This window comes from Jaculus jaculus, chromosome 1 (assembly GCF_020740685.1).
Source record: "Jaculus jaculus isolate mJacJac1 chromosome 1, mJacJac1.mat.Y.cur, whole genome shotgun sequence".
NCBI lineage: Eukaryota > Metazoa > Chordata > Mammalia > Rodentia > Dipodidae > Jaculus > Jaculus jaculus.
In genome coordinates, this window is record NC_059102.1 from 240,287,020 (window position 1) to 240,829,993 (window position 542,974).

General features: G+C 44.2%; 8 protein-coding genes, 2 long non-coding RNA genes and 1 other non-coding gene across 17 annotated transcripts; 4 read left to right on the forward strand and 7 right to left on the reverse strand.

Annotated features, from left to right (window-relative positions):
• Positions 1-25,780: 25,780 nt before the first annotated feature.
• Positions 25,781-26,803, reverse strand: LOC101602033 (prohibitin). Its single transcript, XM_004664872.3, is given in 1 exon segment — positions 25,781-26,803. A coding segment is annotated over 1 exon segment (819 nt). The 5' UTR covers positions 26,749-26,803; the 3' UTR covers positions 25,781-25,929.
• A 59,096-nt stretch (positions 26,804-85,899) lies between these two features.
• Positions 85,900-87,068, reverse strand: LOC123460828. Its single transcript, XR_006637231.1, has 3 exons — positions 86,979-87,068; positions 86,498-86,615; positions 85,900-85,980 (listed from the first exon to the last, which is right to left on the reverse strand). It is a non-coding gene; the product is annotated as an uncharacterized LOC123460828 (long non-coding RNA).
• A 13,263-nt stretch (positions 87,069-100,331) lies between these two features.
• LOC123460120 lies at positions 100,332-112,187 on the reverse strand. Its single transcript, XR_006636798.1, has 4 exons — positions 111,494-112,187; positions 110,929-110,982; positions 110,647-110,754; positions 100,332-100,393 (listed from the first exon to the last, which is right to left on the reverse strand). It is a non-coding gene; the product is annotated as an uncharacterized LOC123460120 (long non-coding RNA).
• Positions 112,188-112,952: 765 nt separating this feature from the next.
• Gnao1 (G protein subunit alpha o1) lies at positions 112,953-304,583 on the forward strand. Of its 2 annotated transcripts, XM_045147557.1 has the most exons (9): positions 113,506-113,696; positions 113,911-113,953; positions 221,276-221,417; positions 275,888-276,048; positions 282,226-282,354; positions 284,003-284,132; positions 297,277-297,430; positions 302,067-302,282; positions 303,279-304,583. In XM_045147557.1, the coding sequence occupies exons 1-8, from the start codon at positions 113,579-113,581 to the stop codon at positions 302,252-302,254; spliced, it is 1,065 nt and encodes a 354-aa protein (XP_045003492.1). In that variant the 5' UTR covers positions 113,506-113,578; the 3' UTR covers positions 302,255-302,282; positions 303,279-304,583. The 2 variants fall into 2 exon arrangements, with proteins under 2 accessions (XP_045003487.1, XP_045003492.1); XM_045147552.1 differs by lacking the exons at positions 297,277-297,430; positions 302,067-302,282; positions 303,279-304,583 and adding exons at positions 287,894-288,047; positions 290,143-294,314 and having other exon boundaries at positions 112,953-113,696.
• A 3,317-nt stretch (positions 304,584-307,900) lies between these two features.
• On the reverse strand, positions 307,901-361,571 carry Amfr (autocrine motility factor receptor). Its single transcript, XM_045139558.1, has 14 exons — positions 361,302-361,571; positions 352,847-352,939; positions 346,149-346,313; positions 344,782-344,934; positions 340,489-340,529; positions 339,869-340,001; positions 335,920-336,053; positions 334,923-335,033; positions 329,076-329,266; positions 326,838-326,941; positions 318,871-319,005; positions 315,517-315,600; positions 310,287-310,471; positions 307,901-309,363 (listed from the first exon to the last, which is right to left on the reverse strand). Exons 1-14 carry the CDS (start codon positions 361,542-361,544, stop codon positions 309,216-309,218), a joined length of 1,920 nt encoding a protein of 639 aa, XP_044995493.1. The 5' UTR covers positions 361,545-361,571; the 3' UTR covers positions 307,901-309,215.
• A 7,965-nt stretch (positions 361,572-369,536) lies between these two features.
• Positions 369,537-388,092, reverse strand: Nudt21 (nudix hydrolase 21). Its single transcript, XM_004670749.3, has 7 exons — positions 387,834-388,092; positions 383,915-384,115; positions 383,175-383,238; positions 377,585-377,674; positions 372,736-372,811; positions 370,687-370,801; positions 369,537-369,797 (listed from the first exon to the last, which is right to left on the reverse strand). Exons 1-7 carry the CDS (start codon positions 387,947-387,949, stop codon positions 369,776-369,778), a joined length of 684 nt encoding a protein of 227 aa, XP_004670806.1. The 5' UTR covers positions 387,950-388,092; the 3' UTR covers positions 369,537-369,775.
• Positions 379,946-380,078, reverse strand: LOC123457851. Its single transcript, XR_006635211.1, has one exon. It is a non-coding gene; the product is annotated as a small nucleolar RNA SNORA9 (small nucleolar RNA).
• A 217-nt stretch (positions 388,093-388,309) lies between the features above and the next one.
• Positions 388,310-406,897, forward strand: Ogfod1 (2-oxoglutarate and iron dependent oxygenase domain containing 1). 5 transcript variants are annotated; one of them, XM_004670748.3, is made up of 13 exons: positions 388,310-388,513; positions 389,029-389,174; positions 393,887-393,933; positions 396,297-396,397; positions 397,443-397,559; positions 398,462-398,553; positions 398,754-398,882; positions 400,308-400,421; positions 401,918-401,997; positions 402,093-402,403; positions 404,417-404,539; positions 405,034-405,092; positions 405,937-406,897. In XM_004670748.3, the coding sequence occupies exons 1-13, from the start codon at positions 388,354-388,356 to the stop codon at positions 406,126-406,128; spliced, it is 1,671 nt and encodes a 556-aa protein (XP_004670805.3). In that variant the 5' UTR covers positions 388,310-388,353; the 3' UTR covers positions 406,129-406,897. The 5 variants fall into 5 exon arrangements, with proteins under 5 accessions (XP_004670805.3, XP_044992841.1, XP_044992847.1 ...); XM_045136906.1 differs by having other exon boundaries at positions 388,347-388,473; XM_045136912.1 differs by having other exon boundaries at positions 388,375-388,513; positions 389,029-389,187.
• Positions 406,898-411,205: 4,308 nt separating this feature from the next.
• Positions 411,206-460,611, reverse strand: Bbs2 (Bardet-Biedl syndrome 2). Of its 2 annotated transcripts, XM_045142082.1 has the most exons (17): positions 460,427-460,611; positions 451,899-452,126; positions 447,648-447,773; positions 447,352-447,414; positions 444,134-444,211; positions 441,738-441,842; positions 441,563-441,649; positions 432,224-432,359; positions 431,851-431,990; positions 430,929-431,073; positions 430,667-430,838; positions 429,403-429,532; positions 426,757-426,888; positions 426,202-426,339; positions 424,702-424,814; positions 412,701-412,849; positions 411,206-411,612 (listed from the first exon to the last, which is right to left on the reverse strand). In XM_045142082.1, the coding sequence occupies exons 1-17, from the start codon at positions 460,541-460,543 to the stop codon at positions 411,506-411,508; spliced, it is 2,166 nt and encodes a 721-aa protein (XP_044998017.1). In that variant the 5' UTR covers positions 460,544-460,611; the 3' UTR covers positions 411,206-411,505. The 2 variants fall into 2 exon arrangements, with proteins under 2 accessions (XP_044998017.1, XP_044998018.1); XM_045142083.1 differs by lacking the exon at positions 447,352-447,414.
• Positions 460,612-515,631: 55,020 nt separating this feature from the next.
• On the forward strand, positions 515,632-518,254 carry Mt4 (metallothionein 4). The gene is made up of 3 exons (XM_045142036.1): positions 515,632-515,812; positions 517,263-517,328; positions 518,118-518,254. The coding sequence occupies exons 1-3, from the start codon at positions 515,782-515,784 to the stop codon at positions 518,207-518,209; spliced, it is 189 nt and encodes a 62-aa protein (XP_044997971.1). The 5' UTR covers positions 515,632-515,781; the 3' UTR covers positions 518,210-518,254.
• An 18,778-nt stretch (positions 518,255-537,032) lies between these two features.
• Mt3 (metallothionein 3) lies at positions 537,033-538,549 on the forward strand. The gene is made up of 3 exons (XM_045137301.1): positions 537,033-537,204; positions 537,453-537,518; positions 538,293-538,549. Exons 1-3 carry the CDS (start codon positions 537,174-537,176, stop codon positions 538,400-538,402), a joined length of 207 nt encoding a protein of 68 aa, XP_044993236.1. The 5' UTR covers positions 537,033-537,173; the 3' UTR covers positions 538,403-538,549.
• Positions 538,550-542,974: the final 4,425 nt, after the last annotated feature.

The following is a 542,974-nucleotide window of genomic DNA, read 5'->3' on the forward strand; positions in this document are numbered from 1 at the left end:
TCACCATCCTCAAAGGCATAATTAAGGTAATAAAAAGGTAGATCTTGGAGAAAAATATAATACATATGTCTGATAGGACTTACATAAATGTATAGAAAGAACTCATAACTCAATTAAAAACAAATCATTAATAATTTTAAACAGGTATATATCTAAACATACACTACAAGAAAGAAAATACATGAATGGCCAATAAACACACCTTAGTGAAGGTGTTCAACATCTTTAATCATCAGGAAATTCAACTTAAAACCATAATGACAGGCTGTTATAAACCCACTATAACTTAATAGACTTACGGTATCGGTACCAAATATTGGTGAGATATAGAACAACTTTCATGCATTGTTGGTGGGTTTAGAAAATGGGATACTCGCTCCAGACAACAGTTCTGTAGTTTCAAATAAATATACACTTAGTATATGATCCAAAAATTTCAGTCCTAGGTATATGTGCACCCAAGAAAAATTTTAAAACAGGGGCTAGAGAGATAGCTTAGTGGTTAAGGCAATTGCCTACAAAGCCAAAGGACCCAAGTTGGATTCTCCAGGACCCACATAAGCCAGATGTACAAGGAGGCACACACATCTGGAGTTCATTTGCAGCAGCTAGAGGCCCTGGCACACCCATTCTCTCTCTCTGTCTTTCTCTCTCTGTCTACCTGCTTATTTCCCCCTCTCTCTCTCCCCCCGCCCTCTGAAATAAATAACTAAAAATAAAATATTAAAAAAGAAAAATAATAAAACATGTTCACATAAAGATTTGGAGATTATTGTTTTTAGTCATTTCATTCACACTAGTCAAAAGTCTCAAAGTCACCACACACACACACACAAGAATACATCTTCTTTGTTTCACCCTGAGGCTACATAATGAATTCCAGGCCAGCCTGGACTAGAGTGAGACCTTACCTCAAAAAAACCACACAAAAAAAAGTTTCAAAGTCACTCGACAATAGATAAACAGTTGTGGTATATCCCTGTAATGAAACACTACTCGGTGATAAAAATAATGAACCATTTGTGCAAGAGTTACTTTTCTCACTGCTGTGACAAAACATTTGACGAAAGCAATTTAAGAAAGGAAGGGTATGTGTTAGCTCACAGGCAGTGGGGGGAGCCTCTTGTGGCAGGAAGGTGTGGCAACAGGAGCAAGAAGCAGCTGGTCCCACTGCAACCACAGGAGACAGAAAGAAATGGATGCTGACACTCAGCTTGCATTTCCCCTTTTGTTTTTCAGCCGGAGACTCCAGCCATTAGAATGGAGCCATCCACACCTAGGGCGGGTCCTCCCACCTCAATTAAGCCAGTCTCCAAACTTCTTCACATATATCCCCAAAGGTCTGTCACCTACGTGCTTCTAGATTCTGTCAAGTTGACAGTCACTATTAACCATCTCAAGTCCACCTTTTGTCAAGTTGACATTCAAACAGATCACTTAAGCCATAACCTTCGGTCACTTGTCCTCATAAGTTCATGACTACCTCATAATGCAAAATACATTCGCTCCAATTTCAAAAGTTCCCACAGTCTTGCCAAGCATGGTGGCGCACACCTTTAGTCCCAGCACTTGGGAGGTAGAGGTAGCAGGTTCGCCAAGAGTTTGAGGCCACCCTAAGACTACATAGTGAATTCCAGCTCAGCCTGAGACCCTATCTTGAAAAAAAAAAAAAAAAAAAAAAAGTTCCCACAGTCTTTAAAGTTTCAACTCTATTTGAATGTGCAAAGTTTCTTCTGAGACTCAAGGCAATCTCTTGGCTGTGAGCTCCTATAAAATCAAAATAACAGGACTGGAGAGATGGGTCAGTGGTTAAAACACTTGATTGCAAAGCCTGATGACCTGAGTTTGCTTGCCTAGTACCAATGGAAAAGCCAGATGCACAAAGTGGCAAGAGAGTCCCTAATGTACCATTCTCTCTTTATTCCTCTCTCTCCTTGCAAATAAAAAAAATTACATTTGGGCTGGAGAGATTGCTCAGTGGTTAATGTGCTTGCCTGCAAAGTTTAACATATGACCCAGGATCAATTCCCCAGGACCCACATAAAGCCATATACACAAAGAGGTGCATGCATCTGGAGTTTGTTTACAGCAGCTAGAAGTCCTGGCCTGCCCATTCTCTCTATCTCTCTCTCTCTGCTTGCAAATAAATAAACAAACAAAATAGTTTTAAAAATAAGTTACATATTTACAGTAGACAATGGCACAGAGTAAACACACCCTTTCCAGGAGACAGAAATGGTGACATGCCAAGGTAATATTGAGTTAAAACAAGAGCAAAACCCAGAAGGGTAAACATTCAATTCTGCAGCATCACATTTAACATCTGAGGCTCATGCTGGAATTATTTGGGCTCCAAAGTGCTTGGGTAGTGCCAGCCTTTCAGCTCTGCCCCCTGCAGCACACACAGTCTCTCGCACTCTCTTGTGTATGCACTCTGCCTGCACACCTTCATGTCTGCAGCTTCTCTTGATGTATGTCCCATGTCCTGGCATCTCCAGCATCCTTGGATCCGACATTACAACTTAGACTATACCTTCCCAGCTTCACACAATGGCCCTTCAAGGCCTTTGTTGCAGGAAATCCAACCCTCCCTCCTGTTGCCTGGAACAGCTTTTAGAGATGTTAGCTGAAGTTCAAAAAAAAAAAAAAAAGCTATATATATTCATTTCTATTCTACGAGGACTATGCAACTGATTAGAATGTTAATGTGGAGATGCTGGAATGTTGCAAGTCCAGAGACAAATTATCTTCAGCTATCTTTACCCCCTTTAATAGCCATTTATTGCCCATCTCTGCCTGACCTGGCATCCTTATGTCTATCAGGTGAAAGCTTTTTGGAATGTACTAATGGACCACCAGCTTCCACCCATCCAAAAGCTAAGAACATCATCAGATTATATCTGAAATCTAGACCAGAGATTCCTTGGCTTTGCTATATAACCCACCAACCTGAGGTTTCTACCAATGTATTCAAAAAATGGTTTGGTTTCTTTTGTTCTAGGACTATAAAACCTGCCATGAAGTTGATAACATTGGAACATGGAATCTGGGGGGTAACATATATCTGTGTTCCTGGGCCATGGTCACTCATATTTGGCTCCAGAATAAACTATGTCTTGTTCTCTTTGAGGTGAGAGCTGTGTGTTTTCTATTGAACAGGGACCTTGATGGACATCTCCAGGATTCCCTCAGTCTTGCATCTTTCATGCAGGTAAAACCAGTACCACATGGACAGAGCTGCCAAATTTTACCAAGAGCAGCCTGGATGCCTTGGACCACTGCTGCAGCAGCCTCTGTGTGATGACCCTAGGGAAACACTTCCCTGGGTAATTGTTTTTGTATAGAGAACCCCTGAAAGAGCTATCTCCTTTCAAACAAACTTCCCTCTTCATAAGTTGGAGCCTTCAGTGGGTGGGGCCTTTTCTCTGAGCACCTCTTTTATTGTCGTAGTGTATAGCATGAGGTTTCTCTTTAATGGTGCTAACCTCCTTAACAATTTACAGCTGCTGTCTCTGTAGCCATCAGCAACTTTAAACTTGCTCACACTCCTTTCCTTGCTAAACCTTACAATTTTCATTTTTCTTCTCTTTTCTCATTTCCTCTCTTCTTTTCCTCTCCTCTCTTCTTCATCTCCTTCTTCTCTCTCTTTCTTCCCTCCCTTCTTCCCTTCCTCCCTCTCTATGCATCTGATTAAAGTCAGTGAGCAGTAGCCACACTACAGTTTGGACACTATCTGATTTTGAAGTTTCCTCCACCAGATCAATGAGTCCATTACTTTTCAATTCAACCTCAAGTTCTCAGAACATGGACAAAATAAAGAAAGATTATTTTCTACAATTCAAATGGTCTGTAGCCTAGCTCATAATAGGATCTTGTTACCCTCTGAAATATCATGAGCCAGGCTATTTATATTTCTGCCAGCATTCTAGTCCTACATTCTGGTCCCAATAGAATGGCTTATTAAGCTCTGCTTATAGCATTTTAGGATTTTTCTACCTCAAAATTTCAAACTCTTCCACATTACTCCTGTAAGTAAACCAGTTCCAAACATTTGTGAGCTACATGGTCAGATTTATCACAGCAATGGCCCCACTTCTCAGGACTAATTTTATGTATTAGCTACTTTTCTTGTTGCTTGAACAAAATACTTGACAAAAGTGATAGATGGAAGGAAGGGAACAAAGGAAGGGTGGGAGGGCACAAAGAAAGTGAGGGAAGAAGGAAGGAAAGGTTTATTTTTGTTCACAGTTTGTGGGTATGGTTCAACATAGCAGAGAAGTGCCAGTGGCAGGAGTATGCAGTGGTCGGTCACATTGCCTCCATAGTCAGGAAGCAGAAAGAAAAAAGTGCTGATTCTCAACTCACTTTCTCCTTTTGATTCAGTCTAAGACCCCAGGAAAAGGAACGGTGCTGCCTATATTTAGAATTACTCTTCCCACCTCAATTAACTCAATCTAGAATCTCCCTCACACAAATATCCAGAGGTTTGTCTCCTAGGTATGTCAGATTTCAAGAAAGCGGTCTCTTTTGTCTCCAGCTCCATCCAAAACAGGTGTGCCCAAGACCATATAATCCCTACCTACTCTTAAGGAAAGTCTCTAAGCCCCACTGTCCCAGCATCAACATGAGGAATTAAACCTCCACTAAGCCACTTCCCAAGGCCCTGGGTGAGGATGCAGTAATCCCCTCACTTAGCTAAAGGAGTTTCTGCAGATACTCCAGAGAACCCTAATAAGTGGCCATAAAATCCAGACTTAAAAAAGGAATGCCAACCCACATTATATAGGCTTGTGTCACTTTGAGTCACAGTTGGGTCACAGGTGCTCAAAACCTCCTTCCCTTGCAATGAAGTTCTTCCTCTCCCCTTCCAAAAACCCTTCAAAATCTTCTTCCCCTTACCCAGGGTTGAGTCTTCCCTCTCTATTGATTTGTATCTTACCAGTCTCTCCTGGTTTTCAATAAAATCTTCAGTCCAAGAAACTGCCTGACCAGCTGACAGAAAACTGGAAGAAGCCATTCTACAAGTAGTTCAATGGGAGAAAGAGATACCACCAGTGAAGATATTCAGCAGTGGACACTGCAAGCCTTATAATTGGCCAGCCACCCCAAATGAACCAACAGGTGCAATAGTGGCATGTCTGTCATGGTGGAAACCAACTGCCCTCCAATTGGACTGGAGGCCTGCTCCATTGGGGGGGGGGGGGGAACACATCCCTGATACTGAAAACTTAAAACAGGGTTAGTATTGAGCCCTAGGGGTATAACATCTGCTGATGTCTGGAAAAATGTATATAGTATGCTTATCAAACTGCCCAATAAGCATTTCTCTTAATATTTATACCCTTATATTAATGCTACTCTCACCTTGGGTACAGAATCTTCTCTTTTCAGATGGCAGTGACCTTGGGATGACTCAGAAGGTATCATAGTGCTGGAAAGAAGTGACTGGAGTACTGAGTAACATCTCGATCACACCTTCCAAGGCTCAGGGTCTAATGCGGAAGAGGTGGCGGAAAGAATGTAAGAGCCAAAGGAAGGGTAGGACTCCTTACAACATACTCCTCCAGACACAAAATGGCCTGGATATCCATGACCTCACCGTGCCTGACACTACCTACACAAGAAGAGGAGGAAAAGATCATGACATCCAAATAAAAGAGAGACTGATTGAGATGGGGAGGGGAGATGATGGAAAATGGAATTTCAAAGGGAAAAGTGGTGGGGGAGAGAGGGTATTACCATGGGATACTTTTTATAATCATGGAAAATGTTAATAAAAATTGAGAAAAAAAAGAAACTGTCTGACTTATTTCTCTACTGAGAACCCTGAACCTAACAAGGTGATTCTAGATCCTGCAAAGTTGACAATTGATACTGTCATATTTTAGTTGGTTTTTGAGACCATGTCTCAATATATAGCCAAAAATGGACTCACTCTCAGATCTACCTGCCTTACCCATCCAAGTGCTGGGATTACAGGCATGTTCCTAATTGATAATAAACTATACTATTAATTACTTCCTTGTTTCTGTGATTCAATTTCTGACATAACTTAAAAGGAGGAAAGAGCTTTGGATCATGGTCTCAGAGGATTCAATTCATGGCTAGTTAGCTATGTGTGCTTGAATAGAAAATCACGGCAGTGAGAGTGTGTGCCAGAGGACATTTTCACACAGGGCACACAGGAAGCAAGAGCAAGAAAGAACATTCATGGGTAACATGCCACCACTAGCTAAAAACTAAGAATCCAAGAAACCTCCCTCAAGTATATAGTCTTAGGTTGATGGGCCTATTGTAAAGATGAGGTGAGACTCCAAAGGGAGAGGTGGGTCTCATAACCATTCTGTTGAGCACATATTTGAGGGAAAATATTACTCTTTCAGAGATTTTTTTTTTTTAACTGTGCAGAGGCAGCTGCACTCAGTGGATGGAGCTCAGGCTCTGAAGTACATGGCTGTTACACCAAGCCTAGCCCCACCACAACAAAACTGAGACAAGTTGCTGAATCGCCCATGCCTTATTTTCCTCATTTATAATATGATGTAGTAGTTTGAATGTGAAATGTCCTCCATAACCTCATATGTTTGAGATTAAGCCTACATACTCAATCCCCAGCTGGTGGCAATCTGGGAGGCAGAGCCTTGACGGAGGATGTGTATCACAGGGCGTAGTCCTTGAGATTTATTAGCCCAGCTCCAAACCCAGACCTTTGATTACTTTCACCCAGTTATATCACAACTTCCTGCTCACGCCATACTTCCCCTCCCCCATAATGAAATTTCCCCTTGGGATTCTAAACTGAAATAAGCCCTTTCCTCCTATAAGCTGCTTCTGGTCAGGTATTTTATCCTTGCAATGAACTGCAAATGAAACTCTGTACTGAGAAGTGAGGCTATTGCTGTAATAAACCTATACCTTTTTGTGGACCTTTGGAACTGATTTATGAAAGGAATATGGAAGGATTTGGTACCTTAGACTAGAGAAGCCTTTCAGTGCTATAAGTAGAGCTTAATGACCATTCTAGTGAGAGTTTAGAAGGTCTAAATGCAGAAAGAACTTTATACTGTGGAGGTTTGACTTATGAGATTTTCAGAGAGGAAAATAAAAAAAAACACTATTGGGATTATAAGCTATTTGTGTGATATCCTGGCTGTATTCTGCCTGTGTCCTGAGAACCTGAGCAAAGTTGAATTTAAAAGTAATGTATGGAGCCAGGCTGGTGGCACACACCTTTAATCCCAGCACTTGGGAGGCAGAGGTAGGAGGATCACCATGAGTTCGAGGCCATCCAACTACATAGTGAATTCCAGGTCAGCCTGAGCTACAGTGAGACCCTACCTTGAAAAAAAAAAAGTAATGGATGGCTCTAAAGATGACTTAGCAGTTAAGGTACTTGTCTGAAAAGCCTAAAGACACATGTTCAACTCTCCAGGTCCCACATAAGCCAGATGCATAATGTGATGCAAATGCACAAGGTCACACATGCAAACAAGGTGAAGTTTGACTGCAGTGGCTTGAGGCTCTGGCATGTCAGCATTCTCTCTCTCTCTCTCTCTCTCTCTCTCTCATAAAAAAGTTACATAAAAATGTTTTTTGAAGCAATGTACCATTGTGTTTTCTGGAGAATGTGTGCCGATTCAGATCCCAGGCACAGAGACTGCTTCAGCTGCAATTCTTTAAGACATTGCCACCATTGAAGCTTGGCCAGATGTTCTGCATTGGGACAGTAGGAGGAATGCTGACTCTTTTGAAAGGAGAGGGCCTAAAGCAAGAATACTGAAGGGATTTCCCTTTTCTTCAAAGTTGGCTTTATCTCCCCTTATCTAGTACTGCTTTGGGAAGTATGACAAATGCAGGAAAGTGATTGGATTTGCAACATGGTGTTTTTGGAAATGGCCCCTGGATGATGTGGGGCAGGGTAGAAATCCCTGCATAGAGATCCTTTGAGGCCATGGCATAAAGCCACAAAGATGAACTATGGGTCTCAGTGGATAGCCAAGGATTTTGGAGAAGCTAGGACTATGGGATGGCCACCAAGTAAAGATGATCTTCTGTTTCAGATGGATCTTCTCAGAAAGCAAATAGCTAAGGCTGGAGCAGGGGAATTTGGAACCCAGAGATTTCAACGTGGGTTCTAGCTGCCAACCCAGGAGTAGAAGGTTTGATGTTTTTCCTACAGGTTTTTCTATCTTGTCTGGTCCAATCTTTCCTTGCTATGCCTTCCTTTTGCAGTGGGAATATTTACCCTGTACTGTTATATAGTGGAAGTATTTAACTTGTGTTTTATTTTATAAGCTTACAGTTAAGAGACTGTCTTGAGTGTCAGGTGAAACTTTGGACTTTTGAACAATGTTGATGTTGATAAAGACTATGGAGACTGTTAAAAGTTGGGCTCAATATATTTTGCATCATGAGTTTGTCATGAGGCTTTGGGGTCAGGAATTAATATGCTACTTTGAATGTGAAATGTTCCCCATAGCTTTGTGTTTGTGACTAAGCTTCATATGCAACCATTGCTGGTGACAAACTGGGAGAGGGAGCCTTGCTGGAGAAGGAATGAAGCTGGGGCTGTTCTTGAGGTTTATTAGCCCAGCTCCAAACCAAGTACTTAGACTAATTCCACCATAATAGGTGGCATGTGAGCCAGCTTCTTGTTTATACATTGCATTGTCCATCATGATGAAGCTTCCCCCTTGAAAATGTAAGCTCAAATAAACCCTTTCCCTCCATAATCTGCTGCTGGTTTTGTCCTAGCAATAAGAAGGTACCTGGTACATATGGTAATAATTCCTACCTTTCTGGTTGTTGAGAGGATTAGAAATGATATAAGCAAAGCACCAGGGACAGCATAGATGATACGTCAGAGATTTCTGGCACCACTGTCCAGAAGTCTCTTCCCTTTGTGTCTTTGGGATAAGATCACAGCTACACTGGAGGAGTGAAAAGAAAAAATAATAATAATAACATACCCATGGATACACAGGTATACTAGTCACCAAGTTTCAACAACAAAAGATATCAATATCATTTACATGTGGGCCACACATAAAAGGTGGACCCTTTTCACTAAGTAGTAATGGATCAGGGGCTGATTATGGAAAGTTGGCAAAAGGATTTCATTGGAAAAATGATTACCTCTTAATAGACTAACCAAGGGGTAGCTACTTAGTCTAACATATCTATCAAGAAGTGACCTCTTTGACACTGGGATGCAGATAACTGTGGCTTTTGGGAAAATTCTAGACCATTACTCCATAATCTCTTCTCCAAGAACAGACATGCATTGGATATAAAGTAAGTAAAAGCTTAGTTGCTCAGATCTAGGGAAGAAATTTCTTTGTACATTGTGAGGGACACACTGAGTGATTGTCAACTGCTTACAAGTCAGATACCATGCTAGAAGTTTGCCTTGACAACCTGATATAACTATTCACTCATTCAGCAATTGCTTGAGTTCCAGCAGGGACTGCGTAAAAACACCAGGGGTGCATTGGGATTAGTGAGACAGATAAATTAGTAGATCACAAGCACAGGGTGACAAGCACCACAAACCAGAGCAAAGAGGCAGCAGCTCTCTGGAATCGAGTAGAAGAAGTCTTCCAAGGGAGCCTAAGTGACAAGTAAGCAGGTGAAGGGGAAGTGGAGACTCAGGGGAGTGGGATACTCCAGGCAAAGGCAAGGACGAGTGTGAAGAGCTAACAGTAAGAGAGACAAGAAGTGCTTCTTCAAGAGCACTGCCAGCAGCTGGTTGGAGCTGAAAGAAATCTGCAGCAATAAGCAGAGGCCTAGTCAAAAAGGACCAGTGATCCTGGAATAGAATCACAAGACTTAGCAAGCAAATATCCAGGATGCTAAATCTGACTAACCCTGTCTCGGGCAGGTGGTCAAGGCCAACATGAAATGGGACCAGTTAGTCATATGGGAGGGACCTACCCTTAATGAGATGGGTGAGAATGGACTTGTCTCTATAGTCTTCCATCCTTAAAAAACACCCTCCCAGCCTAATCAAGAGAACAACATCAGTAAGAGCCAAATGAAGGGAGTCCCTACAAAATATGACTTGTTTGGCTCAAAGCTGCTGAGGTCATGGAAAATAAGGAATGTCTGAGACTCTGTCACAACCATGAGGAGCCTACAGAGGCATCATGACCATGACGTGGGATCTTGAATGAGATGTGGAACAGAAAAGGCTATTAGAGGGAATGTCATGGAAATCTAAGAAAGGATAGACTTAAGCCGAGCGTGAGGGTGCATGCCTTTAATCCCAGCACTCGGGAGGCAGAGGTAGGAGGATCGCTGAGAGTTCGAGGCCACCCTGAGACTACATAGTGAATTCCAGGTCAGCCTGAGCCAGAGTGAGACCCTACCTCGAAAAACCAAAAAAAAAAAAAAAAAGGATAGACTTTAGTTAATGACACTATTTCAATATTGGTCATTAATTGTAACAACTGCAATAATAATAATAACAATAATAATTGAAATGGGTATAGGAGATATGATAGCTGTACACTATTTTCATGAATTTTCCATAGATTTAAGATGAATTTAAAATGAAAAGTTTCTTTTAAAGTACTAGAGGGGGCTAAGGAGAAGGCTAAGTGGTTATAGGTCCTTGCTTGCAAAGCCTGCCAGTCTGGGTTCAGTTCCCAGCTGCCCACATAAAGCTGACGGACATGCATTTGCAGCAGCAAGAGACCCTGACAAGCACGAGTGCATGTGCATGTGCACACACACACACACACATAAATAAGTAAATAAATATTTTACAAAGGTAAAAGTACAGAATATTGAATTTAACCTGAAATTTAGATAAACAAGACTTTTTAAGTACAAATGTATCCTTGCAATATCTGATGATCCACTGCAGATCAGAAATTCACTTTTTACTGGACATCCAAGAAAATCTACTTGAGAAGAAATTCACCCTGAGAATGGTACAAAGGCCAGTGAAGAACGTCGTAACCAGAAAGGCACATAATATTCAACTGTTGAGGCCAATCAGCAGGTGGGGAACTGAGTGGTTAGCCAGAATCTGAACACAGGCCTGTCTATCTACCACATCCCTAGACCTCACAGACTTCTTTCTAGAAACATCCACAAGAATTCACTCCTGCTGGCAAAGAACAAAGGCAGGTCAAGGGCAGACACTGAGCCCAGAGGACTCCAGAAAACGTAGGCAAGTAAGTGCTCCTAAGCACCACAACTTAGGACCGCCTCAAAACAAAAGGGCATCTTCCTTGGCAGAAGAAATGTGGTAGATGAGATATAAGGGGACTCGCTGAGGATTCCTCCCCCTCGGTGTGGCCCTCACCATCCCTGGCAAAACAGAGCCCTGCAGCACTGGAGCAGATCTCAGAAACTATTCACCTGACATTCCCCCCCCCCTTCTGAACAGGATTCCCCACAAAGGTCACCAGCTTGATCTTTGGGAGCAATCTCCCCTTGGCTTTGATTCCCTCCTTGCTATGTATTAGAGTGTAAAAAAATAAAAGCAGCTTGGCAAACTTTTATAACTCTGGGCTAAGAGAGAGTCAGGGGTCTCCTAAGCCAGACCCCCAAAGGCTCTTCCATAAAGAAGAAAAAGCACGTAATGTGTGCTCTTCCTGCTCCAGGACACCTCCCCCGTCTTGTTCCAATTAGTTGCTGCTCTCTCTCTACCTGGGTCCCAGGGAGATGAGCCTCCGGTAGCTGCATTTAGCTCAGAGCAGCACAAGGGTCGCATGCACTTATTTTAGTAACACCTGAAAGCACACGGCACTGCGAGGCAAGAGAAGAGTGACGTGAGCTCTGCTGACCAGCACAGTCTCCTGCAGGAAATTAGTGATGCCAGCCAGCTGCTCCAGGCCCCTGCTGGGCTATTTCTCCTCTCCTACCTTTCAGGGGATGGCCATCCCGCTGTGGCCTTCCAGCTAAGAAAGAAAAAGAGAGCAAAAAGCCTGTTGTATGCCTACCTCCAATGTGTCCCCTCAAAGCCACCAGCAAGCACATCCCTGCCAGGGTGGGGGTGGTGACGGGGGTGGAAGAAGTGTCCAGCAATCCTCTTTCCTCTAGAAATGGGATTGGAAATGGAGTAATCGTCTAAATGGGCAGTCCTGATGAGTCGATAAGCATCACTCCCATTTTATTACGGTGATGAGGCCCACTGAGCGAACATAATCCCTTTCCCCGGCTCTGAGAGATTGCCAGGCAGCCAGCCGCCACCCTGCCCCTCCACCCGGCTGCATTAGTCTGATGGGAAGAGGCCCTGAGCTCTGGACAGACTGCATTTCATAATGGCATTTAAAAGCAGGGACTGTTATATCAACTCCCTCTGCCCTTGACACTGCTCTCCTTCTCCCTTAAACACAAACAGGGTATGTGTGCCCAAAGAGAAGGCCATGCCTAGCCAAGTAGGGTGAGAGGCATGTTGGAGAGATTCTAACTTCAAATAGCCAAATAGAATATGTTAGTATATGTTATCATTAAGGAAATATAGTTTCCAGTACTTAGCAATTCCACTACCTTTCAGGGCCTTCTCTCCTCATCCACATTGTGTGATGTCTAGGGTCCTTTCCCATCCTCCATGTAAAGACCTGGATTCACAACTCACCAACCCAGCCAGGAGCTCCACCCTGAAAGATTAATTCATTTATGCCTCAAAGGCTATTTTATCTTTTATTATTTATATTATATAATAATATTATTTCCATTTGTATAAATTATGATCTAGTTTTTTTGTTTTTATTTTTTGGATGTACACCTTGTGGAATAGGAATGACATGGTAATGGCTGAGAGGCCCAAAGAGAATAAAGTAAACAGAGGAGGTGCAAGTCAGGAAGTGGCAAGAGGACTAGGAAGGGAAAGGAGGAAAACAGTGATGGCCACGTCATCTAGAGCCCACCCTCGCAGGCAAATGGACTGGAGATTCAGGCAGCTGACTCTACTGATGGGACTCAGAGACTTCAGATCAAATCACCACCATGTGTACCATTTGGCTCCTGAGTGGAAACTTTGCCTCGACCCTGTTCACTCATTTACTCAATCACTGATCAGCCGGGAGTACAGCAAAATTAAGACCAATTTAGATTCAGAAGCTAGGCCCCAGCTACAGTGCCAGCATTTTACTGTGTGACATTGAACAAGGCATTTCACCATTCTGAGGCAGCAGATGATACTAGTCCCTGCCTTGCACCCATTATGGGCAGGGTCAATATCTTGCACAGCTCCAGGGGATGTCATGCCTGTGTGAACAGTGCTGGCCAGAACTGGGCAATGCACCACTTGCATAGCCAAATATAACTTTCCTTCTTATAGTCTCCAAATGCCAAATGACAGAAGATGCATTAGCCACCCTATTAACACAGTGGTATTATTACACTGTGACATTCTAGAAGAGTATGGTATATCAATGAAAAACATGCTTTCCAAAAGCTAAATTTGGTACTTCTAAGTTTTTCACTGTATATGTTAAATCATTATATCACCCTTATATTATCTTTGTGATTATACTAGGAAACCATAGAGTATCAAACCAGGATATGGCCTAAAGCCTAAGGAGAGGCTAATAACCTTATGTAGCAGTCAGCTTCAAATTGCTGGGATGAACTTCCAAAGCAGGCACAATTAAGGGAGGAAGGGGTTTATTTCAGATTACAGATCCAGGGGAAGGTCCATAACGGCGGAAGAAGTTATGCACCCCCTTCACAGATCCAAACAGAGAGAACACCACCAGCGGCAGCACCCGCAAGCACATTCCAGCAACCCCAGGCAGAGCTCAAGCACTCTGTATGTCTGGCTGGCTCTGCCTTCAAACATACCTTAGGGCTGCCCATAGTGACATCAAGTTACAAGGTTGAACAAGGTTGTCTATTGGGAAATAACCATTTAAACTATCACACTTTGGGATTCATCACATGGTATCCATCACATTTTCCCTCCACACTATGCCCCATCTCCAAATATCCTTTATTATAAGTCATTCAAGAGGTCTCAGTTAAGACACGCTGTCATGATGGACATCTCTGTCCAAAGCAAGAAATGGAGACCAGAAATGTTCAACCCCAAAGAGGTTTCATACCCTTCACACACCAACCCACTATCACAATGCTCAGAGCAACAAGTCTTAACATCACCTTGTCCTCCTATATGTCTCCTACCCTGTCCTACCTGTGTCTCCTACAACTCCACATGCTGAAATCTAGTCTTAAGGATGATTATATTTGGAGGTAGTGGAGCCCTGAGGTGGCATTTATGTCACAGAAGTAGAGTTCTCATTAATGAGATGAATGCTGTTAGAAGAACCCTGAAAGCCAGCTTGTCCTCTCTGCTATATGAAGGTGTGATAAGAGTCATTTGCAACATGGAAGAGGCTGCATCAGGATCCATGCTGGCATCCTAATCTCAGCCTTTCCAGCCTGCAACACTTTATAAACCACCTGGCCTATTCTACTTTGTTGCGGCAGCCCAGAAGCACCAATACACCTTCCAAACTTCCATGAGCCACGTATGTCCAGGAAAGGAGAAAGATCCACAGATTCATGACTCTATCATAGTGATCGCTACCTGTGGTGGTTTGATTCAGATGTCCCCCATAAACTTAGGTGTTCTGAATGCTAGGTTCTCAGATAATGGAGATTTGGGGATTAACGCCTCCTGGAGGCAATGTATTATTGGGGGAGGGATTATGGGTATTATTATGATGATTTTCAAGAGGAATGTGGAAGGACTTGAAACCTTGGCCTAAGAGTCACCTTGCAGTGCTGTAAGTGAAGCTTGATGGACTACTCTCATCAGAGTTGAAAGACCTGAATGCATTAAGAACTATAGACTATAAGGTTTGGCTTGTGAGTGTGGTAAAGAGCTTTCCCTGGACTGGGCTAGAAGAAGTTTGTGTGAGAGTCTTGCTGTTATACCCCATGTCCTGAGAAGTTGTGCAATGTTGAATTGTGTAGAAATGGACTAGTGTGAGCAGAGATATGGCACAGAAAGAAATCTTTAGGCCAAAACTGCTGCCTGCTCAGTTGCAATTGAGAGTTTACAACCATTAAGATTGGGCCAGCTGACCTGCACTGGGACAACAGGAAGAATGTGGACTCTTTTGAAGGGGCCAGAATGCTGAAGGAGTGTCCTGTTCTTCAAAGTCTGCTTTATTCCCCCCTGGATTAACAAATTGGCACCCCATCTGGTATTAGGGAGTATAAGAAATGCAGGAGGGCTGGAGAGATGGCTTAGCGGTTAAGCGCTTGCCTGTGAAGCCTAAGAACCCTGGTTCGAGGCTCGGTTCCCCAGGTCCCACGTTAGCCAGACGCACAAGGGGGCGCACGCGTCTGGAGTTCCTTTGCAGAGGCTGGAAGCCCTGGCGCGCCCATTCTCTCTCTTTCCCTCTATCTCTCTTTCTCTCTGTGTCTGTTGCTCTCAAATAAATAAATAAATAATTTTAAAAAAGAGTCATCTTTAAAAAAAAAAAAATGCAGGAAAGAGAGGGTCATTGAGTTTGCAGTGTGATCTTGTGTTTTGGAAATGGCCATGGGCAGTGTGAATCAGGTTTTCTGTATGCCTACATGTAGACCCGATAAAGCTGTGAGGATGGACCATGCGTTGCAGTGGAGACCCAGTGGAGATGCCAGGCCCACAAGATGGCTGCTAAAGAAAGCTGCTGACCCCAGATGAAGTTTTCCAGGACTGTGAGTAGCCTGACTGGAGGGGCAGAATTGGAACTCCAGAGACTTGTCAGTGCTTAGAATTATCAGATTTGGAGACTTGTCATTGACTAGAGTTGTTGGACTTGGAGCTATAGAATTTGATATTTGCCTGGTTGAAATCTTGTATTTATTGAATATTTCTTTGCTATGCCCAATGCCATCTTTTGTAGTATGAATGTTTATTCTGTGTCATTATGGGTCTTGGGGGGACTATTTGGTATTATGGCTCAGTTAAAAGACCGTGGATTATGGGGATGTTTGAACATCACTGGGATTGATAAAAACTATGGAGACTTTCAAAGATGGACTGAATACATTGCATTTTACATCAAGGATGGTTATTTGTTTATGGGGGCTAGGGTCGGAATGTGGTGGTTTGACTCAGGTGTCTCCCATAAACTTAGGTGTTCTGAATGCTAGGTTCCCAGGTGATGGAGGCAGTGTATTGTTGGGAGCAGGTTTATGGGCATTATAGCCAGTGTCCCCTTTCCTGTTGCTCTTGTCCACTTTATGTTGGCCAGGGGGTGATGTCCACCCTCTGCTCTTGCCATTGTTTTCCCCTGCCATCATGCAGCTTCCCCTCAAGTCTGTAATCCAAAATAAAGCCCTTTTTCCCAAAATCTGCTCGTGGTTGTGTGATTTCTACCAGCAGTACAAACCTGACTGCAACACTACCCCACCTGTCTCACTCTTCCTCATTCTAGAGCCTCATTTTAGTAAAGGATTTTACATCAATTCAGAAAGAAAACTATTTTCAAAAAGCTAAAATTCAATAGCTTTAAGTTTTGCACTGTTTGCATTCAACCCATTGCATGTCCCTAGTGTTATTTTTGTGATTCAGACTTAGGATCATAGGAAAGCATAGCAAAATGGTATGTGGCTCTAAGCCCAAAAAGAGACAAATGGCCTTTGTTATTTGTTACATGTTATTCACCACATTTGCATTCCACAAGTTTCAGGTCAAGGAAGTTGAAAAATCCTAAAACCATGTATTGTCCCTTGATACTTCACTAACTTTCCTAACGAAGAAAAGTGGGAATGGAAAATGCTAAAAGCATCCATCACCAGCTCTCCATTTCTCCTTCCACTATACCATTTCAGGTTGCATTCATCATCAGATGCCTCCTTCCATATTTCCCTTCTCCTAAAACCTTTTGTCCTCCAGACCTGCTCAGTATACCCTTTGCAGAGCTACTGCTCTAGAACCCAGCTCTTGGCCTGTACAGCACCTCTGAACCTAGAGTGCACCACCTCAGTCACAAGCTCATGCCCAACCTTACCTCTCTCTGCCTCCTTCAAAGTTACCTACCTTACAGTCCCACAGGATGGGACTTTCCATTCAAGAACATTATGTATTTTTTTATTCATTGCAAGTTTAACTGAGTCTTTGCACTGTGCTGGTGTGGAATTGTGGTGGAGGGCAAACCCAGCAGGATCCTGGAGCTCATAACCTTTTAGGAAAAACCAACATCAATCAGATAACCACAAAATAAATGTATGATGTGTTTATACAACCTATGTTATTCAATCAGGAAATATGCTTTGACATACGTACAAAGCAGAGGGCTGAAGTAGTCTGGGGATCAAGGAAGGAGTGACATTTGAGCTAATATCTGAAAATTGAGAAAGGATGAATTAGGCCAAGGGGGCCGGAGGGAGAGGTGGCAGACCACAAAAGAGAGCTCCAGGCTGAGAGAGCAGCCTGGGTCTGGGGCCTGAGAGCAGGTGGAGGCCACCTAAAACACTCAAGACTGGAGTAAAGTGGGAGCAGCTGGTCCTCTAGGGAGCTGGGGAAGTTACCAGGGGTCACACCACTGAGAGGCCATAGAGAATATGCCAAGGAGTTGAATATTTATCCTAAAACAACTGAGAAAGCATTATGAAGTTTCAAGTGAGGGAGGAGGGTAGTTTGGGGTGCTTATAACACAATCAGACACACATTTTTTTTAAAAAAAAAGTTTTTGTTTATTTATTTTTTTTTTTAATTTATTTATTTGAGAGCGACAGACACAGAGAGAAAGACAGATAGAGGGAGAGAGAGAGAATGGGCGCGCCAGGGCTTCCAGCCTCTGCAAACGAACTCCAGACGCGTGCGCCCCCTTGTGCATCTGGCTAACGTGGGACCTGGGGAACCGAGCCTCGAACCGGGGTCCTTAGGCTTCACAGGCAAGCGCTTAACCGCTAAGCCATCTCTCCAGCCCGTTTTTGTTTATTTTTATTTATTTATTTGAGAGTGACAGAGAGAGAGAAAGAGGCAGAGAGAGAGAGAGAGAGAGAGAGAGAGAGAGAGAGAGAGAGAGAGAGAGAGAATGGGCACGCCAGGGCTTCCAGTCACTGCAAAAGAACTCCAGATGCATGCACCCCCTTGTGCATCTGGCTAACGTAGGTCCCGAGGAATCGAGCCTCGAACCAGGGTCCTTAGGCTTCATAGGCAAGCACTTAACTGCTAAGCCATCTCTCCAGCCCCAGACCCACATTTTGAAGTAAACCTTCCAGCTGCTGTGAGGAGAAGGGACTTAAGAGCCCAGATATGACATAGAGGTTCACAGAGGAGGAAGTTGCATCCATTCCAGTCAAGAGGTGCAAATGTAAATTTGGACTGGGAGCTGGGAATAGAGAGAGAGAGCCAAGCGAATTAATTTACCAAACTAGAGTTTACCAAGCCAGATGGATGGGCGGTGCTATCTGGAAAGATGGAGCACCAGAGGATAATCAGATTTGAATGCAAAGATCCCGAGATCAGTTTGGGACAGAATAGATTTATTTATTTATTTATTTATTTTAGAGAAAGAGGATGATAGACACAGAGAGAGAAAGAATGGGTGTGCCAGGGCCTCTAACCACTGCAAACAAACTCTGGATGCATGCACCATCAGTGCAACTGGCTTACTTGGGTACTGGAGAATCAAACCTGGGTCCTTAGGCTTTGCAGAAAAGTGCCTTAACTGCTAAGCCATCTCTCTAGCCCCAGAATGGGTTTAGAAATCCTTTGAGGCTTCCAGGGCAAAATAACATAGGTGGATGGGCCTGGGTTGGAAATATGCATACGGATGGAGACATGTATCCCCAGAGTCATCTGCTTATGGGTCTCAATGGAAGGTGTGGACATGAACAAGACAGCATCAACAGTTAAAGTCCACTCTCTCCCCAGCCATTCTGCTGTGCCTGCCCTTGCACAGGGAGAGCAGGTCTCTGCTTCCTCACAGAGACCTTTGGGCCTGCTCTTGGTATGATATCATCTCTTGGATCCATTTACAGCCACAGTCTTTTCCCAGCAACACTTTGTGTCAGAGACACATGGTTTTCCATGACTGAGCACAACCTTGCCACTGAGTGGGCAGTAACGATCAGGCCTACTTTTATGATCCACCACAATGCCCCAGTGCACCGTGGCTCTGTAAATAGATGAGAAAAATCAACTCATACCCAACAGCCTAACTGAAAACCCAACCTCAGCCTGAGAGGAAACTGCCATTTTTATTCCTCACTTCTCCATCCAAGAAGTCAAGATAATTGTTGAGGACTAAAAACCAAGAAATGGCATTGCTTACTCACTGTCACTACAGATAAGGGAGCAATCAGAGACTGACTGAGGACTTATTTCTGTTTGTTAAGGGTCTTTGTGAATGACTGCTGGATAGAGAAAAGAGTAATTGTCTTCAAAGAGTTTTTATTAGAAATTTTTTTGCTAATTTAAGATAGTTGTACATTATTTCATGTGCGATATCTACCAAAAAGTCAAAGTCTGTCCCCTCAAGGAGTTCATACTCTTAAGAAAATATAGGGAATCCATTCTATCGACGCACACAGAGCCACACCTACCCGCCCCAGTGTCTCTTGCCACTTAGGAGAAGGTGACTTTCCTCTAGGTAGACAGCCCCTCAGCAGAACATATGACTTAGCTGAACTTAAACCCCTGTTTCTCTGCCCTTGTCAGAGGTGCCTGTGCAGTGCATGGGTGACACCATAAGCAGGTGCTGTTCACAAGGATGCATCAATACAGACAGGTGACAGAAGGAGGTAGAGCTGATTGGACGAGGACAGAACAAATTGCAGGGAAGGCTGGAGGAACATCCAGCAACAGATTCCATTTGACCCCAGCAAAGGGTTCACTCACAGAGTTAGGAAGGAAGACTGGGAGGTTCAGCTGGGGAGTAATTCCCCAAGGCCTCAAGTCCCAGGTGAAGGAGTTTGTGCTGGACCCTGTAGGAGCTCAGCACTCCCTAGAGATGTGACATTCTTTTGCATAAGGTAGTGCTATGGAGCATAGGCTGCTAGTAGCAACTCTCACCAAAGAAAGTGTCTTTTGTACCCTGAATATCCAAAATGGGTATCAGACAACAATTAAGACTGTGTGTATTGGCATGGAACCCCAAATATATATATATATACACATACACACACACACACACACACACACACACATAATGATTAGTGCATCCAATAGACTTATTGTCACAGTAGCCACATTTGCTTAATGAGATGGGGAAGCAGAGCAGTTAAGGACTTTGCCAGGAATCCCAGCAGCAAGGCTGGGTCTTGAACCCAGGTCTCTCATTCAGAGTCCAGTGCTCAAGGGCATTCAGCCTTCCTGCTCAGCGGAGTCTCACTGTCACCAGTCACCACCCTGACTACTTGAGTCTGCCAGCCCTGAGTCCTGTCCAAGAAAAGACAAAGCTTCCAAACAAGCAATAATGACACTAGTGATGCCAAGCCAGAGGCAGGAGACTCTGGACACTTCCTTAGAACACTTGCTCAGCAGCACCCAAGTCCTACCCCCACCAAAGTCCCAAGAAAGAAATGCATAGTGCTTCATCAACATGAAGGGAAAAAGAACTCCCTGTAGATTTTTGCAGTCTCATTTCCCTAGCTTGTCAGATGCCAGCAGCAAGCCAGGCTGGCTGCTCTGTGAGCTTGGTTGTATCTTGTTTTCGTAATGTTTGCAGATTGCACAGCCTTGTCTTCCCCCTCCTCCCAACTAAGCACAAGCATCACCTTTGAGCTTCCAAGTTCATCACTCAAAAGATTTTCCTGTTCTCCTTGGACTTCGTGTAACATTGCCCTTGGATGTGATCTAGTGTTCGCTTCTGCTATCACAGCTATATTTTATTGTATTTTTCCCAAGGAAGAACATAGAACTTATTTTTAACACTCCTACAAGATATGCAACCAAAATATGATCTAAAAACAAATAAATGGAAGACTTTCCAGTATGTCATGCAAAGCATAAAAAGCATTATGTTCGAAAGCTAATGTTCAGTTCTCATATCTACAGTCCCTTTTTTCTGCTTCTCCCTTTTGTTACTAAGGAAGCTGGAATGAAAGGGGATTCATCTCTGTTCTCAAAGGCCCATCTCTCATGGCTGAGTTTCTCCACACCTGAATTCACACATCTCCCACATCATGATAATTACCTCCATGGTAACCACTCGTGACATCACAAACACAATGTGCTCGCAGGAGGAGTGAGAGCTCCTGAGACTCATGTGGTTTGATGCAAATGCCTTGTGTGACCTAAGGGGCTCCAAAGCAGCAACAAAAGGGATTTTTTTTTGCTGGAGAGGGTGGATTTTAACCAAAAAGATATTCTTGAAAGCCATTCTTGGATTTTGATATTTATTGAATTTCAAAACTTCTTGTTGCCCTACATCCTGTAAATATGGTGGAAGGTCCAAATAATTTCTCAAATTGCCCCGCAATACCTGCCAGTGAAAGCTGACTAATGAAGCTGACAAGTTTTAGCCCGCAAGATCTTCATCCATCCTTCACCATAGATCTCATGGGTATTTCTGATGCTTAAAGCAAAGGGTCTTAAAACCCTTCCATAGATTCACAGAGCACAATGCGTTCCTGGAAAGTCTTTTTCTCCTACCTTTTCTCACCCATAAATAAATGAAATGTCCAAAGCCTCAAGCCAATGTTAACAGCTATTAATAACTTTGTGGGCAGCAGCCAAAAGAAGAATGGATGGACCACGATCGTGTGGCGTGTTTACCACACAGCTTCACGGTGAAGAATGGAAACACTGTTATAAGACACAGAGCTGAGATGTGAGGTGAATGTCAACATCCACTTCTCACGGGTATTTTTCTCTGAAAACGGCCCCAGCTTTGGGACTTAAATTTTATTCCAAATGCTATTTAGATCCGTCAGAGCTCTCAAAATATGAATTTCAAGTTGGAGACATCAAAGTGCATTATTTACTAAATCCACCGCACACTCTCCCTCTACACACACACAAACACACACACACACACACACACACACACACGCACGCACACACTTCTTTCACAAAATGCTATTGTAAATTCAGGCTGCCTTAATCTCTGTAGTTGGAGAAAAACAAAGAAATAAAGCAAAAGAAAAGTGCAGTTTGAAGAGACCTGAACTCACAATCTGAGAGCCAGAAAGTAAACATTACCCAGGAAGTGCTTCGCTTTAATTACTGGCCTGAGAATTTCAATTTGCATGTGTTTTAATTATCCACGGAAGGACTCACCTATTATTCTCCTACTACAAAAAATTTAAAAGCAAACAAAAATGGGGGAGGAAAGGTCTCCAAGGATTAATCTTTGCATTCTTCTCATTTCCCCTCCCTCCGAAGAATTTGAGGATAGCATTTGCAGTGAAGAATTTGATCTCCCGGAAAGAATCATTGAGTTTGCTTGGAGAACATGAACTACTTCTGACCACGGTTTTAGCTAACAGAATTTCATAAGCAAAGGGCTCCAGCAGAGGGCTATGGGAAATTTTACATAAACAAAATGACACAACAAGATTTCCTGTAAAAGGTAGGAAATCAAGCCAGGCAAATTCTGTTTGTTGATTGGGTGAAAGAGTGGGTGAGTGAGACCTCAGGGCTCCTTCACTCACCCCACCTTTTCTCTCTTCACTCTCATTTGCATTTTAAAAGTATGCTAATAGGTTCTTGTGCATCTTGGATCCTTAATTTGTGCCAACAGAAAAAGGAAGGCAAAATTAATTTTAATTAACTTTAATTCCAAAAATGTGTAGCCACAGAGTTCTCAAAAGTAGAATTTTCACAATAAGGCATTGTCAAAGCATGGACAAGCCAGAGTGGCTGTAACCAGAAGAAGGTGTTGGGCTGACTCACAATGACAGCTGGGAATAAGCTCTTTTGAGATAAAAGAGCATTATAACCTGAGCACCTTACACCAACCCTACCAACCAGACAACAGCTTTAAATATATATACTTTACTTATTTATTTTAGAGAGAGAGTGGGCATAGCAGGGCCTCTAGCCACTGCAAACACACTCCAGATACATGTGCCACCTTGTGCGGCTGGCTTCACTTGGGTGCTGGGGAATAGAACATGTGTCCTTTGATTTTGCAGGCAAACACCTTAACCACTAAACCATCACTCCAGCCCCAGACAATAGCTTTTGAAACAGGTCTAAATGAGCTCTTGCAAAGGACAAGGAATTCTGCTGCTAACTGCTTTGGGGGGAATCAGATGTTCAGTACCTGGTTCTTAAGGAACCTTTTAAAGGACATGAAAACATTACAGACATATAGCAAGTATCAGCTACAGTTGATAGGGGCTTAGAAAGTTCTAAGGAACAGGAGGACCCTTGTGGACTTGGTAGAAGTGGCCAGCATCTATGAGGACTAGGTAAGAATTGATGTAGCGGCATTGTATTAGACAATGGGACAATTACCAGAGTAGACATCTCAGAGGAGAAAAGATTTGTCTGGGCTCCCGGTTTCAGAGATTTTAGTCCATGCTCAGCTAGCTTTGTTGCTGTGGGCTGGAGGCAAGACAGAATAACATAGCAGGAAGCATGTGGTGAGCAAAGCTGTTCACCTCATGGAGAACAGCAAGCACTGACAGAGAATGCCTGCAGTCGACAGCTTTCTCCTGTTTTAGTTCCTTCTAAGTCCCAAGTATATTGAATGATACCTTCCGTATTCATACCGGTCTCCCTCCCCTCTCTTATGTGACTCTGCAAATGCCATACAGATGCATCTGGAAGTGTGCTTCACTAGTCTCCTAGGTGTCTCTCAATCCAATCAAGTTAACAATCAACATTAACCATCACAGGTATAAAATATGCAATGACCCAGAGCCAGAAGCCTAGGATGTATTTAGAATTCTAAGCATAGAACTGGCTCTAATTGACTGTCTGCTATGGCCAGGGTACAGAACAGAAAAGGAGTCTTGAAAGTCAAAGACAAGCCCTAGAGTGGATAATAAGCCACCTTATAAACCCAGGAGCTGGGTAGGAAACAAAGGACAGAAGGAGAGGGATGACAAAGGCTGTAATAATTAGAAAGGAGATCTTCAAAGCCAGACATGGTAACAGACACCTATAATCTCAGCACTTGGAAAGCAGAACAGGAGGATGTCCAAGCTTGAGGTAAGCCTGGTCTACACAACACAAGTTACAAGCTAACCAGAGCAACATAGTAAGATCTTGTCTCAAGGAGACAAGGAGAGAGAGAGAGAGAGAGAAATCCACAACATAATAAAGAGCTAGCATAACTATAAATATCTTTTGAATTAGTCAAGAGAAGAAGAAAAACTCTCACACTCTAAAGACCTGCTCAGCTTTGTGTTTTTGGCCTAGCATGAGTTTACTGGAATCCTGACTGAAGCAACAGCTTACTAGAGTAAGCACTTTTTCCCTCCCTGATCCCATGTTTTGTTTTGTTTTGTTTTTCTGGTGCTGGAGATCAAATCCAGGGCCAGAAACATACAAAGCACATGTTATCTCTGAGCTACACTCCAGCCCCATATTAAAACATGCCATTTTAAAAGTGCCATTATACTTATGATACTTATACCAACCATGACATATTGGGTTCCATTGGCTGTTGCTTCTGCATGGCCACAGTCCTAAAACAGCAGGTAGGGAATCATTCTCCTGTCAATTTCAAAGTCTCTAGGTCTTCAGCAAAGTTTAGGACATTTGGCAAGAGCTCTTGTCTCCAAAGTAATGATGGGAAGCTCTGGGCTGGAAGTCAAGAGAGTGGTGCTGGCTCATCCTGGCTAGATACTGACATCCGGGCCCTTCCAATTTCATTTGTACAGTGAGGGTGGTGGCAATACTTATTTCCATGCCTTATGTTCTATGACTTTGGACCAAGTGTTTGTCCTGTGTGCATAGCCATGTAGAAGGGAGACCCTGGATCCAGATCCCATGTCTCCTGATCCAATTAATTTGGTATATTTTCATAGTGCTAGGCTAACTGACCAGGAGACAGTAACAGTACCAGTAGCATTCAGTTAAGTGACCACTGTACACCAAGTACTCTCTCTAGTTAGTCTCTATATTGTATCTAGTTAGTTCTCATGTCAGCCATTTAAATTAGGTAAAAGTTTCAAATCATTTTATAGAGAGGAAGCAAACACAGAAAGAGTAAGTCATTTAACCATAACCATACAATTAGTACATGGCAGAGCCAGGACTTGAAGTAGACATTCCAATTCCAGAACCCATTAGCTTCATCTCTACCCTCCACACTACACAGTAGAATAAGGAGTCTGTCAGTGACATAAGGGACACTGAAGCCTTAAAATAGAATAGATGGCAGCCTTCCAGTGTGAGTTCACATTAGAAGTATGCAAGCTTTCAGAAGAATTATTTTGGTCAGTGTTGCTTGCCTACACACCTCTCCATTTGTCTCCCCACAGATGACCACGTGAATAGTCCCTGGGGTATCATTTAAGATTCAGTGGTCTTCCATGTGGTCTGAATGGAATATGGATAATGACCATATAGAAATGCAGGAGACAGTGGCATCCTGGCTGGTTCCCCCAGCTCATAAGACAAGGAAAACCAAAGCCACCACAGATTATTTTTACTACCAAATAAAACCCAAGAGGAGTTGCCCTCTAAAGTCTCCAGAGAGCCACACTGACATCACCTCCAAGCACACAGAGGCATAGTCACTAGAACACAACTGCTGTGCAGACATGGACACCATTAGGGGAGAGGAGGATTCACAACTCTAAAACTTTTTTCAGAGTCCTATACTACGTGACCTAGATACCTTCTTTAACTCATTACACCTACCATCTCTATTCTAGCAGATTGAGCAGTTTTTTTGTGTGTTTTTTTTTTTGTTTTCTGTAGTGATTTGATTTTATTTCCTTCACTTTAAGCCAATCATGAAATTTCACAGTGATTTCTGAGGTGGGGACAGGAGGACGGTGGTGGTGTTCAGAACCATCAGGGCTGTGGCCCGGAGGTCGGGAGCCGAGGAGGCTCAGGCAGGGCGGGCCTCACTGGGGCAGCTGCAGGAGTACGGACTGCCCGGCCGGCAGGTAGGTGATGTTCCTGGAGCAAGAGAGCTGGTACGCGATGTCCTCGGCAGCCTCGAGCTTGCGCAGCTCGATGAGGCCATCCCCCGCGGTGGCCAGTGAGTTGGCGATCAGCTCAGCTGCCTTGGAGTCGCCCTCGGCAGAGATGATGGCTGCCTTCTTCTGCTGCTTAGCCTTTTCCACCACAAATCTGGCCCTCTCTGCTTCCTGCTGAGCCACCTGTTTGGCTTCCACAGCTTCTGTGAACTCCTTCCCGAAGGTCAGATGTGTCAAGGACACGTCGTCCAGGATGAGCCCAAAGGTTGCTGCTCACTCTGTGAGGTCATCGCTCACCTGCCTGGAGACCAGCTCTCTTTGGGTGATCAGTTCTCCGGCATCAAAGCGAGCCACCACCGACTTGAGGATCTCCGTGGTGATGGACGGCAGCACGCGCTCATCGTGGTCCTCGCCGATGCTGGTGTAGATTCGAGGAAGCTGGCTGGCGACAGGCCGGAAGAGGATGCGCAGTGTGATGTTGACATTCTGCAAATCTTTGCTACCAGTGATGACTGGTACATTCCGTGGTCGAGAGCAGCAATCAAAGATAATTGGTTTCTGCACCCAAGGGATGAGAAAGTGAGTCCCTTTCCCTACCACAATGTCCTGCACTCCACTGAATCGGTCAAAGATGACAGCTCTATGCCCAGCATCCACATTATATAAGGCAGAGTTCACCACGCCTCCTGCAACCGCTAAGGCCAAGCCAAATTTGCCGATGGACTCAAACACTTTAGCAGCCATTTTTCCTTCAGTTGGACCCACTCACACCTGCTTTCACTCTGACCTCCACATGAATAGATTGAGCAGTTTTTCATGATAGTAACAACATTTTAGCACAGCAGCAAGAGCCTTGGACAGAAACTGGTAGCTTTGGGTCTAGCTCAGCCTTTTCAACCACAGACAGCAGCTGGTCATCTGGCTTTCTGAGACCTGCTTCCTCAGCTACAGAGGATCTGATCTCTGAGTCAGCCAAAGACCAGCAGCCCTTAACTCATAAATTTTACTAGCTAGACCCACAGAATAAAATTGTGTCCATGGGGATTAAATTTAAGTAAGAGACAAGAGGCAGCAAACGTGCCACTGACATTGGAAATAGGTTTCAGCTGAAAATCATTGCTTCCATCTAGTCCTAGGAACTTGGCTTGGCACTGACTAGCTGCCAGACCTTGGAGGCGCCTCAATCTAACTTCACAGCAGGAAGAGTGAAGGCTCCTCCCTGGGGTCCGTCTGCATGAAGCAAAGCGTTGCAATCCTCCGTGACCTCCCTGGAGGGAAGGTCGGTCTCCTCAGGGACAGCATAGATAGCAGAGTGCTGGGAGGGAACAAGCTGGGTAATCAGGACTGAGGGGAGAACACTGGACCCTCCTAGTGAGGGCGCAAGAGCCCTCTCCTCACGTTTCATGATTCTGCCTCAAAAGACAATAGGTTTTCCCATAGTTCTGTCAGAAAAACTATGTCTTGTTCCTGATTCTCATATACCAGGATGGTAAATGTTTCTCTCTATACTTCCAATCCTGAGTTGAATTACTAACATGTGTAATAACATCTTTGAGTATCTGGAATTCTCCTGTCTCATATGGAAACAAACTAGTGTTACTTCAAGTTCAGTATTGTTTGCATTGTATAATTATACTCATATACTTTAAAAGAAATTTCACACTTTCCACAGATCAAGAGCAGAAGGGACTTCTTTTGTTTATTAATGCATCTCTCTAGACATGAAATCAGAGGATGGGCTCAGCAATCAGAGCCATGTAGCAGGGATTCCCACATATGATAAGAGTGGAACAGAAGCCCAGTTTAGCTTCTGCCACTAAAACACAAAGCTGATGGGGACAGGAATATCATAGTCACAGTATAGACCCAGCAACTACCCAAGTTCCTGGTGTAGTGTGGATAGAATAGGTAATCAGATGAATGAATTAATTCAAGTTAAAATCTAAAATTCTAAAATCCAAGGTTCTTTGAGTCTGTGCCCTGTGTCAAGCACTTTCTTCCTGCCTCTGATTCTTTTCATTAACTGTCTCCCAATGAACTTTCATCTCACTTCCACATTTATGGTGGCCTCATGGACCATCATACTAGTGATCTGACTGCTTCCTTTATTGATAAAATCATTTTTTTTTGCAAATTAATAAATTATGGGGCTAAGAAGAGGACTTAGATAAAGCACTTGCCACACAAGTATGAATACCTAAGTTTGGATCCCCGAAATGCATGTAAAAGCTGAATGCTATGTCAGGCGTCTATAATCCCACTGTGCCTACAGCAAGAAGCAAGGCAGAGATAAGAGAATCTTCCTGGAAGCTGAATGGGCCAGCAAGCTTGGTGAACACAGTGATGAACCATAATAAGAATGAGAGACTTTACCTCAAACCAGGTAGAAAGTGAGGATCAACACCTGAAGTTATTCTTTGACCTTCACACAAGCACTGTGTTGTATGTTCATCCATACACACTCATAGTCATGAACATGCATGCACACACAATACACCCACACCAAAAAATAACAAATAACTATATAAGTGTATTATGCATGCATAATGTGTTATTTTGAAGTACACATTGTAGAATAGCTAAATTAGCTAATGAATGTGTGTATCACTTCACATGCTTTTCATTTCTGTGGTGAGAATGCTTAAAATCTACTCTTAGCAATGTTCAAGAATAGAACACATTGTTAATTAACTGTAACATGAGAAGAAAAATTTCAAAATAATAATATAAAAGAAACAAAACAAAATAAAAATAACCATCAGTTGAGTGCTTAAATGTGTTAAGACTAAGTGTCTTAAATGTTGCAGTCTTTCTTTAGTATTTCATTCATTTGTTTATTTATTTTATTTACTTGAAAGAGAGCACACCAGGGCCTCTAGCCACTGCAAACAAACTCCAGCTGCACATGCCACCACATGCATCTGGCTTACGTGGGTACTGGGGAATCGAACTTGGGTCCTTAAGCTTGGTAAGCAAGCACCTTAACCACTGAGCATCTCTCTAGCCCTTACATGTAGCATGTATTTTCATCAACAAAACAATCCAGATAACTTCATTATCCCACTCCACAGATGAAGAAACTGAGGCAAAGAAAGCATTTTGCGCAAAGAAACCAACTGCCAGGTGGTAGGGCTGAGCTTCCAGCTCAGGCAGGGTGCCAGTGAAGTGGTGCGCTGGGCCTCCAGGCCTGCCAGGTAAGCATCAGTCCTGTGGATCAGTAAACATCCACTGCAGGTCCCCTAGTGAAGAGCAGGATGCTCTGGGTCTGTGGTGCAACATCACCAGCAGCACATCGCACTCCATTAGCCACTCAGAGGCCCTGCTGGTCCTCCCTTAGTTCTCATCAGCTTCAATGATGAGTGCCTTTCCAAGTAAGAGGGTTATAAGTGACAACATCAAGTCATTCAAGACCAACTAGCTAACTTAGTATCAGTTCAAACCAACAGTAGAGAAGATTCAGTCCAAAGAGGTATTTACATAAGCCTTTCATCACTATATACCACAGCTATTATGCTTGGTCTATGATGGATAGGCAACAATTGTTGAATTACTGAATAATTTGTCGGTAAATTTATGAATGGGTAAATTAATAAAAATTTTCAAATGAAGGGCTGGGTACACATCATAGTAGGTAAGACCGTTTGCCTTGGAAGCAATGAGGGCCCAAGTTTGATCCCCAATACCCATATGCCTGGGCCTGACGGTGTACCTGAATGACAGCCATGGTTATCCCTTGGGTCTCCACACACACACATATACACCTGCACACATGCCCACACACATATGAACATACACATGTACATGAACGTCCACCACACACATACACACGAAAAAAGGAAAAAACGTTCAAGCTTGATCTTTTGAGGAGAAGTTTGTCAGGTGCAGTGTCACACACCTATAATCCCAGCACACAGGAAACAGAGGCAGGAAAGTTTCAAGAGTCTTGAGCCAGCCTAGGCAACATAAACAGATGCTGAAAGTTGTCATTCTTTAAAAATACGGGTTTTTAAGATAGCACTATGCTGGCCATCATGGGGGAAACATAAAAACCAAAGTGCTCATACTAAGAACTTGCAGCTGGAACAGAGAAGAATATTAAAAGACCTGAAACTACTAACCTGCGATAGGCGCTGACTTCACAAGAGCATATGATGCTATCCCATCTGCCAGGGTAGTCAACTATGTCCTAGCATATTTCTCTGAATTTAAAATTATTAGCATTGGGTATAAATGTTGGTCATTTCATTGGTGGAGGAATGCAGCACAGAACCCTGTCATTTATTATAAATACACGCATAGTAAGAGAAGCATCATGCCAGGATTTGAAGCCAGTCACTATGACTCTAGAATTCAATTCTTTTTTTTTTTCAGTAGTTGGGGGAGGAATAGTTACTGGGATTGAACCCAGAAATTTGTGTGTGCTAAGCATGTGTACCCCTAAGCTACACTCCCAGCCCCAATAATGCATTTCTTAATCTCTACTCTCTATACCACCTGGTACAATAACAGGAGGTAGCTCAATGACAAGGGTCATTTCAATTTTACATATAAGGATACTCACATATATAGCTGTGGTCTTATTGCATGTCTGTGTGGTGATTTTTAGCAGAAACAGAACCATACACTGTTTTATGAACTGCCTTATCATACACCATGTGTCATGAAAGTATTTCCATGTAGCTGCAGAACATATGAACCTTATTTGTTTACAGTGGCATTGTATTCCATTGCATGAATCTTTATTTAACTTTCTTCCCGATGGTGAGAAATTAAGATTATAATCAGCTTTTCAAGTATAATATGCTAGTTAACACGCGCAGCAATAGGCACATAAATATTTCTGCAATATGGGTTTCTAGTAATAAAGCTGTTTGTTCTAGGGAAATTTTCATCTCGGTGGTGGATTTCTGGTCAGATTTTACCACATGGCCAGAAGCACAGTTAAAGCCATCAGGCTGATGTGGATTCCAAAGACAAGCTTTCAGGATGACTATTCACTCCCTCATCCGTATATATAGTACCTCCCACTTTCTAAGGAGGTGTTACACAATTTATCTCAGTTAATATAATAATATTAAGTTCTGATAGAATGCTATTTTCATTGCACAGATGAAGAATCTGTGGCCTAGCAAAATCCAGACCTGTTCAGAGTCAGTATTTGAATTAAATTCAGAGCTGGAACCAGGGCAAAAAAACAAAAACCTCATCAGTATTAAAGATGTTTTCTAAAACCACACTAGTACAATAATGGGATATAGCAAAATGTTTACTTTGTGTTGAGAAAGGAATGACCATATCCATGTACACAAGCTCTTAAAGATAAACCATGTGAACATAGCCAAAGATTTCCCAGTTAGGAAGACAGGAATGGACAAGAGAAGGTATGAAATGTTTGCCATCATAAACATACTATGGTACTTTGACCCGAGACAAAAATGAATGAATAACATGAAAGAAAGAGCTCTATGCTGATAAATGAAGTACAGAAAGGGTGGGGAAGTCCTAGAGAAATGGATCTCAGGAATTCACACAAAAGTTTGCAAACATGACACATACTTGTAGAAACTGGGATATCACAGGCTCAACATTCTTGCCCAAGTCCAATAGTGGTATAGAAGTTTCTTCTCCAAACTTAAGGGAGAAATGACAATTACTTGATCAACAGAGAATCCCAAGCTGAATCATCTTCAAAGATAATTTACTCCAAGTAAAAGATTTTACTGTTAAATATTACTTATGATTGAACAATAGGTATGATTAGGTAAGAGAATTTTGAAGAGGAATGAGTAAGTTCTCTGAAAAAAAATGAATATAAAAATCTTTCTTGATCAGCCTGATTAGAGTAATGACAGAAAGAGGAGACAACTGTAATGATGTTTTGATAAACTTACTCAGTCGAGTGCCCTAACATTTACACATGAAGTTTCAACTAAAGATTCTACAAGGATTTATAATGTCTTCTTTTCAGCCGCTGTAAAAGATAGCTTGCCCAGTCTCAGCAGCTTTGCTCCGGCCAATATGGAATGTATCTATAAATTTTAACACTCCTCTGCTTCTGAATATATAAATTACAAATGAAATAAATTAGGACAAGATCTAAGACAAGGAGTCATATTGAATAGTGAGAGTTGTCTATTAACTATAACAAAAAGCTTTCAAAGACACGTAATCTTTCCCTAACAGTCTCCGACTAGGAGATAGAAAAAAAAAAGACAAGAGTGTCCCTTTAAGAAATATATTTTCTAAAGCTATATAGTTCTTAAGGATAAGATCTTGGGATATGAAGTAGCTGGCAAGAAATTGCACCCTATTACTGCATACCACTGGGAGTTTGGGCTAGAATTTACAATTTTGGCTTTAATCAGGACACTCAGTATCCTGGCCCTTCCTGCATAAAAAATTGGCTGTGAACTTTGCCAAGGACTTATTCACATTTCAGCTGACCCAAGATTTTTATAATCATCTAACTTCCAAGCCATCCATTCTGAGGTCGTCTGCAACAGCCCACAGAAAACAAAAGCCTTTGTCTTTACCTGACTCCAGCAATGTCTCTCTAGAGGGACTCTTAATAAATATGTAGCTCATAAGGAGAGCAAGCAAGAGGTTCAGTCTGTGACAGGAAGAGGAGACACCAACACCTTTTCAGGACCTTCAATGGATGCTCACTGCACAGAGGGTTTGATGGAGATTGTTGTTGCTGTGGCAACCATGCCGAAAATGAATAGCCCATAACTGCCCTCTGCGGTGTCAACAGAATGACAACTCTTTTATTTACTAGAGTATGTGTGCCTTTAACAGTGATCCCACTTGTACAAAGAAAAATACTCTCAGTAATAACTGAATTATCTTCATGTACTTGCTGAGCAAACTTCTTTAGGCCAAAGATAGGGGCCATGTTATTCTGCCTCCCTGCTGTAGTTAGTTAAGAGGCACATTTCAAATTCCCAGGCCTTCTTGTAGCTTTCTGTTTAATTTTATCATGTTCTTGCTAGTTTCTTATTGAACTTTTGTTGCATGCAGATAAGGCTAGGTGAGGGTGGGGAGCTTAGGGGAGCAAGAATGCAATTCAAAGAAAGGTAAGATTAGCTATAGCCCATAATTGGAACCTGTTTGGCCTTGATGAAGGCACAGTATATATCAATTAACTAGATTAATACGCTGCTGGCTGAAGGGGCTATTCTAGACATCAGAAACAAAGTTAACTTGGACTCAAGTATCTCTGAAGAATTAAATTAATTTTACCCTTGAATGTATACAGGAAATAGAGAAAAGACTCCCTTTGGATGTAAGATGTTATTAAAAGTCTAGGTGGCCGGGTGTGGTGGCTCACGCCTTTAATCCCAGCACTCGGGAGGCAGAGGTAGGAGGATCGCCGTGAGTTCAAGGCCACCCTGAGACTACAGAGTTAATTCCAGGTCAGCCTGGACCAGAGTGAGACCCTACCTTGAAAAAACCAAAAAAAAAAAAAAAAAAAAAAAAAAAAAAAAAACCAAAAGTCTAGGTGTAGTGGTGCAAGCCTTTAATCTTAGCACTCAGGAGACAAAGGGAGGGTCACTGTGAGTTCTAGACCAGCCTGGACCTACAAAGTCAGTTCCAGGTCAGCCTGGGCTACTATCCCTTAGAAAACCAGTCTGTTTGGCTAGGCTGGTGGAGGAGTATAGCTTCGTAGTAGAGCATACATTCAGTATGCACAAAGCTCTCGGTTTGAACTTCAGCACAACCACCACCCAAATGACTGTTCTATGAATTGAACTGTACAATGAAAACATGCCTGAGCTCAACTGAGAGTAACCTTGGATCCAATTTTAAACAGAAGTTTGGTTCTCCAGGTGTTTGCTACTATTATGTGATAAAATTGTAATGGATAAAATATTGCTGGTTAATTTCTTTAAAGTTCTAGGCAATGCCGACATCAGGAACATTGGGAATAGAGATCTTTGTCAGGTAATGCTGATGATGCTAACTTAGATGTGGAAAGCCTGGTGTTAATGGCCTGGGTCAAAGGTTGGGAACAGTCAGATTAGCTCCATGGTCAGACATCCTACTGCCAGTCAACCCACTCAAGCATCCAAGTATGCCACAAAGACTAAGAAAAAATACATAAACGGGATCCATGTAAACCATCATAACATAGCTCAGAGGATACACACCTCATAAGAGTCAAGATTTCACATGCCTTGGAAATGAAATATACACTTAGGCTTACAAATCCACGTGCTATAATTTAATTTTGTGCACTATAGCATGTGAATGAAATTCACTTAAGAATTGCTTTTTATGGGATGGAGGATGTCTCAGTGGTTAAAGTGCTTGCCTACAAATCCTAAAAAGCTGGGTTCAATTCCCCATTACCCACGTAAGGCCAGATGCACAAAGCGGAACATAAATCTGGAGTCCATTTGCAACAGCTGGAGATCCAGTAGCAACCATTCTCTACCTCTCTTCTCTGTCTCTGCTTGACAATAAAGATTTTTTAATTGCTCTTTATGACTAATATCAGTCTGATGACTGGTCAATTTTATAGACAAATAAGGTGCATTTTTTTTTTTTTTTTTTGGTAGGGTCTTGCTCTAGCAAAGGCTGACCTGGAATTCACTCTGTATTCTCAGGCTGGCCTTGAACTCATGGCAATCCTCCTACCTTGGCCTCTCAAGTGCTGGGATTAAAGGTGTGAATCACCATGCCCGGTGTAAGGTGCATCTTTTCTCCACAAAATAACACTGAAACACTATGTGAGGATTGAATATGATGATAAAATTGTCATCTCCAAGGCTCCTTCCTCCTTTGGTTTGAATGTGGCCCCCAAAAGTTATTGATGGGAAACTCAGTAAAACAGAGACTAAAGAGTGGGGCCTAATAAGAAGTAATCAGGTCCTGAGGATGCATAGATTAATATTATCACAGGATGAGTTAGACACTGCTGCTCTCTCCTACCAGTTCTCCTTTCTTCATCCTCTGCTATGGGATGACAAGAAGGCTATTTCCAGATTCTAGCAACTTTGTACAGGCTCCAGAACTGTGGGAACTGCATTTCTTTATAAGTTATCTCGTCTGTCATCTTCTATTAGTTATAGCAATACCAAATACACACACTTCTCCCTATTCCCTTCCCACCATAGGGACTTCCTATTCATGCAACCCTGGACAATGCTTTGTGCAACATATATAGGTGATAATATATAATAAAATATATTATTTATATCCCAAGACTTTCATTGTTAATATCATCTTCACCTGGATGCTAGTTATGTGGATATATTCATTTTATGAAAATTCATCAAGGGGTATGAAGTTTTCTAAATGTATGTTAGTCTTCAATAAAGTTAGTTTTAACTAACCTTTCTTTTTAAATTTTCATTTATTACTTGAGAGAGAGAGAGAATGAACATGCCAGAGTCTCTTGCCACTACAAAGAAAATTCAGATGCATGTACCACTTTTTGCTTCTGTCTTTACATGAGTACTGGGAAATCGAACCTGGGCCATCAGGCTTGCAAGTAAGTGCCTTAACCATTGAGCAATCTCTCCAGCCCAACAAAGTGTTTTGTTTTGTTTTGTTTAAGAATCATTTCTGTACTTTTGTTGCAAATAAATCACGCAAATCATTATGTGGTACTTTTAATACAATTCACTTATTCTTACACATGTGAAAGCTAAAACTTTTTGGAATGTTTAAAGTACATCAAACAAGTTTGCTCTTTAACTGAAAGATATATATTGGCCAACAGTAGTGATTGAATTTAGGCCTTTCTAGGCCTCCATGTTCTCTCCAAGTTGAGTGAGCTACAGTCACTTCCGTCTTCAGTGTTATATGAAATTGGAGAAGAGACCAAATGACAAATAAGAAACCCTTGGTGAACCTTTCTGTCTGTAAAGTGACCAGCCACTTCCTAGTTTTTATCTTCTGCAAGGAGACTCTGGTGGGGGAAGAGGGATGGCTGCAGTGAGCAAAAGCCTAATTGAGTAATAGCTTTGATCCATATGACTAGGCCCCAGTCACCACAAAAAAAGCCTCAATCTAGTCACATAACTCAGCAGTCCTCCCCTCTAAAAGGAAAAGCCATTATTTCCTACTTGAATGTCTGAAATCAATAACAGTAGGATTAACCTTTTCCTGCTGAAAGAATTGTGTAAGGGATTTGAGGAGATGACTCCACTGGTAAAGTGCTTGCCACACAAGTATGAGGACCTGAGCACCCATGTCAAATCCTGGCAAGGTGTGGCCTGTGTAACCACCGCACTGCGGAAGTGGAGATAGGAAGACCCCTGTGGCTTTTTGGCTGGTCTAGTCAAATCAATGAGTTCCAGGCTCAGTAAGGGACCTTGTCTCAAAAAATGCAATAGAGGGGCTGGAGGAATGGCTTAGCAGTTAAGGCATTTGCCTGAAAGCCAAAAGACCCAGGCTCGATTCCCCAGGACCCATATTAGCCAGATGTACAAGGGGGTGCACTGGTTGCAGTGGCTGGAGGCCCTGGCATGCCCATTCTCTGTCTCTCTGCCTCTCTCTCTCTCTCTTATTCCCTCTTTCTCTGTCAAATAAATAAATAAATTAATTTTTTAAAATGCAATGGAGAGTGGTTGAGGAAGATGCCTGGCATCTTCTGGCCTCCACACACTCAAACACACGTGTATGCCCCAACACATAAGAAAACACATATACACAGCCCATACACATGCACAAAAGAGAATACATCTAATCTCCATTTCACTCATTATCATAACAGAGAGACAGATGTTTCTAGTGAAGTTCAAAGGAGGTAAGGAGCATTTCTCAGCACCTGCTGAATGCTAGGCTTCTTAGGAACAGTTGGGGATAAAGAGGAAAGAAGAAAAGCACCCAGGACCCTGCACTAGGAGACCTCTGGGCTTCTTAGGGGATACAGACAAGTAAACAAGCAATTACAGGGAGGGGAAGACGATATGGGTTATAAATGGATAGATAGAAGAGCACAAAAACTACCAGGCGTGTTTTCTGAAGCAAGTGTTGTCTAAATGATGGATAGAGGTTCACCTTGCAACCATTTTTAACTCCCAGGCCTGGGTGACAAGACACCATAGAGTGGGCTCTAGAATGAGACCATCACTTTTTATTGTGTGGCAGTTTATATTGGCCATTAACTTGACATTCCCTAGACTCACCCGAGGGATTGCCTTGTTTAGGTCTATTAAAGTGGGTGGATCCACCTTACCTGTCCACAGGGTTCTGGACTATACTAAAAGGGGAGAGCTGGCTGAGCAGCAGCATTCATAGCTCTCTGCTTCCTTGCTGAGGACTGAATGTGAGCAGCTGCCTCAAGCTCCTGCCGCCATGCCTGCCCCACCATGATGCACCAGAACCTGGAATTAGAACTGAAATAAACCCTTCCTCCCTTGAACTGATCTTTGACAGGCATTTTACACATATGGCTTACATGGGTCCTAGGGAATCAGACTTAGGCCCTTTGGCAGGACAGTGCCTTTCCTGCTAAGCCATCTCTTCAGCCTTTTGTCAGGTATTTTGGATCAGCAACAAGAATGTAACATACACATTCCCTGCTATGCTTAATAGCTGTGTGAGCCTATATAGGGCACTTATGTTCACTAAGTCTCCATATACTTATCTGTGAAATGGGAATAATCATAGTTCGCCTGGGTTGTTTTAAAGATTGAGAGAACACATATAAGCAGGATTTCAGACTCATTATTGTAACAGTGAGACATGTAGAGAAGAGAAGCAGACCTCCAGGCATAAAACCTGTGCATGAACAGACCCCACAGGGACATTTGGTGTCCTGAAGGAAACCCAGTACAGCTGGAGGAAAGAATGGAGAATGCAATGAGAAGAGAGAGGCTGGTGCAAAACCAGGCACCAGAGGGCAAAGGGGGCCCCTGTGCTATGTGAAGAAAACCCAGGAGTCTATCCCGAGTAAATGTGGGAGACTAAAGTGTCCTAGGGAAGACTCCTGATATTCATTATCCACATTTATTATTAGAGAAAAAGTGTGCATGGCATATGAAAAAATATTTATTTTACCCCAAAGCATTAAGCCTCTGCATCCATCAGCCAATTTCCGCTGCAGTGGATAAGGTCCTGTTGGAATCTAATAACTCACATTCAAGGATTCCCTTCCCTTGGTGAGTTTGAGATGGTGGAGCTCAGATAACAGCAGTTCATTCAGGGGAGACATTACTCAAATAATGTAATGCAGCCTAAGAGACCCAGTTCAGAAAATTAACATAGTATATCTTTTCATGAGCCATGAACTTTAATATACAGCAGGCCTCTCTTGAGTCATTAAACTTGTTCTATTAGATTATAGAAAGCCCCAGTCAACTAGCCCTGCTCTGGATAGATTTTCTAATTATTTTTCTTTGGGTAGAACACAGATCCTTTTTTTTTTTCTAGTAGAGGAAGAACAGGCATAAACCATAGCAACAGAGCTTTGTGTAACATGGGATGCAAGATAACACACTTCTACACGTCCCATCTCTTTAAATCTGACTTCTAAAGAGAACTTCAGTAGAACAAACACTTCTTTGGATAAAAGGATGAGTTTTAACACTGACATTATTTGACATGTACAGATGATCTGGGGGAAAAAATAACATATGTCGATTCAGACAACTCTAAGTACTTCTGGGTAACTGGATACCAAGGTGGTACAAACCAATCATAGCAGGAGTAGATAGGAGAATGGGAATTCTGATTAAGTGTGTTTGAAAGAAAATAATTTTAACATCTGCCTTGTAAAAGGGTAAGCCACCAGTTAAAATCCAAAATTGAGACCTACAATTCTAGTGTGTGATCCCTTTTGAATGATTAAAGTCACATCACCATGAAAAGCAAATAAAGCAACAAATGTCCACACTTCTTCAGCCTCTAAACCAAAAGGAGGTCACTCCACTCCAAAACTATGGTGTGGCCCTGTGGCCATGCAGAAAAATTACAAAGCCAAACTTGCTGGTATTGTCACATGTCTCCTGCCTATATTACACTCATGTCCTGTCTGGAGAGTCACAATACTATTTAACACACATCAATAGACTTTAGATATCAATGATAATTTTCATGTGTGATTTAACAAGTATTTATTACAAGCCAGCTGAATGTAAGGCACCATAATAGTAATTGATAACAATATCAACAAGGATGAGACACAAACACTGACCTCAAAGGCTTTACCACTTACTTGATCTGATGGGCCATGGACTTTATCTATTATACAGGTTCAAAGTAATAAAAAGCACAATAGAGAGGCAGATGAAGTGTGAGACCATTTATCCTACACATATTTAAAGGTTATTATGTCAATAAATCATATGTTCATAAGATCTATTTTTATTAACCTCATTCATTGTAAGGCTTAACTGGAGTGCTGTGATTTCACTAACTGACAATTTCATTAAGGCCCAGAGCCAGCAGCTGATACTGATCAGCAGGTCGTGGTAGCAATAGGAAGACAGGACTTTCTGAACAGGGCTGAATTGAGAGCTGCTGTCATTAGTAGATATTAAGATGATAGATATTTTTTCCCTGTGGAAAAAAAGGAGGGCTCACTTGTTTTCTGAATGAGATCTGCCAACATTTTTGTGGCCTCAGCCCAGGAGGCACTTGATTTATTTTGCCACTATTGTGAAGAACAAAAGTCATGCCCTAAAAGACTTTAATAAGATAATGAAAATTAGAGGCATAAAAAAACTAAGCTGGGCTCCACATATTGAGGCTACTATCACTTTTACTTAGAGAAGCTTCTCTTTTCAGATAGTGGTGACCACTGGAGAAATTCAAATAAAATTCACCAAAGTGCTGAGAAGAAATGGCAGTGGTGTGTTCAGCACTGAGACATCTCCATCACACCCTCCAAGGCTCAGGGACCATTGTGGAAGAGGTGGTGGAAAGAATGCAAGAGCCAAAGGAAGGAGAGGAATGCTTTGCAATAAATACTGTCTTTCAGAACCAAAGTGGCTGTGGTGTTCATGACTCCATAGTGGCTGAGGCTACCCACACAAGACCTGCATAATAGGAGGGGGGGGAAGGTTAATATTAAAGTAGAAGAGAGACTACTTGGAAAGAAGGAATTTAGTGGAGGAAGGAATCTGGCTGGGGGGAAGGAGGGTGCTGGGAGGGGATTATGATCATAGTATATTTTCTATATGTATGGAAATCATCAATATGAAGTTTATTTTGGGCTGAAGAGATGGCTCAGCTGTTAAGGTGCTTGCCTGAAAAACCTAACATCCGGGCTGGAGAGATGGCTTAGCAGTTAAGCGCTTGCCTGTGAAGCCTAAGGACCCCGGTTCGAGGCTCAGTTCCCCAGGTCCCACGTTAGCCAGATGCACAAGGGGGCGCACGCGTCTGGAGTTCGTTTGCAGAGGCTGGAGGCCCTGGCGCGCCCATTCTCTCTCTCTCCCTCTATCTGTCTTTCTCTCTGTGTCTGTTGTTCCAAATAAATAAATAAATTTTTTTTAAAAAAAGATTACAAAAACCTAACATCCTTATTTCGAGTCCCCACTACCCTCATAAAGTCAGATACACAAAGTGGCACATGCATCTGGAGTTCTTTTGCAATGGCTAGATGTCTTGGTACATCCGTTCTCATTCACATTCTCTCTCTCTCTCTCCTTGCAAATAAATAAATGAAAACATTTTTTAAAAGAAGTTTATTTTGATGTCATCATCTACATAAAAGAGAGACTAATTATGAATGGGAGGGGATATGATGGAAGGGTGGATTTGTGAGGTGAGGGAGAAAATGGGGATGAGGAGGAAATTATCATGGTTTATTGTCTATAATTATGGAAACCGTCAATAAAAAATACCTGAAAGAATAAAAAATAAAAAGAAGTTTAGACAATTGGGTTCATTCTCAGGACAAAGTAGCCTGACTCCTCCCAAGTCACACAGAGAAGCTAAGGACAACATTGTAAACCTTTTCCTTTCACACTACAAAACACATACATTGGATTTATCAAGGAGATCAATGATTCTGACAGAAATGCCAGTTCTCCCCAACCCTCAAATTCAGAGTTCAAAGGCAAATCAGTAATGCTATAGCAGGACATAAGAGATAAATATCTTTGGGAGATAGGAATTTTCATACCCTCTAAATAAGACACTCCAAGGAAACCAAGAATAAAACAAAAGTTGGGGAACTGAGGATGTAACTCATTTTGGTCGAGTGCTTGCCTAACACATGGGAGGCCCTAGTTTCAATCACCAGAACTGCATAAAGCGGATATGAAAGCACACGTCTATAATCTCAGCCCTTAAGAGGTAGATGCAGGAGGAATAGAACTTGAAGGTCATCCTCAGCTTCATCTCAGTCTGGGATGCTTGACACCCTATCTCAAGGGAAAAAACTGGAAGGAGTTTTTTAATTTTGCTGTCCTCTTCTCTCTCTGTAGTTCTGACATGGGAAAGAAGTTTGTATTGCCAGCTACCTTTGTAGTTAATGATGCCCACTTCATCACAAAACCCCATTCATTATCCATCACTCCCACCATTATATTTACTTTTGTTTCTGTGTGTTAGAAGTTGGTGGAACATGTTTATGCAGGTGTCTCTTCATTAACAGAATGCATTTAATGGGACTGGACTCTTAAACATGATGAAGTCACAACAGGCTAGAACAAACCACATGTTTAAAAACAAAGATTTTTCAAGTCTGAGACTTTAAAATACTACAAACCAGTGAGGAAGTATCATCAACATGCTGAGTTCCTCAGATACCAAGGCATGTTACTAACATGCTATATAAGATGAGAAAGAAAAAAAATGTTGAGGGTTTGGGGAGATGGCTCAGCAGTTACACTTGTTTGCTTGCCTGCCTAGGTTCAGGCCCTCAGCCAACCATATAAAAGCTGAGCCCAAAGAGGGAGACAATTATCAGGCATTCATTTGTGGCAGCAAGAGACACTGGCATATGTACACAAACAAACACACATACACACATGCAAATAAGCAAAAAAAAAATAATGAGAAAAATGTTGAAACTATAACCCCTCTTTTCAGGCCTACAATCTAAATGGAAAGATGTTTAAAAAATGCACACATTAAATAAACACAATACCTATCAGAATAGTAGTACCAAGATGTGACTAAGCTCAGAAAATTTAATAGATTTTTTTTTAAAAAAAAATAATGAGTTTAAATGCTAGACTTCATTTCAAAAGGCTTTGGACTTATTGGAAAATCACCAGACTTCAAACATCTCTACCTGCTACCTATAATCTGTAAGGCAGTATAAAGTTGATGATACTAGTTGCAAGAATTTCAGGTTAATGCCTTGTGTGTGTGTGCACGCGCGCGTGCACATGCACACGTGCCCACACACGATGGTCTCTTGTTGCTGCAGATGAACTACAGATTTACATGCCATTTTGGGTCCAACTTTACATAGATGCTAGGAAATCAAACCCAGGCCAGCAGGCTTTGCAAGCAAGCACATATAAGCTATTTCTCTAGCCCTCCAAAATGACTGTTTCTAGAGGATTTCAATTAATTAAGTAATACGATATTGTTCAAATATCACTTCATCTAACTTCTCTCATCACAAGGACATTTGAGCATTACTTCTAGATTTCTTCTTCTTCTTCTCTCCCTCTCCACCCTTCCCCCGACACACACACCATAAATGGATAAGGATATTATTTTAGAGAAGTTGGAATTTTATTTCTTGTGTACTTTAATTAATCATTGAACCTCTAACAACATGGAAATCTTAGTTGCTGCCCAAATTATCACTTTGCTTTTTAGATTTTGGATTTTATTTTGGGGGATATTAAGGATTAAAGCCAAGGCCTTAGGAATGTCAAGCAAATGCCCTTCCACTGAGCTATTCCTTTACCCCCAATTTAACTTTTAAACTTGGGTGTTACAATGTCATAGTTTGGAGTTCATAGTTCCCTCTATCCTTTCATCTTGAGTGAAACACTTAAAAAAGATATTGTAATCAAAGCTGATCATGTGAATTCACAGTGCCCAGCAAGAAAGGAATGTTCTGGAGAACAGCCATAGACCTATCTCTTATTGTGGCTTTAAAGTAACTAGAGAGCAGGCTGCATGTTGGAGCAAGGGGCTTGCTAGGTTTCTCTTATTTTTGAGAAATAAACACAAAACTATAATTGCAAATACATTGTGAGATTGAAGATAACTTTTTAGTTTTATAACTGGAAGCCAGGTGTGGTGAAAATATTGAGTCTGAAAGCCACTTTGGAGACAGTACAACTACATACATTGAAAAGGATATGGGTAGCAGGGCATGGTCTCCTTAGTCAAGCAAAAGAACACTGGCAGACACTCCATATCCCCAGCTTTTGTTTCAGCCTCATAGAGTCCCAGAAAGATGGACCAAGATGTTCATGCATCTAGAAGGCAGGATCAGTTCTATTATTAAGTTAAAAACTAAATTGGGAGCCAGAGAGATGGCTTAGTGGTTCAGGCATTTGCCTGCGAAGCCAAAGAACCCAGGTTCAATTCCCCAGGACCCACATAAGCCAGATGCACAAGGGGCACATGCATCTGGAGTTTGTTTGCAGTGGCTAGAAGCCCTGGCATGCCCTCTCTCTCTCAGTCTGTCTGTCTTCTGTCTATCTCTCTCTCTACTTGCAAATAAATAAATAATAAAAAACTAAATTGGGGCTGGAGAGATTGCTTAGTGGTTAAGGAATTTGCCTGCAAAGCCAAAGGATCCCAGTTTGATTCTCTAGGATCCACATAAGCCAGATGCACAAGGGGGCACATGCGTCTGGAGTTCATTTGCAGTGGCTGGACACCCTGGCATGCCCATTCTCTCTCTCTTTCTCTCTTTCTTTCTCCTTCTTTCAATCTTTGTCACTCTCAAATAAATAAAAATAAACAAAAAAATTTAAAAAAAAACTAAATATGCTGGGTGAGGTGAAGCACACCTTTAAACCCAGCACTTGGGAGGCTGAGATAGGAGGATAGCTGTGAGTTCATGGCCGGCCTGAGACTGCATAGTGAACTCTAGATCAGCCTGAGCCATAGTGAGACCCTACCTCGAAAAACCAAAAAGAAAACTAAATTGTGCCCAAACAATCCAGTTCCACATTTACACAGAAATTCTAACATCATGGTTCAAAGATTCTCAGTATAATTTGTGTGTCCATGTGAAGATTCTACTGCACCCCACACTTGATTATTCAAGTGTGTCCTTGGTTTTCTGGCATTTGGTTGTTTAAGGTGTCACATCCAGGACAACAAAAATAAAAGAAACTAAAGTCCAAGGTAGCGAAGTTTTGCTTCCCACATGACCTACTAGCAATGAAATAGTTAAAAGGTTAGCAAGGTGAAAAGTTATGGAAAACTGAAGTTCTCTGTGTTTACCCATCCACTGTGCTATCTCCAGAGATTAAGCTGTTCAGATATCTCTAAGTAAAGTAAAACTTGAATTTACTTCTGACCTTCCTATTGCCTCAAAGTGCTGATTAATTTCACCCTCACTGCTTCCTCCCTTTGCCCTTCCTTTCCCGTTCTTTTCTCCTGTCGGCAGGAGTTATTTTATTCACTAACTGCTGCTCCTTTCCTTTCTGCCTCTGAAGGGAACCCCTGGGATTTCTAGGATGTCCCCTTCCTATGATAGTTTTGTACTCTATTATGTGAGCTAAGCTTGATCCCCTGCTCTGCGTGCTTCCCTATCACTCCCAGAAGAAACTGGGGTGGACCCTCTCTTCATTTAAACTCCCTATGTGACGTCTTGCCAGGTTACCTACTGTCTACCCCGGCCCCCTGGCAGCTCCACCCCACTGTTGCTGTGCTCTTCTGCACATGGCAAAGTCATGAACTAAGAGGGTACAAGTCAAAGCACCACGTACTTCAGTCTTGCCTCCTCCTCCGTCGGGTGTTCACCAACCAAAGCCACCCGCATCCTGAAGCTTGAAGTGTCAAGGAGTCAATCAAAAATCTCAGGCCATAGCAGTTAAGGCACATGCCTGAGAAGCCCAAGGACCTCGGTTCAATTCTCCAGGTCCAGCGTAAGCCAGAAGCACATGGTGGTGCACGTGTCTGGAGTTCATTTGCAGTTGCTGGAGGCTCTGGCGTGCCCATTCTCACTCCCTCTCTCCCTCTCTGTGTCTCTTAATAAATTAATAAAAGTAAACTCTTTAAAGTTAAAAAAAAAAAAATCTCAGGCCAGGGCAGGAGAGATGGCTTAGTGGTTAAGCGCTTGCCTGTGAAGCCTAAGGACCCTGGTTCGAGACTCGATCCCCCAGTACCCACATAAGCCAGATGCACAAGGCATGCTTCTGGAGTTTATTTGCAGGGGCTGGAGGCCCTGATGCGCCTATCCTCTCTGTCTCTCTCTCTCTCTCTCTGTCTCTCTCTCTCTCTCTCTCTCTCTCTCCTTCTTTCTCTATCTGTCACTCTCAAATAAATAAAAATTTTAAAAAATCTCAGACCACAGGGACAATGGATCCCCATAAAAAGAATATAACTGTGGAGCCTATCATGGAGGTACAAACCTATGGTGCTAATTACTCAGGAGGCTGAATCACAAGGATAAAGTTCAAGAATGGCCCGCAGTATGTGATAAGATCATCTCTCTTTCTCCTCTCTTCCTCCTCCTCTTTCTTCTCTCTCCCTCTCTCTCCCTCCCTCCCTCCCTCTCTCTCTCTCTCTCTCTCTTACACACACACACCCCCACATGCACAGAGTCTATGAGTAGGATCCCCTCTCCATCTGATGGGTTTTATCTTCCAGGAAGCTCATGGAAGGAAACTAAATAAAATCCCATTAGCCCTGTAATTTTCTGGCCAATATTAGAAACTGCATGATCATAGGCACAGCATTAATTCTGGAGAGAAATGGCCAACTCTTCCTTCCTCTCTCACTCCTCCACCAAAGCCTAAAAGGGGCTCCAGGGTGGCAGCATAACTATAGAAAAGTGGTTGAATTTCAGTTACAGGTCGTCATAGACTTACATTCTACTAGATCACAGTCTGGTCCATATGATATTTTATGTTCTGTTATGAGTCACATATCTATATGTCTACAGTTGTCTGTGGTATTCACAGGGGATTGGTTCCAAGATCTGTCTTGCATTCTAAAATTAGTGGATTCTCAAGTCCCTTACAAAAATGGCATCTTTTAAATATAACATATAACATATAAACATCTTCTTATATATTTTAAAGCATCTATAGAAAATTCAATATATCATAGCTAATCAAATGTCAGTGTTATATAAATGATTATTATTATGTATCATCCAGGAAGTGATGGTAAGAAAAGTCAGTATAGGTTCAATACACTTGTATTTTGTATTTTTATCTTATTTTGCATGTGTGTGCTTATATGTGTGTGAGCACATAGTGTATGGGGTGCATGTGCAGGTCAGAAGGTGATATTAGGTGTCTGCCTCTATCACTCTCCACCTTATTTATTGGTGCAAGTTCTCTCACTGAATCCAGAGCTCACCAATTCAGCTAACCTAGCTAGCCTGCTTGCTCTGGGATCTACATATCTCTACCTTCTGAAACCTGGGCTAACAGGAGTGCATTTCCCTGCTTGGCGATTGGGATCTGAACTCAGGTCTTCATACTTCCATAGAAAGGGATTAACCCACTGAGCCATCACTCTAGCCCTCAGCTGTGATTTTTTTTTTTTCTATCTTTGTTGTCCTTGTTTTTGTTTTTGGAGGTAGGGTCTCACTCTAGCTCAGGCTGACCTGGAATTCACTATGTAGTTTCAGGGTGGCCTTAAACTCTCAGCAATTTTCCTACCTCCGCCTCCCAAGTGTTGGAATTAAAGGCGTGCACCACCACACCCGGCTTTTTCAAATATTTTCTATCTGCAGTTGTAGAATCTGCTAGTACATTACCCATACATACAGAGAGCCTACAGCATACATGTGCGTGTGTGCGTGCGTGTGTGTGTGTGTGTGTGTGTGTGTGTGTGTGTGTGTGTAAGTAAGACTTGCTAACAGATGTTAACATATCTCCTTTAATCATCATGGCAAACCTGAAGTAGATACTATTAGTATCTATGACACACAAGAAACAGACAATCAACTTGCCATGAAATAGCCAAACAGATCTCAAAGTTCATGCTCATTCCACTACCATCCTAAATCCAGGCTTTTTGCTTCCAATTTTCTTGTATCTCAAAATTGCCCTGAGTTGAATCTTACCATAAGACACTGTCTCATGAAACAGGCCTCCATCCCATAGATAAATGACCAGACCTTCTACATAAAACCATTCTAGGGCTGGATAGATAGATGGCTTACTGGCTAAGGTGCTTGCCTATAAAGCCTGAGGATCCAGGTTTGATTCCCTAGCACCCACATAAGCCAGATGCATGAGGTGGTGCATGCATCTAGAGTTGTTTGCAATGGCTAGGGGCTCTGGAACTCCCATTCTCTATCTGCCTCTCTCTCTCTCTCTCTCTCTCTCTCTCTCTCTCTCTCTCTCTCTCTCTTTCTCTCTCTCTCTCTCTCCCCTCCCTCTCTCCAGACTACTATGAATAATAAGCAGGCAATACTTTACTAGTATTAACTACAAGATAAATGGCAGTCAGAGTTGGGAGGGAATATGACTCAGTGGTATAGTACAAATCTGTCTTGCACAAGGCTTTAGGTTCAGTCCCTAGTACTGAAAGGAGAGAATGAGATAGAAGAAGGAAGGAAGGAAAGAAGGAAGGGGGGAAGGAAGAAAGGAAATACAAATGTCATATAAAAGCAAGATGCTGAGAAATAGAATAAAGAATTAAGATTAATTAAGAAAATTAAATTTAAAAAGAATTAAGATATCCAGAAAGGTGACACCAATAATAGAAGGAAGTGTTTTTAACATAAAATTAGTAATAAGCAGAGGAGAAAATCCAATCTCATTATTATAGCAAAATTCTAATTAATAAATGCAGAAAGGATAAGAGAAAATATAAATAACCTCTACTCAGCAAGCACGAGAGTAGTAATTGCCACAGCAAAAGCTACTGATGGATGTTACAATTATTGTACAAGCATATACTGAGAAACAAGCTATGTGCACAGTCTCAAGAATCTTCTGAAAGGTACTTATTAATCATGGGAAGAAACATAACTTTCAAGTGGAGAAACTTAGCAGACACTGTCTTAGCCTAGTGATCAAAATGAACAGCCATTAGTAAGACACACTGGTGTGAGGGAAGCAGCATCAATACTTTGATATCCCCACCAAGATGCACAACCTAGAACCAATCATGAGGAAACAGACCTAGCAAGGCACTGGTCGATAACTCTTTAGAAGCTTCAAGATCACTCACATCAAGCAAAGACCATGGAGACATTCTGTACTGAGGGAATTAAGGAGACTTGACAAGTAAATACAACACACGCTTCTGAATGTGTGCGTCTAGATGTGCAGGTGTGGAGTCCAGAGGAGAACACTGGATGTCCTCCCCTGTCACTCACAGGAACATTTTCTTGAAATGAGTCTCTCCTTCAACCCAAAGCTTCCATTTTTTGTAGCAAGCCCCAGAAATGCTCTACCTCTACCTTCCCAGCCTCTCATTTGAGTTAGAAACATGCATGGCCACAACCGGATTTTTACATAGGTGCTGGGAAATTGAACTTGGGCAGTCTCCGGCCCTCATGCTTAAGCAGTAAGTGTTCTTACCCGCTGAACCATTCCCCCAGTCCTGAGGATCAACTTTCTACTAATGACATTATTGGGACAATTCTGGATGGGACAGTAATGAAGTCTGAGGATTTGATTGTAGACATGCATGAATGTTAAGTTCCTGATTCTGATGCCCTATTACAACTATGTAGAAGAGTACCCTAATGTGTACATCACACACACAAAACCATTCTGAACTAACAGAGCATCAGATGAAAAACTTATCCCCAAATTTTAACAAGAAAATATAACTATCATTAACTTTATATATCTACTAATACAGATTAAGCAGATATAATGGAAAGCTGTCTCAGTAAAAATCGGACAAATCCACATTATAGTAGAAAATAGTGTGTGATGTGTGCTACGGCATGTGCTATGTTATGTGACCAGTGAACACATGCATGTGTGTTAGATGCATGAGCCCTGCTGTGCCAGAGGAAAACGTCAGTTCTCTTCACTCACCCATGTTCTTCTTTGAGACAAAGCCTCTCATTCAACCCATAGCTGCCATTTTCACCACTTTTTTGGTCAGCAAGCCCAGAATTTCTATGATCATCACCCTCCCAAAGGACTGGGTTTACAGACATGTGTGGCCACACCCAGGGACGTATGTGGGCTCCTGGGAATCAAACTCAGGCAGTCTCAGGACCCTGAGGCTCATCAGTGGGCAGCAACATCCTTAACTTTACTCTCCCCATCATGGGATATTTTAACAAAGTTCTCTCTGATACTAATAACCAATCAAATCATGCAATGGATGGGCTAGAGAGATGGTTTGGTGGTTAAGGCACTTGCCTGCAAAGCCTAAGAATCCAGGTTCAATTCCTCAATACCCGCGTAAGCCAGATGCACATGGTGGCACATATATCTGGAGTTCATTTGCAGTAGCTAGAGGCCCTGGTGTGCCCATTCTCTTTCTCTCTCTCTTAAATCAATAAAAATAAAAAACTATTAAAACAGATAATGCAATGACAAATGGGATTTATTCAACATATACAGTAAAAGAATATGACACCCTCAAAATAGAGAATAAAGATTTTCTCATGAATGTGTAGCTTGCTTATAAAATTTTATTATTAACTTACAAAGGAAGCCTGAACAAAATTTTTAAAAACTAATATAATGCAGTGTGTATACTCTGAGTACCATGCAATTAAATTAGGATCAATAAGAGTAAAAATAAAAACATTCTCACATTTGGAAATGAAAATTTTACTTCTATTTCCTCAAAGATTAAACAGGACATTCCAGTGGAAATTACAAAAGATTTACAACTGAATGACAATGGAAATACTCATTTCTGAAAGCATTCTTTTAAAACTTATGGAATATAGCAATACTAGAGCCTGCATTTCCCCTGGCCCAATTCACTTGGAACTAAGGCTAAGAAAGGATCATTTTCTTTCTACCTAATTTGAGAATGTGAGAGAAATAAGAGTTTCCCCCTTCCAATTTAATCACTGAACAGGTCACAATCCAGGATCTTGGAGTTAACCTGAAAGGCTTTGATATAGTTTCCCACCTTGCTTAGGATCTCAGCCTTGTCTCCTGCTCCCCATTAAGAGATATTAAAATTACAGGCGTGGTGGCGCACGCCTTTAATCCCAGCACTCGGGAGGCAGAGGTAGGAGGATCACCAAGAGTTCGAAGCCACCCTGAGACTCCATAGCGAATTCCAGGTCAGCCTGAGCCAGAGTGAGACCCTACCTCGAAAAACCAAAAAAATAAAAAAAGTAAAAAAAAAAAAGGAGATATTAAAATTAAATTTCAAAGAATTAAAGCAACAAGGGACCCCAGGACTTTCCTCTAGTACCTCTCAAGGTTCACAATTCATTTTAAGATTTTTAAATGTTTTATGCAACATTTTAGATGTTATAAATTGGGATGGCCAGTAAGTTAAAAAGGATATATAAAGGGAAGAGAAAGGAAGGGAGGAGAGTACTTAATAGGTTGGTATTGTATATATGTAAGTACAATGATTGTGATGGGGAGGTAATATGATGAAGAATGGAATTTCAAAGGGGAAAGTGCGTGGGGCGGTATTACCATGGGATAGTCTTTATAATCATGGAAAATGTTAATAAAAATTGTGAAAAGAAAAAAAAAATAAATAAATAATTGGGATGGTTTGGAAGGAAATCTAGTCTGCCATTATGTCAGGTTAAAGCACCACCTTACCTATCCCTTCTGTGTACTAGCTGCCTCCTCTTCAAATGGAAGCACAGAACCTACTTTATGAACGGGTTGTGGGGAATCAATGGAGGAACTATATGCAAAGCCCCTGGTGCTTGTAAGCACTCAGTAATAAATGCTAACTATCAGAAGCAGCTGCTGTAGTATGAACTTGATGCCAGGAAAGAGAGTGCAAACATCAATACTATAGAGCAAGCCCATCTATGAAAATGTGGAAGGTCTCTAAGTGAAAGCAAAGTCAAGTAAATGAAATTTAGGATGATATAAAAGAGTGCAAAAATGGCCTGGTAGTTTGCATCTGGAGTTCGTTTGAAGTGGCTAGAGGTCCTGGTTCACACATTCTCTCTCTCTCTCTCTCTCTCTCTCTCTCTCTCTCTCTCTCTCTCTCTCATAAACAAATAAATAAAATATTTTAAAAATAGTTATAAAAGCCTGTCAATCCAGTTAAGCATAGCAACAAATTAAAGGAGGAAGCTGCTTGATCCTCCTCACACATGTAGTCAAACAGAAGGCTACAATCTCTATTTATTATCTTTACAGTGAAATAGAAGTTGAAGATGACTGCCTTACTCTAAAATTATAAGCACAAAATGGGAAAGGAAAGCATCATAAATACAGGTTAATCTTTAAAAGACTTTCTAGTAAAGTCACTAAACATAAAAGTATACTTCACCATCATAATTCAACATTAGAATCTCAATGATCACCAATAAAATAAAAAAGGTTGGAAGCTACATCTGCCTTTCAAGGATGTCAAGTAGGCACTTTTTAAAAAGTACAAACCAGGGCTGGAGAGATGGCTTAGCGGTTAAATGCTTGCCTGTGAAACCTAAGGACCCCGGTTCGAGGCTCGGTTCCCCAGGTCCCACGTTAGCCAGATGCACAAGGGGGCGCACGTGTCTGGAGTTCGTTTGCAGTGGCTGGAAGCCCTGGCGTGCCCATTCTCTCTCTCTCTCTCCCTCTATCTGTCTTTCTCTGTGTGTCTGTCGCTCTCAAATAAATAAATAAATAAAAATGGACAAAAAAAAATTAAAAAGTACAAACCAGCCAGGCGTGGTGGTGAACACCTTTAATCCCAGCACTCAGGAAGCAGAGATAGGAGGACTTCCATGAGTTCGAGGCCACCCTGAGACTCCATAGTGAATTCTAGGTCAGCCTGGGTTAGAGTGAGACCCTACCTCAGAAAAAAAAAAAAAAAACAGAATAAAAATTACAAACCAAAAGAAGTTGATTTTAGTATCATATTTAACCTAATATATCCAAATTATTATCAGGATGAAATCAACACAACAATTATTAATAAGATATTTAGGATGGATGCTTTTTTCATATTAAATCTTCAAGATCTAATGTGCATTTTATGCTTATATCATAACCCAGAGTAGCTACATTTGGGTGCTCTATCAACACATGTGGAAGAGCATTGAGCCCTGTTGAATACAACTCAGCAAGTTGATTAAAGTATGAGAATGCCAAGTATTGGTAGGGATATGGAATTCTCAGACATTGCTTCTCCATTTGGAAAACAATATCTAATAAATATGAAATGTGAATAATATTCAGTCCAGCAATTCCACCTCTAGATGTATACATTTTATTTATTTATTACAAAGAGAGAAAGAGGCAGAGAGGGAGAGAATGGGCACATCAGGGCCTCTAGCCACTGCAAACTCCAGATGCATGTGCCACCTTGCGCATTTGGCTTATGTGGGTCCTGGAGAATCAAACCTGGGTTCTTAGGATTTGCAGGAAAGTGACTTAACCAGCTAAGCTACCTTCCAGCCCCTAGATATATGCTTCTAAGAGAATTTTCTCCCAAGTGTTTAAATAAGTATTTTTCTTGGGCATGGCAGCTCACATTTATAATCTCGACATTGGGAGCTGAAAAATTGAGACCTACATAGTAAGACCAAGTAAGACAGACAGGTAGGGAGAAGCATACAGAGACAGACATAGAAAGATATGATTTTAAGTTTTGTTCACAATGGGAAAAATTATAAACATTCTAAATGCCCATAGGTAGAAGACAGAAAAATAGGTTGAGATATACTCAGAAAGGAAATAATATTAGCAGTTTAAAATGAACTAAGTGTATTTCCAGTAAAGTGAGTCAAGTTCAAAAGTAGCAATAGAAATGTATATAGTGTGATACCATTGTGTAGAGCTTAAGCAACACTACATACATTTTAGGTTTACTCTATATCTAGTAAAAATGTAAAAGATGCAGTGGGTAACCAGTAGAAGGATAACAGAATAGTGATGGCTTTGAGAAGGAACAGAGGGAGGAAAATTAGAAAAGGATGGATCAAAGAGTTATCTGGAAACCATTATTCTTTTGATTTAAAAAGAAAGGTGAAGCAAATATAACATGTCATTTGGAAATTCTGTTTGATGGTTATATACCTAAGCATTAGGGTGCATTACCCTTAATGCTTTTTTTTGTATTTTTAAAGTTTTCATAGTTACAATTATATAATGCTTTTGATGTGTATATACCACAGACAAAAATTCTTAATACAACCTGCCTTTAAAAGAATACTTGGGTGCTGGAGAGATGGATTTATGGTTAAGCGCTTGCCTGTGAAGCCTAAGGGCCCTGGTTCTAGGCTCAATCCCCCAGGACCCACATTAGCAGATGCACAAGGGGGCACATGCGTCTGGACTTCATTTGCAGTGGTTAAAGGTCCTGGCTCGCCCATTCTCTCTCTCTCTCTCTCTCTCTCTCTTTTTCTCTCTCTCTGTCTCTCTCTCCTTCTTTCTCTGTCTGTTGCTTCAAATAAACAAATAAATAATGAACAAAAAAATCAAAAAAAGAATACTTGAGGAATTGGAGATATGGCTCAGTAGGTATGGGTGCTTATTTGCAAGGCATGATGGTCAGGGTTCAATTCTCTAGTACCTACCAAAGCCAGATACAGAGTGGCACATGCATCTAGAGTTTGTTTACAGTGGCCAGAAATCCTGGTATGTCTATTTCCCTCTCTCTCTCTCCCTCTCTCTCTCTCTTTCTCTCTCTCTTTCTCTCTCTCTTTCTCTCTCTCTCTGCAAATAATAAAAAATAAAGACATTTAGAAAGGAAAGCAGAAAACTTAAAGGAAATGAAATTCTACTAATGAATCTTCTGTACTTGGATGCATTTGTGTACGTGGCAGCCATTCAGTCTAGTTTCTGACATATTTAGAAGACAAGCTATCACAGTGCAAGCACTTGATCAGTGCTGACTCAAGGAATGCATGGCGTGCATTGCTGGGCAGGTGGAAGCTTCTTCAAGAGTCAATTTACATGAAGGGAGGTTTGCCACTCTCATTGGGTTGTGATTTCTTACAAATGAAGACTCGTTTTCTAATACATCTGAGGGATAAAACTGGCCATGGGAAGCACAATATGGTACCTGACCTGGATACTGGGCTCTGGTCCAACTGAGGTATTTGCATTATGGAAAAAGAAAGGGTATCTAGGTTACAGGGAAAGCGACTCTTTCCCATGTCACTCTGAATAGAGCAATTCTAGTTGGTAGCCAAGTGACAAAGTATGTCAGAAGCTAGATGAGCAGGGCAGAAGGCTATTTCCACAATGTCCTCAGACCCAACATAAATTTGACTCAGCAATGACTTCCAGAGGTTCTGAATTAGGCTGCTTCCTCAAGGATTTGCCACTGAGTGCTGAATGTACATTTTACCTTTTGAAGTCCATGGTTTCTATGATGTAGTTGTCCACCTCTCCAGATCAAACCACTTCCACATATAAAATATTTATGTCCTATAAAAATGGATCTAACAATTTATAGGAGGATAGATGAATAATAAAAATAGATTGAGAAATAGGTCTCTTTACCCCTGTTTGTAATTTCTACTCAATTGATAAAATTTAGTTGCTAAAGGATTGAATAAGGATTCTCTTTTAAGACAATAAGAACCTTAGGAATGCTTTGTAATTAACTGTGCTCCATGTATAGCAAACCTAAATATGAAAGTTGGCAACAAAACCTACAGATAGTGTATCATAGAGAGTTTTGAGCACTTCATGTTGTCTTTTTTGGCTCCAACTTAAGAGGACCAGGATGTAGTGGCAATTTTGGATGTGCTAATTATGTTTGTCAATTGTGAGTTCTGCTTCATTAATTAGTCATGCAAATTTAACTCGAGTATTTTTTTTTCACATCCAAATCATTACTATAGCAATTAAAAGCTGCTTTGATTAGCTCCTTTCACAGTACATAGCCAAGCACACTCTTGTCAATGTCTTTTTCATGATCTAGCTTTAGGTACTGTTTAGAACAAAGACAATGTACATGTTTGGGGAAAAACAGGAACCAAGGCAGAGAACAAGAAATGGGGCCAAACAGAAGCTGACAGATCAAGCGCTGGCACCATAACACCAGTGACTAGAAACTATAATAACAGGCTGGGCGTGGTGGCGCATGCCTTCAATCCCAGCACTCGGGAGGCAGAGGTAGGAGGACTGCCAAGAGTTCAAGGCTACCCTGAAACTACATAGTGAATTCCATGTCAGCCTGAGCTACAGTGAGATCCTGCCTCAAAAAAAAAAAAAAAGAAAGAAAGAAAGAAAGAAAGGTTGTAAAAATACATAGCCAAAAAAATTCCCAGGGGGTGTCAAACACTGGGGTCTTGATTACACCAGCAACATGTCTCTTTTGGTAAATTAAGATAGGAAGAAGACAAAAACCAGATTTATAAGTCTGTGGCCCAAAACCAACGTCAAAGCCAAACTTGACGGGCTGAAGAGATGGCTCAGCAGTTAAGGGACCTACCTTCAGAGCCTAACAACCTGAGTTCAATTCCCCAGTACCCAAATAAAGCTAGATACATAAAGTAGTGAACGCCTCTGAAGTTCATTTGCAGTGGCTAGAGGCCCTGGTGTGACAATTCTTTGTCTCTCTTCTATCCTCTCTGCTTGCAAATAAATAAATAGTATATTTTTAAAACCCAGTTTTTCCATGGCTGATAGATCTAATCTGACTCTAATCTTTACTAATAAATACTGTGGCAAAGAAGATTGTGCCATGTGAATCTCTCTTCAGGGACTTTAACAAGACCAACTGCCAAGAACATTACATAGTATTAAGTTCTCTTAATAGCTAAATAGGTGTTGTGTTCCCCTGTGGATTACCTATGGCTATTGTATCTTACTCTGCTTTCTGCAGTGAAAACCTGATGTGTAGTGAGATTTAATGCACTTCTCCCACCTAACACTGGCCATTGTTTTAAGTGAAAGAAAAAATCATAAGCCTTAGTTCCTCTTCACAGCTACCTGCCAATTGAATCTTCCCATCTCCTCTCACCTCCAGCCTTATATGCAGAATGAAAGCAAGCAACAGCACAAGCAGGTGCTAATAGAGTTTGCATGTTTCTAAAATGCAGAACCAACACGTATTTAGAGAATATAATGCCATTTCTCCGTGTAAAGTCATCTGTGAGGCTAACAGCTTCACATTTTGGGTTTGTCTCAGAGGGTCACCAGCATCCCTAGCAGCATCTAGCTGCAAAATTGAGCATAGTATTTCATCTAAGAAGTAGATTCTAGTTGGCAAATGTAAACACTGTGGAATGCTATAAGGTACATTTTTATGTTCATGGGAGACTTAGACCTTAGAGACTAGTGGAAAACTTAAGAGCCAACAAAAATAATGGGATAAAGAGGGTATAAAAGATAGAGTTTCTTAAGATTTCTTCAAATGTAAAATTCTACGTATGTTCTGAGCTCTCCAGAATAGGTGATTAAAGTATCAGTCAGATTCAAACAAAAGTAGATTTACTATCCAGAAATCCAAATACCCCAAAGAGAGAAAATAAAGAGTTACAAAGACACGATTTATATTCCAAAGATCCTTAATACTCCTAATCCTCTAGTGCCCTGATAATGCTTAAATTAATTCTCTCCAAAATATCCTAGATACATACATTTATAGGTGTCAAAACACATGTTAAATACTATATTCCCATTAAGTTCTCATATATTTAGAGTTTCTCAGTAAAAACTTGTACTGGAGACTAAGTTCCTCTCACTTCTTCAGGGACTTCCTTTAGCAATGACATGCACACACACACACACACACACACACACACACACACACACGCACACCCTGTTGTCTCCAGTTTTCTGCCCTTCTGGATTCTTGTGCACATATTGATAAACCCATACCTCCTACTCTCGCTTCTCCCCAGCAATCATACTCACTCTCCTACTTTCACAACCATTCTCCTAAGGGTGATGTCTATTCTCACCCTCTCCATTTCCTCGCCACTTACTCACTTTTCAGCCCACTACAATCTGGCTTCCACTAAAACTGATCCTGCTGAAGTCACCCATTTGCTAAATCAAATAAAGATTTCTCAGTCTATATTACCAAAGTCTCCCTGAATGTCTGCCTTATTTACAATCTGCTTCAGATCATCCTCTCTCCCTCCCTCCCTCCCTCCCTCTCTCTCTCTCTCTCTCTCTCTCTCTCTCTCTCTCTTTCCTTTGTCTGTCCTCCATCACTGCCTCTTCCAACATGTCACTAAATGTCGAAAGCCCCAGAAGTTTGTCCTCTTGCCACTTACCTTCCTCTAGAGACATGATGGTAAATGTGTTCAACTAGGACACACACTTAAGATTTTCCCTAAGACAATGTCATGTTCATCTCCACGTTCAATGCACCTCAGGTTGATTTTATGCTTTCATCTTCTCCCCAGCCTCCTGCCATCTAATCTGTTATCAAGCTGCAACCAGACTGATGATTTTTCTCTCCTATTTGCCTCAATTATAGTTTCCTATCACCTACATGTGTGGGTTTCTAACTTTGTCAAAAGTATTGTTCTCTGCACTGGGCAGTTTTGTGTAGGCTTTGAACTGAGTGTTCTGGCACAAAGCCTGCCAAGAATATGTGATCAAGTAGAAAATTACTGATTAAAAAGGAAGCTCAGGGACTGTAGAGATGGCTTAGCAGTTAAGACATTTACCTGAAAAGCCTAACAACCCCAGTTCGATTCCCCATTACCCATGTAAACCCAGATGCAGAGGATGGTTCATGCATCTGGAGTTTGTATGTAGTGGCAAGGAGGCCATGATGCACCCATTCTCTATCTATCTCTCTATCTATCTATCTATCTATCTACATATATATATATATTTCTCTCTGTCTCTCTGAAATAAATTGTACGTATGTATAAAGAAATATCACTCTGAAGTCTAACTTAAACCCTGCACACAAGAATCAGAGTGAAGAAGGGATATGATCAGAATTTCAACCATACCTCACCAGCACCCCAGACAGCTCTGAGACTCCTCTTGAAAACTAGAGACCTTTAGGATAAAGTTCAAGTTTCCTAGCATGGGCTATAGACCCTTGACAAGTTATCTCTTCTCAGTCTGTCTCTTTCAAATGCTCTCCATTTTTTTGCTCTCTGATTCAGACTTATTAGACTGAATATCTTACACAGTATAAAAACTTGACTTTAAAATATATTTCTTTCTGTCCAACATATTCTTATCTTCCTTGACTCCCTAGAAAACCACAACTTATCAGCTCAAAAGTGAAGCCTGTCCAATTCCATCAGTAAAAGCACCACATCCTATGTACCGTAAGGATTCCTTGTATATATTTTTACTATGAGCCTGTTGCAGTTACCTTCTTATTGTTAGGACAAATACCCAGGCTTTATTTTGGCTTACAGTCTTGAAGAGAAGTACCATCATGACAGGCAAAGCATGATAGAGCAGAAGGTAGACATCATATCTTGTCACATCAGCTGGGAGGTAGCAAAAAGAGTGAGCAAGCCCTAACACCCTGGAAGTGCATCCTCCATGACACACCTCCTCCAGCCAGGGCTCCATCTCCCCAAAGGCTCTACCAACTGAGGATTGAATATGAAGTGTAATCACAAAGACATATGGCTATGAAGGACATTTCACAGTCAAACCATCACAAAGCCTTATACATGCTATATCAATTTTTGTTACCTGGTTTATTTTCTCCACTGGGAGATATATATATATATATCTCCCAGTGAAAACACATGTTAAATACTATATTCCTATACTATATAAATATAATACTATATTTATACATACGTATTGCCTCCTGAGTTATTTTGCTAGGTTCAGGGTTACAAAGACAAGAACCATCTTAAAAATTACAGAGTTTTAGCCAGGCATGGTGATGCATGTCTATTGATAGCCAAACATCATGGACTTTGTATAAACCAAATTACAATATTCTGATATCTGGAAAAGTCTGATATTAACACAAAGTAGAGTTCACATATTTAAGGCATATAAGACTATAGAGAGTAAACTATGAACAAAAGATCTGCTAACAGAATTCAAAATAAACAAGGAATCTATATTATGTAGTAACATTTTGGACTTAAATGCAAAGACATGAAAAATTTTACAATTTTTAAAGCTTATCAGAATTGGGAGATATATATTATTAATAAAGCAATTTAGCACTTTTAAAAGCTAAATAAGATGTAAACTCAATCTAGAAGTCAGTTTCTGAAATTAATTCAGCTATATCTAACATACTGAAAGAATAAAAGAACTTAACTAAGCTGCCATGATCTAATGAAAAAAGGAGACAAGTCTCATGGAAAATAGAGGGAATGGGCATGCCAGGGCCACATGCCACTGCAAACAATTTCCAAATGCATGCTTCACTAAGTGCATCTGGCTTTGCAAATAAGCACCTTTAACTGATGAGCCTAAAAGAAATATTTTTATTCTCCTCCAAATTAATTTCTTAGAACTATATTGAATTCCAAACATATGCAAAATTTTATGACACAATCTACAACTATTGGAACCTTAGCCAGCTCTATAATTCTGCCTGTCTTACTTTGGTAAACTTGTTCAGTAATGATGTAAGTTAAATCTAAAGTATTAAGAATGATTGTTGGAGGAAATGAGGAATTACATCTTAAATCACAACATAACTTTGTTTAGAATTTTCTTTTATTGTTTACCATGAAGTAAATAGTATCCAAGTATATGACAGATGAATACTGTTCAGTGTCTCCAAATGTGGCCTATTTACCTTATAAAATAGGAAAAATGAGTAAATAATTCTTCTGTGAAAAAAAATTTTGAGGCAGAGTTTTAGATATAATAACTATATGAAAGAATTAAATATTAATGAGTCAATTTTTAACCTTAAGATTTAGTTAAGAGATTGACAAATAGAGGAACTTAGATAACTTGGTTGGGTACTCTAAATTCAGTCTTTCATAACCATTATCATGACCAGATTAACATCAATAAGTTTTAAGTTTACAACCTCAATACCATAGTAACCTGCTACCAGCCAGGGACATACTTTGTTAGTCTGATGTAAACCCTAGACTAATCGTCATTTTATATCTCAAGAAGTCTGTAATCTGATCAAGTACTTTGAAACTTTGTAAGTCAACTTTGTTTCTAACCTTCTGTTTAAGTTTACTCATACCTTCATCCACATATTTTATTTATACCTATATCTATATACTTTTATCTTACAATCTATATAATCATTCTGTAACAATCTTTTTTATTAAACATTTAACATCCAACATTTAAAGTTTCTTCTCCAGTTTATCTTTTTTTAGTCAGTTCATCTCATAACTACCAACAAAAACTTTCATTGTCCTTACCATAAGAATTTTAATAAAAGGCCTTTTTAAAATTTTTTTGCTTATTTATTTATTTAAGAGCAACAGACAGAGAAAGAGGCAGATAGAGACAGAGGATGGGCACACCAGGGCTTTCAGCCACTGCAAACGAACTCCAGATGCATGCTCCCCCTTGTGCATCTGGCTAACATGGGTCCTGGGGAATTGAGCCTTGAACCAGGGTCCTTAGGCTTCACAGGCAAGCACTTAACCACTAAGCCATCTCTCCAGCCCATAAAAGGCCTTTTGAAATAACTTTTTTGTAAAAGAGTAGGCCAGATTTGACTTATACTCTTTATCCAGAATTGACATATAGATTTTATCATTTATTGATTTTGGAACTTTGTTTCTTATAACTTTCCTGAAACACATTTTTAAAAAAAAAATACGAAAGCATATTTGAACATCATTAGAAGTTTTTTTTACAAGCTCAGTATTAAGTACTTCTAAATTTAAGTACAAATTTTGAAGCTGTTGTCTGTTAGTAGTTTCATAGAAGCATAGAGAGATAAGTAAATGTAAAAACAGTTACAAATTTCTTGTAAGAAGTTCCCATCTGTTCACAGTGACTTGTCATTCATTCATCATCATACTGGGGCCAGGATCCCAAGATTCCCTGTGCTTTCAGCCCCCTGGCTCTGCAAGGCAGGGAAGCTAAGAAAGAGCCATTTTTTCCCCCTAAATTTCAGGGAGAGTCTTGGACTTCCCTCAGGGCTATAAGGCAGCTTTCTGATCCTGCCATTTTACAACTCTTTAAGAGTAGGAGAATCTTGCGTTTTTCTTGCCTATGACTTAATTGCTTTTAGTGTTCCTTCTGGGGAACATTCAACAGTGAAAATTGGCCATGTTGTCTAGTACAGTGGGCTTGGTGGAGAACATTCCCTACAGTGAAATGGCACTGCTCAGTACAGAAATCATTCTGCAGCCTTAGGGCTATGAGCCACATGCATACTCATACACACACATTCATTGTAAGTGCACTTTCAATACAGACTCTAGACAACCCTTTATATATTCATTCATTCAGAAGCTATGTATTTTCATTTTAAATTTCTATTCTATTGACAACTCCAGAGATCAAAATCCAACCTTGTTACCAGGCAGGGGGCAGGGAGCTAGAGGAGCCCAGGGGGCTGTTGGGGTGAGGTCATCTATGGCCTGCAGGTCAAAAGCAGAGGGTGAGGACAAGTATGGGGAAGGGGTTGAATCAGAGCACACTTCTGAGAGTTGGCTAGAAGGAGCTGGTGAGAAGAGCAGGTAGCGCAGACAGAAAGCTCTGCACACAGAGTGAAAAATGCTTGAATATAGGATACCTCAGACCATCTACCTGTACATTGGCAGAAGTTTTTTAAATCGGTGAGAATTTGGAAATCAAAAGTATCATGTTCAGGCCATTTGGACCCATTGTCCAGCTTATGGATGTGGCCAGGCAGAATTGCAGAGAAAGATAAGATGTTGTCCAAGAGTCGTAGAGGCTTTAAGCTCTTAAGGAGACAGGGAAAGAGCAAAACAAGGGTGAGAGAAAAGAACCAGGGCCTAAGCTGGGTTTACACAGAACACCAATATGACCCTCTGGCCTGTGAGGGTGAATGGGGCCCATATGCCCCATGTGGTCAGAGGCCATATAGGTCACCACTGTCAGCTTTTTAACCTGTTACTGGGCAAGGCAGGCAACTGTGCTCCCAATGGCAAAAGTGGCTGGCAGTGAAAAATGAGACCTCAGGAGGGAGAGGGAGACGGAGAGTGTCCTGAGATGGTGCAACTGAACCAAAGGCTCCCCTTAGGGTACAGTAGATCACAGAGCGAGAGACCTGAGGTGTCGAGAGTGCATCTTTCTTCAAGACCTGGGGTTGGGGCCCAAAAGAAGCCAAAGGGTGTAGCCTGACATGCCTGAGAGGGACACTTACAGAGGAGGGAGAAGACAAAGGGAATAAGGGCAAGGCCAAAGTGTGGTGGGTGTGAAAGCCAGTACCAGGCAGAGAGATAGTCTGAAGCCTTCAGAGGGTCAGCAGCAGCTCAGTGGTCTAGTCAGGGGAAAGGAGGTCTGGCCGCCCAAGAGGGCAACCAGAAGCCTCCTATCTGAGTCAGGGACCCAGATGTAAGGTTCGGGAGTGACCAAGACCACACAAACCACTCTGAGGCAAAAATGAAAGCTTTTATTCAGGAAAAGCATGAGCTGCCAGGGCTGACTCTCAAGAGAGGAGCACAGCCAATGTGAGTTTCCAGATACTAGGTTTTATAGGGCTTTTCAGTTGGGGGAAAGTGAGGAAGAGAAAAGTTGAATGAAAAAGGTTTCTTTAGAGGAGATCTAGGCCAGGGTGTGATACTAGAACAGTGACCAGGTGACTTACGAGATAAGGGGGCAGGAAAGCATGACCTGGAGGCATTGTTGGACAAGGAAAGGATAATGGCTGGGTGGTTTCTTGAGGAATATGGATAATTCACTTTCTTATGCCTCTGTCGCCATTTTGCTGTCCTTGGTGACTCCATTATGGGAACCTGTCCAGACATGACAGTCTTGGGCACAACTAAAATAATGTCTTACACTTTAGATTTTATATAATGAGATAAATAAGACAGGAAAAACATATGGGTCATATATGTTCAATGTGGATGAGATCAATAGAATACAAGAATCTACACCATTAACAGATTCTGATGTGGGCCATCTCCTTAATGATATGAAATCAGAAATGGGAAACAGGTGCAGATTAAAGAAAATTTACATATCTTTCACTCAAGCTGGATAAATGATACTTTTCCCAGAACATTAGGCAGTATTCCATATCATGAGTTGATCACCAATGTTTCTATATCAACTTTCTCCTCTGGTTTCTTATGATTCTGAAGTGCATGTTTCAAATGCAACTAGAAACTAACATGCAATGGACTGGTCTCTTGGTAAATGATTTTTTAAAAAACTTTTTGTTTTCATTTATAAGAGAGATGGAGGGAGAGAGAATGGGCACACCAAGGCCTCCAAGCACTGCAAACAGACTCCAGACGCATGTGCCACCTTGTGTATCTGGCTTTTGTGGGTCCTGGGGAACTGAACCGAGGTCTTTTGGCTTTGCAGGCAAATTCCTTAACCACTAAGCCATTTCTGCAGCCCCATGATTTTTTTTAATCTTCCCCTTTGGGGGCAGTTTTTCAATTACATTCTTGAGAAATGCTTTCATCTTTAACACATATCTCTTGATCATCATATGGAAACAAATAAATTATCTACCTTCTTACTAACCAACAGTGATAGGAGACAGAAATTGGCTAAGCAGTTAGGGTAACAGTACCCCCAAAGTAATGGATTTGTATTCCTTGACTAAAAGCAGGAAATATCACTAAACTTGCAAAAATCTGGATGTTACACCCTCCAGGAAAGATCTCTAGATTAAGCTTGCACCCTTTCTAGAGTACAGAAACTCTGATCCTTACCTAAGATTACTGGAAAATCTATAAAATCTGGTCTTTGTCCATAGTAACTGGTGACCTGGTCTTCCTCATGTAGGCACTCCTCATTTAGAAACCCGGATCTGAGCCTCAAGGTAGGTTTCTCAAACCCCCTCTTGCCTCTCTGAGAAAGACATCTGCCCTCTTCCCTCATAGGGCTTCACAAACCACCTCAACTTCCTTTTGCCTCCCTGGGCAAGAAAGAGCTCCACCATGCCGCTTTCTCTTACATTCTAGGCTTAAGTCCCCTTCTCTTTGTCCTCCTAAAAAGTTTTAAGCTATGATAAAATCTTTCTGAAGCTTATCCTCTGGTCCATGGATGTAATTCATTGAGTTCATAGGACAAAGATCCGGGAATACCATCAATTATTGGTGCATTGGTGTACAAGGAACCCAAAATTCCTGTATCAACAGTATGACTCAAGACCTCTGCTCATAGTAACAAAATGTACTGAGTTTTCACAAAGATGACATTGTAGGACCCTTGAAATACCCCCTGAATCATGGGAAAGAGATGAAGTTGACCATTTGTGTCCTGTTTCAAATCCAAATATGTGCTGTGGTATCCCAATTCCCTGGAAAGTCATAACTCACATAGAATATATATGAAGTGTATGTGTGGGCATAAAACATTTGTTAGCACCCACTTCACCAACCATGACCCATAATAGGAAACCTAAACATAATCAGCAGTTCTCAAAGTGTGGTATAAAGACCTTTGAGGAAACCAGAGAATTTTCCAGGAATCCTAAAAGGGTAAACTGTATTTATAGCAATATATAATTTTTCTTTTTCATTTTTATTCTCTTGCAAGTTGGAGTTTTTCCAGCAACTACAAGGCATGTGATGTTGAAATAAATTAAAAGCAAAAGCAGATATGAAGCTCCAGCTATATTTTATTAAGTGAGGCAACAAAGAGATTTTCAATGTGTAAAATAACATCACACTTACTTCTAATTTATTGTTTTAAAAAACAGTATTCTAAAATGCAATGTTGCCTAAAATCTAAAGACTCATACATTTATTCTGGAAAATTTAAAAGCTTTCTGATCAAATATTTCCCATCTTCATCAATTCCTTTTACTCCATCTACAAGGCAAGTGCAATGCACATTTGTCCTTCTCATGCCTATATATTGACTGTCATTCATATATTCCATCCTTGTAACTTGGCACCTTGCTTTGGGTACTCCCTGCCCCCAGCTCTTTCTAGTTTGACAGTTCTTTTTACAACTGAGTCTAATCTGCTTCTTTAACTTTTCTTTGTATTCTAAAACTATAATTGTCATATTTTTTATTTGTAGGAATTCTCCTTTATTTTATTTTTTAAAGCTACCAGATTTTATTTTATGTGTGATACATTTTTTGATATCAGCTCATTAAACCTTTTACAAATATAAACTTATTTAATACTCTCTATCCACATGCATAGTTATCCTAAGACCCAAGAAGTCTTATACTGCTTACATCCATGCATAGAAATCTATTTCTTCCTTTATGATGTCATTTTGGATTGTGAATTCATGTCTGAGCAAATCTTACATCCATGGAAATTGCACAGTCTGCAGGAATCTTGGAGAGGATTTGTACCAGCCTCTTTTGGGTACCCAGGTACCCCACGTGAGGGGAGGCCTGAGGGTCTAAGTTCTCAGAGGATGCTATTCTCACACTGTATGCCTCAGCCAAGCCAGACAACCAAGGCCAAAGTTCATTGCCTACTGTTTCAAGTTATTTTTCCTAGCACATTTTTCATGGCAGATGTGATTGAGAGTTCCTTTTTTGTGGGAAGGTTATGGTTCCACTCTTCACCTCATGGCTTCTGACATCTTGATGTGGTGATTTAACACCAAATACTTTGTGTTAGTCAGGATTCTCTAGAGGAACATAACCGGTAGAATGAGTTGGTATTAAAATGGGACTTTAAAGGGCAGGAAGGTCTTTAATTCTAAATATGGCTGCTGGCAGTGACAGTAGCAGTGATTGAACTGAGAGAACACTTGGCTCAGTTTGGCCACATATGAAAAGGCACTGTATCTTTTGACAGAGCAACTTGCTCTCACAAATGTATGGGTTGGATTCAATTTTCCTCACAAAAGAGCTTCAGAATCAGGCATGATGGTGCATGCCCTGAATCTCAGCACTCCAGAGGCTGAGGTAGGAGGATCACCATGAGTTCCAGGCCAGTTTGAGACTACACAGTGAATTCCAGGTCAGCCTGGGCTTAGCTAAACCCTACCTCAAAGAAAAAAATTCCTGATGGTTTGCTTGATCATGCAGCTGGAAGCATGGATGTAAGCTCAGAGTTCCAAGCTGAGTGAGCACAGGTCTGATGGAGAATGCAATACTACATAGTATTGATGGAGTAAAGCTCCATGTTCAAGCTTGGCAACCAAAAATTTCACATAGGGATCACACATCTGATGAAGAGAATTATTTCTGAAATAATAAATGACCCATTAAATACATGTAACTGAGGGAGGAGGGGAATTTATTGGTTGAGCTTAAAGCAGTTCAACAATAGTAGTCTGTAGGCTTAAGAGTCAAGGAACCTGCTAGCTGCTCTGTCCAGATAGGTGAATGCCTCAGCAGTTCCAATACAGCACTGAAGGCCTGGAGGTTTCCTGGAGAGCCGCTGGTCTTCAGTTCATTTTGAGAGACTGAGGAGAAACTTGGCTCCAGTGCCAAGGTAGGAGAGCCTAGGACAGATGCACACACAAGTGAAGGCACTCATCAGCAAGTAGCACAGGCAGCCAGAGGGGAAGAAGGCACTGTTCCTCTCAGAGCTTCCTTACATGTAGAAAGGACTTCCTCCTGCAATCAATCCTTCCTGGAAGCAACCTCTGAGACCCACCCAAGAGGAGTGTCTGTGGATTCCTAATCTGATCAAGTTGGCAACAGAATCTGACCCTCATACATCTTGATTACCTAGAACCATAAATGTCCCTGGTTACCTGTGATCTCAATGTCTGCTGCTCCCCTGGGTTTATTGGTCACTGATGTTCCTGTTTCGATCCTAGGAATTTGCCTTACTTTTGGTGAGCTTAAGTATACATGGAGATATTTGTTAAATGTTTTTGAATTTTTTAGATGCATTTGTGTGGAGGATTTTCAGTTTACCTACTTAGCATATTGCCAGGAGTGTAAATTGCGGCAACACTCCTGAGAGGTGAAATACATGTTCCCTGCTAGCAATTCTACTCCAAGAAATTTATCATATAAATGGAAATGAAGGAATATCTATCAAAAGTTTAAATATCTGTAGCTTATGGTCCAGTAATTCTACTCTCTAAGAATTCATTCTACATTTATGCTCACATTTGTATAAAAAATGTTGTATGACAAAATTCTTCCACATGGAAAGCAGTGAACAACTATTGCCAGCTTTTATCAAAAGCAGCTGGGACAACGTAGCAGAGAAGGGGATGGAAGGAGGTCATCGGACCCCCACCTGACATCTCAGGTGCCCCTGTGCTTGCTTTATGCAATAACACACAAGCTCTGGTAGACATAGAGTCTATAGGAGGTAAAAGATCAAGGAATGGGGCTGGAGAGATGGCGTAGCGGTTAAGCGCTTGCCTGTGAAGCCTAAGGACCCCGGTTCGAGGCTCGGTTCCCCAGGTCCCACGTTAGCCAGATGCACAAGGGGGCGCACGCGTCTGGAGTTCGTTTGCAGAGGCTGGAAGCCCTGGCGCGCCCATTCTCTCTCTCTGCCTCTATCTGTCTTTCTCTCTGTGTCTGTCGCTCTCAAATAAATAAATAAAAATTTAAAAAAAATATATTTAAAAAAAAGATCAAGGAATGATGAGCTCTGTCCAAGCGGCTTTTTTGTGGTTTCAGCACTCTGTAAGAGAAGCTCTCATCCTGAGACTGAGGAAGGAGCATCCCTGGGGGTAATCCTGACACAGTAAGCCCCTCAGAAGCGCTGCTTTGGGGTCTCCATGCTCTATAAGGAAGACCTCACCCCAAGACTGAAGGAAGAGTCTCTGTTATCTGTGGGGGAAATCCGACATACTGAGTCCCATTGGAGTGCTTCCCTGGGGTCTCCCTACTCCCGGACAGCACTAGAGTGCTGGACAGCAATGGAGCTCCGTGAAGGGGCCACGGGGAGGTCATCATTCAGGGTGGGATGAGACTTCCTGAGGGTGCGGCTGCTCTGGGGCCCCATGCTCTGTACGTAAGCCCTCCCCCTGCAGCTCAGGAAGGAACAACCAAGGCATAATCTTGTCACAGGGAGTCCCACCAAAGTGACTGCTTTGGCAGCTCCAAATTCCTATAAATAACCTCCCTCCATGCTCTGTAAGTAACCCCAGTAAACTCGTTGGTTCACCAAATTGGTATTGATGCAATCGTACTTTGGTCTGCCATCTGAGCCCTATCTGGGTGAAGACATGTGTTTGTGTCTCCACAGGGGGAAAGTCTCCCATGACAAATATCATGAAAAGTACTCTGTTTTTTACATCAGGCTTTGTAAACGGTAAAAGACTGAAAGCTGTAAACAACCTAAATGCCCATCAATAGAAGACCAGATAAGTGCATTAAGGTACTTCCAGCACTTCTCTGTCAATCATCTGAAACGAATGGAGAAGGCTCCCCATGACCTGATATGGGAAGTTGATGCAAGTTGTTTGACTTTTTTATTTGAAACATGCAAGATAATGTTTGAATGTGTTTATATACTCCTTTAAAAACTGAAAAGATACACAATTAACTGTTAGCAATATTTTCCTCTAGGACTTGAGACCGAACCACTGTTATACACATATTGGTTCTAAATGGCGAATGTGCTGATTTGAAATTATATTCCATCCACTTAAGCTTCTTCATGTATATCATCATTAGCAGTATTACTGGATGCATTTCAAAATAAAGTCTCTCCCCCTAACTGTTGCATGGCTCTGTTGTAGTCCGTTTCATGTTGCTGGAATGGACTTCCAAAGGAACATTCTTTGTGGGAAGAAGGGATTTATCCCAAGCTTACAGATCCAGGGGGAACATTCCATCAATGGTAGAGTAAGCTGCTTCCATACATCCAAGCAGAGAGAAAAACTGCAGCAAGCAACACAGCAACACCAGTGCACACAGCAAGCAGCAGAGACTCCACCGGAGCTCAGACTTCTCTGCATGCCTTTGGGCTGGAACTCAGATGGGCCTTAAACATATCTTGGGGCTGGACCTCAGGATTCGCCCCAGTGACACCTTCTCCAGCCAGGCAGCTGGAGAACCAAGTTACAAGCTTTAAATAAAGCACCTGAGTTTATGGGGGGACATATATTCAAACTACCACAGGCTCTTATCATCTACTACCTGTGTGTCATTCCTTCCTTGTCAATTATGATGCAAAGTAGCCCATTTGTTCTCTGCTGATGTCACGGACCATTTGTTATTTAATTCTCTAAATATAATTTTATAGAGCAAAATGGGTATTCTTTTTTTTTTTACTTTTTTATTGCATCTACCCTGAGAAGGAACGGCTGATAGCTCTGATGAAGAAGCTGTGTATGAAGGGTCATGCCACTGCAGAGAGGGCCGGGCTCACTGGGAATCCAGCGAGGAGCCTGTCCTCTTCCTTTGGCTGCACCACAGCTTGATCAGCAGGAGAGAATGATCTCAACATCAGAGCCCAGATGTAGCTTCTGGCTGGAGTTTGAATTGTCCATGAGCTTCTTGATTTCTAAGGACTAGTAGCCGAGTTAGGCATGTATACAGCTGGGAGCATCTTCTGGCACAAGGCTGAAAGTTTTCCTTTGAACATTTTCATTCTCTCATATGATGAACTCCTGGGGATTACAGAGGACAACTTGAGTTGCTTAATTTCCCATTAGATTTAGTTGTACAAATATGACAGAACCCGTGTAATTTTACATAGTCTTGCATATGCTAAATTGTGACTTCCATCACTTCATTCCTTTTGAAATAGGCTTCACATTAGTACTATGGTAAAAGCTGGACCAGACAGTATTATACATTTAGACTATAATTTTCATCATATTATGTTGCTAGAGAATACACTGTAAGATATTTTTGTGATAATTGGTTGCTTTGTATGAGAGAGAGTGTGTGTAAGAATAAAAAGAAAGGTCAAAAAGGAAAGCTTTCATTTCAGAAAAAGGATTATTTCTCTTATGTGCCTTGCTTTTGAGTTTTTATTCACATCAAAGTCCTTAAGAGTTGACTTTGAGTTTTTTGGAAGAGCCAGATGTGTTTAAATAGAAACAAAAAGATAGCAGCTTCTAAGATAATGTGATCTGTGAACACCAGAATAGAGTATTGGACTACCAGTCCTTGTTATTGTTTTGATTTTGAACATCCCCCAAAGGCTTGTGTGTTAAAGCCTTGGCTCCTAGAATGGGTAGGGCCTTTAAGAAGTAGAGCATAAGAAGAGATCTTTTTGTGTCCTTGGAGGAGATTGTGAACCAAAGCCTCTTTTTCATTCTTTCTTCTTGTTCCCTAGAACACAAATTTAGTGGATTTACTCTGCTATGTGCTTCTGCCATGGTGTGTGGTCTCCACAGGCCCCAAATTATAAAGTTTATTGAACATGGGATGAAACTTCCAAAATTGTAAGCCAAAATAAACCCTCTGTCTTTGTATGTGGATTATCTCAGGTACTCATAGTGGAAGAAAACTAGCTAATATGCCCCCCCAAAAAAGAATGCCTTTCACAATGTCCTTCTTTAATGCCATAATGGGGAATTGTATTCCCCAATGCCCAATAAAAACATAGCCAGTGTCAAAGGGTGATCTTCTGGAGCCATGTTCAGTACATATCACAGGCCACAGTGAGAAGCTGAAAGAACTTAAATGCAAGGCACATACTAAGAAAGTAGTGAGAAAGCATCACATTGGGTGGATAAAGGAAGGAGGAAAACTAGTCCACAAGCAAAAATGGGTCAATATACATTCAAAAGGTATCTGTGAAGTAGAGAAACCAGAGTTACAAAATAGCAGTATCCTGGGCTGAGGAGATGGCTCCATAGTTAAAGGAGCTAGTTTGCAAGCCTGCAAGCTTGCCAGCCCACGTTCAATTCACCAGCACCCACACAAAACCAGACACAAAGTGTGGCATGCGTCTGTGATCAGTGTACCCGTGGCAATGGGAGGCAGAGCCAGAAGAATGCAGAAGCTCAAGGGTAACCAGAGTGGCCCACGTAAAGTGGCAAAAGCAAAAACAACAGGGAGACCCTGTCTCAAGCAAAGTGGAAGGAGAAGACAAACACCCCAAGATGGTCTTCAGATCTCCTCCACACATCTACTATGACCCATGCACAAACACAAACACACACACACACCCCAAGGTGGTCCTCAGACCTCCACACATGCACTATGGCCCATGCACACACACGCACACATCATGTACACCCCAAGCTGGTCCTCAGATCTCCGCACATGTGCTATGGCCCATGCACATGCACACATCACACACATTCACATATACATACATACATGTACATGTAATTTTAAAAATAGCAACGCCCAACTATTTAATTTCCTAAATATGGCCAAAGCTACATCAAGTACAACTAGAAATTATATTAAGAACAAAAGTATGTTTAGAAAAGATTTAGGATTCCAATTCTATAGACATAGTGCTAAAGAGATATGAAACTGTTTCTTACTACAAACACAGACACATTCTAGGTAACATATTACAAAAAATATTCTCAAAAATAGCCAAGCATAGAATTCCCCAAGGTAACAAGATCACATGGGGACATGGTAACAAACATAGTGGAGCTGGAATTCCACCACCTACACAGACAGGAAATGCTGCTTAGGGACAGAAGGAAGAAGAGAGCAGGAAACGAGGTTTCACAGACAGCCCGGGCCCTCAAAGGGCTGCTCAAATTGTGACAACCGTCTATTGTCACCTAAAAAAGCTCCACCAACTTACCAAAACACTGAATAGTGAAAATTCTTTTGTAAGAAAAGAACCATTCTGATGCCAGGCTGAAAGAACTACCTAGGGTGTACTCACAGAAAAAATAAAAGTGTGGGGGATTGAACCCAAAGGAAAGAATGAATTGTAAGAGACAATGGCCAGGTAGGAAAAGAATGAAACATCAACATAAATGATAATAATAATAATCTCATTTTATGGATATTAAAATAAGGATGAACTTCAATACTGAATATGAGACTTGGGTTGGATTTCAAGATGAAATCCATCTATATGCTGGTTCATAATTCAACCTTAATGACACAGAAAGCCTAAGGACATAATTTGAGAAACTAGGTGTGGTAGTACATACCTATATTCCCAGCATTTGGAAAACCGAAGATGTTGAACTTGAGGCCAGGTAAGGCTGCATAACAAGTTATGCAAAAAAGAGGGAACCTGGGCATGGTGGCTCATGCCTTTAATCCCAGCATTCCGGAGGAGACAGATGTAGAAGGATCACTGTGAGTTTGAGGCCAGCCTGTGACTACATAGTGAATTCCAGGATGGTCTGAGCTAGAGTGAGACCCTACCTCAAAAAAAAAAAAAAAAGAGGGGAAGGGAGGGAAGAGAATAAATGGTGGGGAAATGTATATCAGATAAATGCTAGTCAAATGAAATTTATATTAACATCAAGCAAAATAAGTACCCTAAGGGAAAAAATAGTAACATTAGGAATATGTAATGACTAGAAGACTAATTTATGTCAGATGTGGTGGCACACATATAATCCCACTACTCAGGAGGCTGAGGCAGGAAGATTGGCACAAGTTTAAGACTATCCTGGTCTATATTGTGAGTTCCAGGCCAGCCATAGTGAGACATTATCTTAAAAAAAAAAAAAAGAGTAGTTCACCATAAGACTCAATAATTCTGAACATTCATAAACCTGCAACATAAGGAAAACAAAATCATAACCAAAGGGAAAGGTCCATATAACCATGAAGGAGTTTTTAACATTATTCTCCTCATAAGCAATAGATCAAAAGGACCAAAAATAAATGAGGCTATAAATGATTTAATAACACAATTACCAGACTTGATGCAATGGCAATAATTATATAGTACTCCATATCCAACAATTAGCTCACTTTCTTTTTCAAGCAAAAATGGAACATTTACCAAAACTATCTGCATAATCACACACATACACACACACACACACACACACACACACACACACACACACTCCAATGTCAGGACAGTGTTCACTTGGAGGAGGAAGGAAAGAAAATGGCTTAGAGACATTCTTGACAATTGCAAAAGACAAGTATGGAAGCATTTAAATATTTACTGAGCAATGTTATTTTGGGAGGACTTTTCTTCCTATCTAAATGTTTTATTCCTTTTGAGGGTTGGGGAGATGGATGGCTTAGCTGGCAACATGTCCGTCACATAAGCACTAGAACCTAGTTTGGTCCCCAGCACTCATGTAAAAAAGCAGAGTGCAGCAGTATGTTTGTAATCCCTGAGTTGGGGAGGCAGAGGCAGGAGGATCCATGAGGTTTACTAGCCAGCCAGATAACTGAATCATTGAATTCCAGGCTAACTGAGAGATCCTGTCTCAAAAAGTAAGGTGGAGAGCAAAGCAAGAAGACACCTGATATCAACCTTTGTCCTATGCATGTGCGTGCACAGATATATATGCACACACACTCTCCTACTAAAATCAAAATTTTAAATTATTTTATAAACAAAATGGTTTTGATTAATAAATTTTTATTTCTTCATATTAAAAAAATTCATGCTTGAAAACATTTTTTTTAATTTAAAAAATACATGATTGGTTGTATGTGTATGTTCATGTGCTGAACGTGGGCAGACAAATGTTACATGACACACATGTAAGTCAGAAGATAGCTTCAAGTGTCATTCCTCACCTTTCCACCTTATTTGAGACAGGGGCTTTTACTGTTCACTGCTGCATTGCTGGGCTAGCTGGCCCCTCTGCTTCTGCCTCCTTTCTTGCCCTAGGCATGCTGGGATTACAGAAGCTAGTGCTGCAGCATCTGATTTTTATGTGTGTTCTTTGGATTCAAACCCAGGTTCTCATGCTTGCTTGACAAGTGTTTTATCCACTGAATCATCATCAGTAAATTTAGTAGACAAAAGCAAGAGTTTTAAAAAAATTAATGTATGTGTTGGGGGGAGGTGTTGAATTAGATGTCCCCCATAAACTCATGTTTTGAATGGTTGGTTCCCAGCTGATGGCAGTTTGGGAGGTGGAGTGTTACTGGAGGGGGTGTGCTGTTCAGAGTGGAGCATGAGGTTTATTAACCCCTAGTTTGCCAGTGTTAGCTAGCTGTTGTCCACCTGATGCCATTGGTAAGGAAGCGATGTCTAACCTCTGCCTTACCACCTTTCCCCTGCCATCATGAGGCTTCCCTCAAGACTGCAAGCCAAATGCATCCTTTTTCTTTCATCAGCTGCTTTTCGTTGAGTGCTTTATCACAGCATTGAGAGGGTAACTGCAACCGTGTGTGTGTGTGTGTGTGTGTGTGTGTGTGTGTGTGTTTAAAGGTCAGGGGACAATATTGGCTGTCACCCTCAGGAGCACCGTTCATCCCTTTAAGACAGGATCTCTTACTGGCTTGGAACTCACCATTAGGCTTACACAAGTACCAGAGTTCCTTCTTTCTCTGCTTTCCCAGTGCTGAGAGCACAGGTATGCACTTCCACACCCAGCATTTTCACATGGGTTCTGGGGATAAAACTCAGGACCTTACCTTAATCTTTTACATCTTCCCCGCCCCCCCCCTTCTCTCTAACTCTTGTATATTAGTTATCTTTTTTCCTCATTTTCTTAGTAGGCACTGACCTGTAACTCCCAGTACCATCATGGGGCTAACATCCACAATGAGCGTTTGATCAGAGAGACCTACAAGGTTTCCTAAAAGACAGACAGATTTCTATCAGAGTACTTGATGACCCACCAAAGGTTAGTGGTAAGACCCTATTGCTGAAGACACCATGTGCAGCTGACACGTAAAATGGAATGGCATGGCTAGAAGCTAGAAGAGAGTCAGCCCCCAGACAGTCAGCATGTCTAGTGACAGAAGGTGCTACATGGGTGACTGGGGGAAAATGACAAATATCTGTCCAAGCAACTCATGGTCTAACCTACTTAGCAGCAAATAACCTGTTGTGATGCCCACACAAGTGCAATAGTGGTACACAGCCATGGTGGGGAACCAACTGCTCTTGATTTGGCTAGCTGATCCCCTCAGTGTTATGGGACCCATAGCTGGAGCTGGGAAAGAAGTCAGAACCATATCCAAACATTAGCCCACTCTCCAATATCAAGCTACCATCAATCATGTGCTATAAGAGGGCCTACATCTATTAAACTCTCCATAAAAAAAATAAGGGTTATCTCATTTGTCCTGGTGCTAACTTACTCTCCGTTGGAGAGTCTGTTTCTCTTTTTCAGATAGATGCAGATCCTAAGGAGAGAGCCACCGCATCATACCTCAAAAGGGCCCTGGCTGAAACTAAAGAAAATTGGTGAAACAAGCAAGGGTGCTGTTTTCCTGCTGAACCGGATACCAGCACAAGGGGGATGGAGACCAACACAGAGAAAAATCAACTCCTACCAAATCAGAGAGCCAGAGCCTCAGAGGCCCCCAACACCTCATCACTGAAGCAGACCAAAAATGAACCCAAAGTGGCTCAGGGAAATTTTGTGGAAGAGGGGGGGGAAAGAATGTCAGAGCCACGTGTTGGGTCATAATATGCAGAGACATTTATCTTACCCATAACTGTGGGCTAATCCCACAATGCACTACCCATATACCTCAACAAGGAGGGGCCAATGGGGAGGGGGTAGGTCACAGATGAACCTAATAATGGTACCAAATGGACTGTATTTGCTGAATACAAAACTAATTAATAAAAAAAAATTTTAAAAATCAGGACCTTAAGAAACACTTGCAACTGAACTATCTCCCTAGCCCCTGACAACATGGTTTTATAAACCATCCAGTAATATTGCAGAGTTCCATTTCCAGAGACCTGGGAACTCAATTCATAATCAAAAATATCATTTGTGCCAAAGAATCTCAGTTAATATGCATTTTTAGGTTCACTTGACATTCAACTTGATCCCTGGGGTTGCTAGCACTCTCTAACTTAGGAAGGACAAAACATATCAATCCTAAATAAAAACTATATAGGCGTTGACATGTAGATGATATTGATTGTCTTATATATTACTTGAGATCTAATGTTGCTTAAGTAAAGAGTCTGGGTAAATCTTTTTGTATAATCAATAATTATTTTAAAATCTATTTGTATGCTTCCATTTTCAAATGTTTTGTTTCCCTGAGCTAGTAGACATTTATGAAAGTGCAAAGTAGGCCACTATCATTGTCACTTCCCATCACTCCAGGGGTAACATAAGAATACTGGGGGAAGTCAGACCTGAGACTAAACTATCTATCCATCTTTTTTCTTATGCTTCTAGAATCATCCATCTGAGGCACAGGTAGTCATGAGGAAGTTTTCATATTCCCATTTCAGGCTGTACCAGTATATAGTATTTAAGTGAGGATCCATGACTGTTAATATATAAATACGACAGCAATAAGAGACAAGGAAGAGGTAACTATTTAAAAGAATTATATCTGTCTTGGGGATTTTATTCACTTCATCTTAAAAATCAGTTTAGAATTTCTATTTGGTAATATGAAAATGTATCACCCATGTAAGCTTCATACTAAAGGTATGTCAGCAAATTTTTTTGTATCAAAAATTTATTTGAGCCGGGCGTGGTGGCGCACGCCTTTAATCCCAGCACTCGGGAGGCAGAGGTAGGAGGATCGCCAAGAGTTCGAGGCCACCCTGAGATGACAGAGTTAATTCCAGGTCAGCCTGAGCCAGAGTGAGACCCTACCTCGAAAAAAAAAAAAAAAAAAAAATTTATTTGTGTTAATATCTAGTTACTAAGATGTTGAGAATTTTTGAAGAAGGAAAAACTTGCTACAGTGTTAAGAACTGAAAAATTTCAAGGAAAAACATGTTAATGAGATAGCCGAGATGATCTTATAAGGAAACAAAAAACAAGATGTCAGAAAATGAAGAAGAAAGGAAAATCTTAAAATAAGAGTAAGGCACCCAAGGACCCATCGGAGAAAAGTCCTCAAGCTGGGTGTGTCGCTTAGTGGCAGAGCGCTTGCCTAGTATGTACCAGACAGTAAACAAAAGAACAATACCATAATGTCAAAAATCACAATACAGCTCTAAAAACTGCATTTCATGATCCTGGGAATACAGTTTAAGGGTACTAAGTAAGCATCTTAAATGTGATCATGGTAAGGGATTCATTGAAACATCAACTCAGTCATGAGAGCTGTTTTCATTGCATATATGAGAATAAAAAAGAAAATATGAGATACAAATATAAAATATCCAAGAAGGCACTGAGGTGGAATGAGCCTATATTTAAACAACTCTGACATGTTCTTATTTGACAATTGTACCAATTAAGTATTATATCTAAGTTATTTGCATTTACCATGAATAAAAATAAGCACAAATTAATAGAATTTGTCACTATTTTAAGAATACTAAGAGTTGTGAAAGTAGTCTCTTGACATCAAAAAACATAATGTGTGCAGAAAAATGGATGGACCTGGAAAGTATTATACTAAGTGAGGTAACCCAGACCCAGAAAGCCAAGCGACACATGTTCTCTCTCATATGTGGATCCTAGCTACAGATGACTGGGCTTCTGCGTGAGAATGAAAATACTTAGCAGCAGAGGCCAGTAAGTTAAAAAGGAGACATAAAGGGTAGAGAAAGGAAGGGAGGAGGATACTTAATAGGTTGATATTGTATATATGTAATTACAATGATTGTAATGGGGAGGTAATATGATGGAGAATGGAATTTCAAATGGGAAAGTGTGGGGGTGGGGAGGGAGGGAATTACCATGGGATGTATTTTGTAATCATGGAAAATGTTAATAAAATTTTTTTAAAAAAAAGAATGTAAATAAAGAAAAAAAAAACAAACATAATGTGAAGGCTGGGAAGATGGCTACACTGTTAAAGGCACTAGCTTGCAAAGCTTGCTGGCCAGGGTTCAATTCCCAACCCACCTGTGTAAGCTGGATGCAGAAAGTGGTGCAAGCATTTGGCATTTGCCATAGCAAGAGGCCCTGATGTGACCAAACACACACACATGCACATGAATACAAAAAAGATTAATATATAAGTGAACTCCCAACAAAGTACCGCAGTTTTGAGGTCAAAACAAGAAAACTCTCTAATACTGTCTATGTTAATTAATAAGAATACTCTACCATACTTTCTATGTTAATTAATTACTTGTTATTTGCTTGTTTATTTTTGGCTTTCTGAGCCAAGCTGTGGCCAGGTAGCCCAAGCTGGCCTCAAACTCATGATTCTTTTGCCTACTACTCTACCCCAGCATCTAGTACTGGGAATGTAGGCATGCCCCAACACGCCTAGCTTTCCATTACCTTAAAGAAGAAAGAAGATGTATAGCAATGCTTACTAGTCATTGGACGTTAGTCCTACAAGATTATCGTCATGTTAACAGAGGACATTAACTTTGTATCACCTCATGGGCCTGAGTATGTAAAAACATCATATCCCTGATTTTCTTCCAAGATTATATGGAAAGCAAATGTGAGAGCCCTGAATCAGTGAAATATTAGGTGGGGTCAGGTGCAGTTTGAAGTGTTTTGGTTGTCTGGCTTGGGGTTTTGTTAGTTTAGGCCTTTAAACACACCCATGTACGTGCAGTGTATATGTGTGTGTGCGCGTGCATGTACACACACACACACACACACACACACACAGAGTTTCTAAAGAAACTGACTTATTAAGTAGATTTTCATATTTGTATTTGTTGGCATGTATTAGTCAAAAGAAGAAAAACAACACACAGAAACTGGGGTTACATTCCACTCCCCAAAGGCAAGCATTTTTTAATGTGTTAGCTGTTTTCCATTGTGGTTACCTTCATATTTCTAAAGAATTTGCTTAAACTGCTGTCTTGGTACATGGATTCTGGACATTAACTATTGATTTACCACATACCATTTGGTAAATGAGAATTTAGCCCATTTATGTCTATCTTCCTTTTACCATCTTCAATAAAACTATAAACCCTATGTTTTTTTAATTAAAGCAATATTTAGAGTTATTAATTGGAGGTTAAATATCACTCACTAATGAGTTTGCTATAATTACTTCTCCTTTTTGTGCAAGTGATATATATATTTGTTTGTTTGTTTTGTTTTTCAAGGTAGGGTCTGGCTCTAGTGCAGGCTGACCTGGAATTCACTATGTAGTCTCAGAGTGGCCTCAAACTCATGGCGATCCTCCTACCTCTGCCTCCCAGGTGCTGGGATTAAAGACATGCGCCACCATGCCCGGCTGCAAGTGAATTTTTAAAAATTTTATATATTTAGATTTGCAAGAAGAGAGAGACAGAAAGAATGGGTGCACTAGGACCTTTTGCCACTGCAAACCAACTCCAGATTCATGTGCCAATTTGTGTATCTGGCTTTATGTGGGTACTGAGGAACTGAACCCAAGCTGGTAGGCTTTGCAAGCAAAGTGCTTTGAACTGTTGAGCCATCTCCCCAATCCCAAGTATTTTTAAATCCTGAGTTAATAATTGTTCCTCCTTGGACTTTGCCAAGTTTTTGATTATTGTTTCATTGTTCCAGTTTTTAGACCTCACCCACCAATAGCACTCCTGCTCAGTTTCCTCTGTGATGACACTGGTCAGAAAGTAATTTTTCTTAGAGCCCTTCCCAATCTGAACTGATTTCTCTCTAGACCTCATGTATAGCTGTCACCTGGGTTTTCCTTCAGCAGCATTCTGAGAATTCCATGCTCATTTTTTCTACTTCCTATCCCATGCCTGACCCCTCGTCAGTGAAGCCCCTATCTATGGCCAAGCACACCTTTCTGTAGCTTCTTGAGAAAAGGTCAATTGATAAGGAAGGAAGATGATGGCTTTCACCACTCCAATTGCACATTTGAACTTGACCTACCCTATATTAAATCCAGAATTTTATTCCTGTGTCCCCTCCTCAAATTTTGAATTTCTGTCATCTTAGAGATTATGGAGCCACAGAACCAGAATTTCTGATTCAGTGGGTTTGGAGCAAGGCCTGTGAGTTTGCAGCTCTGGTGCTGCTAGTCTGGGATGACATTTTGAGAGCCACTGCCTTTACAATATGCTTGAGGCTTGGGTTAAAATCTTCCCTGCCTTCGTCAGACTACCAAGGCAAGGTAATTACAGTGCTTCCTCTGAATACTGCTTCAATTAAAAAAATAGGAAATACAGTTATGCTGAAAAAAATAGGGAGAAGACGATGAATCTAAGAGAGTAGTTAAGCTGGAAATGGACATAAAATACACCACCACTGGCTGATGCATGAGCTGGAAGTGGGCAAATCAAGGATAGTGTCGTTTGTAGAAGACAGTAAGAATGCCCCAGGTACCCACTACATTTCTGCTCTGCAATGGTATACTCCTGTCAAGAAAAGGGGTTCATTGTCCACCACCTACCTGTTACTATGGAATATAAGTATTCCCAGAGCATGGTTTGGAAGAGGGATGCATAATACCACTCCAGCTGCAGCTGTGAATTCCTTGGGACATAGCTTTCTTTGACTCTCCATATAGCTACAAAAGCTTTTGTTATTGGGAAAATTAAGCTTTATCCAGCAGCCTTACCCAACAAATTATTGCTAATGTCTTATTGACCAAAAAAAAAAAAAAAAAAAAAAGATGAAAACTCGCTTGTGAGCTGAGAGATGACTAAAGGAAGACAGGTTATAGGCCAAAATTTGTCACCTAACAGTGTTTGCTGTACTGCTCTATGGCCTTCCCCTTTAAAGTTGCCCTCATTTGTTTGTTTTCAATGTTTGGGATTGAACCCAGAGCCTCGTGCCTGTTAGGCATATGTTCTACCACTAAGCTATACTTCTAGTCCAGGTTACCCTTAATTCAAATCCAAGTCCACTTACATAAAATGAAAGCGATAGAGGTTGGGAAGATGGCTGGGTGGTTAGTGAAACTTATTGCCAAGTTGAAGTTGAGGATTCCAAACACAAAGTGGTACGTGAGTCTATAATACCAATGCACCTACATCTGGCATGCCCAGCAGCAAAGAACGAGAGAGGCTATGTCTGAAACAAGATGGAAAAAGAGGACCAACAACCTGAAGTTATCTTCTGATTCCCACATGTGCACTTGTAGCACGTACACATACGTTCACACAATAATTTAAAAATAAGTTAGAGCAATGGAGAAAACATGCAGTGATATGCCTGGATTTCTGTTCTTCGCAGAAGCCGTGCTGGGTGACACACCACCTCAGAATAGCATCATGATGAGCACTGTGTTTTGCAGTGGCACAGTTAAGCCGAGCTGTGGCAGGGGGTGCCTGATGTGACGTGACAGTGAGCATTCTGAAGGCCTGGGGAGCTTTCTCAGGTAGGTGACAAGTTGATGTGGCTGATGACACTGGCCACGAGAAGCCAAACAAGATTGATGACTGTCCACAAAGTCCACTTTCCTAACCAAAGGATACCTTTTGACTCTAGCTGAAGTCAAAACATTGTTCTGATAGGACATAGTGGGCATAAGCACACCACCAGAAAAACCTGGAAAAACAAACTCCTGGCATCTTCCTCAGGAAGTAGGCGGTCCTTTCCCTTCATCTAGAGCCATGTGACAGGTCTCTGACTCTGAGTGTAGCCTACAAGCAGAAAGAACATGGGTTAAAGTTTGCAAGAGTGGGTTCTAATCTCATTCCCCCAATTACTGGCCCTGTGACCTTGAACCAGTCACGTTTCTCTCCTCTGCTCTAGTTAGCTCATCCGTAATTGAAGGCATTGGATTGTGTCTTTGTCTTTGGGTCATCTGAGTGCTTAAGTGGGGGAAGCAGCTGAACATTTTTAGGTGGCTAAAATAGATAAAAATTGGGTTTCAACCTCATTGTGGTTATCATTAAATGGTTACCTAATCAGACCTCTCTTTCATCCCAAATTAATCTGTAATGATTTAAATTGTAGCTTACAGCCTGCACAGTGCTTGCTGCTATATTTCCCCGTTGTCTCCCTGCGGCCCATTTGAGGTAAGTAGAGCAGGCATTGTAACCTCTGGCATTTTCCTCATACGCAACTATCTCTCCTGGTCTATAGCAGTCTTACCACAGCAGTTCTCAGATCATGGACGCAGACCACCTGCATCAGGACTTCAAGAGGACATCTGGCACAAGCCCTTCCTGGACTCCTTCCTCGACCTACGAAGTCAGATCCTCTGAAGCAAAAACCCTGGGATTTGTTAGTATTTGTGACAAACATCTGAAGGTGATGTTTATGCACCCTTCATTAGAGAATCACTAGTTTATAGAGGAAGACTAATAGAAATTAACATTGGAGGCCATAAACCAACTTCTTTATAGATGCCCCTTCCTTCAATCTGCATAACAACTCAGTGAGGTATATTTTGTTTATAAATAAACTTTATTTTCAGTTTCTCCTAGATTTGTGGAAAAGTTTTAAAGACTTTAGTAACATACCTCTCACTTAATCAGTTGTCCCTTTTGTTATTATCTTATATTCCTTTGTTAGTTGGTTGAAACTGAGAAACCAACACTAGCATATTACTATTGGTTTAACTCTAAATTCTAGTCATATTCCATCAGGGTTTTCACTAATGACTCTTTTGTCTCTTTTCCTGCATTTGACATTGCATTTAGTTGTCATATATATCTTTAGCATCCACTGACCTGTGACAGTTTCTCAGTCTTTGCTTTCTTAAATGACCTTGAAGTTTTGAGCAGTACTAGTCAAATATTTTGTAGAATGTTCTTTCATTTGGATTTGTCTGATGTCTTCCCCCATGATTAGATGGTGGTTAAGGGTTTGGGGAAAGAATGCCACAAAGTGAAAATATCTTTCCTATCACATAACATCAGGGACATATGATATCACTTAATGAAGTGGATGTTTAAAATTCCAATTCAACCAAATAGAAAGCAGACATTCATTAAGCCTTGGGTTCCATAGTTGTTAAGTGACAGAGGGAAAGCTTCATTTCTTCTCTTGACCATTTGGGTTCTAAGTGACCATTCAAGTATTTTCCTCTTCTTACCGTAATATCCATCCATTTCAGTTCAACTAAAGACCCAGGTTTGATTCTGCAGTACCTACATAAAGCTTGATGCACAAGGTGGCACATGTGTCTAGAGTTAGTTTGCAGTGTCTAGAGGCCCTGGAGTGTCCATTCTGTCTTTCTCTCTCCTCTCTCTCATAGATAAATAAATAAATTTTTTTTTAATTATTTTATTTATTTATTTATTTGAGAGCGACAGACACAGAGAGAAAGACAGATAGAGAGAGAGAATGAGCGCGCCAGGGCTTCCAGCCTCTGCAAACGAACTCCAGATGCATGCGCCCCCTTGTGCATCTGGCTAAAGTGGGACCTGGGGAACCGAGCCTCAAACCAGGGTCCTTAGGCTTCACAGGCAAGCGCTAAGCCATCTCTCCAGCCCAAATAAATATTTTTTAAGTATAATGCATTAAAGATCTTGTCCTAGTGGCATTGTCCTTTGTACCTCTTGTGTTAACTTTGGCCTTTCCAAGCTACAATGGGATACTACTAGAAAGAGACCACCCTATATGTGAATCCATGAGCTCCTGAGAATGACCTTGGTATCTGATCTCCTGTACCAAGGAGGAGCTCCAGTCCTCCATGTGGTAATCAAAGAATGTCCTAATTTACTATTGCTTTGTTTAAAACAGCAGAGAGTCCTCATTGTTTACAAACTGAAGTCCAACTCTCAGATCATAAAAATAAGGCCCTGTGATCTGAGCCTGCCTACTAGTTCACTTCATCTCCAGCCATCATTTCACACTCCACTCCACAATATCCTGCACCTTCATCATGACGAACTGTTGGCAGTTTCTCAGTGCTCTGTGACCTTTCTGAGCTCTATGCCTCTGCACATGCTATGCTATCAGTGAGGATGCCATTACAGAAGATTCCAGTTCACCCTGGCTGATACAACAAGGATAATTATAACATCCAAGAACAGAAAAGTGAAAGGGAGGGAGGGCGATCCAGCAACTCCACAACATTCAACACAAACCCAAGGTCCTTTTATCTCTTTGCTCTGCCATTCTTGGACAGTGTAGTTCACCCTTATAATGGCTCCCTTCACAGTCTCAGGATGCCTGTGGTGGTTCCAACAGACATCTTTCCAAGCACAGCAACACCTAAAGGTGAAACGAAAAATGGGAGGTTACTTCTGCCAGTGTTTCCCTCATACAAAAAAAAAATTTCTTGGAGGCCCCCATCAGACTTTATGTTATATCTCATTGGCACAAGCTGACATATATCCTACTCCAAGGCTAGTCAAAATAGAGAAACAGGTCTGTCTTATTTGGCTTAGCCACGCAGCACTTGTTCTTAAGGGCAGGGAAGGGGTGCTTGCCCTTGGTCATATAGGGGAAGTGATACCTAAGCAGTATCTTGGCCAGAAGCAAGAAACTTAATGGGTGTCGAGTAGGCAGCCAGTAGTGTCAGCCACACTGCTACTGTTCCTTTATTCCCCTGTTTACGATATAGACTCCTGCTGTTCCTTTAACTTGCAACTTCCTCCAGGAAGCCTTCCCTGATGGCACTAAGCAGAATTGAATGTTCCTTTCTCTGAGCTCCCAAATTCCTGGGATCATATTTCTACTATAGCACTTATTACAAAGCTATAATTCTGCTGGCTTTAGAAAAAGTGACACCTTGGAAGGAAAGCAGCATGTTCTAATTTTTCAGTTCAACCTTGAAAGGGAGTAGGGGAAGGGAGATGAGGAGAGGGAAGGAGAGAGGAGGAAAAGGCAGGGAAGAACTTCCCTCTTAAGTGGCTGATCTATAAAAATAGAGATAACTTTTTATTTTCTAATAATTATTTTTAAAATTAAGTAGGATAATAGCACCCAACACAGTTTCTAATACCCAGTTTTCTGTGTAATTTCTTTATTTGCTTTATTTTTGTCAAGGTAGGGTCTCACTCTAGCCCAGGCTGATCTGGAATGCACTATGTAGTCTCAGGGTGGCCTTGAACTCATGGTGATCCTCCTACCTCTGCTTCCCGAGTGCTGGGATTAGAGGCGTGTGCCACCACGGCCAGCTTTCTGTATACTTTTGGACAACATGTGCCTTGCCTGGCATTTTTAAGATACCATCTCCCCACCCTTCATATACATTTCCTAGCACAAGGTTTGCAAAAGGAGAACTGTTTTATCAATGTGTTCATAAGTTATCTCAATCTAAAACATAAAAATATACAGATTACTGAACAAATTAAGCAACCAGTTCATTTTACCATGTCTTGATTTCCTTGATGTGATTCTTATGTCTTTGATAACATTTCCTAAATTCTCTATTAACAGAACTCTTAGTAGAGGTTTTCCTGCGGTTATGGAGGACCTCAGATCCATGTTCTCCTCCCGCATCCTTCCAGCAATACCCTTTTACTCCCCACTCCACTCTCTCAGCATTCTGGGCTTCATTTCAGATCTGTCCTTCTGAGGTCTGCCTCCCTCCCCTTCCTAACACTTCTTTGTTGCTAAAAATATCTGCTGTCCCTTCAGAACAAAAAAACACTTGGCAAATCAACTCTTATAGGCACAGCCTTACCCTGCTTTGTGATATTGGAGGATGGAGGACGGATTAAATACAAGAAGCTCCCCTGCCTTCTTCTTTCCTCAGACCCTGCATTCCTCAAAGGATTCACAAAGCCCACATAAAAATAGCAGTGCCATCCTCATCAAAAAAAAAATGTGCATGACAGAGGATGCTAAGTGAGACTTTGCAGAATGCTGAAGAGTAAATAAGACAACCAGCTCTGAGGAGCACCAAGAAGTGTTCTGAGGAAGCATCTAATACAAAGGCCCCAGGCTCACCACAACACTGAAGCTGTGGGCGATGACGTTTGAACAAACACACCTTTCCACAGACGACTGGAGCATATAATGTGGTTAGTCTCATTTAGACTGCAACAAGGACATTTCAGATTTCTTTTGTAGACTGTCTTGGTAGGACATGTCAGCTTGGGTTCTGTCTCTCTTCTGTAATTTATATATCCTGCAAAGCTTTGTAACATTAGCCCTGGAAGAAACATCATTGTATTACCAAAGCTAGTCTTTTTAGCTATTAGATAGGCAACGTTTTTGAGATGGTCTGTTTCTCTGTGAGTGAAAATTTTCTCTTAAGTATGATATTGGATCCTTCTTATAAATGGTATGTGGGTGAATGAATATGGTTGTGCTGGTAAGCCCAAATTTCCATGCATATCAAAGTATGAACATGACCTCTTCCCCGGTGGTCTAGTGGTTAGGATTTGATACTCTCATAACATGAGTATGTTATATAACATACATATTCTTGCACACATGCATATCTGCACCTCTAAAATTGTACTTTACACTTCTAAACTTCATCTCGGGTGTCACACTGTCATAATTTCTTTGACTGAAAGTAGCAAAAGCACAGCACAACTAAAACTGTTTGTAGACCTGAAGCTAATGGTACCTAGCCTAGTTTGGTGCTCAACAAAACTCTGTTCTGTTAAATTTGCTGGCAAACCTTGGCCTGCTTGTCAACTTCTTTCTTCTGACTTTTCCACCTTGATTCAAACCTCCTGTCTTTCTCTAGAGTTCCAAATTCCCTGTTTGCTATTCAGTATTTCACACATATCCTTAGGGCCATGGTTCTCATAATCTGATTTGTAGGTCTCTGGTTACCTGTCAAAAAAAATTCTTTAGAGTATAAATAGTTCAGAGAGTGAGTCACACTAAAGCCAATAATGAGAAAAGATGAAGAATTGGACATATTCTCTAACATATATTAATATTATCATAGAGTCATGGGGAGAAGGAATACATCAATATCACAGCAATATTACCATTGCTGAACTATCATCTATTAACGTTATACTTCCCATGGTGAGCAACTGAGAGCCATTCCCAAATGTGCCTTCCAATCATATCAATGCTTTCTCATATATTAAGGTCAATATCTGTCTTCCTGTATTTACTATAATTGAAAAATTCATCATAAGCCCATTACAGTAATTAATATATAGTGGCTAGTTATTACATACTCACCTTTTTAAAATTCTAGTGACAATAATAGAATATTGTGCATACAAAAAATTTTTTCTAACAATTTCAGGAAATTCAGAAGTCCTATGAATCTCCTCCATCCATGGACTTCCTGGTAAAGAATTCCGCAGCACCGCTTGGTCCTAAGAGAGAAATAAAGGAGAATAAGCCATGATTTCCTCCTTTAAGGGGTTGCCTCTATAAAGCAAATGTTTGTGAAACTAGTAATAATAAGACAAAAGATGGGTAAGTACTAGTCATGAACTGGGAGACAGAAAATTCTACTGCTGACTGACCATGCAACAGAATGGAAGTCCTTTCAAATGGCCTGCACCCTTACATGCCATAATAGAATAAGGGCCTTTTGTTGACTTCTCCAAAGCAGCAACAGATAGCAACAGGGGAGATACAGAAGATGCTGGTTGTGATTGGTATGATAAAATTCTCCCTGACCCTTCTGAGAAGAAAGTTGAAAAGAATAGAAGTACTTGGCATTAGCCTCTAGTCCTCTCTGGGAATAGCTTTTCCATCTACCTCACTATTAAATCCAAAAAATGCCACGGTATTTCTGAACCAAAAATAAAACTCTGTGAAGATATGTTTTAGATGAGTTAAAAAGGTTTTTATTTAAGTGTTCAAGGTTATATCCAAACCAAACTATGGAATAGAATCTAGGAAGTTCTCTACTCCCAATAGGTCTTAAGAAGAGGACACTAGGACTTCTGTTTCAATTTCTTAATTATAATATCTTCTAACAGAGTAACTGTACAGCTTTAAGAAGAAGTGAATTCATTTTCTTTGAAATCCAGATGTTACCCTGGCTTTTTTTTTAAGTTTTTTTAAAATTAATTAATTTATTTATTTGAGAGCAACAGACACAGAGAGAAAGACAGATAGAGGGAGAGAGAGAGAGAATGGGCGCGCCAGGGCTTCCAGCCTCTGCAAACGAACTCCAGATGCGTGCGCCCCCTTGTGCATCTGGCTAACGTGGGACCTGGGGAACCGAGCCTCGAACCGGGGTCCTTAGGCTTCACAGGCTTTTTTTGATGAGGGTGATCTTGAAGGCTCTGTAAGAAAACACATCAAATAAAGGAACAGGAAAAACCTCTTAGCCATCCATAGTCATTTCTACTTGCTTTGTAAAATTGCTCTGTAATGAAATACATGATTTCTTCAAAAGTAAATTGTTGCTCTCCCAGTTCTTTTAGGTATGCTATGTAGTAAAAGGATATCATGTATTTAATGTAGTTTCTTCCAATATAAATGCTTATGCTTCTGATACAATTAAAATACTACAAGAAAATCCAAGAACTCCACACTCCACCAAGTACAAATGAAACATATAGTTTCTTTTAACCTTTCATGATGTCTTTTGTTCCCAGATAAGTTAAAGAATTAACATAATAGTAGACAAAATAGAATGTTTGAGTTCACATCCCAACTCCACCACCCAATAATAGCATGACCAGGATCAAATAATCTAACTTCAATCTTATTACCAGAAAAACAAAATCACCTAGGGTAATAAAACTTGCTATGATCCTCCATATTTAAATGAGGACTAGGTGAGATTCTGTACATGAAGATAAGGCTTGTTCATCGCTGTAGCAGTGCTAAGGCAAGTTTTGCCCTGAGGAGATGCCTATCTAGGGTGGTAATGTCTGCCTTCACTTGAGATTAGAGTCTTGGGGTCAAAATGGAACAGGCCATAGTTCTCTTTCTACAATAAACTCAGCCCAGTTTGGCTAGGATCCTTAACCAGCTAGTCAGTATCTGAGTGGTCCTTAGTTTCGTGAACCCTCAAACCCATTTCAGGAAAAGGTAAGACACATTTAATTACTTGTCCCAAAGACTGATGGCACAGTGAAAATAGTAACTGAAAGCAGAGAAGTCACAGTTCTCAATTTATTAATCTCTACCTGTGTTTTTAAATATATTATTTATTTATTTATTTTCAAGGAGAGAGAAAATGGGCACACCAAGGCCTCTGGCCACTGCAGACAAACTCCAGATGCATGTGCCACTTTGCACATCTGGCTTTATATTGGTACTAGGCAATCTAGCCAGGGTTGTTAGGCTTTGCAAGCAAGTATCTTAATGGCTAAGTCATCTCTCCAACCCCAACTAAGTTTTAATGCATTAATATGTACAAGTACATCCCTTTGTCAGGTTGATAAATAAACTTGATAACGTCAGGGCAGCGGTCCTTATTTGTGCTTTTAATTAACATACAGAGCAGGCAGGTTCAGTGGAAAAGTAGCTCAGAGGTATAGTCAGGAACAGATGGCTCTCTGCATGCCCATCTCTGAAGGGGAATTTTTCTCAAGGCAAATAAAAACAAGTGTTTGGCTGCATTTTGTTACCAAACTATAGATTTCACAAGAAGCATTTTCCATCATAAGATGTATTTCTTATTAAACATATGTTATGACCAAGATAAAAATTGGTTTGTGAGCTGGCTTACTCCATTCACTATAATTTCATCATCTAATTACTCTTAATAGACATAGGTTTAGTTCTTGCTCTCTCTGCCTTCACCTTCCTCTCTCTCTCTCTTTCTGTTTTTTGTTTTGAGATAGGGTTTCACTATGTCAGGATGTAGGCCAGGCTGCCTCAATCTCCCAGGGGCTAGGATTAGGTCTGTGCCACTGGCTTTTTTTTTTCTTCTCATGGAAGAGTTATAAATGTAAAGATAAAACCTTAAACACAAATGTGCAAACAAAAGCAGCATTCTAGGCAAGACAGGATGATGTGACATTATCTCAAGTCCAGTGTTTCATAAAATATGGTATGTAGACACCTGAAAGACATGATGCTTTTGTAGGTAGTGCACAAGTAATACTTTATTAATGGTTATGTGTTCATTTTTGTCAGGAAAAAATATAAAGGCACAGCAAAGCTATGATTTCACTGATATTTGGGAATGGATGATTCACAGTGGTTACCACTGTTGTGGTCAACGTTATGTGACCATGGGAGCCACAAAAGCAGGGCTCAGGTAGGCCTATGAATGTTTTAATCCCCCACCACAGCTATAGAGGCACAGACAGCCTAAGTAGCACACGGGCTCTAGTAATAGCCTCCCCTATCCTGAATTTCAGTGTGTATTGCTGCAATCTTGTCTGACATTGGCCACACTGCCCCTAGAAATAACAACAGTTCCCGAAATAGTCCTGGGGAAGGACTTGCTGACTGAGTTTGGATCGTCTGCACTATTAAGGCAAGCCTTGAGATCAGTGGGATGAGGTCCTTAAACTGGTCCGACCCAAGTTTGACTGGCACATCTAGAACCTGGGGCTAAGGGTAGTGCTACAGCAAGAACAAACAGAGGAGCTATGGTCCCACACACATCCACATACAGTAAATACATAAAATAAAGAAGAAAGAAACCCCAAAGACCCATCCATTGCTTGTATAATGAGACTAATCACTCTTACCTTATATTATGATGAGGATAAAATGAAAAAAGCATGTCCAAAATAAACTAGTAGCTATTGTATATTTTATTTTTGTTTACTAATATAGTGACTTTTGTTGTTAGAGGAGTGGTTTTTAAAACAGTGTTAGGGTTACATTTGTTATTTTAATTATTTTGTCAACCTGCAAATGAAGGATAATTATTTGAATGTAACCTTTGCAGAGCCATTAAGCAAAGCTAATTCTTCCTGCAATTATATCCTTAATTTGTTTATCATCTCCATGCATAATCGAGGTACTCTGAATTACCACAGTGAAACTTTCAGTAGCTCACCGAGGAGCATTCTGCTTCAGTCTTAAATAACACCTCCTTTTATCAGGACATAGTCTTATATAGATGATTTCTAGACCAATAGTATTAATAATTAGTGTTAGTAACGCTATATTTATAGTAAATTACAAGGTATTTTTTCATAGAGCCCATAGGATTCTGAGTTAGTATAATAATTGATGTGAGCTGCAAAATTAAAATGATGACAAAAATAAAACAACAGAATCAGCAAGAACCACCTTTGAGAAAGTATAAACGTGGTTAGGTAGTGAGGGAAAATAAACATTAAGACTAACAAATAATAAAATAAATCCAGGCATGGTGGCCTACCCCTTTAATCCCAGCACTTGGGAGGCGGAGGTAGGAGGATCAGCGTGAGTTCAAGGCCACCCGGAGACTACATAATGAATTCCAGGTTAGCCTGGGATAGAGTGAGACCCTACCTTGAAAAACCAAAATATAAGAAAATAAAATAAAACCAGCTATCTCTCTAAGGATCAACAACACTACATGTAGCCTTTTTGTTGTTGTTGTGTTTTGTTTGTTTTTGTTGTTTGGCTCTGTTTTCTTGAAACTTGGCTTTGATATTTTTGTCCCAGCTGGCCTAGAACTCTCTGTGTTAGACCAGGCTAGCTTTAAACTTACAATGGTATTCCTGCCTCTGCCTCCTGAGAGCTGGGATGAGCTCTACCATGTCCAGCCTATATTAATCCTTTAATCTATAGAACTGGGTATTTCACTGGCACAAATTCAAGGTAACTGAAATATTTCTACTAAAACAATACATAAACAATATATTTGGTCCATCATTTTTTTGAGTAAAGACTGTCATCTATTAGGATAACCAAGAGAAAAATCATGTATCAAATCTAAAACATTAAGCTTCTTTAATATTATCAACTAAATATAAAAATAAGTTATATCATTGCTATACTATGTTTCTTTTATTTTCACTAATGTAAACAATATAGTTCAGGAGGAATAAGGGCAGGTGAACTGTTACCTAAATATAGAAAACACTAAAAAACTCTCTGGGGCAAAACTATTGTTGCTTTTCTATTTTCGAGACCTTCCTTGCACTAAATCAGTTCCTTAGGAAGATTACCTGACACCAACATGTATATCTAACGTGTATCAGAAACAAATGTGTGTGACTTGCTACCCAAAACCTCGACTGAATGAAAAAAGCATTTGGGATTTGCTTTTAGGACTTGGGGGATTTTTTTTAAGTATGTGAATTTCTTTTATCTAGAATATTTGTGCCTGTGTTCATGAAGTATAAGCATTCATTTGTAACTTTCTTTTATTGGAATGTCTTTACCTGTTTTTTAATAATAGCCTCACAGAATGAGCTAGAAAGTGTTCTCTTCAACTTTCTGGAAGAATTTCTTATAAATGAGGTTTTCTTTTTTCCTTAAAACTTTAGTAGAAGCCAGGCATGGTGGTGCATACCTTTAACCCCAGCACTCGGGAGGCAGAGGTAGGAGGATTGCTGTGAGTTCAAGGCCACCCTGAGACTACAATAGTGAATTCCAGTTCTGCCTGGTCTAGAACAAGACCCTACCTAAAAAAAAAAAAAAAAAAAAAAGCACTTTAGGAAAATTCTCAGTGAAGCTATTTAGGCCTGCCATTATCTTCCTGGGAAGACTTTAAACCACAAGTTGAAATGAGATTATTAAGTTTATCTACTACTTTAGTAAATTTTGTCTTTCAAAATGAGTTTGTCCATCTTATTGCATTTGTTGAATTTACTGGTATACAGTTGCTCATAATATCATCTACTTAATTAATGTCATTAAGATGAGTATAATCTATACTGGGGCTCATTGGTGATATGGGTAATTTCTGTATATCATTTTTTTATCAGTCTGACTAGAGGTTTATCATTTTATTTATATTCTTAAAGGACCAGCTTGTTTCTCGTAACCAGTGCCATCAATTTTCGCCTGTCATTTTTTTGTTTATATTTCATTGATATCTGTTCTGGTCCATAACCTCTTGCTTCTTCATTTGTTAGGTTTGGTTTATTCTTTCTAGTTTCTTAAGGTGGAAAGTGGATATCGATCTGAGAACACTCTTTCTTCTAATTTAGGAATATAGTGTTCTAATGTCCCTTTAAGCATTGTCATGCTATTATCAGCTTCCCACAGGTTTTAGTATGTTATATGTTCTCACTTTCGCTCAGGCCAAAATATTTTCTAATTTCCCTTTTGATTTCTTCTTTGGCCCATGGTGATTTTTAAATGTGTTATTCAATTTCAAAGTATATAGGGATTTCCCAGACATCTTTCTATTGCTTTCTAATGAACTATTGTGGTTAAAGATTATACTTTGGGGCTTAGCAATTAAGGCACTTACCTGGGAAGCCAAAGGACCAAGGCTCAATTCCCCAGCACCCACATGAGCCAGATGCACAAGGTGGTGCATGCATCTGGAGTTTGTTTGTAGTGGCTGAAGGTCCAGGCATGCCCATTTTCTCTCTCTTTCTCTCTATCTGCTTCCTCCTCTCTCTCTCTCTCTCTCTCTCTCTCTCTCTCAAATAAAGAAATATTTAAAAAGAATATACTTTGTATTGTTGAAATATTTTAAATGCATGAAAATGTGTACTATGGTCCACAATACATTTGTGAAATAATGTGTATTCCATAACCCCCTGAGCAAAGCATTTTATAAGTGTCACTTAAGGAACTGTTGATAACTATTTCAAATCATTTATATTTTTATCTTAGCTAACATACTGAGATTTGGGTATCATTCATTCTGGCATTTTCAAGCACAAATCTTTTCTATTTTTATTGATTTTCTTTTTATTTGTCTTCTGAGTCACTGAGAAAGGAGTGCTCAAAATTCCAGCTATCATCCCTCTGCCTTGTTTCATGCACTTTGAAGTTGCATTATTAGGTGCATAGATGTTATGAATTGTTATTTTTTGGTTAATTGAGTCTTATCATTATGAAATGACACTTGTGTTATTCTTTGTTCTGTAATCTATTGTGTGTGATATTAGATACCATTTTTTAAATCTGTGTTAGTATGGCCTTTTCATATCTTTTTATTTATTTATTTATTTATTTTTAGAAGCCAACCTACACTACAGAGCAAGACCCTGTCTTTAAAAAAATTAAAAATTGGGCTGGAGAGATGGCTTAGCGGTTAAGGCGCATGCCTGCAAAGCCTAAGGACCCCAGTTCTATTCTCCAGATCCCACATTAACTAGATGCACAAGGGGGTGCATGGATCTGGAGTTTGTTTGCAGCAGCTACAGGCCCTGGCATGCCCATTCTCACTCACTCTCTCCTTCCTTCTCTGTCTCTAATAAATAAATAAATAAAAATAAAATATTTTTAAAAATTAAAAATGTTTAGAGTGTTGTACACAGACTATATCTGGGCCATTTTAAAAAATCTATTCTTCAAATCTTTGCCTTTTTTTTAAATTTTTTTTTGGTTTATTTTTATTTATTTATTTGAAAGCGACAGACAGAGAAAGAGGTAGAGAGAGAGAGAAAGAATGGGCGCGCCAGGGCTTCCAGCCACTGCAGATGAATTCCAGATGCGTGCGCCCCCTTGTGCATCTGGCTAACGTGGGTCCTGGGGAATCGAGCCTCGAGCCGGGGTCCTTAGGCTTCACAGGCAAGCGCTTAACCGCTAAGCCATCTCTCCAGCCCAAATCTTTGCCTTTTACTTGGAACACTTAATTTGTTTACATTTAAATGCAATTGCTGGTAAGGCATCATTTATATCTACTTAATTAAAAACCTTTTTTCTCATTCTCAAACATGTACTTCTTTGGAATGCCTATGCCACCAAATTCATCAGCCTTTTCTTGTTTAACATTAAATGTGCTGCTGATCTTATCTAATGCATTTTTTATCCCAGAAACTGTAGTTTTCATCTCTTCAAGATTAGTTTGTGGGGCTGGAGAGATGGCTTAAGGTACTTGCCAGTGAAGCTTAAGGACCCAGGTTCAGTTGTCCAGGACCCACATAAGCCAAATGCACAAGGTGACACATGTGTCTGGAGTTCATTTGCAGTGGCTGGAAGCCCTGGTGGGCCCATTCTCTCTCCCCCACTTTCTGTCGTTTAAACTCACAGACGCCATTCACTTGGGATGTCTGTAATGTCTTTGTCAATAACTCTAATGCACATGTCAGTTCTGATTGTTTTCTGTTGATGATTGGTCTCATGATGGGTCATATCTTCCTGTCTTTTTCCCTTGCCTGACAATATTTGTTTGGATGCTAGACATTGTGAATATTACCCTACTGGAGGCTGTTTTCATATTTCTTTAGTATTTTTTAGTTTTGCTCCAAGACACAATTAAGTGCCTTGGGAATAGCTCAGTCATTTTGAATCTTATTTATTATGCAGAACCAGTATGACACTAAATCTGGAGCTGAATTCCTCACTACTAAAGTACTTCACCAATTATGAGATGTTCGGGTTTGGCTAAGAGTAATAGGTACCATGATTGGATCTTTGTTAGAGCTGACACTGTGCCTTGTAATCGCTTTTGGTTATTTTCCCAATCTTTTATTTTCTTTGTGGTGTTAGGAATCAAACTGAAGGTCTTGCAAATGTTAGGTATGTAATCTACCAGCTGCTCCAATCTTAAGCATTTTTCTTGCTTGCATGTGTCAGTGAATATTTGTCCTCATAGAATGACACGAACAAAGAATGCTATTGCTATTACTGTAAATATATTTCCAGCAGATGCCCAGAGTTCTCTCTCTGTGCAGCTCTCTCCACTTGAGGGCTTCTTTTTTTTGTTTGTTTTTGTTTTTCCTTGAGAATGCTACCTTCCTTGGTCTCCCAGACTCTTAGTTCTAACTCCTCAATGCAGGAAGTCTGCTAACCTCCACCTGGGTCCCCCCTTCCTATACTAAATCTAAAAACCTTCTCACAGGCAGTGTACTGTGGCCATCACAGTCACCTCGTTTCTCTTTTGTCATTCTTTCAAGGACCACTGATGCTCATTGCCTGTCATCCAAAGTCACAAATATCATTATTTCATGTTCTTGTTTTATCCTGGTTATTTTGGTAGAAAGGCAAACAGGCAGTAACTGTTACTCTGTTTTGACCATAAACAGAAATCTATTCCTGGGCTGTGTGTGTGTGTGTGTGTGTGTGTGTATGTGTGTGTGTTCTGTGTATGTTATATGCAAGTGTGTGAAGATGTGTGCATGCCTGTGTGTATGTGAGTAGAGGCCACATGAGGGTATCAAGTGTCCTTCTCTGACATTCTTGGCTTTCTCTCCTGAGACAGAGTCTCTCATTGAACCTGGAACTGCCACTTTTTTAGTCAAAGTAGTTGATCTGTGAGGCCCAGTGATTCTCCTGTCTGCCCCCACTCTCAGAAATGTAATTCCAGGCATTCACAGTCATCCTGAATTTTACACCAGGCTCTCCTGCTTGCATGGGAAGTACTCGTACCCACTGAGCCTTCTCTCCAGCCCTTCCCCTGGCTTAATTGCTCCCGTAGGCTCTAAATAGCTCAGAATTTTTAAAAACATTGAGAAAACAATTGACATAATGTCATATGTGATTCACAAGATTCCCTCTGAAGTATTCATTCTAAAAATGCTAAAATGAATCTGAAAACTATTGTGTCTGGGCCAGACTAAAGCCACCCCATGGCAGAGCATTTCTCCTGTGCTTGGACTCATGCCTCCAGAGCTCTTACATCGGGTTCTCTTCTGTTTATGTCAATCCATATGTGAATTTATGTTACTTCTATAGAAGTAGCATGGGGGTACTGATGAAGACAATATTTCAGCATAAATCCAGACCCGATAGGAAGAATATACTTTCTTGTATTGTTGTAAAATTCATGCCAATGATGGAAATATTATTGATTCGTGCACTTCTAAGTTACGATGGCAGAACCCAAAGCAGGAGCAAACATCAGGATTCTTAACTATGGTATATTTAAGTGACTCATAAGGCAGAGTTTAGCTATCTGAGTACCAGAACCCCTATAAGGTTTCTACAGAGTAATAAGCAGAAAAATAGAAACAAAATAATATTCTAAAATGTAACAACAAATACAATAACCAGAAATTCCTCATGGAAATGTGATTTTCTCACAATCTTTCAAAGTCAGTTTTGGTTGAGGATGGGATGGCCTGGTAAGGAAAGATCAAGCCCCAGATACTAGATCAGGTTTCTTGGTTTCTTTGAGCTTTTCTAAAGTACATCAAAATTACTTGGGGTTACAGATTGAAATTCAAATTTCTGAGCTCCACTTTAGAGCTTCTATATAATAATGCCTAAGGATGCAACCCAATAACTTGTACTTTTAAGGAACATTCTTGGTCATTTTTAGGCACATTAATATTTGGGAATGACCAGGCAGTCCCACCAGGCCTGGGTAGAGTAGTAGGTTCACTCCAGAGATGCTAGGAAGAAATGTAAATGCATAGGCAAGCCATGGTGTCAAGAGTCTGACAGCAAGCAAGAGGTTCTTGTGACTTATTAGAAGGGCAGGGAGAAGGTTGCATAATGTCAGGAGGTGGAAACCCAAACTTGGAGAGATGTGTTATGCAGTATGCAAAGTAGCAGACAGATAGATGATGGCCATCAGAGATATAGTAGCTTGTAAAGAGGACCTAAGTGGAGGGACTGGCTCCTCATGTCCATGAAACTGAAGAGATCAAGGAGGAAATACAATCCCAAAGCAGGGTCAGAGGCAGATACAGAAAACCTAAAAGAGGCTGACTACTCGAAGGACCACCACAGACTGATCTAATGCTCAGCCACCAAGCTTGTATGATTTTCCTTGCTGGTGATCTGGGTTAATCCAGAATCTGTGACAAGGATTAGGCTGCCCTAGGAAGCTAAGTGGCTAGACTGAAGGCACTGGAGGAGTTCTGACTCAACTTCCCACCACAACCCAGTTTATCTTGCTCACAATGATGCCAGCCAAGGCAAGGAAAGACTAGTAACCACAACTGCCAATGCTTGGGGAAATCCCAAAGATGACTGAATAGACTAGTGGAGACTTCCAAGTAAAGGCAAACCTTTCATCAAGCTCATCTCCCTCCCCCCACTTAGTTACTTATCACAGGGTGTACTCATAGATATGTGACTCCTTTAGCTGTCCTTTCCACCCCTTGGGCTGTTTCCCACCTTTTGCCCATATAGAAATTCTCCTAAATCAATGGCCTACTGTGTTGAAGGGGACACTGTGCAATCTGGTGAAAATCTTTTGTGATGAGTAGAAAAAAAAAAGTCTCAGCATTTATAGAAGTAGCATCACTTCTAACTTGGAAAGTCAAAATCAAGGCACAATCTTTTCATGACATTGGCTTGTTATGTTTATGAATGTGTTATCTGCCGAAAGCAAATACCATCCATGTATGAAGGAGTCATAATTGATTAAAAGAAAGGAAGAAAGTAAAGGGAAACTATTTGATGGTGGAAAAGATGTGCCCAGATCAAAAACTGAATAATAGATTTTTGGTTTTGGTTCATGGCCTTTATTTTTTTTTCATTTTTGACATCTTCATGCATGTATATAATATATTTTGATCTTATTTTCCCCAATTCCCCTCGTTTATCCTCCTACCCCTTCCATTAATGTCCCTTTTTTCCCCCTATTAATCCCACCATTTTTTTTCTTGCCCTTTCTGAAACCCACAGTTGAATTAGGGAGTTAGGGTTGCTTGCATGATCAGAGGGAGAAGGTCATTTACCAGGGAATGGGCAATTTACCAGGGACTACACCTCTGATGAACCTGACCTCTTCTTCCAGCAACCAGCAGTCATTAGCTACTCTGGGAGGTATGGGGTTTCATGTGCACTTCCTCCATCGCTGATGCTGTAATGATAGGCTCAATCTTGTGCAGGAAACCTCAGCTGCCATGAATTCATGAGTGTAACAGCCATGTCATATCCAGAAGACAGCATTTTGCAGCCCTGCTCCCCATTCTCCTCCCCTTATATTCTTTCCACCCTCTCTTCTGCAAGGTTCCCTGACCCTTTGTGGGGTGGTTTAGATACCCTGTTTGAGCCTGGTAATGCAAGCAGTCATTTGTTCTCAGAAATTTTGCCAGCTATTCATTCCTGCATTAACCACTGCTCATTGTAGTAGAAATTTCTGTGGTCAAGGCTTCAGCCATACTAATCTATGAGAACAAATACAGACATTAAAAAGATATTATGAGGCCAGCTGTGGCACATGCCTTTAGTCCCAGCACTCAGGAGGCAGAGGTAGGAAGATTGCCATGAGTTCGAGGCCACCTTGAGACAACACAGTGAATTCCAGCCTGATCTAGAGTGAGACCCTACCTTGAAAAACCAAAAAAATAAAATAAAATAAAAAGACAGTTTGGCATGCTGACTGTTTAGAATAACCTTAGTAGTGAATTCTGCTATGTCCTAGACATAGGTTTTTGGCCAGGTTTATAGTATAGGCATAAAAACCCTTCTATGGAGCAGACTTCAAATCAAATCAGAAAGTGATTGATTAGTCCCATAACATTCATGCCACTATTGTAGCAGTGAGCATATCTTGCCTGGCAGGTCAATTGTGGAATACACAGGGTCCACAGCTGGTTAAAACTGCTGGTGCCTTTTTTCCCAACAACATGCATAGCACCTTCTGGCACAAAGAAAGCTCATTAGCAGAAAGGAAGATAACAACTCAGTTCCAGTTTAGTTTCTCCATGTTCTGTAACTAAATTCATGCACTAAATAAATACCTTCCTGGTAGAGAAATGGTTATGTGGAATAAAGCCCAGTTATGTATGAGGAGAGCAGAAGTTGGGGAGGAAACATTCCCTTCTCTCCTAAAGGAAAAATAAATGATTGATTTCTCCCCTGAGGTGGTAGAAGCTAAGACAGGATGATCAGGCTGACTAGTCCCCAACTTTGTCCTTTTTAATTCACTGTTCCAGCCACCCCACCTCAATCCTACCACCAACTTTTTAAGGAGTATTGTTGACCTTATTAAGTTAATAATTATTAAGCCATTACACTTCATTTTTACTGAGACTGGATATAACTAATTCAGAGTTCGTGTGTGTGTGTGTGTGTGTGTGTGTGTGTGTGTGTGTGTATGCGCACGCGCACGCGCGTGCGCATAGATGAGCATGCCCTATGTGCACATGTGTAGAGGATAGAACATCAGGTGTCCTCATCTCTCTTCTGCCTTATTTCCCTGAGACAGAGACTCAAACTGTAACTGGAGCTTGCTAATTTTTTTTTTGCATTTTTTATTAGTTTTATATTCAGCAAATACAGGCAGTTTGGTACCATTATTAGGCTCATCCGTGACCTACCCCCTCCCCATTGGCCCCTCCTTGTTGAGGTATATGGGTCATGCATTGTGGAGTTAGCCCAGTTATTGGTACAATAAATGTCTCTGCATATCATGACCCAACATGTGGCTCTGACATTCTTTCTGCCCCCTCTAACGCAAAATTTCCCTGAGCCATGTTGGGTTCATTTTTGGTCTGCTTCAGTGATGAGGTGTTGGGGGCTTCTGAGGCTCTGGCTCTCTGATTTGGTAGGAGCTGATTTTTCTCTGTGTTGGTCTCCTTCCTTCTTGTGCTGGTATCCGGTTCATCAGGAAAACAGCGCCCTTGTTTGTTTCGCCAATTTTCCTTAGTTTCAGACAGGGCCCTTTTGAGGTATGATGGGGTGGCTCTCTCCTTAGGATCTGCATCTATCTGAAAAAGAGAAGCAGATTCTCCAACAGAAAGTAAGTTAGCTCCAGGACAAATGAAATAGCCCTTACTTTTTTTTTATATAGAGTTTAATAGGTGTAAGCCCTTTTGTAGCCATGATTGATGGTAGCTTGATATTGGAGAGAAGGCTTATGTTTGGATATGATTCTGACCTGTTTCCCAGCTCCAGCTATGGGTCCCATGACACTGAGGGGACCAGTTAGCCAAATCAAGAGCAGTTGGTTCCCCACCATGGCTTTGTGCCACTATTACACTTGTGTGGGCATCACAACAGGTTATTTGCTGCTAATAGGTTAGACCATGAGTTGCTTGGACAGATATTGGTCATTTCCCCCAGTTGCCCATGTAGCACCTTCTGGCACTGGATATGCTGACTGTCTGGGGACTGACTCTCTCCTGGCTTCCAGCCATGTCATTCCATTTTACGTGTCAGCGTCATATGGTATCTTCAGCAATAGGGTCTTACCACTAACCTTTGGTGGGTCATCAAGTACTCTTGACAGAAATCTGTCATTCTTTTAGGAAACCTTGTAGGTCTCTCTGATCAAAAGCTCATTGTGGATGATAGCCCAATGCTGGTACTGGGAGTTACAGGTCAATGTCCACTAAGAAAATGTGGAAAAATATAACTAATATACAAGAGTTAGAGAGGAGAAAAAGAGAGAGAGAGTGGAGCTTGCTAATTTTTATGACTGACCAGAGAGACCCTGAGGTCCTCCTGTCTGTCCCATTCAGCATTAGGATCTCAGGCATGCACAATCATGCCTGGCTTTAAGTGTGAATATGAGGATTCAAACGCAGGTCCTCAAGCTTATGCCAAGTGCTTTTATCCACTGAACCATCTCCTCATCCCCTCAGAGTTCTTTTCTCTTCTCTCATCCCATTCAGAAATCTACAGTAGCCAGGGAGACAGTTACTGGACTTCAGGGCAGCTTAAGAAGAAAATCAGTACAACTTTTTATTTCTGGTTCTAAATGATTACAGCTCAAAGCCTGTGGGATAGGATAGGTGTCTGGTTGAAAACATGTTTCTCCCTGAAATGTCATTTTTCGGTTTTATAGATGGGCTCAATCACATACGTAGGAATTTCACATTTTCCTCCATCCCAGAGCTCAGGGTTTGTAAGCCTCTAGGGAATAGATAACATGTGTAAATATGAACTGAATAACAACATTAGCCCAGGGGAACACCATGTTCTTGGTATTTGGCAGAAATTGGGAATATCCCAAGCTACACATGCACTAGAGCCTCCAAATGAGTCACAAAATTAAATCAGTCTAGTATAATTTAACCTGCTTATGAGTTTAAACTAATTGATAGCTCCTGCTCCTTCTAGTCATCATTCATACAGGTTACTCAAACTGATCTTTACTGGATTCTTCCTTTTGGCTTTCACAAACACAAATGACAAGAACAAAAACTTTCTTTGCAAAGAGCACTGTAGTAATAAGACTTTGGACCTTGTAGCTCATAGAAAATTAATGAGATAATGTCTACATGTGTTGAGTCGCAAGCGTGAAAGGGCTGTGTGGAGATAAGAAATCTGACAAAACCTTTGTCTCTGGACATCAGCTGTCTCCTGAAGAATGTAATGAATGCTAAATAAATACTTACAAATAGGTTTATGTGAATCTGCTCTGTCAATTCTAGCCAAGGTAGGTTGAAAAGTGTTTTATTCCCACCAACACAAATAAAAAATCTTAGCCTCTGTGAAATATTTCCCAAGAAAATTCCAACATAAAATCATGACTGTTAGGTAATGCCTTCATATTAAGCCATGCTTTCAATATAAAGTTCAATTATTAGTCAATCTTGCTTATCAGCATGAAAGTTACCCCCTCCAACTTTCAATTCAAACCAAAAGCATCCCTCTGTGGGATTCCCTTACTATCTTAAATTGAAAAAATTCACAAAGCACATTCTCTTTGGGGTACCTGAGTTATCAAAGTACACTCAACAAATATGTGTTATCAATAGTGACCATATATGGGCTTCCATAATTTTTAAAAAATTTTTAAATTAGTTTTCTATACTGCAAATACAGGCAGTTTGGTACCATTATTAGGTTCATCCGTGACCTACCCCCTCCCCATTGGCCCCTCCTTGTTGAGGTATATGGGTCATGCATTGTGGAGTTAGCCCACAGTTATGTGTAAAATAAATGTCTCTGCATATCATGACCCAACATGTGGTTCTGACATTCTTTCCACCCCCTCTTCTGCAAAATTTCCCTGAGCCATGTTGGGTTCATTTTTGGTCTGCTTCAGTGATGAGGTGTTAGGGGCCTCTGAGGCTCTGGCTCTCTGATTTGGTAGGAGTTGATTTTTCTCTGTGTTGGTCTCCTCCCCCCTTGTGCTGGTATCTTGTTCATCAGGAAAACAGCACCCTTGCTTGTTTCACCAATTTTCCTTAGTTTCAGACAGAGCCCTTTTGAGGTATGATGGCTTTCTCCTTAGGATCTGCATCCATCTGAAAAAGAGAAGCAGATTCTCCAATGGAGAGTAAGTTAGCACCAGGACAAATGAGATAACCCTTACTTTTTTTATAGAGAGTTTACTAGGTCTAGGCCCTCTTGTAGCCCATGATTGATGGTAGCTTGATATTGGAGAGTGGGCTAATGTTTGGATATGGTTCTGACCTGTTTCCCAGCTCCAGCTATGGGTCCCATAACACTGAGGGGATCAGTTAGCCAAATCAAGAGCAGCTGGTTCCCCACCATGGCTGTGTGCCACTATTGCACTTGTGTGGGCATCACAACAGATTATTTGCTGCTAAGTAGGTTAGACTATGAGTTGCTTGGACAGATATTGGTCATTTCCCCCATTTGCCCATGAAGCACCTTCTAGCAGTAGACATGCTGACTATCTGGGGACTGACTCTCTCCTGGCTTCCAGCCTTGCCGTTCCATTTTACGTGTCAGCTGCATATGGTGTCTTCAGCAATAGGGGCTTACCACTAACCTTTGGTGGGTCATCAAGTACTCTGACAGAAATCTGTCATTCTTTTAGGAAACCTTGTAGGTGTCTCTGATCAAAAGTTCATTGTGGATGGTAGCCCCATGATGGTACTGGGAGTTACAGGTCAGTGCCCACTAAGAAAATGAGGAAAAATATAACTAATATACAAGAGTTAGAGAGAAGAGAGAGAGGGAGAGGGAGGAAGAGAAGATATAGAAGATTTAGGTTACACTTGATCCTACCCTCTCCAGTGTCTTGTGGTTCAGGTGTTTCCTGTAAGGGCCTGGCGAAGGTTCAGCCATTTGGTCTGCCTTTTAGGAAGTAGAATTTTATGGTACCATTGCCATTTGGGTCTAAATTAGTGTTTCCCACCCCTTCGATGCCCTCTCCTCCCTTCCCATCCATCCTAGTGTCTAGTCCATGAGATGCTTGCTGGGTATGTAAGGTATCTTGGGTAGATTCAGGTTAGGTGCTATAGATGAGTGAGACTATGCGGCGATTTTTTTTCTGTGATTGTCTAAGTTCACTGAGAATGATCTGTTCCAGGTTCAACCATTTTTCCTCAAATTTCTTTGTGTCATTTTTTCTTACTGCTGTATAGAATTCCATTGTGTAGATATACCCCATCTTAGTTATCCATTCTTCTAGTGTTGGACATCTGGATTGATTCTAGCTCTTAGCTATTCCGAATTGTGGGCTTCCATAATTTAAGAGCTCAGTTCAATTACCTACAAACTTTAATCTGCTCCTCGTACAAGCCCCTTCACTTAAAAGTAGACAAAGTTTTGGGTTGGGAAAATAGCTCAGTCAGTATGGTACTTGCCTCATAAACATGAGCACCTGAGTTTGATCTCCAGTACACATATAAAATGCCATGTATGGTGGCATGCATGTGTAACCTCAGCACTGGGGAGGCAGAGATAAATAGGTCCCTGGCATTCTCTCACCAGCTAGTCTAGCCTCATTGCTGAGCTTCAGGCCATGGGAGATCCTGTTTCAAAATAGGTTTTGGGGGCTGGAGAGATGGCCTAGCATTAAGGCCCTTGCCTGCAAAGCCTAAGGATCCATGTTTGTTCTCTCTCTCTCTCCAGATCCCAGCTAAGCCAGACACACAAAAGTGAAGCAAGCCCAATGGCACACATGCCCACTATGTGGCACAAGCATCTGGAGTTCAATTTCAGTGGCTGAGGCCCTGGTGCACCAATTCTCTTTCTCTCTCTCTCTCTCTCTCTCTCTCTCTCTCTCTCTCTCTCTTGTTCTCTCTAAAAGAAAAAGAGAAAAAAAGAGGTTTTTGGAGTAGCTGAGGAACCATACACCTGAGGTTGTCCTCTAACCCATACCCATGCATGCACTCACACCCACACATGTACACCAATGCACATATAAACATGCATATATACCACACACAAAAAAACACAAGGTAGACAAAATCCTCACTTATTCCTGTGTCATCACTTTTCCCTAACAATTATACCTAAGAAAATTAATATTTTTCAGGAAACCAACAGAATAACAAAATGGGATGTAAAATTTAGCAAAGAACACTCTGATAAGGAAATCAAAAACATTTGGCATAGTCTCTTCAAGCTAGTTCTTACTGGCCAATAAATCCCCATTTGTTTAAAATCATTATCATTCATCTTTCATAACTTTACTTGAAGATATTGCCTTTTTGAACTTACTAATCTTAAACATTTTCTAGAACAAGATTTGTCTCAGAAAAAAAAATCACAGTCCTCGAGGTGGAAAGAGCTTTGATAATATTGTCTGCTTAAGCCTTTGCCCAGTGACTTTAGTTAACAAATTTTAAAACTGATAACCTGAAAAGCCAGAAATGGTGGCACACACCTTTAATCCCAGCACTTGGGAGGCAGAGGTAGGAAGATCACCATGAGTTCAAGGCCATCCTGAGACTACATAGTGAATTCTAGGTCAGTTTGGCTAGAGTAAGACCCTACCTTGAAAAAAGAAAACCAAGCAAAACAAAAAAACTGATCACCTGGACCTAACCTGCTGAATGGAGCCCATAGCACACCAAAGAGGGAACCAGCTTCCACAACACAATGTAGGTAACACAGAAAGTCATCCCAAAAGAGGAGCTTCTCTTTCCAGATGGTGGACTACTGGGAAAACTCAAAACTTATCAAAGTGTTGAGAAGTGACAGTGGACTGTTCACCAATAAGTGAGACATCTCTATCACTCCCTATATGGCTCAGGGACTATTGTGGACGAGGTGTTGGAAAGAATATAATCACTAAAAGAAGGGGAGAAGTGCTTGCAATGCTGTATACAGACACAATGTGGCCATAGCATTCATAACCTCACTATGGCTGAGGGTACCTACATAAGACCTGCAAAATAGAAGGGCAAAAAGAAATGATAGCATTAAATTAGAACAGAGACTAGCTGGAAAGAAAGAAGAGGGTCAGTGAATAGGGGAATGAGGGAAGGGACAAAAAAGGGTAGAGCAGGGGATTATGATCAGAGTACCATATGTATGTATAGGGGAGGGGGACAAAAGAGGGTGGGGGAGGGAATTGTGATCACAGTACCTTGAGTATACATATGGAGATTGTTAGTTAAAAAAAAAAAAAAAGTTAAAAATACTGATAACTAGACTGGAAAAATGGCTCAGCAGTTAAGGTGCTTGTTTGCAAAGTCTGACAGCTTGGGTTTGATTCCCCAATAATCATGTGAATCCAGATGTACAAAGTGGCACATGTGTTTGGAGTTTGTTTGCAGCAGTAGGAGGCCCTGGAATGCCCATTCATTCTCATTCTCTCTCGCTCACTCACTCGCTCTCTCTTTCTTTCTCTTTCTTGTTGCAAATAAACTGATAACCTGTGGAAAATTATACGCAAAGTGGCACATGTGTCTGGAATTCATTTGCAGTTGCAGGAAGCCCTGCCATGCTCATTTATTCTTATTCTTTCTCTCTCCTCTCCCTCTCCCTTTCTCTTGCTGACTCACTCTCTCTCTCTCTCTCTCTCTCTCTCTTCTTTCTCTCCCTCCCTCCCTACTTGCATATAAATAAATAAACTGATAACCTGTGGACAATGGATTATTTTTGACCTTTTGGTATACAAACAATGTGACAGGGCAACTCTCTTACTTCAAAGGGGTTTAGAGTTCAGTAATGAATTTCCTAAAGTACATCAGTCAGCGCTTGAGAAAGAAAATGTGATTAGAAAACTGAAGATTCCAGGCTGAGGATACAGATGCCCTCTCAGACTTACTGATTCAGAAATTCTAGAGATGAGATTTAGGGATCTATATTCTTAAAAGCATAAAAGCATCTAAGGTGATTCTATACATAAAATACTTAAAAACCATACTCTGATAGAACCTGAGGTATATGTGTGTGTGTGCGCGCGCACACACACACACACACACACAGTCAGAAATTTGGACCTGTCTTCTAGGGACATAGGAAAAAAAGAGAGACAGAAAGAAATCAATCAATATCTTCCCTCATCAGTGTTGGATAGTTATAAGTAAATAAGAAATCGTCTTTTAGGGAACTGGAGAGATGGCTCAGCAATTAAGGTGCTGGGCTGCAAAGCCTAATGACCTGGGCTGGAATCCCCAGTACCCATGTAAAGCCAGATGCACCAATTTGCATATGCATTTATTTGTTTGCAATGGCTGGAGATCCTGGCTCTCTTCTCTTCTCCTCTCCTCTCCTTTTCTCTCCTCTCCTCTCCTCTCTAATCCTTCTCTTCTCTTCTCTCTTCTCTCTCTCCCCCCCCTCTTTTTCCTTGCAAATAACATCTTTTTAAAAAGAGAAATCATCTTTTAGCCTAACTCAGACCAGATATTCTTCTAAATCATATTCACCACTAGTTGGATTGTGAGCTATCAATTTTCTAATAGAAATAGTGCAGAACCCCCAAATCTCTAGTGATCTACCATTCTCTGTCAAATGCCTAATATATTTAATATTTAGTTTAGTTTCATTCAGCAGTTTGACCCCATATTTTAGCCTATTTTCATCCCGTGACAGTAGTGTACATAATCATATTTTTCCCTTCAATAGAAATCCAAAAAAGTAATAAGCATGAAGCTGAATTCAGAAATGTGAAACAGTTAGAATTAAAGAAAGGAAGTTCCTATCTGACTTACTTGACACAGAAATTCTGAATAAAACCAACACTTTGTGTACAGAAAAAATCACCTGGGGAATGACTATGAGTGCAAACTGTAGAAGAGTTTGTCTTGGTAGAATATGGCTAACTGAATTTTTAACAAGCACACCAGCTGATTCTAATGAGAATGCTTTAAAAGCACATTCCAGGGGGTTCAGGGTTTTAAGACTCCAAATTCTTACCTACCCCCCTTTGAGTCAAAATCAATATATCAAACATAGTACACTGTCATACTTGCATATTTGATTAAAGTAATTACACAAATGGGCAGAAGGAACAAATGGGGACAATGAAAGCCTACACTGAGTCAATGGCAGCTGGGGAATCTTGTTTATGTCATGAATTACCATCCATCAGAAATGAGAGCCACATGGAATGAAAAAGCAACTTCATATAGACTTTGTTGTTATTCCTTTTAGGGAATATATAAGATAGTAAAATTACTTTTAGAAATTAAAACTATGAAGAACCTGGTGTGATGGTGCATATCTTTAATAACAGCACTCAGAAAGCTCAAGTAAGAGGATCACTGTTAGTTTGAGGTTAGTCTGAGCTACAGGTCAGGCTGGACTAGAGTGAGATCTTGCCTCAAAAAATAAAGGGGTGAAGAGATGGCTTAGCAGTTAAGGCACTTTCCTGCTAAGCCTAGGGACCCATGTTTGACTCTCCAGGTCCCATATAAGCCAGACACACAAGGTGACACAAGTGTGCAAGGTCACACATGCACACAAGGTGGTACACACATAGCACTGGCTGGAGGCCATGGTGTACCAATTCTCTCCCCCATTCCTTCTCTATCTCTGTCATAAAAAGAAAAGCAAGAAAAGAGAGGAAGGGAAAGAGTGAAGAGTGAAAGAGAAAGGGAAGGGAAGAGAAAGGAAGGAAAGAGAAGGAAAGGGGAGATTGCTCAAGGTTAAAGGTGCTTGCTTGCAAAGACTGGCTGCCTGGATTCAATTCCCCAGTACCCTTGTCTACAAATACATAAAGTGACACATGGGCTTCACATTAATATGTTTGCAGCAGCAAGAGGCCCTGATGCATACATATTCTCCCCTCTCAAGTAAATAAATAAAAATATAGAATTTTAGTGTTAAAGAAAAAGAAAGCAGAATCTGCTTTGTACAGATGGTGGTGAGTACTGTGGAGACCCATCAGCACAACAAGAAAGCCAACTGCCTAGTTCCAGACTAGTCATCTCTATCACAGATGTCATGGGTCAGAAAACATTACGGAGGAAGTGGTTTATTAAACATAAGTGCTGCTCCCACTGCTGTACTGAGAACTTCCTCCAGGGAGATGGCAGTAGACACTGAGGAGGCTCAAAACTCATCAGAGCAGAAAATCAGAGCACAACACTAAAGGAGACTTAAAACACACCCTCCAAGGATCAGGGGACATTGCAGAAGAGGGGTAGTTAGAGCCCCACAGGTGGGAAAGTGTATTCTGAGGCATTATCCCCCCACATACTAACTGGTGCATACACAACCCCACAGCGAATACAAATACCCCACAAAAAAAGATACCTCAGTGGAATGGAGGTGAGAGAGAGAAAATATATATCCTGATAGGAATATGACCAAAAGGCAATATGATCATATAATGAAGCTCTAAATTTTTTAAAAAAAGCCAAAAAGGAAAAACTTAAAATATAATGAACAGTGTGTGTAACAAGAGAGATGATTGACTAAAGGTGGGGTAAGAGTTAATTTCTTCATCAATAAATATAATCAGAAAAATATAATTCAGAGAATCATAAAAAATAAAACAACATGGAACCCGTCTTTGGTCTAGGTATACTAGCTCCTAATGTTAGGATTATAATTTCCTCATCTCTATATGAATTAATTGTGGACCAATTGAATATGCTTGGAATTATCTAATTACTAATAATTGAAAGAAAAATGAGATATTCTCATCCTTACTTCCTTTTTGGAAACTAGAATATGAATGCTTGGAACTGTGGCTTTCTGAGTCTGGAAAGCATATGTATCCAACATGCTATTTCCAACAGTCCACAAATTTGCAAGAAGTGAACTGACTTACTAATAAACACATAACCTTGAACAAGTCATTCAAGTCTCTGAGAGGATGTTCAGCTTGCTCAGTTGTAAAATAGGTATTAGAGGATATCTTATGAAACCCAAACTCCAGGGGCCAAGAGATCACTAAAAGAAAAGGGGTTATTGAGCCATTATAGATGCTGGAAAAATAAATGAACAAGTGATGGGACAAGTTCCCACAACAATCAGCACTGGGGCTAGACAGCCCATCCATCTCTGAAGATCTAAAACACCTGAGTACTTCATAATGAAAACACTGTGACACACATATTATTTACTTTGAACCTCCACTGGCTATTGATAATAGGGTGGAATTGCCTAGAGAAAGGAAGGCTTTGTGGTACGAGGACATCTACAAGGAGAAGCCATGACCTCTGTGTTGATTGTGATGGCAAAGAGGAAACACCTAGGAGGTCAGAGCAGATTTGAGTAAAGGTTTTAAACAATGTAAAGATGGTACTTTTGGGCCTCTGAGCTTGTTATTGATTATTCTCCCCCATCTTTCTTTTCTTCCATCCTCTGGCCCTTTGTAGTTAAATGTAGGACATCTCGGAATTTTTCTCTTATCAATCTATATTCCTCATCTAGGCTCTTTCCACTCATCCATGACGCTTCCCACACTAGTGCCTAACTGAGGTTTATGTGGGAGGATCACATGAGATAATTTTTGTAAAAGTGCTCTGTAAGCTGTAAAGCACTATACAGATGAAGCGGATTATTATTAGTCTTTTATGAAACCCAGCCATAAAGATGCAAAGTGACCCAGAAAAAGAAAACTGGGTAGGCAAATATGAAATATAACATCTACAGTGTCTAAAATGCGATCTCCCTTACATAGTAGGTAGGTTCTTAATGAGCACTGGGGGAGTAAATAAAGACCATAAAACACAGTATCAGTACGGAAACCAAGTAGGATGAGATGCACTTAAAGCCAAGCATGGTTTCATCCAACCACACATACCACAATGCCCCCAAAAGCATAAGTTCTTCTCTTAAAAAATCACTTGATATGAAAGAGCACTAAAATATAGACTAGGGCCCACCACCTACCATGAAATGGTTATATGCTTACCTTTTTGTTCTTTCAAATGCAGTCATGAAGAACTAGCAGAATCGGGGTGAGGGTGAACTTTTTCCTTGCTTCTGGTATATGATAGATCCACATAATTGTTCTAGAAATCTTTAGGGGAAATATAATTCTATAGGATGTTGGATACCTGAGGCTTCTGTTTATGGATCTAAAATATTGATTTTTGGTGATACCTTGATTTTAAGCCAAACAAAATGAAGCCCCTAATTCTATGCCCCCAACCCAAACAGGAAAAGAGAAAGGGAGATGGAAGCATTTACTTACTCTATAAAACAATTCTCTATAGGACTCCTTTGTCAGTTTCAGAGAAGACACAGGCTATAATTCAAATTTAAATATTCTAGTTACATTAAATATAACTTTTGACATAGCTATTTGTAGCACAAGGCAAACCACACAGGGAAATGCCAAATTAAAAAATGTTGGGGGAAAACGTTTTCTTCTGGGTGGGCCTTAATTGACATATTTTCCCCCTATTGCAAATGTATTTTCATGCTGGCTAATATTTTCAAAACAGGATTTCTCCCGCCCCTATTGTTGAAACAAACAAGTTTGCTTTCAGAACCACTGAAATGCCCAACTGTTAGGGAAAAAAAAAAAAAATGTTTTCCCCTGGCCACTTGCCTGTCTTTACCCCAGCAGCCTGCCTTTTGGCTCGTTTCTCTAGCAAGGCCCCTGCGGCTGTCTGGTGAAACTGATTGTAAAACTATTTTGTGCAGTAAGAATCAGTTTCTTCAAATCTCCGAGACCACCCACAACATGCCTCCATCTTTGGCAACTGTCTACTGGTTTCCCCAGTGTTTGGTGATCTGTACACTGAGTAACTGACCCTTATTTCTGGTTCTTTATTTGGGAAGAGATGGGGATGGTGGTGGAGGATTTGTTTTGTTGTTGTTGTTTGTTTTCTTTCTTTTTAAGGAGGAAGAAAACGTCTCCTGTCAAGAAAAACATGCAGAGTTCGTCTGAAGGGTTTGTGGTTTGGAAGAATCAAGATGAGAATTCACGAAGCAAGTGAGACCAGTGTTCACAGACTCATTCCAGGGAGCAAGCATTTGCTAGAAGCTCCAGTGAAAGCCGGTGCCTGGGCCCTGAGCACCAAAGCCTCCTGGGGGACGGGTTGGGGGAGGCCGAACACCATCTCCCACACCCAGGGCGATCGTGGGCATCTCGGAGGCAGGTTCACGATGGTCCAGGGAGGCAAAAGCTCTTGGGAAACAGGCCGTGGTTTTCCTCAGCCCGCTGCGCTCCTCTACTCGAGCCCTGTCTCTACATAATAGATGCTCAATTAAGTACCGAACCAGGAAAGGGGGGCGAAAACCCCCAAATCTGTCCCTGGGACCCAGAGCTGATTTACGGCACGCGCACGTTTATTCCGACCCGCTACCTCTTCGTAATTCGCTGAGGCCACGCAGCTCAGCCAGGTGCTACGTCCCCAGCCTGGGAGAGCCACCAAGAAGGCGAGCTGCGGGACCAGCCAGAGAGAGAGAGGGATTGGCGGCTCCGGGCGCGGGCTGGGGGCCGCCTGACGGTCGCGCGAGCCGCGCAGCCCAGAGCTCCCCATTGACAAGGAGGCCGTCCCGGGTGGAGCGGGCCGGCGGGGCGGGGTGGGACGCCGGCGCGCGCCCGGCCCCAAGCTCCGCCCCCCTCAGCCCAGCGCGCGCCCGGCGCCTCCCAGCCTGCGAGCCGGCAGGCCTGAGGAGAGGGAGGGGGGCATGGAGGCGGGGGCGGGGGCGCGCGCGCGGGGGAGAGGGAGGGAGGGATGGGGAGAAGCGCGGAGACCGCACCGCGCGCGCGCGCGCACGCACGCACGCGCGCTCCTGCCCGCCGACGCGGGCCCCGGCACGCGCGCGCGCCACCCCCGCCCGCCCGTCGCGTTCCCCCGGGCCCAGAGCGCGGCCCTGCTGACGTCAGCGGGCGGCTCGCGGAGCCGGTGCGCAGAGGCGCTGGCGCACTCCCGCGCGCTGCGCTCGCCCTCCCCCGCCGGGCTCCGGCGCGCGCCTTTCTCTCTCTCTCTCACTCGCCCGCTCGTTCTCCCTTCCTTTCCCCCCTCCCTCCCTGCCTCTCTCTCTCTCTCTCTCTCTCTCTCTCTCTCTCTCTCTCCCTCGAGCTCCCCGCTGGCCGCGGCTCCCTCGCACTATCCCCTCTCTCTCTCTCTCTCTCTCTCTCTCTCTCTCTCTCTCTCTCTCTCTCTCTGTGATAGGCTCCACCGAGCGATGCGAGCTCTGGGAGACAGCGACGCCGCCTCTCGCTAGAGACCTGCCCCCCCACCCCCCGGCCCGGCCCCCTGCCCATCCCTGCCCAGCGCGCGGGGGTCGGCCCAGGCTCCGCGGACGCACCGACGGCTGAGGACCGGCGATGCACATGCACTAGCAGCACCCCTAACTCGCTCCCTCCACACCCCGCGCCGCCACCGCCGCCTCCACCTTCTCCTCCTCCGCCTCCTCCTCCTCCTCCTTCGCCTCCGGCAGCAGCGGCAGAAGGACCCACCCTGCCCCCCACCCCACCCTCCGCAGGCTCCGGCTGCGGATCCAGCCTCGACGCCTCGATTTTATTTATTTTGGGTCGTGCACAAGCCTCAGTGCCTGCAGCCCGTTCCTCCACCGCCCGCGGGCTCCTCCTTCTCCTTCAGTTCCGGAGCCCCAGACCCCGGCGGCTAGCCCTCACCTCGACACCCCTAGAGCCCCCCCACCCCCGCCAGCTGCCGCGAGTCTCCGCTGCTGGAATCTTGTTAGCGGCCTTTTTTGGGGGGGGGGCTCTGGTCTTTCGACATTTTTGATCCCAGCCAAGAAGAGGATATAGTGATTTTCCCCCCCCTTTGAGTCCAGGCTCTGCTCTGTGGGGGGGTGGGGGGGCGCGCCGAGCCGGGGAGCCGTGCCAGCCGAGTCGTACGGGCTGTGGCAGGGAAGGGGCCACCATGGGATGTACTCTGAGCGCAGAGGAGAGAGCCGCCCTCGAGCGGAGCAAGGCGATTGAGAAAAACCTCAAAGAAGATGGCATCAGCGCCGCCAAAGACGTGAAATTACTCCTGCTGGGTAAGGACCGAGGCAGCCACCCCATCCCTCGACCGGCTGCAACGCACCCCTACCGCTAGCTCCCCCACTCCAGCTGCGCCCCGGGAGACCTGGTCCCCGAGTTGGCACCACCATGTGCCCAGGATCGCCCACCCCCTCGCATGCCTTACACCCCCCCTTCCCGTTCTCATAAACTGACACTCATCAGTTTTTCCCCCCCTGTCTGTCCCAACAGGGGCTGGAGAATCAGGAAAAAGCACCATTGTGAAGCAGATGAAGTAAGTCCCTATGGCATTGGGATTTGTAGTTTTATTGAGAATAATTTTTAATCGTTTTTATTACCTTGCTCACTCCACATTGCACTCTGGGCCTGGCTTTTAATTCGTGCACACACATGCACACACGCAAACAGACCTGGCTTTGGCTCCCCTCCCCCAATCCCTACGTTGGTTCTGGATCCCCCACCCCAACTCCTGGGGTGGGTAATTTTTGGGAGGGAAGAGGAGCGCCTGTAGTTGTATGAATGACAGTGTCCGCCATATTGATCAGAACATCACACTATTGGCGTGGTTATGATCATAACTCTGGCTTGTGGAGTATTTCGTGTTTCTGTGCCTCCATTTCTGTCACTGCTTCATTCTGTTTCTCCCCTCTACCTCTACCCCGTCTCAAAAAATCCCACTTCCCCTTGTTCTTCTGGACAGTGATTTTGAACTTGGCTAAAACATGGAAGGGACCCAGCCCTAGACTGGGGTGGAGGATCCCAGTGTTTGCTGTTCATGAATTTGGTGCTGAATTGGAGGCTATGGCTGTTTCGAGCCCCCTCCCCCCCCCCAGAAAAAAATGGGCTAGGGTTAGAGGAGGGGGCGTGTACTAGGGGAAGTGGTGGGTTTCTGAGCGGATGTGACAGGCTCGACTGTATCCAAAGTAGAGATGGAAGGGGGACACTCAGTGGGGTACGCGTGTCTGCCCTGGCTGCCCCAGGCCCGTCTCCTCCCTGACCCTGCCAGCGTTTGCTCTTCCAACACCGGCTGTTTCCCTTGCTTCACTGTATGGCCTTTATCGATGTTATTTACACCCCGCATAGCCAGGGTTCCATGTAATCTACCCACAATACAGATGTCAAGCCCCACTTGCCGCCGCCCCCTTCTGTCTTAGATATCGGTTTCCCCTCCTAATTAACTGGAGGTGGATTTGAGTGATGGTTGAAAATTAAAACAAAATGGGATATTCCTCCCTTTCCACACTTCCCCAATAAGAAGCTTCGCCCCTCCTTCCCACTCTCTGGCTCTCTTCTTGCCCCATCCACTCGGCAGCTCCTGGTGAGCCTACAGGCAGCTTTGCGTGAGAAAAGGGTGGCCGGCAGGGAAGGGGTGTCCGCCTCCCGGGCCTACTGGCCCTGCTGCTTCCGTTGTCTTGTCAGTTTAGGACAGAGGAGTTCGTTAAGACCGTTTAGTGAGGATTCCACATCGCTTTGCTGTGACACCTTTGTGCACACACAGCTCCTAATTAGAGGTTGCTGTGCAGTAAACAAAAATGATTATTTTTCAACTTGACAGAATAGTCGAAGTAATTGCATCCCATAGGAAAACAATGGAAAATAAAATCCCCTTCCGTGGGAAGGTGGGTGGGAGACGGATCGCGCTTGCGGTTTCAGAACCAAGAGGCAAAAAAAAAAAAAAAAAAAAAAATCTTGCATGTGTAACAGGCATGACAAGCGGGTTCCAGGCGGCGCCATGATGGTAGGGAGTAGCGACTGGGAGACAATTTCCCTCATCTGTTTGACATGTTCTTATTTGTGCTCCGGGAGCTCCCTTGGAGCTTTCTTCGCACAGGTCCCCTAGGCTCGCCGCACCCTTCTGAGCCACGGGTAATTTGCCCTGGGGCTTCTCTGGAGCTTGTGCAGTCCAAATGGATGGGGAGGCGGGGCCTGGGGGAATTGCTCTTTGCAACCAGGTGCATGTTGCATCTGTCTGGAGTCCTTGCGGATCGTGAAATGCAAACCGGGCCACTACCTCTTTCTTCCTGGGGCGGCGGAGGCGGGGGTGGGGGGACGTTTCAAAACTTCGAAAGTCTCTAATCTGCTGCGGCAGGCTGGGGAGTAGGGTAGAAGCCTCAGCTATCGGAGCTCGGTGAGGTTTCAGGCGTTGCAAGTGGTGGACAGCGCCCAGCCGAGGCCGGAAAAGTCGATGGGGCTGAGCTCGGCGGCGCTCGGCTCGGCTCGGCTCGGCCAGGCCTGGGCGCGGGGCTCGGAGGGACTCGGCAGCGTTCGGAGCCGAGTCAGGGCCCTGGCGGAGAGGACCGAGCTACTTCGGAGGCACCACCACCACCGAAGGCTTTCGGAAACCTTCGTGGGTGGGTGGAGGAGGGAAAGCTAGGGGGGGATGGCTAAAGCTTGCAAATTAACTTCGCATCCGCGTAAGCACCTTGTAGGCTTCATTTTCTGAACATGTCCCATAAACTAGGTTGATTTATTAAGAAGTTTAAAAATATATACCGAGTCGCCCAAAGGCTACCTTGCCTTTTTTTTATTTATTTATTCAAAGAGGGCTGAGCTCTCTGAGGAGATAGGTGTGCCACTTTAAAATGGAAATTCCTAATTAAGTACTGGGACAGGAAGGAAATCTGAAAGGCTGTCTTAGGCTTTCTGGGAGAAGTCCTAAGTGTCTTGTATTTGGTTACACGGAGGAGGGGATAAATGAAGTGTTTGATGTTTGAATCAATTCAACCAAAAATCAGAGCCTTGCTTCTCTTTTCCTGCACTTTCTTTACCACCATAGGACACTTTTTGTGTGTGTGTGTGTGTGTTTTTGTTGTTGTTGTTATTGTTGTTGTTTTGAGAAAAAGATCAGGCAAAACTGAAATTTTTGTTGTTGTTTTTGACTTAAGGTCTTGCTCTAGTCCAGACTGACCTGGAATTCAGTCTCAGTCTGGCCTCAAACTCACAGCAATCCTTCTACCTCCACCTCCTGGGTGCTGGGATTAAAGGTGTGTGCCACCACACCCAGCAAAACAGATTTTTGTAACCATTTTTTCTTGTTTATTATTTTATATATTTACTCATTTATTTATGAGTGAGGGGGGGGGGGGCAGATGGAGAGAGAATGGGCAAGCCAGGGCCTCCAGCCACTGCAAACAAACTCCAGACACATGAACCACCCTGTGTATACCACAGGATACTGAAGAACCAAACCAGGGTCTCCAGGCTCTGCAGGCAAGCACCTCAGCCACTGAGCTATTTCTCCAGCCCACCCCCCCCCTTTTCTTTTTAAAAGCACAATTTACTAACTGTCCTTAGGAAATTGACTGAAATTGCTAAAAAGGTCAGAAAGGCATTTGGCCCATGTCAGTTTTGCCACAAGGGACCCTAGTGCCCTGTCCTCCTAAAGCATTCATGAATACAGCTTTTCCTATGAGCTTGGCTTGAAATAAGCCTGAGCAGGGCCTTCTGCCAAACTGGATGCAGAACTTGTTTTATTAACCACAAAATGTGAGATTGGTGTCACTGTATCCTGGTGACATATTCTTTGGAGTCCTCATTTCCCGAGATGGGTTTTGAGATCACCACCTGACTGGGAGCAATTTCTAGTCAGGAAGATCACATTTTCTGGGTGGGGCCAAGCCAGAAAGCCTAGGTGGCATTAGCAGAAAACAATTTCCTGCTTTTCTGTGCAGTGCAGTTGGTGGCTAAACTATCAGGCAATATGTGTAAGTTAATACAGATGCTGTGCCCTTTCACCTGAGCAGGTGGAATTAGATAGAGTTCTCTATGGGTAATGCCCTGTGAGTCCAGTGATTTCCTCATGGGGAGTGGACTTTGGTAGTGCAGCTCTTTGGATTGGAAGGATATTGATACTCATTTGATAAATCCCTTTGCTTTAGTGCTTCCAGAGAGCTGTTTCCCTCATCCATGTTGCAGTGTGCTGGTTAGAAGGAATAGGCCTCAATATATGTCAATAGTAGCTGAAGTTAAGCCATAAAGGACTGACAGGCATGTGTTGCTTTGGAACAAAATATTGCCAGCCTCATCAGTCTCAGAACAATGTAGAGAGACTAACCTTTGGAATTTTTCTTGTGACTTATGTCATAAGGGGAAACTGCCATGCTTTTTAGAAACCTAATTTCAATTTTTTCTTAATTAAAGGTTTCATTTGAGTATAGCTTTCTGGTCCCCCCTCCCATTTATGTGTGTGGTTTTAAATTAGTGTTTGGGAGTTCTCTGTCATGCAATCCAAAACATTTCAGTTCTGAGGAATAAACAGTGATAATTGAGATAACACAAATATAGGGTTGCATATAATCAAGGACCCTCTTTTGTTTTCTTCATGGCATTTCAAATAATTGTGCTTATCTTAAGAAGTTGTGACCTCACCTGTGACATAGTCTCATCATTTTGCAATCAGTAATACTCTTTAGCTATTTAGACTAATAAAAATGTAAGGAATATGTATATTTTACTGAATTTCTAAACCTTTACAAAGTAGTCTCTTTGAATTATATTTTGAGGCATAGAATCAATAGACTATCATTTTCAGTGACTTCTCAGCTCTGAACAAAAACAGACAAATTCTTGGACTTGATGAAAACAGAACGTGATCTGTAGAGTTGCCCTTGCATCACAGTTTTCCCTCATTGAAGGTACTGAGTTTGCTGGAGGGCCCAGGTCAGGCTAAGTGTCTCTAGAGCATTGAATAGATGTTTCCTTTATGAATGGAGTCTGAAGCTGGCAGAAAGACCTGGCTTACTAGTTGGTGGTCTTCTCCTAAATGGACACAATACAGTGGATCATTTCAAATATGCCTTCAATTTCAAGGTACATGTTCAGTGCTATTTTATAATAAGTGTATGTCTGAAGAAATAGCTTAGCAGTTAAGGTGTTTTCTTGCGAAGCCTAAGGACCAAGGTTCCACTCCCCAGGACCCTCGTAAGTCAGATACACAAGGTGGCATACATGCCTGGAGTTCATTTGCAATAGCTATAGGCCCTGACATGCCTCTTTCTTTCTTTCTTTCTTTCTTTCTTTCTTTCTTTCTTTCTTTCTTTCTTTCTTTCTTTCTTTCTCTGTCTCTCCCCTCTCTGTGTGTCACTTTCTCAAATAAATAAAAATAAAATATAACATAAGTGTAAAGGATCCGGGCATGGTGGCACATGCCTTTAATCCCAGCACTCGGGAGGCAGAAGTAGGAGGATCACAGTGAGTTCGAGGCCACCTTGATGCTACATAGTGAATTCCAGGTCAGCCTGAACTAGAGTGAGATCCTACCTTGGAAAACCAAAACTAAATAAATAAATAAAAGTGTAAAGGTTTGCCTGATTGAAGGAGTCATCACTCACAGAAACATTCCAGGTCTTCCACATGTTGTATTCTTACACCACTCTGTCAGGGGTCTTAAAAGGTCTCAATACTATAAATCGAGTAATTTTCTCCTCCCAGCTGAGCCTGACTTTGTAATGAGGGTGTTGGCTATTCGGTTCTCATTCAAGCCTATATGTTCTCAGCACCCCTCTTTTCAGCACCTACTAAGTGACAGGCATTAGTGAGGGTGAGTGATAACTTGTAATCATTACTGTGTGAAAGTGTAGCCATCTCAAAGGGCATTCCGAGCTGGAGAGATGGCTTAGCTGTTAGGGCACTTGCCTGAGAAGCCTAAGGACCCTGGTTTGATTCTCCAGTACCCACGTAAACCAGATGCACAAGGGGACACATGTATCTGGAGTTCCTTTGCAACAGCTGGAGGCCCTAGCACACCCATTCTCTCTCTCTCTCTCTCTCTCTCTCTCTCTCTCTCTCTCTCTCTCTCAAATAAATAAATAATAAAAATAAAAAAGTAAAGTCTTTTCTTAAGAAGTAAAAGTGCATTCCCACCCATGCCCAAGGTGTTCTGTGGAAAGTAGCAGTCCACTGAGACCTACTCTTCTAAATTTGTGGCTTGTTATTTCCACAGTCATCTGATTGGCTGCTTTACCCCTTCCCCTGCTTCTGTCTCCATGTTTATTTAAATGGATGCACCTTGATCTTTGCAGACAGTGTGAGTGAGAACAGAATGTCAGATCAAGTGACAGATGAGTTCTCCTTTGCTGATGGATGGTGCTGTATCCCTCCTTGCTGTTCACTGAGCTGTAAATACCAGCAGTCCTTCTTGCCAGAAAAGCAGCAAGCGATCCACCTGATCTGTTCACGAATCAACTGTGCAATTCTCAAGCCACAATTGGGCTCTGAAATTCAACCTGTGTGCTTGTGGAAGAGGTTGTTGCCAGTGAGATTAAGAAGGGGAAGCTTCATGCAGATTGACATGACTGAGTAGGAATCCAGAATTTGTCTAAAGATAGGACAGCATCATTCATGGTTTTCAGCTGCTTATGGTACAACATCTCGGTTAACCTTATAGTTCAGTATGAGCAGAATAGGTCCTGTTTTTCTGACATGCTCACGTAGATGCAGGAACTTGTGTTTAGATAGGCCATTATCACAGAAGCCTGAAAGATGGTGAGTAATGGTGATGGAAGATTCCAAGCTGAACAAACATTTGGGAAGGGACATCTCCAAAACTGACCTTAAGGCACAACTCAGAACTTGACAAAGGATGAATGTTCATGTACGTGTGCAACCATGCTTTAAAACCTGCAGGTGCCATGAGGAGGGTACGTCACATTTGTTGACTGCACCATCACATAAAGCCTAAAGATGCTCCAGTGAACTCCATTCCAGGAATAATTTGCTTGGCTTGGCATCCCATTCCTGTTTATTTTTAATAAGTAGAAATTTTGTATGCACACATCATGTTGGTACCATCATTTCCCTCCTCCCTGCCCCCACTCCACTGAGAGCCCTCCTTAGTGGAATTGCTGGTATTCACCATGTAGTTGTAGGTTATGAGTTATGAGAACAGCAGTCTGTCATTGTGGGCAGGGCTATGTCTCTGGATATTCCTTCCCAACCTATGGCTCTTACATTCTTTCCACATTCTTGTTTTATCCCATCTCTCTCATTCTGCTACCCAGTACTGGTAGAAAGGACACTGTCCAACAACTCAGCAATTTACAGAGGGGCCAGGCAAGGAAAAGCGGTGGCCAGCTGACTGGTCCTGGGGAATAGGTAGCTGTTCACTTGGAGAAGCAGGTTAGAAAGCTTCTCTGGAATAGGAGCAATTAGAGAGATTCAGAACATTATTCTACAGCCAGGCTTCCTGCCTTCCCATCTTGACTCTACTACCAACTAGATATGCAAACTTAGACAATTACTTAACTTTGGTCCCTCAGTTTTCTTGCACAGTGAAAGGGGCTCTAATAAAACCAGTGACCAGGGTGGTTGCAAGCATGAAATTAGTTAACATATGGAATACACAGTGTCAAGAACATAGAGATTGTTGTACAAATGTTAGCTTTAGATTTAGGTTTTATTTTTTATTTGTTTTATTATTGGTGTTCCCTTCCAGTATTAGCCACCCTGAAAGCCACAAGAAGGGTGTTGTGGTTCATACTCATGGCTTCTTCCCATTGCTTGCTCTGCAGCACCAGTTATATAACAAATCATGTTGTCATAACTGACGTGACATTTTTGATGGCGCAGTTGTTTCAGCCCAAGAGGATAGGGTGGGGAAGAGCACTGAAGTCTAGACCAGCCACCCTGCCTCTGCTCCTTGGAGGGTGCTTTCTAAAAGAGCTAGACCAAGCTCTTTCCCCATTCTGAATGGCCTACGAAATTTGGAATGCTCTTTGTTGTCAAAGTCTTGGGGGTCTAAATGTAAAAGCACTGGGTATGGTTCCATCCTGAGGGGGTGCAGGATACCCCTGAGAGTACTTTCAAAGCTCAGAAAATTACAGAATAGTAACCTCACCCACAAAGCTTCGCCAGCCAGCAAAGCCACAGCTCTGAGAAGTATTTTGAGAAAGGTGCCCTTAACCAAACTTTTCATGCAGATATAAACCAAAGAAGAGGATCTGAAAATGTCTTGTTAGAACCAAACCGGATGTTACTGGGAAAAGAGAGCCATTGACGTAGGAGAGAGAAGTAGTTAGTCTGTGGCTTCTAGGGTGATTAGAAGCCAAGACAGCCTTGCCTTTCACTGAGGAGGGTTGTGTGCAAAGGAACTGATCTGGGTTTAGGGGCCCAATGTTTGAGAAACTTGGAGATTTTCAGATTGTTACAGGGAGGAGTGGGAGATTGTGTTGTAATTTTGCCTGTCTCCTTTGGCATGACTCTGAACAGATCGTTTATCCCCTCTGGGCCTCAGTTTGTTCATCTTTTAACTGGATTCAGGCTTTTCCTGGGCCTGGCATCCTGGAATTGCTCCAGCTTCTTTGGGGTTCAAGTTCTAAGATAGCAGTGAATGCAAAGAGAAACCTAGAAGCCTGAAATGCAATGGGAAATGGTGGGAGTATTTACCACCCACAGCTTTTATCTTCTGAGCCATCTTTAGTTCTAATTTTCTTTACAAGGAAGAGGAAAAACATTGTGCTTTTCATAGCTCTAAAAATTTCAGGTAAAATACAATCCTGCAAGGCTGATAGTCAATGCCCTGGATTTGTCTCTTCATTTGTCAACCATCTGAGAAGCACGGAGAAAAAAGAATGGAAGGTGAAGTATAAGATTATGATTCTGGTCAAGGATTTACCTAGAATTCCTAGGTATATCTTAGATCACACATAAGTTTTCTGTAAAAGAAAAATTGTTATTTATATAATCTAGGCATTATGACCCATGCCTGTAATCTCAGCAGCAGGCAGAATCAGAAGAGTCACTGCAAGTTCAAGGCCAGCCTGGTCCACACAATGAATTCTGTCAGATTACATACCAAGTTTCTATTTCCAAAAAGGAAAAATAAAGGTGGGGGGGGGGGGACGAGAGGAAAGAAAAAGAAAAGAGAAAGAAAACTGCTTATAGGAATAGTTTTCTCTGCCTTAGAAGTGACCTTAGGTCACCTGTATATCACACATTAATTAGGTGTGTATGTGTACATTAATTAGGTGTTTTCTCTGCCTATTCCTTATAGTCTTGGTGCTCTTTTCCTAGTAGGACTTCCTAAAGTAATACAGCACTGGAACTAGTACCTAGTACAAAGGAACTGCTTAAAAAATAATGACTGAATTAAAAATGAAAAAGGTGCTCAAGAATGTAACATTATTTTACTTCAGTCAGAATGCTCGTGGGAACTTCTGTGGCCATAGGTCATGTTCACCATTTAATTTTTTTTGAATATTTTATTTATGAGAGAGAGAGAGAGAAAAATAGAGATAAAGGGTGCACCAGGGCATCCATCCACTGCAAACAGACTCCAGATGCATTGCCACCTTGTGCATCTGGCTTATGTGGGTACTGAGGAATTGAACCTGGGTCCTTAGGCTTTGCAGGCAAGTGCCTTAACTGCTAACCCATGTTTTCAGCCCCTTGTGTTCACCATTTTTAGTCTATTATCTTTACTTGGTTTCTTATGCTAGCCCATGAGAAAATAGTCAGCAGTTCTGTTTTACAGATAAGAAGTTAGGTGACTTGATAAAGGCCAAATAGGTTACTAAGTGACCTGTTTGATTAGTCAATGATTGGTCTAATTCTAAAACTTGTCTTTTCACTTCACAATAGTTCTTACTGTCAACCACCACTAGTGTATGCAGCAGGAATCTGGAGTCTGGGATGTGGGATCCAGATCCACTTGTAAATGGGATGTGCCAGCTTTGGCTAAGATTGGAGACAGAGCCCAGCAAGGGCCCAGTGGTGCTAGATTTCTTCTGCAGGTGATGGGATACCAGTATTGCTTAGTAACTATCCAGAGAACAGAAATACTTTTCCATTTGCACCTCAGAAGTGTGAGCCAGTGTTCATACAGCAACAGAGAGAAGCTGCCTCTGAGAACTTTGGCTTTGGTAGAGAAAAGTGGTTTAGAGAAGACTGGGGGAAGACAGGGTACTAGGAAATCCACTCATCCATAAGTACTTATGAGTACAGAGCATAAACATGGTATGCAGAGGCACACAGGAAGGTCTGTCTTTGTCCTCGAGAGACAGTATGTCAAGAGAGCTTATATGTAAGAGGCTCTTGTACTTCATGGCAAAAAGTGCCATGAAGTCTGTGTTCACAGTATGCTATGGAAGAATAGGGGGACTTTCTGAGTCAGGAAGTTCAGGAAAAGAGAAAACTTGCAGGTGAGCTGAGAGAGACTTCAAAACAAATGGTAGTCAGTCATATGGGAAAAACGAAAACAAAAGTAAAGCCAGCATAGGACCAGAATGTGCAAAGGCCCTGAGATCCATCATCACAGTGTGTTAAGAAATGAGGGGAAAGTCAGGCATGGTAGTGCACGCCTTTAATCCCAGCACTTGGGAGAGGATTGTTGTGAATTCAAGGCCACCCTGAGACTACATAGTGAATTCCAGGTTAGCCTGGGCTAGAGTGAAACCCTATCTCGAACCCCCCCCCCAAAAAAAAGAAAGAAAGAAAGAAAAAGAAATGAGAGGGAAAGATGAGACAGACTCCAGATCTTGAAAGGCCTTATTTATTATGCTAATAATGAATTGCTACCAAAAGTTTTTAGGCAATGAATGGCAGAATCAGTGGACTGGGGGAGTCAGGTCTCAAGGTTGGGAGAGCAGGTGGGAAGGTAGGAAGAAATACGCTAAAGCAGTAGCAGTGTGTGGGAAAGGGAGATAGGCTTAAGGTATATGTTGGAAGTGGAATAATTGAAGTTGCCTGGAGATTGGTGAAAGAACATTGAGAAAGACATGGATTGTAGCAAGCATTGACAAGAATGAGTCCACGATTCCTGATGAGGCTACTGGTGGGATGGTTGTACCATTTTCTAAGCTAGGAGAATACATAAGGAAAGAGGAGGGAAGACTTGGGAAAATGATGGCTTCATTTGGTCATTTTAATGATGCTTGTGGCCATCCAAATGTAGGTCCGTGGTAAGCAGTTGGCTGTATGAATTATGAGATAGAACTTTCCAGGGGAGAAGGGTGAATTTGGAATTCTGTGGTGGCATGGGTAGTGAATTCTGTGGAAGCTGTTAACCTCAGCAGGCTGAGTAAGAAGGGACAAGAAGGCAGAGAATGTGTCAGCATGTGTATTCACACACACACACACTCACACATCTGCACCAGAAAATAAGAGTAGTTTTGGTAGGGGAGCCTGAGAGCAGCATCATGAAACTCAAGGCAGAAAAGCATTTCAAAAAAGTCAGATGTTGCTGGAGCCAGATACAATGAAGATCGGCAGGTGTCTACTGAGTCTGGCAGATTGTTAATTACCTTGGCATTGTAGACGCCTCCACATTGCTGGGATGAACATCCAAACCAGACACAGTTGATGGGAGGAAGGGGTTTACTTCAAGTGTACAGATCCAGGGGAAGTTCTATCTATGGTCGAAGAAGCTGCTTCCATATCTCCAAGCAGAGAGAAACAACTAAATAGCCAGCAAACACCAAAAGCAGCCAACATGAACAAGCAGGACCCTGCCAGAGCTTAAACTTCTCTGCACACCTTTGGGCTGGAATTCAGGTCCACCCCCAGGGACATGCCTCCTGTAGCAGGAGTCTGTTAGGGCCTGAAGCCATAAACTTAATTTTAATTAAACACCTGAGTCTATGGTGGACATGCATTTACAACTACCACACCTGGCAAGAGCACTTTCCATGGAGTGGTGGGAGAAAAATCCCAATTGAAGTGGGAATTAAGTATACTGGTTTGAGAAAATTGATGGGGGCCATGAATGAAGACCCACCTACTATCATATCACACTTGGCAAAAAGGAAGATTAAGGTAGAAGCAAGAGGGAGCATAAGGTCCAGGGAGGGCTTAGCTAACATGGAGGGGCTTAGTTACACTGGAAAGCTAAAAGGGAGTCCCAATGGAGGCAAAAGTTAAAGGTGCAGGGAAGAAGAAGTGATGCATCTAGGGGTGAGGATGGAGTATGTGAATTTCAGGAGTAGAAGAAGCTTTTGTCTTCACATTTCTTTTTCTGTCTGAAGCGAGAAGAAAGAAATTATCTATGTGCATTTACTGTAGTTCTAAGGACTTGTAAGCTTTATTTGACTCAGAACACATACATTCACTTAGCCAGTAGTTACCTAGAGGCTGTTATGTGGTAGGCCCTGTTCTAGGTGGTTGGAGAATCAGTGGTGAACAAGTGAAATCCCAGGGGAATCAAGTCTCTTAAATAATTGATCACAGTAGTTGCAGACTGTGAAATTCCTCTTTTTCTGGAGCCACACCTTTGGTGAAGGCTCTGTGCTAATCACAGGGGGCTCCAATCTGTGCTATCAGAGAGCTGGATCCATGGAAGGAGACCAGTGGGAGAAGTGAGAGTATACGTGAGGCAGCAGTGGCAGGTTGAATACAGACAAAATATGGAGTTAAGTTGGGAGGGAGCTAATTAAAGAAATAAAAGTTTGGTGGATTCCTGTTGTTTTAATCATTGCAGACTTCTCCAGTGGGATTGCCTGTCAGAGGTCTACTACTGCTCCAAGATAGAATGGCTACATGACATAGGCCTTGCTCCAGTAATGGAGGTGGAGATGGGCATGTAACTCAAAACTAGGCCTTTCTCTGGAGTTTTTATAAGAAAAAAGATTTTCAGTTGGGATTCCAAAGAGGCAATGGGATGGTGAAAACCTGGAGCTGTCTATGACCAGGTTTTCACATCTCCATCATCTTTTCAGGAAGAAGCTTACTTATGATGAGTTAGGTGGAGGCTTGGAGAAATTGGGGAATGGAATGGGAAGAAGAGGAAGAGAAAAACCTTCTTATTATGTCTGAAGCTAACAATTATAACCAGTTAGAGCTTATATTTTATACAAACTAACTTGACAACTATTCTGTGTTTATCTTATTGTTGTGTTGGGGATTGAACCTAGGGCCTTATATTGCTACCACTGTGCAAATCCTTAGTCTGTACAAAGTAATCAGAGCCTAGAGTTCTATCCCTTACAACCTGAATCATTCTGACAACCAGGGTAGGGCTTGAGAGATGAACAAAGTGTTAGCTAAAGCCCAAAAGCAGGACTCAAGTGTGTGGCCTAGCAGGGCACAGTGGGCAGTCTTGAGTCTGAATATGAGAAATGGTTGGAATGGAGGAGTGGGGCTGATCTTTGGGGTTCTCTGATCACTTTGCTAGGGGTTATATATGGCAACATGCCCTGTAGGGACAGCAGGATGGAGAAGGCTTAAGGTGAACTTGGCAAACAATATAGTCTGAAGTATGGCATTGAGAGAAAAGGCAATGAGAAAGTTGGAGGCAAGGGTGGAGGGGGAATGATTTCAGAGGCAAAATAATTGAGATCTGGCAATTAGTTGAACACGGGGATGAGAGCATTTGTCCAATTTGAACCTTTGTGGTGGAACTTACCCATGCCCACATACCGGAAGCACAGCAGCAGAGAGAGCCACAGCCAGGGACAGTAGGAATTTCAGATACTCCAGGCGACTTTCTGGAAATGTTGAGCAGTTTACATGTGTGGGAGATACTTCGGGAATTTAGAAGAGGGGTTTGGGCTAGGAGAACTGGGCTCAGCTGCACTTTGTGGTAGGATTTTGAGAGTGGATATAATACCCTAGGATGTATATACAGATGAGCAGGAGAAGCAGGTCCCAAGGAAGAAGCCCACCATGGTGGAAATGAGCTAGGCAACCCACCTGCCTGGATCTATATGTAAATAGATCCTGGCAAAAGCAGCCAGACATAGAGAAGATAAGGAAGCCTCCAAACTCCCTGCCAGTTGTGGAAAACACATGTGTGAATGAGCTGTGGGAAGAAGTCAAGGGCTGAGAAAAGGCCATTCATTGTATTTGGTGATTAAAGCTATTGTTGAAAAGACAGTTTTAGTAAAGACAAAGGGATAGAAGCAAAACTCAAACACATATCAAAGGTAGAAAGAAGTCTGGAGTAGGAGTCAAGAGATTCAAGTTTGTATCTGTTCCTGTGGTTCTGGAAAGTTCCTTAGCTTTTCTATGACTTAGCATCCTCACATTTGGAAACTGGACTATTCCAAACTTGAGGGTATAATTTAACCCCTGCTGTCCAGGAAACCAGATATTTCTATGGCAAAGGAATTATATCATTCTCCTTTGACCAACCCTACAAACATAATAAAGATGACAAAAGTAAGGTTTGGGAATTCTGATGCTAATTGAGAAAGAAAACTGGAACATCAGCTCAGGGAATTGTGGACACAGGTGGGTGTTGGTCCATGTGAGCTCTCCACTGAGGGTGTGAGTTTGCCAGGTTGGAATGGGTTGCCGGAAGATCTGGTTTCTCCTTTCCAACATGCTAATGGTGACACTCCAGAGCTTGAAGACAAAACAACTTCCTGGGGTCCCAGGTTGAATTTACATGGAGTGGATAGAAAGGCACAGTTGGCTATGTTGGGGAGCTCTAGCCAGGGCAAGTGGAGAGCTGGGAGCCTATGTTTTAGATGGACTAGCCTGCAAGTTGGCAAGACCAGGAGAGGCACCCACTGCATCTCCCAATTTCTCCATAGTCCCATCACTGGGAACTCTGGGAAGGGGTGGTAAACTAGCAGAAGGGAGAATATAGTTGGGAATTCTGGGAAGGAGATGGTAGACTAGCAGAAGGGAGAATATAGTTGGGAACTCCTCCTGTTCCCCTGCCCCCATGTGAGAATATGAGATGATTTCTTCATTGAGTACTTTTTAATGTTAACCATATGAACCTCACTATTTTCTGTTTACTTTGGCGCATGCTTATTCATTTTACAAATACCAGTGGGAGGCCAGTTGCATTGTTGTATTTTCTAAGCTTCCAGGAATAGTGCCTTCAATAAGATAGACATGCTCCTACTTTCAAGGACAAAATAGCAGTGTGCATGGAAGAGTGTAAGCAAATAAAGGCCCAAGGCCATTTCATACAGTTATTTCCCTGAAGGGGAAAATTGGAGTTAAATAATGAAAAGTGATTGGGGGAGAGAAGAGATAAAAAAGCAGGTCAGAGCATGCAAAGGTCTTGAAGCAAAACAAACATGGGTAAAAACAAAGCTAATGAAACTGGATGACAGAGATAGAAAAGTGAATGAGACAGGTAGACAGCCTGTGGGGCTTGCTGGTCATGGAAGGGCCACAGGGGGGCATTTGGGTTTCGTTGTGAATGCAATGAAAGATTGAAAATCAACAACTTGATGTGTATAGTGAGTTGTGTATTAAAAAAAAATTTCTAGGGGCTGGAGAGATGGCTTAGCAGTTAAGGTGCATGCCTGCAAAGCCCATGAACCCAGGTTTGATTCTCCAGTTCCCACATATACCAGATGCACATGGTGGGGCATGAGTTTGGAGTTCATTTGCAGTGGTTAGAGTCCCTGGCATGGCCATTCTCTCTATCTGCCTGTTTCTGTGTCCTCCTCTCTCACAAATAGATAAATAAAATATAAAACATATTTTTTAATAAGGCCTATGCATTCTGGGAAAGGCAAAACCATAGGGATAGAAATTAGATCAGTGGTTTCTAGGGACTGAGGTAGGAGTGGAGGGGGAGGATAATTACAAAGGGGCACAAGCAAACTTTTGTGGGAGGTGGAAATATTATTTCTTTTTTTTAAAAATTTTTATTTATTTATTTATTTATTTGAGAGCGACAGACACAGAGAGAAAGACAGATAGAGGGGGAGAGAGAGAATGGGCGCGCCAGGGCTTCCAGCCTCTGCAAACGAACTCCAGACGCGTGCGCCCCCTTGTGCATCTGGCTAACGTGGGACCTGGGGAACCGAGCCTCAAACCGGGGTCCTTAGGCTTCACAGGCAAGCGCTTAACCGCTAAGCCATCTCTCCAGCCCGGAAATATTATTTCTTAATTGTGGTGGTAGTTACACAACTCTGTGTGTTTGAAAAAGGGTGAATTTTACTTTGGGAAAATTATGCTTCAATAAAACTTAAATATAAGAAGTCATGTGTGATGGCACATACCTGTCATCCCAGTTCTCAGGAAGCTGAAGCAGGAGAACTGAAGGCCCTCCTGGGCTTCATAGTGGAATTTTACAGTAAGCCCTAGCAGAACTCCTTTGTACTATGTGAAGGGTGGTGACAGGACAAACCTGGAAGGCCAGGGTCCCCACACAGTCAAGTAGTCTATCCACTTGATGCTATTCTTACCATTTAGTCTGTATTACATGCTGTTCCTGGTAACTTCCTTAAATCAGCTTATTGATGTGTGTTCCTAGTTTTCCTGTTTACATAGCTTTCCTTTTACAACTAGTTGAAAAGCTCAGTGTGGGCAAAAAACATCTGTTTCATTTGTTCAGGCCTACAGGAAATGCTTATTACATATGATTTTTATTACATTGGAGTGTGCTTTTAAGTTCATTGTCTCTTTTGAGCCTTACACAGGCATCACTGGTCCTCATGTTATTGATGAAGGAACCAAGTAAAAAGCAGTGAATATGGCAGCATCAAAGAAAAGAAGCATGAGACTTGGGTCTTACCCTTTGTTTGGCCACCAGCGTGATTTGGGGGAATATTGCCCAATTTCTCTGAATCTCAATTTCCTAATCATTAATAAGAAAGAAAAAATTAACACATTGCAGAGATACTGTGAAGATTAAATGAGGTAACACAGCTAAAAGCACTTAGCACATAGCTGTTATTTGCCAAATGGTAGCTATTGGTTTCATTTTTACTATTATAGGAAAAAAGGTTTCCTCATGGCATTGGGAATTCACAGCCAGTACACACATCCAGATTTCAGTTTCTGATTCTGGACAGTGTGTCTCTCCTGCCATCACAGCACTCAGTGTGCTCTTACTAATTGATCAGTCCAGGACTAACTACCTTTTACCACTCAACTGCTTAAATGTAGCTATTTATTATTTATGAAACACTCACATGTGCTCAGCACTATAGACATCAGTTATAATAGTGAGTCAAAAGGAACTCCATATCTGCCGTCAGAGCAGAACTCAATGTATATGTACATATATAATTGTCTCATATACCAAAATATACATAAAATGTATTTCACATACAATGTTTAAAGAAAAAAGCACATCACCATCACTAAGTAAAAAAGTGACACATGGGCTGGAGAGATGGCTCAACAGTTAAGGCACTTGACTAAAAGGCCTAATGACCCAGGTTCAATTCCCCAGTACCCACTTAATGCTGAATGCATAAAGAAGTGCACGCATCTGGAATTGTTTGCAGCAGCTGGAGGCCCTGGTACACCCAATTTCTCTGTCTTTCTTCTCTCTCTCTTTGCTTGTAAGTTAAAAATGTTTTAAAAAAACATATTAAAAAGTAGGACATGGCTAAAATCTAGAAGGTGGAATTTGTTCATATTCATTGCTATATAATGTTCTACTATTCATATTTAGATATTTTTAATATTTTTTGGAACATCCACAAATATTTGGGAATATTCACAAAAATATACTACTTATTACTTACTTCATTGCTATATCGTATTTGTTGCTATACCCTAGCTATGACTGTGCCACATTTTCTCCATTTTACTGTTGATGTACCTTTGAGACATTATGAGTTTGGGTCAATCGTGAAGAATGTTCTTCTGAGAGAGACAGACAGACAGACAGACAGACAGAGAGTACGTGTGTGTGTTCTGGAACACGAGCATTTGTGGAAGGGCTCTCTTTCATGGATTTGGTAGAAATCTTTAACTATAGTAGATAATGCACAGTGTTTTCCAAAATGATCATATTAGATTCATAACAGCAGAGACAATTCCTGTTGTTCCAACCCTTCCAATGCTTGCTATTATCAGACCTTGTAGGAGTTCTTCATGTGTTTCATATGTGAGTGCTTAATTTACTTGTAATTGATTATTCTACATGGGATAAGATAGAGTGTGGCATTGTTTTATCTCCAGTGGACACTTGTCTAAGCACCACTTAATGAAAAGGGTACTCTCAGTCCTGTTTTCTGGGGTTCCCATGTCATAACTGAAATGTTTCTATCTGCACAGATCTGTTTCTTGGCTTCCTTTTTTATTCCTCTGGCCTTTCTGTACTTATATTAGCACCATACTGTCTGGGTTCGTAACATATTTTCAGTTTTTATTTATTTGTTTATTAGAGAGACAAAGAGGCAGTTAGAGAGAGAGAATGGCTGTGCCAGGGTCTCCAACTGCTGCAAATGAACTCCAGATGCATGTGCCACCCTGTGCATCTGGCTTATGTGGGTCCTGGGGAATTGAACCTGGGTCCTCTGGCTTCGCAGACAGGTGCCCTAACTGCTAAGTCATCTCTCCAGCCCTGTTTTCATATTTGATTTAGTAAATATCCTTTCTCCACTGGTTCTTCATTTGTTCCCAGGCTGTTCTTGGCCCTTTGTGCTTGCATATAACACGCACACACACACACATACGCACACACTACATTTTAGATTATTTGACTCTACTAATCTGTTTTGGTTGAACTGATCTTTACATCTTTAGTCTTCCTTGTTTACAAGCATATATGTGCTATCATAATTTCTCTTAAGAAATATTTCTGATTTTTCTATATCAGCCTTACATATTTTGTTAATTTATAAACATATGTTTTATACCTCCCATGGTCTTAGAATTGCTTCTGTCAAGGCCAGCTGTGGGTATGCTGCCCCCACCCATGCACAGTCTCCCCCATTGTCATTGTCCCTCATATGATGGCACATTTGTTACAGTCTAATGACATGGACAGGCACCTCACCATACACTAAACACACAGCTCACCTTGGGCTCACTCTTGGTGCTGTGCACTCTGTGGGTTTGGATGTGTTCAATGACATGCTTCTATCATCATAGGAGCATACAGAGAATTTTCCCTGTATAAAACTCTCCTGTGCTTCCCCTGATACTAGTCCCTCCCCTGGCTCCTGACAATCACTGATAATCTTACTGTCTGCCAAGCTTTGCTCTTTCCAGAGTGCTGTATGGTTGTAATCATGTGATATGCAGCCTTTTTAGATTGTCCTCTTTTACTTTGTAAAGTGCATTTAAGTTTTTGTTTAATATTTTCATGACTTTAATAAAGCATTTATTTTTAGCACTGAAAAATATTGTCTGGATTACCATAGGTTTCTTCTCTTTTTAAAATTTATTGACACATTTTATACATACATATAATGTAGTTTTTAATCAATTTTTCTACTTGGTTGGAAGTTTTGGTTGCTTCTAAATTTTAGAAATTGTGTTTACAGGTAGTTATTCACTGCTGTAAACTTCCATATACAGTTTTGTGGTGTGCATGTTTTGAGGTCCTTTTGGTAAATACCAAGGAGTGTAATCAGTGGATTTCATGGTTAGATCATGTTTAGTTTCTCAAGAAACCACCAGTTGTCTTCCAAAGTGACTATGTCATGTTACATTCCCACCAGCCATGCATGAGAATCCCCCTTGCTCTGCACCTTGCCAGTATTTGGTGCTGTCAGCATTCTGGAGTTTCAGATATGTGTTATGGTGTCTCATTGATATCAACTTGACTTGCATTTTCCTAATGACATTTGATGTGAACATATGATGTGGAACATCCTTTCCTTTGCTTATTTGCCATCAGTATATTTCCTTCAACAAGAAGTCTGTGGTAGCCTTTTAGCTCATTGCATAAGCGAATTGTTGAAGTTGTTGCATTTATAAATATTAGTATATGTCAACACAAAAAACACAGCTCTCACCTCAAAGGGGATAAGAGATAGTTTATTCTGAAGCCAAATATGAGTGTCCATGGTCTGAGGACACAGATTTAGTTACCCCAAATTCTACAATCCAGTGTGTTAACAATTTCACGAAGGTTTTATAGTTATGGAACAAAAGAAAGCATAAATCAAGGCACTTTTCAAATATATTGGCTGACCATCAGGTAGGTGGGTTACAGCAAAGCACCCAGGGAAATTCCCACCATAGGCCTCAGATGTTGTCTGAGGACATTCTTAGCCCCTGGGTTGGTGGAAGCTGGGATCTGTTCTGGAATTTCAAAAAAGATTACACCTGATCAACTGATAGTCACCAGAGTGTTAGTTCAGACACAGAGGCGGGCAATAAATGGTTATTAAGAGCTAAAGGCAACCCAAGGTAATTTGGCTCCGACTTGTATTCCATCCCTCTGTGATCACAGGACCTTTATCAGTCCATTCAGCCTTCCTGGAAGTAGGTGCAGCAGATAGTGCTGTTTTCTGGGAACTTTAGTTCATATATACTTCGGATAGTAGTCCTTTTTAGATATGTCTTCTGTAAATATTTTCTTCTCACCTATGGATTATCTTCTCATTCTCTTAGCAACTGCTACTTTATTTACTTGTTTATTTTTAAATTTGACCACTCTGGGGATTGAACCTAGGACCTTATACATACAAAGCTAACCCTGTGACACTGAGCCACATCACCAGACCCTGTTTATTTTCTTACAGCCCATTTTGCATTCGTTGCTGGTATATATAATACAGTTGATTTTTGTGAGGTGCTTTCTGCATTCATCAACTTTAATTTTTGTATGGATCCCAAGGCCCAGAGAAAGTGACCTATCTAGGTTCCCATGGCCAGCAGTGGAGCAATCATGAATGTGGTCCTATTTCTCCTGGTTTCCCGAGGAAGACTATTCAGGAAGGGTGGGGGAAGCCAGCCAGGGGAAAGGGAAATAAAATTCACTGGATAGCCTTTGTTTGAGATGCATGGCCAGTTTAACTCTCCTTGGAGATAAGTTCTTGATAGCTCCCATTTTTTAGATGGGCAGAGTGAGATTCAGAGGAGTTATCAAAAAGCACTAGTGGAGGCCCACACCTTACGAAGGAATGCTCCAGGGCTGGAGGAGACCTATTTGCCCTGTCACTTGCACCAGACTTCATGCCATCTGTGTTGCAGTTCAGACACTGAAACCTGTGGGCCTCTTGCCTTTCACCATGTGGTCTCCCAGGGCCTGGCCCCAGACAGATCTGGGGTTGCCTCTAATAAAATTGTCCTGGCAGCTCCAGATTCATCCAGGCCTGGTTACTGTCAGCTCTTGGGTGGAGTTCCTACCCCAGGTTCCTGCCCCTCCCTATGGAGGAAATTAGTTCACAACTTGTTGGGTTTTGGGAACCAAATTAGGAGTTATCCTGAGTGTTGTTTCAGTCCTGACTCAAAAACACTGGTTGAGGTTTTATGACTGTATTTTGTTTGTTATCCCTTGGCCTAGAGAGAATTTATGTATACATCCTTCCTAGCACACCCTCTAGTCTAACAGACATGACACACAAGGAGGTGGGTTACCATAAGGATCATGGGGTGCTGCGTTTGTGAACACAGCCCAGGGGTGCTCTGTTCAGTGTGACAGCTTCTTACTCAGCAACACATGGCTCTTCACAGGGTGACAGTAAATTATGCAAGTGCAGAGTTAAACAATGGGGAAAAGGAAAGGACAAACTGGATGTTGGCCTGGATCTGCAATGTGAGCATGTAGACCTCAGCTACTTGTCAGAGGAAGGTTTTTAACAACAGAGAATAGCCCGGAAGTCCCAGTTCAGGGCTGCTTGAGAGAGTGGGCTTGATTGTATACAAAATGTGAATGTTCCCTTTAAACTCTGTTTATCAATTCCAGGAGAGTTTTAGAAACTAAGAGAGACATTTACAAAGGAAGTAGTCATACATACAGAATTAGGAAAATAACTTCAATGCTTCATGCAAGAGCAGTATTTAACCTTTGTCCTAGTGACCCAAGTCATAACTTTTTATTACTGCTTTGTGCTAAAATTCAGCATCCCTAAGGACAATTGATATGTAGACTATTTGTCTTCCCCCATCCCCAAATGGTCCTGGAATACAATTAACTGGACTTTGATAGGCATTGTGTAATTTTCCTGTCTCTTTACTTGCTGTCATCTGTCATGTCTTTCTGCTTCCAGTGTTCTTCTTCCTCAAGCATTATTCCTCCTCTCCTGCTCTACATTGACTCTACAGTGGCCCAGAAAACTAAATGATTAGGTTTGTCACGATAGTGTATAGGGCAGGAATAATTAAAATCTAGCTGAGGACCCATGGAACGCCTTCAGAAGTGGACTACATGTGCTTGAATGCTTGGGCTTTTCTGCATTTTGGCCTGCTTGTGACATGGGACTGTGTAAGCATTGAACTGCAGTGGTGAGATGCTACACAAATGGCTGTGATGGTGACCAGGCTGTGGCCACTATGCTCTCTAGCTGCCCAGAGCTCTTCATTGTCTTTCCTTGTTCAGAGCAGAGTTTCAATTCGAGAAACTGCTAGGCAAGTAGCTTCTAGAGAAGAAAAATATACTCTCACTTGTCACAAAATATGCAGACCTGGCTCTAGCAACAAGAAGATGGGCCCTTTCCACAAACTGACATGGCCAGACCTGAGTGAACCCCAGGCTGGGCTGCCTGATAGGCAGAGACATTCTCAAGACCCTGCCCAGTGTTTGGCACTATGGCATCTATTTATCTGCATAAGAACTTAAAGCTGAGCCAGACCTTCATGCTGCATTTTTGGTCAAGACCCACACTAGCAATTCTTCCAGAGAAGAGAGAATATGAATTTGGCCATTTCAGATGTTGTAGCTGTCCCAGGAAACCACATGGTTAACGTGCCTTCAACCATTTATAAAATTTTTCAATCATTTATTTCATTTTATAGATACATACTGAGCTCCAACTCTGTACCGCACTCTGCCTTAGATGTAGGAACCAAGCACATCACATAGGTCTCTGCCCTTGTGGAGGGAGATAGGCAATAGCAAGTAAAATACATCTGGTAATAAATGTTGTGGATGAAAATAACAGGGTAAGGGAATAGGAAGTGGGAAGGGGACAGTAGAACTTTAAAACAGTGGTCAGGAAAGACCACGCCATGAAGACGAAATGAGCACCAACTTGTTGGAGGTGAGGGTTTTCCAGTACACAGAGGGGAAGTGTCCTTCTTCCAAGTAACTCAGTGTGGCTATGACAAGCCACAAGGAAGTTTGCATAGCTGAAGTTACAGATAAAGTATAAAAATGGGTACTCTTGGGCTGGAGAAATGGCTTATTAGTTAAGGTGCTTGCCTGTAAAGCCTAAGGACCCAGGTTTGATTCCCCCATACCCATGTTAGCCAGATGTACAAGGTGGCACATGCAAATAAATAAAATTTTTAAAATGGGTGCTCTTGTTAGGGATATCTGTGATGTTTCTCACCTACAGTCAGGGATCAGAAAGAAAGCTCTAGCACAGACTTGCATAGACCATTGTCCTCTGACATTCAGACTGTTATTCTTTGGCATGCAAGGCCGTGTGTGTGTGTGTGTGTGTGTGTGTGTGTGTGTGTGTGTGTGTGTTTGCAAATGTATACATTCCTTGACACAGAAGGAGCACCAAGGAGGAAGGATCCTTTCCATGAACAGAAAATGTTAACTTGGCACAACTTAAGCAGGAATGGGTATTTCTGGGTAGTCTTTAGGGAACAAACATTGGTAGGCTTCCTGGCCCTGCTGGTCTCCTGCTGGAAAATGTTCCCATCTCTGGAGTTTCCCCTAGCCCTGGTTCTATCCCTTTTCTCATATTACTATGCCAAGACCATAAGCACTGGGACTTACAAGAGAATGAAGAGACTGGTTGCACACCCCATTCTGGGTGCTGACAAAGTGTGTTCTTACCCTTGAGCATGCTCAGCAAACAAGCTTATAATCCAGGTAGAAACCCTAGGAACTAGAACCACAGGACAGTGGTCTCCTAGAGTAACATAAAAGTTGAGTAGGGTGTAGGTGAACACATATTACTATGTCCTTCACCATTCTTGCTTGGGTAAAGTTAAGGCAAGAAAGATATTGTTTAAACAATAGACACAATATTTTAGAAGTGTGAACCCCATGCTATCAGCATGGGTGTGCTGATTTCCAGCCAGGAGTTCCTACTCTCAGAGGTGAGAGAGTTCTTTGGAAGAAGTCCTTCTTTGCCATCCTAGGGACACATTCTCTCTCTCTCTCCCTCTCTCTCCCCCCCTCCCTCTCTCTCTCTCCCCCCCATTCCCAGGTCCATTTGAGCTGCCACAAATTTTGTACTTTATCTTCCCAATACTTACCTGTCCATCTGTCTCATTGACTTCGGTGGGTATGAACTCCTCACTGCCATCCCCTCCCAGTCCTTTCTTTGGCTCTGCTGTTTCCAGCAGTGCCATGTTTGCCTCTTGCCCAGATGCCCAGCTCACCCACCTCAGATGCTTTCTGTCCACCTTCTGTGTTGGATCTGGATCTCCCTTTGGCTATGAAGACTTGCAACATTCAAGCTCACCACACTGATGCCAAGATGTTTCCTCTGTGGGATGCCTTCTTCCCAGCATTTGCCCATACCCCTGCCTCCACAGCTGCTAGTGCTGAGGCATGCTGCCTCTCTCTTCCTCTGCAGATCTGGCCTGAAAGGGCCAGCTCAAGTCTCCTCTGCTCCATGGGAGTACCTCTGCCTGCTAACCCACACAGTCTGTCCATTCTCGAAATGGCTTTACGTCTGATGTCTGTAGCACACAATTAGAGGTTTTTCACATGCTGTCACTATCCCATAGAAATGATTCCTTCATCTGCTCAGGTGTTGTAGATACATAGATATATGCATATGTGCTATGACCAGCACTGAATGCTCCTAATCACCAGCCATCTCTGTGCAGAAGCTTTTGGCAGAGAAGCAGTTAAACAAATGGTGAAGTGCCAGCTTTGGTGTCAGCCCTGCCTGGGTTGATCCCTTCTGTGTTACCTTCTAGCATATGACCTTGCAGAAGTAAGCTTAAGGGTGATTCAAAATAGTGTAGGAATAAAGCCTTTAGGTAAAAGCTGGGCATGTCGGTGCTAAATGAGACATCTGTACCTTCCCCTTCAAGGCTCAGGGATCATTGTAGAAGAGGGGGTGGAAAGAATGTAAGAGTCAGAGAATAGAGAGGACGTCTGTAGAATACTGTCTTCCAGACATGGCATGGCTATTGTAACAATGATCTCATAGCAATTGTCATTCCCTACACATGACATATACAATATTGAGCCCATCGACATTCATTCCATCATGGATGATGAAGAAATGCATGAGGCCCCCATCCTCTCCTCAGAAGTTATTGATAGTTAATACTTACTGAAGGAACAAGAGACATTTTTTTCAGTGGCATAGCCACTGGTAAGTTGCACATGTTCTGGTAAATAATCCCAACCCATGGTCATGCAGGCAACCCTAACTAAGCTCAGTGAAACACCCCTCACACACATACATGCACGTGACATCAGAGAAGAAGAGGGATCAGTTGGGAGGAAGAAGGTGTTAAGTAAAAGAGGATAGGAAGGGAAGGACATGAGAATGTAATAGGAGGTGATTATGACCAAAGTACATTATACACATGTATAAAAACTGTCAATACAAAAGTATAGTGTCTCATGCTTGGAATCCTAGCATTCAGGAGCTTGAGGCAGGAAGATTGCCATGAGTTCTAGGCCATACTGAGCTACACTGTGAAAACCTGCCCTCAAAAACTTAGAGAAGTATTTGGCCTACTGCTAGTAACATGAGAAATAACTGGATGTTGTTGCTCACTAACTGGCCAACATTTTGCATGTGTAGAATTCAATTTCTCATGTAGACTATAAACCTCCTGTTGAGAGAACCCCAATTCATACTCTTCATAGGTCCATGGTACACAGTGAATACTCAGTGAATTTACATAATAAAGTAGAGGGGCCCTTGTTTACACTGTGATGGCTTTTCTCATACATTAGTTGTTAGAGGAAGCTTATGGAAAATATGTTTATGTTCATGTGTTGCAGTTACCTTCTCTTTGCTGGGATAAAGCACCTGACAAAAAGCAGTTGATGGGAAGAAAGGTCTTTATTTATTTGCTTATTTATTTATTTATTTGAAAGAAAGAGGCAGATAGAGAGCATGGGTTCACAGGGCCTCTAGCCACTGCAAGCAAACTCCAGGCACATGCACCACTTTGTGCATCTGGCCTACTTGGGCACTAGGGAATCATACCTGGATCCTTAGGCTTCACAAGCAAGTGCTTTAACTGCTAAGCCATCTCTCCAGCTCAGGGAAGTTTTTATTTGTTTGTTTGTTTGTTTTTTTAATTTTGGCTTTTAGTCTATAGGAGAAGCTCCATGATGATTAGAGAAAGCATGGCATAACAGAGGCTGGACATTACCTCTGCCACAGCAGGTGGAAAACAACAGCAGGAGAGTGAGCCACGTAGCAGCGAGGAGGAGCTGGCTATGACACCCCTAAGCTTATCGCAATAACCCATCTGTTGCAGTTAACTTATTTTTGGTTTTTCGATGTAGGGTCTTACTCTATCCCAGGCTGACCTGGAATTCACTATGTGTTCTCAGGGTGGCCTCAAACTCACAGCAATCCTCCTACCTCTGCCTCTGGAGTGCTGGGATTAAAGGCATGTGCCACCATGCCCGGCTTGCAGTTAACTTTTCATTGCTGGCATAAAACACCTGACCCAAAGCAGCTTGTGGTGGAAAGGATTTATCTGGCTTACAAACTTGAGGGGATGCTCCATGGTGGCAAGGAAAGGGTGGTATGAGCAGAGGCTGGACATTATCTGTGCCATAGCAAGTTGAACCACCACAGCATGAGAAGGAGTCACACACTGGCAAGGGGAATATAATACCCACAAGCCCACCCAACAACACACCACCTACAGCAAGTATCCAATTCTCAAATTGCCATCTGCAGGGAACCAAGTGTTGCAAACACATGAGTTTATGGGGACATGTGATTCAAACCACCACATTCCACTACTGGCCCCTATAAATGGATAACCATTCATGTTATAAAATGCAATGCATTCAGTTCATCTTTAAAAGTTTTCATAGCTTTTATTGATTTCAACACTGTTCAAATATCCCCATAGACCAAGGTCTCTTAATTATAAGCCTGCAAATGCAAAGACCCATAATGACACAGAGTAAACATTCACACTGCAAAAGATGGCATTATGCATAGCAAGGAAAGACTGAACCGATGCAAGATCCAAAACAAACAGGGCAAACATTAAATCTTGTAGCTCCAAGTCCCACACATGTAACCAGTGATTGCTCCTCTAGCAGAACTGCTTACAGTCTAGGGAGCAATCCATTCTGATCCAGTAGCTTTCCTTGGTAGCCATCCTATAGTCTTGGCAATTTTAAAGCAGTTCTGGGGTCTCCATTGCAAACCACAGTTCATCCTCATAGCTCCCTAGGGTCTCCATGCAGGACCTCCAACAACCCTGCTTCACATTGCCTGTGACCATTTCCAAAAAACAAACCACATTGCAAATCCAGTGACCCTTGCATTCCTGTATTTGTTAAACTACATATAACCAAATGGGCTACCAAATTTAATCCAGCAGGGAATAAAACAGACTTTGAAGATGAGGAAACTCCTTTAGCATCAGGCCCCCACTTTCGAAAGAGCCAGCATTCTTTCTATTCTCCCAATGCAGAACAGCTGGGCCAATCCCAGTGGTATCAATCTCTAAAAGCTGAAGTGGTGGTAATCTTCAGCCTGAACTTTTAACTCTTTCTGTGCCATATCCTTCTACTTACACCAGCCCATTTCTTCTAAATTCCCCTGCACAAGATCTTAGGACCCCACTCCACCAGTACAAGTTTTCTGTTGTAATTACCTTCTCATTGCTATGATAAAATACCCAACCAGAAGTAGTTTGTGGGAATAATCGGTTTATTTCAGGCTCACAGATTCCAGGGAAAGCTTCATCATGGTAGAGGAAACTGGTTCACTTCATCAGACATCTATAGCAGATAGAGAAAGAGAGAGATAGACAGAGAGCAAGTACCAGCAAACATGAGTTGACTCTGAACTTACCATAGAGCTGGACTCCCCCTCCAGATTCCCCCCCCCCCCCTGGTCACACACTTCCTCAAGCCGAGGACTAAGAAGGAAACTTGATTACAAACTGAGGCTATGGGGACATCACTTCAAACCACCACAACATGATATATATTTTATTTGTGTATTTGGGTCCCCCAGTGGGTTAAGGGTTGTTGAATGCAGGAGAGCACAGCTCTTTATTATTTACTGTGTGTGGAAGGAAGGAAGGCATACTCCTGTTGATGGCACTCCCATTGTTGATGATCCCCCCTCTCCTTTGCACAGCCCAAACCTGCAACTCCGCTGCTTTTCCCAGTATGTCTTAAGAGTTCTCAGCTCTTTCTAGTGCTAGGGCCAGGTCTAAGCAATAGAGGAAGGTCGGGAGCCTCAGCTAATGTTCTTGGGATAATTAAGTCTACAAAAAAATGTCATCTTGAGCATGGCGGTTTTACAGGTTATGATCTGTTAAACCCATTGATCTGTCCATGTAAGATTTGTATGTTTTACTCTATGTAAATTCTTTATCATTTAAAAAATGTACTCATAATGTTTTCTGTTCAACAAGGAAGGCCCAGGAAACTAAGTAGTGCCTCTCTGAGTCTACCCCCTCAGAAGAGATCAGTTGTGCCAGGGGTGGTTAGAGGAGTTAGTACAGGGAGGGATTTGAAACCTCCAAAGAGAAGGTACACCTGCCCAGCCTCATTTTCCCTACTCAGCTGTTAAGCAGTGACCATCTGTGAACTTCCTTCATCCTTCACACTTGCTCCTTGGAAGAGCTTTCTCAAACTCCCCAGTGCAAGAGTTCATGGCCACAGCACATTCTTCAGCACAGACCTGCCTGGCATTGTGAAAAGAAGGGGTTCAAGTCCCAACTCTGCTGCCTTTTTGACCCCTTACCAGTCTTATGCCAGTGCTGACAATACCAAATGAGATCATACATGCAAAAGGCCTACAGATGTGAGAGCCCAAGGTGTAGAGGGGTGGTCAACCTAGTGCAGGTTCTGGAGGGTGACTACCTGGATCATTGCCCTTCCACTGGTGGCTGTGAGACCTTGCCAGCTAATTATCCCCTTGGTAACTATATTTCTTCAGCTGTGAAATGGAATAATGACACTGGATTGTACTCAAGATGAGCTAAGTTTATCTGTATGAAGCACTTGTCCCATAGCTCAGCTATGCATCTAATATCACCATGGACAAGGCTCTTTCTTTGGCCTAGGAACAGAATAAAATAGGGCAGGCCTTGTTTGAATAAAACTGTTTCATGTACTAGCTGTTTTCCATAACTTGGGGCTTAAAATTGTTTTTTTGCTGTATGTGGTAAGTTTTCCCATGCCAAAATCTTTAATCTTATGAGTTTACCTGATAAACAAAAAGGCCCCTGTGACATGTCCTTCAGTCTTTTGCTGCAGCATCAGTTGTGAGCACTGTGATTTACAACTCAGCAAAAAAGTAACAGACTGGGTATTCTTGTTCAATTCAAGGTGATTGCTGCATAGTCATTTTTAACAGGACACCAGATTTAGCTAAATGCTTCAGTGAGGTAATGTACATATTAAATTGAGGATGCTGGTGTTATACTGGTTGAGAATGAGGTGTTAGCTCTTCATCTGGCTTTTTTGAATTGTTGGAACTAACAATGTAAAATAACTGTTGTTGGGGTTTATATTATGATCCAGTTATCTTGAGTGTTTCTGATATTCTAGGGTTTGCAAAAAAAATAAAAATTTTGAAGCTGTACTTAACTCCACCTGGGTCAGGAAATCCTCTCAAATATTCCACCATAATGTCCCTCTTACTTCCTTCCTTGATAGAGATGAAAAAAGAAGTCTCATTGTATGGAGTAGCACTGCTATATTCCTAAGTTCAATACTCATCTGTTTCCCAGACCCCTGAATGAATGAAGTCCATCTGGACTTGAGGCATTTCTGGGAAGGTGAGGATGTATCATCCATCACCTAACTGTCTTTCAGTGCTTACCACTATGTGAATTATGAGTTGAAAGCAGGAGTTGAGGTGACAGTGTCACGGAGGCTCCCCTACAGTAGGTTGACAATGGAGATTTTCAACGTATAATTCTCCCATAAAATGAGAAACAATGAGACCTCGTGAACTCAGGGCCCAGCCACACCATCTACCATGACATCTGGCTGTATGGACCAGTGCTTAAACAGGGCATTCTCTCTGTATCCCCAAGAGTTTGGCAGTGACTAAATGCCTGATTCCTAGGATACCCTCAAAGCCCAGTGTGATCTGACCCTTGTGTTTCCAGCCTCATCCCTTGCCAACTGTTCACCCTACTTTTGTGCTTCAACTGCCCTGGGCTCCCTTCAGTGTTTGTGGTACACTGTGAGTACTTCCATTATCTCCAGGCCTTGTCCGTCATGGAGCCCCTTCTTCCTGTTATTAGTTTGTCCAAAGCCTATTCACAGACCATGCCTCAACAATAAATGTTGCTTCACGGAAGTCTCCACTGAGCCCGTGACCCGCTGGTGCTCCAGTAGCATGTGGAATGGACCAGCCATTGCCTTACATTGCATCTTTTGTTGACTTTTCAGTGGTGGCTATGTGCATACACACTATGTAAAATGTGAAAGACTATGCTGAGGGAATGTGCGTAGTCGGAGCTGTTACTGTTTCAACCCTTTATCTGCAACTCTGAGCCTACCCACTGCACCCTAGAAATATCACAGGGGCATGCCTAGCTCATACGAGGAACTTAGTTGCTGATGGAGATTTGGAGTGGGTTTAGTGGTGTCTATAGCCCTTTGCCCATTGTTTTCTGTCACATTGGGTCTGAAGTTGAAGCCATCACATTGGGTTTTAGTTTGCTATTTCTAATCCTTCCTATTTTCTTGCCTTCTGGCAGATTCATCACCTAGCGTTCCACCTTCTGGCCAGTCCCAGCTCATGAGAAAGTCTCTGAATAGTGAGGGGTCTGCTGGGCTCCACTAAGACACCCATCCATTCTCTGCTTACAGCAAGTCTTCTTCAGGGCCTCTTATTTTTCCAGAGCTTCATGACTGTATACTTTCCAGAAAACCATGCTCATTAGAAGACGTTTTGTTTTAATACTTTCTATTTTTATTTATTTACTTATTTGAAGAAGGCAGAAAGAGAGAGAAAGGGAGGGAGAGAGAGAGAGAGAATGGACACTCCAGGGCTTCCAGCCGCTGGAAATGAACTCTAGACGCATGTGCCACCACCTTGTGCATCTTGCTTGTGTGGGTCCTGAGGGATCAAACCTGGATCCTTTGGCTTTGCAGACAAGCACCCTTAAATGCTAAGCCATCTCTTCAGCCCAAGACCTTTTGTTTTAAGTAGACATTTGGAGATTGAACCTGTATCTTGGCCTATGGTGCAGGCCACTACACAGTTGCCACATTTGCCTTTTCATGTTACTTCTTCAAGGCTCTGGCCTCCTCTGACAGAATCCTGAAGTCCCTGCTCATGAACCAGCCCTTGAGAGAGAAGCCTGTGGAGAGGTGTGTGAAGTGCTGGGGCAGCAGGGATGGTGCTACCTACTGCCCATGTCTCCTGTAATGCCTTCTGGTGGTTGAGTGAGGCCCTGCCTGAGGTTCTCTAATCTGAATGCCTGAGGCTGAGAAGACCTTCATCTGCCCCAAAGTCCACTAAGATAAAGGAGGATTGGATAATATCAGACTGGTACTGATGAAAGGAGTGACTGGAACAATTCTTGACAGCCATTGAGAAAGCTCTTTCACACCTCCACGCTTTGGACTGATGAGAGGAAAGATGTCTTTGGCCTTTTTGTCTAGGTAAAGAAACTAAGATTAGAGACACACCTAACACCAGGTTCCAAGCCTCTTGGGTCCCAGCCTGGGAAATCCTACATTTGCCTGCAAAAATAAATAAATAAATAAATAAATAATCACTCTACCAAGGAGAGAGGAGACAAAAATTACCTTGGAAGGTTCTCCTAGAAATGTCCCTTTGGAAAATCATTTACTAAGAACCAGATTCCATGGTGGGCTTCAGGCTTCCAGAGCAGAATGACAGAAAGAACTTTCTTTCCCCCGTGAGTATCGTCAGCTTCCTAGAGAACTTAAGTGAGATTCTTAATGATTCTTTTCACAGACTTCTTCAAGAAAATAATGGAACCTATGATCCTGCACTTTTTATTTGAAAAATCAAATATTAGTGTACAAGCGTTGTTTGTATCACCTCCAAAATCCATGCCAAACTTTAATCCCCAATGCAACAGGATGATGATTTGTGGCCTTTAGGAAGTGAGTAGGCCCTGAAGGTTTCAACCTTACAGGTAGAGTAGAAGATGGACAGGGTCCAGATCACTCCTTTTGTCCCTTTTTGCCCTTCCCTTCACTTGTGCCTTGTGAAAATGCAGCAGCAAGGCCATTAGCAGACAACTGAGTGCACCTTGTTGTTCCCGTCCTCCAGGTCTATGAGAAAATAAGTTTCGGTTCTCTCTTAATTACCCAGTCTCAAGTATTTTGTTATTGCAGAACAGCATCTCCCAAAGGCAATCAGGACATGACACACCCTGCCTCAAGAGTTCACATGTTATAGATTAAGAATCCCTAGACCAGATGATGAGATTATAGCCTTGTTCTTTGAGACCAGTTAGTTGTTAAATCTCCGAAGGCCATTTGTCATAGCAGAAGGCAAGAGCATTGGTGTGATGTTTGTGGTATTGGCCATCATTATTAGAGCAGTTTTAAGCAAGGCAGTATGTCATGATCTTTGATTTTTTTCCATCCCATTGTGGGAAGGGGACAGAGGGGTGACCAGCACCAGAGCCAGCCATGGTTGATTGGACCTCAAGGCTCCACTTCTGTTGAGGGATGGCAGGAAGCCAGGTGGGACATTAGGGAAACTTAGGAAAAAAGCTGGAAGTCAAGCCCAGAAGTTTTGCAAGGGGATTTAACAGGGTGCTTAAGAGAGCTCAACTTGAGATGAACAGAAGGTTTAGAAAACCTTTATAAGGTCTTCTAAATGATGCTGACAGCTAAGAGTGGCATGCCCCTGAGAGTCTATGATTATCTCGCAGGAGACATCTTTATGGGAGCCTTATTAAGCACAGAGCATGTCAGTGGGAGGGAGGGAGGGAGCAGCAGCATGCTTACAGCTCTGGAGGGCAAGTGAGGCAGCTCCTCAGTTTGCAAAGTGCTTTGCAGGCCTTTTCCCTCTTTCTGCAACAGACACGGAAGGTTGATGGAAAACACCCCTGCTTGGATAGTAGAGCACTGAGGTTATCAGAGTACAGGGCAGCAGGCTGCCCATCTGAAGGTATCCTTAGCATAAATACCCAAAAATGGCCTGGAGTTTGCCCCTCTACAAGGCTAGAGGGTGGTATCATAATTTAGATAATCTAAATTAGAATGTGTACTCTTTCCCCAAACCCTGGAGTCTCATCATCCTCAGGGTTGGTAGCCTCTTGGACAAAGAGCATACACATCATCTCTCGTCCCCCGTAAGACCTTTCCCCTCACATGTGCTCACCAAGTGCAGGAAATCCCTGCAGCCTCACTCAAGGCTGGAGGCGTGCCTTATGGAATAGCTTCTATCCTGCATTTGTGAACAAGGATGTGCACAAATGAAGCAGACCAAGGAAAGCCCAGGAGAGAGGTCTTCAGAGAGCATTTAGTCCATCTTCATCATCTGACACTTGGGGAAACGTGACACAGCTTTGCAACCAGACTATGAGGACTTACTGTGAGGGCAGTAATGGTGTTTTAGTGCTGCCTGTGCCAAGCCATGGTTGACTGGTTTTATTTTGAGCATTCTTTGAAAGGAGCATCATACCATAGCTGAGAATCCACATGATGCATAAAGGCCTATATTGAGTAACGTCAGCACCCAGCTCCAGCACCTTTTGGGAATATAACTGCTTATTTTCTATGCAGCCACTGCAAACTACAAAGGATTTTATGGTTTAAACAATACATATGTGTTTTCTTGTAATTTTGTTGGTCAAAGTCTGGTATAGGACTTACCAGGCTAATATCAAGGTGTTAGAATCAGTGGGACTTATTGATGATAGGACACAGGTATAATGACAAAGTGGAAATGGTGGAGGGAAGCCCTGATGGGGTCTCTAGAAGGTGGAACACCTTTCCCATTGTTTACGATTTTTGGCAGAATTCAATCCCTTGCCCCTGAAGAACTCCCCCTTTTCTTCCTGGCTGTAAACAAAAGGCTGTTCCTGCTTCTAGAGGTGACTGTCATATTCCTGGGCTCATGTCATCCCTTTCTCTCTATGTAGCCAGGAAAGTTTCTACTTGTAAGGAATCATGTGATTAGACTGGACCCACCCGGATCATCCAGGATAATCTCTATAGCTCATAACCTTAATGACATCAAAGTCCCTTTTGCCATGCAAGATTCTGAGGATTAGGATATAGACATCTTTGGAAGGCCATTAGTCCACTCATCACAGTGACCTAGAGAAATGTGTTTGACTTCATGGTTTGGGTAAGTGGGGAGAACATTTCCCAGTTTTGGTTCTGTAGATTGAATATGCACTGTAGCTTCTTCAGACTGGTATCCTTTATGAGAACTGTTCTCAGCAGAAACCTTCTGTACAATTGCAAGCTGATACTTAGAGATGCTGTTACTGAATTACATAAGGAACAAGATTCAAAACTTCCTAAAAGTACTGAAGAGATGGCTTGGGCATTAAGGCACTTGCCTATGAAGCATGAAGCCTAAGGTCCCAGGTTTTATTGCCCAGGACTCACATAAAGCCAGATGCTCAAGATGGCACATGCATCTGGAGTTTGTTTGTAGTGGCTGGAGACCCTGGTATACCCATTTTCTCTTTCTGTCTGCCTTTTTTGTCTCTCCCTTCTCTCAAATAGATAAATAAAAATATTTTTAAAAAGAAAACTTTCTTAGAGAAGGAAGTGCATTATGTTCATCTCTTTAACCCTACACAGCATCCACAGAGTCAGTAAAATGTATATTGAATGAATGACTGAGAACCAAAAAGAACAAGTGACTTTGAATGCTACCAAGCCTTGGAAAGTATCGAAAGCATAGAAAGGTTTCATAGGTGAAGTCACCAGTTCAGGCCTCTCCTTTCACCCTGTGGGAATCCACAGCTCAGTAGTAGGGGAACTGCCTAGGTCACAACTGATGACAGAGCCCAGCATACAGCTAGCACCTCTAGCCTGCATGTCTTCTTTTGTACCGGGCTTATTCCACTTCCCTAGACCCTATGGCATAAGCCAAGCCAGAGGCTAGTGAGAGGGAGAGAGGCATTGCTTCTACATTAGCCCCTGATGCAGCTGCAGAAAGAGGAGCTAACATGGGAGAGGGCTCCACACACTCCCCTTAGAGGCAGCCTCTGTCTGTGCCCTGTCCTTGGGCTTCCCCAGATCTGAGGCAGCTCCCTGACAGAGCAGCAGCCAGATGCCTTGTGCCTGCCTTAACCTTACTCTCCTTTGACAGAAAATAACATGATGCAATCAGACTTGAGTTTTAGCCTGCCTAGTTACACTGAGAGCTTTATGGAATTGAAGACCATTTTTTGCCTTGAGACTCGTTTTTTCTACTGTAATTCATCTAGACACCTTCTAGCCTCCCAAGTGATAGCCTTGGATTTTAGTCCCTTTGAGGAAGATTTGAAGAACACCAATATCACTCTGAGGGTTAGAGCTGAGCTGTTATCTCAAGAGCTTCCTAGCTCTACTGACAGCCCATAAGATATCCTTGGGCAGCTGGTATACCCCCCCCCCACCTCCATGGAAGCCAGCTAAGGCAGGGCCAGTTGGTGACCAGTATCTTTGTCCCCTGAGATAGTACCAGGCTGCCCCTGGCACAAGCTCCACGAGAAGCTTCTCTGTTTCTGCAGAGCAGGATGTGACACTTAGGATGTGCTTCTGTCATCCGAGCTCTGTGGTCTGTCTGAAGAGGGTTGAGTGAGATCTGGAATATATGAATAGTACCTGGAAAGGGAACTAGTATGTGTTCCTATTATACACCAGCCCAGGGCATGGCACTGCGGTGCCTTGCTTACTGTCACCAATCCATTGTGGCAGCTATGATTCAACAGGTTTGCAGATAAGGAAATACGGACTGAGAGGGGGTGACTGGTTACTTGGGAGATGCTAGCAGGAATTATCTGGGCTCTCACTGATCGTGCATTAGTAAGGTCAGCATCCACTTGTGTGTGTACCCTATCCAGAACCTGTGGGGCTCAAGCTATCTCTTCCTAATTGATGGGAAGTATAGCATTTGTTTTAGCAAATGGGAACTGAGTAAAGTAGTGGTGTAGTCACCCAATTCATTAGCAGGACAGTGAATACTTCGTGTCTACTGTGTATACTGTCATGGACACTGGGGATGCAGCTCCCTTAGAAAGCTGTGTAAAAAAAGGATATGGAGGGACAAGAGTAGATGAGAGACCAGAGAGGAAGCCATTGTGGCCTTTCATCTGGGAGAGAGATGGTGGTAACTGGGACTAGGGTTGTGACAGTGGGCTTTGAGGAATTTTATTAGAGTCAGGCAATATTTTGGAGTTAGAATCAGTGGGACTTATTGATGATAGGACACAGGTATAATGACAAAGTGGAAATGGTGGAGGGAAGCCCTTGTTTGCAGTTTGCCATGCTCTGTGGGATGGTGTTCTCACCTTCATTCTATCTTACAGTGAACAACATACACTCTGCTCTGATGAGCTGGTAGGAGGCAGCCCAGTACAAAGCTGCATCAGGCTGTTGAGGGTGAGGAAGGGAGGATTAAAGCATGTTCCCAAGTCTTGGGCCTGAGCAGCTGGGTGAATGCAAAGCCATCCACTATGGTGGAAACAGCCAGAGGTAGAGAGAAAGATGTGGCGGTGGTGGGAAAGTGTTTTAGTTCTGCCATGTTTATTTTTAGGTGTCTAGAATTCTGCTTAATAAGTTCTGGCCACTTGCATACTTTATTTTATCTCATTTAAATCCTATTTCTTTCACTAACTGAGAGCTTGGTGGTTTCTTCTCCATTGACAGGACAATAGATTGAGGCTGGAAGGTGGCTAAGAAGTTTGATCAAGGTTGTACAGCCATTAATGACAGAACTGAGCTTGAACTTGGTTAGTTTTTGTTGTTGTTTTTCGAGGTAGGGTCTCACTCTGTTCCAGGCTGACCTGGAATTAAACTCTGTAGTCTCAGGGTGTCCTCGAACTCATGGCGATCCTCCTACCTCTGCCTCCCAAGTGCTGGGATTAAAGGTGTGCGCCACCATGCCCAGCCATTGAACTTGGTTGGTCTTGACTGCCCCACACTGACCCTTGGAAATGCCATCCTCAGCTCTATGCCACATTTTGGGGATTAGAAAAGCAAGGTTTTAGGAAGTTTTGGAACTGCCTTCAGACCAGGGCACAGATCATAGGATGGCTGGTGGAGACCATGCCCCATCCTGAGATGTGTGATTTTTTTGTTGTTGTTTTGGGGTATGGAGGGAAATAGAAGAAGACACCTTTTTTATTTATCTCATTTGTTTTATTAACCTGTGTGGCACTTTAACAATAAGAGGAAGAGGGCTGGAGAGATGGCTTAGAAGTTAAGACTCTTGCCTGCAAAGCCAAAGGACCCAGGTTCAACTCCACAGGACCCACATAAACCAGATGACAAGCCAGAAGGTGCACACATCTGGAATTCGTTTGCAGTGGTTGGAAGCCCTGGCATGCCCATATTCTCTCCCTCTCTCTCTCTCTTTCTCTCCCCCTCTCAAATAAATTAATAAAAAAATAAGAGGAAGATGAAGAAGGAAGTGTGATTGCCTCAGACTAGTGTGTGTTCCGTGCTCACAAGCTCCTTACTTCCCCTGCTTTGTCACCATCTGCCCACTTGACACATGTTTCTTGCTTGGCCCAGGATCCTCCACTGTGTCTCTTGTGCTAAGAGTAGCTAAGGTTTAGTGGCCTTTGTGAGCTGCTTCTTGGCTTAGTCCTTGATCCTCACACCTCAGGGTATAGGCACATGGTTCCACACCTATCCTGGCTATTATTGGACCATGGAGAGCTGCCCCTCTCCTGACCAGCACCAGCTGAAGAAGGCATCCCAACTTTAGTAGTAAGAACTGCGATCTTTCTGACTCAGTGGCTCTGAACTGCCCCATTTTTCTCTGGCTGCGCTCTTGTTGTTATTTTACTAACATAGTGAGGCCCGGAGGCACTGTTTTCTGTTGGCTGCCTTTTGGCCTCTCTGCTAAAATAATTTAATGGTGCTATTCGGCATCATCAGGCGTGGCTGGGTCTCAGTGAATCCTGCTGTAAAGTGGAAAAGAACACAGCTGCTGCCTAAAAGCCTCTCCCTGGCTCCCTGGGAGTGAGAGGCAGCATTCCCTGCCATGGCAGTCCCAGGATACTGTGCCTGAAACAGCATAGTAAGACTGACAGGAAGGCCTCTCTGCAGAGGTGGTATGACCAGGAGGCCAGGGCTGATGGAGCTTTCCAGAGCCACCTGGCTCAACTGGGAAGTTCATAGTGCAGCCAGAGAGGAAGGTGTCACCAGGCAGAGTCAGGGCCACACTGGGCTGCCCTAGATAGGGAGAGAGATGCATAGAGAGCAGCAGGCCTTCCTCCTATGGATTCTTTAGTGAAAGATATCTGAGCAGCTATCTGTAGCTTTAGATTGTGTATAAGGGCAAATAGAAACATACACGAAAGTAAATTTAAGCAGGCTGTGGTGGCACATGCCTTTAATCACAGCATTCGGGAGGCAGAGGTGGGATGACTATGAGTTTGAGGCCACCCTGAGACTACATAGTGAATTCCAGGTCAACCTGGGCTAGAGTGAAACCCTACTTCGAAAAACAAAAGATAAACAAACAGTTAATTTAAAATGACCATAAGTGGAAATTACTATTTCCATGACTTTGTGGGTTGTCGTGGTTTACCTGTCCCATCCAGCCCCACTCTGACTTGAGCCTGCAGGAATTGAGCATCATGCAGTGGGAAAAGCACAGGGTGGTCAGAAAAACCTCTGTCTGAGTCCCAGTTGCTTTGGGCTTCACTTCTTCAGGTCTGGGGAAGTGTCACTTTCTTAGGTCACTTCAGACTGGATGATGTAAATTAGCATTCCACTCTTACCATTCATCCCACTGCCCACTTGATACCCCTTCAAAGTACTTAGCACCAGTGCACCCCTTCGTTGCTGCTGCTGCTAGCCATCTTCCCCGTGGATCTTTAGTGAAAGCAGGAATTATCTATCACTGGGTCCCAGTAAGAATTTGGGGATTGACAATTGAATGAATTAACTTTGTCTTTACTAATACTACTTGTTTGAATTAAGTGTGTCCCCCACATAAATTCATGTCTTCTGAGCGCCAGGTCCCCAGCTGGGGGCAGTTTGGGAAGTGGAGCCTTGATGGAAGAAGTGTGTTGGGTGGGGTGGACCTTGATGGTTTATTAGCCCTAGCTTGCCAGTGTTAGTTGGCACACTCTCCTGCTGCTGTTGTCTACCCGATGTTGGCCAGGAGGTGAGCTCCAGTTTCTGCTTATGCCAGGTTTTCCCTTGCTATCGTGGAGCATCTCCTCAAGTGTGTAAGACAAAATAAACAGCCTTCCTCCCACAGGCTGCTTTTGGTCAAGTGCTTTCTGTCACAATGCAACTTAATAAACCTTTGCATGGAGGGAAATTAAAAGTGGCTTTATGATTGAAAGGAAGATTTAGAGGGTGAAGGTAGAAACCTTTTGAGAAATACCAGTTTTATTGCAAAACTCCAGTTTTGTTTTTACCCATGGTGGAGGTCAGCAGTGATAGCATCTGAATCCCTACTGACTACTAGGCACTGTCCTAGGAAGGATGGCTGGGTGGAACTTAATCTTAATAATAACACAACTGCCAAGAAACTCAACTCTATCTAATTCCAGAGTGTCTAAAGCCATGGCTGGCAGATAGCAAGTACCCAGTGAGTGTCAGTAGAGATGGAGAAAGCCAGGCTCTTCTCACTCCTACTGCTTAGCCAATCCTTCCACAAGGAAGGGAAAGCAGAGAGGTCAGGGAGGATAGAACCTGTCATCTGCAGGGGGCCTCCTCCAGCTGAGTGTCTTGGACATCTGTTTGCCTTCTTTCAGTTGACTATGCACCCTTCTCACACTGTTAAACAAACTCTGCCTTCTTTTACTATTAAAATGGTGCTTTTGATTATTTAGTCACTTAGAGTACAAAACTTTAAAAACAAAGAACAAAACAAAACAAAAAATCTTCAGCTAAAACTGCTACCTTGCAGTTACCTCTTGGGTGTCTTTCTCCTGTTGCATGTTTTGCATGACTAGTCCAATGTGCAAAGGCCGTGGCAGGCAGGTTTCTTCCAAGAAATGGCCCCATGCCATTTGTCCTTGTGTAAATACGGCCTGTCTGAAGGAAGCAGCACATTCACTTCTGAGCCCAAACCACCTGTTGTTTCAGACCTGGGTGGTGGCTGCAACAGGAGGAACAGGGCCTTAAGCAAACAGTGCCTGGCTGGTCCCCTAGTAAAGGTTACTGCTCAAGCAGGCTGTACAGCCTGACTCTTGATATTCCATCAGAGTGGGCAGGGAGAGGCACAGAGGGTAGAAAATATCCAGAAGCTGTTGGAATAAACTTTATACCTTATTTTATTTCCCAAGTGATCTGTGAAATGGACCACTGAGACTCAGCCCACAAGAATTTGATGTCAGATGGATAAGGGCATCACTGGTTTATAGTTTCAGTGATTGGGTTTCCAAGCATCGTCTCTATTGTGGAAGCGAGGGATGCAAGACTTGCACTGACTTTTAGATAACGTTTCATCACATCTTGTGCCATTACCTCTTCCTAGAAACCTAGTCCACGCATGGGTGTCAGATGGGAAGGCATCAGAGAACATCGACCACCAGTGTTTCTCCAATGGGAAACTGAGATCCAGAGACAAAAAGGGAGGTCCCACCTCTGTGTAAATTGGATTCCTATTTATCAGGAAACAGCTGAGTCTCTTCCGGTTAATCTCCACCCCATGGATGTGTCATAAAACCAGGATGCAGACCCAGGAGTGAGGAGGAGAAGGAGGGACAAGTGCATAAACCACTATCCCTGGCAGCTGGACTCCTCTTCATGAAAGACCTAGACGAGCTCCTCAGTGGCCAGGCGAGGTCCATGGCTGACAGCGCACCTCCCAGCCCTCAGAAATCTAAGATGAGATGTGGGCTCTGAGCAGTTTCTTATACTCAAGAGATGGGCTCCTGTTGTTCAGGTCTCTGTCCATACTGGCAGTGCTCATCACTTACTGTCCCCATACTCTGGCTTCTGCCCCATGCACCCACACCTCCCATGCATTCATTTATTCCTTTCTGATTTCTCTTTCAGAAGTAAATGCCTCCTGAGAGTCAGACCAAGGTCTGTCTTGTTCCCTGCTGTGTCCCCACACCTAACAGAGGACATGGGATGTGTTCTTTGAGCAGGGGCTAGAGAGATGGTGGAGTGGGAGGGAGTGGCTAGGAGGGACTGGGAGCACTGGGAAAGTGGGGTGACTGACTGGGTCAGGAAAGAAAGTGGACACTTCTTCCTAGAGCATGTAAACACATCAAAGTGTAGACTGAACAGGCTCATCTGTAAGCCTTTCAAAAGTTACCAGGCTTGGTATGTACTCAGCACTGACACCTCAAATCAAGAGCTCTGGAGCTTCTGCTCCTCTTTCTATGGAACAGGGCCTTTGAAAACTAGAGCCAGGTTCAGGCAAAGCTGTGTCTCAGTTACAATGTCATCCGTACAACTGTCTGTCAGCTATTCCTCCAGCTAGTTGGCAGGTCAGAGAGAAGATGAGAATGTGAAAGCTGAAAAGGTATCCAGGCCATCTGGTTCATTCCTGTCTGTTGGACAAGTGGGAACTGATACTCAGAGAGTAAAGACTCCACCCAGCGACACACAATAAGGCATTGACAAATACTTGCTTTAAAGGTTTATTATTATTATTATTATTATTATTATTATTATTATTATTATTGTCCTTCTATAGCCTTCTCTACCAAAAAGAAAGAGAAGGAAGGAAGGAAGGGAAGGGAAGAAGGAAGGGAAAAGGAAAAAAAGGAAGGAATCTCCTCCAGCTTGGAACAGACCTCCTAATGCTTGCACTGACATGACAGACCCTAAAGTCTTATACCTCTGTGGTAGCAGCTGGAGAAGTCTGTGCATTGTCAGAAATGTGCTCAGTGAACCAGAATGGTGTTTCTGGCTAGAGACAACAGCGCTAACAGATCAGGCATATTTCAGGTTTGTATTCCTTGGGATTTTGGTTCAGTGAGCTTTGAACATTGTTGTTTACCTTCCCAAAGACTTGTGAGGCCAAGTTACTGGGAAAATAGTGTTTATTGTATAAGTTTTTGGAGAGAAAACTTAATTTTAGCATATTAAAGATGCTAAGAAGTCCTGCAATTGAGAAAAAATTATATAAAAATTATGTTTCTATAATTGCGGGTCTCCTTCAAAGGTGTGACCTCAGAACTCTTTATGCATGAAAAGCTAATGTCATCTCACCTGTCTCCCTCCCATCACTGGCCAGCCAGACCACTCGTACAAGGGAAGTCTCCTTAGTTACTTTTTAGTGTATACAGTCCTGATGTTTCTTTATTTCAACAGTAAACTCTACTGAGGGAAAAATGATATCCAAGCTCTCTCAAAAGGGGTAGAGGTGGCTGGGCATGGTGGCACACGCCTTTAATTAATCCCAGCACTTAGGAGGCTGAGGTAGGGGGATTGTTGTGAGTTTGAGACCAACCTGGGGCTACAGAATGAATTTCAGGTCAGCCTGGGCTAGAGGGAGACCCTACCTCAGGGGAAGAAAAGGAGGTAGTGGAGGTGAAGTGCCCTCCAACTAGATCTGTGCTCCTTGTAATGAGAAGAAGGCAAAGGAGAGACAGCCAGAGAAGACAGTACCCTGCTTCTTAGCCTCTGATTCTGCTTTTGTTGTCCTAACAAAGCCTACAGGCGTTTTCCATTTCGTGAGTACAACAAAACACAGCCTCTACACAAATGGCTTTCAAGATAGGCCAGAAAGAACTCACCATTAGGAAATGGCTTCAATGATGCCCCTGTGTCTGGAGAGGCAGAGTGTCACTTTGCTACGTGGATTTGGAATGCCTTTGTCACTGAGGACCATGGCTTTATCTAGCAGGAGTGTGCGTGAGTGGTTCTGAAGACTGCTGAAGTCTGCACCTAGCATTTATAGTGTGTCTAGGGTGAAGCCAGCACTTACGAACATTTTCCCGGTAGGGTTGTTCTCAGTCAAGGGAGAGCTGGATGGGCAGTACCTTGGCGGTGGAGATATGTGGTGGTTTGAAAGTAAAATGAACCCAATAGCCTCATGTGTTTGTGACTAAGCTTCATAGTTGGTCCTCAGCTGGTGTGGAGCCTTTGGGAGGTAGAGCTTGCTGGAGGAAATGTACCACTGGGAGCAGGCCTTGGGATTTTATAATCCAGCCCTCTTGCCAGCACCAGCTGGCTCATATTTGTTGTTTCATCCCTGATACATTGTGACAATGCGAGCCAGCTTCCTACTGGTGCTCCGCATCCCCCACCATGATGAAACTTCCACTTGAAACTGAAAGACACAATAAACCCTTTTGGCTCATAAACTCCTTTTAGTCAGGTGTTTTGTTCCACTGATAAGGAGATCTACATAGTGGCTGTCTGGTTTAAGTATTTTAATTTTTTTTATACTTTAGTTTTTATTTATTTATTTATTTGAGAGTCAGGAAAAGAGGCCGAGAGAGAGAGAGAGAGAGAGAGAGAGAATGAGAGAGAATTGGCATGCCAGAGCCTCCGGTAATACAAATGAAATCCAGACACATGTTTCCCTTTGTGTATCTGTCTTATGTGGGTACTAAGGAATCAAACCTGGGTCCTTAGGCTTCACAGGCAAGCACCTTAACTGCTAAGCCATCTCTGTAGCCCTGTTTTAGTTTTTTGAGAAAGGATCACATGTAGCCCAAGCTGGCCTTGGACTTTCTTGGTAGCTGAAGATGACCTTGAACTCCTTATCCTCCTGTCTCTATATCTCTAGGTATGCTGTACCACACACAGCAACACCTTGGTTTTGATCACTCTTGTGCTCTAGCATTGAGAATGTGGACTGGCATAATAGGTGCTTGAATGAGTAAAGAAATGAGGGGTCTTCCCTGTCTGGAAAACAGGGTATTTCTGAGTCAAATGCCCACAGAGCAGGTACCTGGGGAGCTGCTGTCTATAGGGAAGCCACGGGCTTCCTCTGTCTTGCTCTCCCCTCCCCTCCCTGTGTGTTAAGCCAGAAGGCTGATGAGCATCACTCTGTGGAACTCAGAAACAGAGCGTGAGGTAATTTCCTGGAAGGTGACAGTGTCATCTGAACGCTTTGGGCTTCGAGGTTCGAAGCTGTGTGGATTGCTATTCCTGGATACTACACACAGACCTACCCTAGCCAGAGAGTTGCCAGCATGAGGCTGGTTCACATTTGGATTATTCCAGGGAACATCCGGCTGCTGGAGCTGTTTCAAAGGAAGAGGAAGTCCCTTTAGTTGTTGAAGGGGGAACCAGATCCGCTTGGCCACCTTAACACCCTTCGCCCTCCAAGGTCCTACGCCACAGAATGGCCTGTGAACTTTTGGCTCATTGATGTTAATTTTACCTTCTCTAAAGGAAACATAACCAAGACACCAGACCAAAATCCCAGACACTGCTGACCAGCTCTGCTGGGAAGTATGATGTTGTTTTTCTTCAGGCCTCACTTTGCCTTCAGTAACCCAAATTCTGTCAGTTGTTGCTGAGCTGGAATATGACTTTGCTCCATTCCATGGTGGTATGTTCATCCAAGTACCTGGATCACCTTTATGTCCTAGAAAGAGCCACAGTTAGGGATTCTTAAAGACTGTGAGTGGCCCTTAGTGCCCAGCCGTCCTGGTCTTGACATTCCTGTTTGAGTGTCATTGCCTTTGGCTGGCAATTTGGCAAACAGTCTAGGAAGTGAGTGACAAAGGCGTGAACAAAAACATGAGTTACCAGTCAGGTTTATAGCCTAAGGTATCGTGAAGCTGGGAACACTCATACTTGAGGGTCAGACCCTATCTGCCTGATCTCTTGAGTGGGGGTAGTACTCCAGTCATACTGCTGAATGCTATCTTTCAGGAAGTACAGCTGTAACAGGATTAGCTGTGATTTAGCTAGGCCTTCCATTCCCTAGGCTCTCCCATAAGGTTCTAGTAACCAGCATGGGCAGATCTCCTTCAAAGCCTAGATCAGCCTGTGAACTATGTCAAAGTTGACTCAGCCTCTCTGATCTGTGATACCCATTGTACCCAGGCCTGAGATAATTGTTTTCTATCCAGGTGTCTTCTAAAGGGCATAAGGGTTCCTGAGGGAACAGTTCAAAAGGACCAGCCCCTTGTCCCATGTCTTACACTCCTGTTTTGGGAACCACACTGTGCAATAGAGGGTCATTTTCGCCCCAAGAGCCTCCAAGGGAATACATTTTCATCCTAGGAATAGAGGAAACCACTCCACCTCTCTCCCAGATTATACTTCTAGGCCACAGAAACTGTTTCATAGCAGTAGATGCTGTGGCAGTCTGCAGCTGCCTTCACAGACAAGTCTGCAGCTGCCTTCACAGACAAGGAAGCTGATGCCCACGGAGATCACAGGACATAGGCAGAGCTACTGGAACTGAAGGCCAACCGGACAGGAGATAGCCCAGGTGAGTGACCTCCACTGATGTTGCCTCTGCCCACCTGCAGTTTCCCTGGTCTTCAGAACCTGATGATCTGCTCTTCCACCTACCTTTCTGGAGCATCTGTGCCACCTTCTCTTACACAGTTCTATCTTGGGGCTGAGAGAGTTATCATATAGTAGCTAGCCCTTTGCCTTCTGGGTGAATATGATTGTGAACTAATTCTGACAAGATTATTTCTTATTTATTGACTTTTGTGACCTCATGGCTCTATAAAACAGGGAGGAAAATAGAGCAGCAGATATTGGTGAAATATGAGCATTAATATATATAACAATGGTCTCTATCATTTGGAATCAGCACAGGGCTATTGAGGATCCTCTGTTTTCACCTGAGATAGTGACCCTGAGTTTCAGTCTGTTTTGACAAGGGGAAACTGACATCAATCCTAAGGCAAGGTCTTTGTTGTACAGGTCTCCTCCAAAATCAGGTCAGCGTACCTGATTTCAATCCATACGTAAAGAAGAAGCAGTGTTCTCCCATCATTGCTTCCCAGATCTTCCTGAAGCTGGAGAAATGGCACGTGGTCCTACTGTGGCGGGGGGGTCTCATGACTAGACATGTGGGTGATTCTGGCTATAAATGGCAGAATTGAACATCAGACATGATGTTCAAATTAGGATGTTCAAAGTAGGATGTGGGTTAAATTCCAGCTTCTTTATTTTCCTCACATGAAACATGCAGACATACAGAAATGTTCAAGTTGAGTCTTTGTAATTCACTATCAGAAGCTTCTGGAGGGAGGGATATAAACATGGAGGAACACTTCAGAGCGCTTGAGACATTTCCAAGTGTGATTTCCTAATATGCCCAAATGACACCATACCGGTCAGGGCCCAGTCACTTTATATTGTCCAAAGTAAGAAAGATGAAATTTAGTCATTGGTCATCTTGTAAACAGCCTTCTGCTCCCAGCTCTTTCACTCTTGCTTCTTACCATCTTACTTCTCTCCTACAGCGACCTTCCTATGCTACTTTGTGACTTTGTCTCATGGTATTATAGTGCCCCCAGAAGCTTTGTTCCCAAACTCAGTGATCCTCTGTAATCATCAATACCTTACAGCTTTGAAGGACATTTCATAGTATCAGGAAGTCAGACTCAATAATAAAAAATGAAGGGCGACCACCATTAAATATGTTCAGACTCAGATTTCCCAACATTGTAGTCAGAAGTACTCTACCCAATGGCATTGATGTTGGATTGGATAGGGCTATGAATTTGGACATCTGTGTCCAATCCCACCACTTACTGCTGGATGGCCTGAGATATGCTGACTTAATTTATCAGTGTTATAGTTACCTCATCTCGAATAAGTTAGTAATAATGGGACCTAATTCATAATATTCTTGCCAGGATTAAATGGGCTACTATACACAAAATGTTGATCATACAATAAGTACTCAAAAGTTGTTTGCTATCATTATTATTTTATTGTATTTTTAGGTCAGCCTTATAGTTGTAGATGTTATCAACCAATGACAATTGACATGGTACAAAGAATAAGAGGAATCCAAGGACTAAAGAGTAATGGCATTAGTTAGTGGGGTTTGTACAAGCATCCAACAAATGTTCATTAAGTGCCTAGTACGTACCAGATACAAAGCTGTACACTGGGGTGAAAAAGACAGGTGTGCTCTGACCTTAATAAGCTCTCCCCTCTTGTAGAAGAAATAGTTACATAAAGGGTAGTCACCAGTGGACAGAGGGTTACACATGGATATTCTGTCTTGGAGAGGGAAGAAACCATATATTCTCATGGCCACCTCCTTGCTTCATCCAGAAGAGCACAGCCATCTCCCTGGAATCAGTCTGTTTAAATTTAACTGCAGGGGAAGAAACACAGCCGTTCCACTTCCAAACTGGAATTCTCCCCCATGTGTTTTTGGGAAGCACAGATGCCTTGGCGTTTTCCCTCTAACAATAACAGAGATTGTTCACAATTATGAATGGTTTTGGTTGACTTCAGCTCCAATAAAAACCATGAATCATTTCATAACTTCTGAAATTGCAAAGAAATAACAGCATTGGCTCCAGGAAAAAAAGGGACACATTATGAAGCATAAAGTCATCTAAATTAAAACACAAATCATTTTTTGTTTATTTAACTGCTGTACATTGTAGGGCCAGATGGCAATGGGTTGGGGGAGGGGCTGTGAAGCCAAGTTAGTTATCTAGGTACCTGGGATACCACTTGTACAGACTCCTCTCTGAAATCTATAACTGGCCACAATATAACCTTTTTTTTCCTAATGTTTCTTAGAGCTGTGGACAAGAAGCATTATTTTATACATGTTTCTGCGTCTTAGGAATTGACAGTGAAAGGAGATGCATGGCCTGCAATTCATGTGTCAGATGGATGGTCTCCACTGTGGATCCCATCACACATACACATCCTTTTGTGGAGCCACTTTGGTCATACCTATGGTATTTTCCTCACGTAAGGCCACAAAATAAGCTCCAACAAATATGAAACTCAGAGAGCCACTCCCCACTCTAACCTCTGACAGACTATGAGGCATCAACAGGGTCTAGAATTTAAGCAAGACTGAAGGACAAGTTGACAGATCCTCTCTTTCCTCTTCATCTAGAAAGGTGAATCCTTCCCTGAAGGCCAGAGATACCCACATGCCCACAGAGGCCCAAGAGACATTATTGGGAAGTGGAAGGCAATCACATTGCCCAGTGCCAGCCTCAGAGGCTTTCTCACTCATCTCATGGGCATTCTTTTTTACATGTTAGTCACATGTACATGTAGCTGTTAAATAAAAGTGCTGGGGAGATAGCTCAGCAGTTAGGGTGTTTGCCTACAAAGACTAATGTCCTAGGTTCTATTTCCCAGTGCCCGTATAAAGCCAGATGCACAAAGTAGTACATGTATCTGGAGTTTATTTGCCAAGGATAGAGGCCTAGGAATGCCTATTCTCTCTGTCTTTCTCTCCATCTCTCTCTCCCCCCCCCCACTATCTCTCTCTGCTTGCAAATAAATAAATAAATAAATAAATAAATAATTTTCTCTTTTGGAAGTTAGGCTTGGGGAACAGTTATTTCCCCTAAGTCTGCTTCTCCTCCTGGTCTGTTTCCAAACTGGAAGACCTGAGACAGACAGCAGTAGACACAGCATAAGTATCCTTTCTCCACCTCATTCTTAAGCAATGTTCTTGTTATGCAATTAATGCTTATTTGTAAAATATAATTAAGATATGCTTATAATGTTAGCTTTCTGTTACCATAACAAAATACCTAAGAAAATAGAAAAGAGGATGGGTTTATTTGGTTCATAGTTTTGGAGATTTCAGTCCACAGTCAGCCCCTGGGCTTTGGGGTCTATAGTGAGGTAGCATGTCATGGCCTGAGCACTTGATGGGGAAAAGGGTTTTTACCTCATGTCCTGGAATGAGAGAGGAAAAGAAGGGACTGGGGTCCCGATATCTCCTTTAGGGGCATATCTCCAATGACCAGAAGACTTCCCACTAGACTCTTACTTAAAAGTTGCACTGCCTCCCAGAAGTGCCACAGGCTAGGGACAAAGCCTTTAACCCATAGGCCTTTGGGGACATTCCAGCAACTTACACTCCTAGTGCTCAAAGGAAGCCATGGCTGGCACTGTGGTACACAGTAGTCCCATCAAAGGAAGCCCTGGCTGGCATTGTGGTACACAGTAGTCCCATCAAAGGAAGCCATGGCTGGCACTGTGGTACACAGTATTCCCATCAAAGGAAGCCATGGCTGGCACTGTGGCACACAGTAGTCCCATCAAAGGAAGCCATGGCTGGCACTGTGGTACACAGTATTCCCATCAAAGGAAGCCCTGGCTGGCACTGTGGCACACAGTAGTCCCATCAAAGGAAGCCATGGCTGGCACTGTGGTACACAGTATTCCCATCAAAGGAAGCCATGGCTGGCATTGTGGCACACAGTAGTCCCATCAAAGGAAGCCATGGCTGGCACTGTGGCACACAGTAGTCCCATCAAAGGAAGCCATGGCTGGCACTGTGGTACACAGTATTCCCATCAAAGGAAGCCATGGCTGGCACTGTGGCACACAGTATTCCCATCAAAGGAAGCCCTGGCTGGCACTGTGGCACACAGTATTCCCATCAAAGGAAGCCCTGGCTGGCATTGTGGCACACAGTATTCCCATCAAAGGAAGCCCTGGCTGGCATTGTGGCACACAGTAGTCCCATCAAAGGAAGCCCTGGCTGGCATTGTGGCACACAGTAGTCCCATCAAAGGAAGCCCTGGCTGGCATTGTGGCACACAGTAGTCCCATCAAAGGAAGCCCTGGCTGGCATTGTGGCACACAGTAGTCCCATCAAAGGAAGCCCTGGCTGGCACTGTGGCACACAGTAGTCCCATCAAAGGAAGCCCTGGCTGGCATTGTGGCACACAGTATTCCTGGACTTCTGCTGGTGGTGCACGTTCTTAAGCAGAATCCTGTATCAAACTGAACCCATAATTTTATTGCCCCTCTTTATACTCGGTACACAGTCTGAATATTTCTCCACACCAACAAATATAATTGCATATAACTCTGTATGCACTGCCGACATCCATGTTGCTGTTTTGGAAGGTCTTTCTTTGTGTTTCTTTCTCCCTGCCCTGAGAGACAGAGGCATTAGAAAGCATCTATAGCCATTTCATCTCAGGCTTACATTTGGACACCTTTAAAGTTTTGAGCTGGGATTAGTAATTTATCTAGTCTGTTAACCAATATGTTGCCACGGGGTTGCCAGCTCTATAAAATACACATTGACACTGTGGAAAGCATAGGGAATTTTCTAGATGCTACTCAGAAGCACTAAGTAGCTTCAACAAAGAAGAATCGTATTTTAATAGAACTCTTCTTGATAATTATGCTTAATAAAAAGCAGCCATAGCTGGCCATTATTGCACACACCTGTAATCCCAGCACTTAAGGAGGCTGAGGCAAGAGAATCATGAGTTCAAGTCTAGCCTGGGCTAACATTGACTTCTAAGCCAGCCTGTTCTGCAGAGCAAGACTCTATCTCAGAAAAGGTGGAGGGACAGCCACGTCATTGTTCTCCTGTTCAACCTTGGTTTCCAGCAATGGGTAAAATCTCTGTTGAGACAGAAATGGTCCTAGGTGTATACTGAACAAGACAGGCATAAACTTGTGGGCTGGGGAGACTAGTAGAATATCTATTCCTTTAGAACCCTACTCCCCAGGGGTTCTAGGGGATCACATTGTTTTTTAAAATTCTTTAAAAATTTTTATTTGAGAGAGAAGAGAATGTGGGTGTGCCAGGGCCTCCTGCCATGCAAATGAACTCCAGACCCACGTACATGCTACTTTGTGTATCGAGCTTTACGTGGGTACCAGGGAATAAAACTCAGGCCCTCAGCCTTTAAAAACAAGAACCTTTAACCACCACTAAGCGGTCTCTTCAGTCCTGGCATCATATTCTTTAGAGTTTAACAAAAATTGTTTCAGTGATAAGTTCTAAAGATAATGGCTGAATATTTAGCAATCTGTCTCTCAAGTAGATTGGCAGATGTGGTAACCACTGCATATAACCCAGATGCTAGATCCTTATAAATGTTATTGTTTGTTATTTCTGAAGGCTTTAGTCCTGGATTGCTTTCCCAGTCCCGAGGGGGCTTCCATTTACTCATTAGAAGATAAATTGAAAAGGCCAGGCATAGTGGCACACTCCTTTAATCCCAGCATTGGGGAGGCAGGGGTAGGAGAGTCACTGTAAGTTCAAAGCCACTTTGAGACTATATAGTGAATTCCACATCAGCCTGGGCTAGAATGAGACCCTACCTCGACAACCCCCCCCCCAAAAAAATATATATATATATAATATATATTGTGGGCTGGGGAGATGCTTCAATAGTTAAAGGCATGTGCTTACAAATCTGCCAGCCTGGGTTCAATACCCCAACACTCACATAAATTCAGATGGAAAGTGGTATATGCATCTGTGCTCCCAATGTGCTTACAAAACTGGGAGGTAGAGCCAGGAGAATCAAAACACTCAGTCAGGCTAGTCTGATGTCTACTTTCTTACTGTCTGGTAGTTCATTTGCAGCAGCAAGAGACTCTGTCTCAAAATAGGTGGAGCATGCCAGGTATAGTGGTGCACACCTTTAATCACAGCACTCAGGAGGCAAAGGTAGGAGGATCACAGTGAGTTCAAGGTCACCCTGAGACTACATAGTGAATTCCAGGCCAGCCTACCTTGAAAAAACAAAACAGAACAAACAAACAAAAAGGTGGAACGTAGGCATGTTGAAGTTGCTCTCTGACCTCCACATACACACTCATCATGGTGTACATACCCACCCACAATCAAAAACTTTAAAAAAAAGTTAAGACACAAATAAATCTTAGAAGAAGATCTGAAAGTTCTTAGACTCTGTTTTGAATGTTTGTCCATGAAGAAAACAATTTTATAAAGATTAAACAATATCCCTCATCCCTTCCTTTTGTTCTTCAAAGGCTTTTTACAGCAATAAAAGAACCTTTTGTAAGTGTGTGTGTGTGTGTGTGTGTGTGTGTGTGTACGCACACTCACATGCATACATGGAAGGTGTGCATGCAGGTATGTAGGGACCAGAGGACAACCTCAGATGTTATCCTCATGAAGGCCAAAGACCTCTCTGAGACAGTCGTTGTCCTCAATGAGTAGGCTTAGGCTGGCTGGCCAGCAAGCCTGAGGTTCTCCTGTTTTTACTTCTCCAGTGCTGAATTATAGACACGTGCCACCATGCCCAGCATTTACATGGGTACTGGGGATTGAGCTCAGGTCTTCGTGCTTGGATAGCAAGCACGTTACCAACTGAGCTATCTTTCCAGCCCCAGTTTAAAAAAAAAAAAAAGTCTGTTGGGTGTGGTGACACAATCCCAGCATTCACCATGCAGAGGCAAAAAGGATCTTGGATTTGAGGCCAGCTTGGACTATACTTATCAAGAGCGCATCTCAAAAAAGCAAACAATAAAACCAGGTCATTCACAGCATCTCTTAGGGTAAAGAACTGGGCAGAGGCTGCGATAGTACCCTATGGCAGAGGGGGAGGTATTGGTGGTAGATCTTAGCAGCTGTCCCTAAAGCCATACAAACAAAGTCCTGTACCCACAAAGACGCTCTTAACCTGGGGCCACCCGCAGATGAAAAGTGGGAGATGTGGGAAGTGAAAAAGGCAGGAGTCTTCATACACACACACACACACACTCTCTCTCTCTCTCTCTCTCTCTCTCTCTCTCGCTCCCTCTCTCTCTCTCTCTCTCTCTCTCTCTCTCTCTCTCTCTCTCTCTCTCTCTCTGTGTATTCAGAGCGGGGTCCAACCAGCCCTGATGTAGTTTTACAAAATGAAGCCCTGAGAATGCTTCCTCAAGTGCATCCTAAAGTGACCTGGGCAGGAAGTGGCCGCCCACCCTTGTTGGCTCGTGGTGTACAGGACTCCAGAATAACAAAAGGCAGGCAGACTGGGTTGCGCTCACCTGTGTGCTTGCAGAAGACATTATGCTGTCTCTGCCTTTCTCTACCAATTCAACAGGCAGGCTTTGGGCACCTCTGCTGATGCTTTATATCTAAGGCAACTAGGAACAGGGTACTGGTTTCCAGCTGTTCTCTAAAACAGCTGAAGTTGCTTTAGTCCATCATACCCCTCTGTTCCCTTGTTGGGTGGTGGACCCATGCATATATACATTTGAGCATGTCAGTTGGGTAGCATTTTCTTTGTGGCCTTGAACTTTTATCTAAATTGTATGTCAAAATCTAAATTTGTCTGTTCTGTTGACCTTTGCTGATTCCTCCCTGGAGTGCCTGAAGAGGACGCTAGGAGCTCTGTGACTTCATCTTGGTTTAGTTCATTGATCTCCAGGTTCTAGAATAGTTGGGGCTGAGTGTGAGAGTGATGCAGTTGTGAGCTATAAAGCAAGCCTGGGGATTCTGGCCCAGGGGCATCTCCCTGAGCGAGGTGTGTGGAGGGTAATCTGAAAACTGCCACAGGACAAGTTCTTAGTGGAAGCCAAAGAGAGGCAGTCAAGGTCAAAGTGTCTCCCAGAGAAGAATCCTCCTTCCAGGAGGTGGCATTGATGCCACTGGCTGTTTTTAGGGCCCTATAATCTGGACTCTGTGTACTTTGAGGCCCAGGCTCTGCTGGTTGCTTCATGGCATGGAGACAGACCTTGAAGCCCAAGCAGTCCTGTTACTGAAGCGCAAGGGAGCCATAGGACTACAGATCCTATGGTGCTGTCCTACAAGTAGTGCTTTGACTGCACAACAATGCTGGAGCCTGAGTTATAACCTCCAACACTTCAGGGCAGGCCACAGGCCTAGGGTGAAGCATCATTTCACTTCTTCCTTCCCCCTCCTTCTCCTTTAGCCCCACCCTCTGTTTTGGAGGCAAGGTCCCATAGACACCCTGGCTGACCTCAAACCTGAGATCTTCCACTTCAGACCGTGTTAGGACTATAGACCCATGCTACCACACAAGGCCAAGCACCTTCCTCACAGCCTTTCTTCAACCTCAGGGGCTCTCTGCTAGTTCTTCTAAGCAGGTTGAAGAAAGTCTCAGACAACTAATAGAATGTAGTGACCTCCTAAGTTTTGCTGGGCTTTTTCAATAAAGATTTTTCTCATGTGGCTTTTGTTTTCATTATATTTGCTTTTATGGTTCTCTCCTATTTAAAGTATGTGTGGGGCTGGAGAGATGGCTTAGCGGTTAAGCGCTTGCCTGTGAAGCCTGAGGACCCCGGTTTGAGGCTCGGTTCCCCAGGTCCCACGTTAGCCAGATGCACAAGGGGGCGCACGTGTCTGGAGTTCGTTTGCAGAAGCTGGAAGCCCTGGCGCGCCCATTCTCTCTCTCTCCCTCTATCTGTCTTTCTCTCTGTCTGTCACTCTCAAATAAATAAATAAATAAAAATTTAAAGTATGTGTGGTGACATAAAATTTCCTTTTACAAAGAAGGAAATACTGTTTCCAATATGTAGAATTAAGTCAAACTACTGCTTATGCAAGTCATGTGGCCCAAAGTCTGACTGAAGTTTGAGAAATGTTGAACCCTCCCCTACTTCTCCCTCCCGCCCCGCCCCACAGTCCCCTATTCCTTTTTTGCCAAGGCCTCTGGGAAGGTGTTTTGATGAAGTGTGAGTGTGTTTATATCAACTCATGAGCAGCTCCCAGGTCCGGGCCTATGAGAGCTTAGCACAAGTAGAGTGGGTGCAGTCTGCTGGCAGAGGGCCTGGCTGGAGCCTCAAAAGGAAGGCATGTTTGGGAGAAATGCTCAGGACATGGGAGCTCCCTGTACCATGACCTAGATACAGGCTGTTCCTGTCCAGCCACTGCCAGAATTAGAGGGTGTCATGTTGGTTTCTCAGCCCTCTCCCCTGCCAGTTAAGGGCAGCCTCTGCGACAGTGTAGCTGCAGCAAAACCACTGATAACAAATGAGCGTTTGCTTCTTACTACATAGTGGCATGTTACCTGGGGCCTTTCACTCGTTTCTCACAACACTAAGAGGTGCTTGTTAGATGAACAGAGGAAGAACGTATGAAGGCTCTTGCCTGTAATCTCACAACTCAGAGGCTGAGGCAGTTATAAATTCAAGGCAAGCCCATGCTAACCAGTGCATTCCAGGCCTGCTTGCATGGATTACAGATTGGGACCCTGTCTTAACAAAAAAAAGAAAGAAAGAAAGAAAAAAAGGAGAAGGAAGAAGATGAAAAAGGATGATAATATTTATTAAAAACTACCCTAACCCCAAATGAACATAGATTCAACATGAATCCTATCAGAATCTCAAATGCCTTCCTTGTAGAAATTGACAAGTTGGTTCTAAGAGTCTTTGGACCCAGAATAACCAAAACAGTACCAAAAAGGGAGAATAGACTAGGACTCAATGCTCAAAATTTCAAAGCTTCCTCCAAAACAATGTTAATCAGGATTTTATGAAACTAGCACAAGGCTAGACATAGAAATGGATGGAATCTGATAGAGAATCTAGAAATAAACTCATGTTTATGGGAAGACAACATCATTGTTTCCAGAAATGAATGAATGAAGTTGGGCCCTTCACACCATATACAAAAATCAACTCAAACAACCAAAGACAAAAACTATAACGTGTAGGGATAAGCCTAAATGAAATGTAGCTAATGATTCTAAATGAAATAAGAGAAAAACTCTGGATAAATCAGGCTTCATTAAAATTTACAACTTTTAGGGACTAGGCTATGACTCAGTGGTTAGCCCTTGTTTGAAAAACCTGCCACCCCCCCATTCCATTCCCCAGCCACTCAAATAAAGCTAATGGACATTCATTTGCAGTAGCAAGAGACTCTAGTGTTAATACATGTGCAAATAAAATAAAATAAATTTTAAACTTTTATTCTTGCAAGTATATCATCAAGAAAGTACAAAGGCTGAGCCAGGCATGGTAGTGCATGCCTTTAATCCCATTACTTGAGAGGCTGAGGTAGGAGGATCACTATGAACTTGAGGCCAACCTATGCTAGAGTGAGTTCCAGGTCAACCTGGGCTAGAGTGAAACCCTGCCTCAAAAATAATATAAGTGGGCTGGAGAGATGGCTTAGTGGTTAAGGCACTTTCCTGTGAAGCCTAAGGACCCATGTTCAACTCTCCAAATCCCACATTAGCCAAATGCACAAAGATGAAGCAAGCACAAGGCCACACATGCCCACTAAGTGACACAAGCATCTGGAGTTCAACTGTAGTAGCTGAGGCCCTGGCATGCCAATTCTTTCTTCCTTTCTCTCTCTCTCTCTCTCTCTCTCTCTCTCTCTCTCTCTCTCTCTCTCTTTCTAAAAGCATAAAAATTTTAAAAACTTTCAAAAGAAGACAAAAATAATATAAGTGATATGATATGATATGATATGATATGATATGATATGATATGATATGATATAATGAATGATGAAACAGAATAAAGATAATCCACAGAACGGGAGAAAATATTTGGAATTCAGTTGTCTGACAGGGACTTTGAATATAAAATATGTAAAGAACTCATAGCACTCTTTATAAATTAAAAAATAAGCAAAAAATTCTCCTAAGAAGATATGGCCAATAAGCACATGGAAAGATGAGCATCATCATTAGAAATCAGGGAAATGCAAATCAAAACTGCAAATACTACTCAATACCTACTAGGATGGCTAGCTTCAGAAAAGGAGATAACTAGGGAAAAGTGTGTGTGTGGGGGGGAGGGTATTACCATGGGATATTTTTTATAATCATGGAAAATGTTAATAATAATTGTGAAAAGAAAAAAAAAAGAATTTCTCATGTCAAAAAAAAAAAAAAGGAGATAACTAGTATGGGTGAGTATGTGTAGGAACCGGAGCCCTCCTAGGTCACTGGTGGGAATGTAAAATGGTGCAACTATTTAATAGCCAAAGGATAGAACCAATCCAAATGGGCAAAAAATAAAATAAAATGGTAAGTTCCTAAAATAGAATATTATCCAGCCATCAAAAGGAATAGAGTGCCAACACATCCTACAGCATAAATTAACCTAGAAGTCATCATACAAGGACAATCACAGAAGGGATAGAGAGATGGCTTAGCGGTTAAGCACTTGCCTGTGAAGCCTAAGGACCCTGGTTCAAGGCTCATTTCCCCAGGATCCATGTTAGCCAGATGCACAAGGGGGCACATGCATCTGGAGTTTGTTTGCAATGGCTGGAGGCCCTGGAGTGCCCATTCTCCCCCACCCTCTCTCTCTCTCTCTCTCAAATAAAAATAAATAAATAAGAATTCAGTCACAGAAGACCATAGTGTTAGAGTTTGTTCATATGAAAGTCCAGAAAGGGAAAAGCCAACTAGACAAACAGTAGATTCCAGGTACTCAGGGATAGAGCACATGGGAAGGGGAGATAACAGCTACAGGCATCAGGGTTTCTTTTTAAGGAGAAATATGTTCCAGAATGGACTGTGGCACTGGTTGCACCTCTCTGTGAATATGCCAAAGCCCACTTAATTATGTACTTAAATGGGCAAACTGTATCCTGTGTGAATTATATCATAATAAAACAAAAAATATTTACTGGGTACTAAGCTCAATTTTAAGCATGTTACTAATATTAACCCATTTTATTTTAACAAATCACCCAATGAAGTTGGTCCTATTGTGTGGATGTCCCCACTTTGCACCTGAGGAAACAGGCTGAGTGTCACGAGGTAGTGTTGCTTCCTCTTAGCACATAGGACAGTGCAGCAGAGCTCCAGTGCTGTCCATATGAAATAGCTGGTACCCAGCAGAGGCAGAAGTACAGTCTGCCTTTATCCCAAGCCCCATACTGTGCTACGTTATAGGTGAAGGAAAGGGGCCCTTTCTGGGAGCTTGAGTTCCCTGTAGTGGGTGTGGGCAGAGGGAGGAGAATCCTGGGAGGCATCACCTCAATGATCATCTGCATCAGCTCACTCTGAGACTTCAGTTAGTTCGGTATGCTTGGGCATCAATAGCTTCCTTTCTAAAATCGTGCTGGAAAGCAGTGATACTATATACAACTTTTAGCAGATAGAGAAAGAAAAATATAGTTGAGATCCTTTCAATAATCAGTAATCAGGCCTCCCTGGCTCATGAGACCACAGAGCATCTTTGCTGTTGGCTGGAATTACATCCAACCAGGGTGGTAACCCTGGTTACCTCAGCCTGATGAGAAGTTTTGATTAACAATTGTGTCTCTGGCTCTGCTTACAGAGCCTTTGTTGTTTGAGAAGTGCTGTGTGGTGGAACAATCCCTAATTGCCTGTGTTCTGAGGCAGCCAGGTAGAGAAGGCCAACTTCAGGTTTGGTGGCTTCTACCACTTTGGCAGCCCCACCCCCAGGGAACTGGCCTTCCCTTGGACTCTTAGCTTCCCATGGTCACTTAGATCCCAGCTAAGGAGGTCTTTCCTTGGCACCCAGGAGTTCCCTGTGACAAGCCCTGAGCATGATAGACAGTGGGTGGTGGACGGGTCAGCATAGCTATCTGGGAGAGGTACAGGGCTAGCAGTGCTCAAAGCCTCCCCCACCACTTCTTCACTGTAGGCCCTGCCTGGGTCCTATTATTAACCCCATCTCCACTCATAACCTGTAGGGCTTGGAAATAATGAGAGGATCACTGCATTGATGACCCTATATCTACCCCAGTGCTTATTTTCTCTGCCACCAACTTGTTTTTACTAAAACAATTTCCACTAAATGAAATAGTGCCTTTAAGATCAGCCTTCACACTAGTCTTCAGACAGCTAAACCAAAGAAAAGCCCATTTATTTATTTATCTATTTATTTATATATGAGGGACCTATTGGTTTGTTTAAAAGACACTTCACCTACTCCTTTGGATAATGCAGGGAGATGTGACCTATGGTAGGTAGAGCTGGTGTCAGAGCTGTTTGTCTGGTTCTCCATCCATTCTGGTGCATTAGCCAGTGTCCCCAGGAGAGTGCTGCTTCAACTCTGCACCTGCTGGATTCCCTGTGTATGGATTTGTCCTGGAACCTTTGGATGTTGTTTGGTTCAGTCTGACAAAGTGATGCTTAAGTCTTTTGAAGAAAATTTGGCAGCCTGATGAGCCTAGGGAAGTTGGAAAATCTTGCTCACTGACTCATTTGTGGCCCTGAGAATTTTGGGACTAGAGTGAAAGGTGATACAGATGTGGTCCTGACCCCAGAGAGGCTGAGGGTTGTGCCCAAGGAGGTGGGTGTTTTGTACAAGGTGCTCCAGAACCCTGCATGCAAAGGCAGAAAATGTTTGAAACAGATAGAGGGCTGGGCACTTGAATAGAAAGAGCATTTATAGGGGTATGGAGGCCCAAGGAGAGTTTTGTGGAGAAGTAACATTTGAGCTGCACCCCAACAAGTTGGTAAGATTTGGAAACTAATATTGTGTACTTTGTATGTCAAAATAGTGCCCACTACAAACAGAAAGCAAAGCAGGTGAGACATAATGGGTAAGGGACATGAGAATTCTAACTCAGAGGTTGCAGAGCTCAGGGCCGTTCCATAGTGACTATCCTGCTTCCTCCTTGCTGGGCTCTCCATAGGAACCTGTGTGAGTCAAGGAGGGAAATTGGCTCCCTAGGCCAATCTTCTTTCCTCATAGCCTACCCATTGCTTGAGTCATGACTGCAAGGCACACGTCTGTCTGCATCCCTAATGGGAGAACATGGCTGACTCTGCAGTGCCCCCTTTGAGGTGATGTTAGAGATTTGCCAGTACCCACAGCTTCCCATCCAACTGCTCTGGGCTTACAAGGCTTAGGTCTTCATGAAGCAGCCATTAAGCTTCCTTCAGTGGTCCTGTTAAAGGAAACCCCTTCTTATATCTGCCAGTTGTAATCACAGGGGTATCAGTGAAAAAACCTTTTCTTTAGAGTATCTGCCTTCATGGTGGCATGTGTAGGTCACAATCTAGAGCATCAGAGCCCTGTACAGACAAGACACAAGGACACCCCTGGGCCTTCCATGGCTCATGCCTAGAGGCTGCTGTTAGATTCTGGACGATCAAATTCAATTTCTCCTGGCTAAATGCAGCTCAAGCACATGTCCCAGCTGGGGGGCCCGAGAAGGATCAGGAGCCAGTGTGTTAGTGGACCAAAGGTCTTCCTCTGGCCAAAATTTCCCTTCCAAAAAAGCTCCCAACACCAGCCCCCTCTAGTGCCTGCTGGCATCTCTGTGTTTCAGAGTCCTCCCCACCTGTTCTGTTTGCCCCAACAATCTGAGGCTGCAAATTCACTGCTGTCCTGTCTTCTGCCTGTCCCCCAAGCCTTTCCCTGGTGCAACCTCAAATCTGTTGCTGTCCTTTCTTGCGCCTGCCCCTGCTTTCCTGTCCTTCCAGCCTTTCCCTAGTGCAGCCTCTCCTCTACTTCTCTTACAAAAGATTTTTTAAAGAGTAAATGTTGCATCCATGTTGGATGACTCAATGACTTAATCAAGTAGGCCTTTTCATTATGTAACATTTAATACATGTAGAAGAATACATGACATCAGTAAAAGGTCTGAAGGATCAAATGCCCACTTTGCCATGTTGAGAAATCTATGTATCCCTGCCCCCAAGTAACAGCCTTTTCAGCAGGCCACCTTTTCTCTTTGCTCACTTCTGTTCTCTGCGGGGCAGCGGTTTTGCCCAGCTCGGCTCCCCTGCCTTGCTGTTGCCACCTCCGTCTCACCTCGGTATGGCCAGGCAGTAGCACCCAGGCTAGGTCACCTGGGCACCATGTACACTGCACCTTGCTGCCTCTGTGCCCTGGGGCATGGTTTCCTTTACCTGGAATAACCCCACCCACGTGTCCCACATCTCTGCCTGTCACACCTACCTTTTCTGCTAGGCCGCAAAGTGTCAGCTGTGCTTCCTCCTCCTCTGAGCCCCTTTAAAACAAGGGTAGTGTTGCTTTCCACTTGTGGCATAGCTGACATTTTGATACCTTTTGTTAGGGTTACTTTTTTCCCCCCCAGGTCTTCTCTCCCATACAGGGTAATTAGCTTCTTATGGATGGCAGCCCAATCTTTGAATTGTACTGCCAAGTTGAGCCCCTTGTGCATAATAGATGCTCAGTAAATAAGATTAGAATAGGTTGGACAACCCACCTTCAAAGCCCAGCTTATGTCTTCTTCCATGAAAATCTTGTAAAGACAGATTTACTGTCTCCTTGGGGAGACAGCAGCTTCTTGGGCAGGAGTAGAGGTGATGCTTGGCAAATACTGACCAGATATACAAACATTTGCCAGCAGTCTGTCCAAGATAGAGGGTAGGGCTCAGTGCTTTTGAAAGCAGAAAGTTGTTAACTTATGTTACCACTTGAAAAAATAACAGACCACACAATATTATCACAAACTAGGTATGTAAAGGCAAAACCATTCTGATATTGACTGCATTTTCATACAGGTTGAAGGTCAAAGCTCTCAGAACGTCAGTTCTAAACATGAAAGTATCTTTGTGGGTCTGTTTAGTACTGTGGGGTACTTAGGGAGATTTTTATCGGTCTAATCTCAACAGTGCCATTAATAGAACACGAACTGGTTTACTTGAAACAACAATAGGAAAAAATGTACAACTCTACAACAATTTTAACAATAGCACATACTATAATTGTTACACTCAGAGAAATTAATATACAAAACCTCCACCTAGCTGTTGTTTCTAGTTTTCTATGTGCCCTTCCAATCCTTGTCTATGTGTCACAAGAAACCTGAATTTGTTACAGAAATAAAATCAATGTGCTGATGTTATCCAGTTGTGAACATTATATATGGTAGAGTTAATGAGCAATCACTGTGTGCAAAGTCCTGTGCTGAGAGCTGCAGGAGATAGGAAAAGAGCCGATATTTGAGAAGAGCACTTACTGGATACCTGTTCCAGAACTGGAGCTGGTCTAGTCTGTGGTGACAGCAGTGGAAAAACTCCACCAGGTAGGGTATGGAGCAACACATAGCACACAGAAAACTCACACATCACAAGTAGGTAGACTATGAAGAAAAATACAGGAGCTCAAGGGGGTCAGAGGGAGGAAGGATTCTGGGAGAATGATCATGGATTAGCCTCTTTAAGGTCAACAGAGATATAAAAAAAGTGGTGAGGATTCAAAGAAGAATGTCCCACAAAGAATAATAGCAAGTGTAAAGACCCAGAGGTAAGAGTGTGTTTAATGTGTTTAAGAAACAAACAAGGGGCTGGGGCATGTACCTCAAGATAGAGTGCTTGTCTAGCATACCTGAAGCCCTGGGCTTAAACCCTAGCCACACATAAACCAGGTGTGATAACACACCAGCACTAGAGAAGAGGAGTCAGGAGGATCAGTAGTTCAAGGTCATTCTTGGCTAAATCAAGTTCTAAGCCAGCCTAAGAGAGAAGAGGGTGGAGAGAAAGAGAAGCTGGATATGTTAGCTCACCCCTATCCTTCCACCTACTTGGGAGGCTGAGGCAGAAGAATTATAAGTTGCAGGCCAGCTTGGATAAAATGACAATACTTATATATCAAGAATGGAGGAGGGGGCCTGGAGAGATAGCTTGATGGTTAAGGTGCTTGCCTACAAAGCAAAAGGACTCCGGTTCAATTCTCCAGGACCCACATAAGCCAGATGCACAAGGGGGCGAATGCATCTGGAGTTCGTTTGCAGTGGTTAGATGCCCTGGCACACCCATTCTCCCTCCCTCCCTCCCTCCCTCCCTCCCTCCCTCTCTTTCTCTCTCTCTCTCTCTCTCTCTCTCTCTCTCTCTCTCTCTCTCTTTCCCCCTACCTTCTGTCTCTCAAATAAATAAACTATACTTAGAAAAAAAAAGGAGGGGGGAAGGAGAAGATGGAGGGAAGGAGGAAAAAAGAGAAGGGAAGAAGACAAGCTGTGTGTTCCTATTGCAGTAGGGGTGGTGGTGAGAAATAGAGGGTCAAGTGAGGGAGCAAGAAGCTAGGGTTGGGCCACATTTGAGGCAGAGGTAAGGATTTGAACTTTTATTATTGGTGTGATGAGAGCCTATGGGAATACTGTTCTCCCACAGATCCAAGATGTGGAGTGGAAGCAGGGATATCATTAGAGCCTGTTGAAGTTACTCAGGAGAGTGGCCCAGGTGCCTGGAACAGAGTGGAGGAGGATGAGGGAGGTAGCAGTGCAGGTAGGCTCTGCGTATGTTTTGAAGTTAAGGATTTCCTCTCAGATTCAATGTGGGTGTGAAAGAAAAAAGTCACAGGTGAATTCAAGGTTTTAGGCTGAGTAGCTAATAAAATGGAGATGATGTTCACAAAGATGTGGAAAAACAGGGAAGGACCAGGCAGCCAGGTCTTTGGACTTGGCAGCTGTGTGCTCATAGTGGACTGTTAAAGCAGTCTTTCTCACTCAGCCCAAATGTGGCTTCAAGACGGAGCTTCAGAAATCCATTACAAGAGAGAAAACTGTGCCACTTCACTGCCATTGACAGAAAGTGCAGTGGGTGTGAGTTGCAGAGGGCTGTGGTAGGAAGGAGAATAGCTCCCTGCGCCAGAGACCAGAGAGAGCACCACGGCGCAGCAAGTGTGAACTAAGCTTTTGTGTTAGTTAAGAAGCTGCTGGTGATAAGAAACCAAAAACCTAATTCAAAATGGCTCAGATAAACTGTGCCAGAAATTATTAATAGCTCACATGCCAAGAAGCATGAAAAGGAAGCATTTGCAGGGCCACCCAGTCAGGAACCCACATCTTCATTCTGCATCAGCTGAGTCCTTACTTGGGGAACTCCAGGCATCATGGCTGTGCACACCAATATCCAGGGCCAAGAGATTTCTAACCTCTCCTGTTTTACATGCCTTGCTGTTAGACCTGAACTTTCATCTCTCTTGACAGATTTAGGCTCCATCTATCTCTTCCTATGCTGCCATTGGCTAGGGCAATGTAGATTTGTGATGGGTTCAGAGCAATCAGGAAGAGTTTTGGATACTGTATTACAGCTGGGACTTGATCTTGGCCTTAAGCAGAGTCCTCCTCGGCCTCGAACTGGAGGAGGATGGGCACTGATGAGTGGGAATGGAAGGTGCTATAGGTGTCCTATTGGAGCTGGAGCCGAAGCACAGAAGCAGGAAAGGATCAAGACAAGGCCGTCACATGAGTTGCTGGGCTGGTGAGTTGCCCACAATGTGGCAGAGAATAGAGGGCCAGAATGTGACCATAAACCAAACCTTTCTGGTGACCTTCTTGGATGATTGGAGTTCTTTAGATCTAGGCCAGTACACCTCCTGGAAGGAATCCTTGAAGAACTTGGATACCTAACCAACTAAAAAGGCTTCTGTTCATTTTTTTTCCCCTAAGCAATAACCCTTGCGGGGAAAATGCAGCCCCATGTAGGTTCTGTGAATGTCATTTCCAGGTTTAGCGAGATGACTCTCAGGTAGTAAAAGGAGCATGCAGAACAGAGCTTTTCTTCTGAAAGCCAGCCAGAAACTTAAACTGATTATTGGTTATCCTTGATTTCATGCAGATTCTATATTAGAACCTTTCATTTGCAAATGACAGAAACCCTGCTCATGTTTTAGCTTAAGAAAAGAAGCTTAGTGCACCTGATGTTCAACATTCTGACCTCAAAGATAACATCAGGACCTGCTATCTCTCCTCTTGGGCTCTGTTTTCCTCCATGTTAACCTTACTATCTGAGAGTTCAGCCCACAACCCACCGGACTACAGGATGACAGCCTCAGCCTCAGCCTTCCAAAGTGTATTTCCTTACTCCAGGAAAAGTCTTCTTGCTGCTTCCCAGTGGTTCCTTGCCTTCCATTTCCATCCCTAAAGCAACCATTGTGGCTCAGGGCTGCGGGGTGTGATGTGCTGACTTAGACATCACTTTAATAGCATTGGCCAAGAGTTGGGAAAGAGTGGCCTCCAAGTACCTGGTGCTCCTAAAATAGTGAAATAATGGGCCCTAGGCAATCCTAAGTCCCAATTATCTAGTCCAAGGTTCTCCTCAAAGTCCAAGAAATACTAATATATTTGAAATACTAATATATTTTGTTTCAGTGTGTGGGGGGGGGTAGTCTACAGTGCACTAGTATGGATTTCACTAGCCTTCGCAGTCTTCCTGTAGAGGAGGCTGTGTTGGAATTATTCTATTTATAGGTGAAGAAACTAAGGGCCAGAAAATTTTACTGGCTTATCCAGGGCCATCTAGATAGAATTGGCAGGTCTGACCTTGAATCTAGGACTTAGATTCCCTTTTCCACCCCAAAACCAGAGCTTAAGCCCACCTTGCTGGGAAATGTGTCCGTGACATCTGCGACTCACAGTGTGTCTACATGTGTATTTGAAGGGAGTTCCTAAAGCACATAAATGAAATCAAGTCGAAGAGAAGGCTGGCAGTATGCAAATGGTAAAGAATATCATTAAGCTGAAGGACATATTTTAATAGCAGTTAATTAACTTACATGTTGTAAAAAAAAAAAAAAATGTTCTCCCTTTCTGCTGAGATGGGTCCTAGGAAGAAGGTTTGTAATACAGAGCCCCATGTAGTCACATATAGGCAGGACATTCCTCATAGCCTCCCATATGAAAAAAAAAAAAAATTGGCTGCAGAAGATCTGTTTGCCCCGCTTGGCTCCCCTTGCCTCACTGGAGCTAGTGGTTTTGACTGTTGGGTGGCAGGATTTAGTCTGCTTGAAGGAAAGACTGCTTCTTTTCTTCTTATAGGAGTCATCTCTGTAACTTGAGAGTCCTTTCACCCCTACATCCATCTCCCTTTCATCCTGACAGCCCTGAGCTCCCGCAGCCAAGCTGCCATAGTCTCCAATGAGAAGGTGGCTCCCGAGCAAATCCTAAACCTCTAGGTGCTGCTTTTCTTACAAACAGAACCAGAGGCTTCCAGACAGAGGTGTCATCTACTGGCTCCAGCTCCCTAGGGCCCTATTTTGTGGGTAGCAGGGTAGCAGATGTGATCTCGAAAGGAAAATGAGCGTTAGACAGAAATGGCCGGAAGTCTAAGTAGCCAGACTTCCTCCCTCTAAGTAGGGTGACCATTCCTAGCACAATGGGAAAATTTGACTTCAAGTGAGCTCATCAAGCTGGAAGACTCACTAAGGACATCTCTGCAGCACAAGATGCATTGTGGGTGCTATGTTTTGCCCTATTATTGTTCGTGTGGGGTGGAGAAGCATCACAGCACAGGGTGGACCAGCCTCTGTGAGCTCAAGTCTTCTGACTCCAAGTCCTCAGTGTGGCCCCCACATGCTGGTCTGGGCACAACCCTCTCAGACAGGCCTAGGGAGTGCAGTTAGTAATGTTCACAGTTGCCAGCCTCAGCAGGGTGTTAGGATGCAAGGGAAGCAGGGCCACCCATACCATCCAGATAAGGTGGGCCCCCAAGCACCTCAGTTTCCCAGCCAAGCAGCCCAGCTCCACCACCACTTATCATGTGACCTTGAGAGAGCGAGGGGTGGGGGGTGATCATCCCCTAGAATACTGCTTCCTTAGGGTATTGTGAGGACAAAAAGAAATGTCACACATCACCCATTCAGTATATCATCCCACACTGTCATTCCTCACTATGGTCACAAAGCCAGGCTGGGCACCTCTTCCATCATGTGACATCAGGGGAGTGTGGTTTTGGGTGTCAGCCCTCTGGAAGCATTCACAGCCTCGCTAAGTTGTCAGACATGAACTGTTTTCCTGACAGACCCTCATCAGGAAGATCCAAGTGGACTCATATTTGCCTGGCATGCCTTTCTGGTGCTTAGCCCAGCCCACTTGTTCTATGTCATGGGAGGCTGGATGGGTGCTCAAAAGGAAAAGACACCCTGCTGTATTGCCATGTACTAGCTTGCTTAACTGCAGCTCATGGGGGCCTTCTTGCAAGCAGACTCCAAGCCACTGTGAAGAAGGGCCATGCTGAAGCCAGAGTCTGAGACTGCAGTGAACCTAACAGTGATGATTGCTTCCTGCCAGGACCTGTGGTAGGGAGTTGCTCTTACCTGACCTCTGTGGGACCCACAGAGAGCAGTGAGCAGTAGTTATCTCTGGTGCCAAACTTTTGAACAAGGAACAATCTCAGCCTACTCTTGCCTGACCCAGGCTACAGCCAGATGTCCCTGGGGACTCTAGAGGACCCTGGATGTGGTGCCAGGACTTCATCATTCCCATCTCAGCTGCAGCAGCATGTGACTCATGCTTTGTCTTATCATAAAGATCAGTCAGAAGGAAGCTCTGGATATGGAGTCAGAGATCAGGGTTGTAGCCTACTGGGACTGCTTGCTGACTGGTGACTTTGAGCAAATGACATCTTTCTAAACTTCTGATTTATTGCCTGGAAGGCAGAGGAAAGAAAACAGCTATCCTTTCATGACCTCGCAGTGGCTGATGCTACCTACACAAGACCTGCATAATAGGATGGCATCAAAATAGAATGGAGAGGCTAGAGAGATGGCTTAGTGGTTAAGGCATTTGCCTGCAAAGCCTAAGGATCCAGGTTTGATTTCTCAGTACCCACATAACCTAGATGCACAAGGTAGCACATATGTCTAGAGTTCATTTGCAGTGGCTGGAGTCCCTGGCGTATCCATTCTCTCTCTGTCTCCCTCTTTCTCTCTCCCTCTCTCTCTTAAATAAATAAAATATTTTTTCTAAATAATAGACTAGTTGGAAAGAAGGGAGTCACTAGAGGAGGAATTTGGGAGGGGAAAAGGAGAGTATTGGGGGGATTCTGATTATGATATATTGACTATATTAATGGAAGTTGTCAATAAAAAGTTAAAACAGCTGGGCATGGTGGCACACGCCTTTAATCCCAGCACTAGGGAGGCAGAGGTAGGAGGATTGCCGTGAGTTCAAGGCCACTCAGAGACCCCATAGTGAATTCCAGGTCAGCCTGGACCAGAGTGAGACCCTACCTCGAAAAACCAAAATAAAAGTTAAAACAACTGTCTTGTCACCTTAATAGAATATGTGTCAAAGCTGCATAAGAGAGCTATAATGCAAGTCTTAGTTGCTTGACAAGCACTCAAAGCAAGCCAGAGGTCATTTTGAGAAATGAGAATATTCTTATAGCCCAGTGGAGCGGGCATCATCCCCTCTTCTCTTTCACTTAATGTTAGTGAGTGAAAGCAGGCACACTCACTGTCCTCCCGTGCCAACACTGAGTTGTGTGTCCCCCTGAAGAGCCACCCTCAGATTCAGTTCCCATAGGAAGATATGTAGCCATGGTTGATCAGACTTTGACCTAATGGGCTCTTGTGGAAACAGACTTGGGGGTATGAGTAGCAGTGTGAGATAGAGAAGCCAGACTTAAGCCTACCTCCTCCCCAGGGTGGGAAGGTGGGAAAAAGTTGCCAATTCTTCTGGGGTTGATTGAGCTTCCCATTTAAAATCCAAACTAAGTTCCAGAGAACTTGTTAAAATTCTAATTAAAGCTTTTATTAAATTCCAATATGCATTGGGAAGGCATCTTTATAATGCTGTGTCCCATTCAAGAACATGTCTTCAAGTTTGTTTTTTTAAATTTTTTTGTTTATTTTTATTTATTTGAAAGAGAGAGAGAGAGAGAGAGAGAGAGAGAATGGGTGTGCCAGGGCTTCCAGCCACTGCAAACGAACTCCAGACATGTGCGCCCCCTTGTGTATCTGGCTAATGTGGGTCATGGGGAATCGAGCCTCAAACCAGGGTCCTTAGGCTTCACAGGCAAGTGCTTAACCACTAAGCCATCTCTCCAGCCCTTGTTTGTTTGTTTGTTTGTTTGTTTGTCTAACATACCTATTTTAAAAATACACAAGAGCTGGAGAAGTGACTTATTGGTTTAAAGGTGATCGTTTACAAAGCCTGCCAACCATAGTTCAATTCCCCAGTTCCTATTTAGAGCCAGATGCACAAAGTGGCACATGTGTTTGGAGTTTGACAATAGCAGCAAGAGGCTCTGGCATGCCAATTCTCATTCTCTCTCTCTCCTTCCCTCCCTCTCCCTCCTTCCCTCCCTCCCTCCCTCCCTCCCCCTTGCTTTCTCCTTCCCTCTCCTTTGCTTGCTCAAATAAATAGAAACATTTGAAATTTTTAAAATACACAAAGGGTAATATAGATCTTGAGGAATTTTTGCAAAGGGAACACACTTGGGCTGTCTGTGTCCTGCCGAGGTAAGACTGGCCCACACTGTTCTCTTCTTGTCCTTAACCCACAGTGGGTGGACTATCAGCTTGACCTCTAACACCATGGAGCAGTTGGGCATTTGTATTTTACATAGGTGAAATTATGCCCTATATATTACTTGCCTGTTGTTCAGTGTTAAGGCTTATACATGGCATTGCACTTAGCTATCATTGTTTTTTTTCAGTGTGTGACTGAGCACAGCTCTAATCCTCTGCGGAACTAACAGGCATTGAGCAGCTTCTCACCAATAGTGCTGCTGGTAACACTGCTATGGCTTTCGGTGAACATGTAAACATACCTTTGAGCATATCCCTAGGAATGGAACTGACACAGGGTTTTACTTTTTTTTTTTTTTTAATTATTCAAGATAGGGTCTTGCTCTAGCCTAGGCTGACCTGGAATTCACTATGTACTCTCAGGCTGGCCTCAAACTCACAATTCTCCCACCTCTGCCTCCCAAGTGTTGATATTAAAGGTGCGCACCACCATGCCTGGCTCTACACTTTTCTTCATCATAGGTTGCATAAGTCTTGTGTATAATTTACCCCTAGATAATTGATTTTCCTGAAAATATAGGTGGGATATTTTATTTCTTAGTTCCTTTTAAAATTAATTGTGTGTGAGAGAGAGAGAAAGAGAGAGAGGGAGAGGGAGAGAGAATGTGTGAGTGTGGCTGCATGTGCCACAATGTACATGTAGAGGTCAGAGGACAACTTTTAGGAGTTGTTCCTCACCACCTCCTTTGAGAAAGGGTTTCTATCTCTTGGTCTTGCTGTTGTTCTTTGCTTTACTTACCATAAGCTTCTGGGAAATCCTGTCCCTGCCTTCCACCTCACTGTCATCATTATGGGATTACAGAAGCCTGCCACAGCTTCTAGCTTTTTTTAAACATGAGATGATGATTGAATTCAAAATTAGGCTTGAGTATCAAATACTATATCTACTGGATGATATCCCCAGCCCTAAGTTAAGTTTTAATTGGCAAAATCATGTATGTTTGTCATATGCAGTATATTTTGAAGTATATCTATATTGTGGAGTAGCTAAATTGGAATAATTAACTTCTTTTTTAGGTAAAGTATTACTCTAGTTCAGGCTGACCTGGAACTCATTCTGTAGTCCAAGATTAGCTCCAAACTCTCAGCAGTCCTCCTAATTCTGCCTGAGGTTATAGGCATGTGTCAGCATACCCACTTAAAATTAACTTTTATTTCTTGAGGTAGAGTTTCACTCTAGTCCAGGCTGACCTGGAATTCAATATGTAGTCTTAGGGTGGACTCAAACTCTCGATGATCCTCCTACCTCTGCCTCCTGAGTACTGGAATTAAAGGTGTGTATCACCACACCCAACTAAAATTAACATTTTTCTTACTAGGGGAAAGCCATTTACTTTCCATTCTCTTATTAATTATAATAGACTTTTTAACACACACACACATATATAGACAACTTCTATACTTACAGCAACAAACCATGTTATTTCTCTCCCCTCCCCCGCTTTCCCCTTCATAACTCTGTCACCATCATATCCCCTCCCTCTCTCCATTAGACTCTCTTTTAATTTGATGTCATCATCTTTTTCTCCTATTACGAGGGTCTTGTGTAGGTATTGCTAGGCACTGTGAAGTCTTGGATATCGAGGCCAAATTCTGTCTGGACAGTTGGATGTAAGGAGTGCTAACCTTCCTTTGGCTCTTACATTCTTTCCATCACCTCTTCCGCAATGAACTCTGAGCCTTGGAGGGTGTGAGATGTTTCAGTGTTGGACACTCCTCCATCCCTTCTTCTCAGCACTATGTTACCTTTTGGGTCATCACCATCTGAAAACAGAAGCTTCTCTAATCAGAAGTGAGAGTAGCATTAATATAAGAGTATGAACATTAACTGTAGTGCTTTCAGGGCAATTTGATGAGAGTAATATATGCATTTATCCAGACAAGAACAGGCTTTATACCCCTAAGGCTCATGACCTCCCTGCTATAGGCTTTTGATTAGGTTTTCAGTACCAGGCATGTATTCCCTCCCACAGAGTAAGTCTTCAGTCCAATTAGAGAGCAGTTGGTTTCCCCCAGAGTAGACATGCCATTATTGCACTTCTTCAGACATTTGGCCTGCCTGGCCAAACTTGAGGTTTCCAGTGTTCACTGTGCTTACTGCTGATGACTTCTGTCTCCCATAAGACTGCATACAGTGCAGCTTTTAAAAGCTTTCAGTTGGCTGGGCTACAGGGAGAAGGTTTTCTGCTCAGCACCAGCTTGGTTTCCCAGTGACTTTGGTACTCAGGCATGTGAAGTCTTCAGCAATAGGGTCCTACCATCTCTTTCTTATGGGAAACTAAGGGCCTTGACAATAGCCTATAATGTTTTGGAGGCAACAGGGCCTACCATGACCAACAACTCACTAGAAGATATCCCATCCCTGGGACTGAAAACTTTCTAGTAACAAGCTATGGCTTCTGGATGTTCCATTATTTGGGAAAGTAGATTTTCATATATCTTACTCAGAATATCTTGAATTTTTATTTATAATAGGATTTTTATTAAAAATAGTGATTTGGTTCTTCTGGATAGCCAATGTCATCTAGGTGTTTTTAGCTCTCATTTTTGCCACATTGGTGCCATTCTCTTGCTTTACTTTGTTAGTTTTAGGAAATCAAGATAAACAAAATAGTGATACCTAACTTACTATTTCCAGCATGTTTGCTGTTGGGCTTTAAAAAACAGTTTTCTGGGCTGGAGAGATGGCTTAGCGGTTAAGCACCTGCCTGTGAAGCCTAAGGACCCTGGTTCAAGGCTCAATTCCCCAGGACCCACGTTAGCCAGATGCATAAGGGGGCGCACGCGTCTGGAGTTCGTTAGCAGTGGCTGGAAGCCCTGGCGTGCCCATTCTCTCTCTCTGTGTCTCTCTCTCTCTGTGTCACACTCAAATAAATAAAAATGAACAAAAAATTTTTTAAAAAAAAAACAGTTTTCTTTCATGTATATATAACTTCTAGGTCTGTTTTTTATTAGAAATGACCAGAACATTTTTTTACTTTTTAGCAATTGCACATAATCAATGGGGAGTCTATGGGAAGTTTCTATATGTGCATACAGTGTACACTGATAAAATCAAGTCTTCTTATCCACTGCACACACCACACTCCAGAGATGAGCCTAACCAGATATTTGTTAAGCCTATAATTAATGTGGCCCTCTCCCCAAGCCCCACCCTAACTTGTGGTTTGTGGAAGATGCTGTTAAACCACTCCACACTCCTGAATGCAAAGAAATGAGTTATATCACATTTTTTTCATACTTGACTAAATTCAGTTTGATTATTTTACATATATATATATTTTTTTCTTACTTTTAGGTTTTCTGAGACAAGGTGTTACTCTATAGTACACTCTATGACATCAAAATGCAAAATGGCAGATAAAACCTGAAGATGTTGGACATCCAGGAAACCTAAGGCACTATTGTTTAAAATGTCTATTGTAATTAATAAGAGAATTGACAAGGCTAGATCTAATGCAAATACTCAAATGAATAGGTTTTACCCTCCAACAAAAAAATTTTTATAATTATGTTAATTATCTTAGGTTCTTTTTTTTTTGCTTGTATTTTGAGCTGGCCTGGAACTCAGTGATCCTCCTGTTTCACTTTACCAAGTGCTGGGATAGCAAGCATGAGCTTATAATGTCTGGATTAATTGGATAATTTTGAAAAAAATTATAACAAATTTAATAAATGATAATTTATTAGTTTCTTTCTTATGCTATCTGCCTTATGTTTTAATAATTAACATCATGGTGATTTCATGGTATTAACTGGGATGCTTTCCATCTTTTAGTATGATGAAAAGTTGTTGAAATAGTGATGGGGTTATCTGTTATTCAAAAATTTACATAAACAAATGAAATTCAGTCAGTCTGTCTAGTCCTAATACCATTTCCAGCAGTGGATTTGTATCACCCTTGCGAGTCTTTGCTGATGACATTGTCTTCAGTTGCTCCTCTTGTGGAGTCAGTGTGGGTGACTTGTGTTTGACCATGGAATCATCAGATTCTCAGGTTGCATATGGAGTACTTTATGACTATTTCTTCTGTGGCTAGGCCTCCTTTTCTGTTTGTGAATGTTTAATATTTACAGTCTTTATTTTATTTTACTTGCTTTTAATTTTTTGCATGCGTATGTGCTTTTTACTATTCTATTTTATTTCACTTTTTACCTTAGTAATTTGTGGTTGTATGCTCTTTTGGCTTGTTCCTTTTGTACCTTCTTAAGAAGGCAAAGTGCCTTTATTTTTAGTATCACTGCTTAGCATAGTGATACTAAACCTCAAACTTGCATCCCTCCTGCATGAGCTTCCTGAGAGCTGAGATCACAGGTGTGCCCACCATGCCTAACTCCTACTTTGTCATCGCAGTGGCTTTGGATGCCTCTGAGCCAGCTTTGCTTCTCTCATGGAATCTACAATGCAGTACTCTCATTGACTACTTTCTAATATTTTTTAATTTCGTTTCTGATTCCCTCTTTAATATTAGATTTATTCAGGAATTCTCTTCCTCCAGACAATTCTAAATTTATTTCTAATTATTTTTCTTCTTACATGTAACCCAGGCTTAGAGAAAACTAGGTAACATTCCTATTCATTGAGCTGTAGTCTTAGCCCTTTCTTACCTTAAAATTTTTTTTTTTTTATTTCAAAGAAGGTGATTAGAGATTGTGGTATGCAAAAGCTTTTCTTTGCAGTCTGTTGAAGTTTATCTCTATGACCCAGTACATGGTCCAGACCTCTAAAAAATAAATCCATTCTGTATCCAAGAAATATTAACTTACATGTATCTGATAATTCAAATGGTTATAATATTCATTTTTCTTTTAATTGGCCTATAATGTACACTCATTTCTGAAATTGATATCTTGGAAAGTTCATACTAGAATTTATAGTAATATATGCTTTATGCCACATATCAAATGCAGTCAGGTTTCTGGTGGTTGTAACTTCTTCAAAATATGTTTCATAAAAGTTTCATTTATCCTCTACAGTGTTCATTTCCCTGTTTCTAATTAACTTTAACACTTCTTTCTTCATGTCTCTGTGCCTTCCCATTTATTTTTAACATTCCTGTCTACTTTTAATAATTTTTATGAGCATCATATACTCAGGGTTTACTTTTTATTTTATTTTTTGGCCTAGTCTGACACCTTCTGATGGACCATTTAATTAATTAATTTAATTTAATTAATCACTGGGCTTGATTTTTTTCCCTCCACCGTATGGTATGTTTAACTTTCCTTCTCTCATAGTTTCTTCTTTCTGTCTGTGATGATTTAACCTGGCATTGGATTTCATTTCTTCCAATGTCAATTTGAAAGTTCTCTACTTTTCCACTCAAGATTTGCTTTCTTTTCTCCTTAGTTCATAATCAAATACATATTTGTTATTTGTAAACAGAATAGCACAATATAGCTGTTTGTTCCTCCAAGATGTTCCATTCCCCTCGGCTTCTTCCTGCTTCAATGAATGACACATATTTCCCATACTTCAAGCACTGAAACTCTGCTCCTCTCCTTTCCAACTCCTTGTTTCCATTAAGCTCATTGTGGCTTCCAGCCTTGATGAAACTCCCCTTGTACATGGTATTTCTGTTTTCAGAGTCCCTGTTTATGACTGTTCCCCCTGGGAGCCACCAGTGCTCAAGTAGATAGAGGAAAGGAAGGGAGGAGGTGTATGACAAGCTTCCTTGCTCATCCTGGTTTCTGACCTGTTCATTTATTCCATGATAAAGTCTCTGTTCTGCTATATTTATCATTTGTCATTGTTTGTGATTTTCCATAGATAGGACGTATGGTTGATAAATTCTGTGAATTCTCGAATGTTGGCAAAGATCTTTTGCACTGAACAATTTTGGCCAAACTGTATGGGGAGCTTTGGTTCCCATTTCTGAGAAGGCTGCAGAGAGCATTGACTCTCATCTACCTTGTAGTATTTCAGAAGAGAAGTCTAATGCCGGTCTGATTTTTTTTTTTTTTTTAAGTAGGTAATATGTTCTCACTGTCTTGATTTTCATTTTGTTTGTTTTGAGTTTTTCAAGACAGGGTTTTGCTGTGTAGCCCAGGCTGACCTTGAACTTGTGATCTTCTTGTTTTAGCTGCTTAAGGTTACAGGCATGTCTCATCCTGTCTGGCTAGTTCTTATTTGTGTAAGTTTTGTTGTTGTTCATCCTCAACTTGAGTGAGGAATTGCACCAGACTAACTATGCATATGTCTTTTCTTATCCTCCTTCATGGAACTTTGGGAGCCACTTAAATTTGCATACAGGTCTTTCTTAGCCAGGGTAAGTGTCTTCTACTTGTTATTGAATTGTTGGGTAGCCACCATCAGTCTCTTTTTTTGTGTTCTAGAGCTCCTATTGTACTAAATTCGATCACCCTGGATCCATCCTTTTAGGTCTTTTATCTGTTTCCTTATACATTCTCACTTTATATATATATTTTGTGTACTTGGAGGTCATTTCCCTATTTGTTCTTCCAAGGTCTCAGATTCATATCTCAGCCTCATCTACTGCAGTTGGGAAGACAACATTTTCATGTATAGAATGTCTTCTATGTGTACCCTGATTGCTCTCAGGCTTCTGTGATTTTCTGTTGGAGTTGTCGTTTATCTCTTATAGCAGCTGTACTTCATTGGGCACACACACGTTTTCTGACTGGTCTTCTGCTAGGGCTTAGAAGATGGTTATATGTTCTCTTCCTTGTGGCTTACTGTGGAATCCTGAGTAGTAACACTCTATAACTTGTGGGCATTGGGCTACCCTTCTTCTCTGAGTGGTGGTATTGAGGCACATGAGCCACCAGCCTGCTCCTGGGTTAGCCAGAGCAGTCCTTTCTCCCTCACCTCCTGGTTCTCCTTCAGCCCCAGGGCAGAGGGTTGCAACCCATGCATTTAGCCTATTGCTTGGCCTTCTGGGTTGCAGGGAGATGGAGATATGTGTTAGTTAGACAAAGCCAGTATCTAGCCCCTCCCTTTACCACCCCAGCACACACACACATTGAGGGTTCACTGGTCTCTTGTTCAAACTCATCCCAGTATCTATGGCCTATTTTATGTTATTTTAATTCGTTATATTTTGTATGGCTGGGAATGAATAAAGGGTCTTACACATGCAGGCATGGCTATTAGCAAGCAACACCTTGCCCACATTTGTGGATTTTGATCCTTGCCCCAAAGCTTTCCAAATTGGTTTCAAAGGAAAGCAGAGAGATTACCACCATAGCTGTTACCCTTGTTTCTTGCTTGTATATTCATCTGTCCATGGCCTTAGCAGTTCCTGACTCAGGATGGGCAGGTAGAGAATAGATGACAATGTCTTCCATACTACCATGTTCTCAGAATTCCTGCCATTTTCTTACAGCTGCTAGTGGATCAGCTGTGACTGGTGGTCTCTCTGTTTCCTTCCCCCTCCCTCTTTCTTTCTCCCTCCTTCTTTCCCTCCCTCAAATACTTTTCTCAGCCCCTTGAATCACATTAGGCATGGAACTAGATTCTAAAATCCTATGCTCCAGATTCCTTACATCATGGTCTAGACACTGCTGAGCTCATATATGATCTCCACTGATACAAGAGTACATCACATCCCAGGATGGGAAAGTTATTTCTTCAGTGCTGTTTCTGTTCTGACTATGACAATTAGGATTATGAGCTTGGTGTTACTATTAGTGTATTTGACACCTCCATAACACTTAATAAATTCCCTTTTAACAAAAAAAGAGCAGGTCCCTTACTCAGTGTCTTTGATGAACTGTAGTATTTGCTGTGGTGTGACTGATGGGAGTAAATTAGAAGGGAAAATCAGTAGACCACAATGCTTTGAGCTCATCTGTGTAGAGATGTTGGGCCAGAAGTCTAAGGTCTGATCCCTGGAATATGCCAGCGTTTGTAGACTGGACTCCTTCCTCACTGCCATACAGTACAGAAGGTTCTGTTCGGCTCCTGGCCAAGTGCTTCTGCACTAGCTAGCTCAAGAGGTTTGCTTCTCATCATTTCTGGGCCACTTCGCAACATGATTATTATAAGTCTGCATGATTGTCCTTAGTGTTTCATGTGCCTGAGCAAGTAGCACTTTAGTACACACATGGACCATTAGCCAGAATTTTAGTTGTGCAGAGCCATTTGTCTGTTCAAGGAGCTAACAGATCCTTAGGGTGTGTGGTATCCTGCAATGAGGTCACATAAAAAGATAGAGGGAGCTTCCACCATGGCATCCACTATCTGCCCCAGATCCATTGACTCTCTCAGATTCCTAGCTGCTGCCTGAATTTATTAGGCTTTATTAGGATGGCCAAGTAAAAGAAAAATCACCTGTAGTCATTTAGCACTTTTCTTTTTTCCCCACTACTACCCTGAAAAAGTTTCTTCTATAGGAATGCATGGCTAATGCTGGGGACTGGCTTCGTGTAAGGATACAGTGCCAACAAGGGTGAGCAGGCCAGCCAGCTGCAGGCTGTGAGCTGATTGATGGGTGGAAAGCACTGATGCCACCCACAGCAGGCAGCAAATACAGGTCTTGCCCAAGAAGGCAAGCCAATGTGTGCAGTTTTTCAGAAGTCAGAAATCAGTATGTTTTGTGAATTTTTTTTTTCTGATTTATAAATGTTTGCTTAAAGAGCCACTTCAGGCTAAAACACATCTCCCTGGCACAAGCCTAGGTGACATGTGGCCAGTTTCCTTTACCCTAGTGGTGGGTTCACTTACACCTCCCCCACATTGCCATGGAACGACATCAATCCCAGGGCTTAAAGAGGGAGGGTGAAAGGCTTTGCCTCAGCGCCCACTCTGCTGCTTACCACCTCTTGAGATGTTGGCCAAGTTGATCTCCTTGCATCTCAGTTTCATCTGCTAAATGGGGATAAATTTGTTGCTTATTCCAGAGAATTGTTATAATAACACTTTGCTTCACAGAGTTTGTATTTAATCCATAAGAGCTGCTATTATCAGTGAAGGATGCATGGAAATCCTAATAGCATGGAAAGGGACTGTTGGGCACTTGCACTGCTATAGGTAATGGCTCCTCAGCTAGATTAGCAGGTCCCTCACCATGTTTCCACCATTATGAGAAACAGCAAGTGAGCCTCGAATGGCTTCTGTTGGTGAGGGTATGAGCAGTATTCCTGAAGTCCTAGGACTTGCCATTGAAAAAGAGTTAATGTGGAGGTCCCTGATGTGTCCCTGTGGCTGTGTCAGGGGTAGCCCAGCTGTTTCCTACACAGTGGCTCTGACAGACCTTGTTTCAGCCTCTAGACAGACCTTGGCAAAGACACTGCATTTGGAGAGAGCAGGAGAAGTTTTAGTGTGAAGTTAGACAGGAGGTCCTGCCCAGCTCTGGCCTCAAGATCCCTATTGGTGCATCTCCGTTGGTCATGGACACCAAGTCAAGGCCCCTCCTGTACTTAACTCTTGGTTGTTTGAGTACATTGCTACTACTCACACTTGGATTCAGTTGATCCATGAGCTGATCCCCAGTATTTGGTAAGAAGAAATAATTTTCCCCCTATCCACACACACATATACACTGGAAAACAGGATATTCACTTACACATTCTGGACCCTCCAGCTGACCAGTCCCAGGGATGTTTTGTGATCATTAAGAGTCTGGAGCCTGGAGAAATATGGGAGCCAACACAGGAGCAGCAGCTTGGTTTCAAAGCAAGCAAGCATCTTTAACTACTTCTGAGCCATCTCCCTAACCTTAAGCAACTTTGTTTCAGAGCAAGGCAGCACCATTTTGGGAAAACATATGAGTCCTGCAGCACCCTCCCCCAGGAGTACTAGGGTCCCAGCAGCCTTGTACATGAATACCCCTTGAAGTTACCTTCTTTTTAAAAGACAAATTATTTATTGGATTGGACAGATGGCTTAGCAGTTATAACACTTGCCTGCAAAGCCTAAGGACCCAAGTTCGATTCCCCAGTACCCACATAAACCAGATGCACAAGGTGGTATATGCATCTGGAATTTGTTTCCAGTGTCTAGAGGCCTTGGCATACCCATTCTCTGTCTTGTTCTGTCTTTCAAATAAATAAATAAATAAAATATTTTTTAAAAATTATTTCCTTATCATTTACTTATTTATTTATTTAAGAGAGAGAGAGAGTGGGTATACCAGGGCCTGTTGTCAATGCATGCAAATGCCAGCTATGCACCACCTTGTGCATCTGGCTTTATGTGGGTACTGGGCAATCAAACCTGAGTCATTAGGCTTTGTAAGAAAGTACCTTTAACTGCTGATCCATCTCTCCAGTCCTTCAGTTACCTTCATGTCACTGGGACAAAACACTAGACCAGAAGCAGCTAATGGAAAAAAAGGGTTTATTTTGGCTTTCGGTTTTGAGAGGTAATTTTATCATGGTGGGGAAAGCATGGCAGGAGCAAGAATCTGGTTCATGGTGTCACAAATCAGCAACAGAGAAGAAGAAAAAAAAAACAACTCTGGGGCTGGGGCTGAGGAGATGGTGCAGCAGTTAAGACACTTGCCTGAAAAGCCTGACAACCTGGGTTTGATTCCCCATTACCCACATAAAGATGGATGCACTAAGTGGCACATGCATCTAGAGTTCATTTGCAGTGGCTAGAGGTCCTGACATGTGTTCTATCTTGCTCTCCCTCCCTTCATCCTTGCAAATAAATAAAAATATTTTTAAAAGAATGAGCTCCTCATACTTGCAAGGGGCCTAGACTGTAAAGTCCCAAGTGACATATCTCCTCCAGCAAGGATGTACCAGCTGGAGATTAAATATAAGGCTTAATCACAAACACATAAGGTTATGGGGAACATTTTACATTCTAACTATCATATTCTTCTTTGTCAGAAAGTGTCATACGTACCTGTCATAGGGAAAGCACCATCGCTTGCACTTGAAGAAATGGAACAAATGTTTATGGAGCTTAAATTCATTTTTGGGAGCCCTCTTTTGTCTTTAAAAAATTTAATATATATACATATATATGTATGTATTTTATTAAGAACATACTTTGTATGGATACATCATGTGTTGTACCATTCTTTCTCTCTGCTCTGCAAGGGTCCTCCTCAGTAGGGTTGCTGGTATTCCCCATGGGGTTATAGGTTATGTGTTGTGGAAGCAGCAAACAGTTATTGGGAAGAGGCAGTGCCTCTGGGTATGACATCCCAGCCCGTGGCTCTTACAGTCTTTCTTCTCCATCCTCTGTAAAATTCCCTAAGCCTTGGTGGGTGTGTTTTAAGTCTACTTCAGTGATGAGCTTGTAGGACCCTCTGGATTTCTGCTTTGGTAGGTGTTGAATGTCCTCAGGGTCTGTCTGTTTCACCCTGGTGCTGATTGCCAGGCTCACCATGGAAGCAGCACTCATGCTCATCTCCCCAATTCCTCTGTGCTTTCACCTGGGCCTTGGTTGTAATGTGAGGGGTGGTTTATCTTCTTGGATCTCTCTACCTTCTGAAAAAGACAAACAGATTCTCCAACAGAGAGTGAAGTTGGCATAGGCTAATAAAATATGCATTATTAATTTAAGGAGATTTTGATGGATGTAACCCCTCTTTCAGCCAAAGACTAGTAGGAGCTTGTCATTAGAGAGCATAATCTTTGTCTCCATATGATTCTGACATGGTTTCCAGTTCCAGATATGGGTTCTTTTCCATGGAGTGGGTCTCTTAGCCAATCCGAAAGCCATTGGTTACCCACCAAGGCTGTGTGCCACCATTGCACTGGTATGTACTGCTTGTCAGGCTGGTTACTTCTGAGTAGCTTAGACCCCTGCTTTCTCACGCCGTTACTGACCATTTTCCCCCAGTAGCTCATGTAGCTAGCGCTTTCAAGCACTAGACTGGCTAACTGGGAACTGGCTCTTCTGTATTCCAGCTGGGTCTCTCCATATTGTGTATTGGCAACATATGGTATCTCCAGTAAAAGGGCCTTATCTTTTACCTCAGGTGGGTAATCAAGTGCTTTGACAGAAGCCTGTCTCGTTTTGGGGACCTCGTGGGTCTCTCCAATCAATACCTCAATGTGGGTAGCACCAATTTCTAATGCTGGGTGTTACAGGCCAGAACCCAAAATTTTTAAAGTTAAGCTTCATGTAACCCTCTTCAGGGTGATTCTTTTCAGATGATCTCCCTATTCTCCTGTTGAGGGTTAAATCTTTTAGTCTTACTTTTAAGAAGAAAGGTTTCTGTGGTACCACTTCATTTTGGGTTTAGTTTTATGTTTGTTTTACCCCAACCTTCCCTCTTCCTCCCCCAAAACCCTTCTGTGGTTCCTGGTCTCCCTGGGGCTGTTGCACATTGGTTTTCCAGGGGCATCCAGGCAGCTGCAGAGCAGGGTCTTGAGTGGGCATGAGTGTGACAGGAAGAAACACCTGGAAGACTGTGTCAGAAGACAGCTTGTTTATTTGTTGGGGGAATGGGCTTATAAGTATTCATATAGTGGGAGGAAAAGGTATGGGGTATGGGTCACAGAGGGATTGGCTGTGTGAGGGATGCTGGCTGATACCTCATTAACATATAAGGACCAGTAAAAGGTCACACGGCCACCTAAGTCTTATCAGGACATCCAGGTGTACCAGGCTAAGGGAAGGAGTGTCCCCACCCCTGCTAGTCTCAAGACAAGATTATCAGGGTCTATGCCTACTGCAACCTCCTGTGGCCTGGGGCCCATAACTGTGCCCGACACCCTTCCATCACTATTGTCTGAGGCTCAAGTCGCCTATCAGATATGCTAGCAATTCAAGCTAATCTAGGTTAGGAACTGCAGATGAGTGAGGACCCACAACATTTGTCTGTCTTTCTGTGATTATGTGTGTTCATTGAGTATGATCTATTCTAAGTCGATTTTCCTGCAAATTTCATTGTATCATTTTTTTCTTACTGCTAAGTAGAATTCCATTGTGTAAATATATCACAAATTTGTTATCCATTTGTCCAATAATGGGCACCTGGGTTGATTCCAGTTCTTAGCTATTATGAATTAAGCAGCTATAAACATGATCGAGCAAATATCTCTGTGGTGAAACATGGAGCATTCAGGGTAAATGCCCAGTAAGGGAATAACTGGGACTGTTGGTAGTTCTATATTAATATTTTTTTAGGATTCTCCATATTGATTGTACAAGTGGTTGTACAGTTTGCATTCCCATCAACAGTGAATGAAGGTTCCTCTTTCACCACATCCTCACCAACATTTGTTGTTGTTTGATTTTCTAATGATTGCCATCCTTACTGAAGTAAGGTAGAATCTCATGGTTGTTTTAATTTGCATTTCCCTGATGGTTAGGGGTGTTGAACATTTTTTTTAAGTGTGTGTTTCCCATTTGTATTTCCTCCTCTGAGAACTCCCTATTCAGTTCTCTACCCCATTTTTGAGTGGATTGGTTTGTTTTGATTAAGTTTTTTAGTTTTTGTAAGTTCTAGATATTAGGCCTCTGTTACTGGTATAGCTGGAGAAACTTTTCTCCCACTCTGTGGGTAATCTGTTGGCTCTGATTATGTTTGTCTGTGCAAGAGCTTCTGAGTTTTATGAGATCCTATTGGTTCAGTGATTCTTTTAATTTCCTGGGCTACTGGGGTATTTTGTTTGAGAAGACCTAAACCATTCCTATATCATGGAGAGTTCCTCCAATTTTTTCTTCTAGTAGTTGAAGAGTATTATGTCTTATATTGAGGTCTTTAATCCATTTGGACTTAATTTTTGTGTATGGTGAAATGAGTGGTTCTAGCTTTGTTTTTCTACATGTGGTTATCTAATTTTTCCAGCACCATTTGTTGGAGATACTATCTTTTCTCCAGTCTAAATAATTGGCACCTTTGTCAAAGAGCAAGTAGCTGTAGTTACTTGACTTAAGAGCTGGGTCTTCAATTCTATTCCATTGGTATATATGTCTGTTTTTATGACAACACCATGCTGTTTTTGTTACTATGGCTTTGTAGCTTTAGATTGAGTATGGTGACACCTCCAGAAATGTTTCTTTTGCTGAGGACATGTTTCGATATCTGAGGCCTGCTGCCATTCCATATGAATTTGGAGATCTTTTTTTAGTGCTGTGAAAAATTATGAATTATTAATATAAATATATTAATTATTACAATTAATATATTTATATATTTTATATATAACATATATAATATTATAATAAATATATTAATATAAATTAGAATTGTTATTGGTAGTGCATTAAGTTTGTATATTGCTTTTGGTAGAATTGTCATTTTCACAATATTAGTTCTACATATCCAGGAGCATGGGAGGTCTTTCTGATGTCCTCCACAGTTTCTTTCTTGAGTTTGTTATGTTTTCATTATATAGGTATTTCACATCCTTGGTTAGTTTTATTCCAAGGTATTTGATTTTTTGTGTGTGCAGCTATTAAAAATGGGACAGCCTCACTGATTTCTTTCTTTATATATTTATCCTTTGCATATAAAAAGTCTATTGATTTTTGTGTGTTGATTTTGCATCCTGCCACTTTGCTGAAGGAATTGATCACCTTTAGAAGTTTTGAAGTGGAGACTTTTGGGTCACTTATGTATAGAATCATGTCATCTGCAAATAGGGCTAATTTGACTTCTTCCTTTCCGGTTTATATTCCTTTTATTTCTTGCTCCTATCTTATTACTTGGGCACCCCTGTCTTGTTCCCAATCTTAGTGGGAACTCCTTGAGTCTTTCCATATTAAATAAATATTATTTGGCCTTTAGGTGCTTTATATATAGCCTTTATTGTGTTGAGATATAAACCCTCCTTGCCTATTCTTTCTAGTGTTTAGATTGTGAAGTGGTATTGTATTTTGACAAAGGCTTTCTCTACATGTATTGAGATGATCATGTGTTTCTTGTATTTAAGTTTATTTATGTGATGTATTACATTGACTGATTTCCATATGTTGAACCATCCCTGTATCCCTGGGATGAATCCTGCTTGATCAAGGTGGATAGTGCTTTTGATATGGTATTGATTTTGGTTTGTGAGGATGTTTTTGAGGATCTTTGCATCTAAGTTCATCAGGCAAATAGGCCTATGGGTTTCTTTTCTTGTTGTATCTCTGTCTGGTTTTGGGTATTAGGGTTATGCTAGCTTCATAAAAGTAGTTGGGGACCATTCCTTGTTCTCCAGTGATGTGAAACAGTTTAAGGAAAATTGTTATCATTTATTTAGTGAAGATTTGATAGAATTTGGCTGAGAAGCCATCTTGCCCTGGACTTTTCTTTTAGGGGAGGTTTTTGATTATCTTTTCAATCTCCATGGATGTGATAGGTTTGTTTAGTAAATTATTCTGCTCTGAGTTTAGTTTTGGTAGGTGATATGTATCTAGGAATTCATCTATTTCTTCCAGATTATCTAATTTTGTACAGTACAAGTTTTGGAAGTATATCCTGATGATTTCATTAATGTCTGTTGTGACCACCCCCTTTTCATTTCTGTTTTTGTTAATTTGAGACTTCTCTTTTTATTGTTTGATTAAATTGGCCAATGGTTTATCAATCTTGTTCATGTTTTCAAAGAACCAGCTCTTCATTATATCAGTTTTCTTAGTTTCCAATTAATTAATTTCTGCTTTGATTTTGATTATTTCTTTCCATCTGGAGCTCCTCAGGTTGGATTCTTCTTGTTTTTCCAGTGCTTTTATGAGTATGGTTAATTTTTAAATGTGAGATCTCTGTATCTTTGTTATGAAAGCAGTCAGAGCAATGAAGTGTCCCCTTAGAATTCCTTTGTTGTGTCCCATAATTTTTGATAAGTTGTGTTTTCATGATCATTCGATCTTAGAAATTTTACAATTTCTTCCACAACCCATTCATTGTGTAAAAGTGTGCTGTTCAGTCTCCAAGAGCTGGTGGAGTTCCTGATGTGTCTCTTGTTGTTCATTTCTAGCTTTAAAGCATTGTGATCCAATATGATGCAAGAAGTTCTGTCAGTTTTCCAGAATTTATGGAGGCATGCTTTATGGCCTAACATATGATCTGTTTTAGAGAAGGTTCAGTGGGCTGCTCTGTAGAGTTGGGATAGAATGTTCTGTAGATGTCTGTTAGGTCTAGTTGATCAATGGTGTTGTTGAGTTCTATTATTTCCCTGCTGACTTTCTGCTTGGATGATCTGTGTATTGATAATAGTGGAGTATTGAAGTCCCCAACTCTGATGGTGTTGCTATTTATTTCTGGTTTTTTTTTTCAAGTGGGTTTTGTTTTATAAACTGTGTTGCACCTGTGTTTGGTGCATATAGATTTATGACTTATGTCCTCATGTTGGATCATTCGCTTGATGAGTAAGAAGTAACCTTGTTGGCCCTTTTTGATTACTTTTGAAGTCTATTTTATCAGATATTAATATAGAAACACCTGCTTCTTTCTTATTTCCATTTGTTTGGAATATCATTTCCCATCCTTTCACCCTGAAGAGGTATCTATCTTTAGTGGTGAGGTGGGTTTCTTGAAGACAGCAGAGAGAAGGGTCCATTTTTCTGATTCACCCTGTTAACTTGTGTCTTTTGGTGGGTAAGTTAAGACCATTAACATTTAAGGTTATCACTGTGAGGTTAGATTTAATTCCTCCCATGATAAGGTGCTTTGTAGGGTTTGGTGCTTTCTTGAGCTTTGTACTTTTTTGAGCCTGATCTGGTTTTGGTTATTTTGATATTCATGTTGGCTTTTAAGATTGGCTGTTTCACTCCTCTGTGTGGAGTATTCCCTGAAGTGTTCTCTGTAGGTTTGGCTTTGTGTTCATATAATTATAGAGCTGACATTTATCATGGAAAGTTTTTCCTTCACCATCTATTATGAGGAATACTTTCACTGTGTAGAGTAGTTTGGGTTTGAAGCCATAGTTTTTTAGACTAAGAATTGCTCCATCCAGGCCCTTCTGGCTTTCAGGGTTACTATTGAGAAATCTGAGGTGATTCTGATGGAATTGCCTTTGCATATAAATGAGTTGTTTCTCTCTTGCTGCTTTTAGCATTCTCACTTTGTTTTTATTGTTATAGTTTGAATTATGATGTGCCTTGGAGAGTTTCTTCTTTGGTCCTGTCTGTTTAGTGTTCTGTGAGCTTCTTGTATCTAGATGGGTCTCTTTTTGTGAAACTGGGAAATTTTTCTTCAATAATTTTGTTGAATTTGTTCTCCATGCCTCTGGCCTAGATTTCTTCCCCTTTTGGTATACCCTTTGACTCAGGTGTTTGATTGTTTTAGGGTATCCCACAGCTCCCTCATACTCTGTTTGCATGATTTTTTTTTTTTTTTTGAACTTAGCAAAGTTTTTAGACTCCGGATCAGTTTTTTCTGTCTTGTCTTCCAGCTCAGAGGTTCTGTCCTCCACACAAGTGACTTGGTTAGTGAGGGCTTCTAGAGAGGATTTAAAAGCTCTATTTGCTATCTGTTTTCTGGTGTGTTTTTATGTATCATGTCCATCTCTTTTTTGAGGTACTTTTTCAGGTCAAGGTCTGATTCTCTTGATTCTTCCAGGAATTTATTCTTGCATTTAATCATGTCTTCATTAAACTTAATCAGCTTGTTATTGAGATCCTCAATTTGTTAACTCACCTTCAATTAATTTATCTCTCCTTTGAAGTCTCTTTGGTTTTCTTCAATTAAGTTAAGCCTAGTAACAAAAACTGGATGCTGTAAGGGATGACTCTGTTCAATTTCATTTATGCGATTTTTGGCTTTTTAATGATTTGCTTCCAGTTCAGCAATTCAGAGCCGTGCGTGGTGGTGCACGCCTTTAATCCCAGCACTCGGGAGGCAGAGGTAGGAGGATCGCCGTGAGTTCAAGGCCACCCTGAGACTACAGAGTTAATTCCAGGTCAGCCTGGGCCAGAGTGAGACCCTACCTCGAAAAACCAAAAAAAAAAAAAAAAAAAAAAAAAAAAAAAGCAATTCACTTGGTCAGGGTCACATAACTTGTGTTTGCATTTTGGGATTCAATTTCTGTTGTTTTCTCTTAGGTTTTTACTGGAGGCTTCTGTTGTTGGAGATCTCTCAGTTTTCTGACTTTTTAAAAAAAGATTTATTGTTATTTATTTATTTTTTTATTTATTAGAGAGAAAGAGAATGGGCATATCAGGGCCTCTAGCCACTACAAACGAACTCCAGACACATGTACCACCTTGTGCATCTGGCTTATATGGGACTTGGAAAATCAAACCTGGGTCCTTAGGCTTCACAGGCATGCACCTTAACCGCTAAGCAATCTCTCCAGCCCCAGTTTTCTGACTTTTGCCGTGTGTGTGTGTGTGTGTGTGTGTGTGTGTGTGTGTGTGTGTGTGTTGTGGTCTACCCATCTGAGGTAAATGTCTTATTTTATTTAGGAGGAAGCAAGTATTTATCCTTGCAAACTCTTCTGTTTTAAATTTGAACCAGATTGGATTTAGGATGGCATTACAACTGCAGATATGAAGAGAGTGGAGGTTGCAAGTGAAACAAGGGGACCTGGGGAACGGAGAAGTTAGGAACTAACCTGGAGTTCTGGCCTGCTCAGTCTGTCTGTACCCTCAGGCATAGGGGATCCAGTAGTTGGGGACCCAGGGGCTGGCCAATCAGGGACCCAGGAGCAAAAAGCCTGCTTCTGCAGCAAGCTGGCAGGGTCCAGGCCACCTCTAGCCAGCAGCAGGGATACCTGGCCTGGAAACTGGAAGGTGGGCAACTACTGCAAGCTCTGACCTACTCACTCTGTACTAACCCTCCTGTGTGGAGGATTCAGGAGATCGGGACCCAGGGACTGATCAATCAGGAATCTCGGGAAGGCAGAACAAAAGGCCTATATGCAGAGAGCCTGGCAGAGTGAACAGACCATCAAGGATGGCAGCCTGAGAGGCCAGCCATTCTTAGACTGCCTGTCTTCCATGTAGGCTTCTTTCAGGCTCCTTTCCATTCACAGACCCTCCACTGCCAGCTGACAGTCACTGGCCAGGGCAGACTGCCCCTGAGCAGAGGCCTGAGTCCCAAGAAGAAAGGAACCATCTGCCCTCCTGTTGGCCCCATAGACTAGCAAGAGCTTGTCCGCTGAACCCCAATTCCCAAAGCAAAAATAGACTGAAATGGCCATACTCAGGGTCAGCTACCCCTACATCCAGAATGCATGGATTGGCATCAGAGCCATGACACATGCCCACCACAGCATCCCTTGAAAGGGGGATCAATGTAGGAGCCCACAAAGTCATTTTTATAGACTCTGTTTTATGCATGACCACATCATCGTGGTTAACAGGAGCTTCTGCTTGAAAAAGACTGGGATAGGAAACCCAGGAGACCACCACAGGGCCATTTAAACCCATCTCATGGATAAAGGCATCCTCGCTGGGCCACATCCACCCCAGGGGGATGAAGTCTGGGCCCTGGCTTCACTGATCTATGACTGTTTCTTGTGGTCTAGCAAAACACACCTTTACCTAGAATTCTCCCTCTCTTTTTCAAAGAACGTGGCTCAAGTCTGTGTCCTCAGGTGTGAGGTTTGGCCAAATGCAAGCATGCCTTCTGTTCTCTGAGAGTTGGGTGTGGCAACTGACCATTGCCATTCCCTTTGGGGTTGTGGGCTTGTGCCAGAGAGGAATGTGCATTTCACGTCACTTTTGACAAACTTCTCCACTAGCAATTCCCTCAAAGGGCATTAAAAAGTGAAATTTCCCCAGGGAGCTCTTATTTGGGGTGATCTGTACCTTCTGCCTTGACCTCTTCTGGGCAGGAGCTGAGGAGAGGGCTTTTTTCTTTTCTACTTTGAAAACAGATACACCTAAAATGGTCTTCCCCCCGGGGATATTCTTAGGTGGCTGGGTGGCAGATTGCAAAGCTTGACCCTAGTGGGTGCTAAGCAGCATGGAGCAAAAACCAGCACTGGGACACTTCTTCCTTCCTTTTCTGTACAGGACAATATGTTTTGATGTCCTTGCCTGTCCAATCAAAATAAGGAGGGGGAAAGTAAGTCTTCATTAAAAAATAAAAAGCCAGGAAGGACATGGCCCAGAGCCCTGCAAAGCCTTTTCCATGCTTTGGGTCTGTCACCCATAAGGGAAGTGGGGCAGGAAGTGGCTAAGGTCTTTGGGGATTGTCCAAGTCAGTTGAGGACAGTGCTGCAGCTGGTGTCAGACACGCCTGCAAAAGGAAGTGCCCTCCAGCCTGCTCAGTAAGGAGGGGTGAAGCAGGTGCCACCCTCCCATGTCAGAGTCCTCAGAAGCCATAGCCACCAACCAACACCTTTCAGATGAACAAGTCTTAGGATGAGCCCAGGTGCTAAAGCAACTTCCAATGGCTGTGCGGCTTCACAGCCATCAAGAATCCCAACTTCTAAGATTAGAACCCCTCCCTCTAGCGACTAAACCACGTTGGCTCACATAACGGAGTAGCCGAAGGCTACACCACCTGTAGGTATGGCTGGATCCAGGTGTGAAAGGACTAATCACCAAAGTGGGAGGGACTTGCCCCTGGCACTTAGGCTAGGAGTAGGCAGAGACCTTAAAGTATGAGGAGGGATGATTGTTTCCAAAGGAAGGACAATGGAAGCTGGGCAAGCAGGAACAACAGCCATCCACTACAACCCTGTCCGCCACTTAGAAAACTCTTCTGGATTATGGGCATCTTCTGATGTGAGTGACCATTATGCCCCACCTTGAGAAGTGCTCGCACCAGATGAGCCCTACCGGAGCCCTTGCACAGATTTTCTTCCCATTTGGTCCCAGTGAACCTTTCAAATGTGTGGAGAAGGAAGGCATCTTAGTGATGTGGGTTTGTGATCTATCTTCCAAGGATAGCAGGCTCTAAATCGTCTCATCTTTCTTGCTGAGTAACATGAGAACATATCCAGGGTTCTTGAACAGGAAACATGTAGTGAACCACACATTCAAACAGGAAGTTAGGACCAGACGAGCAAAGCCTCCAGCCTTTCTTAGGCATTCTTCATGAAACACGATGAAGAGTTTGTGGCCCCCGACCACCACCAGTACACAGTCTGGCTCATGCATTAGCCACCACATCCCAAGGACAGCACTTCACTGTCAGCAGCCGAACACAGCCTGGAGCTGCCTGATCAGGAAGACGGGAAGCTAAGAATGAGAGATAGGCAGTAAAAATGACACGGAGCCAATTTGCCTTACAGACTCTAATTTTGTTTAACAAAATCTTTTGTCTTCACCTATGGCATTGTAAAAGGGCTCAGTATCCATAAGGTTCTCTGTAATGTGCTTATCACAGAATTGATGAACTTACTAGTAAGTTTCCAAGAGGTTCCTGGAAGTAAGCATTGTTATCTGTTTGTCCTGACCCTGAGATACCCTGTAAGGACCCAGATGTCAGGGTCCAGGGGCTGAGGTCATGCAAGCTAGTGAGGGAGTAAGTGATACTACCAAGAAGAGGGCCATAGAGTCCTTATGGGGACAGTCACTCACCTCAGAGGTAGAGATGCATTAGCAGGTGGAGCTGCATGGTGGGCAGTGTAGAGAGGCCCACATCTATCCTGGATCCTGACTAAAGAGCTGCCTTCACAGAGAGGAGTTGGGTGTATGTATGATCACCACCTTAGAGATGAAGAGGTCCCATGACTGTCACAGTCTGCATTTATCCAGGATTTACAGGTCATGTGCTCTGCCCCAGGAACTGTGATCAGCGAGTAAGGCTGGCAAGGTCTCAATCCTTGTGGAGCTCCTTTTGATATTTCAAGAAACATGATATACAAGTAACTAGTTACACAGGTGGAGGCACATGTCATGACAGAAAACAAGGAAGGGTGATGACGAGAAGTAACGGTAGGACCTGAGGAAGTGACCTTTGAGTGGAGCTATGATCCCATGAGGGTGGCAGGTTCCTGTTGCACAGAACCTTTTGTGTCTCCAAGAACCCCCTTCAAGATTTGCCCCCATGTATTTCCAAAGGCTGAGGCATGGCCATGACCATGGAGCTAGATAGATCTGAGAGGCATGATGGCCCCAGAGCTACTGCTTACTGGCAGTGCACAGGGGAAGTGAGGCCTGAGTCCCAGTGACTTGTCAAAGCTTATGCTAGCTGGTCGGGTCTCTGCAGAGCCAAGACTAGACCCCAGGTCACCTAAATGGCAAAATTGGTTTATGGCCTGCCACATAGTAACTTCTAAGGACCAGCATCTATAATCACGGTGGATGAGGAGGCCAGAGGTATCCTGACAGGAGGCAGTCAGAGCTGCCTGGAAGGCTGTGGCCAGAGACCTCTGAAGGGCTCTTCTGCCTACTTCCTCTGGGGTTGATGATGTTATTAGTCAGTGGCCATTCTGCATAAGAAGGCACCCCCGCCACACACACACACACACCAACACCCAGAGTTTAGGGGGAAGGGCAGGCTGTGTTGTTTCCCTAATGATGAAAGCAGTGGTTCTACCCTGGAGTCACAACAAGTCCAAGCCTTGTCCCTGGCTCTGTCTGGTGACAATTGGCAGTTGGCATCTTTGTTTCTGGCTAGAGTTGCCTCTTATTAGAAATGGCATCTTTATAATAGATTTCTGCAAGTCACTGTCAGCAGGACATGTCCTTGTTTTGTGCCAGTCATTCCCCTGGGGGATTTGTTTGCCTGTTACAATGTTTTTTAGAACTTCCTTCTATATCATTCTAATATTAACATGTCAACCTTTAAATATAACATTAATTTTATTTTTAACATAATTTTCCTTACACTACACAAGTTCACCCCACAATTGACCAAGGAGGTTTTTATTTGTAAGTGTCTTCCCTTCAAATTGCTATGGATCCCATTTTTACTTCTAGACTTCACATAGCCCAGCCTTGGAAGCTGAGGGTCACACAGCCTCTGTTTTGTCCTGTTCAGGCTCTATTTCTTTTGCTTCTCTAGGAGAAGTAGGCTTATGGCGGGCAGCTAGATCCAAAGCTTGCAAGGGGTCCCATCTAAGAAAAACCCAAATCCACTAGTAGGAGTTGGTTGAATAATTCATGGCCCAAATGATGGACTTTAAGCATCCAGTGAAGTCTTGCAGGTCACACAGCCTCATGAGTGACTCTAACCAGATTTGATTTAGTTTGTGGCCCCATGCTCTGTGCCCCTCTTCATATTTGACAGTGGTCCTAAAGACAGGCTCAGTCATGCAGGCTGCCTTCCCTGCTTTATACCCAATGCCTGGCCACTTAAGAAACCATTGTTAGCCAGATGTGGGGCATGCACACATGAAGTCCCAACATTCAGGAGGCCAAGGCAGAAGCATTGCAAGCTTAGGTCCAGCCCAAGCTATATAGCAAGACCCTGTCTCCAAAATAAAATTAAAGAAACAAAAGAAGAGAAGAGAAATGTTGAAGTGAGCATGGAGTGGAATGTAAAGTAAATCCACGTGGGATTCTGTTTCAGGAACAGCCATGTATGTGGACTTCTGCCAGCGTGTGGTGTGGCTCCTCAGGGTGGCAGGATGATTGGTGGCTGCTGTCTTCCTTCTCTTTTGCTCAACTGTGTGGGTTGGAATCCAGAAGTGTTCCAAGAACAGGCCTTTGTTCGGGGCTGTGGCAGTCAAGGAAACAGGAGGAGAGCTGCCACTTCAGAGTGATCCATGATTAGAGCAGAACCACTGGTGGGAGGTACTCAGATGAACATTTATTTTAGTAGGTGAGCATTTGTTTTAAGGTGTAGTTAAGACAAAACATAACTAGTGTGTTAGCCATACGTTAATTGTGCCCCCTGCTGCCATCTCACCTGTCCCTACACTGTCATTCACTCTGTTCCAGTGCCCTGGCTTCTTCCCATGCCTCCAGCACACGAGATGCTCTCAGACCTTGGCACTTTCTGTTCTGTGTCTGAAACATACTTTCTCCTGTATACAGCATTTTCTCAATCTCGACTTTGCCCTGTATCAGTCTGCCTATTCTGCGTTTATTACTGTACATTACTTCTTTGTGTGCTTCTTTATTTGTTGTTTTCCTCTCCTAAACTGTGAGACTTCTGGAGGCAGGGGCTGTGTCTGCCTCATTCACTATGGTCTCCTGGGTGCCATGTGAACTGCACCTGGCACATAGCCCATGACAGTGTTGGTTAAGAAGGGAAAGACGCCCCCTCCCCCTGGAGGAAGTGAAGGAGGCAGTAACGGTGGGGTGCTCTAGCTCTTCCAGGTGAGGAAGCAACCTTGTGCCTGTGGAAGGGTCAAGTTTCTGGCTCCCTTCAGGACTTCTAGCCTCCGTGCTTTGAGGATACTGGGCAATCAGAAATCAAAACCTCAGCATAATTTCTTTGTAAGACACACACACACACACTCACACACACACACACACACACACACACACAAACACACACACACACACCTACCTTGTCTCTGCCTGGCCAGTCATTGAAGATAATGATACATTTTGGCCCCCAAGACCCCATGTACTTGGGACCTGGTACTATGGCACTTGGGTGTGAGAGGAGCCATGCCTAGGGAGGCAAGACCAAAGCTAGCTCTCCTATGATACAGATTCATCTGAGGCTTTTAGATAATACTAGCAGCTCTCCCACACATTGTTTAATATTGGAACAGGAACATCCCTTGCAGCCATAGCCCTTGTCCCTATCTTACAGAGGACAGACCTGGGCCCAGGAAGGTTGGTACCTTGCCTGCAGTCCACCCTGTTGGTTACTAGGAGAGTCAGGGTGTGTCCAAGTCCTGCCAGGTACTCAGTACACACTTGTGGAATGAATAAATGATATATTCTCAAGGATTTGTGTTTCTGTAGCTCACAGAACCTACCATTCACCCTTCCTCTCAGGCTGCTGTGAAACATTGGGAACATCATCTTCTTTTTTTTTAATTTTGGTTTTTTGAGGTAGGGTCTCACTGTAGCCCAGGCTGACCTGGAATTCACTGTGGAGTCTCAGGATGGCCTCGAACTCATGGCGATCCTCCTACCTCTGCCTCCCGAGTGCTGGGATTAAAGGTGTGTGCCACCATGCCCAGTGGGAACATCTTCTTAATCCTTACTTAGTACTAGTGAAGCAGCCAGATCAACTCCATTGTCTATAAGGTACAATAAATGCAGGAACAGTGGAAAATGTGAACTCCAATCATGAGAAGAGGAGGCAACACCTTAGGGAAGGCATCTCCTCCCTCCTCAGAGCCTCTCCTCTGCTATGCCTGACTCCACATTGTAATGTTGGTTTCTGCCAGCAGCCCTTGACCTGGCTGGAGATTGTGACATTTCTCCCACTGGATCAGCTTGCTGCTATAATTCTTCTTTCTTTAATTTAATTTTATTTATGTGGGAGAAAAAGAAAGAAGCATAGAGAGAGAAAGAAAGTGACAGAGGGAGAGAATGGACATGCTAGGGCTTTCAGCTGCTGTGAATGAATCACAGACGCCTGTGCCACCTTGTACATCTAGCTTATGTGGGTCCTAAGGAATCAAACCTGGGTCCTTTGGCTTTGCAGGCAAACACCTTAAATGCTAAGCCATCTCTCCAGCCCAACAATTTTTCTTAAGAGTCAGCAGAAGCTTTCCATAGGAGGAAATATCAGGCCTATGCCAGGGCCAGTTCCAGGGCAGTACTGCTCACTGGATTCCCACATAGAACACATGGACTGCCTCCAATACCAGCAGGGGCTTGGGAAGACCTCATATCTGCTTAGTCTCTGCTCTGTCATGGTGCCACACCCCACCCAGACAGTTTCTGCTTTTCTGCTGGCAGGGCTGCTCCTGACAGGCTGGCCCTACCCACAGTTTGGGTTTTGGGGTATAGTTTCCTCTTACCTCATTATAGTTCAAGTAACCACTTGGGAGAATACCTATTCAGTAACTACCTCATGGTAGAATGCAAACTCTTCAAGGACTGTGTCTGCCAGTTCATTCTTTTTATGTATATGTGTATATGCATGTGCATGTGGGTACATGTGCAGGTATGTGTATGTATGTGTGGAGACCAGAAGGCAACCTAGATTGTCATTCCTCAGATATTGTTAAATTTAGTTTTATTTATTTGAGAGAGAGAGAGAGAAAGGGAAAGAGGAAATAGAAAGGATGGATGTGCCAGGGCCTCCAGCTGCTGCAAACAAACTCCAAATGCATGTACCACCTTGTGCACCTGACTTACATGGGTCCTAGGGAACCAAACCTGGGTCCTTTGGCTATGCAGGCAAGCACCTTAACTACTGAGCCATCTCTCCAGCCCTATTCACAATTTTTCAGAGTGTTTCATTGACCTGGAGCTCACTAAGTAGATTAGACTAGCTGGCCAGTAAGTGGTAAGTCCACCGTACCTGTTTTTTTGTTGTTGTTGTTGTTGCTTTTTTTTAATGGGTTTTGGGAATCAAGGCAGATCCTCATGCTTGCAGTGTAAGCACTTTAATGACTGAGCTATCTCCCCAGCTCCCTGGTTCATTCTTGGATCACCACTGCTGATACAGTACCTAGCATATAAATAGGTACCCAGACAACAGGCAATAATTGACTTAGGGAATGAATTAATGGAAGTGCTCACAAAATATACTCCTAGAAACCTCCAAATTATTGAGATCTAGAACTGTTAAGGTAGAGGAGAGCCTCTCTGTTTTGCAGTTGGCTTCCTGTTTTTCTTACCTCTGCCCCAGGGCCATCAGAGACCCATGACACAATAGAAAGGCCTCTGGGGATTCTTGTCCCTGCTTTGCTACAGACTGAGTTGTTATAGCCATAGCTCTTTAAAGTCACTTTCCACGTGAAACTGTGTGGCCTCAAAGCAAAACTAGTTTTCTGGCCCAGGTTGGGGTGGGGGGGGCTTATCATGGTAGAACATGAAGTCTATTATGCCAGGGTTGATTTGGCCATTCATGTCACTAAGGACCCCCTGTATTCCCTTGCTTGACCTCCCATCCCCAGGGTGGTGCCATTTGACATCATGATCATGGCACAACTGTAGCTCCATCACTTCTTCCTTATACCACATATGAAGGCAGGAAGCATGGAGGAGGAGCCTTTGAGAAAAGGCACAAGAAAGGGGTTTGCTGAGGCCTTTCTTTTGAATCTGGGAAGTAAAGCTCTTTCCCAGAGGCATCTCGAACCATCAGTCTTACTGGTCATCCTCAGCTGTGTGGGAGGCAGGAAAGGAGCTCTCCGTGGGAGAAGGCAATGGATGTTGTATGGCAATCAACACAGCACACCCTTCCATTGTCCTTGGCAGATGTCATTTTACATTGTTGTTCTCAGCCCCGGCCTTATGCTGATGTCTAGACTGGGAGTCTCCTGAGGGCAGGGAGCTGGCCTCATGGGCCTAGCAGTGCAGTAGGACCTCAGACCACCCCAGGCCTGAATGAAGCATGCCAGCAAGCTCTTTGTGACAACGCTTTCCCTTCTACTCTAGTCACCCTGTTAAACGTAAAGGAACTATCTCCCATTTAAAATGATCTGTTGCTTTTCAGATAACAAATATACATTTTAAGAATCAGACAAAGAATAAGCAAGCACTGAATGCCACCACCGAGAAGTGATGATTGCTCTGTTCTGTTGCATAGCCTCCCATATCCTCTTCTCTCCCTCCATCCTCTCCATCTCCTCCCTCCCCTACACGCCCCCATGCATCTAGAATTTTTACAAATGCGTAAGCCACCCAGTACACTCTACCCAATGTTTTCATCTTACACTCCTACCTGTGTCCAGTGTTGTGATGGTCTCTGGAATCCCTAAATGCTGGCGTCTTGTTGTCAGTGTCTGATTACATGTGTGCTCCATGAGGGCAGGCTGGTTAGCTGACACCAACCTCTGAGGAGGTCCATAGCTCCACAGCCACCTCCCTTCTGTGAATCAGGTCTCCCTGGTGTCTAGAAATCATTGCCAGTGGTCATTGGAGCAAAGTGCAGAGTCCCGATCCTAATCCAGGTAGCTGTCATATGAGTCTCCATCCGTGTCTGGACACATTGACCCACTGTGCATCTTCTTCCAGAGGACAGTCACAGAACTGTCTCTCCTCACCCTCAAACGTACCAAATGTACGAGCAGTAACCAGGGTGAAAACTAATTGAGTGCTGGCCATGCTGAATACTCCCCTGCTTGTGTGGCCATTCATTTGGTCCTAACCAAAAGAACAGCTGCTGTCCCCACACCTGTCTATATCAAGCAGTTGGAGAAATGACCCCACCACACAGCTAGTGTCTCGCTCCAAGCACCCCTACACCATCCCCCAAACTGATTTTTGTTCGTTTTTTGTTTTTATTTCAACGTAGAGTCACACTCTAGCCCAGGATGACTTGGAACTCACTATGTAGTCCCAGGCTAGCCTCAAACCATAGCAATCCTACTCTGCCTCCTGAGTTCTGGAATTAAAAGTGTGCACCACCACATCCTGTGGGGTTTTGTGGGTGTTTTTGTTTTTGGTTCATCACTCAGTCTGAATCATTCAGGGATTGTGATGGAGGGTGGAAAGATCCCCCCCCACCAATTTCAGGGGAAAGGGGTACTTAATCCAGCCTGGTGATGGAGTTGTAGCCTCACAGCATAAAGCCAGGGTATTCATCAACCTCCAAAAATCAAGGAAAAACTGTGTGTTGGTATAGTTATTCTCTCAAAGGGGCTGTGAAGAAAGACTGATGGTCCAGATGGTCATGCATGGTTCCTTCCTTCTCCCAAGCCTGTAGGTCTGTGACCATATAAGGAAACCATGCCTGGGAGTCTTCCTGCAGCTAAGAGGAGTTTCACACTGTAAAGGGAGCAGAGAGCAAAGGGAGCCAAGACAGGGCCTCCTAGGGGATCCCCAAGGCAGAAAAGAGGGGGCTGGAGTATGGAGAGGGCAAGGGTCCCTCTCCAACTGCCTCCTCCCAAAAAGCTGGAACCTGTTGCTACTAGTTGCTACCCTCCCTCTCTCCTTGTTTTCCGGTTGAGATTGCCTCACTCAGCTGTATTTTCGGGTCCCTGGAGTCCAGCTGGAGGTTTCGGTCTAAAGTTGAATGCTCAGGGGTACAGTCAAACTCTTGCTCCCTGGAGCTCTTATGGCTTAGTGGCCTAAAACACCCCCTTAGAGTCCCATTGTTTTAGGTGAGCACATTGAGGTAAGCTTGTTGCTTCCCATAGATGCCCTGGCTCTGCAGGTATAGGAAATCTGGCGGCTCCTCTCCCCAGCACACACACACACACACACACACACACACATACACACACACATGTTTATGCATATCCATGCATTTGTCTGCCTCTTTTATTGAGCTTGTTGAGGTAAAACTTGGGCATATGCCTCCATCATCCAGCTCACATAGGATTTTTATGTTTTCTAGACACTGGCTGGAGCCTAACTGTATATCAGGAACTATGGGAAAGGGAGCAGAGATGGGTAAAACAAGACATTAAGGACTGACAGTTTAGTGTTAGACAATGAACAAGCAACTCTCCCAGAAGGTGATCCGATTACTGTTGTTATCACAGTATGAACCATCTTAATCATGACTATTGGTCGTACATGGCAGAAACCCAAGTCACATTAATTCATACAACAACGAGGAGCTATTGTGGGTCACGTCTATCCTCATAAGTGTAGAGATAGGGTTGGCCTCAGGTGTGGATGGGTTTACAGGGATGAGATTTTGCACTTTGACTCAGCAGTTCCCTCTGGAGCTGCAGTGTGTGGTCCCACTGTCTGTTGCTCATGGAGCCTCACTCCCTCTTTCCAAACCCAGCCTTGCTTCCTCAAGGACCCAGGCCTAGGCCATTCAGAGAGACTAACTCCCCTGGGGTGTACTTCTGAGTGGCCTTCTTTCCTTGCTCCTCATTGGGCAGACTCCACAAGGGAGTACTGACACTTATGTGTTTGCATTATTGTGGGGACTTGAGAACTTAGAGGTTAGGGCCTGCGCTGGAGAACAGCCCTGCCCTTTACCATTGCCTTCAGATTGCAAGCACAACCTCAAGTGCCACTTTGTCACCCACTGCATGACCTTGGGGGAAGTGGCCTGGCCTGGCTGAGCCTGTCTCCTCCTCGTTGGTAAAGAGAAGATTCAGTTTTTATCCCTCAGAATTGCTTTAGACATTAAATGAAATGCAGTGGGCATTTCATTTAGCATAGAGCACTAACCCTCAAACATGGGCTGCCTTTGTGCCAGAAATAAAGGCAGGGTGGCTTAAGAATGAGGCAACTGCTCCCAGGAGCTGCCACCTGGTTCATCTTCACTGTGCTTACCTTCCTTCTGCCTTTTGTGTTTTGGGTTTGTTGTTGTTATTTTGAGACAAGGTTTTTTGAAGCCCAGGCTGGTCTGACCAGGAGGTCAAGGTCCTGAACTCCTGATCCTCCTGCTTCCACCTCTGGAGTGCTCTGCCACACCCAGTTTATTTCTCATAACAACTTTCAGATGAGGAAGCCCAGTTACTGTTCTCATTCCTGTGACAAAATATCTGACAAAAAGCAATTTAAGGAAGGTAGAGCATATTTTGACTCAAGTTTGAAGCAGCTGGTCACATTTCAGTTCAGTCAGGAAGCCGAGAAAGATGCATGTTGGTGCTCAGCTCACTTTCTCCATTTGGTACACCAGGACCCCAGCCAGTGGGATTGTGCCTACCCACATTTAGACTGGGTCTTTCTATCTCAATTTATCTCATCTAGAAATCCTTCACAGTCATGTCCATGTTGACCACTTTAGCCATCACAGCCAGGGATATTTACACAGCTCATCAGTGGTAGAGGTGGGATTGGCTCAGACCTGTGTGTGTCACCCAAACTGTCACCACTGCTCGGCTCTGTCTCGAGAATGATGTGGGGAGATAGAAGATAAAGTAGCTTTATTTGACATTCGTAAAGGTGTCTGCTTCAAATCAGGAGGTAGAAGAGGAAGAATGTTCGAGGAAGAAAAAATGCCCTGGAAAAATCTTAGACTACAAAGTTCAGTGTTTACCTCTGAGCAGGATTATGAATAACATTTATTATTGCTCTGTGTGGTCCGAGTTCCTTTGTGCTGAGTGAAAACTTATGACTGTATATGCGTGGGGGGGGTTGATTCAGGTGTCCCCCATAAACTTAGGTCTTCTGAATGCTAGTCTCCCCAGCTGACAGCAATTGGAAATTAAAGCTTCCTGGAGGCAGCGGGTTTATGGGTGTTATAGCAAGTGTCCCCTTGCCAGGCACACTGTCCTCTTGCTGTGGTCCACCTTATGTTGGTCAGGGGGTGATGTCCACCCTCTGTTCATGTCATCATGGAGCTTCCCCTTGAGTCTATAAGCCAAAATAAACCCTTTTTCCCCCAAAGCTGATCTTGGTTGGGTAATTTCTGCCAGCAATGTGAACCTGACTGCAACAGGGGGTGTCTAAAATTCCACCCTGAGAGATCAAACCCAGTCGAAGCTAGTGTAAGCCAGTGTGAACAAGTTATAGGAATAATATTCGTGGCCTGCACTTATTACAAATCACATAGTTTCCCCAAACCTCAGGTGAAGCTTCTTTCTTGAGGGCTACCCCAGGCACCAAGCCAATGTCTACCAGACAACACTCTGCCAACTCTAGAACATGGACTATGAGCTTGGAGGTCTACATTCTGGCCCTGGCTCTGCATTGATCTGTGGAGACACATTGGGCCAGTGACTTCATCTCTCCCTGCCTCAGTTTCCTCTTTTATCAAATGGGCATGATCAAAACCTACCCTTTGTGGTGCTGGTAGATGGTTCCAAGGATAAAGTGCTTGCTGTGCAAGCATGAGTACCTGAGTTTCTACCCTGAACCCCATGTAAAAGCTGGAAGCTGTGGTAGACTTCTGTAACCCCAGCACATGCACAGTGAGAAGGGAAACAGAGACAGGAGAATTCCCCAGAAGTTCAAGACCAGCTACCATAGCTAACACAACAGTGAGTAACAAGTGACTTATGCCTCAAATGAGGTGGGAGACAAGGGCCTGCACCCCAGAAGTTCTCCTCATATCTTCACACATGCACTCATATGAACACACATACCAAAACCTTATGCTTTCTACCTTACCAGGTGAGTGTAGAGATGAGTAATTCCACTAAGTTTGGAAAATGACAGTTCTAACCCCAGGTGGAAGGAAATTGCATATGGACCCAGAGCTCTAGAGCAGGCTTTCTTGAGCTTTTCCTAAGTGCGACTTCTTTTTTGTCAGAGAAATCTGCATGACCCCAGGTATGTAAAATAGTTATGCAAATAAAACACTATTAATAACTCATAAATACATTTATTTTAAAACAATTTTGTGTTATTCATGTAATTTTACCACCTACATACTAATAAAATGGATGTACTTATTTATGTTATATAAAAAATTAAATCTTGTCTGAATATTTGATAATGCAGGACATAGAGCATCATCAACATTTTTCAAAGTTGTTAAATATTTTGATTTTGTAACCATCAGTGCTGAGAACTTACATAAACACATAGTATAAATATGTAGCACGAAGTACTGTGGAATACTCAGGCCTAAGTGGGACATCTATATCACTCCATCCAAGGCTCAGGGAGCACTGCGGAAAAGGGGATGTAAAGAGCGGAAGAGCCGGATGGTGGGGAGGAGTGCTGTGGAATGCTGCCTTGCAGACACGCCATGGCCACTGCACTTACACACTCACAGTGCCTGTGCTCACCTGCACAAGACTGGGCCTATCAACATTTTCTCATGGGTAAAGGAGGATCTCATGAGACTTCCACTCCTCTGTAAGGATTTGCAGGCAGTTAAACATTGCTGGGGTAGAGAAAAACTTAGGACCCTCACCACACCCTGAGGAGCAGCCAGTCAATGGTTGCTAGGGGAAGGGGAGACATTTCCTTAAGTGGTGTAGCTACTGGTAAGTTTTCCAAGCTCAGTAACTTCTCACCATGTTCATACAAGCAACCCTAATGAAGCTCAGTGGGCCACACACATGAGACATCAAAGTAGAAGGGACAGTAGTTGTGAAAAAGAAGGAAGAAATATAGTGGGAAGAGAACAAGAGAGGGTAAGGGGAGTGAATATGATCAAAATATGTGTGTATGAAAATTTTTAAAAATCTGTAAAAATTAACATGTGGCAGGCTAGGGAGATTGATGAACAGTTAAATTCACTTTTCACTTAAGCATGAGGGCCTGAGAATATTCAAGTTAATTCTCCCAGAATCTATGTAAAAAGTAGGGTATGATCATGCACAGGTAGGCAGCAAACAGAGAATCACTAGGACCCACTGACTGAAAATGGCATCTCTGGATTGAGAGGGAGCCCCATCTCAAGGAAGTGGTTGAGCGACAGAGAAGAGCACTCTGAAGTTCTCCTATGGCTGCCACATGCATGCACATGACGTGCATTGCACACATACATGTGTACAACACATAAAATATTGTACACATACTCGAAACACATGTACACAAACATGTAGCATAAAATGGCAAAAGTATGCTTAGGGAAATATCAGAAATTGTTGGAAATACTGGGCTAATCTCAAGATTGAATTTATTTATTTATTTTTATAAAATTGACATCAGTAATTCAAAAACAGATTTTTAAAGTCCAATATTCTAACATAATATGCTCCAAAAATAAACCAATTTGGTGCTTACATGCTGAGGGATGATGAGAAAGAAATATTAAACGTCCATTTCCATGAGCAAGGCCCTACCTTGAAAAATCAAAAGAAAATGTTTTGTTTCTGTTAGAGCAGAATATGTTGTATGTACAGTAAAATCACTGCAACTTATGATGCATAGAAGTCTCCAGGCTGAGCCAAGGATATAGGCAACATTTTGTGGTACTACATGGTTTGAGGGCATGCACAAAGCAATGTTCACTCCACGTATGCTCACAACCGCGGCTGTAGTGATGTCATACGGCACAACATGGCTGAGTGCTGGTAGAAACACCTTGGATTCATCATGCATTTTACTTTGAATTAAGTTTTTATCTTTGTGTGTTCTAAACCTTTTGCTGTTGTCAAACTTTTCTCAGCTCTCTCAATGAGTTACTCCACTCCAAGTGAGGTCATGATGCACAGTTTAAGAAGCTGTGAAGCTGTGGCTGGGCTGGAGAGATTTCTCAGTGGTTAAGGCACTTGCCTGCAAAGCCTAAGGACCCGGCTTCTATTCCCAAGGACCCATGTGAACCAGATGCACAAAGTGGTGCATGCAGCTGGAGTTTGTTTGCAGTGGCTAAAGCAGGGCCAATTCTAAGGACACCTACTGAGGGAGTCTGGGTGTCAGGTACCTCTCATAGTGTTCGTGCTTGCTACAGCATGTACAGTGTGTAACTTATCAGGCTTTCAAGTCATGCCCACTTTCTTCTTTTTCATTTAAATATTCTATTTATTTATATGCAAGCAGAGAGATACAGACACACGCACACACAGAGAGAGAGAGAGAGAAAGTGAGTGAGTATGAGCATACCAGAGCCTACAGCCACTGCAAACAAACTACAGACACATGTGTTATTCCATGCAGCTGTCTTATGTGGGCACTGGGGAATTGAACCCAGGTTGCCAGGCTTTGCAGACAAGCACCTTAACCACTGAGCCATCTCACCAGCCCGACCTCCTTTTTATTATTATTATTAACAACAACATATTTCGTATGGATATATCATGTGTTAGTACCCTCTTTTCCCTTGTCCCTGCCCCCACTCCACTGGGGCCCCTCCTTAGTGGGGTTGCAGGTATTCCCCATGGGGTTGCAGTTTATGCATTGTGAGAATAGCAGTCAGTTATTTTGAGGGGGAAGTCAATGCCTCTGGGGATGGTGTGTCAACCTGTGGCTCTTACAATCTTTCTGCCCCCTCTTCCACAAAATTTCCTGAACCGTGGTAGGTGGGTTTTAAGTCTACTTCAGTGATGAGCTCTTAGGAGCCTCTGGATCTCTGCTTTGGTAGGTATTGAATATCCCCAGGGTCTGTCTGTACACCCTGGTGCTGATTGTCAGGTTCACCATGGAAGCAGCATGCTTGTTCATCTCCCTAATTCCTCTGTGGTTTCAGCTGTGGCTTGGCTGAAGTGTGAGGGGTAGTTTAGTTCCTCCAGTCTTGCAACCTTCCAAAAAAGAAGAACAGATTCTCCAACAGACAACAGAGTAAAGTCAGCACAGGTTAAATAAGATAAGCATTATTAACTGAGGGAGAATTTGATGCATGTAACCCTCTTTTAGCCAAAGACTAGTGAGAACTTGACACTGGAGAAGATAATCTTTGTCTCCATAGGCTTCTTATCTGGTTCCCTATTCCAGATATGGGTTCCTTTCCACTGAGTGGATCTCTTAGCCAATCAAAAAGCTATTGGTTACCCACCAAGGCTGTGTGCCACTACTGCAGTGTGTACATCCTGACAGTGTGTTTGCTTCTGAGTAACTTAGACGTCTGGTGGCTCAGACCATTGTTGGCCACTTTCCCCAGTAGTTCATGTAGCGCTTTCCAGCTAACTGTCTGGGGACTGGCTTTCTTCCAGATTCCAGCCAGGTCTCTCCATGCTCTGGGTCCCCTGCTCACTTTTACCATATGAGTCTTTCTCCATTGTACTTCCCTTCTGTCCTTTGTGCTATTAAAACTTTTACATATGTTATATAAACATAATATATTTTTCAGCCTTTTTCTTTCCTTTGCCTCCATTTGAATGTTTTTGGTTGCAGTGTCTTCACCTTCACAGATCTTTCATGTCAGCTCTGCTACTAATTCCATCCAGTGACATTTTTATTTCAACTATTGGTTCTCATCTCTTTTTATACCTCTCATTTGTCTCTGAGTAATGTTCATGGTTTCCTTTAATGTCTTGAAAATGTTTAAATAGATGTTTTTTTTGCCATCCTGTGTGTTCATTCTGTCATCTCCATGTCCTCTGCATCTGCTTCTATTGCCGAACATTTCTTAGTTGTGGGTCCTATTTTCCTACTTGCTTGTGTGCAGGAATCTTTTATTGGATGGTAATATTATGCATATCATGTTGCTGAGTAGCTAGACTTTGTCACTCTCATTTAAAGAATGTTAACTTTATTCTGTTAGGCAATGCAGTTAGTTTGCAGGCTGGCTTCATTTCTTCCTAGGCTTGCTGTTTAGCATTGTCAGAGCAGGCCTCAAGGAGCCATTAGGGTTACTGTAGCTCGGTTTTGGTGGCTCTGCTGAAGGCCCCTAGCATTCCCCGAGACTCTTCACCTTGGCTGGTGGAAGGCACATCTTCCCAACCTAGGGAGCTTTGGCAAGTATGTAGCCTCAGAGCCCCCAGAAGCTTATTTGTTCTCTAGCAGCTATTCTTACCCAGCTATGGAGTTACCCTATTCAGCTAAAGATCCCTGGGGGCCCTACACAGTGCCAGACTTCCCTTGGTAGTTTCTTCTCAATTCTAGCAGCCTTGGCCCTCTGTGTACTGACTGTCATGTCTACAACTCAGTGAGCCCATAGTCTGCCGGGCTCCTCCAGCCTGCACTGTAGTCTGGCCATTGCCTCCAGGCCACAAGCCCACCGTGATGGGTCCCTTCTTTCAGTACCACAGCCCTGCATGGCCTGTTGTCCAGTGTCTGAAAACACTTGTTCTGTTATATTCCAGTTGCTTCTCTGGTTATGTGCAGAGAGAGAGAGTTGTCATTTCCCGGTGAGACTCTCTGGGGTCACAAACCTGTGGGCTGGATTGGCTGTATGTTCCCTCAAGAGACTTTTGTAAAAATAGACTTAAGGCCAGTGAAAGCCAAGAAAGATCACTGGGTCATCCTGCTGTGCTTAGAGGAACTCAGGATGAAGGACCACAGCCAGCATCAAGTCCAGGAATGGTTAGTGTCCATCAAGTAATGCTGGATAAATAAAAAGTGGCATGTCCATATAAAGAAATACCATCTGTTAACAAAAAGGAATGATATACTGAAACATGCTACCACATGGACAAATCGTGAAAAGATTTGCTAAATGCAAAAGCCAGTCACAAATGTCTATATATTTATGACTTTGTAAAAATAAACTGTAAAGAACAGACAGATTTATAGAAGCAGTATAGATTAGTGGCCATTAGGATTGGAATGAGGGTGCAGAGTGATTGCTAATGGGAACAGGGGTCCTTTATAAAGGGGAAAGAAATGTTCTAAAATTCAATTGTAGTTATAGCTGCTCAATCTTGTGAATTTACAAAAAAAAATATTAAATTGTATGCTTTAGGCAGATGGACTGTATGAAATATAAAATACCTCTCAATAAAGCTATTTTTAAAAATGACTGTCAGCACTATTCCCTAGAACAGAGGTAATGAAGGAATGGGCAGGGCCTATGGAAGGGGGAAGAAAGGGATGAGCTCTTACGCTGGATTATACACATGTGGCAGATAACATTCATTCTTGGTCTGAAAAATGTGTCCACAGAAGAGGCTGTTAAGGGACATATAATCTTGGATGTTGGTTTTGAAGCTTGTTTGCTCTTTCTAGATTACCTCAGCTTTAAGGCTATTCTTCCAGTGTTTTGGTGTGATTTTTCTGTCCTGTCTGGGTCCTTGTCAGCAATGAGCATGTATTGATTGGTCACCAGAGAGTGTCATGCAGCCTCTGCTCTGAGGTGTTGTCTGTCCCCTCTGTGGGCTCTGTGTCACCTCTGAGATCCAGCAGAACAGGATTACTGAAGCCAAGGACAGAAGTCAGCCTTCTGCCAACTTTTTTTTGATGACAGAGATGATCGTTTGTTCACTTAAGCCTGTTATCATTCTGCTCTCATTAAAAGCACTGTGATTCTCTCTCCCTTCTCCTCATCTAAAACAAATTATATTTGAAAATACCAGAAGGGATGATGCTTAAAACTCTCCATGCTAACACAAAATTAGAAATGCATGCAATTTTTTTTTTTATAAAAAGGAGGGGTTTGGAAAGATGGCTCAGGGATCTAAGGCACTTTTTTGCAAAGCCTGCTGGCCCGTGTTCAGTTTCCCAGTACCCACGTAAAAGCAGATTCACAAAGTAGTGCATGTGTCTGGATTTCATAGTCAGTGGCAGGAGGCCCTAGTACACCCATTCTCATACTCATATTCTCTCTCTCCCCCTCCCTCTCATTCTCACAATTGTTTTTTTTTTTTTTTTTTTGCTTTTTCGAGGCAGGGTCTCACTCTGGCTCAGGCTGACCTGGAATTCACTATGTAGTCTCAGGGTGGCCTCGAACTCATGGCGATCCTCCTACCTCTGCCTCCTCCCGAGTGCTGGGATTAAAGGCGTGCACCACCACGCCCGGCACAAATTTTTTTTTTTTTAATTAAAAAGCACTGTGAGGTAAGTGAGCTAGTGAGTGAGTGCCTTGCCTTTCAGTAGAGCTTTCCTTCACTGGTATGAATAAAGCTCTGGGTTTGAACCCTACCACTAAATGTGTGTGTGTGTGTGTGTGTTTCTGCAAAAGAACAGTATATTATTCATTTGCAGATTTTTTTTACAGGGATCTTGAACAACATGCTCCTGAGATAAGACCCTGAGCTTTGTTTAAAATACCGGGAGCTAACATGTACTAAGCACTTAGTGTTTGCTGCTATTGCCATAAGTGCTTCCAAACATGTTCATCCCCTCCCTTCATCTCTTTCACTGCATAGAGTGTAAAAAGATTGCATTTTTTCCCAATACTGTCTGTTTCAGATTGTTTTTTCAGCAATTTTGGTACTTGTTTTTTTTTTTCCTTTTATATTTTGTAGCAGTAATGGAATATCTCAGTGTCCACCATCCAGTGGGACCTAGCCCTCACCCTGTTAAAGCAGGGAGGCTCAGGACCTCACATGCCTGGTGTGCTCTGTGTGGAGTGAGGATGATGTGCTCATCAGTGTGCTGTGTGTGATTTTCTCCAGAATCATCCACGAAGATGGCTTTTCTGGAGAAGACGTGAAGCAGTACAAGCCTGTCGTGTACAGCAACACCATCCAGTCTCTGGCAGCCATCGTCCGGGCCATGGACACTTTGGGTGTTGAGTATGGTGACAAGGAGAGAAAGGTAGGCAGATCCCTAAGCCCATGGGCATAATGAAAAGAGATCTTATATCTGTGGTCCCACTACCTCCTCTTGATAATGCAGAGGGCTTAAAGGAACCAGAAGAGACTGTGCTCTGTGTGGGAGAAAGTTGGTGGCAGTAGAGTCACCAATTTCAGCCATGGTGGCAACAAAAACAACAGTTGCAGCATTGCAGAATCTGTTCTGTAGAAGGGAAAAGTCTGGAGACAGGCTGAGTTGAGGCAGCACAGCCTGTGTAAGTACCTGCCCTCAGGCAGTTAACCCAACTTGCTGGCTACCATCTCTGTTCCAGAGAACTGCCTGTCTTGTTGAGGTGGGGCAGACACAGCAATTGGCTCTCTCTCACCCTCTAAACTAGAGGATGTGCTTTCTGCCCCTCCAGTAGGTGTGAGCCCACCCTCCGCCTTAGAAGTCCACCAGCTTCAGGAACGGGATTTGTTTTCAGTTGGGTTTCCAGGTATTCGATATGTGGTGAATGAATGAATATATAAAAGCCTCTTATTTGCAAACGTTTGGTTTCACTGTAAGTCTAAACTATAAACAGCTACCCTGGCAAAACTAAGTAAAAGGGAGGAAGAGTGAAAAGGAGAGAGGATTAGAAGGAGACATAAGGCTTCAGAGAAGTCAGTCTGAAAGCAATACTTTGGTCCCCTGTAGGGCAGCATCTTGAGGCCTCAGAGCAGCTGGACTGTATTGGAGCCTCTGGGTGGGAAGATCAGTCTCTCGTGACCCTGTGACTCAACTGTGTTGATACACATACCCTGCCTGTGCTGACAATCACCTGCCTCACAGAGGAAAGCTCTGCTGGCCTTCACAGGGTCTGACAAGTCACCTATGGCAGAGAGTTTTACACTTAAAATTTAATATGTTATGCACAAAATCCTAACTCCATGGGGCAGAGTCACCCTGACTCAAGCATTGGCTCCTCTGGTCCTGGGCAATTATTGGATAGCTGAGAGGGTGCTCTCAACACTAGAAGAGGCCCCACCCATCAGCTGCTCTCCAGAGGCAAGTTTGGAAGCTGGCTGTACAGTTGAAGTCCTTCTCACACAGGAGACTGCCTTTAGTTCTGTTCATGGAAGCAGGGCCGTGAATGGAGGAGGGAGAAGAGGAATAGGATTGCTTTTATGTACATAAGCTGTCACTGGGCTTCTTTGTGCCAGGCATTGTGCTGGGATTGGGGATACAGGAGTGGCCACAGTGAGAATGGTGTCTGGAGAAAACTGACACAGAAAATCTCGGCTTGAGCCATGGAGATAGCCTGTGCACAGAGAGGCTGATGATGAGCTCAGTGCCTCATGAATAGACATTTGCCAAGCACCTGCTCCCTGCCAGGCACTGAACTGAGTGGAAAAACATTCTTTCTCTCCCCATTGGTAGAGAAGAAAGTGAGGTAGGCCTGTGTGAAGCATCGCAGTAGTTCAAAGGTGAGTGGATAAGGCTTTAAGGAGCTGGTCATCTTGGGACGATGAGGCTTACAGGCTACTTGGGCATGTCCTTTCTGTTACCCATGGTGAAGAGTAGGGAAGGCTCTAAAATAGAGGGATTAGACTGAGACCTCTACCTGGTGTTTTCATGGTCCTGTAACTGACAAAGAGTTCAGAGACAGAGTTACAAATCAGAAGGAAGTTTATCACAGGACAAAGGCCCAGGCTCCAGGAGTGAGTACAGTGCTCTCAAAAGGAAGTCATGGGTTCTACTTAGCAAAGCCTAATGGAGAAGATTATTCAGGAAAAAGGATTCGGATGGAGTTTCAGGATTCAGATGGGATTTCTTACAGTTGGGTTTATTGCCCTTTTCTGTCCCTAGGGGGTTTCTGATATGGCATGATACCAAGAGTGTGATAGAAATAGGCAGGTTTTCAGTGCTTCTTCCCTAAGGCAGAGCATATAAACCTCTCTTTCTGGGTAAAGGCTGGCCATAAAGAAATTCTCTGACCTACTTTGTCTGATAGAATGTAGATCATAAAACCTGCATTTTAGAAGGAAAAAGAACCCAGTTTGTCTATTTACATTAGGTCACACCCTTTTTGCCCAGTCACATATCTATACAACTGCCCATTCTTCATTGAACCTAAGCATAAAAATAGATATTTCCCCCTAACCCTTCAAATGTTTTAGACTCCTTTGTCATCTAAAACATGATTAAGTAAATCCATTATGTTCTTCTTTTATTAAACTATTTCTCATGATAAGGGTATTGGCTGTGTTTCCTAATGGTGGGTAAGAAAAAAGGTATCATACCTTTTCAGTCCTTCAGGAACAAAGCATTGCCTTGAATTTGTAAAAGATTTACTCAGTTAGACATATTATCATTCCCTCCCTCTTGCCCTCCTCCTTCTCTCCCAATCATAAACTTGTTGACAACAGAATATACATTCAACACAATGTCTGACACCAGAAATATTGGACTTTGGGTTCAAATACCATCTCTACCACCTGCAGCTGTCTGACCCTGGGAAAGCTATTTAACCACTCTCCTTTCAGACCTCCATGGTTTTTCAGTATACTAGTCATAACTCTAATAGTTTTCCTATCTGTAGATTCCTCCCTGCTGTAGGAGTGAATGAGATAATGGATATATATCTATATATGTATAACTATATATCTGTGTATAGGATCATGACAGATAAAGAAAACTCTCAGCAAATTCTAGCTATTGGTCATTATTTGTTTAAAATTACTAATTTTAAGGCTGGAGAGATGGCTTAGCAGTTAAGGCGCTTGCCTGAAAAGCCTAAGGACCCAGGTTAGATTCTCCAGGTCCCATGTTAGCCAGATGCACATCATGGCACATGCATTTAGAGTTTGTTTGCATTGGCTAGAGCCCCTGGCATGTCCATTCATATTCTCTCTCGCGCTCTCTCTCTCTCTCTTCCTCTGTCCCTCTGTATCTAATAAATAAATAAATAATGATAAAATTACTAATTTTATTGACAAAAGTATGGATGAGTTATCTTCACAGAAATCTAGAATGGAAGCTATTATATCCATTTATCCTTATTAAAAATAGTGGAGGAGAAGCCGGGCGTGGTGCCATATGTCTTTAATCCCAGCACTCGGAAGGCAGAGGTAGGAGGATCACCATGAGTCCGAGGCCACCCTGAGAATACAGAGTGAATTCCAGGTCAGCCTGAGCTAGAGTGAGACCCTACCTTGAAAAAACCAAATATATATATATGGTGGAGGAGGTGCAAAGCTTGGGACTGGCCTCCCAAGATCATTGGTCTAAGCAAGGCTGAGGGTCAGTGCATGTTGGAATATTTACCCAGTACTTGTCTTTTCCACGGCTGCCCAACACCCAAGAAATAATGGCAGCTCCTGGGGGAGGCTAAATCAAATATCATATCTAGTTTCCAGAATGTTATTAGATCTCTTCAGGTGAGAGACATTTTGACATTGAAGTCACCCCAGTGGAACTCAGATCAGATCTTTTCCCTAGTTGGGGAACTCTTGTGCTGTCTGTGGCTTAGCACCAATCACCATGTGGTTTACACAAATTCTGAAGCAGACAGCAGCAAGGGTGCTCTCTAGCCTGGGTCTGCCAGAGTCCCCTCAGCCCAGGGGTAGTTCAGAGGGAGTTGTCAGATCTGAGGTGGGCTGTAAGAGACACTAGGGCTCTCCTCCATCCCAGCCCCACAGCCTGACCTGCACTGATTTTTTTTTTTTTTTGTCTATCCAGAGTAATAGAGTTTAAAACTCTTTCATTGAAAACCATCTCACTACTCTCTTTTATGTCTGTAGCAAATAGGTCCATCTGGCCCAAAGCACAGAAGAGATTTGCTGAAGGGGACATATGGCAGACCCAGAACCAGAACTTGAAGTTGCCATTCTTTGGTTCCTTCCAACCTCCCAGCAGTTTATGGCCTTGTTAACATTTTGCTCATCATTTTACAAACTTACTGAGCACATACACAGGGAATAGTGCATGAGGAGGGAGGTATGAGTCAAAGACCCAAAGACTTGCAATCCTATGCAGAAATGGCATCCCTAAGATGAGAAGGTAGGCATCTTATCTGCCAAGGCTTCTGCTGCCTCTGACATACCCACTCTTCAGGACTCATAGCCAGGTCAACCTGTTCACTGGACTGTATGGCTGCATCCATCCCTGAGCTGCTGTTGGGGGAGGCACCTACTGTTTAAGCCCTGTAGACCTGGCTGCTGCGCCATGACCCAGGGTAGCAGCACCAATGGCTCTTCCTGGTCCTCCTCCACAGGGAAGACCCAACTCCACAGTAGCAGCTTTCAGGACAGATGGCCAGAGGAAGCACTGCTGTCTCAGGGCAGGGAGATGTCTCATATGTTCTTCCTAAGCCTTGGGCTGCTCCTTCCTCTAAACTCTTGTTCCTCTCTAGTTGCACTCGATGCTACCCCCCAGCACTCTCTGTCATGATTGTCTTACCACTTTAGCCAGAAAATAAGTCTGGGGGGGGGCTGGAGAGATGGCTTAGTGGTTAAGCACTTGCCTGTAAAACCTAAGGACCCCGGTTCAAGGCTCGACTCCCTAGTACCCACATAAGCCAGATGCACAAGTTCATCTGCCATGGGTGGAGGCCCTAGTGAGCCCATTCCCTCCCTCTCTCTCTCTCTCTCTCTCTCTCTCTCTGTTGCTCTCAAATAAAATAAAAGCAAAAAATTTTAAAAAAGAAAAGAAGTCTGGGAAATAAAAGTGATATTGTTTATCTCTGTTCTGATATTATCATGCTCCATGCCTAGGCCATGAATTAGGGAGTCCAGGACTGATTCCATCCTACCAGCAGCTACAAGCCAAGTACTTAGCCAGATACTTGGGATGTGCCTGAAAACAGACTCCTGTCCAACCCCCTACCTGCACAATCCTAAGCAGCCACACCCACAGGAAGAGAACTGAACAATGCAACATATATTTTTCATGCCCTCTAGATCCCCTCATCAACCAGAGCAGGGGTGCTGGAAGTGGCCTCTAGTGTTCACCCATTTGTTCATCTGTGTGTCCCTGCAGTGGTGGGTAAGACCCAGCTTCAGCTCCCAAGGAAAGTAGTCTAGGAGACATTAGTCAGTAGCATTTTTTATTTTCTCAAAAACCTGAGGGTGGAAGCCCCAAAGCATTTTGAGGCTCACTGGGGCTTTGGGGTTATTCTGCTCTAGCTGAGCCTTGTGTCCTCTACTGCCTTGTATGAGATGACAGAACAAGGTCTGGGTGCTTCATCTCCCTTAGTAGCATAGTGGGATGATGAGGAAGGAGACAATAACAGTGACCTCCAGCCTGCTTGCATGTGAATTTAAGTAACCTATTACATTCAAGATCTGAAAGCAGGGCTTGGTATATGGTGGGAAAGGTTAGCTGGTCATAGTCTCATGTGCATCAAAGCAGAGGGATACCTACTCTGGCTTTCCAAGGTTGGTTAAGCTACAGTAGAGGAAACCTATCCTAGAAGAGGTAAAATGATAAGCCAAGGTATGTACAAGGGACCTGAAAACCTGCAGGAAGAGTCTTTTGTATTCTGACCTGTTGTCAACCTTCCATCCAAAAGAAATGATAGGCGTGAGCAGATCCACTTTTTGTGGGATTGGCATTCAGTGAAGGTATGCTAATGAGAAAAATCTTGCCTAATGGATGTTAAAGTCAAGTAAGTTTAAGGATTAACCTAGAGCTAAGAAGAAAACCTTTTGTCTGACCTGCATAAACTTCCTGCATTTTCAAGCCAGGTGTTGAGAATACTTGATGAGAGGTCACAGTGACCCTGGATCTTCTCCATGGACATCAGATGGAACTTTGGGTGCTCCTGTAGGAGGCAGGTACCTGCCCAACATTCTGAAAAATCCAAATTTCAATTAAACTGGTGAAACAGCTTATCCTTCTTCCCTGTGGACTTTGCCCCAGAAGCAAGCCAGGCATGGACATGCTTTCCAGCTTGTTCCACAAGACGCAGAGGGAAGACCCCAGTGACAGCTGTGGCAGCATGCCAGTACTGAATTTGGATGTGTGAGTTCTTGGCTGCAGTAGTGAGCATCTTTCCTTGAGCAAGTCATTCAACTCATGGGTTTCACTGTGCAGGCTAAGATGCATTCTGAGTAGCCTAAACTTTGGATGGGTACCATTGTTTGCTAGACAGATGTTCCAGGAGCCAACACACCCAGGTCTGCTGCTGGAGCTGTGTAGCTCCGGGACCTGGTTCAGCAACTCGCTGGTTCTCTGGGTGCTCAGAGTTCCAAGGGAGCAAACATCACACCCTTGAAAGGAGTCCAAAATGAGACAACCTTTGACTTTTACTTTACAGTGCCACCTCTTTGGCCTCTCTAGTAGAACACACAGGCAGGCAAGCAGGAGAAATGGGCTTGAGAGTGGCACTAATTAAGAGCACAGAGTAGATGGGAAGTCCTGAGCAAAAGTCAGAATGATGAAAAAAATCCTCAAGTTGATGATCAAGTTGAACCTGGTTTCATAGTTCTTACCTTTGTTTTTCCATATCAGCACTGAAAGTAGGGTATTTCCCTAGGGACATGGGAGATGAGTGAAGCGTGCACACGAAGCTGGTGGGACAAGTGTCTTGACAAAACTGCCAGATGAACCTGGGGCAGTAATTGTCACTTGCTGCCCATAGCACAGACCTGGCACACTCACCTCACCCTTCTCTAGCATGCTGGACTTACTGGTCACTGCCAAGGCCCCAGGCAGCACCTAGTCTCCATCTGGCCTTGCCTGGCTTCTCTGACATGCCATACAAAGGGAAGTAGGTGTTCAAGGCTGGACCACCGCAAATCTCTGCATGTTCCATGAGTACAGAAGAAGCTGTAGAACTGTAACACGAAAGAAAGTGAAAGGCCCCAACAAACAGTCAATGAAAAACAAGAGAGTGACGCCATGTATTTGTATTTATGTGAGCTCTCACTCTCTTTCCCCCCTCCCTTCTTCCTCCCTCCCTGACTATTCCCTCCCTTCTCCTTTCCCTCTTCCTAGTTAGCCCTAATTGCTCTGCTCTGATGATAGACATATGCTTCCAAGTGTGCAAATAATCATTCTGGTCTTCAAGCCAGCCAGGTAGGTGCCAGCTAACAGCCCTTCCCTTGAGTATCTGGAAGCCTTCCCCCTCCATTGCTGTCTAGCTGGCCACAGAAGGACCTGAGGGCCTTGTCACTGAAGTGGGAGCTTTGGGCTCAGAGTAGCTGTTCTAAGGTGACAAATAAGCTTCCAAGATACATCACCACCTTAGAAGATATGGTAAACAGCTAAAAGAGGCCTGCCTAGCCAATGACAAAAACAAGGTCACAAAGCTGTGATATATTTTAAATGCATATGCTTGACAAATTAATATTTTGGACCTGCCACAAATGTGATGCAATAGAATTGTGCTCCTTAAAAAATAAGCATAGCATTTACAAAGATATGAAATCGCAGTGCAGTGCTGGTCATGTGGTCCTTCAGTGAGTCACAGACTGGAACTTATGGTGAATAATGTTGCCTTTCAACCCAAGAGGTCTCTCCTGACTGCCTCATGCCTCATTTGCTCCACACCCCATGTTTGTCCATGCTCCTTTGTGAATACACAATCCCTTCCTGGCCACAGTAGAGGAGCCTGGAGAACCAAATAGGCCCATTTTGCATTGCAGAAGAGTGCCAGGGAATGAGAAGGGGTTATGTTTACTGAGGTGGCAGAACCAGGTGAGTGCCATGAAGCACATGCTGGGGAGTCTTGCAAAGAGGATCTGTGTCCCTCCCCAGCACACAGGCCCCATTAAATGTGTGTAGAGAATTATAGCACCTCACATGTGGGATGGGGCTGTGTTGGTTTTCTGTCACTATAATGAAAAATTAACTTACAAGAGAAAAGGTTTTCTTGGCTTACAGTTTTGGATATACATGATAATGGAAGGCAGTGCATGACAGACAAACCCACTTATTTCAAGAACCAAGGAGCAGAACAGGAAGAGGAAGGCTTAGGTTCCGCTGCCCCCTTTAAGGGCATGCCTCTAGTAACTGTAAGACCTCCCACTAGGCCTCACCTCCTAAAGATTTCACCACCTCCCACTAGGGCCATTCTGGGAAACAAGTCCTTAATATCTGGACTTTGGGGAGACACATGTCTAAACCTTGGCAGGGTGGGGGCCAGCGTCCACTTTAACCTCACACCCAGGTCCCTCACTGCTGCTCACACACCCACTGGCTCCTGCTTTACTCAGTGTCTCCACAACCCCCTCCCCCCATGTCTTCCAGGCAGACAGCAATGGTCTGGCACTACTGCCAGGTACCCCTGGTGGGCAAGCTCACTCCTGGTTATAAGTGATCAGATACAATCGAGCTGGTTTGTTAAAACAAAGGGCAGGGCTGAGCAGATGGCCCCATGGGTAAAGTCTTCGCTGTGAAAGCATGAGAACCTAAGTGTGGATTCCCAGAGCCCACTCAGAAGGTGGATGTGGCAGTGTTCACCTGTAGCTGCAATACTAAGAGGTTCCCCCAGAGCTTGCTAGCTGGATAATCTAGCTGAGTCAGTGAACTCTAGGCTCAGTAAAAGATCATGCATCAAAATATAAGGTAGAGTCAGGTATGGTGGCACACACCTTTAATCCCAGCACTCGGGAGGTAGAGGTAGGATTGTCATGAGTTGAAGGCCACCCTGAGACTATGTAGTCAATTCCAGGTCAGGCCAGGGGGATAAGAACCTCTGACTGACTTGCTGAAGGGTTTCTGGGACAAGAGTGCCTATCTCATAGGAAAACCAGGAAATTCTGAAAAGCAACATGGAATCAGTAGAAATGGATGCTGGAAAAGCTACCACAAGCTATCACTAAGTCTTCCCTTGACTTCGGCCCTGACAACTGTGCCTGTGTATGGAAGAGGAGAGTCACGTGGTGGTAGAGGATCAGCCAGGCTACTTCCAGCATGGAAGTATTATGAGATAACCAGGCTGGCCTGGAGCAAATGCTGCCATTCCCATGATGGGCAGCAGAACCCTCCAAGATCCTAGGTGACAGAATACATGGACACCCAGCCCATCCCACCCCTTTTCCAGCTGGCTTCACCTTCCCACAGAGGCTGATGAAGGGGCAATGGAGGAGTTAGAGATGAAGTGGGTAGATGTACAGGTGGCAAGAGAAGTTCCATAGGGGACCCTAGGTCTTTCTCAGCCTGTCTGAGCCTTCCAGGGCCTCCAAGAGAGGCCTCAGGTTAGAGAAGGCTGTGCCCTGAAAGACAAGGCAGTCCAGCAGGGGCCAGAGCCTGTCTTCAGAGTCAGGTAGGCATAGATTAGAATCCTGGCTCTGCCATTTGCTGGCCATTGGACTTTAAGCTCACCATTTGACTGGGCCTTTTCATCTGAACAATGCAGATAATAACACCTACTGACAGGGTTGTCATGGCTCAAAGGAATAACACAGGGCAAGGGCCAAGCACAGTGTCAGTGTCTTGTGAGTGCTCTGTAAAGAGCTATTGTTACCGCCCCCCACATACACACCAACTCCTACCTGATTTGATGTGTTTAATGAAGAGCCTGGATGTGACAATTACATCCAAATCTAATGGAAGATCAGTGTCAATGCCACCAAAATGCCACAAGTAAAGAAATGGTGCCATCTCCTCCAGGAAATTACTGTGAATACCCATTCTATTCTAGGCTAGGAAATGGGGTACCTAAGCACCTCCCCTGCCATTGTCCTTATAGGATAGAGTTCAGGGGCCTGCTTCTGAACCAGACCCAGGAAGGCCTGGGAGAGAAGTCCAAATACATGGAGACAAGGGAAGGAAGAAACTGGAAAAAGAGGAGGGTGGCAGACAAAGCCATGTGGCTGTCACCTGGGGAACACTGGTTTGGGGTTGGCTACCCTGTTGGGTGTCTTGGCATTGGAGGGGATGTTTGGCAGTGCCTGGTGCAGAGCAAGCACTCCTAAAGTGTTCGTTTTTCAGGAAGATGCAGTTGCTGTTCTGGGAGTGCAGTTCCCCATCTCCAGTAGCTGAAAATGTCCTCCCCTCTCCCGACAGTGTCCAGCTATTCCATTCATTCATCCATTTACTCATCCATCCACTTGGGAACTGTTTGCTGTATTTTTCTATGTGCCACCAACATGGCAAGTACTGGACACAGCATGGTGAACACATGTAAGCAAATGTGCTGCCAGCCTGGCTCTCAGCTGGGCAGCAGAATGCATGTCCTCCGGTAGTTAGGAGGAACTCTGAGTACCCTGATTGTGGCCCTGGTCTAACCTGTACAGAAGACAGAGTGTCTAGAAAACAGCATAAGGGACTGGGACTGGCATTAACATAAATGAGGAGGGAGGGCATTTCATCAGGTGGAACGGCATGTCAAAGGCTCTGAAGCAGGGACTCTGACCTAGTGTAAGGGTCTGAAAGAAGTCTAGTGTCACTGACAAAAGACAAGGCAGAAGAGGAGGTCGGGCCCAGCAATGGGAGAAGAGCTTGTAGCATGGAGGACTTGGGCTTTGTCCCTAGCTCAGCCACTGCAGGCTTTAAGCAAGAGCAAGCGTGGCTGGCCTTTAGAGAGTGAGGCAGACTGTGGCTGGTGGAGAGTGAATAGAGCCGCAGCAAGAGTGGTAACAGAGGATCTTTGGGACTCCTGCAGGAGGCCAGGAATTGAGAAAGGTTCTATTGCCCCAGAGAGAGAATTGGCCTTGCTTTGGGTCTTCCCATAGTCTGTCCAACATGGAACCCCTCCACATGTCCGTTCTGGGTCATAAACCCCTCTTGGCACATGCCTAAGAGTGCTAAACCTGCAGGTGTCTGTTGGGAACAGATGGAGGTCTGCCAGCCGTAACCAATGCAGATGGGCCTCAAGGCCCTGAACACAGCAACCCTGGCTCCTGCACTGGGCATCTTGGGAAAAACCACTTGCAGCCTGTGTATTCAGAGAGCTTCCACCTTCTCTCCCTTAGCACTCAGCTTCAGCCCCAGCCCTGGCCTAAGCACTCATCTGTAAATCAGGAATAGTTTATACACTTGATGAAATACCCCAGGGTGAGAGCTTTTGCAGTGCATCGTGCTCCACCAAACACCCCATGAACACATTCTGCCTCTGATGCCCACAGGCACTTTCTGGCCCAGACAGCACACTGCATCACCAAGCCCAAGTGCTAGCAGGCCCGGTTCTCCTCCCTCCCTATGCAGCCCAGGAGCAGCCAATGACTTCCTAAGGAGATGTGGATTAGGATCATTTGCACAGCCAAACTTGCCTCCCCCAAGGTCTCTGGCCCAAGTTCCCTAGGGTACAGTCCTGAAATAGCTCACTGCTGAACTTGCTCCAGCCGCGTGGGAGCCTCTTGCTACTGCTTCTTTCCCTTCCTTTCTCTTTCCTGCCACACTTCCCACAGCAGTCCCATTCCCTGCCCAAAGCCAAGCTGGTTTTCCTGATGACAACTGACTAATGAATGGAGGGGTCATTCTCGTCCTGAATGGCTGTCCAGACACAGACCTGCAGGCCAGGGCACCTGTTGGTAGGCCTCAGTCTCTGCTTTCAGTGCTTGATTCCCAGGCATTTTCTTCCTGGGACCAAATCCAAGCATTCCAGTCTGCAGCAAGAAGCCTGGTGGTAAGGTCCCAGATGAGTATATTGTCTCATGGAGAAGTACAGCAAAGCTCAGTGTGTGGTGGAACACACGGCACAGGCTTTTCAGTCAGACAGGCCCAAGGATACAAGCTGGCTTCACATTTATTAGCACTGTGGTCCAGACAGGTTCTTTACCCTAGACTTCAGATTCTGTAAGACAGAAATAAGAACAGTGTCCATTGCTTAGTCAAGCTACAGGGTTATCTGCTGTAACAAAGACCCCCTCCAATGCCACAGCAACATATCCAAGGCAGAAATGCATTTCTCACTTGCAGAGTGGACTCCCCTCTCCTGTGGCTATATGTTATACTTGGGGTGTCTGTTCCCATTACTCTCTGAGGCTGCTCCAAGTACCCCTTTCAGGCAGCCATTGCAGAAAGGGAAGAAGTGGAAAGCCATGGGTTACAGGAGACTGGATTGTAGCACACCTTGCATGCCAGGCCAAGGAATATGGACTCTGCAGCATTGTCCAAGAGGCATCATCATTGAGGAAGGACCGTTCCACAGAGACTGACCAGATGGGCAGCAGAACTGGAAATGTCCCTGCTGGATCTGGTCTCATCATGTTAGTTTGCTTCAGATTTCCTTTTTAATCCAAGGCCCAACGCTTTCTTCTGGCCCAGAATGTCAGAAACTCAGGCTCTGTCCCCACCAAGTGCTAAGGGCTTTACATGATAGGGAGCTCCCTTTGGCTGGCACTTTCTGGTAAGCCTGTGCCAGAGTCCTGAACAACTTCACCAGAGAATCTTTCCTTGGCCACTGGGCCTTTGAGGCAAGCACTCCGCCTACCTACATACTAGCTGCACAGCTCTTCCCTTCTTGGAGTGTCTGAAGGTGCCATTGTCAGTGGCAACCCTGTTGGGGCATAATTTCAGATAGCACTTTGCTGTGGGTCTGTAATTCTGTGCTGGGCTCTTGTAGCTAGGCTTCCTCCAATACAAAGCACAGCTCACATCTCATTGAGTCAGTCAGGAAATAGGGACTGTGTTCATTTGTGGGGACCAAAGCACACATTCCCTGTGGAAGGCACCCAGGATCCCGTAGTGTGATAGTTTTAATAGATGGCCCCCAATATATTCGGTGTTTTATTAGTTTGTACTTTGCATCTGCAGCCACCTGGCTGGAGGCAGTGTTACTGGGCAGATCTTAAGGTGTGGTGGTAGGGTTGAGATTTCAATCTAAAGATATGCAAAGTGTGCTAGCTGGAGTTTCTGAAGTGTGCTAGGCTCTGTGGCTTTTGCCTTTGTGGCTTGTGTTTCTCTCAGTGCATTTGGTCCTGTGAGAGCTGGCAGCTTCTTCTGCCATTGTGGAACTTCCCCTGAATCTGTAAGCTTCAATAAATCCCTTCTGCCATAATTGTGCCTGATGTTGAAGTTTATCTCAGTGAACCTGAAGCTGTCTGCTACACATGGCAAGGAGGACTATTGACATGTGGTACCAGTGCCTCACACGGTAACTTTATAGAACCATTCATCCTCTGTGGCATACTGCTCTCACCCAGATCCCTCCTTTCATATGGGAAAACACTGAGGCACAGTGTGAAGACATTTGGTTCACATTGTTCCACCAGATGACTGCAGAGCTGGGATGACAACCAGGTCTCCAGTGTCTAGGTCAGGGACTTTCCTACCTCTGAGCCTCTCTCCAGCCTCAGTGGGAAGCAAGAGACACCTGCCCATCCCCTTCCCCCACCCCCGTGTCCAGTAACCATTGTTGGCCTGGCTGTGCCAGAGCCTTGTCCCGTGCATTCTTCAGCTCCTGGCACTCAGGATCGATCGAGGGCTGCTGCCGGATGTTTCCCTTGCTTGCCACAAACCTTTGCTTCACAGTGTGAGACCCTGATGGGGAGATCCTCTTGTGGCTAAGAATGGCCGAGGATAACCAGAGCCTCAGAGATATGTTAGATTCTGGTCTTCCTTTGTACTCTCCTTTTCCTCCAGCAGTGACAGACAAGAAGCAACCTTGGGCAGCACTGTGTCCATCTCTGTTCTAGAACTTTCTATATGTTAACTTGAATATGCCTTCTCCTTTGCCTCTGTGTCAGCACCATGTTTCTTGACAGAGTGGAGACTGACATATCAGTTCTGTTATAATCCCGAGTCTGCACATGAGCAGACTACGATTCAAAGAGCACTAGCCAAAGGGCTGCTTGGCTCACCATTGTTGAGGAGACGGGCTCGTGCCATCCATGATGACCTTCACATCCAGAGCATCATCTTCGGCCAGGTGTTGAGCTGGACGTAGGCAAGAATCAGCAGTGCCAAGGAATGGGGGAAAGGCCACCTTCAGCCAGCGTTACAACCACTCTGCTGTCAGCCATGCCCCATTTGGCTAGCCATGCCTTGGTCATGCCTGGCAGGTGAAGCCAAGGTGCCCACAGAAGGCTGCCTGTGTTCCTGGGGCCTTGCCAGCCTTGTGGAGAAAGAGTGGAAGACTTCCCCAAGTGTCTTCATCTGGGGCATGTAGGGCATAAGCCCGAAGCATGTGCTTGGGCCCCAGATCTAGAAACTTCCAAGCCAGAGGCAGAGAGAGAACCAGGCTTGGCCTATGCAAGGAAGCTATTTTCTCTTGGAGGAAAGTGGGGGAATATTTAAAGAGGCCTTCTCGCTTGAGATATTGACAGCAGTCAGTATAGAAGCCAGTGTCCCCATAGTGTGACTGTCTTGTTTTCTGTTGAGACAGGGTCTCAGCGCACCCCAGGCTGGCCTCGAACTCATAGCAATCCTCTGGTCTCAGCTCAAGTGCCAAGATTATAGTCATGCATACCCAGACTCAGTGTGACTTTGTGGCATGAATATGGAGGAACCAGAGCACAGGCAGCCTGGGGCTCCCAGGAACTCCACAGGGAAGGCACTCAGCCTGGTCCATTTTGGCCCACAGGTATGCCAGCTCAGTGGACCCTAGGAAGAATGCTGACCCTTCACAGAAAAGTCAGGTCCAGCTATTGCCCCCAGAGGCCTTGTAACCCAAGGCAAGTCCATTACCCTACTGGCTCAAGGTTTTTTCTGTTAAATCTAAGGAATGGAAGCTAAGATTTCCCTTCCCCCAGCCCACCCCCATTTCACTTCTATAAATTCTAAAAAGTTCTATAAATTCTTCTGGCAGAACTTAATTGCTAAGTTTAGGTGATTTCTGAGCACAAAGCTCTTCCTTTGTATCCAAAAGAGAAAGAAAACCCAGAGTTCCAAAGGCAGGACACGTGTATTAAGTTGAAGATTGACTTTCTCCCAGGGAGAGAGTTGATATGCTGACAGTTGCTCCTAACCAGGGAGGGAGCCCCTCTAAGCATCTAATATGGACACAAACTGGTGCTATGGCTCTGGAAAGGGGCCTGTGGAAAAGGGCATGGTCCCTACCCAGTGGGAGCACTTGTATGGACTCTGTAGGGAAGTTTAAATTAACTATTTTCTTCTAAAAATTCAAGCTGGGCTTGGAGGTGCACACCTTAATCCCAGCACTCAGGAGGCAGAGGTAGGAGAATCACCGTGAGTTCAAGGCCACCCTGAGAGTACAGAGTGAATTCCAGGTTAGCCTGGACTAGAGAAAGACCTTACCTCAAAACAACAACAACAAAAATATCAGTCATCTAGTCTGTGGGATAAGCTTTAGCTTAAGAGTATAAAGCAGTCTCCTGAATCTTACAGAGACACGATGGCTGACCCTTACACACAGCCTTGGGAAGGGGCTTCTGAAGGCAGGGAGGTAGCATGGGCTATAGAAGTGTAAGTGACTTTGTCTTGTGATGCAATTAAAGTCTCCCAGGTAATATTCCAGTGGTCATCTCTCTGGGACAGGGTGGCCAACCCCCATTCTCTTCTTGCAGTGGGAAGATGTATCCCAGGTAGAAGGCTGTCAGTTAGAGAGGCCTCTCTCTCTCTGCGTCTGCTAGTACCTTACTAAGGTTTTACAAAAAGCCAGGTCTTCAGACAATCCCAGAGTCTGCAGTCACCCTCAGTCACTAGCAAAGACATCTGCTCTAGGTGGAACATTTTACCCTAACACACGTCAGAGCACCAACCCACCAAGTTGGAGCCATGAAATGAGGCAGAAAAATACTGTCGACTACTACAGTTACCATCTTGTGTCAAGGGTAACCATGTCTTGGGGATGCAGGCGGAGAGGAAGCACCATCCAAGCTGTCAGCAGTCTGATCCGTCCTAAGGCTCCCTGGGGTGGCTGGGAGCTGGGGTGATGAGTGAGATGGCCAAGCATAGGGAGCAGTCAGAGGCAGGGTAGAGAAGCCAGGGAGGCCTTGGGCAAGTGGATGAGGGCACTGTCACAAACAGTTTGCACACATCTTATTGATTGGCCCACACCCCATACCCCAAGCACATGGGTAAGTGTTCCATGGCACCATCATTGCACGTGCAGCTCAGAGCAGGGGGGATGCAATGCTGACACCAAACCAGGTCAGGCCTTCAGACAATTGCAGCAAACCCTCTCCCCACACACATGCCTCATGTGCTCCAGCACAGAATCTGGTGTCTGTGCTCCACACAGCAGCTAGTGAGCTTGTGAATTTCATCTTCAATCCCCTACTGATAAGACCTTCATGATCCTTTGTTCTCAGGAGAAAGCTTTGCCCGTCTCCTGAAGCTCCTCACAGCTCAGTGGAGCTCAGGCCTTGGACTCAGGACTAAGCTGTCTCCTCCCAACTTCTACTCCTCAGACCCTGGCACTGCTGTCACCTCCTTTGGAAGCCTCTCCTGGCTCCCTGACTCTCAAACCCTGAAAACTACTTTCTTCAGGGCCTTGATGCACTGTGTGTGTTTGTGCATCTGTGTGAGTGCATGCATGAGAGAGAGAGAGGGAGACAGATAGCAATGTCTGTCCCTGCAAGGCTATACAGGATAGGGATAGGGACAGGGTATATGACTCCAGGTAGAATCAATGCCCAGCACAGAGCCTGACCCATGGCTGTTGCTCTGTGGGAACAGAGACAGTTTGTCTCCTGGCATCAGAATTTACATTTTTCCAGTATATCTTCCAACACCTAGGAGTTCCACCCACCCCTGTTGCTGTTTAGACCAAGAAACAGCCTACCTACCTGGAGGCCCTGCCCACATCTCAGGTACTCCTGCCTCCAGACGCTGTCTCCATAGAACTGAGTATCTCTGCAAGCTTGGTGCCTTCAGAGTCTCAGACATCTGGCCAGGCCTGGGCCTCCTTGGAGAAGAGCCTGGACTGGTGTATGGAAGGAAGGTCAGGATAGACAGGAGATTTTTTCAATCACACAGCCCTGTGGGAAGCCCTCTGAAGACTGGAGCCTTATTTCCTAGATCCAGGCTCTATTCTTGGCATGAAAGTCAATCTCCTTCACCACATAGCAGTCCAGGGTGAAAGTGTGGGCAGGAGGTAGAAGATGCCATGTTCCCTGCAGGCAGGAGCCAGCTCCTCTGTGGCAGTGACCTTGCCATCTTCAGTTCAGCTGAGGGTCTTCTGATATGCTCCTGACCCAAGCCAGCAGACAGGGAAGGCTGCAAGGGAGCTGTCTGGGCCAGGCTGCATTCCTCTGGCCATTTGTCTACAGGCATCTGTCCTCAGCACAGGGCTCAGAAGTGAGTTTTAGCCAAGTGCTACCAGCTTGCAGAAGCACTGCCCACGCCTTTGGTGTATTGAGAGGCCTGGGGTATTGGCTCCTTTGTCTGTGGCCACTCATCACTTAAATCCAGCTGAGTGTGACAGCTGAGCAGTTAAGAGAATGTCCTTCCGCTGTGACTTCATGGAGCAAAACGGACAACTTACTTTGTCGTCCAGTGCTGTGGTGAAACTTCCTCAGCTGTATGAGCCTGCCCTCCAAACCCTTATGTGTATGATGGCTCTGGAACTCTGTTCCTTGTGCTGTGTGACAGATAGGGCTCTGGGAATGCTTCCTGTGATATGTCAGTGCTTCTCTGGGCTGGCATGTATATTTTGGTACAAAGTAAATTTAAATGTTAAATGAATAAATCTTTTTATTTCTATTTTGGTAGTTGTATGTGTACTTCATGTACATATACAAGTACATGAAAGGAGTCACGAACATAGAAACTTATCAGTTCACATACACTTAAGATGAAACTAGCTGGAGAAATGTGTGCAGTGTTGTGTAACACTGTCTCGTGGGCACACATGGTATGACCACCAGTAAGTTGCCCGTGCTCCTGTAAATAACCCCTCACCCATAGTCCTGTATACAGCCTTAGATAACCTCAGTGTGTCCCACACGCAAGACATGAAAGTAGAAGGGGACTCGTTGGGAAGAGGAAGGGGATCAGCAGGAGGAGGAGGGGATAAGGGATGGGGTAGGGGATGAGTGTGATCAAAATACACTATAGACATGTATGAAGATGTCCTCATGAAACCATCACATATAGTTAATGTATGCTGACACAAAAACTTTTTAGAGTTAGAGCAGGGTTTTTTGTTAACCTTTTTTATTGGCAACTTCCATAATTATAGACAATAAACCATAATAATTCCCTCTCCTCCATTTTCCCCTTCACAAATCCACTCTCCATCATATTCCCCTCTCCCTCTCAATTAGTCTGACTTTTATTTTGATGTCATGATCTTTTCCTACTATTATGAGGGTCCTGTATAGATAGTGCCAGGCACTGCAAGATCATGGATACTGAGGCCATTTTGTGTCTGGAAGACTGCATTGTAAGCAGTCCTATCCTTCCTTTGGCTCTTACATTCTTTCTGCCACTTCTTCTGCAATGGACCTGAGTCTTGGAAGGTGTGTAGAGATGGGGAGCACTCTGTCACTTCTTCTCAGCACCATGGTGCCTTTTGTATCATCCCAGAGGTCACTGCTATCTGAAAAGAGAAGCTTCTCTAACCCAAAAGTGAGAATATCATTAACATATGAGAATATCAGCATTTTTAAAAACATTTATTTGAGAGGAGAGAGAGAGAGATTGTGTATGGTGTCACTGCAGATGAACTCCAGGCACATGAACCACTTTGTGCATCTGGCTTACATGGGTACTAGGAAATCGAACCTGGGTCCTTAGGCTTCACAGGCAAGTACCTTAACTGCTGAGCCATCAATCCAGCCCAGCAAACTTGTTTTATCAGGAATAGTTTTTTAAAAGATATTTATTTATTTATAAGAGGGAAAGAATCAGAGAGAGAGAAAAGAATGGGTGCACCAGGGCCTCCAGCCACTACAAACTCTAGACACATGTGCCACCTAGTGCATCTGGCTTACATGGGTCCTGGGGAATCGAACCTGGATCCTTAGGTTTTATAGGTAAACATCTTAACGGCTGAGCCATCTCTCCAACCCAAAAACACTTTTTTAAAAGACAATGGTAATTTCAAGGCTATACTGACATGGGACAGTAAAAGTGATCTGTGATTGGCAAGTTGGATGTAGTGCATGAAGAGAAAGGACACAAGTATTTGATCTGTCTCTCCAGTACTGCCATGTAACCTCCATGAGCCTATTTCCTTCTGTGCAGCAGTTGCCATGCAGACCAAGTATAGGGTGGTTGGTATGACAAATGACTAATAATAAAGCCTGGCATATATTAAATTCTCAGTGTGTGTTAGTTGTGCTAATAAGGAAGCACTGTGGCATTATCATTTAACTGTACCTAAAGTGGGTAATGTTGCTGCTGCTGTATCAACAAGCAGAGGAAGGGTAAGTCACTTGTACAGCTCTAATTCCAGCACTCAGGAATCAGAAACAGGGTGTCCCCAAGGGCAAGCTGGCCAGCAGAACTGGCAAGTTCTAGGCTCACATGAGAGACCTTAAGTCAGTAAATAAAAGTGGAGAGCAATCAAGGAAGACACTGAGGTCAACTTCTGACCTACACACACACATTTATACACATGTATTTGTACACATATGCAAAAAAAAAAAAGATGGCAACTGTATAAGACGCCTGAGAGCGTGTTCCAGAGTGACTGCACTATTTAGAGCTGCACCAGCAATGTATAAAGTCCCCACTGGTATACAGTCTTGTCACATTTGGGTTGTCATTCTTCTTCATTTTAGGTATTCTACTATGTGCACGGTGGCATGTCCCTGTGGCTTTTATTTGCTTTTCCCTGATGATTCATGATCTTCAACACCTGTTAATATGCCTTTGGGCCATTCTCGTATCTGTGTTCTTAGGAAAGTATCTGTTTAAGCCTTTTATTCTCACCTTTTATTGGGATGTCATCTAATTAATAAATTGTGAGGGATTTTTACATCTTGCCTACAAGTTACCTGTCAGGCATAGGTACTATAAACATCATCTATGGCTTGCCTTTAGAATTAACATTTTTAAATGTCTTAATGAATATTGATTTGCTGTCAGACTTCTCCCTGTAGCCCCCACCCCCACCCCTTTTGAGTTTTGGGAGAGGCATTGTCATCTGCAGTAAAGAGGGTGCTCTGATAGTAGAGGTTGACTTGCAGGCTCTGGAGTCATAGACTTGCAAGTTCATGGCTCACAAGTGAACAGGTCCCTCACCTCTGCCCTCTGAGCCTTGTTTTTATAAGTGTGAAATGAGGATAATAAGTCACCTACCTCCTTGGGCTATTGTGAAGATAAAATGAGATGGAGATAGTAAAGCTTGTCTCTGGAGCCCAGCACCTAGCAGGGCATATCAAAGCTGAGATGTGGCTGTTAGCACTCTGGGCTTAAGGCCATCAGTCCCTAGGCTATACACAGGTCTTTTACCTTCCTCTGAATACAGAAGGCACTAGCTTCCTCCTGGCATACAAGCTGAAACCTTGGACAACTCCTTCCCCATGTGGGTCTCACTTCTTGTTCCAGAAAAGCTTCTAAATCAGCCCCTTCCTCTTTCTGCCCAGGCCACCACCCTTTCAGCAAGACTTACCTCTCCCCAGTGCTCTGGAATATCTTCTTGTGACCAACATAGTCCTCCTGCCTCTGACCCCCTCATCTTTTACTCAGTGTGCTGCTGCTACAGTGGCCGAACATCGCATTTCTGAATCAGAAGTCAAGGGCTCCTGGGTGGGTGTTTGGGGAGACCACTTCATAAGGGCAAGGCTTGGCTGCCACAGGCTTTGCTTCTGGTTATAAATAACAGGTTCTATTCTTAGCCAACCAGCAGTTCCTTCTCCTCCTCTACCTTCCAGAGCCTCCATTGAGCCTTGGCTGTCCTTTCTGGAGATAGGCCACTCCTCAGCCTTTGGCAGGGCCTTTTCCTTTGTACGTGATAGGAAAATTCAATTATAAAACCAATTACTGATTTCCTGAGCTTTACAAGGAGACATGAAAGTTTGATTAAGTTTGAATTCCTCTTTGGCTGATTGCCCGCCAAGACCAAACGGGTTTGTGGGAGACTTTTGTTGTTGGTTCTGCTTTTTTTGTTGTATGGCAGTAGTCTTGGGATGGGGCAGGCACAAGGGCTTTGGGCTCTGCATTTTTTGTATCCCCCTTACTTGGTGAATGGCTGTTCCCCTGTTGTGATGCATGAGATGTAAATCCCCCAAAGACTCGTTGCCAGGGTGACAGTCTCCAGAATTGAGCTCAGCTAAACAAAGTCCTTCAGCTCTGAAGGGAGCAGTGTTTGTTTCCCATGCACAGCCGAGCAGCAGCTCCAGCAGCCCTCTACAAGGCTGTGCTCAAGGACACCAGAGTGAACAGAGGCACAGACGTGGTTTGCTGGTCTCAGAATATTTGCAACAGAGTAGCTGGACTCTGGCTGCTTCCTGCCCATATCTGGAAGGACACACAGATGCTAAGACCATGAAACATGGCTCCTGGGGCACCTATGACCAGATGGTCACCTCTCTAGCAACCTGCACTATTGGCCTTCAGCCCTTCAGCTGGTGACAATCTGCTGGTCCCCAACTGCAAGGCCCAGAGCAGGTGGAGCTTGGAAAGCTAGTTGCAGTACTCAGCCATGCACCTTGCTAGTCCACACACCTCTGGGAGATGGAACAGGGTAGAGCTACTTGTCAGCATCCCAGTTGGGTCTGGGGAAGTTAGTTCTTCCTCTAAGTATTGTCACCCCAGCTCTCTCCCTGCGAAGTACACCTCATCTAAGAGTAGTTATGAACTTTACAGAAGAGTTGCCTCCATGCCTAGAACACCCCACAAATATTAAGAAGCCTTTTATATTTTCAAAGCTTTGGAGATTCTAGAAAGCCAGTTAGTCCTGGCACTCTGGAAGGAGCAGCATCTGCCCATGAGGATTAGCCCTCAGCTAAACACAGCCCTTAGGGAGTGACATGTAGGTTTGCTTGACTCAGGATTGCCACTTCAGAAAACACTCATAGTGCTGTCATTTGTGTGGTACCCCACACCCCCAAAAATACTTGCATCCTACTCTGCCCCCTCATCTACACAGCAAACTCATAAATGAGCGAATGCCACCTTAACCTCCAGTAGACAAGGAAATCATGGCCCAGAGTGGCCAAGTGCCTTGCCCAGAGTCATGCAGCTTGTGAGCCCAGGTTCTGCACTCAGACCTGGGATTCCTGAATGGAAACCCTACCCTGTTTGGTTGGTACACACAGCCTCCAGTTACATTGATGCTTTGGATACTGCATACCAGCTTAGGTGATTGGCTTGTTTGTGGTGCTGGTCTGTTTGTATAAGGTGGGAACTTTTGTAAGGTCTGAATCCGGGTAGGTTTTCTTCCCCCTTTTTAATGAAACTGTACAGCTTCCTGGTGGAGTTGTAATTAGGAAATGCTATGTTAGTCAGCAAGGCAAAATTGAAAAATAACCAGGCAGTGCTAGATGGAATGCTTTCCCCCTCTTTTGAAATGCAAGTTTTGCCACACTGAGGGAGAAAGAGGTGTGAAGAAGGGGAAGATATATGTGGCTGAGCCTGGCCATGGAGGGTGTATTCCTGCCTTTATATAGAATTAGACAATGACAGCCCACATAGTTGTATAGAATGCTTTTCTGTCTATGCAGACAGGAAGGGGTGAGGTAGGAAGGGAACAGGTAAAGGAAGGGCCCAGGTGAGGCCCTAGCTTTTGGCAGGAAGGGGATTAAAGAGGCAGAAGGGGAAGGAAGTACCAGCAGAGTCCCCCACGATCACTTCCCTTCCAACTTGTACAACCAGTGGCAGTGGTAGCAGCAAGGGCAGTGACAGCTCCCACACACTGAGCACGTATAAGCCAGGCTTTGTGGCTGGTATACTGTTTCTGTGTTAGCCCAGTGGACAGGCTTTATTTATAATAATGATATGTTTATCATAATGTGACTCCAAAAATGATGATTGCACAGCTATTAGACTTTGGCCAAAGTACTAGCTTTAAGTTTGTTAAAAGCAAGAGAAATAATTGAAACAAATGAGGAACATGAGGGCAGGTATCTCACACAGACTGAGCACAAATTGTGGTGATAATAGAGGAGGGCTGAAGACGAGGAAGCTAGAGAAGGAAGCTGAGGCTCAAAAAGACTGACAGACTCCCCCTGTCATGCAGTCCATACATAGGTGGCGGAATCAGCACCTAGCCCCACAGGCTGTGCTCCAGACAAACACCCTCAGCTGCACTCGCCATGCCAAGCCCCCAGCCCTGGCATCAGGTCGGCCAGTCTTTCTCGGGCTATCCACTGCCCAGAGAGAGCTTTTCACTGATAATGCAAACTGTGCTCTGGGGAGTGGAGCCTGGGAGGGGGGGGCTGTGTCTTTTGATGCAATTCTTGGAATTCTCTTAAAAGCCTTTACAGAAGGGCCTGATGCGATGCCACATGTGACTGGCAGAGCTGTGACTGCTAAGGTTTTGCTAGACCACCTATCACATGGCCCCAGCTCCACCCAGTCCCAAAGGGCCTTCGTTCTGCCTGTTCTTTCCCCCTGATTTCTAGTGCTGCCTTATTTGTTTCTGGTCTCCAAATCTCCAAATCACTTTTTCCAGTAAGCGCTTGCTTGATAAATCACTGAATGTCTGCAAGCCTCTTTCTGCCTTAGAGCTAGGTACACATATATTTATGCTATGCTGAGATTTGGGAACACTTAAATCTGCATGGGGCTGTAGCAGAGGCCCCCTCTGCACAGAGTGGGAAAGGGGGAAGTGGCGTCTTCAGCGGAATGGAAATAGACCCACAAGCAGCTCAGCCAGGTTGCAACCCTCCTGGAAGAAGTCAGCAGAACGTACTTGGACACAGAGGGCAGCGTTGGCACAAACCATGAGATTAGCAAACTTTTAGATGCACACATTGTATCATTGGCCACAGTGGTTCAAATCTGGAGTGCTAACCTGAGGTTCTAAGATTCCCCCCCCCCCCCCCCCCGCCAAGGTGATTCTAACCGGGAGTGCTGAATGTGCACAGGTGCGCATATACCCAAGTGTGAGTGCTTGTGCAGCTCCTGCGTGCCTTGTGTCTGTGACTGTGAGCCTTCTCTAAGGAGACAGGTTCTAACTTTCACTCCAACAGGGGCCTACTGTAATCCTACAAGGTTTCAAAGACTTACTGGATCCCAGGCATGTAAACTGCCAGCTGAGGAGTCCAAGAAGAGTGACTTACTTGTCACAGGCGAGAAGCACTCAAACAAGAAAAGTAGCAGATAGTGGTCACGCCAGGTCATGGCTGCTACGAGAACCCACCTGGCTTGGCCACCACTGCTCTCATGGACAATATGACACAGTTAACAGCTGACACCTATAACTGCTTGCCAGGCTCCAGCCCTCAAAAGAGAAGTTGAGAGCCCAACAGAATGGAATACTGAGACTTGAGGTCACACAGTCAGGAGGAAAGGCTAAGGTTACCTGCCTCCAACTGCCTCACAGGGGAAAATACCTACCTGCCTCCCTAGTGAGTTAGATAACTGGAACATAATGGTGGGAGTGGTACACAGAATCCTGACAACAGAGCAGAAAGACTGAAGGCTGGGAGGAGGGCACCACGTCCGCCTGAACTAGGTATTATGATATCTCTCATCAGCAAGAGGGGTAGATGCCTATTGGGCTTATCCCTGAGAAGCAAATTTGGATATGTTTAGGTGGGTGTGGGAATGTGCACCTCAAGCCCCACACAAGAAAGCTGATGCAGGTGGAAAGGTTTTTATATACACTTTTTCAGATCTTCCAGTTGAACTAACACCAGGAGGAATTCTTTTAACCACATTTCACAAGCGTGTTTGATTTGCCTTCCACTAACTTGTCAACATCACAGCAAATCCCAGTTTGAATTCAAGAAGCCAGATACTTGCTACCATGATTCCCTGCCATGGTACTTCCCATCTACGTATTCTCAAGGGCCTCCAGGCTTAGCTCTCTCTGCCAGTCCCTAAGTCTCCTGAGCATCTGCTATTAGCCTAGGTAGTATGTATGCACCCATTGCTCGTGGTGGACATGGTGGACAAGGAATAGCGCAGACAGCGTGGTGGTCCAGAAAGCAGTGCTGGGGTCCACTTTAGCAGCGCTGTTGCTGGAGGGGTGTTCACTTCTGTCTGTTTGGACTTCCTCACTCAGCCTTGAGGATTAATGGACCACACCTCAGTAACTGGATTTTGTTTTGAGGATCTGGCCTCTTCCAGAGGAAGTAGGAGGGAGCCAAAGCACAGGCTACTGGGATCAAAAAGGCCTAGGCTTGGGCTGGAGAGATGACTCAGCAGTTAAAGGCACTTGCTTGCAAAACCTGACAAACCGGGTTCGATTCCCCAGTGCCCTCACCAAGCCAGATGCAAAGTGGTACAAGCATCTGGAGTGTGTTTGCAGAAGTTGTAGGCCCTGGCACACAATACTTGCTCTCTTTGTGTCTGCTTCTTTCTCTCTTTTTCTCAAATAAATAAATCAATATATATATATATATTTTTTTTTAAGTCTGGGCTTACATCCTAGCTGCGGCTTTGGCTTTGTTCATGGGCCCTTCTTCTCTGCCTTGTCCTTAGTGCCTTGGGGATGAAGAGGTAGTCAGAGGTGGGACTTTCTCTGTTGCCCTTCAAAGAGCTTAGCACAAAAGCTGAGGGTATGTGAGGAGGTGAAAGGAGAATAATATTTACTGAGGTGGAGGGGAGCTGTGTTGTTGTTTTTTTTTTTTTTTAATAGGTAGAGTCTCACTCTAGCTCAGGCTGACCTGGAATTCACTATGTAGTCTCAGAGTGGCCTCAAACTCATGGTGATCTTCTTCCTTCTACCTCCCGAGTGCTGAGATTAAAGGCATGTGCCACCACGCCTAGTTAAGTGAGTGATTTTTTAAACAGACCCCGGCTGGACTTGCTTTATTGTGCTTCCCTTCAGAGCCATGCTGTTTGGTTGAGGGTTTCAGCTGAGGAATTCTGTGTGAGCCATCAGGAAGTATAGTGGCCACTACAGTGAATTCTATATAGAAGGAACTCAGCATGCTGAGCACCTGGCAGCCCTGACTGATTGAAGACTCTCAGCCATGCCAAGAGGCTATGCTGGTCCACTGCTTCACAGACTAAGACACTAGGCACAGAGGGGCTGGAAGACCTGGTTTCCTAACCCAAGTACTACTCATGGTTTTGCTGGTTGACATGGTGGTGGGGACAGGAAAGCCTGGGGCCCTGCGTGCCCTCAGCCTCGGGTCCTACCAGTAGGCCCTCTAGCAGTGGCACCTGTGTCTGGTCTCACAGGATGTGAGCATCTTCACATCCCCTTCTTCTAGCCCCCTGATGCCCCTCCTCACTGGTATTTGGTTCTTAAGGGCCCTGTAGCTGCCCAGGTGGACTGAACATCCCTTTGTCCCCAACCACCTGGTAGTTCAAGCTGCTGCTGCTTTCTGAAGGCTCTTCACCAGCCCTTCTTCCCAAGCCTGGTGTCCTGCTAGCCAGAGATTGTTCCTCACCACCTGGCTGGGATCCACTGGCCCTACAGCCTAGACTTAGCCACCTCCTCTCTGTGCCTCAGTTTCTCAACTTATGTGATGAAGAAATGCAGACAGTGTCATTTCTAAGGGCCTTTGCAGCCCCATCATTAGCCGAGCCTCCATCACCTCTTCTACTACCTGCCCAGACCTCCCTGGCATCCTTTTCCAGGCCACACTGCCATCTCATCTCAGTTACGTGTGCTCTTTAAGCTGAATGGAATTTCTCTTTCCTCCTGTAGACTTTTCCATGACCTCCCACCAATAACGAATTACTTTCCTTGGCCAATAGTGACCTGTCTGTTTGGGTCACACAGTGCATGCAGCTCAGAGGGTACCTTGGACACAGGCAGCTTCCTGATCCCATGGCTGTCAGAACCCATTACTGTGTTGCTGACATCCTCACTGGATGTGATCATTCACCCAACCTCTGTCTTCAGTGTTGTAGTTATGGCTTGCCACAGCATTTCCCTTTTCTTACATGTCCCAGAGTATTAAAATAAAAACCACAGCTGCTTTATAATTAATTGAATGATTCATGGGGGGAAAACGCTTTTGTGGCTATAAATAATTTCACCTGAATTTCTCTGGGAAAATAAAACACTGGCAGCACCCAGCACCCCAGTTAGGTGCATCCTTTCACTCAGCCTGGAAATCAGAAGGTCAGTGAAGAGGACTGCAGGACTCCCAGGCAGCTGGCCACTGCTAATTCTACCCACTGCCCTTGGTGCGTCAGCTCTGTGTCCATGCCATGACTGGGCTGGGGTATATCAGAGGAAGATCCAGCTCCTGCCCCCTCAGTCATGTTTCCAAGACTGACAACAGAAACCCATCATCCAACAACCAGTTGTTGATTCAATGTCCACTGTGGCATTTAGAGCCAGGTATCGAAGCAGATGGAAGCCATTTCCAAACCAGGCTCCACCAGCAAGTCCTGGCAGGCAGAGTATCACAGGTGTGTCCAAGGAATCACCTCCATAGGCACAGGTGCCATCATTTTCTGTGGGGCAGACCCTGACGTGGAGATTGGAAAGCACCATCCTAGAAGGGGCAAAGCTTGCGTTGCCATCTTGGTGGTGAAGCTGTGGATAGAGGTTTCGCCTTCTGGAGCAAGTGAGCCCCTGTCAGTCAGGACTGAAGCTTTTTGAGTCCTACTACAGCATTGCGGTGACAATGGATAGCGGCCTCAGAGATGACCCAATATGACCATACTCAAAAATTGACAGTGTGGCACAGTGGATTCCCACTGACCATTAGCTCTTGTCCCTGGAAGATGCTATTTATCCATCATAGCACAGAGTGTGGCCTCTGAGTCCTCTGGGTACAGCCAGTGTCCCAGACAGCTACAGTCAGGCTGGACTACCTCTCAAGTTGAAGCCAGCTCCCATCTCATGGCAAGGGCTGTGACAATCATGGCAAGTTTCCTAACCCCTGGTTTCAATGCTGTTGAAATTTTTCTCTACCAAGGTCACTCAACAAATATTTATTGATAGAGGTAGGAGGATCACTGTGGGTTTGAAGCCAGTCTGAGACTACATAGTAGATTCCAGGTCAGCTTGGGCTAGAGCGAAACCCTACCTCAAAAAAAAAAAAATTCACTGGGCTGGGGAAATGGATTAGTGGTTAAGGCACTTGCCTGCAAAGTCTAAGGACACTGGTTAGATTCCCCAGGACCCATGTAAGCCAGCTGCACAAGGGAACACATGTGTCTGTAGTTCTTTTGCAGTGGTTGGAGGTCCTGGCGTGCCTCTCTCTCTCTCTCTCTCTCTCTCTCTCTCTCTCTGTCTCTCTCTCTCTTACAAATAAGAATATTTATCTCAATACAGAATCTAAGTTACTTGCTTTTCAATAAAGATTGTGCCTCTTTTTACTCAAAAAAATGTTTAAAAAAATATTCATTGATCACTGATTATGTGCCTGGCATATTGGAATATTCAAGATACAAGATTGTACCTGGCAGGGTGTCCTGGTCCAGGGGGATGGTCTGCAGACATAAACCACAGAAGGTGAGATCACTATTGCTACCAGAGCAGAGATCCTTGGCTCAGACTGCAGTGAGCCCTTTGTCTCCATTTACCTTGACTCTCACCCCAAAATTCTGGATATCTGGAGTTCTCTACATGAATCCCAGTCTTCTCTCCAGGGATGGTTACAACCTGAGACCATCCTAGGAAAGCAACTCAATGGTCTCTACTGGTCTGATGCTCTTGAAATGTTCACTGTTCACTCACTGGGGCTAGTAGGGTCAAAGGTCACTTTGGGAGTTTATTTATTTGTCTTTTAATGTGAATAGTCTTCTACCTTCTTATTTGCATGCTTTCTTCAGCTTTCATTTTCAATATTCCAAACAACACAACTTTTCAGGAAAGATCCGAGAGGGTTTAGCATTGAAATAGTAAATCAAACACCTTCCACCTGCAGACAGCCTTCAACTATACATGACTTGCTTCCATGTTGGGCTTACTGAAAACAAGTGACCTGCCCTCTCTCCACACACGTAGGCTGCACCCATGTGGTTGAGCCATGATGTGGTTCACAGGTAGGAGGAGAGAGAAGACACTGCCCATCTCTGCTGGCATGTAGCCATCACACTTTTCTCTAAGTGCTCCAGAGACATCTGGGACAGGTGGGGGTCCCAGAATCTTCTTTCTGCTCACCTGTGATATTTCGGCTGCCCTTGTGGCTCATCTGCTCTGTAACCCAGCTTCCTGTTGTGAGCACAGATCTTGAGAATCTAGGTTTCAGCACTGGGCCAGTGGTGCAATGGATAATGCGTCTGGCTACGGATCAGAAGAATCTAGGTTTCCTGTTGTGGTGAGCACAGATCTTGAGAGAGGACTCAGTAAGTCCCTACTCTGCCCCTTTAATCCTACCTTCAGCTCACCTTGTCACTGTCTTACCTTCTAAGGACAAGACGAAGCATCTGGCACCCGTCTCAGCCTATGGCCTAGAACCCATCCATTCCACAAGCAGAGCCATAACCGAATAAAGCAATGAGAACAGCAGAGATGTGCCCTGCTTCTCAGAGCTCGCCAGCTCCCTGGGAAGAGAAAGTCAACAAGGAGATAAACCTGCCTGTGACAGGTGTGATTAATGAAATGAAAAGCGTGTTGATGTAAGAATAACAGAAAATACTGGCTTTAGAGTAGTGTGTTGGGGGGGCAGTGTTAAGGAATACCCTTCTCTTAGGAATTATGTTTAGACTGATATAGGAAAATAAGAAGGAGCCAATCTCACAACCTGGAGGTCTTGGGGGAGCCAGTGCAAAAAGGATCCTGAGCTTCATCTAGGGTGATAGGAAGAACTGAAATGGGCAAGCCTGTGCACAGCCTGGAGCAGAGTGCCTGGATGGCAAGAGCAAGAGTACTTCTGGGTAAAGTACAGGGGATGCCAGATGCTGCGTGGCCCGTAACTAAAGTACAGAATGATGAGGAGACCTTTTACTGCACACCTCAGGGAGGGTTCTCAGGGTCTGTCTTAGTCTCCTAGGGACGCTTCAACAAAGTCTGCCAGACCTTGAGTTTAAACAACAAACATTTGTTGCCTCACAGTTCTAGAAGCTGCAAGTCTGAGATCCACATGGCTGCTGGGCTGGCTTCTTCTATCTTTTTCCCTTGTTCTCTTCTCCCTGTGTCCTCACATATCATCCCTGTATGCAAATATATGTCTTAAAGATCCCTGTCCCCAGATACAGTCACATTCTGCAATAGTGACTGTTTGTGCCACAACATATGAATTTGGGAGGAACATGAATCAGCTTATACTGGACCTTCCCTGGCATGTTCTTTGAGGGTCACATGAGGGTTGGGAGTGACCATATCCACAGTGCCTCCCAAGGCCAGAGACCAGCTTCAATGCTACCTGCTCCCTCATCATTGAAGGAATGTTTGACAAAGGCAATGAGCAGCAGGCCAAGTGAGGAAGGGACAGGAGAGCTGGCCTGGTTGGCCCAGCAGCCCTCCCAACCTCTGGTATGGCCCCATGTCCAGGAAAGGCCCAGAAAGTGCTGTGCTGACTTACACAGTTTGGACCCCATAACTCTCCAAGTGGTGCTTCTCCAACTTCCAGAGACAGAGGGCAGTCCACCCCAACTTCTGACCAACAGATGGTCCTTTAGTCCTCTACCTTCTACCTTATGCTGAAGATAAAAATAACTACAAGGAGTGAAAGGTCCTCAGGAAATTACCTTGAGATTCAGAAAACATGAAGCCAGGCGCCATCTAATTAAGATGACATTTTGAAAGGGGGGTGGGAGAGGCTGGGTTGGCATTTTAAATTGCAAGCTGGTTGTGTAGCCTCTCTAATTTTTGTTCTGAGCAAATCTTCCAATTGGAACAGAAAACAGGACTTCAAAGGCACTGCTTTCCATTGGCCAGGCAGAAGGAGTGAAAAGAGCAGCATGGGGTCCTGGGCACAATGTGGCCTCTAGGCTGGGCAAAAGCTGAGGGAGGGGCGCGTCAGGAGCTGCAGCCCTCAAGGCCTGCTGGGCCTTTATAGGGTCAGTGAAACCACTCCTAAGAGGATACTTAATTGAGACTGGTCATTGGAGAGCTAATGAGTGTTTGTCCAGCCAGGCCACTTAGGGGGCACTCAGTAGACATAGAACTGACCTGGCCTGGCCCCAGTGATGTCCTGACCGTAGCTTCACCCTGATTCGAGCATACAGTACCCAGCAGTTGCTTGGGGAGTGTGGCACTACCTCCAAGGAGCTATTTCCAGCCACTCTCCAATGCTTACCAGATGAAGAAGGCTTGTTCATTCCTTCATTCCACAACACAGGGAATGACAAACCACCCACTTTCTGAATAGGTATGGAGGAAGTATGGCCAGATGGACCAGAAACATGCTGAAGGCTTGGTCATCTGCACTCCTGCCCTCTGCAGGGACGTGAGGGAGAGGATCAGGGCTCAGCACACCACACTCCTGCTCTCTGCAGGGACGTGAGGAAGATGATCAGGACTCAGCACACCACACTCCTGCTCTCTGCAGAAACATGAGGGAGATGATCAGGGCTCAGCACACCACACTCCTGCCCTCTGCAGGGACGTGAGGAAGATGATCAGGGCTCAGCACACCGCACTCCTGCCCTCTGCAGGGACGTGAGGGAGATGATCAGGGCTCAGCACACCACACTCCTGCCCTCTGCAGGGACGTGAGGGAGATGATCAGGGCTCAGCACACCACACTCCTGCCCTCTGAGGGACGTGAGGGAGATGATCAGGGCTCAGCACACCACACTCCTGCCCTCTGCAGGGACGTGAGGGAGAGGATCAGGGCTCAGCACACCGCACTCCTGCTCTCTGCAGGGATGTGAGGAAGATGATCAGGGCTCAGCACACCACACTCCTGCCCTCTGCAGGGACGTGAGGAAGATGATCAGGGCTCAGCACACCACACTCCTGCTCTCTGCAGGGAAGTGAGAGAGATGATCAGGGCTCAGCACACCGCACTCCTGCCCTCTGCAGGGACGTGAGGGAGATGATCAGGGCTCAGCACACCACACTCCTGCTCTCTGCAGGGAAGTGAGAGAGATGATCAGGGCTCAGCACACCGCACTCCTGCTCTCTGCAGGGACGTGAGGAAGATGATCAGGACTCAGCACACCACACTCCTGCTCTCTGCAGGGACATGAGGGAGATGATCAGGGCTCAGCACACCACACTCCTGCCCTCTGCAAGGACGTGAGGAAGATGATCAGGGCTCAGCACACCACACTCCTGCCCTCTGCAGGGACCTGAGGGAGATGATCAGGGCTCAGCACACCACACTCCTGCCCTCTGCAGGGACCTGAGGGAGATGATCAGGGCTCAGCACACCACACTCCTGCTCTCTGCAGGGACGTGAGGAAGATGATCAGGGCTCAGCACACCACACTCCTGCTCTCTGCAGGGACGTGAGGAAGATGATCAGGGCTCAGCACACCACACTCCTGCTCTCTGCAGGGACGTGAGGAAGATGATCAGGGCTCAGCACACCACACTCCTGCTCTCTGCAGGGATGTGAGGAAGATGATCAGGGCTCAGCACACCACACTCCTGCTCTCTGCAGGGATGTGAGGAAGATGATCAGGGCTCAGCACACCGCACTCCTGCTCTCTGCAGGGAAGTGAGGAAGATGATCAGGGCTCAGCACACCGCACTCCTGCTCTCTACAGAGACCTGAGGGAGATGATCAGGGCTCAGCACAATGCACTTCTGTTCTCTGGAAAATAAGGGCAAAATCTGCAGGTAGTATATGGTGCCATCTGGCCTCAGAGTCTCTCTGTCCTCTTTTGGCCACCCTGGTATACTGCACATACACACTTATCACTAGAGGCTTACTGCAGCCAGTCCTGATACTGGTGTATAAATGTATGTGCACACACCCTCGGTCTAGAGATTATCTTGCCAGACTCTTGTTTACTACAGGTTTCTTTAGAGGTGTGCCTGTTTAGAGACTACCACACAAGCACAGTTACAGTGGATTGTCCAAATCTTGCAAGGCCAAAGTTTGGAATTTTCCACAAGTCTCTTAACCTAACCTTACTCCTCCCTCCACTTTCCACCTGGCTTTCCAGTGACCCAGAAGTTATGTGGCAATCACTCAGATGACCCCTGTGTAGAGGATATCAGGCAAGATCTCTAAAGGTGGAAGGGAAGGGCCACAGAGAGACAGAAGAGGTTATACAGGGGACCAAGAAGAAAGCAAGCTCCTGGAGTGGGAAACAGCAGCTACGGACATGCAAGGGTGAGGTCAGCAGCTTCATAGGGTATCAGGACAGAGATAGGAGTGGCGTCAAGTCTGATGTGAGGTAAGGACAAAGTTAACTCATGGGGGCTCTTGGTGAGTTAGGTGGCTGCCCTCCACATGGTGACTCGTGAACCAACTCCTTCCATCTTACAGCAATCTCTCACCCCAGGACTTTGTCATTAGCTGAATTCTGAAGCTATCTCTTACATCTTCAGAGCCTTAGCCCAGAAGTAGCACACGTCACACTCACATTCCCTGGACATCAGCCTAGATACAGAGCAGGTTATGGCTGCCAAAGAGCTCCTAACCCAGGAACCACATGAGAGCTGCAACCCAAACATTTCCCCTAGTGAGTCACCCAGCCTGGAGAAAGGTGCTTCTTTGTCCTAACTCCAGCAAAAGCACTTATTTTCTGAGTTTTCCTAGAGAAATGTGAACCAATGTCTATAAAGCACCAACAACAGACTGAAGAAATGATTCCTCCCAACTCTATCTTGAGGAACCAATTATTTTTACTGTTGCAGTCCGGTTCGCATTGCTGGTAGAAATCACCCAACCAAGAGCAGCTTCTGGGAAAAAGAGATTTATTGTGGCTTACAGGCTTCAGGGGAAGCTCCACGATGGCAAGGGAAAACGATGGCATGAGCAGAGGGTGGACATCACCACCTGGCCAACATAAGGTGGACCACAGCAACAGGAGGGTGTGCCAAACACTGACATGGGGAAACTGGCTATAAAGCCCATAAGCCCGCCCCCAACAATACACTCCCTCCATGAGGCATTAATTCCCAAATATCCATCAGCTGGGGAGCTAGCATTCACAACACCTAAGTTTATGGGGGACACCTGAATCAAACCACCACAATAGGTGACTCAAAGGTAGATACAGCTCTGAAAGGCTACAGCATACTGCCATCTCACAAAAGCCACATCTCTTCCAGCTTACAGGCAGCTCCACCCCAGAGTCTCCTCTCTCTGGGATGATTGACTGCTTTCATTACCTTGGGAGGAGCCTTGTGAGTCTTGTAACTTGATTAGCTTCCTGAGCCTTGTAAGCCTCCCTCTTCCCTCAGGAGGGACTGCTTCCATCACGGCTGTATGGGTCGGCTTCTACCTGGGCAGTGGAGGTGGGGGTGAGAGGCACATAGGAATGGGGGAGAAGAAATAAAACAGAAGGTCTAACTGGTGGCCCTGCAGTTTCAGAGAATAAGCACCAAGGCATACCTCCCCACATTGGGAGAGGGGCTCCACTGCAAAACTTACTTCTCTTGGGGTCCTGCGTAAGCAGTCCTCCAGCAGAGAGTCCACTCCATTCCTCCCAGGCAGCCCCAAGGCCCTTCTTCACCCATCATTAGTGTCAGGGAGGACTAGAGCGGCAAGACTGTGCAAGTGGAGGCTCTACAGCTCAATCCCAGGCCCCAGAGAAGGCTGCTGCGCAGTAGCACCCAGCATGCGAGGTTCTGTCCACCTGCCCCTGGGCTGACCTCAGAGTCTGCAGGACATAGCCTGTTGCTCCTCCCTTCCTGCCATTGTGACATGGCAAACTGGCATCCAGAGGCTTTCTCAGCCACTGACTCTTCCCTCCTGTGCTTCTCCTCAAGGGACCAGCCAGGCCTGGAGAGCCCATGACATCCATCTGTGGTTCCCCTGTGCCTCTCACCTTCCCTGCCCAGGGCAATCCACTGGGACCTTGCTACTTGGCCCAGCTGGTGCTCATCCATGGGCACCATGCTATCTCACCTGTGTTTTCGTTGATGGGACTATTTGTCACCCTTGTTTATTACACCTGTCACCACCCCACCTGACTCATGTAAACACTGTCAGCGTCAACATGATAATGCTGGGTCCCCAGGGTAGGCACCAGCCAAGCCCTCTAGGAGCTCTGTCCCTTTGGAACAGGGCTGAGGAGAACAGGTGGGGGCAGCAAGAGAGCATTTCAGCTGCCAGCCCTGCCTTCGAAAGACCCTGCCCAGAAGGAACTGGGGCTGCTAGGCTCCCAGTCAGCCCCCGCCACCTGCCTAGATGAATGGCCTGGGACATGGCCCCACCTCCTCCACGATGTCTGAGAAGACAAGGTGAAGTATAGTTAGACTACAGAAGGAAACAGTGCACCACAGGAACTGAGTTATGGGCTCTGAGCCAGAGGATGGGGCTCAAAGCCCTACCAGCAGAGTGACCCTACTAGGCAAGCCTTATAAGCCATCCAAACTTAAGTTTGTCTGATTATCAAGTGGGGGAAGTGATAAAACTTGTGTCCACTAAAGAAACAGAGTTTAGAGCTCATCAGTTGGAGGCACTTGCTTACAGAGTCTAATGGCCTGAGTTTGATTACCCAATACCCACGTAGAGTCCAGATGCACAGGGTGGCACATGCATCTGGAGGTTGTTTGCAGTGGCAAGAGTCCCTCAGACGCCCATTTCCACCCTCCCCCCTCATCCTCTGTCACTCTGCTTGCAAATAAATAAGTAGATATTTTATTTAGAAAAAAAGAAATGGGGGCTGTCTTCCAACCTATCTGAATATCTGCAGGAGAGGGTCAGGTGCTGACATTCCCTTAACACCTGAGACCTCTTCTCCCTTGATAATAAGAGTGAAGGGCCCCAGACTGAGAGGGTGAACCAAATCAGAGGGTCTTGCTACAGTTTAAAAATAATGTTCTACTGTCACTGGAGTTATTCTTACAGGTGCCTTCTGTTTAGATTGTTTTGTACAGATTTTTCATTTACTATGGAAATATGACATTTATAAAGTACAAAGATATGTCTAAGAAAACTAGTAACTGTTAGTCATCAGCTGACGCAGGACTTTAGCAGAAGTTATGAAGGTGTTAATGAATGATGTTTAGGAAAGTATGGTCTGTCCCACTGGTTCTCAGATTTTTTTGGTTTGTGCTTCTAAAAACTACTGTGGAATTCAAACATTTTAGTTATGTCAGATTGTGTATGTGTGTGTGTGTGTATTTGTATACTAAATTAAAATAAATAAAAATTTTAAAATATTTCTTCATTTAAAATCAATAATGATAATTGTTGGATACATGTGTCACTTACTTAGGAGATAGAGGTATAAGGATCACTTGAACTTGGGAGTTAAAAGACCAGCTTAGCAACATCATGTGAGTAGAGACTAAGGTGTGTCTCAGAGGTAGAGCATATTTGCCAAGCCTGAGGTTGACCCATAGTACCAAAAATAATAACAACAATAGGCACCCTGATATTCATAACATTTTAATGTATTATATTTTCCCAAAAAGTAATTTTGTCATTAAAAATTTTTTTAATAATTTTTTGTAGAGAGAACAAGAGACAGAGAGAAAGAGAGAGAGAGAAAATTGGCACTCCAGGGCCTCAGCCAGTGAAATCGAACTCCAGACACTTGCCTCACCTTTGTGCATCTGGCTTACTTGGGATCTGGAGAGTCGAACATGGGTCCTTAGGCTCCGCAGGCAAGCACCATAACCACTAAGCTATCTCTCTAGCCCCTCATTTATTTTATTTTATTTTTTAAATGAGAGAGTGAAAGAACTGGCATGCCAGGGCCTCCAGCCACTGCAATCAAACTCTAGACATGTGCACCACCTAGTGTGCATGTGCAATCTTGCGCTTGCATCACCTTGTGCATCTGGCTTACATGGAATCTGGAGAGTCAAACATGGGTCCTTAGCCTTCACAGGTAAGCACCTTAACCACTAAATCTCTCCAAGGCCAGATGTGGTGGTGCACATCTTTAATCCCAGCACTCAGAGGCAGAAGTAGGAAGATCACTGTGAGTTCAAGGCCACCCTGAGACTACAGAGTGAATTCCAGGTCAGCCTGGGCTAGAGTGAGACTCTACCTCAGAAAACAAAAAACAAAAAGAAATCTCTCCAGTCCTTTTTTTATTTTATTTTATTTTTGAGGCAGTGGCTCATGCAACCTAGGCTGGCCTTGAACGCACTGTGTAGCTGAGAATTACCTTAAGCTCCTGGCCCTCCTGCCTCTACTTCCTATGTGCTGGGATTACAGGCACATGCCACTATTCCCAGGTATGGCCAGTCATGGTGGCCCATCCTTTAACCCTAGCACTTGAGAGGCAGAGGTAGGAGGATTGCTATGAGTTTGAGGCCATCCTGAGACTACATTGTAAATTCCAGGTCAGCCTGGGCTGGGGTGAGACCCTACCTCAAAAAAAAAAAGTTTTCTTTTAGTTTGAAGAATGTTGTTATTTTATATCTTTACAAACCTCTTTAAATTCTTGCTTAACAGAAGATAGTTCAATTCTTATATGGCTCTGCATTGGATCTGCTCTGATGTGATGTGTTGTTCTGGGTATAGAAAAATTTGTCCCTTTGAGCTGAGGCGATGGCTTAATGGGTAAGAGCACTTGCCATGAAAGCATGAGGTTCTAAGCCTGAGTTTGATGCTCAGCACCCATATAAAAAGCTAGGTGTGCTCAAAAAAATAAAAAACTTAGCATACATATATCCAAGAAAGTAAACTACCTCTCCCAAGAAAACTTTAGACTACTGAGAAAAGAAATTAAAGGACACTAGAAGATGGAAAGGCCTCCTATGTTCATAGGCCAAAATAATTAATGCTGTGAAAATGATCATTCCACCTAAAGCAACTACAAATTCAAACCTATCCTAACCAAAATCCCACCACTAGTCTTCACAGAAGTAGAAGTTTTCTAAAATTAATTAATTAATTACTATAGAAGTACAAAAGACCCCAAGATAACCAGAGCAATCTTGAGCAAAAAGAATAGTAGTAGAGGTTTTACCTTACCTGATTTCAAGTTCTACTACAGAGCCATAATGATAAAAGCTACACAAAACTAGCACAAAACAGATGCATAGATCTATGGGATACAATAAAGGATCCAGATATCAATCCATGCAACTACAGCCTTCTAATTTTTTGACAGAAATGCCAAAAATACACACTGGAGAAGAGACAGTATCTTCAAAAAATGGTGCTGGGAAGACTGGATACATACATATAGAAAAATGAAGCTAGACCCTAATCTCTCACCCTGCACAAAAAGATCAACTCCAAATGAGTGATTGCAATATGAGACCCGAAACTCTGAACCCACTAAAGGAAAAAGCAGAGAATACACTGCAAGATATAGGCATAGGTAAGGATTTTCTGAGTAGGATTCTAGTCACTCTGGAAATAAAGCCATTATTTGACAAATGAGATCTCATGAAACTAAAGCCTTCTTCTGTGCAGCAAAGGAAATACTTGAGTGACAAGAGAGCTACAAAATGGAAGAAAATCTGTCAGCTGTACATCTGACAAAGGAACAATATGTGGACTACAAAGAATTCAAAAAACTAAACATCAAGAAAACAAACAACTCAATCAAAAAATGGGCTATGGAACTGAACAGAGAACTCTCAAAAGAATAAATATAAATGGCTAATATATATTTTTGAAAGTGTTCAACATCTTTAGCAAGTATGGAAATAAAAATTGAAACTTGAGATTTCATCTCACTCTGGTCAGAGTGGCTAACATCAAAGAGCAATGACAACAAATGCTGCTAGAGTGTGGAGAAAAGAGTTTCTCTTATTCACTGTTAATAGGAATGTAAACCTGTGTGACAGTTATGGAAATCAGTGTGGAAGTTTCTCAAAAAGCTAAAAATAGAACTACCTTATGACCCAGATATACTACTTTGGGGCATATGCCCTAAGGACTCTATAGTGCTTCACTGACATTTTCATCAGCCATGTTTATTGCTGCTCTATTCACAAAAGCTAGGAAATGAAATCAGCCTAGATGCCCACCTAATGCTTAATAATGATTATAATGATGGGGTACATATACACAATGGAGTTTTATTCAGCTTTTAAAAAATGGAATTTTCAGGAGAATGGATGGAACTAGAAAAGATCATACTGAGTGAATTTAATTGAGTAAGTAATCCAAGCTCAGAAACAAAATACCATGTGTTCTTTTTCATATGTGGGTCCTAGCTTCAAGTTTCTAGAACAGAGGGTATAAATCAGAATGAGTGTCTGTAGAGGCCAGGAAGATAGAAAAGGGAAGTTTTATGGAGGGAATAGTAGAACACATGAAAGTAGAGAGGGGGTAATAGTAGGAAAGAAAGGTTTAAGCAGGGATAGGGACAGAGGCAGGGGATGGAGGAGAGAAGGAGATAGTGGGAGGATGAATCAAACTTAAAGACAAATAAGCCATAATTTTAAAAATATTTTGATTTTATTTTGAGAGACAGAGGCAGAAAGAGAGAGAGAATGGACGTGCCAGGTCCTTCAGCCACTGCAAATGAACCCCAGACATGTGTACCATGTTGGGCATCTGGCTTACATGGGTCCTGGAGAATTGAACCTGAGTCCTTTGGCTTTGCAGGCAGGTGCCTTAACAGCTAAGCCATCTCTTCAGCCTGGAAGCCAAAATTTTTAAAGTGTTTAAGCAAAGTGGATAAAGCTGCTCCCAGAAGTCACAGGTTATATTCAAAAATTCCAGTGACAAAGATGAGATACCCCCCACAATGAGTTGTTAGTCAGGGATGATACAGAGGTCTCTAAAACAATAGTGTCTATTTGCAATTTCCCTTAGATGCCCACCCAAGCTGGATGGTAAGGCCCTGTTGCTGAAGACTCCACATTCTTTGGTTGTAGGAAGTAGAGAAACCAAGCTGAACTGAGCTTGACACTTCCTCCATGCTGGCTAGCTTTCTTTGTGGAAGAACATGTTATGTACACTAGTTGGGACAAATCTGGTGTATTTCACTGCTCAACCTGCTTAGATGCACAATGGGCAAGATGTGACTATTGGTCTACTAGTAGCATGCAATTTTTGGAAGTCTCCACCTGTTCCTTGATTGAATTTGAGACTGGCCTCCACTGTCTGGCCTAAGTGGTTAGGGACGTAGACTCAAGGAGAAGAAAGGGAGCCACTGCTGTGGTTAAGCTAAACAGGCAGTATGTCAAACTGCTTTCTAAATATTCATCTTTGTTTCCATAGATGCGTACTTCTCACAGCCTCATCTACAGAACTTTCTTTATGCAAAAATGCAAAGTTAATACAGAGATGCACAGCTGGCAAAATTGCCAAGAATAAGTGACTACTATGTGTTCATCCCTGAATATGACATCCAAACTAACCCCTCTATTGCTCCGCGGATCTCACGGAAGAGGGGTTGGAAGGAATGTGCGAAAAGGAGGGTGGGAAGGCGGGGTCTGTGGAATGCTGCCTTCTACATAGGACATAGCCCTTACACCCATGAGCACACGGTGCTGTGCTGTCCTGCACAGTACTGAGCCTATCAACATTTCATCATGTATGGGAAGGGCTTCACAGACCCCCACCCCCTCAGAGTGGCTAGTGATAGGTGATGATTGCTAGGAGAATGAGTCATGTCCTCCAGTGGTGGGGCTGCCAGTTCTCCAGTAATCTCCCACCCAGTATCATGCAAGTGACCCTGATTCACTCAGGGGGTCAAGAAGGGCACGAAAGTACAATAGGATTAAATGAAAAGAAGGCTTTTAGTGAGAGGGAGAAGAAGAGAGAGAGTAATTAGGAGGAGAGTGAAATCAAGATACATTGTTACGTGTCAAAATTTTAAAAGGAGGGGAAAAAAAGCTGGACCTGGCCGCCCACCTGTAGCCTTAGTCCTATGGTGAGCAGAAAAAGGAAAGCTGCTGACCAGTCTGACTGAAAAGAGAGTTTGGGGGTCAGTGAAAGACTCCTTCTCAAAGAAATACTGCTGAAGAGCTATAGAGAGGACTGCTGTCATTCTCCTGTGGTATTTGCATACATCTGCACACATGGGCATATGCCACACACACCCGTACCACCACACATACAGACACAAAAAAAGAAAAATTTGTTCCCCAACAAATACATAATTGAAAAGGCAATATTTTACTAGCCTACTTCAGAAAAATATTGTTTATGTTTCATCACAATTGGACATGAGGTAATTTACATAGGCAAGCTTTCTCCCCTTAAGCTACATACCCATCCCCCCCCATTTTGTGTGTGTGTAAATTTGTGAGTAAAGGTGTGCGTGTGTATGTAGAGGATCGGTTCAGGTGTCAGTTCTTGCCTTCCACCTCATTAGAAGAAGGTCTGTCACTGTTTACCACTCAGTTTGCCAGGCTAGCTGGCCCACAAGCTTCCAGAAAATTCTCCTGCATTGGCCTTTCCACTACAGCTTCCAGCTTTTATGTGGCATGTGGGGATCTGAACTGAAGTGCTCCTGCTAATACAACAAATGCTTTACCACTGAGCCATCTCCCCAAGCATCCCTACCCTCCAGCCCTTTTTTACTTTGCTCTGAGACAGGCTCCTCAGTATATTGTCTAGGCTTGGATAAAACTAGAGTTTGGATTTTAGAAATTGTGTGTGTGTGTGCGCGCATGTGCACACACACGCATGCACACATGTGCATGTGTACATACCACAGCATACATGTGGATATCAAAGGACAATGTTTGAGTTGGTCCTCAGCCTTTCTCACACATTTGAGGTAGTGTTTGTTTCCCTCTCTCTGGATCTCACTCTATGGCTGGTCTTTGCTGTGCTTGCAGAGGGCTTTTGGGACATCCTCCTGTCGTGGCCTCCCATCTTATTAGCAGGCTGGGATGGTGGAAGCCCACCATAGCTTCCAGCTTTTTACATCAGGTTTGGGGATTGAACTATAACATTCAGGTTTAAGTGGTGAGCACTATCCAGTGTGCCATGTCCCCAGTCCAATTCTGGCTCTTTACATCAAAGCAAGGGTACTATCAGTTTAGGTGACAAAGATGTCACTTGTTTCCCTTGGAAAGATGGCCTCACCTGATTCATATTTGAGAAAGTAGCCTTCAAACATCTGAGTCTGATTTCCCATTTTTTGTCAAATGTTACATGTAGGTGGCTGGAGATATGGCTTAGCAGTTACGGCACTTGCCTGTGAAGCCTAAGGACCCATGTTTGATCTTTTCAGATCCCACATAAGCCAGACGCACAAAATGTGAGGCAAGGGCTGGAGAGATGGCTTAGCGGTTAAGCGCTTGCCTGTGAAGCCTAAGGACCCCGGTTCGAGGCTCGCTTCCCCAGGTCCCACGTTAGCCAGATGCACAAGGGGGTGCACGCGTCTGGAGTTCGTTTGCAGAGGCTGGAAGCCCTGGCGCGCCCATTCTCTCTCTCTCCCTCTATCTGTCTTTCTCTCTGTGTCTGTAGCTCTCAAATAAATAAATAAATAAATAAATTTAAAAAAAAAAATGTGAGGCAAGCGCAAGGTCACACATGCCCACTAGGTAGCACAAGTGTCTGGGGCTCAATTACAGTGGCTGAGGCCCTGGTGTGCCAATTCTCTCTCTCTTTCTCTCTCTCTGTCTGTTTCTCTCTTGCTCTGAAAAAAAAAAAAAATAGAGTCACATAAAGAGGGAGTTGGCTCAGGGCAGCAGGTCTGCCTTACAAGGCCTTTTCTTAAGACGCCCTTTATTCCCATTTGCAATAAAAGTGTCCTATGTCCTGTGCACGCATTGCATTTCCTCCTACAGAACAAATGCTAAGATCTGTATGTACTAAAGGGTGAGGCTTAAAAATTCCCAGTTTCTACTACTTCATCAAGGACGTTCTTCAGTAAAACTGGCATGTGTTTTATTGTGAATGCATGGAATTGAACAGCAGCTAGTCTCTTGGATCTACCCTGTCAGTGCAGACATTTGTGGTGCTTAAAAGGCAGAAAATACCTTGGGACCATTATGAAACAGTTGTTCATGTCAGAGACTCCCCCCAAAGAGCTTTGGTGCCCCAGAGTCCCCTCTAAAAATTGATGATCTAATTAATCCCTTCCCTGTGCCATTGGGACACTGAGACTCCATCAAGATCGAGACAGAGGACCAAGGCTTCTGAAATTCTGGGAGCAAGGTGACATAGTCCCTTTCAGACAAAATCAGTTTCTGACCACTGATGAATGATGTGGCCACAACATTTCAGAGAAGGGACAAGGAGTTAGGAAGGGCATTGGTGAACGATCTGGAGAGAGGTATCCCAGCTCAACTGTCAACCTTATATCCTGCCTGTGGCCACCCTCAATGTGTGTGGAGCCCCAGCATCTGTCTTCCGTAATTGGCTTGCTAAAATCTGCTGGCCACAGCAGGCCTAATTAAAGTAGTCACCATTGTTACTGTATAGTCTGTGGAAATGAGGTTGACCATTATCACTTTCCCTTTAACCAAACTCTCTGTGGGTAATTTCATTCTGCTTTTGTTCATTTCTTAGAAATTTAGTCTATCCAATTTTGGTTCTTTTCTCCTTTCTTGGAACATTGAGCTTAGAAAAAAGAAGACAGAGGGTGAGGAGAGCATTATGAATTTGGAAAATTTCTGACCCATTCACTAAAGCTGAGTTGTGACTGCAGAGTGCCTAGTTGGTGGCTCAGCTGTTCACAGAGCCCAGGAGGAAAGACTGGCAGGTCTGGACCCACCCAAGGGAGAAGACCACAGAGAAATTTCACCAACACATGTGGGTGGTTGTCCCAAAGGGGTGATGGTGGGAGCTTTGGATACATGCCATCCATTCTCCCTACTTAAGACCTGTGGAGGCCTCAGTGACAAACACCAATGCCCGTGAGAACCCAGGACAGTCTAATGCTGCAGAAGGAAATAAGCAAGACCTGCAGCTTCCATCTGACCTCGCGCCCTACACCACACATTTCCAAACAGGACGCTCCTCCACTGGCTTGCCTTCATGACTCACCCAGGCCCTCTTGTCTGCTTCACACAGATGCTAGTGGGACCAGGTTCAGAGTTGTAGAAATATAGGGAGAGAGCCAGTGTCCTGCGCTCCATATGTGGCTTCAGCATTAGCTCTGAAAGTCTCTATAGAAAGTGCTTCTCTTTATCAGAGTTGCTCCACCATGAAGCCCCACACTGTCTCATGAGAAGGACCAGAAGTCTAAAGGATACACAGTCTGTATGTGACCTCAGACCATCTGTGTGCCAACTGTCCTTGCTTTAACATACAAGGGCTGCTGTATCTCTGAATCCCACTCTTGTCCTTGGACCCACTGACATCTAGAACATCTGGTACCCTCCAAAACCCACTGCTATCCAGAGAGGTCCTCAGCCTTGCTTTGTGTCTCTGTTCATCTCCTTTTAATTTCATTCTCACCTGCCCAACAGCTCCTGTGACCAGTGTCTGGACTGTGCCCAGGGCTCTGAACACTGCTGACCCATGACTGCTTATCTCTCAGGCACACACCCATAACCAGGCCTTACTCTGGCGGCCTCCCTGGCTCCATGGATGGCAACCAATGTGCCCTGATGTCTCCAGTGGGCTGCAAGCTTGAGAGGCAGGATCGAAGTCCCGCTAGCTGCCCTGGACTTCCCATAGGACTCCTCTCCCATTGGCTTTTACTGTACTGCCCTCTGGTGGGAACAGAGATAACTGCAGCACAAGGGGCAGGGTGGGGCCAATAGAGGCATTTGCTGCTACAGCTGGAGAACTTGAGGGGGTGGGGGGAGCCTGTGCATGCACACATACAGGCTTACTCTGCTTGGCCTCAAAGAATAGAGATGGAGGAAAACTCCAAGCGATCCAAAGCAGCTCCTCAGATAGAAGGGGTTATTATTATAATTACTATGATTATTGATATCAAGATTATCATGCTTGCCTGGAAAGTCTTGTACAAAGCAGGCTTATTTTATGGCAGCTTGTTGTTTGTGTCTGAGACGCTTCATCTGTGCTCATAATAACTAACATTTGCAGGGCTTTTTCATACTGCAGAGCTCTGTCAGATCCTCAGCCCATCTTGTCCACACAACCAGCGCTGTGCACTAGAAACCAGTAGGGGAGCAGAGGCTCTGAGAGAGTGAGTGGTCTGTCCAAGGCCACTGGCAAGCAGGTGCAGTGACAGGTCTTGAACCTGGGTCATCAACTGAAGATCTCAGTCCTTCCCTACTGTATCCTTTTGCCCCTCATCTCTTGAAAGGACCAAGGTCTTTTTTTTTAAATCATTTTTATTTATTTATTTGAAAGTGACAGAGAGATAAAGAGGCAGATAGAGACAGAGAGAACGGGCGTGCCAGGGCCTCCAGCCACTGCAAACGAACTCCAGATGCATGCACCCCCTTGTGCATCTGGCTAACGTGGGTCCTGGGGAATCGAGCCTCGAACCAGGGTTCTTAGGCTTCACAGGCAAGTGCTTAACTGCTAAGCCATCTCTCCAGCCCAGGACCAAGGTCTTTTGTGATCCTCTGACTCCAGGCTTCTGAGCTGCTGGTGCCTCTAGAAAAGTTAAAGAGTGCAGTTCACCCTCCCGGTGCCAAGCAGGGAACGCATCCAGGCCTCTGGCATCGTGGCTGACATTGTCTTCTCTTGGTCACCACTCATATCCAACATGGTGGGTACAATACAGACAGGTGTAAATCCATCTTTGAACTGCTAGGCAGAAATTTTCTGTAGCCTAGCAAGTGGGAACCATGGTGGGGAGTGAGCAAGGCTCTCACTGGGCCCTGGGAGTTCTAGGGACCAGCAGAAGACAGCTCTCTGGAGCAGCACCCTCCCTGGCAGATGCCATTGGGCTGTCCCACTGGCTGACATGACACCTGGATCTCCTTACTACCTCTGACACATACTCAGAATCTGCCCAGCAGCCCATGGTCTTATGGCAAGGAAGCTACTGGCCTTTGCATCACAATGGGGATCACCCGTGTGCTTTCAGTTCAGAGGCATCACTACACTACCAACCATCCCAGGCACACTCTGCTCCCCAGGCAGAGCCCAGGGCAGCCTAGTTCTAGGAGACTCACCCCTCCACACTGTGGAGCCAGCCCCCAGGCTCTGGCTTCATCTGGCCTTTCTTCTTCTGCCTACCACCTATCCAGCATGTTCATGAATCTCATGCACAGGTCTGCACAGGGGGTTTTTTCAGGTTCCCCCAAAATATCCCTCACCCTGAGAGACATCAAGGCATGTATATCCTACATTATGAGTATGGTACATTTAGCCAGGAATGCTGTACTGATTGCAATGAAGAAAAATATCCATGCTGTCTCTCAATTATTGGCATGCGAAAAAAATCCTACAAGTGACCTTGAGAAGTCACAACCTCCTAGCCTCCTCAACATGAGCAGATGTGACTATCTCCAGGACTGCTATTGACAGTCAGACATGGCATCCTTGCCCAGCCTTATCACCTGCCCTCTCCATGCCCTGTTACTGTGGTTGACCTTGTCACTCTGTGTGGTCCCAGCAGCTCAAAAGGTAGAGTAGGACATGCCAATCCACTGGGTAGATGCCTGCTTAGTGCCATCCTGTGCTCTGTGCCTTGTGGGCTCACATAGCAGCTATTTGGATAAAACAGGATGCGATTGTCCCAGTTTGCAGTGTGGTTTGGTGTCCTCATGGCTGGAAGCCCAGGCTGGACGTTGAGTCTGGGCTCACCCGCCTAGGCCTGCACTTGGAGGAAGTATAGTCATGTTCTCTCTCCAGCAGGTGGGAGCCCCTCTCTTCTGCTGTGCTCAGGACAGTAGGGACAGTGGTACACAGAGGGACTCACGCCCTCTCTTCCTGAGCACAGGTGTTCGTGAACTTGTTTCGGGACTGCCCACCAAATCCCTCCTCACTGTCTGCAGTGGTCAGCTTATGGCCATTCCCCATAGAACATCAGTCCTGTGCCAGTCCTGTGGGAGAGAGAGGCTATTCATGCAAGAAAACATACTGGGTCTGGGAACACAGTTAGAGATAAAGCCCTCGCCACTTGCTCCAGTGCCTGAGTTCAGTCCCCAGGCCCCATATAAAAGTCAGAAGCTGTGGGAGGTTTCTGTAACCCAGCACACCGGTGCTGGTGTTGAAGGTGAGGTGGGAGGCAGAGACAGCTTCCCTGGGAGCTCATGGCAGCAAAGAATATCTACAGAGCAAGAAAATGCCTCAAATGAGGAGAAAATGCTGAGGACCCACCCAAAAAGTTGTCCTCTGACCTCCACGTGCGTGCTGTGGCACACGAACACCCACACTCACACACTCATACACATAAATTTGCACACATGCAAACGTTCATGCACATACACAAATGATAAAAAACCAAAGATTAAACCGTAGAGAGTGTAGGCCTCACTCTCAGGCCGCTGTCCACGGTAAGGGAGGCTAGAGCTTGGGATGTCAGAAGAGCCCCGTGAGCTGCAGCCATGGGAGAGGTGAAACTAGAAGAGGCAGACTTGGCGTGAGCCTTGACCAATGAGGAAGTGGCGCTGTCAGGGCTACTTGAGATCCAAGTGCAAAGCAGACCAACCCACCACACACTTCCTCAACTGAATGTAGTAAATGACGGGTTAGTTGACTCAAGTGGGACCAGAACGCCCCATGGTACACATGGTTACCCACCCAGGCATGTTGTAGTACCAGGACCCTGGTGTCGCTCAGCTCTGCTGCTCCCTTGCCAGCCCCACAGTCCTGCAGACTCGCCCTTTGAGAACCTCTCTTTGCTACCACTTTCTGCAGAAATGATAGGACTGGTTGTTATCTAACTTGACAAATAAGAGTTCTTTGTCCACCCTTAAAATCAAGACATAGAGTAGTCCCCACCCACACCACTGGGCTTGGATCAGGGAAGGGTGCTTTCTTCCTTCAGGGATCTGAGGCTCCGTGCCAGTAGACAAGGGCAGAAGCCTGAGGTGGAGAGTACAGTGCCCAACAGAAAGGGCCTGGGTAGAAGGGAGCAGGCCCGGCCACCAGCTGAAAGCTGGTCCCCACTGGAGCCCTGCCTGGCCCATGGTGAGCTTCTTAGACAGGGGAGCTCCAACAGTGTCCTGGAGGTCAGAGCTGGTGTCTTTGCTTGGGCACTGTAACCAGTCACCAAAACTGGGCAGCTTATGCAGGAGAAACATTTCTCATTCTAAAGGCTGGGAAGTTCAAGGCCAAGGCGTCTGCAGATTGTCAGGGCCTGCTTCCTGGTTTGCAGACAGTGTCTGTGCTGTGTCCTTGTTCCGCATGGTGGAAGGGACAGCGGTCTCTCTGGGACCTCTTAAAAAGGCACTTGGCCCATTCACGAAAACCCTGCTCACAGCCTCGTCACCTCACAAAGGCTTCTCACCAACACCAGGGGAGAGGGGAATGGAATTTCAGGTGACACAAACACTTGGACCACAGCCTGGTGAGTCTTCCCTAAAGACAGACCTGTGTCTTGCCAAGCTTCATGTGGTCTGGACAGCAGGACATGTGCTGAGCAGCAGGAGGTGACAGCGCCATGGAGAGGAAAAGGTGCATGTCCCCTATACCTCTAGCCCAGGAGGAGGCCCGGACAGGAAAGTCAGGCTCAGAGTGAGCCCTCAGAATGAAGGCAGACAACAGGACAGGCTCCTCCTCTGTCCCTATTGTATGTTACTCTCGGTACCTTCCACAGATTTCAGGGGTGCTGGCAAAGTGCTGCCTGCCCTCTGAGGTATTAGTATAGCCTCAGCTCCACTCAGGTGGTCAGACCTGGTCTAGAATGAAGTTTAGAGCTGTTGACTCCAGCACAGTACGTTCTGGGGCCATGCCTAGTATTAAACTACCAGCAATCCTTCGTCCCACAAGCTTTCCTGGGTGTCAGCTATGAACAGAGCACTTGTGTGAACCCTAAGGTTGCGTGAGAAGTGAGGAGACCTAAGGAGCGGGCACACACAGCGCTAGCCGCAGCACTCGATGGGTCAGGATATCGGGGTCAGCATGGCAGATGCACGAGTGGAGCGCCTGTGGGACTGTCGCAACTTGTGCGGGAATGGAAGAAGGAGCTGTGTGGCCGGGCCTACGGGAGAGTCTGAAGATAGTGGAGGAGCGTTATGTTCAAGGTCATAAGTTTAGGACTGAGGAACAATGGAAAGCTGTCCCTAGAACTTAAACAGGGATAGTGATGAGTGATGCATCCATTCACAGCAGATTTGATTATTTTTAATTTTTTTATTGACAACTACCATAATTATAGACAATGAACCATGGTAATTCCCTCCCCAAACCCAACTTTCCCGTTCACAACTACACTCAGATTTGATTATTAAGAGTAGACACGTTGGGCTGGAGAGATGGTTTAGTGGTTTAAGGCACTTAGCTGCGAAGCCTAAGGACCCAGGTCCAAGTACCCACATAAGCCAGATGCACAAGGTGGAGTTCACTTGCAATGGCTAGAGGCCCTGTCATGCTCATCAACCTCTCTCTGTCTACATCTTTCTCCCTCAAATAAATAAATAAAATGTTTTTTAAAAGAGTAGAGGCCTTGAAAAAAGTGGCTTAAATAAGACCAAAATTTATTTGAGTATATGTATGTATACAGGCATACATTTGTGTATGTGTATTTGAGGGACGGTGCACATGTGTGCACATGAATGTGTCGGCCAGAGATTGATTTGTGCCTTAGTTACTCTCCACCTTATTTTTAAACTTTTTATTTATTTGAGAGAGGGAAAGAGGCAGAGTGATTGAGAGAGTGAATGGGCACACCAGGGCTTCTAGCCACTGCAAACTCCAGATGCATGCGCCACCTTGTGCATCTGGTTTACATGGGTACTGGGGAATCGAACCAAGGTCCTTTGGCTTTTCAGGCAAGCCCCTTAATTGCTAAGCCATCTCTCCAGCCCCTCCATCTTATTTTTTGAGACAAGGCATCCCACAGAACCTGGAGTACTCTGGTTTGGCTGGACTAGCCAGCCAGAAAGCTCGAGGGATACTCCTGTCACTATTTTCCCAGCACTAGAATTACAATGTGCCATGACACCCAGTATTTTACATGGGTGCTCGGAACTCAGGTTCTCATTCTTGATTGGCAAGCACCTTACCCACGGAGCAATCTCCTCCGGCTTGGAAATTTATTTTTCAAGTGTTTAAAGGAGGGAAAAAACCCTGAATACTTGGAATTGTGCTAGCATGACTCCAAATATCACATAGTTTTCATAAGGTTGTTGAGAACCTGGGCTATGTTTAATCACTGACACACTCTTAGGTCTGCCAGAGCCTCAGCCACCACATCAAAGGAGGAGGGAGTAACGATAAAAAGGGAATTCCTTCTCTTCTAGTATTTTGATTTTGTGTGCCAGAAATTGAACCCAGGGCTTCACGTATGCTAGGCAAGCACTGTACCTCTGAGTTATATCCCCAAATTCCTTCTCTTTAAAATATCATTTTGAAAGACTTTCCTGCACTTCAGCTAACCTATACTCACGTGTAACTTGTCATGTGATCACCCTAACTTCTAGAAAAATTGGGAAAGTCAATCGTTGTGCCAGCTAGAAATTTGGGGGTCTTTTTCTAAGGAAGAAGAAAGAGTTAGTGTTAGGAGGAGACCCGTGGTCCCATGCTGTGTGGTACACGTGCTGGAGATGAGCCAGATTAAGGCCAAGGGCATCTGGAGAGGAAGCAGTGAAAGAAATGGAGATAGCTCTGGTCGCTGGGGTTTAGCAGCTCCAATGGTGATGCCATAGTGTGCTGAGGTAGGGGAGACAAGGAGGGACCAGAAGGGTAGGCTACCACAAGACCCCTCCTTCCCTCTCTCCCACTCATCTTGGGGAGGAAGTGGAGCTCAGGACCCCTGGGAGTCTGAGGATACAGCTGTCCAAGCTGTCACATCTGCCAAGATGGAAGCCATAAAATTACAGGACCCACATGTGATAACAAAATGGCTATGTTGAGGCCCACACTTCCATACACCACCTCTGACAGTGCCGATTGGGTAGTATACCCCCTCTGGAGTGTCCCTTGCATTCTCAGTGGGAGATGTAGCATTGCTGTGGGTATTCAACTTGCAGCATGATTCTCTGTCCCACTCAAAGCCTGGCCTGACCTGCCCCCTCCCTCCCACCATGTGTTCTGAATCTACCAGTGTTACATACCTGGTGGACGCCCCACAGGGGCATGATGCAGGAACCAAATAAAGAAGTTAGGAAACTCTAGGTCCACCCGGTGGGAAACAGACCCAGAAATCTGTCTTTGAGACATCCTAAGGGCAGCCAGGCCCTGGAGAGTGAGAACAAAGTCCCTGACCCACAGCCTCCCCACTCTGCTGTTAGCTGCAGGGTGGAGGCCACCCCTGCTCCCTACCCACTCCTCCCTGAGTCCTTCTAGCTACCTGGGGCACCCAAAGCCCAGGTCCCCATCCACTTCCCAGGTTGGCCCCAGAAGACCAAGCTGCCTTACTGAGCAACCATCCCTGTCAGGTGAAGTGGCTCAGGAACCCAACGGCCCAGCAGTGCAGTACGGTGTCCTCACAGAATGGATCTGGAATAGCTAGTGGGCATGGACTTCCAGCTTCCTGCCAAGGGTCACTTCCATCCTAAGGCAGGAAGTGGGGAGGAGCTCAGCTGACAACGTTGTCACCAACCTTCTGCAGTGGACAGGCCCTGACATGTAAATAGCCACTTAGGCACAGGGAGACTCTTGGGGTGTCTCCAGGCCGACAGAAGCTTCACATGGGCTTTGTGCAGAATCTTTTGTTGGCCACAAACCCTCCGGGTGCTGACCTATTTCCTTTGTCCCTCTCACTGCAGAGGATGTCTGGGACTGTCTGTGCCTCCCACTTACTTCCTGAGCCTGGGCTGGCTGGGCAGTCTGCCCCTCTGTGGCTTTACAGGGTTGGGGTTAAAAGGACTCACAACAGAGCTGTGCAGATTGAATGGGGAATGGAGACTGAGAAGTGGCTCAGATTACTGAACACTGTCTATCCAACCTGTGTGGACCCACTGGGGCCCACTCTGGCCCTGCTTTGCCTCCTCCATCTTACTTCCAGTGCTACATGTATTGTCTCATGTGGGATTTTTTCAAATGGGAAAAGCTTTCAGTGGTATATGCCCTGAGACCTATTACTCCCAACCTATGGAGAAGCCTCTGAGAATGAATACAGCTTCCAGAATGAAACAGGAAAGTGACTGAACTGGGTCCCACAGCCCTCCCTATGGTCCTGACTAACCCAAATGACTGTTGTGTTACCAGCTGCCATAGCCATGCTGCAGAAGAGTGCTCCCTAAACTCAGCCATTTGGCTCAGCTGAGTATCAGAGACCCAAGGCAAGGCTCAGCCCTGTGCCATGTTGCCCCACATCTTCTTCCTGTGAGGAATGGAGCCCAGGCACATTCATAGTGATAGCAGAGGCCCAGCGGATCCGCAGAAGCCAGCAAGGCCTTTATGAATCCACACGCTCCCACTCCCATGTCATTCTGTGAGCCAAAACAAGTCCTACCATCACTACAACCTTGCTCTTGGGCTCACTCAGCTCCCTGATCCTTGCAATCTCCATTGAAAGAATTAAGAGACCCTCGAAGCATTGTGTAGAGGATGGGTCCGATTTATTACAGAGTCACAAGGAGTGAGAGTGGACAGTGGCCAAAGGTAGGTAGACAATATACCTTTTCTAAAGTCTCTAGAACTAACAGTTTCCCCCTAAAGTGTATTTTTCCTGCCCAGATAATTGACAAGACCATTTGGATTAACTCTAAATGGAGCAGACAATGGTCTACTTTACCAAAAAGCTTCAAACTAGATAGTAATATTTAGATAACTATCTCTTTTGGAGGGGTGTATTAGTTACCTTCTCATTGGTGGGATAAAATAGCTGACCAGAGGCAGTTTACGGAAAGGGCTTATTTTGGCATACCGTTCCAGAAGATAGAAGGCATGGCAAGAGCAGGAAGCAAGTGTCACATCATCACATCAGGAAGGGGAAAGTAAAGAAAGGTGAATAATGCATGCTCAGCTAGTGTTCTTCTTTTTAGTACAGTCCAGGAATCCAGCCCATGGGATGGTGCTGCCTATAGTGTGGGTCCTTCCACCTAATTTAGAAAACTCCTCAGAGACATGACCAGATATTTGTTTCCATGGTGATTCTAAATCCTGTCAAGTTAACAACCAGAGATTGACCACCATAAGGGGTGAAACAAGGTCTTGCTACATAGAACAGGCTGGCCTTGGGCTCACAGAATCACATCTGCCTCTACATCCCAAGTGCTGAGATTACAGATTATTATCTGTTAGTAACCTTTTGGTTAGTTTAAAATGTCATGTCTCCAGTTGCTACCAGAAATATGACACAAATCCCATTATGACCAGTACTCAAAGTCCTATAGTTTCAGTTACAGGTTTTATAAGCTGCTAATGAGGAAGGGGTCTATACTCAATGATCTTGAAGCCTGCTAATATCTAACTAGCTACCCAGCACAGAACCATAAGGTCCAGGAGACAGGAAATGTACTGTACCCTGGGGGAAGTGAGCTGAGGGCATGGATAAGATACAGGAAGGTAAAGAAACAGCCTGGTCGCCATCCTCACAAGGTGGTGGTAAAGACCTAAGGAAGCAGAGTATGCACAAAGTGACTTTATAAACTGTGAAGTGTTCTATGTGTGCATGAGGTCGTGGCCATGGTACAAAGTCTGTTACTTCCCCAAGTCTTCTGAGCATTGAGGTCATGGTGTTCTCCATATTTCATGATAGTCTTTGAAATTGAGTGACTCCTGTTTGGTGCCACAGATGAGAGATGAGGAGAACCTGTGAATCAAACAGGACTTTTCCTACCATTCGGTATGGGTCTCAGTCTCTTCTCATGTGCCTTAAGTATCCACCACTATGCCCCTCAAATAAGGACTGGGTAGGAGGGAGCGAGAAGAAAGCCCAGAGTGTCATTGTTCATCCCTTTTCTCTCCCTTTACTGGATTTAGCCAGGCCAGGTAACCATAAGGTCCCAGACACATAGGAACAATGAATAAAATTCAAAAAACGGGCATGGTGGCGCACACCTTTAATCCTAGCACTTGGGAGGCAGAAGTAGGAGAATCACCGTGAGTTCGAGATTACCCTGAGACTACTTAGTGAATTCCAGATCAGCCTGAGCTGCAATGAAACTCTACCTTGGAAAAAAATTTCAATTTGGAGTGTGATGACACACACCTATAATCACAACACTGGGATAAAATAGAAGTATCATGAGTTTAAGACCACCCTGGCAATACAGAAAGATCCTATTATTAATTAGTTCATGTTTAGCCTAAGGGACTGTTCTTGAGATTCGTTGTTGACATGAAGGACATTTTCCATCTGTATTTTCATGCTCAGCCTTCCACCCCCCCAACACACACACCGCCTACCTCTAAAGTCCAGTCCCTCTAGCTCCACGAGTCCAGTCCCTCAGCCAACCTGAGCTCTCAAATAACCAGGCTCTTTCCCAGAGACTTGGCTTCACCTTGCATCCCAGCAACACTCATTTGTAAGTTTTGTTTCCCTCCCCCTAAAACTGTCCCATGCAAAAACAGTTTTCAAAATGGATGGAAGTAGGTCCCTGGCAAGTAACCCTGCCCACTCTCCCTTCCACAGTCCATGGGGGTTGCTGCTGTACAACTTGCCTGGCATAGAAAGCATCAGAGACGTGTGAGCCTATGGCCGGAGGTGCTCAGAGCCTCCCATTCTGAACAGGCTGGGAGTCATCCTGCTGCCCTGTTAGGGGCTTTATCATAAGTCCCACCGAGGCCTCAGAACTCTTTGTCCCTCTCTCTTTGCAGGCTGACTCCAAGATGGTATGTGACGTGGTAAGTCGTATGGAAGACACTGAGCCCTTCTCTGCAGAGCTGCTTTCTGCCATGATGCGACTCTGGGGTGACTCAGGGATCCAAGAGTGCTTCAACCGGTCTCGGGAGTATCAGCTCAATGACTCTGCCAAATAGTGAGTGTCCCCAGAGGGCTGGAGCCCAGCAGCAGGGCCAGAGCTGGGGGTAGGTAGAAAGCTGGGATATTGGTGGAACAGGGAAGATTCTGGACTGAGGTCGTCCCTGCTGCAAGGAGCCTACCTCAGTAGTGGCCAGCTAGGAAGGACAAGAAGGGCTTTACTTCCCGCACCTGGCATGAGGAAGAGTGCAGGGAAGGGAAAAGGTAACAAGATAACCAGACAGGAAATTTCTGGAGAGTGGGGAGCTACTCACCATCTATCCTAGACCCGGTCTGCATTTTAGAGGGTAGGTTCCAGCCTATCAAGTGACCCCCACACATCCCAGGAAGTCCTATAAACACAAATCAGTAGCCATAGTGATGGATAATAAGCCCAGCAGTGCCATCTTGCTTTATTTTCAAGATAATAAACTCGAGGTTAAGGATGTACCTAGAAGGATAGTGCTTTTCTCTGGGGGGGGGGGGCGGAAAAACTATTTGGCATCACCAAAAAATGAATAAATAAAACAAACTTCCAAGATATGTATGAAAATGCCATAATGAACCTCATCGCTTTGTATGTTTATTTTAAAGAACAATTTTATTTATTTATTTATTTATTTATTTATTTATTTATTTATTTATTTGAGAGAGAGAGAGAGAAGAAAGATTGGACACACCAGGGCCTTCAGCCATTGCAAACAAACTCCAGATGCATGCACCACCTTGTGCATCTGGCTTACATGGGTGTCCTGGGGAATTGAACCTGGGTCCTTTGGCTTTGCAGGTTAAGGCAAGTGCCATAGCCACTGAGCAATCTCTCCAGCCCCAAGAACAAAATTTTTAATCTTTCCATTGTTCTAGCTTGTGTTATGTTTCACTGATTTGCTTTGTTTGGTTTGATTCAGGGTCTCGTGTAGCCACTGCTGGCCTCAAACTCACTACGTAGCTGAGGATGACTTTACACTCCTGATCGCCTGCCTCCACTTCCCATGTGTTAAGGTCACAGGCATGTAACAGCACCCGGCTTTCTTCAAGTTTTTAAATCAGAAATAAGGAGAGATAGCTTAGTGGGTCAAAAGCATGCCACACTAGCATAAGGACCCAAGTTCAGGTCTCCAGAATCTACATGAAGCAAGATTCAATAGCACACATGTGTAATCCCAGCACTCCTACAGTGGGCTGGGAGGTAGAGCCAGGAGGATCTGGAAGCACACAGACCAGCCAGTCTGACGTACACAGCTGCAAACAACAAATGGGGACACCCAGGGTTGACATCTGACGGTGACACGCGCACCTGCGCTCAAATACTCACACACATCACACACACACACACACACACACACACTCAAGTGTTTAAAGAGTCAAAAATAAGTAAGTCCATTCAGGAAATAGAGGGCTGGGAAGATGACTCATTCAGTGAAGTGTTTGCCCTGAGAGAGGACGGTGAACGTGAGTTCATATCCCAGGACACACGTAAAGCCAGACATGGATGGCATGCACCTGTAACCCAGTGCTGGGGAGACAAGAGGGTCCCTAGAGCTTGTTGACTGCCTAGTCAGATTTGTGTGATTTGGGTTCAGTGAGAAACCTTGTCTCAAAAAAATGTATTAACAATAAGATGGAGAGCAATTGAGTAATATTTCAGATGTTCACCTCTAGCCTCCACAGGCACATACACACACACATGCATGTGTACCTGCACACACATGTGCACCCATACACACATAAACATACCCACCTACCCCCACACACATGTATACACATGCAAAACAAGAAGAGATATCCTCCAAGGCTGTGCAATAACTAAATAAGGAGGGAGGATGGGGTAAAGAAGGGAAGAGGAAGTGGAAACGGCTGAGCCAGGCAGAAGTGGTAGAAAGGGGAAAGACAGAGGAAGTGCCTCAGTGTGACAGCAAGGTCACAGGCCTGCTGCGCTTTGTCACTCCAGGGACTGCCTCACTGGTTACCTGCCTTCCACTCCTAGATAGGAGGCTTCAGAGCCCTTGGGGGTGTGCGTGTCTGTCTGTGTGTGTGTGTGTGTGTGTGTGTGTGTGTGTGTGTCTGTCTGTCTGTCTGTCTGTCTGTCTGTCTGTCTGTCTCCTGTTCCAGAGACACTGAGGTTATATCTCAGCATCCTGGGAATACTTCTGCTTTACAATCTGGAGCCGAGGCCTTCTGTAGGAGCTTGCAGCGAGAAGCTGTAGGCCATCCCAGGATACACACCCCTGACCTGATCAGGTGCAGCCACAGCCACCAGTGCTTCTCAACCAGGCTGATCTGCCCTAAAGGGACATTCAGCAATGTGCATAGGTATTTGTGATTGTCACCACAAGGGTGGTGCTCCTGATATTCAGTGGATAGGGACCAGGGATAGTGCTAAACATCCTAAAATGCACAGGGCAACTCCAAGACAGAGTTAAGTAGTCCAAAACATTAGTAGTGCTGGTATGAAGGAACTGACCATTAGACAAGATGCTGAATACATGCAGTCCCAGCACTCGGGAGGTGGAGGCAGGATTACAAGTTTGAGGCCAGTCTGGGCTACACAGTGAGACCAGTGTGATGGGTAGTGAGCTAGGCCAAGTAAAGCACTGATGACATAGTTATTTCCATTGGCTTGGATGGCAGCAAACAAACCAGTGTCCACTGTGAGGCCAAGAGCACCTTCCCATTTCTCACACCTGGACTGGATTGTACACAGGGCCAGTGTCTGAACCCTGTGAGCCCGAGGTGAACACCTAGAGATACCTGCTCCCTGTGCACATGAAGTCCATGCCTAAGACATGTCAGAACCCAAGTCAGGTCAGGAGAGACCGCTCTTCACGGCCTCGTCTTCTCAGTGGCCCCAGCGCCGGGGAGGCCTCCTCCCTTCACTGCCTTCTCACTGCCTGCTGGGCCCGAGTCCACGGTCTTCTCCCCTTCTGGCAGGGAGAGGGGACACAGACTCGGGGGTACAGGGACACCAGTGCTGCTTTGTTTTGTTGTTTGAGATGCAGTTTCACTAGGTATCTCGCACTGTCCCTGAATTTGCGGTGTAGACCCTAGGTGCCTGCTTCTGCCTTAGCCTCAATGCCGAGAATACAGACACGCAAAGCCACCATACCTGGCTTTCTTTAACACTCCTTTGGTCCAGGGTTGTGTTTTTTTTTTTTAATTAGTTATTTATTTATTTGAGAGCGACAGACACAGAGAGAAAGACAGATAGAGGGAGAGAGAGAGAATGGGCGCGCCAGGGCTTCCAGCCTCTGCAAACGAACTCCAGACGCGTGCGCCCCCTTGTGTATCTGGCTAACGTGGGACCTGGGGAACCGAGCCTCGAACCGGGATCCTTAGGCTTCACAGGCAAGCGCTTAACCGCTAAGCCATCTCTCCAGCCCCAGGGTTGTGTTTTAAGTTGTGTCGTTAAATTAAGCCAGGTAGGGCTGTCATGCTGCGCAGTTCTCGGGGCAGCATCGACACCCTGAAGCCCCACTCATCATGCTCCACCCTCCACCATGTACTTGGGGACACGGGGCTTAGAGGGCTTCTCTACTGGCTCGCGCTCTCTCAGTGGGACTGGTACCTCTGCAAACATGCTGGCTCAACCTGAGTACGTAATCTGAGACATGTTTGGCACATGGGGACCCACCAGGGAATGGCAAAGGGCTTCTATGGCTTGGGGGCTTTGATGAGACCCAGCCATCTTAGAGTGAGGCCAGGGACCAGCTTGTATGTTCAGAGGTTGTGTAGCTGAGATAAGAGTGGCGAGACCAGGGGTTCCTCATGCCTGATACCTTAGCAACAGCCTGAAAGCAGAAGGTATGACGACGGTGAAAAGAGAGGCTTTGGCATCAAGGATTGATACCCTCTGGCCTGGCAAGGAGGCAGCTGTGGGTAGCTCATGCTTCCAGGCCTGTTTTGCTGCCTCAGCTCCCTCCCCTTCACCCACCCACTGCCACTGTACCTGCCATGAAGAGTGTCACTCTTACGAAAGGAAGCACTGCGGGGCGTGACGGTGCCTGCCTTTAGTTCAAGCACTCAGGAGGCTGAGGTGTGAGGATTGCACAGTGAGCTCCAGGTCCACCTAGGCCAAAGTGAGACCCTACCTTGAAAAAAAAAGAAGAAGGGAATGAAGGATGGAGAGAGAGAAGGAAAAGGCGGGCACTACAGTGAATACTGATTCCAAAGACCTCAGTCCCAGGGATTCCCTGCCACTCTCTGAACCTTGAGCCCCCCCAGTCCAAGAGCATCAAGTGGGAAGAGGCACACGGATCCCTTGGTAAATGAGAAGGGTGTTTGGAAGGGTAGCCATGCTAAGGGGCCCCTCAGAGCACTATAACACACTAAAAATAAAGATTCTGAGCTGGGCATGGTGGCACATACCTTTAATCCCAACACTCATGAGGCAGAGGTAGGAGGATTGCCTCAACTTGTAGGCCACCCTGAGTCTCTGCATAGTGAATTCCAGGTCAGCCTGAGCTAGAATGAAACCCTACATCAAGAAACAAACAAACAAAAAAAAAAAAATCTGGAGCCAAGCAACTATCAGGTCCAAGCCTTACCCGGGTTGATCCCTGTTTTCTTTCTTTTTTTTTTTTTTTTTCAGTATATTTATTTATTTGCACGTGTGTATGCAGGGTCTCTTGCTACTGCAAATGTACATCAGATGCATGCTCCACTTTTTATGTCTGTCTTTACATGGGTGCTGGGGAATTGAACCCAGACCAGCAGGCTTTGCAAAACAAGTGTCTTTAACTATTGAGCAGTCTCACAGTCCTGAACCTCAGTTTTCTAATCTGTAAAGCAGTACCTTTGGCACAGGTAAATTAAGGGTGGAACCTAAGTACATGTAAGGAATAAAACCTACCTACTGTCTATTATTAGTTTTTTAATTTAAATTTGTTTTCTTTTTTATTTTGTTTTTTATTGGTTTTTTTCAAGGTAGGATCTCACTCTAGCCCAGACTGACCTGGGTCTCACTGTAGTCCCAGGCTGGCCTCAGACTCATAGCAATCCTACTGCTGCCTCCTGAGTGCTGGGATTAAAAGTGTGTGCTACCATGCTATAGCAGACAACTTCAGGTTCTCTGAGATGAACTTCCAGACCAGGCACAATTATGGAGGAAGGGATATTTATTGAAGCTTACAGATCCATGGGAAGTTCCATAATGGCAGAAGAAGCTGGCCTGCCTTCACAGGCCCAAGCAGAGAGAGAGCAGTACAAGCCAAAAGCCAAAAAGCCACACAGCACAGCACACTTCAGGCACTCCAGCCAGGCACACTTTGCATATCCTTAGATTGAAATCTGAAACTCACCACCTTACCTTAAGATCACCCCGTGATACTGCCTCCAGCCAGGTGTCTACAGATGCAAACTACAAACAAACAACTGAATATATTGGGGCCATCTATTCTATTCAAACCACCACACATGCCCAGCAATTTTTTTCTATTATTACTTTTAAATTAAGAAATGACAAAATGGGGGCTGGAGAGATATCTTAGTGGTTAACACACTTGCCTGAAAGCCAAAGGACCTCAGTTCAATTCTCCAGGACCCATATAAGCCAGGTGCACAAGGTGGCACATGCGTCTGGAGTTTATTTTCAGTGGCTGGAGGCCCTAGCATGCCCATTCTCTCTCTCTCCCCCCCCCCCTCCTTCTTTGTCAAATAAATAAATATAAAATATTTTTTAAAAATAAAGAATGGAGCTGGAGAGATGGCTTAGTGGTTAAGGTGCTTGCCTGCAAAGCCAAAGGACCTCGGTTCAATTCTCCAGGACCCACATAAGCCAGGTGTGCAAGGGGTGCAAGGGTGCTGCTTTGTTTTGTTGTTTGAGATGCAGTTTCACTAGGTATCTCGCACTGTCCCTGAACTTGCGGAGTTCATTTGCAGTGGCTAGAGGCCCTGGCAAGCCCATTCTCTCTCTGTCTCTGTCTGTCTGTCTGTCTCTCTCTCTCTCTCTCCCTCCCTCTGTCTCACAATAAGGAAATAAAAGAAATGACAAAATGATGCTATAAACATGGTAGTCCCATCTGCACATGTTCTCTTGAGTGTGCCTTTGGGTCTGAATTAGAGGCTGATAGAGACTGCAAGTCTAGGACCTTCTTCCTTGATTGTCCCCACAGTCACCTGTAAGGGACCTGGCTGACACTGGACTCTGAAGGTGGTGAGCTTAGAGCAGTGTCCATTGTCCCTTGTGTGTTGTTCCCAGCTACCTGGACAGCCTGGATCGGATTGGAGCCTCCGACTACCAGCCCACCGAGCAGGACATCCTCCGAACCAGGGTCAAAACCACCGGCATCGTAGAAACCCACTTCACATTCAAGAATCTCCACTTCAGGTGAAAACCAGGGGAAACTAGGCCCTGGTGAAAGCAGCACAGAATGGGGAACTCCATCCTCTGCCTCGGCTCAGCTATGCAGCCTGATCACGCCCTGTCTTGGGAGTTTTTGTTTGGGGGCAGTCATCTGGATACCAGGAGCCCGAGTGCTTCTTCAAGGGCTAGGGAGACTTGCTTAAGGGCCACTGAAGAACAGGCTGGGTTAGCCCAAGTGATGCCTGGGAAACCCTAAGCACCCATGTAATCTCAGAGCTGGGGAGGGAGAGCTGAGAGAGTAGCTGGTACCCTGTCCTAAAGCACCCAGGGAAGCTGAGGCCTGGAAAGAGCAAACCCCTCCCCCAACCCCACAGTACACAGCTGGGACCCGGGGCTCTGAGGGCTTCAGAGCAGGAGCTTGAGCTATGAGGCCAGATTGCCAGGCCCTGCTAGAGGGCTCTGTCCCCCAGGCAGGCCCTGTGCTGAGGCCTGGTGGTCATTGCCTTGACTTCCAGGTATAGTTTCTGGGTGTCCTTGGAACTAGAAGAGAGACCAGGAGGTGAGGGGCAGGCAGGGACCTCAGACCAGCAGACAGACTAGCTCTTTTTTGGCTCTCAGCTGGTCTGACCGGACTGGCTGAGGCTCCATATCCAGGTCCTGGGCTCAACAGGCAGCTTCTTTGCAGGGCTGAATGGGACGTGCTAGGCCTCTTCCAGCCTGGGGGCCTCACTTACCTTCCATCTCCTTTGTCTCCTCACCGTGAGGATGGGAAGTCTCAGTTCAGTCCTGCCCACAGGGGGAGCCACAGAGATCATTGGCTAACCTCTCTATATTTCAGATGGGAGACGGGATCTATAGGAGGCAGTGGTAGGGTGAGATCAAGGCACATTTCCTGGCTCCACACCTGTTCTGATCTCTTTCTACAGTTGCTGGCTATGCCTTCATGGACAGTGCTTCTGTCCTCACAGTACCAGACCTACCCATTGTGCAGTGGGTGCCTATAGACCTCCTACGTCTGGGAAACTAGGGCTCCTTGCTTAGGGAGATTAGGGTACAACAGTGGTCTGGTACTTCCAGGACCTATATCCCACCCACCAACTGTTTCTTTCCCCTGCCCTTGTGGCCCGGAAGCCAGAGGCTGAAGAAGACACTAGACATTAGCCTGCTGATGAAAGAGTAGTGTGGAACAAAGCAAAACCTTAGTGTCTGCACATAGGCTTAGATCACAGACCAGCTCTGCCATGACTGGACTCAAGCCAAGAGCTAGAGGGAGTACCTCACTTTCCCCACCCACAAACAGGTGATAGTGATTGCCTGACTCCCCCTCAGGCTGCTTTGAATTTCTCCCAGAGCATGTGCTCAGAAAGGAACAGAAGGTGAATGTCAGTCACCTAGAGAGTAGGACCACCAGAGGCATTTCATGGGGGCCAGCTGTAGTGCAACCTCATAGTAAAATTTTCAGATTAAAAGGACAGATCTTTGAGTCACTTCTACGTAAGCATGGCTCAGTCCTGGGACAGGGCCTAGGGACACACGCAACCCCAAAAATGTCATTGATCTATCTCTCATGAGGGCACTGTTCCCCAACTGCTCAGCACACTCACTGCTGGACAACAAGGCATCTCTGCAGTTGCCTGGGCCTCGCCCTCACACCTTCCCTGTTTTCCTGCAGGCTGTTCGACGTTGGGGGCCAGCGATCTGAACGTAAAAAGTGGATCCACTGCTTCGAGGATGTCACGGCCATCATCTTCTGTGTCGCGCTCAGCGGCTATGACCAGGTGCTCCACGAGGACGAAACCACGGTGAGTGGCTCTAGGCCCACTGGCCAGGGGCTAGCACAAAGGGGCCGGCTGTCTTGAAGTGAGAGCTAGCCACAAAACAGGCCAATGTTGGGAGCACTCAGGCCTCAGTTTCCTACAGTGCTGAAGGGTCCAATCAGCCATGGTGACTGAGGTTGCATCTGGGACAGGCCATGCCATCTTGCTCCCCCACCGTAGGTTGCCAAGACAAGTGCTGTGTGAGAGCAGTGCAGTGGTGGTAGCTGGGGGCCTCTGATGGAAAGCCTGTGTGCAAACTGGCTGCAAAGAGCTTGGCAAAATGGGGGTCTTGGGCAGTAAGCACTTCACTGGTAAAAAGTGCAGTCACAGAGACCATATAGGGCCAGGACAAAACTAAGTAAATTCTAAAATGCCAGAGTGCAGCTGAGCAAGAGTGAAGGTTCAACAGAAACAGGAGCCTGGTCTTCAACGGCACATCCTGCTCACCAGGCCGTGACAGTGTGTGTGGGCCCCCGTAGTGGGAAGGGCAGCAGGAAGAAGGTATGCTGGTATATGGCACAAATGGTTCTGCCCTCCTAATGTGCCACATGCCAGGCCAGGCTCCCACTTTCTATCTATGCATCAAACTCAGCCTCACAGACCTGCCACCTGGTTTCAGAGGGGGCACTCTCTCAGAGCGTCCGGCCTTCCCAAGGCCTCATCCTGGCTCTTCTGTGTACTGATTTGCTGCCAGATCTATGCAGCACCTGGCTTAGCATCACGTGAAGAGGGTGGTGGTGGGGAGCAGTAACGTCACTTACTTTGTCAAAGGCTACTCCACAGAAGGATTTGATCCATGTGAAATCATTTGTTTTAGCAGTGCCACAATGGTGGTTCTGTGGCTGCTGGTGATTACCCTGAGTTGGGTGCATCCACTGAGCTTTTCCTGGTGAGGCTGCAGCCTATATTTCCATGATGGGCCACTCCTGGGAGAGAGACTCATGGCTGTGGGCTCACACTTTGGCTTCTCTGTCTGAAACCTAGACCTTTACCCTGAACCTCTGGGATCAGCACTGAGGCTCAGAGAGGGGCCTTGTGGTCATGATGGCCTTGAGCAAGGACTGTCTAACTATGAATCTAATTTTCTCATCAGTCTCAACCCCACTGCACCTCCAGAGCCACTGTGTTGTTGGGATGAGCTCTTAGGAGTGGGCTGTGAGGGTGTAAGGCTGGGGGTGGGGGAGCCAGTGACCCCGAGGGACTTACCCAGAGTGATGGGGCTTTGGGCAGATGAGGCACAAGCTGCCTGCTGCCGGGTAATCCAGACCCACATGACACGCTACTGGGGATGGGTTTCAGCTGCTGTCATTCTCAGTGCCTGTGGCAAGCAGGGGAGTTGAAGAAGCACGGACCTAGGCTGGACCCTCATTGTGGAAAGGGGCAGACATATCCTGGACCTCAGCCCAGGATGGCCTCCAGGGAGTGTGTCCACCAGAGTGACTGCCCCGGCACATTCTTCACCACTCTGTGGGTTGTCCCTGTGCTGCTGGAGCCATTGTGCCCTGTCCCTTTGGCTCCCCTGCAGTGTAAGTGTGGCATGGTCTGTCTATTCTGATGGTCACACCTGAGAGTGGACGGGATTGAGAGTGAAGGAGATGGGCCCCTCTCCACTGGAGCATGGTCCTTCCTTTGAGCCTGCGCTGTCAGAGCCAAGGCCCAGCAGCCACCGAGCTGGGGTCTCAGCAACCTCGGTGTAGATGTAGAGAGAAGAGTGTCAGGTGGGTGGTCTTAGCAGCCATGGGCACCAAGCTTCATGGCATTGAGGTCTCCGGGACATGAAGGAGGCTGGTTCTGGGGATGGTGAACTTCCCATATAAGCTAGTCACCAGCCTTGCTGCCGAGCAACACCTAGGTCTTTGAGTACTTTCCCCTGGAGTCCTCTTCCTTCCTCGCCTTACTGCTGCTCTTTCGTGCCTGCTTTGCCGTTTCTCCTGCCCTTCTTCACAAGGGCTGGACCTTGGGGAAGCAAAAGCATATGGGCCAAGGTCAGGAACAGGCTGGTCCCGGGTTCCTCCTCTCCCCGAGGCTGGCCACACACAGCTGGGGGAACTGCAGCCTCCCTCCGGGAACAGGAATTGATTTCCAGCCCGCCGGCAGCCCGTAGCGGCAGCAAAGCAATAATACTATTGCTGTGGGACTAGCGGCTGGTGTCTCGGCATGTGTGCGTAGTTGGACAGCTCGGGAGTCACATGGATCCAGGCCAGGATCTGGCGCCGCCCCGCCAGCTGTATGATCATGCATAACCGCCGCCCCTTCCCCGGCATCTGCTCTGAGTAGTGATGGTGGTAGACAAGCCTCGTGGGCTACAGGCCATAAGAGCGCCTGTGCAGTCGTCACTCAGTAAAGTGCAGTTGCTGCTCCGGCGTGCAGGTGTTGTGGCTACAGACCAGGTTGTGGGACATGGATATTCTGTCCCAGAGAGGCATCACGTAGGCACCAGTCACCCAGTCCTTGGTCCTTGGCCTTCTCCTCTGGCCAGCTCTGTGCCTCCCTTCCTGGCCTAGGGTGAGAGTTGGGGCTGCTGAGGCAAAGGTATCTGGAGGCGGCTCCTGGAGCTAGGCCAAAGGGCCCTGTGGCTAGTGGCTGCCACCCACCGGACCAGCCACCCTGCCCGCTGCACCCTGGGACCCCACGGGCTCATCCTGTCCTCGTACCTGCTCTCAGCGCCACCCAGCCAGGCCGCAGGCCGTCACAACTTCTCCACCACTACCACCACCAGCACCTGCAGGGCCTTATCTTGCCAAAGCAAGGCCAAAACCATGGGCACAGTCTGAGAGACCATCCAAGCCCGGCAGGTATGAAGCACCTCCCTCCGATCAAACATCAGCTAAGAGTTGAAAGCAGAAGGTTCTCAGGGCCCCGCTGGGTGACTTTGCTGTGAATGCCTGCCCCAGGCTGTTCCCTCACCAGCCACTGGGCGGAGGCCATCCTCCCGCCCCAGCCTCCCGCAGCCCTGGCATCAGTGCGCGACCTGTGCAGGAGTCTGGGCAGAGCCGCCCTGAACTTCTTGGCTCTGAGGCTGGTTGGACCAATTTTTCCAGGTTTTTCTTTCTCTTTCTGTCATTTGCTGCTGGGTTTTTCACTTTCTCTCAGCTTTAATCTGTATTGCTGTGTTTCTTCTTGGGGTTCTCCTGGCCTCTCTTCTGAGAAACCAGCTCAAGCACAGTTCTCCCAGAACCTACCCCAGCCCAGGCAACCAACAAAGTCACCCAACCAACTGAGGCCACAGCAGCACCACCCCCAGGACGCTGTTCCCCTAGTGTCTGCTTCCAACTCGGGATTAATTCGAGGATCTCATTCCTCGGTTAATGTTGCCCAGTTGAACGTGTGCTCCCTCCCAACCTCGCTGGTGAAACCGAATGAGACCCTGGTGGAGAAGCCTGCATGAGCCACGTTCCATGTAGGAGTGGTGGACGGTGGCTACGGCCCTGCCCTCTACGTGCATGGTGCATGTCCTTTCCAGGGACTGCAGCCTCTGCAGTGACCCACTGCCCCACCAGGGCCTGCTCCCTGTGTAAGGGGGCCACATCCCCCACAACCCACCCCTGCCCTGCCCTAGCCTGCCTGTGTGTGGAATGAAGCAGGGACGTGTCCTATTTGTCCTTGTGGGCCCCCTGTCTCCAACCCTGGTGGTGCATTCAGAGCATTGGTGGCCCTTCCCTCTGCTTGTCCTGCTGTGTCATGGCCGTGGTGGGTCAGGGCTCCAGGCCCCGCCAGCCCTCACCGACCTCTCCACTCTGTTACAGAACCGCATGCATGAATCCTTGAAGCTTTTTGACAGCATCTGTAACAACAAGTGGTTCACAGACACATCCATCATCCTGTTTCTCAATAAGAAGGACATATTTGAAGAGAAGATCAAGAAGTCCCCACTGACCATCTGCTTTCCTGAGTACACAGGTAGAGACCTCCCCAGCCTGCACAGCCCCCTGCCGCCCTAGGGCTCAGAGAGCAACACTGTCTAACATCACAATATACCCCCAAAGGCCTGCTCAGGAGCCATCTGTAGCAAAGAACCCTAAGCAGCTTATGGCTAGTGCCCTAGCTTGCCACATCTCGGTCTCGTCATTTGATGTCAACAACTCTAGAGAGCCCAAGCTACTCATCTGAAAAGTTAGGGAGGGGGGACTTACATAGTGGGAATCCCAAGGTGATAAAGGGGGATCAAGCGAGGGCTTGGACTCAGGCAGCCCAGCAAGGTCCCGCCCCAAACTTAGTCACTTGAAAGTAACTTAGGCAGGTCACATGACCTGTCTGCCTTGGTTTCATCATCTGAAAGATGGGGGTGATCACTGTGGTTGTCTTGCCTCTCTCACAGAGTTACTAAGGGGATAAAAGGAGCTAATGGCCATGCAGAGTGTAACATGACACTCTGTAGAAGTGTGTGCTCACTCCAAGTTTACTGTGACTACCAGATCATAATGATGCCACACAGCATCTGTACAGCACCTCCCACACAAACGACTGCAAGAGTGGCGTGGCTCATTGGGTGTGGCAGTCTTACAAGCTGCAAGGCCTTGCTTTCCCTGCAGAGGATGCAAGGACAAGAGAACAACTGCCACACTGGTCTTAGCTGAACTTAGGCCCCTGCAGCCACAGAGAGCAAGAGAGCATGTGGCTCGTTATTGGACATAGGGTTTACATCTGGCATGTGAGAAGGAAACAGAAGGTAGGTAACAAGGAAGGCAGCCTGAGCAGTGCCGCTGAGGAGCCACAAGATTGGAAGTCCTGCCAAATGGCAATAGGTCTATAGCAGGCCTGGGAACAGCCCAGTGCTCATCAGCTCTTCCCAGATGACCTGAGAATGAGAGAGGTCTCCTTAGTCTGGCCAGCCCCCAGGCCTGGAGGACGCAGGGTGAGGGAGATGGAACCCAGTATAACAGGTCTCCAGGTCATGACCTGGAGAGTTAGGTGAGCAGCCTAGTTCTTCTCCTGCTCTTCCCACACTCATTTCTCAAAATCAGGCTGGTGGCCTTGTAGGCCAGGACCAACCCCAGTAACATCCAGCTAGGGATAGTCAGGGCTCAGCTTCCTCCACTCACCAGCCAGGTTTTTCTCCAGCCATAAGATGAGGGCCTGTAGGACCCTCTCCTGGCTAGTCACCAAGGCCAGGTTGGAGGTGGGGCAAGGAAGGAGGAGACACTAAACTGAGGGAATCTGGCAATTACCTGCTATCCCAGGAATGGCTTCATCTCCAGATTTAGCAAAGAGCTGTGGTCTGATGGACCCTGGAGTCCAGGCCTGGGGCCTGCACACATACACCAGAGATGGTTTGAACCCCTCCCTCAGGTATGTCACCCAGCTTTGCTCCGTGATTCAAGTTCCAGTTCCCCTCCCTGCCTGTCTCTTATGAGTGGCCCCAGCCTGGCCTGGCCTGGACCTGGGTTCCTAGAAGCTATTGGGGTGTACTACAAAGCAGAGGCCCTGCACCCAGGAACCAGATCAGTGTATTGTTACTCAGAAAGACTGAGGAGGACCCCTGAAAGGAGACACAGAGGGAGAGAACAAGAAGGGGAAGGAGACTGCAGCAGTCCACAGGTGCCAAGCAGACCCCAGACTGATCCTCCTACCTTGCTGACTGTATCAGACAGGAGGGAGCATCCTGGCCTACTGAGTAGGATCACAGATGGACAGGGTGTGCCTGCAGAAGAGCAGTACTTGAACCCCCTGCACGTGGCTCATTATAGGATATAGAGTTTGCATTTGGCATATGAGAAGAAAACAGCATTTTGACTAAACAGTTCTTACCCGTAGAGTAGGCAATCATTGAGGTGATCTCTACCCTGGCTTTGAACCACTTGCAGCATTGTATGCAGTTGCTGGAGCTAAGCCTTCAAACTTCCCACCCCCATCTGCCTGTCCCTTTGTGGTGGTCCTGAGAGGCTAAGGCCCTTGGCTCCTGGCCTAATAGACACAATGGCTAGGCCCTAGGGCTTCCACACTGGGAAGCCCAGGGGTGCCTCCCTTTACCTACCACTGCTATTTCCTCCTACAGGCCCCAGCTCCTTCACAGAAGCTGTGACTTACATCCAGGGGCAGTATGAGAGTAAGAACAAGTCAACCCATAAAGAGATCTACACCCACATCACCTGTGCCACGGACACCAACAACATCCAATTTGTCTTTGATGCTGTGACGGACGTCATCATCGCCAAAAACCTGCGAGGCTGTGGACTTTACTGAGCCCCAGCGCATTGCCCAGCTGCCCATGCTCCACCCAGCCTGCCACCCGTTCCTCCCCTGGAACCAGAGCTCTGCCTCTGCTCTGACCACTCTGTGCCCTGAGATAGAAGAATCTGGCCCCAGGGAAAGAGGGGTCATCCTTCAAGTACTCTCCACTCCACCCCACCCCACCAGCAGGACACATGGTAACAGAGCCAGGCGCAGGTGCTGAGCGCCACACCACAAGGCAGGAGACCACCGCGTACCACCTGGGTGCTGCTGGCTGGTCTGCTGTGCCTCTGGGTTTTACTCAGAGGCTGGGGGAAAGCTGGGAGGAAGTAGGCAAAGCTGCCATTTGGCCCGAAATGGGCATATCCTGTACTCTGTGCCTCATACTCAAAATCCTGGGGTCTCCTCCTGTCATCTGGGGTGATTCAGATGGCAGGATGGTCCTACAGCAGGGTGCTGGCTGGTTGGGGACAGTAGATGCCATCCCTTAGCTTTGCTTTGAGTCTCTCTGGTGGGGGGCAGTTCCGTCGCCAAAAGCTGGGGTGGGACCAACTTGTGGGGCATGAAGGCTCAGACCTTCTTCCTCCCTGAGCTTGGGTCTTGGCCCCTCTCTGGTCATCCTTTCTTATCCAATGGCCTCCCCCGGAAACCTAGCTATGATGCTAGGCCTGTATATGCTCCTGAGACTGGCTGGCTGTGAAGGTGAATGGCGGGAGGGCAAGTCCTATGCCTCTGGAAGTTGGAGAGGGAGGCCAGGGGAGGCAGCACTTTGTGCCTGAGCTAGGGCCTCTTCCTCCTCATTGCAAGTTGACTGTTGGATCCACTCACCTGGGTTCAAATATTCCAGGTGTGAATAAATACACTTTCCTTCTCCAAGTCATAGCAACTCAAGCCAGTCAGGCAGGGCAGGTGACTGGGCGTTCCGTAGGCAGAGATGCAGGAGAGGCACAGCCGGCCCCGGGCCAGTGTCCTGCTTCACTTCAGCTCAAACAAGAAGTTGGGAAACACCCGGTGTTCTCCCAGCCTCCAGGGCTGAAGACAAAAGGTGAACTGGCCAGCACCCTTGAATGTGAGCTCAAGGAGGGTCCAGCTCACACACACCCCCTGCCCATGCACCAAGTCTTAGAACCCCTGGGAGAAGACTTTGCTACAGAGGTCCCTGAACAAAAGGGGATGGGGTAGTTTCTGGTGACCCTGGTCTTGGCTGACCTTGAGCAGTCTACACACCTCCCTCTCACTCCTAGGTATCTGTGGTAGGCTGGTACCCCAGCCAGTAGCACAGATAGACCCTGGAGAATCCTCTGCCTCCATAGTCAAGCCCCATGTTCTTCTGAATGCTGGGACTGCTGAGGCAGGTCCAGTGTCTGGGCTCCCTGCACTCTCCTGGCCTGCCTGCCCAGGAACAGGAAGAGCACCATTCCCACAGCTCTGGGTTTGTTGGCTCCAGCTGGTGCAGGGAGACATGGGGACCTTCCCCAGTGCCAAATGCTCACAGGGGACAGTGCCTCTGGGGAGCCCTCCCTACTCGGTCTTACTGCATTGCTGCTGCCACCCAGCCCAAGGCCACTTCCTTTGTTCACGCCATCATTTTAAAACCTTGCACCAGGTGTGGGGATGTGAAAAAGGATTGGCTTTGGGAGCCAACCTCACCACCCTGCAATGGGCAGCTAAGGCCAGTTAAACCATTTAGCCCAACATATATGTAGGAGTTATTTCCCAGCATCGCCATCAGGGTGTGGCCACCTGCACCCCTACTGCCCCATACTGTGACCCCAGATTCAAAAGCACTTGCAGTGGAGGGGGTATTGGACAAGCCCCCCCTCGGAAGCTATTACCAAGAAGGTGGAAGTGACTGTCTCTGTCACCTCAAGGTTCTCCACTCCCCGAGCAGTCCCTCAAATCACTGCAGCACAGTAAGAGCCCCTGGCTGGAGGCAAGGCCTGGGCCTAGCCCTTCCCTCTCAGTAGAACTGGCAGGGGCCACATGCCTGGGGCCTGCCTGCCCTCCCATTTCCCAAGCTGCCTTCTCGTACCTGATCTGTCCTGCTCAGTGTCTTGTGTGGCTCTCAATCCTCCTACCTTGAAGAGGGGGTTCTGAGATGACTGCTGTAACCCTCAGTGACATGCTCCACGGGGAAAATGGTTGCCCCGTGCACCACATCCTCCCATCATCACCTGCAGTCCCACCATGGAGAGATAACTGAGGGTGATATGAGTTTTGGCTCCGTCGTGGCTGTGGGTGTGCGGTGAAGTATTTTTCATGGTCAGACCAGGGTGGCAGGGGTCTTATGTCCAGTGTCCTTGTGTTCTCAGAGGCACTGTGCTATGCTCTAAATGGCTGTCCCTTAGCAGGCCAGGGGAAGCTGATTTCCAGGAAAGGTGCCCTCACGACACACGTGGTCATGGTCCTGTCAGATGCCCACAGTCAGGGTTGTGCTGTTATGTCAGTGGTCATCTCAAAAGCCTTCCCTCTGAGCATGGATAGAGGCCCCAAGACTCTGGCCTGATTTGGGGAACAGGGTGTTTATCTAAGACCCAAGGATAAATGCTGTTATATTCTGGCCTGGGGATGGGGTCTACCCAGCCTGGGCCACTCACCAACAGCTCCGGCCTTCTGCCTGTGACCCCTTTATTGAAGACCCTAAATCCTGCTGCCCCATTCCTTTCTACCCTGCTGGCTCAGACAGAAGACCTACACCATCTCTGTCTCCCAGCCCAGCTCCACACCACATTGGTTGCAACTGGAGATGCCTGACTTGCATGGATTGCACTGGACATCATGAGTGTCCCCAGAGGCAGGCAAAAATCCCTCCCCAATCCTATAACCTGGCTGTCAGCAGAGCACCCCCCCACCCCACTGGGGAAGCTGGAGTCACATTGCCCAGCCCCTTGCCCTCTGCAACAGGAAACACCCATAACTCCCACGTCCTGCACACTACAGCAGGTGCCGGGATGCTCTCCACATCCATCTCTCCTTCTTCTCTCCTCTCTGTCTGACCCAGTGGTCTTCAGCTTCTTGGCAAGAAATACACCAAAGGGAGGCTTGCGAGCCTCTATATGCCCCTAGGGAACCTGTCGCCCCATCTGGAGACTCCGGAGCACAGAGCTGTTTCTGGCTGCTGGCGCTCTTCTCTGAGCCTCCTGAGACCCTCTAGGCACAGCCCCACAGTTCTCAGGAACCCTAGCCCTAAGGCTCCAGCTCACTCTGTGGTCACCACAGATTCAGTCAGGAGTGCCAGAGACAAACACCCCTCAGGCTATTGCCCCTGTCGGGTCACAGCTATAGAGTGATGGTCTCAGCATCCCAGGGACCAGGGCCAGTGCGAGCCATTTCTGTGGGGTTTGTGGCAGGACCCCTGTACCCCCACTCCTCAGTGAGGGAGAGTCCTCTAACCACCTGCCAAGAGTGGGACTAGGGCTCACAGACAGGATCCCCCGTCCCCATACACGTCCCAGATGACTGCCTGTTAAGCCAGGGACAAGTTGGGCAAAACCAGAAAAAGTGGCCCCCATCCAAAGTCCTGGGCTCTCTGGCCAGAGTGGACTCCCTCTGAAAGGTAGCTCACCTCTCCCCCGCTGGGCCCCGGGAATAAAAGACCCTTGGAGTTAAAAACTACATCGCTCCCAGCAGCTCTTAGTCCCTGCTCCCCGTCCCCTCCTCCACCACCATCGCTGTCTGCCCGGAGTGGGCGGCAACACCTTTAACCTCTTGGTCTCTTCCACCCTGCTTCTGCCTTGGTCCCTGCAGCCATCTGCTCCCTCTGGTCCCAGCCTGGTAGCCGGGCTCCCCCCACCACCACACCCCACCTCTTAGCAGACCTTCTTAGGTGCAATGATCCCACCACCTGACCCATCGCTGCCACCCACCTTATATTAACTGTAATTTTGTAAGAAGAGTGACTTGTTGGTTTAATAAATCTCTAGTTATTGTAATAATTTATTGACTGTCGTAATGTATTTATTAGTCACCCACCATTAATAAAAAGTGCCAGCTCTTTCTAGCGTGTGATGTGTTGTGTCAGTCAGTACAAAAGAGCTTCTGCTAGATGACGCACACAAGTGACACAGGTCTTCTTGTCCTGCCCAATCTGGGAAGTGTGGGTAGCCTGGCAGAATAGGCCTGGCACTGCCAGGGGCAGGATTCAGGCCCCTGGCCACTCTGCCCAGCGCAGGCTTGCCAGAAGAAGACAGAGGCAGATCTGTGCTGGGCTGAGCTGCCTCTGGTCCTAGTATCCTGGGCACCCTGGAATCCATGGCACAACACGCTCTGGTGCTGAGCACTGGCCATGCTGGCAGAGCTTTCCTGATGCCCTCAGATCTGCTGCCACCAGGGCAGGTGGAGCACTAGGGGAAGATGGAGCTGGGGAGGGCTCCTGTGGCTCCGAGCGAAGGCCATAGTGAGCGGGTGACTGTTGGCCATCTATGACCTCAACTTGTCTCTTTTCAAACAGTGGTGTCGTCAGTTTGAACACATGTGGTGTGTTTTCTCCTATATAAACAAGCAGTGCCTTAGTGTTGTTGGTGATGGGATCAGGACAGGTGGAAGTGAGGCTGGGTGTGGAGGGTATCAGTGCCGGCGCATCCTCACCAGCAGCTCTTCTGCTCACTGACTTCCAGCCCTTCTCTTCAGGCTCTGTGCCCCATCCTACAGAGAAGGTTTACACAGGCCCTCTGCAACTCCACGTCACGCTGGCAACCTCAGGCATTGTTAACGTGTGTGCATTCGAGTCACCCAGTCACCCTGCAGCAGCCCAGCAGAGGGCCTTGCACACCACTGCCCTTCAGTGCATCACTGTCGGTACCGTCTGAAGAGTGAGGGAGTGCACGCTTAGCAGTCCTGCAGGGTGAGAGCAGAGCTGTAGTGAGCTGGGCCTGGTGTGTGGGGACCTAGGAGCCTTGGTGAGCTAGTCCCTGGAGTCCTCCAGACCTGAGCTTGACATCCTCTTGAGGAGCCCTTCAACCCTGTCCACATGCCACATGGTCCCCATTCTTAGCTTGGGTACCCCTGGTGGCCCCTCTGTGATTCCGGCCTGGTCTGGGGAGTTCCAAAATACCCCCGTGTTATCCCCTACATCTGTAAACCAAGTAGTATTTGGAACATGTGTGCAGTGGAGTTGGGAATGTGCCTCTGGCTGTGGCTCTGCATTGATGATGTAGGATGTGGTGCCTCTGTGGGGTGGTATGCGTCTTCCTTTGAATCCTGGAGGTTTCAGAGCTTGGTGGCTCACAGAGCCTGAGCGTCAGCACTGGACCCTTCACACGGGTCCACTTTGTTCCTAGGATTAAAACTCAGCCTGCCTCAGAAGACTCCCAAGATGGCACTGGCGAGTGAGTCTTGTGCCTGCTCAAAAGAGGTCATTGCAAAGGACAGGGAGACTTTCTGTGGGAAATGAGGATGAAATTGACCAATCAAAGCCAGTAGGACAGTGAAATTATAGGCAGTTACTTCATTGGTTAACAGACTCCAGCGACAGCCATTCATTAGAGGGGGCTAAATCATGCCTGTTGTTCAAGGGGTCTGGGGAGCACCTGAGAACTCCAGCTGCCCCTCTCCGCGCTGCACTGATGTAAGCCCTCTGATTGCAAAAGGCAGGGCCAGCACCAAGATCTAGAGCCAGCCATGACTTGAATCTCTTCCTCGAAATGCCTAGACTGCCACAATGACTGGAGAAACATTTGGCCTCAGTTATGGACTGGTGCAGATCTTGGTGCATAATCTCTACTGTTTTATTTTTGTGTTCTTGTGCTGGGGATGGAACCCAGGGCCTCCAGCATTCTAGACAAGAACTTTACCACTGAACTATACTCCAGCACTAGTTTTTGTTCGTTAGGGTCTAGCCTATGTCACTTCATTATCCCCTAAGGGTCAATGACACTAAATGATAATAGACACAGGTAGAGAGTGCTTGACAAGGTGCCCGCAGAGTGGGTCTCAGCAGCGATAATCGCTCCATCACCTTCCTCAGCCTCCTGCTCAGCCAGACCAGCAGTTTCTGCAGTTCCTACTGTTTGCCAGTCCCAGAGGAATGAGTTCATCTCTCACCAAATGTGCACCAGCATCCACACCCATGTGCCAGCTCTTTCTGTTACTTTCCAGGGGGAGTCTAGTGTGGGCTACCCAGAGCTTGAGTTCGGACCCAGGGTGTCTGAGTTGTGAAGGACAGGTTCCCTGAGCAAGAGCAGCTCTTCCCACACCCCCTTGTGCAGAAAGTTGCTCATCCACAGAGAAACATGCTCCTCTGCATGACAAGAGACAAACGGCAAATGTGCTTGTCTCTCTTCTCAAAGTAGAATGATCAGCCCTTGCCCAGGACTGAAGACTGCCGTCCTGGGCTGTGGCTTTACGCAAGTGCCTATCACATTCAACCACTTGCTAAACAAACTTCTGTGTGCCTGATACCAGATCCCATGCCATGCTTATGACTTTATAGGGATGGCTATAGCTGAGTTGACCCCCCCACACACACACACATATACATACATACTCCCACAAGCAGCCCTGCATACTCATCTGAGTGGCAGCCCCTAAGGATGCCAGCAGGATCTGCTGTGGCTCTCCACCTGGAGTCCCTTCTCACCTGGGACCAGGAAGGAAAAGTCCAGACACAAAGACCCAAAGCTCAGCTCCTCTCTCCCATCCCAGTTCCACACACACATGCATATACACCTGTTAGACAGAGATCATCATGAGAGAGCCACAGCTGGTTCCCTGGCCAGTCTCCCATTGGCCTGAGATGGTGGGTGCTCCCCATCCCACCCTCCACTGAAATCAGATGCACTGTGGCATGTTCCTAATTATAGGCTTTATCTGTCAACCTCTTTCTTGGAGGAGTCCAGGGCCCTGGATGCTGAGCTACCCAGTCCCTCCCTCACATCTAATTCTCCTCTTCTCTTCCCTGTCTCTGTGTGTCTCTCTCCCGTGTCTACCTTGCTTTCTTCCCTCCCCACCGGGGCTGCAGAACCGCATGCACGAGTCTCTCATGCTCTTCGACTCCATCTGTAACAACAAGTTCTTCATCGATACCTCCATCATTCTCTTCCTCAACAAGAAAGACCTCTTTGGAGAGAAGATCAAGAAGTCACCCTTGACCATCTGCTTTCCCGAATACCCAGGTGGGTATTGTCGTGACCTTGAGCAAGAGAAAGCCCCAGCTGTGGTGGGAAGCCAGGTCTCTTCCCTTTGAGGGATGCCAACTGGAGTCCCACAGCCACTGGGGACAAACTTCTGGGCCAACACCACACCCTCAAGACAGCTGGCATGATGGTGCCCAGAGTAGGCATCTGGCAGGGGTACAGAGGAAAGCCCTGCCACCTGGCCAGGTGTGGACACAACCCTTAGAATTGCAGACTTTGCTGAGTATCAGTGTCATGACAGGTGACTCAGGAGTGTGTGCCAGGGATCAGGGACAGGACAGAACCACTCTCTTTTTCTTCTTGGTCACTCTTGAGAATTGGTTCTCGGGACCTAGCAGGAAAGACTCCCGACTTCTTACAAGTTGCCTCCCCGACACCCTGGCCCAGGACAGCCACTAAGTCACACAGCACCTTCTCATGAAATGGACAAGGTGGACCTGTTGCCTATGGCTCGGACACTTTGCTCCTCCTCCTGCTTTGCACCCTGAGCATGCTATGACAGTGTGTGGCAGTCAGGCCTGGGCCCAGCCCACACATGTCCTCCTACCTCCTCCCCTACCCAGCCCCATGAAGCCTGCTCTCTTCCCCACCTCCTGGTCTTTTCCCAAAGTCAAGCCACTCTGTATGCTGTGAGCTTCCACCTCTGCCTCCCTCTCCTTGCCTTTGCTTGGGCTTGCTTTTTCCTGTCTAGTTCCCAGGGGAAAGGATCGCAGACCACCCTGGCCCCCAGTGAAGCTCTTCCAGATGGACTCAGGAGGGAAGGAAGGGGCTGCTGCGAAAGGCTAGAAGCAGGGCTGATGAATGTCAGAGCCCAGCCCTTCCCACTAGGGACTGCGTGCATTCTAGGGGTCTCAGAGTAGAGTCCTGCTGAGAACAGATGGCCAGCACCCTGCAATGAAGGAGGGGTGTGCCATACCTCTCCAGGTAAGAAGCTTACCGGGACAGCCCTGAAGTTCCTGGAGTAGGTCTCAGCTCCCAGGGCACAGGGTCCCAGACCCAGCCAGAGGGCTCCCATACCCCAGCGTGGATGGATGGATGCTGGTACCTCCCTCCTCTTCCCTGCCCTGAACTGCCCTCGTGTGAAGGGAAACAGCCCATGGCTCGGACTGAAAATCTCATTGCTCATAAATTGCAAGGTGCCGGTCCATCCCAGGTGCACAAGTGGAGGCTGGGACAGGACTGGGCCCTGCACCCCAAGTTGGGTCCTTTGGTGTGACAGATGTCAGGAGCAAGAAGTCGCCAATAGCAGGCTGCCCACATAGCACTGGGGCCAGTCCACCTGCAGTAATGGGCCAGTTACTTAATCCTCTGCACCCCATTTTTACCTGGGTACCAGACCAGATCATGACATTGCATTATCAGGTAGTCAGAGAGACGGTGAGAGAGCCTGGTACGTGGTGCCAGGTCTACATAACTGTCGGCCATGGCTGCCATGGTACTGAGAGGATGGAAGCCAAGCCAGGAGGGATTAGCCACAGAGGAACTCCTCTTGGCAAGGTGGAACTGGTGCAGTGGGCCCAGGGAGGGCCTCAAACAGCTGAGGAGGCCCGGCCTGTGGGCTTGGGTGGGGCTACAGCGCACCGCTGGCAGTCACTGCTGACCTCTCCAGTCTCAGCCAGAGGCTTCCCAATTCCCAAGGCTTTCGAAGTTTGTGGTGACATAATGAAGCCCAACAGACTAGCCTCAGGAGCAGACCTATCCTTGAGGCTCTTTCTGGCTTTGTGTCCCTTTGGGACTTCATTTGGATGTGGCCTGCAGTACAGTCGGTCTTGCTGTTGCATAGTGGGCACTGATGCCTCCAGCTCCCAGGAGCCTGCGGAGGTTTCAATAATGAGTTCAAACAATATGGTGGACAATAAAGTCCCCAATGTCAGGGCCCCAGGAGCAGCAGGCTGTGAGAGCAGAACAAGCAGGAGGAGGGGGTTGGAGGTGGCATCTATCTCAAGGAGCCCCTGTGTGCTGGGCAGGAGTGGGGCTGAGTAGGGATGGCAGGCTCGGCAGGTGGGGCAGAGTCAATGCCCCTCCATCTGCATGAATGCCCTGGCTGTGTCCCACTATGGCCTGCGCCCCTGTCTTGGCCTTCTGGCTTGGAGGCTCCTTGTCAGGTTCCCCCCCCACCACCAGCTGGCTGGTGGCTTCATAGCTTTCAGCAGCTCAGTAATGGTGGATTGAGGGGGAGCCTCACCTTGACCCCACCTCAGAGGTGTCCTCACTCCACACTCCACATAGTCCAAGCCTGGAGCTGCCTTTTGATTGCTTTCAGGGAAAAGGAGAGGGGACCTCACTGGCCATGACTCCAGAGGTCTACACCCCAGCCATCCCCGCTGCGCTCACACCTTCGACATAGAGGCTAGGACGAGATCATCTCACACCCCCATACTGCTTCTGTCCTGGAACACATCCTGACAGACTGAGGAAAATGGGGACCCTTCCTTGTTCTGTGTTTTTCCATATTTGTGTGTTGGTTCCTATTCTATAGCATTCAACTAAAAGCTGCTGACGGCGCAGAATCACCGGGGTTGGGTTAGAGCTGCTGAACAACTTACCCGTCCACAGATGTGCCCTGACAGCCCCACCCAGTCCTTCCAGCATCAAGGAGACAGCCAAGAAATGGTTAGAGACAGTGTGGGGGCATTTGTGTTCTACACTGGTATCTCTTAAGCAGCTCACTGCTCCCATGTCCTGGCCTGCCCCCAAATTGGGACTGTTTAAAGATGTCCCAGCCCACTAGGGGTGGCCTACTTGGTGCCCACTTCAGGTTTAATTTTCAGGTTGATTAGAGTGTAAGGGTTTTTTTGCAGTTAGAGCATCGAGAAGTGCTTCACCTAGCGTTACTCACCTAGAAAGCAAACAGGATCATCGGTGAGCACAGGTCCTCCCAGGGCTGGCCTGTAGATCCACTATGAAAAGCAGCCTAAGTAAAAACCTTACGAAGGGGCTGGAGAGATGGCTTAGCAGTTAAGCGCTTGCCTGTGAAGCCTAAGGACCCCGATTCGGGGCTCGATTTCCCAGGAGCCACGTTAGACAGATGCACAAGGGGGCGCACGTGTCTGGAGTTAGTTTGCAATGGCTGGAGGCCCTGGCGTGCCCATTCTCTCCCTCTCCCCCCGCCCCGCCTCCTTCTCTCTGTCTATCGCTCTCAAATAAATAAATAAAAATTTTAAAAAATATTTTTTAAAATAAAGCAGCCTAAGGACCCCAGTTCAAGGCTCAATTCCCCAGGATCCACATTAGCCAGATGCACAAGGGGGCGCACACATCTGGAATTCGTTTGCAGTGGCTAGAAGCCCTGGCGTGCCCACTCTCCCCTCTCCCTCTCTCTCCCTCTCCCTCCCTCTCTCTCTCTCTCTCTCTCTCTCTCTCTCTCTCTCTCTCTCTGCCTCTTTCTCTCTCTGTCTGTCACTCTCAAATAAATAAAAATAAACAAAAAAAATTTTTTAAAACCTAAGTAAAAACCTTATGAAGGAGCTGGCTTAGCAGCTATGAAGCCTAAGGACCCATGATAGCCAGATGCACAAGGGGACGCACGTGTCTGGAGTTTATTTGCAATAGCTGGAGGCCCTGTCGCGCCCATTCTCTCCCTCCCCCCCACCCCCGCCCCGCTTCTTTCTCCCTGTCTATCGCTATCAAATAAATAAAAATTTAAAAAAATATTTTTTTAAAAAAAGCAGCCTAAGGGGCTGGAGAGATGGCTTAGCCGTTAAGCGCTTGCCTGTGAAGCCAAAGGACCCCGGTTCGAGGCTCGGTTCCCCAGGTCCCATGTTAGCCAGATGCACAAGGAGGCGCACGCGTCTGGAGTTCGTTTGCAGAGGCTGGAAGCCCTGGCGCGCCCATTCTCTCTCTCTCTCTCTCTATCTGTCTTTCTCTCTGTGTCTGTCGCTCTCAAATAAATAAATAAATAATATTTTTTAAAAAAGCAGCCTAAGGACCCCGGTTCAAGGCTCAATACCCCAGGACCCACGTTAACCAGATGCACAAGGGGACGCACGTGTCTGGAGTTTGTTTGCAATAGCTGGAGGCCCTGGAGCGCCTATTCTTTCCCTCTCCCTCTCTTCTCTCACCCCTCTGCCTCTTTCTCTGTCTGTCACTCTCAAATAAATAAATAAATATTAAAAAAAAATTTTTTTAAAGCAGCCTAAGTAAAAACCTTACGAAGGGGCTGGAGAGATGGCTTAGCGGCTATGAAGCCTAACGACCCCGGTTTGGGGCTCAATTCCCCAGGATCCATGTTAGCCAGATGCACAAGAGGCACACGTGCCTGGAGTTCGTTTGCAGTGGCTGGAGGCCGTGGCGCGCCCATTCTCTCTGTCTCTGTCTCTCTCTCTCTGCCTCTTTCTCTCTGTCTATCGTTCTCAAATAAATAAATAAAAATAAACAACAAAATTTTTTTTAAAAAAATTGAGAAGGGAGAAGCCAGGCAGCACTAGGCCTGTGTGACTTTTAATTTCAAGTGCTGCCACACCCTGGAAAACAAGGGTGCCGCCCTTCCTACTGTTCCCTTCCTAGCTCGCCCCACTTCCGGGATAAACCATAACCTATTTCTCTGCCTCTCTGATTTCAATCCTGTCCACTCCCGGTTCTCACCAGGGCCTTGCCTGTGCTCTGTGTCTTACAGGCTCCAATACCTATGAAGATGCAGCTGCCTACATCCAAACACAGTTTGAAAGCAAAAACCGCTCACCCAACAAAGAAATATATTGTCACATGACTTGTGCCACAGACACGAATAATATCCAGGTGGTATTCGACGCTGTCACCGACATCATCATTGCCAACAACCTCCGGGGCTGCGGCTTGTACTGACCTCTTGTCCTGTATAGCAACCTATTTGGTAATGATTCCAGCACTCACAGAACAGCTTGCGTGCACACACACACACACACATACACACACACACACCCCACACTAACCAGTGCAAGTTGGTAAATAAACTTTAAAGAGGCATAACAAAACCTTATCTATACACAAATATATATTAGAAAAATGTTTTTAGTTCTCGAAAGAGCTGCAAACAGAACTGACCATCCCCAGCTCATCCAGGTTTTCTTGGGCCAGCCCATGCACATGCACACGCACATGCACCCATGTGTGAGCATGTGCACACTCACGCCCAGCGTGGTGGTAGCCTGGGTTGGGAGTCCTTCCTCTAAAGGACCGCCCGGGGCTTTACTTTCTGACTCACTCTGGGCAGGGCAGGGCAGGGCAGGCAGGAGGAGGCCTGGCTCTATCTGGTCCGTCCTTCTTCCACCCCATCATCAAGGCTGTGCGCTCTCAGGTCTGCCCTGCTCCTGCTTGAATTCCAAAACCCTCTAAGAAACAGCCAACCCCCTAAACATCACCTGACCTCTAGCCACAACAGAAAAATTCAAGGACCCCTCTCTTGTGGGTGGTGTGTTTGTTTATATCAAGCATCTAGAAGAATCATTGCTCTGATCAACCCACTGTCTCCTGAGTTTTCTTTATTCGTGGGAACAAGGAAGAGTTAGACTGGAGACCTGGTCTACTTTCTCAAGCAGATGAGGGGAGGGGACACGTGAGCCATGGCCACCCTTGCCTGTGGAGTTGACACCAGCTCCCCTCGGAGAGGGCAAGTGGGGAGAAGGGGGAGAAGGGGTCAGGAGTGGCCCAGAAGAAGGGTCAGTATGGCCCAAAGAAGCAAACATGTAGTGAGGTTGCCCAGGGCCCCAGGGATGGGCTTCCCTCATGAGAGTGCCCCTCTGGTCCTATCCACCTAGTTCAAATGTTCCAGTAGGATTTTTTTGGTTGGTTAATTGGTTTTTTAATCAAAGAAAATGGTCAGACTGGCCCCTTATCTCTCTCTCTACAGACTGCTTCATGGACTCTTTGCTGTTGACGTTGATCTCCTGGTAGCATGACCTTTGGCCTTTGTAAGACACACAGCCTTTCTGTCCCTAGCCCCTGTCTAACCTACAACCCCAGAGTGACTGATGGCTGTGTATTTCTGTAGATTGCTGTAGAATCCGGTTTTAGTTGAATCTTTACATTTAGAATTTGAAAGGATTTAATTTTTTTTTTCTCATGTGCTTTGTAGCTTAGAAAAAGGAAAACTCACGATTTCATCATATTTCTTTATTTTTTTTATTTTGAAATAAGCATATACATGAGCACCCACACCCTCCCTGTCCCAGCTTGGTGCAGGCCAGCACACAGAAGCAGCACTGGGCCAGTGCCTCCCAGGGGCTCCTGTGTGGCTCATTGCTGGCAGGGGCACACTAGGCTGGCTTTCCAGAAGGCCACTGGCCACTGCAAACCCTCCTTACTGCCTGTCTGCTGTTCAGACACCATGACCACCACCAGGCAGTGCCAGCTCCGCTCTGCTCAGCGCCCCACCACTAACCATACTCACACTCCAGGTTTGTATAGAAAAAGCACAGCTCTGGCGGCCAAAAAGAGTACCTGTGAAAATCCAGCCCTCGGGGAGCAAGGTCCTCGCCACCCCCCATTCTAGATTCCCTTTGCAACTTTTTTTTGTTTCTTTTCAGTTTTATTTTTCTTTTTGTCCTGATGAGTACTTCGTATCACATACCAGATCAGCTATCACCGTGTCTGGGGATGGGGTTGTGGTCTCTTTTTTTCTCTTGACATCTTCAGACTCCGGCCTTGGGCGGATGCTCTCCCTTGTGTGTTAACCCCCCCCCCCTCCTCGCTCCTTTGTTCCAGTGACCTGTGTTCACTCTCTTTCATGTTGGGATGTTTGTGCTGCAGATAAAAAGAACAAAGTTTTTAAATACAAGGTGGAAGAAAAACAAATTAAAAAGATGGAATGTAGTGTTTACATTAAAGCCACAGTTTCATGATCAGTCCTATGTCATTTCTACTTGACTAGTATCCAACCCCAGACCTCTTCACCGTTTCACTTTTAATATTTGCTGAAGAACAGTCACAGCCATTTCAAATAAAGAGGCAAAAAGACAAAACACTTCAAAAAATTAAAAATACAGAAAAAAAAAAACTTGAAAAAGAAAAAAGAAAAAAAAAAGTCCACGGGTCTTTCTAAGCCTTTCTATTCCCAATCGGTGAGGTTTCTGTGATATCTTACACACTGCCAGTCTACTTCTCTGACTAATGGAAAAATTCATGTGTAGCTCAATAAAGAGAATGTTTGTCTGTATTCAAGTCTCACCTTCTGCCTTCCTTGGGGTGGGCTTTGCTCTGATAGGAAAGGGAAGGAGGAAATTGGCCACACACTCCAGGAAGCTGTTGAAGGGCCCTCCATGGGCCCTTCCAGGTTCCTCCATTCCGTCACTGGGGCAAGACGAGAGACGGGGGGAGGGGAATGAACAAGGGTAAAGGAATGGACAGTTTCCTACTAGCTCTGGTTCCTCTCACTTAGCTGGTTTTGGGTCTGGTGGACTGACTGAAGAGTGGGAAGGAAAAAGTGGAGAGCAAGCTACCCATCTCCTGTCTTTTGTGCCCAGCCCCTACACTTACCAAGCAGGCCAAGTTGCCTGGGGCCTCTACACCCAAGGGGCCATGCCCACCCACTCCCTAGGCCCAGGGCAAGTTCACAGGCCCTGAGAACACAGGATTCCTACCATTATACCTCTCCAACTGCACCTGGGTGCCAAAAGGCTCCATATGTAACATGGGGGAACCAGAGTAACATCCTGGCTGTCTCAACTGTTAAGTCTCACCATTACCCCCTCTCATCACCATGGCCTTGTAGTAAGAACTGGCAGACAGGTTGACACTGGGCCTGAGGTACAGCAGCTCACCAAGTAGTGGAAGGCCAACTGTGCATCTGTGGTGAGATGGAGCCTCACAGAGGTCTGCTTGGTGGGAACTTCACAACATCCCACATGGCTGTTTTCAAGCTGAGGGAGGCCTCCTTCTCTCTGGAAGATGCCTTTTGAATCGGTGTATGTGTAGGTGGGTGTGATACTGTTCCACACCATTCATGACAAATCCCATTCCCTGATGTCATGAGAACCTAGTCTATCAAAGAACTCCATTAGGACCCCTCTTTTCCAGGGCTTTCCCTACTAGTTTCCTTCACCCCAATCTGCTATCTGCAGAGGGGGTCACACAAGATACACGTGTACAGATGAAGATTTGCAATCCAGGTCACACTAGTCTGAGGACAAAGCAAGGTCCAAATGGAAGGCTAAAGGAAATCACATTTTTCAATTTATAGTATTCTAACCTCTGAGTTTCTCAAACAATGAATCATATCCTGAGATTTTTTTCCCCAACTTTCAAATGAGTTTTGTACATAAAAGCCGTGTGTGTGTGTGTGTGTGTGTGTGTGTGTGTGTGTGTGTTCTTTTTGTTTTTCCCTCAGCATTGACATGGAATTCAGTATTTCTTTTTAAAACAATACTTGAGAGAGAAGGGGATAAAAGAGTGAAGAGAATGAGCATGCCAGGCCCTCTTGCCACTGCTACTGTGACACATGCACCACTGTGTATGTGGCTTCACGTGGGTACTGGGCAATTGAACCTGGGCCATCAGGTTTTACAAACAAGTGCCTTTAACTGTTGAGCCATCTCTGCAGCCCAAATTTAGGAATTCATGTGTGCTAAGCCAGTCTCAACACTGAGTTATACCCTAGCATTGTCTTACCTTTTTTTTTAATTTTATTTTTTCATGAGCAAGCAAGAGAAAGAATTGGCACACCAGGGCCTCTAGCCACTGCAATCAAACTCAAGACACATGTGCCACTTTGTGTGTCTGGCTTATGTGAGTTCTGGGGAGTTGAAGCTGGGTCCTTAGGCTTTGCAGGCAAATGCCTTAACCACTAACCTATCTTGCCAGGCCTGCCTTATCTTTTTTAAAAGAGTAGCCAAGAAGCATTTTGGGAAAGGATTAAAAACCAACCAAACAACAAAAAAACATGATGCATGGGCAGAAGAACCTACATGTTTCAAAACAAAGTTCTGTGTTGTAATTCTAACGTGGAACCAGGGTTCAAAGCACTTTGAACCTAACAGAGAGCAGAGTGGTGAGATGGAGATCCCAGATATATCAGAGGGTGTCCTGTACAACCAAGTGGTCAGGAGTGACTCCTGGGCAAGCTTGCTGCAAAGCTGAAGCTACTATGTCCATGTGTCCAGCTTCCTTCTGAAGAGCTCTGAGATGTCTTTCCCAGTCTCAACAGAGGGGTCAAGTCTACTGGCTACAGATTAAAGTCAGGTCCAGGCCAACTGAGCACAAGGATAAGAGCAGCAAGATAGTCACATGATCCATCATTCTCCCTAACAAATAAAGCTTCCAAATTTAAAGAAAACAAAAATTTAAAAAGCCCCAAGAACATGCGGTGTGTGTGGGGGGGGGGACAGACCAATTAGGAAAACAGAGAGGAGCACAGACTAGCTCCAAAACTGCCTAGATGGCCCTGCGTTTCTGCTGCTCCGCTAAGTGGGAGGGCAGGCCATCTGTAGCTGACCATGTGGCCAGCCTCCCTAGTGAGAGCCCTGGAGGGGCCACTCAGTCTCACCACCAGTGCACCCAAGAAGTGACAAAAGCCAGCAGCCTATTACAAGCAAGTGCCTTTCACCACTAACCTGTCTCTCCAGCCCTCATCAGAAGCCTTTTACAGAACCCCAAATCCTTAACTATCCAGATGTTTCCTCTCCCAGCTCCCTTCACCCTAGGGCTTTCTGCAGAGGGGTAAAACCAGCTTAGCTTGGAGCGTCTCTTCATGGGCCGTCATAGACCATGCGAGGGCACTTCTCTTACTCCAGTACTGCACTGATGCCGTCAGGTGTTTGAGTCCTTCTGAAATTTAGTTTTTATTTTCTACACATTTGAAATGTGAAAATACATGGACTTAGTGTTGTTTTCATTTTCATGTACACTGATGATATGTAATTCAAGAAAATGAGACAACCTTCTTGTATTGGGAAGAAAATTCAGTACTCCTTCTCCAAATAAAATAGGAGGAATGAAATCCCCCAGCTCACAACGGTGAGAAGATACCTAACCCAAATGGCTGATCCAAAAGCAAAACAGAAAGCAAAATAGGCTGGGGACTCTGGAGGTGGCTCAATAGATCACATGCTTGCAGTACAAGCATGAGGACCTAAATCTGGATCCCTAGCGCCCAGTAACATGCCAGGCAAGGGAGCACACACCTATAATCCCAGTGCTGGGGAAGGAATGACAGGAGGGTGTGCAGGGTCTACTGGCCAGTTTGTCTAGCCAAATTATGAATTATATATTCAATGAGAACACACTTTCTCAAATAAATAAGATGGAGAGCAACTGAGGAAGACACCCAGCCTTGACCTCTGGCTTCCACACATAGCCAGAGATGAACATGCACACACACAGGCACGCACACAGGAGAACCAGGATTCAATGTGGCATTTTGCAAAGTGCTGCCTTAGCTTCCAGTCACATACAACACACTTACAAGAGTTTGCTTTTTATTATTATTGTTTTACAATAAAAACAAATAGCTATGCTCTCAGCAAAACAAAATTCTTTAAAAAAAAAATCACAGGAATTTACTAACAGCATTTCAAGATAAGGCTTTTGAAAGATTGAAATAAATTATAACTACATATTTACCTATTATCCTTTCTTCAATTACTTGTCAACATTCTAAAAACGTTCAGTTATGTAAAACATTTTATTTTGCCAATAATTTTAGATAATACTGGATTCTTCCCAAAAGAACTACCATAAAACTATGTTTTCAAACATGAAGAAAAAAAAAAAAACTTAATCCAATGGGGCATAAAACTATGTAAGCTATGATTGTGTTTCAAATCCTTAGTTAAATATGTAGAGAATCTGAGAAGACCCAGGAGCAGTCAGCTCCAAGGCATGTGGATTATTCAGCATCTCCCCTTTCTGTTTATTAAACCACAGGAACAAAATGAAGGCAATGAAGCACTCTGGGCTAGAAAAAGCAGTTCTTCAAAAATGTCTTCCAAAACTCACTCTCCCACCTTGCAAGGCTCGTACCTGTTTCAAGGGTCAAACCCATAGGCTTTGGCCTTGCCCACTTTACTTGACCAAGGAATTAAAACCATAACCAAAGCTTGCTGCTCAGCCCCTTCCCATGCCCAGAGGGCAGGAAATGGGGAAGAAAGAGGGACACACAGGGGCAGGTGCATGCACTGCAGGAGCACCACAGAGAACACAAGTAAAGCCAGCTGTGGATCAGGGGCTCCCATCACTCTCAAGTATTAGGGACAGAAAGAGGTGTCCTCCTCCTCCTGCACCCTGGGCTTTCCCTTTCTGATCCAAGAACTAAACCCGTTCCAGAGCTATCAGAGCCTGCAGACCCGCCCTTTGGAACTTGCTAGATGTTTTGTTCCTAAGCACAGCACTGGACAACAGAATAATTTTCTGTGGTGTAGTCAGGTTTCTGCTATGCAGCCCCTTACTACTGTTAATGCACCCTCCCCAGCACCCATGCTTAATCCCAACTGTAGCGCCAAGGCCGCCAACACTGTAACTTTTACACAAAGCAGAAATTGAAGCTACCTGTTGCAGGCAATGTGGGTGCCCACTTCCTCTTGCTTGTCCCTTACCCCAAGAAGTTCAGTCAATACCAGAAGAGATCATGCCTAGAGTTAAAATGTGCAATGTTTCTAAGGGAGAGAAATGTCACATAGAAAGTATTACAAAGGATTAAATTTGTCAACTGTCCAAACACTATTAAGACCACATGCTTTATACAGTGGCATTGCAGTCAAGCCCATGTCCCCACGCTCCACACAGCAGGAGGAACTAGGGCAGGCCTCTTCCAGTCAGCAAGGCTCAGGAGGAGGCTGAGGAAAGTGAGGAAGCGCTAGGAAGTCTGCTGTTTCTGAAGTCTCCGCTCAGCAGCAGCAGCCAGCATCCTCCGACGCAGGGTCACGGGGTCAGAAGATGTGCCTTCTGCGGGGAGGAGGTTCTCTGAGGCCATGTCATCTTCAGAACTTTTGTTTAAGAATCGCCTACAAAAAATGAAAGAGCCCCATGAGAAAGGGAGGACTTGGGAACATGTCTGGGCTGGGGCTGCTGTGCTCTCCCTGGCCCTTTCTCCAGAAGCCTGCATGAAGCTCACTCAGGACTTCAAGGGCTGAGGGGTGGGCTCTGGGGTACAGCACTTGCTCAGCATGCGTGAGGCACTGGGTTCATCCCAGCACTGCAAGAGTAGGAAAAGGAGGAAAATAAGCAAAAGAAAGAAGATGCCAGCAGAGGGGAGGGGAGAGGAGGGGAGGGCAGAAGAGGAGAGGGGAAGGGACAAACCCCCAAATGGATGAGCTTACTTCCCAGGGAGAGGACCACCAAGTGGCTCTTCTGCTCCCTCTCCTCTGCCTATCCCACCTGGATGACTATGGTGCCAGTCTTGTCCTCAAGAACCGAAAACAAGCTCTTAGTCTCCTACAGGAACACTGCATGTCCCAGCTGCCACCAAGTGTGGGGAGTACATGGCACTCAGAAGTGCAGCCTTTGTGCACTGCTAGTCTGAAAAGCACAGTGGTCAAGAGGAAGGTCTTGGAAGTGAGACCCCAGGCCTTGGTTTCTTGGTTGTATATCTGTCACATAGGTGTAACAGTGCACCTCAGAGCTGTCAAGAGGGTTATGATGCATGTATAATATGCTGGCACCTAGGTTCCATCTGTGCAAGTGTGGCTGCAAGTGCCCATAGGAGGTAAGCCACAGTACCAGCCATCACAGTGATCAGCTACTTCAGCATAGCCAAATCCTGTTTCAAGACAGGGCTGAAAAATCGTAAGTCCTTATGTGGCATATAATGGTTTTTCAATGTCTACCTGTTGAAAGAGAGAATATATGGGGATGTGACAGTGACCACCAGCCATCATTTCTGTCCTGCAACTTTCACCAACACTACAGTGCTGCAGAATTGGCTTACTTCCGTGCTTGCTGTAGGAGGTCGTCCTTCCGCTGAACCAACATGCGCTGTCTCTCATCGGCAGACTTGGAGAAGCGGCTCCCCCGGGCCTCAAAGTCTTCCACCTCACTAGGCTCCACTTCCACCTCATTGAAGTCCAAGGTCTCCTCCAGGCGAGGACTGAGGTCCAGGGGCACACGCTCCGTCTGGACAGAGAGGTAGCCATAAGCACAGAACCCCTCCCAGGCAGGTTTCTCCCTGGCTATAGCACTCCTGCACAGGTCTCCTGGCCCCAGAGGCTGGCCGCCAGACAGGGCAGAAGCAGAGTCCTCAGAGACAGTCAGCCTTGTGTCTTCTGCACTGCTAAGACTTGCAATGTTCACTACTAGTGGAATAAATAAATGACTGCCAGTAGGAGAAACGTAAGTGCTTCTAATCTGTACTCTTGGAATGTCATAAAAAAGTGAACTACTAATTTATCCTCTGGAAATTTTATGTTTAGTTCTATCATTTATTTAACTATGTTTTATCACAATCTACTGAACAGAAACTACACTTCAACTTGAAAACAATCAAATCACTTAAAAAGGCAAATGCTGAGGATCTTTTGTAAAAACAGATAGAATATATAGTGCTTTGTGTTAGCGGGGTGTTAACTTGGGACATTTTCCCAGCTCTGGTTGAAGTTCTAGAAGCCAAGACAATGCCCAGGGGCTCAAACAACCTCTCACAGTGCCCGGCACATATGCTGCTACTGCTCCCAGGGGCAGCCCTATGCAGACAAGGGGCAGCCACCACCCACCCACCTATGGGATGCAATGCAGTGGAGAGGTCATCTCATGTAGAGTTCCTAGTGTGGGTGCTTTTATGTGCCCCCTTCTACTCCTCCTCCTGCCTCCAGCAACACCCACACAGTCAGAAATGGACTTTAATAAAGCCACATGGAACCCAATACACAGTGAATTTGAGACCAGATGGACCACACAGACATCTCCAAAAAGAAAAAAAGGGGAGACTGAAGGTTTAGGTCAGTGGTAAAGTGTATGTCTAACATGTATAAGACCCCAGGTTCCATCCTCAGTATAGCATGTGTACACACACACACACACACACACACACCAACAGAAACCACCTAGACATCCACTCATGGGTACATAAATAAACAAATAAATAAATGGAATATAATTCAGCTATAAGAAGGAATGAAAAAATATAGAAAAAAAGCCATGTGGAGTGTCTGATTCATACTCCTAAAATTCAAGGGACATGAGGACTAGTGACGCATGTACCTGTGTAGTTACAAGAAACTGGCTGTAGCAGACCAATAAGGGACTTGGGGGTTGTGTGGGGAACAAGACTGATGCCACTGACAGTAGACAGCTCGTGCTCTGGAGCTCAGGGATAGGCCCTGCAAGAGGGAATCGCCTAAAGTTGTTGAACATAGACTTTGTCCAAAAGGACTCTTGCAGGGGTGATGCGACCTCCAGAGAAGGCAAAGGTGCTCAGAAAGTGCCAATCCAAGTTCAAAGGATGTTTGAGAGTTTTGGTGTTAGCTGGAACCATGTAACTTCCATCCATACACACACATTCCACCTTCCTAACTCTTCCTGAGCTTGACTTTGACGGTCCTAAAAGAACAGCTGGTGAGTAGTGGATGAGAAGCAAAGTCCATCTGGGTATACTTCAGTGCTGCCCTGCTGAGGCCTCCATGCCTGACTCACAGCCTGAGACACACCAGGCAGACTGAAGTGCAGGAGGAGCAGGGCCTATGTGACTACCAAACCAGACCGCGATGGTATTACTGTTTTTGTTTTGTTTGGAGGGTCACATTGAGAGAACAGATAAAGGGGTACAATGACTTTAAGGCCATCTTTAGGGTACTAACATGAGAGTTAGGTTTAAATAGAATGCTACAGATGCAAATAACTAAGCACAATTATGTACAGCCATATGGCTTGAAATGTGCTCACAACTCAGAGTGACATTTGTCCCACCACCAAAGTTAAATGCTGTGCACATATTCTTGATAATTCTGATAATGAGAATAGGTAGTGACCATGCCAGAGCCCACCATGCCATCTGCTGCAATGCTTTAGAAATGGATTTCTGGATCTTTATGGTAGAAGAAAATGATGTCTATCGTTTCTGGTAATAATAACCAATTTTTAGACCTTGTGTACTCAGCTGCTGTTTTAACTTGACCTCCTCTTGCTTACAGTCAGTCCACACTCCTGCAGCAGTCTAACTCCATCTACCTGGGGGCCCTCAATCACCCTCCAAGGCCTGAATGTTGATAAAATGGGGATCCTGAAGGGCCCCAGTTTACTAATGCCCACTTCCCCCTACACCTTGCTTTTGTTCATTCTTCCCAGCATTTTCTTCCAGGTCTGTCTTTCCATACTCTATCAATGTACTTTTGGGGTCCCTTAGATAGACTCACACTTAGAGAAGTTTCCCAATGGCCACACCTAATGACCCCACTCAGCTCAAAGAAGCCAGATCAGCCATCACGCCAGTTCCCTTACAGTAGTTAGGATTGCTTCTTCAGAGGGAGGGAGTTGAGGCAGTTTAGGGTGACTAGGTCCCCCAAGGTTACAAGTGAGAAATGTCCTTGAGCCTGCCCTTGCAGTCTCCAGTTTGCTAGAGGTCAGAGAAGGATATAGCTTCTCCTTATCTCTTGTTGCTTGAAAGAGTTCGCCTTTCCTAGAATTGAGAGTCCTGAAAGGATTGAACCTGAACCTGGCATTGTGGCTGGTTAGCTCAGCCCCCATTCAGCACCTAGAAATGACCACTACTTGGATCTATAGGTGGGCTTTACTCCTTCTTGCCTTCTTATAGGCAAGAATTCTTCATAATATCTCCTTTTTCTCTCTCATAATAAAGTCTCTCTAAATTTTAATAATAATAATGAAACAGTCTAGTATAGTCCTGCCCATCTGTGGTAGTTTGATTCAGGTGTTCCCCATAAACTTAGGTGTTCTGAATGCTAGATTCAAAGTTGATGGAGATTTGGGAATTAACACCTCCTGGAGACAATGAATTGTTGGGAGTGGGCTTATGGGTGTTAAAGCCAGTTTCCCCTTAACAGTGCTTGGCACACTCTACTGTGGCTATTGTCCACCTTATGTTGCCAGGGGGTGATGTCTACCCTCTGCTCATGCCATCATTTTCCATGCTATCATGGAGCTTCCCCTCAAGCCTGTAAGCCGAAATAAACCTCTTTTTTCCCCCCACAAGTTGCTCTTAGTTGGGTGAGTTCTACCAGCAATGTGAACCTGACTGCAACACCATCACTCACACTAAGGTTTTAATGAAGCCAGGGTTCTGCACTTCCTAAGAGTGACAGTCTAGCCGAGGTGTAGTCCTGCCCACTACTCAAGACTGAAGTTTTAATGAAGTGTCAGCCAGGGTTCTGCATTTCCTGTGAGTGACTAAACAGGTCACATGGCAGTCCTTAAGAACTCTTCACAGTCACTGAGAACAAAGCTACGATGAAGACAAATGAAGCATGATGGATCCACAAGTGACCCTAAGCCAGTGTACACATTTCTGCTAATTATCCAAAGACTAGAAATGCAGAAATAGAGTCCCCCTTTTTCGATAATAATCTAACAGTTTTCAAATGATGCACAATCCAATCATTTTTTTTTAATACAGACATACTTAGTGGATACATCATGTCTTGGTACCATCCTTTCCCTTGTTGCTGCCCCCATTCCACTGGGAGCCCTCCTCAGGGGGGTTGCTGGTATTCCCCATGGGATTGTGAGTTATGCATTGTGGGAGCAGCAGTCAGTTACTGGGGGGAGGCAGTGCCTCTGGTCATGATGTCCCAACCTGTGGCTTTTACAATCTTTCCACCCCCTCTTTCACAAAATTCCCTGAGCTGTGGTGGGTGAGTTTTAAATCAACTTCAGTGATGAACTCTCAGGATCCTCTGGATTTCTAGATTTTTTTTTCTTTTGAGACAGGGTCTGACCTCATGCTCATGTACATTCTACCACAGCCTCATGAGTGCTAATTTACAGGTCACACTACCATGCCTTGCTCTAACTTTAGATTTGGATATGGAAATTTCAAACCAGTAATAAATCTGAAAAGGTTTAAATAATTTTAGTTTTCTGTTTGCAGAAGAAATAAGGGGTGTAGGTAGCTTCCCCACCAATTACTTGTAACTGGAAAGTCACTTCGAGAAGAGCCCCAGCCCACACTGGAAAGAAAGCAACACCACTCCCAACCAAGAGCCCCATATGCAGGAAACAACTCCCAATGAAGCACAAAGGCAAGGTTCACTGTGTGGCTTTTACTTTTGGTCCCCTCAGAAAGCATTTTGGAATGTAGACCATGAACTATAGCAGACAGCCTGGAACTGGAACCAGGCAGGGTGTGGGGAAGGAGGACTGGGCTGCCACCAAGACCTACAGCCGACGGGCTGCTTTTCAGAGTAACACCAAAGATCCAGCTCCCAACACAGCTACATTTCCCTCACTCGGCCAGTTTAGGCATAAACATGTCTCAAAATCCTGAGTCACAGAAGTGAGGCTATGGGGGGTGGGATGCAATGGCCTCAGCTCACTCCACAGCCTAGGGAACAGGCAGTCTACTTTTACAAGGTGGTGGCTTCCTTCTGCTCTCTCTCAAACTCAGCACAGCACCCAGGCAGTGGACTGCAGGAACTGGGTGGAAATATGGCCCACACCCAGACTGGTTTAAAACTCACTATGTGGATTAGGCTGACCTTCAACTCCTGGTTCTCCAGGAATAGTTTGGTTGTATTTGCTCCAACTCTAACAGCATCAGGGCTGAAACTAACTGCTACCAGGGGTGATGGTTTGACTGAATCTGAAATGTTCCCACACAAGTTCATGTTCTGAGTACTAGGCCTTCAGCTAGTAGCACTATTTTTGGGGGGTGGGGGAGGGTCTAGAAACCTTAAGAGGTTGGGCCTAGAAGGGAGAGCACTAGGAACCGGCCTTTTGAAGGTGACAGCCAGCTCCTGGTTCCTGTCTTGCTCCCTGCTTCCTGGTCCATGGTGATGTGAACTTCCTACATCACAAGATCCCACCACCATGGACTAAAGTGCTCCGCCAAGTCTCCCCCATCACGACAGACGGGAAATCTCCCAAGCTGTGAACCAAAAGATATTAGTCCTTGCCCTTGAGTTGTTGCTGCTTTGCGAATGTAACTAATACGCGGGGCCCACCCTCCCCATCTATGGTCCACACATCTCCCTCTAGGGAGCTGATCTCACCTGTGCAGGAGCTTCTCCCTCTTCCTGATCAGGGCTGGGCCTTTCCACTGGGCTGTTGAGGGCAGGTCTAATGCTATCTGACCGCTGAAAGAGAGACAGCAAGCATTCAAAATGGAATACTAAGACATAAGGAAAACCTGAGGTACAGAGGAGACAGCCACAAAACGGCTCATGACTTTAACAAAGCCTACAGCACCAAAGAAACTTAAACACTATAAAGATTAAAGGTTGAAAAACAAGGTTGAGTCCACCATAGAGTTCCTAGTTTAAGAGTTAGCAAGTGGCTTCCCACAGTAATCCCTGATAATAACTGCACAACAAAAGCAACAGTGACAACTGCAGACAACACTAACTGATATGGCACTGAGGGGAGCCCTGTTTCTTCACTGGCCTTCCAAAAAAATACTAAGAAGTAGTCACTGCAGTTCTTGACACTTCAGCCAGTGAAGATAGTGGCTAAGGCAACAAACTGTTGCTCTGGGTCTCGCGCATATCCCTTCAGGTCTCAGCACCTCCACACCTACAAGCCTGTTTCTGATTCTCTGACAACTCTCTGGCTACATGAGGCAACTCTGACACTTCCAAAGACAGCCAACAACCAGGTCAAACGCTTGAGCCCTGGGACAACCATGGCTAGTATCTCAGGTCAGCTGATTCCAAAAGCCACATTCTTTGAATAGTTGAATTTTATTGATAGATTTCTGCATTTTTTTAAAAAAATTTTTGTTCATTTTTTATTTATTTATTTGAGAGTGACAGAGAGAAAGAAAGAGGCAGTGAGAAAAACAGAGAGAATGGGTGCGCCAGGGCCTCCATCCACTGCTAACAAACTCCAGATGCGTGCGCCCCTTGTGCATCTGGCTAATGTGGGTCCTGGGGAATCGAGCCTCAAACCGGGGTCCTTAGGCTTCACAGGTAAGCGCTTAACCGCTAAGCCATCTCTCTAGCCCTTCTGCATATTTTTAAGATAGAGTAACTTCTGGTCGATGATTCGCTAAGTTATATATAAATTCATTGATGCGTCTATGGTAGTACTTCTTGTACCCACCAAAGAGGTCATGTGAGAAGCCAGGAATGTGATCTTTTTATTACTTTGGGTTTTTTTTAATTTTTATTTTTATTTATTTACTTGAGTGTGACAGAGAGCAAGAGGCAGAGAGAAACAGAGAGAGAGAGATAGAGAGAATGGGCGCACCAGGGCCTTCAACCACTGCAAATGAACTCCAGATGTGTGCGCCTCCTTGTGCATCTGGCTAACGTGGGTCCTGGGGAATGGAGCCTCGAACGGGTTTCCTCAGGCTTCACAGGCAAGCGCTTAACTGCTAAGCCATCTCTCCAGCCCTACTTTGGTTTTTTAAAACTTTTTTTATTTATTTGAGAGAGAGAAAGAAAGAGTGCAAGAGAGAGAGAATGGGTGCACCAGGGCCTTCAGCCACTGCAGCCAAACTCCAAATGCATCTGGCTTATGTGAGTCCTGAGGAATCAAACCTAGGTCCTTGGTTTTGCAGGCAAGCACCTCAACTACTAAGCCATCTCCCCAGCCCATGTGAGCTTTTCTTTTTTTAATTAATTAATTAATTTTTTTGAGATAGAGTTTCAGTCTAGCCCAGGCTAACCTGTAATGCACTGTGTTATCTCAGGGTGGCCTTGAACTCACAGTGCTCCTCCTACCTCTGCCTCCCTGAATGTTGGGATTAAGGTGTGCACCACTATGCCTGACTCCTTTTTTCTTTTTCTTTTTTTCCCCCTGAGGCAAGGACTCACTCTAGCTCAGGCTGACCTAGAATGCACTATGTAATTTCAGGGTGGCTTGAAACTCACAGAGATCCTCCTACCTCTGCCTCCTAAGTGCTGGGATTAAAGGTGTGTGCCACTACACCCAGCCATGTGAGTTTTTAAAAATGTCAAAAGTTGGGCTGGGGAGATGACCTCAGCAGTTGGAGATGCTTGCATGCAAAAGCCTGCCAGCCCAGATTTAGTTCAGGTTTAAATCCCGTGAAACCAGGTGCAGAGAGTGGTGCATGCATCTGGAGAATGCTTACAATGGCAAGAGGCCCTGGCAGTTCCATTCTATTTCTTTCTCCTTGCAAAGAAAGAAATTAAAGAACAAAACAAAACAGTCAGGGGCTGGAGAGATGTCTTAGTGGTTAAGGCCATAGGATCCATGTTCAACTCTGGAACCCATATAAGCCAGATGCACAAGGTGACACAAGGGTGCAAGGCTGCACATACACACAAGTGGCGCATGTGTCTGGAGTTCAGTTACAGTGGCTGTAATTACAGGCCCTGTTGTGCCAATTCTCCCTCTTAAAAAAAAAAAAAAGGCCAGGCATGGTGGTGCACACCTTTAATCCCAGCACTCGGGAGGCAGAGGTAGGAGGATCACTGTGAGTTCAAGGCATCCTGAGACTACATAGTGAATTCCAGGTCAGCCTGGGCTAGAGTGAAACCCTACCTCGAAACCCCCCACCAAAAAAATCCAGATTCCAAGTTTCAGAGAGAGGTGAACTAATGGACATCACAGCAATGGATGAGGCTAACTGGGGACCAGTGGCTATCTCCTAGTGCCAAATGTCCATAAACCACAGACCTAGGGCCATACTCACCTCTCTCCATCTATTTTCCTTCCTTTTTTTTTTGGGGGGGGGGGGTTGAGGTAGGGTCTCGCTCTAGCTCAAGCTGACCTGGAATTTACTATGTAGTCTTAGGGTGGCCTCCTACTCATAGTGATCCTACTACCTCTGCCTTCCAAGTGCAGTATTAAAGGTGCACGCCATTCTCTCTCACTCGCTCACTTTTTCTCTCCCTCCGCAAGTTTCTCTCTTTCAAATAAATAATAAACTTTTAAAAAAGGATCTACAAAAAAAAAAAAGGTGTGCACCACCATACATGGAACCTCCATCTATTTCTACACATAATGTTTTATTGGAAAACCATCTTGTTCACTCATGTATATACTGGTGGAAACACAATGTATGGCCCACAAAGCCTAAAATATTCATTCTCTGCCCTTAACAGAAAAAAAGATGTTAATACTTTCTGACAGGAGCCCAACATCATCACCTTATCAGAGCAGACTGGTTTAGGTGGGGGGGGGGGGTCCATACTGAAACTATAGAAATAAATCTGCCCTTATGTTTGGTGTGTTTGATTTCAACATTTTTGGCAAAATGAAGGAGTTTATAGAAAGCTTTGCTCATGTCCTGTCAAAGGTTCCCTTACAGAGTGTCCAACATTCTGGCGTCTCTTGGCCACATTAGACAAAGAACTATCTTGGGGCAAACATTAAATACAATAGGATTAAACCTTTGGGAGGTCAGGATCTGTTGGCCATACTGAAAGCCTTGGTTCTACCTGTGTGGGAAAAGGTACTTGGATCCGTCCTTCTAAGATGTTGTCTGTTGTTATTTCCACAGAGCGTGTCAGCTGGAGGTCCTGCAGTACAAGGTGGTATGGGACCTGGGGGAACATCTCTTGAATCTGATGAGCCTGTAGGAACACAAAGAGGTCACAGCAAGGGTCACTCCTGGTAGTTCTCAGAAATCAAAGCAAATTGGCAGGCTCTGGGCATGGAAGTTAATGCCACACCAATTCTGCAGGGTCATACACATTGTAGTCTTATTTTCCCAGGTATCAATCAGAATATGGGAACAGCATCAATTTCAAAACAAGGAGCCGACAGAAACCTAGTAGATCCCAACATGGGCTGACATAGAATCTTCTGGTTTTAAAAAAGTGCTCATTTTAAAACTCAGTAGTCTGACACACATATGTATGATATCCACATGCATTAAAAAGTGAAAGAAGCTTGGTTCAAAAGCCCAGCTGCATGATTCCATTTGGAGACAGGCAAATGTATAGAAAGAAAACTAGTTTGTAGGGCTGGGAATTAGTCAATGGTGGAGTGCTTGCACAGCATGTCAGAGGCCTCAGGGCTATTCCCTATGTGACAAAAACAAGATAAAACTAAATAAGCCAACAAAAATAAGAAACCCCACAGCCCTGATAAGGAGGTGCCAGGTGGTGGGGCAGGCAAGGAAGCAGTGACTACAAAGGGGCACAGTGGAGTCTGAGGAAGACTGGATCTACTCTGTATCTTGCTTTCAGTGATCACGGCACAAGTGTGTGAATTGAACTGGATATTAGCCAGCACACATTTTTGCTGTGTGTAAACTATACCATAATTTGAAAGAATATATTTAAAGAATGCAAATTTATAGCCAGGCATGGTGGCACTCTGTCTGTGACCCTAGCAGCCAGAGGTAGAGATAGAAGGATCCACAAGTTGAGGTCAGCCTGGGTTACACAGTAAGACTCAAAAAGAAAGGAACAGAATGAACATTTCTAATATTGCTCTGGAGCTATGATTTTCAAACTCTAAAGGCACCTTAGAGTTCAAATAGGGCTCATGGTGGGTATGTATGCACTGGTGGAGCAGAAAAGATCTAGGCTCATCACCACCTACACTTCCACCCATGTAGCCCAACACTTCTGTGTGTTCTCCACATGTATTTATTTTACAAGGAAGTATTTCTAGAAAAGTCTGTACGATATAGAAAAGGGAAGAAGAAAAAAAAGAAACAGGGAGCAAGAAAGAGAAGAAAAAGGACAGAGAGAGAGGAGGTGGGGAAAGGTCACTGCTTTAGGACACAAATCATTGGGGTATCAGCTCGCAAGGAACACCTGCCACAAATTGTACAATGAGGGGCATGTGTCTCAACATCAGGGCCTTGAAAGAACAGATCAGGACAGGTAAAACCTGTCCAGAGCTGCGATCACAGTCACTGCGGGAGAGATGAGGGGCCTCTGGCTGACATGTACTGTCCAGAGGGCCCCAAGCTCCACATTACTGTTTATGTCCCCTTACTGTTTATGATGTAAGTCAATCATTTTTCCCAGGTCAAATCAAAGCTATCTGAGAAAGATTCCATAAAACTCCATATACTCTCTATAATTAGATGAAATTCTTCTCATTTCAAAAAGAAAACAAAGTGGGGGAAACAGGAAAGGGATTGTTCATTTTACAAGGCTAAAGCTTTTCTACCAGAAATTCCAGTAAGTTAAATACTGGATCTTAATTTTAAAAATGTATGGTTCTGGTCTGGAGAGATGGCTTAGCAGTTAAGCACTTGCCTATGAAGCCTAAGGACCCCAGTTCGAGGCTCAACTCCCCAGGATCCACATTAGCCAGATGCACAAGGGGGCGCACGCGTCTGGAGTTCGTTTGCAATGGCTGGAGGCCCTGGCGCGCCCATTCTCTCTCTCTCTGTCTGTCTGCCTCTTTCTCTCTCTGTCTGTTGCTCTCAAATAAATAAACAACAACAAAAAATTTTTTTTTTAAATGTATGGTTCTAATAAATTAGTTGTACTAAAAATATTCTATTCCAGAGCAAAGAACTAGAAAGAACATAAGACGGTCCTCCCAAAAAGTTCAAACTCATCACCTCCCTCCTAGGAATGTGCTGCAAGGAGGCTGGCAAGGTGTGCCAGTGGCAGAGCTTCACCAATGTGGAGCCTCTATGAGCTTTCCAGGGGCCACACTGCACCACTACACCTCAGAACACTCACACCCACCACAGTGCCTGTCTCTCACTCTGCTGACTCCCTCATAGAGGATCTCATAGAGAAATCATGCATCCACAGGAACCATGCCTCCTTCTTTCTTTGCACTTACTGTGATCAAAACCCATTTTCCATCTGTAGTTGTACAGTGTAGTTGTGAAACCAACACACACATTGCAATAGGCTGGCCTCAAATCATAGCAATTCTTCTACCTCAGACTCCCACAAGCTAGGATTAAAGGTGTGAGCCACTATACTTAGCCAATCCCTTCTTTTTAAGCCAAATCTCTAACACTCTGCTTGCAACAATATCCATCCTCCTTGTCAGCAAATCTCTCACTCACTCCACTCCCACCCAGCCTTCCACCTGAAGGCTGCTGCTCTTTCAGTCAGCACTTCGGCAGGTACCATCAACCCGTGACCCACCAACGACCACTCCTATTCACATACCAAATATCTTTCACCAAGAAAAGGTCCGTGATGGTCTGGTGGTGCACACATGTAATCTCAATACTCAGGAGGCTAAGGCAGAAAAATAGTAAGTTCAAACCCAGTCTGGATTACATGAGGAGACCTTGTCTCAAACAAAGGCTAGTAATGTAGCTCAGTGGCAGAGCACTTACCTAGTAGGTATAAAAAGGCCCTGGACTCAATTTTAAGCAATATACACTCCCAGAGGGGGATAGTAAGGGGCAGAGAGAGAAAGACTAAGACTGTGACTGGCAGCGGAAAAATCAGTATTGTAACTAACCAAGTGCTGCAGTTTCAGTGTGAACAATAGTTAGAAAACTCAGGACTTGGGGGCTGGAGGGATGGCTTAGTGGTTAAGGCATTTGTCTGCAAAGCCAAATGACCCAGGTTAAATTCCCCAGGACCCACATTAGCCCAAGGGGGCACATGTGTCTGGAGTTCATTTGCAGTGGCTGGAGCCCTGGCATGGCCATTCTCTCTCTCTCTTTCTCCCTCTTTCTGTCAAACAAATAAATAAAAATAAAATATTAACAAAGAAAGAAATAAAGAAAAAAAAACTCAGGACTAGATAGTGAGCACCCCCACCACACACAGTACCCAAGACTGACCTCCAGGAGCCCCCACAGGCAATACCTGAGAAACATCCCTTGCTGCTGAACGAAATGCACCAGGACACCCCCTTCTTAACAGAGTCTGCTCTACGGAGAAAGCAATCAACCACAGCCTATCCTGATGGGCTGTCAGAGTTTAGCAGGCCCGGGAATAGAAAAATACCCAACAGCACCTGGCCCTGGTCTTCTAACTCTAAATCCAGCCCACTCTAGCCAATCTGTACCTCTTGTGAGGAAGGAGAAAGGGGATGCTGAGAAACATTTGAGACATCCACAGTGCTGGGCCACAGACTCACCAAACTGAGACCCAATCATGAAACAAAAGAACATTTCCCCTACTGAAGTTCTGTCTACCTACCACAGTCCCTTTTATATAGCATACACAGTGCATCATGCCTGACTGCCATGGAAAAACACCAGGTAAACTAAGAGAAAGCACAATCTGAAGAGGCAGGAATGCTGGAATTATCAGACTGGGAATTTAATTAACATAGCACCACTACCCATTAGGAGCTCTTAGTGTATATGCTAAGTAGACAGCAGGAAATGAACAGATGTGCAATGCAAGTAAAGAGAAAGTCCTGAGGAGGAGCCAAAATACAACACTGGAGGCCAAGCCCATGACAACAGAAACGAAGAATGTCTTTGAAGGCTGGCCTTGGCAGCAAGAAGAACCTTCTGGCTTGAGAATACATCAGCACAAACTTACTTTAAATACTAAAACCCAGAGAAACAAGACTGAAAAGAACATTAGCATCTATGAGGCCTAAGAAGCAGCTACAAAGGATGGCACTGTGAAGAATGGGAATACCAGAAGAAAAAGGCAAAGAAACAGAAAAAGTACTTCTAGTCTACACCAAACCACCCTGAATGCACCCAATTTTATCAGAAAAAGTATTTCTAGTCTACGCAATACCAGCCTGAACACAACCAATTTTGTCAGAACAAGCACTTCTAGCAATGACAGAACTCCCTCCAAATTAATGTCAGGCCCAAATGACAGATCCAGGAAGGTTAGAGAACAGAGAGTAGGAAAACAGCCAGAGATAAAACACCTGGGAATATTACTTTTAAGCTTCAGAGAAGAAAATAAATAAAACCTTGGAAGAAGTCAGAGGGCACATAGGTAAGAACTGCAGCCAACTTCTTCCCAGAAACCAAACTGGCAAAAAGTAAAATCTTTAAATTTTGAGGGAAAACCCACCAACCTAGAATTCTATACTCTGAAAAATTATGCTTCAAAACTAAAGGACAGGGGCTGGAGAGAAGGCTTAGCAGTTAAGGTGCCTGCTCATGAAGCCAAAGGACCCAGGTTCAATTCCCCTGTACCCACATGAGCCAGATGCACAAGCAGTACACGCGTCTGGAGTTCATTTGCAGTGGCTGGAGGACCTGGCGTGCCCATCCTCTCTCTATCTCCTCCTCTCAGATAATTAAATCAGTAGGTAGGTAGGTGGATGGATGGATGGATGGATAGACAGATAGACAGATAGATAAAAATATATATTTTACAAAAAAATCTAAAGGACAGGGCTGGGGAGATAGCTCAAATCAGGTCCTTGGGCTTCACAAGCAAGCATTTAACTGTTAAGCCATCTCTCCAGCCCACAAATGCTTTTTTTTTCTTTTTTCTTTCTTTTTTTTTCGAGGTAGGGTTTCATTCTAGCCCAGGCTGACCTGGAATTCACTATGTAGTCTCAGGGTGACCTTGAACTCACGGAGATCCTCCTATCTCTGCCTTCCAAGTGCTGGGATTAAAGGTGTGTGCCACCCACACCCAGCTCACATATGCTTTTTAAAAAAGACATCAGGGGTAGAGAGATGTATTAGTGGTTAAAGCACTTGCCAGCGAAGCTAAGAATGCATGTTCGAATCTCCAGGTCCCTCATAGCCAGACTCAAAGTGATGCAAGTGTGAAATGTCACACGTACACCACAAGGGGGTGCACACATCTGGAGTTCGTTCACAGCAGCTGAAAGTCCTGGCACACCCATTCTCTCTCTTTCTCTCTCTGCCTCATTTTCTCATTCTCTCTCAAAAATAAAAAAATAAAATTAAAAAGTGAGGCCGGAGAGATGGCTTAGTGGTTAATATGTTTGCCTGCAAAGCCAAAAGATCCTGGTTCAATTCTACAGGACCCACATAAGCCAGATGCACAAGGGGGCGCATGCATCTGGAGTTTGTTTGCAGTAGCTGGAACCCTGGAGCCCATTCTCCCCCCCCCCACTTCCTCTTTCTTTCTCCCCCTCTCAAATAAATAAATTAAATAATAAAAATTTTTTAAAAACATCAGTTCTTCCCAGTTTGATTTATAAAATCAATGCAACCTCAAAATTTCCACAGCTATTTTATACTCTAGATAAACTGATTTTAAATATTATATGTTAAGGTAAAAGATCTAGGACTGAGGCACTTGGGAGGCAGAGGTAGGAGGATCACCATGAGTTCGGGGCCACCCTGAGAATACATAGTGAACTCCAGGTCAGCCTGGGCTAGAGTGAGACCCTACTTTGATAAACCAAAAGAAAAAAAAGATCTAGGCCTGACAATACAATATTAAATGAGAAGAAAAAAACTGAAGGACTCATAAACTTCAAGACTTAAGGGCTGGAGAGACAGCATAGCGGTTAAGGCATTTGCTTGCAAAGCCAAAGGACCTCAGTTCAATTCCCCAGGACCTACATTAGCCAGATGTGCAAGGGGGCACATGCATCTGGAGTTTGTTTGCAGTGGCTGGAGGCCCTGGCACATCCATTCTCTCTCTCCCTGGCCCCCCTCAAATAAATAAATTAATTAATCAATTAAAGTCTTTAAAAAAACACCTTAATACACAACAATAAAAACCAAGCCAGTACAGCATTGGCAAAAGAACAAATTGATCAATGGAACAAAACAGAGAAACCACATAAACAGTTTGTCATGGCCATGCACAGCTGTAACTCCAGCCTGTTGGGACTGGGGAGGTAGAGAGTAGAGATTGCTGGGGCTTGTTGACAGGAAAACGCAGCTCCCATCTCAAGGAAGTACGCAATGTAGTAATAGAGGAGGATACTCAAAATTGTCCTCTGGCTGCTGCAGGCACATACACATCATGCACATCTACACACATGCATACATCACACACACACACACACACACACACACAAGGACATGCACGCATATAAAATGAAGAGACACAGGGGAATTGTATAAATCACTAAGTCAAAGAAACGAATATGAAAAGGCTTGATACAGTATGATTCCAAGTATCTAAGATTATGGAAAAGCCAAAGTATAGTACTGAGACAGTAAAAAGTTGGGGGCTCCAAGAGGGAGGGGCTGCTGAATGAATAGGCAAAGCATATAACATTCCTAGGGCAGTAAAAACACTCTGTGGTGGTGCACACTTTAATTCCAGCACTCGGGAGATAGAGGTAGGAGGATCACCATGAGTTCGAGGACATCCTGAGACTTAAAGAGTGAATTCCAGGTCAGCCTGGGCCAGAGTGAGATGCTACCTTGGGGGAAAAACAAACAAACAAACAAACAAAAACCCAACACTCTGGATAACACTGTAATGGTTGACATACATCATTATACATTTGTCCAAACTCACAGATGTTATGTTAGTGTAACCCCAACAGAAAGGACGGTATGAATTATGATGTGCCAATGCAGACTTAACTATAATGAACACACCACTCCAGTAACAGATATTGATGACAGGAAGGTCAAGCAAATGGCGGGGGTGGGGGTTGGGAGGTAAATGAAAAATCTCTGCACTATCCCTTAATTTTTCTATAAATTTCAACCTGCTCTTTAAAAAAAAAAACAAAACAACAAAAAAAAAACAAACGGTGGAGCTGAGGGTTTAGTTAAGTGGTACAGCATCTGTCTAGCATGGATGAAAGCTCTAAAATCCATCCCCAGCATTTACATGAGGTATCTAGAGCAATCAAAATCATAGGCTAACCAAGTGCAATGTGGCCCTTAGATGCTTGGGAAAGGGAATAGTAGAAATTACTAGTGACTAGGTGGAGTTTCAGTTTTGAAAGATGAAGTAAGTCCTGCAAATGGATGGTGATTATATATTATAATATACTTAATCTTACTTCACTGTTCATCTTGTTAAGAAGATTAAGATAGTAAATATGCTATGTGTATTTTATTTCAATAAAAGAAACCTAGCAGCTGGGCACAATGGTACATACCTCTCATCACAGTGATCAGGTGGCTGAGACAGTAGACTGCCATGAGTTCAAGGCCAACCTGGGCTATGTAGTGAGTACCAACCCAGCCATGGCTAGAGAATAAGATTCTGTCTCAAATAAACCAAAAGTAAGAAAGAAAAAAGGGAAAGAAAGTACAAATGAGAGGAAAGGAGAAAAAAGGAAAGGAAGAAAGAAATTAGGGAAAAAATTCCAACTTCATTTAGAATAATATGAGCTAGACAAGGTGACACACACTTGTAAATACAGCACTTAGGAGGTAGAGGCGAGAGGGTCAGGATTTCAAGGTCATCCTTGGCTACATAAAACTGTGCATCAAAAAAAAAAAAAGAGAAAAGAAAAAGAGTATGTATGGTGTATATGATTATGTCTTGTACCTGAAAATGTTGCGATCCTACTCAACAAGGCCATCCATTGTGCTCATGTCCCAGAGCTCTGCTTACCCTCCTAAGGCCTAGGTGGTCCTTACCATAGCATTTAGCTGAGAGTTGCTCGCCTGTGTAATGCCCAAAATGTTGGTAGTGTGCATCACTTCCACTGAAAAACTCGGCAGCCAGCTCGCAATCCGGGACCCTAAAACAAAAAACGGTCCAGCATAAATGTTAGTGCCCTGGTCCCCACGTCCCCTGTCATCTACACTACTCAGCTGACATTCACTGAGGGCACGCTTTATGCTAGGGTTTCACACAGACCAGTTCATTTAGTGCTCACTAAAACTCAAACGGTACCTTCCATTCTTCTCAGACATAAAACTCTAGACCTTGCCTTGGACTTTGGATTACAGGCAATGAAAATTAGAGAACATATCCAAGTTCATATAGTTTACTATGTGGCCAGGATACAAAAGCCAACAAATGCTAGAATGCTTCAAAACTGGCCTTCCCTGCTTCCAGGGACCCTTGACCCATTCAACTCCAATCTACTCTATTACCAAGAACTAAATAAGGGAGGCTGCCATGGCTCTACAGATGCTATGCCAGCTGAGTTCTGATCCTGTCTGCTATCACATATAAATAACTGCTCATCTGGAGGCATCATTTCCACAGTTGTGTTCATGAAATATTTTCTGCTTAATAATCTGATTGAGAGATGGGATCTTAATTTTCTGATTCAAAATTCTTTTGAAAGAGTCCTACAACAGAGGATCATGGAGTGAGGACACCATGGAGGCTGCTATTTCTGTCATTTCCCAAAGGAAAGGGAGTCCACTGCATGCTGGCTGTGATTTCTTTACGATGAAGTACCTGGGCATATGTTGTAAAAGGTCTTGTCATATAACATATACTTGTTACATTTATTTCAAGTACATACAAGGGACAAAGGTGACTTTGACTATATTTTTAGAAGCAATAATAAACAGCTTACATAGCCAAGATCCATCTTTAGGATCTGCTAATATATTTCAGAAGTTGTACCCAATAAGCCCAATAGTGGTATAGCCCTGTAATCTCAGCTACTCAGGAGGCAGAGGTAAGAGGATCACAAGTTCACAGCCTGTCTGGGCTACAGAACAAATGTAAAGCCAACCTGGACAGCTTAATAAAACTGTCTCAAAATTAAAAATACAAAATGGGCTGGGTTTGCTGGCACATGCCTTTAATCCCAGCACCATGGATCACCATGAGTCTGAGGGCACCCTAAGACTGCAAAGTGTATTCCAGGTCATCCTAAGCTGGAGTGAGACCAAACCAAAATAAATAAATAGAAAAAGGGATTAGGAATATAGCTCAGTGGTGGAGTAGTTGCCTAGCATATGAGAGGCCCTAGGCTCAATCACACAAAAAAGGTTGTATCTAGTTTAGGTCTTTCATCAACAGTAGCCAAACCAGCCCTTTTAAGCCACTCCAGCACAGAACCAGCCAGCAATCCCTCACCTAAGGATTATCAGACACTTGTTGCTACCCCCTCATGCCTTTCAGGATTTCACCAACACTCCCACCTTAACACTAGCCTTGGCAACTCAAATGAGAGTCTGAATAGCACTCCTATTAATTCTAACTTCTGCTTTCCAGTCCATTAGAAGCATAAATTCACAAAACGTGGTGGTACTGGAATTGATGGAACTCAACATCTGCTTGGTGTATGTAAATAAAGTGAAGATAATCAGCCCTTGGTACAGTGCCCATGCACTGTAGAAATACTTAGAAATTTAAGCATGGGTTTTCTACAACTATCTTCTGAGAAGCAAAACATTCATATTTTATGGAGGAAAACAACAGGTCCCAGTTCTGCTTCTGGTATTCCCTGGGAAGGCTACTTAAAGATCCGTCACTATGCGCTTACACACCACACCAAAGCAATCAATTATTAGCAAAGGCTATTAAACTGATGGTGTCGGCTCCTTGAAGGCACAGTTGATTCAATTTTACTACCTCTACTTCCCCAGCCCACTACACTTATAATGGCATAAATCTAATAAAACGCCTGGCAAAAAATAACCCCCTTAGTTCCATCTATCTGTTCATCCACCCTGAGCACATTCAATTAGAAGTGAAGTATAAGCCAGGTATGGTGGCACATGGCTGGAGTCCCAAATGTAAGAAGGCTGTGGCACAAGAATTGCAAGTTTGAAACCAACTTGGGATAGGTACATAAAGAGACCCTGTCTCAAAAAACAAGCAAATGAAATTGAAATGTAATATGAAACTTGTCTGTACAAATTATAATCCAAACAGCAGCATCCTGTAAGAGAGACAACAATTCTTACCATCAAAGTGAAAGAAGTGATTGTGCTGATTTAAGCGAGGTCTGCCTTCAGCAGCTGCTACAGGAACCAAATTCTCATCCAAGTTCTCTCCTTGATGGTCCTCCCTGGCACGATTATTGTCAGCGATATTAAGAGACATTCTGCATGTTGGACAAGAGGTATCTTGCTCTAGCCAGGAACGAAGACAGGAGCTATCAAAAAGTACAAAGGAAAATATTTGTGGTGGTGTATACCCAGCGCTCGGGAGGCACAGGTAGGAGGATCACCATGAGTTTGAGGCAACCCTGAGACTACATAGTGAATTCCAGGTCAGCCTGGGCTACAGTAAAAACTTACCTTCAAAAAAAAAATTGAATATAAATGTTTCTCACCATATTTTGTGAAAAGTCACAGAATAACCCCAAATATTATCAAATATGCTCCAATTTTATTTTACTTCCTACTTAACATTAGTGAGATTTAAATACTGACAAGACTCTTGTGGACATGACCTCTTTGCCGAACTTTGCTCTAACACATTTCTAGAACATCCTGCTGTGAACACTGACTCTTTACTCTCACAGTCCTCTACCAAGCTCTTGATCATGGTCCTCTCTCAATCAGACTTCATCGTATGGCTTCCCAACTTTATTTGTCTACTTCCAAAACTCATGTACTTCAATCATCCAACATCATGGCCTCTTACATCCTTGAGTTCTTATTCTAATGACCTTTGCTTTTACTGTTTTAGTTACTTACCAATAAAGTCATAACCTTGGCTTTGTCTTCAAATCTTGACTTCAGAGATCTAACTAATTCACCCACTCCTTCCTGCTCACCCATTTGGGCCCTGAAGTGCTAAGACCTCATCCACATTTTTTTTAAGTTTTTTTTTTTCCTGAGCTATTTATTTTTATTTATTTATTAGAGACAGACAGGACAGAGAGAGTAAGTGTGTGTGTGTATGTGTGTGAGTGAGAATGGGTGCGCCAGGGCCTCTTGCCACTGCAAATGAACTCCAGATGCATGCGCCGCCATGTGCATCTGGCTTACATGGGACCTGGAGAAACAAACCTGGGTCCTTAGGCTTCACAGGCAAGTGCCTTAACCACTTAGCCATCTCTCCAGCCTTATCCACTTTTTCATCAAGCAAAACAGCCTCTACAGTTATTCCTTCCCTCCTCAGCAATATCACCTGCATTCACTTTCAAATATTCACCTCCTCTCCCTCCACTCTTTCCCCTTTCAGTTTGCTTTCCAGTGAAGCAGAAAGCTTTATTAGCCTCTCTCAGAAGAGAATAATTCCCCCTATTTACAGTAGACAGTCAATAACTACTTGGGGTATCCATTAAATGAAAGGGTACTAGAAAAATGAAGCAGACAAATGAAAGCTCTAGCCCCAATTCAGCGACTGTGTAATCTTGGCAAGTCTTTCAACTTCTCTCAACTAGTCTTTCCAGTGAAAAATGAGAAGACTAGATGACAAGCTCACCAAGGTCCTTTCACATTTTATGAGAAGTTGTTATCTTATTTTTAAGAGTTCAAGGAGAAGCCAGGCATGATGGCTCAGGCCTATAATCCCAGCAGTTTGGAGGCTAATGTAGGAGGATCATCATAAATTCAATTGTAGCCAGCCTGGACTATATAGTGAGTTCCAGAGTTCCAGAGCAGTCTGAGCTAGAGTAAGACCCTGCCTCAAAAAAAAAAAAAAAAAAAAAAAAAAAGTTCCAGGAGAAACTGAAAAACTATTCTCTATGTGTTTTTTCCTTACAAATGCCTGTGAATAAATAAAAAGCACAAAGTTACAAAGAAGAGCCTAACCACAGAAAATACTTTCTTTATAACCATAAGAATGCTTCCATTGAAGAAATGTTTCCTCTTTATGTGACTTAAAAATGTAATAGTCAGGGCTAGAGGGATGGCTTAGCAGTTAATGCACTTGCCTGCAAAGCAAAGGAACCCAGGTTCTACTCCCCAGGACCCATGTAAGCCAGATGCACAAAGTGGTACATGTGTCTGGAGTTCATTTGCAATGGCTAGAGGCCCTAGCATGCCCATTCTCTGTCTCCCCGACCCCCGAATAAATAAAATAGAATATATATTTTTTTAAATGTAATAGTTGGGCTGGAGAAGATGGCTTATCAGTTAAGTCATTTGCCTGCAAAGCCCAAGGACCCCAGTTTGATTTCCCCAGGACCCGCATAAGCCAAATGTATAATGAGGAGCATGCATCTGGAGTTCGTATGCAGTGGCTGGAGGCCCTGGCATTTGAGTGCTCTCTCTCTCTCTCAAATAAATAAATTAATTAATTATGTTTATAAATAGTCACCAGATTTGAAATTTTATAAAAATATTTCCATAGTAACAAATTGGTTACTGTCTGCTAAGGTCCAGGCATTTGGATTTATCACAAATTCAAATGAACCTGCCTTGTGATGAGCACCACACCCTTCTATTGACTCTATTACCAAAGCTTCAAATGAAACAACCAAGCAGCTTTGTAACAATGATTTGCCCCTCAACCTAGGGCACAAGAGTGCTCTAAAACTAAGCCTTAACTTAAAACAACTAATGGGGCAACAGAAAAAAAAAAAAAAAATCAATTACCATGGGATTTTTTTTATAATCATGGAAAATGCTAATAAAAACTTTTTTAAAAATCACTTAGAAAATTAGAAAGAAAAAAAGACTTTAAGACAAATGGAAATAAAAGCAGAATATTCTAAAACTTCTGAGATACAAAGATAACAACACTCAGGCAAATTCATACCTAAAATCAATTACAAAGAAAGCTCTCAAATCAGCAATCTAACTTTATAGCCATGGAATCTGTTGCAGTCAGGTTCACATTGCTGGTAGAAATCATCCAACCAAGAGCAATTTGTGGGAAAGAGAGGTTTTATTTTGGCTTACAGGCTCGAGGGGAAGCTCCACGATGGCAGGGGAAAGCGATGGCATGAGCAGAGGGTGGACATCACCACCTGACCAACATAAGGTGTCCAAGAGCAACAGGAGAGTGTGCCAAACACTGGCAAGGGATAGCTGGCTATAACACCGATAAGCCCACCCCCAATAATACACTGCCTCCAGGAGGTGTTAATTCCCATCAGCTGGGAACTCAGCATTTAGAACACCTGTTTATGGGGGACACCTGAATCATACCACCACAGAACCAAACAGAAAACTAAACCAAAAGCCAACAGAGGTCTCAAGGTAGTGAACTTGATAAAGAGACAAAACAGAACAGTGAGTGGAACAGGGTCTTTCCCAGTTGGGTTTACAATAGAGATGGCAAGGTTCTGCTCAACAATGTGAATGTGCTTAGTAATGCTACATTGTAACATTTAGATATAGTTAAAGTAAGTCTTATATCATATAAATTATGTCTACTATTTTGTTATCTATATGATATGTATGTATATATCATATACATATATTTCTCTACATATATTTTTTCACAGAAAATACATTTGAGGACCATCATAAAGCAAAAACTAAAGCTTCACCAATGGCTTTAATAAGAAAATGCTAAGAATTGATGAGCATGTGAAAAAAACCTAGATTCTTTACACAATGCTGGTGAAATAAACATTGTAGCTACTGTGGAAAACTGACAGCTCAAGAAATTAAAAGGGTCAGGAATGAAGCTCAGTGGTAAGCACTGGCTAGTCACTATAAGGATTTAGGTTCAATCCCCAGCACAAAAACAGAGAATTAATCCCAGAATTTCACTCCCTGGGTATCTAGAAGAGAATGAAAAATAAGTACCTGAACAGATACTGTTCCCAAACAGTCAAAGCAGCATTATTCACTGACTGGTCAAAGGGTGGAAAGAAACCAAATGTTGGGCTGAAGATATGGCTTAGTGGTTAAGGGGCATGCCTGTGAAGCCTAAGGACCCTGGTTTGATTCTCCAGGTCCCACGTAAACCAGATGCACATGGCGGCACATATGTCTGGAGTTTGTTTGCAATGGCTAAAGGTCCTGGCGCTACCATTCTCACACACTCTCTCTCTGTCCTCCTGTCTCTAATAAATAAATAAATCAAAATAAAATCTTAAATTAGAAAAAGAAACCAAATTTCCATCAATGGGAACTGTTTAAGTATATATTATAGTTAAGGCATTTGCCTATGAAGCCAAAGGACCCAGGTTTGATTGCCCAGGAACCACGTAAGCCAGATGCACAAGGTGGCGCCATGTGTATGGCGTTCATTCACAGTGGCTTTAGGCTCTTTAGGCTTTAGGTACACTCATCGTCCCCCTCTCCTTCTCTCTGCCTTTTTCAAATAAATTAAATTAAATTAAATTAAATTTTTTTAAAAAGGAAAATTTTTAAAAGGGGGAATGAAAGGAAGATTAAAGGTTTAAAAATGAAACCTTAATATGCAAATCTGACTACAAAGGGCCAAAAGATACCTCAAGTTCCATTCATAGCAAAACATCAAATCCAAAAACAGAATGATTAAAGTTAAATAAACAAGCGCCCTAATGAGATCTCTGAAAATAAGAGAAATATTTGAATCTTGCAGGTTTATAAAATACCCTAGACTTAAATCCTTAAAAAAAGGCAGTTCTGTACTCAGGAGTGGCCTTGCTCTGGTCCACTTTCGCCCTCTTTGCTGCAATGTTTTAAGGCTGCAATACTTAAAAATACGGTTTCTTGAGCCAGGTGTGGTGGCGCACGCCTTTAATCCCAGCACTCGGGAGGCAGAGGCAGGAGGATTGCCATGAGTTCAAGGTCACCCTGAGATGACAGAGTTAATTCCAGGTCAGCCTGGACCAGAGTAAGACCCTACCTCGAAAACCCAAAAAAAAAAAAAAAAAAAAAGTGCGGTTTCTTTTTTCTCAGGTGTAAGTTGAAACACTTTCCTTTAAATCTGACAGGAATAATTGTTATATTATAGCTTACATGGAAAAATATGAAGATCGCTAACACACCTAGAAATTATAATGGCAAAAGTGGGTGAAGAAAAGTCTGCAGGCAGAAGGAAGAGGCTAAAGGACAGCCAAAGGTACCAGGAGGGCTGGAGAGGATGGCTCAGTGAGTAAAGCTCTTGCTTTACAAACACAAGCACTTGAGTTTGGATCCCCAGAGCCTACGTAAAACTGGAAGCAGCAGCATGCCTCTGTAATCCCAGCATGCCTAGAGCAAGATGGGAGGAAGAGACAGGAGAATTCCTAGAGGCACGTGGGCTTGCACATGCAGAGGCAAGCAAGAATCCCTGCCTCAAACAAGGTGGACAGTGAGGCCAACAACCAAGAGTGTCCTCCAACCTCCATGTGTGCTCTGTGCCATTTACCTGCACTCACACATAGGAACATACAGATTTTTTTTTTAAAGTGTTCCCCCTCAGCCAGGCCTGGTGGTGCACACCTTTAATACCAGCATTCAGGAGGCAGAGGTAGAAGGACTGACATGAGTTCAAGGCCACCCTGAGACTAAGTGGTGAATTCCAAGTCAGCCTGTGCTACAGTGAGACCCTACTTCAAAAAACAAAACAAGCCGGGCGTGGTGGCACGCGCCTTTAATCCCAGCACTTGGGAGGCAGAGGTAGGAGGATCGCCATGAGTTCAAGGCCACCCTGAGACTACAGAGTTAATTCCAGGTCAGCCTGGACCAGAGTGAGACCCTATCTCGAAAAACCAAACCAAACCAAAACAAACAAACAAACAAACAACAACAACAACAAAAAAAAAAAAAACCCAAAAGGGTCCCTAGGAACATCAGCAGCACAGCCCCAGTGTGAGGTAACATCCTAGCCCCTGTCCTGTGATTATGCATGAACCCTGGTTAAAAAAAAAAAAAAAAAATACCCACACACCCAGAGAGAACTCTGGTCCTACATGGACCTTCACAAGTGCCTACTTGTGGAAAAGATGTCCACAGGGCAGTTTCCTCGCAGCCTGCATGGAGTCCCAGCAGATTGCACAGTCGTCATTATTGACAGCTAGCTCCTCTGGAGTTGCCACTGCAAACCTATAAAACACAAAAGAGGCCCAACAGGAATCTCTGTCAGTTTCACACATATAATGCATACCAGTATACCTTTATAATGGCACAATTAGAGTAATACTGCTCAGTTAAAAAAAAAAAAATATATATATATATATATATTGCTTTTTACAGCACTTAGATCAAGTAAAAAACTTCAGCACAAAAATAGATTCTTGTAACAGTGTTCCAATAGTGGCCCCTACTGGTGATGACCAGGGAACATTTCTGGGCAAATTGAAGGCAAAAAAGATAACCGTTTTTCCTGCACTTTCAGGCTTGGTCTCTCTCAGGTTAGCAAGAGGGTATTTTCTTCAGTGAGTTCATGTTCGCACACGTGTAAAATGTAAATGAGATCCACATTCACAAAATAAAGACAGCAGAAGACTATGGGAGTTCTCGTTACAAAATGATGATGAAATAAGAGCCTAATGTCACAGAATCCTACCCACAGTTCCAGAAGGAAGGTCCTGTTATCATTTCTACTTTGGAGATAAGGTCACTAGGGCACACAGAGTTAATTGATCGTCCCAAGCCACCCTACTACTAAGCTGCATTCACAATGAAGCAGTCTGACACTAGTGCTTGTGCCCTTTCCTGTCCAGTTAGCAGTTTACAAAAAGCAAGTTTTGGCAGGCTCTAAGAACAATTATTATTCAAGAGCTAAAATGAAAGCTAGGCACAGGGTCACATACTGGGGAAGCCAAGGCAGGATTGTGACTCCAAAGATAGCCTAGAGGCTATATGGTGAGGGTGAATATAGTGAGGGTGAATTTGAGGTCAGCCGAGGCTACAGAGTGAGACCCTGTTTCAAAACCACACACACAAGTAAGGGCTGAGATGAGTGCAACATTAACTTGTGCTCACTTACCTGGCTTCCATGTTTCCAACCACACGCAAATAATTTTTGTGCCGACGGATTCGACGCTGTACCTCATGGAACAGGTAACGAAGCTGCATAAAGATAACCAGGCTGGCCATGGATAACCAAATGTTGCCAAATAACTTAAAAGGAGAAAAAAATAAAAGACATAATAAAAACAAATTTGAATTTGCTAGTGATGATGAGTCAGGATAGAATAGAAGCATGTTGTTGCTGGTGAAAGTGAAATGGAACAATCTTTCAGAAAGCAAATGTATATATTCCATTACCCTAAACAAAGCATCTGGCACTTCAGCCATAGTGGCCCAATGTCAGCAACCTTACCTAAGTAAATACCAGAATCTTAAAAGCTTAATGCAAAAAAGATGTCCAAGCTGGATGTGGTGGCACACGCTTTTAATCCCAGTACTCAGGAGGCAGAGGTAGGAGGATAGCTGTGAGTTCAAGGCTACCCTGAGACTACAGAGTGAATTCCAGGTCAGCCTGAGCTAGAGTGAGACCCTACCTCAGGGAAAAAAAAGAAATAGATGTCCATCCATGCAATTAGAAAAAAAGAAAGATGGAAATGAACAAGATGCCCAGCAGAGGACTGGACATGTAGGTTGGAAATTCATAACATAGTATTATATAGTCACAAGTCACATTTATGATATTTTAATTACATATTAATAATTATATATAGCAATGTTAACTCTCAATCAGTTGACAAAATAATGTGTTGGATGCATAAAGCAGGACAATGGCCTTAAAGACACTAATATATGATTTTTTTAATCATATAAAATTTTAAAATAGGAAGCACCTAGATACATTCTAAGTACTGCATTGTACAGCATCAATAATTAAGTCATGGTATATTTATATGATTTTTATTCTGAAGGCAGTGGAATAGTTTAGATGAAATGCTGCAGCAGGGAGAATGTTCATAGTACAGTAGTTATTTAAAAAAATAATAAAACTTGAGCTGGGCATGGTGGGACATACTTTTAATCCTAGCACTCAGGAGGCAGAGGTAGGAGGATCATGGAGACACCCTGAAACTACATAGTGAAATCCGGAACAGTTTGAGTTAGAGCAGGACCCTACCTCAGGGGTAAAAAAAAAACTTGTCATAAAGTATACCCAGAGGTGGGACTACTAAGGCCCTTGGTTTAATACCTAGTTCTGCAAAAGTAAATAAATATCCAAAATATGACCTCAATTTAAAAATGTATCTAAATATATAAAGAAGCAGTTAATCTCACAAGGCGGTACACACCTATCATCCCAGCATTCTAGAGGTGGAGACATGAGAATCAGAAATTCGAGGTCATTCTCTAGGAGGCCAGCTAGGGTGACATGAGATTGGTCTCAAAAATAATTTTAAAAAAAGAAAGAAAGAGAGAGAGAGTGTGTGTGTAAGTTAGTAAGTAGGGCTAGAGAGATGGCATAGTGGTTAAGGTGCTTGCCTACAAAGATTCCCCAGTACCCACATAAGTAAGATGCACAAGGAAGTGCATGCGTCTGGAGTTCATTTACAGTGGCTAGTGGCCCTGGTGTGTCCATTCATTCTTACTCTACCTGCCTCTTTCTCTCTCTCTAATAAATAAATAAAATGGTTTTTTACACATTTTTTTTTTCTTTTTTGGTTTTTCAAGGTGGGGTTTCACTCTAGCTCAGGCTGACCTGGAATGCACTATGTAGTCTCAGGGTGGCCTTGAACTCATGGCGATCCTCCTACCTCTGCCTCCCGACTGCTGGGATTAAAGGCGTGTGCCGCCATGCCTGGTTTAAAAAGGTTTTATTTTTATTTATTTACTTTTTTGGGTTTTTTTGGTTTTTCAAGTTAGGGTCTCACTCTAGCCCAGGCTGATCTGGAATTCACTATGTAGTCTCAGAGTGGCCTCAAACTCACAGCGATCCTCCTACCTCTGCCTCCTGTGCCCGGCTAGATTTTTTATTTACTTGAGAGAGAGTGTGGCAGATAGAGAAAGAAGAGGAGGCAGATAGAATGGGCACACCAGGGCCTCCAGCCATTGCAAATGAACTCCAGATGCATGTGCCACCTTGTGCATCTGGCTAACATGGGTCCTGGGGAATCGAACCTGGGTACTTAGTCTTCGCAGGCAAGTACCTTAACCGCTAAGCCATTTCTCCACCCTTTAAGAAGATTTTTTTTTCCTTTTTGGTTTTGTGTTGTTGTTGTTTTGTTTTGTTTTTTGAGGTAGGGTCTCACTGTAGCCCAGGCTGACCTGGAATTCACTACGTAGCCTCAGGGTAGCCTCGAACTCATGGCGATCCTCCTACCTCTGCCTCCCGAGTGCTGGGACTAAAGGCGTGCGCCACCACATCCTGCTAAAAAGACTTTTTTAAAAGCAGTTAAATACAAAAAAGAAATACAGGATGCAGGTATGGTGGCACACGCCTTTAATCCCGGCACTCGAGAGGGAGACGTAGGAGGATCGCCATGAGTTTGAGGCTACCCTGAGACTTCATAGTGAATTTCAGGTCGATCTGGGCTAGAGCAAGGCCTTACCTTGAAAAACCCAGAAAAAAAAAAAAAAAAAAGCATAATGTTAACAGTTATCTTTGGGCATTTGTTTTCCCACCCTCCTAGGAACAGTCTTTTTTTGTCCTTTTTTTATTGACAACTTCCATAATTATAGACAATAAACCATGATAATTCCCTCCCCTTCCCTACTGAAGAAGAGTCCTAAAAAAAACAGGGCTGAAGAGATGACTTAGCCATTAGGACACTTGCCTACAAAGCCAAAGGACCCAGGTTCAATTCTCCAGGACCCAAGCAAGCCAGAAGCACAAGGTGGCTCATGCATCTGGAGTTCATTTACAGTGGCTAGAGGCACTGGTATGCCCATTCTCTCTCAAATAAATAAAAATAAAAATATATTTTAAGGGCTGGAGAAATGGCTTAGCAGTTAAGCGATTGCCTGTGAAGCCTAAGGACCCCAGTTCGAGGCTCAATTCCCCAGGACCCACGTTAGCCAGATGCGCAAGGGGGTGCACACATCTGGAGTTCGTTTGCAGTGGCTGGAGGCCCTGGCATGCCCATTCTCTCTCTCTCTCCCTCTCTCTCTCTCCCTCTCTCTCTCTCTCTCTCTTCCTATCTGCCTCTTTCTCTGTCACTCTCAAATAAATAAATAAAAATAAACAACAAAATAAAAAATATATTTAAAAATACAGAATTATAGTTAGATTTTCTTTGTTTCAATGTTACTTCCATAGAGTAGATTTAAAAATAAGTTCTATTTAAACCAGTAATTTAATAGTACTTTGATAGGTTTAGAATGTAAACAAGTTTCCTGTGACTATTTCTGAAGTGCTCCCCAGGGAAAGAGCTTTACATTTTTTCCAGGGGTGTTATGGATCAAACTCAGGGCCTTGCACATGCTAATGCTAAGGTCAGTACTCTATCCTGAGCTCTATCACAAGCTAGTCCTTGTCATTGAGATAGGGGTCTCAGTACATGCCTGGGCTGACCTTGAACTCTCTCCATCTCCGCCCCTAAATGTAATTTCTGCCACACAAATTACAGGCAGTCGAAATTAAGCACAAGAACTTGGTTTGTAGTTACAAAGATGGAAGAACTTCAAACCCATGAAACAGCAAACACGGCAGGGGCTGCCATCACCACTACAAAGTAACTGCTATCTTCTCAGTTGTTCACTGAAAGAATGATCTGCTGACTTGGTCAACAGAGTTAACCAAGTCCCCCAGCACAGCAGTCATCGCCTTGAGCTGGCCATCAGGCAAAGCACTTCCATAGCACTGCTTTATACCCAGTGGCAAAAAGATGAGGAATGCCCAGCCACACTCACCAGTGCAGTTCTTAAGGGATTCATCCACATCTACTCTAATGTTTCATGTTTTTCACATACAAATAAGGATTTCTGCCTCTGAAAGTCTTAGCCATCTTGCAGAGCTTTCTCAGAGGGCTTACCAACATATGTATGTGATGCATGAGGTCCAAGGACAAGAGCGTGAGCTCCATGACAAAATCAGTGTAATAGACGTAGGTTCCCTTTCCTTCCCAGGTCCCTTCATGGTGGAGGTCCCAGAGGTGAATTATATATCTGTAATACAGAGACAGAAAAAGGGACAAACATCCTAACTTATCATTATGATGAAGTTTAGTTTAAACATGTTATAGGTTGGTCACATTTAAATTAACTTTTTAAAAAACTTATGTGTGTATGTGCACTATTGGGGTGGGGGACACATGTGCCATGGAGCATGTGTGAAGGTCAGAGGACAACCTGAGGGGTTTATTTTCTCCTTCTGCCTTCTTTTTGAGACAATCTCTCTTGTTTTGCCAATGCATGAGCCAGTGAGCTGACCTATGAGCTTCTGGATTCTTCCGCCTCCACCTCCTATTGCCATAGGTATTTTAGGATCACAAAAGAATATGTCACTGTGCCCAGCTTTATGTGGTTGCTGGGGAATTGAACTTGGGTCATCAGACTTGTAAGCAAGAGCCTTTAACCACTGAGCCATCCTCCTAGCCATTATATCGCAGTCAACTGAATAAATGTCAATCGTCTCGTCAAAATTTCTACTCACCTTAAAATCACATGAGCTGTCCTCACTGTCACAAGGAGAGACTGTGAAAGAGAAACATTTCTTAGTCTAATTAAAAAGTGGGTTTCTACAAGACAACAAAAACAAGCAAAAAGGACATAAAAAGGCAGATTGCTCACAAGTATCAACCATTCAGCTCCTCTGCCACAAATATCCATGGAGTATTTTCATAACCTAGCAACTCAGCTTTGCTTGAGCCTCTTCCAGTTAGGGACAACAAACCACATCTGTCCATTTCCTAGGAGTCCCTTCTATGATGCTGTAGTTCATTTATATTTGGTATAACAAAGTGTATATGACTACTTGGTGACAGTGTGACTCCAAACACACTTCATGTACTGCTGTCCTACACAGGAGGACCAGCTCTGGCCCAAAGCTCTGTGCACTCCTTCATGTTACCAGGAGAAATGAGAACAAAAGAAATGAAAATCAAAGTAAGGCTCTCATAGTATTATTTTTTTTAATTATAGAAACTGATCTTAGGAAAAACTGCCTATAGCTTGGCATAGTGGCACACTTCAATAATCTTGGAATGTGGAAACAGAAGGATCAACAAGTCAAGCCAGCCTTTGCTACAAGGTATCCTGTCTCCAAAAAAAGAAAAGATTGCTTCCTCTAAATCTATCAAAATTAAACTATTGTTTTTGAGCTGGAAAGATGGCTCAGCAGTTACAGGCAATTGCTTGCAAATCCTGACCGCCTGGGTTTGATTCCCCAGTGCCCATGTAAAGCCAGATGCACAAAGTGGTGCATGTGTCTGGACTTTGTTTGCAGTGGCACTGTGCTCTTTCCCATTCTCCCTCTCTCTCTGCTTACAAATAAATAAAAATATTAGAACTGTCATTTTTTTATGAAAATAAACTTCCATTTATAAATGGAAATTATTTTACATGAAAAAAGCATCGTAAATATAAAGAACATCTACAGCATAATAAATGATCTTAACAAAATAAAAAGTAAAGAGCTGTAATAAAAGTTTATATGGTAATATGACCAAATAGGCCAGCATGTTGTTTGTGTGATATAGGGTCATGCTGTATAGCCCAGGCTGGCCACCACTTCCTATGAGCTTTAGGGTTGCTTTAGGCAAGCTGAGATTATAGACATGTGTGCTATTTGGGTACAGCTTTATGTGTTTTCTAGGTAGTCTAATTCTGTTCATCAGGCTAGTATAGCAAGTGTACTTAACAGCAGTGACCCACTCTTTTTTTTTAATTTAACTTTATTTTACACATATTATATAACAGGTGGTCCATTCTTATCCACAGGAGATATGTTCCAAAATTCCCAGTGGATACCTGATCCAGAGTTAGCACCAAACAGTGTACAGATTATGTTTTCCCATATATGCTATGAAACACTGCCTTGTAATGCTCAAGGTAGCCTTATCCTTCATACCTGGGGCCTCCTTGGCTACACTATTCTCATGCACTGTGGTCATTACTAGGGAAAATGAGGATTGCCTGAACACAAACACTAGGATACTACAACAGCTGGTCAGACAAATAAATTGGCTAGTGAGTAACAGATGAGTACAATGTGGATACCCTGACAAAACGATGATTCATGCTCCAGATGGCCTAACACCTGATTTCACCATGCAACTCAGAATGATGCAGGTTAACACTTATGAATTATGAAGTGTTTAAGCTGAGCAGCTAGCACATGTGACACAGTCTAATCCCCCCATCCACCAAAGAAACTCTTAAATTGTTTATTTCTGGAATAGCCTATTTCTTATTTCAGATAGCAGCTTACTGAAGATTAACACAACCTATGAAAAGTGAAACCACAAATAAGTAGGAACTACTGCATTTCATGGTTTCAATTAATAGCAATTATAAGAAAGATAACTATAATTTGGCTTGAGGAAAAAGCAAACATAGTCACTGACTACAAGGACAAAAAATATGGGCTTTCAAGCGCCACATGTTCTCTCTCATATGTGGATCCTAGCTACAGATGACTGGGCTTCTGCGTGAGAATGAAAATACTTAATAGCAGAGGCCAGTAAGTTAAAAAGGAGACATAAAGGGTAGAGAAAGGAAGAGGGGAGGATACTTAATAGGTTGATATTGTATATATGTAATTACAATGATTGTAATGGGGAGGTAATATGATTGAGAATGGAATTTCAAATGGGAAAGTGTGGGGGTGGGGAGGGAGGGAATTACCATGGGATATATTTTATAATCATGGAAAATGTTAATAAAAATTAAAAAAAAAATATGGGCTTTAAGCTGGAAAGATGGATTAGTGGTTAAGGCGCTTGCCTGTGAAACCTAAGAACACATGTTCAAATCTCCAGGTCCCACATAGCCCCAGACACATAGTGACACAGTGTGCAATGTCATATGTGCACACAAGAGGGCACATGTATCTGGAGTTTGTTCATAGCAGCCAAAAGGCCTAGAAATGCCTATTTTCTGTCTCTCCCAAAAATTAAACAAAGCCAGATGTGATGGCTCATGCCTTAAAAAAAAAAAAAATGAGACTTCTGTTGAGCAGAAGAAATGGTGTCTTCTGGAAAGTTTAAAAAAGTAAATTTGGGGACTGGAGAGATGGCTTAGCAGTTAAGGTGCTTGCCTGTGAAGCTAAAGAACCTCAGCTCCATTCCCCAGGACTCACGTAAGCCAGATGCACAAGGTGGCATATGCATCTGGAGTTCATTTGCATTGGCTGGAAGCCCTGGAGTGCCCATTCTCTCTCTCTCCTCTCTTTCCCTCTGTCAAATAAATAATTAAAAAAAAGAAAACTAAATTTGGGCAGGAGAGATGGCTCAGCAAGTTAAGGCACTTGCCTACAAAGCCAAAGAATCCAGTTTCAATTCCCCATGGCCCATGTAGGCCAGATGCACAAGGTAGCACACACATTTGGAGTTCATTTACAGCAGCTGGAGGCTGTGATGTGCCCATTCTCTCTCAGATAAATAAATAATGAAATTTTTTTCTTAAAAAAGTAAGTTTTATTTTAATTTTGAAATATGGAGGTATGGAAGAATTCACCTGCCTAGCATAGTAGAAAACTCTAGGGTTGAGCCAGGATGGACGTGCATGCCTTTAATCCCAGCACTTGGGAGGCAGAGATAGGAGGATTGCCATGAGTTTGAGGCCACCCTGAGAATACAGAGTGAATTCTAGGTCAGCCTGTGCTACAGTGAGACCTATTTCAAAAAAAAAAAAAAGCCGGGCATGATGGCACACACCTTTAATCCCAGCACTCAGGAGGCAGAGGTAGGAAGATTGCCATGAATTCGAGGCCACCCTGAGAGTACATAGTGAACTTCAGGACAGCCTGAGCTAGACTGAGACCCTACCACAGAAAACCAAAAAAAAAAAAAAAAAAAAGTAGGATCAACACCCAACAACACAAAAAAGGGAGTTTTCTTTTAAAATAATGAATATAGTTTACACATTTTATTATGTAAAATTTTAATTTATATCCCTATCTTTAAACCTACTTCAGGGCTGGAGAGATGGCTTAGCAGTCAAGCGCTTGCCTGTGAAACCTAAGGACCCCAATTCGAGGCCCGATTCCCCAGGACCCACATTAACCAGATGCACAAGGGGGCATGTGTCTGGAGTTCATTTGCAGTGGCTGGAGGCCCTGGCGCGCCCAATCTCTCTCTTTCTCTGCCTCCTTCTCTCTATGTCGCTCTCAAATAAATAAATAAAATAAGCAAAAAAAATTTTAATTAAAAAAAACCTACTTCATTAATATTTAGCACTAATCATTATTGATGATGCGTGAAGGAGAATACTCTTCCTGCTTTGGAGTCAGAGAGTATGGACAGAGCCACCTGTCTCTCAGGAGCCTCAAGCAATTCACTTCAGCCTCTATGCCTCATGGTCCCCATCATTAGCAGGAATAATAAAATGAGTCAATATGTATAAAGTATTTAGAACAAGTCCTGCTGGAGATGTAACTCAGTGATAGGGCATTTGCTTAAAATGTGCAAGGCCCTTGTTTTAAATCCTGCCACTGCAAAAACAAATAAAAAGTTCCTAATAGAATAATCCCTGGCATACAGCATGCATAGTGCTAGATAATTAGGGAAAAAAAAATTCTTAGTAGTTTACAGCAAGGATTACAGGAAATACCTCACACAAAAGCATTCAACACCAGTACCCAATAAAAACAAAAACGAACACAATAAACGCCTGTTGAAATGAAAGACCAAGTATCTCTCCATAACTTAAAAGTCCATCAATAATCTTCTGGCTTCCCTGGAAATGTACCGGAGTCTAATCAGAGCCAGCCTGTTCAGGACCTTACCTCTGCAGCCATGAAAGCCAAGGTGTGCATGCCATGGGTGTAGCCTGTGACACAGCAAACGACCGCCAAGCCACAGCAGGACAGCAGCATAGCAATCAGCAGAGACAGGACTCGCCCATGGCTGCTCATTGGTGTGGTGGGAGAAAAGGAAAGCTGAAAGGGACAAAACAGAAAGGCAGTTCATTCCTCTGTAGTGGCAGTAGTAAACTGCTCTGAGACCTCAGGATTAAAAAGAACATATTTACACTAAGTACAGAAAAACATACAGCCAAAATTCTCCAAAAACCTAACTGCAAATCTGAGCTGCTAAGATTTATAGATCTTTATCATTTAATTTACCAGATGCAATATGCACTATATTTTCATCTCATATTCTCCAGCATCCTGCCACTGGAATTATAACTGCTGCTTTCCAGTACCTCTTTCATCATTTAACAGGACTCAGAACAGTGTCATGTTCAGCTATGTTTCCTTCTCAGTCATATTCTAACCCTTGTGCCCAAAATTCATTTTAATGCTGGTAAATCAGGGTTAAGACAACTGAAACTCAATTAGGTACAGATTTACCACTTAAAATGTTATGTTGATATTGTGCAAGGGTTGGCAGATGCTTGCAAAGGAAGCCTGGAGCTCAACTCTTGAAGGACTAGGTATAGGTGACAGACCAGGTGGGAAGATTAGAGCTCATTTGTGACAGGAAATGAGGGTTGAGTTTGGAAAGAAAGGTTTCAAGAGTAAGATTAACTCACAGGGAAGTGTAAGGGCCACCTGCTCCCAAATACTGAGGAAAGACAGGGGCACAAGGCCCTGAAGTGGGTTCAACTGAGAAGCATAACTGACATGTGTGTTAACCTTGGCCCACAAGACTGGTGCAAGAGGCCTGCACAGCTCTGACCTGAAGTGAGAGGCGTTCCAGACAGGAAAGACTCACATCTCCCACAACTAGGGAAGCTGGGTGAGTTAATTCAGTCCTGGTCCAAGGAGGACAGGGCAAACTAGTGATAAGGAAAGGGTCCACTAATCACAGCAGAGAAGGGAAAAATGGAAGGTGACTAGAACAGAAAATAACAGGAAGAGGCCAGTTTTTATTCAGTGTATAGCTCAAAATTCTCTGCCCTTTTAACCAAAACAGTTGGTGTAGGTGACCTGACCCTACTAACACAACATAGGGCTGGAAAGGAGCCTCTCAGGGCACCACAGCATTCCTTGGCTGCTCCAGATGGTCAAGGAATAGACAATGGGAAGCTGACCCCTAGGTCTGCCCTCCAAAAGCTATCCCAAACATGCTCACTATAGCTCCTTCACCTTACTAACAAACTTGGCATATGTTTGACTGAGTAAGCAAAAAGTTTGACTTAAAAACTCACATATTCAAATCGGTCCTTGCATAGCTGAACCATCAAATGCAGGAAAACAAGCCCAGCAAACCAAAGGCACCACATCACCACCTCTTCCACGGTCTGGACATTCAGCACACCAAAAATGAAAATGAACTTGTAGAAAATAAAATTCCAAAATTTGTCTTTGAGATGCTAAAAAGAAAACAATATAAAGATAAGTACAATCACATCTAGCCCAGTTAAGAGAAGTCAGCATAACAGCGGCACGCTTCTATGCAAGGAAGACTCTGGTTTAGCTTTGAACATTTGTCCAGAGGAAAGCAGCAGACAAATCAAAAATGGACTGAAGAACACCAGTGAGATGTCCACAAAGCCATATGTTAACTTTAGATTGCAAGCCTGGATCAGTTATGAGATTCAGCCACTAAAAATGGTAGTGAGTGAAATCAGCCCTTACATTTTCTATTTTCTAAGAATTATCAGTACCATTTTAAATCTTCTCCCCTCTGAATTCTTTTTTGTTTGTTTTTGTTTTTGAGGTAGGGTCTCAATCTAGCCCAGGCTGACCTGGAATTCACTATGTAGTCTCAGGCTGACCAACTCACAGCAATCCTCTTACCTTAGCCTCCAAAATTCTGAGATTAAAGGTATGTACCCCACCTGGCTGAATTCATTTTTTATATATGTAATTTTCGTTGTATTTTTTATGAGAGAGAGAGAGAGAATTACTGTGCCAGGGCTTCCAGCCACTGCAATCAAACTCCAGACGTGTGTGCCATTTTGTGTGCATGTGTGACCTTATGTGCTTGCATCACCTTGATGCACCTGGCTTATGTAGGACCTGGAGAGCCAAACATAGCTCCTTAGGCTTTGCAGGCAAGTGCCTTAAGCACTAAGCCATCTCTCCAGACCTCCCAGCTGAATTCTTAAAGAGAAAATATCTCACTTTGAAAAAAAAAAATTTGAAATTCCCTAGTACCCACATAAGCCAGATGCACAAGATGGCACATGAGTATGGGGTTTATTTGCAGCAACTAGAGGCCCTGGCACACCCATATTCTCTCTGTGTATCTGTCTACCTCTTATTCTCTCTCAAATAAATAAAAAAATGTTAATAATTTTAAATAATAAATAAAAACTTTTCAGAAGGCTGGGAAGGTAGCTCAGCAAGCTTTGGCTTCCAAAGCCCACCAACTCCAGTGTGATCCTTCTCATAAAGCCAGATGCAATATGGCACATGTATCTGTGACCTCAACATGCTGAGAGCAGTGGGAGGTAGATCCAGGACAGTCCAAAGCTGGTGGGCTTCTTTTGCAGCGGTCTGTCTCAGAGAAGGTGAAAGAAAGCACAGAAGCCTTGGGGTATCCTCTGACTACACACATACTCTGGCACAGGTATACCCACACACACATACATACCACAACATACAATTTTCTTAAAACCCAAATATTTAAATTTTTTTCATTAACAAAAAAAAGACAACAAGAAAAATTTTAAAACAATGCCTAAAAGCTGGGTGTGATGGTACATACCTTATTTCTGGCATGTGGGAGGCAAATATGGGCTACATGAAACCCTACCTCAAAAAACAAAAACCTAACAAAACCAATTATTTTTAAAAAGGCACCTTAACATTCTATCTTCTTCTTCTAATGTACAAATATGTTAATTTTTGCTCACTGCTTTTAATTACCTATCACTGTGAGAACCACACCAATGTCAGTGAATATCCCCTAAAAGCTTACCAATAAACCACTTTAATGGCCATAGGTGGACACAAATTGTTTTTATATGTCCCCTATTCCAGGAACACTATAATGAATATCTTCGTCTATATCTTTGGATGAGTTCCTACCTCTTTGTATTACTGAATCAAAGATTGCAAATGTTTTTACAGTAACAGTCACTGGATTTCCAAACAAGTTGTGTAAACGGCTCCATGGCAGTGGGAATGCATCTGCTTCACTGTGTTCCTTTCTGAAGACTTGTACTTTTCAAAAGCTTGACTATGTTGCCAAGGGGGGAGGAGAACAACAGATGAAGTCTAGCCCTATCAGACATTGGAATATATACTTGTCCAAATACCTATGGAGGTGGAAGGGAACTGAGTGATGAGGTTAAGGATGGAAGCATGACTTCTAAGGATACTATTCTACATAATTTTAAGACCTATAAACATTTTATAAGTTAAACATAGACCGAAAGGAGGGGGCAGGTTGTATACTACCTATAATGGTAGCACTAAGATTTGGGAGGCATAGGCAGGAGAATCTTAAATTTAAGGACAGAAGCCTGGACTACTGAGCAAGATGGTGTCTCAAAAGAAAGAATTATTTTGAGAGTTTATGACTGTACTCTTTGTGTCCAGAGAATAAAATTAACAAATTAATTAGGAATAAAAATCAGATAGTAGCTCCTAACTCTAGCCACCAAAAAGACAAGATCTCACCCACCCTGCCCCACATCAACAGAGATGCTACAACTGCCTTAAAGCCTATGCATAGCCACCGAGGGTCCCAACCTCTGGACACCATTCCCCAACAGAATGGTGCACGCATACCCATCTGCAGTTCACCTGCAGCTGCTGGAGGCCCTGGCACACCCATTCTCTCCCTCTCTCTCTTTCTGCTTACAGGTAAAAATATAAAAATATTTTAAAACATATTCTTCCTGGCCCCATTAGGCAATAGAATAGAATGATTTAATCTTTTTGTAATGAAGCAGGGCTGCCATTATGTGTTCTAGCAAAGTATGTCCTCCCTCCATGTCCCATTTTCTCCTCCTCTTCTTTCTCAGTACCCCTTCTCGCTCTAATTACCATTTGCTCTTAAAAGCAGACGGAAGGGGGCTGGAGAGAAGGCTTTGTGCTTAATTCTTGGTGAATGCCTGTTTCCAGACCTGAGACAGGGGAAATAAAGATGAACTTGGGACATATTCTACCCTGGTTATGAATCTTGCTTTACTACCTAGCTATTGTGAGATTTTAGGAAACTCACTTAACACTCTTGGCTTCCCATCTATAGAATAAGTCTTACCTGTCTCACAGAACTGTTGGGGGATTAAATAAGTTAACATATGTAAAGTGCTTTAAAAACACATAACATATATTAAATGCTTTAAAATTTTTTTAAAAAACTTCACTGCTCTAAGGTTAGGTATTTAATGTCTTTGACTAGCATTACTTCTTACATTATTATATTTTGTTTTATTTATTTATTTATTTTGGTGTCTTTTTTTGGAGGAAGGTCTTGCTTTAGTCTAGGTTAACATGCAATTTACTATGTAGTCTCAGGTTGGCCTCAAACTCATGAAGATCCTCCCACCTCTGCCTCCTGGTATTAGGAGTCCTTCACCACACCCAGCTACTTCTTAAATTTTTAAGCAGCCACAAAGCAAACCTGTGTGAATCCTCCTGAGTTCCAACACAACACAGATCGTAATAAATGCTACTGGGTGACATTAATCATAAAGTAAGCCAACATAGAACAGCATAAAAGTTGTGTTCTGGGCTGGTGAGATGGCTTAGCAGTTAAGGCACTTGCCCATTTTCTCTCTCTCTCTCTTTCTAATAAACATTTTAAAACTTTTTTGTTTTTGTTTTTCAAGGTAGGGTCTCACTCTAGCTCAGGCTGACCTGGAATTCACTATGTACTCTCAGGGTGGCCTCGAACTCTTAGCAATCCTTTTACCTCTGCCTCCTGAGTGCTGGGATTAAAGGCATGTAGCACCACGCCCAGCTCTAAAAACTTTTTTTGTTTATTTTTATTTATTTGAAAGTGACAGAGAAAAAGAGGCAGAGAGAGAGAGAGAGAATGGGCACATCAGGGCCTCCAGCTACTGCAAAGGAACCTTGTGCCTCTGGCTTACATGGGTACTGGGAAATCAAGCCTCAAACCAGGGTCCTTAGGCTTCACAAGTGCTTAACCGCTAAGCCATCTCTCCAGCCCCTTAAAAACTTTTTTTAAGGGCAGGCATGGTGGCGCACGCCTTTAATCCCAGCCCTCGGGAGGCAGAGGTAGGAGGATCACCGTGAGTTCAAGGCCACCCTGAGACTACATAGAGAATTCCAGGTCAGCCTGAGCTACATTGAGACCCTACCTAGAAAAACCAAAAAAGGAAAAAAAAAAAAAAAAATTTTAAAGAGATGGTTTCTAAACTGGGCACAGTGGTACACGCCTTTAATCCCAGCACTCAGGAGGCAGAGGTAGGTGGATCACTGTGAGTTCAAGGCCACCTTGAGATTACAGAATGAATTCCAGGTCAGCCTAGGCTAGAAAGCGAGACCTTGCCTAGGGGGGAAAAAATGTTTTCTGTAGGGAAACAGAGGGCAGAGCCAGATAATGAATGTGCCCATTAGGATCACATCTAGACAGCAAAAACCTTAAGTACTTGAAGGTCATGTTTTCTGGAAATTTTAACCTGATATAAAATAAGTTTAGGAAAACAAAGCACATAAGGCCTAGATGACCTGCCACTAGCCTGATCAATTTCTGGCTCACAAATTAGAACTTAAAAGAAATTTTAAAGAAAATTTTAGCCAGGCATGGTGGCTGATACCTTTAATGCCAATACTTGGGAGAATAAGCCAAGAGTATTTGTATCTACACAAAAACCCATCTGTCCGGCTAAGCCCATGAGAGAAAGCTCTGGAGATGATATTCAAAGAAAGTGCTGAAAATTCACAAATGAACTATCTCTCTGGAAAAACACAATCATCCTGATGACAAGAACACTCAAAGATCAGCCACAAGTACCCACATCTGAGCTGTAGAATGGACCTTGGTTGATTAAGTTGGAAAGGGCAAGGAAGGAGACCAGAAGAATCCTGGACTTTGAAAATGTAGGAAAGACATTGCTATACTTCTCATGTCTTAAGTTCCTGTCTTATCCCTGGGATAAGAGAAATAATAGATATTTGTGTCCTTATTTTAAAGGCCAGTTCTAAATTCTTTTAAAATACTCTTCCCAGGCTGGAGAAGATGGCTTAGTGGTTAAGGCATTCGCTTGCAAAGCCAAAGGACCCTGGTTGGATTCCCCAGGACCCATGTACGCCAGATGGACAAGGGGCCACATGCTCTGGAGTTCATTTGCAGTGGCTGGAGACCCTGGCACACCCATTCTCTCTCTCTCTTTCTCAAATTAAAAAAAAAAAATTTAATTACAAAAACTTAAATATTCTACCCATGCTTGTGATATTGAAAGTATTCCTCCCCGTATATACATTTTCAGAAGAGTCAGAAGTTCAAATGTCTGACAATCTCAACCTGAACCAAAGGCAAGTCACTTGATTTTCTGCTTGTAGAACATTCTAAATCATGATATTCATGATGATTCACACTAATAGTAGAAAATTAGTGCTTGTTTAAAAATTACATTCAGAGGCCGGGCATGATGGTGCACACCTTTAATCCCAGCACTCGGGAGGCAGAGGTAGGAGGACTGCCATGAGTTCAAGGTCACCCTGAGACTCCATAGTGAATTCCAGGTCAGCCTGGGCTACAGTGAGACCCTATCTCGAAAAACCAAAAAAAAAAAAAAAAAATTACATTCAGGGATAGAGAGATGGCTTAGTGGTTAAAGCACTTGCCTGCAAAGCCAAAAGACATAAGTTCAATTTCCCAGGACCCAATGTAAGCCAGATGTACAAGGTGACACATGCATCTGGAGTTCATTTACAATGGCTAGAGGCTCTGACAGGCTCATCCATTCTCATTCTCATATTCATATTTTCTCTCTCTCTCTCTCTCTTTTCCCCCCTCCATACCTCCTTCCTTCTCTCTCTGCCTCTTTCAGATAATAAAAATAAAATATTTGAAAAAGTTATATTCAAACAAGTCACAGGAGCCAAGCATAGTGGTATATACCTACAATCCCAGTACCTGAGAGGCAGAGGCAACAAAGAGGACTGCTGCAAATTGAAGGCCAGCTTGGTCTACATAGTAATTCCCAGGCTAGCAAGCCTTCACTGTGAGGCCCTGTCCCAAAAAGCAAAACACAAAGTCATGGGGTAAGTAGCTATAAAGGATAATATTGGGTTGGAGACATGACTCAGCAATTCAAGGTGCTTGCTTGCAAAGTCTGACAGCCTGGGGTTCGATTCCCCAGTACCCATGTAAGACAGGTATCCTAAATGGTACATGCATCTAGAGTTCATTTGTAGTGGCAAAAGGACCTGGTATGCCCATTCTAACGGCCCAGAACTCTCTATCTGCTGGCAGGTAAATAAAATTTTTAAAAAGGATAATATTAAGCTGGGCATGGTGGCTCATGCCTTTAATCCCAGCACTTAGGATGCACAGGTAGGAGGATTGCCGTGAGTTCAAGGCCACCCTGAGACTATATAATGAATCTCAGGTCAACCTGAGCAAAAGTGAGACCCTACCTTGAAAAACCAAGAAGAAAAAAAGGATAATATTGAGCAATTTAGCTATAATAAGTAGAAACTAGATTTTATTAATGGTAAATTTCCTAATTTCAATCACTGTGCTGACAATGTCCCTTGCTCTTAGGAAAGACATCCTTAAGTATTTGGGGGTATAAAGGGATAGAATGTACACTACTTACTCTCAAATGGACTAGGAAAAAAAATGTATATACAAATTAAAAATGAGTCTGAAAGCAAGCCAGGAGAAAGCACTATACATATAGGAGTTCTTTTAATAGTCAAGAAATTGTCTGTATGATTGAAATTATACCAAATATAAATCTATCATGTCTGCACTTACCTGTCTCTCACTCACTCGAAGAGGGCCAAACACAATGCACTGGATAAGCTTAGCCACCAACATCAAAACACAGCAAGCAGTATTTACTAAAACCTGCATGGGAATCAAAGAAAGGAAGTTTAGCTCCTCCTGGTAAAAAACAAATGCAGCCTAGCCAAGCATGGTGGCGCACGCCTTTAATCCCAGCACTCACGAGTCAGAGGTAGGAGGACTACTATGAGTTCAAGACCACCCTGAGACTACATAGTGAATTCCAGGTCAGCCTGGCTTGAGTGAGACACTACACCTCAGGGGAGGGGAGGAAAAGAAGAGAGAAGAAAGCAGCCTGAAATTTCACAGGAGGACTTTAGCCACCATTTCCAATGACAGAGCCTTTCAGGTTCCACTACCAGTATGAGCTAAGCATCATTTGCAGAGACAGCAAGAGCAGGAATGAGAAGTGGCAGGGAGAAGCACCAGGCCAGCCTGAGACTACAGGTCAGCCTGAGCTGGAATGAAACCTTGAAAAAACAAAACAAAAAAAGAACCCGGGTTTGATTCCCCACTACCCACATAAAGCCAAATGCAAAAGATGGCACATGCATCTGGAGTTTATTTGCAGTGGCTAGAGTCCTTGGTACACCTATTCTCTATCTGCTTCTGCCTCCCCCTTCTCACTCTCAAATAAATAAAAAAAAAAAAATGAAATTATTGTTTTTATACCTAAACAATAAATCCTGATGTTTACAAAATGGAAGAATGGGCTATCTCTGACCAAAATATTAGTGAATATCAAATAACTGATGGTGAAGCCGGGCGTGGTGGCGCATGCCTTTAATCCTAGCACTCGGGAGGCAGAGGTAGGAGGATCGCCATGAGTTCAAGGCCACCCTGAGACTACAGAGTTAATTCCAGGTCAGCCTGGACCAGAGTGAGACCCTACCTCGAAAAACCAAAAAACAAAAAACAAAACAATAACTGATGGTGAAATGATTTTGCAAACAAAACGACCCCAAAAAGCCGAGACCATCTTGAGAAAAGCAAGAATGCTGTTTTTCTTGAAAGCTAGTGACAAGGGACAGCAACAATACAAAGGTTGCTTCAGCCTATGATCCAGTCAGATTATAGGTAGATGGCCACTCCCTTCAAGACATCCTTCCTCCCCCTCCCCCCCCTCTTCCTCTTCCTCCTCCTCCTCCTCCTCCTCCTCCTCCTCCTCCTTCTTCTCTCTCTCTCTCTCTCTCTCTCTTTTTGCTCTGTTTTGGTTTGGTTTAGTGTTTTGAGACAAGATTTCTTGTATCACAGGTGGCCTTGAACTCCTGAAAATCCTCCTGTCTCCACATTCCAATTACAGGTGTGTGCCGCCACATTCATCCCTCTCTCTACTTTTATGTTTTGTTTCTTTTGGAGGTAAAGTCTTACTCTAGCCCACACTGACCTACCTCACTCTGGAATCTGAGGCTGGCCTCAAATTCACAGCAACCCTCCTAAGTTCTGCCTTCCCTTCATTCTATTCTGTTGCCTGATGGGACCAGGAAGAATGTAATATACTTTTAATTTTTACTGACTCATTTATTTGAGAGAGTGAGAGAGGAAAAGAGGCAGAGAGAGAGAATGGACATGGCAGAGCCTCCAGCCACTGCAAACGGACTCCAGATGCATGCGCCACCTGGTGCATCTGGCTTATGTGGGTCCTGGGGAATGGAAACAAGGTCCTTTGGCTTTGCAGAAAATGCCTTAACCGCTAAGCTATCTCTCCATCCCAAATGTAATATATTTTGTAAAAATGTTTTCATTTATCTGAAAGCAGAGAGAAAGAGAATAAATGGGCATGACAGGGCCTCCAGCAGCTACCAACCAACTCCAGATGCATGCACCACTTTGTGCATCTGGCTTTATGTGGGTACTGGGGAACTGAACCCAGGTCATTAGGCTTTGGAGGCAGACACCTGAACTGCTGAACCCTCTCTCCAGCCCCATGAAATATGTTTTTAGAGAACTGAAAAGAGACTGCTTTGGTATTTAAATCTGTTCACTGATCAGGGGAAAAAAGGGCAAATTAGTCTAGTAAAAACACTGCACCCCTTGTTTGTGTCCTATTGTGTTGACATTCATCCAGAGAATTGAGAACGCTCATTTTTTTAAGTATTTTTGTTTTGTTTTATCTTTATTTATTTATTTGAGAGTAAGAGCGAGAAAGAGGGAGACAGAGAGGGAGGAAGAGAGAGAGAATGGGCGTGCCAGGGCCTCCAGCCACTGCAAAGGAACTCCAGATGTATGTGCCCCCTTGTGCATCTGGCTAACATGGGTCCTGGGAAATCCAGCCTCAGACAGGGGTCCTTAGGCTTCACAGACACGCGCTTAACTGCTAAGCCATCTCTCCAGCCTGAGAACGCTCATCTCTAAGATGCTAAAATAGTTATTATAAAAGATGTATCTTGCTAGGCATGGTGGTGCACGCCTTTAATCCCAGCACTTGGGAGGCAGAGGTAGGATTTCTGTGAGTTCAAGACCACCCTGAAATTACATAGTAAATTCCAGGTCAGCCTGAACTACAGTGAAACCCTACCTCGAAACACCAAAAAAATAAAAATTAAAAAAAAAAGATGTATCTTTATTGTACTTTGCTAGTCAACTTTCCTAACACAAAACCATAACCCTCATGCCACATCACCCAGACAAACACAGTACTTTAAATCAACTAAACACCTCAACTTAGTTACAACACAATTTTCAAAAAGGATTGTTCCTGATTTGCATATAGACATGAGTTTGAAAAGCAAATGCCACACATGTAGTTCTTGGTCAAAGCAGGAGGAACATAGGAAGATAAAGATGTGGACACTGAACTGAGAGCTTTTAGGATTTCCAAAACAAATCAAGATTATAGTCAACCATTTCTCTATTCAAAACAGTGAACTTACATATCCTGAGTCATAAAACAAAAAATAAAGTATTACTATTCTCAGGTAAGCTGTCTTTAAAAAAATTTTTTTTTTTAGTATGTGTGTAGCGTGTGGTACATTGTATGTGCAGGTATATATACAGATGTACGCATGTGGGGGCCAGAAGACTCTATTGCTCTTCTGCCTTACTTCCTTGGGAAAGTCTTCCTGACCCTGGAGTCTCCATTTTTGTCAGACTGGCTGAGCAGTGAGCCTCAATGAGCCTCCTGTCTCCACCCACCGAGCACTGAGGTTACAGACATGCCTAGACCTTTCTCTTTTCTTTTTTTAATGTAAACATATGTGATGGACATCCAAACTCAGGTCCCCATGTCTGTACAGCAAGCCCTAGCCCCAAAAGTCTCTAAGTTAAAAAACAGGCATAGAAAGTTTCTTTGGTGACTGGAGACATAGCTCAGTGATTAAGGCGCTTGGCTGCAAAACCTAATGACCTGGATTTGATTCCCCAATACCCACATGAAACCAGGTGCACAAAGCCCTGGCATGCCCATTCATTCTCATTCTCTTTCTTTCTTCCTTCCTTCCTTTCTTTCTTTCTTCCTTCCTTCCTTCCTTCCTTCCTTCCTTCCTTCCTTCCTTCCTTCCTTCCTCCCTCCCTCCCTCTCTCTCTCTCTCTCTCTCTCTCTCTCCCTCCCCTCCCCCCCTCTGTTGCTCCTTGCAAATAAATAAAACATTTTTTAAAAGAAGAAAAACAAGTTTCTTTCATTTACACCCTCCCAAAAAGCAAGTTTCTCATAATCCCATCACTCAGAGATAACCAGTTCCAATTAATCTAAATGGAAGATTTGAAAAGTAACATGACCGCTGGGCATGGTGGCACACACCTTCAATCCCAGCACGTGGGTGGCAGAGGTAAGAAGATCACCGTGAGTTTGAAACCACCCTGAGACTACACAGTGAATTCCAGGTCAGCCTGGGCTACAGTAAAACCTTACCTGGGGGGGGGGGGGGAGTAACATGATTTAGAAGGAGAGAGAGACTTAAAGTACATATAGAGCTGGGCCTGAGGGAAGCTGAGGCAGAAGGATCACATGTGCAAGGCCAACCTGAGCAACTCAGTAAGACCCTGTTTAAAGGACTGGGGGAATTAATAAATATGGACACATGGAAAGGAATTTCATATTTAAAAATGAGTTTCTGTGATCTCTACATGAAAACCAAAACAAAAAATATCGGAATTATTTTAAGATTATGAAATGTTTCACTGGAACACCTTAATAAATTATTAACTATTCTATCTGTATTCATAGAAAAAAGTCTTAACTTCACAAATATTATGTCACTTAAATAAATATACAATAACTTCTTGACCTCAGCTGGAGAGCTTATAGAGCGGCAAATAATGAACTGGGCATGGTGGCCCAGGACTGCAACCCCATCAATGGGAAGGTTGAGGCAGGAGGACTGAAAATGGTGAGTGAAAGGACAGCCTAGTCTACATAGTAGGACAAAGAAAAAGAGAGAAAGGAAGGAAAGAAGGGAGGGAGGGGAAAAAGGAAGGGAATGGGGGAAGGAAGGAGAGTGGTAGGAGGGGAAGGGAGGTAAGGAGAAATAAGGGAGGGATGGGAGTAAAGAGAAAAGGGAGGAAGAAAAACCCTACAAATACTGAGAGATACATAATTGTAGCACTTCTTGTTTAAAAGCATATCCCAAATCAGATCCTTCTGGATACATGTGATACTCTTACAGAACCAACACTTTTAGTTCAGATTTACATCCACAGAACTCCCTAGGATTTAACCACATTAAGAGGAGGGGAGAAGAGGAAAGGGGAGGGGAGGGGAGGGAAAAATTCTCAGAACTATAGAACAGACAGCAAGTCCCACATGAGCCACTACCTTATTCGCTTGGACAAAAGTCAAAGGGCCAATTTAATATTTTTCCTGCCCTATACAGCTAACTAATTTTTCCTGTGGGCAGAATCCAAACTTAAGTTCAAAGGGTTCACTGAGGCACTACTTACAATAGCAGAAAAATAGCACAGCCATCATGGAAAATTTAGATAAATCAAGTGTGAAACACACATCCAATTGATCGGTATGAAGCCACTAAAATCTACCCAATACATTCTATGCAACTGTGAAGTGTACTTCAAAATTAAAAAATTCAAAATAAGAGAAATTTAAGAGAATGTGCAGACCATGATGCTGCACCAGCATTCCGGACGCAGAGGTAGGAGGATCAGCATGAGTTCAAGGCCAGCCTGGGACTACAAAGTGAGTTCTAAATCAGCTTGAACCAGAGTGACACCCTACCTTGAAATATAAAAAAGAGGAGGAAATGCAGAAATATGATTAAATATGATACACTATTGAGAAAAGCAATACAATCACATACATGTAGTATAACATGGAGATGTGAACAAGGTCAACAACCTAGAACCATCTAGATGCTCCTCAGTTTCCCACCTAACACCAGCACCAGTAACAAGAAGCTGACAATGGTCACTTCTGATACAGGTTCATAGTTCAGAAGTCAAAGGGATTTTAACAAGAGTGAAAGACAGAGATGGGCGAGGTGGTGCATGCCTTTAATCCCAGCAGTTGGGAGGCAGAGGTAGGAGGATAGCTGTGAGTTCGAGGCCACCCTGAGACTCCATAGTGAATTCCAGGTCAGCCTGGGCTAGACTGAAGCCCTACTTCAGAAAACCAAAAACAAACAAAGTTTGATTTGCTGGGTGTGGGGGTACATGACTTTCATCCCAGCACTGGGGAAGCAGAGGTAGGAGGATCGCTGTGAGTCAAGGCCCAGTCTGAGACTACATTAAAAAAAAAAAAAAAAGCAAACAAACAATCAAAATCACAATAAGGCCGGGCGTGGTGGCCCCTGCCTTTAATCCCAGCACTCGGGAGGCAGAGGTAGGAGGATTGCTGTGAGTTCTAGGCCATCTTGAGACTACACACTGAATTCCAAGTCAGCCTGGGCTAGAGTGAAGCCCTACCTCAAAAAAAAAAAAAAAAAAGACAGTGAATAGTGATCTTTCCTGTCCCCTGCTTTCCTCCAACAGGAGTGACCATTGTCAGGTTAGTTCTAAACAACAAAAAGTAGTTTGGAATGTCTACCTTATTTTTCTCCCCATACATGACAGGTAAGTGGCAAACCTGAACAGTTCGCCTGAGCACAGAGCTTGGAGAAATAAGCCTTGCTCACCTACATTCTCTCCCAGCAGGACTACTTCCTCTACCTCCTGTTACTCAGGGGATCTCTTCCCACCCTCTCAGCCTCCCCTTCAAGTGAGCAGATTCATGAGTTCTAACTTAACAGCCAGTTTCAGAACAGCTGATGCAGAAGCTAACACTGTCTCCACACCAGTGACACAAACAAGCTTTTTTTCTCCTCCTAACACATCTGTTACTGCTTGGGACCCTTCCTATCTTGCAAGGCTAGGTTCACACACCACCAACCACCTGACCTTCTCTAGGCAGAACTCCTTTCTCCTTCCTCCAAACTCACTGGTATTTTGTTTGTACACCCATCTCCACTCTTCTTATTTCACCTTATTTCCATATGAGTCATTTTGAGAGTAAGGGGAAAAATGCTGTTCACATTGTGTTCTTCAGTGATGAATAGCACCTCAGGTTTTGAACTGGGTGGTAACATAAAACCTCTTGAGAGGCTATCCGGCCTTGTTATCTTAAATTGTGTTATACAAAGAAGTTTTAGAGATTCTAAAATACAAAATAATAGCTAGGAAGACTCAAAAACTCACAGTAGATAGGCCCTACCACATAGTCACCCAACAATGTTTCCTGTCAGGCCACTGGAGGGTCTGGAGACTATGCAGCTGCCAAAGCACTACATAAAGACAACCCCAGTGAAAGGATGGGGGCCTGGGAAACCAGCATGCGACCAAAATGAGCATGTCAAAACCTCCAAGAGCAATGGGAGAAAACCAGCAAGAAGCTCAGCTGAGAAATAAAAATTCAACAGAGAGAAGAACGCTAAAACCTGCATGAGACAAGACTGTATGAAGTTTAAAAAATTATAGTTCTAGAAAAGTCAACAGGCTTTAGGTAATGTTTTATGAAGCAGCATTAACCTTGGAATTTGAACATGGTTTTGCAAGAAGAAACTTTTAGAGAGAGGAAAAAAAATCATTAAACAACAGTAGTCGTTGTTATACCAACACAACAGTTGTTACTTCTGAAAGGCTTGTTTGTATCTTAGACTTAAAAAAAAAAAAAGTGCTATAGTCCTCACATTTGACAAAAGCCCTCTTCATATAACTTTAAATTGTTTACCTGGTGACCCAAATGAAAACAGATTTGCAATTAAACAAGAGATGTGAGAGGAGCTCCTTCTCTTCTCCCTTCTGTGGTACTAGTTCATCCTCTTTATACAGGAGTAGAGAAACACGAACTTCCTTCCTGTCTTTCATTAAGCTTCTGGAAGGACTAGAAGACTTAATCTTACAGCCCACAGAGTTCACAAATCCCACTGCTTCCTGATGAGGCACAGTGGGAATAATTATAACAAATGAGTTGCATATCATTCTATAAACTTAATATTAAACCCTCAGTCATTTACAGCCTACTCTCAACAAGAACTTGCAGGAAGCAAGATGCCAAACATCATCAAAAATCCAAGAAACAGGCATTAAATCCTGGAGCAACTTTTCTGCTACAAGAGGCATTCAAGTCCAAGATGAAAACAAAACTTCCAGATCTGCCCAGCATAAAACGATCTAATAAATTAAAAAAAGGTATTTAATAAATATGTAAAACCGGTATTCGTGCCATGTGAATGTTGCTTATCTTGTACGGGCAGACAAACTGGCAAGCTCGATTTAAAACGGATCGCTAACAGGAGAAACTGAGTTAAAATGATGAGCTGCCTCTAGCTTCTGGAAAGTTGTGCTGCCTTCAGGCATGAGAGGACACCGTCACGTAGAAGCAGTACATGCATCCATGCATGGATGGATGGATGGATGGATGGATGGATGGATGGATGGGTGGGTGGGTGGGTGGGTGGGTGCATGGGTGTGTGTAAAAATTCATTTCGTTAAATATCGCCCACAGAGGGTAGCTAAACAAGAAAATTACTAAACAAGAAATTTTTTTTTTAAAAAGTTGTGTGACCCAGTGTCTCTCGGACTTGGAATGCCCCAACACACTCAACCTCTGAATTCTCCTCTTCGTCGGAAACAGGCTGCCGACAAGCCAGGGCAGGAGGGCGGCAACTTCCCCGGGCTCTCCGCACGCTCGGGGCAGCGCGCCCGGCCGCGCCGCGAACGCCGCTTCCCCGGAGCTGCCCTGCGACGCGGGGCCCCGCTTCCCGCCCTCCCCGCCGCCTTCCTCCGGGGCATCTCGGCCCCTTTCCCCCGCCCCCCGCTCCGCTCCTCCGCGGGCCCGCTCCTCCTCGAGCCGCACCCTCGGCCCGAGGCGGCCTCCTCGCGCCCCACGGCTCTCGCTCCCACCGCGAGGTCCCGAGGCCCGGCGACCCCGGCCCGGCCACGCCCCCCACCCGCCCGGGCCCATAGAGGGTGACATGGCGCCCGCCCGCTCGCTCACCCACACGAAGAGGCTGTCGGAGAGCAGGTAGAGGGCCACGTCGCGGGGCCCGGGTCCGTCGGCGGGCGCGGGCGCGTGGGGCTGCAGCGGGGCCGTTAGCGGCTCGGGCTCGTCGGGCCCGGCCTCGGCCTGGCTGAGGGCGCGGTAGGCGCTGACGATGGTGCCCAGCAAGGCCAGGCCGCTGAGGCCCGTGTAGGTGCGGAGACTGGGCCACGGGAAGCGCTCGAGGAAGAGCAGCGGCATGGCGGCAGCAGCGGCGGCCTCCGGCGCCCAGAGCTCCCCGCGCTGCGGCCAGGCGCCTGCGGCGGCCTCGCGAACGGCGCCCACGGGCTCTGGCGTCGCAGCCGCCGCCGCCGCCGCCGCCGCCGCCGCCGCGCCGGGCCGGGCCGGGCCGCTGCTGGTTGTTCGCGCCGCTCCGCCCCGCGCCGCTCCCGCTGCTGCCCCTGCCGGCGCGGAAGAGCCTCGGCGGACTCGGGGCGGGCTGCCGCCCCCAGCGGGACGCGGGCGGGACGGGCGCGGGGGCGCCGCCTTCCTCTCCCGCCCCCAGCGGGCGCGGCGCCGCCCCGACGACGCTGGACCGGGCCTCAGGCCCTGGGAGCCGGCAGCCAGCAGCATCCTAGGCGGCACCCGGCCGGGCAGGGCCCACCGCTGCCGAGCCGCCCGCTCCCGCCGAGCCCTGGCGTGAGTCTCTGGTCCCGTCGCCGCTGACCACTGGGACTGGTGGCGTGGCCAGTGCGGGGTGGGGGGGGGGAGGCGGTCTGTGGTCACTTTCCCCTCCCCCCAAGCAAGTTACCTCCGCTTCCTTGGTGTTCTAAAGGGATAACACGGTGCTTAGGAACCAATAGAAGCCTTGACCTCACCTCTGCCCTCAAGAAAGAGTAATAATGAAGTCTCAACGGTTTTTGTTCTTTCTGAGCTTCGAGAAGAGTCTTAAAGAAACGAAGCTACTTGTACGAAAACTTTTTAAACTGAGGGTGGGGGGGGGGAGTTAATTTAACAAAATTTAAAAGCCTCCTTATATGCTGCAAGTGAAAATATTAAATGGGGCAGCTTCGTACGCAACTGTACATATGGGACACAGAATGTAGATTAATGGCTGCTTATGGAGGGGAGGATAAGAGGAGTAGAGGTGACAAATGAACTATTTTAAAGCGATGAAAATGTTCTAAAGTAATGTTGCACAACTGTGAATATAGTGAAAAACAATGAATTGTATGACCTATCAACAGTGATTCACATCTCAGAATGTGAATTATTTCTCAAAAAAAAAAAAAATACGGAAGAGTGTGCTACAGCCTGTTGTTTGTCCATCATTGTATTCCCAAGGCCTGTACCAGAGTCTGGTAGTGTCCTGTAAATAGTTGAATTTTCCACATTTTCTAGAGACTAAGTTCTCTTTAAAGTGTCTTCCATGCTAAGCCTGTTCATTGATAAAACAGCTGTCTTTAATTTTTACAGACATCTTGCTAAAGGTCTTCAGTAAAAGCAAGCTTGGCTTTACTAGGATGAGTTCCCTACACATGCTTTTAAAAAAAAAATTGTGTGAATATGTATGGTGTGGGGGGAGGGCAAACATGGAAGTCTGAGAACAGCCTCTGGGTGTTTGTCCTCTCCTACCTTACTTAAATCAAGGTCTTATTTTTGGACAGTCCAGCTGGAAGACTAGCTTTGGGATCCTAGCTCCACCTCCCATTGCTGTAGGTTTCACTGGGATTGAAGATGTAAGTGCCACTATGCATTCAGCTTTATGTGGGTACTGGAAAAGTGAGCTCCTGTTGGCAGGTTTGCAAGCAGGCACCTTTAACCACTGAACCATTTCCCCAGATGCCAACCCCCCAAACTTTAAAAACTATTTGCTTCAGTTCCTTTGGCTTCTCTGCCTTCACTTCATTAAAATACTGAATCTCAAACATTACTGGTAAAAGAATGGAAAGCTTTATTTTGAAGAAATGAAGGTAGTAATTTTCCAAGTGTTCTACTTTACAGGTCAGATGTGAGTCACCATAATTTTTAAACCACACCAACTTGATGTCCACATTCAATCCAAACCACAGTACAGTTATATTACACACCAAACTTGTCCCATCCCCATAGAGAGCTGATAACACAAATGGCCTTTTTAAACTTTTCAAAGCCTGGCCTTGTTGAAAAGCTGACATGTGTAATAGGTGAAATTAACCCAACTTCATATTTCTATTTGTGTTTTAAAAGAATTAAAGGTTTTGACTGGAAGTTTACTAGAATAACTGTAGCCATTGTTCTCCCCCCTTTTAGCCCTCAAGGATGTGGGGAGGGGTGTTCACACATGTGGAAGGAACCCTCAAGAATTATTTGGAATGCACAAATCTAAGACTATTAGGTCTTAAATCGCAGATCAAAAGAACTTAAGACAGTATGCTGGACTCTTCTAATCTCCTAGGAACATGTGAAATTTGAGTCCCTGTAGAGCTACTACATCCATCAGGAAACCAAGAGTATGGGATCCAACTGTAACTATGTGGAATAAGAATTTTACATTCAAAACTATCTTAATGGGCCAGGCATGGTGGCACATGCAAAGGGAGGCAGAGGTAGGAGGACCACCATTCAAGGCTACCCTGAGACTACATAATGAATTCCAGGTCAGCCTGCACTAGAGTGAGACCCTACCTCAAAAAAAAAAAAAAAAAAATGGGCATGGTGGTACACGCCTTTAAGCCCAGCACTCGGGAAGCAGAGAGAGGTAGGAAGATCACCATTAGTTCGAGGCCAGAGAATGCACAGTGAATTCCAGGTCAGCCTGAACTAGAGTGAGACCCTACCTCAAAAAAACAAAACAAAACAAAAAAAAGCCAGGCATGATGGTGCACACCTTTAATCCCAACACTCAGGAGGCAGAGGTAGAATCACCATGAGTTCAAGGCCACCCTGAGACTACATAGTGAACTCCAGGTTAGCCTGGGCTACAGTGAGACCCTACCTCAAAAAAACTTTAAAAGAAAAAAAAAAATCTTAAAAGAGCCCAGCGTTAGAAGCCTGGTGTGGTGGTTTGATTCAGGTATTCCCCATAAATTTAGGTGCTCTGAATGCTAGGTCCCCGGCTGATGGCAATTTGGGAATTAGTCTCCTGGAAGTTGTTATAACTAAGCTTCCTCTCACCAGTGTTTGGCATACTCTTCTGTTGCTTGTTCACCTGATATTGGCCAGGAGGTGATGTCCACCCTCTGCTCATGCCATCGTTTTCCCCTGCATCATGGAGCTTCTCCTCAAAGCCAAAATAAACCTTTATTCCCACAAACTGCTCTTGGTTGGGTGTCTTCTGCCAGCAGTGCAAACCTGACTGCAACAGTACAGTTGGAACTCAGAAGTGGTGTCATTGAGTATGTGACATTTGGCCCTGTGGAGCTAGTTTTTGAGAGGAATGTGGAAGGATTTGAAACCTTGGCCTAAGAGAGATACTTTGCAGTGCTGTAAGTACAGCTTGATGGAATATTCTGGTCAAAGTTGAAGATCTGAATGCAGTAAGAACTATGGACTTTGAGGTTTGACTTAAGAGGGTGAGAAAGGTCTTTGCCTGGACTGGGCTAGAAGCAGTTTGTGAGAGGCTTGCTGTTATGGTTGTGTTCTGAGAACTTGTGCAGGGTTGCACTGCATAGAGATGGATTGGTGTGAGCAGAGGGATATGGTACAGAAAAAATGAAATCTTTGGGCCTAAACTGCTGCATTCAGCTGCAATTGCATGAGAGACTGCACCACTGAGATTGGGCCAGCAAACCTGCATTGGAATAACAAAGAATACAGAGTCATTTGAAGGGGACTGAATGCTTGAAGGTGTGTCCTGTTCTTCAAAGTCTGCTTTATTCCCCCTTGGATTAACAAACTGGCATTCCACCTGGCATTATGGAGTATAAGAAATACAGGAAAGACGCCGGGCGTGGTAGCTCACGCCTTTAATCCCAGCACTCAGGAGGCAGAGGTGGGAGGATTGCCATGAGTTCGAGGCCACCCTGAGACTCCATAGTGAATTCCAGGTCAGCCTGGGCTACAGTGAGACCCTACCTCAGAAAACCAAAAAAAAAAAAAAAAGAAAAAGAAAGAAAGAAAGAAAGAAATACAGGAAAGAGAGGGTCATGGAATTTGCAACTTTTTTTTTTTTTTGAAAACAGCCATGGGCAATGTTAAGCAGATTTGCTGGATACCTACTCAGAGACCCATGAGGGTGGGCCATGGGCTGCAGTAGAGACCCAGTGGAGATGCCAGGACCACGAGATAGCTGCTAAGGAGAGTGGCCAGTCCCAGATGAAGTTTTCCAGGACTGAGAGTAGCCTAGCTGGAGGGGCAGAATTGGAACTCCAGAGACTTGTTGCTGTTAAAATTATTGGACATGGAGACTTGTCACTGACTTGAATTGTTGGACTTGGAGCTAATGAGTTTGATGTTTGCCCTGTTTAAGTCTTGTATTGGTTGGACTATTTTTTGCTGTGACCAATACCATCTTTTGCAGTGGTTATTCTGTGCCATTATGGTGGGGTTTTTGTATTATGACTCAGTTAAAAGATCTTAGACTATGGGGATATTTCAACATCATCAGGATCGATTAAAAAAAATACCCTATGAGGACTTTTATCTTTTTAAATCTATTTTATTTATCTGAGAGAGAGAGAGAGAGGCAGAGATAGAGAATAGGCATACCAGGGCCTCCAGCCACTGCAAATGAACTCTAGACGCATGCGCCACCTTGTGCATCTGGCTTACATGGAGAGTTGAACTGGGGTCCTTTTGCCTTGCAGGCAAGTGCCTTAACTGCTAAGCCATCTTGCCAGCCCCCTATGGGGACTCTTACAGTTGGAATGAATGCATTGCATTTAATATCATGTACGGTTATCACTTTATGGGGGTCAGTGGTTTGATTCAAGTGTCCCCCATAAACTTAAGCGTTCCAAAGGCTAGGTCCCCAGCTGATGACAATCTGGGAATTAAAGTATCCTGAGGCCATGTATTGTTGGGAGCAGGCATATGGGTGTTATAACCAGCTTCCTCTTGCCAGTGCTTGACACACTCTCCTGTTGCTGTTGTCCATCTGATGCTTGCCAGGAGGTGATGTCTACTCTGCTCAAGCCATCATTTTCCCCTGCCATCACGGAGAGTAGCCTATAGTCTATAAGCCAAAATAAACCTCCCCCCCACCACCACAAGCTGCTCATGGTTGGATGTTTTCTGCCAACAATGTGAACCTGACTGCAACAGATGGCCAACATAAATCAAAGGTTCCAGTACATAAAATATATTTGGAAGGAGTGACCAAAAATTTCTAGGTCAAAGCTTAAGTAACAAAGGACAAGAGTGGACTTGAATCTGATGACTCTTCAACTCAAATGTTCCTTTCTGACATCACTCTATAAATCACAGTAGATACAGTTCAACTCTGCACCTTTCCAGAATCCTAAGTATTAACATCTGAAATAAAAGTTGCTTTAAATCTCTCACTTGGATGCTGTGGTGGTTTGATTCAAGCATCCTCTATAAAGTTGTGTGTTATGAATGCTAGGCCCCCAGCTAGTGGCAATTTTGGAATTAGATCCTCCTGGAGGCTGTGTATTGTTGGGGACAGGCTTATGGGTGTTATGGCCAGCTTCCCCTTGTGTTTGGCACACTCCCCTGTTGCTGTTGTCTACCTGATGTTGGCCAGGTAATGTCCACCCTTTGCTCATGCCATCATTTTCCCCTGGAGCTGCCCCTCGAGTCTGAAAGCCAAAATAAACCCTTTCTTCTCACAAGCTGCTCTTGGTCAGGTGTCTTCTGCCAGCAACACAAAGCTGACTGCAACAGATACCAGCGCAATCATGAAAAAAGAGCTTCATCAATGCCTTCCCTAATCTGAAGGATTAGCTGGTCTCTAACCCGTAAAACCAGTATTAAATTAAAAATATGCTAATGTAAACTATAGGGGCAAGACTGTCAGTCCTTGGGGAAAGAACAACAATTCACAGAACTAGGAGTTTTGTCAAAAGAAATCAGTCCTCTTTCTTGGTCATGGGGACCAGTGTTTACTCACTGTGACACTGGCTTCAAAATACTGAAGGTCTGACATGACTCCAACAAAATACATGTGAATGCATAAAATTCCTTGGCCATTGTTGGCCTCATCATCTAAAGTCTAAATGGAAAAGACTATACTGGCATACCTTTGACATCACCCAAGATTCAGGAGACAAGTCTTGTGATGGGTGCTATGTTAGTTCTCACTGCTGGGACAAAATGCCTCACAAAAAGCGGTTCCAGAAGGATTTATTTCAGCTTGCAATTCCTGGTTAGTCTGTCATGGTGAGGAAGGCATGGCACAACTCACATTCATCCCACAGAAAGGAAGCAGAGAGATAAATTGAGGGGAGGAGGAGAGGTGATTCCTAAGAATCTAAGAACTAATCAAAAATTTATTTCTGGGGCTGGAGAGATGGCTTAGCAGTTAAGCGCTTGCCTGTGAAGCCTAAGGACCCCGATTCGAGGCTCGGTTCCCCAGGTCCCACGTTAGCCAGATGCACAAGGGGGCGCACACGTCTGGAGTTTGTTTGCAGAGGCTGGAAGCCCTGGCACACCCATTCTCTCTCTCTCCCTCTATCTGTCTTTCTCTCTGTGTCTGTCGCTCTCAAATTAATTAATTAATTAATTAAAATAAAAAAATTTATTTCTGCCTAGTATTTAAAATGTGCCAATCTTTAGCGACATTTTGCAAGATTTCCTTATATTATGTCTACATCAACAAGTAATGACCAAACCAGCAAACTCCTTTTGCTGACCTAAACTATCACCCATATTTTGGCCTAATTGGGGAATGTTAACGGAAGTTTTTTTTTTTAATTTTTTTTTTTTTTTTTTTTGAGAGAAAGAGGCAGATAGAGGGAGAGAGAGAGAATGGGCTCTCCAGGGCCTCCAACCACTGCCAGTGAACTCCAGATGCATGCGCCACCTTGTGCATCTGGCTTATGTGGGTCCTGGGGAATTGAGCCTCGAACGGGGTCCTTAGGCTTCATAGGCAAGCACTTAACCTCTAAGCCATTCTCCAGCCCAGAAGTTTTTTTTTAACTTGGTATTTTTCTCTTAGACTGACAAAACCTGCCCCTACCCCCTTGAGTTCAGCTGTTTCAAATTAGTCCTTTGTTTTGCCCTCCTTTGACATTTTGAGATGGGATCTTGGTATGTAGCCCCAGGCTGGCTTGGAACTCTGTCTCCTGGCATCAGCCTGTCCAGTGCTGGAATGACAGGAATACACCTACATAGCCAGCCTATTCTGAAATATTTTTGAAGACTTTGTCATTTGTTAAAACAAGTTTTTGGGCTGGTCATGGTGGTGCATGCCTTTAATCCCAGCACTTGGGAGGCAGAGGTAGAAGGATCGCCACAAGTTCAAGGACAGTCTGGGACTACATAGTGAGTTCCAGTTCAGCCTAGGCTAGAGACCCTGACTCAAAAATACTTTTCTAAAAAAAGGTTTGAGGGCTGGAGAGATGGCTCAACCATTAAAGGTACATTCTTACAAAGCTTGAAGGTCTGGGTTTAATTCCAAAGTACCCACATAAAGCCAGGGTGCACAAAGTGGCACATGTGTCTAGAGTACACTTGCAGTGGTGACACTAGGCCCTAGCAGGCCCATTCTTTCTCATTCTCTCTCTACTTTCAAATAAATTAATTTCTTAAAAGATTTTAGCATTATATAAACCTCAAGGTCAGACAACTCTAATCTGACTTTATAACCTGGCATTTGTACTATGGCTCCAAGAATAAGGCACTATTTCATAGTAAGTCAAATAATCAATATCCCCACAACATGCAGAAAAATGAGTGGGCTCTAGATGGACATGTTTTTATACCAATTCCCATGACTTTGCAGTTTAGCTATTTTTAATAGTTTGCCATATGTTGAAGGTTTGTTGCCTGAGAACTACAGCTTGGCTGGTTGTAAGATATAATGGTCAGTTAATATACCAGGAATTCTGTGTCATAGAGCTCACCAGTGTGCAAGGTTTAATATAGTTGTGCCTTGGACTCAATCACATACATTTAATTTTACACAAAGTAACTGAAAGACCCCCATCATGAAGATCTGTGTCTAAATGGTATTAGAGGAAGGGTCCCATCAACAGGATCAATCTAAACTACAGTATCTTAACATTCACCAGTCTGAGGAAGTGAAAAAATAATCCTCGACTGTAAGATTTTTTTCAGAGTTTAATGAGAAGTTAAAAAAAAATACAAATAGAAAGTTCACTTTCTTTAATGTTGTACAAAAAAAGGTATGGGTAAAACCAAAAGTTAATAAACATCATCACATTTGTTTACAGCACAATCTAGTTCTTCGTATTAAGTCTACTATTCAAACAACAGAGGGAGGTGGCAGTTTAGGGAATGGGAAGAGGAAACCAAAAACCTTTCCACATTTGACGCTGTATACAGCTGTGCTCACAGAGACGGCTTCTTGTACTTCTCTGCACTGGAATTCAGTTGTATATAAAATTGAACCTGAATTAAAAAAAATACTTTTATTAAAAACAGAATTACTTATATATAGTTTCCATCTTATACTACAAGGAAAGTTACCTATCTGGATGTCTCTACAATCCTTTGACATAGTTAGTGCTTTCTATATCAAAGCAATTTCCTTCAATGGCTCTGCCTTATGCATTAAGTGTTGCTGCATACTTATAGGGGCCACTGGGGATTAGGGAGATGGCTCAGCACTTAAAAGTGTTACACTAGACATGGGCACACACACATGTAATCTTAGCTGTGAGGGGGGGAAGAGACCAAACAATCACTGGAGCTCACTGATGGTCAGCAGCTCTGCATTGAGGAAGAGACCTTGTCTCAAGGAAATATAAGGTGGGCAATAAGAGGACACCCACCATCCCCACCATTCTCTTGCCTCCACAGGCATGTATATGGGGGTGCGTGCACACATGCATATACCACACATCACAGCACACACTTTACACATTCACGCTCATGTACATCAAAAAAATGGAACTTTATCCTATTTGCTTCCAATTTAGTCCTAAATATTAATAAGTTTCAAATGTAAAAAGATTATACCAGAGACCCCATTCTCCAAATTTTTATACACACAACTCCCCTCATATTTAAATATTGTTGATGCTTTTTCCCACTTCCCCTTGGAATATTTGTGTATGTAACTGTTCTCCAGGTATCAGGACATCATGCCATAATTTCTGAGTTCTGAGATACTTTTAGTCATGTTTTATCTATCACTTACATATGACCTCAGAATCTGTATCTACTGCCTTAATTTTCTTAAATACCAAAATTAGTGAAATATACCTTCTCAAATGTCTGAGTATTTTAAATCTGACAATTTATATGGGTCATCCAGAAAATGTTCAGCTTTCCATACCTGCTTAGCAGCTGAGGGAGACTAGAAATGATGGGTCCATATCCTGGTGCATTGTCATATAATTCAAAAAGTGGTGCGGCTACCAGCTTGTAATTTTTAGGGACTGCAAACAAAGCTAAAACAAAACAGTATTCATTTTTCTTAATTTTCTCAGTTTCTAATTCCGTTTTATTTATAATTTTTTGTTTTTGTTTTTGTTTTTGTTTTTTTCGAGGTAGGGTCTCACCCTGGTCCAGGCTGACCTGGAATTAACTCTGTCATCTCAGGATGGCCTTGAACTCATGGCAATCCTCCTACCTCTGCCTCCCGAGTGCTGGGATTAAAGGTGTGCGCCACCACGCCCGGCTTTATTTATAATTTAATCCGTATTTCACATTTGAGTAAAATCTTTTAAGAAAAAAGATACACTTTGGTTGTAACTTCTGAGCCTCAGATCTGAACCTAATTCTCTCAAAAGACACTTGCAAGCTGGGCGTGTGCACGCCTTTAATCCCAGCACTTGGGAGGCAGAGGTAGGAGGACTGCTGTGAGTTCAGGGCCACCCTGAGACTACATAATGATTTCCAGGTCAGCCTGGACTAGAGTGATACTTGCTATTAATAATTGAGAGAGCCTTCTAAGTACTAGCCCTGGGAGAAAAGAAGAGAACAACTCACTTTGTAACACGTTTTTTGTTTGGATTTTTTTTAGAGGCAGGGTCTCACTCTAACTCAGGCTGGCCTGGAATTCACTATGTAGTCTCAGGATAGCCTCAAACTCACGGTGATCCTCCTACCTCCACCTCCCGAGAGTGCTAGGATTAGAAACATGTGCTACCATGCCTGGCTTATTTTTTAATATTTTTCTTTACTTGTAAGAGAGACAAAGTGAGAGTGAGCGTATGGGCACACCAGGGCCTCTTGCTGCATCTGGCTTTAGAAGGGTACTGGGGACTCCAATCATGGCTGACAGGCTTTGGAAGCCCCACTGAGCCATCTCTGCCCAGCTCTTTCATTTATTTATTTGTTTATTTACTTTTTAAAAATTTTTGAGATAGGGTCTCACTCTAGCCCAGGTGGACCTGGAATTCACTATGTAGTCTGAGGGTGGCCTCAAACTCATGGCAATCCTCCTACCTCTGCCTCCTGAGTGCTAGGATTGAAGGCGTGGACCACCATACCTGGTTTTCTTTAATTTTTTATTATAAAACTATCGTTAAGAAATAGAGCCAATATTCTTCCAGACATGAAGTGGACACTGCATTCATGACCTCACAGTGACTGCCATTACCTATATAATATTGGTCCCATCAACATTCTGTCAAGTATGGTGGAGGTGGATTGGGGGGGCATCAAAGTATTAAAGGGATTTGTTGGAAAGAAAAGGTAACAGGAGGGTTTACAGTCAAAATACACTATGTACATTCAGTCAACAAAAGAAAGATTATCAAGGATTACAGCAACTTACGAGAGAGAGAGAGAGAGAGAGAGAGAGAGAGAGAGAGAGAGAAATAGAGCCAGGCATGGTGGGGTAATGCTCAGCACTTGGGAAGTAGAAACAGAAGGATCACATTTGAAAGTAGCCGGGGCTGGATACCAAGACCTTTTCTCAACAAACAAAATAGAACTCAGGTGTGGTAGGATAAGCCAGCAATCCCAGCACCTGGGAGGTGGAGGTGGAGGCAATATCAGGAATTCAAGGCCAACCTGGACTTCATGAGACCCTCTCATTCACTTATGAATGATAGGAAATGGGACACCAAAGGCACAACATGATTTTAAGACAATCTTGAAGTTTCCACTATTTTATCATAATGTGAAAATCAACACTAGCAGCTAAACAACTGCTAAAAACACTATCAGCTCATGGTTTAGGCTCTAAATTTACTTTCCCCTACACCATGACTGACCCAACTAAGAAAGTAGGTAATCCTGTATAAATATAATACATGCTTTATATTTTATAATGAATGTACAGATTTCAAGGATTGGAAGAAATGCAAATAGGGGCAGCTCTGAAAGCATTATAGACATATTTTTAGATAGCTGCCTTCAAACCAAAGTAACTTACCTTTCTCTTGAAGCTGAACGAGAAACAACTTCTTATGTTCTTTAGGCTTTGTAATATGTGCCGGAATATATGGATACTGAAATAACAAATGGAAAGTAAGCTACAGTTTCAAAAGCCATTGGTCTTTACAACTCCATGCCTTTAATTATCAACTTTGCCCATTTCAGATACTGTAAAACTAAGTTCCTTATATCCTATATTCAATTTTATTATAATATGTACACCATGGCTTCATTTACTTATGTATTTATTTGAGGGGGGGGGATTCGAAGTAGGGTCTCACTCTAGCCCTGGCTGGTCTGGAATTCACTCTGTATTCTCAGGGTGGCCTCAAACTCATGGTGATCCTCCTACCTCTGCCTCCCGAGAGCTGGGATTAAAGGCGTGTGCCACCACACCCGGCTTTCATTTCTTTCTTTATGTATACATATCCCAGTAAGCTACTAGTAGTATACTACTTTCTAGCTTTCCCTTTGCCATGACTATATGAACGACTAATAGATGTACTAAGCTATTTCGTAAAACAAAATCAATGGCAAATCATTCAAAAATTAAAGGCAAATGCATAGTAACAGAATTTATGGCTTAAGAAATTTTCAACCCAATGAAGTTAGATTTTAATATTTTTAATAAAAATTTTTGCTGCCCTTTTAAAATAGCATAAGTAAGTTAAATGCTCTTGACCCCCGATGTGAACAGTTATACTACGTTGAAGTTTAAATACAGCCTGTGAAGTATTTGACAAAATGCTCTTTGCTCCCTCCCCAACCCCCCTTGCTCCCATAGGTGGAGCTCTGCCAGTAGGGCAGAGTCTAACTGCTTGGCAAAATGGAAAAAGAAAATTTAGAGAATTTAAAGGGTTACAGATACAGAAACTACTACTTGAGAATAATTTTAACATAGGGAACAAAAAAATCCAAGGCAGGCATTTTCTTTTCTGCTTTCCCTACCATATCTAAATTATAAAAATCTTTCCTTCATCTTCCTGTAATATATTCATAAATCTACTTTTCCCTTTGGAGCTGTATTTGAGAGCAGAGGAATTACAAATTACTGGAGAGGGTAGGATAAAAGCCATGGCTGCCAAAAAGAGACATTTGTCATTAAACCATTTTATATAGGAACTTTTACTAAAAGAGGCTAAGTTCCTTTCTCAAGATTACTCAGCTTAGTAAAGCCCAAAATCGGCACCTATTCGATTCTTGACGAATCATAAAAGCCTGTGTTCCCATTCTATTACTCACTAGCATCTAACCAGCAGTCAAGTTAGGATAATTATATACCAGAGTCACCCCTAAAGCACAAAACAAGTTGAGACAATTATCCCAGGCTTTGGAGATCTAGTAGGAAAACCAGACATATTAGAAGCCAACAGACAAAAAGGTGGTAAGTAGCTCAAATAGCACATGCTAAAGGACATCTGCTCTCCAATCCAGGTCTCAATATCTAAGCCAACAGCACTTTATTTTTTTTTTAAAGATTTATTTATTTATTTATTTGATTATTTGAGAGTGACAGAGAAAGAGGCAGATAGAGAGTGAGAGAGAGAATGGGCGTGCCAGGGCTTCCAGCCACTGCAAACGAACTCCAGACACGAGCGCCCCCTTGTGCATCTGGCTAACGTGGGACCTGGGGAACCGAGCCTCGAACCGGGGTCCATAGGCTTCACAGGCAAGTGCTTAACCGCTATGCCATCTCTCCAGCCCCCAACAGCACTTTATATGAAAGGATAGTTGCTGTACCCTTTTCACAATGATACCTAACTAAAACTCTGAAGTTTGTTAAATAAACACACAATCCTATGGTTACACCCAATACTGGCAGGGCCATCCTTAAGTCTTCATGAAGGGAACTGTCCTCAGGATATACTAGGTGAAATAATGGAGGGTATTCAGAAAGTGACTTGGGAACCCTGGAATTATTACTGAGCATTTTGCACTTAGATCAAAGGATGTTCAACAAGAAAAAAATTTAGAAGAATTGCTCTACATATCTCTGAACTGACAACTTAAGTATTTCTATAATAAATTATACTTAATAAAACTAGATACATTCATGGTAATTCTCAGGCAATGAAAACTAACCAGTACAAGTGTCCACAGAGTCCTATGTACTCACCCTTAGCTACACAAGGCAAGAGAGGACAGATCATCTTTCGCCTGGCCAATATTGTGCAATATTTGGCCCAGAACATAGTGTTATGAAAAGATGCTATAAAGTAATAGGCCTTTTGATTTGTCAAGATTTCAGGATCCATTTTATAATGTCCCTTAACTAACCCAAGTATGAACACTTGAACATCAGTAACACTGTCATTATAATGTATTAAATTAATTAATTAAAATAATCATTATAATGGATTAAATTAAATCCATTTAAATTCATGTGGTTATACTGACGTTCTATAAGGTCACTGAAACATGTTTTTCATGTCCGTATAATATATAGTGCTTTATTCTTCCTCAGATGTCAGAGAAACTAGGTTTTCAAGTTGTTGTAGTTTCTTTCTCAGTTGCTGTGACCAAACATCTGACCAGAATCAAGTTAAGGAAAGAACAAGTTTATTCTACCTTACAGTTGCAAGGGAACACATTGTATCATGGTGGGCAAGGCATGGAAGCAGAAGAAGTAGGGACAGGCTAAAAACCCTCAAGTCCTAACTCCAGTGACACATTTCCTTCAGCAAATCTCCACCTCCTAATGGTACCACAGCCTTCCCAAACAGCTCACCAGATAGGGAGCAAGTGTTCAAACACATGAGCCTATAGGAGACATTTCACAGTCACACCACAATGAATCTATCAGAAAATGCCCCCTTTGCTGCCACTGTTCTAGTCTGCTTTTCAACCTCCAAGTTTAAGTCTGGAAAGTTTCCAGGATTCACAAAAGTGAGTTACTCCAAGTCTCAGCCAATGGGGATAGGAGTTCCTACTTTCCATGTTTTTCAGACAATATTTGACATAGGATTCCTAACAAGCACTCCTTAGCAATATTAATCTAGTTCCCATAGCTATAAGAAAATCAGGGGCAGGAGAGATAGTTTAACGGTTAAGGTGCTTGCCTGCAAAGCCAAAGGACCCAGGTTTGATTACCCAGGACCCACATAAGCCAGATAGACAAGGGGGTGCATCCATCTGGAGTTTGTTTGCAGTGGCTGGAGGCCCTGGCATGCCCATTCTCCCTCTCTACCTGCCTATTTCTCTCTTTTTTTCTCAAAGTAATAAAATATTTTTTAAAAGAGAAAATTAATACTGTAGCTGGTAGGGTTTCTTAGTTGACATATGGTCTCAGGTTGCCCAAGCTGATCTGAAACTTGCTATGTAGCAAAAACTGGCCTTGAACTCCAGGTCTTCCTGCCACTATGCCTAGGTATTTTGTTGTTGTTGTTATTTTCTAAGTTCTACTTCTGACATTTCCTTCTCCCAATACTCTGTTGCTTTCTATGATTACCTCCCAGACAAACTATCTGCACTCAAATCAGTGTCTTACTTGTTCTTATAACACACCTTTGAGATGCTAAGGAATGAGCACATTCTTATGAAAGCTGCTAAGAAACATTGATTGTTTCCTATACAAAGTATACGCTGCAAAGTAACCAAGTAGTAGATGTATCAAGTTTCTGTGTATCTCAATGACTTTACAGCCCCAGGAAATTATCATCCATGAGTGGCTAACATTACAAAACCACCATCCAGATGGTATGAAATCTTACTTGATGTATATATACAACCACCACTCATGGAAGCCAGCATCCAAGATGACCCCAAGATCCCTCTCTCCTGGCATACATGCTTTTATGAAATCCTTTCACACTATGTACAAGGCCATTCCCTTGCAAGTTTAAGGCAGAATAAACTTGTTCTTCCCTTAACTTAGAGCAGAAGTAACAGTATGTCATTGCCAACACTAGGTTATACCTGACCATATAGCTTTTTCCTATTTGAGCACTGTCATTTTCTCTCATAATATCTTAAATTGCATGCCAGATGTCCTACAGGGAGTTATCTTTTGAAAATATTCTCAGGAATCAATTGAAAGAGGTCCTGGGTCAACAACAAAAATCGAAACCCTCAGTCTAACAGTACAGGGGAAATGAGGTCGCTAATACATGTGACTAGGGGCTAGATTTTAGCCCCAGACTGCCTTATGATGTAATCCCAGTTGAGAACTTGATTGTGACTGCATGAGACCCTGAGCTAGAAACACCCTACGAGACTGAACCTGAAAATTTAAGAAAACTATCAGTTGTTTTGGGCTATGAAGTTGCGAAGTGCTGGACCTTTGTCTGTGGTTCCTGGAGTGTGCTTGCTTATGGTGGTGGTGGTGGTGGTTGCTTTTCTCTCTCTGTCTGGCCCTGTGAAAGTGGGCCAGTTTCTTCTGCCATTAGGGAACTTCCCTCAATCTGTAAGCTTAAATACATCCCTTTCTCCATAACTGTGTCTGGTTTGAAAGTTCATCCAGCAACCTGAAGTTGACTGCGACACCTAGCATGTATGAGGCCCTTGGAGCAGCAGTTCCCACATAAGCCAGGTGTACAAGGTGACATATGCATGAGGTTGTGCATGCACACAAGAGGACACACACATCTGGAGTTCGACTACAGTGGATAATTCCCTCTCTCCTTTTCTCTCTCTCTTTCATAAAGGTATATGCCACCATGCCCAGCAAAAATAGTAATAATAATGTTGTAAAAAATTATTTATTCATTTATTTATTTGACAGACAAAGAGAGAGAGAGAGAGAGAGAGAGAGAGAGAGAGCTTTTTTTTTGAGCATTTTTTTTAAATGTCCAGAATTAAGTCAGCTATCTGCTTCACCAAATGCATAGCACATACAACAGAACACTGACCTGAGGAGGTTCAAAATTTGGTCTCCACCAGTTACCAATGCAGTCATCTATGACCCAGTCTTGCAGGACTCCATCTTGACGACCTAGTATCTGTCAAAAGAAAAGGTATAATGAGTAAATACATGTAACATAAATACCCTGCTTTGGTGAAGAAGCTATTTTTGGGAACACTCATAATGATGTTCAACCAGCTAATGTGTCTTCCTCCTTATAGATAAAATTCTCTCTGTAATTTTATTGTTGTAGTTACCTTTTTGATGCTGGAACAAACACCCAACCAGAAGCTTATAGGAGGAAAGGGTTTATTTCAGGCTCACAGATTCCAAGAGAAGCTTCATCATGGCAGAGGAAGCTGCTTTCACTTCGTCATACATCCAGTACAGAGAAAAAGAACAGCCAGCACCAGCTAACAAGTAACACACCTCAGAACTGCTTCAAGATTTACCCCCCCCCCATGACACACCTCCTACAGTAGGGCTCCGCCTGCTGGAAACTTAAGGAGGAAACAATACAAAATACCTGAAGCTATGAAAGGCATTTACATTAAAAACCACAATTGCCTAGGATTATACATATGTGCCATGGTGGCCGGCTTCAATTATCCCTATCACTCTAAGACATACACTATTATTCCAAAATGGAACTCTAATATCAAAATATCAGACTATACATAGTAACATACAGCAGGTTTTCTAGAGTCAACTGTAGCTTCTATAAAATACCTAGCGAAGATAGAGAAATGGTTGGAGAAATGGCTTAGCAGTCAAAGCACTTGCCTATCAAGGTTAACAACTGGAGTTCAATTCCTAGTACTCACATAAAGCCAGGTGCACAAAGTAGCACAGGCATCTGGAATTCATTTGCAGCTACTAAGGGCCCTGTGCACCCATTTATATCCTCCTTCCCTCCCCTCCCAAGCCTGGTGGCGTATATCTTTTTTTAAAATTTTTATTTATTTTATTATTTATTATTTAATTTAATTTATTTATTATTATTTGAGAGCGACAGAGAGAGAAAAAGGCAGAGAGAGAGGAGAGTGGGCGCACCAGGGCCTCCAGCCACTGCAAACGAACTCCAGATGCATGCACCCCCTTGTGCATCTGGCTAACATGGGCCCTGGGGAATCGAGCCTTGAACCAGGGTCCTTAGGCTTCACAGGCATGTGCTTAACCGCTAAGCCATCTCTCCATCCCAGGTGGCATATGTCTTTAATACCAGCACTCAGGAGGCTGATGTAGGAGGATTGCTTTGAGTTTGAGGCCAGCCTGAGACTACAAAGCGAAAACCAGGTCAGCCTGGGCTAGAGCAAGACCCTACCAAAAAACAAAAAAACAAAAACTGGTTCCACAGAAGTTGGGCATGGTGGTTCATGTCTGCAATCCAGGGGCTAAGGTAAGAGAATCCCAAATCCAAGGCTAGCCTGGAATCTGTACATATTTAGACCTTATCTATGAACAAGTAAATAATAAATAAATATCTACAACGCTATCTTATTTCACACACTCATGGGATACAACGTTCAACTCCTACTTATTTTTTCCCAATATGTGCTTTTACTTTAAAAAGTATTTTTTGTTTTTAAATTGCTTTAGAATAGATTCATATTTACAGAAGTATTATAAAGATGATCCAGGAGCCTCCCATGTGCACCCATTTATATCCTCCTATACCTGTTTCCATTGTTAACATTTTACATTGGCATAGCACCTTTATTACAACTAATGAATCAACACCATACATAACAAACAAAACCCCTTTGTTTTTCAAACATGCTTAGTTTTTATCTAATGTCCTTTGTCAAGCCCAAGGTCCCATCCATGACATACATACAATATACTGTGTTGTAGTATATCATCACTTGGGCATCACTTTTCCTGAGGCTACTCTAGACTGCTGGTGTTGCTTGATGAACTTGCTGATTTTAAAGAACACTGGTAAAGTATTATGCATAGAGTTTTTCAGTGACACTGAAATTCAACTGAAGAAGACAGTAGAGGCCAAGTGCCATTGTTCCTTCAGCATAATAAGGGACATGCTCTCAATAAGACTCACTACTAATGTGAACCTTGACCACATGGCTGAAGTAGTGTTTGTCAGATTTCTTCAATAAAGTTCTATTTTTAGGGCTGGAGATATGGCTTAGTAGTTAAGGCATTTGCCTATGAAGACTAAGGACTTATATTTGACTCTCCAGGTCCCACATAAGCCAGATGCACAATGACGAAAGTGCTAAGGTTGCACATGTGCACAAGGGGATGCGCATGTCTAGAGTTCAGTTGCAGGGGCTGGAAGCCCAGGTGTTCCGACTCTCCCTCTCTCTCACTCAAGCATAAAAAAAATATTTTATTTTATTTTTTTTACAATTGTCTGAAATTTCTATAACCGTGTTCTGGAGAGAGCAGAACAAGGCCTCAAACCATTTCAAAACTGTTCTGGCAAGCACTATAGGAATGCACAGGGTCACTGCAGACCCAAGCACGCTGGAGGCTTGCCTAAAAAAAGATATTTTCTTAAACTTTCTCTTATGAACACATCTCTTTTTGTAATTTTATTTAATTATTTGCAAGCAGAGAGAAAGAGAGAGAAGAGAGGCAGACAGAGAATGGGCATGCCTTGCCTCTAGCCACTGCAAACGAACACTAGATGCATGTACCCCTTGTGCATCTGACTTATGTGGGTCCTGGGGAATTAAACCTGGATCCTTTGGCTTCACAGGTAAATACTCTAACTGCTAAGCCATTTTTCTCGTCCTATGAAGATTTTTTTTTTTGATTTTTCGAGGTAGGGTCTCACTCTAGCCCAGGCTGACCTGGAATTCACTATGGAGTCTCAGGGTGGACTCGAACTCATGATCCTCCTACCTCCGCCTCCCGAGTGCTGGGATTAAAGGCGTGCGCCACCACACCCGGCTCTATGAAGATTTCTTGATAGCTTTTCATTTTTAAAAGTTGTGGTATAATTCCAGGTCAGCCTGGGCTAGAGTGAGACCCTACCTTGAAAAACTAAAAAAAAAAAAAAAAAAAAGTTGTGGTATAAATGTGCAATGTCTCCCACAGCCTCAAGGATTTGTCATTAAGCCACATACTTGGTTCCCTTGGGAAAGCTGTGGAGCTTTGGGAAGTAGGGGCTTTCTGGAAATGTGTCACTGGAGGTGAGCTTTGGGATTTTATAGTCCAGCCCCCTAGCTAGTGCTAGATACTTCATCCTTGCTGCTTCCTCCCTGACATGTGACAACATAATCCAGCTTCCTGTTTGTGCCATGCTTTCCCTGTTATGATGTAACTTCCACTCCAAATTAAGCCAAAGTAAACCCTTTCCTTGCTTCTGGTCAGGTATATTGTCCCAGCAATGAGAATGTAACTGCTACACAAGCCTTAAAAAACATTGGGCTGGAGAGATGGCTTGGTTAAGGCTCTTGCCTGCAAAGCCTAAGGACCTACATTCAATTCCCCAGTATCCATGTAAAATAGATGCACAAGGTGGTGCATGTATCTAGAGCTCATTTGCAGTGGCTGTAGGCCCTGGTGTGCACTTGCTCTGTCTGTCTCTGTCTCTCCCTCTCTCTCAAATAAATTAATTATTTTTTTAAATTTACCTCCCTCTATTTTAGACAGAATTAGAAATTCAGCCCAGTGTAGTGGCACACACCTTTAATCCCAGTACTCTGAAGGCTAAAGTGAAGTAGGATGATCACTGTGACTTCCAGGTCAGCCTGGGCTAAAGAAAGACCCTATCTTGAGATGGAGAGGGAGAGAGAGGGAGGGAGAGGGAGGGAGAGGGAGGGAGAGGGAAAGGAGAAGAGAAACAAACAAAGATAGATCATGCTGCTCATTCATGCTTTTCTTTCACCAATTTCCCATTATCATTATCTGAGTAAATTAATATTCAGTAATGACTAAATCAGTCACAACAGAGCAATTAGTAAACAATAATTAAATTTCCTTACTTTGCACAATTCTTTTCTTTATAGTTACTGTTACATTTCACGTACAATCACTAAGTTGTATGGCCGCATTCTCCCAGAGCTCAGATTAGTTCTCAAACATCACCATCTATCTTAACCTTTACTTTCCCTCCTCCCTCCCTCTTCCTCCAGGGTCTCATGTACCCAGGCTGGCCTCCAGCTCCTTAATGTAGCTGAAGATGACCTTAAATTTATCTTCCTCTCTCTACCAAATGCTAAGATTACATGCATGTGTTACCATACCTGGTTTATGTGGGGCTGGGGTTCACTCCCAGGGCCTTATATATACTAGGCAAACATTCTAGCACCTAAGCTATTCCCTAAACCTCTATTTCACTTTTCTAAAAGACTTTACTGTGTCAGTCTGTTCTACTCTGCACTAGATGTACTCAGCCCAGCTTCACAGCTACAGTACTAGGACCTCCTCTCCTACAGTGCTATACCCTCTCTAATATCCTGAAGCCTGTATCTTTCTCAGTTCATTCCTTCATCTTAGCAGTGAATTCCCTGTTTTCTAAAAGGCAAATGAAGCCGGGTATGGTGGCACACGCCTTTAGTCCCAGCACTCAGGAGGCAGAGGTAGGAGGATTGCCACGAGTTCAAGGCTATCCTGAGACTACAGAGTGAATTCCAGGTCAGCTGAGCTAGAGTGAGACCCTACCTCCAAAAATCAAAAGGGGGGGGGGGCAAATGAGAATTTTTTTTTTTTATGCCTTGACAAAATTACTATCTCCTACAGTTTCTCTCTAGCTTATTAAGACAAAGAGCTCCAGGATGGAAACCTCATTCTTTCAGAACTGTGTAAGCATACTTCAGTTCTGGGCAGTCTGCAGCCATTTCTGATTTATTTTGTTTTATTTGAGAGAGAGAGAATGGGCATGCCAAGGCTTCTACATACTGCAAACAAATTCCAGTCACATGTGCCACCTTATGCATCTGGCTTACGTGGGTCCTGGGGCATGGAAACTGGGTTCTTTGGCTTTGCAGGCAAGCACGTTAACTGCTAAGCCATCTCTCCAGCCCCACTTCTGATTTTTTTAAAAATAACTTTCATTTTATTTTTATTTATTAGAGTGTATGTATGTTTAAAGTTCGGCTGTAGTGGCAAGAAGCCCTTAATGCACTTATTTTCTCTCTCTCTCAAGTAATTTTTTAAAAGGTGATTAGAAAGACACTCAACATCGACCTCTGGCCTCTACATGCACTGCACATGCACACATGTGAACATGCATACACACCATGGAAAAAATGGAATTTAACAGAAATATAAAATTCACAGGGATCCTACCCCTGCCTCTCCCCAAGTGCTAGAATTAAAGGTGTGTGCCATCATGCCCAGCTATTTTTTTCGTTTGAGACAGGGTCTCACTATGTAGTTCAGGCTGGCCTGGAACTCAATGTTATCCCCCGTCTCAGCCTCCTACATGCTGGAACTACAGACATGTTTATTTTGCAGAAAACAGACATCATGCTATCACTCAGGTTTAAGTGGTATTTACTGAATTCTGAATATTCAAAATAAGCTTGTTTTTCCCACAAAACAAAATGACACTTCATTCAGTTGATGGTAATCAGGCAAAAACAAAACAAAAAAAAAAACAATAAAACAGTAAAATAGAAAAATACCTCTGTCATTAAGCGCTTTAGTCCTTCAACTTCATCTTCTCCTGGATTAAGTTCACCACCAGGTCTGCATAAAGATAAGAATTTCAGCTTTAAACATAATATAATTTGAGGGCAACACAAAAAACACAATAGTTGCTTCTAGCAAGTAACTGAGTTAGACATATTTCAGTGACATTTGATTTAAAAAAAATTATCAGAGGAAGAACGACTATGCTGCAAAGTTGAATTCATAATGCTAGTTCACCAGACTGTTGGTACACAATGCACATAATATAGCACAAACACAGCAATCCATACCAGGCTCCTCACTAGCACTATATAGCAACAAGGAGTCTAGAAACACCCACACAGCAATAGACTACAATCTTAAGGCCTAAGGAATGCACACTTTTCAAGAACGTCAGGTTTTTGAGACCTTTCTGGTACAGATCAATTGTGGACCAAGTATATACTTAAAGGCTTATGGGCTCAAATAAAATTAATAAAATGAGCAATTGCACTTGGTAATGCTACATTAACATCCAGAAGCTGAGTTTGTTGAACCATTTCAACAGTAACAATATGCAGAACTATACAGATTTCTACTTTGAACAATGAATAACACTGCAATAGAGGAGAAAATTAAAATTATCTTCTTTTCTAAAGACTTCATAAATTACTTAGGGCTAAAATTGTATTCCAAAGCTCTACCAGTCATACTATTAAAAGTTATCTTGCTGTTAATTTCCAACCACACTCACAATTTGAAGAAAGTTGTTCCCAGCTGTAGCAGTAACACATGGGGTAGCCGATGTTCATGTACAATCAGAACCCCTTCTACAGTCCTCCTCATGCCAATTTTATCAAATTCCTCCCTCATGCGCTGAAATCTGGCTGCAACAGAGCTGTCTTTCTCATAGAGTGGTTCTTTTGTGCCAAAAGTGTAATTGGTAAGAGGATACCTGTGATCCAGAGAAAAACATCTAGCATGAGAATTGAACACCATATTTACCAAGCAGTTAATAACCACGTAAGTGCTACATTGTGGGGGTTGGAGAGATGACACAGTGGCTCTTGCCTGCAAAGCCTAACAACCTGGGTTCAATTTCCCAGTACCAACATAAAGTCAGATGCACAAAGTGACACATGCATCTGGAGTTCATTTACAGCATCTAGAGGCCCTGGTATGCCCATTCTTTCCCCCAGCCCCCACTTGCAAATAAATAATTAAAAACCTTAACAAGAGCTACAGAGGTGGCTCAGTGGTTAAATCAATTGCCTGCAAAACCTAATGACTAAAGTTCAATTCCCCAGTACCAACATAAAGCCAGATGCACAAAGTGGCATTTGCTCTGGAGTCCGTTTGCAGTGGCTAGACACATTCTCATTCTCATTTTTTCTCTGCTTGCAAATAAATATTTATTTAAAAAGAAAGGGCTAGAGTGAGACTCTACCAAGAAAAACCAAAATATAAAATAACTTGGTTAGGGTAGGGAATATAGCTCTTGCAAGTGTAGGATCAATTCCAAAAGAGAGAGAGAGAGAGAGAGAGAGAGAGAGAGAGAGAGAGAGAGCGCGCGCGCGCGAGCGCCTGGTTCCACTAATCTTACTAATTAATGGGCTGAGCCAACACTGTTTATCAACATTTCTTCTATTATTTTCTATTTCTCCCACTCAGGGAGCCTTAGCTTCTTCTAACACCACAAACTACCCTTTCCTTTTCTGATCAACTTTTCTCACCACTTCCCCAACCCCCCATTTAAGCCTAAGTCTTTTAAGCTTTCCATGTTTACTCTATCCAGTATTCTTTTTTAATTTGGTTGGTTGGTTGGTTTTGGTTTTTTGAGGTAGGGTCTTGCTCTAGCCCAGGCTGACTTGGAATTCACTATGTAATTTCAGGAAGGCCGCAAACTCACAGCAATCCTCCTATCTCTGCCTCCCAAGTGCTGGGATGAAAAGCATGCACCACCACAGCCGGCTTCTATCCAGTATTCTCAGTCTTCCCTTCCCATTGAATATTCTGTCATATCTAAGACGAATATCCTCTTTTCCATTATCCAGAGCTCAAAATATGGCTTATATTGTTTAAAACAATGTTCATCTTGTTTAGTAAAGATCAAAATTTTCCCTTAAGATTAAAAAGCCCACATTTGGGCTGGAGAGATGGCTAGGCAGTTAAGGCGCCTGCCTACAATGCCTAACCCAGTACTCACATAAAACCAGATGCACAGTAGTACATGCACCTGGAGTTCATTTGCAGTGGCTAGAGGACCTAGCGTACCCATATTAATATTCTCATTCTCTCTCCCTCTCTCTCCTTGCAAATAATAAAATATTTTTAAATCCCATATTTAGCCAGGCGTGGTGGCACACACCTTTAATCCCAGCACTCGGGAGGCAGAGGTAGGAGGATCACCGTGAGTTCAAGGCCACCCTGAGACTACATAGTGAATTCCAGGTCAGCCTGGACTAGAGTGAGACCCTATCTGGAAAAAAAAAATCCCACATTTATGTTTTATTCTACATTCCACCTCATAACCCCTTGATTATAAGCTGTTCAGTAAGAACATTTGGTGCACATTGCTAGTCCCAAAATATCTAGTCTATCAAAAACCCCTGACATTGCTGGGAAGATGGCTCAGTGGAGATGAGTGCTTGCTGGGCAAGCATGAGGACCTGAGTTCAATCCCTAAACCCAAACAAAAAGAAGGGCATAGCCACACATGCCTGTAATCCTAGTACTAAGGTAGGTAGAGACAGGAAGTTTGCTGTGACTCACTGGTCAGCCAGTCTAACCAAAACATGGCAAGTCCCAGGTTCAATGAGACTCGTGAGATTTGTAAAATACTTGCTTACTATAAGCATAAGGACCTGGATGCGAGAACCCAAGTAAAAATGGGCTGGGGAGACAGACAGGTAGATTCCTGGAGCTTCTAGACGTAGATACCTGAGGCAGTCCTCTAGCCTCCAGATATTCACACATACCCACACACATTTACCTTTTCCATTTCGTAGGGATTTCATGAGTATTTTCTAATGTCATGAAATTAAAATACTATTATGTATTTTAATAGATAAAAGTTATTTTGACAGCATGTTTTCTAAACCCCACAATTTGTGTTTTTTTCCATAAATACTTAGTAATTCGTAATTTTAAAACGTTATTTTGCATAGAAACAATTATCAACTATTTCTAGATTTTTCTTTTTCTTTGTTTTTTCAAGGTAGGGTCTCATTGTGGCCCAGGCTGACCTGGAATTCACTATGAAGTCTCAGGGTGGCCTAGAAATCATGAACTCACAGCCATCCTCCTAACTCTGCCTCCCAGTGCTGGGATTAAAGGAGTGCGACACCACACCAAGCTCTACTTCTAGATTTGATAAACTTCACATTATCTAAATTTTCAAGCCAGCATCTGTCTTGCCAAAAACAAGAAACATCTTTTCAATTTCAAGCTAAACTTGTGTGATGTTTTTGTTTTGTTTTATTTTTTTGGCTGGGGGCATTTGCTTGCATATAAAACAGACCACCACCTACAATATCTTACAAAACATCACCACAAACAAATTCCTGTACTTTTTAAACAAACAAGCCTAAACTGGCCACATATCCCTCCAGTAGAGTTAGCACCACGCTGCATGCAAACCACAAAAATTACTGACAAAAGGTTCAGGGAGATGAATCCCAATACCAGTTACTACCAACAGCAAGACTGTTTTTTGATTTTGGGGGGGGGGGGGAATGGAGGAGAGTGCCAGGCTTCCTTCATTTGCAAACAGAGAGAGACAAAAGACAAAGAGAAGAATGGGCACACCAGGACCTCCAGCTGCTGCAAACGAATTCCACATGCACACACCACTTTGTGCATCTGGCTTTACTGAGCACTAGGGAATCGAACCCAGGCTGTCAGGCTTTGCAAGCAAGTGCCTTTAACCGCTGAGCCATCTCTCTGGCTCCAAGATTGGTTTTAAGAGTCACCTTAAAATGCAATGATTTGCTTAAAGAGAAAGGTGTGTTGAAAGTAAAACACACCCCTAAAGGAGGTTCCCTAAGGGGCTGGTCCCTCCCTCCACTATCAAGCCCAGAGTGTCAAAGATGGTATCCCTTAGGTAAAGACATGTGAATGCAAGGAACTGGCCAGACATCCCTAAACATATGAATATAATGTGATCTATTCAGTGAGTGAGCAGACACTTAAAAAGGAGAGGGGAAAAAAAAAAAAAAAACTAGACAGGCGTATTACAAGCAGAAAAATTCCCGAAAAACTTCCTGTAAAATCCAAGTGCGAACCACAGAAACGCTATCAGGTTATTATGCCATTCATCAAATTAAAAAATATACAAAGGAATACCATACACGTGCGATGTGAGCATAAACACCAGACTGGACTGTGAAGCTGGTTACCTCCGAAGAGGAAGGGGAAGGATGAGCTCCAGGGCAACATCAGTTTTACTCCTCATGACAGAATGCGGGCGGGGGGGGGCCGGGCGGGAAGGGAACAAGCCTTCTTTTCTTTAAAGGAAACTGTCAAGCGGGGCTCTCTGCCCTTGGAGCGGGCGGACGCGGAAGAAAGAGGCCTGGGAGCACAGGCACCACCGGGCCAGCGGGAAGCAGGAGAGTCTCGGGGGGACCTCGAGGGAGGGACGAGGGCCCCCGGAAGGCAGGCCGCGCCGCACTTACAGGTTGATTGTGCGCTCCAGGGTGAGGGGCTTGGTCTGCTGGATGTACTTGTTGCCAAACTGGTTGACGCCCCGCGGCCAGCCTGTCTGCGAGCGATTAGGCGGTACCACAGACATGCTGACGAGCTCGGGCACTGGCGGCGAGCGGAACGCGGCGGGGCGGGGAAGGGGGCAGAGCGGACTCTTCCCCCGAGCGGGCAGCGGTAATCTGCGTCCCGCTCAGCAGCCGCCGCCCGCCATTAACAGTCGAGAACGAGAGGAGGCGGGAGCGCGCCGGAAGTGAACCCGGACCCTCTGGCGGCAGGAAGTAGAGGGGCGGGGCGCTCCAGGCTCGAGGTCATTGGACCAATCGCTGGCGGGGTGCCGGCAGTACCGGGAGCTTCCGATGGCTCATACCACTTCGTACTATCACCCCGTCCCATTGGTTGGCGCTGGGGAACACGGGAAACGGAGCACTGTGGGAGTTGTAGTTTCCGTAGGGAATCAGCGACCTGACCGGGGTAGCGTGGTTCATATCTTGCATGAAGATGAGTGGGAAACGGCCAGCGGAAGCCGGGCCGGCCCGGGTGGGCAAGAAGGGAAAGAAGCAAGTGATGTCGGGGTTTTCACATGCTGTCACGGAAGAAACTCTGAAAAAGCAGGTGACTGAGGCCTGGAACCACCGAACGCCGTTCAGTCATGGTAATGGAGGGAGGAACCGTGACCCCAGGGTCTTCTGGGTAGCCAGGGTCACAGGAGAAAAAAGGGTATTGGGAGGACTTTGACCACCGCTGACCCTCCAACGTACACTGCTTTTCCTCTTATACCAAATTCGGTTGGATTTGAGACACCTGGGAAGACATAGGCCGGAGTGTTGGGAAGCGGAGAATATTTAAACTGATAGTTGAATTGGCCACTGATTACAGTCTTCACCGGGCTGGATGGCTCAGCGGTTAAGACGCTGGTCTGCAGTGCCTAATGACCCAATTCGATTCCCCAGTGCCTACGTGAAGCCAAATGCACAAAGTGGTGCATGTATCTGGAGTTAGTTTGCAGTGGCTAGACTCCCTGACGCACCCATCTCATATTCCTTATCTCTGTTTGTCTCTCTGTCCCTCTCCTTACAAATAAGTAAAGAAAATATATTTCTTTTTAATTTTGCTTGGCGGGCTGGGGCGATGGGCACAAATTCATAGATGATGTTTTCCTTCCAACAGAAGCTGTTGTCATGGATATGGACCCCTTTCTTCATTGCGTGATCCCAAACTTCATCCAAAGCCAGGACTTCTTGGAAGGACTTCAGAAGGAACTTTTGAATTTGGACTTTCATGAAAAATACAACGATTTGTATAAGTTCCAGCAGGTATTTATTCCCAGTACGTCAACTCATCTACTTGAATTTGGACTTTCATGAAAAATATAATCATTTATGGGTTGGAGGGATGGCTTAGTGGTTGAGGGACTTGCCTGCAAAGCCAAAGGACCCAGGTTCAATTCCCCAGGACCCATGTAAGGCCATATGCAGATGTACAGGTGGCCCATGCATCTGGAGTTCATCTGCAGTGGCTGGAGGCTGTGGCACGCACATTCTGTCTCTGTCTCTGTCTCTCTCTCTCTCTGTCTCAATAAATAAAGAAAGAAAGTTAAAACATTTTAAATACATAATGATTTGTATAAGTTCCAGCAGGTATTTATTCCCATTACATTAACTCATCTTGAATTTGGGACTGGGGAAATGGCTCAGTGGTTAAACGCCCTTGCTTGCAAAGTCTAATGGCCCAGGTTCAATTTCCCAGTACCCATGTAAAGACAGACACATAAAATGGGCATGCCTCTGTACTTTGTATACAGGCTAGCGGACCTGACATGTCCTTTTCTCTCTCACTCCCACCTCCCTTTCATTGCAAATAAATAAGTAAAGATATTTTTAAAAAATAAAAAGAAGCCAGGTGTGATGGCACACATCTTAGGCAGAGGTAGGAGGATTGCTATGAGTTAGAGACCACCCTGATATTACATAGTGAATTCTAGGTCAGCCTGGGCCAGGCATAAAAAGAAATTCATTAGCTGTAAGTCATCCAGTACTTTTAAGATTCAGATTGAGTCTTTGAAGGTCTTCCCCTTGACATTGTTAAAAGCGTTCCTTCAATTAACCTAGGCTTCCTGAACAATAACTGAGTAAGGTGTTATAATTATTATAAAGAAGATTTTGAATATTTCTGTCCTCATAAAGTTTTAATGTTGGCAACCTACAGAATGGGAAAAAATCTTCGCCAGCTATATATCTGATAGAGGATTAATATCTAGGATATACAAAGAACTCAAAAAGTTAAATAATAAGGAATCAAACAAGCCAATCAAAAAATGGGCTATGGAGCTAAATAGAGAGTTCTCAAAGGAAGAAATACGAATGGCATATAAGCATCTAAAAAAATGTTCTACGTCACTAGTCATCAGGGAAATGCAGATTAAAACTACATTGAGATTCCATCTCACTCCTGTCAGATTGGCCACCATCATGAAAACAAATGATCATAAATGTTGGCGGGGATGTGGAAAAAAAGGAACCCTTCTGCACTGCTGGTGGGAATGCAATCTGGTCCAGCCATTGTGGAAAGCAGTGTGGAGGTTCCTAAAACAGCTAGAGATTGATCTACCATATGACCCAGCTATAGCACTCCTAGGCATATATCCAAAGGACTCATCTCATTTCCTTAGAAGTACATGCTCAACCATGTTTATTGCTGCTTAATTTATAATAGCTGGGAAATGGAACCAGCCTAGATGTCCCTCAACAGATGAGTGGATAATGAAGATGTGGCACATTTATACAATGGAGTTCTACTCAGCGGTAAAGAAAAATGAAGTTATGAAATTTGCAGAAAAATGGATGGACCTGGAAAGTATTATATTAAGTCAGGTAACCCAGGCCCAGAAAGCCAAGCGCCACATGTTCTCTCTCATATGTGGATCCTAGCTACAGATGACTGGGCTTCTGCATGAGAATGAAAATACTTAGTAGCAGAGGCCAGTAAGTTGAAAAGGAGACATAAAGGGTGGAGAAAGGAAGGGAGGAGGATACTTAATAGGTTGATATTGTATATATGTAATTACAATGATTGTAATGGGGAGGTAATATGATGGAGAATGGAATTTCAAATGGGAAAGTGTGGGGGTGGGGAGGGAGGGAATTACCATGGGATATATTTTATAATCATGGAAAATGTTAATAAAAATTTTTTAAAAAATCAAAGTAAAAAAAAAAAGAAAATGTTAATAAAAATTAAAAAAAAAATTTAATGTTTATAATAATAGGGTGATAGGGATAGATAGTCATGAAATGCATTAACCCAATTATGTGAGTACCCCATAAATAAAAAAGCAAAGTATGTTTGGGAGAGTGGTATGACAAAGAGCGTCATATACCAGAGTGTAATAACCATTTGAAACTTAATACTTAGGGTGAGAAGGGAGCTGGAGACAGGAGAACTATAGGCCAGCTAGCCTAGTGAATACAACATGGTAAACAGTGAAGAGACCCTACCTCAAACCAGGTGGAAAGCAAGGACTGACATTTGAAGTTGTCCTCTGATTTCCACATGTGTGTGGTAGACAGGTATGCCTGCAATCATACCATTAAAAAAACAAAAACAAAAACAAAAAAAAACTCTAGGCCTAACTTTCTCCTTGATCTTCTGCCTTACGTTTTGTTTTGGAGGTTTGATTTTTGTTTTGCTTTATTTAAGCTATTTTATTGTGATTTTTTGTTTGTTTTTGTTTTTTGCGGTAGGGTCTCACTCTGGTCCAGGCTGACCTGGAATTAACTCTGTCATCTCAGGGTGGCCTTGAACTCATGGCAATCCTCCTACCTCTGCCTCCCAAGTGCTGGGATTAAAGGCGTGCGTCACCGTGCCCGGCTGATTTGTTTTTTTGAGATCAACTTAACCTCAGACAGCATTTCTCTTGCTTCTGCTAGCCAAGTGCTGAGATTCCAGACCTGTACCACCTTGCCCAACTAGCTGAATTCCTTTGAGGAGTTGTCTATATTGTTTCTCTTCTCTGGTAAACTCCCTTTAACCACACTTTCATCTCTGCCACTTACATTGGAAGTGTACTTGTGGAGATCACCCTCAGTCTCCACAGTAGTAAATCTAATCAACAGTTTTCAACCCTTTTGGAAGCATTTGCATTCTTTTTTCCTAGAGAAACGTTTTCACTTTCAGGGTACCATGCCCTTGAATTTTCTCCTTCATCACAGGGCATTCTTTCTTTTATATACATTAATTATATACATTAATACATAAATTATATATGTGTGTGTGCATATATATATGTATATGTGTATATATATATATATAAATAATTTTTTATTTATTTGAGAGAGAATGAAGAAAAGGCAGAAAGAATGAATGAGTGTTAGGGCCTTTAGCCACTACAAACCAATTTCAGATGCATGCCCCACCTTCTGCATCTGGCTTATGTGGGTCCTGGGGAATTGAACCTGGGCCATTAGGCTTCACAGGCAGGCACATTAACTGCTAAGCCATCTCTCTAAGTCTTCTTCTAATCAACTTCTCTTTTTAGGGGGAGGGGAACAGGGTCTCACTGTAGCTTAGGCTGACTTGGGATTTACTCTGTAGTTTCAGGCTAGCCTTGAACTCAAAATGATCCTCCTGCCTCAGCCTTCTGAGTGCTGGGATTAAAGGCGTGTGCCACCATGCCCAGCTCTTAACTTTGAGCACTTCTTAATGTGAGTACTTGGTCCCTGGACACAGATTTCCCTGGAATCCCATGGCTTTTTGTCTCCTTTTGGCTGTCTCAGAAGAATCTCACACTTAAGTCCAAAACCCAAATTCTGAATCTTTTCCCCCTAAATCTGTTCTTTCTGTATGTTTTCCCATCTCAGTTAGTAGTGACTGGACCTAAGATCAAAATGAGTCATTCTTGACTCCTTTCTCACTCCTCATGTTCACTTCATAGGGAAAATAAACAGCCTGCACCTGCTCCAAACTGTCTCTGTACTAGGATTATTGTACTGTTTTTTTATTTATTTGACAGAAAGAGGAAGAGAGAGAATGGGCATGCCAGGGCTCCAGCCACTGCAAACGAACTCCAGATGCGTGTGCCCCCTTGTGCATCTGGCTTATGTGGGTCCTAGTGAATCGAACCTGGGTCCTTTGGCTTTGCAGACAAACTTCTTAACTGATAAGCCATCCCTCCAGCCCTATTGTGTTGTTTTTAATATTTTTATTTATTTATTTGTGAGAGAGACTTAAGAGGCACCTCCCACCTTGCTTTTAGGCCAAGGCTCTTGTTCAGTGCTGCATATGCCAGCCTAGCTGGCCCTTGAGCTTCTGAGAGGTCTCCTGTCTCCACTTCCCAATTCTCTGAAGGAGGGCTGGGATTCACTGTTGCATCTAGCTTTATGTGGGTTCTGGGATCCAAACTCAGGTTGTCATGACAAGCATTTACCCACTGAGCCATCTTCTCAGCACCTCTCTGAACATGTTGAATAGGCTTTCTTCATCTCACTGAAGTATATCCTGCACACAGACCCCTTTATAACTGCAACCCCCTCCTCACTCTGAGCACAACCCACTCTTTCTCGGTAGTTTATGCCCTTGTCCCCTTTGCTAGTAAATCTAATTTTCTGTCTCCCTTGAGTATTAATCGAGTAAATAAGGTACAGAGACACTAAGTAACCTGCCCAAGCATGGGTCACTCCTAGACAATTGGCTCCAGAGTCTAGGCTTTTCACCACAGTGCTATACTGACAGAGTCCTTACTGTTCTTCCATTCATGTCTAGTCTACAGTCACAAGGAAATCTTTTTTGTTTCTTTTTTAATTATTTTAATGTTTTATTTACTTATTTGAGTAAACTATAGAGAGAGAATAGACATGCCAGGGCCTCTAGAGGCTGCAAATGAACTCCAGATGCATATACCACCTTGTGCATCTGGCTTTACATGGATCCTGGGGAGTTGAATTTGGGTCCTTTGGCTTTGCAGGCAAACACTTTAACTGCTAAGCCATCTCTGCAGCCCTCTTTTTTTTTTTCTTTCTTTATGATCAAGTCTGATGATTTAAAGAAGAGAAGAGAGCCTCATATCTCAGCTTTAAGGTAAGCAAGTGGTTGTACTTGTTGGGTGCTAAACATGAGTCGGGTAGAGCATAAAGTGCTATAAGTAGTTACGGTCTTTGTTAACCTTCTTCCAGTTGCTAAAGGAAGAAACAGTAAACATCTCCAAAGACTCCAGCAGAGAGTGAGGGAGCCAGGATACAATTCCAAGTCTCACATTCCAAGACCCAAATTCGTTTTTCCTTTTTATTTAAAGCCACTTTCAAGCTTACCTAGAACTTACTATATACCTGAGGCTGGCCTTGAACTCCTAGCAATCCTCTGTTTCCTGAGTGCTGATATTACAAGTGTGAGCTACTGCACAGCAACACACTCTTCCTTAATGTTCAGCTTTGTTAGTATCAAGGCGACAAAGTAGCCCTGAAGATGCTGTGTTCGTACATCAGGCTGGGAAAGACCGAACACCGAAATTAGTGTTGACATAGGTGGGGAGACATTTTTTATTTATTCAGTCTCCTAAAACTTGAGGTTTAAGTGTTAAGGTCAATAAAGGTAAATGGAGGACCTTCTGTTACAACAAACCCTTTTCTATCATATTCAAGAATTGGGGTAGAGATGCTGGTTGCCAAGGAACTGTGTAACTTCTCAGTCCTAAGCACCCCCTCCTCCAGAAGAGAAGAGAGTGGTTGGGTGAAGCAGAGCAGCCATGTGTTTGATGGAGCATAGGCCACACAGTGAATTCTAGACTAGACTAGCAGAGTGAGGACAAGAGCCTGTCTGAAGACTGAGAAGAGAAGAGGTTCGAGGATGGTTGGCTTAATCACCAGTGGTCGATGGCTTGTTTACTAGATCTTGCTTATGCACTGCAACTCCCATAAAAACCCCTAACTGAAGAGGCTTCAGTTTGCTGGAAACGAAAACTTGGAGGCACCAGCTAGGTCGTGCGTGTAGAAAGCATAGAAGCTCCATTACCCTGTTGAAGTAAACTGATCAAACTTGAGGAGGAAAAACAAAATAATAACGGAAAGCTGGACATAGTGGCACATGCCTTTAATCCCAGCACTCAGGAGGCAAAGGTTGGAGAATCACCATGAGTTTGAGGCCACCCTGAGAATACATAGTGAATTCCAGGTCAGCCTGGTCTAGAGTGAGACCCTACCTCGGGGGGAAAAAAAACTTGAGGAGGGTGCCATAGGGCCTCTGGTTTATAGCCAATCTGGAAGCATAGCTCATAGTCTCGTGATTACAGCTGAAGTGGGCACCAGTCCTAAGAGTGAGACTGAGCCCATAATATTGCAGATAATGTCAGAATTGAACTGATTTTTTATTTATTTCTTTATTTATTTGAGAGTGACAAACCGAGAAAGAAACTGGCAGATAGATAGACAGAGGATGGTCGCTCCAGGGTCTCCGGCCACTGCAGAGGAACTCCAGATACATGCGCCACCTTGTACATCCGGCTTACATGGGTCCTGGGGAATTGAGTCTTGAACCAGGGTACTTAGGCTTCATAGGCAAGCGCTTAACCACTAAGCCATCTCTCCAGACCCCTGAATTTTGTTTTCTGGGTGTCATGGCACACGCCTTTATGTGTGAGAAAGAATTGGTACACCAGGGCCCTCCAGCGCCTGCATTTGAACTACAGACACATAGACCACCTCTTGCACATGTGTGACCTTGCACACTGGTGTCACTGTGCATCTGGCTTATGTGGGATTTGGAGAGTTGAACATGGGCAGGTGCTTTGACTGCTAAGCCATCTCCTCAGCCCTGAAGTAAATGTTAGTATGCCCAGCTGGTTTCAAAGAATAGTCAGGCCGGGCGTGGTGGCTCACACCTTTAATCCCAGCACTCGGGAGGCAGAGGTGGGAGGATTGCCATGAGTTCGAGGCCACCATGAGACTACATAGTGAATTCCAGGTCAGCCTGGGCTACAGTGAGACCCTACCTCAAAAAAAAAAAAAAGAATAGTCAGTGTAGGGAAAGCCCTCACGTAGTTGGTGTCAGAAGCAAAGTATGCAAACAAAAAGGTTAATTTTTCATTTTACTGCTAAAATCTGTGTCTGGAAATCACTAATTTGTCAACAAACCTGTTGTGCAACTTGTTATGACTAAAGCCAAAGTGGGAAACATAAATCTCGGAGGAAGAAACCACTGAGTGAAGGAAATATACGAGCCTGAGGAGCAAGCATGTGCGTCTGTAGCCAGAGTTACACTTACTCCTCTGGGAACATTAGTCTTAAACTGCGCAAGTTTAAACTGAGACATTTCTCAGGATCTCATGAATGAAATCTGAGAATGAGTCTCTTGAACAAAATGTAACTGCCAGGAAAGAATGCTTGTGGCATAGATCCAGATCAGGCCCACACTCTGGCACAACAAGCTATCTTTGTTCACACTTCTAGGAAGCTTCTGTTCGAAGATTTCCGGACCTGGCTTTCTGACGTTTCTAGCATTGACCTGGAACCAACCATTGACATGTCCTGTGCTAAATATAAATTCACTGGTAAGGAATATAATAAAACTCTTGTGCCTGTGATATCCAAGCTTTTACTCCACAGTGAAGGAAGGATAGTATCAGTGTACCAAATATCGCTAGCCTGAATATCCCTGCATAGCATCAGGATCTTCCTATGAGGACTCATAGGCTGCATTTGGGTGCTTGGTCCCCAGTTGGTGGCAATTTGGGAGGTAGAACCTTGCTGGAGGAGATACATTGTTGGGGATGGCCTTTGGGGTGTTATAGCCAGCTCCCCACTGCCAGAATTTGCCTCACTGCTGTTTTCCCCCTGCAATGGCAGAAGTGATGCCCAGCATGGGTATTGAAACCACCAGGCTTTGCAAGCAAGCACTTTAGCCATTGAATCATTTCCTCAGTTCTAGGATACCATTTTTTTAAAATTTATTATTTATTTGAGAGAGAGAGAATGGTTGCACCAAGGCCTCTAGCCACTGCAAACAAACTATAGATACATGTACTACCATGTGCATTTGGCTTATATGGGATCTGGGGAATTGAACCTGGGTTTTTAGGCTTTGCAGACAAGCACCTTAACTGCTAAGCCATCTCTCCAGCCCTAGGATTTTTTTTTTTTTTTTTTTTTGGTTTTTCAAGGTAGGGTCTCACTGTAGCCCAGGCTGACCTGGAATTCACTATGGAGTCTCAGGGTAGCCTTGAACTCATGTGATCCTCCTACCTCTGCCTCCTGAGTGCTGGGATTAAAGGTATGTGCCACCACACATGGCTAGCCATAGGATTTTTAAGTGAATACACATATAGGAAAAATACCAGAAGACTATAATGCAAAAATATTGTAGCTAAATTACAGATCTATCTTTATGTGCACTTTTCATTATATTTAGAGTTTTCTATGTTGTCTGAGTTTTATCTCTGTACTTACAAAAGAAATACATGTCATTTTAAAGCTGGAGGGCATTTGAAGTTGGAGGTGACATTACCAATGAATGTCTGATAGGCTGATTGAAAGCAGAGACAGATGGTAGCTGCTTGCTGTGTGCAGGGATCTAAGGCGTTCATTAAATCTCCACAGATGCCCTGCTGTGCCATGATGATGAGCTGGAAGGGCGCCGGGTTGCCTTCATTCTCTACCTGGTTCCTTCCTGGGACGGGAGCTTGGGAGGAACTCTAGACCTGTTCAACACTGATGGTAAGCCAATGGCGTGCAGCCACCAGGGGTCACGTCTGAATTCCAACCAAGCTGCCTCAGCATCACCATTCTTGCACACAGTCTGTGCATTCCTCCACAGAGACAGAAGCCATTTTGTCATAGTGACCACCACAGGAGGAATTAATGCGAGTCTTCGCAACCATTTCTTGAAGTTGGACTTTGCATAACAATTACTGCAGAGATGGGAGTCATTTTATGATGAGAACTAGGTATTGACTGTAGAATGGTAGGGGCATACAAAGCTACCTGTGCCCATGAATCTGCCAACCTGACTGGCCCGTTTGACAGGAAATTAGGTTGTTTGTCTTTATGAGCTCATTTGTATGTGTGTGCCTTTTTTCGGATGTGTAGGGGCCAGATGTTCTTGCACGTGTGTGCAGGCCGGAGGCCGATGTTGGGTGTCCTCCTCAGTTGCTGTTCACTTTATTTATTGAAACAAGGTCTCTCACTGACTTGACTAGTCAAGTTGACCAGCTTGTCCCAGGGATCCCATCTCCACTTCCTGAGCACTGGGATTAGACAGGCCTCCACACCCAGCCAGCATTTATGTGGGTGCTGGGGAATCCAGACTCAGGTCTTTTACCAACTGAGCTGTCTTCCACAGCCCTCTGTTGTTGGGTTTTTTGTTGTTTTCTTTTAACCACAGCCATATCCAGGAAATTGACAATTTACTGCAGCCCTCATCAATACTAGGGAATGTCTCCTAACAGAGTTCACAAGTATAAGTAAAGTAGTTGCTAGAGGGGGCATCTTTCAGGATCTGAAGGGTATATCTATATACTCTCAGAAGTATGAGAATCGTCAAGAGTGAAGTGTGAGATGACCTGGAAGAAGTTAATAACGATGAACCCCACTTATGGATGTGTTCTCTCCTGATGCAGAACACTTTCAGCCGAAGCAAATTGTCAAGTCTCTTATCCCTTCGTGGAACAAACTGGTTTTCTTTGAAGTGTCTCCAGTATCCTTTCACCAGGTAATGATTGTAAGCCACAACCTAGAATGCTAAGGACACTGCTAGTCACCCTTTGTCTAAATGTGACAGCTTCCTGTTGGACTTATTATCTTACCAGATAGTATTCATACCTACGTTGAAGGATCCTCAAATTAATCTACCTTGACTGGTCTCCTCCTTCTTCCTCCTTATGTTGATGTGCCTTGGCCTTGTTGTTGCAGGTGTCTGAAGTCCTGTCTGAAGAGAAGTCACGTTTATCTATAAGTGGTTGGTTTCATGGTCCTTCATTAACTAGACCTCCCACCTACTTCGAACCCCCGATCCCTCGAAACCCTCACATCCCACAAGATGTAAGGATAAGTTCTTGGGAGCTATAGCATATCAGTTATTTTTCTGAGTTTATTATTTGTTTCTATATAATTTTGTGGTACTGGGGATTGAACCTAGGATCTCACACAGGCTGTGCAAGTGCTCTACCACTGAGTTATATACCCAACCCTTGTCTTTCTGATTTTTAAAATTAACTCTTTAAATAATGAAAGTGGGGCCAAAGATATGGCTTAGCAGTTAAAGGTACTTAATTGTAAAGCCTGATAGCCCGGTTTCAATTCCTCAGTACCCATGTAACACTAGATTAACAAAGTGGTGCATTCATCTGGAGTTTGTTTGCAGTGGCAAGAGGCACTGGCACACCTATGTTTGTGTCCTCCCCACCCCCCTTCTCTCTACTCTCTTTCTCTCAAATAAATAAAAATACTTGGGAGCTGGAGAAATGAGTCAGTAGTTAAGGCTCTTGCTTGTAAAACATAACAACCTGGGTTTAATTGCTCAGCACCCACATAAAGCCAGATGCACATCGTGGCACATGCATTGGGAGTTTATTTGCAGCAGCTGGCCTGTCTTTCTCTCAATCTCTGCTTGCAAATAAATAAATAAATTTTTTAAAAAGGTTTTAAATACTGAAACTAGACCTTAAACTGCCCATTTTACTTTTCTTTTTAATTTTTTTATTTATTTGAGAGCAACAGACAGAGAGAGAAAGAGGGCAAGAGAGAGAGAGAGAATGGATACACCAGGGGTCTGCAGCCACTGCAAACGAACTCCAGACACATGTGCCCCCTTGTGCATCTGGCTAATGTGGGTCCTGGGGAATCGAGCCTTGAACCCGGGTCCTTAGGCTTCACAGGCAAGTGCTTAACCGCTAAGCCATCTCTCCAGCCCTCTTTCTTTCTTTCTTTTTTTTTTTTTTTTTAAGGTCTTACTCTAGCCCAAGCTGATCTGGAATTCACTATGTAGTCTCATAGTGACCTTGAACTCATGATGATCCTCTTACCTCTGCCTCCCAAGTGCTGGGATCAAAGGTCTGCACCACCATGCCCAGCTTTTGTCTTAATTTTTCTAAATGTTTTTAAATATATATATTTCTTGGGGACTAGAGAGATGACTCAGCAGTTTAACCAGTTGCCTGCAAAGCCTAACAACCTGGGTTTGATTCCCCAGTACCTGCATGAAGCCAGATGCACATAGTGGTGCACGCGTCTGGAGGTTTTGCAGCAGGTAGAGGCCCTGGGGTGCCCACTGCCCTCCCCCATGTCTGTCTGTCTCTGCTGGCAAATAAATAAAACTTTGATAGTGTTTTTCTCTGTTTTATAATACTTCATGCTTCCTAGAAAAAGCTTTCAAAGGATTTGCATGTATTTTACCAATGTGAAATAATGTAACAATAAAAGCTGTAGGAATTAACTAGTCTCTTGTATCTGCCTCTTCTCTAAAAGCATGAAATTTTATATGAATGGATCAACCCTACTTACCTGGACATGGATTACCAAGTTCAAATTCAAGAAGAGTTTGAAGAAAGGTCTGAAATTCTCTTAAAGGAATTTCTTAAGGTAGGCCAATAGGGTAGGTTCTGTGGGTCTTGTTTAATATGTAATCTTATTTGAATGGGTGAACTGACATCACTAAGAGTTTTGTTTGTTTTCCTGGTTCAGATGTATATGTCATTCTCTTCAAATAAAATGCAGAAATTATGAAAGTGAGCATTGGGTTGGTTGTATGCTTAGTGCTTGAAGAGTCCCTAGAGGGCTGGGGTGACACCCCAGTGGTTAAATTGGTAGCTGCACATGCATGAGGACCTGAGTTTGAATCCCCACCACCCATGTAAAAATGCCAGATATGATAGAGACAGGTGGACTTCTCAGGCTTGCTGGTTAGCTAATCTAGCCAAATTAGTGAGGTGTAAGGTAAGCAAAAGACCCTGTCTCAAAAATAAGGTAAGGGTGGGCATGGTGGCGCACACCTTTAGTCCTAGCACTTGGGAGGCTGAGGTAGGAGGATCACTGTGAGTTCGAGGCCAGCCTGAGACCTCATAATGACTTCTAGGTCAGCCTGGGCTAGAGTGAAACCTATCTTGGAGGTGGGCAGTATAATGGCCGGGCATGATAGCACAGAACACAGACCTTTAATCCCAGCAATCAGGAGGCAGAAGTAGGAGGATCACTGCGAGTTCAATGCCACCCTGAGACTGCATAGTGAGTTCCAGGTCAGCCTGGACTAGAGTGAAACCCTGTCTCGGAAAAAAAAAAAAAAGTTAGTAATATGATCCTTTTTTTTTTTTTTTTAATTAATGTAGAAATCTGAGAAGGTTAGCAGTTTGAGATAAGGTATATAACCACTTAATAGAATGGCCCAGATCAGATGGCATTCAGGTCTCTTACCTAAAGTGACAATTCATCCAATCTGCTCTGGCTTCACCACAGCAGTAGGAGACCTTGTACAAAAGAGGTAACTGTCAAATAGACTTTGTAGGAATCAGCCAGATTGATATTCTACAATAATTCTACCTGCCAGGCCAGCAGGGTCATAAGAAGAATTACTAACTGGTTTTTTTTTGTTGTTGTTGTTCTTGTTTTTTGTTGTTGTTGTTGTTGTTTGTTTGTCGAGGTAGGATCTCACTCTAGCCCAGGCTGACCTGAAATTCACTATGTAGTTTCACGGTGTAACAGCTTCTTTTATATGTGTACTTGTGTGTGTGTAGACCTGAGGACAACCTCCAGTGTTTTTTCTTTTTTCTCAGAAATACCACCCTCATCTGTATATCTATTGGTTTTTTGTTTGTTGTTTGGTGGGGTTTTTTTTGTTTTTTTTTTTAAAGCAGGATATCTCATTGGCCTGGAGTTCCCCATTTAGGCTCGACTGGCTGGCCACTGAGCCCCACAGATCCTCTTGCACTCACCTCCCCAGTGCTGGGGTTACAAGCATGCACCACCATATCCAGCATTTTTACATGGTTTCTGGGAATCAAACTCGGGTCCTTGTGCTTGCACGTTACTGACTGAGCTGTCTCCCCAGCCTCTAACTGCTTCTTTATCTGCTTGTTTTCCAGCCTGAGAAATTTGCAAAGGTCTGTGAGGCCTTGGAGAAAGGAGATGTTGAATGGAGTAGCCATGGTCCTCCTAACAAAAGGTATAGCCCATCATCAGAGACACTGGTGTCTATATTCTAACCTTTGATAGGAGAAATGTCACCAGTGAAGTGAACTTGGCATTGCTGCTTCCCAGGTTCTATGAGAAAGCTGAGGAGAGCAAGCTACCCGACATCCTGAAGGCCTGCATGGAGCTGTTTCGCTCTGAAGCGATGTTCTTGCTGCTTTCCAACTTCACAGGCCTGAAGCTTCACTTCCTGGCCCCTTCAGAAGACGACATGGAGGACAAAAAAGAGGGAGAAGCAGCCTGTGCGGCTGAGAGCACTGAAGAAGGGCCTAGCCAGAGTTCCTCAGAGCCTGAGAATAATCAGGCTGCCCTCGGGAGCAACAAGCAACAGACCACTGAAAAGATTGACCTCGGGCCAGAGCAAGACGGAGCAGAGAAAGGTAGGCCTGCATTGGGCCCTTATTGACCCTTAACCATTCACCATGTGTAGCAGACAGCTTAAAGTTCGCTGAGATAAACTTCCAGACCAGGCACAGTTATGGAGGAAGGGATTTATTGAAACTTAGAGATCATGGGGAAGTTCCATAATAGAAGAAGAAGCTGGCCTGCCTTCGCAGGCCCAAACAGAGAGAAGCACAAGCCTAAAAGCCAAAAACCAGCACACACTTCAGGAACTCCAGCTAGGCACACTTTGCATAGCTTTAGATTGAAACCTGAAACCCACCACCACACCTTAAGATCCACACAGTGATAACTGCCTCCAGCCAGGTGGCTAAAGATGCAAACTACAAACAAAGAAAGAACTGAATATATTGGGGTCCATCTAGTCAAACCACCACACCATGCAGCAGATATCTGTGACATTTTCTGTTGCACTAAGCCCATTTCAGGAGCGGGATAGCAAAACAGATAAAGTCTGTTCTCTGTATCTTATTTCTAGTAGGACAGGTTAAATACACAGAAACCAGAAGCTGGGTATGGTGGCACATGCCTTTAATCCCAGCCCTTGGGAGTCAGAGGTAGGAGGATCACTGTGAGTTAGAAGCCACTCTGAGACTACACAGTGAGTTCCAGGTCAGCCTGAGCTAGAGTGAGACTCTACCTTGAAAAACCAAAGTAAGTAAATTTAAGTACATATGTGGATGAAAGGTCAAGGAATACTAAGTACTTACACGGTATTGTCGCAGAGTCATGTGACAAGGAATGACTGCAGGAGAGTGAGATCTGTAAAAGCTCAGAGCTGGATGACTAGAAGGATCTATGGGAACAGCATTACTGATGAAAAACAAATTGAGACATAAAGGAAACGTAGGCTACAGCTTATTTCTCCTGAAAACCAAAAGTGGCCTAAGAAAATTTGCTTAAATTTGGACAAATAAACAAAGAAATTGCTACAGCCAGATGAAGTTTAGTCAGATGAAGTTTAAATAAGATGGAAAAGAAATAGAAAACTCATGTGCTAAGAATGGTGGCTTCATTGTATTTAAAGCAAGTAGCCCACAGCTGAAAGTTTTGAAAAGCACTATGCTATATAATTTTGAAAACTGCAAGGTATTTCATCGAATGACCTTAGCCAGGCCTACTGTTTTCCAGTTTCTCACTCATTTTTTCTTAGAATAACCACCCAGAAGTACAAGTGCTGGTTCAAAGAATGCTCAGATTCTAAAGCAGCTAGCCAACTGCTGCCAAAACATTGGTCAGCTGCCCTGCCTCCAGCACCATGGGTTATGCCTTTCTTCCTGCAAACTCACTGTTGCTTCTCTTTTCCACTTCTGCTTGTGCTGTTGGTACAGATGGCGTTTGTCTTTCTTCCAATATAAATCTTTTCTTGGTCTTATTGCCTACTTGGTTTTCTCTCATGATTTGTGCTTGCTATGTTCTTACTGGTTATTAGATGTTAGAGCCAGGTGTGGTGGCACACGTCTTTAATCCCAGCACTTGGGAGGGTGAGATAGGAGGATCTCCGTGAGTTCAAGGCCACCCTGAGACTACATAGTGAATTCCAGGTCAGCCTGGGCTAGAGTAAGACCCTACCTTGAAAAATGAAAAAAGTCACTTGAGTATTAACCCTCTCTTCTCCATGTTGTAATAGTTTGCTTTTTAATCACGTTCAACATATTTAAAACTTTTATTGCAAGTTTTGTGTTTTGTTTTCTCTGGTGCTGAGAATAGAACCCAGGACTAGGACTTTGCCATGCTAGGCAAGCATTCTACTACTGAACGAAATCCCTAGCCTATAAATATTATAGAGAAATTGAACCCAAGCTCTCTCACATAGATCTAATCATTTTTGACTGTCAATAAGACTGGCTCATAGAATAGCAAGTCAGCTGGTTTGTGAGAATATATTCCTAATACAATATCATTCCTAATCCTTACTCCCTTGCAGTCTGGCATTTGTATCGAAGTTGATTTAAACCTTTATGGGCCCCTTTTCTTCTATATTTTTCTAGAATTGAGTGTCCCTATGTGCCAAGGAGAACTGAGGCACTGGAGGACTGGTCACTATACTTTAATCCATGACAACAGCAAGACTGAGTTTGCCTTGGACCTGCTTCTGTACTGTGGCTGTGAAGGTAGGACAGAAGAAGGAAAGCAGTGAGGTGTCTTGGTGGAACGGGCCACCCCTCCAGAGGGACCCTCTCTAACTGAACCAATTCAAAAATACTTTGTCATGGCCAGATTTTGGGGCAAGATCTCACAGTTTGAAGGGATATTAGAGGTCATGAGTTTGTTTCCCAATCAAATAGGATTTATATCTGGGCATGGGGAAATAGACTATATTGTAATTTTCTCCCAGAATCCCTCCACCAACATAGTATCCACAGCTTTTTATATAATTGCTTTTCTTGGTATATCTAAAATTTAATTCAGTTGATTTTCTTATTCAGTGTTGATTGAAGCAAGCCTGCATTCGGTTCAGCTGTCTGGGAACTTAGGCTGATGATAAACTCAAGCTTCCAAGTCACAGAGCTGGTAGCTGCTAAATCCCAGAGCACTTGATCTTCAACAGGTGATTTAAGTCCTGCCTGGGCTTATATCTGAGTTCTGTTTGTTTTTCACTTGTCAGGCTGGGAGCCAGAATATGGAGGCTTCACATCCTACATTGCCAAAGGTGAAGATGAAGAGGTAAGTGCTCACTTCCGCTAGCAAGTTCTCCTTTTAGTTCTTAAAGTCTTAATTTGCCAGGTGTAGTGGCACACTCCTTTTAATCCCAGCACTAGGGAGGCAGAGGTAGGAGGATTACCATAAGTTCAAAGTTACCCTGAGAATACATAGTGAATTTCTGGTCAGCTCCAGTGGAGTTTTTTAGCTTTTGTTTTTTCCCTTTTTGGTTTTGGGTTTTTTGAGACAATATCTCACTCCTTGACTCAGGCTGGTCTAGAGCTCACTATATAGCCAAAGCTAGCCAAACTTGCAACAGCCACCTAAGTGCTTTGATTATAGGTGGGAGCCACAATGCCTGGGACAAGACTGACTTTTATGACCTGAGCTAGAATCGTACAGTTGACAAATCCCCATTGGCCTGCCTGTCAGTGGTTCTGCTATAGCAAGATGACAGAGGTAATCATAGACATTGACTCTTCCTTACTGAGAACTCAACAAAAAAGCTCAGGGTACATTCCCACAAAGCTTTCCAAGTAGTTGGAAATACATGCATTAGGTAAAACCTTTCTGAGTATGTGCTGATAGGATAGAGCAGGCAAGTTCAGCCTGTGGCCCACAGACCACATGTTCCCGAATAGCTATGAATGCAGCCCAACACATTTGTAGATGGCAGCATCATGTCATGGTGACAGAAGGTTACACACCGCTGGGATAGAGCTTACTGGCAAATGTCTTGACCAAGCTCATCTGCTAAAGGATCTTTCAAGGACTCCTGTATCCCAGCTGTGGAAACCTGTCCTGTGGTGGCATGTTGATCTGAGCGTGAGCTGTGTTCTCATGGTCATACATTTCCCTCTTGTTTCAGCTGCTAACAGTGAATCCGGAAAACAATTCCTTGGCATTGGTCTACAGAGATAGAGAGACTCTGAAATTTGTCAAGCATATTAACCACCGAAGCCTTGAACAAAAGAAAACCTTTCCAAACAGAACTGGTTTCTGGGACTTTGCATTTGTCTACTATGAGGGACAGGAGTGGACGGAGCTAACACAAGGCTGACACTTCCTCAGTACAAAAAGTCTGTGATCCATCGGTGTGGAGTGAAGGACACCGCCCCTGGCTACTGCCTGTTCTCACAGTCAGCTGGGTGTGGTGACCCATGCCTGTAATCCCAGCACATAAGGAGCAGAGGCAGGAGGATCTTGAGTTCAAGGCCAGCCTAAGCTACATAGTGAGACCTTATCTCAGAAACAAAGAACACAACTGGTCCTCCTTTCATAGGACTCATGATTATCTTCAAACTCATCCTTGAGCTGGAGCAAAGCGTTTAGCCCCGGGGGTTTTAAAACAAGTGCTTTAAGAAAAAAAAATTTTTTCATTTTATTCCGTATCTTCTATATTGACTGCTTAGGAACTTTTTTTCTCTTTCTTTGGTGGTATTTTATTTGTGGCAAAATGTACATAACATAAAATTTAGCAGATTAATCTTTTGGTCGTTTTGAAACAGGGTGTTACTACATAGCTTAGGCTAGCTCTGAACCAGCGCGCCCTCTGCTGCAGACACCCAAGTCCAGGAACTGTAGGCTTGCATAACCACGCCCAGCCCACTTGAATACATTCACCATGCTGTGCAGCTATCACCACTGTCCCTATTCAAAGTACTTCCATCTTCTCAAAGTGAAACTCCACTCACTGAACAATCACTCTTCACTCTCCTCCACAACCCCTATCCTCCTTTATTAACTCAACTACTCATATTCCTCGTGAGTGACTCATACATTACTTGTGATTATTTTAGTTCATTATAAAGTTGTCAAGGTTCATCGGTGCTCATGGTGGTTTTCCCTTTCTACTCAGCAGTAGTTGTCACTTCTGTTCTTCCCACTCACACTGATCTAGAAAGTTATAGTGCCCTAATCCTGTTCATACAGGGCCTTGGGGCTGTGACACAATTTGAGTCATTCTGTAGCCTCTCTGCCTGTGGTTGAAGTCCCACCATGGCTCTTGCATAACAGGGCAGACTCAAAGGATAGCTAGTAATGTTCCCTTGGAAAAGGTCCAGCTGAAAGCCACATGCCCCAGGAATCCTGTGGTTGGAGAAAAGGGTGGGTTGCTGTTGCCCTGTGTCGTCACGGGTGGGTGCCTGCTGCCGTCCAGTCCTGGAGTCATGGCTTCTGTATGGGTGAAGGAGTTTAGCCTCACATTTGGCTGCACTGTACTAAATGCTGTAGGGTCAGTTATACTGATAGTTGCTTTTTTCTCCTTTGTTTTAAAAGATCCAGTGCTAACAAGCCACATCAAGATGCCAAGAGACTGGGCCATTTGCTTGCTTGCTTTCCCTTGACCTGCTCCAGAAGGTTCTAGTGCTTGCCAGGGGGGGAGTGGTGCAGGGTGGCTGGAAAATGCTGTTCTTTCTCCACCCTGTACCTTCCCCATTTTTTTTCTCCTACTCCTGGCTAATCCTGAGTTTTATTTTTTATTTATATATTTATTTGAAAGAAAGGGCATGCTAGGGCCTCTTGCCACTGCAAACCAACTCCAGAGACATGCACCACTTTATGTGGGTACCTTACAGAATGCATTTAAATAAAGAGAACGAGTTGGTGATCCTCCTACCTCTGCCTCCCAAGTGCTGGGATTAAAGGCGTGTGCCACGACACCCGGCAACAATGAGTTTTTCTTTTAGGTTGATGGCTTGGGGTTTTATTTACAAGTTTTACATATTAGTCATAAAACAAAATAGTTGCTTTTAAGTAAGGAGATGAAAAACGTCTAGGCCCAAGCCTGGTGTGGTGATGTATCGCTGTAGTCCCAGCATTTGGAAGATGGAGGCAGGACTTTCAGGACTTTAAAGCCCTCCTTGCCACATAGCAGTTCAAGGGAAGCCTGCATTGAGACCATCTCAAAAAAATAAGTAAATAAGAACCCAGACCCCATACTAGTACTGTCTTCTCACAGCAACACGGGCTTTACATGCATACTGTTTTTAGACACACTGTGGTTTGGTTTGGTTTTTTGTTTTTCAAGGTAGGGTCTTGCCGTAGCCCAGGCTAGATCTGGACTTCACTCTGTCGTAATTGCTTTTTGAGCACTGAGAACCAAGCCCATGCTCTTATTCCATCTCTAGCCCTTCTTACTTCCTTTTTGAGATAGAAGGATCAAGGAAAATGCTAGACAGTGAAACCTTCATGTGTGGCAATTTAGAAGACACTTTTGACATTTACTCAATACCAATTAAGGCCACGCAACTTTTCCAGTTCTGGACACCTGTGTCTAAATCTCAGCCTATCACCGCGTGCGAGAATGTGCCTCAGGCCTCTGCTTTGTCCAGGTGTTGATGGTTTCACACGGCAGACTCCACAGGAACACACCTGAGTGTCTGAGGGCAGGGAATTCCAACAGGCCAACTCTGACAGTACTGGCAGTTAGCAGCTAGAGCACCTCTTGGCCTGGGGAGGATGCTGTAACTTGGAGGTTGCCTCTCGGCTCTGAGTCTGCACAGTGAATGACAAGCTGCTTTTTTCTTAGTTGTCGTGTACCACATGGTTGATGTTTCCGTCAAGGGCAGAGCATATACAACCATGGACCCATACGACTGTAATGGAGCTAAAAGATTTCAATAGCACAGTGAGGGTGTAACTCTGTAATGCAAAGTACTGCTCACAAGTGTGTGGTGATGCTACTGCAAACAAGCCACCTATGCTGCCAGTTTTATGAAAGCAAATATACCACCTATTATGTACAAGTACATAACAGTTTAGAAACGTCACTGGTGTATGTGTTTGTCCTATATTTTTTCTTTTTTTTCTTTTTTTTTTTTTTGAGGTAGGGTCTCACCCTAGCCCAGGCTGACCTGAAACTCACTCTGTAGTCTCAGCCTGGCCTCAAATTCACAGCAGTCCTCCTAGCTCTGCCTCAGGAGTGCTGGGATTAAAGGCATGTGCCATCAAGGCTGGTTATTTTTACTTAAGTGTACTGATGTTTATTTAAAAAAGGGGGGGGATTAACTGTAATAGACCCTCAGACAGCTCAGTGAGAAAATGTGACACAGAAGGGTTTTATTCACAAGTTTTACATATTAGTCATCAAACATACGCATGTTGCTGACCATGAAGACATGCCAATAGGACAAAAGATGCAGGACAGTGATGGTGACAGTCGTAGTCAGTGTGCAATAGGCCTAGGCCATTTTGTGTGCTGTGTCTTCATTTTTAACAAAAATTATAAAAATAACTTACAGAATAGAAATATAAAGAAGATATTTAGGGGTTGGAGAGATGGCTTAGCAGTTAAGGTGCTTGTCTGTGAAACCCAAGGACCCATGTTCAACTCTCCCAATCCCACATAAGCAGGACACACAAAGGTGAGGCAAACGCAAGATCGCACACGCCCGCTAGGTGATGCATTTGGAGTTTGGTTTCAGTGGCTGAGGCCCTGGCACACCAATTCTCTTTCTCTCTCCCTCTCTCTCTTCCTAAAACAAATAAATAAAAAGAAAATATTTTGTACATATATTTAATGTATTTTAAGCTAAGCATCAAAGATTATTTTAAAGTTTCATAAAGTTAGCTAAGATTATTATTGAAAGTAAAATATTTTCAACATGCCATACAAGTTTGGTAGCCTGAGAACAGGCTAAACCATAGAGCCTTGATACTGTCCTCTGCATCTGTAGAAGTGCTTTGTCAGATATTTGCACAAGAATGAAATCACCTATACTTGTGACACTTCTTTTCATTCTTGGTCCTGCTTCCTGGGACTCAGAGCCAATGTCTACAACTGTTAAGTGGCAGAAAGTTAAAAGGTGGGGCTGGGGAGATATGCTCAGCTGTTAAAGGTGCTTGCTTGCAAAGCCTGCCCTCCTGGGGTCAGTTCCCAGTATCCTTGTAAAGCCAAATGCATAAAGTGATGCATGCATTTAGAATTTGTTTGCAACTTCAAGAAGCCCTGGTGTGACCATCCTTCCTTCTCTTTCCCTCTCCTCTACATATTTTTTTTAAAGATTAAAAAGTTAACATGGGAGCTGGAGAGATGGCTTAGCATTAAGGCATTTGCCTGCAAAGCCAAAAGATCCTGGTTCAACTCTCCAGGACCCACAAGGGGGCGCATGTGTCTGGAATTTGTTTGCAGTGGCTGGAGGCCCTGGCATGCCCATTCTCTCTCCCTCTCTGCCTCTTTCTCTCTCTCTCAAATAAATAAATAAAAATAAAGTTTTAATTTTAAAAAATGTGAACATGTTTTTCACCTTTTTTTTTTTTTTTTTTTTTGAGGTAGGGTCTCAATCTAGCCCAAGCTACCTTGAAATCACAGTGATCCCCCTACCTCTTGTCCTCCCAGTGCTGGGATTAAAAGCATATGGCACCATGCCTCAGCCTATTCCTCCTTTTGATTACTGCTAAGTGTAAAGAGATTTCCTCACCCCAAAATAAAAAGCTTTCTATCTTTTCAGATTGTATAAACAATGCATCTGCATTGTGAGGAGTTTAAACAACATGGAAAAATATGAAGGTCTAAAATCCCTCCATCCTGTGACAAACAACAGTAACTTTGGGATGTATCATTGAGGCGACCTCGCCTGCACACTACAGTGCAGGACGCATGCTTCCTCTTTGCTGTCTACCTGCCTGTCTTTATACTGGCTTGGATATAAACTCTAAGGCTCAAGGACAGCCTAAAGGCCTTCATTACATGCAAAGAATGTGAAAATGGTCACCTCAGTCATTTTCCTTGAGCTTGTTTTCTTACTGATGAATCCTTATGACTGAAAATGAGTCATTATTAGTCTTGAGGCCTGCTACTTGTAACACATCAACTAGTTCTCCTTAGTATAAATCTGTTTATACTCAACCTTCAATAATTAAAAAGATATAAACTGAATGTATGATTTTTTTGTTGTTGTTTTGTTTTTCAAGGTAGGGTCTCACTCTAATCCAGGCTGACCTGGAATTCACTACATAGTCTAAGGATGGCCTCAAACTCACTGCAATTCTACCTCTGCCTCCCAAATGCTGGAATTAAAGGCATGCGCCACCACGCCCAGCTTGTTTTTTTTGTTTTGTTTTGTTTTTTTGCACAAAATAAAAGTGATTTTTGTATTCTACTATGGAGGTAGTTTTATAATCAGTCAACAACAAAAAACATTCTCCTTTACTTTTAATGAAAAAGTAAATATTCCATTTCAAAATTTTAAAATATATCACAATTTCAAGGAGTGAAAAAGGCATATTCTATACAATGACATACAAAAACAGAAGTTGGGCTCTAAAACCCTGACAATTTAAAGGTATTCACACAAGTCCAACATTATCAGCAATAGTACTATAGTGACTTAAAGGAAATACATAGTTTTCAGATGTACCATTCCGTCTTACTGTAGGATCCAAAACAAAGCAGCTTCCCCATCTTGGGAGAACCTTGTTCCACACTTCTGCGCCTCCTACGAAGATGCAGTCCCCACTCGCATGATTCGGAACAGGGTGTTGATGTTGTTGCTTCGAATCGCATCCCGACATGCATTGATGACCTGGTTCTTTGGCTTTCCAACTACGTGGAGAGAAACATCAAATCAGGGTGTCCCAAAAGGTGATCAAAAGGGAAATTATAAGTTAAAAACCAGGGTTTTTTTTGTTTTTGTTTGTTTTTTTGAGAGCGAGAGTAAGAGGCAGAGAGGGAGCATGGTCACTCCAGGGCCTTTCAGCTGCTGTGAACAAACTCCAGAACGTCCACCCCCTTGTAAGCATGCATGGCATTGCATGCTTGCATCACTGTTAACATCTGGCTATAAGGGGGATCTGGAGGACTCAAACAGGAGTTAAGACAACAGAAAACTGGGGAGAAAAGAGTTATATATGCTAATTTTACTAATTTATCTTATATTAACATGTTAACATTCTTAAAAAGTTTACAGTGACAGAATTTATTGCAAAAGAAACTTGGGTATCATCTCAAACTAAAACCCAAAGTAGGTTTTACACAGAAGAAAGCACATATCCATCCAGCAAACAAAAGCCAAAAGTATGCTGTACAGAAAAGAATCTGAGCTTCTGGCAAAGATCACTTCACAAGAGCTCACAGCCCTGACCCAAAACAACAGACTCTGTGGCTCAAGGTCTGCTTCCTGTAGTTTTATCCTCTTCTTATTTTTCTAAACTTTTAAAATGAACTCGCCTAATTAATTTTCCGTGTCATTTTTCCTATACTTTCCTTTAGGAGATCCAAAAAAATCTTAGGGACAGACTAGGTATTAACTCTTTCAAGAAATGTCTGGAGGTGAAGCCAGCCGTGGTGGCACACACCTTTAATCCCTGCAATCGGGAGGCAGAGGTAGGAGGATCAACAAGAGTTCAAGGCCACCATGAGACTCCATAGTGAATTCCAGGTCAGCCTGAGCTAGAGTGAGACCCTACCTCAAAAAAAAAAAAAAGAAAGAAAGAAAGAAAAAGACATGCCTAGAGATGAAAGCCTTCTCCTGAACTGGCTGACAGAAACTTGGGTGATGAGACAGACTGGAGTGTGCAAGGACTGCTTTCAGCCCCAATATAAATTAAAGGATGTGACCACCATCTCCACTGACTCCCACCCCTTTTCAAAAACAGTACACACAAATTCCAGGGCTAGGAAGACAGGCTTACCGCGTAGACGACCTGCTCTTTGAATTGCTTGATTCACTGCCTTAAGGTTTCCTAACAGTTCTGTGTGATTGTTACAGCGAATCTTATATCCATTCAGCAAATCTTTGTTAAGGTCATAGAGCTCCATGTAGCGATTCTTCATTGTTTTCCTGTGAAAAATCAGTAGAGACAGCACAGACTTAGGCACCTTTTAGAAAAAGAAGATATGCAGTCATGGTGGCACACATCTGTAATCCCAACACTTGGTAGGTTGAGCAGGGAGACTGCATGTGCAAGGCCAGCCTGGACTATAAAGACCCTGTAACCAAAACAGAAGGAAGCAGATGAAAACCTTTTTAGCAATGCTGTCATTAATATGGGTTAATTACTAAGTTTGGTCTGAAAACATCTAGAAGTGTCCATCAGGGCTGGAGAGATGGCTTTGCGGATAAGCGCTTGCCTGTGAAACCTAAGGACCCCGGTTCGAGGCTTCATTCCCCAGGACCCTTGTTAGCCAGATGCACAAGGGGGTGCATGCATCTGGAGTTCGTTTGCAGTGGCTGGCTAAAGGCCCTGACGTGCCCATTCTCTCTCTCCCTCTCTCTCTCTCTCCCTCTCTCTCTCTCTCTCTCTCTCTCTCTGCCTCTTTCTCTGTCTGTTGCTTTCAAATAAATACAAATGAACAAAAAAAAAAAAAAAAAAAAAGAAATGTCCATCAAAAGTATCCTATTTCAAGCCAGATGTAGTGGTACATACCTTTAATCCCAGCACTTGGGAGGCAGAGATAGGAGGATCATCATGAGTTCAAGGCCACCCTGAGACTAAAGAGTGAATTCCAGGTCAGCCTGAGCTAGAGTGAGACCCTACCTCAAAAATAATAATAATTTCATAGCTGGAGAGATGGTTTAGTGGTTAAGGGACTTGCCTGCAAAGCCAAAGGACCCAGGTTCAATTTCCCAGGACCCATATAAGCCAGATGCACAAGAAAGCACATATATCTTTTGTTTTGTTTTTCAAGGTAGGGTCTTACTCTGATCCAGGCTGACTTGGAATTAACTATGTAGTCTCAGGGTGGCCTCAAACTCACAGCAATCTTCTTACCTCTGCCTCCTGAGTGCTGGGATTAAAGGCATGCAGCACCATGCCCAGCTGACAGCGCATGTATTGTGAGTTCATTGAAGTGGGTAGAGGCCCTGGTGCACCCATTCTATCTGCCTCTTTCTCTCTCTCAAACAAATAAATAAAATAATTTTTTTAAATACCCTATTTCAGGCTGGAAAGATGGCTTAGCAGTTAAAGGACTTTGCCTGAAGAGCCTAACAACCCAAATTTCATTTCCCAGTACCCATGTAAAGCCAGATACACAAAATGGCACATGAATCTGGAGTTTGTTTATAGGGGCTAGAGGTCCCTGGCATACCCATTCTCTTTCTTTTTTTTACCTCACACTCTTTCTCTTAAAAAAAAAAAAAAAAAATCCCATTTCTTCCAAATAGAAGTGATTGGTTTCTTAGTGATTGGTTCGGGTTTATTTAAATTTAGAAACTTTAGCTACAGAGATGGCTTAGCGGTTAAGTGCTTGCCTGTGAAGCCTAATGACCCTGGTTCGAGGCTGGATTCCCCAGGACCCACATTAGCCAGATGCACAAGGGGGTACACGGATCTGGAGTTCGTCTGCAGTGGCTGGAGGCCCTGGTGCGCCCATTCTCTCTTTCTCTATCTGCCTCTTTCTCTCTCTGTCACTCTCAAATAAATAAATAAAAATAATAAACAAAAAAAATTTTTAAAAATAAATAAATTGGGCTGGAGAGATGGCTTAGCGGTTAAGTGCTTGCCTGTGAAGCCTAAGGACCCCGGTTCGAGGCTCGGTTCCCCAGGTCCCACGTTAGCCAGATGCACAAGGGGCGCACGCGTCTGGAGTTCGTTTGCAGAGGCTGGAAGCCCTGGCGCGCCCATTCTCTCTGTCTCCCTCTATCTGTCTTTCTCTCTGTGTCTGTCGCTCTCAAATAAATAAATAAATAAAAATTTAAAAAAAAATAAATAAATAAATAAATAAATTTAGAAACTTAACCCTCTATGCTGTTGAATAGGGCAAAGTCAGCAAAAGTAGTGGCTATCTCTAAGTTTCAGATTAGTAATTCATTAGATGAGAGACCTACTTTATTTTATTTTTATTTATTTGAGAGAGAAAGAGGCAGAGAGAATGAGTCAGAGAAAATGGGTAGCCCAGAGCCTCCAAATGCTGCAAATGAACTCCAGACACCACCTTGTACGTCTGGCTTACATGGGTCCTGGGAAATCTAACCTGGGTCCTCTGGCTTTGCAGGCAAGTGCCTTAACCACTAAGCCATCTCTACAGCCTGAAAGACCTGTTCTTAATAAAATAATGCTAGACAACAGATTCAATTTTCATATTTTATCAAGCAAGGTCTTTTTAAAAATGAAACCAGGGCTGGAGAGATGGCTTAGCAGTTAAGTGCTTGCCTGTGAAGCCTAAGGACCCAGGTTAGATTTCCCAGGACCAATGTAAGCCAGATGCACAAGGGGGCGCATGCATCTGGAGTTCGTTTGCAGTGGCCACAGGCCCTGGCATGCCCATTCTTCCGCCCCCTCCCTCCCCCCCATATATATATATATATATATATATATATATATATATATATATATATATATATATGATCTGCCTCTTTCTCTGTCCGTTGCTTTCAAATAAATAAATAAAAATAAACAAAAAAATGAAACCATGCGGGGTGTGGTGGTGCACGCCTTTAATCCCAGCACTCTGGAGGCAGAGGTAGGAGGATCGCTGTGAGTGTGAGTCCACTCTGAGAGTACATAGTGAATTCCAGGTCAGCCTGAGCTAGAACAAGACCTTACCTCGGACAAAAAATAAATAAAGAAAGAAAGACAGAAAGATCACAAGGAAAATGAGTATTATAAAGACACTGAAAATACCAAATGCTAAGCAGCTGGAATTCTCATATATTGCTGGTAGGAAAGCAAATCAGTACAATAATGCTGAAAACTTTGTAGCTTCTTATAAAGTTAAATGCACACGTATATAACCAAGCAGTCTTATCCCAAGATTAGTGGAATACATGCTTACAAAAACCCTATGTGCAGCCAGGCATGGTGGCGCACGCCTTTAATCCCAACACTTGGGAGGCAGAGGTAGGAGGATCACCGAGAGTTCTAGGCCACCCTGAGACTACATAGTAAATTCCGGTCAGCCTGAGCTGAGACCCTACCTTGGAAAACCAAAAACAACAACAACAAAAAAAAAACACACCCTACCTACAAATACAAATATATAAGGAATAGCATATATCTACCTACTGGTGAATGGATCAACCAGTTACCACATATCTGTGATGCATGCTGTTCTGCAAAATACATGCAGCAAAATAGCTACATTGCACAGGTATAAAAGAGGGTGAAAGAAGCCAGGCTCAAAGAGTTATGTACTAGATACTGATATATGGAAAGAAGTGGTTCCTGGAAGTCAGGAGAGTTATTTCTATAAAGAAGCACAAGAGTAGTCAAAACATTCTCTAGCCTGATTTCAGTTACAGCAACAGAATTTTGAAATTTTATTAAACTAAATCTAAAAAGTGAATTTTTTAATTTATTTGAGAGAGAAAAATGGGCATCCCATGGCCTCTTACTACTGCAGACAAACCCAATTCATGCTCCAGTTGCATCTGGCTTTTTACATGGGTACTGGGGAATTGAACCTAGGCCAACAGGCTTTGCAAGTGAGCATCCTTAACCACTGGTAGCCATCTCCCAACCCCAAAAGTGAATTTTTTATATATCAACTAAATTTACATTACAACAATGTAACTTTTTTTTTAAAAAAAAGACATGTAATCTTTTTTACATATTTTATTTATTTATTTGAGAAAGAGACAGAGAATGGATGTGCCAAGGCCTCTAGCCATTGCAAATGAAATCCAGATGCATGGGCTACCTTGTGCAATCTGGCTTTACGTGGGTACTGGGAAATTGAACCTGGATCATTAGGCTTTGCAGGCAAGCACCTTAAGAGCTAAGCTTCTCTCCAGCCCAACATGTATATCTTAAGTCTACAAAGGAAAAATAAGCAATTCAGAAAGGAAAGGTAGAGGTTGGTAAATAAATGAAAGTAGAAATTCTCCATGATTCTGCAGCCTCTTCTGGGTTACTCTTCAGAAATGAAATCATTGTCTTTAAAAGAGGTTAACACACCCACATTCACTGCAGTACTATTCACAATAGCCAACTTCTACAGGCAAGTTAAATGTCCATGGACACATGAATGGGTATTTAGAAATCAACTACTATTTGGCTTTTTAAAATGTTTTTATTTATTTATTTGCAAAGAGAGGGAGAGAGAGAGACAGAGAGAATAGGGAACTCCAGGGCCTCTAGCCACTGAAAATGAAATCTAGACACATGGGCCACCATGTACATCTGGCTTTACATGGGTTCTAGGGAATCAAACCTAAGTTCACAGGCAAGCAAGCGCCTTAGCCACTAAACCATCTCTCCAGCTCCTATTTAGCTTTTTTTAAAGAAGGAAATTCTGGGATGGAGAGATGACTTAGCAGTTAAAGGCACTTGCTTGAAAAGCCTGCTGGCCTGAGTTCAGTTCCCCAGTAACCATGTAGAAACAGATGGATGCACAAAGTGGTGAATGTGACTGGAATTCATCTGCAGTGACCACAGGCCCAGATTCATCGATTCATTTCTATTCCCATTCTCTCCTTCCTCCCTTCCCATCACTCCTGCCCCTCCTTGCTTGCAAATAAATAAATTTCAAAGAAATAGAAGAGGAATTACTTAGAAAGAGGAGAGAATTCAGTGGAATGGGGATGGAAATGGAGTCAAAGACTAATGGGAGGGGATTAAGATCAAATTGCAGTATGTTCATACATTAAAGTTCTCAATAAGAATTAAAAAGACATGAAAGTAGGAAGGGAGAAGTTGGGAAGAAGGAGTTTGGTGGGAGTGAGAAGGAGAATAGGAGAGGATAATGGGTGGATATGATAAAAATCAACTATATACATGTATGAAATTGTCAGAAGATAAGATATTTTTAAAAGCAGTCTAAAAATGCAGGCAATATAACTCCAAGTTTGGTTTATATAGGTACTTTTGTTGGGGGAGGCTGTTAGGAGGTTGGAGAGATTTCTCAGCGGTTAAGGTGCTTGCCTGCAACGCCTAACAACCTGGGTTCAATTTCTTTATTTTTTTAATTTTAAATTTTTATTAACATTTTCCATGATTATAAAAAAATATCCCATGGTAATTCCCTTCCTCCCCACCCCCACACTTTCCCCTTTGAAATTCCATTCTCCATCATATTACCTCCCCATTACAATCATTGTAATTACATATATACAATATCAACCTATTAAGTATCCTCCTCCCTTCCTTTCTCTTCCCTTTATGTCTCCTTTTTAACTTATTGGCCTCTGCTACCAAGTATTTTCCTTCTCACGCAGAAGCCCAATCATCTGTAGCTAGGATCCACATATGAGAGAGAACATGTGGCACTTGGCTTTCTGGACCTGGGTTACCTCACTTAGTATAATCCTTTCCAGGTCTATCCATTTTTCTGCAAATTTCATAACTTCATTTTTCTTTACCGCTGAGTAAAACTCCATTGTATAAATGTGCCACATCTTCATTATCCACTGATCAGTTGAGTGACATCTAGGCTGGTTCCATTTCCCAGCTATTATAAATTGAGCAGCAATAAACATGGTAGAGCATGTACTTATAAGGAAATGAGATGAGTCCTTCAGATATATGCCTAGGAGTGCTATAGCTGGGTCATATGGTAGATCAATCTTTAGCTGTTTTAGGAACCTCCACACTGCTTTCCACAATGGCTGGACCAGATTGCATTCCCACCAGCAGTGTAGAATTGTTCCTCTTTTTCCACATCCCCGCCAACATTTATGATCATTTGTTTTCATGATGGTGGCCAATCTGACAGGAGTGAGATGGAATCTCAATGTAGTTTTAATCTGCATTTCCCTGATGACTAGTGACGTAGAACATTTTTTTAGATGCTTATATGCCATTCGTATTTCTTCCTTTGAGAATGCTCTATTTAGCTCCATAGCCCATTTTTTGATTGGCTTGTTTGATTCCTTATTGTTTAACTTTTTGAGTTCTTTGTATATCCTAGATATTAATCCTCTATCAGATATATAGCTGGCGAAGATTTTTTCCCATTCTGTAGGTCGCCTCTTTGCTTTTTTCACTGTGTCCTTTGCAGTGCAAAATCTTTGTAATTTCATGAGGTCCCAGTGATTAATCTGTGGTTTTATTGCCTGAGCAGTTGGGGTTGTATTCAGAAAGTCTTTGCCAAGACCAATATGTTGAAGGGTTTCCCCTACTTTTTCCTCTAGCAGTTTCAGAGTTTCAGGTCTGATGTTAAGGTCTTTAATCCATTTGGACTTAATTCTTGTGCATGGCGAGAGAGAAGAATCTATTTTCATCCTTCTGCAGATATATGTCCAGTTTTCAAAACACCATTTGCTGAAGAGGCTGTCTCTTCTCCAATGAGTATTTTTGGCATTTTTATCAAATATTAGGTGGCTATAGCTACTTGGGCTTACATCTATTCTGTTCCACTGATCTACATGTCTGTTTTTGTGCCAGTACCATGCTGTTTTTGTTACTATGGCTCTGTAGTATAGGTTAACATCAGGTATGGTGATACCACCAGCCTTATTTTTGTTGCTCAGTATTATTTTAGATATTCGAGATTTTTGTGATTCCAAATGAATTTTTGGATTGTTTTTTCTATTTCTATGAAGAAAGCCTTTGGAATTTTGATAGGGATTGCATTAAATGTGTACATTGCTTTAGGTAAGATTGCCATTTTCACAATAATGATTCTTCCAATCCAGGAACAAGGGATGTTTCTCCACTTTCTAGTGTCTTCTGCAATTTCTCACATGAGTGTTTTAAAGTTCTCATTGTAGAGATTCTTTACTTCCTTGGTTAGGTTTATTCCAAGGTACTTTATTTTTTTTTGATGCAATTGTAAATGGGAGTGATTCTCTGATTTCATCCTCTGTGTGTTTGTTGTTAGCATATATGAAGGCTACTGATTTCTGTGTATTTATTTTGTATCCTGCTACATTGCTGTAGGTTTTGATCAGCTCTAACAGTTCGCTAGTGGAGTCTTTAGGTCTTTTATGTATAGAATCATGTCATCTACAAATAATGATAACTTGATCTCTTCCTTTCCAATCTGTATCCCTTTTATGTGTGTCCCTTGCCTTATTGCTATGGCTAAGACTTCCAAAACTATATTAAATAAAAGTGGGGACAGTGGACACCCTTGTCTTGTTCCTGATTTTAGTGGAAAAGCTTCCAGTTTTTCCCCATTTAGTTATATGTTGGCTGTAGGCTTGTCATCAATAGCCTTTATTATATTGAGATATGTTCCTTCTATTCCCAGATGCACAAAGTGGTGCAAGCATCTGGAGTTCATCTGTAGGGGCTAGAGGCCCTGACACACCCATTCTCAAATCATTTTCTCTCTGTGTGTATGTGTGTGCGTGTGTGTGTGTCTGTCTGTCTCTCTCTCTCTTCTTGCAAATAAATAAACTGTTTTATGCAAGAGCACAGAGTAAGTGAGAGAAAGAGAATATTGGCATGCCAGGGGCTCCAGCCACTGCAATCTAACACCAGACATGTGCACCACCTTATGCACATGAGTGACTTTGCACTTGCCTCACCTTGCACTTCTGGCTGACGTGGGATCTGGAGAGTTGAATATGAGTCCTCAGGCCTCGCAGGCAGGCACCTTAACTGCTAAGCCATCTCTCCAGCCCTAAATAAATATTTTTTAAAATATTTTTAAAGGCTGGAAGGAAATATTAAAATGGAAAAAAATTAAAAAGAGAGTAGAGGGTCTGTGGTGGTTTGAGTCAGGTGTCCTCCATAAACTTAGGTGTGCTGGATGCTAGGTTCCCCAGCTGATGCAATTGGAAATTAAAGCCTCCTGGAGGCAGTATACTGTTGGGGGTGGATGTATGGGTGTTATAACCAGTGTTTGGCACACTTTCCTGTTGCTATGGTCCACCTGATGTTGGCCAGGGGGTCCACCCTCTTCTCATACCATCATTTTCCCTGCCATCATGGAGCTTCCCCCTCAAGCCTGTAAGCCAAAAACAACCTCTTTTTTTTCCCACAGCTGCTCTTGGTCAGGTGATTTCTAACAGCAATGCAAACCTGACTGCAACAGGGTCACAGAAGAGACAGAGAGAATATGACTATTTTCTGTTTTGCCCAAGTGGGATAAACATATTCTGGAGTTTTCTATGTTGGTTTGGTTTTTTGTTTGTTTTTCTTGTTTGTTGTTTTTGGTTTTTCGAGGTAGGGTCTCGCTGTAGCCCAAGCTGACCTGAAATTCACTTGGTAGTCTCAGGGTGGCCTTGAACTCACGGTGATCCTCCTACCTCTACCTCCCAAGTGCTGGGATTAAAGGCGTGTGCCACCACGACCGGCTTCTATGTAGTTTTAAAGTTCTATCTGACATATTTGTGGTTGAAATGGTATGATGTCCAGAATTTGTTTCAAAGTAATACAGTGCCTGGGAAGGAAAGAGTATAGAGATGAAAAGGACCAGCTATAATTGAAGCTGGATGGGCGGTATGGAGGAAATCTTTAGTCTATTTTTATATGTTTGAAATTTTCAATACTGAGATAATTTTAAAAAAATAATTTTCTTGGGCTGAAGAGATGGCTTAACAGCTAAATGCACTTGCTTGCAAAGCCTAAGGACACAGGTTCAATTATCCAGTACCCATATAAGCCATATGCACAAGATGGTGCATGTGTCTGGAGTTCTTTGTAGTGGCTGGAGACCTGGCACAACCATTCTCCCTCTCTCCCTCTTTCTTTCTCTGTCTGCTTCTTTTTCTCTTGCTCACTCTCTCAAATAATTTTTTTTTAAGATTTTAAAATGCCATTTACTTCTGAGCAATAATTCAGGTCTTTCAGGACATAAACACAAGCAGCACTCTGGGAGAACATATGAACTTCTATGACATCAATTATTTTACTAAGCTCACTTCAGTACATTTCACTGTCTAGAAAAACTCTGCATTTTAGCAAGCAAGAAGCCTGCACATATGCACATGCCTGGTTCTCAAGATGAATTCTGGACATTAGAAAACCTGCATCTATTTATTTCTCATTTTATTATTATACAATTTAACATGCAGAAAAAGTCACGGGACAAATGATTGTTAAGAAGGTCAGAGCCAAACATGGTGATGCACACCTTTAATCCCAGAACTCAGGAGGCAGAGGTAGAAGAATCACTGTGAGTTCAAGGCCACCCTGAGACTACAAAGTGAATTCCAGGTTAGCCTGGACTAGAGTAAGACCCTACCTCAAAAAACAAAACAAAAAGTCAGGTGCTGGAGAAATGGCTCAGCAATTAAGGCATGTGCCTTAACCTAATGACCCTTCAAGTTTCTGACTCCCCAGTACCCTCATAAAGTCAGATGCACAAAGTGGCACATGCATCTGGAGTTCATTTGCAGCAGATATAAACCCTGGTGAACCTATTCTCTCTCACCCTGCCCTTGAAAATAAATAAATTTTTTAAAAAATAAGAACGTCAGGCCGGGCATGATGGAGTATGTTTTTAATCCAGCACTCAGGAGGCAGAGGCAGGAGGATTACAGTGAGTTTGAGACCAGACTGGGACTACACAGTGAATTCTAGGTCAGCCTGGGCTAGAGTGAAACCCTGCCTTGATAAAAAGAAGGTCAAGAAGCAGGACACAGCCAGCATCCCGAACATTTCAATATCCAGAAAATTTCAATGTGTTCTTTTTGAAGATTGTCCCTCTTCTCCTATGGGAATTTTTTTTTTTTTGATATTTTAAAATAATTAATTTGAGAGAGAGAGAGAAAAGATGGAGAATGGGCATGCCAGGGCCTCTAGCCACTGCAAATGAACTCCACACATGTTGGGCCCTAAAAGGCTCAGGCGTGAGGCCTAGTGGAACTTCCTGAGCCTAGCTAAAGTTTGGTGACCTGTCTTTGGCCAGCTATGACTCAGCAAGACACCTAATGGCTTCTGGCCTGCTACCTCCACATGGCAATTGTAATTACCATTTCAATAGTTAAAGTTTACTATTGGCCCTTACCTCTTCCCCCATCCTAAAATCCCTGCCTTCGTCCCCAACATGATATAGGCAACTGCTCAGAGTAATAAAGCGAGTTGTTTCTGTGAGTTCCTGCATTGAAAAGACTCCCGACTCAGTGTGGTTTTTCTCAGGTGGCCAGGAGAGGTTTCTGAGTCGTCCAACGCTCATCATCCCCTCAGCCCCTAGGGAAGAACCAGCAGGCCTGGTCCTTCCCTCGGCACCACCTACCTGAGCGGGAAGGAGCCCTGCACAGACACATATGCCATCCTAGGGGAATTCTTATAAAATAATCTCCTTCTTACATTTCTATGTCTACATCATCTATCTATGCATGCTTCCAAAATTGTGGTTTTGTCATTTTTCAAACTAAATAAATGGAAGCATTTTGTACACATTCTTGAGTCGTCTTTCTGTCTCTGATATGTATGTAAATTTTCTCCACATTCTTTTTTGGGGCTGGGGTTGTTTGTTTTGAGCAGGGTCTCACTCAAGTCCAGTCTGACCTACAACTCAATCTGTAGCCCAGGCTGGCCTGGAACTCATAGTGATCCTCCTACCTCTACCTCCAGAGTGCTGAGATGAAAGGTGTGTGCCACCACCCTTGACTTTTCTCCACACTCTTACACGCCATGAAGACCCACGCACTCCCGGTGCTCACCGTCCATGGGACCCACGCGCTCCCGGTGCTCACCATCCATGGGACCCATGCACCCCCAGTGCTCACTGTCCATGAAGACCCACGCACTCCCGGTGCTCACCGTCCATGGGACCCGCGCACTCCCGGTGCTCACCGTCCATGGGACCCACGCACCCCCAGTGCTCACTGTCCATGAAGACCCACGCACTCCCGGTGCTCACTGTCCATGAAGACCCACGCACTCCTGGTGCTCACCGTCCATGGGACCCGCGCACTCCCGGTGCTCACCGTCCATGGGACCCACACGCTCCCGGTGCTCACCGTCCATGGGACCCACGCGCTCCCGGTGCTCACCGTCCATGGGACCCACGCGCTCCCGGTGCTCACTGTCCATGAAGACCCACGCACTCCCGGTGCTCACCGTCCATGGGACCCACGCACTCCCGGTGCTCACCGTCCATGAAGACCCACACACCCCCGGTGCTCACTGTCCATGGAGAGGCATGCATTCTAAGTGTTCTACTGCATGATTCTGTGATTGTTTCCATTCTGGGATTTGCTGGGATTCTGGCCTGCTTTAAGTGTATCTTTCAAAGGTTCTGTGTTGACAGCTTGGTCCCCAGTGTGATGTTAAGGGTCCTAAGACCTTTGAATGGTGGAATCTTGTACAACATCTTTAGATCATTAAGGGTGCTACCTTTGGAAAGAATTAAGGTAGTTCTTATGGAACCCTGAGCAGTTTTCTCAAGAGAAATGTTATAAGAGAGCAGGCTCAGTCCTGACTACCTGTATTGCTATGTAACCTCCTGCTCTTGTACACTCTTGATATGACATCATACAGCCAGGGAAATCCCCCCCAAAGCCAGTGCCATGCTATCTGGACGCTTAGCCTTTAAAGCTAAATAAACCACTTTACGCAGCCTCTTATGGTATTCTGTTGAAGCAATAGAAATTAGGATAAAGGATTTTTATAAACAATTCCTTTAGGGATATTCTTGCATAAATGTCCTTATTGATATGTGTACAAGTTTCTCCAGGATATATACTAGAGCAAAATTGCTAGGTTATAGAGTATATACATTTTCAATTTATAATGCCAAGTTATTTTCCAGAGTCACTGAATCAATTTAGACTCTTGCCTAATAACATCTGAGAGTTGCCACTCCATACTGCTCACTTGTTTATCCTCGTGCCTATCCAGCTGTGGTAATACTCACATGTCCCTCATCAGACGAGCATCCTCAGCTCGGACCAGCAAACTGCGGATCAGGTTGGAATTATCAGCCATGTCAGCACTAAGCTTTTGATGCACTGTATGATACTCATCCACCTGCAGACCAAGAACATGTGGAGTTAAAAAGACCTCACACACTTCTTAAAAGCAGACGACTGGGCTGGAGAGATGGCTTAGCGGTTAAGCGCTTGCCTGTGAAGCCTAAGAACCCCCGTTCGAGGCTCGATTCCCCAGGACCAACGTTAGCCAGATGCACAAGAGGACGCATGCGTCTGGAGTTCATTTGTAGTGGCTGGAGGCCCTGGAGTGCCCATTCTCTCCCTCTCTCTCTCTCTCTCTCTGTCATTCTCAAATAAATAAATAAAAATGAACAACAACAACAACAAAAAGCAGATGACTGAGGAGGCACTGCCCACCATGTACAGAGGCCCTCCTTTTACCCTTGTTCACTCGCCATCTTACCCACCACCTATTCCATCTACTCCCCAATAAAATAGCCTGTTGCCTTCAGTGAAGGGCACTTCAGGTGAGTCCATCGCATGCCAGCATAAGAGCCCCAGACAACATACATATTAGCACTGTAGGGATTTATAATGACAATAGGGGTTTTGCAATAGAGCCAGTCATCATCCCATTTTGTTTTGTTTTTAAATATCTTATTTATTTGTTTATTATTTATTATTATTATTTATTTGAGAACAACAGAGAGGGAAAGGGGGAAGATAGGCATGCCAGGGTCTCTAGCTACTGCAAACAAACTCCATACACATATGTCACCATGTGCATCTGGTTTATGAGAGATCTAGAAAATTGAACCTGGGTCCTTAGGCTTTGCAGACAAGCACCTTAACCACTAAGCCATCTCTCCAGCCCTTTGTTTTGTTTTGCTTTGGGATTTTTGTTCTGTTTTGTTTTGTTTTGTTTTGTTTGGGTTTTTTTGTTTGTTTCTGAATTTAGGTTTTTGGAAAGAAATCAATTGAAGACCAAAGCAGATGCAGCAGATAAAATAAAAACAAGCAAAATGTTAATATTACACACCACACACACACACACACACACACACACAGACATATTTAAAGCATTTCCCTAAACCAAAGAAAGTAGGGTAATGAAGAGATAGTCATCCACTTTAATAAATCCTTTAAGTGGGAACCTAAACCAAAGAAAGTAGGGTAATGAAGAGATAGTCATCCACTTTAATAAATCCTTTAAGTGGGAAACTCTCCAATACTAGTCAAATTTTTAATTTTTAAAAAAATCTCTAGATCCAGGTGTGGTGGTGCGCACCTGTACTCCCAGCACTAGGGAGGCTGAGGTAGAAGGAGCAACATGAGTTCAGGCCAGCCTAGACGACAATTTGACCCTGCTTCAAAAAATAACAAAAAAACTTTGGAACATAATTATCATATAGCCTAAGTACATTTGTAGCCTTAATCACTTCCTCTGAGACCCCCCACCCCCACGTTCTCACAAACGCCCTCACCTTAGCCAGCACCTTTCGTAATTCTTCAAAGTATATGGGGAAATCCGCTTCTACCTGAAGGTCTTCGATAGCAAAAAATGATGCCAGCGACTGGATGATATCACCAGCCAAATCAATATCATCAGTATTCACTGTGATCTACCCAGAGAGGAGACAAGACACAGTTCCTGAGCATGGATTTATACACCGTGATGAATTAAATAGGGTTTGCCTTTTTGGAAATTATAAACCAAATTTACTTTTTTCTTGAAGGTGGCTAAAAGGTCAATCCTCTAGCCTTGCAAACTAAATGACAGTCATTCAAACACTGAAAATATTTTTGTGTTCCTCTGTTATCTAAACTCTTTCCAAATGATACAAGGAAATGGTGAAGGAAAAGAGGGAGACAGAAAACTGCTGTTCTAGAGTGCACCCCAGCGTCTGCAGTGATAACACCAATGGGATGGGTGGAGACACTTGAGTTAGGACCTTGACAGTGGTGTTAGCCACCACACTTTGCAAATGAATGACTGAACAACACATGAGAACTCTGTGCCCCATGGCATTACACATTACCTCGCCACTTGATTTTATTTTTATGTAGAGCAGGCCACCATTCCGTAAGGATGTGAAACACACTTGAAATGGAGCATTCTGGAAGGTAATGTCTTCTGACATCAGAAAATTCTGGTTGACCCACATAACCATCTTAAAAATGAACAGAATGAAATACACTTCAATGGTCATGTATAGAAAGAAGTCTCCCTCTCTACAGTTTTACTGCTAGGTTAAAAAAAAATAATACCACCACCAAGAGAACACTAGTCCCACTTCCTCTTCCTCCTCATACCTGCTCATAAGCAGTACTCATAATTATGGCTGTTCCCACATTATTTCCTACTTCGACATCATCTTACATACAATGAATAGAGGACTGAGTTAAGTTTGTTTACATGACAGCTCTTCTGTGGTGTAGCCTGGACAATATTGTCTATACAGAAGTATTCCATTCTATTGTTTCAGTTTTCTTAATGAAGTATACATGTGCAAATACCACAGAAACAATGCTACTCACATATAGATTTAATAATACTTTAATGTTTGCAACCAAGGTTTCATTAAGAATCACCTATGAGGCCATTTGGAAGGGTCTAGAGGCTAAACAGCAGCCTATGTAATGCATGTAATTAATAACAACTTCAGGGGCTGGAGGGATAGCTTAGCAGTTAAGGCGTTTGCCTGCAAAGCCAAAGGTTCCATGCCCCAGGACTCATGTTAGGCAGATACACAAGGGGGCTCACGCATCTGGAGTTCGTATGCAGTGGCTGGCAGCCCTGGCGCACCCATTCTTTCTCTCTCTCCCCCTCCCTCTCTCCCTCTTTCTTTGCCAAATAAATAAATAATAAAAACTTCAAGCCAGGCATAGTGGTGCACACCTTTAATGCCAGCACTAGGGAGGCAAAGGTAGGAGGATCACTGTGAGTTAGAGGCAACCCTGAGACTACACAGTGAATTCCAGGTCAGCCTGGGCCAGAGTGAGACCCTACCTCAAAAAAAAAAAAAAAAATCATCAAGAATTCAGAAATTGGGTTGGAGAGATGGCTTACCAGTTAAGATGTTTGCCTACAAAGCCTAAGAACCCAGATTCAATTTCCCAGCACCCATGTAGGCCAGATGCACAAGGTTGCACATGCGTCTGGAGTGTATATGCAGTGGCTAGAGGCCCTGGCATGCATATTCTCTCTCTCTCTCTCTCTCAAATAAAATAAATAAATAATAAAAAATATTATAACATAAAGAATTCAGAAACCTGGCAAGGTATGGTGGTAGGCCCTTTAATCCCAATACTTGGGAGGCTGTAGGACAATCACCCTGAGTTCAAGGCTTGCCTGGGGCTGATCTGGAACTCACTCACTGTAGCCCCAGACAGGTCTTGAACTCAGGGTGATTGTCCTACAGCCTCCTAAGTGTTGGCCTTGAAAAAAAAAAACAACAGCAAAAAGAAATTCAGAAGCCTGGGCTGGAGAGATGGCTCAGTCAGTAAAATGTTCGCTGCACAAACATGAGGACCCAAGTTTGGATCCCCAGCACCATGTACAAAGCAGGCATGTACTACCAGCGCTGGAGAGGTAGACAAAAAGTGACTACGGAAGACACCTGACGTCACTTTCTCACCTCCACACGCACTCACTTATGCACACACACAAACACATACTCACAACAAAACAAGAATTCTAAAACCCAGTGAAAGTCAGTCTACTGGTATCAGACCTATAATTTTAGAAAGTTTCTTTAAAGTCATGTAAATCTTCCAGGGCTCCTTAGGTGAGCAACACTCTCCTCACAGATAAGAAAACAGAGGTATGTCTCAAGATCACTTGAAATTTAGTCAAGGCAACACTTGAGCCCCCCAAAATGTTTCCCCTCCAAATATTACCCTCTTCTTTTTTTTTTCTTTGTGTTTTTTGAAACAAGCCTTGCGATATAGCCCAAGCTGGCCAGGAACTCCTAGGCTAAAGTGGTCCTCCTGCCTCGGCCTCCCAAACAGCTGGGCCTACAGATGCACAGTACTGCACCTAGCTTCTTTCTTTCCATTTTGATGCAGACATCTCCTGAAACACTATGTCAGAATAACCACTAATATCATAACAAATAATTAAGACTTAAGGATTGGGGCTGGAGAGATGGCTTAGCGGTTAAGCACTCGCCTGTGAAGCCTAAGGACCCCGGTTCGAGGCTCGGTTCCCCAGGTCCCACGTTAGCCAGATGCACAATGGGGCACACGCATCTGGAGTTCGTTTGCAGAGGCTGGAAGCCCTGGCGCGCCCATTCTCTCTCTCTCCCTCTATCTGTCTTTCTCTCTGTGTCTGTCGCTCTCAAATAAATAAATTTAAAAAATTTAAAAAAAAAAAGACTTAAGGATTGCTCAATAAGTAATATACACATTTCTTCAAAGTTCACTGAAGAAATGTTAACAACTTTTGCTTGGTTTGGTTGAACAGGGTTTGGTCTCAAATGATCTTCCTGCCAAAAGCTCCAGAGCTCTGGGATTATGAGCATGCCACCACACCCAGGCTAGCAATGTTTTTATCAGAAGCTACTAACCAAACATATTTACTGGTACCAATGTAGCACATTCAAGCATTCTCTCCTTTTCTACAAAGTAGCATTTGAAGAATTCTGAAGTGCAAAAGCATTGAAAGAAAACAGCAAACTACTCACCCTCTGTGCCCGTTCTGCAATGGTAAAGTTCACATAACCGAGGGGCTCACTGGCCGAGTCTGGGCTGGTTATCAAATACATGGTGAAGCGGGGGAGCTGTTTCGTCAATTCAAATACATGGAACTGGGTACTACCGCCAACCAAAGCACACAAGAGAAGTGAGTGGTTTAGTGATCTTTCTTTTTCTTTTTTTCTGATTTTTTTTTTTTTTTTTTTGAGGTAGAGTCATGATCTGGCCCAGGTTGGCCTGGAATTCACTATGTAGTCTCTTAGGCTGGCCTTGAACTCACAGCAATCCTCCTACCTCTGCCTCACAGGTGCTGGGATTAGAGGTGAGTGCCACCACATCCAGTTTCTTCTTTCTGATATTTTTGAAACAAAGCCTCAGATAGCCCAGGCTGGCCTAGAACTTCCGATCCCCCTGCCTCCTGCATGCCTGGCTCAGTACAGGACTATTTCAAAGTTCAAGGCCTAGAAAATAAAGTCACTACTGGGTCATCACTAACTGATCTTTATGGGATTTAATGAAGAGAAAAACCAAAATGAACAAAAATACCCAAGTACTTGAGGATTCAAGCACTATAGCACTGGGGTCTGAGAATGATAAGAGAGCATAAACCCATATATACCCACGCATGAAACAAGGTTTAAACCACCCTGAAAGGAATGTGAAAGGCTTTAAAAAATTATTAATGGATTGATATTTTGGCTGTTTTTAAACAGGGTCTCACTAAACTGCTCAAGATGGCCTTGAGCTCTCTGTAGTCCAGGCTACCCTGGACTTGTGACCCTCCTGTTTTAGCCTCCTGGGCACTAAGTACAAGCATGGGCCACCATGCCCAGCATGTAATGGTTTTCTGTACAAGCGTCACTATTGCAGTAACATAAAGGTACAGCCAACCCTTACAGTACAGCTGCTAAATCATCAGCCAAACTTTATGTGTGTGCTTCTGGGGATCAAACCCAGGCCTCAAGTTTGTTAAACATGAACTCTACCACTGAGCAACACTCCAATCCCAAATAAACACACCTTAGAAATTGTAACTGAGATCATCTGATAAAAAACTGAAAGTAAATACCTTATTCTTATATGCTTCCTGGGTTTGTGAGGGGAGGAGGGAATATAAGGCCATGGCAAGCCCTGACTGGAGGGCAGACCATAATGACCTCTCTGGTCCCACAGGGTGCATGCGTAGTAGCAAACCTACCCACTTTTCCTTCCCCTAAGTGCTCTATAGAAATAAACTGACTGGTGAAGGGTCACCTGCTTCTGTAGCCCACGAAGGTTTTCACATGCAGATCCACAGGGACATCCTTGGGAGGTATAATTGGGACACAGATAGAGCTGGAAAGGTTGTGAATGCTAGGGTGGACCACATGACTTTCACCCGCAAAAATTCCCTCAGCAAAAATTAATACTGCTCGGATGATGGTGTCTGCAGAAAAAAGGAAACACGGCATTTGAGGAACGACTACAAGAGAGCCTGGGTACCTCCCTCCAAGCACCAGCTTTGCACACACCTTACCATTGGAAGTGGAAATGCGTAACTCCGCATGTGCAGCTTGTTTCTCATTCCCCATGTGGACTGAGAGGGCAGTGTGGAGCCTGGTATTGGCTGGGATTACACCCCTCTGCCCGTCACCCTCATTCAATGGACTGCTCAGTTCAGCCTGTAAGACACCCCACTCATTCCAATTTGGTCACTGAGACACTGAAGTGAGGCCCTTGTTAAACAATATGGCTACTCTGCTTCAAGACTTCCCCTCCTTTTACTAATCTGCTAATCTGATTTTTATAATTCCTCTGAATTCTGCTCGCCTCATTAGTACTCCTCTTCCTCTATCTGGCCTCTGTCTGTGGTTGTGGGCCACTGAACCTCATCATGCCCTTTTACATTTTTCTGCTGTTCTATGGTCTACCCTCCCTCCCCTCCTCCTCCTCTTTTTGAGATAGGATCTGGCTATGACATCCAAGTTGGAACTCAGGATAGTCCACCTGAGCCTCCTGAGTGCTGGGATTTCAGGCATATACCACCTCACCCAATTTAATACACCTGGTTAAGTCTAGCACTGGCAAAAAGTCTGAAGGAGGGTTGGAGAGATAGCTTAGCAGTTAAGGAACTTGCCTGCAAAGCCTAAGAACCTAGGTTTGATTTCCCAGTACACACATAAGCCAGATACACCTGAAGTTCATCTGCAGTGGCTAGAGGACCTGCTGTCCTCATTCTCTCTCTCTCTCTCTCCCTCCCTTCCTCTTTCCCTCTCCCTCTCCCTCTCTCTCTCTCTCAAATAAGTAAATAATTTTTTTTTTTAAGTCTGAAGGAAGCTTCACTTTTGCAGGTGGGTCCAGCCCCTGGTCAGCACCCATACTGCCACTGTCACCCTGACCAGCCCTCCCGGTCAATCTCAGCTTCTTAGATTCCACTAGCCCCTCAGCCGAGACCCCACCTTCATGTTTTCCTCATAGTTGCGAAGTTCCAACAACAAATTCTGCTTTTTCTGACTCAGCTCCCGGATCAGGTCCTGCTCCATGCTGGTGTCCATGAGATTCCCCTTCATCTCAGCCATGCCTGGGAGATAGCCTCGAACTAAACACAAGGAAAACCCTCAGCAGACTGAGGGAGAGCCCAAGCACTTCTCCTTTGAGCCCATCAATTACTTGTCCCTAAAACAAAAACCCTACCTGTTCATCTTCCCAACTTGGTGAATTTACTAGAATGTAATGACCTTAATAAAATACTGTACAATGGACTCTCTTAGCATTTTGATCCAATCAAACTGAAATTCTGACTTTTCAAGAATTTTTTTTATCCCCATTTACTTTCCCCATCCACTGAGCAGCAGATTAACTGTACGTGGCCATCCATCCGGTAGTCTCCCTCTACCACGCCAGCAATTGCAGAATTGAAGTTGTCTTTAAAGATGACCTCTCCAGTTCGATCACTACGAGCATCAACCTAAAAATAAAACAACAGGAAACGTCATGCATGCTACAGTTTAAAAACAGCAGCAGCAGCAATATATACTTTTAAAATTAAAGCCATCCTTAAAGGTCATGTAGTCTAACTAGGCATGATGGCATGTGTCTGTGAGCCAAGAGCTTGAGAAATGGAGATGGGAAGATAAGTTCAATGTCATCCTCAGCTACATATCTTGCTTAAGGCCAACTTACAAAAAGTCAAAAAAAAAAAAAAAAAAAAAGATCACGAGTCTGTTTTCAGTTGTACATCATGGATTCTGTGACTTCCGTGGAGATGCTTACAGCTGCCAGTATCAGGAGAACTGCAAGTGGTCTCAAACCAGCTGGTCTTACCAGTACTCATGAGAAGGACCAGATCTGCTAAGAGGCTCACAGCACAGAACAGAAAAGGATGGGCTCCAGGGCCCACTGCCCAGGTATAGATCACAGCCCTGCCACATACTATCTATGGGATCTTGGGCAAGGTTTTTAACCTTCTGTGCACAGTATCATATGAGGAACAATAGCTAGAACAAGGGTAAAATAGTAACCACAGCTCATTTAGGGTATTCTGAGGTCTGAAAGAGTTAATGCATATAAAGTAGCCCAAACATACACATATAGACACACAATAAATATTAGCTCTAGAAGCTGGGTGTGTGCCTGTAATGCTAGCAATCAAGAGGCGAGATAGGGGACTGGAATATAGGGCAGTGGTAGACTGCTTGCTTAGCATGTGTGAGGACATGAGTTCAATCCCCAGAGCTACCAAAAAGACAAAAATAAAATATGAATGGGACTGGGGAAATGGCTCAGTGATTAAAGGTACTTGTTTGCAAAGCCTGCTGGCTTAGGATTGATTCCCCAGCATCCACATAAAGTCAGACACAGAAAGTGGCAAAAGCAACTGGTATTCATTTGCAGTAACAAAAGACCCTGGCATGCCTGTACACAAATATACAAGCAAATAAGTATGTTTTTAAAGAATACCAGGGAGGGAAAGGATTCGAAATCTAGCCCACTAAGACAAAAATACTGATGTGGCCGGGTGCAGTGGTGCACACCTTTAATCCCAGCACTCGGGAAGCAGAGGTGTAGGAGGACTGCTGTGAGTTTGAGGCCATCCTGAGACTCCATAGTGAATTCCAGGTCAGCCTGGACTAGAGTAAGACCCCTACCTCAAAAAAACCAAAAAAATAAAATAAAATAAACTGATGTGTTAGATTTGACATACATTTAGTCTACTTTGCCATTCTTAAATAAGCTGAAGATTAACCTTTCTTTATAAGGTTTAGAGAGGATTTATTAGATTAAGAGAAGGAAAGAGGAGAAAGTAGAGAGAGCTCTCACCATGAGGGAGAGGCAAGAGGGGTTAAAGCCTATGTGAGAGTAGGGATCCCTCTGCTCCAACTGGGCTGAAATGAGGGAGCTTACCAGAACGAAGACATGAAGGTTTAGGAGAGGGATGAACAGCCAAACAGCAGAATTAACTTTTAACACCTTTGAAATTTCTTTCTATTTACTTATTATTTGAGAGAGAGAAAGAGAGACAGAGGGAGAAGAGAGATAAAGTGAACTGGCACGCCAGGGCCTCAGCCCCTGCAATCAAACTCCAGATACTTGTGCCACCTAGTGGGCATGTATGACCTTGTGCTTGCCTTATCTTTGTGCACCTATCTCACTTACATGGAATCTGGAGAGTTGAACATGGGTCCTTAGGCTTTGCAAGTGCCTTAATCATAAGCTATCTACCCAGCCCAACTTTGATATTTCTTAATTTGTAACCAGCCTTCCTATTCTTCCTTTCCTTCCTTCCTACCCTTCCTTTCCTTCCTCCCTTCCTTTCTGGACAGGGTCTTACTGTCCAGGGGCAGGCTGACCTGCAACTCACTGCAGCCCAAGAATCTCAGCCTCCCAACTGATCAATTAAGGGTCTGAGCCACCATGCTGCCCAGTTTAGGGCCTTTGGTTTTAACAGTTTGTCTGTTTGTTTTAATCTCCACTCATGAAAAAATATTTCAAGCTACTTTTGTGCTTTTATGCTGCTCAACTGGATTTTACGTGTGTTGGAATTCTACTACTGGAACCTCTCTATGACTCTTCCGGATACCTGAACCACCTCCCTCTTTTATCAAAGTTAATACTAGTCATCACACTAACTCTCCCTCACTGTTCCCAGTTCTAAGTAACCAAAACTCTACCAGATGTTATACCAGCCCTCTTCACTAACCACCAGCATTACTGAAGTCGAAAGAACACTGTTGTTAAGCTGCTATGAGGATGTCTGCACAGCAGGCACATTCAGCAGCTTGGATCACTTCTGCCATTTCTCTGGGAGTGACAATAGCAGTCATATTTGGCACCTTGAGCTCCTATCCTGAAGATGTAACTTCTGATCTACAAATCTAAGAACATAGCGTATAACTAGAAAACCTAAGCACTGAAATAACTTAAGATGCAAAAACTCTCTACTCAGTAATACAAGAAACACAAAAGATCAAGACAACATAATTCCTCCAAAGGTTATAAACCAAACAGTAATGACCTCCAGTGAGAATGAATCAGATGAAATTCCAGATAGAAAATTCAAAGGAAAAAGCAGGGCATCATGGCGCACACCTTTAATCCCAGCACTCAGGATGCAAAGGTAGGAGGATCACTGTGACTTTGAGGTCACCTTGAGACTTCATAGTAAATTCCTGGTCAGCCTGGGCCAAAGTGAGACACTACCTCGGAAAAAAAAAAAAAGAAAGGAAGGAAAGAAGGAACAAAATTCAAGAGAGTGTTATGAATAGGCTCAGAGAAATCAGAGAGGAAATCAAAGAAAACAGGGCTGGAGAAATGGCTTAACAGTTATGGTGCATGCCTGGGAAGCCTAAGGACCCAGGTTCGATTCTCCAGGTCCCAGGTAAGCTAGATGCACATGGTGGTGCATGTGTCTAGAGTTCGTTTGCAGTGACTAAAAGCCTTGGCACATCCATTCTCTCTCTCTGTTTCAAATAAATAAATAAAAATGAAATCTTTAAAAAGAAGAAGAAAACAATCTCCCCAAGGAGAACACACAAAACCAACTTAACAAAACATGGACCTCAACACAAGATATGAGTAAGTGGGTAAGTAAATAGAAATACTGAAGAAATACCAATCTGGGGCTGGAGAGATGACTTAGATGTTAAAGGCACTTGTTTGCAAACCCTCATGTCATGGGTTTAATTTCCCATACCTGCATAAAGCCAAATGCAAGAAGTTCATTTGCAGTGGCAAGAAGCCCTGATGTACCCATTCATTCATTCATTCATTATCTCTCTTTCTCTCTATCCTTACAAGTAAATAAAAAAATATTTTTTAATACCAGTAGGGCGTGGTAACTCACGCCTTTAATCCCAGCACTTGGGAGTCAGAGGTGGGAGGATTGCCATGAGTTCAAGGCCATCCTGAGACTACATAGTGAGTTCTAGCCTGGACTAGAGTGAGACCCTACCTCGAAAAAACAAAAACAAAACAAACAAAAAAAAAAGAATGTATCAAGGAGAAGACAGAGTAACTAAGCTTGAATCAAGGTCGCAGATCTAAACTAGCCTAATAAAGAGAAAGATAAGAAGGTATGAATGGGAATTTCAAGACATTCAGGACACTATGAAGAGATCAAACTTAAGAAAATGATGACATGAGCAGAGGGTGGACATCACCTCTTGGCCAATATAAGGTGGACAATAGCAACAGTAGAGTGTGCCAAACACTGGGGGAAACTGGCTACAATACTCATAAGCCCACCCCCAAAAATACACTGCCTCCAAGAGGCATTAATTCCCAAATCTCCATCAGCTGAGAAACTAGCATTCAGAACACCTAAGTTTATGGGGGACACCTGAATCAAACCACTACATTCCATCCCTGGTCCCTATGAATTGTTAACCATCCATGATGCAATGCATTTAGTCCAACAGACCCACATTAGCCAGATGCACAAAGGGGTGCACACATACGGAGTTTGTTTGCAGTGGCTGGAGGCCCTGGCGCGCCCATTCATTCCTCCCCACCCCCCCCGCCCCGTCTCTGCCTCTTTCTCTGTCTGTTTCTCTCAAATAAATAAATAAAAACAAGCAAAAAAAAAAAAATTTCAGTGCCAGGGTTGGGATACCTTCCCATGAGTTGTTGGTCAGGCAGGCCCCTAAAGTACCCAAGGCATTACAGGCTATTGCTAAGGCTCTTGGTTGCCCACCAGAACTAGAAGGTAAGACCTTACTGCTGAAGACTGCACAAGCTTAGGCTGAAGGTCACTGAGAAATAAAGCTGGAGCTGAGTTGGAAGCTTCCTCCCAGTTGTCTAGTTATCCTGATGCTAGAAAGAGCTATGAAGCTTTTTGAGATGGAAAAGTCATCAATGGTCTTAACCAGCAGTGGACTCTACAAGTTTTATGGCTGTCCAGCCAGGCCAAAAGTGCTGAGTGGTGCAATGGTGGCATGCCTGTTAAGGGAGAAACCAACTACTCTCTGACTGGATTTAAGACCTGTTCCACAGGAGGGAATTCATACCTGGTACTGAAAACCTTATCAAAAGCCTGTGTCTGATGAGATCATAAGCCCTAGGAGGGAAAATACTACTGTTGCCTGACTAAATGGATATATTATGCCCACAAAACTGCCCTCTAAATATTTATATTTACGCTATTCTCACTTTTGGTTAGAGAAGCTTCTCTTTTCAGATGGCAGGGGCCACTGGGGTGACTCAAAGCTAATCAACGTGCTGAGAAGTGACAGTGGAGTGTTCAGTACTAAGTAAGGCATCTCTATCATACCCTTCCAGGCTCAGAGGCCACTGCAGAAGAGGCAGCAGAAATAGTATAGTAGCCAAAAGAAGAAAAGTGCTTACAATACTGTCTTCCAGATACAAAGTGGTCATGGCATTCATTACCTCAGAGTGACCAACACTACTAACACAAGACCTGCATAAAAGAGAAAAAAAAAATGGTGACATCAAAATAGAAGAGGGAGCCAGGCATTGTGGCACATGCCTTTAATCCTTGCAGAGGTAGGAGGATCATCATGAGTTTGAGGCCACCCTGAGACTACATAGTAGTGAATTCCAGGTCAACCTGAGCTAGAGTGAGATACTACCTCAAAAAAATAAATAAATAGAAGAGGTCTGGGTGAGGTGGTACACACCTTTAATCCCAGTACTTGGGAGGTCAAAGTAGGAGAAGTGCTATGCCAGCCTGACACTACATAGTTAATTCCAGTACAGGTCAGCCTGGGCAAATGTGACCCTACCTCAAAAAACCAAAACAAGAAAAGAGACTAGTTGGAAAGAAGAAGGAGTGGAAGGATTTAGGAAGGGAAGATGGTGGGAGGGGATTATAATCATGGTATATTGTCTATATGCATGGATATTGTCAATAAAAAATTAAACAATTGTGATTTGTGGCTGGGCGTGGTAGTACACACATTTAATCCCAGCACTAGGGAGGCTAAAGTAGGAGGACTGCTATGAGTTCAAGGTCAACCTGAGACTACATAGTGGACTGCAGGTCAACATGGGCTACAGCAAGTCCCAAAAACCAAAAAGGGACTGAAAAGATGGCTTAGAATTTAAGGTACTTGCTACTAAAGCCAAAGAACCTAGGTTCAATTCCCCAGGACCCATATAAAGCCAGATGCACAAAGTGACACAGGTGTCTGGAGTTTGTTTACAGTAGCTAGAGGCCCTGGCATGCCCTCTCTCTCTCTCTCTCTTTTTCAAATAAATTAAAAAAACATTTTTGTTAAATGAGAGCATCAAAAAAGTATGATTTGTAAATGTATGAAATATTTTTATACTTAACATTTAAATACCACCAAATTAATCCGATCTTCTACCACATAACCTTTTCACTCTTACATATAAAAACTATTCAGGGGCTGGAGAGATAGCACAGTACATACAGTGGCTGAACAATAACAGACGGTTAGTGAATGACTTTGTTCCAAGCAAGGACACAGGTATTATCAACAAAGGCTAGCTACAGAAAATCTGGTTGGAAAACCATTTCAATAACAATGACAGTCACTATTCATGTTTTCATGAACATCTACAACCAAAATACATAGTAACAGGCCACAGCCTACCCTTTCTCTGGAGTACATCCCACTCAGTAACTCAGTCATGTGATTAATAAAAACATCATGTAAACCTCAAGATGTGACTTCTAAAGTAGGAATATCTAGGTTTTATCTGAGTTCTTAGCACATTAGCACAACCCTCTAACACGGGCTGAGCTTACCTTGTTTCTTTCCAGTGGAAGCCTAGCAAACACAAGGGAAAGGAGAGGGGAGGGGAGGGGAGGCGAGGCGAGAAAAGGGGACTGCAAACTTACATTTCTGTGAGCATTCTGGAATAAATGGCCCTCCAATTCAACATGTAAACAACTAAAGACCAAGTGAACTGACTAGGAACATTTATTTAGGACCTTTATGTCAAAATTTACAGATTAGTGTTATACATTTTCCTATCTCTGTTAAGTATAAATAATCAGATTTTTCATTTATGTAATGATTGCATAATTTTCTTATCTCTTTATGTTACAGAATAGATTATATAATTTAAAAGCCTTAATTTTTTAAAAACATTTAGCTACAAAACTCTAAGTTCAGAGTCATATTTAAAGGGTTTTTTTTTTTTTTTTTTTTTAAACTGGGTCTCAATTCTGTAGCCCAGCCTGGCCTCAAATCAAGATCCTTCTACCTTCATCCCTCAAGTGCTGAGATTATAGGTACGTAACACCAAGTCCAGGTCTTGGTGGTAACTTTTTTTTAAAGTATTTATTTATTTATCTAAAAGAGAGGAAGAGAGAGTATATGGGTACTTCATGGCCTCTTGCACCTGCAAACAAACTCCAGATGCATGCCCCATTTTGTGAATTTGGATTTAAATGGGTACTAGGAAATCAAACCTGGCCCAGCACGCTTTGTAAGCAAGTGCCTTTAACCACTGAGCCATCTCCCCAACCCCTGGTGGTAACTTGTAATAACTTATCAAGTCTAAGAGTTTTCTAAATTTTTTTAACTTTAAAAAATACATTTTATTTATTTGAGATACAGAGAGAAAGAGGCAGACAGAGTTGGAGAATACGGGCATGCTTGGGCCTCCTGCCACTGCATAGGAACTCCTGATACATAAAACACTTTGTGCATCTGGATTTACATGGGTACTGGGGTATCAAACCCAGGTTGTTAGGCTTTGCAAGCAAGCACATTTAACTGCTGAACCACCTTTCCAGGCCCCCCCCTTTTTTTTTTTTTTTTTTTTGTGGATGAAAGTTTAATGAGGTGGATATTAGTATGACAATATGTCTCTCCACAAGTTACTTGCTGGTTACAAAGGGAAGGAACCTCATTAGCACCACTTTAACCAAATCATCAAACCTAATATCACCCAGACTAGGACAAGGTGACTTTACAAACCCCCTAATAAGAGACCAGGCCCCATTTTTTAATTTTTTGTTGACAACCTCCATTCATACAGCTTTTTACTTTTTGAATCATAATAATTTATATTCCTCAAAATACTGCCCATTGCTATGTTCTGATTGTTTGTCTTCAATGCTATAATTCTAATCTCCAAGTTATTATTATTAGGGGGGTAGAGTTCCCCCCCCCTTGGTTTTTTTGTTTTGTTTTGTTTTTGTTTTGCAAGGTAGGCTGACCTGGAATTCACTATGTAGTCTCAGGGCAGCCTCAACCTCAGGGTAATCCTCCTACCTCTGTCTCCCAAATGATGGGATTAAAGGCATGTGCCACCATGCCCAGCTTCAAATTTCTTAGTAAGCAACAAGGAGATCATCTTCTCTTCCAATGTTTAATGCCCACACAAGCAGGAACCAACCTAACAACTTCTTGGAATCTGCTTTTCTTTTCCTTTTTTAAATATATATTTTATTTATTTATTTATTTGAGAGAGAGAGAAACAGAAGTAGGCAGGTAGAGACAGAGAGAATAGGCATGTCAGGGCCTCCAACCACTGCAAACAAACTCCAGATGCATTCGCCCCCTTGTGCATCTAGCTTACGTGGGTCCTGGGTAGTCGAACCTGGGTCCTCTGGCTTTGCAGGCAAGCGCCTTAACCACTAAGCCTTTTTCTAAAAAAATATTTTATTGGGCTGAAGAGATGGCTTAGCGGTTAAGTGCTTGCCTGTAAAGCCTAAGGACCCCAGTTTGAGGCTCAATTCCCCAGGACCCACATTAGCCAGATGTACAAGGGAGCACATGCGTCTGGAGTTTGTTTGCAGTGGCTGGAGGCCCTGGCACACCCATTCTCTTTCTCTCTCTCTCTCTCTTTGCCTCTTTCTCTGTCTGTTGATCTCAAACAAATAAATAAAAATAAACAAAAATAAATTTAAAAAATTATTAAAAAATAAATATTTTATTTTTATTTATTTGAGAGAGAGAGAGGAATCTACTTTTTCTATAACACAAAAGACTAGAGGTACAGAAAGGCAAAGAAAAGGCAGGAGTTAGCTGATCCCCTGTAGAAAAGCAGTCCATCACTGACAGAGAAGCATGGCCCACACAACTGGTATCCATGGAGATGGAGAAGCTACTTAGTCAGAAATGCTGATTTGAAGTTTAAAAAGGAAAAAAAAACAAAAGAATTTTACTTTAAAATAATAGGTGGGAAAACAATAGGCCAACATGATTTTTTTCAAGATTTATTTTAAAAGAGCTATTCAGAAAGCTCATTACTCAGTTATTAAAATTCTTGTTTTTTTTACCAGCCTACACCTACGATCAAGATGACTGGTGGGTTTTTATGCCTCCATAGAAGAGATTCAGTAAGAATTGGCCTGGAGATTTTCTACCAAGCAGGGATTCCAAGGCTAAAGAATACACTCCTCTAGTGTACATAGTAATTTTAGTAAGTAATATTGTGGAAAAACAGGTTAAATCCAAAAACAAAGCCTACATATTCAGGTTTATATTCTAAGTCAATCAGCCAATAACATAAACAATGTTACTTTCAATTATACATGAACGTGACTACTTAAAACTTACCTTCCAGAGCTGGGCATGGTGGTGCACACCTTTAATACCAGCACTTGGGAAGCAAAGGTAGGAGGATCCTCATGAGTTCAAGGCCATCCTGAGACTACATAGTGAATCCCAGGTCAGCCTGGACTAGAGTGAAACCCTACCTCAAAAAAAAACCAAAAAAAATAAAAAACCTTACCTTCCCATTAGACCACCCAGTTATCAGTTCACACACTCCATCAGAGTTTAGGTCAAAAGCATGAATGCTCATGGCATGATTTTTGGACTGAAAAAGAATTCCAATAGTTAGTACAGAAGTCCCTCAACATTGAAAGTATAAAGCCTCTAAATATGAAAGGCTGAATTATACTAACTTTAATTCTCCAGTATCTTGCTGTTTTGTCATAAACTCCAACTGTGCCATTGGAAAGGGCATAACCAAATCGACTGCCGTACATGGGACACAGAGAGGTGATTACCTGCAAAATAATACATTAAAAACATTAAGTCATTAAGACTCAATGTGAATTACAGCCTTATAAATCTGCCTGATCTGTGTTGAGGAACTCTGTCCTCAAGGAATGCCGTGGCTATTGTCATCTTGAAATCACAGCAGCTGTGATTAACAACATAAGCCTAACATTACCTCATGGAAGGCTGGTAGGCAGGACTCAGGAAGCTCACAAGGTGTATGAGGCACTACCCCCTCCAGGAAGTGAAGCAATTGACAATTTCTGCCAGGAGGGGCTACTTCATCAGTGGAATAAGTGCTAGTAAATTGCTCTTAATCTGGTAATTCCTCACCTATGCTCCTGTTAAGGAACCCCAATTAGGGGCTGAAGAAATGGCTCAGTGGTTAAGGGACTTACCTGTGAAGCCTAAAGACCAATGTTTGACTCCCCAGATCCCACGTAAGCCAGATGCACAAAGTGACACATGCACAAAGTCATCCATGCACACAAGGTGGCGCACATGTCTGGAGTTCTATTGTAGAGGCCCTGGAATACCTCTTTCTCTCTTGCTCTCTCATAAATTTAAAAAAAGAAAGAAAGAAAGACACCCCAATTTAGGGGCTAGAGAGATGGCTCAACCATTAAGGGAACTTATTTGCAAAGCCCAACAGCTGGGGTCCAATTCTTTAGTACCTACATAAAGCCAGATGCACAAAGTGGCACATGCACCTGGATTTCATTTGCAATGTTAGGAGGCCCTGGCACACCAATACTCACTCTCACTGTCTGCCTCTTGCTCTCAAATAAGTAAATAAAAATATTAATATTGGGCTGGAGAGATGGTTTAGTGGTTAAGGCACTTGCCTGAAGCCTAAGGACCCGGGTTCAATTCCCCAGTATCCACATAAAGCCAGATGCGCAATGTGGTGCATGCATCTGGAGTTTGTTTTTACAGTGGCTAGAGGCCCTGGCACACCCATTCTCTATCTGCTTCTTTCTCTCTCAAATAAAAAAAAAACTTTTTTTTTAAATATTAATATTAAAAGTAATAATAAGGGAGGGTACTTAATAGGTTGATATTGAATATATGTAAGTACAATGATTGTGATGGGGAGGTAATATGATGGAGAATGGAATTTCAAAGTGGAAAGTGGGGGGGGGGGGGGAATTACCATGGGATTTTTTTTTTTATAATCATGGAAAATGCTAATAAAAATTTAAAAAAAAACAGTAATAATAAGATGGAATCCCAATTAAACTCATCAGTTCACCAAGCTAGACTTAGGTAGGACCATTTATTTGGTCTGTTGCCTTCCTCTCTATCCGGGATGAATAGAAATACTCTGCAAGAAAGTCATGCAGCATCTTCCTATAACTGTACTATAACTAGATTTAAAAGCACTCCCACGGGGGCTGGAGAGATGGCTTACAGTTAAGGTGCTTGCCTGCAAAGCCAAAGAACCTAGGTTCGATTCCCCAGAACCACATAAACCAGATGCACAAGGTGTCACACATATCTGGAGTTCATTTGCAATGGCTGGAGGCCCTGGCGTGCCCATTCTCTCTCTATCTGCCTCTCTTTTTCTGCATCTTTCTCTCCCTCTCAACTTAATTGAAAAAAATTTTTTAATTAGATATAAAATCTGGGTGTGGTGGTGCACACCTTTAATCCCAGCACTTGGGAGGCAGAGGTAGGAGGATTGCCATGAGTTTGAGGACACTCTGAGACTACACAGTGAATTCCAGGTCAGCCTGAGCTAGAGTGAGACCCTACCTCAAAAATATATATATATTGGGCTGGACAGATGGCTTAGAGGTTAAGCGCTTGCCTGTGAAGCCTATGGACCCTGGTTCGAGGCTCTGTTCCCCAGGTCCCACGTTAGCCAGATGCACAAGGGGGCGCACGCATCTGGATTTCATTTGCAGTGGCTGGAAGCCCTGGCGCGCCCATTCTCTCTCTCTGCTTCTATCTGTCTTTCTCTCTGTGTCTGTTGCTCTCAAATAAATAAATAAAAAATGAACAAAAAATATAAAAATATATATATATTAAAAACTATATATATTTTTTACAATACTTCCGGGAGCTAGAGACATGGCTCAGGAGGGGAAGTACATGCTGCAAAATCACTTGAATACACCACACATGTAGACAAAAACACAATAAAAATAACAAATGTGAGAACATGAAAAGTATGTAGCATGACTATAAAACAAACTGGGCTTTGAGAAGATGCCCGCGTTCTCATTTATACTGCGTCTGAATGTGCTCATGCTCTCTCTTGCCCAAGGTTACATAATGTTCAAGCAGGACCTCCTACCTCTGTTTCTGTCATTTCTGCCACAATCTCATCTTCTTTAAAAACTCGGATGTCGAAATCCTCAGATCCAACAAGAAGCTGAAGAAAAGAAGAAAAATCATAGCTTAAAAGATTCTATAAATGGGCTGGAGAGATGGCTTAGCGGTTAAACGCTTGCCTGTGAAGCCTAAGGACCCTGGTTTGAGGCTCAATTCCCCAGGACCCACGTTAACCAGATGCACAAGGCATGCATGCGTCTGGAGTTCATTTGCAGTGGCTGGAGGCCCTGGTGTGCACATTCTCTCTCTCTCTGCCTCTTTCTCTCTCTGTCTGTCACTCTCAAATAAATAAATAAAAATAAACAAAAAAATTTTTTTAAATTCTATAAACAAGCCAAGCATGATGGAACACACCTTTAAGCTCAGCACTGGGGAGACTGAGGTAGGAGGATTGTCATGAGTTTCTAAGACCAGAGTGAGAACCTGCCTCATAAAAACAAAAACAAACTGGGTATGGTGGGGCATACCTTTAATCCCAGCACTCGGGAGGAAAAGGTAGGAAGTTTGCTGGGAGTTAGAGGCCACCCTGAGATTACATTGTGAATTCCAGGTCAGCCTGGACCAGAGTGAAACCCTATCTAGAAAAAAAAAAAGTGGGGGGAGCTGGAGAGATAGCTTAGTGGTTAAGACATTTGCCTATGAAGCCTAAGGATCCAGATTCAATTCACCAGTACCCAAGTTAGCCAGATGTATGTGTGTGGAGTTCATTCGCAGTGGCTAGAGGCCCTGGCACAACCCATTTTTCCTCTCATCTGCCTCTTTCTCTAATAAATAATAAAAAATGTTTTTTTTAATAAATGTATTTCTTTTTTTTTAAATTTTTTATTCATTTATTTGAGAGCAACAGACACAGAGAGAAAGACAGATAGAGGGAGAGAGAGAGAATGGGCGCGCCAGGGCTTCCAGCCACTGCAAACGAACTCCAGACGCGTGCACCCCCTTGTGCATCTGGCTAACGTGGGACCTGGGGAACCGAGCCTCGAACCGGGGTCCTTAGGCTTCACAGGCAAGCGCTTAACCACTAAGCCATCTCTCCAGCCCAAAAATGTTTTTTTTTAAAAAATAGGGTTAGACCACTCCATGGGAGGGAATCCATCCCTGATACTGAAAACCTAAAACTGGGGTAGTCATGAGCCCTAGGGATGTAACATCTGCTGCTGTCTGGCTAATGTATATACTATGCTCATCAAACTGCCCAGTAAGCACTTCTCTTAATGTTCATACCCATATATTAATGCTACTCTCACTTTTGGTAGAGAACCTTCTCTTTTCAGATGGCAGTGACCTCGGGATGACTCAGAAGGCATCATGGTGCTGAGAAGAAGTGACAGAGGAGTGCTCAGCACTGAAATATCTCTATCACACTTTCCAAGGCTCAGGGTCCATTGCAGAAGGGGTGGTGGAAAGAATGTAAGAGCCAAAGGAAGGGTAGGACTCCTTATAACATGCTCCTCCAGACACAAAATGACCTGGATATCCATGACTTCACAGTGCCTGACACTACACAAGAGCATCATAATAGGAGGAAAAGATCATGACATCAAAATAAGAGAGACTGGTTGGGGGGGGATATGATGGGGAGTGGAGTTTCAAAGGAAAGTGGGGGGATGGAGGGCATTACCATGGGATATTGTTTACAATCATGGAAGTTGTTAATAAAAATAAAAATTAGGGCTGGAGAGATGGCTTAGCGGTTAAGCGCTTGCCTGTGAAGCCTAAGGACCCCGGTTCGAGGCTCGGTTCCCCAGGTCCCACGTTAGCCAGATGCACAAGGGGGCGCACGCGTCTGGAGTTCGTTTGCAGAGGCTGGAAGCCCTGGTGTGCCCATTCTCTCTCTCTCCCTCTACCTGTCTTTCTCTCTGTGTCTGTTGCTCTCAAATAAATAAATAAAAATAAAAAAAATTAAAAAAAATTAAAAACATAGGGCAAGAGAGATATGGCTCAGTGGTTAAGTCGCTTGCCTGCAATGCCTAAATGTCCAGTGTTCTATTCCCCAGTACCCATATAAAGCTGGACAAACAAAAGTGGTGCACGCATCTGGAGTTTGTTTGCAGTGGCTGGAAGCCCTGATGCACACATTTTCTCCCTCCCTCTCTCTCTCTCTCTCTCTTTGTCTCCTTTCTCTCCTTGCAAGTAAGTAAATAAAATACTTTAAATAATTAATTAAAAATAAGTTTTAGCCACATGTGGTGGTGCATGTCTTTAATCCTAGCACTTGAGAGGCAGAGGTAGGAGGATTGCTGTGACTTCGAGGCCAGCCTGAGACTAGTGAATTTGAGATCACCCGGGGCTACAGCAAGACCTTCCTTACCTCAAACAAAACAAAACAAAACAAAAAATTTTAAGATTCTATAAACCAAACAAAAAATTGAACAATACTACGCTACTACCGCCACCCAAGAATTCCAGTTCTCTAGGAATCCAATGCTCAAGGAAGTCCCAAGGGAAGAAAAGAGTGGCTCTACAGATCTGATCCTACCATGCATACAATGCACCAGACAGTCCTTCACTACATCTGAATCCTCTTCTGCTGCTATTGGAAGTCATTTCAAACTCCAGAGTTCAGTATCCATGGACAAGAGTGTATGCTAAGTTAAGCTCAACATTGCACTGCTCATGCAACTGACTGCTCAAGGAGTGAACTTGCAGAGCAATCTTATATGCATCTAATAATTATTCTAATAATCTCAAAAGCTAAAAGACAATCACTAAAACTTTTAGATTCCTAAAAAAGTTAGCCAAAATTGAAAAGTACTTACAATAAGGTTTCAAAGCATCAGAAGGAATAAGTTATGAAGATGACACCAACTATTCTGCCTTCTCTCCCCTCTCCTGTGTCTTTGAACTGCACGGTGTCTCAGACAAATACCAGTGATTTATTGTTCAAGACAGGGGACATAAGGGCCAGGCATGGTGGAACACGGTTGTAATCCTAGCACTTAGGAGGCTGAGGCAAGAATACAGTAAGCTTAAGGTCAGCCTGAGCTGTATATGAGTTTGAAGCCAGCCTGAGTTACACAAGGAGACCCTGACTCAGAGAGGGAGGAAGGAGAGAAAGGGAAGGGGAGAAAGGAAAGGGGAGGTAGTCCACCTCAAAATTAATGCTTCTCTCAATATTTTTATGGTCATGGGAAAATGTATTCAACAGCACATACCAGAAACATCTCTTTCCCTACATACCTCTTTCTTTCCATCACCATCAAAGTCACACAAGGCCAAAGAATGAACATTATCTCCAGTAACCTGAAGATGAAACTCCAAATCATTAATATGCAACCCTTTTCATTGAATCCAAATGTACTAGCATCATTATGGAGAGGATTATACAAATCACCAATATCATTCACAGTTTTCCTAATGTACACAATTATGAATATTAGTGTTCTTATATTATTTAAGCAAACAATGATTCAATACTTTCTAAAGAAAATTCAAAGTAAAAATGTTTAATAGTACAAAATGTGTAGTCTTCCTACCGTCCAAAAGAGATCATTCCCTTCATGATCAAAACCCTGCAAGGCACAGTTTCCACCAATAATTGCAAGAGGAGGGGCAATGTCGCCCAATGTCCCCAGCACAATGGTATTTGCACCATCTGCTACCTAAGAGGAAGACAAAAAAAGACACATGATCACAGGTACATGGGTATGCAAGCACACTGAAGGTCACGTATATCTGCAGTTTATCTAGATACTCAGGTATTTCTCCCACCATCTGTCTTCTGAGAGGACCACACTGTGACCCTGGTAGGGATGGGCGAGATCGGGGACCACTCAATGCTCTGGCATTCATGTTAAGTTGATATAACATGCAGTTTTGATAATCCACAGGAATGCCAACTTAGAGGGCATACATAGTGAATCCAGATGTATGCCTTTAAACACCTACATTTTGAAATTTATTTTAACTATTTTAAATAAAAGTCTTTTTTTCAATTTTATTTTTATTTTTATTTTCACAATTTTTATTAACATTTTCCATGATTATAAAAAATATCCCATGGTAATACCGTCCCTCCCTCCCCCCACACCTTCCCCTTTGAAATTTCATTCTCCATCATATTACCTCCCCATCTCAATCATTGGACTTACATATATACAATAATAAAAGTCTTTTTTAAACAATATTACCCAGTTCTCTTACTACAATTTTTTTTTTTTTTTTGAGGTAGGATCTCACTCTAGCCCAGGCTAACCTGGAATTCACTATATAGTCTCAGGGTGGCCTCGAACTCAAGACAATCCTCCTACCTCTGCCTCTTGAGTCCTGGGATTATAGGCATGCACCACCACACCCAGCTGTGAATAATTTTTTGCTTGCCTGTTGTTTGAGGTAGGGTCTCATTCAAGTCCACCCTGACCTGAAATTCCCTAATAAGTCTCAGGGTGGCCTCAAACTCACTAAATCCTCTTACCTTTGCCTCCTGAGTGTTGGGATTAAAGGCATGTACCACCACACTCAAGTTTTGAGGGGGTTTTGATCATTTTTTTCAAGGTAGGATTTCACTCCAGCCCAGACTGAGTCCTGGAATTCACTCTGTAGTCCCAGGGTGACATCAAACTACTGGCAATCCTCTTACCTCAGTTTACCAAGTGTTGGTATTAATACTATGCCTGAGCTTTTTGGGACAGGATCTCACTCTTTATCCCAGGCTGTCCCTGATTCACTAAGTAGACCAGGCTGGCCTCAGATTCATGCTGCCTGCCTCAGTCTCCAGAATGCCGGGATTATATACTTAGGCCACCATGCCTAGCTATTTATTAACTTCTGAGATAAGATCTTACTATCCAGCCCTAGCTGACCTGAAATTTCATGTTGCCCAGGCTGGTGATCCTTCTGTCTCAACTTCCTGACAGCTGAGATTACAGGCCTGTAACACCATACACAGATGTGTATAATCATTTTAAAAGTTTAGAAAGACTTTATTAGATTAAGAAAAGGAAGGAGGGGAGAGTATGAGCTCCTGCCCATGAGAAGGTGGGAAGGGGTAATTTCCGCGCCCCCCCCCCCAGATTTCTATAATCTTTAAGTAAGAAGACTTAAAAGAAAAGCTTGGCTATACAAGAAAAAATATGAGTATGAAGGAATTATATATTATAAGTCATAAAAACACATAAAGAAAAGATTGGGGCTGGAGAGATAGCTCAGCAGTTAAAAGCACCTCTTTGCAGAGCCTAACATCCTGTGTTTGAATTTCTAATACCTATGTAAAGCCAAATGCACAAAGTAGCGTATGTATCTGGAGTTCATTTGCAGTAGCAGGAGGCCCTGGCCTGACCATTCCTTCTCTCATCCTTTTTTGTTGTTTTTGTTGTTGTTGTTTGTTTGTTTTCCAAGGTAGAGTCTCACTCTAGCCTAGGCTGACCTGGAATTCATTATGTCATCTCAGGCTGGCCTCAAACTCAGTGTCCTCCTACCTCCGCCTTCCAAGTGCTATGATTAAAGGTGTGTGCCACCATGCCCGGCTCCTTCTCTCTCTCTCTCTCTCTTTTTTGAGGTGGGGTCTCGCTCTAGCCCAGGCTGACCTGGAATTCACTATGTAGTCTCAGGGTGGCCTCAAACTCATGATAATACTCCTAACCTCTGCCTCCTGAGTGCCGGGATTAAAGGCATGCACCCCCATGCCTGGCTTCTCATTCTTTTTTATCTCTGTCTCTCTGCCTCTCTCTCTCTACTTGCAAATAAATAAATATTTTTAAAGAATGGCTATAAACTAAATAAATAACTGAGAAATACAAAAGGTAATGGATTACACATAAAAGAAAAGAGCACTGGGCATGGCAGCACTCGCCTTTAATTCCAGCACTCAGGAGGATCACCATGAGTTCAAGGCCACCCTGAGACTACATAGTGAATTCCAGGTCAGCCTGGGCTAAAGCGAGAAAGAGAAAGAAAAAAATAAAAGAGGGATTCACAGGTATAGGGTTTGTTTGGAATGTGAAAAAAAAATGTTTAAAACTGTTTTCAATAATTGTGCCAAAGCTCTGAAAAACTCAAAGCCAATTAGTAGGACACTTTAAGTTAAGTGTATAATATGTGAATTACATTTTTAAAACCTGTTAAAAGAGTAAGAAAAGGGAGCCAGGCATGGTGGCACATGACTTTATTCCCAGAACTTGGGAGACAGAGGTAGGAGGATCACCATGAGTTCAAGGCCACCATGGGATTACATAGTGAATTACAAGTCAGCCTGAGCTAGAGTGAGACCCTACCTTGAACACACACATACACACAACAAAAAAAAAGAATAAGAAAGTCTCTGTGTATGTATGTAGTATGATTCCACTTGGTAAACTCACATATACTTAGAAAAATAATCTGGAGTTATCTGGACAACACAGAGACCCTGTCTCAAAACAGCAAAAATCTGGATGAATAAATCAAAGCTATTTCACTACAGGTATTTTCTCTCTTTTTGTTCCCTACCTTTGTTATCACAAACATGGATGGCTCAAGCAGTAAAGCTGCAATTGCATGTAGATGGCAGGCTATGGTAAGGGCTGCCAACAAACTGCTGCACTGCAGTAAAAGGCCACGAGAACTGTTTGCCTGGCTCCCCAGCTGCTCTCAATAGATCTTGACACAGATCTATCTGCTAGAGATAAGCAGGACTTCAAAAATGATTACCAGCCATGGCCAAGCAACTTCCAAGTGAACAAAACATGCCAATGTAAACTCCATAGTGCCTAACTATACTGTAATAACCATATAAAAACAAATCAAAATAAATGTGTGATCTCTTTAATTTTTTTTAATCTATTTATTTGTGAGGGGAGAGATTGGGCAGATCAGGGCTTCTATCTTCCACAAACCAACTCCAGATGTACCACCTTATGCATCTGGTTTGAACCTAGGCTGGCAGGCTTTGCAAGCAAGCACCTTTAACCACTGAGCAATCTTCCCACCCTCAAATGTGTGATCTCTTTCCAACATTAAAAAAAAACAAAACAGCCAGGCGTGGAGGTGCATGCCTTTAAACTTAGCACTTGGAAGGCAGAAGTAGGAGGATTGCCATGACCCCAAGACTACATAGTGAATTCCAGGTCAGCCTGAGCTAGGGCAAGACCCTACCTCAGAAAAAAAAAAAAACAAAAACATAAAAAACAGTGGAGGACTAGAAAGATGGATTAGTGGTTAAGGCACTTGCCTGCAAGGCCAAAGGAGACAAGGACCCACATAAACCAGATGCAAAAAGTGGCACATGTATTTGAAGTTCATTTTCAGTGGCTGGAGGCCCTGGTGCACCCATTAACTCTATCTGCCTCTTTTTCTCAAACAAATATATAAGTAATACATATTTTAAAAAAAACAGTGGACAAGGGTTAGGGATGTAGCTCAGTGGAAGAGCATTTGCCTGTGTAGATGCCCAAGGCCGTGGGTTCAATCCCCGGCAATAACAGATTAAACAAAAAACATCTTGTAGCCGGGCGTGGTGGCACACGCCTTTAATCCCAGCACTCAGGAGGCAGAGGTAGGAGGATAGCCAAGAGTTCAAGGCCACCCTGAGACTACATAGTGAATTCCAGGTCAGCCTGAGCCAAAGTGAGACCCTACCTCGAAACACCAAAAAACACAACAAAACAAAAAATATCTTGTCTAACCAAAAAAAAACAAAAACCAAAAAAAAGTGCACTCTCCCCTTTTTTTCTCTTTCAAATAAATAAATAAAATATTTTTAAGTAGGAATGGGTAATGAGAAATTTATGGCTAAAAGGGGGTATACTTACCTCTCTGTAGAACAAATCTGAATTATTGTAGACATTATAAGCTAAAAGATTTGTCTGTGTTCCCACTAAAAGCACATCATAGCCAAGTTCAGGGTTCAGTACTCCTGAAGTCAAGCAGCTGACTGTCTGGTTAATGTTCAGGAGAGACACATCAGACTCCAGAGGGCTCTGGAAGACTCTTGATGCACTGACATCCTGGCTTCGTGTGTGAGGATTATGAATAAAAACCTAAAAGAAAAATTTATAAAAACCTCTTAAAATGCCAAAATGCCAAATTAATATTTTACATTTTTAATTTTTATTTTATTTATTTGAAAGTAAGTGAGGGAGAGAAAGAGAGAGAGAATGAGCACTCTAGGGCTTCCAGCTACTGCAAAAGAACTCCAGACATGTGCCACCTAATGCATCTGACTTATGTGGGTCCTGGGGGACCAAACCTGGGTCCTTTAGGTTTGTAAGCAAGCACCTTAACCACTAAGCCATCTCTGAGGACTATTAACAGATGTCAATATAAGTAAGTCATTTTATTTTTTGTTTTTTTAAAGATTTCTTTTTATTTATTAGAAACAGAGCGAGGGAAAGAGAGAGGGAGAAGGAGAATGGGTGTGCCAGGGACTCTAGCCACTGCAAATGAACTCCAGATGCACATCATCATTACATCTGGCTTTTGTGGGACCTGGAGAATTGAACCTGGGTCCTTAGGCTTCATAGGCAAGCACCTTAATCACTAAACCATCTCTCCAGCCCCATTTTTTAGGAATAAATGAAATTTTTAAAGCCCTGAAATTAATATCTTTTATGTAAGCCATTAATAACTTTATTTTCTAACCCTTAAAATAGTCTACTAGAAGCCAGGTGTGGTGCTGCACGCCTTTAATCCCAGCACTTGGGAGGCAGAGGTAGGAGGATCATTGTGAGTTCAAGGCCACCCTGAGACTACAGAGGAAATTCCAGGTCAGCCTGTGCTAGAGTGAGACCCTACCTTGAAAACAACAACAACAAAAAAAAAATAGTCTACTAGTAAATGTGTTAAAATACGTCATACAAAAAAATTAAAATAAAATAAATAAATACAAATGTCATACAAGTTGAAGACTTTTTAAAGAATATTTTAATTAATTTATTTATTTGACAGAGAAAGAGGGAGAGAGAATGGGCGTGCCAGGGCCTCCAGCCACTGCAAACTCCAGACATGTGCAACCTTGTACATATGGCTAACATGGGTCCTGGGGAACTAAACCTGGGTCCTTTGGCTTTGCAGGTAAGCACCTTAAATGCTAAGCCATCCCTCCAGCCCCTGAAGACTTTTTTATAGTGTACACTAGTACGACCATTCTGCCTTAGCCACCCAGGAAGCTGATATTACATCCAGTGCCAACAGGCCCAGACCAAATGTCTGAATTTTTATTGTTGTTCTGAGACAGGGACATATATATACATACCACAGGTCAGCCTTAAACATGAGGTGACCCCTGCCTCCAACTCCCGAGTGCACAGGCCATGCTGCCATGTCCAGCTGGATGTGTTATGTCGATCAGAAAACTGATCACATCTTTAATTTTTTTTATTAAGAACTTCCATGATTATAAACAATATCCCATGGTAATGCCCTCCTTCCCCCCACTTTCTCCCTGAAACTCCACTCTCCATCATACACCCTCCCCCTCTCAATCAGTCTCTCTTTTATTTTGATATCAACATCTTTTCTTCCTATTATGATAGTCTTGTACAGGTAGTGTCAGGCAATGTGATCACATCAGTTTTTTTAACATTTTATTTATTTATTTATTTATTTATTTATTTATTCATTCATTCATTCATAAGCAGAGGAGAGAGACAGAGAAAGGCAGAGAGAGAGAAAAAAACTGGCATATCAGGGCATCTAGCAACTACAAATGAACTCCAGAGACATGTACCACTTTGTGCATCTGGCTTTACATGGATGGGTACTGGGAAATCAAACCCAGGGTCGTTCAGTTTTGCAGACAAGCTCTTTAACTGCTGAGCCATCTTTCCAGCCCCCAAACTTATGAGTTTTTTAAGTAACAAGGTAAAAAACTAGGTTAGAACCTCTTTTATTTTTCTTTTTCTCTTTTTTCTTTTTGTGGTTTTTTTGTTTATTTGTTTTGGTATCTTTGAGACAGTCTCTATGTAACACTGGCTTGCCTCAGACTAGCTTCTGCCTCCTTTTGTATTTGTTTTAAGTTCTGAACACAAAGTTTCCAATCACGGGGAATTGCAGTATGTCTCCAACCCTTTCCCGCCTTCCCTGCCCCAAAAGGCAGCTAGAGATGCTCAGTAGGTAAAGTGCTTGCTGCACAAGTATGAGGATCAGCATTGAGATCCCCAGAATTCAGGTAAAGCCACATAGGTGTTTAATCTCACTGCTCCAACAAGATGGGAGCATAACTAGCCTGGCATGTGCAACAGTAAACAGAAACCCTGCCTCAGACACGGCTAAAGGTGAGCACCAACACCTGAGCTGTCCTCTGACGTCCACATGTCTGCTGTGGCATACACACTTAGGCACTGACACACATACATAAGGAGAGAGAGAGAAGAGAGATTTGAGTAAGAAAAAAAACTCCAAATCACAGAACCACACAGGCTTCCAAAGAAACCTCTGCCTGAGTCCCTGCTTCCACTCCTATATGTTCCATAAACCAGTACCTTATCTGTTATCTAAGACATCCCATCACTCACTTATCAACATCCACAGGGCCTCCCTTCACATTCAGTATAAAAACCAAGGTCTTTGGGACTGGGGAGATAGCTAAGCAGTAAGGGCATTTGCTTGCAAAGCCTGAGAGCCTGGGTTTGATTCCCTAGTACTCATGTAAAGCCAGATACACAAAGTGGAACATGTGCCTGGAGTTCATTCACAATGGCAAGAGTCCCTATTATGCTCTTTTTTCTTTTTCTTTCTTTTTCTCTCTCTGCTTGAAAATGCAAGCAAGCACCTTAACCTCTGAGCCATCTCTCCAGCCATTCTGCTTGGAAATGAATAATAAAATATATTTAAAGAAAGGTCTTGGGGGCTGAAGAGATGGCTTAGCAGCTAAGGCACTTGCCTGTGAAGACTAAGGACACAGGTTTGATTCTCTAGGTCCCACATAAGCCAGATGTACAAGGTGGTACATGCATCTGGAGTTCATTTGCAGTGGCTAGAGGCCCTGGCACACCCATTCTCTCTCTCCCCCCAACCTTTCTCTCTCTGTCTCAAATAAATAAAATTTTAAAAAAAGAAAAGAAAGGTCTTTGGGCTGAGACTGTAGCTCAGTGGTAAAGTACAACTTGCCATGCATGAGGCCCTCATTCAATTCCAAGCACCACCAAAAAAAAGAAAAAATATATATAGCCTGTAAGGTCCCTAGCTACCTCATGACCTTCGCCATTTCATCCCAGCCCCACAGCCTCCTTGTATTCTGGATAATTTCAAGACCTCCGAACTTGCTGATCTCTCCACTTACAAGGCACTTAGGCCATGTATCTGCCAGCTGTTTTCTTCTTACCAAAGGCCAGACTTAAAACCCTGTCTAAAACAGCAAGCTTCTATCAATCCCCTTTTCTCCTATGGATAGACATAATAGTTAATATATATGTATCTATAGCACATATATCTTTTTATCACATAATTTATTCTATTTTAATAAAGCATGCATATATTATGTACATATCCTGTTACCTGTGGCACATCCTCTCAAATGTGAGCTATTCCCAGTATATTGCTTCTGTGCACCTATATGTGCATATGAATTTTTATGTCTATGAGTATGAGTATTTTAGCATTTGTCAGGTTTTTTTTTGTTTTTTTTTGTTTTGTTTTTTCCCTGAGGTAGGGTCTCATGCTAGCACAGGCTGACCTGGAATGCATTATGTAGTTTCTAGGTGGCCTCAAACTCACAGAAATCCTCCTACCTCTGCCTCCCGAGTGCTGGGATTAAAGCTGTGTACCACCACACCTGGCTTTGTTTTGTTTTTTAAAGCAAGGTCTCACTCCAGCCCAGACTGGTGTGGAGCTAGCTCCACAGCCCATACCAGTCTCTAACTCATGGTGATCCTCCTACCTCAGTACCCTGAGGTTGTAAGCATGAGTCACCACACATAACTAGCCCTTTGTCCATTTTGATTATCATCATTATTTTGGCTTTTCAAAGTAGGGTCTTGCTCTAGCCCAGGCTGAACTGGAATTCACCACATAGTCTCAGAGTGCCCTCAAACTCAACAGCAATCCTCCTACCAAGGACTTCCAAGTGCTGGGATTAAAGGCATGTACCATAATGCCCAGTTGCTTATTTTTATTTTTGTTTTGATACAGGATCTAGCTATATAGTCCAGACTGACATCAAACTTGTGACCTTCCTGCCTAAGCCTCTTGGATTTCTCAGATAACAAGCATATGCCACTACTTCTGGCTTGTCTGTTTTTATTATTATTATTATTATTATTATTATTATTATTATTATTATTTTGCCAGGGCCTTCAGCCACTGCAATCGAACTCCAGACACATGTGCCACCTTGTGCATGTGGCTTATGTGAGTCCTGAGGAATCAAACCTCAGTCCTTTGGCTTTGCCAATAAGGACCTTAGTCACTAAGCATCTCTCCACCCCGTCAGTAACTCTTAACAGCTAACATCATTTAACAGGCCTTGTACCCATTATTCTATTATATCACTTTGTGAAAATGAATCATTACTTTTCACAGATGTACACCACGGCATATTATAGGAAGTAGCATATATCATTCATGGAAGAGACCTGAAAACTGTGAGTCATTACACAAATACTAGCTATGAGATCCACACTGGGTCAAAAATACACACTCAGCTGGGAGTGGCACACACCTTTAATCTCAGCATTCGGGAGGCAAAGGTAGGAGGATCGTCGTGTGAGCCATCCTGAGACTGCATAGTAAGTTCCAGGTCAGCCTGGGCTAGAGTGAGACCCTACCTCGAAAAACCAAAAAAATTAAAAAAATACATGGGCTGGAGAGATGGCTTAGCGGTTAAGCGCTTGCCTGTGAAGCCTAAGGACCCCGGTTCGAGGCTCGGTTCCCCAGGTCCCACGTTAGCCAGATGCACAAGGGGGCGCATGCGTCTGGAGTTCGTTTGCAGAGGCTGGAAGCCCTGGTGCGCCCATTCTCTCTCTCTCTCTCTCTATCTGTCTTTCTCTCTGCGTCTGTCACTCTCAAATAAATAAATAAAAAAAATAAAAAATTTAAAAAAAATACATATATACATACTTACACATATATACATACATACACATACACACACACTCAAATTTCATTTCCATTCCTTTTTTTTAATTTATTTATTTGAGAGCGACAGACAGAGAGAAAGAGGCAGAGACAGAGAGAGAGGAGAGTGGGCGCACCAGGGCTTCTAGCCACTGCAAACAAACTCCAGACGCGTGCGCCCCCTTGTGCATCTGGCTAACATGGGTCCTGGAGAATCGAGCCTCGAACCGGGGTCCTTAGGCTTCACAGGCAAGCACTTAACCGCTAAGCCATCTCTCCAGCCCCATTCCTATTTTTTTTTTTTTTTGTGATAGGGTCACACTCTAGTCCAAGCTGACCTGGAATTCACTAAGTAGTCTCAGGCTGGCCTCTAACTCAAGGTGATCCTCTTACCTCTAACTCCTGCGTGCTGGAATTAAAGGAGAACACCACCACTCCCTTTTTTTTTTTTTTTTTTTTGTCAGGGTCTCACTGTGTAGCTCATGCTGGCCAGGCTGCTCTCAAATTCTTGGCAATACTCTTGTCTCAGCTTCCTATGTGCTAGGATTATAGGTGTGAGACACCACATGAAGCTCCCTATCCAGAACTTTCTAGTTGAATGGTTTTAGAAGCTCTTTGAACTATTTTTAATCAGTAAGGTGGGAGTAACAAAGTGAGTAATAGCTAACAATCAGTGACTACTTCCCATACTTCCCACTTCACCCATGGTTCTATGTACATTACAAAACGTCATGAAACTCCAAGGCAATGACCATAATCCACCACATCTACATTATACTACTGCTATTGGTCTTGTAACAATGAAACTGAGATAATTAATTTAATAAAGCTTGGTGCCTGCTATAAGTTATGTCATTTGAAGTTATGGTACTCCTTATATTTTGGGCATGCCTCCATCACGTGGCCTTAATTTGCCTTGTCTGTGATCTTTCTAGATTATATGCTTTCTAGAGACCTCAATTTTATCTATGACTCTCCAACAAATAACATAAATGTCCACGGTAAGTCTGAATATTCAATGATCTATCTTTACTGCCTGTGTATGCACGTTCATATATATGTGAAATGTGGGTGCACTTGTGCAAGTTGAGGCTAGAGGTGGATGTCAAGTGTCATCCTTCATCACTCTCCCCCATTTTTTTTTCTTTTCCCTTTTCAAAAACTTTTTGTTTGTTTTGTTTTTTGAGGTAGGGTCTCGCTCTAACCCAGACTGAACTAGAATTCACTATGTAATATCAGGGTGGCCTCGAACTCATAGTGGTCCACACCTGGTTTCCTTTTTTAAAAATTTTATCTTTTGGTGTTTTTTTTTTTTTTTTTGAGGTAGGGTCTCCTTCTAACCCAAGCTGAACTGAATTCACTATGTAGTCTCAAGCTGGCCTCAAACTAAGTGATCTTCCTAACACGACCTCCCAAATGCTGGGATTAAAGGTATGAGCCACCATGCTCATCAGAAAGGAGAGCCGGGTGTGGTGGTGCATGCCTTTAATCCCAGCACTTGGGAGGCAGAGGTAGGTGGATCTCGGTGAGTTTGAGGCCACCCGGAGACTACATAGTGAACTCCAGGTCAGCCTGGACTAGAGTGAGACCCTACCTCGAAAAACCAAAAAGAGGGAGGGAGGGAGGGAGGGAGGGAGGGAGGGAGGGAGGGAGGAAGGAAGGAAGGAAGGAAGGAAGGAAGGAAGGAAGGAAGGAAGGAAGGAAGGAGAGAGAGTGAAAGAGAGGGAGGGAGGGAGAATATGGGCACCCCAGGGCCTCTAGTCACAGTAAACGAACTCCAGATGCATGTACTACTTTGTGCATCTGGCTGTAGGGAGCTAATGCAGACCCCATCTTGGCGCTGGCTTCCTGCCAGTCTTGAGGTAAACAATTCCTTATTTAGGCAGGGCCTTGGCGCCAACCTCGCTTGAGGTTGCGCATGCGCTTGACGCACCTTGTCCCACCTTGTCCCAAGCCTATCCCGTGGCTCCTGTGGGCGGGTGAGCCTATGGCAGCCAATCAGCAGGCGCCCCATAGTATTCTGCCCTATAAAAGCAGCTACACTCCTACGCCCCTAGCCATCAGCTTTCCTGTTAACCAAGAGGCTCTCCAATAAAGTGTGATCAAGAAGGATCTTCGTCTGGTGGTTGTTCTTCTCCTGCAGGACAGGGGGCTCGCCACATCTGGCTTTACAGGGGTACTGGGGAAATCAAACTTGGGTCATTAGGCTTTGCAGGCAAGTGCCTTAACTGCTAAGCTCTCTCTCTAACCCTCTACCATATATACATATATATATATATTTTTTGTTTGTTTGTTTGTTTTTCAAGGTAGGTTTTCACTCTAGCCCAGGCTGACCTACAATTCACTCTGTAGTCTCAGGGTGGCCTTGAACTGAAGGCAATCCTCCTACCTCTGCCTCCTAAATGCTGAGATTAAAGGCGAGCACCACCACTCCCAGCACCTCCACCATACTGTTTTGCGACAGGGTCAGTCACTGAGCCTGGAGCTCACTGAATCAGCTAGGCCAGCAGGCCCTGAGGAGTCTCCAGTCTTCACCTCTGCACTATGCTACTGCCCTTGGTCTTGTAACACTAATGCCGAGATAATTAACGAAATGCACTGGAATTGCAGACATGTTACCTTTACGTGGGAGCTGGGATCCCAACACAGGTCCTCACGTTTACATGACAGGCACCTTACCAATTGAGCTATCTCCCTAGTCCTGAATGATCACCTCTTTCATCTCATTGAGTCTGACATTTCACACAGTATCTAGCACATTGCAAGCCCTGGTGAATACTTAAGTTATGGGGAAAGGCCTGAAGACGATGAGGACCACAAATCCACAAATGCAATACGAATTTAATTTAGGAGGGTGTTTGTAGTTTTTTTTTTGTTGTTGTTGTTTTTTTGTTTTTTAATCTTGCCCTGTAAAGAGACAGCGTGAAAGCAAATTTCATGGACAAGCAGAGGCTCCCGGCAGGAATCTGGAGTCAGCTATTAGTGCTAATCCTAGGCAAGCCCTGCCCCTCCTCGAGATTTCACTTCCCCTAAACTCCTGGTCTTTCCAGCGATTCCAACACTGTCCGGAAGTAAGGACGTGACAAGAAGAAATCGTCAACGACTCAAAAACTACTAGACTCCTGAGAAACACCATTACTGATAGGATGGAGACTCACGGGTCGGTTGCCAGGCAACCCGGGCTGGGTGGGGGGGCGGGGACGGAGGGGGCGGGGTCGCCGGGCGAGGCCCGCGAGGAGCTGCAGTCCTCGGGCCGCGCTCCGTGCGCGCGGGAGCTACCGGTTACCTTGCCCGTTTGGGTGGCGGCCGCCAGGCACGGGTGAATCCCGTCGTAGCGCCCTACGGCCACCATGCGGGGGCTGATTTTGTGGCGCAGTTTCAGGGTGAACACGGGCAGCAGCATGATGGCGCCGGCTCAGGGGAGGCAGGCCGACGCCCGAAGCCGGCGTCAGAGGGGAGCCTCCGGGGTGCGGGCACCGGGACACGCCGCCGCCCGCCACGGCCACTTCCGGCCCAGCGCGAAATCCAGCACGACCCAGGGGCCGCCGGCTCGTTCTGCGGCTGCGCGAACCCACCAGCTCTGCGGCTGCGCAGGCTCCTCCCACTTCCCTGTGACTGTGCAGCGGCGAAGCTGTGATTCTTCGCGGTCGAGTTGGTGCGTTTTGCTGCAGCTTCTCGTTGGTGCCAGTGGTGGCCCTTTGTGAGCCTGTGCTTACCCACGATTCCCTCTCCTGCACGTCAGGCAAGGTGCAGCTCTGCGGGCTCTGCACATGCTATATTGCTCCAAAGGGTCAAAAAATAAGGTCTTATTTTATTATTTGCAAGGAGAGAGAATGGGAGCTCCAGAGCCTCTAGCCACTGCAAACGAAATCCAGATGCTTGTGCCGCTTTGTGCATATGGCTTGCGTGGGTACCAGGGGATCAAATCTGGGCCGTGGGGCTTTTGCAAGCAAGCGCTTGTAACCACGGAGCCATCTTTCCAGCCCCGCAAACTAATTTCTTTTTTTTCTTTTTTCTTTTTCTTTTCTTTTATTTTTTTTTTTTTTTTTTTTTTTTTTTTTTTTTTTTTTTGAGGTAGTGTCTCACTCTAGGCCACGTTGACCTGGAATTCACTATGTAGTCTGAAGGTGTCCTCGTACTTATGGCGACCCTCCTACCTCCGCCTCCCGAGTGCCAGGACCACAGGCGTGCGCCACCACGCCCCGCAAAGCTATTTAAAAAAAAAACCTCATTCTTGGGCTGGAGAGATGGGTTAGCAGCTAAGCGCTTGCCTATGAAGCCTAAGGACCCCAGTTCGAGGCTCGATTCCTCAAGACCCAGGTTAGCCAGATGCACAAGGGGACGCACGCGTCTGGAGTTCGTTTGCAGTGGCTGGACGCCCTGGCACGCCCATTGTCCCTCTCTATCTGCCTCTTTCTCTCTCTTCACTCTCAAATAAATAATTAAAATAAAAAAAAAAAACTTGAGCCCCTGCTCTGTTCCTTGATTTAGCTGTAATGCCAAGGCAAAACAGTAGTAACCTGCACTAAGTATACAAGTATACCAATCCTCTCAAAAGAAAAAGTGCTTTAACTCACATTTAAATAGTCTAGCCTGTGAATGATTTCCTTGCACTGTGCTCATTGCTGGTCGTAGCTTAGTAAGTCACCTCTTCCATAAACAGCTCAAGAGGAGTAAATCTCCTGTAGGCAATTGGGGCTTGTTGCAGTCCGGTTCGCATTGCTGGTAGAAATCACCCAACCAAGAGCAGCTTCTGGGAAAAAAAGAGGTTTATTTTGGCTTACAGGGTTAAGGGGAAGCTCCACGATGGCAGGGGAAAATGATGGCATGAGCAGAGGGTGGACATCACCCCCTGGCCAACATAAGGTGGACAATAGCAACAGAAGAGTGCGAAACGCTGGCAAAGGGAAACTGGCTATAACACTCAAGCCCGCCCCCAACAATACACTCCCTCCAGGAGGCACTAATCCCAAATATCCATCAGCTGGGAACCTAGCATTCAGAACACCTAAGTTTATGGGGGACATCTGACTCAAACCACCACAGGGCTCTTCCTTTTTTTTTTTCTGGCAAACATTTACTGAGATTGCCTTGTTCCCATAAAGGATATATTGGTGAGCAGTAAGAAAGACATACTCTGTCTTCATATGGATCTTCCATTCTATAGACATTATCATGACAAGACCATTTTATCTGATCATAAGGCTGATGTGCTGGGGCTCTTGGAAGGCCTATCAGAACAGATGAAGTAGGAAGAGCCTTGTGATATGAAACTGGCAACTACTAAAAGGCAGGCATTCCAGAGAAAGGGACCAGCAAGGGCAAAGGGTCAGGCTAGAAACCAATATGAGAGACAGAAAGGCCACACCAGGGAGCTTGGGTTTTACTCTTATCAATCAGAAAGACCACACCTGTTGGGTTTCCATGGAAGGCTGGTCTTGGATTCTATACAGCAAGCCCCACACCTGTTATGCACTTCCTTGGTGATCTGTGACTTCACAATTGCTTTTCCTTGCAGGACATTACAAAAATCAGAAAAGCATTACTAGCATGTATTGAGCATTTTTAACAAGCCATACTAAATGCTTTTTTTTTTTCTTTCAAAGAAGGGTCTCACTCTAGCCTAGGTTGACCTGGAATTCACTCTGTAGTCTCAGGGTGGCCTCAAACTCACGGCGATGCTCCTACCTCTGCCTCCCGAGTGCTGGGATTAAAGGCGTGTGTCACCACACCTGGCCCATACTGAGTACTTTTCATGGGCCATTTTTCTTATTCCCATCATAACCCTATGAGGCAGACTATTGTACCCCATTTTGCAGATGCCAAAATCTTACCATCATCATCTTTCCTCTTTACAAGTCTTCATTGGTTTTCTACTTTCAACCAATGCCCAAGTTCTTCAACTAATGGTGTTTACATGTCCAGACTCAGACCACCATTGATCTCTGTAGCCTCACCTTTTGCTGCTTCTTGCTTCCAACTTGATCCCTTCTCAGATGCTGTTTCTAGTTTCTCTGCTTACACTGTGTTCTCTGCCTGGATGCCCTTCCCTCACTCAGAACCCTTCCATCTTTGGGACTGGAGTTGCATACCTCCAGGGAATCTTGTCTGGTGGCCTCTGTGACTACCGTTCCCACACTTAGGACCTAGCCACACTTCCTCTCTGTCTCCCTCGGGTCTCCAGCAGTCATATCATGTGCTGTATTGAGGATATTTAAGTTTCTGGAGCACAGCTCTTACGAGGATCAACAAGGCACCCAGAAGCATAGGCAGGAGACCATTCTTTCTGCCAAGCAGTGGTCGGGGCAGGAGACTTAGAGCTTTCCTCTCACATGAAAGGCCAGACATGACCCTCTCCTGCCAGCACTCCCAGAACCTTCTCTGCCTCTCATGACTATTCCAAAGATCTGTAGCCCTTCTGAGGAGACATTAGAGAGAGCTTGGAATTCTGAGAACCTAGGACTTGTGAGAGAGATAGAGTGGCAGCTGGTGACCTGTAGGGAGGCAGCACTACAAAGGAGGTCAACCCATGAACCGTGACAACCCACAGGCACTTCCATCTTCCATCAGTCACTAGCTGAGACATGAGCTCTTTATTTAATCCTAACACATTTACTGAGGCCTCTGTGTTAGGCACTTGGCACACATTAAATCACTGATCCTCACAGTCAAAGGGAGAAATTGTCATCATCCCATTTTTCAAATGAGAATATAGAGCAACTTTAGGCCATAATCACACAGCTGGCTAACTGCAGAGTCAGGATGGCAAACCCAACTGATGAGCTCCTGAGGGCTGTACACAGGGCCTCCTGCCGCGAATTTTGGTCGAGGACCAGTGTCCTTACAAGAAAAGAGAAGGGGGGCTAGGGATATGGCTCAGTGGTTAAGACACTTGCCTGCAAAGTTTAATGGCCTAGGTTCAGTTCCTCAATATCTACATAAATCCATATGCGCAAACATGACACATGACCTGGAATTTGTTTGCGGTGGCAAGCAGCTCCAGCATGACCATTCTCATTCTCTCTCTCTCTCTTGCGTGCGTGTGCATGCTTTTTCTCTCTTGCTTTCTCTCTCTTTCCTTGCAAATAAATAAAAATATTAAAAAAAGAAAAGGGTTAAGAGAGCCACTTATGAGGAGGGAATCAGATACTCATAATCATAACTAATAAATGTATGTAAGGCAGGGGCTAGAGAGCTGCCTTAGCAGTTAAGGCACTTGCTTATGAAGCCTAAGGACTCAGGTTCAACTCTCCTAGTCCCATGGAAGCCAGATGCACAGTGACTTAAGCGCACAAAGCTGCACATGTGCACAAGGGGTCACACACATCTGAGTTTGATTGCAATGGTTGGAGGCCCTGGTATGCCAATCCCCCCCTCATAAAAAAAAAAAAAAAGGCCAGTCTGTTGGGTTGCCCTCTCATATGTGGATCCTAGCTACAAGTGATTGGACTTCCATGTGAGTAGGAAGAAAACTCAGTAACAAAGGCCAGTAAACTAGAAAAGAAATATAAAGGGAAGAGAAAGGAAGGGAGGGGGCTACTTAATAGGATGGTATTGTGTGTGTGTATATATATATTCAATATATATATATTAAAAGGCCCAAAGTGAGGTTAGAGGAAAAGATTGTGTAAAGGAAAGGTGGAGGGAGGGCTAATCAAAATCTAAGAGGATATAAATAAATCATATGGAATCCTACTTTTTTGGACAATGGAACACTCAGGAGCCATAGATTGTTGCTAGAAAATTTTCAGTGCCAGGGATGGGGTAGCTTCCAGTGAGTTGTTGGCCAGGGAGGTCCCTGGTGCCCCCAAAACGTTACAGGCCATTGCTGAGGCCCTTGGTTTCCCACCAGGAATAGATGGTAAGACCCTATTGATGAAGACTCCACATACTTGGGCTGCAAGGCCACTGAGAAATCCCGCTGGAACTGAGCTGATAACCTCCTCCATGTAGACCACCTGACAGAAAGCTAGAAGAAGCCATAATGCTTGCAGTTCAATGGGAGAGAGAGAAATCTCCAGTGAAGATACTCAACAGTGGACACTGCAAGCCTTATATTTTGCCAGTCAGGCCAAATGAGACAACAGGTTCAATACTGGCATGTCTGTCATGGTGGAAGCCAACTGCCCTCTAATTGGACTGGAGGTCTGCTCCATGGGAGGGAAAACATCCCTGATAATGAAAGCTTACAACAGAGGTAGTCATGAGCCCTAAGGGGGTAACATCTGCTGCTATCTGGCTAAACATATATACTATGCTTATCAAACAGCCCAGTAAGCACTTCTTTTAATGTTCATACCCTTATATTAATGCTACTCTCACTTTTGGTAGAGAATCTTCTCTTTTCAGATGGCAGTGACCTTGGGATGACTCAGAAGGCATCATGGTGCTGGAAAGAAGTCACCGGAGTGCTCAGTACTGTAATATCTCTATCACACCTTCCAAGGCACAGGGTCTAATGCGGAAGAGGTGGTGGAAAGAATGTAAGAGTCAAAGGAAGGGTAGGACTCCTTACAATGTGCTCCTCCAGACACAAAATGGCCTGGATATCCATGACCTCACAGTGCCTGACACTACCTACACAAGACCATAAGAGGAGGAAAAGATCATGACATCAAAATAAAAGAGAGACTGATTGAGATGGGGAGGGGATATGATGGAGAATGGAATTTCAAAAGGGAAAGTGGGGGGGGGAGGGTATTACCATGGGATATTTTTTATAGTCATGGAAGTTGTTGATAAAAATTTGAAAAAAAAGCCAGTCTGTTGGGCTTCCCTCAAAAAAAAAAAATGTGTAAGCCAATGTCTGGCACTTGAGAAGGGCTCCGTCAATAATCACTAGCATGACCTCGAGGAGAATGGACTACCTGTGACTAGTTGGGATCTGTATGGCAGTAAGTTCATTGTCTTTCTTTTTTTTCTTAGCAGGTGGCATTGTACTGTTTCCTTTGAGCCCTGGGTTTGGAATGCCAACCTAGCTAATCAAGTTTTACTGGGCTAGATCAGGACTAAAAGTTTAGATCTCAATTAGTGGGGAAGAGAAGGAGGCCTTAGGCCATGCCTGCTGTGGACTACTCCCTCTCCTCATCCTCACTGTGAGCTTGCACAGCAGCCCCGCTAGGGGGTGGACATGTATAGAGAACAGAGATCTGGGCACTTGGGATTCAGGCAGCTTCCCATAGCTGCAGTAATTCTCAAGAAGCAAGCAGAGGGCTGGAGAGATGGCTTAGCGGTTAAGCGCTCGCCTGTGAAGCCTGTGGACTCCGGTTCGAGGCTCGGTTCCCCAGGTCCCACGTTAGCCAGATAGATGCACAAGGGGGCGCACGCGTCTGGAGTTCGTTTGCAGAGGCTGGAAGCCCTGGCGCGCCCATTCTTTCTCTCTCCCTCTATCTGTCTTTCTCTCTGTGTCTGTCGCTCTCAAATAAATAAATAAAAATTAAAAAAAAAAAAAAGAAGCAGGCAGAGCTGAAGAAAGATGCTTTCTGTCAATTGGAGAAAGCCTTTTGTCTTTAGTTTAGTTTTATTTTTTGAAACATTTAGTTCTGACTGACTTGATACTACTCACCACATAGTCTAGGCTGGTCTCAAGCTCATAGCAGTCCTTCTACCTCAACCTCTGCTACTGCTACTGTTGCTTCTGCTTCTTCTTTTTATTTTCAAGGTAGGGTCTCACTCTAGCCCAGACTGACCTAGTATTCACTAAGTAGTCTCAGGGTGTCCTTGAACTCATGGTGATCCTCATATCTCTGCCTCCCGAGTGCTGGGATTAAAGACGTGCACCACTACACCCGACAGCCTCTTCTTTAAAAATAATAATAATAGTAATAATAATAATAATAATTTAATTAGGGCTGGAGAGATGGCTTAGCAGTTAAGGTACTTGCCTGTAAAGCCTAAGGACCCAGATTTGGTTACCCAGAACCCACGTAAACCATATATACATGGTGGCGCATGCATCTGGAGTTCATTTGTAGTGGCTAGAGGCCCTGGCAGGTCCATTCTCTCTCTCAAATAAATAAATAAAAATTAAACTTCTCATGTAAATTGTTGTTTGAAATTTCAAAAAAATACGTTTTTAAAAAGTATTTTATTTATTTGCAAGGAGAGAGAGGGGATGAGAGAGAGAGAGAAGTATGGACACACTAGGGTCTCTAGCTGCTGTGAACAGACTCCAGATGCCTGCGCCACTTTGTAGATCTAACTTTGCGTGGGTACTGGAGAATCGAACTCATGTTGTTAGGCTTATGTAGGCATCTTCCCAGCCCTACCTCAGCCTCTTCGTAAAATGGCATAGTATGAAGACAGACCTTGTCTGCAGATGAATGTCATCCCACTCCTGGTGCCCCAGAGCCTGTCTTTACAGGAACACAGTTGTGGGTTTCCCCAAATTCTTTTCTGTTTGTTTGTTTAATTTTTTCTTTTTCTTGAGGTAGGGTCTCACTGTAGCCCAGGTTGACTAGAAATCACTATAGAGTCTCAGGGTGGCCTCGAACTCACAGTGATCCTCCTACCTCTGCCTCCCAGGTGCTGGGATTAAAGGTGTGCACCACCATGCCCGGCTGGTTTCCCCAGATTCTTTAAGAGGAGTAGCCATCAGGTCCCCAACCCAGTCCATAGAAGGATAGGGACCAAGAGACGACTACAGTAGAGCAGGCCACCCACAGCAAAGCTCTGTGGGACATTTACCTCATCTTCCCTTCAGGGTCTGCCCTCCTTGGTGTCCAGGCCCTCAGTCTCCCTCAGATCTCTGTAATATGTCTGCTGTGGGCCATGGTGTGAGGTTGACCATGCTGGTCTCTTTTTTTTTTTTTTTTTTTTTTTTATTTATTTGAGAGCGACAGACACAGAGAGAAAGACAGATAGAGGGAGAGAGAGAGAATGGGCGCGCCAGGGCTTCCAGCCTCTGCAAACGAACTCCAGACGCGTGCGCCCCCTTGTGCATCTGGCTAACGTGGGACCTGGGGAACCGAGCCTCGAACCGGGATCCTTAGGCTTCACAGGCAAGCGCTTAACTGCTAAGCCATCTCTCCAGCCCATGGTCTCTTTTCTAAGCTCATTTCACACATGTCAGGCACAAAACATCATATTATTCACATATGAAGACAGCTTCTTTCTGGTCAGTAGATGAAGGGGGAAGCTACCGATAAGAAGAATAATAAGCTTAACATTTGTTGAACATTCACCATGCACTGGGCTGATAAATTCTTTTTTGGTGTGTGTGCATGTGTGTGCACATGCGTGTGCATGCATGTGTATGTCCTGTGTAGACGTGTATGTGCCCTTGCAGAGCCCCATATGCTGGCCTGCAGCAGAGGTCACTCGCCTGCAGTGGGTGGCAGAGTCAACCATCAGGTGTCCTGATAGGCCTCTTTGGAGCCAGAGTCTCTTTTTTACAGATTCTGGAGTTCGTATGTTTCCATTCTCAGGTCTCTGCTCCCTGCAGGCCTGGGGTAACAGGCGCACATGGCCGCACCCAGCTGTTTTACGTGGGCTCTGGAGATTTGAACTCTGACACTCTCAGACCCTTCAGACCCTCATGCTTGCATAGAAAGTGCACTTAACTGCCGAGCTGTTTCTCTAGTTCTGGACTGCTAAATTCTTTTCATGTAAATTATTTATTTATTTATTTAAGAGAGAGAGGCAAGTAGAGAGAGAATGGGCACACAGGGCCTGTAGCCATTGCAATCGAACACCAGATGCATGTGCCACCTTGTGCATCTGCTTCACGTGGGTCCTGGGGAATCAACCCTGGGCTCTTTAGCTTTGCAGGCAATTGCCTTAGCCACTAAGCCATTTTTCCAGCCCCTAAATTCTTTACTTACATTATTCTCTCAAATAATCTTCAACCCATAAAATGGGTACTATTACTGCCTCTATTTTACTTGAGTTTGCACAGCAGTCCCACTAGGGGGTGTACACGTATAAAAACACTGAACTAAGGTCAACCCTAGCTTCTCCCTAACCACTTCACGCACATCCTACAGAACTGAAGTAAGTGGGTGTTAGATGCTCCCATCCTCCACCTCAGACCAGTAGGAACCAGGAAGACCGAGTGGTACAGAGGAGGTAGGACTCCCCAGTCAGAAATTTCTTATGGTTGCTGACAGTAACTTTGCCCAACTTTCTGTTGGTTTTCTTTTAGGGGAGATCCCCAACACTTCCATGGGCTTAAAATTCCTTGGAAAGGAAGCCAGGCATGGTGGCACACGCCTTTAATCCCAGCACTCGGGAGGCAGAGGTAGGAGGATCGCCATGAGTTCAAGCCTATCCTGAGACTACACAGTGAATTCCAGGTCAGCCTGGGCCACAGTGAGACCCTACCTTGAAAAACCAAAAAATAAATAAATAAAATTCCTTGGAAAGCCCCACATCCCACTGTTCCGGGTCTGATATCCCTTCAAGCATCATGTGATCCTCCCCTAAGGACTCTTGCTTCAGAGTCCATAATGCTAAAGTGCTTATAGCATAAGTCTGAATAATTGAAGAGCTGTTGAAAGTTAGACTAAGTAAGGAACATATTAAACTTGAATTACAAAACTATAAATATCTAACACATCCAGCATGGAAAGGAGTTTTTGCCTCCACTACTGAATATTCGAATATTGAATATTTGCACCTCCTCCATTTGTCTCTCCAGATCCATGGCCTACCTCTTCTGTGCCCAGGAGGCTGACATCTGCAGATGTGGTCTCCCCTCCCTTGATCTGCTGTGGGAGGGGAAGTCAGAGTGTTGGTTCCTGCCTTGCTGCTGGCTGTGACTTGGCATTCTTCTATTATAGCCATAGCTCCCAGCAGGCACGTTCTCAGCCTCGATGGCAGCTTTCACTGAGCGCCACGATGCCACCCTGTCACTCCTTCCCTCAGGCCCAAGGGTGGCAACAGATTTCCACTGTGCAAGTCTCCAGGTGCCTCATGGGCTCTCCTGGGTACACCCCTTATGCTGAATACGCAGCAGTAAAGAATCTCTTTGCTAATCTGTCCTTCTGCTGACAAGTAGCAGAGTGCTCTACCCCAAACTTGCCACTGCGACGTGAGAATCCTCTTTGGCAGAAGACAGTTGAGAAAAGACTTAGAAGGAAAGCTTTCTGGCCAAGCACGGTGGTTCACATTTGCAAGCTCAAGCTTAGGAGAGTGAGGTAGTTAGATCGCCATGAGTACTAGGCCAGTCTTGTCTACATAATAAGTTTACAGCAGTTTGCAATTCAGAATGAGACCCTGTCTCAAAAAAAAAAAAAAATTAGGGGGGCTGGAGAAGCCAGGTGTGGCGATGCACACTTTTAATACCAGCACTCAGGAGACAGAGGTAGGAGAAGTGCTATGAGTTCAAGGCCACACTAAGACTACATAGTGAATTCCAAGACAACCTGAGCTAGAGTGAGACCCTACCTCGAAAAATCAAAAGAAAAAAAAAAGGTAGAGGGATCTACTAGAGAGATGGCTCAGCGGTTAAGGCACTTGCCTACAAAGTCTAACAACCTAGGTTCGATTCCCCAGAACCCATGTAAAGCCAGATGCACAAAGTGGCACATGCATCTGACGTTCGTTTGCAGTGGTTAGAGGCTCTAGTGTGCCCATTCTCTCCCTTTCTTTCTCTCTGTCTGTCTGTCTGTCTGTCTGTCTCTCTACCTCTCTCTCTCTCTCTTTCTCTGCTTATAAATAAATATTTTTAAAAATTAAGGAAGGGGGCTGGAGAGATGGCTTAGCAGTTAAGCGCTTGCCTGTGAAGCCTAAGAACCTTGGTTCGAGGCTCGGTTCCCCAGGTCCCACGTTAGCCAGATGCACAAGGGGGCGCACGCGTCTGGAGTTCGTTTGCAGAGGCTGGAAGCCCTGGCGCGCCCATTCTCTCTCTCTCCCTCTATCTGTCTTTCTCTCTGTGTCTGTCACTCTCAAATAAATAAATAAATAAATAAATAAAAATTTAAAATAAAAATAAAACATTAGAGATTTATAAACATGTAAGGCAATGTTATTATTCATACCACATTTTAAAAAAATAAGGAAGGAAGGGAAGGAGGGAGAAAAGGGAAGGTAGACAAGCTTTCTAATGGCGTATGGTGACACATACCTATAATTCTAGCACTGAGGAAGCATAGGCAGGAGGATTGTCATAATTTCAAGGCCAGCCTGGTCTTTCCAGAAAGTTCCAGACCAGTCAGAGCTATATAATATAACTCTGTCTCAAGAAAAAAAAAAAAGAAAAAGGAAAAGGAGCCGGGCGTGGTGGTGGTGGTGCATGCCTTTAATCCCAGCACTCGGGATACAGAGGTAGGAGGATCACCATGAGTTCGAGGCCACCCTGAGACTCCATAGTAAATTCTAGGTCAGCCTGGGCTAGAGTGAGACCCTACCTCAAAAAAAAAAAAAAAGGAGAAAGGAAAGGAAAGAAAGACACTGGAAGGAAGGACTGAGGGAAGGAAAGGAAGAAAGAAGAAGAGAGGGAGGAAAAGGAGGGAAGGAGGGAAGAAGGAAAGAAGGGAAGGAGGATCCCCAGATCCTGCATAAAAGCTGGAAGCTGTGATAATCGCCTGTGGTGAGAAAGGAGACAAGAGAATTTCTGGGAAGCAAGTAGATCAGCTAGCCTGGAACTTGAAGCAGTGAGCAATGAAACACGAGAGGCCCTGCTTCAAATGAGGCGGAAAGCAAGGTCTCATTAAGTTGCCCAGGCTGACCTCAATCTTACTCTGTAACCCAGGCTGGCCTCAAACTTGTGATCCTCCTTCCCCAGCATTCTGAGTAGGTAGGATTATAGGTCAGGCTCAAATATCCTTATTCAAAAGTAACCATCTGCAAGATATTACTGTGGGAAGAGCCTGGGTAAGGCCCATGGGCTTTCTTGGTGCCATTTGTTACAATTGCATGTGAACTCACAACTAACTCAAAACAAGGAGTTCACAGTTTAAAAATTCAAAGGTAAACTGAGTGTGCTGGCATTTACCTTCAGTCCCAGCACTCAGGAGGCAGAGTGAAGACAACTGCCCTGAGTTCGAGGCCAATCTGAGGGTATGTAGTGTATTTCAGGTCAGCCTGGGTTATAGCAAGACCCTACCTCAAAACAAAACAAAACAAAACAAAACAAAAGGAGGGAAAGATGGCTTAGTGATCAAGGCTTTTGCTGGCGAAGCCTAAGAACACAGTACCCATGCAAGCCAGATGCACAAGGTGGCACATGCATCTGGAGTTCATTTACAGTGGCTAGAGACCCTGACACACCGATTCTCTCCCCCCATTCCTCTCTCTCTCTCTCTCTCTCTGTGCCTTTCTCTCGCTCTTTCTAATAAATAAACTAGATAAACTTATTTTTTTTTTAAAGAAAAAAACTCAAAGGTAAGGACAGATGCAGATGAGGAACAGCCTAAAAGGCATCGAAGGAAACGGAGCCAGGCATGGTGGTGCATACCTGAATGCTAGCACTTAGGAGGGGAAGATGGGAGAATCGCAGCAAGCTGAAGGTCGGCCCAAGCTACACAATGAGTTCAAGGCCAGCCTGGACTCTATAACAAGACCTTGTCTAAAGCAAAATAATTTCCAACATCAGATTGACATTTTCATATTGACTTCATTTTTTAATTATTGTATTTTGAAGCCAGGCATGGTGGCGCACGCCTTTAATCCCAGCACTCGGGAGGCAGAGGCCAGAGGATCACTGTGAGTTCAAGGCCACCCTGAGACTCCATAATGAACTCCAGGTCAGCCCGAACTACAGTGAGACTCTACCTGGAAAAGCCACAAAAAAACCAAAATTATTGTATTTTGGGTATATTAAGTTAAAGAAAGTGTATCACCAATATATATATAAGGTAGGGGTATGTGTATGTGTATGTGTGTGTGTGTAGTACATGCCTATGATCCTAGCACTTGGAGGCTTAAACAGGAGAATGACACATTCAAAGCCAGACTGGGCTACATAGCATAAAAAGACCTTGTTTAAACTGGGCATGGTGACTCATGCCTTTAATCCCAGCACTCAGGAGACAGAGGTAGGAGTTTGTTGAGAGTGTGAGGCCACACTGAGACTATATAGTGAATTCCAGATCAGCCTGGGCTAGAGCAAGACCTTACCTTGAGAAAAAACAAAACAAAACAAAAAAAGACCTTGTTTAAAAAACAATTAAAAAAAATATATGGTGCTAGAGAGATGGCCTAGCAGTTAAGGTGCTTGCCTGCAAAGCCAAGGACCCAGATTCAATTCCTTAGTTCCCACATAAGTACCTATATAAGATACACAAGGTGGCACATGTGTCTGGAGTTCATTTGCAATGGCTAGAGGCCCTAGCATGCCCATTCTCTCTCTCTCTCTCTCTCTGGCTCTTTCTCTCAAATAAATAAATAAATAATAAAATACTACAATTTTCAAAAAATTAATGAGGGCTGGAGGGATGGCTTAGCCATTAAGGCGCTTGCCAACAAAGCCAAAGGACCCAGGTTTGATTCCTTAAGACTCACATAAGTCAGATGCACAAGGTAGCACATGTATCTGGAGTTCGTTTGCAGTGGCTAGATGCCCTGGTGCACCCATTCTCTGTGTGTGTGTGTGTGTGTCAAATAAATAAATGAAAATAAAATATTTTTTAAAAATAATGAGAAAAGGCCAAGTAAAGATTCTAAAAGTGGGCTGGGGACCTACCGAGTTCCAGCTCTGTGAATCAAGTTCAGTCTCACCTGCAACCCTCTGCATTTATGCCTTCCTCCATCTGGAGAAATCTACCTGGTGCCAGAAATCTTCTCATCCTGCCTTCCATGGGTCACCACATAACAAAACAGATCTGCATTGGGACTCCCTCCTCCAAAATGGTTCAATCTATCTGAACACTTCCCATAGCACCTGTCATGTAGTGCATGTTGCCTTCTTTTCTTATTTTAGGGTGTGTGTGTAATTGTGCGTATGGGTGTGCATGGGCATATAATGCATGTGAGCATGCCACAGCTCACTTGTGAAGGTCGAAGGACAACTTGTGAGGGTTCGTTCTCACCTTCTCTCATTTGAGGTAAGATCTCTTGTTCTCATTACAACTGTGATGTCAAGCTACCTGGTCCATGAGCTTCTGGGAGCTTTCCTTGCCTGTGGCTGTCATCTCTGGACTGGCATGCTGGGATATAGAAGCCCACCATGGTTCCGGCTTTTACCTGGGGTCTGAGGATGTCCACTCAGCTACGCAAGCTTGTGCGGCAGTTGCTTCCTCCACTGAGCCATCTCCTCACCCTCTTCCTTTTCGGTGACATAGTTTATGTAGACCAGACTGACCTTGAACTCACCATGTGGCCGAGGCTGTCTTGAACTCCTAATCTTCCCACCTCTCCATCTCCTCAGTGCTGGGACTATGGCAAGTGCCGCAACACACAGTAGATTTGATGGGAAACTGAGCTTCACAGAACCTGCACCAGAGACTGAGTGGAGAATCAGTTAATTTTCACACCAGTGTAGGTCCAGGAGACTCTCCTCCAAATCCTGAACTCTGGTTTTTGGTGGTTTCGAGCTTATATACCTTCTCTTGGACTAGTCTCATTATTGTTTTAGTCTCAGAGCTCAGAGCCCCAGCCTAGTACCAGAGACTTTGAGTATAAGATAGGCAAGTTTTACAGAAACAGAAAAATGGTTAAGCCTGCAGCTGTGTTTTCTAGATAGAAAGGAAACACAAGATGATTTACAAAATAGGATAGGAGCTGCAATACAGATCATGGTCTTGAAACAATTTAAAAAAAAACAAACTACAGTGTTGGACATAACCAGCACAAAAGACTATCCAGTATAGGACATACATTTGGGGTAAGAGCTTGCAAATCTCCTTACCTCAATTTCCATCTCACATTGACTGCATATTCAAAACAAAATCAGAAGCTGTATCTTGAATAACTCACTTGGCAGGACCCACTATGCCACCAGTTCTATCTACCTTTAATCTCCTGTTCTAGATCTTTCCAGGCCTGGCTCTTACATGCGCATTGGATCACGGCTCAGGCCTCTTCCTCAGAGAGGCCTGTCTGGTGCCCACAGGCTTCCCTTGCATGGCCTGCTTTGTCTGTCCCAGCCTGAGGGCTTGGCTTACCTGAAGTTCCTCACTGAGACCTAAGCTAGATGACAAGGATGCATTACTAAGTGTTTCCAAGTGGTGTCTTGAGCATTTTTTGTTTTTCTTTACCATTTACTTCCCCAAAGATAAGTGACCAATACCCACAAGGCCCTGTTCAGGGTTCTAGGCCAGCTGAATGGGTCTGGCACTCCTGAAGTAAAGAAGTGAAGCCATGGAAAGAAACTGTTCCGTTTATACATATTTGAGGACCAAAGTTTTTGTTTGTTTGTTCTTTCATATTTGAGTCAAGGTCTTGCTCTATACCCCAGGTGGCCTTGAACTCTCAGCAATCCTCCTGCCTCTGCCTCTCTTGACTGTTGGGATTACAGGCATGGGCCACTGAACCATGCCTCAGGAGGTTTTTGTTTATTTTTTTAATTTTTTTCTCAATTTTTATTAACATTTTCCATGATTATAAAAAGTATCCCATGGTAATACCCTCTCCGCGCCCCCACTTTCCCCTTTGAAATTCCATTCTCCATCATATCCCCCCCTCATCTCAATCGGTCTCTCTAGGAGTTATTTTTGGTAAGAACATTGATCAGGTAATTCTGATCCTCAGTTTTTCGTTGACTTGGTGAGTTACAGTCGAAGGCTCTTAGACAAAGAAGGCCTGAAGAGATGCCCAGTGCTTCAAGGTGCTTGCTGGCAAAGCCTGGGGGCCTAGGTTTGGTTCCTCACTGTTCGTGTAAAGCCATGCATGCGAAGTGCGCGTGTGTCTGGACGTGGTGTTTGCAGTGGCAGGAGGCCTTGCTGTGTCCACACTTTTACTCCTTCTTTCTTTCCCACTCAAGTAAATAAGCATGTCTTTAAAAAAGAATAGAAAAAGAGGGCTGGAGAGATGGCTCAGTGGTTAAAAGCACATGCTTACAAAGCCTGCCATGCATCTGGGGTTTGTTTGGAGCAGCCAAAGCACCCCGGTGAGCCCTCTTTCTCTCCCCCTCTCTCTCTTTCTCTCTCTCTCTCTCTCCTTCTCCCTCTACTTGCAAATAGATGTTGTTCAAAAAGTTTTTTTAAAAATTTAGCATACCAGAATTCAAATATCATAATAAATCTGCTGAACAAGTCACTCAACTAAATCCATTTTGAGCCATTTTTATTCTTCCTAATAGTCCCTGAACTGTTGGCATAAGCTTTTAATTTTGAAATGCCTATATACCCCATATAAGTTGTGATATTCTCAATCTAGGAACCTCATCTTTTGATCATTGAAAAACTGCTCTCTCTTTCATCTCCACCTGCCAAGGCCACAGTGGTAAATGGAACTGATGGGAAGGTGTGTCCAGAGCTGCGCCGACAATGACAAATCTGCTTTGCCAGGTCAACCAAGAGCCAAGTCTTCAAATGATGTTGAAATTATAGGAAGCCACAATGGGATGCTGTAAACCTAGCACCCAAGGAGCAGAGAAACCGGCTTCTGGCCCACCCTGCCCCTGGGTTCAGATCAAAGCAGATAGCTGGACACTGTCCCAGTTTCCAGCGTGTTCCTTAGAACCCCTGGAGCATCCCTGGGTGTGGCCAGCATCAGACGCTGGCTAAGACTTGACTCAGCTTTGGTAACTATCCATCTGGAGAGGAAGCCAACTTTTGGGGCACCTGCTCTGGAGGGTCTGCGCTGTTCTTCAGTAGTCTGAAGTCACGTAGCTGAAACAGTGCAGTCTTACAGCTCTGAACATTGTATCTCCAGACAAAGCGCCAAAGGAAATGTCAAGTTCCATTTCTGTATGCCTAACGTTACTAAGTGGTAAGGAACTGTATATCCTCTGCCAACACAAGAACCCCAGCCCATTCGAATCCTTCCTGTGACTGGGAGGTTCCCACCTCACAGGGAGGCCATCCCAGTCAAACAACTCCCTGAACGTTTAGCTCCATCAAACCACATAGTGATCCTTCTGGAGAAACATGCTGACTTCATCATTTTTTTCATGTCTGCTTAAATTATTTATTTATTTATTTAAGAGAGAGGGGGGGGAGGGAGAGAATGGGCATGCCAGGGCCTCCAGCCACTGCAAACGAACTCCAGATGCATGCACCCCCCTTGTGCATCTAGCTAATGTGGGTCCTGGGGAATCGAACCAGGGTCCTTTGGCTTTGCAAGCAAATGCCTTAACCACTAAGCCATCTCTCCAGCCCTCATGTCAGCTTTTCAAGTATTGGAAAATGTCTTCTTCCCCCCAAGTTTCCTTTGTCCTGAACCTCTCCAAGGAGCCCCTTCAAGAGATCCTGTGGAGGGCTGGAGGGATGGCTTAGCAGTTAAGGTGCTTGCCTGCAAAGCCAAAGGACCCAGGTTCGATTCCCCAGGACTCACTTTAGCCAGATGCATAAGGGGGCGCATGCGTCTGGAGTTCATTTGCAGTGGCTGGAGGCCCTGGCACGCCCATTCTTCCTCTCTCTATCTGCTTCTTTCTCTGTCAAATAAGTAAATAAATAAATTTTTTTAAAAAAAGAGAGATACTGGGGAGATAGAACTCCTAGTTCCTTTACCAAGGTGGGCATGCTTTAACCATTACTTCTTTCTTAAGGGCTCTGCTCTGACAAGAACAGAACTCTGAAGCAGACCGGACATACTGTGAGTCTCTCCCTAGCATACAAACACATAGAAAGTCCTTCCCTTACATTTGCCTCAAGCTTTTCATTTGTAAGCCAGAGGTGAGGGCAGTGGTGCAGCACAGAGAATGGGGTGTGCACAGCCCTGGAACTCTCCAGCAAGACGCGGAGGAACAAAAATCAGTGCTTTGGGGCTGGAGAGATGGCTTAGCGGTTAAGCGCTTGCCTGTGAAGCCTAAGGACTCTGGTTCGAGGCTCGGTTCCCCAGGTCCCACGTTAGCCAGATGCACAAGGGGGCGCACGCGTCTGGAGTTTGTTTGCAGAGGCTGGAAGCCCTGGCGCGTCCATTCTCTCTCTCTCCCTCTATCTGTCTTTCTCTCTGTGTCTGTCGCTCTCAAATAAATAAACAAATAAAAATTAAAAAAAAAAAATCAGTGCTTTGTTTTGTTTTGTTTTGGTCCTGAAGATTGAGCTGTGGCCTTGAGCATGCTCAGCACACGTTCTACCACTGTAGGGCACTAGGATGTTCCAGAAGGGAATCATGATGTCACAGTAGCTTACTGTGATCTCACAACAGGAAATCAGGACAACACAGTAGGGAATTATGACATCATAGTAGGATGTTATATCACAGCAGAGAATTATGATTTCATCATAGGGCACTGTGGTGTCATGTTGAGACACTGAAATGTCACAATATGGAATTTTGGTGTCAAAAATGGAGAACCAGGGTGCTACTCTAGCATATTGTGATGTCACAGTAAGAAACTGTGATGTCATAGTGGAGCACTATGATGTCACTATGGGGAAGTGTGATGTTATAAGATAGTGTGATGTGACAACTGAGCATTGCGATCCCACATTGTGATATCACCATGGTATATTATGTTGTTACAATGTAGAGTTAATGGCATCACAGTAGGATGCTGTGATGTCACAGGGGGAATTATGATGTCACAGTGGAATACTGTGGTCAGACATTGTGGCATTACACTGAGTATTGTGATGTTTCAGTTGGGCATTGTGGTGTCACAACAGATTATTGTGATGTCAGTAGGGTGTTGTGATCCAATGGGGCATTGTGATGTCATAGTAGATTGTTGTGTCACAGCAGGATGCCATGATATCACAATCGGTAATTTGGGGGAGGAAGGTTGAGGTAGGGTCTCACTCTAGCTCAGGCTGACCTGGAACTCACTATGTAGTCTCAGGTGGCCTTGAACTCACAGGGATCCTCCTACCTCTGCCTCCCCAATGCTAAGGTCAAAGGCATGCACCATCATGCCTGGCACAATGGGTAATTTTGATAGTACAGTAAGACATTTTGTCACAGTTGGGTATTGCCATGTCACTGTGGAGAATTATGATGTCATAATAGGTTATAGTGATGTTCCCTAACCTTAACCCTAGTTCAGGACTCATTTTGGAAAGATATGTGAAAAACCGGTAATAGAGGTACTGAGCCTTAGTGGTTCCCTGTAGGACACAGAGGAATGTTCATCTAGGATTGTGAAGAAACTAAGGGATGGGACTTGAGGAACACACACAGGATGAGGAGGCCACAGAGGAAACTGCAACCACTACTGTGGGCTGAATAGTATTCTCTTCCACCTCTCAAAAAAGATGTCTTAAGGTCTTTAGCCCCAGTGCCTCCAAACATAATTTTGTTTGGAGATGGAGTCTTTGAACAGTCAAAAGAAGTCATCAGCTGTCATAGACAAATTCATAATCCAGTATGATTCATGTCTCTATAAAAGAGAGGTGTGTGGACAAACACAGACACAGGGAGAGTGTCCTATAATGATGAAGGCAGACATCAGAGTGATGCTTCTACAAGCCAATGAACACCAAAGATTGCCAGCAAGCCACTGGAAGCTGGGGAGAGAGGCATGGAATGGAGTCGTCACAGGTCTCAAGAACCCTGCTTATACTTTGATCTTGGTCTTATAGCTTCCAGAACTAGGAGAAAGTAAGTTTCCGTTGTTGAACCCCCTCGCTATGTGGTATTTCACTGTGATGGTCCTAAGCAAACTAGGTCTAGAAGCAACAGGGAAGGGAAGTCTGTCTCAAGAGCTTAATGAGGAGGGTCTGGCTAGAGCTGTAACTCATGGAAGGAGCCAGGAAAAAAAAATCATGACCAGCTCTCCTTCCATTCTCCCTTCTCCTGCATTGCCTCAGTCAGCTGGAAGCCAGTGTGGAAGGGTAACCTTAAATCCACAATCCTCCTGCCTCTGCCTCTTGAGTGCTGGGATTACAGACATGGGCTACCATGCCTGGTGCAAAGACCCTTTTTCCTAGTGTGACCTCCATCAATTTTGATAGTTCCAATGGAAGAATCTCATATTCATACTTCATTCACTACTATGTGGACCCCACTTCAAACAAAGTGGAAGGTAAGGATGAATACACAAAGTTGTCCATGCATGGTGTGGTTTATGAATGCTCGAGCCCACACAAATGAACAGGAACACACAAACACACATACACACCAAAAAAGTATGCTATGTATGTAGATAAATTGGTACCCTTGATATAAAAGTAATGTCTAGCATCCTTCCACTTATGGAGCACTCCAAGCTGGGAAGGGTGCGCAGGAAGAGAGGACCCAGCATGCAATCCCCCGCCATCTGTGGAAGGGGACCCTAGAACTGGTCTGAGTGGACGTCTCCGGGGAAGGGATGCTGGTGGCAACAACAGGGATGAGAGAAGGACTTCCTTTCATTATAAGAGGTTTTTTTGTTGTTTTGGTAGAGTAATGAAATTTTTTTTTTGTTTGTTTTTTGAGGTAGGTTTCACTGTAGCTCAGGCTGATTGGAATTCACTATATATTCTCAGGGTGGCCTTGAACTCATGGTGAGCCTCCTACCTCTGCCTCCTGAGTGCTGGGATTAAAGGCATGTGCCACCACACCAGGCTTAATTTTTTTTTATTAACAACTTCCATGATTATAAAAAATATCCCGTGGTAATGCCCTCCCTCCCCCCACCTTCCCCTTTGAAACTCCATTCTCCATCATATCCCCTCCCCCTCTCAATCAGTCTCTCTTTTATTTTGATGTTATGATCTTTTCCTCCTAATATGAGTATAATAGCCAAAGAAAGGGTAGGACTCCTTAAAGTGTGCTCCCCCAAGACACAAAATGGCCTGGATATCCATGACCTCACAGTGCTTGACACTACTAGCCACACAAGACCATCATAACAGGCTTAAATTTTGTTCTTTTAACTATTTTGAACTATTCAGCTCAGTGGCATTAGGTTACAATTTATGAGGCCATCAACACTGTTCTTAGACTATTTTCATCATCCTAAACAGAAACTCAGTGCTCATCACGTAACTGTCATGGTGAGTGTGTAGTTCAGTGGGAGAACTTTCTTAACATGCACAAGGCCCTAGGTTTGATCTCCAACACCAGAAAGAAAAAAAGGCAAATAATAACAGCAAAAGAAGCCAAAACTAGTCAGATATACACCTGTAGTTATAGAACTTGGGAGGCTAAGGCAGAAGGCCAGCCCAGAATAGAAAATGAGATCCTGGGCTGGAGAGATGACTTAGTGGTTAAGGCACTTGCTTGCAAAGCCTAAGGACCCACATTTGACTCTCCAGGTCCTATGTAAGCCAGACACACAAGATGACATAAGCATTCAAGGTTGCACATGTGCACAATGTGGCACACATATCTGGAGTCCAATTACAGTGGCTGGAGTGGTGAGCCAATTCTTTCCCTCTCTTGCTCACTTTCTCACTTAAAAAGGTTAGTCTAGGCCAGGCGTGGTGGCGCACGCCTTTAATCCCAGCATTCAGGGGGCAGAGGTAGGAGGCTCACCATGAGTTCAAGGCCACCCTGAGAATATATAGTGAATTCCAATCAGCCTGAGCTACAGTGAAACCTACCTCGAAAAACAAACAAACAAATAAAAAAATTCATTACTCTACCCAAACAAAAAAAGCTCTTATAATGAAAGGAAGTCCTTCTCTCATCCCTGTTGTTGCCACCAGCATCCCTTCCCCAGAGACGTGCACTCAGACCAGTTCTAGGGTCCCCTTCCGCAGATGGCGGGGGATTTCATGCTGGGTCCTCTCTTCCTGCGCACCCTACCCAGCTTGGAGTGCTCCATAAATGGAAGGATGCTAGACATTACTTTTATATCAAGGGTACCAATTTATCTACATACATAGCATACGTTTTTGGTGTGTATGTGTGTGTGTGTTCCTGTTCATTTGTGTGGGCTCGAGCATTCATAAACCACACCACGCATGGACAACTTTGTGTATTCATCCTTACTTTCCACAGGGTTCACATAAGGAGTGAATGAAGTATAAATATGAGATTTTTCCATTGGAACTATCAAAACTGATGGAGGTCACACAGGAAAAAGGGTCTTTGCACCAGGCATGGAAGTCAATGTCTATAATCCCAGTACTCAAGAGGCAGAGGCAGGAGGATTGTGGATTTAAGGCTACCCTGGGCTACATGGCAAGACCTTGTCAAAAGGAAAGGGAAGGGAATGAAAGGAAAGGAAAGGAAAAATAAGAAAGAGTGGGAAGCTGGAAAGATGGCTTAGTGGGTAAGGGCCTTGCCTACAAAGCCCAAGTACTCAGGTTTGATTCCCCAGGACCCACATAAGTCAGATGCACAAGGTGGCACATACATCTGGAGTTCGTTTGCAGTGGCTGGAGGCCCTGGAACACCCATTCTCTCTCCCTTTCTCTCTCTTTCAAATAAATTAAACATTTTAAAAATGAGTGGGAGAAACCCTTTGTTTGATGCTGGTGATATAGTGCCCAACAGCCACACAGCTCTTATCCTGAGGCAGCTGGTACCCTACACACAGTGGCCTAATTAATTTATTTAATTCTTACAACAACTTGATGATGTAGGTGCTGTTCTTAATTACCCCCATTTTACCAGTCACAGCCCCAGGGCATGAAGAGATGAAGTACCTTGTCTAAGATCTAATGAATGGCAGAACTGAGGTTAAGGCCACATCACATTGTGAGGCTCTAGGGCTTTTGCTCTTTTTTATTTTGTTTTTATTTTATTTATTTATTTATTTATGAGCGAGAAAGAGAATGGGTGCACCAGGGCCTCTAGCCACTTCAAGCAAACCTGTGTTCCACCATTTGCATCTGGCTTACGTGGGCTTATGGGGAGTTGAACCTAGGTCCTTGAGCTTTGTAGGCAAGTGCCTTAACCACTAAACCATCTCTCCAGCCTAAGGGCATTTCCTCTTATTCACTATGCCTTCCTTATTGCCTCATGGGCATTTACTGAATTTCATGCAGTCCATAGGCTTCAGACATAAACAGCACCCTCAAGAAGTCCACAACTGTGACAGGATGTCACAGCATGACTTACCTTAATACAAAGCAAGGAATTATTGGTGTTATGATCTCTGGAGGTTAGAGGTGGGACAATGCTGCATGCTGAACTGCCACATGGAGGAAGTGACATTTAAGTGTATATGGGACCCACATTCAGGAGGCAACTACCTATCCATTACTAGCTACCTGAGATCGGAGTCCTTCCTAGAGCCTTATTGTTCCTCCTACTTTACAGAGAGACAGAATTAACTGAGGCTTCCACATCTGCATGGCAGTGGTAGAGGGGATTCTCTCCCTGGCTCTAATTCAAGAGCTGGGGCTACCCCAAAGTGAGGTTCAGCCAGCATCCTGGCAATGCGCCTGGCGGGGTCTTCCCCATGCTGTTGCCATCAGCTGTCCCACATAAGGCATGCCTGAGATCTCTAGTTGGCTGAGAGGGAAGTACCATCCTTGGCAGAGCTGCCCAAGCCAATTAACAAGCCAAAAGCACTTTGAAGATGAAATTGTCCATTAAAAGGCCTGGTTCCCACAGTTGCCAACAGTGAGGCAGGACCAGCCTGGGAGAGGTTTGTGGTGACAGTGGAGGAACAGGTAGGAATTCCAGAGCAGGCATCCTTAAGCAAGAAGCTAAGCTCCAAGCCTCTCCAAAAATCTCCTTCTCCAGCCCCAGAAGACACCACAACCAAGGAGGAAACTTTTTTTTTCTTTTTTGTTTTTTGAGGTAGGATCTCACTCTAGTTCAGGCTGACCTGGAATTCACTATGTAGTATCAGGGTGGCCTCAAACTCACAGCAATCCTCCTACCTCTGCCTCCCAAACGCTGGGATTAAAAAAGCATGCGCCACCACGCCCAGGAGGAAACTTTTGAAAGCTCAGCACCAGTTACTCTCCCCTGAATTTTGTTAAAACTACACCTCAATTGTTCAGAATTAACTTAGTTGTTCCATTAAATTGACTAAAAAATGATTCATCCCAAGCACTGATCTTTGTGAAATTTTTTTTTCTTTCCATTTATTTATTTAGATTTTTCAAGGTAGATTCTTACACTAGCCCAGGCTGAGCTGGAATTCACTATATAGTCTCAGGGTGGCCTGGAACTCATGGGGAGCCTCCAACCTCTGCCTCCCCAGGGCTGGGATTAAAGGCATGCGCCACCACACCCAGCAATCTTTGTGAAATTATGAGTGTGATGTCCCCTTGCATTCCTTTCTCATAAACATTTTGCATAAGTTACAACTACTAAAGCCTCAAGGGCTGGAGAGGTGGCTCAGTGGTTAAGGCACTTATCTGCAAAGCCTAATGACCCAGGTTCGACTCCCCAGTACCCACATAGGGCCAAATACACAAAGTGGTGCATGCATCTGGAGTTGATTTGCAGCAGCCAGAGACCCTGGCATGCCCATTCATTCTCTCTCTCTCCTTGTAAATAACAATTTTAAAATGCTTTAATAAATAAATAAATAAACACACACAAAATCTATAAGTATCTCCCTTTGGGAACCACAGGCTACAACACCTACCACCCAGATGGGCTAAAGATATAGGGTTCTGCCGCGGACTGACTCTCGGGGAGATCAGGACCGAGGGAGAACAAGGGCGAAGGCTCAAGGAGAACTCGGGATTCGGCAAGGAAATGACAGACAGACACATTCAAGTTGAATATGCTGCTGCAATTTACTGAAGGTTTCATGAAGTTTTTATACAGATTGAACAGGGAAACTTAGCAAGCCAACAAATGATCTCAGAAATCATTAATCTAAACAATCTTAAGTATTGTTCTATTGTAAGCATACATGCAATGTTGATCAGGCAGGAACTGTACCCATTTTTTAAGAAGGACGCCTTGCATCATTGACCACAGCTTTACATGAATAGAAGCTTGGGGTAAGGGATGTAAGGTGAACAATAGGTTATTTATTTTTTATAAACCGAGCAAAGAGCCATCTCTTTTCACTTATTAGATTATTTATATAATCCTCATATTCATTATAAAAGTGTTTCTATCCAAAAGACCACCAATATTTTAAGGCTGGTTTAATGTTTTCCAGGAATTCTTTTCTTTCTTGTCTAGAGTATAAGCATCAAGGCTTACGTGTCCTTGCTAAGCATTTCATAAATGGAAGAGAATGCCATAGCCTCCTTATTCCTTTATAATTCATTCATCTATTACCGAATTCATCATATCCTCCCTCATAGGGGAGTGGATCTAGGTAGTTCCCAGCTCTGGGAGTCTACTAACAGCCCTTGATCAAGTACTGAACATACCCCCCAGGAAGTTTCCTGGTGGGAAAGCCTAAGTTTTACAACTCCTTATCTGTAGAACTGTCATACTTCTAATGAACATTACCGATTAACATTTCTACTTTCACTTTCTCAGGATCAGTATTGTTCTCAAACATCATAAGCTGTTTCTACTCTACACCATCTAAAAACTGTTTTAGAGTTAATTTTTTATTCCTAGTAGAGTTATACATTTCCTCCATTGCCCTAATCATAGGAGGGGCACATTCAATACTCAAATTGTTACTTTGATTGTGTGCATGATTAATAATAAGCGTAGCGTAGAAACTAGCTGTTCTTTGACAAACAACTAGAAGGGAGCAGGAAAGAAACAGAGCGCAGAACACAGCTCATTGGCACTGGCAATTAGGTCATCGTGACTTCATGGGCAGCAGGAACCTTTACAGTAACCGACTGCCAAGGGGTCACCGGGGGCATCCCTCCGAGGAGTGCTGGCCCTCTGTCCTCAGCTCTCATCCAGTACAGAAGCATCTCTGCTTGCTACACAGGCGAGGTCGCCGTGGACGTACCAGGGTTCCACCTCTTCCTCTTGTTCCATGTCTTTGGGCAGCGCTCCTTTCTTTCTCTGGGCCTCAGTTTCCCCACCTGGGGTTCCCTGCAGTTCTTTTATGCTAAGTCAGTGAAGCGCAGATTCAAGCTTGGGTTCCAGTCCTGGTACTGCTCTTTGCTGCAGAGTGACCTCAGGCAGGTAACAGCCCATCTCTGCCTCAGTTGCACCATCTATGAGTGGGGAGTACGTAGGGCTGTTGAGGACTTTATATGCCACACAGTTCCTGTCCCAGCAACTTTTTCTTTTTCTTGATCTTGCTGTGTAGTCCAAGCCTGCCTTAAACTCACTATGTATCCCAAGCTGGCATCAAACTCATGGCAATCCTCCTGCCTCAGCTTTCCTAGTACAGGTATCAAAACATGAGCCACCCAAGTTCAATGCATATTTTGTATGTGACTGGAATGGTTGAGTGAATCTTGAGTTTCATAGTCCCAGACCCCAGGGAACATCAATGAAACTCCTGACCAAAGAAAAAACTGCCTTCAGTTTTATAGTTTGAAGGAATGGGGTCTAGCAGGGACCAGTCTGACTCATGAAGCAGCCAGACTTTTTCAGCTTTCTGAAGTACTAATGTCACATCAAAGTAAATGACGCTGTCTCCAACACACAAACATCTTTCAGCAAGTCAGGAATATGGTGGAGTGCTGCCTGGTGGGCTTTGAAAGTTGTGTCTTGGGTAAGGGAGAGCCCCAAGGTTGCCAGGTGGGTGTGAATGGGACAAAATGTGAAAATGTCATGGCTGGGTCAGGAAAAGAGAGAGACTCTTTAGGGGGAGTGTTTGAGGTAGGATCTCACTCTAGTCCAGGCTGACTTGGAATTCACTCTGTAGTGTCAGGCTGGCCTAGAACTCACAGCAATCTTCCTACTTCTGCCTCTTGAATGCTGGGATTAAAGGCAAGATGTGTAAGATGTGTGCTAGGCAAGAGTCTTTTTATCAATTCTCCTAGTGCTTTTTTTTGTTTTGTTTTGTTTTTTGTTTTTTGAGGTAGGGTCTCATGATAGCCCCAGGCTGACCTGGAATTCACTATGTAGCTTCAGGGTGGCCTCAAAGTCATGGCAATCCTCCTATCTCTGCCTCCAAAGTACTGAGATTGAACGTGTGTGCCACTATGCTGGCCTAGTTCTTTTTTTTTTCCCCTTGAGGTAGGGTCTCACTCTAGCCCAGGTTCAAACTGATAGTGATCCTCCTATCTCTGCCTCCCAAGTGCTGAGATTAAAGGTGTGGGGCTGGAGATATGGCTTAGCCATTAAGGTGCTTGCTTGCAAAGCCAAAGGACCTTGATTCGACTCCCTATGACCCACATAGGTGAGATGCACAAGGTGGCACATGCATCTGGAGTTCTTTTGCATTGGCTGGAAGCCCTAGTGTGCCCATTCTCTCTCTCTCCCTTTTCCCTCTCTCAAATAAATAAATAAAGAAAATATTAAGAAGGTGTGCTTGGGTGCTCCACCACACTCAACAATCCTCCTACCTCTGCCTCCAAGTCAAGGCAGCCCCACCACACTCAACTTAGCCTTTTATCTTTTTAAAAATATTTTTTTTTATTTTGATTTATTTCATTTTGAGAGAAAGAAGGTGGGGGAGACAGAGAAAGAATGGACCCACTATGGCCTCCATCCTCTGCAAAAGAATTCCAGATGCATGTACTACCTTGTGCATCTGGTTTGCATGGGTACTGGAAAATCTAAACTGGGTCCTTTGGCTTTGCAGGCAAGTGCCTGAACTGCTAAGTTTTGCAAGTCTGTGCAGTATGTGTGGTATAGTGGGTGGGGAGGAGGTGGTATAGTGTATGAACATGTGTATGCAGATGTGTATGCAGAGATCAGAGGAGAATGTCAGTATCCTTTGGTTTTTGTTTCTCCAAGTGTTTCCTTGGGAGAATTTCTCACCAAACCCAGAGAAACTGGTTTTGGTCAGACTGGCTAACCAGCAGTTCTCTGGTTTCTACTCCCCACAGGACTGAGGTTATAGGCATGCAGGGGTCATACCCAGCTATTTATGTGGGTGCTGGCCTCTCAGGCCTTCATGGTTATGTCATTGCAAATGCTGAGCCATCTCCCCAGCCCTAGGACATTGTATTTTACTTTTTTATGTTTTGGTTTTTTGAGGTAGGGTTTCACTCTAGTCCAGGCTGACCTGTTATTCACAATGTAGTCTCAGGGTGGTCTCTAATGCATGGTGATCCTCCTACATCTGCCTCCCGAGTGCTGGGATTAAAGGCAGTGTGCCACCAAGCCTGCAGGACCTTGTATATTTTAAGGGTTTTGTGTAATTCCATTCCATTGACTTAATTCATGGACACTTAGTCCTTTTCCACACTCTTATAAACAAGATTAAAACAAAGTCCACCCACTTCCGTGTACATGGTAAATGCATAAATGCACAGGAGGATCTCCCACAAGCAGAGTCGTTTTGTGAAAGTACATGTGTGTTTCGCTTTTTGGCACACCTGTCTGAGAATGCCCACCTCCCCACAGCCTCCCCATGTAGCATGCCTCACATTTGTGGATCTCTCCTATCACACACACTTTTTTTTTAAATTTTTTTTCAATTTATTTATTTGAGAGCGACAGACACAGAGAGAAAGACAGATAGAGGGAGAGAGAGGGAATGGGCGCGCCAGAGCTTCCAGCCTCTGCAAATGAACTCCAGATGCGTGCGCCCCCTTGTGCATCTGGCTAACATGGGACCTGGGGAACCAAGCCTCGAACCAGGGTCCTTAGGCTTCACAGGCAAGCACTTAACCGCTAAGCCATCTCTCCAGCCCCCCCCCACACTTTTAAAATGTTCTCTGGTTGTCATTTTAAAACATTTTATTTATCTATTTTATTTATTTATTTGAGATAGACAGAGAGAGAGAGAGGGAGAATGGGCGCCATGGCCTCTAGCCACTGCAAACGAACTTCAGACACATGTGTCACCATGTGCATCTGGCTTACGTGGGACCTGAAGAATCAAACCTGGGTCCTTAGGCTTCACAGACATACGTCTGAACTGCTAAGCCATCTCTCCAGCCCTGGTTGTCATTTTAATTTACATTTCTACTAGTATAAGTATAGATGAGTATGGTGGTTTGACTCAGGTGTACCCCATAAACTTAGGTGCTCTGAATACTAGGTTCCCAGCTGATGGAGATTTGGAAACTAAAACCTCCTGGAAGGAGTGCATTGTTGAAGGCAGGCTTATGAATATTATAGCCAGCTTCCTCTTTCCAGTGTTTGGCACACTCTCCTGTTCCTATTGTCCACCTGATGTTGGCCAGGAGGTGATGTCCACCCTCTCCTCATGCCATCATTTTCCCCTGCCATTGTGGAGCCAAAGTAAACCTGTTTTCCCACAAGCTGCTCTTGGTCGGGTGATTTCTGCCAGCAATGCGAACATGACTGCAACAATGAACAGCGCATCATTTCTTCTAAATGACATTTACATTGTCATTTTTGAACTTTTAAAAAAAGTTTTGGGCTGGAGAGATGGCTTAGCGGTTAAGTGCTTGCCTGTGAAGCCTAAGGACCCCAGTTCGAGGCTCGGTTCCCCAGGTCCCACGTTAGCCTGATGCACAAGGGGGCGCACGCATCTGGAGTTCGTTTGCAGAGGCTGGAGGCCCTGGCGCGCCCATTCTCTCTCTCTCCCTCTATCTGTCTTTCTCTCTGTGTCTGTCGCTTTCAAATAAATAAATAAAAAATTAAAAAAAAAAAAAGAAACACCAGACACTTGGGTGACTTTAAAAAAAAAAAAAGTTTATTTTTATCTTTACATACAAGCTGGGCATGGTGGTGCACTCAGGAGGCAGAGGTAGGAAGATTGCCATGAGTTCAAGGCCACCCTGAGACTACAGAGTGAGTACCAGATCATCCTGAGCTAAAGCAAAGCCCTACTTCAAAAAGCAAAAAAAAAAAAAAAAAAAAAAAAGCTCATTATTGAAAATGTAAAGCTCTTACAATGTCTGCACTTAGAAAGAATCTTAATTATGTTTTTCCTGTACTTTGTATGAATTTTGAAAAACAAAAACTATTTTAATTATGCAATTTTGTATCCAACATCTTTTTTTCTTTTTAAATTTTTATTTATTTATTTGAGACAGAGAGAGAACACAGGCATAACAGGGCCTCTAGCTGCTGCAAATGAACTCCAGATGCATGTGCCACCTTGTGCCTCTGGCTTATGTGAGTGAGTACTGGGGAATCAAACCTGGCTTAGGCTTCTCAGGCAAGTGTCTTAACCGCTGAACCATCTCTCCAGCCCCCAGCATCTTTCCTTTCATCACAGTTTTGCAGTGCCCAGTTCTATTGAGAACACTGCTTTATTTCTTTTTGTGGTGCTGGTAGGACAGAGATTAGGAGTGAGGTAGCCTTCTTTTGCACTTTCTTTTCCTCTGTGACTTTCCTGCACTGACATGAACCCAGCTTCCTATGGGGCAACGTCTCATCACTCATCCTGACTAAGCCCTTCCTAAATCTATGTCTTCTAGCTACTGTGTTTGGACCACTATGCATCTCATCATGCCCAAAGACTCCTTCCTTCCTCCCTTCCTTCCTTCCTTCCTTCCTTCCTTCCTTCCTTCCTTCCTTCCTTCCTTCCTTCCTTCCTTTACTTCCCAAGTTTTATTGATTTTTTTTTTTTTTTTTTTTTTTGTGGTGCCATTGACTGAACCCGGGGCCTCCCACACGCTAGGCGAGCATGCTAACACTGTGGAGCCAGCCTGACTCCATTCTTGTTTCGAGTTCTCTAGCTGTAAAGGCAAGAGTCTCCACACCTCCCACATCCCCGTCCCTTTCCAGGCCTGTCTTCAGACTTTGCAAAGTGCCTGCCTGCCCACTCCTGAGAGTCAGACTTTCTTCATCACTCCGCATTTCTGTTTCCTCTGTATGCATTTATGAAAAGCTTCAGTGGGAACAGAACAGTTCATTCTGCTGGAAGCCGTGAAAGACCCTTTTGTGCTGCCTCTGTTCCTGCTCGGTGTTCTCTGGAAAAAAACAAAACGAGCAAAGCTGACATCCAAGGAACGCTGGAGGTCTGCCCCAGGCCTCCTCAAAGAGCCGCAGGCGCCCTTGCACCATTAGCAGGCCATCCACGTGGAGCCTCCGCGCTCACACCCAGCTCCGAGCCCTTGCGGAGTCTGGAGGTGGGAGAGCTCCACAGACAGAGCCGTGATCTCACCTTGACTTGCCTTGTGCACAGAGTCCTGGATTTGGAGCCCGTTGCATTGGAGGTACACCCTCCTCGCTCTGCACTTGCCTGGCTGGGCGACCTTGCGGATGACCTGTGTGTGCCAGTATTTTCCTCCCTAACATGGACTTACCCACTTTGCAAGTGCTGGTGTACATAATGGTGATGTTGTGACCATAGGAGAGCAGAGTTAGGAGCAATTTACTGGCCAGGATTTTCCTCAAAGGAGACAAAACCAAAAAAGTAGCCAGGAGTAGTGGTTACCTGTATGTCTAGCACTTAGGAAGTAGAGGTAAGAGGATCAGGAATCCAAGGTCAGCCTCAGCTACACAGGGAGTGTGAGGCCAGCCCGGACTAAAGAAGATCCTGTCTCAAAACGAAATCAAGAAAGTAACCAGGTTGGGCTGGAGAGGTGGCTTAGCGGTTAAGCGCTTGCTTGTGAAGCCCAAGGACACCGGTTCAAGGCTCGATTCCCCAGGGCCCATGTTAGCCAGATGCACAAGGGGGCACATGCATCTGGAGTTCACTTATGGTTGCTAGAGGCCCTGGCTTGCCCATTCTCTCTCTCTCTCTCTCCCCCCCCCTTCTTTCTCTGTCAAATGAATAAATAATAAATAAATAAAATATATTTTTAAAAAAAGAATCTGGAAACTCCCTACTCCCTCTATCTTAATCCCTTTTCTGGCCATTCCTGCTGGCCAATTCTCCCAGTAGCCTTGAGCTGTGGGCCCTGGACAATGTGGACATCTCTCAGCTCCATGAGCCCTTAAACCTCCCTCATATCCCCTCCACCCTAGACGTTCCCTTCTCCTGGAATGTTTTCCAACCTCCCTCCAGTGCAGCGAACTTCTGCTCAGCAGTCAAGTTTCAATCCAAGCACCTCTCACTTGGAATCCGGGGTGTCTCCTGAACCCATAGGTGGGAACTCCCCATCTGTAACATACCATTGATTGGCCTTGCTGGGCATGAGCTCTACAAGGTCATGTTTCTAGAGCTTCCAGGATGACTGACACAGTCAAGGGGCTCACTGAGCATCTGGGGCTGGAGGGAGGGAGGGACGGAGGGACAGGCTATAGTGCTGTGCCCCTTGGACATGTGTGAGGGTGGGATGGAGCACACAGACGGTGGCACTTTGACTACAAGTTCTTTGAAATCCCCTTCTTAGTGCTTAGCTCTTCAGCTTGGAAAGCTTCAAAGTCATGTTTAACTCTAATTACCCTGCACACCAGAGCTCCAGGCAGCTGCCACACTTGGCCACAGCACTTCCTGTTGCAAATTAAGAAACGTCCCTACAGTTAAAAGCTTGCCTGAGGCCCATAGAGAAAATCAGCCTGAAAGGTCTTTTGTTCCTCCAAAAACCTCTGTGGAGGGCAAGAGCTGGATGCTGTGAATGCTCTATGCCTCAGTTTACCCACATGAACGAAGAACATCCCCTGCGGCAGGTTTGTCCACATCCAAGGAGGCAAAAAGGCATGTGAGACCCAGGCCACCAACTTTTGAGATTCTTAGCTTTTGTTTTGTTTTGTTTTGTTTTTTAGGTAGGGTCACGCTCTAGCCCAGGCTGACCTAGAATTCACTATGTAGTCTCAGGTGGCCTTGAGCTCACAGGGATCCTCCTACCTCTGCTTCCCAAATGCTGGGATTAAAGGCATTTTTTTTTTCAAGGTAGAGTATCACTCTAGCTCAGGCTGACCTGGAATTCACTACACAGTCTCACGGTGGCCTCGAACTTCTGGCGATCCTCCTACCTCTGCCCTCCCGAGTGCTGAGATTAAAGGTGTGCGCCACCACGCCTGGCTCAGCCTTTAAAAAAACAAACAAAAACAAACAAACAAAAAAAAAAAAGTTGGAGTTTACTAAGAAACAAGTTTTGTTTTGTTTTGTTTTTCTTTTTGGCTTGTGGTGTATGTGCACTTCCTTAAGTCAGGGTGCAATGAGAATGTTGGGTGTCCCACTCTATGGCTCTTCCAACCGTTCTTACTTGCGCCAGTCTCTTACTGATCCTGGAGCAGGCTGTCTTTTTCACAAGCTCCGGTAACTCTTGGGTCTCTGCTTCCCAGGGGACTGGGATTACAGGCCATGCTCAGCTGCGTATGTGGTCCTGGGATCCAACACAAGTGGTTTCTCAGACCTCTTCAGGCTAGCACAGGAAGTGCTTTTAACCACTGAGCCATTGCTCCAGCCCAAGAAACAAATTTTTTTATAGTTATTTATTTATGTGAGAGAGAGAGAGGAGAGAAAGAGGCAGGTAGAGAGAGAATGGCCAAGCCAGGATCTCTAACCACTGCACTGAAACTGTGCATGTGTGTGCAAGCAAGTGAGAGAGAGAGAGAGGCAACAGGGACTCGTGTCGCCCAGGCTGGCCTTGAACTTGGTATGTGGCCAAGGATGACTTTGAACTCCACTTTGCTTCTATCTCTACCTCCTCCTCTACCCACCACAAAAGTGCTGGCATTTCCAGCATGTGCCACCATCCCCAGTCTATGTAGTACAGGGGAGAGTGGGGGATAACCAGAGCTTCATGTCTGTTTCCAAGGCCTTCAACCTGGAACCAGTCTGAAGTTTCTAGAAAATGGTAACACTGAGATGAATCTTAAGAATCCTATTCTCTCTTTGTCTCTCTCTTTCTCTCTCAAATAAATAAATGGTTAAAAGTGTGTGTGTGTGTGTGTGTGTGTGTGTGTGTGTGTTTTATTTTTAAGGGGATGGAGAGAGGCTTAGCAGTTAAGGGCTTTGCCTGCAAAGCCAAAGGACCCAGGTTTGACTCCCCAAGATCCATATAAATCAGGTGCACAAGGTGGCACATGTATCAGGAGTTTGTTTGCAGAAGCTAGAGGCCCTGGTGTGCCCATTCTCTCTCTATCCACCTCTCTCTCCTCCCAAATAAATAAATAAAGAGTTAAAAGTTTTTTTAAAAAAAGAATCCTACATTTCCAAAGCAGGGCTCACAACATAGGACCCCGTGGACTGTTTTGGCCTATGCATGTTTCCTCATATGGAGAGTGTGCAAAACTAGTAAATAATAGCTGGGTATGGTGGTATGCCCAGAAGGTTGAAGCAGGAGAACCAGGAGTTCAGAACCAGCTGCGTTGCATAGCAAGACCATGTTTCAATTAGGTGACAAATAAATACACAAATAAATAACCTAGATCAGTGTTTAAAATTGGAATTTCCCCTCATACACAAACTCTAAATTTCTGAGTGCTCTATAAAATCAGAAGAGCTGGCAACACTGGACTCTCATCCCATCCTTCAGAAGGAAACTCGGTTATCCACAGTACCCTGTTACCTAAGATCAGCCCACTCTTTTACCCCTGTCCTCTCCTTTCCTTTCCTGTCCTCTCCTGCCCTGCCCTGTTTCCTTTTCTGTCCTTTCCTTTCTTTTTCTTTTTCTTTTGGTATTTTGAGGTAGGGTCTCATTCTAGCCCAGGCTGACCTAGAATTCACTATGTAGTCTCTGGGTAGCCTCAAACACACGGCAATCCTCCGACTTCTGCCTCCCAAGGGTTGGGATTAAAGGCATGCGCCACCACACCTGGCCTTTTCTTTTCTCTTCGTTTCTTTTCTTTTCTTTTCTTTTCTTTTCTTTTCTTTTCTTTTCTTTCCTTTCCTTTCCTTTCCTTCCCCTTCCCTTCCCTTTCTTCCTTTGTTTCTTTCTTTTTTCTCGATCTTTCCTTCTTTCTTTCTTTCTTTCTTTCTTTCTTTCTTTCTTTCTTTCTTTCTTTCTTTCTTTCTTTCTTTCTCTCGGACTGAACCCCAGGCCTTGCGCATGCTAAGCGCATGCTCTATTGCTGAGCTACACTCCCAATCCCTACTCCACTCCTCTGTATGAAGTTCCTAGCTCTTGAATGCACTTTAGTTTGAAATCCTCGTTGAAAGTTTCCTCAGCAATTCACCAGTTCCTTGGGAGGTGGAGACAAGAGAATCAGGAATTCAAGGTCATGCTCAGCTACATAGTAAATTCAAGTTTAAGGCCTGCCTGGGCTACATGAGATCTTACCTTGAAAAGAAGGAGGGGAGGAAGAGGAGAAAGAAAGGTGAGGAAGAAAAGAGGTAGGGAGGGAAAGAGGGAGAGAGGGAGAGAGAGAGAAACCCGCCAGCCCAAAAGTATTGGTTCTAAGGTGACTCCTAAATGGACACGGGTTGTCCTCTCCTGGCTGAGCTGGAAACTGAGGAATCTCCAGTCCACAGTTTCCCCTGCTCCTTGCAACCCACCATGCTGACAGCTGGGAGCTATGGTGTAAGTCCAGCACTGGGGCCAAGGACTTCAAAGCCAACCGCTTTCCTCCAAGCACAGCCTTCCCACCTTTGCTCCCTTCCATTAAAATTAACAAGCGTTATAGGCCGGCATCAAAGGCAGGATTGTGCCTTTCATATTCAAGGCAAGCCCTGGCTGGGACCATACCCCGTCTCCCTCCCCTTTTCCAACTGAACTGGTGAGCAGGACTGGGCTGGAAGGGCTCTAATCCCAACACTGGCTTCCTGGCCTATATGATACTCACAGCAAGGAAAATTCCATGGTTGGCATGGCACCCTCGTGGCAATTTTCTTCAAAGTGCCGGGGCAAAGCCTGGCTAATCGTTCTTAAGAGCCCTTTGAGAGATATGTTATTATCCCCATTTTATTGCCAGGGAAACTGAGGTCAAGTGGCTTACCCCCTGAGGGGGAGGAGAGAGAGAATACATTTGCATCTGCCTGCGGCTCGCTCAGATCTATTTCTGGCTGTGCTCAGCCAGGGATATCCTGGCCACCCTTCCTTGTTCTCACGCTGGACTTCGGAGCCCCAACCTGTGTGAAGATACTGGGATCAGTCACCCTGTAGGTGCTGAGAGGACCAACAAGCTCTGCCCCCATCCCTTTACAGCATAGGAAATGAGTGCAGAGGGTAACTTCTCTCCTAAATGACCATCAAACATGTGTGCGTGCGTGCGTGCGTGCGTGCGTGCGTGCGTGCGTGCGTGCGTGCGTGTGTTTCTTCCTACCATTAATTGGGGATGATGTGATTATTTTCCAGAATCATCTATTTGTACTGGGCCAATCAACAAATAACCAGCCAGTGCAGAAAGGTTCCTGACTCATCAGTGACATCTCTGCGAGGTGGATGAGGGAGGGATCTGTGGCTTCAACTTGCTGATTGTTCAAACAGAAATCTGCAGGCCTGACATTTGAGAACTGCCTGAACGTTGGCCATCTGGTGGTGAGCACGCTGCCAGGGCGACAGGGCCCAGCCCGCTCCCCGCATCTTCAATGGAGAAGCACAGGCAAAAGCGCCTCCTATGCACCATGAACAGTTAGTGAGGCATCCCTCCAAACTGGTTTCACCCTCCTGCTCAGATGCAAACTTCTTGGCAAGACATTAGTTGAAAATCCCCACCCCTGAAAATCCAGAAAGTGTCCACTTGCTGGTCTCAGGAACGAGCTAGGAGGGACCTGGGCAAGGACCTAGTTCCAGATACCTCCCTGTTAAAGGGAAACTGAGGCAAGGAAGTGAAACTGACAGTGGGTGATGCCAGTACGTGGGTATAGGGAACTCATGCTCTGGGTCCTAGGATGTGGAATTCTTGCACTAGAGAGAGAAGAGTAAAAGGAAGCAAAAGGTAAAGAGGTGAGGGGGAAAAGAGATGAGAGCGGAGGGAGAGGAGGGAGGGAGAGTGGTAGGAGGGATGAAGGCAGAGGCTGAGAGGCACAGGGGGATCTCCCCCTTATTTCCCCATCCAAGCAGACAGCTGGTTCTGTGATTCTCACCAGGGGTTTCTGGGTGCCTCAGCTACCCAATTACACCACAAAACCCTCTTCCTTGTTCCCCTAGGCAAGGTGCCTGGCACTGAATGGGGTCCTCTGTGGCTGCTGAATCTCAGCAGGTGATTTTGCAAATGGCCACAGTTTCCAGAATCCCAAGAGCTTTCCAAGACACCGGGAGTTGTTCCTCCTCAAACTGTCATCTCACTCAGTGAGTAAGAGGCTAGACGCCTCCCCAGTCTGGGTCTCAGGCTCCCAAACTCTGTGTGGGGTTGAAATGGGGGCAAGGTTTGGATGACATCACTACCCTTGGAAGACTGAAATCCTAGAATTATTTCCAAGAATTATTCTGGATCTGCCCTTTCTCCTCAAGTATCATGATGGGCATTATAGAGCAAGAACTTCTTTGTTTTAAAAATATCTTTATTTATTTATCGGAGTGGAAGAGAGAATATTCACATGACAGGAGCTCTTGTCACTGCAAACAAATACCAGATGCTTGAGACTTTTTTTTTCTGGCTTCACATGGGTAATGGGAAATCAAACCCAGACCACAAGGCTTTGCAAGCAAGCACCTTTAACTGTTGAGCCATCTTGCTAGCTCCGAGAGCAAGAACTTCTTGCTGTGAGCCAGGCCTGGCAGCACAGGCCTGTAACCCCAGCTAGTCAGGAGGCTGAAGCAAGAGAATCAAAGGTTCAAGGCTAATTTGGGCAACTTAGTAAGACTTTGCCTCAAAAACAACAACAACAAAAAAAAAAATTAAGAAAAGTTTAGAGCTATCGCCCACTATGGACAAAGGCTCAATCTCCAGTATCTCAAGACAAACAAAAACTCCCTGCTGTGAATTCATCATCCCTACAAGGAAGGGACTCGAAGTGGGTGAGGACACAGGGCGGGAGCCTGAGGTGTGCCCTTGTGCTGGGTGACTGTGGGTGCAGGGCTTCGAGACCACGTCTCCATGCTGCCCTCCTCTCCCCAGACCTCCTTGAGCAACCTTCTTGGGGGTTCACCAGGATGTTCAACTACCTCATTTCCCAAGGTCATTCTTGAACCTCCTAAACTAGGAAGTTGTTAAAAACTAAGAAGGTGGGCTGGAGAGATGTCTTAGCACTTAAGGCACTTGCCTGAAAAGCCAAAGGACCCAAGTTCGAGTCCTCAGGATCCACTTAAGGCCAGATGCGCAAGGTGGCATGTACATCTGGAGTGTGTTTGCAGCAAGCAGCTAGAGTCCTGGCACATCCATTTTCTCTCTATCTGCTTCTTTCTCTCTCAAATAAATAATTAAAAAAAAAAAAACAAGTAAGAATGTGGGGAGACAGAGACAGGCAGTGCAGCTGAGAAAAGAACATGAAGGAGCCCCAAAGTGAGTCTGGTTAGAGCTATGTCACAGTGAGCACCATAGAATATGGCAAGCTAGGAGCAGCAGACCACGCAGAGGGGCGCCAGTGGGCCCCAGTCTTATGATCCCATGAGCAGCCTTGGTAGCTATCAGCAAAAGAACAAACACAGAGATACCATTTCTTATTAGTCCTATATGCCCCCCCGGGCCATAGCCTCCCACACGGCTAAGCTGGTGGCAAAAATGGAGACGCCTGGTAATACCACGTGTTCACAGGATGTGGCTGCGCGGGTACTTGAGTACACTGCAATGAGCAATCTAGGGTCATCTAGTGAAGTAGAATAAGCCTAAGAATAAGACTTGCAAATCAGGCTGGGGATTATAGCTCAGTGGTAGAACACTTGCATAGCGTGTGCAAGGCCATGGGTTCAATCCCCAGTACTGGAAAAATAAAAACAGAAATAAGCAAGAATAACATTCAAAGGCTGGGCATGGTGGCACATGCCCTTTAATCTCCGCACTAGAGAGACTGAGGTAGGAGGTTTGAAGTTTGAGGCCAGCCTAAAGCTACAGAGTGAGTTCCAGATCAGCCTGGTCTACAGTGAAACCCTGCCTCAAAATAATAATAATAATAATAATAATAATAACAGTAATAGTAACGTAACTGGCAAGTCCATACATGGGCATACTTCCTAGAGTTATTTTTATTTTATTTTTTTACATTGCCATGTAGGAAGCATGACTACACAGGTACTCACTGCAGCGATGCCCACTGTAATAAAACTGTAGACGCATCTAAATGTCCATCCACTGGGTAAAGAATGAACCAGCCAAATGATATCATACTATAAAGCAGTTAAAGTCAGTTTCAAAACACTAAGCAAAAGTTACCAAAAAGTTGTAAAAAGTCAAATTGAAAATGATATCATTTTACATAAGGTTTATAAACCTATAAAAGCAGATTATGTAACTTTTATAGATATACCTATATAGTAAAAGCAGAAAAACGTGTGTAGTCATGGTAAACATTTAACCTGCAGAATCAGCTCCTAATTTTGGTGACAGGTGGAATGAGATGAAGGAAATTTACAAAGGGGCTCCCCTCTTTTTCATTTGAAAGATTGAAATGAATAGACCTTGAGGCTGATATTTGATGCTGCTGAGAGAATCCATAACTCTTTATTCTTCTCTATTTAAAAACTAGTTAACAGGGCTGGAGAGATGGCTTAGCAATTGAAGCACTTGCCTGCAAAGCCTAAGGACCCAGGTTCAACTCCCCAGAACCCATGTAAGCCAGGTGCACATGGTGGCGCATGTATTTGGAGTTCATTTGCAGTAGCCCTGGTGCATCCAGTCTCTCTCTCTCTCTCTCTATGCCTCTCTTCCATAAATAAATAAATAAGAGAGGGGTGGGGATGTAGCTCAGTTGGTATATAATGCCTTCCTAGCACGTACAAGGCCTTGGTGCAGTCCCCAGCACCACATAAATTGGGCATGGTGGTTCAAGCCTATAATCCCAGCACTCAAGAAGTGGGAACATAGAGTGGAGAGGTGGCTTGGTGGTTAAGGCACATTCTCCAGGTCCCACATATGCCAGATGCACATGGTGGCACATGCTTCAGGAGTTTGCTTGCAGTGGCTAGAGGCCCTGGTGTGTCCATTCCCTCTCTCTCTCTCCCTCCTTCTATCTCTAATAAATAAATGAATAAAAATTAAATCTTTAAGAAAAAAGAAGTAGGAACAGGAGGATTAGGAATTCAAGGTAGTCTTGGCTACATAGTGAGGAGTTCAAAGCCAGTCTAAACTGAAGATTCCATTTCAGAACAAAAAAAAAAGATCCCATTTCAAAAGAGAGAGAGAGAGAGATGACTCAACTGTTAAAGGTGGTAGCTTGTAAAGCCTGCTGACCATGGTTTGATTCCCCAGTGCCCACGTAAAGCCAGATACACAAAGTAGCACATGTGTCTGAAATTCATTTGCAGGGACAAGAGACCCTTGGCATACCCATTTTCTCATATATATATATATATATATATATATATATATATATATATATATATGTATGTATATAATTTTCCCCCTGAGGTAGGATTTCACACTAGCCCAAGCTGACCTAGAATTCATTCTGTAGTCTCAGGATGCCCTCAAATTCATAGCGATCCTCCTACCTCTACCTTCCAAATGCTGAGATTAAAGGCACGCACCACCATGCCCAGTTTATAAAAACGTTTTTTTTTTTTAATTTTTAAAAAATATTTATCTATTTGAGCTAGGTGTGGTAGGCTAGAATGAAACCCTACCTCGAAAAAACAACAACAAAATATCTATTTGAGAGAGTGAAAGAGAGAGACAGGAAGAATGGGCATGCCAGGGCCTCCAGCCACTGCAAACAAACTCCAGATGCATGCTCCACCTTGTGCATCTGGTTTACATAGGTCCTGGGGAATCAAATCTGGTCCTTTGGCTTCACAGGCAAGTACCCTAACCACTACGCCATCTCTCCAGCCCTGTTCCTCTCTTTTAAGAACATTTTTAGGGCTGGAGGGGTGGCTTAGCAGTTAAGGTGCTTGCCTACAAAGCCGGAGGACCCATGTTTGATCTCTCTCCAGATCCCATGCAAGCCAAATGCACAAAGATGAGGTAAGCACAAGATCACACATGCCCACTAGGTGGTGCAGCATTTGGAGTTCGACTGCAGTGGCTGAGGCCCTAGCATGCCAATTCATTCCCTCTCTCTCTCTCTCTCTCTCTCAAAGAAAATCACTGGGCATGATGTCTATCCACATGTGACTATAGTTATGGATATGCCACAAGTCCCCAAGGGGTCTTGAGAAAGGGCACTGACCTGTCTAGACAGGGCTTTTATTCAGCAGTCTTCCCACTGTTTCTATAAGCAGCAGTATCTGCAGCCTCCAAACACATTCAAGGCACAGTAACACCAACATTCTCAGCCAGATGTGGGGTTGCACACCTGTAATCCCAGCAGTTAGGAGTCTGAGGCAGATGAATCTTAAGTTTGAGGCCAACTTGGTCTACGCAGCAGGCCAGCCTGGTTATGTAGCAAGACCCTATCTCTAAAACAAACAAATAGGGCTGGAGAGATGGATTAATGGTTAAGGCACTTGCCTGCAAAGCCAAAGAACCCAGGTTCGATTCCCCAGGACCCACGTAAGCCAGATGCACAAGGGGGCACACAAATCTGGAGTTCATTTGCAGTGCCTGGAGGCCCTGATGCACCAATTCTCTCTCTCTCTCTCCCTGCCTATATTTCTCTCTCTCTCTCTCAAATAAATAAAGAAAAACAAAATACATATTAAAAAGAAAAATAAATTAAAAAGACCCCAGAACAACAAAATTTCATCATGTGTATGAGGGCGCTACAGTGGGATACACTGGATAAAACCAGTTGTCCAAACAACAACTTCATATTTAAATAAGAAACATGCAGGGATGACAGGACCAACATCTGGCCACAGCAGCCCCTGTACTGCACCTCCCTCAAGCATTCCCCTCACCATCATGTCCAATTTGAAGACCTCCTAGGCTTGTCCCCACATCCCCTGAAGAACCCACAGATTACCTGGACTGGAGAAAATGAGGGGTCAAGGGTAGGGCCAGTTAAATGAGGCATAACACAAAAAAGATGCTCACTCTTAGGGTCATTGAAGGGCCAGCTTCCCTCCTGGGCTTTGCAGACTGCTTCTCGCCCCTTTCCCCCTTTCTGATAGCTGGGAGCATATTTATACCTTTTCATCTAGAGGACTGTTCCAAAGCCTAGCAAAGTAGGACCTAACCATGTTTACGATGACTAATTAAAGAAGGATGGGGTTGGAGAGATGGCTTAGTAGTTAAGGCACTTGCCTACAAAGCCGAAGGGCCCAGGTTCAGTTCTCCAGGTCCCACATAAGCCAGATGCATACAGTGGTGCATGCATCTGGAGTACATTTGCAGTGGCTAGAGGCCCTGGCATGCCCATTTTCTCTCTCTCTCTGTCTCAAATAAATAAATAAAAATATTTAAAAAGCCAGTTGTGGTGGCACACACCTTTAATCCCAGCACTTGGGAGGCAGAGGTAGGAGGATCATCATGAGTTCGAGGCCACCCTGACACTCCATAGTGAATTCCAGGAGATCCTGAGCTAGAGAGAAACCCTACCTCAAAAAAACAAAAACAAATTTATATATATCTTATTTGAAAGAGAGAAGGAAAAAAAGGTGTGCCAGGGCTTCCAGCCACTGCAAATGAACTCCAGACACGTGCGCCCCCTTGTGCATCTGGCTTAGATGGGACCTGGGAACTTGAACCTGGGTCCTTTGGCTTTCTTTGCAGGCAAATGCCTTAACAGCTAAGCCATCTCTCTAGCCACACTCTTATTATTTTAAATTTTAATTTAATTAATTTATTTATTTGAGAGAAAGAGGGAGAAAGAGAGAAAGAGAATGGGTGTACCAGGACCTCAAGCCCCTGCAAACAAACTCCAGAAACATGTGCCCCTTTGTGCATTTGGTTTACATGGGTACTGGGGACTCAAACCTGGGTCTGTAGCTTCACAGGAAAATGCCCCAGTGACTAAAGCATCTCTCTAGCCCTAAAATATTTCTTTAAAAACAAACAAACAAAAAAATAATAATAATTAAAAAAGAAGGATAAGTGGTGCGCACCTTTAATCCCAGCACTCGGGAGGCAGAGGTAGGAGGATCACCATGAGTTCAAGGCCACCCTGAGACTACATAGTGAATTCCAGGTCAGCCTGGGCTAGAGTGAGACCCTACCTCGAAACAAAAAGGAAAAAAAAAAAAATAAATAAAAAGAAGGATAGAAAGAAAGGAGAACAAAGAACAGAGAGAAAGACAGACAGAAGGAGAAGCAGAGGGGCAGCAGCCTCCCTCCTTCACTGCGGAAGTCTGGGCTGGGCTGCTAGCCAAGCTGAACAGGCCTCTTGGCTGCTGGGGGCAATGAACATAGGTAATTGCTGGCCTTGGCCGTACTCATCCTTCCTCAGGGCTGTGTGCAAAATGGAGGGTTTCACTTGCCCAGCGGGTACCAATTATAGCCATGGAGCTGAGCCCAGTGTAATTAACCAGAGTGGGGAGCCCTGGGGAGCCTGGGAGGCTTGTGGAGTGCTCAGGTGCACAGGGTGGTGAGTGAGATGGCTGCTAATTAACCCTGGCCTGGTTTCTGCAGACCCCAGGGCTAGGCATCCCTTCCTTGGAGACTGGCTGCTCACTGGCTATGGGGTCCTTTACCGGGAATCCTGGAGAGGGGGTGCTCGGGGAGCCAAAGAAGAAAACTGGTATGTTTGGGTATACATGCAATAGGAGAGAACATCCTTACCTTTCTTCCATAGCTGTCCCAGGCTCTGTGTCTCTCTGTCACGCTGTGTCTCTGTCACACACAAATATAGACACACGTACCGTCTCACAATCTCACAAACATGCCCGCATACAGCACGGCCACACAGACGCTCACAAACAGAAATACAAACACAAATAGTTATAGATATGCCCAGCCTTCCCTGTTCCCTCCCCCGACATACATAGGGGAGGGGTATGTGTGTGTGTGTGTGTGTGTGTACACAGCTGATGACATACAGCTCCAGGAACATGGTCATATTTAAAGGAAAGTGGTGCATAGTTGTGTATTTATAACCTCAGCACAGATTACTTGTGAGGCCGAGGCAGGAGGACTGAGAGGTCCAGGCCAACCTGGAAAACAACTGCCTAGGCAATTTAGTGAGAATCTATCGAAAAGCAAAAATTAAAAAGGTCGGTGCCTGGAGTTTAGTGGCAGAGCACTTACTTGCCTAGCATATATGTAAGACCCTGGGTTCTAGGCTGGAGAGATGGTTAAAGGTCCTTGTTTGTAAAACCTAATGACCCTGGTTTGATTCCCCAGTACCCACATGAAACTAGATGCACAAAGTAGTGCATGTGTCTGGAGTTTGTTTGCAGTGGCTGGAGGTATACTCATTCTCTTTCTGTTTGTCTCCCTCTCTCTCCTTCAAATAAATAAATGAAAAAATATTTTTAAAAGATGTGGGGTTCCCGAGGCCCTTGGTTTCCCACCAGGAATAGATGGTAAGACCCTATTGATGAAGACTCCACATACTTGGGCTGCAAGGCCACTGAGAAATCCTGCTGGAACTGAGCTGATAACCTCCTCCATGTAGACCAGCTGACAGAAAGCTAGAAGAAGCCATTCTGCATGCAGTTCAATGGGAGAGAGAGAAATCACCAGTGAAGATACTCAACAGTGGACACTGCAAGCCTTATATTTGGGCAGCCTGACCAAATGAGCCAACAGGTGCAATAGTGGCACATCTGTCAAGATGGAAACCAACTGCCCTCTAATTGGACTGGAGGCCTGCTCCATGGGAGGGAATACATCCCTGATACTGAAAACTTTAAACAGGGGTAGTCATGAGCCCTAGGGGTGTAATGTCTATTCCCGTCAGGCTAAATGTATATATATACTATGCTCATCAAATTGCCCAATAAGCACTTCTCTTAATGTTCATACCGATATATTAATGCAACTCTCACTTTTGGTAGAGAGCCTTCTCTCTTCAGATGGCAGTGACCTTGGGATGACTCAGAAGGCATCATGGTGCTGGGAAGAAGTGACAGGAGTGCTCAGCACTGCAATATCTCTATCACACCTTCCAAGGCTCAAGGCCCATTGCTGAGGAGGTGGCAGAAAGAATGTAAGAGCCAAAGGAAGGGTAGGACTCCTTACAACGTGCTCCCCCTAGACACAAATGGCCTGGATATCTATGACCTCACAGTGCCTGACACTACCTGCACAAGGCCATCATAATAGAAGGAAAAGATCATAACATCAAAATAAAACAGAGACTGATTGAGAGGGGGCAGGGATATGATGGAGAATGGAGTTTCAAAGGGGAAAGTGGGGGGAGGGAAGACATTACTATGGGATATTGTTTACAATCATGGAAGTTGTTAATAAAGAAATTTAAAAATGTTTTAAAGAGTTGTTTTTTGTTTGGTTGGTGTTTTAAAGACTCTGGGTTCTAACCATAGTACCACTAAAAAATAAAAAGGCCATGTGAAAAGTCTTACAGCTTATGAAAATGTGCAGAATAGCTTCCAGCCAATGGAACTTGGGTCACAGATAGAGAAGCAGCTTGGCAGTACCCCAGGGGAGGTGTAAATGGTATGTAGTAAGGTAGAAATGCCGCCCCTGCTCCTCAAAGCCAATCCCCTGTCCCTAAACCCAGTGTCTCATGTTTGGGTTTCTCTGCCTCATGTTCCAGGACCAGCCACAGACTGATGTGACAAAAATAATAATTATTATTATCCTCTATGCTCTCCACAGCTCCTTGCCTCTCTACCTTTGCACCTGCTCTCCTGCTCTTTCCACTGACTTTCATCAACCTTTGAAAGAGGACATGCTGATGTTCTGAGAGCACCTAACTTTCCAAAACACTGCAGTGAACTCGGGTATATCTGACTCTGGATCAAGCTGCCTTCCCCCTCCCCTGAACCCACGAAGCCTTGGTAATATCTCCCATCCTTTGAACCCTTGCCATGTTACAGACTTGATTCTCATCATCTTCATACTTGACAGTAGAGATTAAAGCGCATGTCAGAACTGCACAGCAAACAGAGGATGAAAGGTGGGACCAGATCTGAAGGACTGTAGGCCATGGTCTTATCTATAATAAGAGATATCTGTTAGCATAAGGAAGACAAGACTGGACTGTGGCTTGCTGGATGTGAATGACTGATGGAACTGGGTGATAGAGACATGCAAATAATACTCAGTCAGATTCCGCTGTAGTGCTTCACACTTATCAGATGGGTCACCAGTCCAAAGTCTGAATATAGAAAACACAGGTGATGAAGGTGATGGAGGAGTTGGTACTCATGGAAACTGCTAAAGGGAATGTAAAATGGAATAGGATAGGGAAGTGATTGTCCTTACAACCTAGTGATTCTCCTAGGGACAAGTGAATATACATTTATCTGCGAGACACAAATGGAGATGGGCCCTGCAGCATTTTTATGACAGAGAATGTAAGAAACCTAGTCTGGCCAGGTGTGGTGTTGCATGTCTTTACTCTCAGAGGCAGAGGTAGGAGGATCGGTGTGAGTTTGAGGCCACCCTAAGACTACATAGTGAGTTCCAGATCAGCCTGGACTAGAGTGAGACCCTAACTCGAAAAACAAAAACAAAAACAAAACAACAACAACAAAAAAAAAAGCTAAAGCAGGGCTGCAGATGGTTTAGCAGTTAAGTGCTTGTCTGTGAAGCCTAAGGACCCCAGTTTGAGGCTCGATTCCCCCAGGACCCACATTAGCCAGATGCATAAGAGGGCACATGCATCTGGAGTTTGTTTGCAGTGGCTAGAAGCCCTGAAGCGCCCACTCTCCTCTCTCTCTCTCTCTCTCTCTCTCTCTCTCTCTCTCTCTCTCTCTTTCTGTCTGTGCCTCTTTCTCTCTCTGTTGCTCTCAAATAAATAAATAAAAATAAACAAACAAAAAAAAGCTAAAGCAAATGGGGATGGAAAGGTCCAAATGAGGTTAGGGGAAGAGATTGAGTAAAGGAAAGGTGAGGGAGGGCTAATCAAAATCTAAGAGGATATAAATAAATCATATGGAAACCTACTTTTTTGGACAAGGGAACTCTCAGAAGCCATAGATTGTTGCTAGAAAATTTTCAGTGCCAGGGATGGGGTACCTTCCAGTGAGTTGTTGGCTAGGAGGTCCCTGATGCCCCCAAACATTACATGCCTTTGCCAAGTCCCTTGGTTTCCCACCAGGAATAGATGGTAAGAGCCTATTGCTGAAGACTCCACATACTTGGGCTGCAAGGCCACTGAGAAATCCTGCTGGAACTGAGCTGTTAATCTCCTCCATGTGCACCAGCTGACAGAAAGCTGGAAGACGCCATTCTGCATGCAGTTCAATGGGCGAGAGAGAAATCACCAGTGAAGATATTCAACAGTGGACACTGCAAGCCTTACATTTTGCCAGCCAGGCCAAATGAGCCAATGGGTGCAATAGTGGCACATCTGTCATGATGGAAACCAGCTGCCCTCTAGTTGGACTGGAGACCTGCTCCATGGGAGGGAATACATCCCTGATACTGAAAACTTAAAACAGGGGTAGTCATGAGCCCTAGGGGTGTAATGTCTGCTGCTCTCTGGCTAAATGCATATAGTATGCTTATCAAACTGCCCAGTAATACTTCTCTTAATGTTCATACCCATATATTAATGCTGCTCTCACTTTTGATAGAGAACCTTCACTTTTCAGATGGCAGTGACCTTGGGATGACACAGAAGGCATCATGGTGGTAGAAAGAAGGAGAGGAGTGCTCAGCACTGCAATATCTCTATCACACCTTCCAAGGCTCAGGGTCTATTGCAGAAGAGGTGGCAGAAAGAATGTAAGAGCCAAAGGAAGGGTAGGACTCCTTACAACATGCTCCTCCTAGACACAAAATGGCCTGGATATCCATGACCTCACAATGACTAACACTACCTACACAAGGCCATCATAATAAGAGGAAAAGATCATGACATCAAAATAAAAGAGAGACTGAATGAGATGGGGAGGGGCTATGATGGAGAATGGAATTTCAAAGGGGAAAGTGGGGGGAGGGAGGGCATTGCCATGGGATATTGTTTATAATCATGGAAGTTGTTAATAAAAAAATTTGAAAAGAAAAAAATATATATATAAATAAAAACTAAATTAAAAAAAGTTTTAAAAAGCTAAAGCATGGGGGCTAGTGGTGAGTCCAGGAGCCACGTGTGGATTCGACCTCCCACTAGCCTTCGTTTAATAGCTGGGGGTCAGCAGAGCTCTCTGAGTTTCCACTCCCATGTGGACAAGCAAGTGGCCTCTGCCTCTTCGGTGCTCCTCTACAGCCAGCTGAGTACGATCAGGCAGGCACAGGGCCCCTGCTTGCACTACATCACATACCTAGTCCTATGCATAAGGTCAGGAATATCCTCATAGGAGAGTTTTGTAGGTAGAAGGTGAACTTCATTTCCAAACAGATAGAAACAACAGTAAGAAACACTGATTGTGGTATTACACACCTGTAATCCCAGTACTAGGGAGGCTGAGGCAAGAAAATCATAAATTTGTGGACATCCTGGGTTCAAAAAAAAAAAAAGGACTAGAGAAAAGGCTTAGTAGTTAAGGTGCTTGCCTGAAAGCCTAATGACTCGAGTTTGATTCCCCAGTACCCACATGAAGTCAAATTCACAGTGGTACATGCAACTGAAGTTCTTTTGCAGTGGCTGGAGACCCTGGCACACTCGTTCTCTGTCTGTCTATCTGTCTATCATTCTATCTATCTATCTATCTATCTATCTATCTATCTATCTATCTATCTCTGCTTGCAAATAAATAAATAGGGCTGGAGAGATAGCTCAGCAGTTAAGGCACTTGCCTGAAAAACCTAATGACCTGAGTTTGATTCCCCAGGACCTACATAAAACCAGATGCACAAAGTAGCACAAGTGTCTGGGGTTTGTTTGCAACAGCTGGAGCCCTAACACACTTATTCTCTCTCTCTCTCTCTCTCTCTCTCTCTCTCTCTCTCTCTCTCTCTCTCTCTCCCCCCCCTCCTTCTCCTTCTCTCTCTCTCTCTCCTTGCAAATAAATAAACAATTTTTAAATAAATTAAAATTTAAAAAAATTTCAGTAGAGAAGACAATGCCCATGATCCTTAGGCAGGCCATGGGACACAAAGCAGACTTAATTTAAAAGCAAGGAGGGAGCCGGGCGTTGTGGCGCACGCCTTTAATCCCAGCACTCGGGAGGCAGAGGTAGGAGGATCCTCATGAGTTCGAGGCCACCCTGAGACTACATAGTGAATTCCAGGTCAGCCTGAGCCAGAGTGAGACCCTACCTAGAAAAACAAAACAAAACAAAACAAAATAAAAGCAAGGAGGGGCTGGAGAGATGGCTTAGCAGTTAAGGCTATTGCCTGCAAAACTAAAGGATCCAGGTTTGATTCTCCAGGACCCATGTAAGCCAGATGTACAAGGTGGTACTTGCATCTGGAGTTTGTTTGCAGTGGCTAAAGGCCCCCCGCTCTCCCAAATAAATAAATAATTTTTTTTAAAGCTGGGCATGGTGGTACATGTCTTAAAAAAAAAAAAAAAGCAAGGAGCATAGAGACTCAAACTCCACAATATGTATTGTTGACAAGCATACCCTGCTCAGGACCTGGGACATACTGGGAAATAGGAGTCTGAAACACATGAATGCACAGGTGAAGGCTGGGATATGGCTCAGTTGTTGCATGCTTGCCTAGCATGCCCAAGGCCCTGGTTCCATCCCCAGCACCACCCCCTCAAAGCATCAGTGGCTGGCTAGTCATATAGGCCCAGGCAATAGTCCTGTTGTTAATCATAATGTTAGTGCACAATACTGTGCCAGGTTCTGAGCAGAGCTCTGGGTAGGCTGGCATTCTGTCATTGAAACTTCATGACAAGCATGCAGTTAGCATTGGCGTGAGCCAGACTAAGCAGACAGGGAGTACCAGGCTCAGGGGCATCAAGCAGCGTGCAGCAAAGAAGGAGCAATGGTGGGATTCGAACCCACACTGAAGGACTCTGATCCTGAACTCTTGGGCTACTCCTGGTGAACAGCAAGAGCCTCTGAATCTCTGCAACAAAAGCCCGAGAATACCATCTAGAAGTAGCTCTGTTAATTGAACAATTTAGTCATTGTGGTCTCATAAATATTTACTGAGCACCTACTGCGTGGAAGTACTCCGTGTGCCTGGCCCTGGTGACATGGAGATTAAGAAACAAACCACAGCTTCTGACTCTGAGATGCTTGTGGTCTAGAAAAGCCAGTTTACCTGCTGTTATAATAAAACCACTGGCTCCAGCCTGCTCCTGGGAAGATGCACATCAAGAGGGTCCTTCAAGCCAGGCGTGGTGGCTCATGCCTGTCATTCCAGTGCCTAGGAGGACTGCAGATTTGAGGCCAGTCTGGAATATGTAGTAAGACCCTATCTTGAAAAACAAACAGTAAAAGAGGGTCCAAGCCAGGCAGAAGGGCATTTGCCTGTCATCTCAGCATATGAAAGGCTGAGGCAGAAGGATTTCTGTGAGTTTGAGACCAACTTGGGTTACATAATAAGTGCCAGGTCAGCCAAGGCTACATGACAAGACTCTATCTCAAAAAAATAGAGAAAAAGCCCAGTGTAGTGGCACACGCCTTTAATCCCAGCACTCAGGAGGCAGAGGTAGCAGGATCGCCGTGAGTTTGAGGCCACCCTGAAACTACATAGTAAATTCCAGGTCAGCCTGGGCTACAGTGAGACCCTATCTTGAGAAAAAATAAAAATAAAAAATAGAGAAAGGGCTGGAGAGGCAGCTTAGCAGTTAAAGGCACTTGCCTGCAAAGCTAAAGGACCAGGCTTGATTCCCCAGGACCCATACAAACCAGTAGCACATGTATGTGGAGTTCATTTGCAGTAGCTGGAAGCCCTTGCATGCCCATTCTCAATCTCTCTCTCTCTCTCTCTCTTCATCTCTCTTTCTCTCTGTCTCATAAGCAAATAAATAAAGATAAAATATTTTTTAAAAAATAGAGAAAGATGGGGCTGGAGAGATGGCTTAGCAGTTAAGCGCTTGCCTGTGAAGCCTAAGGATCCCGGTTCGAGGCTCAGTTCCCCAGGTCCCACGTTAGCCAGATGCACAAGGGGGCGCACGCGTCTGGAGTTCGTTTGCAGAGGCTGGAAGCCCTGGCGCGCCCATTCTCTCTCTCTCCCTCTATCTGTCTTTCTCTCTGTGTCTGTCGCTCTCAAATAAATAAATAAAAATTAAAAAAAAAATAGAGAAAGAGGGCTGGAGAGATGGCTTAGTGGTTAAGCACCTGCCTGTGAAGCCTAAGGATCTGGGTTGGAGGCTGGATTCCCCAGGACCCACATTAGCCAGATGCACAAGGGGGCACATATGTCTGGAGTTCGTTTGCAGTGGCTGGAGGCCCTGGCATGCCCATTCTCTTTCTCCTATCTGCCTTTCTCGCTCTATCTGTTGCTCTCAAATAAATAAATAAACAAAAAAAATAAAAAATAGAGAAAGAGCCAGGTGTGGTGGCTCATGCCTTTAATCCCAGCACTTAGGAGGCAGAGGTAGGAGTATTGCCATGAGTTTGAGGCCACCCTGAGAATAGAGTGAATTCCAGGTCAGCCTGGGCTACAGTGAGACCCTACCTCGAAAAACCAATAAAATAAAATAAAAATAGAGAAAGAAGAGAGAAAGAGGACTGGAGAGATGGCTCAAACTGTTAAGGCACTTGCCAGCAAAGGCTAATGATCCAGGTTCAGTTCCCTGGTACCTACATAAAGCTGGATGCATGAAGTGACACATGCATCTGGAGTTCATTTGCAGCAGCTAGAGGCCCTAATATGCTCACTCTTTCTTTTTCTCTGTCTCTGTATCTCTCTCCTTGAAAATGAATAAATAAATAAATAAGGGCTGGAGAGATGACTTAGTAGTTAAGGTGCTTGCTGGCAAAGCCAAGGACCCAAGTTCGATTTCCCAGTACCCACGTAAAGTCAGACGCACAATGTGGCACATGTTTCTGGACTTCGTATGCAATGGTTACAGGCCCTGGTGTGCCTATTCTATCCGCCTCTTTCCCTCTCGCTCAAATAAATAAATATTGTTAAAAAGAAAATAAATAAGTAAATTTTTGTTTTTTCAAGGTAGGGTCTCACTCTAGCTCAGGCTGACCTGGAATTCACTATGTAGTCTCAGGGTGGCCTCAAACTCATGGCAATCCTCCTACCTCTGCCTCCTGAGCGCTGGGATTAAAGGTGTGCATCACCATGCCTGGCCATAATAAAAATATTTTTTAAAAAGAGAAAGAGCTGGGCATGGTGGTACATTCCTTTAATCCCAGCGCTCGGGAGGCAGAGGTGAGAGGATCCCCATGAGTACGAGGCCATCCTGAGACTACACAGTGACTTCCAGGTCAGCCTGAGCTACAGTGAGACCCTGTCTCAGGGGGGAAGAGGGGGAAGTGGTGGGGAGTGGAGGAGAGGAAGGCCCTGCATAGGGAAATGGGGAAGAGAAAACATGGTGGAGGTAAGTAATATCAGTGAGCTTGACCTCTCTGTGCCTTCTTTGCACAATAGAACACCTCCCCCTCCCCCACACAAGCCATAAGTCCCAGAAACTTCTCTGTAGTACAAACTGCTGGACACCAGAGATTTTACTTTCCAGGGAAAGGAGGGAGGTAAAATCCAGTCACTTTATGATGTATAAGAGACGGGAAGTGGGCTGGGAGAAAATTGCTTGAAAGTATTTATGTGTGAAGCAGAGGTCATAACCAGGGAAGGAGATATTTAGGACTTGGTGGCTCAAAGGAGCCAAATTGCTGTGTGATAAAAGAGTTCTGGGCCCCGTGGCACACACCTGTAATCCCAGTACTCTGAGGAAGGGCAGTCAACTGTTTTGAGTCCCTTGGGGTTTACTAATATGATTTGGGAAATCCATAAAACTCCTGAGCTTGTGAGGGGAAATGTGTATTTATTTGTACTCCCCCCCCCCCCCCGGAAAGAAGGTCTCCAGCCCAGGATGTCCAACCACAGTGTGCACGCGGCTCTGGGCAGCTATAAGTGTGGCCCAACACAAAATCATAAATTGTGCAGTTTTAGAGTGTGAACTTTGTAGATGGAGATGTTGTGTCATAATGTCACAGAAAATAAATGTGTATGCTTGCTTCCAAACCCACAGGCCAGAATGTTCCCTTGAGGTTTAAAGGGCTCCTAAAAACCTACAGGAAAGCTAAAGTTCACATGTCCAAAGACATGTTTCCTCTTTCTTTGTCCCTTCCTTCCTTCCTTCCTTCCTTCCTTCCTTCCTTCCTTCCTTCCTTCCTTCCTTTCCTTTCCTTTCCTTTCCTTTTCTTCTCCTTTTTTATAATTTTTTTTTTCCAAGGTAGTATCTCACTGTAGCCCAGGCTGACCTGGAATTCACTATGTTGTCCCAGGCTGCTCTCAAACTCACTGCAATCCTCCTATCTCTGCCTCTCAAGTGCTGGGATTAAAGGCGAGTGCCATGCCCAGCTGAAAGACATGTTTATTTTTATTTTTTTGTTTGGTTTTCCAAGGTAGGGTCTCACGGTAGCTCAGGCTGACCTGGAATTCACTACGTAGTCTCAGGGTGGCCTCGAACTCATGGTGATCCTCCTACCTCTGCCTCCAGAGTGTTGGGGTTAAAGACATGCGCCACCATGCCCAGATTGCTTTCTTTCTTTCTTTCTTTCTTTCTAGTTTTCTTTCTTTCTTTCTTTTTCTGTAGAAATAACTTTATTTATTTATTTTTTCTCCATTCCATGATTGAAAAAAAGCATGTTGATCCCAAATAAACACAAGACATAATCTGAAACAAATTTTCTCCTTGAAAATTTAGCTTGTGGTGCTGGAGAGATGGCTGAGTGGTTAAGGCACATGACTGAAAAGCCTGAGGACCTAGGTTCGATTCTCCAGGTCCATGTAACCAGATGCACATGGTGGCACATGCATCTGGAGTTCGTTTGTGTGGCTGGGGTCCTGGTGTGCCCATTCTCACTCTCTCTCTCTCTCTCTCTCTCTCCCTCTCCCTCTGTTGATCTCTAATTCTCTAATAAATAAATGAAATAAATCTTTTAAAAAAATTAGCTTGTCAACTCAATATGCTGCAAAGGATCATATTTTAAGTGGCAGCCAATGTTTAAAACTGATAAGACCCTATTTCAAGCTTTGTAGCAGGAACTTTAAAGCATTATCAAAACCAAGGACATGGTTATTTCTTTTTTTTTTTTTTAAATTTTTATTTATTTATTTATTTGAGAGCAACAGACACAGAGAGAAAGACAGATAGAGGGAGAGAGAGAGAATGGGCGCGCCAGGGCTTCCAGCCTCTGCAAACGAACTCCAGACGCGTGCGCCCCCTTGTGCATCTGGCTAACGTGGGACCTGGGGAACCGAGCCTCGAACCTGGGTCCTTAGGCTTCACAGGCAAGCGCTTAACCGCTAAGCCATCTCTCCAGCCCTGGACATGGTTATTTCTAAGTGAGGAGTGATCCTGTGCTTTCGGTTGTCCTCGGGGTAGATGTGTGCCCTTAGATTCCTCCTGCCACCCCTCCATCAGGGGCTGAGACACACAAAATGGATAGAAGGGTAGACTAGGTCTGTGGATGCTCCGGGCCAGCCTGGGCACGGTGCAGCCTGGACTAGCCCATCCAGTGTCGCACACGCTTTCAACCTGCTGAGCCCAGAAGTTGAGAAATACTGAAGTATCAAGGGGTTGGGTGTTGATGTTATCATTCAACTGAGGCCTTAAGCAACCTCAGACTGTCACTCTTCCATGGAGGAAGCAGTTACTGGTGAAGTAATGAGGAGGGAGGAGAGATGGTTTGGACAGACATGGGCTCACTCAAGTTAGGTCAAGCCTAACTGGTCTCAATACCTGCTATGGTTCAGCCGTGCCATAGGAAATGGGCTGAGACAAATTTGAAGTATAGGCAGAAGGGAAATCTCTGTGAACTGAGGCATGCAGCTGGCATTCTAAACCATAAGCTTTGGGTCTACTGACCTGAGGGTCCCCAACACCCAGCCCAGTGCAGGCTCTTGAATAATGACGAATGAAGCAGTGTCCCAGCTACACTGGGTGTCTTTAGCGATCACTTCACTCCTGCTTCTCCTTCCCCAGGGCCTGCCATGGACTTCTCCCAGAGCCACGATGCCAAGGCCCTTTCTCCTCGCTAGAAACCCTTAGTCTAAGTCCATGGTTCCCTGGGTTAGGTCCTAGTGGCTCCTATGATGGAGACAAGCCGAGACCTGGAGGAAGGATCTCCTCTGGTTGGAGCCAGATTGCAGTTTTTGTCTCTTTTGAATGCAAACACTTGTCAGCAGAGGTCCTCGGAGCAGCAAGCATTTGGTCATTTATTTATTCACTCACTCGTTTCTTACACACATTCCCTTTCTCATTCACATCTTCGAGTATTCTATTCTTCATCTGACTCATTCATTCACGCATGCATTTAACATCCACAATCTCTTGTGCAGGACACTGAGCAGGTACAGAGACACTTTGGCATAAAAATAATCACACCCCAGAGTCAACGGCATGGGGCCTTGAGTATGTCAGCAAGGGGACACAGAGGAAGAAATTTCTTCTGGCTGAGAGGAAGATGAGTGACAGCTCCAGAATTTCTGTATCAGGCAGCTGATCCTCCAGTGAAGGAGGGTGCCGAAGTGGCAGATAATGGTGGCAGTGCCCAGCACCCAGAGACAGGAGGCCTCCTCTCTGAATGATCTGAGTGCCACTGAAGCCTGACACTGGTTCTGCGCTACCTCGCAGGGAGGGTGTGTAGCGAGAACCCTTTGTGAAAAGTCACTCAAATGATCAAAGGGCTTTACCTCCCTTGTCCCCTCTACCTTGTTCTCTCCACCCCCGGCCCTGAGAGTCAGGCCCTGGCCTGGCTGGGCCGAGTGCAGGGCGTCTAGCCCCAGGGAGAGGTGGGGCCAGCTGCAGTCCACACCCACGCGACTATAAAGAGGGAGCTCCAGCTGTTGCTGCCTCAGCTTCCCTTCCTCAGCCACTCACACATCTGCACCATGGACCCTGGAGAATGCACGTGTATGTCTGGTGAGTAAGGAGGCCTGCCTGGGGTCCCGCCACCTGGAAACAGAAAGGCCTGGTAGAAATTCCTCCTTCTCCACTTGAGAGCTGGTGATGGGGGGCTTTCTGGACCTGTGTCCTCTGGGACAGCTCACATTCTGTTGGCTCCCAGCCAGGTTTCTGGAACTGGTTGTCCTGGTTTAGGGAATGACTGTGGAAGGGACCTGAAAATCGTGCTCCTTCTAGCTGTAAGTCCCTAGTGACAGCCAGCCACCAGGGTAGGAAAATTAGCGGTGGCTCAGAACCCGTCTGCTTGGCTTTGGTCTCTGACTACCATTCAATCCCCAGCATGTTCAGTTTCTGGGCCTCAGTTTCTTCATCTGTGAACTCAGGTTACTCAACCCCAGTTGCCCACGTAGTAAAGTAGCCATGAAAGTGCTAAAATTAGTAAATATTTAAAGACACCAGGGGAGCTAGAGGTTTAGGTGGACCCTCTCCTCTCCTAAAGCATTTAGTTCAGCAGGCTGTGGTGCACACACCTATAATCCCAACTCTTGGGAAGTTGAGGCAGGAGATTATGACTTTAAGACCAGCCCTAGAGCTACATCATGAGTTCAGATCAGCCTGAGCTGTAAAGTGAAATTCTATCTCAAAAGTCTAGTATAGCCAGATGTGGTAGTACACACCTTTAGTTCCAGCACTCAGGAGACTGAGGTAGAAGGATCACTGTGAGTTCGAGGCCAACCTGACACTACACAGTGAGTTCCAGGTCAGCCTGGACTAGAGCAAGACCCTACCTTGAAAAACAATTATAGTTAAGATAAATCTGCTTGTCTCCATGCAAGCATGTTGACCAGAAGGAGGGAGGTCAGAATTCAAAACCATTCTATGCCAGCATAGCCTTGGAAAATGACATCTAGAAGTTCCAGAGGTTCCTTCATCCTTAGCAGTTCAGGTCTGCACCAAAAAGTTACTAAAGGGACAGAACCATCTAGCATTCCACAACTAAAAATGATGGCTAGGAAGCGTTTTTAAAGTGTGGGTCATTTTTATGATATGAGAAAAAGGTATTGCTCACCCCTCCCTCCCCTTTGGTTCGCTGTGTCCCTTGCCCTTTCTCCTCCTCATCCAGGCTTTCCGTGTGGCCTTGCCAAGGTGACAAGGGTAGGAAAGGTTCCACGGTTCCCATAGGGAATTGGCGCTTGTGGGGTTGGCCTGGCCTGATGGTTCTCAAACCTGATTATATACCACTATCATCTTTATTGCATTTGAAACTACTGCCTTTCCCCCCACATAACCTTCTAAATCAGACTATCTGGAGGGTTGGGGTCAGAAATGTACATTTGAACGAGTGGGCCAGGTGAGGTTGGGGCAGCTATCCCTGCTCCCATCTGTCCCAAAGACGGTCTGCAGCTGCAGCCTCGTGTCCACCCTGCCGCCATCCTCACGCTCACAGTGGCTCTGTCCTGTCTTCTAGGAGGGATCTGCATCTGCGGAGACAACTGCAAATGTACCACTTGCAGCTGTAAAACATGTCGCAAAAGTGAGTATGGTGGGGCTGGAGAGATGGCTTAGCGGTTAAGGCAAAGCCAAAGGACCCAGGTTCGATTCCCCAGGACCCATGTAAGCCAGATGCACAAGGATGCGCATGCATCTGGAGTTTGTTTGCAGTGGCTGGAGGCCCTGGCATGTCCATTCTCTCTCTCTCTCTCTCTCCATCTTTCTCTGTCAAATAAATAAATAAAATATTAATAAAATAAAATATATTTTTTTAAAGTGAGTATGGTGACCAGACACCTCTGGGCAGGATCTAGAAGAACCCTATCCTTCCTTGCCCACCATCCAACATGGAGTGTTACTAGGGTTTTCTGTGCCATTTGCCCATTGGGAGGGGTCTGAAGTGACACCTGAGCAGGTCCCTGGGGCAGAGGCTCCAGGGCTGCAGCCTGCCCTGCAGTAGAGCATCCAAGGGACATAAGGGCAGGTTCTATCCTGCCCAGTGACAAAGAGGATATAGTATTAGCCTACAGTCCTGAGTCCCGAGCTCTAGAGACAAGCAGTTTTATCTTAATTATAATTGTTTTTCTTATATCTGCCACTGTCTGTGACCACGACAAGTCTCTTCCCCTCTCAGGGTCTCTGATGGGCCCTAGACGACCCCTGAGATCCCTCCCAGCTCTCAAATACCACAGCTCCTGGCCCAGAGCCTGCTAATGTGGGCTCATGCACACACTCTTCCTTTCTTACTTCCTCTAAGGCATGGGAGAGGCAGTGGTAAAATGGAAATATGGACCCAAAGCTGACCTGTCTGTCCATCTTTTAACCCTTTTAGGCTGCTGTCCCTGTTGTCCCCCAGGGTGTGCCAAGTGTGCCCGGGGCTGCATCTGCAAAGGGGGCTCAGACAAGTGCAGCTGCTGCCCCTGAAACCCACCCATAGTGCTGGGAGAGATCCTGAGATGGGTCTGTACAGTGAAAGAGTCAAGAAGTTGAAATGATTGTAAAATAAGTTGTGCTTTTTATATATATGCTCAAATGTGGTGTTGGTGACATTCATGTAAAGTGCTTGGAGCAATAAAGTTTTCACTTGTGGCTGTCTGGTGGCTCGGTGCATTGTGTTTTCCTGACTCAGAAGGGCCCAGAAGTGCTGGCTCCGATGCCACCCACCTGCAGATGGCTGCACGCGCTCACTCGTTGTGGGGGGCTGTCACTGTGCCTCCCACCTCACAAGCACTGGGAGGTTAATGCCGCTGGGGACAGCCCCTAACCAATGACAAAAAGGAGCCTGTGGATAAATACTCAGTACTTCCAACTGAGACTTTTACATGGTCTTCCTGAGCTCTAGTAACTGCTGGCTAACTGCTCACCAACCCACAATGGCTTCTTTCATTGTCCTGGTCCTCAGCCAGTGCCTGTTGGGATCCCTGTCCAAAGAAGTTGCTTAGAGTCCATTGGTGTGCTTTGGGGTGAGTCAGGCTTAGCCTCCCTCTTCTACCCTAGTATGGGTCCAGGTTACCTTACTGTGCGAAAGAAGCTGCTTAGTGGACTTGAGCGCCAATCAGTCATGAACAGAGCCTCTGTGTGTCTAAGAAATGTCCCCAGTACCAATGTACAGAGGATGTTAGTGGCCTGGTTATTTGGGTCAACGTCAGGACTGGGTGAACAGACAGACATGGACCAGCAAGGAGATGCTGGTGCAAATGCAGAAACAATGTCCCCTGGAGACTTCCTAAGAAATGACTTCCTATGTGGATGGCTGGGAAGGCTGTGGTCCCTGGATCACTGGGGACAGGGTTGTCCTGTCACTGATCCCTCAGTGGAACAGTGGTCAGTCCAAGGTCTGAGATGCTTTTCATTCACACCAAGGGCCAGAGCCAGCATCTTCCTCTCCACAGGCATCCTTGAAGCAGGCGTCGGGTATGGGAAGATGTGAGAATGGAGCCTTCAAGGTCCAAGATAGCTAGCTCAAGGAGGAATGGGGTGAGCTTCCAGGTGGCTGAGCACTTTCCTAATCCTTGCTGTTTGGAAATCACTTGGGACCTCCCTGGGGACATTTTCATCCTCCACCCAGGAGACTTAGCAGCATAGAATAATGGGAAGGGCGTGGCCTTTGGAGCCAGACATGTCCACCCTTCCTGGCTGTGTGACTGACCGTGACCAAGTCATTCACCTTCCGGAGGCTCAATTTCAAAGTGTAGTTCTCCTGTAGGCGTGTACAAAGGAACTGTAGCAGAACATTCATGCACATTCTCCGTGCCCCCATTAGCAGGGTTTTTACTGGGGCTGCGGCCTTCCATAGGCTTGTTTACTGATTTCTGAGAAGGTCCCTGCAGGGCTGGTCACTCTGCGGTGTCAGAACTCTGGGGCATCTGGGAGGGACAGAGTGCTGTTACTTATCCACCAACCCCCCCCCCCCCCGCCAGAGGCAGAGCAGTCCCTCTTGTCCCTAGGAAGCACGCTGGCACCCTGCCTGAAGCCAGTGCCTTCTCATCTCATGCAGAGGCCTTCAAGATAGCTGCGCCGACCTCTTTACTCCTATCATGCTGCTGGAAGGGAGATTCAGTCCTCCAGTTCCCAATTGAATACTAAGAGCACCCATGTGTAATATTTATGAAGCAATTACTATGGGCTCCACAGTTTACATAAGCCAAGAACTGTGCTAAACAGTTTGTAAACATTATCTTCCAGACTCTGAACAATCAGGACCATTTCAGAGCCAGATAACCAAAGTTGCTCAGGAACCCTGCCTCAGAGGGTCTCTCTCAGGTCACCCTTCCCCTGAGTTAAGCATCAAAGATTCACAGGAAATGTGATGTGTCCAAGAAGGGTTCATTCTCATTCCCTCCCAAGCTCCTATCCCACTTTCCAGATGATTTTTTGTTTGTTTGTTTTTCAAGGTAGGGTCTCACACTGCTCCGGAATTCACTATGCAGTCTCAGGGTGGCCTCCAACTCACTTATATTGAGTCCCAAATCCCCAAAGTGATAGTGCTTGGAGGTGCGGACCTTGGGAGATAGTAAGATGGTGAGAATGGAGCCCTCATAAGGGAATTATATCCCTTTTTATAATGTTTTATTTATTTACTTATTTCTTTGTGAGAGAAACAGAGAATGGGTCCACCAGGTCTTCCAGCCACTGCAAACTGTAAAGGTCCGAATATCACTGAAGAAAGACCCTGGACTCAAATAGTCTGTGAAAATAAAGAGTGTTTATTCTGCAGAATCGGCCAGCATGTGAGGGTCAACCATTCACACAAAACGGCCACCAGGAGAGGAGCAGCAGTCCCCTTTCAAGCACAACTAGGGGAATTTCAGTTGGGTTAGGTAATCTTTTAAAATGATTGGCTAGGCAAGTAGCAGTTACAGTTGTACATCTCTGATTGGGTGGGGCAAAAGCGCCAAAAGGGACATGTTTGGGCACGTTTGGACATGTCTCCAGGAACTGGCTCAGCCCCCAGGGCACAAAATGGCAGCTACCTTCCCCAGCCACATTCAGGGTCACTGTTGATTAACAGCCCGCCCTTTGTTTGTGGTTTTTCCCAGAAGTCTTGCCTACCTCTCCTGGAAACTGAAACTTAGGCCTAGTCAGGGCACCTTACTGAAGCCTGTCATGGCATCAGTTTGGTCCCTTCACAAACGAACTCCAGATGCATGGTCCACCTATGTATGTTCTTACATGGGTCCTGAATGATTGAACCTGGGTCCTTTGACTTTGTAGGCAAGTGCCATAACAGATAAGTCATCTATCCAGGCCTGTCCCCCTCTCTTTTTGTTGTTGTTTGTTTGTTTGTTGAGGTAGAGTTGCCCTCTAGCCCAGGGTGACCTGGAATTCACTATGTAGTCTCAGAGTAGCTTTAAAGTCATGGCGATCCTCCTATCACTGCCTCCCAAGTGCGGGGATTAAAGGTGTGTGCCACCATGCCCGGCTTCCCCCATTTTTGGAGGTAAGGTCTTGCTATAGCCCAGACTGACCTGGAATTCACTGTGTAATCTCAGGCTGGCCTTGAACTTATGGCAATCCTTTTACCTCTCTGCCTCCTGAATGCTGGTACTAAAGGCGTGAGCTACCACACCCAGTTTGGAGCCATTTTAAGAAAAGACACAAAAGTCTGGAGAGATGGCTCAGCCTAACAACCTGGATACTTAGGTAAAGCCAGATGCACAAAAGTGGCACATGCATGCAGTAGCACGTGTTTGCAGTGGCTGGAAGCCCTGGTGCACTGATACCTCCTGTCTCTCTCTCTTCTCTCTCCCCCTCTCTGCTTGCAAATAATTTTAGAGACACAAGCTGGGCGTTATGGCGCACGCCTTTAATCCCAGCACTCGGAGGCAGAGGTAGGAGGGTCGCCATGAGTTCGAGGCCACCCTGAGACTACATAGTGAATTCCAGGTCAGCCTGGACTAGAGTGAGATCCTACCTTGAAAAACAAAAAAAATAAATAAATAAAAAAAAAGAGACACAAGGGCTGGTAAGATGGCTCAGCAGTTAAGGTGCTTGCCTGTGAAGCCCGAGGACTCACGTTCACCTGCAAAGTCGCGCATGCACACAAGGGGGAGCACACATCTTGAGTTCAATTGCCGTGGCTGGAGTCCCTGGTGGGCCAATTCTCTCTCACACACACACACATTAAAAAAAAGCCAGTCTGTTAGGCTTTCCTGAAAAGAGAGAGAGAGAAGAGAAAAGGAACTTGTGCCCTCTCCCCTCCCTCCCTCATCAGAAAACAGCCATCTTCAAGTAAGGATGTTGGGCTTTCACCAAACACTGGATCTATCATAACCTTCATCTTGGTTGGTTTTTCTTTTTCAATTCTTGCCTTGATTTAAAAATTTTTGTCAAATGGCCAGGTGTAGTGGCACACACCTTTAATCCCAGCACTCAGGAGGCAGAGGTAGGAGGATTGCCATGAGTTTGTGGCCACCCTGAGACTACGTAGTGAATTCCAGGTTAGCTTGAACTAGAGTGAGACTCTGTCTCAAAAAACAAAAAAAATTATCAAATAGCTGGGTGAACACCTACAGTCCCAACTACCACACAGCATAGTAGGTCCACAATGAGATCCTTCCACTGGCACCCTGGTTTCTGCCTCTCCATCCCCTTTTCTCCCGCCCTGAACGCACCCAGACAAAAGAAAACAAAACATAGCAAAACCGTCCATAGACTTGTCTGCTTGATCTGAGCTCTGGCTTTCTCTGCTCACATTTGCCCATACATGTGATGTCATGCATTCAGGTTCCAGACATATGTAAAACTCTCTGATCTGGGCCTGGTGAGATGGCTTAAGTTGTTAACATGTTTGCCTGCAAGGCCAAAGGACCCCGGTTCGATTCCCCAGAACCCACATAAGCCAGATGCACAAGGGGGCACATGCTCTGGACTTTGTTTTCAGTGGCTGGAGGCCCTGGTGTGTCAATTCTCTCTCTCAAATAAATAAATAAATAATATACATATATACATATATTTTAATTCTCTGATCTGTCAATATGCTATTCCAACATCCTTCCACTCACACCTCTTCATGGGTTTTTATTTTTCCCTCTTTGTCTTTCAGATTTTTTTCTACAGTTGTTCAGAAAGAAGGAGAGAGAAGTCCATGGGCTCAGTCTACTGTCTTAGCCAAAGTCTGAGCTAAGGTTTAGTTTTAAATTTTTATTTTTTTATTTATTTAAGAGAGAAAGAGAATGGGTATTCCAAAGCCTCTAGCCACTGCAAATGAACTCCAGACACATATACCACCATGTGCATATGGCTTATGTGGGTACTGGGGAAGTGAACCTGGATCCTTTGGATTTGCAGGCAAGTAACTGCTAAGGTGTTTTAGTATTTAAAATATTTTATTTATTGCAGAAGAGGTGGTGGAAAGAATGAAAGGGCCAAAGGAAGGGTACCACTCCTTACATACAACTGTCCAGACAGAATTTAGCCTCGATATCCAAGACCTCACAGTACCTAGCAATACCCACACAAGACCCTCATAATAGGAGAAAAAGATGATGACATCAAATTAAAAGAGACTAATGGAAAGAGGGAGGGGATATGACAGAGAGCAGAGTTATGAAGGGGAAAGTGGGGGAGGTGAAGGAAGGAAAATACCATGGTTTGTTGTCTGTAAGTACAGAAGTTGTCTATATATATATATATGTGTGTGTGTGTGTGTGTGTGTGTGTGTGTGTGTGTGTGTGTGTGTGATATTTAAAATATTTTATTTATTTATTTGAGAGAGAGCAGGGGGGAAGGCCATATATAGAGAGAAAATGGGTGAACCAACTGCTGCAAATGAACTAAAGATGCATGCACCACCTTGTGCATCTGGCTTTATGTGGGTACTGGGGAATCAAACCTGGGTCCTTTGGATTTATAAGCAAGCACCTCAACCTCTAAGGCATCTCTCCAGCCCAGCTAAGGTTGTGATTGGAATTATGGCTCATCTTTGCCACACACCTATAGGACAGGGATTGCTATCTCTGTTCTACAGGTGAGGAAATGGACTTAGCCAAGGGGCTCTGCCAAACTTAGGCAGAAGCAGATGATGGAAAGGCCTGAAGGAAGACCGTAAAGGAAGAGGAGTGAGTTGTCGGGAAGGCAGCAGGATGGCCAATGTTTTCATGAGGGAGCTGCAAGAAGAAATAGCAAGGCAACAGAGCTTAGGTCAAGAAGGAAAAGAGAACCTGGATGCAACTCAGTGACCGAGCGTGCATAAGGCCCTGTGTTCCATGGCCAGCGCTGCTGCAAAGCGCTGTGTCAGGAGGGCGCCACATCCCCATGGCGTTATGACGGATTATGGACTAGTGCATGGAGACTGCGTCACAGGGAGTAAAACTCCACCCCTCCACACCCCCCCACAAAGAAAAGGTTATAAAAGCAAGCAGCTTCCTTTGACCTTTGGAAGCTGAGGCTGCTCTCTGGCTCCAGTGATGCTCCTAAGCTCTTTCAAACACTCTAGACCCTTTCTAATTAACCTTTTCCCCGAAGGAAGAAATCCATCACAGTGTTTCTCTTTACCAAACCAGCTCTTTGTTGCAGTCAGCCTCTCTTGTATTACTTTTACAGTGGTGGGTCAGGGTGCTCCACCCAGGGGCAGATTTAGCAAGAACAACCCTAGCCCTGGAGAATCACTCAAGGGTTAAAAGCACTGTTCCACCTCTCCTTGCCCAGGTTGGAGCCCAGGAGAGCCCAGAAGGGGCCTAAGGCCCTTGAACAGGGCCACTGGGAGGAAACATCAGCGTAAGTTCCCCAAGGGCCAATTTAAGTCCTTAGCTGTATAGGGCCTTAACAAGCTGCAAACTAACAAGGTGTGGTGTCTTGTGCCTGTAATCCCAACATCTGGGGGCAGGGGGTGAGGCAGGAGATTCAGCACAATGTCAAGGCCAACCTGGGCTACATAGTGAGTTCCAAGCCTAGAGTGAGACTTCGACACAAAAGAAACGCAAATCAAACAACAGCAACAAAAAACAGGGTTGGAGAGATGGCTCAGTGGTTAAGGTGCTTGTCTGAAAAGCCTGAGACCCTGATTCCATTCTCCAGGAACCACATAAATCCAGATGCACAGAATGCTCTTCCTAAAATTTTTTTACCATAAATCCCGGGGGAAAGGAAAAAAAAAACTTTGGGGTGGGGAGCAGTTAAAAGCACTTGCTTGCAAAGCCTGCCAGCCCTGGTTCATTTCACACCACCCACATAAAGCCAGATGTACATCATCCTTTCTCTCTCTCTCTCTTTCATTCTCTCTCTCCTTAAAAATAAATTTAAAAAAAATAAAAGAAAAATATAAGACCTCATTCACAAAAAAGATTCATTACAGTGCAAGTTACCATTGTGAAAGCCTGAAAAAGCTTACTTTGTAAGTCTGTGTAATCAGTCCCAAAAGGGCACACAACAGGATGTGACATAGCCATTAAAAATGAAGATGCATGGGAATGGTTATGGTAAAATTCTAAGAAAATAAGAGTATACAAATTAATTATGCAGTAACCCTTCCTTCCTTCTTTCCTCCCTCCCTCTAATTGAGAAAATCCAACTGTCTTGGGCTTCTAAATGCTGGGATTACAGACCAGAGCCAACCATACTCAACTCAAATTTACTTTTGAAGAAAAGAAAAGGACAAAGTGTTTGGAAATTAAATCATGTGGAAAATTTAGTAATTTGGGCAAACAAGTTACAAGTTTTTTTTTAAATATTTTATTTGTTTATTTATTTATTTATTGGAGAGAGAGTGATACCAAAATAGGCAGGGAGAGAGAGAAAGGGCGCACCAGGGCCTCCAGCTACTGCAAATGAACTCCAGATGCGTGTCCCCCTTTGTGCATCTGGCTTACGTGTGTCCTGGGGAGTCGAACCCGGGTCGTTTGGCTTTGCAGGTAAGTGCCTTAACTACTAAGCAATCTCTCCAGGCCACAAGTTACAGGTTGTGAGAACAGTGGAGACTTCCTCAGCTCTGGGTGAGTAAGGGTTGGCGCACCAGACACTCAACAGTCACTAAAACTGCCCAAGCCAGTGGCTCGCCAATCTGTTGTCTTGCAGCCCGTGAAGAATGTCAGGTGCAGACCCAGCGGAAGGGCAAGCTAAGCAAATGTTCACTCGACAACAGACTGGAAGAGAGGTGGAGCGCCGTGCGGCCTGGAGGGGCCACTGCACAGGGACTTGAATGGCAGAGAGCGTTTATACCCTTGGGAATAAGTAAGCATCAAGTCAGGGTGGTCACTTTCAATACATGTGGGGCTCCTGATAGGCTAATGAGATAGAAGATGAGTTAGTTCCTTTGTATGTGTGCAATCCTGACAGCCAGCTGGGAAATTGATGCACCAACTGATATTTTTAGTGAGTCAGCATGAGTCGGTGCTTTCTGGATTTCACTTCCCAGACTCTCTTTTCCTAAAACCTCTGTGTTCATGAGCTCTGTCAGGATATACCAATTATCTGTTTATTGGTTATTCCTTTGGGGCTGGTAATCCCGACTAGTTACCTGTAAAGCAGGGGCTGCCTTACTCTTAATTCCTATCAATTTGACTACAGTAGGCATGAGCAAGATAGAGGTCCTCTTCCTTTCCATGACCAGCCTCACAGTCCACCTGCCCCTGCAGATCACTTTCCCAGGTGTTGCTTTCTAATATTTTATTTTGTTTTAGTGTAATTTTTTAAATTTTTCTTTATTTATTTGAAAGAGAGAGAAATAGGCAGGGAGAGAGAGAGAGAGAAAGAAATGGGCATGCCAGGGCCTCCAGACGCTACAAACAAACTCCAGATGCGTGTGCTCCCTTGGGCATCTGGCTTACGTGGGTCCTGGGAAGTCTAACCTAGGTTCTTTGGCTTTGCAAGCAAGTGCCATAACCACTAAGTCATTTCTCCATCCCCTGTTTTCTTATATTTATACCCCAAACACCCTTGTTGGGAAGCAAGGGTTGGCCATGATTGACTGCTTTTGATAGACTCCAAAATTATATGTTGCAAGTTTGATGACAGGATCCAGCTTTTTGAAACAGGTCTGACTAATTCCCCAGCTCCTTGCCCTGTGTGTGTTAAGCTGCTAAATCATAGCAGGTTTAGCAGCAAAGTAGGTTTTTTGTTTTGTTTTTATTTTTTAAACTTTATTTTTGTTTATTTATTTGAGAGAGAGAAAGAAACAGAAAGAGGGAGAGAGAGAATGGGCTCCCCAGGGCCTCCAGGCACTGCAAACAAACTCCAGATGCGTGCACTCCCTTGTGTATCTGGCTAACATGGGTCCTGGGGAATCAAAGAGAGGTCCTTTGGTTTTGCAGGCAAACGCCATAACCACTAAGCCATCTCTGCAGCGCTGGTTTGGTTTTTTGAGGTAGGGTCTCACTCTAGCCCAGGCTGACCTGGAATTCACTATGTAATCTCAGGGTGGCCTCGAGCTCATGACAATCCACACACAAATTCATTTATTAATATGCACCCAAACCAGGTGATCTGGAACCCCAGTCACCGATGCTCCAGTTGGTTGAATTTGACTTGATCAGGGTGTAATTAATTGACTACTTCCTCAAGCCTCCCCCCGCCCCATTGATAAGAGGTGCCAACAGGAGGCTAGCCTGTCTGATATTTGCCTCTGAATTGTCATCATGGTATAGAAGCATCTCATCTTGGATTGACCAAGTGCTGCTCTCCACCCTCCTCTATCCTTGGCCTACTCAACCAGAGTCTGAGCATAATCCTTAGACTCTGAAGATCATGCTGAGTAGCAAGTGCCTTATTTTAGCAGGTCAGAAACCCCAGGAACAGCCCAAAGCCACAGAGTCACAGATGTCAGGCCTCCTCTGTCTCCATTACATTAGGAGGTTCAAGCCTTATGGAACCACCCAGAATCTCAAAGGGATTTGAGCATGCCCTTGCACAGCCTGATGGAAGCCATGGCTCCCTGTCTGCTATCCTTCAAGAAGCACCTCATTTTACTTAGAATCACATATCAGCTGGTCTGATAGTATACTGAAGTTTATTTTAAGAAAGAAATCCTGTGTCACTGATGTTGAGGAGACACTGAATCATTTACCAGAAACAGGAGGTAACCATGGAGATAAATACTGAAAAATCAAGCCAGCGAACTTCTGAGGCTCCCTCCGATGCCCTTTCCCTGACTCCTGCACTTACCATCTGAAAGGGAAACTGAGGCAAGGTGCAGAAATCATAGAAGATATGTTAGTAGCAAGCTGAGTCTCCTGCAGACAAGTTTAGAAGATTGATCTGGAACTCGAGCTGGAACAGCCTTGTTACTATGGGATCCGAGTTCAGTTATGAAATCGTGTTATTTGAGGAAGCTAGACAAATGGAATTGGATTTATGAGTCAAGAGATGTGGTTCAAGCCAGGCATGGTGACACATGTCTTTAATCCCAGCACTCGGGAGGCAGAGGTAGGAGGATCGCTGTGAGTTCAAGGCCAGACTGAAACTACATAGTGAATTCCAGGTCAGCCTACACTAGAGTGAGACCCTACCTTAAAAAAAAAAAAAAAAGGCTGGAGAGGCAGCTTAGCGGTTAAGGTGTTTGCCTGCGAAGCCTATGACCCAGATTCAATTGCCCAGTACCCATGTAAGCCAGATGCACAAGGTGGCATATGCATCTGGAGTTTGTTTGCATGGGCAGGAAGCCCTGCTACACCCATTCTCTCTCCCTTTCTCTTTCTCTCTCTCTCTCTGCACCCCCTCTCTCAAATAAAAATAAAAAGCATGGTCTTTAAAAAAAATTAATAAAATAAAGGGCTGAGATAGGGCTTAGTGGTTAAGGCACTTGCCTGAGAAGCCTAAGACCCAGGTTCAATTCTCTAGGACCCACATAAGCTAGATGCACAAGGTGGCACATGCATCTGGAGTTCATTTGCAGTGGCTGGAGGCCCTGACGTGCTCATTCTCTCTGCCTCTTTCTCTCTGTCAAATAGCTAAATAAAAATAAAATATATAAAAAAAAGTAAAATAAAATGAGATGATATCCATGGGTCTCAGTCCCAGGGTCACTGCTCAAACTCTGAGGTGAACAGAGCAACAACAGGACAGGGAAGGAGGGGCACTTTGTCCCCAGCTGCATCACTAATCTGCCGGTACTTGGGAAATCACTTCACCAAACAAGAGAATTTAGGCAGTCAAGCATTATCTATGGCAGTTCGCAATGACTGGCCTAGACCCAGAACCTGGTCTGATGCAGGTAAGTGCTGGGCCCCTGACAGTGGGAAGAAGCCTGGGCCAGGCTAGCCAGGCTCTGCTTGGAGAGGAGAGTGTGCCTCACGGGCCGGGCTGTGGGCTGAGGCAGTTCATGGATGATATGAATGGGATGTTTCCAGAGCCTTTAGACCTGCCTTGAGGGTAGACAGAAGGCAGAATAACTTTATTCCAAGCCTGCAGATTGGGCAATTCCATGAAGTTTGTGGAGATTATCAAAGCTTCATCCACTCCCTGGGTGCCCGGTCCCTGGCATGCTTGCTAACTGGGATTCACAGTGAACTGAATGAAAGCTATCAGGCAGGGTGAAGAGCATTGTACCTAGATTCAAGGCCTGAGTCTGCACCAGGACAAATCACATAATCTCTCTGAGCCAGAGTTTCCTTACCTATAGAAAACAAACAAATAGACAACAACAACAACAACAACAACAAAAACAGTGTTGGGCTGGAGACATGAGACATGGCTCAGCAGGTAAAGGGCTTGCCTGCAAAGCCTAATGACCTGGGTTCAATTCCCCAGTACCCATATAAAGCTAGATGCACAAAGCGGTGCATGAATCTGGAGTTTATTTGTGGCAGCTAGAGGCCTTGGCATGCCCACACTCTATCTCTCCACCTGCAAATAAATAAATAAAACTATTTTTAAGCCGGGTGTGGTGGCGCACGCCTTTAATCCCAGCACTTGGGAGGCGGAGGTAGGAGGATCGCCGTGAGTTCAAGGCCACCCTGAGACTCCATAGTGAATTCCAGGTCAGCCTGGGCTAGAGTGAGACCCTACCTCAAAAAACCAAAACAAAACTATTTTTAAAGCCAGGTATGTTGGCACATGCTTTTAATCCCAGCACTCAGGAAGCACAGGTAGGAGGATCACTGTGAGTTCAAGGCCAGCCTGAGACTACATAATGAATTCCAGGTCAACCTGGGCTAGAGAGAGAGAGACCCTACCTCAAAAAACACCAAAAGAACAAAAAACAAAAAAGAAAAAAAATGGTATCAACATTTCCTGCCTGACATCAGCACAATGGGAAGGAGTCAAGGAGATAACAGGCGACATGCCTGGCTCCACAGGCACACATATGGCGCATGGTAAACTCTCCATGGTGGAAGAGATCTGAAGAAGCCACCGCCAGTCATCTGGTCAAGCCATGGGAAACCCACATACAAACTAGGGTAAGGCTTCCTGAGTTCACAGAACCATCTTCTTGGCAAGCTGCAGCTAGAACCCATGGGGGTCCTGGGCAAGTACCTCCTCTCTAAGCTTCAGCTGCCCCATGAGCAAAAATGCTTATAAAATGGCTCATCCAGAAGCTGGAGAGGTGACTCAGTGGTTAAGGCGTTTTCCTGCAAAACCTAACAACCCAGGTTTGATTCCCACTACCCATGTAAGCCAGATTCACAAGGTAACGCATGCATCTGGAGTTCATTTGCAGTGGCTAAAGACCCTCGCACAGCCATTTTTTATCTGCTGCTCTCTCTCTCTCAAATAAATAAAATATTTTTTAAGTTGCTCATCTGACATCCACTCTACAAACATGTTTAGAACACTACAAGAAAAGACATTATTTGCAGATAAGCATAATTGCAAACACTTTTTGTACAACCACTATTTACCTAATTTCCTAAAACCCTGCTAATAGTTCCGTCCCAGTGCAGTAAACTGAGAGACTCTTAGAGAACAGAAGGACAGTCCTAATCCTTCACAAGATCAATTTCAACCAGGGTGTGGGACTCCTTGCTTTGTGTGAGCTCATCTGGGGATTTTCCATCCTTTAGTAAGTGTGAATGCCAGTGATCTCCACCCCTCAGTGTAGCTGGTCCTGCCTGTTGGCCCCAAGCTGAGAAGGCAAGTGAACTCCCTTCTCCCAGAAAGCACCTGTATTGGGTGTCAGGTCTAGGATGAGGCTGACACAAAGGTCAGCCTGCAGTCCTACATGTCAGGGAACACAGAGCTGAGGAGAAGGAGCAGAGTGTCACACAGGACTTCCTCATTTACAAATGGTGGGAGCCGGCATGGCTCGGGCTGCTTCTGAGTGTCATCCACTTAAACCTTGACAAGTCTTCCAAGTAGAAACTAACAGGATTCCCATTTTTAAAATATGTTGCTGCTGGGATGGGTGGGGGGTGCACACCTTTAATCTCAGCACTTGGGAGGCAAACGAAGGAGGATCACTGTGAATTTGAGGCCAGACTGAGACTACATAGTGAATTCCAGGTCAGCCTGGGCTAGAATGAGACCCTACCTAAAAAGAAAGCCACGGGCTGGAGAGATGGCTTAGTGGTTAAGCGCTTGCCTGTGAAGCCTAAGGACCCCGGTTCAAGGCTCGGTTCCCCAGGTCCCACGTTAGCCAGATGCACAAGGGGGCGCACGCGTCTGGAGTTCGTTTGCAGAGGCTGGAAGCCCTGGCGCGCCCACTCTCTCTCTCTCCCTCTATCTGTCTTTCTCTCTGTGTCTGTCGCTCTCAAATAAATAAATAAATAATGGACAAAAAAAAAAAAAGAAAGCCAGGCATGGTGGCGCATGCCTTTAATTCCAGCACTTGGAAGGCAGAGGTAGGAGGATTGCTGAGAGTTCAAGGCCACCCTGAGACTACATAGTCTGAATTCCAGGCCAGTCTGAGCTAGAGTGAGACCCTACTTTGAAAAAAACAAAACCATTATAGGGCTGGAGAGATGGCTTAGTGGTTAAGGTGTTTGCCTGCAAAGCCTAAGGACTCAGGTTCGATTCTCCAGGTCCCACATAAGCCAGCTGCACATGGTGGCGCACGCACACAAGGGGGCGCATGCTTCTGGAGTTCAATCGCAGTGGCTGGAGGCCCTGGCACACCAGTTCTCTCTCTTCTATCACTCACTCTCTCACTCTCGCATAAAAAAAAGCCAGTCTGTTGAGCTTGCCTCAAAAAAAAAATAAAAATAAAAAATAAAACACTATAAGGAGCCTTTAATCTCAGCATTTGGGAGGAGAGATAGGAGGATTACTACCTCTGAGTTCAAGGCCACCCTGAGTTTACATAGTGGATTCTAGGTCAGCCTGAGCTAGAGTGAGACTCTACCTTAGAAAGGGGGGCGGGCCTGGAGGAATGGCTTAACGATTAAGGCGTTTGCCTGCAAAGCCAAAGGAACTAGGTTTGATTCCCCAGAATCCATATTAGAGCCAGGTGCACGGGGGGGGGGGGGAAGGGGGGACATGCCTCTGGAGTTCGTTTGCAATGGCTGGAGGCCCTGGCACTCTATTCTCTCTCTCTCTCTCTCTCTCTCTGTCAAATAAATAAATAAAAATAAAAATAAATTTTAAAAGCCACTATAAGGAAAAGGATAGAGCAAGGTCGTGGGGTTAGGGGTGCTGGGGTCCAGTTGTGTGTGTTGCAAAGCTTAGGTAGGCAGAGGCTGGAGATGCAGCACAGTAGTATAGCTCTCACTTGGCATGAGGCCCTAGGTTATATTCCTGGCACTATAAAACCAAAAATAACTAACATTAGGGTTGGGGAGATGGCTCAATGGCTATAGGTGCTTGATTGCAAATACTGCTGGTTTGGGTTCAATTCCCCAGCACCCACATAAAGCCAGATGCACAAAGTGGTGCAAATGTCCATTACCCCCCACACACACAAAATATATAAATAACATAGTTTTAAAATTATTTTATTTCTATTTATTTATTTGAGAGATAGAGAGAGAATGGGCACTCCAGGGCTTCCAGTTGCTACAAACAAACTCCAGATGCATGCACCACCTTGTACTGGCTTACATGGGTCCTGGGGAATCAAACCTGGGTCCTTTGGCTTTCCAGGCAAGTACTAAACACTAAGCCAACCCTCGAGCCCTAAAATATTTAATAATGAAAACTAGGCTCATCATAACCTGGGTGTAATGGCATGTAATCTCAGCACTTTGGAGGCAGAGCCAGGAAGAACCAAGTCCCAGGCCAGTCTGGCCTATATAAGGAGCTCTAGCCCTGCCTAGGTACATAGTAAGACTCTGTCTTAGGAAGAAAAAAAAAAAAAAAAAAAAAAAACAGGTTGATCATGATTATGGTGGACTTTGTGGAGCAAGAAAGAGTGAGCAAAGGTTTGGAAGCAAATCCAGGTGTAGTGGTGCGTGCCTGTAATCTCAGCGCTCAGGAGGCTGAGGCAGGCTGCAAGTTGAGCATAGGCCATATAGTAGAGTTAAGACTCTTACTTAAAAGAAAAGGAGGGAGGAGCCAACCCAGACATTACCTGGGAATTGGAGGTTGAAAGAAGGATCATAGGCAAGGAGATCATAGGAACACAGACCATATAATTGCACAGTATGAGCATTAGAGTCAGATAGGAATAAAGATGAGGATTGGGGGTGGGAGGGTCCTTAGAACAACATACTTAAAGAAATACTCCCTTAGCCGGGCGTGGTGGCGCACGCCTTTAATCCCAGTACTCGGGAGGCAGAGGTAGGAGGATCACCGTGAGTTCAAGGCCACCCTGAGACTACAGAGGTAATTCCAGGTCAGTCTGGACCAGAGTGAGACCCTACCTCGAAAAACCAAAAAAAAAAAAAAAAAAGAAATACTCCCTTAGAGACCATGGAGGTTGAGAACTGAAGAATGAAGGGTCCAAGAATGGGGGAGGTAGAATGTTTCAGAAAGATGTGCGTTTCAGGAGGCTGGAGAGATGGCTTAGAGGTTAAGACACTTGCGTGCAAAGCCTAATGACCCAGGCTTAATTCACCAGTAACCATGTAAAGCCAGATGCACAGAGTGGCACATACATCTGGAATTCATCTGCAGCTGCTGGAGGCCCTTACTTATTCAATCATTCCTTCTCTCTCTCCTCTCTCTGCTTGAAAATAAATATTTAATAAAAAAAGAAAGGTATGCTTTTCACATTCATCCATATCTTGCCCACCCTTGAGGAAGGGGGCTATCATTTCAACTTTAAAGCTCAATCCTGAGGTAATGTAGGATGACCAAAGGGGAAGTGTGTAAGGAGGGGAAGGACTGCCTAGCTGTAGAAACCCAGAGCCCAGGGTTCAGAGTCCAGGTCTGAGAAAATACGAGGCCAGGGTACACTTCAGTGAAATGAAAACAAACACAAAAGTCGTACTAAAATGGTCAGGTGGGCTGGAGAAATGACTTAGCAGTTAAGGCCTGTGAAGCCAAAGGACCTAGGTTCGATTCCCCAGGACACACATAAGCCAGCTGCACATGGTGGCGCATGCGTCTGGAGTTCATTTGCAGTGGCTGGAGGCCCTGGTGCGCCCATTCTCTCTTTATCTGTCTTTCTTTCTCTCTGCTTCTTTCTCTCTCTCTCAAATAAATAATTTTTTTTTTTGATCCTAAATGAAATGGCCAGGCTCCAAGATCTGAACTCCCCACCAAGGTGAGAACTATTAAAGTTCCTTAATTTATGAGATTATATTACCAGCTCCTCCTCTACCTCCTCTGGGTCCTTGCCCTTCCCCTCTTCCTCACCTTGTTCTTTCTTCAATCTTACAGAAACGTAGACTTGTGGACCTGAACATGGTGATCCTTCCAAGAAAGGCCTGGAGAAACCAGCCAGCTCAGTCCCTCAGCATTTGCAGGCTGCCAGCAGCTGACAGTTGGGAGAGGGGTTCCAACTGTAAGAAGTAAGAATATGAAGAGCGTTGCGCTTACTTTCTCTTCAAGAGGACTCACATCCAATCAGAAGCAGCTTACAGGAGGAAAGGGTTTATTTCAGGCTCACAGATTCCAGGGGCCGCTTCATCACGGCAGAGGAAGCTGGCTCACTCCATTATACAAGCACAGCATGCAGAGAACCAAACAGCCAGAGCTCAAGCTGGCTCTCTACACACCTTAGGGCTGGACTCAAGATCCACCACATCTGGAGTTCGTTTGCAGTGGCTGGAGGCCCTGGTGTGCCCATTCCCTCTTTCTTTCTCTCCCTTTCTGCTTCTTTCTCTCCCACTCACTCTCTCAAATAAATAAAACTTTTATTTTTTTTAGACTCCAGACGCATGTGTCACCTTGTGCATCTGGCTTATGTGGGTCCTGGGGAACCAAACCAAGATCCTTTGGCTTCGCAGGCAAACACCTTAATCATTAAGCCATCTCTCCAGCCCTAGATTCCTGTTTTTCAAAGTTTTTATTTTTATTTATTTATTAGAGTCAGAGAGAAGAAGGGAGGGAGAGAGAGAATGGGCGCTCCAGGACCTTTAGACTCTGTAAATGAACTCCAGACACATGTGTCACCCTGTGCATCTGGCTTAAGTGGAACCTGGAGACTTTGTGGGCAAGTGACTTAACCACTAAGCCATCTCTCCAGCCCTCTAGATTCCTGAGTGCTGGGACTAAAGGCGTGGGCCACCATGCCCGGCTCATTTAGATTCTTTTATCCAGAATGGCATTTATTAGGCTGTGAAACAAATCAGTGAATTCCTGGGCCTGTAGATAGATAGCAAAGCCCCAAGATCTAGATTAAAAACCTCATGTCTTCACAAAGCGGAATCAAGAGCCAAGGTCAGCCAAACAGAGAAACTAAAGAAACCCGGAGCAGGGTTATGTTAGAGGACCGGGAGGGACTGGTTGTACATCGGTACCCAGACGATGGGGCCGAGGGAAGACGGCTGCTTTCCGGGACTATCAGAGTTACTTTCTGTGTTCCCTTGGCTGGCTACCATCTTGTTGTTGTTTATGGACTGTGCCTCACCTTGCAAGACCAAAACTAAACTGCTGCTAGGCGTGATAGTGCACGCCTTTAATCCCAGCACTCAGATGGCTGAGGTAGGAGGATCACGATGAGTTCGAGGCTACCCTAAGACTACATAATGAATTCCAGGTCAGCCTGGGCTAGAGCGAGACCCTACCTGGAAGAAGAAAACAATAAAACTAAGCTGCCTCACTTTCCCTGCTCAGAGTTTCTATCTCTTTATTAAGAGAGATGGAGCTGGGTGTGGTGGCGCACGCCTTTGATCCCAGCACTTGGGAGGCAGAGGTAGGAGGATCGCCATGAGTTCGAGGCCACCCATGGTGAATTCCAGGTCAGCCTGGACCAGAATGAGACTCTAGCTAGAGGGTGGGGGAGGTGGTCCTTTCTAACATAACCAACACTTTTCAGCGCTTTTCCAGATCGGATTTGCAAGCGGTTCAGTTTTGCTTGGAGGACAGGTGGGGGAGGGGGCTGAATTCCTTCTTGAAGTCCTTCTCTCAACAGAACCAAAGTCTGAGGCTGAAACTGGGTGTGGTGGCCCATGCCTGAAATCCCACCACTTGGAAAGCAGAGGCAGGAGGAGGTTGGGAAATTCTAGGGCTAGCCCAGGCTAAAAACAAAAACAAGATGGGTGGGGGAGGGGCGGAGTTGGGGCATGAGCCACCTTGTGCATCTGGCTTATGCCGGTTCTGGAGAATCGAACTCGGGTCTGTGGGTTTCGTAAGCAAACACCTTCATCTCGAAGCCATCTTTCCAGCCCTCCCCCACCCCGTGTCTGTCTGTCTGTCTCTCTCTCTCTATTTGCAAAGAGAGAGAGAGAGAGAGAATGGTCACTGGTCACACTAGAGCCTACTGCCACTGCAAATGAACCCCAGACACATGTGCCACTTTGTGTCTCTGGCTTTACGTGGGGACTGGGGAATGGAACCCGGGTTGTATGCTTTGCAGGCAAGCGCCTTAACCGCTGAGCCATCTCTCCAGCCCAATGGTGGGTGTCTCTGAACATAAGTGGAAGTCGGTGTGAGAGGTGTTCAGGGTCCCGTGGAAGGACATGCTAAGGAAGGAGACAAAGCGTGTTCCAACCAAGTGCCGAATGCTGACCCCCTCCACCCTCCACCTTTCAGACTGCTCTTCAGAGACCTCGTCAGCGTCTTTACTGCTGGTGCAGTGGTCAGCGCCAGGCTCCCTGTGAAGGGTCTCCTTCGGCTGGACATCCCCTCTAGTGGCCAAGAACTCTGGGATGGAGGGCCTGCGTCCCCGTCCACTTTCCGAGAGGGCCCACGCGCGCTCCCTCGGGGCGGCGGCGGCGGCGCCTCGGTACCCGCGCCGGGGAGCGGGCGGGCGGCGCGCACGGCGTCGTGCGCTCGCGGGGGGCTGGGGGACGTGGGGGACAGCGCCGCAATGCGCAGGGCCAGTGCGCGCAGACCCGGAGCCCGCGCCGTGCGCAGGGGCGGGCGCCCCCGCCCGCGGCTATAAAAACCTAGTCACCTGCTGCCACCAGCTACGCAGTGCAGCCACCCGCCTGGAGAAGCCAAGTCACCATCTCCCGAGGCTGCTTTCCTGGACATGGACCCTGAGACCTGCCCCTGTCCTACGGGTGAGACTCCCCCCCCCCCGCGTCCCCGCTCCCTGCTTGCGGCACAGTGCACCCCTTTATTGACAAACAGCCCCATGCCCTGTCTTAACTCAAGGACACTTGGGGGAGAGAGCTCTCTTTCCCCATCTTGAATCCCATGAAGAATCAGAATACCCGCGTGGGAAGAGCGCTGAGAGTCAGCGCCCGGCTCCTTTTCTGCCGGGTGCCTGGTGGGTCTTTGCACATTTTAACCCTTCCTGTGACCATAGGTGGTTCCTGCACCTGTTCCGACTCCTGCAAGTGCGAGGGATGTAAATGTACCAGCTGCAAGAAGAGTGAGTGCACCCCTCCTCCAACCCCCTCACCCCACTCCCAGCATTGGCCCGCAGAGGATACGGGCCCCCTAGGCAGTGTTTGGCAAAACCTCCCCTTGCAGATCTTAAATTACTGAGGCTGTGTGGACCACAGAGGTTGACCCCGTAGGCCTAGGGCAAGCTGTTTCTTGGTTAAATCTCAGATTTTAACAGGCAGCTGGATTTGAGAACTGCCCCACCCCCAAGCCCTTCTGCCAGCGCCCAACTCTTCCAAATCTCCACTGCCCTGGGTAATCCCAAGAGAGGCTGGTGGTCATTTACTTGTGGATCCCCTCCATTTGATCCCTGCTCACTGCAGTGTGATATGCAGGAAGGGGCGGGGGATGGCTTTCCCTTCTTTGAGGTAGAGTAGGCACATTTCCTGTGCTCTGTGTGCCTCTCTGAGCTTATCTTGCAAGGCCCAAGTTCAGAGCCTTTCTCCTGAAGGCCTAGAACTCCCTCAGTGGGGCCCCAAGCCTGCCATCCCCCAGGGGTTCCCTGGCACCCACCCAAGGGTCTGTGGTTTAGTTTTAGGATGACCCTCATCCTAAACTAGGAAGCCCAGCATGCCTCTGAAGCACCATGGGTGCTGAGTCAGACCCAACAGTAGCGAGAAGAAAGCAGTGGGTCCTGGTCATTCCGGGATGACTCCCCAGCCTCCCAGTTCCTCCCCCGCTCCCCCCCCCCGCCCCCCGCTGCCCTTTCCATGAGCACGGACAGGTGCTTCAGACCCGGGCTCCTTCATTTTCTCTGCAGGCTGCTGCTCTTGCTGTCCTGAGGAATGTGAGAAGTGTGCCAAGGACTGTGTGTGCAAAGGTGAGGAGGGGACCAAGGCGGAGGCAGAGAAGTGCAGCTGCTGCCAGTGAAGACGAGCCCCCTCCTCGCGCCCCTGGAGCATGTGTAAACAGTGCCCTGTGGTCCCATGCCCCCTCCGTCCATGCTAGGGCGTGGGTGTTGCCCCTTTCCCTGGCTGCCTGATGGCAAGTGACAATAAATCCCACAAACAGCATGAATCGAGCTCTAGTTTTTTTCTTTAAAAAAAAAAAATAGCTAGGCGTGGTGCGCACATCTTTAATCCCAGCACTCGGGAGGCAGAGGTAGGAGAATCACTGTGAGTTCGAGGCCAGCCTAGACTACATAGTGAATTCCAGGTCAGCCTGAGCTAGAGTGAGACCCTACCTCGGAAAACAAAACAAAACAAAACAAAATATATATGTTTGTGAGGGAAAGAGGCAGATAGAGAATGGGCATGCCAGAGCCTCTAGCCACTGAAAATAAGCTCCAGACACATGTGTCACCATGTGAATCTGGCTTTACATGGGTACTGGGGAATCAAACCTGGGTCCTTAGGCTTTGCAGACAAGCACCTTAACCACTGAACCATCTCTCTCCAGTTCATGTTTTTTGTTTTGTTTTTTTTCAAGGTAGGGTCTAGCTCTAGCCCAGGCTGACTTGGAATTCACTATGTAGCCTCAGAGTGGCCTTGAACTCACAGCAATCCTTCTACCTCTGACTCCGGAGTGCTGGGATTAAAGGTGTGTGCCATCACACCCGGCTCCCACCTGGTCTTTTCTTAAGGTGGAGCAGAATGTGCAGGGATGGGGGAGCCCACTCCAAGGGAAGCATCCAGTTAAAAATGGGATTCTGGGGACTGGAGAGATGGTTTCGCAGTTATGGCACTTGCCTGCAAAGCCAAAGGACTTTGGTTCAATTCCCCAGGACCCACGTAAGTCAGATGCACAAGGTGGCACATGTGTCTGGAGTTCCTTTGGAGTGGCTGGAGGTCCTGGAGCTGGCTCTCTTTCTCCCTCTTTCTCTCTTAAATAAATTAATTAAATTAAAATATATCTTTTAAAAAAGCCAATATCCTGAGCCCAGTGTGGTGGCCCAGGCCTTTAATCCGACCACTTGGGAAGCAGAGGTAGGAGAATCACAGTGAGTGTGAGGCCAGCCTGGGACTGCAGAGTGAGTTCCAGGTCAGCCTGGGCTAGAGTGAGACCATGCCTGGAAATACATAAAAACTAAACAATGGAATCCTGAGACTTAGCCACAGAGGTGTTTGGGGCTGGGATGGAACCCTAGAGACAGAGGCCCTCACCTTCACTGTCAGATAGCTCTCTGTCTTCCTGCTAAATCAAACTGAGCTCTGGGGATATCAACTTGTTTCTCCAATTGCCCAGCATCAGTCTCTTCATTTGTATGGTAGACAAGGACTTGAGATTTCTGGAATTTTCAAGTAGCTTCCACAAAACTGCTTGTAGTTATTAGAAGAGAATCCAGGAGGAGGCCTTGGGGCTTATCTTGGCAAACTGTCAACTGTGTTTCCAAGTTCACCTTCCTGAATAGATCTGCCTCCACAACAAAGATTGCCTCACTTTTTTTTCTTTTTTTCAAATCTTCTCATTTGGCAGTTTGTCCTCTCGTTTTTCTTCAAGGGAAAGTAAGATAAAAAGAGCTTTTATCCCAGGGGGTTGCAGCCCAGTCCTTGATGAAAAATAAAAACAACAACAAACCTACCTAGGCTGATTGAGAGGAGAAACAGGAGGCATGGAGACAGAGGCTTCCTGTAAGATGATCCAGGGATGTAATCACAAAAGCTCACCACAATTATTGTTTTCTGGTTGGGTGTTTGTTTTGTTTTGTTTTTTTTCTGTCAGTTGAACAAGCTGAGTTTAGGAAAGACAGGAATACAAGAATAGCCAAGCCAGTTTTCAAAGGAGCAAGCAAAGGGGTTCACTGTAACCCTCTAGGACTTCTTGTTACAAAGCTCCAGGAAGTGGTGTCGGCTCAGTAGATCAATTGGACAGAAAGGCCCAAATAGACCCCTGTGGGGCCAGAAGTCCTAGATGCTCAAAGCAGCAGAAAAGAGGCGCTAGTCGGAGACCTGCAGCGAACAATCAGCTACCCTTTGCGTATACGTTGCATAACAAATAAGTCTTCATGGATCTAAACACCTAGGAACAGAGTAAAAGCTAGAAAAAGACTTGGAAGAGGGAAAATAGAACAATCATGTTTATTCTGGGGTAGACAGGACTCTACAAGGCGTATTTAGAAAGAGGGAGGGAGTTCTTGGGGAGATGACTCAGTGGTTAATGCACTTGCCTACTACAAAGCTTAATGGCCTGGGTTTGATTCCCTAGTACCACGTAAAGCCAGATAAACAAAGTGGCTCGTGCATGTGGAGTTCATTTGCAGCCACTGGAGACCCTGGCACACCTATTCTCTTCCTGTCTGTCTGCTTTTGAGAGCTCTGCGCTTGAAAATAAATAAGTAAATAATTTATTTTTTAAAAAGGGCTTGCTGTACAAGCCTAGAGCCCAGGCTCCCAGGATGTATGTAAAAGCTGGACTCAACATGAATTGGTGGGTGCATTCCTGACCCCACAATGGGAATGAATACCACCACAAGACCAGCCCATCATCATTATGACATGGAAGACAGAGAAGCACAAAAAGAAGGAAACAACAAAACAGAGGAAGGACTACCTTGAAAGAGGAAGCTCCTTGAGGGCTGGGGGCTGGGAGAGAGGGGACAAAATAAGATAAAGTGATGGGAGCATGATTAAATGACTGTATGTTCTTATATTACAATTCTCAATAGAGCTGAAGAGATGGCTAGTAGTTTAGGCACATGCCTGCAAAGCCTGATGGTCCTGGTTACCAGACATGGTGGTACATACCTGTATTGGGAGGCAGGAGGTTCATAAGTTCAAGGCCAGCCTAGGCTATGTAGTGAGACTCTTTCTCAAAAAGCAAACCAACAAGGCAGAGGAGAGGTAGGAGGATCGCTGTGAGTTCGAGGCCACCCTGAGAATACAGGGTGAATTCCAGGACAGCCTGGGCTAAAGTGAGACCTTACCTCAAAAAAACAAACAAAAAAAAAGCAAATAAACAAAACCTGGATAAATTTGATAAATTTACTGGTGCTGTACACTGTTTAAAAAGTATATTATCTGGGCTGGAGAGATGGATTAGTGGTTAAGCACTTGCCTGTGAAGCCTAAGGACCCCGGTTCGAGGCTCGATTCCCCAGGACCCACGATAGCCAGATGCACAAGGGGGCGCACACGTCTGGAGTTCGTTTGCAGTGGCTGGAGGCCCTGGTGCGCCTATTCTCTCTATCTGCCTCTTTCTCTGTCTGTCTGTCACTCTCAAATAAATAAATAAATAAATAAATAAACAAAAAAATTTTTTTAAAGTACATTATCACCGCCGGGCGTGGTGGCACACGCCTTTATTCCCAGCACTAGGGAGGTAGAGGTAGGAGGATTGCTGTGAGTTCGAGGCCACCCTGAGACTCCATAGTGAATTCCAGGTCAGCCTGGTCAAGAATGAGACCCTACCTCAAAAAACCAAAAAAAAAAAAAGAAAGAAAGAAAAGAAAAAAGAAAAAAACAAATAAACAAAACCTGGATAAATTTCCTGGTGCTGTGCACTGTTTGAAAAGTACATTATCTGGCGATTTCCTTACAACTCCACAGCTTTGGGACTGCTACGTCCCTTTTGGAGGCGGGCCAGACAGGAGGACTCAGGATAAGTTGCACGGGGTCACATAGCTACAGCGTATTACAGCCAGAATGCCAGTGCAGCGGTCTAACGTATAGACCCCTGCACTTAACTATGCATCGTTTCGGGGCTTCTGACTGGCTTTGCTCTACAAAAAAAAGTGGGGGGCCTGGAGAGATGGCTTAGCAGTTAAGGCACTTGCTTGTGAAGCCTAAGGATCCAGATTCAATTCCCCAGGTCCCATGTAAGCCAGATGCACATGGTGGTGCATGGGTCTGGAGTTCGTTTGCAGTGGCTAGAGGCCCTGACTTGCCCTTTCTCACACTCTCCCTCTCCCTCTCTGTCTCTAATAAAAATAAATCTTTTTAAAAAATCAAAACAAAGTGAAATCACTTTACACACAGTAGGGTATAGACTGGTGGTGCACATCTCTAAACCCAGAGCTCAGAAGCCTGAGACGGGGAGTTGTTTTGAGTTTGAGTCCAGCTTGGGCTGTACAGTAAGACCCTGTCTAATTTTTTTTTATTTTTTACAAAGCAGAAAATAAAGGAAGTGTTGACTACGATGTGGAAGAATCCTTGATCCCTGTATAATGCTGGTGAGACTGTAAAGTTGGGCAGCTGCTATGGAAAACAGCCCAGCAGTTCCTCAAAAATTAAAAATAGAATTACCATGTGGTCCACAATTCCATTTCTGAGTAAATATCCAAAAGAATTAAAGATAGGATTCCTTCCCTCCCTCTTTTTCCTCTGTTTCTTTCTCCCTCCCTCTCTCTCTTTCCCCTTATCCCTCTCCATGGTCTCACTCTATAGCTCAGGCTGGCTTAAAACCCACTCTATAGCCCAGGCTACCCTTGAGCTCTCTGCAGTCCTGCCTCATCCTCTCAAGTGCTCAGATGATAGGTGTGAGCCACCACACCACGCTCAAAACAAAC

What these genes read in the sequence shown, in the direction of transcription:
- Gnao1 (XM_045147552.1), top strand. Translation starts at nt 113,579, where the DNA reads ATGGGATGTACTCTGAGCGCAGAGGAGAGAGCCGCCCTCGAGCGGAGC. An exon ending in CTCAATGACTCTGCCAAATA is followed by an intron (nt 276,049 to 282,225) that starts GTGAGTGTCCCC and finishes TGTTGTTCCCAG; the next exon opens with CTACCTGGACAGCCTGGATC. An exon ending in TTCAAGAATCTCCACTTCAG is followed by an intron (nt 282,355 to 284,002) that starts GTGAAAACCAGG and finishes GTTTTCCTGCAG; the next exon opens with GCTGTTCGACGTTGGGGGCC.
- Amfr (XM_045139558.1), bottom strand. Translation starts at nt 361,544, where the DNA reads ATGCCGCTGCTCTTCCTCGAGCGCTTCCCGTGGCCCAGTCTCCGCACC. An exon ending in GCAAGGACCGATTTGAATAT is followed by an intron (nt 344,935 to 346,148) that starts GTGAGTTTTTAA and finishes TGTCCCTTTCAG; the next exon opens with CTTTCCTTTTCTCCCACCAC. An exon ending in GTTGGAAACATGGAAGCCAG is followed by an intron (nt 335,034 to 335,919) that starts GTAAGTGAGCAC and finishes TGTGTTTTATAG; the next exon opens with GTTTGCAGTGGCAACTCCAG.
- Nudt21 (XM_004670749.3), bottom strand. Translation starts at nt 387,949, where the DNA reads ATGTCTGTGGTACCGCCTAATCGCTCGCAGACAGGCTGGCCGCGGGGC. An exon ending in CAAATTTTGAACCTCCTCAG is followed by an intron (nt 372,812 to 377,584) that starts GTCAGTGTTCTG and finishes TTGTTATTTCAG; the next exon opens with TATCCATATATTCCGGCACA. An exon ending in CGTTCAGCTTCAAGAGAAAG is followed by an intron (nt 370,802 to 372,735) that starts GTAAGTTACTTT and finishes GTTTTGTTTTAG; the next exon opens with CTTTGTTTGCAGTCCCTAAA.
- Ogfod1 (XM_004670748.3), top strand. Translation starts at nt 388,354, where the DNA reads ATGAAGATGAGTGGGAAACGGCCAGCGGAAGCCGGGCCGGCCCGGGTG. An exon ending in CCTCATATCTCAGCTTTAAG is followed by an intron (nt 393,934 to 396,296) that starts GTAAGCAAGTGG and finishes TCACACTTCTAG; the next exon opens with GAAGCTTCTGTTCGAAGATT. An exon ending in CTCCAGTATCCTTTCACCAG is followed by an intron (nt 398,554 to 398,753) that starts GTAATGATTGTA and finishes TTGTTGTTGCAG; the next exon opens with GTGTCTGAAGTCCTGTCTGA.
- Bbs2 (XM_045142082.1), bottom strand. Translation starts at nt 460,543, where the DNA reads ATGCTGCTGCCCGTGTTCACCCTGAAACTGCGCCACAAAATCAGCCCC. An exon ending in GCTCGTCTGATGAGGGACAT is followed by an intron (nt 412,850 to 424,701) that starts GTGAGTATTACC and finishes GATTTTTCACAG; the next exon opens with GAAAACAATGAAGAATCGCT. An exon ending in AAGAGCAGGTCGTCTACGCG is followed by an intron (nt 411,613 to 412,700) that starts GTAAGCCTGTCT and finishes CTCTCCACGTAG; the next exon opens with TTGGAAAGCCAAAGAACCAG.
- Mt4 (XM_045142036.1), top strand. Translation starts at nt 515,782, where the DNA reads ATGGACCCTGGAGAATGCACGTGTATGTCTG. An exon ending in AGAATGCACGTGTATGTCTG is followed by an intron (nt 515,813 to 517,262) that starts GTGAGTAAGGAG and finishes CCTGTCTTCTAG; the next exon opens with GAGGGATCTGCATCTGCGGA. An exon ending in CTGTAAAACATGTCGCAAAA is followed by an intron (nt 517,329 to 518,117) that starts GTGAGTATGGTG and finishes TAACCCTTTTAG; the next exon opens with GCTGCTGTCCCTGTTGTCCC.
- Mt3 (XM_045137301.1), top strand. Translation starts at nt 537,174, where the DNA reads ATGGACCCTGAGACCTGCCCCTGTCCTACGG. An exon ending in GACCTGCCCCTGTCCTACGG is followed by an intron (nt 537,205 to 537,452) that starts GTGAGACTCCCC and finishes CTGTGACCATAG; the next exon opens with GTGGTTCCTGCACCTGTTCC. An exon ending in ATGTACCAGCTGCAAGAAGA is followed by an intron (nt 537,519 to 538,292) that starts GTGAGTGCACCC and finishes TTTTCTCTGCAG; the next exon opens with GCTGCTGCTCTTGCTGTCCT.